At 46.4% G+C, this 545,551-nt stretch overlaps 2 protein-coding genes and 2 pseudogenes across 2 annotated transcripts; 1 reads left to right on the top strand and 3 right to left on the bottom strand.

Annotated features, from left to right (window-relative positions):
- Positions 1 to 66,531: 66,531 nt before the first annotated feature.
- Positions 66,532 to 135,903, bottom strand: LOC144121862 (uncharacterized; annotated as a pseudogene).
- Positions 135,904 to 142,104: 6,201 nt separating this feature from the next.
- Positions 142,105 to 169,841, bottom strand: LOC144100907 (uncharacterized). Its single transcript, XM_077633823.1, has 3 exons — positions 169,763 to 169,841; positions 142,382 to 142,659; positions 142,105 to 142,262 (listed from the first exon to the last, which is right to left on the bottom strand). The coding sequence occupies exons 2-3, from the start codon at positions 142,606 to 142,608 to the stop codon at positions 142,121 to 142,123; spliced, it is 369 nt and encodes a 122-aa protein (XP_077489949.1). The 5' UTR covers positions 142,609 to 142,659; positions 169,763 to 169,841; the 3' UTR covers positions 142,105 to 142,120.
- On the top strand, positions 160,161 to 233,219 carry LOC144100897 (uncharacterized). Its single transcript, XM_077633813.1, has 9 exons — positions 160,161 to 160,617; positions 167,535 to 167,615; positions 218,915 to 219,068; positions 220,323 to 220,447; positions 223,291 to 223,433; positions 226,218 to 226,463; positions 227,942 to 227,976; positions 231,838 to 231,965; positions 233,111 to 233,219. Exons 1-9 carry the CDS (start codon positions 160,462 to 160,464, stop codon positions 233,183 to 233,185), a joined length of 1,143 nt encoding a protein of 380 aa, XP_077489939.1. The 5' UTR covers positions 160,161 to 160,461; the 3' UTR covers positions 233,186 to 233,219.
- A 2,400-nt stretch (positions 233,220 to 235,619) lies between these two features.
- Positions 235,620 to 406,507, bottom strand: LOC144121853 (carnitine O-acetyltransferase-like; annotated as a pseudogene).
- Positions 406,508 to 545,551: the final 139,044 nt, after the last annotated feature.

Raw genomic sequence — 545,551 nt, 5'->3', positions numbered from 1 at the left:
GAAATACTGTTTGAAGAAAAACGTCTGTGAAATGCAATCTGCTAGCATAGACAGATATTATCGCTTTTTGAAGTCAAGCGTATAGTCAGTAAGCTTCGCTGCTACAAGAACTTCTCATTGTTATACGCAGGGCGCGAGATGCCTTTCGACTTGCCACCGCAGACACCTCTGCTTCGTCCTGACCTAGTGGATTGAGGGTTTACAGGGAATTTCCTATTTGTCCTTTCAGAAATTTTCAGTCATACGTTTTTGTAACATAACTTATTAAATGTAAAGAAAGCTCCGTCTTGTTTCGTCGTTTTGTTTGAACAGTACTAGGAACGATACGCAAAGAAGTAGCAGCATTTTGGTTTTCATTTTGACATAATTCCTGCCTTTACGTCATTGCCTCTTAGTTGCCTCGATATTTCTCGCGAAAGAAACTGAATATCGTTTTCGCATCTGTGAGATAAAGAAACCGTGCAATTTTGCCTGAATGTAAAAATCCCTTTTATACACTCTGCTGCGGTTCTATTTCGTGTGAATTCACTATGTTTACTGATTGTTTGCCAAACATACGCAAGCTTTGCGACGCTAACAATTATTCGAAGCATTTCCTTTTCTCTGCGAATTCTTTCTCTTAATTGTACGAGGCCTTAATTATAACCCAGGCTAAAGAGGTTCTGACGAAAGAACTCGAGGTTTGTTAAAGTAGGAAACATGAATGTTTAGAATTAGCTGGCGCAGGTGACGAGAGAAAATTTCAGAAGGCTGATATTTCGCAAAAAAAGAGAAAACTAAATCTCCTGGACGTTTCCGAAGGCGCGCGCCTGTAAGCGCACCCCAGCGCAAGGCCCAGGACCTCCTCCTCCCCGCGAGCTTGGCGAAGTTGGGCATGCGCGAAAGATTTTTAGAAAATTCCAGCGATCTGGAGAACACAGGGGGAGGGAGACGTAATATAACGTGTGCTACGACGCCTCCTCTCTCTCTGAGTGCCCTTGTCTCTTTCTGAAAATTTATAACTTGGTCAAGAGCTTGTTGCACCTTGTTACGCGGTTCTTTTTGAGTCTTCGCTCAGCGATAAAGACAGGCCCCGGCTTTCGGCAATCCGTGTAGAGCGAGCTTGGAGCTCGAGTGTACTTTGGTGACAGCTTTGGTAGCTCAGGCGTTCTAGGTCTGGCTTTGCGCAGCGATGCTGGCAGGCCCCGGCCTTAGGCAAAACGTGTAGAATGAGCTTGGAGTTCAAGGTCTTGGGGTTCTAGGTCACGCATCGCGCAGCAATGTAGGCGAGCTCCGGCTTTCGGCAAGCCGTTAAGAGCGATCTTGTAGGGCGAGAGTTACTGTTGTGACAGCTTTGGTAGCTGACTGCGTAGCCCTGTTTCTTCTCTTTGTGTATTTGTTTCTGTTAAGTTTTTTTAGGTGTTATGAAAGTCCAGTTCCTTTGTTCGTAAGTATGTCGTCGTCCGTCTATTGTTTGATTGTCTACTGCGACTGCAACTCCAAATGAACGAGAATCCCGACGCAAGCAAGGCGTCAAAAAGAAAGAAACTCATCATCTATACTACGATGTTTAATTTAGTGGATGCGGGGAGTGTTTATTTGAGAGCCACAGCCATCGAAAGTGGTTCCGGCACACCTCCTCCCATGAATAATGAGGTGCTCAAAGCAGCTGGGCTATCTTGTGATTGGTTCTCCATAGGTTTAAATTTTTCCGAGCGCTTGCATGTTCTTTATGTTCGCTGCTGCAGAATTCCTGTTTCTGCAGATGATGTCAGTGGTGTTTTTATTGGCCTCGGCAAGAGTAATATCGATTTTGACAATGCTGCTTGAATTTGCTGCATCTTTGAACCCGATTCGGCTCACCTAATCGTCAGTTGCTTCGAATTTGACCGCGTCAAAAAAAAAAAAAATGAGAGGCGATTTGCAGAGTTAATCAAAGGCGAAGTATGTGCGCTAGCGCTGCTTACGTATGCCATACCTTGCTATGCATTGTTACACTTCGTTATGCAAGAGCAAACAGACGCTCTAGAATTTTGGCATCACTTCATTTGGAGCGGGGTGAAGATTTCGAAAGGAGGCAATACGAGAGCAAGCAAGTGAGAAGGAAGCATTTTGCGTACAGATCTGTTGTCCGTGAAGACTGTGGGGCGGCTGACCCGAGGGGTAGTTACCAGATCGCTGCGGCCGCAGGTAGCCAAATTAGCCTTCGTAGTAGCCTAAATATATACGCGAAATATTTAAGTAGCCCTAAAATAGCCAAAACACCGTTTCATTTTTTAATGAACTTCTTAGGCCCATCAAATGAGTTATGAGCAAAGATATCGATATATTATTTTATCGGCGCATCACCTCTTACAAGTGTTCGCGGGGTGTTTTTTTTCCGCGCACAACATCATGGAGGCTATACGCCTAGGACAGCAGATGCCGCACAGGTTGAAGGAGTGCAGCAACGTAAGCATGCAAGCGAATGCTTGATAATACAAATGCGGTCTGCAACGCAAAATTTGTGTTGCTGAAAGCAAAAAAAATCTCAAATGACCTGCGCACAAACAGCACTGAGCAAAAAACTCGCTGAACAATGGTATGCATTCAGCAATTCAGTGCAGTTCAACAGCTCAGGACAGTTTCACTCAACACAAGAAAACAGAACAAACGAATGAAAAAAAAGAATTAACCACAATAGATGGTGGTTTGTACAAAATCTAGGACAAGAGGTAGAAAACTATATCAAGAACTCAACTAATCATGAGCCGATTGGGAAACCGAACTGCTTGCCGGGCAACAAATTTTAGAAAATGTTAGACCTGAAACCTGCCAAAAATTGTAGGTATTTAAAATCCTTCCGGCCACCTCTATTACTGGCCTGGCCAAACATCACGAGGGGGAGCACTTCCAACAGCTCGTTTCACTCACTATTTCGCACGTCGATTTTAGTGAGCGAGTCCTGCTTGAATTAACAATCGTTCGACGATGGCAGTTGATACTGGCAGTGGAAACAGAGAAAGTAGCACTTCATACATCTTTTGCAACGTCGCCTTGTCAACACTCCTTTCTAACGCTTACAGAAAATTCATTTATGTGGAGGGTATCCTCTGGAAGATTGTTGCTTTTGGTTTGCAGGAGGCGAATGGAAAATATAGTGGAGAAGCTGAACTGGCTATAAAAACACAGAATGAGCGATGGACCAAATCCAAGGAGTACTTCGCTACGTTTTTGGTTCCAGAAGCTGCAGGTCGCTCAGAAACTTGATTCATATGAACGCGCTTCAACACATTTTAATGCAAGCTGTAATAAAGTTGCCGCACCTTTGCCGCCGAAAAAAAATTGCCAGAGGTTTAAGTTTTGTAAACCTAGTTATCACGAGCCAAGGAGGGTATAGTTGGTCAAACGTTTGCTGTGGGTGCCGTTACTTGCATCCACGGCTTTGGCTCCTTATCCTTGCTGTCGTTCGTGTAGCTGAGCGACGCGGTGGTAGCAGTACCCATAATCTTTGCACAGCTCCGCGCTTAGTAAGCTTCTCTATAACGTCCTAGTCTGAGCTCCCTCTGCTCCTGTGTTTCATGAGCCAACTTGGCTTTTGCTTGTGATTTAGGAGCCTGCCGTCGACCTGTGTGTAGTGGCTGAATGGATTAAGCCTGTCGCTTGCGCCGAAGCGCACGCATGGACGGCCCAGGCGATGCGCAATCCATATCGGGACTGAGCGACCAAGCTCCGCCGAAGCAGCCGTTAAACGCTGTCCTAGCCGCGTGTTCCGGGAGCGGCGACGCACCGAGAGAGCTCAGCTATGACGCCTCTACGCAGCGGATCAGGTGGCGTGGCGTCACACCTGCCACATTTGCGGTCCGATGACAAAAGGTCGTTGGTAAGCGGTGATTGGCCTTCAGTGGAATTGCGTAGGAGAGCGTTCTCTCCAAAATTTTATTGGACTCGCTGAGGGAAGACTTCTTGAGGCTGTCGAGAAAAACCTCCCGTACCGCATGCCCTGACATGTGCGCTGTGTGTTCCTGACATTCCACGCTGTCAGGTTCCGCGTAGCCAGGCGTCACAACTCTTGCCACTAGCGCATTCAACAATAAAATTAATCCCTCATTTTGCCTGACAGGGCCTGTGGAGTAGCACTTAAGGATTGTGTTAATTCATTCAAGTTCAATGATGAGTGGGCTTACAAACTCAACAGAAAGTCAATTTTGCTGGTCGGTGTAAATTTGTCTTATTACTCTTCTTCCGCAGCAGTTATCTCTACATTTAATTGCTTCAAATCGGCTTCGCAGTGCAGTCCATTGATTCACGATACATCGCAAGGCGTGTAGAAAACTGTGCGATATTGTCACACAGAAGCTTGTAGGTGTATGTGCTGCAAGATGACGATCACCATCACATCATAACCAGCACTGCTAGCACAGCGGCCATAATCTCGGTTGATGTCTATAATAATTCTTCGGAATATAGCCTGGGGTAGTGGCGGCCTACGTTTCCCTGTACATTTGCTGCCGTTATGGTAAATGCGCGAACCAACTGAAAGTTGCGGGTACAAGAATTCTGTTAGGCTATACACAAAGGCGTCAATGTTGGCTGCATGCACATCGATAGCCCCATTACATGCTAGATCCAGGGAACGGCAGCCACAAATTACAAGCACGAATTTTAGTCCTCCATTTCTGTGTGAGGTGCGTTGCTTTCCCACGTATGACACTTGCTCAGGCTGTTCAGTGGCCCACAAAGATTTCACGTCAAATTTTATACCAGGTAAAAGCGCTTTCAATAGATAAAATAATCAATCCGCACATGCATCAGCCGCTGGCACAAAGTCGAGAAAGCCTCTAACAAAATGACTAACATATTCGCGAGAGAGCAGAATATAGTGTTTACTTTTATATTTTTTACACATCCGCCGATAAAAATGTAGCGGCAAAATAGCCACATACAAAAATGAGAAATTTCGACGCCTGCTCGGACAAAATGCACTCTAATTTGGCTATTGATAGCCCCATCTGACATGCCTGGGGAGGGGAGATGTGCCGAAGGTCGTTGGTGAGCGATGTTTAGCCTTCACTGGAATTGCGTAGGAGAGCTTTCTCTCCAAAATATTGTCGGACTCGCTGAGGGAAGACTTCTTGAGGCTGTCGAGAAAAAACCTTCCCTACCGCATGCCTTGACATGTGTGCTATGTCTTCCTGCCACACCAGGTTGTCATGTTCCGCGTAGCCAGGCGTCACAACTCTTGCCACTAGCGCTTTAAATAAGAAAATAAATCTCTCATTTTGCCTGATGGCCCTGTGGATTAGCACTTAAGGATTGTGTTTATTCATTCAAATTCATTGATGAGTGGGTTTAGAAATTCAACAGAAAGTCAATTTTACTGGTCTTTGTACATTTGTCTTATTACTTCTTCCGCAGCAGTTATCTCTACATTTTATTGCTTCAAAGCGGCTTTGCAGTGCAGTCCACTGATTCACGAATGATCACAAGGCCTGTGGAAAACTGTGCCATATTGTCACACACAAGATGGTAGGTGTGTGTGCTGCAAGATGACCATCACCATCACATCATAACCAGCACTGCTAGCACTGCAGCCATAATCTCGGGTGATGTATAAAATAATTCTTCGGAACATCGCCTGGGATATTGGCGTCCTACGTTTCCCTGTATACTTGCTGCTTTTATTTTAAATGCTGGAACAAACTGAAAGCTTCGGGTACAAGAATTTGGTTAGGCTATACACAAAGGAGTCATTGTTTGTTGTATGCCCATCGATAGCCCCATTACAGGCTAGATCCAGGGAACGGCAGCCACAAATTACAAGCGCGAATTTTAGCCTTTCATTTTTGTGAAGTCCGTTGGTTTTCCCACACATGACACTTGCCCAGGCTGTCCAGGGGCCCACACAGATTTCACGTCAAATTTAATACCAGGTAAAAGCGCTTTCATAAAGATAAAATGATCAACTCGCACATGCATCAACCCCTGGCACAAAGCCGAGAAAGACTAAAAAATCACCAAAATATTCCCAAGAGAGCAGAATATAGTTTTTACTTTTCCCTTTTTTACACATCTGCCGATAAAAACTGCAGCGGCAAATAGCCACATAGAAAAAATAAAAATTTTCACGCCTGCTCGGACAAAATGCACGTTTATTTGGCTATTGATAGCCCAATCTGACAAGCCTGGGGAGGCGAGATGTGAGGAAGTTTAGGGAGCGCGACCGATACACGTCCGATTCGTCCGGAGTCACCAGCGTGAATCCGACACAGAGTCTGCAGCTGTGCGACCGCGCCGCCTTCTCAATGGCTAAACTCCGTGACGCGAACATTTCCAGCAGCATATATTGCGCCTCTAGATCACGATGGGACTTCCCTACATTGCGCCATATTCGTGCGCTCAGGAATTGCTCGCAACCCTTCCTTTTTAAGTCTTCGGTATAGCAAAAACTTCTTTCGCCACAGCGCCGATGGTAATTGCATCTTCGTAAATCTATAAACTGATATGGACTTACAGTGGGCTACTTGTATCTCAATAAATAAGAAAACTAACCTTAACTGAGTTAAGTGCTCAGTATTAGTTAACCAGCTACTAGTTATCAAGTGTTATATGTTTTTTTATTTGCTGCACAGCTGGCGATGCTTTTCCAAAAAAAAGTGCTCTTAATACCCAAAAATCCTATATTTAAAAATTGTACAACATCTTACGTGAAACACCAGCTATCTGGAAACTGTCATTTCCCGAAATTGTTTAATACTATATTATGGGCGCTTTCATAACAATCATACATCCAGTGCGCACGTATTTTGACAAAATTATGCTCGCGTACAATGTGCAATATAAGCTTCTATGGAGTCATCGAACAAAGCCGTCAAAAACACCAAATATTTAGGGCGGAGGTATTCACGGTGCATCTTGGGTGAAAAATTTATTGGAAAGTTTTGGAGCTCGGGTATTTACTTTTTCATGCTGCACTGACAGGACAGGGTATATTTCTATGCATTCACTACGAGGCTAGGGTTTGTCACCAGCGTCCCCTGGGAGGAGCGCACGCCAATACGACCGAATGAAGTATGTAAAAAGTACACCGTGGGTGCTGCGAAAGCACAGAACTACGGCCTTGGGTTGTCCAGCGGTGCAAGTATATGTTGTTAAACCGTGGTCTGACCGCTGAGCTTAGTGTCCATAGCGTTAGTTGTTTGAGACAGCAATCTGTCAGTCTAGCTGCACGTTGTACATCACTTTAGATTTTCTTATATTTTGCGGTGTAAAAAGGCCTCTGAACTTGACGCAGCTGCATTCATACTGAGAATGGGCATAGGCGATAGGAGGCTGCGCCTGTTCTCGATATAAAAAATTCAGAAAGTCCGGTAATTAATAAACTACTTAATTAAAAATAAGAAAACCGTGTTATACTTCTAGAAGGCACTAATCTCGGGCTTGGAACCGTGAGTGGTTTCAAAAGTGCACGAGACGCCGCATTCAAAACACCAATTTATTCGACGCTTCTAGCCTCGCCAAAAAGCGTGGATACTATCAGCGACGTGAAAGGCGGAACCCTTGTCGATCGGCTTCACCGAGCCTGGTATGCCCCCGAGTATAATGGCGCCACGATAGGTCAAAGGATGGTTTCTCTCCGTTTCTCGACGCTGCAAACATGGAGGTCCTTCCAAGGTACAGAATATTCCCGCAATATTTTTGCGACGCCAGTTCTCAATTAGCCTCAGCCACATAGTCTATTCAAGACATTAACGCATCTAAAGCGGGGAATTACTGTCGTTCTAAACGCAGTTCACACACATATGCACCAACGTGCAGAATACCAATATTCTAAAAACACATTATGCCCAGTTAATATGCCATTTCAAAAAGAAGAGCGCGTACTTTTGATCGGTACGAAAACGGAGACATGATAGGGCAGCGCCCGTCCTCGCGTGTCTCTGTTTTTGTCGCTGTCACAAGTACTCGCTGTTCTTTTTGAAAAGACATTATGCAAGCGCACATTTCTCCCAAGCACTTCTGCAAGACGCACGACACACTCTAGGACGAATTTCTGTACGACGTAGATCCCAAAGAGAAGCAGAGCAAGCTCACCACGCACCATTTTCCTGCGCGCAGAAGACGCTAAGTGCAGACACGCGTATCAGAGCTTCTAAAATGTACCGCACATGTCTCGTACCTCTCCGCGCATTGCCGTGAGTGATAAGAAAAATTGTTGATACTATTCCTGGCCCCTGCGTCAATGCATGTTGTGAAGAAAATAAATAAATTTTAGCTGGTAGCAATAAGTGGACCTGAATGAACAAAGCGGCGAGTGCCTGTCCCATAGTCGAAGAAATCAGTTGCAAGTTCCGCCAGCTGTTAAAGGAAGAAGAAAACGGATGTCAAACGTTCGAAACATTTTTTTAGGTGCGCTCGCAATACAGGCCGCAATCACGCATTTCCCCTGAATCTGTTCGAGGCCCCGTCGTGACCTTGAGGCGCGAGAGATAATCAGGCGGCGACACGTGTGTCAGGCGGCATAGGGAGTGAGGAGACAGCGTGGTCGCGCAGCTGCAGCCAATGTGCGGGATTCCCGTTGGGGTCTCCGGACGGAGCAGATGTGTGTCGCTTGCGCTCCCTCAACTTCAGCACATTTCCCTCGGTGCCCCCGCTTCAGTCTCCTCGCAGCCTTCTCCGGCAGCATACGTGTACGCCCTGCACTTCCTTCGCAGTTCCTTGCAATTGCATTATCACCCTTCGTACTGGAGACATCTCGCTGTTCCACACGTGATGTCCAAACACAAAAGCATCAGATTTTCTCATGCATAACTAAATGTATCAATGCCTGGCAAAAAGTAGCAGGTGCAAGCAATGCTAGCCAAGCTGCTTGGCCTTTGATTGCTTGCGAAAATAACTGTCTTTTTTTTTATTTAGAAGCGTTCGAATTCGAAGCCACCGACGCTTAAATATCTAGAATCTGGTTCATCGGGGTACTATACCGCATGCAGCATTGTGTATATAATTATATAATTGGTTTTTGGGAAAAGAAATGGCGCAGTATCTGTCTCATATATTGTTGGACACCTGAAGGGCGCCGTAAGGGAAGGGATAAGGAGGGAGTGAAAGAAGAGAGGAAGAGGTGTAATAGTGGAGGGCTCCGCAATAATTTCGACCACCTGGGGATCTTTAACGCGCACTGACATCGCACAGCACACGGGCGCCTTAGCGTTTTTACTCCATAAAAACGCAGCCGCAGCGGTCGGGTTCGAACCCGGGAATTCCGGATCAGTAACCGAGCGCGCTAACTACTGAGCCACCACAAGCAGCATTGTCAAAATTCCTTATACACCTTACGAGGACGATAAAACCAACCCAAGCAGCCCCTCCATCCTCATGCATTCCGCCGCAAGGAACGAAAAAGAAAGGAACAGGGAACGCAATATTCCCCTGCGGAAACTGAAACACAAGTAAAGCCAATCACTCGGTAGCCCAGCAATAGTAGCCACCTCAGCAAAGATTGGAGGCAGGGCGCCGGAACCAGTGTCGACGGCTGTCTACTAAACTCCACGAAACTAAAAACTGTTTTTTTCTCCCGCTGTTCTCCTGTGCCAGCTAACGCTGAACATTTGTGTACCTGACTTGAAACATTCATGCGAGTTCATTCTTCAGCAACTTTTCAGTAGTCGTTAGCATAAAGGCCTCTGAAAAAAAGCAATACCAGGAAAAAAAAGTAGCAAACATTTATTTTTACCCCCGAAAGCTTTCGTATATTCGACAAACAATATCAAAAAACAAATTCACACGATTTACTACATCAGGAGATTGTAGGAAGGAATTCTTGCTTTCAGGAGGAACACCACGGCCTGTTCAGCTGACAGATGTCAAAACAATTGCCAGATTCTATCGCGAAAAACATCGAGGAGGCGATGACGTTAACGTAGGAAATATAAGAAAAGGAATTCCGACGCACCGGTACTTCTTTACGTAAGGTACATGCGGTTCTAACGAAATATACGATCAAGACGGAGCCCACTTAACTTTTGTCAAGTACTGTTTCATTAGGTTGTTAATGAAAATTTCTCAAAGTAAAAGTAAAAAGAATTCCTCGCAAACGACCACTCCTTCATGTCCGCACTCGTCACTGATGTCTAGGCTCGCAAGTAGACATGCGTCCGTCGCCCTGCGGAGAAGAATGAGGAATTCTTGAGGCTACGAATGTTACTCACAATATACTTCTAAGCAAACGAGCAAAGAATACTCGAAAAATAATGTTAGTGAATGATAGCAGATTGCGTTCGGAGGCGTTTTAGTTCGTAAAATGTTTAAAAACGGCACCGTGAGTCCGGATTCCAATCCGAAAAAGCCAATGACCTATTCCTTCACTGCGTTGGGCGCTACCTATAGCACAACTTTTATTTTCACGTTGCGCTCTCTCAGCAGTGCCTCTGCAATAGCTTACACTCTTAATACCTTCAGATCTCTACACTTGCTTCCTTCCGCAGCAAAGTACCATGTGAGCTCGACTGAAAAATCTTCAACAAGTTGGCTAATATTGAAAGCTCTATAAATTTGTCTTGCTTCATAATCCTGAAAAATATTCTTAATACAGAAGCAGACGATTGGGGGTGGATATTTGCAGATGCGAGTTATCCTATCTATACCCCGCATTGCCAGATTTTCGGTCTGCAGATCATCTGCGGGCAGTGGTGAATCATCGGACATGCTTCCAAAGTCCATACATGATACCGAAAAAAATGATTCCTGTGGCACCTCAAGGCTTCGAAATCACCATCATCGCAACCCTACAGACTTTCCGCTGCGACATTGATTTCCAGTGTCTGCTACGCACCTGAAGGGCGATATAATGCCCACTGAAACGCTATGAAGTTATTTTCGTGCAAGCGAGTAGCTGCGTCGCTCGAGTCGGGAGCAGAACACACGAACCAGTTGATAAGCTCTGCATTGGCCCTGAGTCTTGATCACAGGAAGCGCCCACGATTTCTTGGACTGCTGTAGAGACGTCACAAAAGTGGGGTAAAACTCTTCCGTGCGAAGATCGCTTGAGGGACGGCACTAGCCTCTCACAATACTGCGGGAAAGCAGAGCACGCATACAACTGAGCGCACTGCTTTCCGCAGCACTGAACCATATATAGTTGTTCAGGCTCCAACCTATATCGCTGTCCCTATGTCGGCTGAAAGAAAGAGTGCGGATGAATAGGGGATGAGCAGGCCGCAAATGTGTAGAAACGGCTTCGTTGGGTTCATGCTAAAACTCCAAAAGCTCTGCGCCTTTGCACATGCCGCTGATGACTCGCAATTATTATGACGCAAGGAGACCACAGCCAAGAAAAGACCAGGTCTCATCTAGAAAGTTTTTTTTCTTTTAGCCGGGGATGAATTTCACAAAACTTTTCTTGTTGGCTCACGTTTGAAACAAAGGCCTGCCGCGTTGGCAAAGGGGATTGCCCACGGGAATGGAGCCATGAAAGAACGAATTAATCTGTGCGCGTCAAATGCTGGTGAATAGATAGGGTGCTCTAACGCCAAGGGGCCTGGGTTCTGTTCGCTGCAATCTCCAACATTTTTTCCACCTCAATGGGGAGTTGGCTATAAACACATATAAGACGTAACTCACGCTGCCGCACACCAGAAGTCGCAGCAGCTCTTAAAGCGGCCCCGTCCGACGTTTAGAACGCCACGGCCGGACGCCCTAGGCGATGCAGTGGTCCCTGTCTCGTCACGCTGACGGGAGCCACCGCTTCCAAGGTTGCGAATGAGAGTGTCCCCACTCCAGAAGGTGGAGATGCGTGGAGCGCAACATCCCAAGCTCCGGTCGCTGTCTGCACCTGAGACTATGAAACAACAGGTTCGCCGAGACCAGAAAAAAATGGAGGGCACACAAACTTACGCCTGAAGGGTATGGCCGGATAGCGTGATTGGTTAATTTCTATATATGCAGATTTTTCTGTAGTTTACAGTCAAAGATCCACGGGGGCTCTAATACCCTTCTCGGCACAGTGGTGCAGCGCTGCCGCGATGGCAGTTGCTCCGAGCAGCGGACCTTGTTCGACTCCAGCAGGTTGCTCTTACCGAGCGACTAAAAATTGATGATGGCCTACTCTGTTAGGCTAGTATATACGTAGCGTAAGTGCGGCGATATCTGGTTCGGAAGAGTTAATATATGGAAGCCGAGCAATTACTACATGCGCCTTCATTCACGGTTAAGCCGTGATCCGTAGAAGCGGTGTGGCAGCGTCTCCGCCTCAAACGCAAGGGCCCTGGTTCGATCCCGAGCCTCCACGCAGGGTTTTTTCATTCAGTGAGTGTGCTTGGGGTTGATCAGGTGGTTGGTCGCGTGGTTTGGAGCAGCTAGCCGCGGCGCCGTGGGTGGCCACGTGTCTCGTTAAGCGGTTGGTCACGTGACCACTACGTGGTGGTGTTTTTAGACGATGCGCAAACCGGCGAGGTGCGCGCGGCGGAGGCGGTACAGTGAGCTAGAAAACTGGTAGCGTGCACACTGCGCCGCGTCTGCATAGACCGAGGTGAAGCAGCCCGTGTCAACATTTTTTAGTTTCCCCCTTGTCCGCTAGGTGCCGCCGCCGTTCTGAACAATGTAGTCGCCGCGGCACAAGTAGGCGCGGTGCCGCATTTGAGAGTTGTTTTTGGTCGTTGCTGTGTGTCGTGTTCACTTTGTGCTTGCTTTGTAAGATTCAGTGGAGTGCTTAGATCATTACTTCGTCTCCCACGAACATGCAATGCAAGGATGTAGCATCGTGGATATGTAGAGAGAGAGAGAGTGTTCCGTAAAGGAAAAAAAAATTGGCTGTGGTTTAGCTCTGGTTCCCCCTAGTTCAATTGCGAAAGCTTCGTTTCCTCAGCACGTCGTCAACGCAGCATCTCATTTCGACGCCCTCGAGAACTCAAACCGGTCTTTTCCTCAGTTGAAAAGTCTTTCCAAGACGTGGCACGACTTCTTTTAGCTGCATCTTCGTAACGACGCTTCTCGAGTCGTGTGGCGCATTTTTCTGCCGTTTCTTCAGCGCGTTGTGTCTTCCTTGCTTCGTTCTGTTTTTGTTGCGTCTCATTCGTGATCTCCGTAATGACTACAATACTCTGAGGCGAAGCGCATATGTATACACACACCGCGAGGCGACGTCCGCCCTCCCACTCCCCCAGCGGTACAGATGTGGTGGAGCGAGCGGCGACGGCACAGGCGTTGACGGTGGCGCCACCTGTTGAAGCGCGGCTGCGGCGTTGCTAGGCAACGACGGCTCAAGGTCGGCCACGGCATACGGCCTACGACGTATGGCATATGGCGCGACGAGCCGGAAAGGCTGTCTGGCTGGCGTAATAAAGCTTTCGCTTTAAAATGCCGGGTCGCCTGCAGAACCATTGCTTCGCGCCTGGTTTCGATACCGACTATGAGTACAGGAAAGATGGCCCGAAGGTAGCTCTCTTCTGCGTGCTGAATTTTTAATTATAAATTTATTAATCATAATTGCAGTTTTTAATCATAGTAAACTGTCTGTAATTTTTGGCTTGGTGGAATGCATTTCTCAGGGAAACTGTGATTATTCTACATATATTGACCTCCTTGCTTGATACGGAAGATAAGGACGCTGCTGAGATATCTGGACTTCGCATGCCAGCAGAAACGATAGTGAAGTTTCCGGTTGATCAGGCTGGAACGTGTCGTGATCATAGTCACATGTTGCCAAGAGTGATTTACGACTTTTCATTCACAGCGTAGGCTATGTAGCTCGATAATTTGTCGTTAAGGCAAAGTGTGAAATAGGCATTGGCCTCCTAGATATATCAGCCACTGATGACAGCTTTCTATCAAGGCACACAAAATACTGCGACAATTTAGGATTCACCTACCCTTCCTCACAGCTCTATCATTCTTTCTTAAGCTTCAGAACCTTTTTACAGAATGCTGCAACCAAAGCCTACTCCATTCAGAGAGCATCTTTAATGCGCTGGATGTGGTCAGGGCAAAGCTGTATAAAGAGGTCGGTTGCCGTCTTCACGCAGTTCTTTCAAAGTTAATTTTAAAGTTTTGCATCGTATAATCACTGAGAGGCCCGATATACCGGAACGGGCCAAACACTTGAAACTGAGCCGTAGCTGATCCTCTGCGACACTTGCTTTCTCTGCACTATTATCTCAAAGAAAATAAATTTGTCATAACCCATTTGAGGATGAAGGTCTTCGTGTAGAGCCTAGTTCCAAATTTTCAAAAAAGGAAGGTTCGATTCAGGCCGTGACGGTCGAATTTCGATGGGGGCGGAATTCTAGAGGCCCGTGTAAGTGCGATGTCAGTTCACCTTAATGATGCCCAGGTGGTCAAAATTTGCGGAACCTTTCACTAAGGGGTCCTCATAGCCTGAGTTGCTTTAGGACGTTAAATCTTCTTAAACAATAATTTCAAATCTGCTGAGCACGTTTATGCTGATGCTATGGCAGAGGAGTTAGAGCATGCAAGTTCAAAGTGATGGGTGGGTACCGCCAATTCAAAACAAGCGAGCGAGTCGCGAAATGAACTGCATGGTAGCGCAAAGCCAGAGTTGAATCGGCAAGCATGTGTGAAGTTTCAGGGCCGCCAATAGCATTAATCTGAAGCGATATTCCATACTTTAAAACTGGGAATAAAGCGACTCGCCGTAGCCCAAGTGGTGTGCCTAAAGCATATGGTCGCATTGGTAGGATGATGCGGAGCGTCGAGTCCGCAATTTCAGCTGATGTGTTGTTGGAATCGCAAAGAAGCGACCGCTGTGCAAATGCGCTCCATGCGCTTGACTGTCATGCCTTCGCGCGATTGAGAATATTATTAAACCTTCATCTGCTAATGTTCAATGACAGACATGATGCAAACAAGTTTAGTTCCCGCAGGCACGATCTTTTGGCAGTAAACGGCATTTGATCCCTTATACGCCTGGACCGCTTTCTCTATCTTCCTACAGCATACACGACAGCAGCGCCGCCACGGCGCAGCCGCCGTTCTACGACAGCGGTGGCTTCACTCGAGCCCGGCCAGTGAGCACACTACCCTTAGTCAAGTTCACTGTAGCGGCGGCTCTGGCGCGCCAGCTGAGCGCCGTGTGACGTCGCTGCTCCTCGCGCGTGCGTAGCACGGCTCTCCAAGAGCCACGCGAAGCTGCTCAACCTCGGCGAGTGTAGCTTACGCTACAGTAATTAATTTAATGCCACAAGGTCACGTGATCTAGGTGGCCATCCTGCCGCCTAGGTTACTCTCTGGGGTCCACCTGCCAGATCCTTGTGCTTGATGTTTCCCTCAACACGCAAAAACCGCATTTTCTGTAGAGCGGTGCATTTAACGGTGTCGTGTCCCCCAACGGTGTCGTGCCAGCCAAGGTCACTCATCAAAAACTCGAATCACTCTAGTAACCGATGCTCAAAATTGCATATGCAGGCGTCATTCTCTCAACGCAGATTGGTTGCTTTATGGTTTAGGGGAGTATAACGTCCCAAAGCAACTCAGGCAATGAGGGGCGCCGTAGTGAAAGGCTCCGAAAATTTTGACCACCTGGGGTTCATTAACGTGCACTCACATCGCACAGTACACGGGCCCCTCTAATATCGCCTCCATCGAAATCCGACCGCCGCGGCCGGGATCGAACTCGCATCTTCCGGGTCAGCAGCCGAGCGCCATAACCACTGAGCCGCCGCGGTGACCTTCTCAACGCAGATTACGGTGCTTTTCAGTCCTCTTTTAGGGTTGTAGTTTTGACTGTTCATGTCTATAAACTTGCCGCTATGCTATATTTTTCCCATGGTGGTAAAATGATGGCAAATTGTATGTCGTGCTCATGTCGATATAAAAAAAAAGCTGTCGGGCTTAGTGCCTGAAAAATACTCAAAAGAGCTCGAACACAAACAGACAAAATGTATCCAGAAAACTGTCAGATGTAAAAGCTCAAATGAAGGCTACATCCTCCAGCTCCAGCATTAGGCGTGCCTTCTCAGGCAACCAAGTATGAACTGTGCTTCTCCCTTCATTATATTTTGCTTTTTTCTAGGATAAGAAGCAGGGCGAGCTCCTACTTGAGCTTGAAATTTTCCTTGTGTAAATAATGAAACTTTATATTTTAAAAATAATTCCCCTGTGCTTATAAGATAGCTCTTCCGAAACGTGCCCATAAATCCCCACCCTACGTTATTAACGAGCCTTGCATGCCACGACAAAAAAAAAACAGGCTGTAGGATAGTGCACTGTGCGATCACACACATTAGCCACTGTCCAGGAGAGTCCCCATTTCTTGAGAATGATGTATTAACCACAGTCCCAAGCGTGAATAGGTAAGAAAATATATTACCGTAGTGAGCGGTGGGGACACTGCTGACAGATCTTCGAGGCCTTGAGCTCTACCAATTGCAAGGAAGGAAGGAAGGAAGGAAGGAAAGAAGGAAGGAAGGCCTCAGACGTTGCTGGCACATACCCACTACGGGGGAGTGTCCAAGACACAGGCGGTTATTTACTGGATACAGGAAAGTTTTGAAGGGAAAAGGAGTGGCAATAGTATGTAGTCTGATAGATTGGAAGACGGAAGGACAGGGGTCCTGTTAACTTGGAGATCGAAGACGGGACAATGGCTTAATGTGTATAGTAGTATACAATGCCTGTAATGTTTCAATGTCCTATTAATTGAGAGTGGTGCTGATTGCAGTTCCAAGTGCAGAGTTCCCAATGATCCTGGCCGAAGTGTTGCACCGAGGCGTCGTCGACGATCCGCTGCCGACAATAGCAACAGGTAGCGTGGGCCAAGGTGTGCGCGCTCTTTTCACCTTTTCACCACAGGTGTCCACTGGTGGTTCGATGGCATACCGACTCAAGGAACGGCGGCCGCATTCGAGGTGCCTAGATGACCAGCCAGGGTCGAGCTGACACACCTCAGAGGATCAAAGAGGAACAAATATTGCAGAAAGATTGCCTCGTCAAGATCCCTCTGCGAATGTTTCGATGGATTGGGGTGCAAACTGGAATGGAACGAAAACCTCGCGCTGTTCCTCTTTCTCTTCGGCCTCGCATTCTTCATGACTCGAGCGGGAAGTGTGCTGAAAGGAATATCCAAGGCGCTGTAGTGTCATGGGAATGGTAACGTAGCGCTCGCCACCAGTTTCGTGACTGTGCTGCCAGCTCTCTTGGCGGTAGCGAATACTGCAAGCCATGTGTCGGTGAGATTTACAAAATGCGTTTGATACACAATTTGCATGGCATTGCAAAGAACAATTGACGCCTCTTTTGGGCCTAGTTGGTGCGCACTAGAATTATTGAAAAAATAGCACCAAACCATGCAACCACACTAAAGAACGAAAACGCTACACAGGCGCTGTGTCTCGCTTTCGTTCCTTGTACTTTGCATCGTTTAACGCTATTTTTTCTCCCATTTATATACAGAACAATGTTGGGACTATGACCCGAGAGCTACTAGTAAAAATGACTGTTCTCGCACAGCAACGTCTCGCGAGATTTCATCGTGTCACATCATCTGACTCCACTCGTGAGCAGCACTCGGCGGACGGTGTGCCGGTCTTCTCCTTCTAGCGGCAGTGCTGGTGCATATCAAGCCCGAGAAGCCGTTGGCACTCAAACAGTCCAAACCGAAGGCAGCAGTTGTCAGCGGCCTGAGAGGTTCATCCAGCGGTAGCGCTGGCCTCCCAATTGAAATCAGCCGCGCGCGGTGGGTTTAGCAGGCATGGGAACTGGCGCCTCATTGATTCGCAGCTCTCTGCACGTCTGGATGCGTCACTTGCCGATACTTTTCCACAGGACGCTGCTTCCTCGTGGTGCGGCACTGGGGCTTGTCAGGGGCATTCGCTGAAAAAAATTTGGCGACCGGCAGAATTGGAATCCAGGAGGGTTGTCTGGGCATAACACCGTCCCTGATATAAGATAAGGCGTTGGGAAGACGGCCTGCTTCTACATGGCTTGGATGCAAGGCGCGCACGTTCGCCAGGCTCTTCCGAGTTCACGTTCAGTGCGCAGCCGTCAGGTAGCTTCATGTGCCGAGGACCCACTCACCGGGTCAGGATCTCTGCGCACAGCGTTGTCGCCAACGTACCACGACCTGCTTCACTCGGGCCATTCCGATGCCCTTGCTTCTAGCCCCTGGACTTGGTTGGTTGTTCTGCAGGTTTCAAAACTGTCCGGAAAAAAGGCAGCACCCAAGACGAGCATGTGCCCTCTGTCTGCCGTCAAACACCAGACGAAGCCATGATCCAAATCAACCTTGCCAATTGCTGTCCCCTTATTGCTACCGCTGCAAAAAGTAACAAGCTTGATTTGTGGTAAACAAGGCTCAAAAAAATTTACAAATGAACGACACGCAAAAAAGAACGATCAATTATTAATCAGCAATAATAATGAAGAATAAAATGGCCCACTTTATTATCACTTGGCCTGTTAACCAAAACTTGAGGAAGGAAATTAGGTCATTCATTTTTGCGCCGTTTTTCCTGCGAACATAGGCGTTGGTCGCGAAGCGAGAAAAGGTCGAAAGTAACGAGAAGGTCACAGAAGGAGGCGAGGGCTCGAATGCATGACGTAGTGATTCTGCGTTTGCGTTCAACCTCCCTTCTTATAACTGAAAACGTGTTTGAGCTGCTAGACGGCCTTGCTACACCTCAGCAAACGGCAGCTTTTAGACGACATGTTACTTAACCATGTTATAGGGCAATGGTCCTTTTCCACAACAAACTTAGTACTGCAGGCATAACAGGCCAGCTTCTGAACGGCCCACACAGGGCAGGCGCACTCTTTTTTCAGAGGTAATGTATGCCTCTAATGTACAATCCTGATTGCCTTTCAAAATACAAACTTGGCCGTTCGGGACCACTAGCATGTTCTTGGTATAGCACCATTCCCATGCCACCATCACTCTCGTCCCACTGAATGATAAAACGTTTCGAAAACTCTGGTGCTGTTAGAACCGACCTATTATACAGGTATATACAGGTACAGGTATTATATAGGTAGCACGTGATAATAAGGAGCCTAGCATTGCAAATGCATTAATGGAGCAGAAATTGGTCCTGACAACGTAACCACTGATACTGGGCTACTCTGGGGTTAGTTTTCTGCACTTCTAAGTGGGTGCACTTCTAAGTGGGTGCACTAGGTATGAACGATTGAAAGGAATTTTAATAGAAAGAGTGGTTCCAGAGCATAGTTTTGAAAGTGCAGTGCCTAAGGGCAGAAGAAATGAGCCAGAAACCCGGGCAGGCTCTGCCTTCTCAGTCTGGTACAGCACAACACAGGGACGCCTTGGAGCCCTGCTGTGATTGGCTTGGCGTACTAGGAAGCCTACTGTTCGTGTAGCGCTACTTTCATTTTGTGGACTTCATAGACTAATTGTTCACAACCAAAGTGCAGAGTTCATTATGTCTGCGCGATGCACTCCAGTATAGAGCTTTGATTTGAAGCACACCAATTGCCGTGCCTGCAGTTTCCTTCCTTGCTGACTTCTTACTTAGCAAGAGAGTCTTTTCAGCAGCTTTTTACAAGTTTCCAGAAATAAACCACATTGTTGCTAGAATATCAGCATTAGGTGCTCATTGTGAACCTTAGAATCATGTATTACAAGGCTAGAAATGCAGAGAAAATTTTTGAGTGAGGAGTGGTGTTAGAAATCAGGTAAAAACATAATGTCACCTAATGCGTTGAGGTATCAATAAAAACAGCCTTGAATTAAAATAGAAGGAAAAAAATACAAAACTTGTTTGTGGTCAACTGAAGCAGAAGTAAAGAACTTTAAACGGAGGAAGAAAGGAAGGCTGTGGGCTGGCGCAGGAGATTGAAGACGAAAATTATGAAAGGATCATTCCATGATAATTCAGGATGCTAAGCCGCACTGTTTCAAATGGCAATGCGGGCTACAGGACGATAACGAATTAAAGAAATTAAGGGTAATTTAAAAAAAACAAATGGTCTATCTTCCTAAGATGTGGCAGATGTCATCCTCAATTGATAGATGTTCAGGCTTCAGAAGTAATGAAAGTAATGTAAAATACTCGTCATCAACATTATCCACAGACAGTTGCCAGACTGTCAGCTTAAAAGCAGTGCAGTAACATAGTGATACATGATCAGGATTCAGATTTGGGATAGTTTAAACAATAGCGAGATTTCTACTTGAAATAAAACTTACAACGATTGATTGGCTTAGATTTTAAAAAAAGTAATAAGCATTGTGGAAGCCACCACCACCCTGTTTCTTTGAATGCTTTCGGACACCATTGATATATCCACTGTTTCCTTGAACATATCAAATCTCGTGATACACGTGTTTTGGAACAAGCACTTGGCAAACAGCGTGTATGACTTTCCGGCATAAGTTTGTCATGGCCAATATGTATAAATGCCTATTTGTATACTATGAAGCCTGCCATTAGTTTCCGTGCACAATTATGTTCATTTTGTTTTGAATTTAGCACTTACGCATGGCCATACAGCACCACTTCTCACAGCGCCAGAAAAACCTGCACCTACCAAGTTTAAAGCGCAGATTCAGTGCACAGCTCTAGTGGCATGGAAATCTACGCAGGTGGCATTCATGCCTAAAACGAGAGGTGTTGGCGTGCAAACAGGGCATGCAACACAGAGAGCTGGTATGCGTGCAAAAGAGTACTTATCTACTTTTTCAAAAATAAGAAAGAAACATTGTAATGCATGCATTGTGATTTTGTGAGTAGTTGGTGCTGTTAATTTCTCTAACAGCAGCACTAGTTATACATTATTGTCCTTTTACATGTAATTTTCTAACATAAATTATTTGTGTTCTTGAAAGAGTACTAATGATATAGTCATTGTACCCTATGATAGAGTCATTAGCTCGGCTGCTGACCCGAAATACACAGGTTCGAACCGGGCCTAAGCAGTCGCATTTGGACGTAGGCAAAATGCTAGAGACCCATGTACTGTGCGATGTCGGTGCACATTAAACAAACCCATGTGGTCGAAATTTTCTCAAGCCCACCAATACGGCGTTCCTTATATGCTGAGTCACTTTCGAACGTTAAACCCCATCAACCAACCCAACAAGCACGCTAGCGTGAGGTTTTTTTTCGAATTCTCTAACAATTTTGTGAATTGTACGTTGAGCAGCAATCGTCTCTGATAGAAGCATCAAGGTGGTTTACTATTTGCAATCCATACATCAGTTTCTTTTAAAGTAGCTTTAAGAGAGCCGGTTATTCAGGTGATCAATACCAGAGAGCAGCCCCAAGAATAAAAGTGGAGTGTTTTGCCCAGCAGTTGGAAACAATTGTACTATGTCTTAAGAAAGAAAAACCATATGCTTCTGTGGCGTAAACCTAAACATTCTAGCCCTCCCATCACGAAACCGTCTCAGACGGCGCAGCCCTGGTTAAAGAACACGGACCAAGCAAGAAGAAACTGCTAATATGAAAAGCCGTCTTCCTGATTTATACCACGTGGTCACAATAATCCATTATAGATCGCAAGTACGACCTGGGTACACGAACCAGGAGGGCCTAAAAACAACCCTTACACGCCCGTTGGAAATGAATACGAAAGGGAAGGACCACTGTCGAAGGAACTCGTCCTTTTCAAGGAAAAACAGCTCTCCACTAAGACACCCCATGACCAGAAAATGAGCACCGCAACGGCGTTCTTACACAACAGCCTCACATCAATTGCGCCGGAAAACAAAAGCACCCGCAACTATAACGAGACGCGCAAAGTAGCCGCGAGGAAAGCGACTGGCAGTTTAAAATCGTCGCACTCGCAGACTTGAAAGTTCGGCTTGATCCGCTCTCCAAAAAACGCGGGCCACAACACATTCCTGCAGCACATGGAGGCTGCACTCTCGGAAAGGGCAATTAGGACACTGCTCTGTCGGAGCAATAGACCTCCCAAGCTGAAGTTTGAAGGTGCAACAGCAGCACGCTACAGCAGCAGCAGGTCGGCGTGTGAGGTCGTCGACCTTCGGGATGTCGCATCAAATCGTCGGATGAAGGCTGTTCACTGTCTTCCTACGGCACCCTACCAGCAGAGGACGCCGTCTTCAGTTTACCCAGCTGGGAGACGTGCCTCTGCATTTGCCAGAGGATGATGCGCGAAAGGCCGAAGGAACCCGCCTTGGTGACGGCGACCTAGACTGACGTCGTGGAGGCGTTGAGGGCAGCACATGATCGGCCAGGTGCTGTTCAATGTCCCGCGGTCTCTTACCATAACGCGGTCGAGGTGCGCTCGGTGGAAATCCTCTTAAGCCCATCCGCCGGTATGGGCAGTTGCGGCCGCAGTGATAGCAGAGTGGCCTGTTGTTGGGTGTGCACCACACGTCCGCTTTGCGTAGAACAGAGCGCGGGTACCACAGCTCGACGGGGGGAAGGTACCCGTGCATTGGTTCAGCAGAACGACGGTATGCATGCGGCACCGACGCAGATTTCCTTAGGGCATCGCTGCAGCTCATGATGTACGGCTCCGGCTCTGGTGTCCGTAGGGCTTCGCAATAGATCATGGTGTGCGGCTCCGGCTGTGGTGCCGGTGGTGGCTGCACCGCTCGCCGAGTTTCGTCCTGGACGGCATCGGCTACAGCCACAACACTTGTAGGCGGAGCATCTAAACGGAGGTTGCGCAATTATCAAATCACACTCCGTACAAGCTCCCCAAGCGCGTCGTCCCCCGCGACTGGCAGCGATGCAGTGTAGTTGACGGCTGGAACACTTCCCTTACGACCGCCCTGCGCAAGGATCGTTAAATACCCGTGGGTTATTTGGCGAAGTCAGCAACGGTTCTTGGAGGGGCGCGTATGAGGCCAGCGAAGAGCTTCTCCCTCACAACACTCATCAGGTGACGTACCTTCGTTGCCTCGGGCATGGCAGGGTTAGCATGATTTAAGAGGCGTCTCATGTCTTCTATAAACATGCCGACGCTTTTGCTCGATTACTGTGACCTGGTGCGAAGAGAGATTTCGGTGGATTTTTTTCGTTCGTTTGTGCTGAAGGTAGTGAACAACTCTCGCGGAACGCTTCTTATTTGGTAAGGGAAGCCTCATGGTTTTCGAATTATGTCTTTGCCGAGTCTTGAAACGAGAAATTCAGGTTTGGTAGCTTCCGCTCGTCGTCCGATTGGATGCAATTGGCCACATGGTCAAAGCTGGGCAACCAGTCCTCGACATCCTCGAATCTATCGCCGTGGAAAGATGGCGGTGAGCAAGGTGTAAGGAGTGCAACCGGCGGGACAGAGCCAGAAGTCTGACTGCCAGTAGTGGACGTCATGGTACGCACTGGCTTCGTAAATGGTTGAAACTCTGATTACAGAATTGACATGTGGCGGCTCGCCTTGTGTACGGGTGTTGTTTCCAAGCTTCGGGGATCAGCGCCAAAATTGTCTTCAGCGTGAGCGTGCATGGGGCGATGGCCAGCACCTGCACCAAAATGTAGGCGATAAACGTAGGACGACACAAAAGGGGCTATTAATCGAAATGGCCAACAAGACCAGTAGCGCGCATCCGAGCGTAAACGTCGTCCTCCCCGCTCTCTCACGAGCCAAGTCATGCCTTTCGGTCGCATAGCGGCGCCGGCGGTATGTGAGCAGTGTGGCAATATGTCATGGGATTCTCATATCAACTACTTTTCATCAAAAGTAAGCAGGACTGTAGGAATAATAAACCAGTTCCGCCATTTTCTTCCAATTGAAATAAAACGCGTGCTTTGTTATGCTCTTTTCCATTCCCACCTGTGTTATTGTTTAAATATGGGGCAACACACTGCAGCAAATATGCAGAAAATTTCTCTTCTCTGGAAACGAACCCTCCGCGTGGTTGCAAATGTGTCATTGCCGGAACACACAGCGCCATTTTTTAATACACATAAGATCATTAAGGTACAAAATATGTACGTGCATAAATTTCCCTGCACGCCACTTTACTTTGACGCCACTAAAAAAATTTTGGGTAACTACTGCTTTCGCCATTGCCTTGGCTAGTTCCATCATCACAAACATATTACGGTAAAATGATGACTAAACATACGTTACCAAAAAAATTAAATAAGTATTAGGGCGCACCACCAAGTGGCAATAAACAACTATTCCTTAAACGTATTACCGAGCAGTTCATATAAATTTTGTATACTGCCACCACTACACACTGCGCTGATGTAATTTGCAATGTTGTTTTCATTTCCTGTTTTTTATGTTTTTTTTCTCTTTCCGTTGTGTATTTTTTCATGTAAGAGCATCGCTCTTCGCTGCTGATGGGAGATGGGTGACTAGAGCTTAGTCAAGCCGCAATAAAGTGGCCTTCCTTCAGTCACCTTTCTTTTCGCGAAAAATAAATGGATTGCTCGATTGGCTAAATGAATGATTTCTTTCTTTCTTTATTTATTCATTTATTGATATGTAATGTGGTGGCCTCACAATGCTCAAAAAAACAATTTTCTTTTCATCCCTGAACGAAAAGAAGGCGTGCGCAAGACCCTACGGAGGCCAACAAGCACTGCATGCGAAGCCGGCGCTTCAAGTATACTACTGCAGAAGTCACCATGCCTGACCACCGAAGGTGTGCGGAAACACGTGAAAGCTGGGCTAAGTTTTTTGTTTCAGAACGAGTGAACCATTATCAGGGCACTAACCATCAATAGACCTCAAGTTATAGCGCATGGTCTTTTATTAAACATTAAACTGGTTATAATACCTGTTATGGTTAGTGTTTTGCGGGTGCTATTTACTACTGGTATATCGCAGCTCGTATGCGTAACGCCACTTATCTGGCAACGAGGAGAAGGAGGTTTTTAGTAAAGAAATTTCGTGGTTCCAGCTTCTCCAAGAGGAGCATAAACAAATGATATGTAGAGGAAATTTAAGGCAAAGGAGTGAAAACTTCATTGTCTTGTAGCAAAGTAATCCCCCTCTCGAAGGTATGAAAATAATGATTAATCATATTTATTTTTTGGAGAAAGGAAAGGGCGCAGTATCTGTCTCATACATGACCGGCCACCTGAACCGTGCTGTAAGGGAAGAGATAAAGGAGGGAGTGAAAGAAGAAAGGACAAAAGAGCTGCCGTAGTGGAGGGCTCAGGACTAATTTCAAACAACTGGACATCTTTAACGTGCACTGGCATCGCACAGCACACGGGCGAATTGAAAATTGCTTTTTGGGGAAAGGAAATAGCGCAGTGTCTGTCTCACATATCGGCGACACCTGCACCGCGCCTTAAGGGAAGGCATAAAGGAGGGAGTGAAAGAAGAAAGGAAGAAAGAGGTGCCGTAGTGGAGGGTTCTGGAATAATTTCGACCGCATGGGAATCGTTAACGTGCACTGACATCGCCCATCACAAGGGCGCCTTCGCGTTTCGTTTCCATCGAAACGCAGTCGTCGCGGTCCTAAGTTATTTACACGCCCTAGACTTGGCGGCCGCGTTTGGATAGAGGCGAAACGAAAAACGTGCCACCGTGCTGTGCGATGTTAGCGCAGGTTCCTAGACGGTCGAAATTATTCCGGAGACCTTCATCCACTACGGCACATCTTTTTTTATTAATTCCCATCTTCATCCCTTCGCAGCGAGCTCTTTCTTATAATAGTGCTTTTGAGGAAAGAAAATGGGCATAAACCGCCTCATTCTTCGGTGGACACCTCAACCAAGCTGTAAGAGAAGGCAGGAATGTGAGAATGAAAGAAGAAAGAGAGAAACGGGTGCCCTATTGGAAGACTCCGGAATAATTTCGACCTCCTCATACCCCATTCACCTCACGGCTGAGGTGCCCACCGGCAGTCCGCACGAGCATCTGGTAACAGCACATCGGGACAAGGCTGTGCCATTCGCCGATGTAACTATGGAAGCTCCTCTGAGAGCTCTCCTACCCCGTCTTCAGACACGAAATGCGCTGTCTGCTTGAGACATGCTCGTAGCACGTGCACACTTGCCGATGCACTAGCCTAGGCTTCCGCGCATAATAATAATAATTGTTTTGGGGGAAAGGAAATGGCGCAGTATCTGTCTCAAATATCGTTGGGCACCTGAACCGCGCCGAAAGGGAAGGAATAAAGGAGGGAGTGAAAGAATAAAGGAAGAAAGGGGTGCCGTAGTGGAGGGCTCCGGAATAATTTCGACCACCTGGGGATCTTCAACGTGTACTGGCATTGCACAGCACACGGGCGCCTTAGCGTTTTGCCTCCGTAAAAACGCAGCCGCCACGGTCGGGTTCGAACGCGGGAACTCCGGATCAGTAGCCGAGCGCCCTAACCACTGAGCCACCGCGGCCGGGCTTCCCGCGCATCGTTCCTGTTTTAAATGCGCCATATTCAGCATATAAGATAGCAAAGCGCTTTTCCGACACAAGGGGCAGCCGTCCTTAATAAAAGAAGTAATTTCTGAAGCTATTAATTAGTTCTGGTGCCAAATTACGGTTCTAAAGTAATTCACTACATTGCTAAGTTGCCACACCGTGAAAGTATTGCATTAAAGTCCCAATCACCAGAGAACCGCGCAGCATGTCTTTCGAACGTTCTCTGCCGCATTGAGCCGCTTGCACGCGCACCTTTGCGTAGGTAGCACTAATATGGCTTTTTTTCTGTGAGATATGCATGCCATTAACGCAGCGATGGCGTAGAGGTAGAACATCCGCCTCGCGTGCAAGAGTACCGGGGTTCAAATCCTGGTGCCGCGCAATTCTCCACCGGGTTAAAAAAAATAACGCGTGTCGATGGAATTGCATAACCAGGCCTGGAGTGCGGCCTGATCTCGGTAACCAGAACCGATAACGCACTCTCTCACCAGAGCAGGATTTGACCACCCTGGTGTAGTACTTAGCCACAACCTTCTATGATCAAACCAATTAACCCTCGGCCCTCAGTCCCCAGCGGCTGCAGAGCAACTGACCACGGCGGTGGTCAGACCTGTGACGCAGCGGAGGGTGCTAAGAATCTCTGGCTCCGGACAGGCCGCCATTGGAATCTGAACCTGGCAACGTTTAACGCTAGACCTTTAGCTAGTCAGGCTAGCCTAGCAGTGCTGTTTGAGGAACTAGCGGGAATTAAATGGGATGTGATAGGGCTTAGCGAAGTTAGGAGGACAGGTGAGGCGTATACAGTACTAAAAAGGACGGACACATATGCGCTATCGCGGGTTAGAGGATAGACGAGAACTAGGTGTGGGATTCCTCATTAATAAGGATATAGCTGGCAACATAGAGGAGCTCTACAGTATTAACGAGAGGGTAGCAGCCATAGTAATTAGGCTGAATAGGAGGTACAAGCTGAGAGTGGTGCAGGCCTACGCACCCACATGCAGCCATGATGACCAGACCGTTGAAAGTTTCCATGAGGACGTAGAATCGGCATTGAATAAAGTAAAATCGCAGTACACTGTACTGATGGGCGACTTCAATGCGAAGGTGCGCAAGAAGCAGGCTGACGACCACGCGGTAGGTGACTATAGGATAGGCTCTAGAAATAGCAGGGGAGAGTTATTAGTCGAATTCACGGATATAAATAATTTACGGATCATGAATACCTTCTCCCGCAAACGAGAAAACAGGAAGTAGACCTGGAAGAGCTCCAATGGTGAGATTAAAAATGAAATCGACTTCATACTATGCGCTAAACCTGGCATCATTCAGGATTTGGCCGTCCTCGGAAAGGTGCGTTGTAGCGACCACAGAATGGTAAGGTCTAGAATTAGCTTAGACTTGAAGAGGGAACGGAAGAAGCTAGTGAAGAAGAAGACCATTAACGAGTTAGCCGTAAGAGGGAAAGCACAGGAGTTTAGGATAGCGCTGCAAAACTGATATTCGGCTTTAACTGAGGAAGATGATCTTGATTTTCATTCAATGCACGATAATCTGACATCAATAAATACGGAGTGCGCAGTAGAAGTAGGCGGTAGGACAGTTCAAAAGAATACCGGGAAGCTATCTCAGGTAACGAAAGATCTGATTAAGAAGCGCCAAAACTTGAGGGCATCTAACCCTACCGATAGAATAGAACTAACGGAGCTACCAAAGTTAATAAATAAGCGCAAGGTAGCCGAAATAAGGAAGCTTAATATGGAGAGAATCGAGCATGCTATAAAGAATGGAGGTAGCCTAAAAACATAGAAGAGGAAACTAGGCATAGGTAAAAACCAGATGTATGCATTAAGAGACAAGCAGGGCAATGTCATTAGCAATATGGATAAGATATTTAACGTAGCCGAAGAGTTCTACACAGACCTGTACAGTAGCCAATGTTATCAGAGCGTTAATGAGAAAGCCAGCAGTGCACAGCAATGCGTCATCCCGCCAGTAACGAAAGATGAAGTAAGGAAAGCCTTAGAAGCAATGAAAGGGAGAAAAGCAGCTGGGGAGGATCAGGTAACAGCAGATCTGTTGAAGGATGGAGGGGACATCGTGCTAGAAGAACTAGCCACCCTGTATACGCAATGCTTTATGACCTCGACTGTACCAGAAGCTTGGAAGAATACAAACATTATCTTAATTCACAAGAAGGGAGACGCCAAGGACTTGAAAAATTACAGGCCGATCAGCTTACTATTCGTTGCCTACAAAGTATTTACTAAGGTAGTCGCTAATAGAGTCAGGGCAACGTTAGACTTTAATCAACCAAGTGATCAGGCAGGCTTTCGTAAAGGATATTCCACAATAGATTATATTCACACTATCAATCAGGTGATAGAGAAATGCGCAGAATATAAGGCAGGCAAGATAACCGCTGGTCCTTAAGGGTAACGGAGTGGATTCCAAAAGAAAGTAAGCGGAGCACGGGGCGGCAGAAGGTTAGGTGGGCGGATGAGATTAAGAAGTTTGCAGGCAAAGGGTGGATGCAGCTGGCAAAGGATAAGGTTAATTGGAGAGACATGGGAGAGGCCTTTGCCCTGCAGTGGGTGCAATAAGGCTGAGGATGATGATGATGATGATGTATGCCTAGCATTTATGCAAATATGCTGTTTCACTGCATGCAGGAACCTTATCGAAGAGAAGCGTGTGTTTCGAAAGCTGCTGGCGGAGAGGTGCAGCGGTGAAGCTACACGCCACTACCCTGCAGTGGCAGGTGCTGCCATCGGTGGACCTTGTGAGACCCATGTTGTTCCTGAGGAAACTGTCGCGACTAATAATTAATTGAACAGCCACGGTGGGCAGTTTGCTCACAATCCGTTGGGCAGCTTGTGAAGGCGTCACAACGTCAAGTGACCAAGGTGGTCCACGTGCTAGAGACAGGCTTCGGACGGACAGACAACCGCTCTTCGGCGGAGTGGAAGCGCTAGGGCACTACAATGGCAACCACACGAATCCTTCACTCGAGACTAGAGGATTTAGTCATTACCATTAATCAGCTCAAATGATTGATTTTATCAACCAGTTTCATTTTCAAGCGACCTTAATAGTGTTTTATTTTAAGCGATATCATAACAGCCTCACTGGTGCGGAAAGCCGGTATCGCACTGGGGGAAGACACTAAAGAAATAAACTTATAGCTAGGGGAAAGGAAGCCGAACCCGCGGCGTCGCTAAAAAATAAATTACGCTGCCCGCTGCTTCGGACTGCTATGCCATCGCCACAGTTTTTCTTAAAGCATGACATCTATTACATTGAAAATATATTGTATTTACATTAACTAAATATTTACAAAGCTTTTAGTAAACGACACGAAACAATTTGCAAAAATACAGAGCACTAGACGCGAGATAAGGTTGAGCACATCACCAAGAGGGAGTGCCACTCCAGCTCAAAGTCTATCAGTACTTACGCTTTCCTCAGATTAACAATCAGTTGGGAGATATCTTAACATCCGGCCTGTACAAACTGCAAGCTCTCGAGCTGTGGTTGCAGTGTCGTCGTCTCCGTCACGTACCCGCATTGAAGCGTGTTCAACTGCGAGTGTGTCACGCTGTAGTTGGAAAGCTTGGGCTTCATCATCTTCCATCTTTGCGCGTGGCAGCTTCATCAGACGAGAATGCAGCAAACCGCACGAAATGGCGGGGTATTAGAAGCAGTGAAATTAAGCACCCAGTGGTATCGCAATATCATCGAGTAATGGCAATTAAGCGACCTACAAACGTTGCCTGTTCTGAGTCTATTCTGTGCTTAGCACTTATTGTAATAGTTGTGGTAAATGATAGTGCATTGTTTTCTAAATATTCTTGGCGTACATTAGAATATGTACCCAGACACAACGCACTGACACTTTTTACAAGTGCAGATGGATAACAATGAAATGTTATACGTGCAGGGCATTGTATCCATACAGTACACGCGTGCCAGAAGTAAAGGCAGAGATATTTTGGAACCCGTAACTGCCTCGGTTTTGTCGAACGTATTATCTCAAACAACGCGCACACACACACGGGCACACGGGCACACGGGCACACACACGCACACACACACACAAACACACACGCACGCACGCACGCACTATAATCTCTAGCCGCTTGTCCAATAGTGCTTTGAGGGCTTGTCTTACATGTTGATTACTCAGTAATATCGCCGGAAGGTGCCGACTACAAAAACAACTCGAATCTTAAAGAGACTATGTGAAGGCCAGCAAATTTCTAGAAGAGAGGCTGATGGACGGCAGGATAAATTTTTTAAATGAGGAGAGGATGAGGAAGGGAAATGGATTGAAAAGTGAGGGAGGAAAAGCAAAAATGAGGGCATTTGCCCACCTCTGCTGATTGCCTTATTCCACTCTCATACCTCCTTCCCCTCTCCTGCCTGACCATACATGCCCTGAACAATTCGCCTCTCTCCTCCCCACGCGCCCTCTCTGCCCAGCAGACCCTTTTCAGCGGGGCCTGGAGTACCTCAAGACCTGGGAGGACGGAAGACCGTTCTGCACTCGGAGGACGCGGCTATGCTTACCGTCGCCATCGGCAGGGCCGCCAGTGGGCGTCTTCGATTATCCGCCTCTGGCTGCCGGCGGGCTGCCAGAGCGCGGAGCCCGGCGCTCGATTTTCCCGGGCTGCTCCGCGCACTTACGCTAGCTGCCCCGAACGCGTTTGTTTTTCTCTTTCTTGGCGGTTTCGGGCTGCCAGCGGGCAGCCAGACTCGCTAGGACGATTTTCTGCTGCCAGAGCTCCGACAGACGACGGAGAGTTGGTATGGTAGCGGGAAGCGCGAGCTTCCATTTTTATATGGACTAGAAGGACCGCAATTCTTCAAGCGATGTTTTGAGCGGTGCGTGCGCTTGTTTCGACTAGACCACGGTGAATATCGCCTGTGCCGCCTGCAATGGCGCCCTTCGCGGTAGTTCTCAATTTTATCTATTTGTTTAACGTACGTGTGTGACCGCAGTTCGATGGCCTCACCACCTCGCAAGCAAAATTGCTCGCTCATATTACGATCGCATAGTTCTGATCACAAAATATTTCGGCTGTTAATTTCGTGCGCCCAGCTGATTGTGCGACGGTGTTTGGCGACGTGTTAGTTGACCGCGATAAAAGAGCGTATATGGTCTTCTTTGCCTTCTGTGCAATGGAAAGGCGGATATGGTTTCAGAAACGCTTGATTGATTGATTGAAACATGTCCTTTTTTAAAAGCTCTTACGACCACACACGCCGAGGCATCTGTGCGGGCATATATGTGGCCACCCAGTCCACGTACACCAGCCGATTGAGGCGAGTGCTGATTCTGTCGTCGCCAACTGTCGTACGGCTTGATGCTCGGGCCATCGCCCACAAATACTTGAAATATCTGAGGAGAACCGTACGCATGCATCTACTGGCGATTGGCGCATTAAAAAGATGAAAAGGATTTCCCAGCACGGATCATCATGCATGCACACGCACGTGAGGCGCCGAGACGCAAGGCCGGACTGTAGCGCGCATTTCATTCGAGTGCAGTCCTCTGCGGTAAAGCTGGAGCATTAAATATACGATATGCAGCTAAATTTGCTCAGTACACCCGCTTGTTTTAGATGAAGGTTCAATGAGCTGATCGCTTTTGTCTAAATTATGCGTGCATTCCTTGCCGACAGCAAAATCCGGTGGCCGAGAGACTACAATTGAACGGAACAAATCCCACTTATTTTCTGATTGATTGGAAAAATTTTGTTTACATATGTACACTTGCTAAGGTTATCGCATACATTGACATTCACAAGTAGCCACGGCGATAAGAATGTAAGGCGAGCCAATTAAAAAGTTACCATAAGTATTTTGAGCCCTGATTTTCGGATTACAGCCCTAAAGAGTTCTCCTAAAAAGCCAACATATCGCTTAGCACGATTTCATTGCCAGCGGTCATTGTACTGGAACGCCAGAGATGCTCAAGTCACTTAGGCAAAGCAGTTCAAATTACGTTCTAGTTTTTTCCCTCCGTAAAACGGGTTTCTCCCCATCTGTCTATACTCCCTTCTTTCTTACATATTATTGAAAGTAAAAAAAAGGCCGCCAGTACAGCGGCGGCCGCATTTCGATGGAGGCGAAACGCAAAGGCGCCCGTGTGCTCTGCGATGTCAGCGTGCGTTAAAGATCCCCAGGCGGCCGAAATTTTTCCGGAGCCCTCCACTACCACACCTCTTCCTTCCCTTCTTTTTTTACTCCCTGCCTTACTGCGCGGTTTAAGTGTCCGCCGATATCTGAGACATATACTGCGCCATTTCCTTTCCCCAAAAACCAGTGTTCATTTTTTCCGCCAGTACGGACGAGGATAGCGGCCGCTGTGGCTCAGTGGTTAGGGCGCTCGGCTACTCATCCGGTGTACCAGGGTTCGAACCCGACAGCAGCGGCTGCCTTCCGATGGACCTGAAACGCAAAGGTGCCTGTGTGCTGTGCGATATGAGTGTGTTGTGGTTAGTGGCTATTTATTGATAAAATAACAATGGAATGAAAAGATGTTCCTAGCCGCAGCATCTGCCATCAAAGCCACAAGAGCCTGAGCTGCGACTAGCAGGAATAAAAGGACAGGGAGAGGACAGGGAGATAGAAAGAAATGGTGTAGCGATACAACCTTTCTGATTTATTTTATTCTCTATAAGAAATGATTTTTTAAAACAAATGTTGGGGCGTATGTGCAGCGCCATCTTTTCGGGCTAACCGGTTACTGTTCGTCAATGTCCACATTGCTATTGCCAGGCTCGATCCCAACATTCACATTCACCGTTAGGAACGATAGCAAAAATTTTCAATTTTCTAGGTTCCAAGAAGGGCCACCGGCGGCGGGGGCTCAGTGTTTAGGGCGCTCGGCTACTGATCTGGAGTTCCTGGGTTCGAACACGACCGTGGCGTTTTTATGGAGGCAAAACGCAAAGAAGCCCGTGTGCTGCACGATATCAGTGCTCGTTAAAGGTCCCCAGGTGGTCGAAATTATTCCGAAGCCCTCGACTACGGCACCTCTTTCTTCCTTTTTTCTTTCACTCCCTTCTTTATCCCTTCCCTTACGGCGCGCTTCAGATGTCGGACTATATGTGAGACGGATACTGCGCTTTTTCCTTTTCCTAAAAAGGAATTTTTATTTACGCAGCCCCCGAATATAGGTTGGCAGTTCGAATACTTGCCGGTCTATACGCTTCAACGTAACAAGTAAGTTTAACTGCAGGGAACACTGAATTATTTGGCACCGTCCGGAGTATTCTGCGGGAAAATGTTGCCAATATATGATTTTATTACGACTTTATACGGCATTATATTGGAATGCGCCGACGAATTTTCGACCCAGCCAGCTGTATACGCTGTCGTATAATATATTCCTGGCACTTTAGCATGACTAAGCAAGCAATATCGAGTGATAAACGGGGTCTGCAGGTGCAGACCACAGCCACGGACCTCAAAGCGCGATTCAGGTGTCCACTCACCCAAAGATGCAGTCATCCGCCTATCCTTTCCTCAAAATCAACGGCATCTAAACCTTCCCCTGATTTAGAAAAAGGAAAGCCGCATAACTGCCTTAATTTGCAGGAGGACGTCATCGCCTAACCACAGAGCAATCGAGGTGCTTACTGTCCCGCGAGCCAGTTCTCCTTGTTATTCAAAGGCTTCAAATACGCAGACACAGCTGAAACCCTGTGTGGTGGTGGCGGTGGAACTCTTTTATTGATGTAAAGGACAAAAATAAAGAAAAATACGCACAAGCTTTGTGGGCGGCCTTAAGGCTGCCGGATGTGGCGTCCTCACCGTACCTTGTCGCGACGTCCTCTGCCCAGGTCTCCTGCCGAAGTTGGAAATCCTGCTCAGTTCTGGACATAGCAGCCTGCCACTGCTCCGGACTGGATAGGTGTCAAGAGGCAGGGGCAAGTGTGCTGGGTAGAACAGGATATGAGCATAGCCGCCTCTTGGGCGGTAACACAAACGGCAGGCCGATGAGTATGTTGCGGCGCGGAGGACATCACGACGTCCGGGAGTAAGATAGGCGTGGGCCTGAAGGTGGCGCGACAATCGTTCGTTGTGCTTGGAAAGGGATTTGTGCGGAAGGGGGAAAGTACGTAAAGAGCGTGTCGCGCGTACCCATTCCCGGCGGGGGCAGGCTTGCCCGGTCACTCGAATCGCGAGCGATGGAATTTGCCGGAAGGATTAGAAGGTGCGGAGGGAAGGTACTTAAAAATTTTAGAAGGTGATGAGTCATGAATACCTTCTAGAGGAAATAGAAACGGTTCCATCCAGGTTTCTGGTGGTAAAGTGGCAAGAGGTGTATTAGACACTCATTGTAAACGCCATAGCAGGCAACCCTAAATGCTACCGCACTTTATTCTTTATGAATGAGGTTAGGTAGGCTCCCAAGTTTTCTTACTATTACAACTTACGTCTCTTTGCAAACAGAAGTTTCCAGCTGGCCATCAGTAACATGCATATAAGATATTATAATTTAGAAAGTGGAATTGCTTTCTGGGGCGCTTCGGGCTGAACAAATTTTGGTAATGGTTCGGCGAGTGGCGCGCACACCGACGCTCAGCAGTGAACGTCACTTCACACTGCAGGTGCCGCGTGGCCTTCTCTGCCCTGTCTGTGCTGGAGTAGAGAGCCTGCATGCAGCGAGCAACACTGTGCACCGAGACGCTAATTTTCGAGAGAGGGAAGGTCATGCGACACATGTAACACCAAGTAACTCGTTTTCATGGGCGTCGATGTGCGCGCATAATAGGCACGCGGTTTTCGAATTCTGCGAGGAATGGCTAAAACTTTTTGAGCCGCAGGAAACTGAGAAATTGAATTTTCCAATCACTGAAAACCCACCGCGGTGGCGCAGTGGTTAGGGCGCTCGACTACTCATCCGGAGTTCCCGGGTTGTAACCCCACCGCGGCGGCTGCGTTTTTATGGAGGAAAAACGCTAAGGCGCCCGTGTGATGTGCGATGTCAGTGCACGTTAAAGATCCCCAGGTGGTCGAAATTAACCCGGAGCCCTCCACTATGGCACCTCTTTCTTTCTTCTTTCACCCCCTCCTTTGCCCCGTCCCTTACGGCGCGGTTCAGGTGTCCAACGATACATGAGACAGATACTGCACCATTTCGTTTGCCCAAAAACCAATTATTATTATTATTATTATTATTAACTCTGAAACTTGATATGGCTATAAATATTGGCTTGTCAGTATCTCTAACTGCAGTTATGCGCCTACAGTAATACTTACAATGCTTATTATTAGAATTGAGTTCTGCAGGTTAGTACACATAAGACACCATTTTCGTACGTCCGCCATCGTTGGTAGAGTTGAACCTGCTTTTAATTCGACGTGAAAGGGACCTCATTATTCCTTCCTTATAGTCGTTTCCTTGTTATATCCGTTGGTGACCCTTACCTCAACAGCTGCATGACAACCGGCTAGCCTATCACCGTTCACAGTGGAACAACACTACTGTGGATTAGTCTGCCCCGAAGTGTACTTGTGTGTCGAAAACAATATCTCGCAACGATTCGCGCATCCTGTGTTGTCCAATATGGGTGCGCCGACTGAATATGTGAGCGCAGTCAACGTGCCCTCTTTTGTCCTGCTGCCCGCTTAGGGTTAGCGCCTTGAAAATTGAATGACGTGAACTGCTGCACAGCGGGTTCAACGCTGAACGACTAAAGGAACCGGCGCTAGGAGGACACACGTAAGGGACCTGCCGGGGATAACCTAAATTTGATGATGGGTCGATAGGCTAAGTGGGACCCCGGGGTTTTACTTTCGAGTGAGAATAATTCCATGCGCCTTCCGATCTGACAACGGCATGACGCGAAGCGTACTCACGTTCCGGATATGGGCGTGCCGGCGTCAGTAATTCGCACCGAAGGTGACTGTTATTAGACAGGCTTCGCTTGAGCCGGAAAGAATTTTGCACATGCTTTTGTGCTGCGCACGACACAACTGGATATGACCTGTAATTTCATTTTTCCGTATCTTCGAATCGAAACGGAATGTTTTTACCGTTGCGAGTCGATTACTCTACGCGAAATGACCGGTGAAGTTTATCTTAGATTCGTTATATCGCCTCACACGAAATTTTTATTTCGTAAAAACGAGTTTTCGGATATATTCAGTTATCTATGAGAACTTGATAAGTGAATATATATTTTTTAATATCAATTACATCGTCATAATTCTTTTCCTAACAGCCAGTTTTCACTCTAGGACTTTGCCGAAAAAACTTATTTTTAGTTAAAAAAATGCATATTCAAACATCATTGGCTGGCTTCGTTGAAGCATTCCGCATTTGGGGATAGTCTCGCATGGATAACTTCAGGGGCGTGTTCAGTCTCGAGGGCGCCTGAGCACGTAAACGGGCCTCAACTCCGTTTCCCCCCACTAAGAGGTGACCACGCAGTAGACAGAATAAACTGCCTTTTCATTCGTTCCTGGATCCTTCTCCTACTGCGAACAGAAAGAATGAGTATGAAAATTGGTTTTAGGGGAAAGGAAATGGCACGGTATCTGTCTCTCATATAAGCGGACTCCTTAACCGCGCCGTAAAGGAAGGGATAAAATAGGGATTGAAAGAAGAAAGGAAGAAAGAGGTGCCGTAGTGGAGGACTCCGGAATAATTTCGACCACCTGGGGATCTTTAACGTGCACTGACATCGGACGCAATGTATATTACCTTCTAAACTTGTCCTGTCTTACTACAGCCTTTGTCCGTAATGTTTCGATACTGAGTATAATAAAAAAATGCGCTTATCATTGAAATCTTTTGTGGGACAAACGACCACGGTTCGCCAATCCTCCGGTAGCTCCCCGCGTTCCCACACCAGGTTGATCTGCTGCAGGAGGATCTGTCGTTGCTGCGCATCCAGGTTTCGCAGCATTTGGTATGTCACCCCGTCCGGTCCGGGCGCCGAGCGGCGGCGGCAGCGCTGCGGCGCATTGTTCAATTCCGCCGCGGTGAACGGCGCATCATATGGACCTTCCGAGGCGACGGGCGAGGGACTGGCGTCGCTTCTGGGGCTCTCAGGAGCAGCTATGTTAGCGGCGTTTGCGGGGCTGGGCGGCGCGAACCGATCGGCAAACCGCTCTGCCAATTCTACAAAGCTGAGCCCGCTGGAGATTGCGAGGGCGGCCAGCGGTTGACGGTTTGCCTGTGGTTCGGTGATGCGCCGCAGAGTATCAAACAGCCTCCGCGAGCTGAAATCTTCCTCCATCCTTTGGCATAGTGAAGCCCACTGCCGGCGGTATAGCTTGTTGGCGTGGCGGCGCGCTGCTGCGTCCAAGCGGTTGTAGACAGTCCAGTCGGCGGCTCTGTCAGTCCGTCGCGCCCGTCGCTCTGCGCGATCTCTCTTCTCGCGCAGATTGAGCAGCATGAAGCTGCTCGACGTTCTCCCCAAAACGTTCTCCCCATCGACGTTCTCCCCAAAACGAACCTCTTGGGCCACTCGAAAAGTCGCGCCCGCGATAACGTCTTGTTGCCGTGAGCGTCACGAAGGAGCTCATACGTCTGTGTAGATGTCTTGGCAAGCTTCCACACAGAATTTTATTTCTACACGCTGTTCGAGGTGGAGGTCCATCTCTCCACATTCACTCACAGTAGAATGCACGGACGACTAGTAACAGCGTATTTTTCTACATGTAGTGCCATCTAGCGGCTGCCACAGCATTTAACATAAATAGCTCAGTTTAAGAGACAGATACTGCGCATTTCCTTTCTCCAAAAAATAAATATTATTAATCATTATTTTCTACCTTCGGGAGGTGGGATTCCTTTGCTACAAGAAATGAAGTTTTGACTCCTGCGCCTTAAATTTCCTCAACAGAACCCTTTTTTATGCTCCTCTTGGAGTAGCTGGTAGCGCGCATTTTCTTTACTAAAAACCTCCTTCTCCACGTTGCCAGGTAAGTGCTGTAACGCATATGAACTGTGATATAGCAGGAGTAAATCGCTCCCGCAAAACAGTAACCAAAACAGGTATTTTAACCAGTTAATAAAAGATAATGCGCTATCATTCGATGTCTATTGTTGGTTAGTCCCCTGATAATGGTTTACTCGTTCTAACACAAAAAAACTTAGCCCAGCTTTCACGTGTTCTCACGCACCTTCGGTGGTCAGGCATGATGACTTCTGCAGTAGTAAAATTGAAGCGCCGGCTTCGAATGCAGTGCTTGTTGGCCTCCGTAGGGTCTTGCGTACGCCTTCTTTTAGTCCGGGGATGAAAAGGAAATGGTGTTTTCAGCTTTTGTGAGGCCACCACATTACATATCAATAAATGAATAAATAAATAAAGAAATAAGTCATTCATTTATTCAATCAAGCAATGCATTTATTTTTCGCTAAAAAAAAGGTGACTGAAGAAAGGCCACTTTGTTGCGGCTTCACTAAGCTCCAGTCACCCATCTCCCATCAGCAGCGAAGAGCGATGCTCTTACATAAAAAAATGCGCAACAAAAAGAGAAGAAAAACCTTAAAAACCTGGAAATAAAAACAACATTGCAAATTACATCAGCGCAGTGTGTAGTGGTGGCAGTATACAAAATTTATATGAACTGCTCGGTAATACGTTTAAGGAATAGCTGTTTATTGTCAATTTGTGGTGCATCCTAATATTGATTTAATTTTGTTGGTAACATATGTTTAGTCATCAATTTACCGTAATAAGTTTGTGATGATGGAACTAGCCAAGGCCATGGCGAAAGCAGTAGTTACCCAAATTTTTGTTGTGACGTCAAATCTAAAAATATATCTAGGGAAATTTAATGGTCTTTTTATATGTGCAGAGTAATTTATGCACGTACATAGTTTGTGCCTTAATGACCTTACGTGTATTTAAAATGGCGCTGTGTGTTCTGGCAATGACACATTTCAAAACTGCGCGGAGGGTACGTTTCCAGAGAAATTTTCTGCATATTCGGTGCAGAGTGTTGCCCCATATTTAAACAATAACACAAGTGGGAATGGAAAATAGCATTATAAATCACGTGTTTTATTTAAAGTAGGAAGGAAATGGAGGAACTGGTTTTTTATTTCTATAGTGCTGCTTACTTTTGATGAAAAGTAGTTGATATGAAAGCTCCATGACATATTGCCACTCTGCTCACATTCTGCCGGCGCCGCTATGCGACCGAAAGGCATGACTTGGCTCGTGAGAGAGCGGGGAGGACGACGTTTACGCTCGGATGCGCACTGCTGGTCTTCTTGGCCATTTCGATTAATAGCCCCTTTTGAGTCGTCCTACGTTTATCGCCTACATTTTGGTGCAGGTGCTGGCCATCGCCTTATGCACGCTCACGCTGAAGACAATTTTGGCGCTGATCCCTGAAGCTTGGAAACAACATCCGTACACAAGTTGAGCCGCCACATGTCAGGCCTGTAATCAGAGTTTCAACCATTGACGAAGCCAGTGCGTACCATGACGTCCTCTACTGGCAGTCAGACAGGTCAGACTTCGGGCTCTGTCCCGCCGGTTGCACTCCTTACACCTTTCTCACCGCCATCCTTCCACGGCGATAGATTCGAGGATGTCGAGGACTGGTTGCCCAGCTTTGAAATTGTGGCCAATTTCAACCTACCGGACGACGAGCGAAAGCTATCAAACGTGAATTTCGCGTTTCAAGACTCAGAAAAGACATAATTCGAAAACCATGATGCTTCCTTTACAAAATGGGAAGCGTTCCGCGTGAGTTGCTCACTACCTTCAGCCAAACGAACGAAAAGGAACCACCGAAATCTCTCTTTGCTCCAGGTCACAGCAGTCGAACGATAGCGTCGGCATGGTTATAGAAGACATGACACGCCCCTTAAATCATGCTAACCCTGCCATGCCCGAGGCAACGAAGGTACGCCACCTGATGAATGGTCTGGGATAGAAGCTCTTCGCTGGCCTCATACACGCCGACACCTCTCGTTTTAGGCATTATTGCCTAAAACCCAAAACCCGTGTATCAGGAGATTTGATATGTACAAGGAAGCAGTGGATAAATCAATGGTTTCCGAGGGTACTCAATGAAACAGGGTGGTGGTGGATTCCACAATGCTTTGTATTTTTTTAATCTATGCCAATCAATCGTTAGAACTTTTATTTCAAGTAGAAATCTCGCTATTGTTTAAGCTATCCCAAATCTGAATCCTGATCCTGTATCGCTATGTCACTGCACTAGTTTTAAGCTCACAATCTGGCAACTGTCTGTGGAGAATGTCGATGATGAGTATTTCACATTACTTTCATTACTTCTTAAGCCTGTACATGTATCGATTCACGATGACTACTGCCACATCGTAGGAAGATAGACCATATGTTTTCTGAAATTACCCTCAATTTCATTAATTAATTATCTTCCTGTAGCCAGGACTGCCATTTGAAACAGTGTGGCTTAGCGACCTGAATTATCACGGAATGATTCTTCCCTAATTTTCCTTTTCCATTCCTTGCGCAAGCCCACAGCCTTCCTTTCTGCGTCAGTTTAAAGTTCTTTACTTCTGCTTCAGTTGACCACAAACAAGGTTTGTATTCTTTTCCTTCCATTTTAAGTCAAGGCTGTTTTTATTGATACCTGAACGCCTTAAGTGACATTATGTTTTCACCTGATTTCTAAAACCACTCCTCACTCAACATTTTTCTCTGCTTTTCTAGCCTTGAAATACATGATTCTAAGTTTCACAATGAGCACCTAATGCTGATATTCTAGCAACAATGTGGTTTATTTCGGGAAATTTGTAAAAAGCTGCTGAAAAGACTCTCTTGCTAAGTTAGAAGTCAGCAGGGAAGGAAACTGCAGGCACGGCAATTGGTGTGATTCAAATACAATCAGCACAAACCTAGTAGCTCTATACTGGAGTGCATCGTGCAGACATAATGAACTCTGCACTTTGGTAGTGAACAATTAGTCTATGATGTGTACAAAATTAAAGTAGCGCTACACGAACAACTGGCTTCCTAGTGCGCCAAACCACTCCCAGCAGGGCTTCAAGGCGTCCCTGTGTTGTGCTGTACCAGACTGAAAAGGGTTTCCTGCCCGGGTTTCTGGCTCATTTATTCTGCCCTTAGGCACTGCACGTTAAAAACTATGCTCTGGCGCCACTCTTTCTATCAAAATTCCTCTCAGTCGTTCATACCTATGGCACCCACTTAGAAGTGGAGCAGACTAACCACAGAGTAGCTCAGTATCAATGGTTACGATGTCAGGACCAAATTCTGCTCTATTTATGCACTGCAGTGCTAAGCTGCTTATTATCACATGCTGCCTATATAATACCTGTACCTGTATATACCTGTATAATAAGCCTGTTCTAACGGCACCAGACTTTTCGAAACGTTTTATCATTCAGTGGGACGAGATTGATGGCGGCATGGTATCGGTGCTATGCCAAGAGCATGCTAGTGGTCCCGAACGGCCAATTTTTCATTTGAAAGGCAAACAAAATTGTACATTAGAGGCATACTTTACCTCTGAAAAAAGAGTGCGCCTGCCCTGTGTGGGTCGTTCAGAAGCTGGCCTGCTATGCCTGCAGTACTAAGTTTGTTGTGGAAAAGGACCATTGCCCTCTAACTTGGTTAAGTAACATATCCTCTAAAAGCTGTTCTTTGCTGAGGTGGAGCATGGCCGTCCAGCAGCACAATCACGTTTTTCGTTATAAGAAGGGAGGTTGAACGCAAACGCAGATGCAATAAGTCATGCATTCGAGCTCTCGCTTCCTTCAGTGACCTCCTCGTTACTTACGACCTTTCCTCGCTTCGCGACAGACGCCTATCTTCGCAAGAAAAACGGCGCAAAAATGAATGACCTCATTTCCTTTCCCAGTTTTTGGTTTACAGTCCTAATGATAATCAAGAGGACCATTTTATTTTTCATTATTATTGCTGAATAATAATTGTTCCTTCTTTTTTGTGTGTCGTTCATTTGTAAATTTTTTGAGCTTTGTTTACTACAAATTAAGGTTGTTACTTTTTGCAGCGGGAGCAAAAAGGGGACAGCAATTTGCAAGGTTGATTTGGATTATGGCTTTGTCTGGTGTTTGACGGCACACAGATGGCATTTACTCGTCTTGGGTGCTGCCTTTTTCCGGACAGTTTTGAAACCTGCAGAACAACCAACCAAGTCCAGGGGCTAGAAGCAAGGGCACTGGAACGGCCCGAGTGAAGCAAGTCGTGGTTCGTTGGCGACAACGCTGTGTGCAGAGATCCTGACCCGCTGAGTGGGTCCTCGGCACATGAAGCTACCTGACGGCTGCACACTGAACGTGAACTCGGAAGAGCCTGGCGAACGTGCGCGCCGTGCATCCAAACCATGTGGATGCAGGCCGTCTTCCCAACGCCTTTTCTTATATCAGGGACGGTGTTATGCCCAGACAACCCTCCTGGATTCCAATTCTGCCGGTCGCCAAATTTTTTTCAGCGAATGCCCCTCACAAGCCCCAGTGCCGCACCACGAGGAAGCAGCGTCCTGTGGAAAAGTATCGGCAAGTGACGCATCCAGACGTGCAGAGAGCTGCGAATCAATGAGGCGCCAGTTCCCATGCCTGCTAAACCCACCGCGCGCGGCTGATTTCAATTGGGAGGCCAGCGCTACCGCTGGATGAACCTCTCAGGCCGCTGACAACTGCTGCCTTCGGTTTGGACTGTTTGAGTGCCAACGGCTTCTCGGGCTTGATATGCACCAGCACTGCCGCTAGTAGGAGAAGACCGGCACACCGTCCGCCGAGCGCTGCTCACGAGTGGAGTTAGGTGCTGTGACACGATGAAATCTCGCGAGACGTTGCTGTGCGAGAAGAGTCACGTTTACTAGTAGTTTTCGGCCATAGTTCCAACCTTGTTTTGTACATAAATTGGAGAAAAAATAGCGCCAAACGATGCAAACTACAAGGAACGAAAGCGAGACACAGCGCCTGTGTATCATTTTCGTTCTTTATTGTGGTTGCATGGTTTGGCGCTATTTTTTCAATAATTATAGTACGCACCAATGAGCCCAAAAGAGGTGTCAATTGTTCTCTGCAATGCCATGCAAATTGTGTATCAAACGCATTTTGTTAATCTCACCGACACATGGCTTGCAGTATTCGCTACCGCCAAGAGAGCTGGCAGCACAGTCACGAAACTGGTGGCGAGCGCTACGTGAGCATTCCCACGACACTACAGCGCCCTGAATATACTTTTCAGGATACCTCCCGCTCGAGACACGAACAATACGATTCCGAAGATAAAGAGGAACAGCGCGAGCTTTTCGTTCCATTCCAGTTTGCCCCCCAATCCATCGAAAGATTCGCAGAGGGATCATGACGAGGCAATCTTTCTGCAATATTTGTGGCTACCCCATCTTTGATCCTCTGAGGTGTATCAGCTGGACCCTGGCTGGTCATCTAGGCACCTCGGATGCGGCCGCCGTCCCTTGCGTCGGTCCGCCATCGAACCACCAGTTGACACCTGTGGTGAAAAGGTGAAAAGAGCGCGCACACCTTGGCCCGTGCTACCTGTTGCTATTGTCGGTAGCGGATCGTCGACGACGCCTCGGTGCGACACTCCGGCCAGGATTATTGGGAACTCTGCACTTGGAACTGCCATAACCACCGCTCTTCGTGCCCAGGACAGCCGATGCTTTGTCGAGTTCCCAATTGGTAGAGCTGCAGGCCTGGAAGATCTGTCAGCAGTGTTCCCAGCGCTCACTACGGTAATAAATTTTCTTACCTATTCAAGCTTGGGACTGTGGGTAATACATCATTCTCAATAAATGGGGACTCTCCTGTACAGTGGCTAATGTCTGTGATCGCACAGTGCACTATCCTACAGCCTGTGGTTTTTTTTTCTGTGGCATGCAAGGCTTGTTACTAACGCAGGGTGGGGATTTATGGGCAAGTTTTGAAAGAGCTATCTTATAAGCATAGAGGAATTATTTTTAAAATATAACGCTTTTCATGATTTACACAAGTAAAATTTCATGCTCAAGTAGGCGCCCGCCCTGCTTCCTTTCCTAGAAAAAAAGCAATATATAATGAAGGGAGTAGCACAGTTCATACTAGGTTGCCTGAGAAGGCACTCGTAATGCTTAAAACGAAAGCTGGAGGGTGTAGCCTGTATTTGAGCTTTTCCATCTGACAGTTTTGTTTATACATTTTGTTTGTTTGTGCTCGAGCTCTTATGATTATTTTTCAGGCACTAAGCCCGACAGCTTTTTTTTATATCGTCATGAGCACGACATACAATTTGCCATCATTTTACCGCCATGGGAAGAACATCACATGGCGTCAAGTTTACAGACATGAACCGTCAAAACTAAAACCCCAAAAGAGGAATGAAAGGCACCGTAATCTGCGTTGAGAAGGTCGCCGCGGTGGCTCAGTGGTTATGGCGCTCGGCTGCTGTCTGGAAAGACGCGGGTTCGATCCCGGCCGCGGTGGTCGGATTTCGATGGAGGCGAAATTATACAGGCCCGTGTACTGTGGGATGTCAGTGCACGTTAAAGAAACCCAGAAACTCCGCATCATCCGACCAATGCCACCATATGCTTTAGGCACACCACTTCGGCTACGGCGTGTTGCTTTATTTCCAGTTTTAAAGTAGATAAATATCGCTTCAGATCAATGCTATTGGGGGCCGTGAAACTTCACATATGCTTGCCGATTAAACTCTGGCTTTGCACTACCATGCAGTTCATTTCGCGACTCGCTCGCGTTTTTCGAATTGACGGTACCCACCCATCACTTTGAAGTTGCATGCTCTAACTCCTCTGCGATAACATCAGCCAAAACGGGTTCAGCAGATTTGAAATTATCGTTCAAGAGGGCTTAACGACCTAAAGCAACTCAGGCTATGAAGGCACCTTTGTGAAGGGTTCCGGAATTTTAGACCACCTGGGCTTTTTTAAGGTAAACTGACAACGCACAGCACACAGGCCTATAGCATTTCGCCTACATCGAAATTCGACCGTCGCGGCCTGAATCGAATCTGCGTTGTTTGAAAATTTAAAATTAGGCAGTACACGAAGCCCTTCATCCTCAAATAGGGCAAAGACAAATTTATTTTTTTATGTTTGAGACAAGCGCACAGAGAAAGCAAGTGTCGCAGTGTTTCAGCTACGGCTCAGTTTCAAGTTTTTGGCCCGTTCACGTATATCGAGCCTCTCACTGTTCACTCCTTTCACAAAAAAGTGAAGCCTGGTTATACGATGCAAAACTTTAAAATTAACTTTGAAATAACTTCTTCATGAAGACAGCAACCGACCTGTTTGCACAGCCTTGCCCTGACCACATCCAGCACATCAAAGATGCTCTCTGAATGGAGTTGGCTTTGGCTGCAGCATTCTGTAAAAAGGTTCTGAAGCTTAAGCACAGAATTATAGAGCTGTGCGGAAGGGTAGGTGAATCCTAAATTGTCGCAGTATTCTGTGTGCCTTGATAGAAAGCTGTCAATCAGTGGCTGATATATTTAGGAGGCCAATGCCTATTTCACACTTTGCCTTAACGACAAATTATCGAGCTACATAGCCTACGCTGTGAATGAAAAGTCGTAAATCACTCTTGGCAACATGGGACTATGATAACGACACGCTCCAGCCTGATCAACTGAAAACTTCACTATCGTTCCTGCTGGCATGCGAAGTCCAGATATCTCAGCAGCGTCCTTATCTTCCGTATCAAGCAAGGAGGTCAATATATGTAGAATAATCACAGTTTTCCTGAGAAATGCATTCCACCAAGCCAAAAATGACAGACAGTTTACTATGATTAAAAACTGCAATTAAGATTATTAAAACTGTAATTAAAAACTCAGCACGCAGAAGAGAGCACCTTCGGGCAGTCATTCCTGTACACATAGTCGGTATAGGAATCCGGCGCGAAGCAATGGTTCTGCAGGCGACCCGGCATTTTAAAGCGAAAGCTTTATTACGCCAGCCAGACAGCCTTTCCGGCTCGTCGCGACGTATGCCGTATGCCGTGGCCGACCTTGAGCCGTCGTTGCCTAGCAACAACGCAGCCGCGCTCCAACAGATGGCGCCTCCGTCGACGCCTGTGCCATCGTCGCTCCCACCACCACATCAGCACCGCTGGGGGAGTGGGAGAGCGGATGTCGCCTCTCGGTGTGTGTATATATATGCGCTTTGCCTCAGCGTATTGTCTTTATGGAGAGCGCGAAAGAGACGCAACAAAAACAGAACGAAGCGAGGAAGACACAACGCGCTGAAGAGACGGCAGAAGAACGCGCCGCACGACTCGAGAAGCGTCGTTACGAAGATGCAGCTAGAAGAAGTCGTGCCATGTACTGGAGTGACTTTTCAACTGCGGAAAAGATCGGTTTCAGTTCTCAAGAGCGTCGAAATGAGACAGCGGAGACGACGTGCCGAGGAAACGAAGCTTTCGCAAGTCAACTAGGGTGAACCAGAGCTAAACCACAGCCAATTTTTTTTCCTTTACGGAACACTCTCTCTCTCTCTCTCACACACACACATATCCACGATGCTACATCCTTGCATTGCATGGTCGTGGGAGATGAAATAATGATTCAAGCACTCCACTGTATCCTCCAAAGCAAGCACAAGGTGAACACAACACACAAGAACCAAAAAACAACTCCCAAATGCGGCACCGCGCCTACTTGTGCCGCGGCGACTACATTGTTTAGAACGGCGGCGGCACCTAGCGGACAAGGGGGAAACTAAAAAAAGTTGACACCGGCTGCTTCACCTCGGTCTATGCAGACGCGGCGCAGTGTGCACGCTACCAATTTTCTAGTTCACTGTACCACCACGGCCTCGCGCAATTCGCCGGTTCGCGCATCCTCTGGAAACCGCACGACGTAAATGGTCACGTGACCATCCGCTTGACGACCTAGATGACCATCCACGGCGCCACGAGTAGCTGCTCCAAACCACGTGACCAACCACGTGGCGAACCATGTGGCGAACCACGTGGTCAATCCCCAGCACACTCAATGAATGAAAAAACCCTGCGCGGAGACTGGAGATCGAGCCAGGGCCCTTGCGTTTGAGGTGGAGACGCTGGCACTCCGCCACGACTGATCACGGCTTAACCGTGAATGAAGGCGCATAAAGAAATTGCGCGGCTTCCATATATTAACTCTTCAGAACCTGATATCGCCGCACTTACGCTACGTATATACTAGCCTAACAGAGTAGGCCATCATCAATTTTTAGTCGCTCGGTAAGAGCAACCTGCTGGAGTCGAACAAGGTCCGCTGCTCGGAGCAACTGCCATCGCTGCAGCGCTGCACCACTGTGCCGAGAAGGGTATTAGAGCCCCCGTGGATCTTTGACTGCAAAATACAGAAAAATCTGCATATATAGAAATTAACCAATCACGCTATCCGGCCATACCCTTGAGGCGGAACTTTAGTGTGCCCTCCATTTTTTTCTGGTCTCGGCGAACCTGTTGTTTCATAGTCTCAGGTGCAGACAGCGACCGGAGCTTGGGATGTTGCGCTCCACGCATCTCCACCTTCTGGAGTGGGGACACTCTCATTCGCGACCTTGGAAGCGGTGGCTCCCGTCAGCGTGACGAGGCAGGGACCACTGCATCGCCTAGGGCTTCCGGCCGTGGCGTTCTAAACGTCTGACGGGGCCGCTTTAGGAGCTGCTGCGACTTCTGTTGTGCGGCAGCGTGAGTTACGTCTTATATGTGTTTATAGCCAACTCCCCATTGAAATGGAAAAAATGTTGGAGATTGCAGCGAACAGAACCCAGGCCCCTTGGCGTCAGAGCACCCGATCTATTCACCAGCATTTGACGCGCACAGATTAATTTGTTCTGTCATGGCTACATTCCCGTGGGCAATCCCCTTTGCCAACGCGGCAGGACTTTGTTTCAAATGTGAACCGACCAGAAAAGTTGTGTGATATTCATCCCCGGCTAAAAGAAAAAAAAATTCTAGATGAGACCTGGTCTTTTCTTGGCTGTGGTCTCCTTTCGCCATAATAATTGCGAGTCGTCAGCAGCTTGTGCAAAGGCGCAGAACTTTTGGACTTCTAGCAAAAATCCAACGAAGCCGTTTCTACACATCCGCGGCCTGCTCATCCCTCATTCTACCGCACTCTTTCTTCCTGCCGACATAGGGACAGCGAGATAGATTGGAGCCTGAACAACTATATATGGTTCAGTGCTGCGGAAAGCAGTGCACTCATTTGTACGCGTGCTCTGCTTTCCCGCAGTATTGTGAGAGGTTAGTGGCATCGCTCAAACGATCTCCGCACGGAAGAGTTTTACCCCACTTTTGTGACGTTTGGTGTGTCTCTACAGCAGTCCAAAAAATCAAGGGCGCATCCTGTAATCAAGACTGAGGGCCAATGTCAAACTTATGAACTGCTTCGTGTGTTCCGCGCCCGACTCGAGTGACGCAGCTTGTCGCTTGCACGAAAATAACTTCGCCGCGTGTCAGTGGGTATTATATAGCCCTTCAGGTGCGTAGCAGACACGGAAAGCAATGTCGCAGCGGAATGTCCGTAGGGTTGCGACTATGGTGATTTCAAAGCCTTGAGCTGCCACAGGAACCATTTTTTTTTCGGTATGATGTATGGACTTTGGAAGCATGTCCGATGATTCACCATTGCCTGCAGATGATCTGCAGACCGAAAATCTGGCAATGCGGGATATGGATAGGACGAGTCGCATGTGCAAATACACTTCCCCATTCGTTTGCTTCTGTATAAAGAAAAATTTTCAGGATTATGAAGCAAGACAAATTTATAGAGCTTTCAATTTTAGTCAACTTGTTGAGGCTTTTGCAGTCGAGCTCACATGGTAATTTGCTGCGGAAGGAAGCAAGTGTAGAGATCTTCTGAAGGTATCAAGAGTTTAAGCTATTGCAGAGGTTCTGCTGAGAGAGCGCAAAGTGAAAATAAAAGCTGTGCTATAGATAGGGACCAACGCAGAGGAGGAATAGGTCATTGGCGTGATCGGATTTGAATCCGGCCTCACGCTGCTGTTTTTAAATATTTTACGAACTAAAATGCCTCCGAACGCAATCTGCTATCGTTCACTAACATTATTGTTTGAGTATTGTTTAATCATTTGCTTAGAAGTATATTGTGAGTAACATTCGTAGCCTCAAGAATTCCTCATTGTTCTCCGCAGGGTGACGGACGCATGTCTACTTGCGAGCCTAGACACCAGTGACGAATCCGGACCCGAAGGAGTGGTCGTTTGCGAGAAATTTTTTTACTTTTCCTTTGAGAAATTTTCAGTCACAACCTAATGAAACAGTACTTATTAAAAGTAAAGTGGGCTCCGTCTTGAGTGTATATTTCGTTAAAACAGCAAGTACCTTACGTAAAGAAGTACCGGTGTGGGAATTCATTTTCTTATATTTCCTACGTTAACGTTATCGCCTCCTCGATGTTTTTCGCGATAGAATCTGGAAATCGTTTTTACATCTGTCAGCTGAACAGGCCGTGGAGTTTCTCCTGAAATCAAAAATTCTTTCCTACACTCTTCTGAGGTAGTAAATCGAGTGAATTTGTTTTTTAATATTGTTTGTCGAATATACGAACGGTTTTGGAGGGTAAGGTTTGTTCGCCATTTCTTTTTTTTCCTGGTATTGCTTTTGTACAGAGGCCTTTATGCTAACCCCTACTGAAAAGTTGCTGAAGAATGAACTCGCATGAATGTTTCAAGTCGGGTACGCAAATGTTCAGCGTTAGCTGCCACTGGAGAACAGCGGGAGAAAAAAGTTTTTAGTTTCACGGAGTTTAGTAGACAGCCGTCGACAGTGGTTCCGGCACGCTGCCTGCCATCTTTGTTTAGGTGGCTAATATTGCTAGTAGGGTACCGAGTGATTGGCATTACTTGTGTTTCAGTTTCCACAGGGAAATATTGCGTTCTTTGTTCCTTTTCTTTTTCGTTCCTTGCGGCGGAATGCATGAGGATGGAGGGGCTGCTTGGGTTGGTTTTATCGGCCTCGTAAGGTGTATAAGGAATTTTGACAATGCTTCTTGCCGTGGCCCAGTTATTAGGGCGCTCGGCTACTGATCCGGAATTCCCTGGTTCTAACCCGACCGCGGCGGCTGCGTTTTTATGGAGGAAAAACGCTAAGGCGCCCGTAGTGCTGTACGATGTCAGTGCACGTTAATGATCCCCAGGTGGTCGAAAATATTCCGGAGCCCTTCACTACGACACCTCTTCCTTTCTTCTTTCACTCCTTCTCTATCACTTCCCTTACGGCGCCGTTCAGGTGTCCAACGATATATGAGACAGATACTGCGCCATTTCTTTTCCCAAAAACCAATTATATAATTATATAGACTATGCTGCTTGCGGTTTAGTACCCCGATGAATCAGATTCTGGATATTTAAGCGTCGGTGGCTTCGAGTTCGAACGCTATTTTCACAAGCAATCAAAGGCCAAGCAGCTTGGCTAGCACTGCTTGCACCTGCTACTTTTTGCCAGGCATTGATACATTTAGTTATGCATGAGAAAATCTGATGCTTTTGTGTTTGGACATCACGTGTGGAACAGCGAGGAGATGTCTCCAGTACTAAGGGATGGTAATGCAATTGCAAGGAACTGCGAAGGAAGTGCAGGGCGTACACGTATGCTGTCTGAGAAGGCTGCGAGGAGACTGAAGCGGGGGCACCGAGAGAAATGTGCTGAAGTTGAGGGAGCGCAAGCGACACACATCTGCTCCGTCCGGAGACCCCAACGGGAATCCCGCACATTGGCTGCAGCTGCGCGACCACGCTGCCTCCTCACTCCCTATGCCGCCTGGCACACGCGTCGCCGCCTGATTATCTCTCGCGCCTCAAGGTCACGACGGGGCCTCGAACAGATTCAGGGGAAATGCGTGATTGCGGCCTGTATTGCGAGCGCACCTAAAAAATGTTTGGAACGTTTGACATCCGTTTTCTTCTTCCTTTAACAGCTGGCGGAACTTGCAACTGATTTCTTCAACGACTATGGAACAGGCACTCGCCGCTTTGTTCATTCAGGTCCACTTATTGCTACCAGCTAAAATTTATTTATTTTCTTCACAATATGCATTGACGCAGGGGCCAGGAATAGTATCAAGAACTTTTCTTATCACTCACGGCAATGCGCGGAGAGGTTGGAAACATGTGCGGTACATTTTAGAAGCTCTGATACGCGTGTCTGCACTTGGCTTCTTCTGCGCGCAGGAAAATGGTGCGTGGTGAGCTTGCTCTGCTTCTCTTTGGGATCTACGTCGTACAGAAATTCGTCCTAGAGTGTGTCGTGCGTCTTGCAGAAGTGCTTGGGAGTCATGTTCACTTGCATAGTATCTTTTCAAAAAGAACAGCGAGTACTTGTGACAGCGACAAAAACAGAGACACGCGAGGACGGGCGCTGCCCTGGCATGTCTCCGTTTTCGTACTTATCAAAATACGCGCTCTTCGTTTTGAAATGGCATATCAACACGGACATTCACCAATACTAGCAGTTCTAACTTGCATAATGTCTTTTTAGAATATTGGTATTCTGCACGTTGGTGCATATGTGTGAACTGCGTTTAGAACGACAAAGATTCCCCGCTTTAGATGCCGTAATGTCTTGAATAGACTATGTGGCAGAGGCTAATTGAGAACTGGCGTCGCAAAAATATTGCGGGAATACTCTGTGCATGGGAAAGACCTCCATGTTTGCAGCGTCGAGAAATGGAGAGAAACCATCCTTTGACCTATCGTGGCGCCGATATACTCAGGTGCATACCGCGCTCGGTGAAGCCGATCGACAAGGGTTCAGCATTTCACGTCGCTGATAGTATCCACGCTTTTTGGCGATGCCAGAAGCGTCGAATCAATTAGTGTTTTGTATGCTCCGTCTCGTGCGCTTTCGAAACCACACACGGTTCCAAGCCCAGGATTAGTGCCTTCTAGAAGTATAACACGGTTTTCTGCTTTTTATGTAGGTAGTTTATCAATTACTGGACTTTCTGAATTTTTGATATTGAGAAAAGGCGCAGCCTCCTATCGCCTATACCCAATCTCATTATGAGTGCAGCTGTGTCAAGTTCAGAGGCCTTTCTACTCCGCATACTATAAGAAAATCTAAAGTGGTGTACAACGTGCGGCTAGATTGACAGATTGCTGTCCCAAACAACGCTATGGACACTTAGCTCAGCGGTCAGACCACGGTGTAACAACATATACTTGCACCGCTGGACAACCCAAGGCCGTAGTTCTGTGCTTTAGGAGCATACACAGTGTAATTTTTACGTACTTCATTCGGTCGTATTGGCGTTCGCTCCTCCAAGCTGACGCTGGTGACAAACCCCAGCCTCGTAAAGAATGCATAGAAATATACCCTGCCCTGTCAGCGCAGCATGAAAAAGTAAATGCCCAAGCTCCAAACCTTTCCAATAAATTTTTCACCCAAGATGCACAATGAATACCTCAGGCCTAAATATTTGCTATTTGACGGCTTTTTTCGATGACTCCATAGATGCTTATATTGCACATTGTACACAAACTTAATTTTGTCAAACTACGTGCGCACTGGATGCATGATTGTAATGAAAGCGCCTACAATATCGTAATAAAGAAATTAAGCAAATGACAATTTCTAGGTAGCTGGTGTTTCACCTGAGATGTTCTGCAATTCTTAAATATACGGTTTTTGGGTTAGAAGAGTACTTTTTTGGCATACATCGTCAGCCGTGCAGCACATCAAAAATATATAATACTTGCTAATTTGTAGCTGGTTAACTAATACTGAGCACTTAACTCATTTCAGGTTAGAATTATTTATTGACAGACAAGTACCCCACTAAGTCCATATCACTTTTTAGATTTACAAAGACGCAGTTACCTTCGGCGCTGTGGGCAAAGAAGTTTTGGATATATCGAAGACTTAAAGAGGAAGGTTTGCGAGCAATTCCTAAGCGCACGAATATGGCGCAATGTAGGGAAGTCCCGTCGTGATCTAGAGGCGCGATATATGCTGGTGGATATGTTCGCGTCACGGATCTTAGCCAATGAGAAGGCGGTGCGGTCGCACAGCTGCAAGCAATGTGTTGAATTCACGCTGGTGACTCCGGACGAATCGGACGTGTATCGGTCGCGCTCCCTAAACTTCCTCACATCTCCCCTCCCCAGGCTTGTCAGATTGGGCTATCAATAGCCAAATTAAAGTGCATTTTGTCCGAGCAGACGTGAAAATGTTTCATTTTTCTATGTGGCTATTTGCCGCTACAGTTTTTATCGGCAGATGTGTAAAAAAGGGAAAAGTAAAAACAATATTCTTCTCTCTTGCGAATATTTTGGTGATTTTTTAGTCTTTCTCGGCTTTGTGCCAGGGGTTGATGCATGTGCGGATTGATGATTTTATCTATTGAAAGCGCTTTTACCTGGTATTAAATTTGACGTGAAATCTGTGTGGGCCATTGGACAGCCTGGGCAAGTGTCATGTGTGGGAAAACCAACGGACTCCACAAAAATGACAGGCTAAAATTCGCGCTTGTAATTTGTGGCTGCCGTTCCCTGGATCTAGCCTGTAATGGGGCTATCGATGGGCATACAACCAACAATGACTCCTTTGTGTATAGCCTAACCAAATTCTTGTACCCGAAACTTTCAATTTGTTCGCGCATTTAAAATAAAAGCAGCAAGTGTACATGAAAACGTAGGCCGCCACTACCCCAGGCGATGTTCCGAAGAATTATTTTAGACATCACCCGAGATTATGGCCGCAGTGCTAGCAGTGCTGGTTATGATGTGATGGTGATGGTCATCTTGCAGCACACACACCTACTAGCTTGTGTGTGACAATATGGCACAGTTTTCCACAGGCCTTGTGATCAATCGTGAATCAGTGGACTGCACTGCAAAGCCGCTTTGAAGCAATGAAATGTAGAGATAACTGCTGCGGAAGAAGTAATAAGACAAATGTACAACGACCAGTAAAATTGACTTTCTGTTGAATTTCTAAGCCCACTCATCAATGAATTTGAATGAATAAACACAATCCTTAAGTGCTAATTCACAGGGCCATCAGGCAAAATGAGAGATTTATTTTCTTGTTTAAAACGCTAGTGGCAAGAGTTGTGACGCCTGGCTACGCCGAACATGACAACGTGGAGTGGCAGGAAGACATAGCGCACATGTCAAGGCATGCGGTAGGGAAGGTTTTTCTCGACAGCCTCAAGATGTCTTCCCTCAGCGAGTCCGATAAAATTTTGGAGAGAAAGCTCTCCTACGCAATTTCAGTGAAGGCCAAACATCGCTTACCAACGACCTTGTGTCACCGGACCGCAAATGTGGCAGGTGTGACGCCACGCCACCTGATCCGCTGCGGAGAGGCGTCATAGCTGGGCTCGCTCGAGCGTCGCCGCTCCCGCAACACGCGGCTAGGACAGCGTTTAACGGCTGCTTCGGCGGAGCTTGGTCGCTCAGTCTCGATATGGATTGCGCATCGCCTGAGCCGTCCCTGCGTGCGCTTCGGCGCAAGCGACAGGCTTAATCCATTCATCCACTAGACACAGCTAGACGGCAGGCTGCGAAATCACAAGCAAAAGCCAAGTTGGCTGATGAAACACCGGAGCAGAGGGAGGACAGACTAGGACGTTATAGAGAAGCTTACTAAGCGGGGAGCTGTGCAAAGATTATGGGTACTGTTATCACCGCGTCGCTCAGCAACACGAACGACAGCAAGGATAAGGAGACAAAGCCGTGGATGCAAGTAACGGCACCCAAAACGAACGTTTGACCAACTATACCCTCCTTTGCTCGTGATAACTAGGTTTACAAAACTTAAACCTCTGGCAATTTTTTTCCGGCGGCAGAGGTGCGGCAACTTTATTACAGCTTGCATTAAAATGTGTTGAAGCGCCTTCATACGAATGAAGTTTCTGAGCACCCTGAGCTTCTGTAACCAAAAAACGTAGCGAAGTACTTGGTCCATCGCTCATTCTGTCTTTTTATAGGCAGTTCAACTTCTCCACTATATTTTCCATTCGCCTCCTGCAAACCAAAAGCGACAATCTTGCAGAGGATACCCACCACATAAATGAATTTTCTGTAAGCGTTAGAAAGGAGTGTTGACAAGGCGACGTTGCAATGGATGTATGAAGTGCTACTTTCCTTGTTTTTACTGCCAGTATCAACTGCCATCGTCGAACGATTGTTAATTCAACCAGGACTCGCTCACTAAAATCGACGTGCGAAATAGTGTCTGAAACGAGGTATTGAAAACGCTCGCCCTCGTGATGTTTGGCCAGGCCACTAATAGAGGCGGCTGGAAGGATTTTAAATTGTACCTACAATTTTTGGCAGATATCAGCTCTAACATTTTCTAAAATGTGTTGTACAGCAAGCAGTTCGGCTTCCCAATCGGCTCATGACTACTTGAGTTCTCACTCCAGCCTTCTACCTATTGTGCTATATTTTGTACATGCCACCGTCTATTATGTTAAATTCTTACCTTGCGTTCGTTTGTGTGTTTTTTTGTGTCCAGTAAAAATATTCTGACCTGTTGAACTTCACTGCATTGCTGAATGCATACCATTGTTCAGCGAGTTTTTTGTTCAGTGTTATTTGTGCGCAGGTCTTTTGAGATTTTTTTGCTTTCAGCAAGAAAAATTTTGCGTTGCAGACCGCATTTGTATTATCAAGAATTCGCTTGCATGCTTACGTTGCTGCACTCCTTAAACCGGTGCGGCATCTGCTGTCCTAGGCGTATAGCCTCCATGATGTTGTGCGCGGGAAAAAAAAAACACGGCGCGAACACTTGTGAGAGGTGATGCGCCGAGAAAATAATATATCGATATCTTTGCGCAAAGCTCGTTAGATGGGCCTAAGACGTTCATTAAGAAATGAAACAGTGTTTTGGCTATTTTAGGGCTACTTAAATATTTCGCGTATTAATTTAGGCTACTACTAAGGCTAATTTGGCTACCTGCGGCCGCAGCGATCTGGTAACTACTCCTCGGGTCAGCCGCCCCGCAGCCTTCATGGACAACAGATCTGTACGCAGGATGCTTCCTTCCCAATTGCTTTCTCTCGGATTACCTTATTTCGAAATCTTCATCCTGCTCCAAATGAAGTGATGCTGAAATTCTAGAGCGTCTGCTCTGCTCTTGCATAACATAGTGTAACAATGCCTAGCAAGGTATGTCAGGCGTAAGCAGTGCTGCCCACATACTTCGCCTTCGATTAACTCTGCAAATAGCCTCTCAATATATTTTTTATTTTGATGCAGTCAAATTCGAAGCAACTGACGATTAGGTGCGCCGAATCGGGTTCAAAGATGCAGCAAATTCAAGCAGCATTGTCAAAATCGATATTACTCTTGCCGAGGCCAATAAAAACACCACTGACATCATCTGCAGAAACAGGAATTCTGCAGCAGCGAACATAAAGAACATGCAAGCGCTCGGAAAAATTTATACCTATGGAGAACCAATCACAAGATAGCCCAGCTGCTTTGAGCACCTCATTATTCATGGCAGGAGGTGTGCCGGAACCACTTTCGATGGCTGTGGCTCTCAAATAAACACTCCCCGCATCCACTAAATAAACATCGTAGTATAGATGATGAGTTTCTTTCTTCTTGACACCTTGCTTGCGTCGGGATGCTAGTTTATTTGGAGTTGCACTCGCAGTAGACAGCCAAACGATAGTCGGGCGACGATATACATAAGAACAAAGGAACTGGACATTCATAATACTTAAAAAAAACTGTACAGACACGAATACACACAGAGAAGAAATAGGGCTACGCAGTCAGCTACCTACCAAAGCTGTCACAACAGTAAAACTCGCGCTCCAAGCTCGCTCTTAACGGCTTACCGAAAGCCGGAGCTCGCCTACATTGCTGCGCGAAGCGTGACCTAGAGCCCCTCAATTACCAAAGCTGACACAAATCTATCCTCGAACTCCAAGCTCATTCTACACGTTTTGCCTAAAGCCGGGGCCTGCCAGCATCGCTTCGCAAAGCCTGTCCTAGAACGCCTCAGCTACCAAAACTGACACCAAAGTACACTCGAGCTCCAAGCTCGCTCTACACGGCTTGCCGAAAACAGGGGCCTGTCTTCATCGCTGAGCGAAGACTCACAAAGAACCGCATAACAAGATGTAACAACCTCTTGTCCAAGTTATAAATTTTCAGAAACATACAAGGGCACTCAGAGAGAGAGGAAGCGTCGTAGCACACGTTATGCTGTGTCTCCCTCCCCCTGTCTTATCCAGGGCGCTGGAGTTTTCTCACAAATCTGCCGCGCACGCCCCGCTTCGCCAAGGTCGCGGGGGGGGAGCAGGTCCTGCGCCCTGCGCTGGGGTGCTCTTACAGGGGCGCACCTTCGGGAACGCCAAGGAGATTTCCCTTTCTCTTTTTTTTGTGAAATATCAATCTTCTGAAATTTCCTCTCGTCTCCTGTGCCAGCTAATTCTGAACATTCATGTTTCCTATTTTAACAAACCTCGAGTTCTTTCGTCAGAATCTCTTCAGCCTGGGTTAGAATAAAGGCCTTGTACAATTAAGAGACAGAATACGCAGAGAAAGGAAAATATGGTGAATAATTGTTAACGTCGAAAACCTTGCATATGTTTGACAAACAATAGTTAAACAAAGTGAATTCAGACGAATTAGAAACTCAGCAGAGCGTAGAATACGGATTTTTGCTTTAAGGCAAAATTCCACGGCCTCTTTATCTCACAGGTGCGAGAACAATATTCAGTTTCTTTCGCGAGAAATATTGAGGCATCTAAGAAGCGATGACGTTAAGGCTGGAATTATGTCAAAATGACAACCAAAACGCTGCTACTTCTTTACGCATCGTTCCTACTGTTCATACGAAACGATGAAACAAGACGGAGGTTTCTTTACTTTTAATAAGTTATGTTACAAAAAATTATGACTGGAAATTTCTCAAAGGACAAATAGGAAATTGCCCGTAAACGCCCACTCCACAAGGTCAGGACGAAGCAGAGGTGTCTACGGTGGCAAGTTGAAATGCATATCCCGCCCTGCTTACAAGAATGAGAACTCCTTGTAGCAGCGAAGCTTACTCACTATACGCTTGACTTCAAAGAGCGATAATATCTGTCTATGCTAGAAGATTGCGTTTCACAGACGTTTTACTTCACACAGTATTTTAAAACGGCAGCAAGCGGCCGGATTCAGATCAGATCATGGCGATGCGTCGCTCCTCTAGTGCGGTTAGCTTTACTCAGAGAACAGCTTACATTTTCAAATTAGTTATCTCTCCAGTGCCACTGCCTGAAATTGTCGTTTCTTGTACTTTCAACATTCAAGCATGAAGATAGCCCATGGGTAGAAATATAAACAATTTGTCTATAACATAAAACACCATAAAATTGTTTCACTTTATATTTCTCAAAATAGTCCTTATGTGGAAGCAAACGGATTGAGCTGGGTGCTTGCCGATGTGAGCTATCCTGTTCATAGTCCGCTTGAACAGCTTTTCGATCTGCATGTCATCTTCTGGAAGAGGTGAATGGGACATGCTTAACAAAAAGGACACTAGTGGCGCATGGCTAGGTACTCACACAAGCTACCCAAAAGTTACCCATACACCTGATGAAAGCGAGAATGGTCCGTAGAATGGAAGCAGAAAGGGTGCTGTTTGCTGCGACATGCTGACTTTTAACCGAGAAAAAAACAATGTGTGTTCGCAAAAAAGTCCACCGGGTCTATTTTGTCGGCGAAAACACATTTATCAACAGGTACTCTTAGCATAAAGGGTGTTTCCAATGCCCACACTGAGAAAAAAAAGTTTTTTGCCGCCAAAGGATTAAAATCATCATCCACACAACCCTACATGGTTATAGCTGCGACGCTGCTTCGCAGAGTTTGTTCCGTATATCATAGCTCATATCAAACGCAATAAAGCTAGGAAGTTCTTTGCATGGAGGCGAGAAGCATGGAGGCGAGGCGAGTATGGAATACAGGTGCACATAGCCATGATTGCACGCACACACACACACACACACACACACACACACACACACACACACACACACACACACACACACACACACACACACACACACACACACACACACACACACACACACACACACACACACACACACACACACACACACACACACACACACACACACACACACACACACACACACACACACACGCACGCACACGCACACACGCACACACACACACACACACACACACGCACGCACGCACGCACGCACACACACACACACACACACACAACACACACACACACGCACGCACACACACAGAGCGCACACACACACACACGCACGCACGCACGCACGCGGACACACACAAGGAACGTCTTACAAGGCTCTGCATCGCGAAAAACTAGCGGTACAGTCCAGGTACAGACCAGAGGCAGTGGTCAGTCCAGAGCGCGCACCAGGGTCGTAGCGTTCGGCGCTTGTCGTTGTCTTCTTCTTTAAGCACCAGCCTCTGAAGATTCCGGAGCCGGAGGCCAGTCTTCATTATCCCATGAGCGAAAAGACGCCATCCTGGCGGCCTATGGCGATGTGACGATGGCGAGGTCGAAATATGGTTGTATGGTCAGAGGCGGGCCATGTGGTCAATTTCACGACCTCGGCGACGATGATGAGGAAATGGCGTAAGGAGTTCAATCAGGTAATTGACGGGGGATGTCTGCTAAGAATACGGCCGGGTCGCTGGTACTTGCTAATAAGTTTGGAGGAAAGGCCGGGACCTGAGGAAGGTACCCACAGCCAGACCAGAGTCCGTAAGATAAGCGGGAGGAAGCGCAGAGTGATCCCAGTGCTTTCTGCTTCTTCTGGGCATGAGAATAGAAGGACAGGGCAAGCTGTCGGCATTCTTGGGCATAAGTTGAAGCTTGAGAAAGAGTTGTAAATTCGGAAGCATCAGGGCGGTACGGTAAAATAGTGTCCATTGTGCAAGAAGGCTCACGGATCTACAGTATAAAATACGATGAGAATCCAGTGGTGGATTGAGCAGCTGAGTTATAAGCGTAGGTGACAAAAGGGAGAACGCGGTCCCAGTTACAGCGATCGGAAGAAACATAAATGGCCAGCATGTCGCCGAGGGTGCGGTTTAAATGCTCAACCTTTACATTTGTGTGCGGATGGTCGGTGGGGTTGGAGCGGTGAACGATGTTGCATTCATGAAGGAGAGCTTCTACAACTTCAGAGAGGAAGGTCGGACCTCTATCACTGAGCAACTATTTGGGAGCATCATGGCGAAGAATAATGCGATGGAGGATGAAGAATGCAATGTTGTGGGTTGCAGCAGATGTTAAAGGCAACGCTTCCGCTTAGCGTGTAAGATAATCAATGGCAACGATGATCAAGCGGTTTCCGGTTTATGTGCTGGGAAGAGGACCGTGTAGGTCAATGCCAACACGTTAGAAGGGCTGCGCTGCGCTGGGCACGGCAGCGGCTGCATAGTAGCGGCGGATCGGTGAGGTGGGTTTTTTCGGAGCTGGCATGCGGTGCAGGGCAGAAGGAAATGGCGAACGTATCAGTACATCCCACGCAAGTAGCACCGATGTCGTAGACAAGTGAAGGTCTTCTAGAAGCCGGCATGGGCACACTGGCATCATCGTGATAGGAAGAGCAAATGAGGGAGCGCATATGGGTCGGAATGACAAGCAGCCACTTGCGACCACCCGGAAGGTTGCTCCGGTGGTAAAGAAGCTCGTCTCTGATGACGAAATGGTGCGACTGACGACGGAGGCACGGAATGGAGGCCGAAATGATTGGCCGGATAAGAAATCTAAAAGGCAAGCGATCCATGGGTCTCGGCGCTGCTCGGAAGCTATATCAGCGGACTCAAAGTCAAAAAATGCAGGGCGGACATAAAAGGCACTGCCTCAGATGGCACAGGCGAACGTGAGAAGGCATCATCACTGGCCTGTTTACGGCCTGAATGATAGAGAACGCGAATGTAGTACTTTTGGAGTCGCAGAGCCCAGCGCATCAGCCGACCAGAGGGATCTTTCAAAGAGGACAACCAGCAGAGGGCGTGGGGATTGGTGGCCACGTCAAAAGGGCGCTCAATTATGTAGGGGCGAAATTTGACGATGACCCAAAGTATGGAAAAACACTCCTTCTCGGTGACAAAATATTTGACTTCAGCTTTTGTGAGTGTCCGGTTGGCGCAAGCAACAATGTATTCGTCAGAGCCATGCTTGCGCTGAGCGAGTGCTGAACCGAGGCCAACGCCGCTGGCATCGGTCTGGAGTTCCGGCGGAGAACGAGGGTTGAAATGATGCAGAATTGGCGGATTGGTCAGGAGGCGATGGGGTGTCGCAAAGGCACCATCACAGGCTGGCGATCAGGCGGAAAGGTCGTGGCCGCTGGAGCTTGGTCAGGGGGTCGATGATTGCAGCGAAATCACGGACAAACCGGCGGAAGTAGGAGCAGAGGCCGACGAATCTGCAGATGACTTTAGAGAAGTGCGTTTAGTAAATTATGCCACAGCTCGCCACTTTGCCGGATCCTGGAGGACGCCATCCTTTGACACAATATTTCCGAGAATGGTGATCTGTCGATCTTCGAAGCGGCATTTTTTCTTAAATTGAGTTGGAGGCCAGCGTCTGCCAGGCAGCGAAGAACAGTCTGAAGGCGCTGGAGTTGAGACGAAAAACATGGGAAAAAGATTACCATGTCGTATAGGTAACAAAGGTGTGTGTCATTTAAGCGCGCACAGTAGGTTGTCCATCAATCGCTCAAATGTGGCGGGTTGCATTGTAGAGGTGGAAGGGCATGACATTAAATTCATAGAGGCCGTCGGATGTGACGAATGCAGTTTTTGAGCGACCGGCCTCTGCAATCGGCACCCGCCAGTAACAAGGGCTCAAGTCCAATGAAAAAAAGAATTCAACACTCTGCATGCAATCGAGGGCGTCTTCGATACGAGGGAGGGGTTAAATGTCCTTGCGTCTAATCTTGTTCCGATGATGGTATTCGACGCAGAACCTGATGGAACCGTTATTTTTCTTGGCCAGGACCACCGGCATGCCAACGGGCTTTGCGACGGTTTTAACACGTGGCGCTTGAGCATGCCGGTGACCTGTTCGTCAATGATGAGGCGCTCAGCGGCTGATGCGCGGTACGGACGTTGGCGCAGACGGCATGGGAGCCAGTGTCAACACAGTGGGTAACGGTGGTTGTATTGTCCAAGGAAGTTTGCTGGCAGTCAAACGAAGGTTCAAAACGGTGCAGGTCGGCGACAAGTTGGGCTCGTTGGGTAGACGTCAGGGCGGCTTCGATGGAACAGAGAAAAATTCTAGAGAAGACGGGTTGGTGATGGGAGTAGGCGTAATGGCGCTGCATCGGGAAGTTACATCGGCGAAACCAAGAATTTCAAAGAAAGAATTCGGCAACATAAAAACGACGTCCGCAAATTTGCAAGAGAGCGCAATCCAGTAGCCGAACATTCCGAGGACTCTGACCATAGAATCAACTTCGAACAAACCCGCATCCTCAGAACCAAACCAAATTAACACAAAAGGCTCCTTCTGGAATCCTGGAACATCCAAACCACCACAAACAACAACCACCGCACAAAAGAAAACCTGCCCCCAGAATATGCCCAGGGACTTCGCTCTTCAATTCAACGAAAAAAGTCGCCATTGACCGCCTCTTCGCATTGCGACAACGTGACTAACAGCCTTAACCTCCCTCCCCCTCCTCCACGCCTTTCGCATCACAGCTGTCGTTCCTTTCACCCCCTCCTCACCTCCATACTTTAAAGACGCTAGCTACTGCCCTCAGTCACCCCCGAAGAAGGAGCCGAGTCGGCCTCGAAACGTTGGTTTAAAATTAAATTTTTGGTTGGAGGTGTGCAGTTTATTATAAAAAAAATGTATTACGTGTGAGCGAACTGTTCCGCGACGGCGCTGACGATAGCGAACCTTCAATTCTGCCACGACGGGCGTTGCGGGACAGAATAAACCCGCTAGAGCATTTCAGCAATGGGGAGTTCCTATCCCGGTACCGGTTTTCGAAGGACACCGTGCGAGAGCTCCTGAAGTGCCTGCCTATGGAAGAAAGCGTCAGCAATCGCGGTCACCCGCTACCAACGATGCTTCAGCTGGCCATTGCGCTTCGATTTTATGCAAGTGGAAAGTTGCAAGTCGTCACCGGTGACTTGGTAAATGTATCACAACCTACGGTGTGCCGTGCAGTGGAACGAGTATCCACGCTGATCACGGCACATCTGCTCCCTCGAACTGTGATGTTCCCCGCCACTGCGGCCGAGTTTCAAGCTGACACGACGGACTTCTACCGCCTTGGCCATTTCCCTGGGGTGAATGGGTGCACAGACTGCACACACATCAGAATCAAGTCACCTGGCGGGCAGCTCGGAGAGGTATACCGCAAGCGCAAAGGCTACTTTCCATCAATGTGCAAGTCAGCCCATTTTTTTTGCAAAACTTTAATGCGATGTAGGTGATATTATATCGTACTAACGCGCGCTGATATTTAGAACAAACATGGGGGCCACTTTCATTTACAATTCTAATCACAGCTGTCGTCTTATTCAAATAATGTTCATGTAAATGTTGAGCAAAAAAAGATAATCGATCTCTTGCAGTGCTGAACCGGCATCACTTTTCAAGATTGGATGGTCTGGTTTAATTATTGTATGTACGTATACGCACTCATTATATGTCAAAATCGACTTCGCTATAAATTCATCAGTGATGCCGGTTTTTTTGGGGGGCAATATTTTAGCAATGCCTCAATAATTTGGCTCGCGTTGTATAAACACAAGCACATCTATAACCACTTATAAATATTTCTCTATTCCTTAGCTAACATTTTATATAGAGGAGCAATCATTTATTTTTCGCACTGCCTGTTTTACATTTTATTCTTCTTGCACCCTTCTGAAATGCCTGTATGACCACGAGGGTAAAACTAAATAAATGCCATGAATGTTACCTAGCGTTCCTGTTACACGATGCACAAAATTTTCACTCGCATTGCAAGTAAACAACTTGCACCATTTCAATGAAAGCGCTAATTTTTCTGACTCTTGTTGGCTGTAAAACATAGAACCTAAGCTATATAAATATATATTAATTGCTGAAGAGTAGAGTGATCTGACATGTAGACCCAAAAATTTATTTTCATTTCCTGAGAATATCTTCACTACAGAGACATATTATCTTGTATTCAGTCAATCACGAAGCCAAGACTAGAATTTTATGACGTGGTCGTCGGCTGACCTGAATCAGTTCATGACAGCAGAATTTTCGACAACAGCCGTGCACGGGTCCTCTACGAGACAGCGAGTTCCCGGGTTGGTGCTGGGAGACGCAGGTTATCCCTGCATGTCATTTTTAATGACACGTCTGGCAGATGCAACCCACCAAATACCCCAGAGGGCAGGTAAGTACAAGAGGGAACGTAGCACCATTGTTTCTTGGATTGAAGGCAGCACAAATGTACAAATGTCATCTCCTTTTGTTCCTTTACTGTTCCGTAAACGCTTTACATCAGAGTAGATTCTTCATATTTATTTGTTACTGAAACACAATTTTTTTTATGCTTTTTCCATTTTTCCACTCAAATTCAACAAGAGTTCAACATTCAGATTTAGTACACATTTGCCACTAGTTGACGGACAACGCCCCTGGAGCTGTCTTGCTAATTCCCGAGGTGTGCAAATGTAATTGAAGCGTCATTATAGCTGCAGAGGGGCCATTGAGAAAGTAATGCGCAGACTGCTGTGCTCTTCAATTTATAACATCGATACAAAATTTTACTTCCAAGTGCTCATCTTTCAAGCAGGTATCAGGCGGCCCACATTAAAACGAGAAATAGTGTGGAGAGAGTTTTAGGAGTTTGGAAATGCCGCTTCGCACGCCTAGATATGGGCCTCCAAAACCGCCCTGAGCGCTCAGCAGTTATAAAAAACTGTTTGCGGCGCCCTCCACAATCTCGCTGTTCTACAGAAGTGCCCGGAACCACCTGCTGTGGCCCTCCCTGTTATCCAGCAGTCACGACCCAGCATACAACCACAGAAGCTTCATGTCCCACCGCAGCTTTCTGCCGACAAAGTGAATTGCTCTCGTGTTCGGGTGGGGCTTATAGCCAGATCGTTCCGTTAGGTGTCCTAATTACCTTCTCGATAAATGTACACAATACTTTTATAGTGTTAGAATGTCGCTATTTTTATGGTAATTTCTGTGTTTTTGTCTATTTCTTTGATATGTGTTCTCTTATAGCATGTAATGTCATCATCAGCTGAACTTCGTCCACGAGAGGATGAAGGCCTCTCCCGTATCTTTCCAATTAACCCTGTACTGTGCCAGCTGCGGCCACCTTGTTCTTGCAGAATTCCTAATCTCATCAGCCCACCGTACTTACTGCCGCCTTCTGCTATGCTTGCATTCTTTTGGAATTCATTCTGTTGTCAATGGCCCATCATTTATCTTGAATTCACAACACATGCCCTGCCCATGCCTATTTCTTCTTGATTCCAGCTTGAATATTACCAACTCGAATTTATTCTCTCATTCATTCTGCACTTTAACGGCTTCTTTTATCATTTTCCTTTTCGTAGTTCGCTGCAATATAACGGCGCCATAGGTTATAGGCTTTGCCTCACAAGATATGGCTGTTGAGGAATACTAGTAAACTTACATTTATGGATGGAGAGTGCCTGCAATATGCGCTGCACCATCATGCTTATCCTACTAGTTAGTTTACACATGTTGTGCAGATCTGTGGTCATTATGTTCTAAATAGGTGCATTTACCTTACAACTTTCAATGCTTTACTGTCTTTCGTAGGCTGTTTTGTTGCGAGTGTTAACATTACTGAAGATCTCATTATTCATTTTTACACACATCGTTCTCCTTCCTTTGCTTGTCTTCGACCATGCTTTGAAGTTTGTTCTCAGCTACTTAGCAGTGAAATATTTTTAGAAAATCTGAGATTATTAAGGCATTCGTCATTCAATTTCACCCACAGTTGTTTCTTCTCCAGTTCTCTGAAAATATCCTGGAAGCACGTGGCGAATAGTACTGGAGAGAACGTGTATCCCTGCGTGACACCCTTCACAACTGGTATTTTGTCACTTTCTGTGTGAACTATTATGACACCTTCCGATTTGTGCCGACGACGGATTTTCTTTTAGCCGCATTTAGGCTACCTCCCTTTTTTACTGCTTGATCCTTGCCATATTGTATTTCCTTGTGCTGTTTGTACATGTGCACTGTGTTAAATAAAGAACATTGTTTTCAAAAAACTGAAGGAACGAGCAAATACTGTACGACTACATCAAAATGACGACAGTGTGGCAATTGTACACAGAACTGTTCTGAAACAAATATGTGCAAGTTAATTTTATTTCTCCATTTAGCGCTTCATTGCTTCCAACTGCAGTTTCCTGATCTCAATATCAAGAGAGAGCAGCTTGCGCTGCATTTTGTTTTTGAGGGCCTCCTCGACCAGCTGGCTCCTGCGGAGTTTTAGGTCCAGTTGGTGCAACTCTTCCTTGCGCCGGTCCTCAGCTTCATTAGCCTTGATTCTGGCGGCTGCTTCAGGAGCCAGTGTCCGCTCCACCGCAGCAACACGGGGGCTACCTGCCCTCGTGCGAGCAGTTTAGGTTAGTGCGATGTCTTCAGACAAGCTCTTACTTGGCACGACCACTGTTGGTCTGCCTGCAGTGAGGCACTATTCCTGATCAGGAAGTGCATCGACATTTATTGGTCGGCTGTTCAACCATGGTGACGGTGCTGCCTGCATTGTGACGTGTGCAGGAACCTAACCTGTAAAAACATGCACACACACACACACAATGCCTTCATGAGAACTCTGCAATTCTGTGACAAAATTGGTGAGCTCTTATGCTTACATACATACTACTGTGATATTACATGAAAAGAACAAATAAGACCAAAAAGAGAGGCTATTCAGACCATAACAGGGAGCCAAAAATAAATCCTTTAATCCTTTACATGGTCATGACTAGTGTAGACATCTAAAACCAAACTTCTCAGCATATATGTGACATGATGAAAAATGGACCCAGTTCGAGCCCGCCAAGAAGTACAAAAAATATGTGGCCCCGCCTCCTTGAGCACATGCACATACAACGAGCAGAAATTAAATAACGTCTGCTGCTGTGCCGCTCGATAGCCGAGCGCCAGTTGCGAATTTAATCTGGGATGCTGCACCCACATATCGATAGGTGCGAGGAGTTGTGTAAACGCCCGTGTACAGCGGCATGTAAGCGGGCGTTAAAGAATCCCTTGCAGTTGAAATGAATCCATAGCCCTCTCCGACAATCTCTTTCCCAGCCCTGGTGCAGGTTTTCGATTTCATGCACGAGGAAAACTAACCATGACAGTTGTAACTAGTATTTAAAGAGGGCAGCCTTACTGACTGCAAAAGTAGCTTTGGCGTGGTTAGTTTTCGTTCACCATGGCCTCCAATAGTGCAGCAGGTGGCAGGGACAGCACTGCCTCGCTGACATGGGCCCCGTCCCTGTCCAATGGATTTGGCAGTCTTATCGCCATGTGGTCAGTGACTGCACCAACCAGTTCTGTTGCCGGACTCATTGTCCGGCATTCAAGAGTACCACCACCTGCACCAAAATTCTTAATTGTGCATCTCCTACAGCACCATCCGTGCAGTGAAATGCACTGAGGTGAAGTGCATTCTGCGTGCAGCACGCAATGCTTGAAAAGAAAAACAAACAAAATCGCTAACCAGTACAGCACACAGCAGTAATGTTTTGCTTATATGTAGTACAGAGACTATTCACAACAATAAAAATTAGAAGATTGCACTTACGTCTGCTTAAGGACGGAAATGCGAAAGCCTTCCCCTTTTCTCTCTTTATCCCTCCGTTCTTTTATAATTTTGTTTGTTATTTGAAACTTTGTTTTTATTTTATTTATTTATTTTGTTATTGCTTGTTTTTCATTTTTTAAACTTCACTTTTTTATAGCTGTAAGCCTTCTCGTGCATTTACAGCGTTTTTCATCGAATTGGTCACACAAAACCTGCTTTAAGCACAGCATTGTTTTATTTCACTATTTCAATTTAATTAACTATTTACAATTCAGCAACCAAACTTTTCCATTTCGAAGTCTACTCGCGCACTGCCTAGCTCAAACTTTTGCATATTTATCTCCACAGAACGACATAATCGTACGGACATAATTTGCGGCCACGTTTTGCTGACGCTACCTTCGTAACCATACAATTTTTTTCGCATTAATAAGAAATAATGACAAACTGTAAGGATTAAAATGATTTCAGAAGATGAAACGTGCGAACATGCAGGAAAATGTGTAGGACAGTTTTTTAATGTAAAACTGTTCAGCTCACCTATCCGAAAGATTTCGCACTTTTTTTCAGACTTCTTTTTCCGCCGGGACTTCATATTGTCCCACTATTTTCGTAAACGTTCTACATACACAGTGCGTGTGCCGGCCAAGCTATTGTATTCTTCGCAAAACTGTGACCAGGCTTCTTCCTTTGCTTTCTCGAGGTATTGTCCGTTCGTTTTTTCTCTATCACGTCACGATACTTCACCATAATGTTTCTAAACACGTGGCGTTCATCTTCGGTGAAGATGAACCGCGGACCTGCAGGTCGTTTCTTGGAGCGCTGGGAATCGTCCGAAGCGGATGCCGATGGTGTCGTGCTGAAGTCCGAAATGTCGAGATCGGACATTGTGCAACCAAAAAGAAAAAGAAGGGCAGACACAACACGTACACACATCCACACAAACAGTCGAACACGCGCAAGCAGAGACACTGCAACAAACCTGCACGAAGTGAGTCAGGAGCAGGGCAAACGGACGAGAAACGCGTGGTGAGCAAGCGGAAAGAGGAAAGAGTAACCGTAACAGCAAATGCCGCGCCGGCCAGCTGCGACTGCTGCGGTTGCCAGACAAAAAAAAACTGGTTATTTCTTATAAAAGTACACGTTTCTTTACACAATATGCGCTCCACGATTCGAGGAAAAGTAAACGTAGAAAAAAAAGAAAGGCAGGCAAAGACACAGCAGGAGACCCCTCCCCTCTGCCTTTTTCTTCCTCCCCCTTACCACCCTGCAACCGGCTGCCCGTGTAGCTCTTGAAAATCTTCTTAAAAATTGAGAATCTTCTTAAAAAGTTCGCTAGACAGATGACAATCGTTGAAGCTGTTATATGTAAACGCTGACAATTTTTCTTCAGTAATACATGAGCGTGGTGGAGCGCAAAGCGCCGATAAAACAGTTGTACAGCGCCCTATAACGAAGGGAAGTAAAAAATTTGGAAGAACACGTGCGTATAGCACAGCATGCACGCCGTTTACGACTAATTTTCTCGTTCCGCTTGGTGAGTTGGCGCTGTGTGCGAGCTCAGTGCTCCTCTGATACTGTTCAGAAATTAGCCGGCTGTGCATGTCAGAGTACAAACACGGTGCAGCACCTCGTGACATGCTACTACTTGCTTTTAAAACCACCCAAGGTGGCTAAAATGTTGATCGTTAACTTTAAAAAATACAGATCATTAAGACGCATTAACTGCGCGTTCATTAAGTTAAGTTCTCTTCGGTTAACGTTATTTTAACAGAGCCTAACAAGCATGGCGCCAGCTTTGTCGGTGCCAATGAAGTACAAAGGGATACCGGTGCTGCCAACTCGTACACCTAGTAGCTTAAGAATGAACGCAGCAAGCCGGCATTAGGGTAGTCGGAGCTATTTTCTCTGAACTTCATTTTTTTTTAAACCGTGTATCTCTGAAGGTCTTGCATCATTATATGAAGCGGAAGCAGTTGCGATTCAGTGTGTCTGGTTCAGAACGTTAGATTCTCTTTAGTGGCATTGCTGCACAGTATTGCGGTGCTCAGATAAATATCGCTAATAATCATTTCAGACAGCTGAAAGTGGGAGAGCTACTGTAGAGACGGCTGGGCAGGAGGACAGTGCGATGGGTTTCAATTTTCGCCCAAGCATAGCAATATTGAGTAAAGAGTATAGAAACACCCTTTTATTCACACTTCATCGGCTTAGTGAAGGACGCCAGCCATCGAATTTTCGCTCACACATCCCGGTATAGTCCACGGGTTTGTGCAGAATGCTGAGTTGATTCGAGAGAGAGAGATAAAAGGAAGGGGGCAAAGGCAGGGATGTTAGCCAGAAAGGTTTCCGGTTGGCTACCCTTCACTGGGGAGGGAATGAGAGATTAAAAAAGGGAAGAGAGAAGAAACGGGAGACACTGTTACAATCTGTCAATTAAGGCAGTCGTTGGTAAAATATAAATCACTGCCTTGTAAGCCTTGACGGCAGTCGACTGATGTGGCCACGGGACGGGGATCTTGAGGATCTTGTGCTCTGTGAAAGGGTGAGGATCAAGGCGGTCCATAGCCCAACGCAGCTTCGTCTTTCGTTCACAAAGACAGGGCACTCACACAGGCGCTGACTGTCTATTCGCAGACGCAGTTTATTCAAGAAGGGCTGTCGGCCATCGCGATTTGGGAAGCATATTGATTTGTAAAGGCAACGCCGAGCCATAGACGGCACAGTTATGTTGCTTCGCGACGCGCTATGTCACACGGAAGACGGAGGAGCCCAACAGGAACTAATGCCCTGAGGCGACGGTTGCAGAACTCTCCAATGCTCCACGCTGAACGTGGCAGCTCCAGCCTCAACGAAGGAAGCCCACACGCTGCGTCAGACCTCGTTACAGGAATATTGAGAGGGTTCCTGTCGTTTTGGGCAGCTTTGTCTGCCTGAAGATTTCCATTAATACTGCAGTTTACTGGCTGCCACTGGAAAATTTTCATGTCGTTTCAATGTGTCGTAGCGGTACAGCTTCCGGATTTCTGAAACGTGTTCTTCACTTGACCCGTGGCGCAGTGCAGCTTGCAGGCTTTGAAGGACTGCTTAGAGATGGCGAAAATTTTCCAGTCATGTGGAGACTCCTGACTGATGAACTGAACTGCAGCCCGTAGAGCAGGTAGTTTCGCACAAGTTTAAGAGGTGTGATAGTTACTCCTCACCTTCATTAAGATAGACCTGGCCGGTATCACCACAGACCCAGCAGAACTTGAAGTCACTGAGCCATCTGTGCAGACATGTGTGTGATTATTGTGATTAAAATGCAGATGATCCAATGTCATTTGTTTGAGAGCAGCCAAGGATAATCCAGATTTCTTAGTAATTCTCGAAATAGAGCTGTGTACCGAAGGTTCATGCAGACACTGTATGGGTGAGCACTGTCTTGAAGCAGGAGTGAACTGCGAAGGAAGATAGTCACGATGAGCTTCAATTACTTTTGCAAATGCAGTATGCGGTCTGAGTGCTTGAAGAGCGCTAAGATGACGACTCGGAACTCGCGTGTTCTCATGGTTCCAACTGCAATGTATGTAGTAACTGGATGTTCCCCAGTGAAAAGAAGAGTGGCTGCTGTTGAGGCACATTTAGGCAGTCCAAGGCAGATTCGTAGAGTTTGCGCTTGAACACTTTGAGTTGTCCGGATGTTTGTCTTTCTAATATTGCTTAAAATGGAAACGTTTCACCTCATGTAGCTCAGGAACAGCGAACGGTACTGCTGAAGCATCGAGTGCACAGATGCGCCCCAGGACTTTCCCCGAGGAAGGAGAGAATATGAACAATCGCTCTCAGTCGCTATCTCATGTAGTAGAGATGGGGACTCCATGAGAGATTCTTATCGATAAAAATGCAAAAGAAGCGGTGGCTTCTCTCTCAGCGAATGGCGTTGCCATTAGTATATATAGAGTAAGTTGTCACTTTTTTGCGTGTGGACGCCACGAGAGAACAATTCTCAATTGAAATATTTAGGTCCTGCTGAATGAGGTATAACGTCAGTATCAATGCCGCCAGCATTTTTCAGTCTCGCAAGAACCTTGGGTCATGTTCGATGCCCAAATACAGGTATAAAAGACACATATTCGATATGAACAGATTGTGGCAAACAGTCAACCAAGCCGATGAGAGAAAGGTTGGAGACAATTGGGCTCAGCACTCCACCGTGTGGGGCTCCGCTCGAATTTAGATTTAAAGAGGTTGGTCCCTCCTCATTCTGGACAAAACACGACCTTTCTGCCGTATTGCTGCGTATCCAGGTGATCATGCGGCCTCCAATCTCAACAGCTTCTAATACGCCCAAATCGGCCTGATGTGTTAAGTTGTCGTAGGAGCCCTTGCTGTCCAAGAACAGTGCCACGGTCAATCTTCTCAAATTTTTTGGGTGCTGGACGGATGTTACAAGGTCATCTACATTGTCGACAGAAGAACTGCCACATTGAAATCCATACATAAATCCTGTGTAGGTTTGACATCCCTCCAGGTACCATTCCACGCATGTTAACCCCATTCCTTCCATTACTTTCCGGACACAGCTGGAGGGTGCAATTGGGAGGTACGCTGAAATGTCGAGTGCTGATTTTCAAGGTTTAAGAAGTTGAACCAGACAACTGGCCTTCGATTTATTTGGAAGTATGCCGTAACACCATGACTTGTTGTATGTATCCAAAACAACCCCTCGAGCCTCCTGGCCAATGTTGGCAAGTGCGCAGCACGTCACATCATCGGGACCCTGCAATGATGACCTTCTACAACGACCACAGCAGCGTCAAGTTCCTCCATGGAGAACAGGCGATCCATTCGTGAATCTTGCTAGGGCAGAACATCACTGCAGTGCAGCGTTGTGGGTGGGTTCGGTCGGCTTTTTATCCTTGCGCAAACTTCTTTGGCTACCGCCATCCCGTTGCGTTTTTGACAGAGTGCAAAGAATTTAACGGGTGGCGCTGTTGAGGAGACGTGCAGAGGATACAGATCCCATTCTTAACGCGTGACAAAGGCTTCCGTCGGTCAAGTTGCTCGCAAAATGATCTTCAATGTTGTGTCTGCCGCGCTTGAATTGTTCGCCGAATTTTCTTCTGTGGGCGTCTTGCATCTCTGAGGTCTAAGCGCGAATTTGTTCGTCGGCATCTGCTCTATGCCCAGCGCCGTAGTCCCCGCAGTCGTTGTAATTCGATATCAAAGTCGGTGTACTTTGCGACAAGGTTATAGCAAGGTTGCGTTCTCTTTGGCCTCCTTAATTTTTTTTTCATGACCGGTCGAGAATCCTTCCATACAAGCATCCTCCATACATACTAACAAAGCTGTCTAATGAATGCGCAGCATGCGTGTGGCTGAACTGGACATGGAAAGGCCGGTAACAATCAGGTAGTTTGGGGTATAATCGCTGTCATGGGTTTCTACATTCGAAACCATCGGACCTTGTTGGTAAGGCTTCTCAAAACGAATGTCAAATAGAGGCAGCCGCTATAGGCCACCCTCGAATATACGACGGGGTCCCGTCATTAAGGCACTAGAGGTCATGGTCAGAGGCGAAAGACACGAGTTTCCTTCCATAAAGGTTTATCCTAACGCCTTCCCACGTGGTGTGGTTAGTAGTGAAGTCACCAGTAATCACCCATGGACCGAAGGTGGCTCGCATCAAATCACTCAATTTTTGTCGTCAAAGCTGCTTGAAGGAGGCATGTACACAGCCACACGGGTAAACGTGAGGTCATGGCTCTTCACTTTGAGGCAAACATAATTGTTGCTGTTGTGTGTGGGAACCGAAAGGAGCACATATGTAATTTCACGACGAATGCAGACGATGACTTTGCTGGTTCTGTTGCGCGTGGAGGAAGTAAATGTTTTATAACCGGATAATCCTAAATTGTTGGGTAGGTTCGGTTCACATATAACAAGAATGGGGCAGTGGTTTACATAAACGTAGTGTCGAATATCTGAAATCCGGGACTGGAGTCCGCCAGCATTCCACTGAAAAATAAAATCTTGCTTGACTTTCTTCGGGAAAGATAATTCCGGGGGAGCTATGGTGTCTTATAATGTAATGCAGAGCTGCAAGAACTAGATGTAGCACGTCCAGTACTTGCAATGCGTTGTGTGCTGCTGGCGTGCGCAAGCTGGAAAGCTATGCACGCGTGACATTCATCAGTGACGTGATCATTGCAGTCACTTGTATATGTTGTCCAGGGTCCGAATTGTGCCTTTTACCCAGGTGAGTCGTAGGTGTTGCAGGCATGGTGCGGCAACGTACCTGACGCATTGTGCGCTCTAGGCTTTGGTAGTGGTAGCCAGGTTGTATCTGAGGCAACAGGTCGTGTGTCACCTGGCGCCGGGCTTCCCTGATTTAGTGCGGTTGGTGGAGGCGGACAAACTGCAGTGCCGCTTAGGGGTCTTCGTTTAAAAGCTATTTGCTTCGTTCAACGACCTTCGGCAGCGCGAACGATGTCGGTGCACCTTTGCAGCGGCCTCTTTGCGGGTGGAAAGGTCTCGCGCCATTTGGTTCAGTACCGCCCTCTAAGTCTTTAGGCGAAGGCAGTCCTTTGAGGAACAGTCGTGAGGGCCACAACAGTTGGCGCACGCGGCAACTGTCGCCGCCGCTTGACTCGGAGCCTCTTAGGCACACGAGGGAGTTGTGACAGATGCCGCTCACGTGATCAGTCCTCATGCATTTCCTGCACTGTAGCGGCTTGGTACGAATGGACGAGCTGGGTGACGAAAGTGCCCCAATTTCACGTATGATGGAAAGTAGTCACCCTTGAACGTCAGCTTGATGCATGTAGACGTTCCAAGGCGCTGAACTGGTATTATGGAAATGCTCTTGGTTGCCGGCTTGATTAGGAAGGGAAAGTCGGCAGCAGAGATGGCGATGTCGACGTTATAAATTACAACAGCCGTGGTTCCACTGTCTCGTAGAATAAGAGGGTGTACACTGATATTGCCGAGTTTGGTGTGGCGACTAAACTCTCTAGTGCGCTTCGCTTCATGGCATCTATAGCAATGATGCTCTTGTGGGGGTTTGCTCTAACGTAATTAATCCCTTCTGGTACGAGGCTTTCATGAAACACAGAGATCACTTGCTTTTCAGGCAGTTCAAGTTTTCTGTTAGTTCCAATGACGCTAACAAGGCTGTATGTGCCTCGGCACTTCGCACCGTGATGATCGTGTCCGTGCTTGGGGACGTCGTTGACGTCGACACAGCTGGTCTGCGCAGTCTCGCCTGGCCTTTTTACTAACGGCGATTATGAACCGATCGTCGGTCGAGGAATCATCAATTCGAGGAGTCTAGGAGTCATCACAGTACACAACAGTGTCCAGGCTGCTTGAGTCACTCGGGGAGTACAGGCGCTTCCTCTGGGCGGCCGCTGTCGACGCATCGGGTTCCACAGAAGGCGCAGAAGCCTCCACTTCCATCGCCGTGACACAAAGGGAGCGGCGCCTCTATAATTATGCAGAAAATATAAAAAAAACTGCAGAGACGTGAAGTCGGTGTTCTGATTGAGAACAACTTTCTTTTCCCGCTTTGATTTGAAATTTCAAGCTACTGATTAGGTTAGCTTTCCGAATATTCTGCAGGTAATGGTTCCACAGTACCACCACTTAAATAACAGTTTAATGCAAAAGCTCAGGTAATATCTCTGACGTAGCAGAGCTACGCCGCCACCACACAAACGCTAACAGTAGTCATCAACTGCGGCTGTCGGCATGCCGAATCTTGGCATTATCTTGAAGAACTCTGGGTCGACAGAAGGCCTGTCTCAAGTAAAACTGGTTTCCAGTGGGTCAACACCGATTCGAAATGAACCATGAGTCGATACTGCCTTTTTAAGAGGAACGAGTAGTACACACTTCTTGGCATTCTAATGTGAGCAGCACATAAGGTGATGTTCTATATCCCAGTGCACATGACACGATGTACGCAGCGGTGGACATGCCAGGCAAGCCTTAAGCATCTTCGCTGGGAGGCTAGCAGAACTCATGCGACTGCTTTGAAGCAGAGTGGGTGGAGGTCTCTTTATTTTCTTGGTCACACTTGGTTGGAGGGATGGGCAGAGCAGAGGTATGAAAAAGCCGAGCACTGTTTCTTTGAGGAATTCTCTGCATCTCGAGGGAAATTTCTAGACGGATCCGCAAACATCGCTTCATGGGCGGGACCGCACAATACAGGCATGCTGCAATAAATTTTGATAATAACCATTTCGCCCAGCTCAAAACGTGGAAGCCACTGCTGAGCCACTGCACTACTAGTTTTAGTCCGGTTTTGTTTGTAACCTTTACATTATGCTAGAATTTTCGGCCCCATGGAAGAGCAGTGCCATGCAGTACGCATGGGATACATATTCGTGCCATAGTGAGAAGCACGCCGTTGCGGAGGTCTCAAGATTAACTTCGAGCCAACGGAATTCTCTTATCGCACTGCACACGGTTGTTTTACGCTTTGATCTAATCATAAGGGCAGCCGCAGTGGCTCAATTTTGGATGGTATTCGGCTGCTGACAGAAAGACGCGGTTTCGATCCAAGAGGCGGCGGTTGAATTTCGATGGAGGCGAAATTCTAAAGGCCTGTGTACTGTGCGATGCAACTGCACGTTAAAGAACCCTAGGTGGTCGAAAATTCGGGAGCCCTTCACTACCCCGCCCCTCATAGCTTGAATCACATTTAAATGTTAAACAACCGTAAAACAAATCAAACATTTACCTCATCAAAATGGGCAAGCCGAGGTCCGGAACTGATCCGGCCAACGTTTTATCAGATGCAGAAATGCTGCGAAGTCGCATCCCATAAGTTTGAGTACAGCCAATAGCGTGCTAATTTTATTTTATTCACGAGCGGCAGCATACGAAGCGCTCAGTTTCTTTCTGATAATAAAAACTACTCGAACAATGACGCCCGAGCACCACCTTCACCAACACGAGCGATACTGTCGAGAGAACGTCCAAAACCACGAGAAGTTGGACCTCATGCGTTCGGCGCGGGAAAAAGAAAAAATGGACTAGTTCACGAGTTTGAACACACTACTTGGTTTTAAACGGGCTAAAGGCTTTTTAATGTTTCTTCCTTGGAAAGTGCATTTCGGAATTTCCGACCTACACCTTCTCATGCGGCACGATTCTGGCCATTAGAATTACCACATTGATATTTGTAACACAGATTTTTGTGGCCAACTGCAAGGTCGACACTAGTAGAAGTTTTTGCGATCACCGGTTAAGGTCTATCATCACCAGCTAGACACTGTGGGGCGGCAGTCACTATCCGGATTTAAACTGCGTTCAGATGAGGACGAAAATAATACCCGTGCATTTTGCCTCGCGCAAATATTATTGTTACTTGGCGACCAGCCGAAGAATGAGGCGGGATGAACGATGGGTGCGAGATTATTTTTACCGACCGCTGGCCTAGCGCGAGCATTCTGTCTCACGCCCCTGCCAGACTCGTCGTCGTCGTGACACTACCCGGGGCTGCCGAGCGATCGTCCCTATCGTGGATAGAAGAAGACACCGACGAAGAGACGCGCTCAGTGGCGATCGGTTCAGAGGACGGCACAACAGAAATGGCATGAGGGGAAGTGCTGGCCGCCACGATGAAAGATATGGGCGAATGAATCCTCCTCCACGAAGCGTCCGGGCGCAGGTCGCCAGGAAGCGACGGCCGAAGCCTTTGGACGCTCCGAACGGCAAGGGCAGGTGGCTGTGTCCTCACGTCTGTGCAGCGTCTCGGGTCGGTCGGGTCATGGGGTCGTGTCCTGTGGTCATGTTGGGGGATGGGGCTGGGGTGGGCGGGGAGGTCGGTTCAGGTCCGGCTGGCTGGGGCATGGCCGGAAGGGTAGGACCAGGTGCACGCGGCCGGAAACCGCGCCAGGCGGAGGATGCCAAAGCTCAAGGACCAGGATGGAGAAGGCACTCCGCATCTCACACCAAATGTTACGTGGCCGCCAGCCGAAGAATGAGGCGCGATGAACGATGGGAGTGAGATGATTTTAATAGCCGCTGGCCTAGAGCGAGTGGTACGTCCCGCGCCGCTACCAGCTTCGTCGTCTTCGTGACAATATCTTAAAGTAGGCAGAATCGCGAACTCGCCCCGTAAACATTGCTTAGAGCTTGAAGTAGCTTCGGGGTGAACGATAAGCCCCATAATAATCTCACAATGTAATCAGAGACGCCAGCGTTTCATATTCCGTAGGAGCAGGTTTGCTTTATTTTTTTCTTTCTACTCGAGCAAACACATTGTTTACTAGGCATATGCGTTCAATTTTAAGAGCAATATAGGCTTTACGGATAACAAGTCTGGTGACAGAGAACAGACATTCGGGGAAAACGTATTTCTGGTGTTCTTCGTTTATTTATTGCGCAAATGAGGTTTGTTAAATCTGCCATTCGTTTAACCCTTTAATACAGAATTTATGAAGGAAACAAGGAAAAAAAGCGTTAACAATCTCTACGGTAAGTTAGCTATTATAGCTGCAATGCAAACCCAGTATACAAAGATTTTCTTTGCGGATCTAAATATAGAGAAATCGGTATATCCCTACATGGAAAAAAAGCGTGTTCAGACGTTTTTGTGCCGCTAATACGAGTGCTCTGATAGACCACCTCGGAGGCCTCGAACAAATTCAAAGGTCGGAGGATACTGCTCAGTTGAACAAATGTCTTCCCATTTTTTTCTACAAAACTTGTGCCAAAATGCAAGACAAGTCGTTTAATGCTTTCAGGGAGTCGCTCATTCTCTTCACCTTTTTCCCCACCCAGCTACTTCACATTACCGCCAAGCTTTCTGATCAAAAAGCGTTTGCTGCCGAGAACGCGTTGGCATCACACTTTGCATGGAAGCTGGATATATTTATGAGAACATTGCGAGTGCAAAGCATGTCACAAATTGGAGAAACTGGGCATTAAAGAGTTAATCTCTGTGCAACCTCAGCTTGTCCAGCCGTCTACTTCAATTCTTGACATTACTCGTTGTTCGAATAGTCACTTGTTCCGTTTAACTAAGGCATTCAGTTCACACGTATGTGTAGCAATTCTGAGCATGCCTTTATTATGCAAGGTTAGCACATTTGGAAGCATTCCAGTAGTCGTCTAAAAATTCGGTATCAACTACTCTCGGTGCTCTGGCCCCACAAATATCAGATATTTTGACAAACGACGTGAATTGGAGGGGCTTCTTTGCCTGTAAGTTTTTCAAATGCGCATATGTTTTGTGCTATGTAGGCAAAATTTGTTGGGCACAGCACAATGTTTGATATTCTAAAAACTGATATAGCATTACTTACGTTGTGCTACACACTCTCAATAAATAAAAAGATGGATTAAGGGTTAAAAATTTGTTTATTCAGAATTAGTTAACGAGCCAACTAATTAGCACCTCTCAGCTGCATTTTGATGCGCTGCACTGCTAGCAAAAGAAAGAGTGTTTTTAAAAATTGCAGAAGATATTAGGAAACACCAGGGATACTTCGCGCTGTGGCCCACGTTACTCCAGTGTAGTGCACGTGCGCTTGTTGCATGCATGCAATTTTTTCCACAACTCAATACTATCGATGTTGCGTCCAACAAGGCCAGGATGTCGTCAGGCGACTTACCATCTCCTTTTTTCGTGTCATATATAAAGAGTTCTACATTTGACACAGCATAGAATGTACTGACGGGAGCGAAAGTGGTTTATGCAACACGCCCCCATCGTGCTCGTTACTTCTCTGGAACCTCTCAGCGCTTTCGCCAAACTGGATGACCATGGATCGAAACGGCAAAGCTGGCATTCCTCTAGACAAAAGGCGTGATGGAATTCATAGCGCATATAAATGTAGCCACCAAGATGAGAACAAAGAACACAATGCGCTGAACTTTATTTTTGAGCTACTCGAACTACAATTTTTATTTTGGCAGAAAGGTGGTGAAGCACTCGCGTGTTTATGCAAAAGAAAACAGGAGAAAAAATTCCAATTATGCGACAGCTAGCACAGAAGGCTAAGCTTAGCAACAAAAATGGATAGATGGAAAGACGCTACAAAAGCAGCAAGAAAAAAATGTGACCAAGGCCGAGACAACTGCCAATACCGAACCCGGCGATGACGACAACAAAGTGCTCTCGGCTTTCTCCACGTTTTATCATGCTTTCTTTTTTTGCAGTGTTTTTCTTTTTGCTTCATTGCGGACTTAGCCTTTCCGGCTATTCATTTCCTGACTGCCGCTCATAGAATTGGCCTCCAGTTTTCTTTATCCGTAGGTACGACTGCGCATAACCCTGTTTCTGCCAAATGAATGGTGCGGATTAATTAGATCTAAAATAATTTTGATTGTTCAGCGCAGTGTGCGTGTCGTTCTCGTCTTTGTGGCTTTGGCTGCAAGCGCTGCACACTCTATGATGACTGAATGAAATCAGTTAGCCCAGCCACATAGCCTGCTTCATATAAAATCCCTTTCTCCTGCTTCGACTTCAACAGCAGAAGTTTTCGAAAAATAGCGAGGCAATGAAGCATACCAGGAGCTCGAGTTGTATACGCCACTTTTTGCACCGGACATTATCTTATGAAGTCCTCGGAATGATTGTGCAGAGAGCACGAATCTGTTCCCTACATCGCTCAGTTCTCACACACATTATATATATATATATATATATATATATATATATATATATATATATATATATATATATATATATATATATATATATATATATATATATATATATATAATCACCAGAAAATAAAAACCATAACAGAATTTAACTCACGACGTTTTGGTTGAAGAAGCAGCCTTTTTCGAGCGTACTACAGCATTTGAAACACGAAACTTTTATAATGCGTGCGCGAGGTACAAAAGTAGCGTAAAGCACGAGTGCAAACAACTACGGAGGAGGGGGGTGGGGGAAACCCGGAAGAAGAAAGTAAAAAAGAAGAGTGAATCGATGACAAGTTAAAAAAATGAAAAAAAGCGATCCCCTACTTCGATCAGGTGGTTCTAAGGGGGCGAACGATAAAAAATAAGAGATAAGATAGGTATTTCCTTTAGTATGATAAATGACAATGCATGCAGTTATAGGTAATTTTTTCCACTCTATGATGTTTCGTAATTTCAGTTCCAAAAAATAAAATCCATACAGTCAAATTGTTCTCACATCCTTTCGAGTTCGTAAGGTTAGGTGCTCTCCCTATTCTGACATCTTGCTGAACAGGGATAACAGAAGAAAGCGAGCTGCGGGAATACGGTCTGTAAAGGCAACCCTCATCCGGGCAACCAAAAATGCAGCCTCGTTGGCGCCACTGCGTGCTCTTGATGGCCGCTTGGAGAAATAGCTCATTGATACCCTTTCCCAGCGAAAGCAATGTGCGGTATGTTGTCTTTCTCTGTTCTGGAGATTAACGTTTCATTTTATATGAGCATTCGTACTCTGTTTGAAGATCCCACTGAAGGTATTGCTTTGAGAGCGCATTACGACAATTACCAGTTTTACGGATACAGGCACCACAAGTGTTAGTCTGCTTTTTATGGATGTACCATAGCTGGTGCTCTAAAAAAATAATTTGATTTTAAAGAAATTACCTTTCTTTCAGTGAACATTGTAGTTCTTTAGTTATTGCCTTCCAGAGGCAGTTTTAAGAGGTTACAAAGAAGGCCGCAAACTGCACGAAGTATTATGATGCGCTTATAACTGTCGTAACCACGCATTTCCTTTTGCAGCGCTATCTCTACTAGGCTTGTTTAACTGGTAATGCTTCGTTCGTGTCTTCCTGCTGCACACCCCAATCCAGGCTCGCCAATCCATGGTTGATGCAGCGTCGCTGTCCGCTGACCCGTGGCATGCCTGTGGCGGCCCTCACCGCAATTCCCTTCTCCACGTCTGCTGATGCAGCGTTGGAGCGGCACAACGAGGCCGTGGTAGCCCTTTGCTAAAAAAGCTGTGCTAAAAATGCACTTCGAACACATTCATTTTGTATTTATTTCGCATTTTTTGTCCCTATGCTTAAACTGCAGTATGAATGTTTCCTAAGTATGCTAAGAGTATTATTCTGAACATTCTTAGAAATTCCTCAAAAATACATTTTCTGTCCGCTTAGTATATTTATTATACAAAAATGTACTAAAATACACATAAAATACATAAAAATATATTAAACATATACAAACATTACATTAAGAATATGCTAAAAATATACATTAAAAGTATACTAAAAATATACATTAAATACATTACACCACATTAAAAATACATTAACGATATACAATTACGTTAAAAATACATTCACATCGGCTCAGCTTACAAAAGGTTGGCTAGTCGGATTCACCGCATAATACTGATCAATTTTGTTAACAGCAGAAGTAATGACTGAACTGGTTATCAGCATCAAGAGACAGACAATCCCAGATAAAACGCGTTGTTATCAAGAAGTCTATGCCAATGCAAGGTCACGTGACGGGACCTGAACGTGAAAGAGGTCGCCACGCAAGAATTGCCGACGGGAAGTGACGTCAGCAAACACGAACTCCTCCGACAAGCCTAATACTTGGCTTGGCTTATATATACCCCTCGTGAGGGGTACACATTATCTTGCCCGGTGAAGTGCTTTTCGCTCAAAGACTGTGGGTCCCCAAATTGGGCCCCCACAAGCGTCGGAGTAGTCGCGTTCGAATCTATGGTCTATCTAGTACCGAATTGTTAGTCCTAACTTGCGTCAGGCATCGGTCAGGAGTCGAACTGTCAACCAACAAATATATGGGCGTCTATGGGAGCCTGTCGGCCTTGCCAGTCTGAGTCCTTTTCGCTGGCATGACTGGGCCCCGAGGCGCGCATGGCGCTATTGTCGGTATGATGCTATCACGCTGTCCACACGTAATTTAAATAAGTGGTGATTGCATTCCTGTTAGAAGTTAACACAAACGAATGGACGACAGAAAAGGGAGAGTTTTAACTGTTTCCGGAAGCCTGATTTTGAGCACTAGGTTGTTCCACGGCAGCTTGAAGTATGCTGCAAATATGCTGACGCGCACTACCCATTTGTTACATTTGAAGTATACTACGCGCGAATTAATTTCGTATTTACGAAAGTACACTTCAAATGCATTGCCGACATGTCATTTCCCGAAACGCGATTTCGAGCTCTAACTGTTCAACGGCAGCTTGACGTGTGTGGCAAATACGTTTATGCGGACAGCTCATTCGTTAGAATTGAAGTGTGCTGTGGAGCAATTAATGCTGTATTTGCGAAATTACACTTTCACTACATTGCCAGCATGCAAAGGTCATTTCCAGCAACGCGATTAGGAGCACAGGATTGTTCTATGGCAGCTAAAAGTGTGCTTCAAATATGTTTAAAAGGACTGCCCGTTTGTTAAAATTGAATTGTACTTGAAACGAATTAATTTCATATTTTCGAAAGTACACTTTTAATACTTTGACAAGCTGTTAAAACCGCATACATATTTTTTCACGCGTTAGAAACGTGCTCGAAACACGCTTTAAGAGACGTATTCTTCTAATGCATTAATTTCATATTTACGAAAGTACACTTTTAATATAATGACAAGATGCTAAAACCGCATTCATATTTTTTCACGTATTCTAAACGTGCTCGAAACATGCTTTAAGTGACGTGTACTTCGAATGCATTCTTTTAATATTTAAGGAAATACACTTTTAATATACTGACAAGATACTAAAACCGCATTCATATTTTTTCACGTATTTGAAACGTGCTCGAAGCACGCTTTAAGTGACGTGTAATTTGAATGTATTAATTTCATATTCACGCAAATACACTTTTAATATATTGACAAGATGCTAAACCGCATTCATATTTGTTTTTTACGTAATTAGAACGTGCTCAAACCATGCTTTAGGTGAGGTATACCTCGAATGCGTTAAGTTCATATTTGCGAAAGTACACTTTTAATACATTGACGAGAAGCTTAAACCGCATTCATATTTTTCACATATTTTAAATTTGCTCGAAGCATGCTTTTTTGGCCAATTTTTAAGAATACATTTCGAATACTAAGCATAAAATTGCAGGAACCTACTTCCGGCATATTTTTAGCGCATTCATGAATACAAAATATGTTTAAAATACATTACAAATATCCCGAAGTATATTACAAACGTGTTAGTTATCGCTAAGGGAGATCTCGTTGACCGTTGGTGGCCCAGACGACTGCTTCGCACCTTTTGCCCTGTGTACAAAGTTACCGCCGCAGCAGCTAATTCCTTCCACGACGGCGCCGCACTAACGCGTAGGAATCCGTAAGTGCGGGTAAGCGACCAGCGTGGCGACCAAAGGCCAGGTGAACCACCCCTGACACACACAGGATAAATAGCCTCTGGTCTTGAAAGAAGGAGTCCTCGGCGCAGAATCTATGATAGAATCATCGAATATCGCAGGAGTAGGTAGGTGAGTAGGTAGGCCTCAAACAATGCTGGCACTTACCCACTGCGGGGGAATGGCTAACACACAGGCGGTTAATTGCTGGATATAGGAACGTTTTGACAAGAAAAGGAGTAGTAATAGTGTGTAGGCTGATACATCGGAAGACGCAAGGACAGGGGTCCTGTTAACTTGGAGGTCGAAGGCGGGACAATGGCTTAATGTGCATGATAGTTTACGATGCCTGCAATGTTTCAATGTCGTACTGACTGAGAGCGGGAAAAAGAAATTAGAATCGGACTCGCTGCGTTCCTTGCAGAAAATTTTGCACAGCATAGCGCACACTCCTGTCTCTTCATCTAAGCAAAGAAGCGCCAATGGAAAGAAAAACCGCAGAGGACACAGGCAAACCCAGTTGATGAAATGGAATTTGCAAAAGACGCTTCTTCAAATGAGAGAAGCGGCGGCAAAACAGCAGGAAGTGATCTATTGTCTCAGGTAGAGGCTTAAAGAGGGAGAGGCTCTTAGGTGGTCCTGCAACAAACCCTGAAGGAGAGGAAAAGGCTGCAGCATTGCAATCGATGGAAAAATGTCATCGAATTCAATCTGGACAGAAGATGAATTGTTATACATTTGGCGGAGATCTCTGAAATGAATGTTTATGGGATCAAGGAGGAACTGCACGAACATATCTTTGGAGTATGAAAACGAGACCAGGCAGCATTCAGAAAGGCGGAAGGTTCACTAAGAAATATTATACTGGAGGCGCGCAGAGGTGAGTCGCACAAGTTTAAAAATCTTTGAACTGTTAAAAGGCGAAACCTAGCTGAAAACGATGCGATTTGAGCCTCAACGTGCACAACACATTGGCGACATGTTTTGGAAGCGCCAGACAGAGGCTCAACGGCTCACGCTCCAATTGCACAAGAGGGCGAAGTTTATAGGCAGGAGCTCCTGAGAATAAAACACAGCCTAACTCCAAAATTGGGCGGAAGTATATTATATAAATCATCCGAAGTGTATGCCTTCTCACGCCTGACCTAGCACGCCAAACCATGCGCAGGATGCCAATGGCCCGAACTCCTTTTGCATAAACTTGCTCAATGTGTGGCCGGCAGGATAGAGTAGAGTCGTATATTACTCCGGGATACTTCAGGAATAATGTTATTTCTATAAACCAGGCAGTTGTTTACAGGAACAGAAACCGGAAATACTAGCAATGCGCATTAATTCACATTGAGGGACAGATGAATTCTTCTTAACCAGTTGTTAAGATCATTGAGGTAATTTTGCAGGGTTTGATAAAGAGTGTTAATGTCACCTGCTGATGCAAAAAAAATGCAATATCGTCGGCGTACACATACGTATTCACTTTTTGAGTGCATGGAATTTAGCAGAGAAAAATGTTAAACAGGTGAGAGAATTGATCCTTGCGGTACACCTCTTGTCTTTTCAAATCTCCTTGAGAAAAACCACTTTGGCAGCAATAAAATTCTATATTTTCTGAAAAAGCAGAAATCCAGGCTACAAAATAGCTTGGGATGTTGAATTCCTGTAATCTGAGCAACAGAGTCGAGTGCTCAACACTATCGTACGCTTTACTGACATCCAAAGTGACAAGCGCAACAAACTGTTTTCTGTTGCGAGCTAATTTAATACGACTCTCTAGGTCAGTATGAGCACGCACCAAATTGCACAACCCGGCTTGAAACCAATTTTACACGGATTCAAGAGAGCATTATGCGAAATGAATGACATGAAACGGCTGAGAAGGACCCTTTCCACCAATTTCACTAGTTTCAATGTTAATGAAATAGGGCGCATGTTGTCTAAAGTAAAGCCCTCCTCTTGCTTTTTAAGCATTCGAACTTTTTCAGCAAGAAGCCACTCATGAGGTATCCAAGGACATTTAAAGGAATGGTTAACTAGAGCCAACAGGTGTTTAGGAGATTCATTGAACAAATTTTGATCAAAGATGAAGTTACCTTATCGGGGCCAGGAGCTGCTGGGGATAAGCGCAGAGCAATCTGCGACAGCTCAGGCATAGCGACCTCAATGAAATCACTTGCATGCGAATATAGGTGGAAAAGGTAGAGCAGATGTAAAGAGAAGCTCTAGGCTACACACAATGTCCTCTAATGCCTTTGCGATGTCAACAGGAGATTGAACGAGGGATTCAATATTGACTGCCGGTGGAATCACCTTTTTCCGCCCCATGAAATTAAACAAAGCTCGTATATTTCTGATTGTGAAAGGAAATCATAATTATTTGTATTATACTTCTCCTTTGCACGGCGGACACAGCGCTTAAATGTTGCTCCAACATACTTATACTCCAACCAATATTTTGGGAATTGATTGATGAGAAGTTTCTTCCAAACTGCTTTCCGTCGTCTATGTGCACACTTGCGCTCAGCATTACACCAATTGTTCGCGATTGCAGCCTTGCTTTCCTTAACCAAAATTTAAGACTTTTGCCTTGCATAGTCCAATACTGTACATAGATGTGCAGCCTTGCTTTCAGCACTTGTCTCAGCTCAAGGGTGTGAGGTGATTTTGAGAGCTGGTATTAGCGTGTCTTTAAAGCAACTGTAATTTATTAACGTGCTCTGATGTCGATCAGAATGGGTTAGTTTACACGCAAACTTGAAACTAATCGGTAGATGATCACTGTTTGTTGCACAGTCAACAGGCGCCCAAGACATAACAGATACTCCTGGAGAGCAACAAGTTAAATCCAAGGCAGAGCAGCATTGACTCCGAACAAACGTAGTTAATCAGGAATCGTGGCACATCGAGTTGTTTTCAGAAACCAAACCACATAGTCTAGAACCAAAGCCCTGTCAGTTTTAAACTCCCACGTCACATGGTGCGAATTGAAGTCATAAAATAATTTGAAGTAATAAAAACTTAGAACGGCTACCAGACATGAGTGAGTCAAGGTGCCAAGTGTCATGCACACCAGACGGAAAATATGCATTAGCTACCGTAAAGGGCTGTTGACCTGGGACACTGAGGTCAACCGCAAGGATTTCGCATTCATTGTCCGCATATTGGAAAGAAATGCATGCCCTGTGACAAAACTTTCTAGAGATGAGCACTGACAACCCTCCCCCTCGTGATGACCGGTCAAGCCGGAACGGACGGTAATTCTTGAGATGATTGTTGAACTTTGTAGTTAGCCGTGTTTCCTGTGATGCAATTAAATCTTGTAGAAGCTGACTGCATAGGCAATTTAAATCTGTTGAAGCTGAGAATATAGATCGGCAATTCAACTGCAGTAAACTTAAGAACACTGTCTTGGCGGGAGTGCCGCAGCCGCCACTGCCTTTTCTAGAATCCTGGTCTTAGGATTTTGACTAGCGTTACTTTTCTTTGTCTTCGACTGGGGGCAAGATGGACCTGCAGTATTCAAAGGAGACCTACTCCGTTTCTGGGCGCAGAGTTTAGACTCCATATCTACACAGTCCACAGAGAATGCGTTCGTAACGCTGTTCGGAGCAGAGGCCTGAGAGGTCTGTTGTTGCTCATATTGTTTTTGGCCCTGTTGAGTGGAATTGATTACCACAGTAGGAGTAGCAACTTCCTAAGCCAAATAAGGCGAGAGCGGAGTGGTGGGCACCTGCAGGATATTGGTATTCTGGGTTGCTATTACCTACGAAATGCACATGGATACGGTTTCCATAATGCGATCCATTGCTTTTTGCCACAGCTTTCTCAACTGCCGCTGCAATAGCCTGGGACCAACTGGCATCCATTATGGGTGGGCATTTGGCGGCCACACTAGAGTAGCTTGAGGCTCTCTCCTTGACTGCGGCAAAAGCTTCTCTCCGCGTGCATCTGCGCGTCTATAAGCTCTAGCACCTGAACTTCTTGTGCTCGTGTAGGACAGTCAGGCGAATCAGCAGGGTGTTCATTTTCGCTCTCAGCGCAACACGAATTGGACACAAGACGAAGGACTAGCACAAACAGGCGCTGACTATCAAGTGGTTTTTGTACAAGCGTCGGGGGTTTGCATAGGCTCCAGGGTGGCACCTGTGTTAGCAGACATATTTTTAAGCAGGGTTGATAGGGAAATTGAAAAGGCATTGGATGGGGTAGTTGTCAGAATTTTTTGGTATGTCGACGATTACTTGGTGCTCACCCGAACAGGCAGTTTGCCTAGATGTCTGGTACGGAAAGCTGAGCAAGTTGGTTACTGTTATCCATGGTAAAACAGCGCGGAAAAAAAACAAGGACGGAACAAACACGACGACACGAGCGCTGACTTTCAACTGGTGATTTATTACGCACGTGTGTACATACTGCTGCCATCTCCAAGAATTTTCGACAAGTGCAAGAGAATGACACAAAAGTTAAGAGACGTGCCGTCGCCCTTCTTAAGAAGGCCAATCTCGACCGTTTGCGCGAGTCCGTAATGAAATCGGAACGCAGCACGCTTGAAATATTTTTTTACGGTTAAAACCCACAAAATAGGCTATCCGTTTCGGTCCATAATTTCGGAGAACGGAACTTGGCAGCTTGTTGTTTCCAGCTACTTACAGAAGGCGCTTGCTTCCCTTGCTTTTGAAGACCCTTTCCGAACGCGAAACTCCGACGTCGTCTTGGAGTACCTTCAGAACAATAATCCTGGTGTCTGTCATGTGTTCAGCGTGGACGTCGAGGATTTATACTATTCAATCCCTCATGAGTGTTTGCTGCGCTTTGTAAGGGAATGTATAAGTGAGGACAATGACTAAGTGCGCTTCCGAAATGTTTGCGGTGTATCTGTTGATGCTTTCCTTGAAGTGCTGTGTATGTACCTCCGGTCCACCATTGTTTCATGGGATGACAGTGTGTTTATACACTGTTCCGGGATATGCATTGGGTCTCGCGTGGCTCCGCTGCTAAGTGACTTGTTCCTTAGCAGAATTGACAAAGCAATTTCAGGAGAGTTACCGGGCGGTGTACTGAAAATTCACAGATACGTGGACGATTACCTCGTTTTTGTTGAAAACGAAGGGTGCACGCAAGATGTCGTGAACACATTTGTCAGAAATGGTCAAGGGCTTGCTTTCACCACGGAGACTGTTAACCAAGGTAGGATACAATTCTTGGATGTGGAGCTGAGACTTGAGCCCGGACATGTTTGCTGGCTGTATTCACCTCGTTCCGTCAAGCCCCTACTCAGCTTTCAGTCTGGGCACTCTAAGCTGGTAAAGGATGGCATCGCCCTGTCTTGTGTTCGCGCCGCCCTCAACAAGTCGTGTGTCCATATGATTGAGGAAGGTGTGCAAGGCCAGATTTTTAGGCTTAAGGACGCTGGTTTTCCTGAGGCAACTATCGGAATGTTAAACGAAAGGCTGATGGCCAAAATCAAATCGGAGCATAAGCGTGCTCCTCAGGAAGATGAGGTCACGAATCGCCGGAAGATTGCTGTCATCCCTTATGTCCATGCATTATCACACCGTCTGAAGAAAGTGTGGCGAAAATTTCTAGTTGATGTATTTTCGTCTCGCAGAAAATTAAGCAACATTTGCCGAGCTGTGCAGCGGAAGCGAGAGTCCCTACTAGGAAGGACGATTGGTGGTGGTTGTACCACAGCACACGCAGAGAGGAGGGTTGAGTGCGTCGAAGGTGTAGTATACACGATCCCTCTTTCATGCGGTGGGTGGTATGTTGGCCAGTCTGGGCGATGTCTTAACGAACGGCTGAGGGAGCATCACAATTTTTTGGACAGGGCAGCCAGTTCGAATTTGGCGCTGCACTGCAGGCAACCTAAGCACACGTGCGCCCCATTGCTTCATCAGACATCCGTCATCTTCAAACATAAAGATCAGATAGTAAGGGTACTAGTACAGGCATATCATATTGACAAGAGGGGTGCAGCATGCATTAGCAAGCCCTCATTATCATTGGCTAACCACGAAATCACCTGTTTGGAGCATGCATTTGTAGCAAGGTAGATTTATTGTGTCCAGTGATGATGCAGTGTTTCTTGAATATTTTTTTGTTCTGTGTAGTGTTTGGCGGGAATAGTATATGTACACACATGCGTAATAAATCACCAGTTGAAAGTCAGCGCTCGTGTCGTCGTGTTTGTTCCGTCCTTGTGTTTTTTCCGCGCTGTTTTACCATGGATAACTGTTAAGGAATGCGGACGTGGGCTGGAGTTCACAACTTAGGTTCCCAGCAACAAAGAACTGCAGTTTTTGGATTTGGCACCGTGTGTGGGGGTGGGGGGGGGGAACACTTGTGTTGGTGGTATCGCCCGAGGACTGCCAAACCATTGCTAAACTTCCGGTCTGGCCATTCTAAGCTCATAAAGGAGGGCATTGCAGTATCTTGTCTGCAATCAGCTCTCAGGAAATCTTGCGATGAAAGGACGCGAGAGAGCATTTTGGCGCAAATAGGCAGGTTACGTGTGAACGGGTACCCAGATCAACTCATTTCCGGGGCAGCAGAGAAACTTCTTAGGGAGCTCAAGAATGGGGCTCAGCCGAAAGAAGCCAAAAAGAAGAAAAGGCCGGCTGTGGTCCCGTATGCACACTGCTTGTCACATGGGTTGAAAAAAGCTGCGGACAGATACGACGATCGTCTTTTCTGCAACTAAAAAACTTAGCGCAATGTGCAAACAGGTCAATCAGAGGCACTACGGCAAGAGGAAGAGGGATGCTTGTCAGGTGCGTCATGTGTCGCCATCTATACCTTGCGAGGTAAGGGTGGTATACCAGGTCCCCTTCTCCTGCGGTGCCATTGGCCAGACTCGCAGGTGCGTTAACAAACGCTTGATGGAGCATGAAAACACCAGGAAAAATGACTCACACAGGCTCCCACAGCAGGCAATGCCAATGCAGGCATGAAAAGGATCATGAACAAAGGAGAGCTAAAGGGGACCCCCTTGCCCAGGCGTCTTTCCAGTGCAAAAAGTGCCAATGTGTTCCCGATTATAAGAACACGCGCATCCTGTTCCGACATAACAATAAATTAACACGCGAGGTAATGGAAGCTTTTTATATTTACCACAAAGGCACAAAATGTATCAGCAGCCCTTTCATAACGTTATCCGAGAGGGAATTGAGCTATCTGACCTCCCACGTGCCTTCCAGATAACTTTTGTTGCTTGATAAGTAGTTCACTGTTTGTATTTATACGCTTTTCGTTCTTCAATAAAAAAACCAGTTGAGAGTCAGCGCCTGTTTGTGCTAGTCCTTCGTCTTGTGTCCCGTACGTGTGGCGCTGAGAGCGAAAATGAACACTTGCCAACTCGGCCAAATTTCCTCCTTGCTGGATCAGCAGGTGAGAACCACTGCGCAAACAACATTTCTCTTGCTGTTCAGGACATTCCTCTCTGCCATGACCTTCCCCACAAGCACAGCAGCGTAAGGCCGATTTTCAGGCTTTGCTGCTGTGGCCAAATCGCCAGCTGTTTTGACACTGAAGGGCTCGAGAGTTAAAGGCATTTACTCGAAAAACCAATGGCCACACCTCAATCTCTGACGGGCAGAATATCCCTACAAATGTGGCAATGACAGACTCCGTATGAATTTTTACTCCGTCGACCATCCTAATGCATCGATGAAGAGCAATGACACCCGCAGGCGAGAGGTTCTCAAGCGTTTCCATAGGGCTCCATCGAGTCGACCCTTCGGACTAAGCCCTAGGAACACGCCAGATGAGGCGGAATGAATGTGCTCACCGGGTGGTTGGCGAAGGACGTACACTTCAGCAGGTCTTCTATACAGTCCTTATCCGGTGACCTGCACAAAATACCCCCCCCCCCCCCCCCCGTGCCGAACTGCCGGATATCAGTAATGCGCACGAAGTGTTTCGATGTGGATTGAAGAGCCGCCTGTACTGCCTCTGGGTTGTTCAGTCTTCACCGGAAGGGACCGGAAGGCACTAAAACGACCGGAATGCTCGAATATCCACTGCGGAAAAAGACATCAATTGGGAGCTGGCATTGAGGAAGAGATGCCAGCCGAGAGGAAAACCCCTGACTCGGAGAAGAATTAGACATTAAGCTTTCGTCCCGCGCCCAATCACCATAGAACAGGAGTAAGCAGGCACAGAAAAAGAAAGAGAAATTTAGCAAGCTAGCGCCACACTGCTAGGTACTTAGCCGCTACCCCGCTGCTCGGCTCTCTCACGGCTGGCTCTCTGACGGCGGTTACAAATCGTATTTACCTCCCCTTCTTCGTAGCACTTGTGCAAGGAACGGTACTGGCCGAGCTTCGCAGTCTGTGTCATCATCATCGTCGTCATTATAATTATCCTGACTACAAGCACTGCAGGGCAAAGCCTCTCCCATGTCTCTCCAATTAACCCCGTGATCGTACCAAGGAATTTCAAAAAGATACGCCTAATTCAGAGAACACGGCGTGGAACAGGAAAGATTTCAAAGCAATTACATAACCTTATACAACCTAATTCCCCGCCATTGCTCCTGCACATTATAATTTGAGCATTAAATTCCCCTCCTTCTCTGAGCTAATAGCTTAGAAATTCCATGCTTTATTTCTATATAAACGCATAATGACATGGTTGTTTTTGTGTCCTCGAAAAGAGGTGCATAACCATAGAAGCATTCTCAACGTAGGAAAAAATTTAACGTCCAACATTAAGAAGCAGATTACAGGAGCAAAAATGAAAAAAAAATCACTTTGAAATACGCTAAACTTTATTCTGAGCACATACTACTCAGCGACAATCAAAACTGAATCGTAATGACAATGAGAAAATAAGCCGATACTGAAGTGGTAGGGTGCTTAACAAGACGTATGTTTGTTTGACTATGCTGCACTGAAAAAAGTGGGACATGGATTGAAAAAGCCTCAGTGAAAGCGCATATACACGTTGATGCATATCAAGCTTATGCACGGTCTTTTTTCCTAGCTTACTTAAAGTGCTTTAGATTGTTGGCATTCATCACCAATCGACTGTCTTTGTGTCCCATCGAACGATAACAGGACGCTTTAACTATCTCAGCTCACAAGGAAGCTCGCTCGTTTATATTACCGTTCACAGGACCTGGAGTGGTGTTCCTACGTAAGTATAAATGTAGATGTTATTGTTGAGCACCTTCTCACATGCTTACCTATGCAGACATAGCCTACTCTATGGACTAAACAAGTAAACCGCCAATGAATCAAACGAGAAATATTTCCTCTTGGCCAAAGCCTGATGCTCGACATTGAGAAACCGTGCAGTCGGCAATGGCTATACTAGCGAGCAAAACACTCTTGAGAAGGCTGCTTGCGCAGTAGTGCCATCAAAGGGCTATTTGCTCCCGGTCAGTTTTGGTGCGCTGAAGGGCCTTTCTTCTGACACGGGCGTTCTCTCTAGAATGTCCGGAGGAGAGCGCCGCCCCTTTGGGTGTGGAAGGAACCTCCTTTCATTTGCTTCTCTGTGCAAAACAATTAAGCTACTCAAAAAGGAATCGCCGGAGAGTGTATGGTGTGGCCTTTGTCTTTCCGACAAGCTACGATCACGACACGCTTTAGGGGTCATAGCTTTGAAATGTGCACGCGAGAAGAGCTTTCCACTGCTGTCCGAGCTCAAGTGCAAGACCTTGAACGCCTAAAGCCATGAAAAGAGGAGTCCTTCTACGGGTCTATAGCAACTTGCATGTAAATCCGGCGTCGTGGATTCTTGAAGAAGGATGTGTGCATGGATGGCCATTGTGAGGGATTTTAACTTCGGTTTTGTTTTTCATTTAAGCAGCAAACAATGATTCGAATCTCTGAAATTACGGCAACGAACCTGAACGTATTCAAGGTTGTACACGAATAAAGACATAGGACGTGTCTCAACTGCTTAAACAATTCTGCGCGCATCCTTCTTGCCGGCACTACTTTCATGCTTTATTGACTCGGCCGACTACTCGGTACGTGGTGCTTGTATTAGGTCTGTTGGCGTTCAGCTATGACAATGGCGTCACGTGCGCTGGGGAGGTTGATTTGCCTGCAAGCTTCTTGAAAGCGCATGTATTTATGCGCGCTATAGCCCAAAATTGTTAGTAAATAGCTATGGCCTGTTCTACGCTATGCCTTGCATTTGATTTCTTGGACCTCCTCAAGCTGCGTTCACAGCTTTTATCCAGGAAATCATGCAGAATATATCGGGTGAACAAATGAATTAAATTTAAATTTTTGGGCTACAGCGCCGAGGTAACCGCATTTTCAAAATTCATAAATTTTACATGGATATTCCTTACCCTGGTCTACACACCTTTCAATAATTCAACGGACACTCAGGAGAAACTGAAGTTGGCTTGTATCGTTAGAATACCAGCTCCTGATCAGAAAATCCCCACTCTTACTGAAAACACAGCTCTTGTAAGGTAGAAAATAGTAAGAACCAAAACACAGGTCTCGCCGCCACATGCCACTCTCGCAAGAGCACGCGTGATGACGTCATAGGACAAGAGACGCCACCTGAGAGGAATTTTTCTTACTCCATGGACGCCACGAATCTCACAGGCTGAGAAAGGAAGGCTGCGCAAATAAATAATAAAGTAAGTTTTATTTTGAGACCTATAATGCACTTTTATCACTCAAGGAAGACAGACAAAAGACAACCTGAATGTTGGAAGCAAAGAAACCCGATGCTTGGTGGCGCCACAGGCGGCCACGAGAGTTTCGGCTTGTTATGGCGCTTCGCGTCTAGGAGCTTTGTGTGCCCCATGGTTTTGTTCTTGACGCGCCTGGATTTACAAGCGCCGAACAGCAGAACTCAAAGTGCCGCTTCTAGTGGTAGTTAACCTTTGAAAGAACCTGTGAAGGCTGGTCAGATGATCGCCACGGTCGGTTAAAAACTATGATGGTATGATGGTCGGTGATCGTACAAGGCAGTTAGCTGTATACAGAGCACTTGTGTCTTCGTACGCTCGCCCGGCGAAACGTTCCCATCTGTGCCAGTCAACTTCGAAATATTTAACGTAAATCGTAAATTAGGGACGGGAGACAAGATACAAGGCAGTTAATAAAAAGTGATTTGGAACTTGCAGAGGCCGTGACTCCGCTCTCACTCGTTTGTTTGCGGCTCCATTCAATAGCTTCGGCAGTGGGGCGGAGCTGTCCTCTTCGAGCTCTAGGCTAATATAATCGATTCACAGTACACACCTGAAGGTACATGTAAGTGGGCTAAAGAGCCCAATCCAGCGGACCCCGTACCTCCGGAAATGCGCGTAACCCGTTGAAGCATCGTGCGTCTGTTTTACTTTCAAGGCACCAACTTTAAACGCGAGCGCCCTAAAGCATGTCGGTTTTTTGCGGTTAAAAAAAATAGCATGGCCCTTGCAACTGTGAGAAACCTCCTCGAGCCGCCTGCTGCCTCGTGCAACAGCGCCTTTCAAGGAATCACAATCCATTGGCCCCAAAGCCTCGGCCAGCCTCCGATGGGCGCGACGCGCCGACCTTGTCCTCGCCTCTCGTGACTCCACGCACTGGGGTTAAGATATTTAATTTCCGACGGCTGCTCACTGAGGAAGAAGGAAACGGCCCGCATGTCACCTAATCTAACCGTGCTCCCTCAAAAGCATCGCACGCTCTGTGGGGCTGAGGTCGCTGAAATGCAGGCAGGAGTTTTTGCGAGAACTTCGTTGTCGGGCTCGGAAACGGTACCCATCGTAACGCAGGCAAGACGCACGTGCAAACGTAAACGAAGCGACGGTAACGAACCCCGACAGATGTCTTCATCTTGAGGCGGCGGTAGCTTTCCTTTTGGCTGCTGCTAGGCCGCACCGGTAGGCACCAGAAATCACGGAGTCTGCGTTTACGTCACGTTTTACGTCACTGCGTCCTGTGACGTCATAAGAGGATGCAATGATGTCATAAGAATGCGCATAGTTTGAATCGGAGGGCGGAAACAACTTTTTCAACTTCGAATCCAAATTTCTTTGATATTAATGCATTTTTCGCCCCCGGACAAGCGGCAAGAAAGCCAAGAAATGCCAAAATTTCATATTTTGCAAACAAAAATTGATAGACTTCTCCTAACTGCCGCTTTAAGGATGCATAAATGTAACAGTTAAAAGGTTAACTATTCAATATTAGTTAACCGGATTGCTAGTTAGGACGTCTTAGCTGTATTCTGATGTACTACAACGTTGACAATGCTATGGCAAAAAAAACGCTCTTCTAACTCACAAAGCCTATTTCTAGAAATTGTGTAAAGTCTGAGGTGAAAAACTGTACAAATATCAGTATGAGTAGGAGATGTAGACACCAAGACGTGTGGATTTCCGTACCACTCGCTTAGAATGTCGAGTGACGCCGCTACAATATCTTCAATTTCCACTCTATGGATGTGGATTGACTTCTTCCGTCTTGCGGACTTCTGTTTGGATGCGGTTCAGGAGAACATTGGGATAATTAAATTGGAGCAGGTGCCTCGTGCGTTAAATGCTTTCGCTTGTACGACTCGAGTGTGACCCCTTTATCTAAAAAAGCTTTCTTGGCACGCGAAAAACCAAAATACTTAGGTGACGTAATTGCGATAGAAAGCCATCATAAAAAAACGCCTGACGAATTCGCCCCGCAGCAAGGCCCCTTTAGTTACTCTAGACAGTGTGAAAAGATAAGTGATCAATACAAAAGACGCGAAAGACAACAGGACGCATTTTCAAAAGTCATTATTTACAAGCCTACCCTGAACCTCTTATGTAAAGCGATAACGCCATTTCGCATTGTCCAAGCGAGGAAAGCCCGTTATACTTAGTGGTACGGGCAGAAACAATAATTTTTGTCCAAGCGAGGAGGCTACCCCGGCGGCGGTAGGCGCGGGCAAAAGAGCAGGGTCAGCTAGATGCATAAACCTTGGTTTTTAACCACGTGAGAATTACAGAGGCATTGAAAGCTAGTAATATAGCACTGATTTCTCATCAGCATCCACCAAAACGACGCGTCTAGGGTACATAAGAAAGCTATGCAGATTTCACTGAAACCTTTCACCTAACCAGGAAGACTAGCAGGTGGCAGGTCGCAGAGGAGTTGATCAACCAAATGCAGAAAAGGTGACACTTACAAATTTAACCCATTTCACACCCGATTTATGCAGTTTCCGCTTCAAGTTGCACAAATAAGCCTTGGACTGTCACCTGTTTGCCATCGTAGTTAGTTGAGTTCATAGAACGACTGCTCCGCACAAGCAGAGGTCCCGGATTCTAACTACGGCCAAGGGCGAATTCTTGATCTGCGAAGTTCCCGTGAAAGCTGAATAGCTTTCTTTTATAGCCGTACGGCTACATCTGGGTGAATGCTGATGAAAAATCACTCCTTTATCATAAATTTACTCAACATTGCACGATTCGCCTAAAAACATTATAGGTGAACCTAGCCAGAACATTTATAAACCCTGTTACATGGGGAATGCCAATGCCCATTGGGTCAATACCCGTCAAAATTTTCGAGGACCTTCCGTATGCATCGGTACCACACGACAAATTTGAATGATAATTTTGTGGAGAGTATGCGATGCGACGAACAGCGCTAGGTGTTGCAACATTGAAAAAAAAACGACGTGTTTCTGAGTAAAAGGAGTGAAATGTCGGAGTAAGTGCTGTTATAAATGAAACATTTTTTTGTAAGTAACTATTCAAACACTTCAGAGTTTGGCACACGCTATAGAGACAGCGATGGCGGGGCGACGAGAAGCAGCGTTGCACACTTCGTTTCAGGAGCAATCATGTTTCGCGAGCGAACTTGCCACATATCAGTGATCGTCTTTCTCGTGTTGATAGCCACTATATTTGCAGCACTTGCGGGCAGTTCTAGGCCTCGGTTGTCGCAATGTGCAATAAAAAACGAAAAAAAAGAGAAGCGAAGCGGAACGCAGCAATGCCGGACAAAAACCGCTATGATTTGTTTACATCTGACCGCCGGACGTTCTGTGGAGCTGTTATTTTGACTATCGAATAAAAATTAGTTTATGAACTGGCTAATCTGGTGTACAATTTTCCCATCAAAACAAATATTTTTTTGTTGCTGAGATTTGTATGTTTTTTTCGACGTAAGGTGAGTGCGAGTTTCTTCATAACACTTAAGATTCCAATGGACATTCGCCGACCTACATTGAGTCGAGCTCTTTAGGGTTCAGAAGTGTCTTGAATTTACTTGTAAAACTTAATGCTACAATAAAGGAAATGCAATAATGCGGTGATAGAACCTTTGCACTCAAGCAAGTTTCGATTTTCTGTGAAATGAATACACCAGCGATGAGCCGCCGCGGTGGCTGAGTGGTTATGGCGCTCGGCTGCCGGCCCGGAAGACGCGGGTTCGATCCCGGCCGCGGCGGTCGAATTTCGATGGAGGCGAAATTCTAGAGGCCCGTGTGCTGTGCGATGTCAGTGCACGTAAAAGAACCCAGGTGGTCGAAATTTCCGGAGCCCTTCACTACGGCGTTCCTCATAGCATTAGTCGCTTTGGGACGTAAAATCCCCCATAAACCATAAACCAGCGATGATTTTGTTTAGCAGGAAGGCAACATGAAAATCAGTAATATCGCTGAGTTAATTTCGCTAAATTCACTGATAAGCATTCAGCGCTGTTTTCAGCAGCTATTACAGCATTAATACTCAGAAACCCCAGAAGCAGAACGGATGAATGCATTGCAATTAGTGCCCGTTCTCTAATTCTCCATAAAATGCTGCTGATTCAATAAAAAGTTTGAACACATCTCATAGATTTATAAATCATCTTTAAACGCGCAAGCTGTCATTGCAAACGCGCAAATTCTCATTGGTAACTTGAATTTCTGGAACGACCCGCTCTAAAGCACCACCTTCACCCACAAGGCCAGTACAAGGAGTGTCATAAGTGGGTGGAGGTTGTCCGCAGGAACCTGCGTAAAAAAAGCGCGTGAGGCCAAATGCAGGAATCCAGTTACATGGGTAACAGCCATTCTAAACCTCTTTCCTGGAAGCCGCATTTCGCAACATCCAACGTCTGATAGTCGTAGTCTCTTGGGAAACATGGCTGTGGCCAACGCCTTCGTTATCATCAATGCCTTTCGTATCAGCCGAAAAGGATAGTGGCATACCGGTAAAAGAGGTGACAGCGCTGCTACCATTAGAAAGCCGACAATCAGACTAGCTGCCTGTGGACTGCGCTGTGTCGCAGAGACCGTAGAAAACGCTGTGCCTTGATGGCCACTGACGGAGGCGTGGGTAGTCGTCGAGGCGCCCTACGGGTTCCCTGTGACTTAACATAATGGATGGATTGATGGATGGAAGGTAGGAGCGTTACCCTTTGAAATTAGGTGGCGGCAGTTGCCACCATCCTCGGCTATTTTTCTTTATTTTTTTAACTTTGTTTTAAATTCTTACTAAGATTCACCATTTTCGTTAAACACGTTTTTAACCCTTCTAACTTTATGTCACCTCTCTGCTTTTGAGCCACCAATCTTCCTATAGCTTTTCGCTAACTTCCACCGCATATTTATTTACATGACCATTTTTATCTCTGAATTTTATGGGACCTCAGGAAGAGTGACTGTGCTTCTATCGACTTCCGGATGGATACCATCACATATGAGTATGTGGCGTTCAATTATTTCTACAGATTCACCACACAGCACATGTGCCATCTTCTTCGTTAAATTTCTTCTTGTAGCTACGCGTTCAAAGACACCCTGACCTAGCTTCAAAAGTAAGCCACTGCCTCTTGAGTTATCATAGAACGCTTCCTTCTTGATCTGCTATTTCCAGTATCGATATAGTTTTACACTATGCTTCTTTCCCACTGCATTAGTCGAATTTTTACCTTCCACGATATTAACCTGCCCTTAAACGTCTTTCTTTCTCCGTACTCGCGTCCGGTATACATAATAGTTAGTTTCGTAGACCCTTTCCATCATTCTGAGTAAACGCTCTTTCTGTATAAGTATTTAATTACCTTAGCTGCATTCCTGGTATCATCCAAATTTGTCAGGCGTGCTTCATGTAGCGTTTTACTCTGAGCTTTTCGTTATTCGAACGATGCTCGGCGGAGGAAATAACAAGAATACAGGAGGGTTAACTGCATACGTACTAAAAGTAGAGGGAAAACAAGAATGAAAGAGCAAAGCATATAATATTAAACTGGAACAGTTTTATAAGTCGTGGGCATGGTGAAGTGGGCAATAAGCAAAAATAATATGTACACGTACAACGAGTGTTGAAACAGACTGGAATGCTGCGCCTGGTTCAATAAATATTACTAACGAGGAACGGAAAGATGATGATTCGTTTATAGCCGCTATGCTCTCAGGTAAAGCATTCAATTCCATTATAGCCAGGATTGATGAAGAATTCTTATATTTCTTTGCTCGGGAAAAAAATTGTTTGCATTTTATGGGCATGGTCGGTACGAGATGATATGTGATGCGCTGCTGTGATGTGCCTGCGTGCGAAAGATGAATGGTTGTAGTAGAGGGAGGGGAAGAATGACAAGGGAAAGAATCTCCGTCGTATATAATGAGGTTCAGAATATTTAGAGAGTATTTGATTGCAGAAACGCTATGGTTTACGGAGTACGACTGCAGAATGAAACGTGCTGCCTTATTTTGTACTAATTATTTAGACCTGGATAGGTTATCTTGGTTTTAATGATGCCCGAACTAGAGATGTGTAGGCCTGTAGTTTGGCATCAGTGTTAGCTAGAGATAGACAGGCCTAATTGTTTCAAAGACTTGCTAGTGTTATACTCTATGTGGCTATGCCAATTTAGATCCGGGGAAAGAACAACACCTAAAGATTTGAAAGCTGATGAGCGCTCAATTATTTTATTAGTTATAATGTGGTTGTTTACTGTAGTTTTACAGACTGTAGCGAAGGTGATATGTTTGGTTCTATCGGTACATAACTTATTTAGATCTGTTTGCAAGGCAACAGCGTCGTTAGGATTAGCTATTTCTCGATGAACGATACAATCGTCAGCAAGAGGACGTATGGAAGAGCTAATATCTGACGATGTCGTTAATATAAATTAAAAACAAAAGTGGGACTAAGACGGATCCTTCGGTATACCTCATTTAACATGTTTAGTTTCAGATATGATGTTTTTAGCAAAACGGGTTGTTGCCTGTTAGCTAAAAGTTCTTCAATCAACTTTGTAGTATCACGATCAGGTTGCAAGGTATGCACCTTTTTCACGAGGCGCTCGTGGGCTACCCGATCAAATGCTTTAGAGAAGTCTATAAAAATTACATCAGGGCACAAGGCGCTATGAACTGTGCATTGAAGGTCCGTTAATAATTCAAATATTTTGGTTTAACATCAATGCCGGTACCGCAAACCATGCTGATTTTCAAGTATCAGGTCATTCGCATTAAGGTGTTTCATGGTGTGGGTAAATAATATGTGTCCGAGTAGCCTGCAGGACACTGACGTAGGAGAAATTGGTCGATAGTTGCGATTTGCAATATCCCCAGGCTTAATATTGGTATAATTAGTGAAGTTCGGCAATCGCCTGGAACACAGCTACTGTTCAGAGACTGCTGGAATAAAATTGATAAAAATAGTGCGCACGCATGAGAAGTTAGCTCCAGAAGCTTAGTACCTATGTTATCAGGACCGGGGCTAGAATTTAATGGAAGCCTATCAATCGCCCGAAGAACCTCAGCTGTTGTGATAGTGATAGAATTAGAATGATAAGAAATAAATGAAACGGGAAGAGGTGGCTCGTCTGTAAATACTTTGCTGAAATGGCTGTTTAGATGTTCAGCACTTGCTTCTACTGGGACGAAAATTCCATTTGCGTTCTTTGGTGTTTTTAACGCGCTTGAATCTTTAGGATTGACAACACGCCAACATTTTTTGGGGTGAACGTTTAACAGGTTCGGAAGCGTATGAATAAGTAATCCTCTGCTTCTTTTAGACTTTTTTCTGCAACAGATGATAGTACCTTATACATTTGCCAATCATTGGTTGCATTAGCCTGATCAGCCTTTCTGCATGCTTTTTTTGTCTGTTAAGATGCTTTTTGATTTCCTTCGTGAACCAAGGAGCATCAACTCTAGCCTTGATTTCAAGTTTTAGTACACAGATTTCTTCAATCGCCTTCATCCTGTCGGGAAACATTATCCAGTTTTCATTTGTGCTGCTAATCTTCCGAACAGCTCTCGAATTTACTTCTAATCTCTACTGAACTTGTGCCCTTAAGCTTAGAACCGCATTCCCGAAAGCAAGTCTCAGCACCATTATTGCTTTCCAAATGCCTCCCACTACTTCATATTTGTTGCACCCCCATGCTGCCCTGTGTTTCAGTGTCCCGGCATGTCTTTGCAATTTCCCATAATAGGCTGTTCATGCTTTTCCGTGTATATCTGCCCTTAGTTTCCCATACATCGACTTATCTGTATTCGTCCACCCGGGGTAGTTGTATTTCATGGCCTTGTATTGTAAGTACCTGTTCAGTTGTATCGCTGAAAATCATCAAACCTTACTTAGTTGCGCTAAAACTGAAACATAGAGCTTCTCGTACGTCTCCACAAAAATTAGCCAGAGTTTGAAACTCTTCCTTTCTATCTGCTAATAGTACAATATCGTTCGCATACAACAAATCTGGTAACCTTTGCTGAACGACCTTTCCGCCTGATCAGTACGACAGATTATAGCGTATATTTTTTCCTTGTACCCTTCTTTCTACATTTATCATATAAAGCATGAACAGCAGCGGCGATTGAGGACAACTTTGCCTTGCATAATCCTGGCGAAGCGCTCCACATCGCGGATGATCGATGGACGAGGCGCCCGCGTTCCCCAGTTGTAAAGCTTATTATCTGGCAAGAACGCGCTGGTCATATAGTAGGCGCTGCGCACTCTGTAGTAATTAATGCAATGCTTTGTAGCAGAACATTAAACTCCACAGTCAACCGCACCACCGGTACTCTAGCAACTTTCTCTAAACTGCTGCTGAGGCAGCTGCCTAGAAGCTATTTAAGTGACATCCGCTGTGATCGATAAACATTGCTGGAGAGCAGGCGACCGCAGATAACATTCCTGGCCGTGGTTGCCGCAGTGGGTGTGTTTTGATGCGGAAGGAATGGCAACCTGCAGCGTAGATATCGGCTCACACAAAAATTAATACAGGGGGTAATATTCTACAACCAACCCCAAAGCAGCCCTGGCATTTCCGATGTAGCTCTGGGGGGGGATCCCTTTTGTTATGATGTAATACGCTATGATAAGGCGCCGTTGCTAACAAAGTTATAATTAAAACTTCCTAGCTCTACTATTGCATGTTATCAACTATCAAATACCTTTCTTTTTCAGGCAAGCACAAGATAGTGGTGGTTCAACAGCGCAACAGCACACACAGACCAAGTAGGAGACGAGACACACAAACCAGCGCTGATCTTACTACTGATTTTTTTTATTGGGAAGAAGCACGTCATATATACAGTCACAAAAAAACAGCGCACATGCGCAATATCAACAAGACACATAGAGATAGTACATGGTAAACACCGCTTTAAAAGCACGTGTGCATCCACCGGACCGCTACTCACTATGTAGCATATTGATTTCTCGAGGCGATAATGAAACAGATGGCGTACTCACGCATCGTTCACTTTTTCTGATAATATAAAATGCCTCTGCTATTTCTCGAGTGCGCTGGTCAGGATGAGTGAGCAGGACATAAGTGTCACTGAAAAACGGCGTGCATTTGATTTGAAACAATGTTTAGCTAGGTTAGTTTCTTCGTTAACGAATTAGCGTGCGCCATGAGCCGCACCTTAACGCAACGGCCAGTCTGTCCTATGTATGTAAGACCACAGGACAGGCGAATTTGATACACTACGCCCGTCTTGCAGGGAACATATCTATTTTCATGGTTTATGCTGCAAGCATTTCTTCTGCGCCCTTCATGCCTTCTTTCAAACCCCCGCCCCCAATCTTTCTAGTTTGTTAGGTGCAGAGAACAGAACCTTTACCCCATGCTTGCTCCCCACCCTTTTAATTCGGTGCGACAGCATGTGGACATATGGCATAACCACTACCCTTCTCCCTTCTTCTGAACCCTTTTCCAGCCCCGAGGTACTTGCAGACGATTTCAGGGAACGGCGGACTTTGTCTGCACTCGAAACGAGAACTGAGTCCGGGAAACCAGCTTCCCTACATCTGTCTGCCTGGGCTAAAAGACTGGGCATCATTTCATGATAACAAGATTTCTTTACTGCCATGCCTAAGCATCCCGTAAGGATACTGCTTTTTATAAGCTTTGAATGAAAGGACCTGTAATTCAAAAAAGGCTTTTCACTCCTGGGTGAATACTGCGAACAGACATGGTTGGGTTCGAAAGACAACTTTAAATCAAGGAATTGCAACTCTGTTTCCTGAGGGACTTCATGTGTGAACCTCAGCCCCGACCCATTCCGTGAAAAAACATCAAGAACATTTGACACAAATTCTGGATTCACGGACCCAGCCAGCACCAAGTCTCGTGACCTACTTGGTCTCCTACTTGGTCTGTGTGTGCTCTTGCGCTGTTTAACCGCCACTATGCATCACCAACTAGCCCAATCTGCAGTTCTTCTAGAGCACAAGATGCTCGAAGACGCAGCTAGTACCTAGAGAGAAGTGAAAGAAATGAGCTGACGCTCAGGGGGCGATCCAATATCGAGAGTTAAAACACCAATCATAAATGTGGTGCTCGGGCATCACACTGCCAACCATTACTATTTTATTGCATTATGTAACCACCTCGGTTGCCATGACAACCACTGGGTTACAATTTCCGTTATAACGCATAGCGCCGAGACACGAAACGCAAGAATTATAGCTTAGCGCTCTAACACAATTTCGTTGCTATGGAGGGCGCCATCTTGGATTCTATCCGTGGAATCAGCATAACTCGGAGGCTCGAAACGCAACCGGTAAAGCTAATGGTCTAAAAAACCCGTTAAAGTAAACAAAACTAGGTTCTTAAGATATTTGCGTGCCTTTAATTCGTTCAATCACCCGCCGTGGGGGCTTAGTAGATTTGGCGTGCGGCTGCTGATCCCAAAGTCACTATTTCGATCTGGGCTGTGCCGGCCGTCTTTTAAATGAGGCGAAGCGAAAAAGCGCCCTCAGGGCAGAAAGCTGCGCTGGCTGGTTGTTCACTATATTATGCGCACTTGTACTGTGTGGTATCAGAGCGATTAAAACAGATAACGGATGGCCTCTGATATAATCCCGAGCCCTTTACTATGGCGTTCTTCACGCCCATGCCTCACTTCGTGAAGTTAAAGTCAAGTATTTACAATTTATTTGATTACTTCATTCTCTCCCCCGAGTCACGTGTGGTTTTATTTATTTTTATTTATTTGTTTATTTATTTGAACATACTGCTGGCCTCACATTTGAGGCCGTCGCAGGAGTGGGACATCACATACACAAAATAACACAGGTCAAGTAAGTACCAACACAAAGGCGATCGTAGTCCAACAAGGCAATATGCATTATACAAAAGGTAAAACAAAATAGCAAAACAGGAGCAAGTAGCATATTTGAGGACTTCGGCACGATAAAAAAAAAAAAGTAACAAAAATGCAGACAAGTTTTTAAGGAGCAAGAAATGAAACAATAGCTGCTGAAGAATGATACTGTCATGAGAAACGAGCAACATGGTTAAAAAATATAATAAGCGAGAGTCAGATAAGAAAGTCGGGATGTCATCGTCAGCAAGGAAAAAAGAGTGCAAGAGTTAGCGCACCAGCATCGTAGTTGTTATTGCAAAATAAAGCGTGATATGTTGGCGATGAAATCTTTGAGTGATGCGCAGTTGACAGCATCGCAAGGCAGACTATTCCACTCACGGATTGCTTGTGGGAAGAAAGAGTACCTGAATATATCGTTGTGAAATCTGTACTCGGTTAAGTGCTGTTGGTGTTTTGTTCTGGTAGTGCGCGTGTTTGACTTTATTAAGTACTTACTCGTATCGATTTTCATACCGCCATTAAGCAGAAGGAAAAGAAACTTGAGGCGCAGTAGTCTGGCTCGGTTATGTATAGTGGGAAGGTCGGCTTGTCTTAAGAGCTGTGTAGGGGAGTCATGACGGCGATATTTGTTAAAAATAAATCTGACCGCTTTTCGTTGTACGCCCTCTAATCTTTCTATGTATTGTTTGCGGAAGGGGAGCCAACATATTATTCCATAGTCCATTATGGAGCGAACAAGTGAAGTGTATGCTAAGAGCTTAGTGTCGACTGATGCGGATTTAAGCGATCGTTTAATCGAGTAGAGAGCTGCCAGTGCTTTATTAGTAATATAGGCTACCTGCTTGTTCCATTTAAGATCCGAGGAAATTATTACTCCTAAATATTTATATTCTTCTACTTTCCTTAACATCTGTCCTTGTAGATAATAAGGGAGATTTATTGCCGCTCTCTTATTTGTTACTGTCATGCAAACCGTTTTTTCTACATTAATCGTCATCTGCCATGTTTCACACCATTGTGCTATGCTTTCAAGGGCACTATTTAGAATTGCTTGGTCTGCATGGCAGGTTATTTCTTTGTAAATGATGCAGTCGTCTGCAAACATTCTTACTGTTATGTTAGTACTATTATGCAGGTCGTTGATAAAAAGAAGAAAGAGGACAGGGGCCAGAACGGAGCCTTGTGGCACGCCAGACATCACATCGCCGCAATCTGAAGAATGCCCTTTAAAGTGTACATATTGGCGCCGGCCTGTAAGGTAGCCTTTCAGCCATTTGGTAATATTATTGTCACCGAGATAATGGAAAAGTTTTTGGAGGAGCTTAGGGTGGGAGACCCGATCGAACGCTTTCGAAAAGTCTAAGAATATCATGTCTGTTTGGCCACATTTGTCTATTGTAAACGCTAGGTCGTGAATTGTCTCTATTAATTGAGTAGTCGTAGACAAACCTTTTCTAAAGCCATGCTGGTTAGGCACAATTATGTTATTTTTTTCTAGAAATGATAGGATATGTTTAAGAATTAAATGTTCGAGGATTTTGCATGTTGTACAAGTAAGCGAGATTGGTCGATAATTGGATGCGTTGGTAATGTTGCCCGATTTATGTATAGGAATGACCTTGGCAATTTTCCATTTCTCCGGGATTTCGCCTGTTTGCAGTGATTTTTCAAAAATAATCAGCAAGAACTTTGACATCCATTCCGCGTAACGCTTAAGAAATGCATTTGGTATGTTGTCGGGACCACCGGATTTTTTAGGGTCTATTTCAAGTAAGAGGGAAAGAATGCCCGATTCATTTATGATCAAATCATCTATTTTTGCTGTGTTACTCGGAGGATATTCTAGGTCAGGTTTTTTTCCATTGTCGTGCGTAAATACTGATATAAAGTAATCATTGAAGTCTGTAGCCTTCGCGATAGCCTCGGCGGGTGGTGGATTACTGTCCTGACGTGAATTCGAATTGAGGTACCGCCAAAACTTGGAAGGAGATACTTTGATAAAATTACTTAGGGTGACGTTCATGTACTCATCTTTAGCCTTTTTTATAGCTGCCTTTAGTGCATGAGACTTTTCGCGTAATTTATCAGTGTAGACGGGTAGCGGCAGTTTATTCCTCAGTTTCCTATGTCTTGCAGTCTGGCGCTTTAATTGTATAATTTTTCTTGTTATCCAAGGGTTTTTCTTATGCACCGGCTTGACCCTTGTGGGAATATATGCTGATAAGCAGTGCTGAATAATTCTTTCAAACGCTGACCATAATGTGTCTACTGAAGCTGAACTATTCATGGCGAGAGAACTAAAGGTGGAATACGATTCATCTAGATAATCCAGTACACTAACGTCGTCGGCGTTTGTCCAGTCGAAAATTCGTGCACTCATCTTTACCGTAGGTGATGGCACGCCCAGCAGCAAGAAGCATTTAGCTGCTCTATGGTCTGATACGCCATCCACAACTTCCCATGAAACTCTGTCATTTGCAATGCTATCACTCACAAAAATCAAGTCGAGTACATTTCTGCTTACTGCGGTAACACGTGTAGGTTCCTGGATAAGCTGTCTAAGGCCGAAGTTAAAGCTTACGTCAAGCAGTGCATCTGTATGAGCTGTATCGGCATTTTTTTTTTATCAAGCGTGTCCCAGGTTATGCCAGCCAGGTTAAAATCTCCCGTAAGGATTATCTTAGTATTGTGGGTGAAATGACTTTCCATATAATTTGCTAGCACGTGTAAGATATCTAGGGTAGCATTAGGGGGCCGATACATAGTGCCTAAAAAAAAGAAGGATGTGTCTACCATGATTTTGCACCAAAGTGCTTCAGCGCCTATGATTTCTGGCATGGGTGTGACGTAAATGTATTCCCTGATCAAGATTGCCACACCACCGCCGCGAGAGCACCTATCTTTGCGCATGACAGTGTAACCAGGAGGGAAGACATCACTACTTGAAATATCAGGAGAAAGCCACGTTTCTGTGATTGCGACAATATCAGGAGAGTGTTCGAGAATGAATGCTTCAAGTTCTGTAGTTTTGTTGACGACACTTCTGGCGTTTATGTTCACTATGATTAAGGTGGGTGGTATTACGTGCTTGATCGGTTTTTTCCCCCTTTGAATGGCTGGTTTTTTGCCACGGGTACTCTGGCTTCTTTATCGTCGTCCCAGACATAAACCTGCTCATTGATTTTAATCTTGTCGTACATAAGTGACACTTTTTCACCCCTATCTCGGTTGTCTTTGCTGCTATCCCAAAGTTTTTTTCGAATGCCACGTACACGTAAAGAAAAATCTTCGCCAACCGAAACACCGGAATTCTTTAGTTTGTAACAATTCTTCATTATGTTTGCCTTGTCTCTGAAGCTTTGCAACTTCAGAATAACTGGTCGGGTTTTGTTTTCAGCTTTGGTGCCTAGGCGGTGCATTCTCTCGATTCCCGAGATTGTGACACCAAGGGTACCGTTAATTTTTTCTGTGATTTTTGAATTCAGGTCATCTGTTTTCTCGTCCTCTTCTTCCGTAATTCCGTAAAAAATTAAGTTTGATCTTCTACTTCTGTTCTCAAGGTCATCAACCTGAAGAGCTAGCCTACTAATGATGTTTTCAAATGTCTCCATTTTCTCCTCAACACCTGCGATTCTGCCTTCGAGATGAGCCAACGTGTCAAGTTTCGCATGAATGCCTTCCAGAGATTCGTTTATAGCCTTGTTGTCTTTTTTTATTACAGCTATCTCACCAGCCAATTTGCGGATTTCAGTCAGGACTTCCTGCATGTTAGGTCCGGGGTTACTTTCCACATCCCCAGCAAGCAGCAGCAAGTACCTCAAAGAGACTATGCTATCACAAATAATTGTATACACTTCGCCTGGGCAAGGCAGCACCACAAGAAAAATGTCGCTACTTCTGTAACATTTGCCAAACCGTTTTCTCACCTGGAGCAAGAAGATGAATGGATTACTCGACATGTTCACTGCGGTGCCACCATGCCCAATGCCGCCGTCGGTCGCATCGCGCCCTTTATAGGCACGTGAAGACGACGGCGCTGTGGAAGCCGCTGTGCCTCCTGATGGAATTCACGTCTCAACGTCGAGATGCTTACTTAACTATTTAATACCACTCCAATGCTCATGAATCAGGAGGAAGAAATGGTTTAGGAGGCCATGCAAAGCGAAGGAAAGATATCCTCTGCCCGTTAAGGGTAACGGAGGGGATTACAAGAGAAGGCAAGCGTATTAGGGAGTGGGAGAAAACTAGGTCGGCGGATGAGAATAAGATGTTTGCGGTCATACGGTGGTAGCAGCAGCCAAAGGAAAGATCAATTGCAGAGACATGCGAGAAGCATTTGCCCTACAGTGGCCGTAGTCAGGCTGATGATCATGACCAACGCCTAACGCATCGCACAAATCAACCAAAATCGCCAAAGTAATCGTGACTGGAAGCTTGGCTGAAGCCTTCGACACGCATATTTTGGCGCACAGGAATGTCGCTATTGAGCCATTACTGGCCCAACACGAGATACCGTATTTCCAAGGATTGACGTTAAAGAGGGCATGATACACGTTGGAAGTAAAATTACGAAAAATGAGAAGAATTTCAAATGTGACCAAATAAGCTGCAAAAACATTAGAAGTAGACTGCTTCTCAGCTAGCAGTACAAGCATTAGCGGCATCATCGACCTTGCTGCCACAAGCATCTCCTGCTTCTTGTGAGTAATGTTCTACTTTGCACTACATCGCTAACATTTCCGCGAAATTTTTAAATGTGCTCTACGATGAACATTAAATTAATATATGCTTTAGCGTAATAAAAGTGATACGAAAACCTGTGAAATATTATATTGGGAGGTCTTGCCATAGTTCCATGTTGTCTTCGGGCGTATGTGCTTCTATGATGCATGCTCCATACTCTAGTAGAAAACTGCATACCATTCTACATCCATTTGTGTCAGCGCAACGATAAGCATAGCAGTGCAGAATTACCTTCCTGTGATTTTAGGCCTTCTTTCTGCTGAATGAATTTACACACTTTCTCCGCAAAAGTTCCGAGGCTGAGTTCACTAAAAATTCGTTTAACATTGAAATCATTTGTGGAGCACTCCTTCAAAATAGTCTTCCTTGCACTCTTTACACAACGTCCAACGCATCTTGAGTTCTTGGAAACAGTTGGAAAACAATTCTTCTGGCAGGTCTGTCGGCTCCTTTGTCGTGGCGTCTTTATGGCTTCCACGCTCCCCATCCAACGCCCTTTTAGAGTTCTCTTCACAAGGGGAAGCAGTAAAATATCTCAAGGGAAGAGGTCAGGCGAGTATGGCAGATGGGGAACTACAGTAATGCTGTCTTTGGCGAGAAATTTTGTCACACTGAGAGCAGTGTGCGGCCTTGCGTTATCGAGGAGAAGGCTCCATTGTCCAGATGCCGATAAATCAGGGCGACGACGTAGCAGTGTTTCACGCACGTGTTGGAGCACGCGGATATAGTATTCCTGATTCGCCGTGTGCCCTTGTGGAATTAACTCGTGGTGTATGACACCTCTGGCATCGAAAGAAACTATCAGAGTTGTCTTTGTTTTGGTCTTCTGTCGCCGCATCTTGTGGACCGCCATTCAGCGCTCTGTCTCTGTTCGAGGATGGTATTGAAAACACCATGTTTCGTCTTCAGCAATGATGCTGTCGACGAATGCAGCATACTTCTCTTCCTCAGACAGCATATCAGCACTCACTGATGCCCCCATGTCTTTCTGATTCTGTGTGAGGGAGTGCTGCGCATGTCTGGCGTTCAGCTTTCTTTTCCCTACGTTCCCACGCGAAATCTGTTGGCATGTTGTCTTACTAATGTCGAGAGCATCTGATAGCATGCGGACTGTAATGGTGCGACCTTGCTGTATGATTTCCCTGATCCGAGACACTTTTCATTCCGTGAGGTTGAAGGGCGCCCCTGCCTTGAGTCGTCTTCCATAGACGTTCTCTCCGAAACGAACCTCTTGTGCCACTCGAAGCCTAGCGCCGGCAATAATGTCTGTTTGCCTTTAGCGTCACGAAGGAGCTCGTACGTCTGTGTGGCTGTCTTGCCAAGATTCATACAGAATTTTATGTTTACGCACTGTTCGAGGTGGCCGTCCTCCTCTGCACATTCACTCGCAGTAGAATGCGCAAACGACTAGTGACATCGCATTTTCCTACACGTAGGGCCATCTAGCAGCTGTCACCGCAATTAATATAAAAATCTGAAGTTAGCCCTAAACGATGGCGCTACATTTACACACCAACATGTCTTTTGGGGAATCATTTCTAGAGAAGAAAATAAATCAGCCTCGAAATTTTAAGGACAAAGGTTGTATATGGCACAAAAAAGGTTACGTACTGACTACGCAGCTTGTAGATTATTAGCATGCCTATGCCTCGTCGAATGCAACTCCCTTGTGCTTGTTTTCTACGGCTTTTTCATGCACTTCAGTTCTAAATGAGACATTTCTTCAAGACAAATGGTACTGAACATTCTCACAGAGAGCACAACTCCACTCCTGTGTTACGAAATCGGAACAGAGACAAAAAATAATAATAGCAGATAGAAAAAGAAGAGCGCTGTCAATTTTTATAGGCCATAGACTATTATTTTTAATTCTGTTAATTGGCAGATATATCTTATAATCCCCATAATTCGATGAGGAACATATCGGCTTCATAAGTACTCTCAACGCAACATCCTGAATGACATTCGTTGCGACGGTTTTACTTCGCTATAAAACGTGAACGCCATAAAGGGCATGGCACATCGAGACGGGGCGTTTCTAATTAACTCTGCACCTGAGTTCAAAGATATCCTGAGCAGCTCAATAATATTTGCTATGGAGGCGAAAAATAAAATATGCTGATCTCTCCTCTTATTTAGCCTGCCAACATGAAAGCGGTTATCAGGTTTAGGAGGCTCGGACGTTGTCTTGACGATATAATGTCTGCCTTAACTGCCTCCTGCATAACCTTTTCAAGTGCCCAAGTGCAGCGCTGCTAGCCTTCTACCCGCTGTTCGTATAGCTGAAACGCACAGAAGCGCACACCAAACTCTCACAGAGCATTCAGGGGATACAGGTGATTCTGGGGAGAACACAGTCGCGTTTTTGTACGACCAACATCGCATAGCCCTCTGCTGCACGCACTCGAAAACATCAGTGGAAACGCCCGTCACGGTTGTTGTGTACACGCTTAATGTTTTTCCACGCAAAATAGCAGGCATGCAAAATCGAAGCAATTGCTTCGTACTCGGCATTGGTTCTAGAGAAGACAAAAAAAAATCCAAGCTAGAAGTACTGTGTCGGCCTCGGTGGAATAAAGAGATAAGGGCTGGTTAGATAGCTACCACCAAGATGAACTGAAGGTTCCAGTATCGAATGGATGAAAACAAGTACGAAATTAACGCGCTACTAAAACCAGGTAAAGTGCAAGTCTTATTCTTCTCAAGCGGTGAATTTCTAAAACACACTAATTCTAAAATGACCTATGGTTGACATGTGCGGTAAAATATATTTTAAGGGTCACAACGATAGCCAACTGGTGGAGTGGATTTTTCATAATGGCTGGCCTACAGCTAAACACAAAAGATAACGGGTATGCCATGCGCAGCTCTCTACCTCGTGCTTGTTGAAGACTTTCGTTTTACGCCATTCATTTTACTTCGTCAGGTGCACTGTAGCTCTTTTGTTGTAGACACAAACAACTCGTTCAGCCTCATCATATTCGAGTATCTAGTCGATGGCAATACGAAGCGGAACTCTCATCTTGCTTACCACTAAGTTCATCGTCGTTGTGAGGTGCACAATGCTCGCACATATGAGCTGCCACTCACGCCGCTGGAGGAGGAGGAGGAGGAGTAGCAGCAGCAGCAGCAGCAGTTGTAGTTTTAGTAGTAGTAGTAGTAGCAGTAGTAGTAGTAGTAGTAGTAGTAGTAGTAGTAGTAGTAGTAGTAGTAGTAGTGGTAGTAGTAGCAGCAACAGTAGTAGTTTTAGTAGTAGTAGTAGTTGTAGTAGTAGTAGTAGCAGCAGCAGCAGCAGCAGCCGCACCAGCAGCAGCACCAGCAACAGCAGCACACGTGAGCCGTGCCTCGATTCTCATGCGCTTTCTTCTTTCACTCCCTCCTTTATCCCTTCCCTTACGGCGCGGTTCAGGTGTCCAACGATATATGAGACAGATACTGCGCCATTTCCTTTCCCCTCCCAAAAAACCAATTATTATTATTATTCGTCCTACGAGCAATCATTCTCTTTTGAGCCCCGCCAGCACGCTGGCAGCGGTGGCGGTGGAGGAAGTGACTGGCGCTGCCGATGACGCTTTTCGCGGTACAACCACGGCGCATGTGGACCTCCATGGAACAGCAGACGCAGACTGCGCTCCAAGCACGTAGGTGGCCCGGGCCGGAGTAGTTGGCTGTGCTATACACGTTTCGAAATAGTGTAAACTGATACTGTCGCGAATAGACAACGGCTAGCTATGTACGCAAATTTAACATTCAGGTTCATAATATCGGATCAATATTAATTAGGCGTTCAAAAAAGGTTGCATGCAGTGTGCGAAACGTACCAAGAGATGGTTGTGTTGGCCTGAGTGTCCCAAACAATTTTTAAGTGCGCGCCACAACAGTTTTGAGACCTCTTTGTCTGGATCTTTGATGGCTTGCGCAGGGCTATAGCTGTGTTGCACAGCTCGGAACACGTCGAAAACTTGCTGACTTTTCTCTGTTCTATACGTGACGTCCTACAAGCATGCCACAGATAGATAGATATATAGATAGATAGTTAGATAGATAGATGGATGGATGGATGGATGGATAGATAGATAGATAGATAGATAGATAGATAGATAGATAGATAGATAGATAGATAGATAGATAGATAGATAGATAGATAGATAGATAGATAGATAGATAGATAGATAGATAGATAGATAGATAGATAGATAGATAGATAGATAGATAGATAGATAGATAGATAGATAGATAGATAGATAGATAGATAGATAGATAGATAGATAGATAGATGGATGGATGGATGGATGGATGGATGGATGGATGGATGGATGGATGGATGGATGGATGGATGGATGGATGGATGGATGGATGGATGGATGGATGGATGGATGGATGGATAGATAGATAGATAGATAGATAGATAGATAGATAGATAGATAGATAGATAGATAGATAGATAGATAGATAGATAGATAGATAGATAGATAGATAGATAGATAGATAGATAGATGGATGGATGGATGGATGGATGGATGGATGGATGGATGGATGGATGGATGGATGGATAGATAGATAGATAGATAGATAGATAGATAGATAGATAGATAGATAGATAGATAGATAGATAGATAGATAGATAGATAGATAGATAGATAGATAGATAGATAGATAGATAGATAGATAGATAGATAGATAGATAGATAGATAGATAGATAGATAGATAGATAGATAGATAGATAGATAGATAGATAGATAGATAGATAGATAGATAGATAGATAGATAGATAGATAGATAGATAGATAGATAGATAGATAGATAGATAGATAGATAGATAGATAGATAGATAGATAGATAGATAGATAGATAGATAGATAGATAGATAGATAGATAGATAGATAGATAGATAGATAGATAGATAGATAGATAGATAGATAGATAGATAGATAGATAGATAGATAGATAGATAGATAGATAGATAGATAGATAGATAGATAGATAGATAGATAGATAGATAGATAGATAGATAGATAGATAGATAGATAGATAGATAGATAGATAGATAGATAGATAGATAGATAGATAGATAGATAGATAGATAGATAGATAGATAGATAGATAGATAGATAGATAGATAGATAGATAGATAGATAAAGAGGAGGAGGGAAAGGCAGGGATGTTAACCAGAAAGGGGTTCCGGTTAGTTAACCTGCACTGGGGAAGAGGGATTAGGGGACTAAAAGGAGGAAGAGAGAAGGGAAAAAGGCATAACACACACACGCACAACGCTGTTACAATTTGTCACTCAATCCAGTCGCTCTCAAGGAGGCAAAGAGTGCCTTGTATGCCTTGAGGGCAGTCGACTGCTGTGGCCACGGACCGAGGATCTTTTGTTCTGTTAATGGGCGAGGATCGAGGCGGTCCAGGGCACAACACAGTGTATGTCTTGCACTAGAAAATGCAGGGCACTCACAGAGAAGATGAGCGATGGTCTCCTCACAACCACAGCTCTCACAGGCAGGGCTGTCGGCCATCCCCATCCGCAAAGCATAGTAATTGGTAAATGCAACACCGATCGATAAACAGCATAACAGTGTTGCGTCGCGACGTTCTAAGTTACGTGGAAGACGAAGGCGCAGTTCAGGGTCCAGTGCCTTGAGGCGGAGGTTGCAAAACTCTCCCGTGTTCCACGCTGAAAGTGTGAGCTCCAGCGCCAAAGGGCGAAGCCCACACGCAGCGTCAGGTCTCGATATTGGGATTCTCACTGGAAGTCCATCGTTGTGAGCAGAACGCGCAGCCGCATCGGCCTGGTGATTACCGTTAATACCACAGTGTCCTGGCAGCTATTGAAAAATGATGTCATGACCTTTGGAAACGGTGCCGTGGTACAGTAGACGGATCTCAACAACAAGTTGGTCCTGCGACCCGCGGCGTAGCGCAGTTTGCAGGGCTTGAAGGGCTGCTTTAGAGTCGGTGAAAACCGTCCAGTCATGTGGAGGTTCTTGACTGATGAACTACCGCAGCCCGTAAGGCTACGAGTTCCGCACCAGTTGAAGATGTTGGATGGGTCGTCTTCACTTTCATGAAGACGGATCTGGCCGGTATCACCACCAGATCCTCATAAACATAATATGCCTGACTGCTCAGCTGGTTACTGACATTGAATCATTTGCATTCTTACCACAGTCACCGCATACATATTTACACAGATGGATCAGTTTGCAAGATGCATCCAGATTTATCTTGATTGATTGCATCCAGGCGGAGCTGATTATACGCTCTTCCAGAATGCTGTCGTAACTTTGCACGCCGTATCTCGAATGTTCTCTATCAGCTTTAAGTCGAGCACGGTCGAGAGCGGCGGACGTTCTGTTCGACGACCGCAGAGCACGCTTGTTGCTACGCCGACGCCGAGGGATTCAGTTCATTGTGGGAGCAAGTCAGCCCAAAGAAAGAATTTTGTTTAGCCGCCATTTTTCGCGGTCTTTCTGCTCTCTGGATTGCAGTCACCACTACGTGACATTATACTATACTTTTGTATACTGTTCTATACAATACTATACCATACTATAATATGTTAATGCTATATCGGCTGGTTCGCCATCATAAGATTGTAAAATAAGCAAAGTTGTACCCGTGGTGAAGACTGGTAACCGATCAGACCCTTACAATTATCTCCCCATTTCCCGGACATGCATTTTCCTGGAACACATAATATATTTGGTTGTCGCAACGAGCCTCGATCATAACACTTCATTTTTTTACTTAGCAGCATGGCTTCCGTTCCGGTTTAATTCTGCGAAACTCCAAATTTTGAACTTACTGCGGATTTATTTTAAATCTGGACTCTTCATTCCAATTGACAACTTTTTTTATGCTACTCTCAAAAATTGACATCATTTCCTCGTAATTCTTATTTCCGCCGAATTCCCTCATTGGCAATTCCCCAAGCCCTGGCCTCAATTCGGATTTCGAACTCTGCCACTAGAAAATAAGAGCTTACAATCAGAGCTTAGAGTGGCGGATAAGGAACGTGGCCTGGAAAGTATTATACAAAGTCTTGGGCCGCAACCGCTCAGACTTTCAGCCGGATAAGATTACTGTGGACGGCCACGAACTCACAGGCAAGACACTTGCTGATCATTTCAACAGACACTTTGTCACCATAGCTACCACAATACAGACTGTACGCAAGAGCAACAATCAGAACAAGATACAGTCTGCAGCCCCCCAAATAGCTTTTTTATGGAACCAACAGACCAAATAGAAGTGCACAGAACATTTAGTAATATAAATAATAGTGCTGCATTGGACTGCGATAATCTGCAAATTAAGCCAATAAAGCATGCCTTAGATTTAATTCTTCCCGTGGTAGTGCACCTTTATAACATGATTTTTGAAACTGGCGTATTTCGAGATGAAATGAAACGTTCCAAAGTTTGTCATCTACAAAGGGGGTGATAAAAGTACTGTCACTAATTACAGACCAATAAGCATAATTCCAACATTTTCGAAAGGACTTGAAGAAATTATGTTTTCTCGTCTCATGAAATATTTTTCAGTAAGAAATGTTTTCAGCGACGACTTTCATGGTTTCAGAACCGGCAGGTCAACCAAAACTGCTCTCCTAACAATGAAAGAATTTATACTAGATAATATTGATCAGAACTACTTTACATTGGGCCTTTTTGTAGATTTCACGCAAGCTTTCGATTGTCTAAGTCATAATATTATCATAACTAAACTGTCCCTTTATGGAGTTCGTGGCATACCCCTAGAAATGAATAAATCGTATTTAAGCAAGAGAACATAAATGGTATGCTTGGGAAACCACCAGTCAAGCTTTCTGCCCATTAATAACTGAGCTCCACATGGAAGCATATTAGGCCCTCTTCTGTTTAATGTTTTTATCAATGATATTGTCCTCATGCACAAATCAGTAAAGTTTATCATATACGCCGATGATTGCTCAATACTGATGCCGGGGCCAGATGCAGGTATGTTATTAAAACAATGTGAAAACTTTCTTTTAAAATTATGCTTATGGACACAATCCAACGGATTGAAACTTAGTCCATCTAAAACCAAATTTATTGTTTTCAGAGAAAAAAAGAAAACATTTCAGGTTCATCACCCAATACCTTATGAAGCCCAGAATATTGAAATCGTAGAATCACATAAAATTCTTGGAGTCATGTTTAATAGTAACTTGAACTGGGACTTACATGTTAGAGAACATATGCAAAAAATTTTCCACAACAGCTGGGGCGATCTCACGCTGCCGAACGTTCCTACCGACGCAAATAAAAATCCAGCTCTATCACGCCTTATTTGCGTCCCACATCAATTATTGCAGTCTTGTCTGGGCCACCACTACAGCTACAAACAAGCATAAAATTCTTAGAATTCAGAAAAGAATCATCCGCTACATCGGAAATCACCCATACCTCTCACACACTGGCCACTTGTTTACAGCCTGCAAAATAATTCTCGTGACATCTTTGTACGACTTCAGGATTTTACGTACGTATTATTCTTCAAATAGCCCATTTTATGAATTTCTCATTTCAACCGCATCACTACAGCGTCACGAACATATCGTTTCTACCAGAAGCACTAATGACTGGTACATTCCGCGCTTTCGTACTAATTATAAACACCAGTCACTAAAACATAATCTCCCTTCAGTTCTAAACACATACATATTTCATACCAAGCCAACGATAAATCAGTTGAGGCAGTAATTCTTTAATATATTATGAGATCAACACTTAAACACTGCCTTGCATGTTATTACTTAAGATATTGATTTTGTTGTGTTTGATGTTACTGTTCCTTTTTAATCGTGTATAAACTATTTTTTCTTGTTTGTCGTTTCCGTGTATGCAATATGTTTTCCTATATTGATTTTTCGACATGATATTGAAATTCTGCGCCCCATACTAAAATTTCAAGTAGTGTCTCTCCTGTATTTGCAATGTACATTGAGTGAACTTGTGTACATGAGTCTCTTGGGCCCAGTTAAGCTGCCTCGAGCAGCTTTTTGCCCAAGAGCTCCTTCCATGTATATGGTAAAATAAAGGAATTGAATTGAAAAATTGAATGGAATCTCCCCTCAATGATGAGCCTAGTTTTGGTTGCCTCGCAACCTCCTCAGTAGCGCCTCTTTGGGCACTCTCTGCAGAATCTGAAGAATGTCATTATAGCCGCGACAACCCGTTAGTAAACTGTGACGTTGGCTTAGATCTGCAGCTGACCTTTTTGGCTAGTTACGTTCACCGGAAACCTTTTTTTGCCTGCATGCTTTTCGAAAGCACATGAATTTTGGCACGATGAAGCCAAATGTTTTTCAACCACAGTGCGAGGATAATCACGCTTTCGAAATTTAAAAACCTGATAAGGCTATTACAATAGTCCTTGAATATGCTCTTTCTAACGATCGGCTATAATCTCTAATTACAACTAGGCGCCTAACTTTGCTAGTTAAAAAGTTAATTATTAAAAGTTAGTTATGCAGCTTACAACTCGAGACTGTTCACCGGTTTTCTGGTGTGCACCAACACTGATAATACTACGCCGCAAAGCTTTATTTTTTCCCCAAACAAACTTCTTTGATTATTTTTTTGTTTTCCATTAAGAACGTTGTATTATTAGCTGCGTACCAATGGAGAAAACGGCTCTCATTAAGTGGTATTCTCCAGTAAACGGTTTTTTCAGAATAAACTGCCATTTGCCACCTCTGACACCGAAAATATAGTTTTACATGGTTATTATTCAGCACCATTTGGTCCTCAGCTGAACTTTTTTCGTACAGGATACAGTCGTCAGCCTATAGCTTGTTACGTACAAACAGGCCTTTAACAAAATCATTATGAATATTAAAAACAATAGCGGACCAAGGACACGTGAATAAAATGTATCGCAAAAAAGACGAGCATAGGAGGGAGACACGGTAAACACGAAGAGATTGTGTTTGTTGTTTGTCGTGTCTCCCTCCCGTGCTCGTCTCTTTTGCTTTACATTTATTGAAGTTTGTGTCACCAACTAGCCCCGCAACAAGTTTAATTGGACCATAAACAGATCTCTAGGGAATACCAGAAACGTCAGGAACGTGATCAGAGCAAGTTTCTAACATCACTTGCGCTTATTCGTTACAGCCAAACACACTGACGCAAGTACCAACCTATAGCGGTACCTCGGTGTCAACATCTCGTCTCCACAACCTCCACCGCACCTCTGCTGCTATATCCGTATACGTCTCTGTGTACATCTCTGCTATTGGATCAGTCTATTGTTTTAGATCAAGCAAAAGCATTTTCAGTTGTTTGGCAATTCCCAATTGACTTGTTTAATGTTACGCTGTTTTACTTTCTAGCTAAGTACACCAAAAGACCTGGGACGTCATTCGTCCTTGCATGGTCTTCGCTTGTAACGCCACAGCGCAGAGCAACAAGAAGGCATCGTTTAGACTCGTCCGCGGGAGGGAGTCACGACCACGCTCGACGCCAAACTGCCTAACGTAACCGACAACGACAACCTCGACGTCGCCGCCTGCCTTCAGTGCGCAGAAGAATTCCGACGGCTTGCCCGCATACTGATCAAAGACTAGAAGCGCACAAACGCCCGACAATACAACCGACGACGACTCTACGCACAGTACAAGCCAGGTGACGTGGTCTGTGTGTGGACACCAATCCGTCGTCGAAGACTTAGTGAAAAACTGTCACGACGTTATTTCTGATCTTACTCAAGATACTTCATCGAATAGGTTGGACGCTGATAGTTCTGTATTCTACTGTGGAATCTAGAGCATGAGCCTTAAGGTACTTAATTAATTAGTGAATGAAATTAATTCACTTGAATACCTTAATTTAACGACCTCAGGCGCAAAGTGGAGAGAGAGAAATCCTCCTTTCACATTTAGGCAAGAGGAGGGAGAGGCAAGAGATGGAGGGTGGGAGGCAACCGGTGGCCTTGTGGCTTGAGAGGTTATGGTGAGGGGGCAGGAATGCGCAAACGGCAGGTGGCTGCCACAGCAAGAATCGAGAAGGCGGCTACCATGGAAGGGGGAGGTTATGATTAGGGCGGCGGAATGTGCAACCTGCGGGGGGTGGGGGGTAATGCGAGGCTATAAGACTAAACCAAAACTACAACAGATTTCGCTGATTCCTGTGCGAAGCCGCTAAACCTAGCTCTACAATTGTTTTTCTTATGATGTTCACATTACGAAACATTCTCCTCTGCCATTTGAGGCGTCATGTTATACAACCTATCAGATCGCTTTTGGTGCGTTCTTTTTTTCTTTTTTGTTTGCCGTCCTATTGCCCTGTGCGCTTGTCGTTGAAAACATAATTCTGATTATTAGCATTGTTATTAACGACCTTTTTTTCCCGTACAAAAACTTTACAAAGCGCGAAAGGGGCTTTCAAGCACTCAAAGCACAGTGGGAAGGTCAACTTCAAGCTATACTGAATCTTCGAGCCAATGGTTACGCCATCGCATGGCGATGTTTTTCAACCTGTCGAAGGACAAGATGTCAAGCATTAATACAAGCTATCTGCTTTGCATGCCATGATAAGTAGGCTGTCTGCAATTCTCGCCGACTCCTTCTATTACTCGAAGTCATTAAGCTGCCTCAATAACTTCTCTTGCGTCGCTTTGCCGAGAACCCAAAATTTTGCGCGGTCGGCCTGACATCAGCATATGACTGCATGCTGAATCAAGACTGTTTTCATGCAAATGTACTCATTTCATACACTAAGTGTTTGCAGGTGTGAGCACCCATGACTGTTGTGGACGTCATATTCGTTAATCGTGAGTGAGTGCGCGTTATAGCGCGATCGGTTTGAGAGGGAACATAATGCAGTGAGCGTACTAGATGCATGTCCCTGAGTGTGAGCCATCGCTAGTGCTGACGCGAGTTATTTCATTTTTGTGCAAGTGACCGGCCTTGCGCGTAAAAGCGGATGCGGCTCTGTGACAGTGAGTGCGAGTGAACATTTATTTCAGGGTCAGTGTGTCAGGCTGCGTGAGTGTCCCCTATTTTTGCTTCTAAAGAGGTCATTGTGCAAGAACGCCGGCGCCGTCGTTAGAGGGCAAAGCCTCGCCATAAGAGAGTGAGGAGGAAACGGGACGAAAGGAGAGCCGAAGAGCTCCATGAAGAAGCACTCTCAACGGAGTGGAGAACTACTAACAGCCGGTGCGCAGGTCCACTCATGGAAGTACACTGACGTCGCATGAGCGAGAAGCGTACCGAGTGTAGAAAGAACCAGGAGAGAGAAGGCCTTAGACAAGGGGTGCGCGCGTATCATCTTACCCTCGACAAGACCATTGTTACTGTATTGGCGATTTTCATAAAATTGACGCTATGTAGCGGCGGCGCCTCGAGTCAGTCAAAGAAAGATCTGCGCGCACGGATCGACGTTGTTTGCTTGACTGCGTAAGCCGTTGGCTGGCACATTCTGACATTGCTGCTAGAGTCCGAAGGGACGCTTAATTACATTACGTGTTGAGATTTAGAATGCGACAGCATCCAAGCCGGAAAACCGCTCGGCCTGCTTCTTCTCCATTAATGCTGCCCGCAGCATGCGCCGAGTTTGTGCGGCCGCCAGTATTCCATCTTTTAAGAAGTACTATTGTGGTCACCCTCTCCACTTCCGGTAATTTTTCACGCAAGGGTTCCTGGGGTTCATTTAAAGGTTAATTCAAGAGTTCTTTCAAGGTTTTTAGCTCCCAAATATCTAGCTCCGAAATTCAGAAGCTTTCAAGGACTTCCTAATATTTTTTTCAAGAATGAACGAACACAGCGGCTTATCATACCAACATTTTCTACACATCACGAATGTAACTTTTATTACACAAGGCAGTTTCACCGACAAAACTATGCAGGCTAAGTCGCACTTCAGTTGCAGCTTAAGCTAAAGCTCAGCTTGCTCGTTTTTTTCAGCTCAATACTGACGCTGATAATGGCTTATGCTTTGTTTTGCTGGTCAAACCTTTCGTCTTTTATCGCTCATGTCAGCTCACTAGTAGCGTTTGTTTTGTTACAGAAGCGGCTAAGACATCCAACCGAAAAAAAGTATACTTCCAACATTTTTTTAAAGCGCAAGCTTTTACTACTCCCCACCGTAACTTCTTCGCCGCCGAAACCGAGCACTCGTCTCTGCCTCATCATGTGACAACCATGACGTCACACAACCGCAGCTAGGCGAGAGCCGCGCGCTCACGCTTTCTGCATAGCCTTCGCTGCCTCTCAGCCGGTGCCAGTGGATTGTAACAGCTCTCGACAGCTTAACGGCAGCAGTCGTCATGGGGATCCAGGCGAGACGCCCCGTAAACAGCCTGCGTCTCAGAGATAGCCTAGACGACAGGCCGAATCCGATCATCCAGTGGACGTAGGTCGACGAGAGGCTGCCGCGTAGAGACGAAGAGAGTAACCAAAGTTAAAAATTTGAAGTTAAGATTGGTAGACCTTGGCTAAACGTCAGTCATTACCACCAAGCAACAACCAGTTCTAGCCAAGCTTTACCAGGCTTAACTTTCAAGCTTTCGCTCTGGTTGTACTTAGGTTTAGCTGGATTAAACCTTTGCCTAATTTTTTCGGTCATCGAATCAAACGGTAAAGAGGTCACTATCGAGAAATTGAGGCCAAGATCGTTCACGTCGTGCACCGGCAAGTTGTTGGAAAAAGGTATACAAAAAAAATTTACAGACATTTAGATAAAAGTGGCCTCTTGTCAAACGCGATCTTCGTGTTCAGAACAAACCTTTCGACTAGATGTACCTTTACCGCGAAAAGAATAAATTATCGACAAGCCTAGAGGCTATCAGGCAAGGGCAACTCTAGTATTAGAATAGACCTCAAAGGTGCCTTTGATCATGTCCAACATGATATTGTACTAAAAATTAAAAATTATGGTATAAGGACGTTTAACTATATCAAATTTCCCTCGAACAGAAGAATTAGGAGAGAAGAAAGTCTGAGTTCACGCAACTGGGATGTAGGCGCACGCCACAGGGGGCAGTGCTGTCCCCTTTGATCGTCAACGTTTCCATATTAGGACTACCGAGTAGGCTGGACATCATACAGGGTGTCAAGCACGTGCTGTGTGCTGACGACATTACGGTTTGGACCTCTGGAGGGTCAATTGGGAGCACGCAACACAGGCTACAAAGTGCGGCGGATACCATTCAACAGTACCCTAATAGTTGTGGACTCCAATGCGCACCCAACAAATTGGAGTTCTAATATTTAGGAAGAAAAGAGATTCTGGCCCTGTTTTAGTAGTTGTGAAGGAGGCGCAAATTCAATAGGCGCCACTTGCGAAAATCTTAGGTCTGTTAATTGACGCCAGAGGCAACAACGCGGAAGTGATTAGGTGATTGCAAGCAACATATGAGCAAGGGGGTGTGATAAGTAGGGTATCAAACCACAACTCTGAACTTAAAGAAAATGAAACCATAAATTAATACCGGCTTTTATTGGAGGCAGGATCGCTTATATAGCACCATATTTGAAATGAAAAAAAAATTGGGAAGAACAAGTTGGATGTCCTAATACGCAAAGTATATAAAAGAGCACTTTGTATCCCGGTAAACGCAGGAACAGAGATTACTATACATCAGCTTTCACAACACTGTATATTAAATTATTACAGGAACATAAATATTACTACACATGAGCGTTCACAATACTGTAGATTAAATTATTGAATGGCATTCGATATTGTACAGGATAGTGCTATCAGGAAGCAAGACAGGAAGGGACGTACTCAATAGACTATAGAGCTCTCATGCATTTGGTCTACGAAGGACAGAGAGGACTTGGGAGACTAGCTTAGAAGCAAGATCGAGGTCCAGCCCATTTCGAGAAAGATGCGCTCTGAATTTCTTACACGAAAAGAATAAAGGCTAGGGCGTACGCCATCAGGGGAACATGGGCACGATGGAAGAGAATTTATGTGGACGCGGAAGGAAGGGTCGGTGTGATATCAACGATAGCATGCATGAATGCGCAAGGGAAATTAGTTAATGGGGCATAATTTCGATACCAGGGAAACGCCCAGGTTGAGGCAGTGGCGACTGCTTTGGCGATAGTTTCCAGGAAGGTCTCGTGCACAATTACGGATTCCCAGACTGCATGTCGTGGCTATACCAGAGGAAGGATTGCTAAACACACAAAGAGAATAAGCCGAAGTGAAGAAGATACAGATTTTAAATCCACAGTCATATAGACTCCAGTACATTCTGCTGATGTTGGAAACAAAGTCGCTCACGCCACTGCCCGCGCGCTGTTACCCCGGGTGCCCCAACATTCGCAAGACCATATTATTCTGACCTGCTATTAAGCTATAAAGATTTGCTCTAACATTTGAGATTAACAAGGAAAGTATACGCCGAACAGCTCAAAAATCTAAACAGGGAGCAAGGAGTCATTTCAAGGAAATTGCGAACGAATACTTATAGAAATCTTGTCAAGTTCAGCTTTATGTTTCAAAATTCGCACGATCCACAATGCGCCTTCTGCGGTGAAGTGGCCGACTTATACCATATGGTATGAGCATGCCGAAAAAATCCAGCTATGCAGAGAATCAATAACCCAACAAATGAGGACTGGGATGAGGGGCTGTCAGCTCACATTCGGGAGACCAACTTTCTCTGGTGAACTGGGCAAGAGCGGCGGCAATAGCCAATGGGCTCCTGGAATGAGGGCCCAGCAAACCATTCTATGCATTAAACGGTTTTGTCTCTATATATCGAATCAACTTCTTCACTTAGACAACGCTTTTTATACATACGCCTTCGAACTTCAAGCCTTCTGCTTCTGTCAAGCTTTCAAAACAGCTCATTAAAGATGTCTTGCAGAAACTGCATTTACTTCGCGATCTGCAGAAAGGATACCATCTGCTTTATCCAGAGCATCACAATATGTTCTGATCTGCAAAAAATTCCTGTCAAATTTTCCATGGTAAATTACTTATTCATGCTGAATCTCTACAGCATGTTCCCATGCCCTTGGCTCAGAACAGTCGACAGTTTAACTCTGCACAGTTCTCAGGACGAAGAAATTATCTTCAGGACTTCATAACCACGAGTTGAGCAGAGGCGGAATTTTCCAGAAACCGGATACACTGAGAATGTGATGCCACCACTGCGGAAGTGGGCTAGACGAGTTTGCTGACTTCAGTGCAGTTTGAAAGATCGCTGGATTAACCGACTTTTTTACATTATTTCTTACAGGGTGCCAGCTGATCGAGTAGCTGTAATCACTTATCAATATGGGTAGCGGCTGAAGCAGCTCAGAGCACAGCAGCAGCAAACGATTGTGGCCCGAAGGAAAACTCTCAAAGATAGGCGTATTTAATAAAACGAAGGCAGAAAAGTCGGCCAGGCAGATTGATATCTGGCCTGCTACTCTGCACTGGGGAAGGGTAGGAGAAGAAAGAGGGTCGTGATGGGTGACGATGTCGTCAAATGCACGACAAAGGCTTTATGTGCTATCTCACCATTAACCCAGCCCTGTGCCAGCTGAGGCCACCTTATCGCCGCAAACTTCTTAATCTCATCCTCCTGCCTGACTCTCTGCCGCCCCCGGCCAAGTTTGCCTTTTCCTAAAATCCATTCCGTTGCCCTGAGGGACCATTATTTATGTTCTCTTCGCATTGTATGCACTGTCCGTAAGAACTTTTCTCGAATTCAGCTCAGGTATTAAACTCCATCCAATATGCTTCCTGACCGACTCCTGCTCTCTGCCCGGTCACTAAACGTAACACTTACCACTGAAAAAAATACCACTTAATAGAGTAGAAGGTTTATGAAGAATTTTTTCATATTCGAGGTTTTTCAAGGACCTGCATGGGCTCCGTAGAAAACATTCAGAAATTTAGAAAAGGTTGAACCGGCTTCCCGAAATATTTAGTGCGCTCTGCAGGCTTTTCACAAGGTGTAGAGAAAAAGTTCTGGAGAAAAGGTTAAAATACAAAGCAAGGTCTGCGACTGAGCAATGCAAGCCTGGAATATACCCCTAGAGGGCAACAGAATGAGTTTCAAACCCAATATGGAAAGCAAGAGCTCAGCAAGTTCCACAGTATTATATTTCTCCAAGAGGAACGACCAATAGAGTACAACAACGATGAGAAAACGAGAGAATTCTGTAGGCTAGCCAGGGACAGTGCAGCTTTGCTGTATTCACAGACTATAGACAGAAGAAATTTCTTGCAAATGATATGTATACGTTCAATTTTATTACATCAGGCCATTTGGCCAGGTCTTCAAGGCATCCATTGCACAAACTTCAGCAAACTGGAGCCCAAAAATGTAGCACACAATAAAAAAGAGATACGCCCGGTTTTAAAGCAAATAAAAAAGAAATTAAAAAAAAAACACAAAGAACAAAACAGGCACGCCATCAATCTTAGTTTCGTTTGATTTTGTGGCGTTTGACGCCCCAAGGAGACTCAGGCTACAGGGGACGCCGTAGAGAGTGCTCCGAATAATTTTGACCTTCTGGGGTTCTTTAACATGCACCGACATCGTACAGTACACGGGAATCGAACATTAAGACTCCATCGAAATGCGACTCCCGCGGCCGGGATCGAACCGCGTCTTTCGGGTAAGCAGCCGAGCACCATAACCACCGAGCCACCACGGCACCTAGCAATCGTAGTGTCCAATTAATTTCAGACTACATCACGAACACCTTTAGCATTCGTTTATAGAAGCACAGTTGAGAGTAAAAAAGATTAGAACATTGGACATCACCGCAGCGGAGAAAATCGCACCGTGCCGCTGACGGGGAGCCGCAATTTCCGAAAGCACCTGGCACTTTTGTTATCGGCATGTTCGTAACCGCGACGCCGAATGTTGCTATATGCCGCTTCTGTGGCACATCACTAGTGCTAATCATTTTTACGCGCAACTGTACATTCTATGTTCCGTCACACGTAAGTGAAACGCTTTTGCGATGTACAATCATCTATTAAGACAAACTTGCCACACACAAGCTACACATGCAAGCAGAGGCCATAATTAAATATAGTAAACGCAATTTAAAAGCATTTAAGTTTCAAAATACGTAAAAATTGGCCCAAAGCAAACATGTGTGGACAACTTGCACGCCTACAATCGTAAAAATCGAGGAAAACTTTGTCCAAAAAGCCACTGCTCCGATACTCTTTGCTAAAAATCCATCAGTTTTCTCACACATTACGACAATGGAAACGGCATGCTAGGTAGGGTGCAGCATGGTTTATGCGGTACCATGCACCGTCCGTGGCAAAACAGACTGAAGCCAGCTCCTAAGCGCAAGGAGTGCTCCGAACTGATTGCAAAACTGACACTGCGTGCTTATCACTGCTGACCAGAAGAGCTCATGAAGCAAGTTTCTTGGACCAAGAGACGGCCATCGTTTCTCTGCAAGTCATGACGCATACATCAGCCACGTACACAACTACAAGTAGTCCACAGAACACGAGCATAATGTCACTTCTTCATCGGGGTCAGTAAGCTGAGCACAAACACTTCGAAATGAAGGCAGCACAATTCAGTCTCCGTGCACAAGGGCTATCGTCATGGGTGTCTTCTTACTGCACAATATCCTCAGATGTTATCGAGCCTGGAGCTCTAGCAACTCACGTCACCAGCAGCCTTCGCATAGCACAGTACTGGGTCTTGACTGTCCACTGCCCACAACAGTGTCCATTACGAGAGCACACAGTGCATTGCAAGCGCGATGACTGCAACGCTTGTCTTAGGTAAAATGACGTTTTAGGCATACAGGTTACACAAAATTCTACTATGTATTATTTATCAAATCATGGCGACAGTGATGTCGTTTCGTTTTGCTGCGCCATCAAACATTCTTGCGCGCCATTCCGCGTTATGGCACCGGTTGGCCTGCAAAAACAAAAACGGGGCAGTCAGGAAGACTCACTCTGCAAGAAAAATCAGAACTGCGAAGTGTGCAAGCAACACTTCAAATTCACATTTAGCATCCCACTAGGCAACCATGTGCAACCACCTCAGTGAGGTTCAGCACTGAGAAGGGTTATCAGCAACCTCCTAGGTTATGATTGCTGGATTCAGACTTGCTGGGCCGTAGGAAGGTGTCCTGAAGGATAGCCCAATTTCTCCCCTCACTTGGGCTGCATGGGAGGTTCAGCATTCCTGTACTTCATGGGTGCCGGTCCGGCCACCTTTCCCAACACTAAAGCTTTCTCATACATGTGATACTCTCCATATTGTATCTAACCATTTTGGTCACGCAGTACAAAGCTCCGCTGATACATTTTTCACCTCGACCACAAAAGAAAACTTACTTGCCGGGAAACTCAGAACCCAGGACGAGCACGTGAAAAAGACGCACACCATTGTCTGCAGTTTTCAGAGCAAAAACACTACTACTCGGGGTACAATTCGAGTTTCGCCTGGCTTTGTGCGTTTAACCTTCAAGCTCGACGAAGGTCAAGCCAAGCATTCACCCCAAGACAAAAAATGTATTGTGGTTGCTTTTGTTTTCGTGTTGAGTTTAGTGGCACATAGGCAACTAAGGCTATCATGTGCCAAGCTCAAGGCATGAGAAATTGTTTTCTGTAGATTTTTACAAAGGTATAAAAATTATGGCGGTGTAAAAAGCCTAAAGATTTTACCCTTCTGCCCAGTAATGAGAGAAAAACAAGATTCACAAATTGCCAATAATAAAGGTTTCAAAGGAGGCTGGGTAACCTCATCAGCCGTCCTTGGCTGGGCAAGGCTGGGCCCCAACCAATCAAAATAAAAATCTCACCAATTTTCTCAGGAATGAGAAAGTGGCTAAGGTGCGTCAGGCAAAGAACTGGGTCATATTTTACATATTTTTAAGAACACCAGCTTCTGGTAAAAATTTAAGAACGCAGTAGATGTCCACAATTTCATTTTCACCTAAGAGCAGTGATGGAATAAAAGAGATGCATTGGTTATAGAATGAGAGAAGCAGTTTTTCCGTAGCTTTTCCAGTTTTGAACATGAAATTAAAAATGACTCACTGTAAGTTCATCTCCACATGCCCAAACTGGTTTGTCTTCTTTTGTTAGCAGAATGTTGTGTGTAATGTGTGTGGCCTATACGGAGATGGCAGATAATGACTTCCTTGAAACGTTTCTGGTGCACACATGAATTTCATTCACCTCGAACTGGATTCGTTAAGTGCAGCTTGTTATTTAATTCGCTGCTCCATGTGGACTGCGAAATTTTCCTTGCCGAATATTGTATTAATTTCATGCAATCTTTATAGGGCACATTTACATGTTTTATTTGCTGGCCACAAGCTTCAGAAGCGGACAAATCTGCCCTTTCGTTGTCTTTTATGACAGCATGACTTGGTACCCAGCACAGTCTTATGTTTTGTCTTTGAGCTATGACACTTTGTGATGTTGTGTATGAGGTCGCCGAGCAGCGGAGTTATTGTATTTCTGGAATGAAGGGCTGTGAGCACACTTAGCGAGTCTATGTAAATAATACTGTTGCCGAAATTCTCATTTACTATTTCTTTTTCATGACTACACAAATAGCGTAACATTCCGCAGTATAGATGGAAGCACACTGTGTAAGTCTTACTATTTTATTTCAATTCTCCTGTACCACTGCACTTCCAACGTAAGCGTCTCTTTTGGAACCGTCTGTATAAAAGACTGCGTAATTACTGTACTTTTTTTCAAGCGTGAGGAGTTTTTGTATTATATATTTTGCGGAATTTTTTTTACGGAAGTCTTTAAGAGTGAGACCACAGATTTCTGGAAATTTTTACCATGGCGGAACTGGACGTCGCCTTCGAGCAGTGCTTGGCAATATGTCTAGTACGCAGAGGTTCTGTCACATGTATTCAAATCGTAAGAGCATTGGACGGGTGGCCTGCGGTTTATTGTTAAAGAGTACTTTAGATGCGCACTCTGTAGCGATGGGGTAACAAATATGTTTGTGCAGTGAACGGATTTTTAGAATGTACGAGCATGTGAGCATGACTCTTCTGCCTGTAAGTGACGGATCGTTGGTTTCAACATAAAGACTCTTTATAGGTGACGTCCTGTAAGCACCACTTGAAAGGTGTAACCCTAAATTGTGCACTGGGTGGGGTCGTTTCAAATACGATGGCCTTGATGAACCATATACTATACTGCCATAGTCTAAGCAGGATCGTATCACAGAGCGGTAAATTTTTACAAGACTTGCCCTGTCAGAAAACCAGTGTTTGTATGAAAGGACTTTGAGTATGTTCAGTGATCGGGAAATTTTCTTTTTAAGCGCTTTAATATGAGGCAGGAAAGTGAGCTTTTTGTCAAATGTTATACCTAAAAATTTGTGTTCGTTTTTTTTACGGGGAACTCGGTTTCCTTCAGATGTAGGGTTCGATGTGCCTGTAATCCTCGTTTGAGTGAGAAAATAATGGCTACTGTTTTCTGTGCAGAAAACCGGAAGCCATTTCGGCCCATGATTCTTGTTTTTAATTCTTAATTGTGTTTGTCTTTTACATGTTGATAAGTTAGAGGATGTGCAAGCTATCTGGAGATCGTCTACATCAAGTGAATACATAGCAAACCTCGATATAATTTTGCTACAAGAATTTATTTTTACAATCAAGATAGTAGTGTTTAAAATACAGCCTTGAACTGCTCCATTTTCTTGAACGAAATTCCTCGAAAGCGTTGAGCCCAGGCGGACAATAAATGAACGGTTAGACAAAAAGTCTCTAAGGGAGTTCAGCATTCTGCCGCGGATGCCGACCCAGCTAAGTCCTGAAGAATCCCGAACCTCCAGGATGTATCATATGCTTTTTCTAAATCGAAAAAGACTCCAGGACAGTGTTGTTTGTGGATAAAAGCTTCTCTGACAGTATTTTCGAGCCGGACTGTGTGTCCTGTTGTGGAGCATCCCTTTCTAAAACCGCATGGATGGATATGTAAAAGTTCGCAGGAATAAAGGACAAAATTTAATCTTATATTCAGGACACTTTGGAAAGATTGGGCGAGGCAACTGGTAAGGGCTATGAGTCTGTAACTGTTAGCAGAGGTTGGGGGTTTATTAGGTTTAAGAAATGGTACAATAATAGCTTTTTTTCAGGCTACAGGTATTTTACTTGATATCCAAACTGTGTTAAAAAATCTTAAAATGCTGCTACGCCAAGCTCAGAAAGATGGGCAAGCATTTCATAGTGCATTTGGTAGGGTCCTAGAGCAGTTTTTTTTCCGGCAGATAGTACTCTGTTTACTTCTTGGAGAGTAATTAAATTGTATTATTGTGCTTTTCTACCCCCACTTATTGGAACTCTTTGTTTTTCGGTTATATTTGTGTATTATAAATGACTGCCTATATTGTGGTGAACGGGACACTACAGCAAAGTGTTCACCCAAAATGTCTGCCTGCTCCCTTATGCTTGTTTCTGTGACAGGTGTTGTCAGAAGAGGAATTGCGAACAGTGAGAAGTTGCCGTTTAATTTTCGAACCTGCTCCCAAATTTTTTTAGATGTGATTTGACTGTTTACAAATTAAACATAACTCTGCCATGAAGCTTTCTCGGCTGTGCGACGGATGTACCGAGCTTTAGCTTTTGCCTTTGTAAAAATTCCCAGATTTTCATGTGTCGGATACCTGCGGAAATTACCACAAGCTCTATTTTGTTGTTTTTTTGCTTCCTTGCAGTATTTTGTCCACCACATGTTGTGGTATGGTCGCACTACTCCAGAAGACTGCGGAATAGCTAATTCTGCAGCACTTAAGATACAGTTGATGAACTTTTCGTTTATCTGATCAATGCTCATGTTTTATAAATCTCTAATTTGTAAAGTGGGTTTTGGTCTAAAAAGTTCCCAGTCTGCTAGGTGCAGCTTCTGGCGTCACGGTTTTGTGGGGACTATTTCCGGTGGAGAAGTTAAACTTATTAGTATAGGGAGGTGATCGCTACCATATGGGTTGTCATTGACATCCCATTTTAAATCGTTAAAAACAGAAGGTGAAGTAAACGACAAATATAAACAGGTCATTTTGCCCGAGGTAGGAGAGCAGTATGTGTCTTTTCCGTGTTTAAGAGACATACATTATCTGTGAGGATAAAATCGTCAATTATTTGGCCCCTAGAGTTACAGCGCTCGCTTCTTCAAAAACGGGAGTGAGCGTTAAAATCCCCAACTACTAGACATGGCTCCGGAAGCTCATGAATGAGTTCTTGTAGGTCATGAACTGTTACTGTAAGATGCGGAGGAACATATACAGAACAGACAGTAATTGTTTTATAGGTGACGATGCTGACCACAACGGCTTCAAGTTTTGTTCTGATTTTTATTTCTCGAGCAGGGATGCCGCTTTGAACGACAAACGTGACGCCTAACGATAGTCGACTTGCCTGCTCGCGATCGCGTCTAAAAGTTTTATGATGTTTCAGGATATTCATATGTTGTGGACAAAGACTGGTTTCCTGAAGGCACAAGGCTACGGGCAACATTGACCCTAAAATATCTGTTATCTCACTGTAATTTCTCAACAGACCTCTACAGCTCGACTGAAATAAGAAAGCTATATTTATGTTTTGGTGTGTGAACGTTATGGGGTTTACTTTTGCTCTGGACCCGTTATGAGGGGTGTTTTTTTCCGCTCGGGGGAGCTGTTCCGCCGCTGTAAAGCAGGCGGAGTGGGAGCTGTATCCATCACCTCACCAGAGATGCTGGAGGACCGCGGAGAGGCCGCGGTTGTGTTAGTTTCAGGCCTCCCCTGAGGGGGGGAATTCCTGCGGGATGCCGACCCATGGACCGGCGCTCTCTGCTTTGAGGCTTACATTCACAGCGCAAAGACGAACACGGACACGAGGGGACACACCACAAAGCGCCGACTTTTATTGCTGCGCGCAACGAATACATAATGAGTACAGCGGGCGTGCGCAGCAGCGAAAAGGAAAGTCATGTAAGACTGGTAGCAGCGCCAAACCGCAAGGGAAACATCATCATAGGAGCAAGAAAGAAAACAAAGCTAAAACCTAAATGTCAGAACGCAAACAAGAACAAAAAATATGATACCCTAGTTAGAAATTTCGAAGACTCCGTGTCTTAGGAATTTCGTGCTTTCAGCGCCGTGCTCCTTATCACTTAACGAAAACAACAACGATGGGGTGCTGACAGAGTAATCTCCTTTTTCTGCAATCTCACCAGCCTCAGCTATCTCCCTGGCTGTTTTGCTGATATACTTAGAAGGATTGCTGTTCTTTTCAAAAATGGACCACGTTTCTTACACTGTTGGCAATCACAGCAGTGTATGCGTAGATGATGGGATACCCTAACGACACTATTGCTGTGTTCCATGAGCCTCTCGTTGAGACATCTGCCAGTTTCGCCAATGTAGGCTCGGCCACAGGGCAAAGGTATAGAGTAGACTACGTCTTTTCCGCACTCTACAAAAGGTTGCCTGTGCCTAACAGTGCAGGGATTGCTCCCAGTAACGGTGGAATTTACCTTCTTGCACAGTTTTTACAGCTCCTCTGGTGTGGAAAACATAACATGCACACCTGCTGTTTTCCCCATTTTCTCGTGCTACTGGGCGATGGTGTGCATGTAAGGTAGTACCGCCAAATTTTTTCTCCCATCTGTGTCAGCCCCGCCTTTGTCTGGTACGACTTCCCTGCTTTCTTTGGGCATGTTCTCGGCAACCGATAACAAGAGTGTACATGGGTAGCCAGAGCCACTCAACCGGGTCACCTGGCTAGAGAACTTAGAATCCAGTTGCGAGTCTTTCTTTTCCCACGTTGCCGTTGCTTCCATGCGCTGTTTTTTTTTTTGGGGGGGGGGGGGGGCTGCTCGTTGCTAGCGGTATTGTCCTTCGTTGCGTGTCGCTTTCCTGGCGTGGTGTGTTCGCGATGCCAGTAAACGTCGGAAGGACGGGTGGTTGACCCCTCCGGCAGCATTTCTCGGGTGCCATTCTGAGAAGTTTCCAAGGCGTTGGCGATTTCGCAGACTCGCTCCCAAGTGACTTCGTCGTCCGACAGGGCAAGAAGACGGCATCGAATCGAATCATTTCCGATTACAGCAATCAGTCGATCCCGGGGCGCTTCTTCCAAAAACTTCCGAACGAATACGTTGCAGCCAGTTTTTTCAGCTCGACGATGAACTGTTGCAGGCTATCGTTCGGCTCTCGCTTTCGCTGGTAGAAGTGATAACGCTCAGTAACCACAGACAGCTTTAGAGCATAGTGCTTTAGGAGAGCTTCTGTAGCTTCTTCGTACTTGACTTCCGTGGGTTTCTTCGGCAGCAGCAGGCTACGCAGAGTCACGTAAGCCTTTTCACCCAGGATTGTTAAGAAGACTTGCAGCTTCTTACTAGCGTCTATTCTATTGGCGGTTGCATACAGGTCTAACTTTTTTACGTAGATGTCGATATTGCCAGAGTCAGGGCAGAACTCGGCCAGAGATCCCAGGGTGGTGGTCATCATTGATGTCCTCGCTTGACGTGCGTCGTCTTCGTTTCTGCACGCTCGGTCATTGCCTCAGCCAGAACGATCCCATCCTCGTCGCCATTTTGACCAGACACGCCGTGAAGTCAAGTATTTATTCGAACAGCAACAAGAACATAACAGCCAAATGATTCAGGGCATCGCCTTATAAAGAAAGCCTGGGTGAAACCGAGGCATGTCATTGGTTAGCGATACAATAGCACACGTGCACACTAACCGCGTACTTACGCGGCGCACTGTAACAATGCGATAACACGCGTGATAATCTTTGGCAAGATGCAACAATCTCTAAGCATATTTTCCTTCACTCTGTTTTTGCTGTATAATGCTCGATTGTTCAACAGCGGTCATTATCATTGCCTGCTGAAATCTTTCCCATTTCACTCCAAGAAGTTCATTGTCCTCTATTTGCAGTTCGCGTATCGCTGACGCTGCACGTTCCATAAAGATATCCTCTTTCAGCAGCTTTTCAATAAGTTTCCAGTTTTTCGAACTGAATTTGTTTTTCGTTCTTCTGCTTTTCCCAGCATGGAAGACAACCAGACAATGGTCACTAAACGGCTCTGGTTGTACGAGGTATTCGCCGCAGAATAGTATCAGTTCGGCAGATACGTACGCCTATTTAAACGTGCGTGACTCGTTCCATGCAAACGGGTAAAATGGACGCCAGAACCACACTCGAGACAATCGCCAAAATCTTCCGGATGACAGCGATCAGTTACGTCACTCAAACAGGCAGTACTCGCATCTCTACAGGGAGCCGAGCTGGTCTTGTCGCATGCCATGCTTACGCAGTTGAAATCGCCAAGACAGACGATCAGACGGGCTGTATCACAACAGTTTCAAACTTTCTCAAAAAGTGTTCGCCTCTCTTCCACGTTAGTGGGCGCGTAAATACCGATGACACGCCATGCCACACCAGCAAATGTCATGTCACAGAGAAGCCAACGACCTAAAATGCAAGTCTGAACTCATTCCATAATCGCTCCCAGAGACTGGCGGATCAAAAGCATGCACCCTGCCGAAGTACCTACAGCATGAGACACGCAAACATCGTTTCGACTGCTGAACAGACGCACCATACTGTAGGTCTGGTCTTGACTCTCGATTTTGGTTTCTTGTACCGCTAGATTATCCAATTCCTACTCAGTTGCGAGTCGTAACGGCTGATCCTCCTGGATGAAAGAGCTCTGACATTGAGCGTGGCTACGACGAGGTGTCTACCAAAAGCCGCCATCACTTAGCAGTACCAGGCCCCCAGTACGGCGCTTACCTTTTTACGCCCCATGTCGCGCTGTGTAGTGTCGTCCCGCCATTATTATGACTGAGTTGTCGTTGCGAGGAAGCGACGACGATCGGTGCCCGCTGGTGACACGCTGCTTTTTCACCTCGGCGGCGTCCCGCTGACTTTGTAGCAGACGTTGCCTTTGCTCCGGGCTCATTCCATCGACATCGTGGCGGCGCCATTTAGCAGCAGCAGGGTCGACCTCCATGGATTCCCCGTTGCCTTTTTCAGCGAGGCATGGGATTTCCTGCGGTCACTCGGTAACCTTGTTCATGACTGCCGACTCGGTGGCCTGAGCGTTGATTCAGCAGTCGGTGGCGTGTCGTTTTCCTTGTCGTCGCGCTTCAATGCAGCCGTTAGAGTCTCGACCGCTGGGTTGGAGGCGGCCTGCTCAGCCTCATCCTCGTCCATATGCAGCTCACTGTTTTCGTCGAGTGTTCCTCGCACAGCCGCGCGGTCGTACGACTTCATGTATTCAGCCTCTTCGTGCCCGTACGCATGGTACTGGCTACACTTGGGTATCATGCAGTCGCGCCTAATGTGGCATGTGTTACGGCAGCGGAGACATATCGGTGCACGCCCAGGCACGACGACTAACACTGTTCCCTTCCCGATACGTATCTGATGGGGCAGGCGCTCGAGTCTTGCACCTTCTTGTAGAACCAGCCGCACAACTCCAGTAGTCGAGTCAGCGTTTTCAAACCCGCCTGTCTTCCATCTATCTCTCGAGACTTCTTTCACTTCGCCGTAGTCAGCGAACGCCCGCCTCAGAGTATCGTTGCTCACGTTGAAGGCGCACCAATGCACCTTCAGCCACACTTTGTGCCTTTCAGGGTAAAAAACTACGCAATTCTTCCCTTTAACAGTAATATGCCCGGCGTCGAGCAGCTTTTTCTTGGCCTCCTCACTGCGGAAGTTTACTAACAAAACGTGCGACATCTGGCATGCTCCGATACTGCACACCTGTTCGATGACGCCGGCTTCTTTCATCGGCTGATGGAAATCTTCAATCCTTTAAGGCCTTCCCGCGTTGTCGAAGTTTAGAACAACAATTGTTTCCAGTCCTTCTCCTGTAAGCAGGGGAGGCGGTACAATCCTGTAGTCTTTCAAACCATCCAAAAACGATGTTGAACGGCCAGCATCGGCGGTTATCACAGCTCGCGAAGAACCAGCCATTCTGCGTCCTTTCACGACCGTAGCTGGAAGCAGACTGACTACGCTTCCCTATCGCCACAGCCAATCACGCTTCGTGTTAAACTGTAACACACTCTCCCGCTGTGCGTCGCACATCGTCTACTAATACTGCTATCAAAATAATATTCGCGCTTGGAGCTATGTTGCGGTAGTCACAGTTCAGTGCAGTATGCGCTGGCGCTGACAAGAATGCGGCAGAAACGTGCAACTGGAGCATATGCCGCCGGAATATACTAGGTGAATTGGCATTGACGATGAAAAAGTTGAAGACGTTCATAACTGGCACCCTGGGTCAGTAGACGCCTCAGTAGTGCTTTCAGGACTCGATGAGAGGAGGAGAGGAGTCGGCCAACTGGAGAGCGCACGACCAACAGATTGTTCGGAGGAGCGCGCATATATAGACGAGTGCGCTTGGCGGTCGTTTCTCGAATGGTAGGAAAATGGGTAAAGTCGCTCGCTCTCCGGAAAAAGAAGCCGCCCGTGAGTGCCAGGGCGAGTTGGCGGGCGAATGGGCACGGCGTCGTCAGGCTAATTCAGAAGCCCGCGCCAAGGATACCGATGCCCTGCGCAAGCGGAGGGCGGAAGATCCCGAGCGAGAGAAGCCCAACGCCAGGCAGCTTCACTGTTAACATCAGCGTTCGCGATATTAAGTGAAGCTGCGCTGATTTTTCCAACTGTTCTCCGCTTAATTGTCTTCACAGATCTCCGTCAAAGAGTAAAGCGGTCCCCTGCATGGAGCACAACATGACCGCACGGTTCTCAACACCAGGGTTGATGGTTATGAGATAGTTAGGAGGGTTAAAGAAACCTGGCTGGAACGAGTGGCGAGATGTTGCAGCTGGAGTACCCTTCCACAATGCTGCTTGACCCATGAAAATTCGTGCCGCATTTTCGATGTATATGTGCACCCACCCGGTTGGAGAGTGCCTGGATGACGTTGCCAAGGTTTGCCAGGGAGCGGTTGATGTTCGGGCCTCTCTCAGGCGCGCCCCCACCGACTGGGACTCCGACAGCCGCTCGCTGCCCGCCAGGTCCACCCAGTTGAGCCGCCCTGTGCACAGCCACACTGCATGGCACACACTTCACTCTGCAGACGCGATCACCAGGTCCGTAACAGCCTAACTTCCTACTACTGTAGTGGACGGCCAAGTATGAATAATGGAAATTTGCACGACTTAGAGGTCTCCAGAAGCATAGGTAAAATATCGCTTGTTTTTAATGGCTCGCCTTTGTTCCGATGCTCACCATCTGATGTGAGAGATTTTTTCGATGGTGTTAAATAATCAACGGAAAATGAGAAAAAATGGTTAGTTTATACTACAGTAATTCGAGCTCCACTGAGATGCGACGCAGTTCGAACTAACCAAAGTGAACAGATTATGCCTTCTTAACTGCATCCCGATTGCAGTGTACCGCAACGGCCTAAACCTGTTCTAAAGCCCCAACTTATCGGAATGAGTCTTAGACTTCAAAAATGAATAAGAGTCGGAATGCGCCAGCACGTGCGAACTAGCGCAGCGGAGGGCCGCACCGGAGTCGCAAAAGACCTGCGACCCCCTGTGAATATGGTGGAGGCGCTGGAAAACTGAGCACCGCGCTGCCCTCCCGCGACTACTGCACGTACACATACATTGCCCGAGCTTCCAGGCTTCCGATTCCAGCCCCATTCGGTAGGCTGCAACAAGAAATCCAGTTGGAACACGCCAAAGCAAATAGTACACCGGTCTATTAGAACTGTGTTGGGAGTGCGTCCGCTGACCTCGACAGCGGAGCTCTGTGTGCGCGTTGTGGCTAGTGATGTCTAGGCGGAAGACTGATTGGGACCGGGATGACCGTTCGTTGCACTTGGTGGCAGCCACGGCCCGGTTCTTCCGCGCACACCGCAGCAACTGGCCGATCTGGGGAAAGGAGCAAGAAGTGGTAGGGAACGATGAAGCTTCGTAGATTCGACCGTGCGGCCGAAGTACCGTCAAGTGGCAGTGTAAGCCTATGGCATCGGAAGCTCGTTTATTCGGGATGCCTAAAGCAATTGCGTCAGTTAATTTGGACATGCTTCCAAAGTGGCGCCGTGTAGTGGTAAGACCTTTTACACGTGCGATAGTCCGAATATTAGTCCTACAATGCCTTAGCTGCATGTTATATGTGTGCAGTGGCAAGAATGACGAGAATTGGCAGGCGTGCGTCGGTAGGCTGAGAGTTTTCGGTCATGTAGTTAACCGGCAGCCCTCGGTAACAGCTGCTATCAGCCGCGCATATCAGCCAGCCGTGTGCTGCACGCCAATTTCCTTGCCACCGATTTTTTTAATTTTGTTTACCGAAAGGGTCTAAACCCTCCAGCGCCAATGCGCGCCTACCTCACTCCGTACCCGTGGCATATTTCCGTTCCAAACTCCACTGCACGAACGGAGAACAGCACGTGACGAGCGCGAAGCCTTCTCACATGCGATGCCACGTGCCTTGAAGATGTTCCAATGCTACTGCGTCGCACACTGAAAGAAGCCGCGGAAACCCTGAACAAATTATGGAGTTCGGCTGTAACGACACTTCCGACAGCGTGCACGAATCGAATAATTTGGCAGTACTGAGAAAAGTATCTGTTGTCGCAGTTTTAGCCTTGAAAGGTAATGACCATTGTCCAGGTTTTTACCAAACAAGTTTTACTTTCACGCGAACTGTTTTTAGCAGTTTTGGGGATCCATCTGATAATTTAACATTCTCATATATCAGACGTCCTTTTAACTTCCTTTAAGTACGAATTAATGAGGTTTTATTGTATCAACACGGCGTTAAATTTAGACGACTCAAACTCTGCAGAAGCATCTCATGTCAGCAACCCGACAAGTATAAGAAACCAAGCACAACTTCAGTCTGAAGAAGGCCATGTTGCTGCCGCTCCAACGAATGACAAATTTCACAGGGTGCCTCGCACAACATTCTTTACGGGCTACAGACGCAAGCCTGAATAATAAAAATTCGATACAAATGAAACAGCTTTCAAACATCGTACCTTGAAGGTTCAATTAACACATCTTTTCATTGCCGCATTTTGCGTAAGAACGAGGTTAGGTGCACTAGAAACGCTTGACTTCTGGGGTTTTACCAACTTTTGTGGATTCATTATATGACCAGAGAGGTTACCGAATGTCGTCGAAAAAACTAAGCTGCTCAGAAAGTTGAAGCAAAGCTGGTGTGTAAAAGTGAGAAAAGTAAATAAAATGAAACGTCACAGCTGGTGAAAAGCAACAGCTTAGACAACAACGCGCGGGATGGTCCATCTCTGTCATGGTTCATTCCATTTGCGAGCACTAGGTGTAAAATACTGCCCCGAGTGCAGTGTTCCTGAGGCGATGCAGCCCCCTTAGACCTTGTGCACCTTTGACCGTGCTGCAAGCCACACTGATGGGCCCACTGGAGCTGTTGCCAACTGAACGCATGAAAATGGCGGTTGGGGAAAAGAACTCGCAGGGAAAAGGGAGTAAGAGCCTCACATTCAGGGTACAGGCCACTGCACGCGCAAAGCACACAATGGGGATAAGCAGTGTGAAAAATCACTGCCACTAAAGCAGTCACGGAAGTTTGTTTTCCCTACACTCTATAAAGACACCTGTCAACGTACTCGTAAACATATTAGCTGCGTCACACTATGGTGCATTGAGAATGAAGACCAGAAAGGGCGGCTGCCTGCCTGTTGGACTGACTTGACTAGCACCTCAGTCAGGCTGGCCACTGTGACAGGCCCACCCTTGCTGGCCATCGTGAGCTGCAGCGGTGGGGCCTTGTCTGCTTGAGACGGAGGCACAAGGAGGTTGCGCTCGGTCCCGTTGTACACCTCCGCAAAGATGACCACCATGGTGTACTGCAAGGGAAGCAAGCATCGGCCACACAAATAATCACTCTGGACTCAAATAGGTGGTCGTCATCAGCAGGTTCAAAGAGCCGTCGCACAACTAATGTGCGCCCACGATCTCTCCTCACTTCCTGTGCGTACTATCCGTCCACTGGGGCTGCTTCTGGGGCGCCTCGAAGACCTGGCGGAGGGCGCGCGGTATGATGCCCCTCAGATCGTCGTCCTCGTCCCCCACCATGGTGCGGGTCTTGCCGGCGCCCGCCTGGCCGTACGCAAAGAAGCACACGTGGTAGCCATCCAGTGCACTCTGCACCAGCTGGGAGACTTCGGCATACACCGCTGCCTGGCTGGCCATGCCCGGGAATACCCGGTCAAAGCTGAAAGTCGTGATCCTCTCCCGCTGGGCCTGCATGGGCATACAGGGCAGAAACACTGAAGACTTGTCACCACTGCACGGGATTCCCAGGCATGAGCGACACACTATACCATCACGCGAAACAAAACTGGGCGTTTAGCATTGCTAAGCACGAAATATTGTGCGAAAGCGCGGCGGGCCATTCAAATCTTGAGGGTGGGTCAATTTCATATTTAGACTAGGTCAAGCCTGTCTTCCTTCCGAGCACACCCAGACTCACCGGCAGTCAAAATTGGCCTAGGTCATTTCACGGGCAAATTTCAGGTGCCCTGACCATATAATCGGCATGCCTCATGTGTCATGCCACGCATTTCTATCCTTACTCTCCAGAGCCACCTCCAAATTGAGATTTTACTTGGTCCATTGCCGTGCAAACCGATCTCCTCACTGAGTGGCTGAGGTTCATTTTGTTCGCGTGAGACATCTTCGAAATCGCTGGGGCTAGGCTAGAAGTGTTTGGCGCTAAAAAACCTGCAGGGGCCAACACGCATTGCACATAATGCAAAATTTCGCGAAGCCAACAAAGTATTTTGCTCTGCAGTAAAGATGTTGCACTTGGCAGTCAAATAGAGCGAAGCTGCACAGTTATAAACATCTACAGGTAAAATCATTAGAAAAGGAACACTTATTCAGCATGCATCCAACAAATATGGCCGTGCCAGAATTGTGTGCAATGTGCCACAACGCACAAAAGTGCCCTCCCATCTTCGCAAGATACCTCTCCCATATCCTTGCACAGAAAGAGTTGAGAATCTGTCTTACGGGAGAGTGATTCTCTTGCAATTAAGCGTTCCAGAATTTTCTTGTTAGCTTACAGTGCTAGCTTTTTCTTAGCTTACTGCTTTATTACTTACGCAGACCTTTCGCGAGTACCATTGTGAGAAGTCGCCGTGGTTTGAGGTCACTGCGAAAGTTAGTGTTCATTTTTATTTTCTACACTGGTTATTGGAAACTAAATTTATTGCGGTGGCACTTTTGATTAGTTGGTTTTATGCAGCCAATAGGTAGAGCAAAATGTAGAGTTAAAGCTGTATTTAGCGAAATCTAAAACAAGCAGTTTACTTCGGAATGCTGAAATTTCGCTACATTGAAATTTATGTCCTAGTATGCTAAGAATCCGCCAAAAACGTGCTGGGAATAACTCATAGGAAAAAAGTTGTGATTAGGTTGGTCCTTTCCTCCTGCCCTTTCTTCGCCAGCAGCACTGGCGTTAAGCGCGTCTTGGTTATCGCGTCTATTGCGCAAACCACCTCGTGGGTGACACGGACGACTCATCCGTATTGAGTTGGTTTTGCTGTCATCCACTTGTAAGTTCCCCGAGCACGCCACCGACACAACGATGCGGCGACCTCGTGGCCGGCGGAGGCGGCATCGAAGCGGGCCGCGCCGTCTGCCGGACGTCGTGCCCTATGCAGCAGGAGATGCTGCATCCCGCCTCTCCCGCGCTACCAAATATCCTCGCATTGTTCATTACACAACAGCATTCATTTGAAATGACAAATTAATTTTATAGACAGTGACCTGGATTCTAGTTGAAGTACGTTTCTTTGTTCTGACGTTCAGAGCTTACCTTCATGAAAGCCTGCGAGCTCAGCAAAAAGTTTTTCCATTCAGTGGTTTTGCTGACCTTCGAGTCAAAACACACCAATAATCCCCTTTCAAATTACCAAGCGTAATACAGCGCACAAGCCTATCAGATGCTGCACGCACAAATCCAACATAGCGAACTCAGATTTTCACAATTGTGCAATACGCCGATAGAACACACACCCAACTATGGGCAAGAAGCAGTCTAGGGTTTTCAACTATTTGCCACTCACTTGCACCGCACGCCATGCCGTTCTCAATTGACCTGCCCACTCACAGGTAGCCCCAATAATATCTAAATTCATAGTACAGGAAGAGTGCCACAATCACACCACTGGCACGGTTCGGAAAGTCCTCTGGCCACTGGGGCCCCGCTCACCTCCGGGTCCGTGCGGAGCACCTCGACAGTCCGCGTCAGGAAAGGTTCCTGTGGACCTTTCTCAGAGGGCAGGAGGGGCCGCAGGTGGCAGAACACGCGGATGTTACCCTTCAACATCGTGCGTGCCGGTCGAATATAAACCGGTCCATGCTCAGTGTCACGTGCAGCAAGTAAGGCAACAGCATAGCAGCTTCACCGCAATGCCTTTGATCTGCAGAACAGGTTTACCGGCCCTACCAGAAACACTTGACACGCAGAACGATAGGCACGATGCCACATTTCCTTTTTCCTCAAACTGTTGAAATCACAATATTGACCCCTACTTGCTTAACCAGCCCCCTCGTCCAGATATAGTAGCCAGCCGATTTTTCGGACTCAATACTTCGGACTTTCCAGATATTTCTGACCTCACTGATGAACCGTCACGCACCTCATCGAATCGTATACATTTTCAAGACCGATATTTCGGACTCCAAAATTTGTGTTTTCAGGACCAAAATAGGCGCCAGCAATATTGTGGAAATTGTTTTTCAACCGAAAATTTGTTTTTTTTTCGCCTTGATAAAGACGTAAGCGGGCATCGTTGTCACAACCAACCGGTTCTTAGTCCCCGTGAAAGCCGCCATGTTGGATTTAAACTGAGTCAATCAGAGGGGCTGGCTTGGATAGGCTTGGCAATTTGTTCTGCATGGCTGCCACTTGAAATAATGGCTCGGTCTTCGTTGCCATCGAGATGGCCTACAAAGCGCGGAAAATAGAGCCGCAGCAACACTGAGGTGGGAGGGAGAGGCGTCTATTCGTGGGCGCTCGCCGTTACCTTCGTCTCCGCGAGCATCGTTCACTATTTAAACTGGCTCTTTAGCTTCGCTCGGCGTGCAAATTTCTTCGCGGCATGACCTGCGGCCGCGTCGCGCTGCCTGATGTCGTCACAGTAACTATCGTGACGCAAGGTTGTGCGGACATGAGGGAAGCATGACTGTGGCTCAGAAGTCCTATCACCGCTTGCAAGCGGAAAGTGGGCAGCGACGAAGTGTGTGACTTTTAACCTGGTTTTCCGCAGAAAGAATTTTTTTGAAGTTTATGGATTTTTAGGAGTGTTCGATTCCTCGCATTATTTTCCAGTTTCCGCCGAATCCGAAAAATCCGTCCGTGACCCGGAACTACCCTTGAACTTCACGTGTCAGGACCAGTTGCCAAAGCAAATCGCGCAGGTGTACGGCACTGAGTCTGTGAACTGACCTTGGCTATGAACACAAGCACAGCAGCCTACTTTATAGGGGCCTCAAAATATTCATATGCGAAGCATGAACACTGGAATCAGTCGGACACATTACAAGTGGTGACCTGAAAGATTTTTTGCCTACGTGGGTAACAAGAGTGGACAAGGGGGGTTACAGCAGAGAAAGCCTAACATTTTCACATACTAAAATTCTCGAAAGATTACCACATCGAGGCATGTCCTGAATTCCAAAGCCACTTTTTTTCACTGTTGCATGCTATGACCGGCTGGCGCCTTGACGGGAGCCACAGAAAAGCGCACAGAAGCATGTAATATTTGAACAGCGCACGAAACTATTGTACAGTTTGGGAAATCATATGTTTTTGTTTTTATATGGAGGAATGTAACCCAATAGTGACGTATCACTTAAAAGTCAGTTGCAGTTGAGGTGAAACAAAGTTTGCAGGGTTACTGAGTTGGCAAGCTATTCCATCTAGGGGGCTTTCGCCAACAATTTTTTTTCGTGCATAAACAGTACAGAGAGTTCACAAATATAATTTTTCTCAATCAAAAGAGCAATTATGCAGCATACAAAAGTACAAGGCCAGAAGCTGGGCTCTTATGCCCATGTCAGCGGAGAGACGTGCATACAGCGTCAACTCCCAAGAGAGAAGTAAACTGCACCTGGCATCCAGCGACGGATAGGACACTGCGTGCAAAGAAATTAACCCATTAAGATGACATATGTGCAGTGCGTGGCAAATCCGTGGAAACACAGAACACGTTTTACTAGAATGCGGCAGTATACATCGAGATGTTGATACAGGCATAGTCACTCTCCCTCAGGTCCTAGGGCTTTAAGAGAAAGGTAATGCGAATAAATTTGTGGTAGACGTTAGCAGAAAGCGATTTGAATATTGGAACTCAGAAGCAGGGCGGTGATGTAAGGATACGAGTACTCGATTGAAAAACTTAACGAATAATATATTTTTCTTTACATTTCTCTAACCAGTCTAATTTTAGCTACCGCTACAAATACCGCTAAAAGTAATGACTGGCCCGAGAAATGTAAAGAAAAAAAATGGTGGAAAGAAATGGTGGCACTTGCCACCACTCCATCTCAAAGAGGTCCGTCTGTTAACCGTAGCCAATTTCTTTGCTGTCAAATGTTGGCTCCACACCAAGCTCACCTTAAGTCCCTGCAGGCTGTTGTGCATAGCCCGGCGTTCTTGCTATGCACGTAAAACATAAATACCCATGAAAGCAGCAGATCGGACAGCCGGCGCCGTAGCTCAGTTGGTAAGAGCACCGGACGCGATATTGGGAGGTCGTGGGTTCGGATCCCACCGGCGGCATGGTTGTTTTTTCTTCTGCTTTGGTTTCCTTATATATATATATATATATATATATATATATATATATATATATATATATATATATATATATATATATATATATATATATATATATATATATATATATATATATATATAGAGAGAGAGAGAGAGAGACAGAGAGAGAGAGAGAGAGAAAGATAAATTAACGTATTTGGTTCCTAGAGATAAAATGCAAAACTGAGAAATGCTTTATTTAGACAGATTTATTTTGTATCGACATTTCGGACAGAGCCTGTCTTTTCTCAAGACTGAAGTTACAGCGATCTCCTTCCTCTTAGGTGTTTGACATTTCCACACATGAACAAAACAACAAACGGATGCTGGAAAGATGTGCTGAAGAGAAAAAAATACTATAAAAGTGAGAAAGAAAAAAAAAGAAAACGAAAAACGTGTTGTCGCCCGCCCCCAACGAGCAGCCGCGGGGAGACGCCGGGAAAAAAACGAGAAAGGAAGAAAAAAACGGAAAACAAGGAGCGGGAGGGGAGAATAAGCGCCCCTCAAGGCAACAACAGAGCGGCGGCGAGTAAGGTGCACAGAAAGAGACGGTGGCGGAATCGTCGAACAGATCAGGTGCATGCACTGGCGTGCCGCCGGCCTAAGACAGTAAACAAATAAACAGAATAAAGGGCTGACAGGGCAGGAGGCCTCCGTCATTTGGAGCCTCTTTGGCACGAAAAGTCCAGGCGGAATCAGCGGCGCAGTGAGCTTAACTAGACACGTGTGCACTGTGCATGCAAACACACACACAAAAAAGTCGGCTACACATCGTAGTTTGGGATAGTGTCTTGTGAAAGTAAATGAGAATGGCGGGAGAATTGAAACGAGTGTTCTTCAATCGCACCACGCTCGTCAAAGCGGTCGAACAGGGAAGATAGGGGTGGGGTGGGGGATGAATACCTTTGTGGAAGCGGATGGGCGAAGCTTGAAAAAGATGCCGCTGGTGAGGAACGATCCACGCATGTCAAGCCGGCAATCGTAGGGTCAGCACTGGCTCTGCAAGGGGCGTATGGAGGACAATGCACCCGGGCATTCATTAATGCCGTGAGAAATTGTTAGAATTCGCAGAGGGTTAACGGTCTGCCCAATGTACTGCATACTGCATACACTGCATTCTACGAGGTATAATATGTTGCAGGAATCACAATCAAAGTTGCCATTTTTTCCATTTCAAGCATGAAGCTCTGCTTATTGCACAGCTTGATGTTTGTATGTGTTTGCAGACCTCGCATCTGCTTTTTCCACAGCGTCGGCAACCCAACCCCGGTTGATTACTTGTTTTTGAGTGTACTAGAATGTTTCGAATGTGTTTGGTCGTCTGTAGGCTGCGTGAGGGGGAAGGGTTAAAATTATAACGAGGCGCTCGCCTTATTCGAGAGTGTTGAAATTTTTTTTTGAGGAATTTGTTTACGTCAGGCGGGTTACTGGTGAAGGTAAGTACGAGATTTGTCCAGTGATCTGTTTTTTAGCTGTATCGGCGTCCATCCAGTATTTTTTAAAGCGAAATTTATTTCCCCAGGGCATCAATGATGGGTGAAGGTGTGATGAATGATGTAGTAGAGATTAAATGAATGGAGAAAGGTTAGCTGATTTGATGAAGTCCAGTAGAGAGCGATGGTACGGTCCCTGCGTCCAGGCAATGTATGAAGCAGAGTTGCTTGGTGAAAGACCTGCTACCATCAGGTGCCGGATACTTGTAGGCTTGAGAGCTGGGCAGTCCCACAGTAAGTGATGAATGTCTGCCTCAATGTCCTCGTGTTTACATATCAGACACCCTGGCCGAGGAAACAACTTTCGGTACTGAGGCCACTTCCGAGTGATGGCTGGTGTGAGGGCAACCCGGCCCGGATCCTCCTAAGCGCAACCTTCTCTGCACGGGTAAGACCGTGGGGGAGAGTTACCGCACACGGAGGGATAAGAGCACGTGTTCGGCGCCGTAGGAGTTCCTTTCTTTATGAAAGAAGGGTAAAATTGTCCAAATGTAGGAGCCGAGGCGGTGATGAGTTTGTATTCGCAAGTATTTGCTCTCGGTTGAGTTTATGCGTTTTAAATGGCATATTCGACAATGGTGTGGGGGTATCGTTGCTTAATGAGCACTTCTGGCACGCGTTTGGAATTTTTTACGAAGTCTTCATCTTGGGAACATATTTTAAATCGATGTGCCTGAGAGTATGGGATGCTTGTTTTAGAGTGACGAGGATGGAAGCTTTGGAAGTGTTGGTTTTGTTGACGGGCCGTCGGTATTACTATATACACCGGTGGTAAGTGAGGTTTCCTTTACCGAAATGTCAACATCTAGGAAGTTTATTTGAACTTTTAGTGAAGCATTGCACGTGCTTTTGTGTTGCTTAATATTGCGTCATGTATTTTTAAGCTGTCTCCCATGATTATCCATTCTATAATGTTATATCAGTTGTATGAACCTTCTTTGTGATTTTTTTTTGTTTTGTGACGTACCTAAAAAGAAAACTAACCAGTTCCCATTCCTGCAACAGCCTTGAAAGAGGCTAGCAGTATGTTTCAAAAAAAAAGTTAATTGTGGTGTGGGAGTACGTTTAAATGAAAGTTATGTTGGGGTGGAAGAGGTTGAAGTGTTCAATAAAATGCATGAGTTCTTTCTCTGTGTCAGTCCAAAATAAAAAGATGTCGTCCATGTAGGGTTTATATAGGGTGGGCTTAATGGGGCAATCTTGCAAGAATTTAGATTCAATACTATGCATGAAGATTTTGGCGTAGGTGGGGGCCATATATGTACCCATGGCTGGGCCGTTAATTTGTATATAATGCTGATTGTTGAATTCCATCTTGTTATATTCGAGTAAGATTTTCGCTGGTATTTCTATAACACGTGGTGCAGGGGATTGCTCCCTTTTGTTTTGATCAGACGCTTTGATCAGAGATTTGATGCCATCGGAATGAGGAATGTTTGTGTAGAGAGAGACTACATCTAATGTTGCTAGGAAGGCTCCTTCCGGAAATATGAGACCTGCTATTTCGTGAAGGAAATGGTTTGTGTTAGGTATGTAGGATGGGTGTGTTGTTGGAATATGTCTAATTAGTGTGTCAATGTAACTGGAAATTGGTTCCGTAATCGTGCCTATGCCGGATACTACAGGGCGGCCAGGAATATTCTTTTTGTGGATTTTCGGTAGCATGTCGAATCGGCCTGGCGAATGGTGTGTTGCGGTGAGGGCTTTAGATAACCGTAGGGACATGTCCCCATTCTTCGCAAGTTGATCGAAAGTTTCTGCTACAAACTGTTGATATTGCAGAGTTGGGTCTGCTTCTGGACGTTGATAGAAACAAATGTTAGACAGTTGTCTCAAGCCTTCTTCAATGTATTTTTTGCTGTCCATGAAAACTATATCACCTCCGTTATCCGATGGCTTTATGATTATATCTGTCCTCCTACTGAGAGCCTTCAATGCATCCCGTTGGGTTTTAGACAAGTTCTTCCTCCCTGTAGTGTGGTTTTTGTAGGCGTAATTTATGTTTTTCTGGACGGCGTTAATATACATGTCCAAGTATTTCTCCCTTCTTATATTAGGAGTCAAGTGCTGGTAAGTAACGCAGAATTCTCCGCTTTCCGCGGTAACCTGTGACCGATCAGAAAAGTATTGCCTGAGTTGCAACATTCGTGCAAAGTTGTCCAAATCTTTTACACCTAGAACTCGTTGTGTTTACCAGTGGTAGGGCAAAATGGAAGGCCTCGAGAGAGGACGCATATTTCCTCTGTATTTAGAGCCCTGGTTGATAGACTAATAATGTTATGCCGGAAACCAAAGTCGGTGCTTGTAACCGCAGGATTATTATAAGTAGCTGCTTCTGTTCGAAATCGTTCTACGCGTGTTTTTGGAACTGTTGATGTTTGTGCACTTCTATTTAATTTGTTAGAACTTACTGTAACGGTTGGGTTATTATTAGTAGCTACCTTCGTTGTTGATTATATTTCGCTTATTATTGAATTTGACCACGCGAGGTGTGGAACCCCGTCTCGAATGAATTTTTTACGTTTGGTTTCAGGTACCTCAGTCGCTCAACTTTTCATCAAAGAGCATAAGCTCGGTGGCTTCAGGCGCAGTAAAGAGAATTTGTAGCCGCGTATGACTCTCTTCCATTCTCAGGCCCACCAACGCCTTCTCAGAGTGGTCAATGGTAACTTCAAGCAAATTTAAAGAGGCAGATTGTAGTATGCGATTACAATTATCCTTCTACTCTTCACACAAGTCACCCATTGATGGTGTTAACGACACTTGTAAACCTTTTGGTACAATTTTTGATTGAAGATAGGCCTTTAGGCTATGAATATGGACTTCGTGCTTAATTCTTTTATCCACAATTCTTAAATTTAAAAAAAATCAAGTTATTTGAAGAATGCTGTCGGTAGGATGAGCGAGAGAGAGTGGGCGTTCTCACGCGGCCTTAATGTCATTGTTGACGAACCCGTTGTGTCGAACAGCAGCGCTAGTGGAGATCGCAGCGTGACAGACGGGTGCTGAGAAGTGCTTCTTTCCGGCTGGGTATAGTATCAACATGGCCCTCCACAGTGGAAGGCAGCTAACGCTGCGCTGCACTAGAAGGGTCTGATGCTCCACTGTGGCTTGCTAGAGTGCTGGCGCTGCTTGCTAAGGATTTCGGTGTTGTGCTGGGAGTGGTTGGGGTATACACATGGTTGGCCTTAGATGGAGGTTGCTGCCGATGGGTTCCAACGGATAAGCTTGTTGTTGAAGTGGATCTCTCGGGGGTGCTGTCTCGTGTAGCGTTCCTGGACGACTTCGGGGTTGCGGGGACAAATATACTGTCCAATTTGCGTAGAGGTGGTGGCCGCGGTGGTATCTGCAGTAGAGCTGTGCGTTGAGTCACGGCTGATCTTGAACTGGCCATCTCGGACAAGATCCCAGGATATTCTTGCGGTTTTTTTTTGGGACAGCACCCTTGTAGGACCAATGTTCTACTCTCCTCAACCTGTTGTTGCGTCTCCGCGATGGTCGGGAACTCTGGATCTCCGGCTTGTCTGTCTTTTTCCTGGCGGTTCTTGAGCACCTAAGAGTAGGTGCGAGCTACTCGAGTGTGATACTGCATAGGGGACCTGGTGTAATATCCTGTTGTCGGCAGGTGGTCTTGCCATTCTGTCAGGAAATGACACTGGTAGTCGAGGAGGAGGTTATAAATGCGCCATGAAAAGATGCAAACTCCACAAAAACTTAGATTAACTCCATCTGCTGCGAGGACACTGGATGGTGGAAAGATCTCCAGCGAATGGTTATCGAGAAGCACATTGGGTTCTCCTCGACAAAGTTCAACAAGCTGGAAACTGAACCTCCCAGCCCGGCGATTGAATTTATCAACGAATCGCCAGTTACAAGACCGTCGCCGGTAGTTTGGGGCGCGGGGTAGTACCAGCGTTGCATAAGATACTTGAATTTTGGGTCGCTCTGTGCGGATGATGTTGAAAGCGTCTGCGTACCTTTAAATCGTGGTCCGGATGTCGTCACTGCTGAGATCATTTGGTTCCATATGCAGTATCACACCGAACACACTTGGAGGCACAAAGTTAAGTAGATTTTTTATGTCGTTGATCTTGGCACCAGGTTGGGTAATGAAGGCCGGGGAGCACCAATTCGAAGCGTCGAAGTAGTTGAAGAGGTATTTAGTCTGGAAATCTCCAATTACTGCCCATTATGGCGGATGAAGAGGAAATTCAGAAAATCTTTTTAGAAGCGTTGCTAGCAGCCATCAAAAAATGAAGTTTAGAAAGATAAACGTACTTGGCTGCTAGAGGTAAAATGCAAAGTTCAGAAACGCTTCATTTAGACAGAGATTAATTTTGAGTAGACGTTTCGGACAGACCCTATCCTTTCTCAAGAGTGAAGTTACAGCGATCTTCCTCCTCCTCTTAAGGAGTTGGCATTGGCACACATGTCCGACACATGAACAAAACAACAAGCAATACGGATGCTGGAAGAAAGGTGGGCTGAAAAGAAAAAAAAGGTGCACGTACGCGCAGCTCTGCTGCCGCCTCTGGAAGGTAACTTTGCTAGGAGCCAAGAAGTGGCGACACAGACGCTCCCACGTGATGAGCCCGGCTCCCCTGATTGGTCTCTCCGCTCCGCGCCATGCGGCAATCCGCCGAAAATGGCTCTTCGACCCATCGTCTGCGCGGCAGATCAATCCGCACAGCGGCAGGTTTCGCGGCAAGTGGCTCGCAGCAGGCGGCGTGCCGCGCGCGTTTTGCCGCTAGTGTGTCCATGCCTTAATTCTCATTTGTTCGGCGATTCCGCCACCGTCTGTTTCTGTGCACCTTACTCGCCGCCGCTCTGTTGTTGCCTTGAGGGGCGCCTATTCTCCGCTCCCGCTCCTCATTTTACTTTTTTCCTTTATCCTTTTTTTACTGCCGGTTCTCCGCGGCTGCTCGGTGGGTGGCGGGCGACAGAGTGTTTTTCTTTCTCTTTTTTTGTTTCTTTCTCCCTCCCTTTTAAGTATTTTCTTCTTTTCAACCAATCTTCTTTCCAGCATCCGTTTGCTTGTTGTTTTGTTCATGTGTCCGACATGTGTGCCAATGCCAACTCCTTAAGAAGAGGAAGAAGGTCGCTGTAACTTCAGTCTTGAGAAAGGACAGGCTCTGTCCGAAACGTCGACTCAAAATATATCTCTTTCTAAAGGAAGCGTTTCTCAAGTTTGCATATATATATATATATATATATATATATATATATATATATATATATATATATGCAAACTTGAGAAACGCTTCCTTTAGAAAGAGATTTATATATATATATATATATATATATATATATATATATATATATATATATATATATATATATATATATATATATATATATATGCACGTCCCCTCTTTAAGCGATAGATTAATTTAAGTTTTATAATCCCACTGATAAGCACAACACATACGTCCATACGTCCGCCGCTATGGTCGAGGGTGGCTCTGGTGAACACTCTCAAGGTTAGCGTACACCAAATAAACATAAATACCCACGAGAGCAGCAGATTGGACAGCCGTCGCCATAGCTCAGTTGGTAAGAGCACCGGATGCGATATTCGGAGGTCGTGGGTTCGGATCCCACCGGCGGCATGGTTGTATTTTCTGCTGCTTTATAAGTAATTTTCTTTAAGCGATTTATTAATCTATGTACTATTATCCCACTGAGCAGCAAACCACATAAAAAAAATTAAAAAAATAACGTTCCCCTATGCACCTTGGTTTCGGTGACTGTTAGCTCCCTTCATTAAAATATATATATATATATATATATATATATATATATATATATATATATATATATATATATATATATATATATATATATATATATATATATATAAAGAAAAGGAGGGGCTCGTGTGACAAACTTATGAAGGGAGCGAAGAGTCACCGAAACCAAGGTTTATAGAGGAGTGCTTAATTTTTTTGCGTTGCGCTTATCAGTGGGATAATAAAACTTAGATTATTCTATCGCTTAAAGAAAATTATTATAAAACAGCAGAAAAAAACAACCATGCCACCGGTGGGATCCGAACCCACGACCTCCGAATATCGCGTCCGGTGCTCTACCAACTGAGCTAAGGCGACGACTGTTCAATCTGCTGCTCTCGTGGGTATTTATGTTTATTGGTTGTAAGCGAACCTTGAGAGTGTTCACCAGCGCCACCCTGGTCCATAGCGGTGGACGTAGCACGTCCTGTGATGCCGCACGTGTGATGTAGAACGTCATCTAACGGCGAGGGCGGAAACTGTGCAAGAGCCCTCTTATGCTACCCGTGGCATCAAGACTGCCAGAACCGAGACCTCCGTTAAGCAATTAGCAGGCAAGGCAAATGAAATCAGGGGCTTGTTTGACAAACATATTAAGGAAGCAACAATCACCGAAACCAAGGTGCATAAGGGAATGTTTCTTTTTTTTTAATTTGTAGTGCCAATCAATTGTTCTTTTAAAGAAAATTACTCATAAAGCAGCAGAAAAAACGACCATGCCGCTTGTGGGATCCGAACCCACGACCTCCGAATATCGAGTCCGGTGCTCTACCAACTGACCTATGGCGACGGCTGTCCAATCTGCTGCTCTCGTGGGTATTTATGTTTATTGCGTGTAAGCGAACCTTGAGAGCGTTCACCAGAGCCACCCTCGTCCAGAGCGGCGGACCTAGAACGTCCTGTGATACCGCGAGTGTGATGTGGAACGTCATCTAACGGTGACGGCGGAAACTGTGCGAGAGCTCTCTTATGCTACCTATGGCATCAAGACTGCCAGGACCGACCCTCGTTAAGCTATTATCAGACAAGGTAAGGGAAATGAGGGGCTAGTTTGACAAACATATGAAAAGAGCGAACAGTCAGTGAAACCAAGGTGCGTAGGGGAATGTTTAATTTTTTTATGTGTTGTGCTTATCAGTGGCATAATAGTGCTTAATCTATCGCGTAAAGAAAATTACTTACAAAGTAGAAGAAAAAACAATCATGCCGTTGGTGGGATCCGGACCTGCGACCTCAGAATATCGCGTCTGGTGCTCTACCAACTGAGGTACGGCAACGGCTTTCCAATCTGCTGCTCTCGTGGGTATTTATGTTTATTGGGTGTAAGAGATCCTTGAGAGTGTTCACCAGCGCCACTCTCGGCCATAGCGATGGACGTATCACGTCCTGTAATATCGCGAGTGTGATGTGGAACGTACCTAACGGCGAGGGCGGAAACTGTGCGAGAGCCCTCTTATGCTACCTATGGCATCAAGACTGCCAGAACCGAGACCCTCGTTAATCTATTAGCAGACAAGGCAAAGGAAATGAGGAGCTCGTTTGACAAACTTATATAGGGAACGAACAGTTCTTTTCAGCCCACCGTTACTGTTCACTCTCTTCATATATATATATATATATATATATATATATATATATATATATATATATATATATATATATATATATATATATATGAAGCCAACCGTCACCGAAACCAAGGTGCATAGGGGAATGTTTTTTTCATTTTTTTAATTTTTAGTTGCAATATATTGTAGACTAATGCTTGGATTAATCTGTATCTGTCGCTTAAAGAACATTACTGATAACGCAGCAGAAAAAACAACCATGCGGCTAGTGAGATCCGAAACCACGACCTCCGAATATCGATTTGGTTGTTTTTTTCTGCTGCTTTAAAAGGAATTTTCTTTAGGCGACAGATTAGTCTAAGTATTATTCAAGCATTGATTGGCACTACAAATTTAAAAAAATTGAAACATTCCCCTATGCACTTTGGTTTCGGTGACTGTTGGTTACTTTCATATGTTGGTGAAACGAGCCCCTCATTCCATTTGCCCTGTCTGCTAATGGCTTAAGGAGGGTCTCTGGTCTGGCAGTCTTGGTGCCATAGGTAGCATAAGAGGGTTCTCGCACATTTTACGTCCTCGCCGTTACATGAAGTTCCACCTCACAGTCGCAGTATTACAGGACGTGCTACGTCCACCGCTATGGACGAGAGTGGCGCTGGTGAACACTCTCATGGTTCGCTTACGTCGTCGCCCTCGTCACAGGCCTTCTAAAGGTGTAGTGAGCATTGGCAGGGATTGTCCAAGATTTTCCGAAACTTGCCCTCGCCCTCTGCGTACCACTGTAAGGAACGGGAGCCATATGACTGTCGAGGCAGAGACAGTCGTCGTAGACGGGCCTTGACCATCTCTACTTGAGCTACACACACCCGCAGTGACCAAGCAGTTATTGCGTTCCCAGAGTCCTGACCTTATTGCTAATCAAGCACAAGGCCCAACTCAGGTCCAAGACCGGGACCGGCAAGTGACTTGGCCATCGCTCCCGAAGCACTGCACATCCTCAATGATAGAACAATCACCATGCACCCATTGCGTTGAGCCTATTGCTGGCCGGGTAGTAGATCAGAAACCGGCCCAAGTCGCATGCAGACGAGCAAGTAATTGCAATACTGAAACCAATAGTGATTGCCATGCGTGTGCTGCTTTCCAGATTGCACATGCCAGCTGCAAAGAATGAACTGCAGATGTTGGATTTGTTCAAACCAGTGCCTGCAGCTCTTCAATGGCTGGCACAACGCATTGTGCAGTCTCATCCTTCCGAGAAGAAGTGCGATGCTTACGTTGTCATCAACATTATCAGCCGCAACGGCAAGCAACCTTTCTACACACTGGATCGTCTGAGCTGCCTGTCTGCCTCGTATTAGTGATGGAGGACTGAAGATGTGTTCTACTCAGGTAGAAGCGTTCGGCAGCCCTCAAAATGTGCAGGCTAGAGCTGCGGCGACCTGTGACTTTCAGTGCGTTTGTCATTGTTCGTCATGCTTTATACAGACATTGCTCTACATCTAATTCTTTTAAGCCCCCTCATCCCTCTCCCCAAGTGCACGATGGCCAATCGGAAAATTCCACTGAATAACCTCCCTGCCTGTCCTCTACCACTTTCTTACTCACTAACCACCCTGGCAGGTCTCAGGTAAATTCACGAGGAACTTGGGCCGCACAAGACCCACCGGTAGCAACACCTGCCATCGCAGTGCAGTGGCGCTTCCCTTAACCGCTGCACCTAAGCGCAAGATGAGGACATGAGAATCCAAAGTGTAAAATGAACAATTCCGCATATATGGGCATTAACTCATTGCCGCTATCGCACCATTCCCCTAAGGAGGAACTTTCACCTGGTACAAATATAAGGGCACCGATTTCATTCCTACGATAGCAATTTTCCTCACCTTGTAAACTGTGCTGATCAGAAAGGCTCTTGCATGTGGCAAATGCCATGAAGAACAAGCTCTTCAAGATCATTGAAACATACTTGTCTACAATACTGCAGGCTGCATCAAAGCAAAGTCTAATGCAGGTAACTCAACCTTTTACGAATAGCTGCCGGTGGTAGCGATAGTGCGTCTCATATTCTTGTCTAATAATTGGTTAATTGGGAGTTTATTAGCTCAAGAGCTAGAAAGGCCAATTAAGGGTAATTTTTGCTTAAATCCGCCCAGGTGAAATGGGAATGAAATCTAAAATGCTGTGTATTAGTAAAGACTAAACGGAACTAAAAATTAATTGTAAATATGTGGAATAAAACTATGGCATTTAAATATAACATCGCTATAAACGCAGTGCAACAAGTCTGGTAAAAATCTAAACATTTAAATGGGAGTGAATTGCTGGGCCGTGCCACGAGCAAGTCGACGACGAGTTCCCCTCGCACCATGCTTGACTACGGCGCCCTCTTCTCTGTGCCAGGGTACACTAATGAACAAGCTGCCACGATAAAAAATAAATTATAATCATTAAGATTCGAATGATATTTAAATAATGCACAACGTCGTCAAATGGTACAATAGGGTTCTTCCCTAATAAAAGAGAAGAATGGGATGCTGAAAGATATTTGTACACTGTTGCAAAACGATTGAGACGATTAGTTAATTAAGCGGACAGATTAGAAGGATATAGATCACTGAGAGTGGACCGCCACGGTGCTCACATTTTCGTGGTTGCGCTCGGAAATGCAAGTAGTTTTGTGTTAGGTTTGTCCGAGTGAATTTGCAATCTCAAATGTATGACCCAATAGAATTGGTTCTTATGGCAATCCTTCCACTCTTTCATAGTTGATTTATTTATAGGCAATTTGTTCGCTTACATTCGACCTGCCATTTGGAGAGCACCACATGCTGAATTGAATGGCGCTAGAATAAACGCCCATTCTACCGCCACTTGTGTCAGCGTCTGCGGCGCCACGCTCGTGCCGCTGTGGGATTGTAAAAAAGAACCAGTTTACTGTAGATGGTAAGGTAATGGAAGCAATAAGCCAAACATCAGCAGATAAGCCATATACTCGCGGCAGTTGCAGGCCATCAGAAAGGTGATGATAAGCCCTTACGCGCCGAAGCAAATATTCGGCCTTGTGCAGGGCTCAGGATCTACCTGGTCAGCGTCAGAAAGGCCAACTTTGCTGAAGAACTGAAACTAAAGGAAATAGAACTAGGCTGCACTCCCAGTATACGAAAGAAAAAAATCCGAGCAGCACTGACTTGTTCTCACCCACACTAAAAGGCAGATCTTTACGCCCAAGGCTTTCAATCCTTTCTCTCAATGGCGTGATGAAGCGCGAACAGCAGGTGCTCGCAACGACGAAAAAAGCACATGCACCGGTCCTCGCCTGTAAGCGCTTCGGGGGTTTGTTTGACGCCGAGTGAGACTCGATACAAGTGCTTATCGGGTATTTCATGACCTTCCTATAGCACTACAGCGTGAGAGCCTGATACATTGGCTCCCACATAGTCCTTGATATGTGGGCTTAAGAAAGCCTGCACCAAGAGCCCAAGAGCCAAAGGATGAAGAAGTCGCGATTTTATCGCAGGTTTTTTTTATGCCTCACCTGACCTACGCATACTAAAATCTGACGTTACAGCGACTATGGGTTCTTGAGACAGGCTTAAATTTTATAAAACAAGGGCGGCGTTTTAATGCCTGAAAGTTCATTAACTATTCTTCATCTCTAGACGCTGCAAAGATTTTTTGCAGTTGAGCGCACTTGTTTTTCCGGTAGCCCCTGATGATAAGCTGCACGCATTCAGCGATACCATTTACTGCCGCTCAGCCTCCCCCAGTCCTCTCGCCGCCACTTCTAAAGGTTATGAGGGCACCGTTCGATGCTGGTGCGGCTTCCGGTGCAACGTCGCCACGTACTACTTATCCCTCCTCCGCACTTTGCGTCCGGCGCGTTACCGCCGGCGTTCTTATCAGTTTCACTACCACTGATCGCCTTGTCGGTGGCACTCAAAACTGCTGACGAACGTTTGTTGTCACTGACGGCACGCAAGTTAAACGACGTGGCTTCTGTTCGGCGATCACAGTCGCGCTTCGACGTCCAGAGAAAAAGAAATGATGACGCCGACTGCTCCGACGCTTTGCTTTTCCTTTCGTGGCCAGACTCTGTTGTGACTCACGTGAACGGCGATGCGCGCGAAGCAGCTCGCTGTTGACAGTCGCACAGCGCCTTGTGTCGTCGGGCGTTTCGAAGACCGTGGCTTCAGCTGTGCGCATGGGCGAAGAGGGGGGCGGCGGTGTGACTCGTGCGACCCGTGACACGCCATGTAGTGGACGCAGGGCTCGGTGGGCGTGCGCAGTGGTGATTTCAAAGGAAGCCGCCGCTTGTGTTGCGTCCATAGGATACAGTGTCGGACGGCTGGACGTGCAGTGCGCCCATGAAGGGTTCTTGCAATGTGGTGGAGTGCTTCAGGAGCGCGTCCGCTTTGGCGCAGGGCCTGGCGGGCGTGGTGCAGTGCATGTCAGCTGTGCTGCTTAGAATGACCCAAGTGGATGGCTTCGAGTTCGGCATCAGCATCCTGCTAGGCATTACGGTGAGTAGTGTCTAACCTCCTCTCCGAAAAAACGTCTTGAACTTCGCTATAAATTCGCGACGACTACCGCACATTTTACGCGGTTCTGGACCGACTCCCCTGAACAAATGCGCTGCTGCATGCACCGCTGGATGCTTAGTGAGTAAGTGTTCAGGTATCGCGAAAATGGGGTTAATGCGTGTCCCACGGAACGTAAACTTCAGAAGGTGCGCAAGCTCATTGGCGGAAAGGAGCCCCGCCTCTTTTAGGGGTAGCTGAAATAAGGGAAAGTTTATACAGGTGCGCATGAGAGGTCGGTTTCTCGATATACGTTCGGCTGCCGCAGCGCCTTGCTTTCCTCACCCATTTCACTTCCTCCAGACTCCCGACGCCAAGAGCGTACAGATGCCCCAAAAGTAAAACGAAGCGCGTTAGCGGGGAACAAATTACTTCCCAACGCGCTCCAGCAGCGGAAGCGTATGCAGACAGCGACAGTTCTGTGGAGCAATCCTGTAGTTTTGATGCTCGCCTAATCGTCGGCACGGGCGAAGCAGCGCCATTTCAATCTTCGTGAGGGACTCTTAATGCTTCATGCGAGGATTTCTCTGGCGCGCATCGTACTGAACGAGTCGGGTCTTTGGCGACCCACACTTTCTGCTTCAAGGAATGAGCCTACTTTCAGAATGCCTGCTTGGGTGCCCGCCGTGGTTCGCACTTCGGTTGGCAGTGAGGCAACCACCGAATAAAAGCGTCATACCTACATCGTAACCTCGTTAAACAAGTCAAAAGGTGAGCACATGCGGTGAGATAATGAACACGGTTTTGATGTTTGTAAACAAACATGAGTGCTGATGGTGATACTAGCCCCAAAGCGCTTCCGGTATCAATGGCACGACGTTTGAAAAGGTTTGCGCCGGTGCAGACGACGCGTGCCGCGCTGGTTTTGACAACCCAGTGAAGCATTACGCACAGTGTCAGATAAGGCGCTGGTGCAGATGACTCGCCAGCTTTCACTCAATCAGAAAGTGGCCTGGGGCTAAATCGCAGTGTTGCCAGAACAAGAAAATGTTCGACAGAACCATGGATAGCACACACTTACATGCATCAATTTCAACACATTGACTAAGCCCTCTGCAGGACAAAGGCATGTCCCATACATCTCCAGTGAACCCTATCCTCTGCCATCTGCGGCCACCTTATCCCCGCCAACTGCACCTAGCTTTCTGCCGCCCCCTGCTAAGCTTGCCTTCTCTTTGTATCCAGTTCGTAACCCTTAGCGGCAATCGGTTATCTTGGCTGCGCGTTACTTGCCCACAAAGCCCATTTCTTCCTCTTGATTTCGACTAGGAAGTCGTTAACCCGAGTTCGTTCCCTGACCCACTCTGCCAGATTCTTGGCTCTTTCCGCTACACCGATCATTTTCCTTTCCATAGCTCGGTGCGTTGTCCTTAACTTAAGCTGAACCCTTTTCTTTAGCCGGCACGTTTCTGCCCTGGCTGATGACCGGTAAGATGCAGCTGTTATCTACTTTTCTTCTGATATACCAGCCGTCGCGGTGGCTGAGTGGTTACGGTGCTCGGCTGCTGGCCCGAAAAACGCGGGCTCGATCCCGGCCGCGGCGGTCGAATTTTGATGGAGGCGAAATTCTAGAGGCCCGTGTACTGTGCGATGTCAGTGCACGTTAAAGAACCGCAGGTGGTCGAAACTTCCGGAGACCTTCACTACGGCGTCCCTCATAGCCTGAGTAAGTTTGGGACGTGAAACCTCCGTAAAACCATGAAACCAATCTATTGATAAACCGAAAAGTTTTAGAAAAAAACATTTTTCAGCGGAAAAGAGTTTATGAGCGCATTTTTTTTCATATATTGTATTATTCCACAATAACAGTCAATACATCCGCAGATCTCCCGTCGGCAGGTTTGCATTTTTTGCTATTAATGTTATGGCTATGGTAAAAACGTTCATTGGATTTCTGTGGCAGTCTTAACTGCTCGATGCGAGCGAAGGAAATACTTGAAAAGAAAACTGAAGAGAACACTTAAGCTCCGCCTTAAGGGTATGACTCGATATCATAGTGGGTTAGGATTTCTATTCTGAGCAGTTTGGCACCTTTGAACGATTCTTTCATTTTTTTTTCCGTTGCTTAATTGATTCATTACACTCTAAATTTTCTTAATTAGCATCATCAAGCATTTGATTTTCATTCTAAGCATTTAGACACCTTTGAACCATTCTTTCCAATATTTTTCAGTTTTTAATTTCTTTAAGTATTCATGTAATTACAAGGATTTCATTAACTCAGCATCTCCTATTGTACACCAATCATTAGAATCACAAATTACCATGATATAAATTTTTTTACGCAGCCCCCGATTATTTCCGGCACGCGGTGCCGACCACGCCAACGGCTTTTCGACCGAGCGAGCTGTATACGCTTCGCATAAAATATTTTGCCACGCATCGGAAGAATGGACCAGTACCTTCAATATTTTCACAGCAGTACCTTGCAATATTCTAATGTTAAAAATTCTTATCCAAGAATGCTGGACGCGGGGGTATTGGCAGCTGTAACTCATGATGAGAACCTGCCAAATGCGCTTCACCTTGGTAGTGTTTTCACTCTCGTGACCCGGATCTGTATCAGCGGGAGTCGTCAATATACCAAATAGCCACTGTTTCAGCACGATGTGCGCCAGCGATAAATCCTTGCTTGAAGTATTGCAAGCGCCCCTGACGAAATCTGTTGGCAGCTGTGCGGCTTCACCTGTGCCGGCGGTAAGGAAGCATCGAAACTACAGGAAGTACCCGCCAGACTGTGGTTGTCTGCACGCGCAATTCCGCTGTTTGGGCGCGCTGAGAAGCACTTCATGCACCGCTCACGAGCTCTGCGTTACTTTTGGGGCGTCTGTTCGCTGAGCCACCTGTGCCGCATGAGCATGCGTGCCATGCTCTCCAAGCAAACAAGTTTTTCCCCAGGAAACGCGTTCTTCATTGATGCCTCTAACCGAACAAAATACCGAAGATAAAACCATTCTCTAATCTCGTTATAGTGTGTGGCGTCCATAAATGCTGACCTTTTGTTAAGAGCTTAACGACGCAAGTGAAGCGGCAAGAGACCCGAGTCGTTACGGGCGCGGTAGAAGCTGGAATCCGCTGAGCGGCTTCGACACTCGGCTTCTGCAGCTCAAGATCGTAGAACCGAATCCCAGCGACGTTGGCTGCATTCAAAATCAGACGAAATGCCTGTTTTTGTTCGATGTCAGTGTACGCTACACTGTAAACGCGAACAAGCCTGTATCGGAGTAAAAAGGCAGTAAGCTGTCCTCTGGCGCCCTCCCCCCCCCCCCCTTTTTTAGGGGCAGGGTATGTCGCCCAAGTTCCAGAGCAGATAGCGATCACTAAATATACGAAATGCATACTCTTGGCAACGGAGGTACTACATTCCCCCTTCAACGCCGCCGCAGTGGCTGAAAGGTTATGGCGCTCGGCTGCTGACCCGAAAGACGCGGTTTCGATCCCGGCCGCGGCGGTCGAGTTTCGATGGAGGCGAAATTCTAGAGACCTGTGTACTGTATGAAGTCAGTGCACGTTAAAGAACGCCAGGTGGTGGAAATTTCCAGAGACCTTCACTACGGCGTCCCTCATAGTCTGAGTCGCTTTGGGACGTTAAACTCGCATAAACTACAAACCATAAACCATTTTCCCACTTCAAAGCATGTTAACTTAATGCAGTTAGCAATGGGAAGAGTCTTTTATACGCCTCACCGGAGGTCCTGAGGTTAGCAAATTCGAGATTGAAATTTCGGTTAATATATTTTGTTAGAGCTTCGCATGTTTTGAACAGATAATTTGTTTCCATTGCCAACCTTAAGTGTTCTGTATTTGTAGAAATCGTAATCTAGCGCATCGGCTTGGACAGCATACCTTGCACGTTAATCGGACTGCACTACAGGAGAGCTTACTATATAGACATATAGTCGGGTACCACGACATAGACACGTTGTGCGTTGCGTGCGGAGAGGAGGAGGAAACGGCGGAACACTAGGCCTCCCTCAGAGACCACGCGCATCTTTATGGGGGCGCTATAGGTCAGGACGGGAGTTTTTCCAACTAGGAAATAGTCAGTTACAACGAGATAGACACGTTGTGCGTTGCGTGCGGAGAGGAGGAAACGGCTGAACACTTAATACTTTTCTGTAAAGGGCTTCACCCTGCAATGGAAAGCAGCGGGGCTGATTTATTCAAAGCATCGGGGTTTAAGGACAGCGAAGGAAATGTAGATTTTAAGCGCGCAGAAGTAACCAATCGAAGGTTATCTGAATGGTGGCTAAAATCAAGAGTAAAATTTCGCATGTCATGGCTAGGTAGCTTGAACCACCACCCGATTTAAACTGTTGAACCTTATGCATCCATCCATCCATAAATAAGCGTATGATGGGTGAAAAAAAAAATTACGAGACACTTTGGCAACTAAAGTGTTGAGAGGCGAAAGCCGCTTCCAGAAAGTTTCACTGGTGACACAGCGCGGCGAGGGCTCATCTTCACACACCGTCTGCCCAAGGGCGACTGCTGACGTTTTTTGCATAGCATGACGCGTGGCCATAGACGGTCTTTGTCTTTTTTTTCTTCAACGCTCAAACACACCGCAGCACCTGTCAATCAATACCCGCTATATGCTACCAACTGCGATTCGCTTAGTAGCGGCTGGCTCCACTAAGCGCATTTATGTTCTGTACCACCTAGATCCGTTTGTAGCAAGTATCTGAGTTCTCCTTTGACGACTGTCGCGTGACTATCTGAAACGTGCTAATATCAGTTTTGGCTTACTCACAGAAGGCGTACACGTAGTGTAAAACTCGCCTACAAGCTTACCGCTGCAACGTTTTATTCGATTTCAATGTTGTCCGAGGCCGTGGACAAGCCTGCGCGTTTCTCGGGGGCGGAGGGGGGGGGGGGGGGGGGGTTGACTTCTGTCCTTTTAACTAGTGCGAACATTTAACACGTGTCGAATGTTTCAGAGCAAAAGCTGAAATTGCTTAACTCGAGTCGAACACAAGTTAGGGGCTACCACGACATCCGTGTAACGCTGTCTCGTCGGTGGCGGCGGAAAAGAGCTAATTTGCGCCTTTCCTTTCCCCAAACCGCGGAGTGTTTAGGCCGCGAATAAGGTAACAGTCTATAGTCTTGAGTCGGCTCATTCGCAGTCTATACCCTCCGCTGGTTTGAGTAAAAGAGAGGCTCATGACTGGCTCACTTTGTCTGTGTACGCCTCAACCAAGCTGTGAGAGAAATATTAAGCTGGAACACTCAAGACTGCGGGAAAGCGAAAGCATTACAAATGCTGTAGTGCATCTTCAGCATTTGCGTGGACGTTGAAGTTTCAATTCGGTTGGTGCCGACGTTGAAGCTGTAGACGTTGATGGTACGAGCACGCACACAACCAGCCGAAATAACACAATGACGGTGTATGACACCATGCGGAACGCTGAACGACGAGCCATTGCAGCACAAGTTTCATATTTAAGTCTGGAAAGGCATGCACTTGAAAACGCATAGGTGGCCGGTTCGCATCCCGGTCGCAAGCTAGCCTTCAACTTGACTACAGGACATGTAAGCTATGCGCAACGAGAAATCGTGTGACACTACAAAGAACGCCGTACGACAAACAGTTGCGTCAGTTTTGGTAGTAATGTTGTCGGGAAAACTGGCGCCACACTGAGGTCGGCCAGTGGAGAGTGTGTATAGACGAACGACATCAGTCAAATGTTTCAGAGGAATTCCCCAAGGTGGAGTATATTTGTAATAAGAGAGTAATTATACTCACTGGCATCCACCCAAGCGCAGCCATACGGCTACAAAGAAAAGTTATACAGCTTTCTCAGTAACTGCGTTGTTAAAATAAAATTTGTTCTGGGCCTGGGTTCAAACCTGGGACCACCGCTTCACCGGAGCAGTCGCTCTACGTAAGCTGAGCTAACCGGGATGCAAGCTTATGGTAGGGCGAAAATTCCGGCAAGCTTATGACTGGTGGACTGCTTCGGCGAAGCGGCGGTCCAGGGTTCGAAGCCCGGACCAGGACTAAAATTTCTTTAACTACGAAGTTGCTGAGAAAGCTGTATAGCTTTTCATTGTAGCCGCACGGCTGCGCTTGGATGGATGCCAGTGAGTAATAACTCCCTAAGACGAACGACATGAATGCGATTGTCCGAAATGGCGGTGCACGGCTTGCTGTGTGCGTCATACGGCCTCTTGGCGACGTCACCCTATTTTTCTTGCCATCGTTGGGATTTCCTATACCAACTGATAGTACACACACGCACATGCCACCGGCTTTTCTCGTAATGAGACTAGTAATGCCTTCCCATTAATACACTAACGCTAGAGGGAAAACACATTTATTCTGCGTGTTTTTCTCATGGCGCGGATGAGATGCCCCCCCAGGAAAAGTGTCAATTAGCCTTTCCTTTCCTCAAATCCAGAGTAGGGTCTAGACCACTTCTAGCACCGTGGTCTAACCTGTTAATAAGGCTAGACTGGGAACTAGACTGCCTAATACTCTGGCTGCGAACGGGACAAGGACGGCGCCAGGAATGAAGGATTGAAAGGGGCAGTTGCCGAAGCGCAACAACACTGTGGCTTAGGGGAGCGTCTCTCGTCGTGCACAGCGCTTTCTAGTCTCGCCCTACACTCCATCCGCACGCAGCGCTTGGTCAGTCGCGGCTGCGGCAGCTGGGTTTAGAGCGAAATGTGATCAAACTAACCTGCTCCAGTTAGTATTTCATGCCATGCTTTCGGTCTAGGTTTTAAGCATACCACAACTTTTCAGTCTTTTCTTTTTTTTGCTCAGCATAATGAAACGGATGCAGCTGTATTTGTCGTTATGCCTCTGTGACGTGAGCACTGAGGCGTTTCTACAAGTTCCTTGTGTCTTTTTCCAGAATATCCCCCTGGCATGCATTGCGGCAACGGTGCTAAAGCGGCGGTCGGAATGCCATGATCCACACCAGTACGTCAGACTGGTAAGGAATTAATCTCACCGTACTCTTTCTGTAGATGTTGGTGAAGGATCTGCTTCATTTACGTACGAAAATATAAAAATGCCTGAGTGGGCGCTATAGGCCAGGACGGGAGTTTTTCCAACTAGGACATAGTCAGTTACAACGAGATAGACACGTTGTGCATTGCGTGCGGAGAGGAGGAGGAAACGGCTGAACACTTAATACTTTTCTGTAAGGGGCTTCACCCTGCAGTTGAAAGCAGCGGGGCTGATTTATTCATAGCGTCGGGGTTTAAGGACAGCAAAGGAAATGTAGATTTTAAGCGCGCAGAAGTAACCAATCAAAGGTTATCTGATTGGTGGCTAAAATCAAGAGTAAAATTTCGCAAGTCATGGCTAGGTAGCTTGAACCACCGCCCGATTTAAACTGTTGAACCTTATGCATCTATCCATCCATAAATAAACGTATGATGGGTGAAAAAAAAATTACGAGACACTTTGGCAACTAAAGTGTTGAGAGGCGAAAGCCTCTTCCAGAAAGTTTCACTGGTGACACAGCGCGGCGAGGGCTCATCTTCACACACCGTCTGCCCAAGGGCGACTGCTGACGTTTTTTGCATAGCACGACGCGTGGCCATAGACGGTCTTTGTCTTTTTTTCTTCAACGCTCAAACACACCGCAGCACCTGTCAATCAATACCAGATTTCCAGCTGCTTGTCAGACCATTCCAGTGGCTATATCGATACCCAATTTATACATCTTTAGGGGATCTTAAGTGTTAATTAGGTTTAATTGCACATTTTTCTTTCCAATTTGACACAAATCTGATGTTTTTCTGACCATTCTGTGACAATTTGCGCTATGCCGTGACGACTTTCGGTGGATGTGACGTCACACCGTTCCGTGGCTATATCGCCGTCCACGCTATTTCTGCGCAATTTCGACATTTTGTTTATAACTAATTATTCTACAGTCGTCAAACTTGGCTTCTAGGTTCATCTGAAGCAATCTCTATCTGAAGCAATCATTATTTTTCTGCTATCTTTTTAGTTCCGGAGTTAAACGTGTGACACCTTCTGCGAGCGGACGGAATACATTATGAGCCATTAAAGGCTTTCGCCTTAAAACGATGCGATGTTAGGAGTGCGAGGCATTCATTGAAAGCTCCAAACACCCTCCCAGTCTGGCAGAAAAATGGCATAAATAAACGACAAACGCTGTTTCAACTTCGACAAGATGAGAAAAAACTATTAAGAAATTCAGCAGACAATGTAATGGAAAGAGGTGCTCGTTATACATAACGGAAACCATGCCACCGAAACCAAAGACCATAGGGGATGTTTTTCTGTAATTTGTAGTTTTTCGTCAATGGGATATTGGAGGATAGACAGAAGAGCCACATGATGCTGGTGGGATCCGAAACTACAACCTCCCTATTTCGCACCGAAACGCAAAATTTATTCTGCAAGCAAGAGATTTGCAAACCTTGCTGCTGTGACCAAAGCGCCAGCAATTTCTGCATTGGTAAGGTCGAGGATGTGGCGTGTCGACGTGGTACACTATGGCGCAAACCTTAAGCTAAGACGGGCTCGAGATAGCACACGAGAGCCATCAGTATCTCTGGTACAGCGGAATACTGATATCTCGCCAACACTGGCGTCCTGTAATTCGTCAAGCTTTTCCTGAGGAGAGGCCGATGGGCCCACGCCACGGATGATGCCTTTGGTACAAGCGAGTTTTTGAGGTATGAAAAGCTTAACTGGAAAAGACGCGGAAGATGTGCAAATGCAGCAAGTATGACACAAACTGCACATCCGAGGACCTACACAGAATGTCGCTCCTGCCAAAAGGACGCACCTCAAAAATTTCTAAGTGGCGGCTGGAAGCAGCATTTAGCTGGTCCTGGATCATTTTAGAGTTTTTTAGTTTTGGGATTCCGTCTCCAATAGGTGCAAGTGCCACTGGAATCTCACTGACGCCATTCTATCCAAATGACTCCAGGGGCAAACTTTGGGCCAGAAGACGGGCGTACCCCCCCCCCCCCCCCCCCGCTCCGGGGAAGCTGAAGACATAGCTCGAAACCTATAGGGGGACATTAAACCTAACTGCCACTTAAATAAAGGAAAAAAAACGCCTGGTCAAAACCCCAACAGGTGGAATGGTCTCACCGTAGAAGAGTGAAGAGGGAGTCCGGAAGCGGCAACAGGAAGAGCAGCAGGAACAGCCGACCAGCGTCCGCAATGGCGCCTTCTTCGTACAAGTCGTAGTCTTCTTCCAGCCTCTCGCGCTATGGTTTGTATCTCGTCGTCTTCATCAACATCCATCCGTGCGCAGTTGATCTAGATCACATCGCAATCTCATTGCCCTTTTAAACCGAGCAGCGAGCCGAAACCAAAGTGCAAACCTAAGTGCGAGTGCACGTAATTCGCAGTTGGCCGAACTTATTAAGTCTTCCGTCGTTTTTTTTTATTCCGAAAGCATTATATGGCTCATGATGCGGAAAATCCGCCATTGTCCACGCCTGACGGGCCGAAAACCCACGTGACCTCTTCAGGAAAAAATTTATATTGAAGTGGGTTTCCGACCCAGGCTGGAGCAAAAAGATCAGGTTCAATGGCCACTTCATTAGAGCACTGCGCCACCACTGCAGCACAACGCCCCGCACACTAAACTGCTGCAGTCGTTGCTGTTTTTGCTTTAAAAGCGATGGCACATACCCACCATGGGGGATTGGCTAAGGTTTGGTGCAGATCCAAACAGGAGAAAATTCACCCAGGTTTATCTTATGCGGCTCATAAATATAATTAGAGGAATCTGTGGAAAAAAAGTACGGAATTTTTAGAGATCTTGAGGAAATCGGAATGAAAATCGAGGAAACAAAGCGGTGAGGGTTCAGAATAAATAAGTGTTAAAAAATCATCAGAAATAATTTAATTTTGAGAGAAAAGAAAAGGCAACGAAAAATTAACACAAAAATCTCCCGATTTCGATCACATACCTGTGAAGAAGCTCACACACCTGCCAAACGGCATGCCATTTGACGATTACACCTAAGGAGAGGAGGACGGGCAGAGTAAGCGGGAGACCTAATTAAGAGAGAGAAATTTTCAAAAACTTACTTCTCTGCCTTGAAAACCGCTGGCATGAGAGGATGAAATGATCTAACGTTTCAACGTCCCCGCATGACGCACATTGTTTCGACGCCGTGAACCGAGAACGGCGTAAAGAAAGATTGAGGCGAGAAATCCTGCAGCGCAACAGTGTCATGGAGACTTCACATTGTCTTGAACCACATGAGCGTGTGTTCCACAAGAATTTTAAGTATTGAAAGTCCACTGTAGCAAGGACGGGCTCATGGCTCAGGTACTGGTGTAGTTGGAACAGTTCATAACGGGTCGCGGTCAGAAGGGCAAGGTTTTGAACAACATCGGCAACAGCCTCATTGATGACTGATTTCGCATAGAAATCAGCCATCGAATTGGACGTAATGCCCCAGTACCCCGAAAACGACAAAAAAGCAATTCTTGCACATGAAGGGGCACAAAGTACATTAGGGATCACTACAAGAGCCTAGTCCTCGAGCTTTCAAGCGCTGCCAAGACTGGGGGACAGTGCGAGAGAATTATTACATGAGAAATATTCCGGGGAACTTTTTGAAGGGTCAAACCAATAGTAAGAAATTCCGCAGCAAAAAAAAATGGTGCATAATCAGAGACCCGGATATAATAACGACAATTTAGTGCGTGGGAATAAACACTTACTGTTGCTTTCTCGGCATGTTGAGATGCATCTGAAAATAACTACGTGGATCAGACACTGGAGCAGATATTCTTTCAGGAGACCATTTAACACATTGGCAGACAGGTTCTTTGCATTTTGCGGCAGCGTATGGTCGAAGCAAGCAACTGGTGCAGCCTGCACTTTGCTAACGCATTACAGGTACCTAAGCGAGACTGCAGTTCTAGACAACAGGTACTCTGTGACAACAAATTGCGGCAGTTTGTAGAGCGGACAGTGTTTTTCTGGGAACAAAGCTGGGTTCATCAAAAAAGGGGTGGAGCCACTTCAAGCATAAGTTCAAGACCCCGCAAGAAGGTGCGCACTGTGAGGAGCTGGAAGCAGAGTTCAAATCACGTACGCCGGCTTCCGGAAAGAGGACACAATTTGCCGCTGATTTTGACAAACCCAGGCAATGCCGTACAGCGCGCCCCTCTAAAAGCACCAGAGGTTCAATTTTGTGTCTAGGACAACAGGAGAGCAGAACACAACCGGACTCCAAAATTTCTCACTTACGTCTCGTACATAAGTAAATTTCTGCGCATACTAAAGATCTTATTACTGTTTCGCGTCTGGCGACCGAGAGCTCGCTCACCTTTGAGGACTACACTTTCAATATGAGCTCGCCAGTCTAGATGAGGACTCAACCCAAGGGATTTGGGCGCCACGATACAGCAGACAGATATAGAGTGGACGCTGGAGGAAAAACGAGAACGGAAGCTATACTGAATGAATGTCTCTAGCAGGGGCGAAAAAGGCTGTCATCCGCATACACATACTTTCATTCATTCATTCATTTATTGATATTGTCAGCGTGTCTCAGGCTATTACAGGAGTGGAAAATATAATGTACATATTCAAAACACTGTACATTCCACAACTATGACATCGACACAAAAGATATTAAGGAAAAATGAAACAGTAAAGAAAACGCATGTGCTGAGGCAGAACTATTACATTGGTGTACTACGTTCCAGGTAAGATTTCAGACATTCTAGAAAGGCATCGAGGGAGTTAATTTTTTCAACGGGATCAGGCAGCATGTTCCATTCTTTAATAACACGAGGAAAAAAGCTGTACTTAAAACAATCATTAAAAGAACGCGGCACAGGAATGCACAAGGAATGGCGATGTCTTGATGTTTCATTAGGATGTATTGTAAAATATGGTGATGTGTTGATATTAAACTGGCGATGAATTAAAAGGTAAAGAAACTTCAGCATATCTACCTTAGTGCAGTATTATAAACTTTTAATGTTTGCTAATTTACATAATTGGGTTGATGAATCAGTTCAGCGATATTTGTTGAATATAAAACGGGAAGCAAGTTTCTGAACTTTCTCAATTTTTATTTTGTTAGACGCGGTGTAAGGATCCCAAACAATTTTGCCAAATTCAATTACAGGTTTTATAAGGTTGTTAAAAGTGAGTGTTTTTACATCGGGAGTGGCACTACGTGTTTTGCGTTTTAGAGCCCAATTTGCTTTGCGTGCGTTGGAGCATACATTGTTTAAGTGTGTATTCCAGTATAGGTCAGAAGTGAAGGTTAAGCCGAGATATTTATGCTGGTGTACTCTATTAACTAGTTTACCTGCAATGGAGTAAGGGTATATCATTATATTTTTCTTTCTAGTAACATACATAATTACGGATTTGTCAGTTAAGCGCCATTTGCCACTTAGCGCACCAGTTTTCTATTGCATGAAGATTAGCGTCCAGTTCTTCTTGATCACATGGTGTCTTAATTATTTTGTGCACTGCACAATCATCAGCGAAAAGTCTGATTGGGACTGTGATAGCTTTTGGGAGGTCATTTATGAAAACCAGAAATAAAAGGGGCCCAAGACACTTCCCTGTGGAACACCTGAAACCACAGGGGAAGACGATTGATAACCTTCGAGGCGTACAGACTGTTCACGGGAGGAGAGGTAGGAAGAAAACCAGTTTGTTATTTTGAAGTCCCTGAATATAGCATTAAGCTTTCGCAACAACTTCGGATGGGATACCTTATCGAATGCTTTTGAAAAGTCGAAGAATAACATGTCAGTTTGACCACGGCTGTTTATCCCCTCGGAAAGATCGTGAACGGTTTCTATGAGCTTGGTAATTGTAGAAAGGCCTTTTCGGAACCCATGTTGAGAAGGATGGAGTATGTTATTATTGTGAAGAAGACGGGCATCATCCTGTATTTACTGAGGAAAAGAAGTAGAAGAGGTAGCCACACTGCCATCGCTCAGACGGACCACCTGCTGACCTGAACAAACGAGACTCGGTCGCCGCCGTGGTTTCGCCGCCGCCTCAGCATTAACCTTCGCCCCCGTTACATTTGGTGGAGGTTCGGCTTAGCATCCCCGTACCACCCTGGACCTGCGCAACCGCACGCTACCGGCCCCCGCTATGCCCGCTATGCCTGAAGCCGCCCACCACCAAGCCGTGCAGGTTGGCTCTCCAGTCCTGTTCCGGCTCCCTCCGGCAGCGGGACCCGGCACTCTTCAGCTGTGCGGACGATCATGACGCTGAAGACTGGCTCACATCATACGAGCGGGTGAGCACATATAACAAGTGGGACGATACCACCAAGTTGAACAATGTCATCTTTTATTTGACCGGCGTTGCCAACCTGTGGTTTCGATACCACGAAGCAGACTTATCCACGTGGACTGCTTTTAAGGCGAACCTCACCGAAGTGTTCGGACGTCCTGCTGTGCGCAAGCTACGCGCTGAACACCGCTTGCGCGAGCGCTCTCAGCAATCGGGTGAGACGTTCACCAGCTACATTGAAGACGTGGTCAACCTATACTCGCGCGTCAACGCCTAGATGTCCGAGGCAGACAAGATCAAGCATATTCTGAAAGGCATCGAGGATGACGCCTTTCAGATGCTGCTGTCGCGAGATCTCCGTGCCGTTGCCGAAGTTTTCACTCTCTGCCAGAGCTACGACGAGCTGCGCAAGCAAAGGCTCATCACTCGCCAGCACGCAGCAGCGCCTGTCGAGTAGCTTGCCGGCCTGTCGGCTGCACCCGACCACTCACAGCTGTTGGCGCACATCAAAGATTTTGTGCGTGAAGAAGTTGCACGTCAGCTGTCGCTTCTGGCATCCCCCTCCGTGCATTCTCCATTCCTGGCGCCCGACCTTCGCACTGCCATCAGCGAACAAGTTGCTGAGGCACTTCCACCGGTCCCTCCGCCCGCACCAGCAGAGCCGCCCACACCTGTCGCTGCACCCCTAACCTACGCTGCCGCCGTCGCACGGCCGCGGCCGCCTAACTACCGCCCAACCTACGCTCCACCTCAAACGTCTGTGCCTCAAGTATCTCACGCTCCGACGCCTTTTTTGCGACCGCTTCGCAATTCGGCAATCCCTGGCGTACTAGTGACAACCGGCCTATTTGTTACTTTTGCGGACTGCCTGGTCATGTGGCCCGTCTTTGCCTTCATCGTGCGCCGATCTCCCCAGTTGCCGGTTACTCGCCCCCTCCAAGCGACTACTCACCGCCAGGCGAGCCGCCACAGAATCGCCCGCTTTCCCCTGATCGCACCACCTTCTGCACCCGGCGCTCACCTTCTACTCGTCGCCGCTCCCTTTCTCTCATGCGTCGGCACCCGAATCTTTCGCAAGAGGAAAACTAGACGCCGCAGTTCCTGAGGCGAGAACTGCGCCACCAGCGAAATGTCTAAAGCCTCAGTTATGTCCCGCCAATCTGATCGCCGTTTTTGTAGAGGGTGTTTCTGTTCTGGCGCTTGTCGACACCAGTGCTGCTGTTTCTGCCATGGCCGCCTCCTTTTTCCGCTCCTTGCGGAAAGTGACAACCCCACTTTCTGGATTTTCGCTGCGCACCGCAAGCGTGCAGGCTATTGCGCCGTTAGCGGCGTGTACGGCTCACGTCGTTATTCAGGAAATCCTCTGCGTGATTGAATTCGTCATTTTACCAACCTGTTCTCATGAGATCATCTTGGATTGGGACTTCCTGTCGCGCCATTACGCAGTCATCGATTGTGCTCGTGCTGAACTTGAGTTCTTTGCGCTCAGTGGTTCCTCGCCGCCCGATGCCCCTTCTGCTGCTCCTGCCAAAGCCGTCGTTGCCGAAGACACTGAACTGCCTGCCTGTTCTTCTGTTCTCTTTCCCCTCACTTTTGACCTTGTTCGAGCTGGCAACATACTTTTCACACCATCGCCCCTCTTTCTGTGCCGCAAGTACCTCTCCATACCTTACGCCATCCTCACTCTGTCAGCTGGTCTTAGCGCATTATTCGTGACCAATCCGTTTACATATCCTTCCGCTGTGCGTCGCGGTGAGTGCCTTGGTACCGTGCAAATCATTGACTTCATTCTCTACCACGATGAAAATGACGATTCCCCGTCCCTTGACGTCGATGCCCTCAGCCCGCCGCTTCCTGCACCCGACACTTCGTCTCCAGACGTTTTCCTTCCCTCCATCGACGCCTCTCTTCCTGCACCTCAACGAACTCAACTTCTCGCTCTGCTTCATCAATTTCGTTCCTCCTTCGATTTACACCAACCCTAAGATATGCCATAGATATGCCATAAGATATGCCATAAGGTGTTTAAATACAATATGTTCAAGCAAATAGAACATGTACAAATGAGAGAAATTGGTCGGAAATTACGGACAACCGATGTAGAACCACTCTTATGGATCGGAATACCTTCGGCATATTTCCAAGCGGACGGGAAAGAACTCGTGGTTATGGATATTTGAACAAATTTTGTGAGGTACTTAGCAACCCATTCTGCTTATCTAAACAGGAATTCATTGGGGATTTCATCAGGGCCTGAGCTTTTCTTTACAGTGAAGTGAAACAGCAAGTTAAGCACTCCTCGCTCTGTGACTTCTAAGTCTTAAACTGGAGGGCAGCCAGGCGCGTTTGCTACTTTTGGTGTCAAGGCCATCGTCAGAAGTGAACACGGATGAAAAAAAAACGAGTTAAGGTTTTCAGCTCTTTCTGCGTTATTTTGTCTCCATTATTTCGAGGCTTCGCAGGAATAACATCGCGCCAAAATTTGTTAGGTGCCTTAATTAAAAATTTTTTAGTGTTACATTCTAGAACTTCTCCGTAGCTACCTTGACAAGATACTTGAGTTACTTACTCATTTGACTAATGGCACTGTTCTCGCCAGGAACAGACTTAACCCCGTTTGCCCAACGTTTTCATTTAATTTCCGTTTCATGTGTATAATTTCTCTTGCTATCCAGGGATTCTTCTTCCTTGTACATTTTGAACGCTTGGGAATAAAGTGCTTAATAGTGTTCCACCGTGTTTGAAAATTAGACCTATAGATTGTCTACGGTAGAACCACTATCGGCAAGATGCATAAAATCATCGAATGAACCCTCGAGGCATTCCAACACACCAACGACGTCAGCGGCTGCGAAGTTTAGAAACGCCTTACGTTTACTATGCGAATGATCTGGCAGCATATCTAAAACCAATATTACCATTTTGTGATCAGATATACCTTCCCAGGGTTTGCAAACACAAAGATGTGGTCGCAGTTCTGAGGATACAAAGGCTAGGTCAAGAAGGCTAGGTCAAATAATGGAACTTGAGGAGTTTGACAGCCACGGCAAACAATTACTGTCAGTAGCTGGAAGCTCAGGTAGCCTCAACGCCTAGTTCCACAGTCGCTATTTGCGTTTAGTAACGTCCTACGTAGCACGATTATTTTTTTATATTTACGAAATTATTTTTCGATCATTTTTTTTTCTGTGAGCTAATTTCTACGCATCAGAAATGATTTCAGAAGCTGCAGGGGCATTGTCACATCGGCTAACCAGAAACACGTGTCATGAGTTTAAATCCCAGTTATAGCACGAACCTCATAAGACACAGAGAAAAGACTGCCTATGTACTATAGCACTACTGATGTTGCTATGTGCTACTGACCCTTTTCAAAACTCTGAAAGTCAGCTTTCTGCATAGCGCAAACTCCTTCTCTGTTGCGGCCAAACCGGTTTGGGGGCAGAATTGTAGACATCTACTGTCAGGTTAAGCCGGAACCCTTTCCTGCATACACCAACCCTTTGTTGCTGTCGGGAAAAGGGGATTGTGCTTAAGTCACTGCCTTGCAAGTACAATTCACCCTCCCCACTGCTGTCAAATAGGAAGGGCGAAAGGCAAATTGTGCCAAGGCCCTGCTCATCACTCAGTGAGTCCAGAGCATAAGTCGGGGAATAGAATTTTTTAGCGCTGCACCCAACTTCTCCCCGTGGGACGGTCCGCGCCTCCATGGTAAAGGTTTTTTGCTTTGCAGAAAACCTGATTACTGGACGACTGAACAGAACTAGCGGCCGTATAAGCATGAGTAAGAACCTTGTGTTGTGGATTTGTTTACACTTCATTGATTTTATTTTTTCCGAAAGAGGCTACAGTGTAATGGGTCCATATAGTATTGGCTGATGTACGGTGACCGGATACTTACAGCAGGATATGCGGCTTATTTGATGCAATTCATATCTGCGAATAACGTGACTCACGTGAATAACGTGACGTAACGGGGAAAAAATTACGTACAGCAATTAAGTCTACTGACGAGCTGTGAAGGCGAAAGCTTGCAGGCGTAGTGTTCGGCTGCGGCGGTGGCGTGCTGCACTAATGCAATGGCCAGCAAAGCTGACCTGTTCACGCCACCCGAATGGAAGTTGATGAAGATGATACCTAAACCCAGCTCGAGCCCCTGTGCTTTCTTGCTATCGCTCCCCTCTATACTTCTCCTCACTATCCTTTCTCTTTCACCTCCACCAGCTGCATCTCGGGTGCTAAAGATATTAGATAGCAATTGCCACGGCCGGCAACATTCTTTTCCTTCACTTTTGAAGCAAAAGCTTCATTATGCTACCTCGTAACGATTTTGCTGTGCTTTCGGTTTCGACCTTCAAGTGAGACAGTGGTCAAACCTCTTACGGCGCGGTTCGGGTGTCCGCCGATATATGCGAGACAATTACTGCGCCATTTCCTTTCTTCAAAACCAATTTTAAAAACTAATCTTGAAAATGAAAGTTGAAAATTGTTGGAGAAAGGAAATGGCGCAGTATCTGTCTTTCATATCGGCTGACACCTGAACCGCGTCGTAAGAGAAAGGAAAAAGGAGGGAGTGAAAAAAAATGTGACATTCCGTGTATGCTACGAGGATCCACGTTCGACGGCGCGGCGTAGACGGAGACCCGTGACAGCGGCATCATCAATTACCCAGCCATGCTCTTTGAGTGACGACCAGAAAAACCGGACCCGCCGCCGCCCCGGGGAAACAGGCTTTATCCTCCCCAATTTCCGGGCCACTGGGACAACATTCTTTCCCTCCCCCCCCCCTTTGTCGTGGGCTATCGCCGGGAAGGCACCCACAGCTTCCCAGAAGGGCCGTGACAGACACCTGTCATGGCGGACAGGCAGTACTCGCCAAGAATGTGGAAAGACAGGCGCTAGTGAATTAGCTCCGAAGAGAGAGCCTGTGTATACTCTCACTTGAGAGAGAGTGGTGGCGTTTTTGTTGTTTATTTAGTTTGTATTGTTAACAGACTCTGGGTTCGAGGCTAAGCCCAACCCAAGGGGGTTGTCCCCATCTCGCATGTTATTTTGGATTGGAGAATTGATGCTTTGGGCGGGCCACTGGAAATGACCGCCCTTAGTCCTTTGTTAATCAAGTGCTTAAAAGCACATGTAAACGGATGCAGTCCAGTCTGAGCTGGGGCTCCATGCTTAGCATGTAATGTGATGCTACTTAGGCACTAACCTGCCCGGTCGATGAGTAAAAAAGTGCAAAGTTTGTTCTGTTGTAAAATTATGCTCTGCTGTCATCATCTACAAGCTCGCCTCCTGTTCATCTTCCAAGCCGAACGACACTAGAGGAAGGGTTTGTGAACCATCCTCGAAGAAACGGACGACTATTGAAAATTCTACTGCAAGCACGCTCAGGACGACATCGTTCGCCAAGAGGGCCTTCAGCGCCGAAGCCCGTCGGCGTGCAGCTTCTGCCAGCAACCGCTCGAGCCCAACTCCGGAGCCACTCCATCGCCCCCATGAAGTCGTCGGCACGTAAGCTCGGACGCCCCAGCCTCTGATGTATAATCTTACTCATGTGTAATTATTGAATATACCTGTTTGTTTAAACTGAGCCATACGGTGTCTCTTTGCCTCTCCGTCCCGTGTGGACCTGCGCATTATGGGGGTCATCACAAAAAGAAGAGGTGCCGTAGTGGAGGGCTCTGTAATAATTTCGACCACCTGGGGATATTTACTGTGCACTGACAACTCCATACCTGCTACCTGATACCTGCTTTATTATCTGCTGCGGGTCCTCGGGCCCAAGATATTAAACTTATTTTTGGAATATGGCAGAGTGCTTGACGCACTCTGGCACAGGTCGGCCTGGTATTGCACTACCTCCGGGATCGGACCGGGGCCTACGGGCCTATTTGCGCGCGCGCCTTTTCTTGCTATCTTTGCTCTCCTCTCTATCCTATAACTCTCCTCCTTTCCGCACGCGGCAGCGAGCGTGGCTCGGCTTGAGCCAATAGGCAGACCTGTGCATTTTTCTTTCTTCCTATCAGCAACAGCAGCCGCAGTGCACTGACATTGCGCCCTAACCACTGAGCCAATGCGGCGGGTTACGTGCCTGGGTTCGTAACCCACTTCAGGAGGATTTTATTTGCGAAACTTAATTTTTCTTTTTTCTGACTTAAACTTATTTTTTTTTCGTGTCTGCAAACTGTAGTTAACCGGTAGTTCCGGTAGTTACCCAGTAGTTAACCGGTAGTAAACCAGTAGGAAGCTGGTTTACTATTTATGATATTAACTTTTTAACTATTAGTTAGGCATATAGATGCAATTAGAGATAGGTAGCTGGTGGTTACTAATATGAGTATCAGTTTTCAGAATATCGAAAACGGGATTATCCTCCCTCACCGCAGTGGCTCGACAAAATTTGGCTACATCGTGCGAAGGCTCAGTGGTTAAGGTGCTCGTCTACTGAGCCGGAGTACCCGGGTTGGCACTCAATCGGAGAGGCTGCGCTTCTATGGAGGCGAAACATAAAAGGCACCCATGTGCTGTGCAATATCAGTGCACTTTGAAGGTCCCTAGTTGGTCGAAATTATTCTGGAGCCCTCCACAACGGCACCTCTTTGCTCCTTTCTTCTTTCTCTCACTCCTTCATCTCTTCCCTTACGGTGCGGTTCGGGTGTTCGCCGAGATAGGCGGGACAGTTACTGCGTCATTTCCTTTCCTCAAAAACCAATTTTCAAGAACCAGTTAGCGCCAAAATACGTGCGCTTTCGAAAGCATGTAGGCAAGAAAACCTTTCCAGTGCACGTAACTAGTCAATAATACTTGGTTTTTTGGAGAAAGAAAATGGCGCAGTGTCCAATATCGTTGGACACCTGAACCGCGCCGTAATAGAAGGGATATAGGAGAGAGTGAAAGAATAAAGGACAAAAGAGGTGATGTAGCGGAGGGCTCCGGAATAATTTCGACCACCTGGGTATCTTTAACGTGCACTGACATCGCACAGCACACGGGCGCCTTAGCGTTTTTCCTCATTAAAAACGCAGCCAAAAAAGCCAAATTTTGTCGAGCCAGAGCGCCAAAGGTAACCTTGTTTTCGATATTCTAAAAACTTATGTCTATTACTAACTACCGGCTACAAATCTGTAATTGCAACTAAGCGCTAAATTGCACTCGTTAAAAGTTAATAATTAAAATATAGTTAATCAGCCAAATACTTAAAACAATTAACCGGTTTTCTGGTGCCCAACACTGGTATTACTGTGCCGAAAAAACCATATTTTAAAGCCAAAAAACATAATTTTGAAAACCTCTTTCCAGTAACACCTGGTATACAGAGTCGCTCAGCTAATTCTAGGAAAGCTTTAGGAAACAAGTGCGCTCTGCAAATATTCGGCACTTGCAAGGTTTAGGTTGTCATCTGTTCCATCCAAACATATTGTTGTGCGCTTATTTTTATCCGTTGAGATGAAAAAGCGAACGAGCCGCAGGTTTTTTTTTTGTGTGAAATGATTGCCGCTTCACTCTTCTGTCAATATGTATGCTATGCCGTTTTACATCGCCCACGAGCGATTCCTGTTAGTTACTAAAATAAAGGAACCTCTTTAATTCGCTCGCCTTACATGCTTAGCATCATGTCTACTCGTGAATGACAATATATCCGGTAACATTGGCATGTGTACAGATGTAAACAGTCCTCACTTGGTCTACATTTATGTTGAAAATGTTGACCTAAAATTGTGAATAACAAGAGAGATAGCGCTACTTGTTAATTACGCACTTCAGAAATATGCCCAGCAGAAGGCCCCGCGCTATATTTCTGCATTAGTCGGACCTTTGCATGTTATCTCTTAAAGCTTCGATAAGTTATCTGCAGTGCTTTGCATAACCTTCGGGAATTAATAATACATTTGCTCCGACGTCTCCATCTTCTGCATTTTTCTCGCCCAATGTTGTAATTTTACCTAATAAATTATGAGAGCGCTACGCAAACCGCAATTAGCACCCTGTAATCAAGGGCAGTAAGCTGTTTGTATGCTATAAACATGAACGACTGGTCGTTGCGTGCATTTTATTTTTATGGTCGTTGTTGTTCTATGGGGATTTAACGTCCCAAAGCGACTCAGGCTATGAGAGACGCCGTAGTGAAGGGCTTCGGAAATTTCGAAAACCTGGGGTTCTTTGCCGCGCACAGTACACGGGTCTCTAGCATTTCGCCTCCATCGAAATTCTACCGCCGCGGCCGTGATCGAACCCGCGGCGTGTCACGTTTCGCATGTGCAAAGTTGAACGGTAACTGTGATGGGCAGCAATTCTATGTAGTGGTTTTCTCCAAATAATGAAAAGGAAGGGAAAGATTTTCCTCCTGCGAGCGCCTGAGCTGGGTCAGCGGAAATAGAGATATCGGGCAGATTGAAGAAATAAAATAAATATAGAAAAGAGGAAGACAGGACAGGAACTATGTACAAGTATTATCTTTACAAATTCGCAATCATATGTCAGAAAAACGGAAAGTTTTGAGGGCACTGAACATTGGTTGCGAAATCATGAAATGGGAAAGAATTAATGTTTAATCGTGGCCCTCGTGGATAGCTCCAAACGAAGACGCGTCCTTCACTTCTTGTTCCCAGGTCATGCAAGCGTGCTTGTGGCCTTGTCGAGCACGTTTGGTTTGGAACCTAGCGGTTGTAGTCTCGGATTCCGACTAAACCTCTTAATTCTTCTTTAAGCGAAATGACGACCGCACACTGAATTTCCGTGACAATCCTTCCCCGCAAACTATACACAAGTTTTCGTATTAGAAACCAAATCCACCATGATTTCACACGCATGTAAGCTTTACGCTTTTCATGCTGCAGGAATTAAAACAAAAATTACCAACAAGCTCTGGAGACCACCCTGAATTGTGTTCTCAGGCCCCGCAAACATATACAAAAAAGATCATGAACCCACGTGCTTACAGAAATGGCTTGGAAAGCTTGTTACTTACCGTTTTGGTAATGACTCTCTCGACCAGGTGATACATTAAAACTTCAGCAGAAGAAAGTCAATGGACGCAGGGAGCTGGCCAACCAGATGCAGCTGATGACAGACAGTAGCGAGACAGCCAGGTCCTGCCGTATTTAAAGAGTGCTGGAGACGAGGGCAAGGCGTATGGGGAGTGATGGCGGATATGCACGGCAACACACTTCCTAGTTTTGTTGGCCAGGAAGCCGCTCCGTTACACACCTGCACGTGGGAATGGGTCCACCTGTGTAAACACACGGTACCCGCCAATACTTTTCTTCATTTCTGCGAAAACATCTCCTTTTCTAGCAGAAATCCTCATCTAACAAGATATCAAGTCTGTATCCTAATTCGCACAATGCTCAGCGTTGTTCCGAGCGCACATGTGCTTTCTGGGAAACCAGTGCACGCGCAGTGGCTCCCCCTCACGCACACAATGCCACTGGGCATGTGCAGGAGAGGTCCGGTAGACCGGTATACGTCTCCGGTAGTACTTCTACGGTATGCTAAAAGTGTGCAAAACTGCTTTCCCCACGGAGCCAGTTCGGAAACACTCCTCCACCACCTCTGTTCTCCCGTTCAAAGGCGCCTCGTTAAGCGTTGCAGTCTTTCTTCTTGCACTGTGCGGAATTCACAGAGCAAGAATTCCAGCCCTCTCGAGGGTACAATGTTCACACCTCACAAACAGCGTCATTATGGTTAGAGCTAGGACGAGGGGAGGGGAGGTGGAGGTGCCAACCATCCACGGGAATGAGGGAGCTTTTTTTCATCCAGCACAAACGCTTCCAGAACAAAGCGATGGAGTGTCACCTGTCGGCCACAATAGCGCGGCTGTAAACTTCAACACTTTAGTATAATTTAGTAGAAAGATCACTGACGCCAACCAGGTGAAATTTTGAAAAACGCCATGTTTCTGGACCGGCTCGGTCCCTTCTCCATGGTGTGACTACGGCTGAGGCACAGTTTTGCTTTTTAAGCCCTCGTGTTGAAGACTTCCGGGTCAGTGGCCGCAAACCATGCATGTAAGAAGAGGGAAGTGTCTCCAGTTAGCGATTAACATTCTTTCGTGTCTGTTGGATGTGCCACGACTCAAGTAGAAGCCTCCTGCGCGGGTTAGCTTCGGTTTCCAGTACAATAGTACCGTCAGTCAATTCGATGGTCGCATGCCTCGCAGTTCTCGGCCACAGCGCTGCGCCGACGGTTCATTTGTCGGACGTCCGCTTTATTCTTCGTTTCCCCTACATACGAGGCCGGGCAGATCGAGCAGGAGATTTTGTATACAACCCCTTGGGCCCTTTCGTTTGGGTGACGGCCTTTCGGGCCGGCCCGCAAGGGCACCTTGTGTAACGAGGTGTTGGTGCTTGGCGCCACCACGGACCCTTAGCCCCCATACCGAAGCTGTCATCCGTACCATGGCGATAGGCTGAAAGGTGGAGGGAAGAAACCTTGAACGGTGGCGGTCGAGGAAGTGGTCAATCCTCGGCCGATGGGCTCCTCGTCTGTCTACCAGGGGGGGAGTCCCGGGACCTTCCTCTGTGTATAAGGGTGAATCAGAGGCGACAAAGTATTTGGAACCCTTAGCCAGTACATGCCGTATGGAAAAATTTTCAAAAAAATCTGATCGGCTCCCAAAAAGGAGTCGCACCGATGCGAAACAATTGATGCCACAGAAACCAGAAACGTTTCCGAAGTTTTTCATGGTTCACTCAAACACTGATGAACCGGTAGCCAACCTGTCTGCATTTGTCATCGCCAACACCCTAAAAAGCTGTGTAGGCAAAAACTACAAAGCAAAAAAGCAGCGAACCGGAGATCTCCTTGTAGAAATAAACACAAAAGAACAGAGCGCGAAACTGATGTCTTTACAGAATCTTGGAGAAATGAGCGTACAGGTAACCCCGCACCGCACCCTGAACCACTCAAAGGGCGTCATATCTGAATATGAACTCCTACAGAGTACGGATGCGGAAATGGAAGAAGAACTAGCTGAACAAGGAGTAATAGCAGCCCGACGAATAACCATCCGGAGAAATAATGCTGAAATCAAGACAAAACACATCGTCCTAACTTTCAATAGTACAACTCTCCCTGATTCCATCCACGCCGCATACCTCCATTGTAAAGTCCGCCCATACATACCAAATCCGAGACGATGTTTCAAGTGCCAGCGCTTTGGACACAGCATGTTGGCTTGCCGGGGCAAACCCACGTGTGTCACATGCGCAGAAGACGCACATACAGAAGAAAGATGCGAACGCACTCCAAAATGCATCAACTGCAATGGCGCACATGGCGCGTACTCCAGGTTGTGCCCAGTTTGGAAAACAGAAAAACAAATCATACCTTTGAAGACCACAGAAAACCTGTCCTACTTTGAAGCAAAAAAACGCGTCTCTTTCCAACAGAAAGGGACATACTCCGAAGCGGTGACGCGGGGACCGCCGCCGCCTTCGGTTTCTGTCGGCACACAGGTCGATCCGAAGGACCTGGGGTCGACAACCAAGTCCCCACCACAGAAGTCAATGACACAGTCCACAGGGCTGAAAATTTCGCGGGAAGACCACGCGATCCTCGCCGGAGGCCCTCAGGCCCTACTTTCAGCAGTGGCATCCTCGGCGATAGACACCCAGAACAGCTATGCTGAACTGGACCTGTCGCCCCACCCCTATAAGAAGGCAACTACTGGCCCAAAAGACTCTGCCGCTGGAGCAGGGCCTGGTTCAGCGGTGCCAGCAAAAAAGACGAATGCGAAGGCCACGGGCCATCGCAACCAAGAAGCATCCTCCAGGTCCACCGTGGAGGAGATGGATGTCAGCGAAAGTCCGCGGACATCTAAAATACATGCATCCGCGGAATCTCCGCAGAAATCCGGCGCCACGAAAGTGGCGATGGATACAACTCCTAGTTCGCCACCGCTGCAGCGGCGGCGAGACTCCCTAGAGAAAAAAGGAAAACCACGAATCACTGCTCCTGAAAATAAGTGACTTTCCCCAATCCCCAACTTATCACAATGGCATATCTAATACAATGGAACTGTAGAGGTCTACACAGAAACTACACAGACATAACCGATATGCTCAAAACAATGGCACCTACAGCTGTGTGCCTGCAAGAAACGAACCTTGGGCCACAGCACACAAACATCTTACAAAAATATAATATTTTCCGGAAAGATCGAGAACAAGCTAACCGACTCTCAGGAGGCGTCGCTATCATTACGCAAAGCGATGTCCCTGCAAGAGAGGTATCATTAAAGACGAACTTAGAAGCGGTCGCAGTAAACATCATTAGCCATAAAACAATAACAATATGTTCTGTGTACATACCACCACACAACACAATTACTATGCATGACCTAGAAGAACTTCTGGGACAGTTGCCTGAGCCATATGTCATAATTTGGGATTTTAACGCACACTCCTCATTCTGGGGAAGTGAGCATACTGATTCCAGGGGTCAGCTCATCGAGGATTTTATTCTTTCAAATAGCATATGTTTAATGAACACTGGAAAAGCAACGTACTGCTGCCCCAGCTCTGGAAAAATGACCTGCCTAGATTTAGCGTTTGCATCACCATCGGTTTTTAATGATTTTATTTTTGATGTTTTAGACGACCCTCGGGGAAGTGATCAGTTACCTACAGTTTTAAAGATAACATCAGCTACATCCATCATCCCTACGAAGCCACGGCGATGGAAAATTCACCTCGCCGATTGGGCACTTTTCAGAACGAAGGCCACACTAGAAAAAGAATATGCCGAAACCCTTACTATAGAAGAACTAAATGAAAAATTTGTCACATGCTTAATATCTGCAGCAATAGAAGCCATCCCACAAACGTCTGAAATTGCACGAAAAACACATAAAGTTTGGTGGTCAAACGAATGCTCATTGGCTAAAAAGCAGCAAAACAAGGCTTGGGGCAACCTTCGCAGATATCCCACTGCAGGAAACTTGCTCATCTTCAAAAGGGCTAGAGCCAAAGCACGATACATCAGACGCAACACAGAAAGGGCATCATGGCAACAGTACATATCCTCCATAAACAGCTCAATAACATCCAAGAAAATGTGGGAGCAGGTGCGGAAATTCACTGGAAATTTTACTCCATTCACATTTCCAATGCTAACAACACCCGGTACTCAAACAACATTAGAAGAACAGGCCAACATATTGGGTGAGCATTTTTCCACAGTTTCAAGCTCATCCAACTATACACAAACATTTCAAAAGCACAAAACAATAGTAGAAAAACAAAAACTTCCCTTTGGAACATGCATACACGAAGACTACAATCAGGTTATTACAATGCAGGAACTAAACACAGTACTAACATCCGGTAAAATGACAGCACCAGGCCCAGACAATATACATTATGCCATGCTTGCTCACCTCTCTGAGACTGCCATAGAGGCTCTCCTAAAATTTTTCAATAAAATATGGATGAGTGGAGAAATCCCCCAAGCATGGAAAGAAGCAATCATAGTACCCTTCCTAAAACCTGGCAAGCCACCAACTACTCCCACCAGTTACAGGCCAATAGCACTCACTAGCTGTATAGCAAAATCATTCGAAAGCATTCTAAACATCAGACTAACCTTCATACTTCAGTCCCGGCAACTTTTAGATATACACCAGTGCGGTTTTAAAAAGACATGTTCCACAACCGATCACATCGTTCGCTTTGAGAACACAGTTCGGGAAGCGTTCATCCACAACCAGCACTGTATCGGGGTCTTCTTCGACATGGAGAAGGCTTACGATACCACGTGGAGGTTCGGTATCCTCCGTGACCTAGCGGACCTAGGTATCCGCGGCAGGATGCTGAGCTGTTTGAATGACTTCCTAACCAACCGCACGTTCCGAGTCCGCCTAGGTGCAACCTTCTCCAACACTTTTACACAAGAAACTGGCGTACCCCAGGGGTGCATCCTCAGCACGACCTTATTCATCATCACAATGAACTCAATAGGAAAAGTAATCCCAAAATCCATAACGTACTGTGTTTACGTAGACGACCTCCAAATAGCATGCACGTCATCCAGCATACCCACCTGTGAGCGACAGATACAAATAACAATAAATAAACTGGCTACCTGGGCAGATAGAAACGGATTTAGATTTTCCCCTCAGAAAACAGTAGCGGTTCTGTTCTCTTTGAGACGAGGCCTACAGGCCAACCCCACAATATATCTAAACCAAACCCAATTACCTGTCAAACAAGAGCATAAATTTCTAGGGATAACTTTCGATAAAAAGCTCACTTTCTTGCCACATATAAACACCTTAAAGAAAAAAGCTTCCCAAGCCCTCAATGTGCTAAAACTACTGTCAAGAAAACGCTGGGGATCTGATAGGGCATGCCTATTACATATATATCGTTCTCTGGTTCGCTCTAAGTTAGACTATGGGTGCATAGTATATGGCTCAGCAAGACCGTCCTACATAAAACGACTAGATCCTATCCACAATCTTGGTTTAAGGTTGTCTTCTGGTGCTTACAGAACTTCACCAATAGCAAGTCTGTATGTGGAAACGAATGAACCTTCCTTAGAAGATCGAAGAACTGCACTAACTTGTACATACATCCTCAAAATCCTTTCTCACCCCAAACATCTCTGTTACTCAATCGTCACGAAATGCCCATCCAGAATACTCTTCAACAACAAGCCTCACGCAATTAAGCCGTTGCTCTTGCGCTTCGAAGAAAAATGCCAAGCACTAAACATACTAAATGAAATTAAAAATATTGCCCCAAGATGCGAAGCGCTACCACCGTGGTACACTCTTCCCACAGTGTGTGACGTCACACTAACACGCCTCAGGAAAACTTGTACACCACACGACCAGATAATACAAGAATATCTAGCACTACAAGAAAAATACAGAAATTACACTCCATTTTATACTGACGGGTCAAAAACTCATGCTCATGTAGGAAGCGCAGTAATACAAGGAAAAAATGAAAATGCAGTACGACTTCCCTCATGTGCTACAGTTTTCACCGCGGAGTGTTATGCTATTAGTGTTGCGGTGCAGAAAATAACAAATGAAAACATCAAAAACAGCATCATCTATACAGATTCACTGAGCGCCCTTACAGCATTAAACTCTAAAAATGCCACGGAGCCACTGATTGGAAGCATCATACATAATATAGTAAAGGTCACAACACAAAAACATGTTATAAAATTGTGCTGGGTTCCCAGTCACGTTGGCATTCAGGACAATGAGAGAGCCGACATGTGTGCTGCACAAACCAGAACCATGGAAATAAAACATGTGAATTTGCCTCCTAGGGATTACATGAAGTTAGTGCATAGCAGACTAAGAGACAAGTGGCAAGCTTCTTGGGAAAATGAAGGACACAACAAGCTGCATACCATAAAGCCCATTATAAAAGAATGGAAATCATGCCACCATAAAGAGCGTTTTATCGAAGTAATTTTATGTCGTTTACGCATAGGTCACACACACATCACCCATAACTTCTTATTAACAAAAAAAGACAAACCTGTGTGTGAAATGTGTGGTGAAGAGCTCACAGTAAATCACATTTTAATTTCTTGTTCGCATCTCGAAGAACTTAGACAAAAAGTTTTTACGGTATTTTACAATGAACACATTCCATTTCATCCCGCATTGCTTTTAGGCGAGCAAACACTCGTCGAATTTTCACTTGTTTGTAAGTTTCTAAAGAAAGCCAGTGTTTTAAATCTATTATAATGTAACCTCTGTACACTTGACATAGCATCATCTAACCTTGTGTTTGGCGCATGATAGCCATAGTTGCTTATGCGCCATAAAACCCCATACAACAACAACAACAACTTTCGGGCCGGGGAGAAGACGTCCGATGATGGTAGTCGGTTTGTGCGTTGTTAGCACCCCTTCTTTACCGACAATGCGAGCCAGCGTCTCGCTCACACCTTTCACGTATGGAAGACAAATACGTTTCCACTTCCGGCGTGTGCTTGGGGAAAGAATATAGCTCTTCTTCCATGCACATGTACAAGTGTGCGCCCCGGCCAACCATTCTTATTTTCTAAGAATTGAAAATTGCCTTCCTTTCACCAATGCAGACACCTTTGCTGCGCCTTCGACGCTGATTTCCCGGACTTGGCCGAATCACCTTTGACTAGGGAACAGTAGAACATTAAGTACGTGCCCTTGAGTGTCACTTTGTACAGCGCCCATAAATAAGCCCAAGCCTGTCCTAGCACAGAAATTCATCAGCGGTTTTGAAAGCCGCAGTCGTATAACATTTGCCGGAAATTAGAGGTTTTTTTTTCCACTTTTATACGTGTTTCATTGTGCCGCAGTCAAATTTACGTTTTTTGTCTTTTGCTAACCGATAGTACGTCTGTGTACTTTCAAACAACTATAGTGACAGGATCATAGCATGCAGCGTGTCCTTGCCATCCGTACTTTCGTACGCGCTGTTGTTGTGAACATGTTCAGGATTACCGAGTAATTTCCTTTGTGAGTTCAGTAAAACAAACTCAGAGAACCAAGTAAGGCTTAGGTTCAAGTGTTAAATCTGTGGTTTGAATCCGAACAGAACTTTTCCCAAATTACCACCGGTCCTCGAAGAGTTCTGGAACACATGCGATTTTTATCTTCCAGTCCTATAACACTCAGAGAACCAAGTAAGGCTTAGGTTCAAGAGTTAAATCTGTGGTTTGAATCCAGAAAGAACTCTTCCTGAATTACCCCCGGTCCTCGAAGAGTTCTGGAACACATGCTAGATTTTTATCTTTCAGTCCGATTGCGTCGCCATCGTGGAGAGATATGCTTCAGCGAAGACTAGACCACACACATGCAGCACCAACTTCCTTTATAACAAGCGTGCCGTATAGACCTTAGGCTTTTGCATAAAAAGTATGGGAGTCAGGGACGAATAACAGAAAATCAACAGCTCAGCAGATACAAATCAACACAAACACAAACTCTCGGTAAAATTTATGCACACATGAGCCGTAACCATCAGAGCCAAGTACACTTAACAGGTGAATATAAATTTAAGACAAAGAAATTGTTACGAACGATAAACGACGCAAACGAGGCATGCGCCTAGCAAACGCCCGGGAAAATGCCCGGCGCGTCAAGAAAAGCGCGGTGATAAAGTAGAATCCTAAGGGCAGAGCCGTGCCATAAAACTAGGAGAAACTCGCAATAACTCTGACAGAAGAGAAAACAAGTGCCACGCCCAAATAATGTATAAAATTGGAGCTAAGCGGAAAATTTGAGAGTAAAAGGTTACTGGTTACATGTCTTTCTTGTCGGTGGCTACGGTTTAGTATACACTTACATTCCTACTAAATCTGAAAGAAGCGAAAACTGATTTCTTTTATTGATTTCCTTCCTAGTACCAGCCAGTGATAAAAACGGTTGCTATGAACTATTTCAATAAATTTAAATGGCTTGCTTGCTGGTGCTAACTGGAGATAGAGTTCTTCACCAAGGGCCTACCACCTGCTCGAAGTCTTCACTCTTAAAGATGGAATCATTTCAACAGCAACAGTTAATTTTAGTCAGCTCTTGATCATATGGAATTTATGTCGTGGTAACAGTTTTCCTTGACTCTGAGTCAAAACAATCCTGCAAGAAACTGCAATTTGCTGAAAGCTGTAATAATTTCTTCCTTCTTTATTTCCGCTGAACACATTCAGGTTGTCATGGCTCAGATGCAACCGCGTCCTTATGAACTACGCTCAATAGTAGCTAAATTATTGAACTTTAAAATAAAATGTTACCGCTACGTCAGCAGTTCATTTCGATAACATCATAAGTGACAACTCATCCGCGAATCGCTCAACTTGAAAAGAAACTAACTTCGCTTGCTTCGTTTTCAGCATCGTTAAAACTAGATTTACAACAAGCCTCGTTACAACCAGAAATACAGCATATATCTCTATCGCCCATAAGGATCAAGGAATTAAGGTACGTTGTTAGGAGAGCGTCAAGGGTGATGGCCGCTCAAACCACCCGCTTCTTATCTTCCTTTTCAGCACCGCTAGTAGCGTACTCTACAAATGTAGCTCCTAATCATTCATGCTATAGACACGTTTTCACCTCAAGTCGTGGCCATTCCCGGTACGCGGATTTCTACAAATGCTTACTTTGAGCTGTCCTTTGGGCTGTCTAAAATTAAAATTATTCCATCGGCATATTTAAGTGCGAAAGCACTAATCCGGAGGTTCAGAGCCTAGAAAAATCATCTCTTGCCGATGTATGTCCATTCCGTCCCGAGCATATTTAGAAAAAAGGGGCAGAAAAGGCAATCACAAATATCCACGAATGGGAATCGAACCTGCGGGGACGCGAACAAAGGCCGCTGCGCGAGGTTACTTGAATATCAATCGCCGCATTTTATTTCCAACATGGTGCTTACTGCACCAGGTTATGTGTGTATAGAAAGGGGCTCTATACAGATTTACTAAGCACTAAGATGGTGGCTTCCCAGCACTAGCTTGACAAACGGCAACACAACTAAAAGGGCGGCAAAGATAGACACCACCTCAACAGAGGAAACCAGTCCGGTAGAAAGTCTCTTCTGTCATGAACATCCTAAGTTGTAGCCTGTGATGCTACAACTGAGGCTATCGCTGCCGCCAACACGCCTCGTAATAAACTGCACCGCACTCTTGCTCTGTACGTTGCAGAGCGTCGTCTTCATCAACTTATAATCGCTCCGTCCCGCGTCACTGCCCGCTCATCGTCGTCTTCTACATAGCACAAATCCGTGCTTTCGCAATGATTAGGATGTAAACAATCTCTGAAGATTTCTGTTTTCAGCGTAGCGTGGACATCGCCAGGCGTTTCGAATTATCGCTTTGCATAAAATAGTTTCCAAACGTTTGCTATCTTCAGCCGACTTTTGAAACGATCTTCATGTCAACAATAATGAAATCGTTTGGCGGCTTTCTTCGCTTCCCGAGTACTTTTTCGATTAATTTCATTAACGCGACGTTATGTAAAATACTGAACCAGCTTTATTTTATCGTTTTCTCTATCGAGCGCAAGTGTTTCTAGTCATGTGTTCTACATTCACATTCTTACAGCTAACCAACCTACAATAATTCACGCCGGCCTCAGACTGAAACAGTAATTTACCTTAACCTAGACCTAAGCTAATTACATAGCACTTCTTGCTTGCAAGGCATACGTGACCGCTTTTTACTTAACCTGGCAGAATGGCGCTTCCTTTAGACCCTTTATTGGAATCGCTTTAGGATCGGTGAAGTGGTTGGCAATATGCACAACACCGTTAATGTGGTGGTCTGTTTCGAAAATCCCACTTGGACTTGACGCTGTACAAAAGTTCTCGTTTCGATCGACCTCACATGTCATGCTATGTGTAAGGTCGCATGTGACGTGCCACCACACTGGTGATGTGCCATGCCTGCACGCAGTCGCGCCTGACTGGATTGGGTGACACTCCTTCAATGCTAGAATTCCCATAAATAGCTCTAGTATGCAACGAGTACCTTTTCAAATAAGTTTTGCCTTTAAATCTGACACTTTGGAAACATGTAGTTTTATCGCTCTGTGGCTATAACAACAGAGGCAGTGAATGCCGGAGGTCATAAACAGTTGGGAGGTGAGGGAGAAAGAAATAGGGCATAGTGGTTGCGCGGTTTGTTTTTTCACTTTTGTCACAGGCGCATGGGTGGTCGATTATAATTAGGGGCCGTGAGGGAGCCTCGAAGGAATGGTCTGCACGCACTGTAACAGCAATTATGTTGTTTGTTCTCAGAGGCATGTTTTTGGGTTTTGTCGTGCTGTTCAGGTAGAAGCATTTGACGTGACTCCGCCAGTAAGAAAATATTTCACCATCTTTCAATGCTTTCTTCAGATTCAGTACATAATAGAAGCTCAACATTCCGTGAGCTTTGTCATGTAGACATTATTTGAATGTGACAGGTTAAATTTATACTGAACAGAGTAATTTTATCCAACGAGTTGTTTTCATAGCATTTCCATACAAACTAAAGTTTATTGCTGCCATTACACAATCACGCTGGGGCCGCCGCGGTGGCTCAGTGGTTATGGTGTTCGGCAGCTGACCCGAAAAACGCGGCTTCGATCCAGGCCGCGGTGGCCGCATTTCGATAGACGCGAAATTCTAGAAGCCCTTGTACTCTGCAATGTCAGTGCAAGTGAAAGAATGCCAGATGCTTGAAAATATCCGGAGCTCTCCACTACGACGTCCCTCATAGCCTGAGTTGCTTTGGGACGTTAAACCCCGTAAAACCAAACGAATGAATCCCCGCACCACAATAACGAGTGAAATAAAGTTATGGTCTGATACATATTTCTTTTCGTGGTTCTTTTGTCCGAAAAACTTTTTTTTAAGACAGTCGATATTTTATTCAATGAAGAGGGCTAAGTCGGGCTGTTTGGTGAATGTTGTGCAAACAACTGGACAGCGCCAACGGTACGGAAGAGAACACAGGCACCAGCGTAGGTGTATGTGTTCTTCTTTTCTGTCCCGTCTTTTAGCGCATTTCAGTTCTTACCAGCAACATGTATTTTTTGCTTGCCTATATTCAAAATAGTTCGAGAATATTCAGTTCGGAAGCAAAAATTTGATACTCGCACGTCCTAAGGTGCGCGCGCTGAAAGAACAAAATTGGTTTTGGTTTTGGGGGAAAGGAAATGGCGCACTATCTGTCTCATATATCGTTGGGCACCTGAACCGCGCCGTAAGGGAAGAGATAGAGGAGGGAGTGAAAGAAGAAAGGAAGAAGAGGTGCCGTAGCGGAGGGCTCCGGAATAATTTCGACCACCTGGGGATCTTTAACGTGAACTGACATCGCACAGAACACGGGCGCCTTAGCGTTTTTCCTCCATAAAAACGCAGCCGCCGCGGTCGGGTTCGAACCCGGGAACTTCGGATCAGTAGTCGAGCGCCCTAACCACTGAGCCACCGCGGCGGGGCAAAAGAACAAAAGTAACTCGCCTTTTTTCGCAAGCCTCCTCACTTAGTTTGCCCAACAGCCATTTCTCAGGCGCCAATACACGCCGTGAAGGCCGACCATGACCATGTGGATGGATTACTGAGCAGAACAGAACGGCGTCAGAGGCATGTTTGGCAGTCCATGTTCTTGGTGATGGCTGGCTACTCTTTCGAGCCCACAGAGGAAAACACTGTATTATACTCTGGTGCTTCTTTGTGCGGACGGAAAGAATTTCGAGCCGTGAAGAAAAGAGGCTGGGGGGAGGGGTGGAGATGGGCGCTGAAAGGACAACTTATACCGCGAAGAAAAGTTCTGGGAACCTGGAAGAGCTTCAAGCCACGAAGAAAAGTCACCGAGAGCGCCGCTGTACTCCGATTGCCGTAAACCGGACCCCGCTTCCAACACGTGCTCGAGCGCCCATAGCTGGCGCCGATGTATAGCAGGGACAGATATCGGCGCCTCGTAGAGGTTCGGCGGCGTCTCCTACAGTGGGCATGCGTCAACAGGTTCTGTCGTATGTTAAAGGGGTTATGACATGGTGCTTCTTCATATTGCAGTTTTGTGTTTCAATAACCAAGAAAAGTGCTTATGATTCAATTTTCGAAATTTGGCTGCCCTGGACACGCTGTATATTCCAAAAAATGCGATCGAAAATGAGACCGGGAGACTCCTCCCACTGGCAGCGACCGCCATATTGAATGCTGTCGTGACGTCACTAGGGAATGCACGGAGCAACGTCGTCTGCTCTCGTTGCTGCAATATACGCAGCGAGGTCTCAATCCCATCTGTGGTTTCGCTGGCGATCGAAGTAGCAGTCGTCCCCCATGTATGAATGACTGGTACCGCAAAAGCGATAATAACAGTAACGCAGCTTTTCTTCTGTATAGGTAGGGTCAGGTCACACTATAGGCCGATGTGACTGCGATCGACGGTCGGTGGGTTATGTGCGCAAATATCGTCGCTGACGCACTGGTCTATCACGCTAGACCGACGATGACGCCAGCACGATCAACGACCGCGTATATTTGTAATGTGGGAGCATAGTGGGTACCAGGAGAGTTTGGTAGGGGACTAGTTGCTATGACATTCTATAAACTTACGGATCTTAAAACTTATTAGACCTCATGCTAGCCACGGCGACATACGCGATATGCGTACACCAGCGAAGATGTGCTTTCAATCGATGCCTGCGCATAGAACCGATCGGCGAGGCAACCGACACGGGCTGAAAGGCCGCACGACGGTGACGCTCGTCGTCCGCCGCCGTCGCCTGGGCTTGTGCGGCCGAGCGAAAGCTTCACGCCCTGTGAGGCGACGGCCGGGAAAACTGCGCTCGTGTACCTTACCGGCATCGAAAAAAGCGAAACGATCGGCTTCATATATCATGTCTTCACACTTTCTTGCTAATCAGTGAGGAACTTTTGCCATATTCTTGAATCTCGGTCGACGGTGGACCGCCGGCCCCTTTCGTGACGAGGCCTATCGAGTACGCAGGATTCGTGTGTGCAATTTCGGCAATTGTGGAGAGCGAATTCGGAAGTTGTAGCGCCTGAAAATAGCCGTAGAGCGTAGTTTTGGCTACAGTGCCCGCAAAGCGACTACTGCCTGCATCGCAGGACGCGGGTACAATAAGGGGGAAGTGCCGATATGTCACAAGGTCTGCACAGCATGTGCAGAAGGCAGTTGGCAGCAGCCGTCGATCGACGTCAACTGTGGACAACAAATCTGGTTGTTTTCATTAATTCAAGTAATTTCCGAACGTATTTTTAGCTACAGTGATCTAAAATTAAATTTTGGCGACATAAGAGAAAGCAGATGTAATTAGCGGGAAGCACCGGTATCCTACGTGAAGCGTTTCCCAAGCAGGCGATATAACAGGCGATATAACATCGGCGCTAGCTTATTGCAGAGTTATCATGATGTGTAAATGAGTCAAAGTGCAACTTGTGAGCAAGAGTACGTAATATTTAAGATAAGGAGAACCCACCTTGCGTTTTAGGCTGCGCAAACGACCAGTACTGTTTGCGCACAGCCATATGTAAACAACCCCAGCGCGGGGTTGCAGTTGTCGTAATCGTCACACTCCTGGGGCTCAATGTGCGCTCACAGCAAAATGCTAAATGCTGTACTATAATTTGGAAGCACTAATTTAGACGGCGGTGACTATTCATCGGTGCGGGCAGTGTTGGGGACGAGGGGTCCTTGAGTGAGCTGACTCTTTCAGCGCCGCAGGTCCCTTCTTCGAATGAGGTTTTCGGACATGGTTATGAAGGAAACTGTACAGGGGGTTTATTTTACATTATTTACAAGATTTTGGAACCCTTTGGAGGGTGATGGGGAAGGTCGGAGGGTCTGAGAAGATCTGAGGATGATCGAGGATTCCTCTTCTCACGGCACTCGTCGTCCGGTTTAAAAAGGGTCCGGTCCCTAGGATTCCCCACGTTCGAGGAAGTCTTCGCCAGGTTGGGCGTGGCCTAACTTGCGTTGTCGTACACACACACACACACACCACTTCATATAGGGACACGCCCCCGTCACATGCCTCGCCGGAGAAAGAGGGTGCCGCTGGACAATCGCCCCCACCAGAGAGAGCGTTGTCTTCGCGTCCGAACGACAGTTCTTACGCTCAAGCCGGACACGTCTTCCGGGAAGTCCGAAATGGCGAGGCGCCGGCGAGCAGGCATAGTTGAAGGGGTGAGTCACCCCTGCTCGGTTCTGGCTTTCGCTAACTGCCTCCGTGCCACACGGTAGATCTTCCGGGAACAATGTTTACAAACGGCAGTGGAATCCTCCGTCTCGAATCCAATAAACCACGTGAGGACCGGCCGTGGGAAACAAGATGCCTATCGCCGGGCAGGGACCCCGGCTGCAGGTGTCCTGGCCGAATACGCAGCTGAATCAGACCACCGGCTGTCGCCAGAAACCTTACAGCAGTCAAAGCATTCGAGTCGCGTAGGGTTTTGCAAGCGTTTAATTGGTTCCTGCAAAAGGGTTCTACGAGTGGAAGGAAATGTATGTTCTACTTACAAACGCGAACATGAAGGGGAGAAGTTGTCGCACTCGGCACTTTTCTCTGCTCCTTTCGTGCCTCAAGGCTACTCTAGTATCACCTTTTGATAGTTTGAGTTTAATTATAGAGCCGATGAATAGCGGACAGGAACTTGCTAGCTAGCTTCAAAACGCCGCGGCTTTCACGGCGTACATCGGCGAAGGCACGCACGGCACGTGCCGCTTTTCACATACGGGGGCATTTGACTGCTCAAGAGACCACACTCATAACGTACGAATAACAGGCTTCTAAGTGCAAATATTAAAGCAGGGGTCCATCGATTTCTGTTTCCTCAACAATCGGAAAACGGGCGCTACGAGAAAGTCCGCTTTCCCAAGGACCACTGAGCTCGCGTATTAAGTTGAAGACTTTCTAAAAGAGAACACGAAAAAGTCATTTTATTTCGCTAAGCTAAAAGAAAAACTTTTTGAGCGACCGCTGTCTACGGTGTACATGCAAGCACGCAGTAGTTAAGCACCTCAACAGCTCGCAGCAGACGACGCGGGGCGTGTATTCTCTCGTCACGTCAGCGATCAGAGGTTGTCAGACCAGCAAGCAGTTCGCAGAAAAAACGAAAAAAAATCGTTTCAAAAATATTTACCGCACAGAATGAACTGAAAAATCGTGGAATTGTAATTTAACCTGTTGGGAAATAAAGATAAGGAGGGTATGCGTGAAAATAGGCTGTCATGGCTCCTTTAAAGGGGCCATGACAGCATATTTTCACGCATACCCTGCTTATCGAATTCAATTTTCAACACGTTAAATTAAAATTCCCCCAAGTTTCAGTTGATTCTGTGCGGTAAATAGTTTTCAAACGAGTTTTTTTTCCATTTCTTCTGCGAACTGCTTGCTGCTCTGGCAACCTCTGATCGTGACGTCACAGGGACATACCCGCCCTGCGTCGTCTGCTGCGCGCTGTAGAGGTGCTTGCATGCACACCGTAGACGGCGGTCACTCGAAATGTTTCTTTTTTTTCGCTTATCGAAATAAAGTGCATTTTCCGTGTTTACTTTTCGCAAACCTTCAGCTTAGTACGCGAGCTGAGTGATCCCTGGGAAAGCGGACTTGCTCCTGGCGCCCGTTTTGTGGTTGTTGAGGAAACAGAAATCGATGGACCCCCGCTTTATTATTTACGCTGAGAAACATGTTATTTTTAGTTATGAGTGTGGTCTCTTTTGAGCAGTCAAGTGCTCCCGTATGTGAAAAGCGGTGCGTGCCGTGCATGCCTTCGCCGATGTGCGCCGTGAAAGCCGCGGCTTTTTATAGCTGGCTACCAATTTCTGGTCTGCTATTCAGTGGCTCGATAATTAAACTCAAAGTATCACAAGGTGGCACTAGAGTAACATTGAAGCACAAGAGGAAAAGGGAAAAGTTCCGAATGAGACGACTTCCCTGCTGCATGTGTGCATTTGTAAGTCGAACATACATACATTTCATTCGGCTCATATAGAACACTTTCGCAGGAACCAAGCCGCTTGCAAAAGCCTACGCGACTCAAAAGCTTTCACTGCCCGCACCGATGAATAGTCGCTGCCGTCTAAATGAGTGCTTGAAAATAATAGTACATCATTTAGCGTTTACTGTGCGTGCGCATTGTGGCCCAGGAATGCGACGATTACAACTGCAGTTCGCGCTGGCGTTGTTTACGTAGCTGTGAGCAAACAGTACTACTCGTTTCTTTGGCATAAAACGCAAGATTGGCTCTCCTCATCTTAAATATTACGTAGTATTGCTCAAAAATTGTAGTTTTACTCATTTACACACTATGATAACACTGCAATATGCGCCGCTGATGCTATGTCGCCTGCTTGGGAAACGCTTCGCGTAGGACCGGCGCTTCCCGCTAATTGTATATGCTTTCTCTTATGTCATCAATATTTGATTTTAAATCGCTTTAGCTAAAATACGTTCGGACATTACTTGAAATAATGAAAACAACCAGATTTGTTGTCTGCAGTCGACGCCGACGGCTGCGGCCGGCTGCCTTCAGCACACGCATGCTGTGATAACCGGGTCACATCGACACTTCCCCCTTTTGTACTCGCGCCTTGCGATGGAGGCAGTCGTCGCTTTGAGGGCACTGTAGCAAAAACTACGCTCGACAGCTATTTTCAGGCGCTAAAACGTGCGAATTCGCTCTCCGCAATCGCCGAAATCGCACACACGAATCCTGCGTACTCGCTAGGCCTCGTCACGAAAGGGGCCGGCGATCCACTGTTGACCGAAATTCAAGAATCTGGCAAGAGTTCCCCGTTGATTAGTAAGAAAGTGTGAAGATATGAAATGCAGCCGCTCGTTTCGCTTTTTTTCGATAAGGATAACGTTGACAAGCGCATTTTTTCGGGCCGTCTATTCACGGGTGTGAAGCTTTCGGTCGGCCGCACAAGCCCAGGCGACGGCGGCGAGCGGCCCCGTCGTGCGGCGTTTTCTGCCCGTGTTGCTTGTCTCGCCGATAGATTCTATGCGCAGGCACCGAATGAAAGCACATCTTCGCTGGTGCCCGCACATCGCGTATGTCGCCGCGGCTAGCATCAGGTCCAATAAGTTTTAATAATCTTAAGTTTATAGAATGTCATGCGAACTAGTCCCCCACCACACTGTGCCAGTTCCCACTAAGTTCACTCTTTACACTCCTGCGATACGGGATCGTTGGTCGTGCTGGCGTCGTCTTCGGTCTAGCGTGACAGACCGATGCGTCAGCGACGGCATTTGCATATCGACCAGCCAGCCGACCGTTGATCGGCGTCGCATCGGCCTAGTGATACCGGACTCTGCCTATACCGAAGAATAACTGCGTTACAGTTAACGCTTTCGCGGCACCAGGCACTCGTATATGCGGGACGACTGCTACTTCGATCGCCAGCGAAAGTACGGGGGGGGGGGGGGACCTCACTGCAAAATAGCAGCAACGAGAGCAGACGACGTTGTGCCGTGTATGCCCTGGTGACGTCACGATAGCATTCAATATGAGGTCCGTTCGATTTGCCTGCACTTCGTGAACTGGTTCTCGCGGTGCTGCACTTCGCCATTCGTTTCAGCGGTGCAAGATGGCGCTGTCTGAACGACGCCATTCGTTTCAAAAAAGTGCAGACGTGGTGCAGGTCTAGTTCAGGAAAGTGCAGGAAAACTGTGCACCTCCTCAATGGTCGGTGCCGAAATGGTGCAGCTGTAGCCGCCATGGAAGCAGACGACGGCTTGCGCGACGATGGCTTGCGCTTTGCGATAAACGGCGGACATACTCAAATTATTCCACTCGTCGATGACAACAGTTCCTCGCACGGGCCCGCCGACTCTCATTGAACGTGAGTGGCCGCCCGAGAAGGCGACGACGGAGGTGGGGACGGCGGCCTTTGCTGGCACCTTGCATCTCTCGACCATCGCGCTCTCGACAGACCCGTTACCGGCGTCTATCGATCCTTTCTACTAATAAAGTTATATTAGTACTCGAAGCCGGTTATGTTGACTAAAAATTAAACACGTGCATGCAGCGCATGATGCACGTTGTTGCAACAACCGCTTAGCATGCAAGTCGGCGCGCACGCACCTCAGTCGTGTTCAGTAAAAGAACACACGTGCGTTTCGCTTAGCTGCCGCAAGGTTGCATCGAGGCTGATTCGTGGCAACACTTCGCTGCGATGTGCTGTTTGAAAATTGTTCACGCGGTTCGGGATGTTGGCGGCCGTTGATTTGGGCGCCACGCTGCTGGCTGTAATTTGGGGGTGGCGCCAAGGCTAGCAGACGACCAGGCCTGCACTCGACCATTCGTTTAGGAAGTAGGCAGCACTTGAACTGCTGGAACTGGCGCTGCACGCTCGCGGCACCGCCACGACACCGCTGCGCAACTTTACAGAACTGGTGCAGGGAGTGTAGGCGAATCGAACAGACCTATGGTTGCCGCTGCCGGTGGGAGGAGTTGCCCGTTCTCAATTTCGATCGCATTTTTTTATAATGTACAGCGCGTCCAGGGCAGCCAAATTTCGGAAATTGAATCATAAGCTCTTGTATTAGTTACTGAAGCACAAAACTGCAATATGAAGAACGACTATGTCATGGCCCCTTTAAGAGCGCCGACTTTTGGCGCGTGCGCCCAAAAAGTGCCCTTGAAGCACACTTGCAGAATATCGAGCGTCCTCTATAGTTTGCGAACCGAAAACCCTCGTTTACAGACGGCAATCTTGCATTCTTGTTCGAAAAATGAGGGGGAGGTGTCCCTTTATCTGTATGAGAGAGAAGTTGTTGAAAAGATGTGAAGAGCGGGTCGAGACAGGTACTCACTCGTCAAGGGAATACATCATTGTAACCTTTCCACTACTTCTTTTTACAGCTGGTGGCGACCGTCGGGGGTTCATGTTTGCGCAGGATAGGGGGCTGCCCCCCTCACCTTTTCGAAAAAGAATACAGTGGAGGACGACTGACTCATCTCTCCTCATGCTAACCCCTTCAGTCAATAGAGCATGAACTTAAAATGCGTTTTGCTAGCGTGGGTTGTTGGAAGAAACCTTCCTGTAAGTCAGCAATTCTGCAAGTAGTCCATTCTGTTCTGCGAAAATGAATGCTGCACGTGAGGAGTACCCTGTCGATAGTTATTTGTTTGGTTGCCTTATACCGCATTAACACGGGCGACCTTAACCACAGTTAAGGTAACTACGCTTCCCCGCAACTATAGTTAGCCGCGCTCACACGGCAGACGAAACTGCAGTTACCCCACCTAACCACAGTTACCCAAACCAAGCTTGCTGACCACTGTTTGCTACCTTAACCGATAAGATGGCGGCGCCCGTGGCAGCAGCAACATCGAACGGCTCGTCCACCCAGAGTTGTGTCATCTGGCTTGATTCAACAACCGCGGCCGTGGTACGGCCCTGATACGCATCTGACACGGTAACACGCGCAACGCTCGGATATATGCTGTGATTGTAGCGGAACTGAACGCCGGGCTGCAGCCGGGACGAGGCCCATACATCAGCAAACAAGTGAAGCTGAAAATGGAAAACCTCAACAAGAAATGCGGTAAGTGCGACCTTTACCGAACGATGGTCGTGCCATCGGGTTCTTGGCGCTGTTTTCATAATGCAGCTGAACTGCTTAAGTCAGCCTAGCATGTGCGACAGTAGCATGGGTTGTCGCTGGAGCAACGCGTCGATTCTCTTCGCCGTCGTCGCACAGTTCTCGAATGTCGAAAACGATATTGAGAAGGCATTGTTGAGGTAGTAAGGACTCGAGAGTAATGTCCTCAGGCAGGAGCAGCATACGCAGCCCTTAGAATCTCCGCTCGTGCACGCGCGCACGGCGCTGCATGCAAACTTCGTCTTCCTCGTTACGCACGTGTTGTTGGTCGTTTTTATTTGCAAATTGCGAGCTGCAGCGCTCACAGCATTGCTGTACGCGTCGCTATTTCTGGCCACCTGCTAGAGGAACAATGTAGTTAATTGAATTTCTGGATTTATTTCATATTTCTTTACCAGGCTTCACTGTGTACTAGCAGCATTTGTGAAGTAGTATACACAGTGCAGCCTGGGAAAGATATATGAAAGAAATAAATATAGAAATTAACCAAGTAAGATATTGCTAGAATGACAATAGAACCATAATGCACAGTCGTGGCTTCAATCGCAAAGCAGAAACTATCAGGATGTAGTTTTGCCACATTGCAAATGTAAATTGCATGCATTAATTTCACCAGTACCTGTGCATATGCATTAGACACTTATCTATGAAATTTTATTCTTGCAATGAGAATGTGTACAGTGAAGCTTAATCCACTGAGAGAAATGCTGTGATCACAACCTTCAAATGTTTTTTAGCAACACATTTAATAGGTCATATTATTTTTATGTGTCGAGGCAGCTTAGGTGGACAGGCACTTCAACTGGGTCGCCTGGTGCCTCATGGATTTTCTACTGGCAGCTCCAGTTTCCTCGGCTGCCTTCCCATCAACGATAATGGGCGAGTCGAGGAAAGTTTAGAGGTAATTTGTGATTTATACCATTGCGTGTAATCTGTCGTTCAGATCACTTCATAATTCTATTGCTGCTCATTTCTCAGTGCGGAACTTATACTCATAAAATGCTGCCCAACAATAGATAATAAAGAACAGACTCGATCAATTGTGTAAACCACTCCCACAAACATGGGCACTGGTCTCCACGTCTACATTTTTGCCTTGGGCTGTTGTTCTTTGTCATGAAACGTGAACCAACTAGCCAAGAAACTCCCACTACTCTTCCATAAATCCTCGTTTTTTTCTAGCAATTCTGCATATCGGTAGTTAGCTGGTTGTCTCCCCATATACTTAATGCTATCATGCTAGAGAAAAGACCTCTTTGTTGTACAGGAAGTTCAATGTCCATTGCTGGTTTAGGTTACGTCCTTTTCATTTCGGGTGGAAATCATGTCAAAAGGCACCCACTGCGGATGGATACGACTTAAGTCTCTAGTAAGATGAAGTTATGGTACGCACCAGAATTTCGGTGCCTTTATTTGCGTGATATATTAATATTGCCAGTGCTGTATGACAATTCATCTTTCACACCTGTGCACATGTAACCTCACCTTCATCCTTCTCTCTTGTTGATACTCATCTTCGTCCATTGATTCTATTAGCAACTGGTCTTGAATACAGTGGAGTAATACAGCAACCTGTGGATCATAAGCTGTGTTTGCGAACTGTTGTTTCTCTACAGGGACACTGAAGGGAAGTAGCAAAGAGATAATAAATTTCTACGTGATATCTGTAATGTCCAAGTAATTCAATAAAACAAAGTGGCGGGCTAGTTGGTGATTCACACTTGGAATGAGCGACAGCGTAAAAAAGGACAACCACAGAAGAGAAGCGTTCTTTGTGTCGTGTCCTCTTCTGTGGTTGTCCTTTTTTGCACTGTCTTCGTTCGAAGTATAGAAGTAATACCTGTATTGCATTGCGTTTTTGTCTATGAGCTCTTTGTGCATGCTTTTTGTATTTATTGCCATTTCACATAAAATACACTCAATTGCAGGTTCAGTGCTGTCTGTTCCTTCTTTCTGCATCATCCATTTTTCGTGCTGTTTTTAAGCCTTGAATGATGAACCAACTGACCCAGCAATCCTTCCTTTGGAACCATTGGACAGATTTGGGGGGGGGGGATGTAGAGTAAGCTACTCCCACAACCATGGGCATTAATGGCAATGGGGAGCGTAAATGGCACTTGCGTCTTCAAATCACAGCACCTAGATGTGCCAGAGTTCGCACCTCACTTTCCATGTACTTCTGTTCAACTCAACCTCATCAGCTTGGTTTATCCTTGGTCATGCCCCACATGCTTGCAAATGTTTAACATATTGCTTGTTATTGACATTGATCAGTTTGGTATACTGCCTTGTTCAGCTGTTCATTCATTTATTTATTTGTACATACTGCGAGCCATAACTTGTGCCCAAGCAGGAGTGGCACACAATTATAAAACCCATAAAACCATTAGCCGCAACATCCACAAGTCACTTAAAGGACAAAATCCAACATTCATCACAACACCAACACTAGGAGCCGTACAAAAATTCTCCAACTCTTTCACAAAATATTTCGCGTCACGTAAACCTAAAGGAAGGCGATTGCACTCCGCAACAGTATTCAGGAAAAAAAACTGAACTGAACCCATTAGTTCATGCCAAAATTGGGGCTAGGGTATGCTGATGTACATGTCTGGATCTTCATATCTGTTTAGTTACGTTCAGGAAAACAAATTTGAACCGCTGCCTTCTTTCCAGTTTGGCCATCACAAGTTTGTGTTTTTTAATATATTGTGGAAGCGGATGATTGCTCTTTTCTGAGATGATAACATGTTGTCTTGTATGTTTCATCATGTGCAGCTGCCAGTTTACAATGAGGAACCAGACGGCTCGGAAGTGCTCCTGTCATGGGAGGACAGCCTGCCTGAAGGAAGCAGAAGAGACGACCCCTCACAACTTGCGGCAAGCTCCACCATTTGCAGTGCCAGTGCTGCAGTACCTGTACTGCAAAGCACAGGCAACAGCAGTGGCGACACAAGCAGAGCCAGTGCTGGCGTAAGCAGCAGTGCCACAGCAGGAAAAGAAGGGAACCCCAAAAGAGCCGCCACTAGCGACAAGGATCTGCTATAGAGCAGCTAGTTGCCGGCCATAAAGGAGAAAGTGAGGCAGCAGCAAAGGCCGAGCGCAAGGCACACAAAATGCGCAAGATAATGGTGCGCCTCCAGAAGGAAGCGAATGCCATAAAAGCAAGCATGGTGCAACTGCTTGCAAAACTTCTAGACAACAAAGAAAATAATGTCTTGCTCAATAAAGAGTGATAAAAACAGCATGAAGTTATTTGATATTACAGCATGTGATCAGATGAAAGGTCTTTTACTGCTGAAAGTTGTGTTTTAAACAGTGAATTGTATTGTGCGGGCTGGCTACCGTAGTAGCTTGCAGTATTAGTTATTAACAGAGACCATGCATACACTGCAGGGGTACACAAGTGCAATAATCAAACAAGTCTGTTGCAAGTACATTGCTGCTGCTCTCGCAGTACCACTCCACTTGCTTCTCCACTCAGAACCAATGGCTGTTGCATGTTCACCAGGAACTGTTTGCTACAAGGCTGATATTTTTCTTGCAACATAACTGGTTTTCTTATAGAGTAATAGAACAGTGGGTAATATTGCCGACAACAAAATAGTAATGACATGAAATTGTTCACAGAAAGCGTACTTTGGTTTAACTAGTTGGGATGGGAATGCAATAAAATTTATTACACTAAGTCTTTCAAAGCTCTTACCATTGGGTCACATTTACGTTTCATTTTTGTTTGCTTTGTGTGCGGATGATGTGTGCAAAAATATGAAGCTTCCACCTGTGACCGACATGATTTCGTTACCTTCATGAGCAAAAGGAAAAAAATTCTCGCAACTATTGCTTAACCTTAAACTAGATATAAAATGTTCACTGTAATATGATTGTAAGTACCAACAGCTTTTTTGGTCAGGTATCAGCTTCCATTAGGCTAGCATCAGGTGCATGCAACAGCCTAGCGAAAAAATATGGTGATAGCCAGGGGGCCCTTATTGTAAAGGTCTATATAGTAAATGCATTTCATTCACTATACTGCTTTCAGAATAAAGTTAAATGGCACAACAGAACAAACAGGAAGACAGACAGAAAAAGCGCCATTGCTGCGTCTTCCTGAGTTTGTTCCTTTGTGCCAATCATCATTGTGATGACCCAACTAGCCCAACAGCAAGTGCTTCTGCTTTCAGAAGTAGGAGTGGAAGACTAAAAGCTTATACTGCTTGACAAGGAACCAACAAGTTGCTGATTGGCAATGTGGCAAGACGATGGCCAGTTATACACGAAAATTATAAGCAAACAGCAAGTGATAGCACCGCTGCAAATACGCAGACCATGTGACACAAACGCAACAATGAAAAAGGTAGTACAATGGCAATGAAACAGCAACATAAACAGCAGTGCTCAACAACAATGAATCATTAAAAAATTGAAAGCTCATGCTGGCATTTTACTATCGTCTGTGAGAAAAACTGTTTGAAGAAAGAGATTTGTTTACAGGAAGTAATGAAATCTTCGTTATTGGTTTATTAGAAATGGTTGCATGTAGGTGAAGGTTTGTCATAAGGAGTACTAGTAGTTGGTACGAACCACTTCGTTTTGTAGTTTAACAAGAACAAATAATTAACATTAGCTATATAATGCAAGACTATTTTCTGGAAGCCCGGCCACTACGGCGGCTTTTCAATGGAGGTGTAAAGCAAGACACTCGTGTACTGTGCAATGTGAGTGCATATTAATGAACCCCATGTGGTCGAAAATTCTGCAGCCCTTCACTACGGCATCACTCATAGCCCAAGCCGCTTTGGAACGTTACACTCCATAAACCAAACCTATTTTATGAAAAACATGTAGGTTACGAAAATTACTCTAGTTGTAACCCTCATAACCTTCACCCCAGTAGGGAGTATGCATCATGTGCGTGCAATGGTAGCCATTTAAGGTGAGCCGAACCCAGAGTCTCCTCCTTCAATAATGTGTGCGCAGCTCTGTTCAAGGCTGTTCCCTCTCGGTAGAGTTGTCCTTCTTAGCTGCTATTGAGTTCCCCACGGACTGGGTTCTAGCTCAAGGCAAGGTGCTTGGCCAGGGCGCCCCGACAGCCACACCTGACGTCCCTTCCCGGTTGCTTGTGCACACCGGCTGAGGCCGCCTTTCATCAGCGCTCTGCACCACACCAAACTAGCTTGAATCACAGCGGTCACTGAGCTGCTCACAAATGTTGTACAGCACACAAGCAGCACGGATCACATAACTGACATTGTGGATGTCATACTCAAGGCCCTTCAGCACCATTCTAAAGCGTGCCTTGACACGTCCAAAAGCATTTTCGACACGTCTGGCACTCGGCAGCCAGTAGTTAAAAGTCTGTGAGGTGAACCCAGAGGCACCTGGAAGAGGTACAGCTTCATCAGGTGTGTCTGCAAGTGGAAAGCTTGATCACCAGGAATTGTGCCAACTCCCACACCTTCAATGAGCTATGTTTCTTGTCGGAACAGCTCATTAGCCAGAGTAGCTGGCCGTCGAGACTTCTGAAACAGTGCCGGGGCATTGTTCCTACCAGGGCTTCCAACATTCATGCATAGGAACCTGTGTGTGTGGTCGACGACAGCAAGTAGAGCGACACTGTACCACCCCTTATGATTGTATTATTCAGCAGCTTCTTGCTTTGGGGGAAGGGGCACAGCTCGATATGACAGCCATCCACTGCACCGACACCTTGAGGGAATCCAGACTGCTTTGAATTTAGACATGTGCTCGTAAAGCTCAGCTGGTGTTGGAAATGCACAAATCATGCTTCCAACTACTCCACTACCACGCCGCAAAATTCGTGAAATAATAAATTAACGCAGTGACTGCTGTGTATTTACACATGTGCTCGTGAAGCTGAGCTGGTGTTGGGAAATGCACAAATCGTGCTTCCAACTGCTCCACAACCACGCTGCAAAATTCGTGAAATATTAAATTAACTGACGCAGTGCTCACGCCAAACAAGTTGGCAGCAGTCCGCTCTTCTGCTGATGTTGCGAGGCGGTACAAGCCGATCGCCACGCTTTTCTCCAGCGGAATCGCTTTTGAGCATGTTGGTATCTTACCGGCTCATGCTTCCACAAACAGCCACCGTGTACCGGAATGTGCCGCGGTTGATCCGAAAGTTTTCTTGGAGCCTGCTGTCCGGAAGGTGCGGAAGCGTTGTCTCCTACCACTAGTCTGGGCGCGGGTACGCCGACAGATCACGGACGGACAGGTGCGCCGCCGCCAATAAAAAGAGCTTCGGACGCCCCCGGTGTCACTTCTTCGTCTCTTCAAGCATGACAATTTCAGCGCTCAGCGCCAGCATCTGTACGCGTAGGCGTTGTAGCGCTGCCTGATGCGCCACGAACGCAGCCCAAAATTGAGCGTCGCCCTCGTTCACGACAGGCCTGCTAAGGGCCAACATAGGCTTGACACACAAGACGTCCGAAGGATCTTAACTACACAAGCACAACACTCACTGTGAAAGAAAAGCCACGGAAATAAACGATAGCAGTGAGCAGTGATTCGTCGCAGCGAGCAGTCACGGGGAAAAGAGGCTGAAGTAGGCAAATTAGAACGCTCAGTCGGCTACGAAGTCGACTGTGATCATTGTTGAGAACTTGTTTTTAGATTTCGGCTAACGACAGCCACAAGCACAAAGAAAAAAGTTTTTAATCCGGCCTTAGTACAAGAAACAGCGCTTTTCCTCTTATGTGTTCTTTTCAACGTAGCCCTGTTTAATAATACGCCTGAGTGGACGACGTTTTAACTTCAATGAGGCGAGTATCACATGAGTATTAAATAAATAAATCTGTTTCGTCGCACTAACCGAGATGGCTTAACTGTGTGTAAGCGCGGCGAACTGCAGTTAACTCTAACCGCGGTTAAACGCCTCAACTGTAGTTAAGCTTAACCACGGTTAAGGCTGCCCATGTAAAGAGGGTATTAGGGTGCAGTGATGGGAGGCAGTTAAGATCAAGATCATGCGAACCAGATGTCTTTGAAAAAGTGTTGTCCACATTCTCAGTCCACGCGCTCATGTTTCCCCGCTGAGAGGTATAAGAGCACAGTGACATCACGAGTAAAAGAATAGTGACGCCATGCGTACTCAGAGCAATAAGAAAATAAATGGCAATAAAGAATAAGATATCTGGCGTTCTGCAGTGGTAACCGTGCCTCGTGGTTTTTGGGTTCTACTTTGCGTTGTTTTTTCTTGTTTTTGATATAGTGGCGTTGGAGACTCGATGTACCGTGCTCGACGCTTTTCGTCGCCACATTATTTCTGGAGAAATGAACAGTTTGCCCCATTGGACTCGTTTCTTGCCACACAAAACACGTGGTTTTTGAAGCTTTCACCAATTACGTGGCCTCGACCGTTCGCAATGGTCGGTTTTGGCCGCCGGGGTGGCTGAGTGGTTACGGCGCTCGGCTGCTGGCCCGGAAGACGCGGGTTCGATCCCGGCCGCGGCGGTCGAATTTCAATGGAGGCGAAATTCTAGAGGTCCGTGTACTGTGCAATGTCAGTGCACGTTAAATAACCCCAGGTAGTCGGAATTTCCAGAGCCCTTCACTACGGCGTCCCTCATAGCCCGAGTCGCTATGGGACGTTAAACCCCGATAATCCAAACCAAAACAAAAACAATGGTCGGTTTTATTTTGTACTGTACACAGGCCATAACGACACAGTGCACTCACGTTGCATGACAAGGAACGAAGTAAAGGCTCTAAAGAAAAGCCTGCCAGCGTGCTGTCTTTTTTCAGTAAGTGAGCAGATGAGAAGCACTGCCACTCGATGATGCAGTTCCATCGAGCGGCCGCATTGGTACCAACCACTGCCTCCACAAGCTGGTAGAACAGCGGGCTAACGGGGTCGCATTTTTTATTGTGGCACCAAGGCTTCAATTTCGGATTTCGACGTAGTCTGTCTGTACGTCTGAAATTTACTTGACCTGAAATAAAATTATCGGAAATGTTTTACGGCTGCGAGTGAGTTTCGAACCCGGGGCGGTGAGAACACATACGTTTTGCTGGTTACTGCATTGGACAACTGCAACACCGCCGCAGCCGAACATTCTGCGTCATGAAATACCAGTCTCTTGAGCTGTCTTTTGGATATCGTCGTCTTCATCAAATGCATCTGTGCGCAACAATACCGAACACCGAAACAGCACTGAAAACCGAAGTGCTTGCGCTCCTAGTTGCATTTGGCGTAACCCGCTAATTTCCCCGAAACTTGTTTTGGTGGCACTGTTTACCTGTGCCATGCGCTGTGCTTTTAACAAAGCTGGTGGAATTCCTTGGGTTGGTGGAAGGCATTAAAGAATGTAACTTATCTTCTGCAGAAACTCTGATGTCTCTTTTGGGAGATTTTTGTCCGCGTGTGGAGAGACTCTTTGCCAGGACTGACAACTTAGTGGTTTTAAGTTTTTTTTTTTTTTTTATGACAGCCTGAAGGCAAGAGTGCCTCCATGACCTTTCCGGACCGTTTTCGCAGAGGCGCCGATTTCGTCGTGCTTCGCACCGTAGGGAGCAGAAATATAGCGCATTCAAAAAGCAACCATGGACTGCGCTCCAGGATTTGAGGAAAAGTGAAAGTAGAAAAAAAAGGCAGGCAAAGACACAGCAGGAGACCCGTCCCCACTGTACTTTTCTTCCTTCCCCTTACCACCCTGCAACCAACTGCCCGTGTAGCTCTTTAAAAAGAATTTCTCCCTATCTATGCACCTGCTCACATCATACTTGGTCCTTCACGTTACCGCCTCTCCCCCTTCTTCATCCGTTTGATGCTGCGAGCAGAGCGTCTTGTTCTCGTAGCCTTTATGGGAGGAACACTGCCAAGAATTGTGCCCGAAGGGTACGGTTAAATTCAAGCAAGTTTTGGTAAAGACGATTCCCAATTCTTGCTTATTTGTTTTAAAATCAGCGACAACAGCAATGGGATACACTTTAAGCATGCGGCTCGAGGACGGTGTGTGATTCGTTCCCCATTGCCGCCGTGTACCGACATGGTTTCCAATGGGCACAAGTTTTCTCGAAGCATAGCGCTTGGTTTCCTTGAGTTGAAGTAGTAGTAGGTGTTTAATAAAAATAACAAAAACGAAGGTAAAAGATCCTATTGCGCTTGGTGCGAGTTTGCCATTGCACTATTAAATCTCCTAATCAGCAGAATAAAACATTTCTCAGCAATGGATACCCGAGATTCTTCACTCGATGCATCATCCAAATATGAAAAGGATGCAACGAAAACAACTGTATATGCTTATGCTAAGGACACGCCGGTGGCAAAAATGCATATGCTGTTCGTACGTAAAAGGTGTCAGCGAAACTTTGGCCAGTATTCACAGAACGGAAGGAATGCAAACTACACACAAGCCGGCCACCATTATCGGACGCCTCCTGTACTCCTTCAAAACCGGTCTGCAGGAGACGCCAGCGAGCCTCGGTGAGGCGCCGATATCTGTCCGTGCTAGATATCGGCGTCAGCGCACGGGCGCTCGTGTATGCGTCAGAAGAGGGGTCTGGTTTATAACAATGGAAGGATCGCCGGGCTCTCGGTGACTCTTTTCTTCATGGCTTGTAGCTCTTTCAGGTTCCCCGAACTTTTCTTCGCGGTTTAAGTTGTCCTTTCATTGCCCCCCAACCCATTCTCTCCACAGCTTCAAATTCTCTCCGTCGGCTCGAGAGGGGAAGCGAGCCAGTTACAGGAACATGGAGATGCCTGCCGCTTTTCGACGCCAGTTCCGGCGTATGCCAAGAGCGCCGACGTTGGGCGCATACGCCCAGCAAGGGCCCTTAGAGTTGGCACTTAAGGCGTGGTATGCAGTATGCTTCGAGTGTTTGGTGTCGTAGGCTGTGGAAACCAATAATGGCACATTTAAAAGTCGTCAGAGAGCGTTAATCGTTCCCTGGAAACGGCTCCCTCTCCTTACTGCCGCGGTTTGTGTGCTTAAGAAGCCCCTGCATCTCCCTCGAAGCCACACCTCGAAGAAGTAGTAGTTTGCCAATCGCTTCAGAGGCAACAACAATAAGTGACGAAAATACAAAAAGGAAGCTAAAAATGTTGCCGGCCCGGCGATCGCTATCTAATCTCTCAAGCACCGGAATTGCAACCGGCGAAATTAAAGGCAAAGAGAGAGGATAGCGAGAAGGTACATAGGAGAGCGACAGAAAAAAAAAAACGGGGGTAGGTTTGCACACCATGTGCAAAAAAAAAATGTTCGTGCCACTCGTGCGACAGTGCTTACAGGTACTGTTGCACGTATTCGCAACACAGTAAATTCACTGCATATTCAGGGCCGCGCGCACATAGCGTCCTGTCGCTAATGAATCGCGCGAGCGGCACATATTGCACAAGCGGGCTGGGTGGAGCGCCCAGCCGCCGCGCTGGAGAAAGCCAGTAGGCTTTTAAACGTCGTGTTATCCGACAATAACTTCTGTTCATTTCTCAGCAAATTTAAATTATAATCAAGAACATTTAACTAGGGTATGACTCTTCATTGCTGCTCTGGGTAGCGGCGTAGTTACTGGCTTGCCGAACAGATGGCACACTCTTCGGAATAGTTCACAGCATGCCATTCTCTGAAGTCTTCGTTAGCGCTTCATAGTTTACGTACACCGTTGACATAATTGCCGGAACTAGCATCGATTACAGCAATGGTAAACCCCTTATCACCAGCGAAGGATCGAATCATGAGAGGCACTTTACTAACCTAGAAAAAAATGTTGTGAACTACCACACTACTAATTGTAACATTGGACAAATCACCTACTGCGATAAAACGCAGCATCAGGTTAGCCTCCTATTATGTGCAGCACTTACAACATTCACTGCAACGCATCCGCGCTGCACTTGCACCACATCGACAAAATTTCGAAGAGCTGTCTGCTATTGAGGCTAATATATACATGATTGTTGAGATGTAGTCATTAATACACGATTTTAATATTTTCTATGCACAGTGCAAGAACCATATATAAGTATCGGTGAGTGAGCTCTAAGTATGAGCGTCCGGGAATTACGAATTTCCCTGCTTGAACGAAAGCACCTTGAACCTTCATTGCTTTGCATTGTTAATCCGCACGCAATTCCACTATCACCTATGCCCGTGTGGTCTTCGTACGCGCTTAATAAAAAAATGAGCCTGTCAAGCAAGTCTCCTTATAATTTCCTCTATATACCTCATAGAAGGCACGCGCTTTCTTGTAGCATTTTATGTAGCAGCCTATGGTCATAGCCTCACTCGATGGGGGCACTTTTGATAAAACTGCACATTCGTACGGAACGGCTCAACCTCCCAAAGCAACCTAGCAAAGCAGGGACACTCTAGCAGGGACGTGCGCCTTGCCAACACACCGAGAGAGGGCGCCACACGTTTCTTGCCGATGCTGTGGATGCATGATTAATAGAAAAACAGCGCATGAAAACTTTTGCTCCATTCAAATGTAAAATACTTTAAATTTCGTTAAAGTTAAGACATTACCCTACCCGATGCTCGGCGAACTTGTCGATATATTTTAAATTAGGGCTGTGGTGAGCGATACAGTGAAGTTAAGTGGGGTATTTTTCAGGACGTTGCCATAGACTCCATGCTGTCATAGATCATTGCGCATGGTAAACGCAATATGAAAGCTACATCGATGAAACTACACTAAAAGAAACTTTAAGAAACATTTAACATCTAGGCGAGAGAGCTAATCTCTAACGTATATGCGCGACGAGGTATAAATTTTTATTTCTCGTCGCCATTGAGTTACGCGCCGCCGCGCCGCCGGCTGTCGCGAGATGGAGCGACCGGTTTTTTGAGGCACATGGGCCAGAATCGTGGGCATGCTAGGTAGGTCATTATTAACCTCACCAACACTCTGAGCTTCAGGGCCTATGTCTGCTTGGTCTCTACGCTTTCCATAGGACGCAGTGCCATGCTGCCCGCCGCCCGCATAAATCAGCTAGGGCATTTTTAGCTGTTCCTGCTCCTTCCTTTCTATCTGTCTCATCCGCTCCTGAAATCTCAACTCAAGGCAACGAATAGTCGTTTGTCCGGCCTCTGAGAGAACACCTCGAAGCGTTTTAAATTCTAGGCCTAATTTAGAACTGAAGGAGTTCTTAAGACTGAAATTTTTTTCCATGCTGGTCATGTGCTTTACACCTGTACTCTAAGCATTCAGAGTAGCAGCCGTGCCAACCTCGACAAAACGAAAGACATCCCACATACCAGGCACAGATCTTCTGATGTCTGCCGCCCAGAGCCCGGATGATGCGTTCGCTCTACTAGCTTCGGTAACAGCCCAGGTGGAGTCGTCGCTTGACATCATCTCGCTGCTCCGTGTCGGATGGCCTGTGGTTGTCACCGTGATGCCTGCCCTTGGTGATGAGATGTGCCGAAGCCTGTCGTGCTGCGCCAGTAGAATTCCAAGGTCGTTCGTTTCTTTGCGGAAGGTTTTCGAACCCTTCCTCTAGTGTCGTGCGGCTTGCAAGATGGACAGGAGGCGTGCTTTTAGATGATGAGAGCAGAGCATATGTTTACAGCATACATATACAGAGAGTTAAACTGGAAGAAGCAGAACTGAATATACCAAAGAACAAACTTTGTGCTACTTTACTCATCGACACGACGGGTTAGAGCCGAAGTAGCACCACGTTACATGCTAAGCATGGAGCCCCAGCTCACACTTGACTGGACTGCATCCGTTCACTTGCGCTTTTAAGCACTTAATTAACAAAGGACTAAGGGCGGTCATTTTCAGTGGCCCGCCCTAAGCATCAATTCTCCAATCAAAAGTAATATGCGAGATGGGGACTGCCCCTTGGGTTGAGTTTAGCCTCGAACCCAGGGTCTCGCTAACAGCGCAAACCAAATCAAAAACAAATACGCCATCACTCTCTCTCAAATAAGAGTATACACACGCTCTCCCTTCGGAGTTATTCCGACTTTTCTCATGCACACCGCCACCCCCCGCTTTCCGCTCACGTTGCTCGTCAAGTTTTTGGCACTGATGGGCTCCCACCCATCATCAGTCCGCGTCGCCCGTCAGCAACAGAAGAGGGAGCGAAAGAGTCACGAAACCGCCGTGCTACCGACGGCGGGACGCGGCTAATAAGCATGAATGTGTTTGTCTGCCGCTCCGGCAAACCAGATAAGGAACGGCCCTGTTTTCCCACGATTTGGGTGAATACGGCATGTTTGCTTTGACAGGTGATCGTCATTGACCTCCTGGAAATACGCTTATGTTCACGAGGCTCTGCGGGACGCTGCGGGTGCATCTCCGACGATAGCCTACGTCGTTAGGGGGGTCGCTGCGTCAAGTGACGCTATTCATTCCCTGTATGCAGTCGGGGGCTCTCGCTTGTACTGGGCAGCCGCTTCCGCGTGTGCCGGCGTCCTGCAAAGGTAAGCAGCTGGAAAAGAGCGGCGGCCTTAAGGCGCGCTCACACTAGCGGGAAACTTCCCGCGCCGGCACAGCGTCAACGTCGACGCTGCCTCGCAGCTCCTCAGAATGACGCTCACACTGCGCGCGTTTTCTCGCTGCGGTTGTCTTGGAATGTGGAGAGAGGAGGGGCTGAGGGAGGACCCGAACGAGCAGAAAGAGAAGGGGATAGTCACCTGACACTAGAGAAGACTGGAAAGCGCACCCTGCTAGCTCCCCTCCCGTCGCCCTGGCAAAGCAGCCGCCGAGTGCCCGGCCGGCCGGCCGGCCGGGGCCGGACGCGCGCAGCCTCCGCCGACGGGGTCACTGAACTGGGACCGACGTCACGGTTCACGGTCGGCGCCCATTGGCTGTTCTGGTCACCGGCACGGGAAAAATAGGTACCGAACCCATCGCTCCGCGGGACGGGAGAGCAGGCTGTCCGCGGGAGAAAAACCGGCTTGGGCGGGAAGCGGCACGCGGGAAACGCCCGGCGTTGCGCGTTTTCCCGCTAATGTGAGCGCGCCATTACAGATGCTTCCCACGTATGCCATAAAGTTCCAGTTTTTTTGTCGTATTATGTTTCACCAAGTCGAAGGCATTGGAAATTTTCAGAAACAAGCCAAGCACAATTAATTTATTATCGAACTGCTGCAAAATATTTTCGTTTTGATGGAACCGATATTCCGTAAGCAAAAATATGTTTCATAATAAACTTGAATATTCTAGAATGAAGTATTGTTTCAAAGAGAAAAGACAAGCATTATGAAAATAGGTCTATAATGTCCTAGTTAATTTGAATCTCCTTTTTTATATAGAGCAGTTACTCTAACTATTTGCATCTCCATTGGAAAGCAGCCATCTCTAAAGAGCCATTGTACTATAGGACGATTCAGGCAGTATGTTCTGTAGCAAGATAGTTTACGCACATCACCTTCACATGTGCTACATGTCTCCGTGAGCATAACCGCAGAAAACAAAAATGAAATTCCGAAAATATGTCTTTCAGAAGAAATGTTTTTTAACGAAATACGCATTCAGGCGAATGCATTTCAGTGAAGCAGTTGAAAACGCCATGCAGTATCATTCTGCTCGGTTGGTAGAAAGTACTTCTTATCAATCTTTTTTTGGCACAAGACGCACACACAGGCCGACAAAATGGGTAAGCTCCTCGCAGCCTATCAAGATAATCGGCGCTCTTGATATGATTGGCTCGTGCTTTTTCTTCTTTGACTGAAAGGATCTTGCCGTTCACATCCCTTGCATATAGATTCCCCTTTTCTTCCGCTGCATATTTTGCAGCCCGTAGCAGTTCCCTGTCACTGCGTGTCATGTTTCTTGAATGAAAACACGAGGTTTACTAGCTGTCTATCAGTTTGCCTTTCAGCCAAGCATCTGTTGTCGCCTGCCTTGTAAAGCGAACTATTGTTCGTGGCACTCGGTATGGTTTTGAAAACATTCGGTGTGCAGCCATATCTGTCTGTTAGAGGAGGGGCGTGAACCTGGTCAGGTACAGTGTTCAATGAGGAAATCAGGTACTCTTGCACCAATAGAATCGCGTGCACTTCCGGATTTATGCGTCTACTCCTGAAATGAATGTCGCGTAGTTGCTCCTGAAATTGAGCCACGACCACCCCGCTCGCATCATCCTGTTTTAGCGATATAACCTTCTTAAACCTTCTTAGCGATATAACCGATCTTAAACAAATTTTAGAAATTGATAACGTTGAAATCGCGTACGGCAAGCTTATTGATGAAGTCTCTCGAATATATAAGAACCATTTTCCAGAAAAAAAGCTCAGGCTCGGTAAAAAATTACGGAAGCCATGGATAACCCCCGAATTGCTAAAACGAATTAATTATGGAGTAAATACGCAAAAGCGCCCGTGTGCTGTGCGATGTCAGTGCACGGTAAAGATCCCTAGGTGGTCGAAATTATTCCGGAGCCCTCCACTACGGCACCTATTTCTTCCTTTCTTCTTTCACTCCCTCTTTTATCCCTTCCCTTAAGGCGCGGTTCAGGTGTCCAACGATATATGAGACAGATACTGCGCTATTTCCTTTCCCCAAGACCAATTATTAATATTACTCTCGGAGATTCATAAATGTAACGTCGTGAACGGCCAGTTCCGCACATATGGGCTTGTAGGCAGAACCGATGCTACAGTAAATGAATATTTGGGTGGGAGGTATCGGTAATGCTATCGTATTCTACACTTACAAGTAGGCTAAATGTTATGTAAGGGCGAAAAAAAAGAACAGTGTCTATGTCGTCGAAGTGATAAGCAAAGAGGACCACTGGCCACTGAAGGGGCCCATTAACGTTATCGCGTCATACAATTACTGCTGAACTTAAGTGCCCTTTAAATTTTTCTCTGCATCTGCCTTGCATCGGGGAGCATTTGCGCACCCATGTTTTATAACTACAAAACTATAAACGCAAGCAAATCAAGAAAGTTTCATCAGTCTTTTCTTCTTACGGTTGTGCTGATGATAGCGTGCGACCTCTTTTCGCTGGCGACAGAATCGGCTCAGCGTGGCCCTCTTCTGGCACTCGGCGCTGTTCAACGCCATCTGCGCCCTGGTGCTCGTCCTGATGCCTTCGATGCCGTCTGCCCAAGTGGCGCTGGCGGTGCCCACGCGCTTCCACCGCTACTGGCTCTTCTTCCTCGACTACGGTGAGCCTGGCGGGAGAGATTCTTGCTAATCACATTTCTGCTCGCGCGTAAGATACAATTGCTGTCGCACATCTGTACCTCAGGGCTGACGGCGTGACTGACTCTGATATGTGCCCAAAGCATCCGTCCCTGTGCAGAAGGAAGGGCTGTCAGTTTAGACTGTTCGGCAGTTTCTCATGTCCAATGAAAAATGTGACATCGCTCAGTGGGTGTATCACGTTTCGCATAAAGTATAATTCTCACCGCATTTCACGCGCAGCGCTGTGTGCGTCTTCCTTTTTTTCTGTCTGTGTCTCTGTGCGCTGTTAATAACGGTAAGGGGCCGAAACTAACTGGGCCTGCAAAGAAACGATTCCGGACAATTTCCCCACTTGCCTTTCGCATGCCCCCTTCAATGGTTTTCAGATTCCTGGCCAGGCCCTCTAAAAGTAGTCGTTTTTTAAGCCTCGCCTTGGTCTCATTACTTTGTGCAGACCAAACACATTATTCATAGCACTCCTTTGGCAAGCTGGCCTTGCGGCATTATGATCAAATCTTCGCCATCGGGACTCGGTAGGCACAACAAAGACGCCTTCTACCTAACGGCATCGAGAACGCGAAGCGTCCAAACACGAAGACGCCGCTCCTGCGCAGCCTTCATTTCAAAGAGTGAGTTTACTGACATGCTGTCAGCGCTGATTTTCTCGTTTTGCTTGAGACTGTCGCGCGACGCTGGTACGGAGGCAGGAAGCCTCAGCTGGAGCGTCTGATTGTTGGGGTCGAATTAACTGCATCCGAACATGCGATAGGTTCCCGATCGACCGACGACTTGTTCCAGACGTCCAAAGCACGAGTAAGGATGGTCTGTGGTTCTGGCATCGGGGCAACAGTGCTGGCGAGAAATTATAGCATCAGATGAGAACTTAAGGAATTCGGCGGCACATACTTTTGTTGTTGGTGAAACATTCTTTTGCGCAGTGTGGGAGGAAAACGGGAAGAAAAAGACTGAAAGATGTAGAAAAACGAACGCCTCCGCCGTTAGCGAGCGAAGACACCGCATCCACGGATTGTTTGTGCGGGGCGGAAGATGACCCCGAACTTCAGCACAGATGAGGAAGGCACTCACTCTGAACAAACCAGTTGGTAGCGAGCGCTTGCCCCGTCATCTTTCTGCGGTTTCATTTCCAGATGTATGAATTCCGGCGCCGGGTGACTATTTCTACGGCGGTAGTATGATTAAGGCTCTTGCTGACAGCAGCGCCCCTATTTGTGCAGTGTCCCTGGCATCCGTGGTGGTTCCGGCGGCCCTGGTTGTCCTGTTCTTCTGTTGCCTGCTCACTCTGACCGGAAGCCCGTTGAGGAGTGTGGTGCCTTCGCGCGAGTCCCTCGCCTACCCCAAGGTGGGCTCTCTTTGACGCGCTTTCACAGTTTGTGCGAGCTTTTTGTCGGAGCAGCGTCGGAGATGACGGAATGAATACGGGCTGCATTGCGGTGAAAAGAAGTGCAGATACACACCTGAAAAGCAGGGTTCAACTGCCGGAGCAGTGCGTTCTTCCCTCCCTGCAGAGACATCTGTAACATGCGGATGTTGCAGATGTTACACATGTAAATTGCGCCAGCATGGGTACCCGAGCACATGTAGACTTGGCCCACCTACGTCTAGCCGCGCAGGGCGTTTGGCTGTGTCTGGGGAAAAAGGAGATTTTGGTGGCAGAGCCGACGCCGAGTGTTTGAACCTTTAAGGCCCTGCTTCCAGTAGTCTGCGCCTCTGGGTTCACCCAACTCACTTTCCTGTCCTCTTTCTCATCACTTTCCTGTCTCCTCCTCCCTTCTTGTTTTTTTCTTTTGGTGGCGGCTAGTGTTAACCTTGTGCAGCTAATTACTCATGTGTTATGACATAATTTATTATAATGGTGGTGTACCACTGGCGTGGGCAAGACATTCAAGTTACTGTCCCGTCCCCTCGTCGAGCTCCATGGTGGACAGCTGGCACCACGGCCAAACTTCGTCACAAAAAGATCGCACTCACAACACAGGGCGCAGTACGTCCTATATTACCACGGCAGTATTAATGCCATAGGTAGCGCAAGAAGGTTCTTGCACTGCTTCCGCCCTCACCGTTCGACCGCGATCCTACGTGGCACAGGACGTACTACGTCCGCCGCTGTTGACGAGGATGGCGCTGGTGAACTCTCAGGGTTCGGTTGCAGTACACGTAAATACCCCGGAAGCAAGAGATTGAACAGCCGTTGCCGCAGCTCTGTTAGTAGAGCACGGGTTGAGAAATTCGGTGGTCATGGGTTCGGATCCCACCAGCGGCATTTGGTTGTTTTTTCTACGGCTTTTATTATTCTGCCATTGGTAAAAACTACAAAGTAAAGAAAAATAAGATATGCCCTACGCCCCTGGTTCGGTGACTGCTGACTCCATTCCATTGTGTGCTGAATGCCTCATAAAGGCTGCATGAAGTTAGTACACTGTAAACAGATAAGTGGCAGTCTACATAAATTAATCAAGTACAAATACAAATACCTTCATTTCAACATCTAGAATGTTAGGGGTGCGCCCCCACACTCTGGACAGGCGGCAGCCACAGAACGCGGGCAGTTGAACAATAACAACAGGACCATCGTGCATTACTAAATATTCCCTTGAAAGAAATAAATGAGTGATAAGGGTATTTAATATAAAAAATGCACAATCACTGAAAACGAGAATAAATAACAATTATAAATATTAATTATTAAACTTGAGAGAGAGTTCGCAGCTGGATAAACTGCATAATCATGTCCCCAGGGCGTACAGCGCAAATTTAGAAGGTTAGTAATTATGAACTTTAGCGTTTAACGACTTTAATTCATGACAAAAGATGGGACATACGAGACGTCGTTGATAGGAGTTGAGTAATAACTTTTGTGCTGTAAACGATCTAGATCATCAAAGAAAAGGTCGTTATTTTCCGTTTTCTTTCATAACCTTTATTTGACATTAAATTATAAAGGCCATTAGCTAGTGTTATTTTCAATGATGTAGAAATGGGATGAGTAAGGAGGCATTTGCGCGATACTAAGATCATTTTTGTATTATCTGTAATCTATCTGTGCTTTACCGTGTTGTCATGTCCCCCACCAGGGGATAATATGAATGGTTTGGTAGCAATAATGCATTATAAACTGAAACTTTGACACTGAGTGGTAATAAAAACGAACTTTGCATAACATTTCTTGGCATCTGGCGAGTTTTTTAGCGAAATCATCAATACGCAAGTCCCATGACAGATTACACTGCATTATCACACCTACGTACTTTACTGAGGAAGCTATTTCAATGCACTGGGAACGAATTGTAAGTTTATTCAAAGGTTCTAGTAGCTTTTTTTGGTATAGAATGTACTGCTTTAGTTTTTGTTGCATTAATTTTCAATGAGGGCTCTGTACTCCCTGTGAGATATTTGAGTTTTATTAGCTTTTAATGTCCATTCGGTTACTGTTCTAGGCGTAAAAAATATGCTCAGGTCATCCTCATGCATGACATTTAGTGCTAGTGTCAATGTTCGCAATGTCGTTATCGTAGATGTTAAACAGTGTAGGTCCCAGAATACTATCTTGTGGGACCCCATATTAAATCATCAATCTGTTCCATCAAGTAAATAAGCTACACCTTGTAAAACCCATCTTAGGGAAGTGCAAGTCATGCATACACCAGGAACGCTTGACTTAGTGATGCTTCGTATTGGGTACACACACCTTACAACTTTATCCTGAAAAAAACAAGACTACGTGTGAGCTGTGCGGATGTGGTCACAACAAACATTTTATTTGTGCACTAAACTTGACAGACTAAAGAAAAAGCATTTCCCATAATTTTAAGAACACATCCCGTTTCACATTAGATTACTCCTTAGAGAGAAAGGTCTCATTGACATGTCTTGTGTTTTTACATTTTTAGCGGAAGCAAATCTTCTGAAAAAATTATTGGATCACAAATATTTCTCGCAATGCAGGCACATTAGCCTTAGTTCCCTATATGCCATAAAACCAACCACAAATTAAACTCCTTCCTCAATTTCCCGTAAAATCTTCCTGTATTCCTCTATTAGTTCTTCGTCGAAGTTAACTTAGATAGCATGGATAACCTGTTATTTTACCTATACGGTAGGCGCTTGCGAAGACGTCAGTGGTCTTTACTGTTATATTACCCCTCGCCCCTCGTTTCACCCTTTTTTTCGGGGCTGCATCTGCAGGAAGCAAAAGCGGAATACATCACCCTGCGTCCGTACAGGTGGGTCTACCACGATTCCAACCGAACCGCGCCTGGAGAGACTCGCGTCGGCAGGAAGCCACACTCTCTGATCTCCCACGACGATGTTCTTTATCCGCCGCCCAGGTAAGCGTGCTGCCGAACAAAGGAAGGCTATGTTACGGTAGTATATTTACGGTACAAGAATTCCTGGGTTTGGTGCTCGTATTTTCTGGAGTGAAATGCTTGGGAAAAGGGTCTTGGACAAATAGTTTTGATAATTTACCTTGTGCAACGTAACAGCTTGTCCAAGATAGTTTTTTCAAGAATTTCACCCAAGGAAATACGAGACGGGGGAATCATGTACCCATTAGAAAATTGGCGGATACAGGACGGCACTGGGGATCGAATCTAGCACCTCTCGAACGTGAGGCGTATGGTCTACCACAAGGCTCTACCAAAACAATTTTACCTCTAAACGCTAGGTCGTTGCTCTTTAGCATACGACACTTCTATAAAAGTTGTGTGGTTTTAATGTCGTTAAACCGAGTAGACGTGCGAAAGCATGCGTTCAGACTGGTTGGCTCCTGGTTTTGCTTTGCTGGGTCGTCGGCACGCCTGGCGACCACATTAGGCTCAGGTTAAGCCCTGATCGAGGTTAAGCTGATCTGATCTGTTCGCACCGCAGATTGGAACTTGAAGACGAAGATGTGCAATGCACAGTGCGAGAGTGTTGTAGTTAATACGAGGCGTGATCGGCTCCAGCGATAGCGCTGTGCTCTCTTGCAGTAGCTAACGAAGCTGATCTGTTCGCGCCGCCACGGGTCCGAAAGCAAGTCACGGTAAGATTGATATTTCTGCGCCCTTAAGGTCAAGGGCATCACTAGATTCTTGATTGGGTGCGACCCTAAGAACTAGTGCTTCCACACTGAACACGTTCCTTAGCAGTCCTGCCTTGTAATATGAAAACGCATAAAACGTGAAAAAGCGCCCTCGTTTTGCGACCACTTTACCATCTGGAGTAAAGTATGTCATAAAAAGGTGAAGGCCGCTGCCTTCAGTCAGGGGAGGCTCGTGAGCTCCGATCCGTGCGACTAACAACTTGCAACTACGGGAACAATAACCACTTTAATGCAAGCAACCAAAAAAGATATCGCGAAAAAGAGAAATCGCGAAATGGGTGAACATAAATGCTAGGCTATTCAAACAGGCAACGAAAAGACAAGCCAAACGCCACCACGTTGAGCCACCAACGCGTACTCACCGAGAAAATGAGAAAAGGACACACTTCCGCATTCGTTCCTTTGAAAAGGGACGCACACTGGAGGAACGCTTTGTGTCCCCGTCCAACGCTCACGCCCGACCCAAAAGAAGCCCCAGGAGCTGCTTGACCGTGGCTTATCAAGGCGCTCGTCGGGCCATATGTATGCTCTACGCGCTACCATCCCAGGGCTTGCCCGACATGCGCAGTAGGGTAGCCACCGGTCCAGTGGATCCGGGCGCGCCCGTCCGTAACCGAACGTCGCCAATCGCGTGTGTTCATAGCGCGCATCCTTGCATGCCGAGGACAGAGAGGTCGAGGGCCCCACAAAGGAAACATTAAATTATAGCTCCAAATAAGCATACAATTATGATTTCCTTTCCACATAAGAGCGCGCTGAAAATCGCTGCATTTGGTAGCTTTCGAATAAATGTTTATAATAGTTAAGTGGTAGTTAGTTGATTGAATAGTCTTCGATATACTTCAAAACGAAAAAATTATCTAATCTGCATTATTTGCGACACCTCTTCATGTAGTAATGGAATTTCAAGTAATGTAAAGTGTTCAATTTCATCGGCGCTGTAGTGTTAGCGCTTCGAAACTTCAAAATATCCTCCATTTTGCGATAACTTTGAACGAAACCTAAATAAACTCCACTTCTATCATCAGGCAGGATTTTACTTTCATACAGATGAGTTCATTCACATCGATGAGGCTGTTGTATTTTGCAAGCTTTTCTTTCCGCGAAGAGCTGCGTCAGTCACGAATTAACAGTTTTAGCCTCGCGTATACCGTCTACGGCCGCTGCTTACCACTACCACCGCCAGCAGTCGCCGCACATGCGCAGATGAACATGAGGAGCTCCAGGTAGAACACCGCAGGCGGCCTGCACGTGGCCCGTCGGCGCCGTTTGCGCGTGAGCAACAGCGGCCGGCGATGGCTAAATTCTGAACGCTGCGAGTACAAGGCTACGCGTTCTGCAGAGCGTGCTTTTCCGCATAGTCTTTTCGAGGAGAAGCATCTTTAGTTCCCGCGCGGTATTTTTAAAGCTCAAACTTAACGGACAACATCGCCCGCTGTGTTCGTGCTCAAAGGAACGTTGTACCCCGAAGAACACCAGTTAACTTAAATATAACGCCGTGGTGGATCAGCGGTTAAGGTACTCGGCTGCTGACCCGAAAGACGCGGGTTCTAGCCGGGCCGTTGCGGTCGCATTTCGATAAAGGCTAAATGCTAGAGACCCGTGTGCAGTCCGATATCTTTGCATTTTAAAGAACCGCAGATGGTGGCATTTATCCAGAGCCCTCCACTGCGGCGTCACTCAAAGCCACAGTTTCTGTGAGACGTTAAGCAGCATTAAATCAAAGCCAAACCACCTAGCTCAAGCCTATTTCATGCACCTGCCTAGTGCTTGATATGGAACGTGGTGTACCCATAGATTGCCCATCCGCATCATTCACGAATCATAGCGAACGCTGCTCGTTATGCCGATATAACACGGTGAAATATGTACGTTCGCGAGGTTCAGAACTGACCGTGTCACAGGCGCGGGATATGAACGGGGCAGGTACCGATGCGGTCGGGTAATCAGATATGGCGCCAGAGACGGAAAATTCACTTAGACGTGTCTGTAGTCCCCCCCCCCCCCCCCCCCTTGCTGTCCCTTACAGGTACACGTTCAGCCGTAGCTCGGGGTCCGGTGGCACAAGCATAACCCGAGCGCAGCCCTCTCAGAGCCGCGATGGAGTTCTACCTGGATGCTCGGGTATGGGCCGGCTAACGCGTGGCACGTCCAGCGATGACTTTGGCGAGGACGACGCCCTGGATAGTTTCGTCAGCGTCTCCTTTGACGACAGTGCCGAGTGTTCCGCCACAGGTCATAACTGTCACAAGGAGGCTCTCTTCACGAAACCCAGGTGGGACGTTGGAGCTTTGTGCTCCATCTTCACGACACGTTGTTGGGCTGTGGCGCCTTTCATCCAAATAAAAAAATCTGTTCTTCATATTCGAGACGCGAGTACAAAGTACGGACTATGTAGACAACTTAGTATGCTTGAGACAGCTTGTTATGAGTGCGGGACCTGTAAGGCCCGCCGAGGAAAATGCTTTCGGGAACTCGTCATTGTCATCTTCCAGTGTGTTAATTCGGGAATTGTAGTGGACGAAGTGATCTCACTAGTAGCGCTGGTACACGCAACAGAATTCGAACGAAGACGAATGCGCCTGTTCACGGCGATGTCACCAGGCTGTGTCAGCCTGACGACCACGGAGTTCCATTTGAGTCTCTCGATATTGCGATGCGTATTGATCAAGTGTGTAGTGAGTTACGAAGCATATCCCGCGATAAATAACGCAAGCGTAGTTTCACTTACACATGCGCGTCTCAACGGCTGCATTATTTTTAGGGTTCAAACGGGTGTCGGAAAAGCTTAGGGTTTTGACGCGGCTTTCCGTATCTGCAGAAAAGCTGTCGGTTTTAGGCCGGTTCAGTGCACACCTGAGCAACTGCGTACGCTTGTTGTAGTTTTCCACATTAGAGTACTTAGCAAAGCGTAATGTGCTGCTGTGAGACGACTGGCGAGTTTCAACATTATGCTTCAAGACAATCTTTGGGACAACAGCATAGAGGTTGCGCTCATACAGTCACGTTCAAGTTTATCTATCACATGTACTTCTATTTCCCTTGTCAGCCAGTCGCAGGTTCTGCCCATCACAGCGCATTCTTCATACTTTGCACCGCAATGGTTTGAGCCATCTTTGCAGTCCTTGTAGTGTTTCGCTCTTGGCTTTTGCTGGTATGATGGGTGACACGGTGGGCAGGTTTAGACTCTGCGTATTACCGTTGTTACTAGACGTTTTTTTTTCTGCGATAGCTTTAAAACCCCATGGGGAAAAAATTCGTCGTCGCTCATAGAATTCATCCATTGGCTGGAGGAAGGTGACATCACCAGATCGAAGCATTGCCACTGGCAGGCGGGAAGTGACGCTAGCAGATCGGAGCATTCGCTTTTACTGTAGGCAAGTAACGTCACCAGACGAGACCACTCCCATTGACTGGTGAGACAGGACGTCACCAGGCCAAAGTGACGTCACTTCTGATACAGGCATCAACGGCTGCTAATGCTTTCGCATTGCCAACACATGGAATTAGGTGTCCCTGTGAATTTTCTTCCCTTGCGCCTGTCAACAAAGGAAGTTGTTGCTTTCATGTGCTAGTGGGTCAGCCGGATAAGTGGTCGCTGTAATAAAGTATACCGATACTGCGTCTAAGGCTGTCTTTTGTGAAGTTTGTTTCGTGCGGCTTTGTCCCGTGATGCAATATTAGAAGCTTTAGTACGGCTAATAGTTGCAACAAGAAAACACGCAACCTTTCTTATATTTTTTTGTATTTCAGTGGCATCAAAGCCCAGAGAGGGCTCAGCACCAGAGGTAAGCAACGACCTGCTCTTTTGTAAACCCTTCCAAAGCCATTCTTCGGATCTAGGTGGCTAAAGACTGCAATAACATTCCGCTGCTTTTGTATTGCAACTCAAGCAGTTGTAGAAACTTTATGATGATCTCGATGGCGTCACGATTGTAGGACATCCTCACTCCCCATCTGTGGCCATGTGTCTGAGCGGCATTTGCCTATTGCTTTAAAGAAGTCAAAACGCGTAAGTGTGGCTAAGTTCAGCACCTTCATTTTTATTTGTATATGTGAGGGTGAATGCGGGCATCGTGAAACTCGTTTTGGAGCCGCTGATGTTTATGCATTAAAACGCTACGTTTAGCCTTTTGACACGCTATGTATGTACACGACTGTGTGTAAAGCGAACTCGAGACTTTTTCTGACAGTGAGCTGCACCTAGCAGTGATTTCTTTGATTCAGGCGAATTTAGCATCCTTCATATCGTAAGTAATCTGATTTATGTCGTACTAAACATTTATGACGCACTAAATATTCCGCGAAAAAGTGGGTTGGGTAGCACGTCGTCCGCCATTTTTGTGCAGACATATTTTGCTAGTCGTAGAAACATATTTTTTCGCAATTTCAAGCGTAATATGCTTACTTCATAAGTCGCGGCATTTCTATGATGCAATGTTTGTGAATTATAATTCTTGGGACGAAATATTGCATATCCCTGCAAAAAATCAACCGGTAGTATATTGCGCTGGAAAACTAACAAAATGCCTTTAAGGCCTTTAAGGTGATGTCTTTAAGGCGATGGAAACAAATTGGCGTGCCAAAGGGTTAGAGGGAAATAACTAGACTGACTCCTAAAAAATGGCCAGTATCTCGTTGTCGAGAGCCGACGTGAAATGCATTGCAGAAATAGCTTAGCGCATTATAGGGCGGCTCAGATTGAGGTTACCGCGCTCGGGGTTCGGGGCCTCCGTCATCGGGCACTCCTCTTACCTTTTCATAGTGAGCGATAGCGTACACGGCTACAGTTAAACTTCGATAGTCGCTGACTGACTCTCACCTGCCGTGATCGACATAGAGAGGGCGACGGTCTGTTCAGATGCTCGACTTCGGTGAAGTTCTTTGCCCTCAACCGCCGTGCTCGTAGGAGGGAATGGCGGTCTGTTGGGACGTGCCTGCTGGCACCTTGGAGAAAAGCCTGGACTTCGGGATCAAAGGTTCGACTTAGTTTATTGCATGAGACTCCCCTTACTCCCCGAGAAACTGGATTAAATAAGCTTACAAAACAATGTGCGCCCGTCCAGTCTACGCCCTGGGGCGGAAAACGTCCGCCTCCAGTGTTTTTCTCGCCCCTATAGAGCGGGCCACCAGTCGCTCTATCTCACGCACTCTCGACGGTCACCACGACTACAAGAAGTTACTGAGTCACGGGGTCGGCTGCACGCGCTCCGGCGTGCTGCGCGCGACTCCAGGTAGGAATTCGGAGTAATCGCCACCCAACACCTTCTAGCACCGCCGCCGCTGGTCCGACGCGTTGACGTCAACGTGTGGCGTGTCAGTGGCGCTTGTAACTGCCGGGCTGCAGACTGGTCTGTCTATAGAAAACCATTGTGAAACGGCACCCCCCATTGAATTTTGTAATGAGGGGGCATTCAGGGTCGCTCAGGAGCTAGGCGCAGACATTGCACTTCAAGACAGGCGGTGCCTTGACGAGCGCGGCAGCTTCCTTTGCCGCTTTTGGTGGATGGACATCCACGTGATCGGCGTCGGCCCAAAAATAGGTGGCGCAGCACGCGCTACGAATTGTGGTCGTGGTCGACTACATAGCCGCAAGCACATTTCTTGTAGTTGCTTCGACGTCCGGCCGAGGCGATGGTCCCAGCTTTCTGTGCTAGCACCACCGCCTCCTCTTTGGCATGCGGCACTGATCATGCGGGTCGCTGCAGTTGTTGCCGCTGCTTTCAGGCAGTTCTCTTCCGATACTTGGAAGCGTAGTTTTTTTTTTTTTTTCACAAGCGTGCACTCAGGAGCCGAACGTCCGCCATAAACATTCAGTCGCCGTGTTATGAATGACGTCACTGGACATCAGCAAATCGAGAAAAGTACTGAAAACGCATGCTACTGTATGTAGGGACATGCGGTGTTGCGAGGGCAAACCAAGTTGACATATCCGCTTATCAATACGCATTAATTGCGGTCATATGCTTTGGTGTCGGCCATGCAGCATTCTGGTGACAGAAATTTCCCAGGTTCACAGGTGGGGTGGGTGGATTTTGTTTTCATACCAATGCACCCTTCATTATTTCTAGGTGATAACCGCATGTTTTCATTCGATAGGGTTTTTAAATTTTTCACTGACGTAGGTTTCTTACCAGAGATTTTATATTCAAATTAACCTCAGCACCTCCTCTACGCTTAGGAGAGTGCTGAGCTTACCCATATAGCTGCCAGACGCCTCGCCCTTCTTGATCATGCAACGACTATGGCTGAGGCTACCTGGCTTCGTCTTTCATATATAACATCTCTTGAAACAAGTTGTAGGCGATATAGGTCACTTTAAGCAATTCCACCAGATATTTAGGCACCCTCTTCACACTCTATAGTCATGCACATACCCACTACTCTTAGGCCCTATACACCTAGTGTTGATTTTATCATATGTACATATTTTAGCCTGAGTCGACCAAAAATCTCGTGTTAGGCGCTCTTTGGCCTTAGGTGCCCTTGCGGTATAAAACGTAGCATCATCATCATTTATTTTCATCACGCACACGCTTTTACTTAGGTGTCAGCAGATCGACGCCAGGGTCGTCCAGGATACTTCATAATGACTCAACATATTTTTCTTACCATATGCAGGTAAAAGCGCGATGGAAAAAATGGCAGTGGCTTAGCTCGGCTATGCCAGGCTATATGCAGCGAAAGCAAGTGTGAAACTCCCCGCTTGCCCTTGTTCACATATTACACAACGTATAAAGAACAGGCATAAACGTCCAGTATGACCTGAAGGTCCATGTTTGATTTCAGCACCGAGGCTATCCAAGGATTGAAGGGGTCACGTCACTCTTACGCCTTTTCTCTAGGTTAACAGCACGTGGTTCTTTGGTTTCTTGGGCCCGCCGCTGAAGTCTCTTGGTCGCATTCCATCACTCATCACTGGCCGTCTTCAGTGAAGCAGGACTCGTCTCTCTTCCGGCTGCTGTCGCTGCTTCTAGCGGTAGAGACACCGGACGTTAAACATGCCTGTCTCGCGGCGGCATATTCACGGCGGCGTTTAGCCAATCGTTCGGCGCGCTGTTCGTCTGTTTCCTGGGCAATTCGTTTCCTCTTCATCTCGTTCCGCTGTCGATTCCAGGCATCCTTCAGCTTATCAGAATTGTCGCCGTCCATACTGTCACCACAGCTGTGGATGCGGCGCACTCTAGCTCGCCTTTTCAATCCTGTGACATCACGCATGCGACGCAGCTGTCGAAGCGAGCGGAGGCGAGCGCAACGACAAGGAACGCGGTTTCACGTCCTACCAAACGGCGGCGGCGGCGGCGAGCGGCGCGGTGTGACGTCATGCCAGATGGCGCGGCGAGCGCGCGGAACACCGTAACCTTTCGCGGCGAGGCGCGCGTTGTGACGTCACGTGCCTCGATGAAGTACCGGCACGGCGAAATTGCGAGTTTGCGGCCAATAAAGCTTTCGCTTTAAAATTCGAACAGCGAAATGCGTAGGCGCCCCGTTGTTTGCGTTTATTTAAATCGCGATAATACATCCGCGTATATTAAACTCAGATGACATTTGGATTCATTAGTCATTATCGACTACACGCTGAATAAAACGAAGCTCTGCTCACTTCTAGCATGCGCTCCAGTTCGACATAATTTGTCTCGTGCACGCAGGGAACGAAGGCGAGCGGCCCCCGCAGCTGCGCCGCGTGGCGGCGGTGAACCGGGGCGAGGACTCCCTGGCTAATCTGACCAACCTCGAGCTGATCGCCAGGCAGTGGAGGACGTCCGCCACGCTGCGGGTGTGGATGCTGTTTAATTTCTCTTTTCCACTGCGAGAGCTCCTTGCGATTGATCACTCTCCACTCGCTGGCAGGCGTGGCTCGCGCCGGGTGCATATGCTTATTACGCACGCACGCGAAAGGTTAGAGACCATGAAACGGTACTCAGAATAAGAAAAGCGCACGAACGATCGATATTCCATCACTCGTCACTGCAACAAATTTTAGTTAGCTTAATTATGACCGTCAAAATTTCAGGGCCCCTAGACTTCAAATTGAAGGTAATCGCCTGCGAGTTAGAAGTATGGAACTGCAGCCCACGGAAGCGGTGAAGCTGTCGCGTAACGAACGCGAATGTGTCAAGAGACCGTCAAGCACAACGGGTAGATAAGCGCGCGTACTTCAACATTTCAGGGGAGCATGTGAGAGGTGTTCGTAAGATGGAATTCGGCGCACAAGCCGTACAATAGAACGAACCTTGAGGGTGGATGGCTAAGCCCAGTGCAGTATTCTGGGCCTGCGTGGGGGAACGCAGGCGCCAAGGCACTTCGCGTTCTCCTCAATGCTCTTTTTCGTGGTACGGTCGTCTTGACTGCAATCGCACGCTACGTGAACATCAACGCGACGAGGCGAGGCGGCTTCAGCTAGGTTCGCGATGCTTTGCAAGGAATGTCAGGCGCACGCACCAGGCGGCAAGTCTGGGACGCAAGCCCCCCCGCATATCGATAATTGCGAGTCAGAACTTCCAGAAATAGTTGTAATTGGAAACGCTTATCCGAATTGGCCTTCAAATGGTTCTAATTGTTTTTGCAAGCTCCAACTGACCATTTCTGAAGTTGTATTTCAGGCGTGTGCGAGAGGTCTGTATATGTCAATTTGCCTGGGCTTTCAGTGGAGTCACGGCGTACCGCCATTATACAGGTAGAGACCTTTTCACGACACTCGGGAAAACCAGTTTTCTGGGCTTTAGGGCTAACGTGCGGGAGCTGAACCCCCGACTTTAGCGACTGCACTAGTTATTCATCGTGCTTTCTCTGCAGCAAAATATGTTGCTCGCTCAGTATCTACACACGACAGCAAAGTCTCGCAACTGCTCGTCAGAAGTCGCGTCGGCTTCATTGATGTGGTCGATTCATGCTTTCCTTTTCTGCTGTTTGCTCCTGCAGAGAATCTGGAGGAGCTCCGAGAGGTCCGCATCCCGAAGGCATGCTAACCATGATCACTCCGTGCCACGAGACTAAGAGCTATGTTGCGAATAAACTTTTTTTTTGGGCAGCGCGTTTTTTTTTCTGCAACAATTATGGCTGGCAATTTGCGTTGCTTGCAGGTGTACATGAAAAAGACTGGTGGTGCATTTGCGTAATGAGACGCCAATTTCAGCACCTCTATTTAAGGCAATCGTGTTGTGCAAGGTTATTAACGGGTCGCATGACATCAAAGGCAATAGGCACGATCATGTGGCCTTGCTATATATGTTACTTCATGCGAATGAAGAGAGAATACAGGCGGGGAAAATGAAATCTGCCTGAGCTACAATAGTTGATGCTGTAAAAAGCACACAATTGTCCAGGAGAGGCAAGGCAATGTCCGGTGAAAAAAAAACTTTTCTAAAAGAGTCTGGTCAGGTTTGGGAGTGAAATGAGGGGGAGAGGAAGAGTGAGAGGGCTAAGAATTTGAACTCAATACTCCGAGAACTAAACACTGCCTGCCACATAATTACATCACTCTGCCTTTACAACGTAGTGATGGCAGTGTTCCTGAGGCTCACTGGAAACCTGGCGGCCGCAGTGAATGAGCAAAAGCTTACGATTCAGTTAACTGACAACCTGCCACCATATTTCATAGAATGCACTGCTTCTTATGGTAGCCAACACAACAGCTTCTTTGGCCGCTACCCCGCTGATATTCTTTGCATACATCACAAGCGCAAAGTATACAGTAGAATTTCGATGATGCGACCCCAGCTGATGTGATTAAGGGATGATATGAATAGGTAGAATTGCCTGGCCAGAGTTCATTCTGTACTATGTAAAGAATCTTGGTAATGGTGAACACTCTTCGTGCCCATGCGGATGATCCAAATGCACGAACCGCGTCCTCGATCACCAAGCGCTGCCTGTACACTACCAGCTGCTTATTACACACCACAGACATTGAACCGTGGCATGTGGCCAGTGAATTGCTGACAACGTGATCGCAGTGAGCAGTGGTGCGTGGCTGCGAACAAATCCCATGAATGCATTTCCCGTGCTTTTACATTCGTTTTTGGTGATCTTTCACAATCTTTCACAAGATAATGCATATTCTCTATTTTGTAAGACCATTTCCCAATGGATTTCTGGAAAAAGTTTCCAAGCTCTAGTGGCAAAACCTTCTCGCTTTCACTTTTGAATGCAATAAAAAATTATGCAAAGAGTCGGGGTGGAAAGTTGGGCTGGCCGGCTTTCTAGCAGCATAAAAAAGAGCTGCAGAAGAGGACAAAAGAACAGGACGTGCGCTAAAGCACGTCCCGTCACTTTGTCATCGTCTGTAGCGGTTGGAAAATAACCATAAGAGCATAGTCTCCCACAAACCCCGTTGCTTCAGCTGCAGTGTGTGCAATGGTTAAATTTCATTGCGCGCAGCCACCAGCCAGCATGGAAAAATGGTTTCATGCACTTACCTCTGCTGAGGCATGTTAAGCGACCCATTGCTGCAATGAACATTCCTCCACACAGAGACAGGAGGTGCACCAATTGGGGACAATGTCTCACTAAATTTCTTATAGGCATGTAGAGTCATGGACAAAAGTTTGCGGGATGGGGATTTTCGGAAGAAAAATTATTTCTGTGCTGTCGTACTAGGCAGGCAGATCGTATTTTTGCAGCAGATGGAATTTGTACATCTCTTCATGTTCATATGCATTTCAGTTATCTGCTGCGCCTGAAATCGAAGGAATAAATTTTTTTCGCGAATTGGCATCCCGCAAACGTTTGTCTATGACTGTACATCTGAGCAAAATCTTCTCTGTAAATTGCTATGAAATGTGGCAATATGCAAGCTGTAAAAATATTACCGAGGTTCCTTTGTTCATTGCGGATGATTTGAGGAAAATGTTTTTCCTGCAAGGCAAATATTTTTGCATGGAAAGGAGAGCACCACGGCACCCTCTTAGCACAGAAATAACATAGCACTACAGCTACCCCTATGATGGCATATGCCATCTTCTGAAGTAGGAAGAGCTAGTCATAAAGAACAGGTGGCAAAACGTTTGAATTTTTTATTCAGCAAGTTTAAAAACAATATGGCCACATTTATTTAGTTGTAATTCCTCAATGCAACTTGCACGACAGGCAGTGAATAATGTAAGCTTCTATTCCCTGCTCATGAGACAAAATAAAGCATGCAGGAATTTTCCACTCGGGAGATTACATAAGTGAACTATCAGCTCAGGAACTTCAACATGAGCAACATTATGGTTTAAACTTCCATAACTAACAAACTGCAAAACCAAAATAACGGTAACATTGTTCCTTAACAAGTTGTCGGAAGCACATGACCCAAATTTCATTTTGCAGGATCGGAGACGACTTGCTCTTTCACAAGCTATTGATAACAAACATTAAATCTTTGTTTAAATATATAGTAAGAAGGCAATCAAAACCCTAAACACCATTCCCATTACAGCGTTGCTGCTTATAACTTTAATATCTTTGAAAGCGTGAGACAATCGTGCATTTGTTTCAAGTTCTTCTCTAAAGCATCTCTGAATTTTGCGGTCGACGTAGCAGCACTGCTGTTGAACGAATACGAGTCAAAAGTGACTCTGAGCTAGAGGGTTGTAGCAGCAACCATAGCCATCCTTCACAAGTGGGCCATAAAGCATAACTGCATCACATTGTGTTGCCACCTGCATAACCAAGACAGTTCAGATTAGGTGATTCTAACATCAAAGTGCCTAAAGAAAAACAGTCGTTGCATTCAAATATTTTAAGCATACTGTAGGCAGTGTCATGGTCCCAGCAGGAGGGGCTTCGACCACAATAAAAATAAATACAGCAACTGCACCACCAGAAAAAAACTGACCATGAATTGAAAAGCAAGAGATTCAATCCACTGGCGAAATTCAGGCAAGACAGTTCCACAATGCTCTAGTTCTCCCAAAAACTATACATATGGACATTTGTTCTAGCAAATACTGGAGGCGGTGAAAAATAGGTTTCTCTATGTGAAAATAGGCTGGATGTGAAAAACGTATTTTGGTCTTCCTTGAAAGGTGGTTGCCAAGAAAAGTGAGGCTTTTGTGTACTTTCAGTATTTTAATGGGCTTTCTGCTGCATACTTTCACTTCCATTCGGGACATGAGGAAATTGCCATACATTAGTATGCATGCAAGGGAAAATAATGCAGCAGAAAGGAGAGAACTGAGTATCCCACACTTTCTATAAATGCATCCAACTGTCTTATGCTAAGCGTGATGAAGTTGGCCAAAATATTTTTTTGGTGCAAGGGTCCCATACTACTGCAGCACGTTCAAATTTGTATTGCACAGGAGTTACAGATAAGGGAGCTGGAGTTTTGAGTTTAATGAAACTGAAAAAAAAAAGAGAAATCCAACATTCATTTTTTTTAAATTTAGTTTATGCCAAGAAAAGTACCTTTCAGATGTACATTACAGCTTGCTGGCTACCGAGTGTGTGTTCACGACAGTCACAAGATAATCGATCTGGGAGACAGGAGTGTGCCGACACAACAGCATTGTTAGAGTAAGTAGCGCAGTTGTATGTTTTGAGGCATTGCTCCACTACTTCAGACACACGCAGGGTACAGACCGAGAGGCTCAACCATCTTGTCATGTTTTCGCCTAAACTAGCATAGTGCCTTCGGCTCGCGGGCTGTCATTGCGTCATTAAATGTTACTGTTCACAGAGGCCTTTTCAGGACATGAAAGGGAAAAGGCTGGAACGCTAACAAGCCATAGATTAGCTGAAATAATGCATAAGCATCTCCAAAAAGGGTATTGCTCTGGCCTTAGTGCTGGTTCAGCGGCGCTTTCATTGCTGCCATGATAGTGTGGACTAATATGGACTACTATCGCATGCCCTGTGGCCCCTGGATTTCTGTTAGTCACTTTTCCTTACTACCCAATCGTACTTTCTTGAGAAGTGCTTGCTCTATTCAGAGTTCATTCCGTGTTGGAGGGAGGAATGTGTGGCAAGAAAGAAATACACTTCCGTTTATCACAGTCAGGTATTCATTCAGAATAAGGGAGACAAGGGAAGACAGGCCTGGTTCCATAAGCCTAAGCAAGGCAGTTCTGTGTGTGCGTGTATGCTTTTCTCTGTGTTAATTTCATTACTTTTGCTCATTTTTATTTTTATTTTTTCACAATCTGGTGTTTAAAAATTTACTTTCACATTTTTGTCCAATGAATCGATCATTCAACTTCAGCACTGTTGTTTTTTCTTATGGCGAGAGCACTCTATATTGCAATCATTGTTTGGAATATGGAATCATTGTATGCAATATTGCAATTATTGCAAGATAATTTTGGTCTGCACAACGGTGCCACACATGTCAGTGAAAAAATTCCTCCACACCAAAAGAGTTGACTCTGTTTTTTTTAAAAATAAACAGTGAAAACTCCAACCCATAGATATAAGCTTGAAGCCTGGTGGTTTGAAATTTCCATTGGGTGAGGGGTTGTCAAAACTCAACTCTGGGCATGCTAGAGTCCGGTTATAATGAACCCGGGTAGAACGAATTATGGTTTACATCACTCGAAGCTGTGTCATCAGTATTCATGGGATATATACTTTCTACAGTGAATTTCACTTTGGATATATCAAACTCTGAGTGCGCGCCGTTGATGCACACCCAAGCGTGCCTTCGCCCCAAATTGCATTGCAGCCCTCCTATTCAGCACCTGCCCCCAAAATGATCAACTATGTGTAAGCAGATTCGGGCCCATTGCGCTTTAGGAAAGAGCACGAACCGGGCAGAGCCAACACCCTCGAGAGAGTTTTACAAGGCCTTAGTTCTCCCCCTGTGATGTCGCTACTCAGATCACCTAGCAACAGTATGCTTCCACTGACTTCTCCACACTTCTTGTTTAGTTAGAACGATAGAATTCAGAGCGGGTACATGACGCGGCATTTATTTTGAGGCACTAGCCACAAAGGAGCAGTTTTGCAAAATTTGCGTAGGGATCGACGTTATCAGCTCTATGGCTTCCGCTTTGCCTTTCTTGTAAACATTTTTCTTTACACATAACTTTAATAAACTGCTGAATGTTTTGAAATCTTTCCTTCCTTATATTTTCTACTCATAACTTTTATGGAGAGCAGCATTAATAAAACATGAAACACGTGATTAGCTTCAGCTGCATATGAACAATCTTATTGAGGGCATGTATATTTATTCTAATCTATATTATGTTTAAAATGATTAATTCCCCTTTCGAGACAATGATACTAGCGCTGCTGCAGGCAACATAGTTACAACACAGCAAGTTTGGAATTAGAGATATACAACACTGAAGGAACTATTTACAAAAAAACAACTGCCTTGTTATGCAGAGCTTGAGCTTCTTGGCGTAGAAAGATAAAATGGGCCTTCAGGAAACACAAGTTGTGGCACGCTGGCCCCTACAATGTCCATGGCAAGTGTCCTACCTTTTTTAAATTAAAGCATGCTCACACTGTGGTCTCAACCGCCACGCAGACATTCCCTATTTACTGCGTAAATGTATTGCACTTGAAACTGGGAGAGTGGTCGTACAGTCCCTCCAGCACACAAATTACCGTACCATGCTGCTCGTGGATACAGACAAACCGCTCCTATTTGCTGCATATGGGAGTCTGGCCAAAGTGGCCTGCTCTTTGATGAGATTGCGCCTGGGCGAAGGGGCAGATGCGAAAGCGATGCAGTGACGGTGTTCCCTGTAGGCTCGTCGAGGTGGGAGGCCTCTCGCACAACGTCAACCTCAATAGAGCAAGGTTCACTAACCTAGAAGGAAGTTAAATTTTCTTTAAATAGCATTTGTAACTCTGCAAGGGACCTACCTCTTAAAAAGATACATGCCGATGCAGTTTTCAAATCTGCTAACCTTCTAGGGTTCTGAAGTACACTCGTTGATCATGTCTGTGATATTACATTTTGATTTTGGCTAAGACACTGGAATAATCACCAAAGGAAAGCACGGTGTCCAAATCTCCTGCACGAGCGCAGGTGAGGAGAACAACGGAGAGGAAAACCTCGGCCATTTCAGCCAATGTGACGTCCTGTTGAGGAGTCAGGGATACTTCGGTCCACCCGAGCAAGCTTTTAGTGGGTGTTTCTAAAGCTGCATGCGCTGTTCGTGTTACATGTGTTGCAGATATACAAAATGTGTCAGCTGATTTTGATCAGCAGCTTCAACACAAGGTAAGTACTGCTCTGCGTTATGGTGCACATATAACTACTGCCGTGACTATGTCGTGTTCCACTGTTTCTCAAAAGATCCACAGCTTGTACAATCGAGGGTCGAAGCTCTAATGAGGCAGAATTTCAAGCCGACCAAGGCAAGCATACTTAGCTCGAAGCACTTTTGTCAGAGCAGCTTCACGCAGAGCTTGTCTTTAAAGTGATCTCTTGTGCTTTCAGTCAAAAAGGCACGGCTAAACCACGACACGGTTTCTTCAATTTTTTTCGCGTATCAAATGTGTGTAACCAGTGCCGAAGCACTCCTGCTAACAGAATAAACACGAGGTAATAGCTTTAATTCCAGATTCTAATTCTATTCCTTTGCGACAGTTCGCCCTTTTGCGTGTGGAGCATTGCGTGAAGTGTTTACAGCAATCGGTCCACGGACAGTGACCCCCGATGGTACATACAAACAGCTTCTGCACGTCGCTGCATCTGTGCCTGCTTTTTTCACGAAAGGAGACACTACAGGCAACTGTGTTAATCGTCACGCAACCAATCATCAGCATGATTATTCGCGGGCGGACAGGCTATTGAGGAGAGCCCACTGTTGTGTCGGAGATCGTGGTGGCTCTGCGAGACGCTTTCCCGTACGTCACGCGCCTGACATGCTCACACCGCTGCAGAAGCTTTATAGAGGCTCAGGCATCTGTCGCTCTCCTCAAGATACGCGGCCAGACCTCCTGGGGCATGCTGAGTAAAGTTTGGTTCGATGCGCCCAAACAAGCAAGCAAGCATAGATGCTTTCATATGCGGCATCTTGTTTTTCCACCCATTGCTGCCTTCACACTAATCGTGGTTACGAGATTAAAAGCAAAATATTTGACAGACAGATGTCTGTCTGGTTTTGTATGCAACATTTTGAAATGGACGCCAACCAAGTTCTAAGAAAATACGACGTTTAGAAATCTTGCTCAGTTTCTTTATCAAGGTGTGGCTGCGGACTAGTTGCAGGTTGGCTTCTAAACTGTGGATCTAGGAAGAAGGAAGGGATCCGAAGTAGTCATTATTTCCCGGCATCTGCTGAACATGCCATGACTAAAGCAGCAGCATTGTGCACGGACTTGTCTTGGCCTACAGCACAGTAGTTCCATCAAAGTCTACCCTATGGTCACACTCCTCGTAGTGCTCGGCCACTGAGCTTGGCTCACTTTGACATCAACTTTGTGCTGCCCCACTCATTCAGTGAAATATTTTTTATTCCCAACATAAAACATCAGGCACTCAGAGTAGCCAAGGAATTTTGTACACGATGTCTTGGGCCTTTTTTTTGGGATGACTATCCTTCGGGCGAGGCAGGAGAGATCTGATGGTGGTAATCGGCCTGAGTATTTTTCGCACCGCTTCCATTCCGAGAATACGAACTCAGGTTTCACTGACACATTTTACGCATGTAATGCATACGAGTCTTTTCCGCTGGCGTATGCTGAGGCTAGGCATAGAATTGGTTTGGTTTACTCTTCCTTGGTTTCAGGTTATACCTGAAATAAACAAATTGAGGTACGATTTTCTTTGAAGGTCGGTGGAAAAATAGTCGCCAAATCGCTTTACAACACCGCAGAAAGCTGCGATCTGGACTCAACGCAGTGCCGGATCTATAGCAGCAGCTTCTCGGGTCCTCAATGTGCTATCTCAACCTCTTGACCAATCACAGGTAGCGGCACGACTCGCTGTATGCCCCGCGGTACCGGCTTCATATTTCTGCTAAAAACCGAATCGGCCTAATTTTAGTTCAATATTCGAGTACGAAGCATGAAAAACTTTAGAACGCCACAGCAAGCCCGAATTTCACAATAACGTGCTTCAGTGCCCTTTAAGAGACTGTATTTGCTTCTTACTATTCTAACAAACTTCCTGGTTTAACGACTTTTCTATAATTCAATGCTTCAGCTCCTTGTATTTTTCAAAAGTAGCCATTATTTGAAAACATTTCGAACATCTTGCCATAGATTGCAGTGGTAAAGCGAAGGTTGCTTGAAGTATCACTTTAATCCAGGCGTTCTGGGCTTCCTCCCGTGGAAGCTTGAATATACAAGTGAATTTTGGTTTCCCGAAGCGCTTGTTAGGTGTTATTCACATTCTGCCCCAATGAAGGCACTAGCACATTTCACCCCACCCACAACCGCAGGCGCAGGACAAGCGGAAGCTCTGCATGCACTGTCAGTGTCCAGAAAAAAAAAAACCGCGATGAGAAGCATTTCGCAGAATGCGACGACTTTCCTTTCCCCAAGGCTAGGCCATCAAGGGAGTGCCTGGTACTTGTGCAACCCATCGCAATGGCGTCGCCGTCGTCCCCATTCGGGCTTCTCCCAGAAGCTGGGGTTAACAATTGTATATCTTCCTCGCCTCTGTATCAATGAGTGTTTGCTACTCGTAGCTTCGCAACGCGCTGCACAGAACTTCAATGTGGGCCTCTTCTGTGAGACGTAGCTTAGGAGGGGAAGGAAGAGCCAGAAGGCTTTAAGTTCTCCAGGGGTTATTGGGAGAGTCAGAACTGCCATTGGATCCTGTCGGGCAACAGGGGAGAAGGAAAAAATTGCTTACAAAAGCAACTCGACGTCTCCGGCACCACACGCTCCTGCTTTAAAGCGCTCCTCTTTGGCCCATTCCTTTAAACAGCGGTGTGCACGTCTGTAATCTTGACAGAGCCAAGTAGCTGCCGCGGCAGTTCCGCCAAGCGTGCTGGCTGAAATGGCTCGACCAGGAACTTACAAGCGCGCAAGGACGCTGCGGGGCCAGTAGCTGCACAGCGTGTCACTGAAAAATTCTTAGCTTTCACACCAGTTTGATTTATTTTTTTATCTTCCATGCTTTCTTACATAGCAAGCTCTAGCTCTAGCATTAAAGGGGCTCCCCTGACTCTAGCCGTTCATACGCTGTTGCCGATTTTGTGTCTCCTGTTTCCCGCACTCGCCCAGCGAGTGTCATGTGGTCAAGATGATGAGGAAGCGGCAAGCCCTGCCGCTTCCTGACAGAGTGAAAGTTATTCAGCACGTCGAGCGTGGAGCGAAGAAATCAGATGTTGCATTGTGCTTTAAATTGCCAGGAGGACGCTCAGTAGTTACAAAAAAAAAGTCTGCCATTTAGAGAAAGCACGAGTGCGACCGAACGCTGTTACATCCGCCAGACGGCATTTTCGCTCGGCTGTTCACAATCTCATGTATGGTGAACTTCGTAATGAAATTCGTTATAAGTGGGTTTGGGTATTATGAACTATTACATACATCAAACAAATTCCGGCGAATCGTGCTGTTCGTTATAACCTGACTCAACTGTAGTGCCAGGCCCACGCAACAGCTCTTTGACCAATATAGTGATGACCAGGTAGCCCTTAATGGAAAGGTCTAAGTGCTAAGTATTCAATATTGTCAGACTAGAACAGCTTACTATGTTAAGGGTGGAGCCAAGATATCTGCACTATTTTTGAACTTCAGAAATGCTCTTTGTGACATACATGAAGTATCACTGTTTCATTTGCTTTGTCATGCGTATAAGAAGTTTTTCCTATTCAGCACCATGCATCTATTGCCACAATGACTTGCTGGAACCAAGAGTGATCACTTTAGCAAGGTAATGATTTAAAAATTCGTCATGCAAACTAATAGACGCACCATCTGCAATCAGATCAAATACATAATTTTTATCAATTAAAAATAACAGGTCACAAACTGCTTCCTAATAGTCCTCCTGTAGTGACACTAAGAACACCTGAACCGTGGGCCACTTCAAAAGACTGTTGCCTATCCTAGCGACAAGGATCAATGCACTGAGTGATAAGCACTGGAAGGCCTATTGACTAACTTAAGCAACAACTTTGTATCAGGAACTTGATCGAAAGCTTTATAGAAATGCACATACAAGACCTTGTTCAACATATCAAACACTGCTGACAACTGCTGTATAGAAGTAGAGATACTTTACTTGGTTTGGTGTTATCGGGTTTAACATCCCAAAGCGATTAAGGCTATGAGTGATGCCACAGTGGAGGGCTCTGGTTAATTTCGACCACCTGGTATTCTTTATCATGCACTGATATCGCACAGTACACGGGCCTCTAGCATTCCGCCGCCATCGAAATGAGACCGCCGCAGCAGAGATTGAACCAGCGTCTTTTGGGTATGCAGCCGAGCACCATAATCATTAAGCTGCCACGGCAGCTAGAGATACTTTGTATAAAAAATGGCACAGTATCTGTCTCGCAAATCGGTGGACACCTGAACCAGGTAAGGGAAGAGATAAAGGAGGCACTAAGAGAAGAAAGGAGGAAAGAGGTGCCATAGTGGAGGGCTCCGGAATAATTTTGACCACCAGGGGACCTTTAACGTGCACAGACACCGCACAGCACATGGGCGCCTTAGCGTTTCACCTCCATCGAAACGCGGCCGCCGCGGTCAGGTTCGAACCCGCGGGTACTCTGGATTAGTAGCCGAGCACCTAACCACTGAGCCACCATGGTAGGTTATTGTCTAAAAACATGTTGATTAATTGACAGCACATTATGTTCCAGCAAAAACTTCTTCATTAGCTTGCAATGACATGCCACTGCTTGATAATTGTACTGTTAATAGCAACAGGCTTGTAATTACGAAGTGATAAAGGGCCAGCTTACTGATAAATAGATCAATGCATGCATTGCACCAGTGACCTAGTATTCAACTTGTAGACACAAATAGCTTGAACATGTAAGTCACAAATTTGAATGCCTGTTTGGCACACCTCGCTATAAGCGCAATTAGGAATGCTGTCCGGCCCCACTTAATTTTTCCGATATTTTTTAAGAACATAGCTGCAGCTATGCACATTATTCCTTGTGCATGTTGAAAAATGACACGGTAAACACGGGCATTAAATATATAGCAGGAGTCTGACGCGTGTGCATTATGTACAGCCGCACTATCGGATTTTACTGAACTCATGGACAACTCATGGACAACAAAAGAACTCATGGACAACAGTTGGACGTCTATGCATATGTTCCTTGGCCGTGTAATATATTCACTCCGATGTCAAACCCTGCATACACAGCTTTGCTTTGACAGTCCTTACATACATCAAGTACACCTATATGAAAAGAATCTCATAAATGTGTTTAGCTTAATAGAACTGCTTGCAGCATCAAAAGCGCTGTTCAAATAAGCTAGCCCTAAGAAGGAAAGATGACAATCGTTCTCAAGCTTCAAAGCAACTAAAACTAAAAGTGCCAGTTTCACACAAGTTAAACCAATATGTTTCACTCTAAAATCTTAAGATTAGTGCTGCTACTTTGCAAACAAGTACAGAAAGACAAAAGCTGCCTAAGGTTTCTTATCATACTTTGGTCGTTATGTGATGCCAGCAAACCAGCCACACGTCACTGATTTTTCCTTAGCATCAGTACGTCTGCTTTCATCATCAGCAGCTCCTTGCGAAGCTACCCTGAGCATTTTTAATGCATACCATTCATGGCAAGAACTCTTAGCCCTACCCCACGTATTTGTTCACAACTCACTTTCAGTGATGCTGTGGATAAAGTGCATTTTGGAGCAATTTTTGCAGCATTAAAATTTTCAATTTGGTGCCGAGGAACGTCGATTTATAACAGTCAGAAGAACTAAAATTTCAAATCCGAAGCACTTTGTAGCATTAAAAGATTGGTTTAAAAGCACTTGGAGTATGTAGCTTTTAGTTTCAAGACCTTTTAGTTTGGCAAACAGCACTAGAAAAGTTTGGGTGGAATGTAAAGATGCGCTACACCATTAAAATTGTAATTATTGACACATTGTCGCACCTGAGAGGTCTTCAATTCTAAGTTTTACGCTGTATAATTAAGAGACTCCTTTGCGAAATATGTCATCCAATGTTAATTTTAACAACCCATAAATACACTGCCCATACTTTTGAGCACAGTACATTAAATGTGTTCATGTGTGGCTCCTCATTTTTTTTTACAAAGCTTAGAAAACTTTATTATAGCTATTCCACATCAAAACCTCTCTGCTTTTCATCTATGTCAGCCAGTTCAGTCCCGCTTTCTTGCAGACTTGTGCTAGAATCGCTCAACATCACTTGATTAGATTCAGTCACCTCCTTATTCTTGTGAGCCAGGACAGCTTTGATCAGCCCCTGTGCTGGTTGAAGCATCGTCGACAGTTCTGCCTATGGAGCGCAGAAAGTCTGCACTAACCCTGCACAATGTGTAGAGCTTCATTTTTTAAACAATTGGCAGAGCGCAAGGGTCACCGTGTAGCACAACTAAAGCAAACGGGAAAGAACAAACGCAGCAACGCCATGCAGCTGTGCCCATTTACAACTAACACAGGACTCGCAAGAATAAGATCGACACGGCAGTTACAATGCGCATTGTGGCTATGGCACTTTGTCGGATAGATTTGAAGTCCCCGGGCATGATGCTAGGTTGCAATGAAGACTACATGCTAGAAGCCCATGTGCGGGAACGAGCTGCACGGCCGTAATCCTCATAGCCAACAATAGTGTCAAAAATATTCAGCGCACAATGTGAGAACAATGTCACATGTATGCGACAGAAAGGAGGAAAAATCCACACGAGCCCAGCATTGCCCTGTGTCGAAGAAACTTCGAGATCCTTGCTAGGCTAGCCGAGTTATGTGCCAATTTCACGGGACAGACACGGAGTGGATAGACAGTCAAAGCTCATCAATTCGAACTTCAAGGAACCAGAAAAAGAGTTCCAATTATCCCAAGTTCGAATCATCGAATGATCCCGACAAAACTGACAAGAACCACTTTCATCGTGGTAAATGTTTTAAGGTTAAACTGCACAATGGCTGTCTGTTGTTGAGATGAGCAGAGCGTGACAGCAACTAGTCCACATTTCTGTGAATGCTTTATTGCGTGCCCACTGCCGGAAGCGTCAAAGAACAGCAGCTCAAAATGATTGAGGCCCTATGGCATATTTCATGTTGTGATGGAGCCCTCTCAAAAGTGAGCACGCTACGAGTGTGAAGGCACGCAGTTTTGGGATAGCGTTCTAGAACTGGAAAGTGTGCCATCCGCGCCGCGGAGCAATGGGGCGAGGTGGTCGCTGGAGCGATGAAAAGCGTAGAGGGCTGCACTGGCTGCCCGAGGACTAATGTCGCATCGCTCACGGCACGGAGAAAACATGCGCGGCGTCTGCTTCTGTACTTCGTTTCTTGCGTTGTTTTCTCCCCAGTAACGTTTATTTGCAATTCTGCCATGGTGCAATGAGAACTGAAGAGAAAGGCGAAGAGACGACGCGACAAGACAGACTGAGCGGTTGGTTGTGCACGACAGCAGGATCTGCTCGCGGAAAGAAGAATGATCCTTCTTTGGCGCTCTTTTGGTAGCCCATTCATGTGACTTAAGCTTATTCGCGGTACATAAAAAAAAACTAGGGCAATTGCGCTCGGTCTTGTGAGACTGTTTACTGGAAGAAAGATCACCCTACATGGCACCATTTCATAGCAATGCTTACGTTAAAATATAGCATATTCTCTATTCTTCATTCAGATATACCCCGCTTTGCCCAGGGTGCGTTAGCAGGAGGATTGACAGCTTTGAAAAAACGAATCATTGCTACAGCACACTTGGTACCACTCTGTTATGATTCGCACAGAAACTGAATCAGCATAAAGGGCCGACGCGTTGGCTCCGTGCCTATGGCGCTCGGCTGCTGACCCGAAAAATGCGGGTTCGATACCAATCATGGCGGTCGAATTTTGATGGAGGCGAATTTATAGAAGCCCGTGTGCTGTACTATGTCAGTGCACGTTAAAGAACCCCAGGTGATCGAAATTTCCGGAACCCTTCACTACAGTGTTCCCGTAACCTGACTCGCATTGGGACGTTAAACCTCCATAAATCAATAATTAGCATAAAGGTTCGTCCTAGTCTGGTAGTAATTTCGAAGTCAGGATATGTAATGCAGTGGTTTTAAGTAAATATCTTAATTCATCATTTTGTGGTATTCTGGGAACAACAATTTCAGTTTTTTTTCGACGAGAGAACAGCGCTTCCCATTCCAATTCACTTTTGTCCTCGCTGACACCATCATCATCACCATCAGCCTTACTTCGCCCACTGCGGGGCAAAGGCCACTCCCATGTCTCTCCAATTAACCCTGTCCGTTGCCAGCTGCATCCACCCTTTGCCTGCAAAGTTCTTAATTTCATCCGCCCAACTAACCTTCTGCCGCCCCCTGCGGACACCACCGCATCGCAAACTATATTTCAACTTTTAAATTAGCATTATGTGATTTCTGTGTTTTAATGTGTTGCTGATCAAATAACTATAAAACAGGATTGAAAATATATCGCAAGCATTACACTTCTCAGATTTTTTCCCCCTGTTCGCCCAGCGATAGTTTTTCAACAAGACCTTATTTGCACAATTTTGCTAGTTAGCCATAATCATTATCACATATGAGACACCCTTTTAGTGCTGACGTGGTGGTATTTATTGTAGTGGGTGTCGTCCTCATCAGCGTAATTCCATGTCTTTTTTATCATCTTCCTTCCACGCTATACACTGCGCTGGCTCCTGGAGGACTGCTGTGACTACACCTAACCACTTGCGGCATCCGTGCCGAAGAAAGCGACCGGAGAGATCTTCCTTGAATGCACTAAAAAAAACACGGCCATGCCCCGCTACACGGACTCCACCTTCTCCCAGAGGCCTTGGAAGTTTCCAGCGCTAACTAGAAAAGCTTGGGAAAGATGCAGAGCTTTATGCTGGCTTAAATGAGGCTCCCTCTTTCTTAAAGGCGTAAGCGATGTGAAATAAAGTGTGCTGACATCCTTGGTTTTCTTCCTTTCTCCAAATGATTTTTGCACAACTCTGTCATCATGCAAAGTGTACAATTTAAATCACACAACTCTGCGCAGGCTACCCTACTGTCCCTACCTGCAAAGCATGTCTAAATTCATAACCTAACTAGGCGACCATAATAGCGGCGTTTACATGAACGTGCCCGATATCAAATTCCCACAGTATGTTCAGAAAATTACATGCTTTTTTATGACAGCTTAATCGCTTTTGATCATTAGAGGATCACTACGATCAACTACAATCATTTGGCGCGAGCCGCTTTGGTCTGATATAGAGTAGAACCCCTCTATAGTAAAGTGACTCGGACCAGCTAAAATCTTTACTATATCAGGCCCTGAGGATGTTCTGATAATTAATTCACTACTTACTAAACACAGTGTGGTTTATAAAAGAAAAAATCTCAAATACCTTCCACCCTGCCCTGCGGTCCCTTTATGTGACAATTATTTATTCTGTTTAGACCTTGAGGAAGTACCACATTTGCACAAATACAATGCGGCTACGTATATAACGCGAGTTTGATTTCATGTGGAAACCAGTTTTGCGTGAACACGGCGTCATTTTCCGCAGCCTCAGTATCGTTTAAGAGGCAACAGTTTAACACGCGACGCAGTCGAGGCAAGGTAGTACCGCTCACTCAGTGCCATTGTCCCTCTGCTTCTTGCCGCTTCTTTTCTGTGCTTCGCACTGTCGTGCTGCGAATGTTCGCCCTTTTCTTCCCTTCCCTGCTCTTCACTGCATTTCCTTTCTCAGTGATCCTCACCGCTTCCTTTCTTTCTGTGTTCATAGTGAGCTTTACTTTTTTTTTCCTGTGCCAGCCGTGCGCTTTGCCTCACGACATCAAGGACTTTAAGAAGTTGGCTTCTGCAAGACTTGCAAGACTTGTCTTTGGTATGCATTTGCCTCCAAAGGTCAGCCTCGCGTGTGTCGCGTTGTCATCATTCTGTGTGAGGTACATGGCCAAGACCAGACGCGCTTTATTAAAGCCGTTTTTTTATCTTTACCATAACTGAAAGAAATTATAAAGTCTATTGTAGGCGAAATGGGACAACAGTTTCTCTTTACTTAATCCGACTTTACCATAGAAGAATTTCAGAGTATTAGGTGAAGTTTGTGGAACCGAAGCAGCAAAATTTTTAAATTAGCACCTTCGTAACCACGCCAACGATTGCACCGTGATGACAAATTCCACACATATAGCGGTTACAGAGGCAGCTTACCAGGCTGTCTGCTCGGTGTTCATAGCACTCCTCGTACACAGATTGTCCTCTCGTGCCACCCTGAGGTTTCATCGCTGAACCAACCTATTCTGCGCCCCCTGACAGCACACTTCCCAGTTAAAGAAGACTATAGTTTTGGCGCCCTCACTGGAATGGAAGAATGATGTGGAAAGAAGCAAGGGGAACGCGCAGTGGCTCTAATCAGCGCCCGAAACGGCGCACAGCTGTGCACTGTTTGCTTGCTAATGTGCGACCGATAGCCGCTGCTGTCGCGAAGCTAAGCAAACCGAAACCGAAACTATGACACATTTTGAAATCGAGTGTTCAGACTACCTCTGGAAACGGAGGTCGAATTAACGAGCTTTCTAGAATGTGAACCCTTCCTGTCCTTCCTGCTCACCCCTACCCAGCTGTAAATTCTTGCAGCTAAACCTGAGCAACTGCATGACTCTTCAGTGGACAAGCTGATTGGGCCTCGTAGTCATTTGTGCCATCAGCCGCGCGGCCAGTGATATTCTCACAAATGATCTTTACAAGAATAATTTCCATTTACTAGGCACAAAAATGTGACTGCACAGTATTCAATGCTGTAAGCACGTCGCCAGCATAATGCACGTACCGGCAGCGCGGGCTCCATTCACAAGCTACCACTTGTCAGTAATAGTGTTGCTGTACATCAGGGGCATATAGAGGAACACTATAATCAGCAAGGACAATATTCTGGTAGATCTGGTGTGTCATATACAAGGAAATACCGGCTCGTGTGAATAATGCCAGCAAATTATACCTGCATCACAACAGCAACTTTCGATTGTTTGACTCAAGCTAGGACTAGCTGGCTGGCAAAATGGGATCGCGCCTATGAAATGTACATTCTAAAGACACGCGAGCCTGAGGACATCGATCTGCCTCCATCTCGACGCGTGTGCTGCTCATGTTTTGTAAGCGAGAGAGAAATGCACAGCAGCCCCAAAATGCATGCCAAAACTTCACCGGTCCTAAGCCTGCTCACACATGCATATGGGATAAAAAGTTAACCACGGAAGTCCGCATTGCGACATTAGGTTTTGTCCATTTACCGCAAACTTCTGGACATAGCTAAGAATGCCACGTGACAATCATGTTCATTATAAGTGGGTTTTTTAAGGACCCTAACTTTTTGAAACGGCGGCGACATCAAATGTTATATTTGCCTAGATAGCCGGCGCACGGTGCCGTCCAATTCGAAAGCAGGAAGTCTGGAGCAATTTGGCGTAACTTTGCGCAATTTCGTGACTTTTATGAGGATGGCGCAGCTTATCTGGTTTGGCGCAGCGTGGCACATTTAGCTCAACGGTGGGGTCACTGCACTTTATAACCTCGATAGAGAGAAGCGTGGGAGAGAGCAATTAAGCGCATGCGGACACTGCAGACTTCAGGGATTGGGATACAGTGTGCAAGAAACAAGGTGAAAGAATGTGTGTGCACTGTTATTCTGTAGTTGTTGTATTTCAAGTCACATACAGTGAATCGGCGCTGCATAGGTGTAAAATACTTGTCCTGCTTCCCTCACACACATACTATGATTTGCCTAAATTTAGAATTACTTTCTGCAGTCCAAGTTTTGGCTATTGCTTTCTCTCAATTACTGGGTACCAAGGATGCGTTGGGAGTGCTCTGGTTGGTCTTGCAACATCAGCTGCTTAATTATTACCTCGACTAAGCAGAGTTGCTGGGGCCACTAGCTAGTTGCACCAAATGTTGACCTTAACCGGAAGGCGCAAGGACAGAAATACGCCTCAAGCAATTTTTTTACGCTGAGGGCATACGAAATCAGAGAAAAATGCTACAATACTGGCTGACCGATACGACTAAAGTTAATCTCAAGGGGACCCATTAGTGTCAGTAAAATAACCTTTAAAACCCAGCACCAAGTCTCTTATAAAAGTGATGTACTTAACACAGCAACTCACCTGGCTGGATGATATTTTGAACTCTGTGCTGATCTTGTATGTAGCACCTTTATAGATCTCAGGCATATGAATCTCATACTCGATGTCAATCATTTTCAAACCAAACAACAGCCGGTCAACACCTCATCTTATAATGGCCTTGAATATAGCATACAAAACGAAATGTGAAAGATATTATTCCAAGAGTCAAATAAAACCTTCATAAAATGCACTGATAAGGCGCAGGAACTCTGTCAAGCATTGCTTCTCCTACAGTATTGACATACTGCATGTTTTTTTGAGCCAGTATTCGTCTGCTGCTGTCATCATTAATTCAAACTTCCAAGCGCACGAAGAGCTTGACCCGCTTAGAGCGAACTGGCGAGCGGAGGCATCACAGCCGCGACTGCGACCCTTTTCGCATGCAGAGTCAAAATAATACCGCCGACGAATTAGCCTCAGGCAGGCACAGAACAGGCCACAAAAATACCAAACTTATGACCGATGACCTGCCTAGTAACGAGTGAGTGCCGAGTGCACCTATCTGTTTACAGCGGACGCGAACGGAAGCGCGCCCGAACCGGTCGCAATCGCGTCGCTGGTGTCCCCCGAGATAGAATCCAAACGATAATAAAACTTTCGTGAAGCTTTGCAATGCCAGAAAACCGCGGTTCCTAGGATGCCGAAAAGTGGCCAAAAGACCCTGGGCCGACTTGCGAAGTAGCATTCCATGAGGTGCGCTCGGTGAACAAAATTTTACTGCTCTGAGGAACATTTCTGGCGCTGAAACGTGCCAAAAAGCACAAAGAAGAGTCCCTCCGATTATGAGCCGATTCACGCTTGCGAGTAGCGAGCGAGTTGAGCTTTCGGCAACGATCTTAGCTGCTCCCTGGCTGTCGTAGTAGTCGCTAAGCCTAACCGTTTCACATCGGCCAAAGCAGACAAAACTCTCGAAAGTGCGTGAAAACGTCACTCCATAGAGTTTTCGCTTCAAACGAGAAGGATACCCGCAGGTCGCGCTTGCAAGTGTGAACTGTGTTGTCGAGCTGCTGCCTGGTCGCAAGCGACTGCTGGTCGCACGCCCTTTGCCGTTGTTGCGTTCGGAGAAGCCAATATGTCACGAATATTCAAGCCACTGGGAGTCATCGATCGACAGAGGCTTCAAAGGGCCGTCGACGTGGTTGCGGCGCCACGAATGCAGGTGGCGGCGTCTACAAGCAACCTCTCCCCCCATTTTGCTGTTTACGGGGTGAAACGGCCGTCCGCTACCTGAGAACGGCTTTGGGAAACCTGTCGTCATTCTCAACGCCGGGCCCTCCCGGGACATAGCGACGTCTTTCTACCGGAGAGGACGGCGGGGGAGCTGGCGAGCGGCGCCGGGCTGCAAATGAGCCGTGGCAAATACGGCCGTGTTTGACTAAGCCAACGACGCCGAATTCGTGCTTCGAAAACAACCTCGTCTTAGACGAAGTGCTTTTCCCTATACGTGGAACCTACTGCAAACTGCAGTGGCAACCTTTAGTTCCCACGCTACCGCTGTGGAGTGCAGGTGACTGACCTTCGACGCTGCCATGGGAACCCCTTCGGGCTATTCACCACTGCTGCCTGGACAGCGCGCACCATAATCTGCCAGAAGTGGCAAAAGTGTGTTGTTGAGGGAGTCCTGGAAGGCGGACCCTAAAGACTGGACACGTGATCTACATCACAGTGATTCGACGCATTTTTAATGAACTAAATTCCCCAACTAGGAACCTGGGTACAGCGGACCCTATTTAAGCAGCGATCTGGCGTGTGATCAGCCAGCTCCCGATTCACTCTTTCGAACTATGTAAAAATGTAAATAAACCCTTTCAGTCTCTTCTTCACCTCGAAGACCCTCTCATCTCTTCGTCACCCCACAAAAGCAGTCTCCCGATCCGGAACCCGGGGACACCGACCTTGGCGAGAGACGGCACAGGCGAACAAGGGGCCCGCATCTAACAAGAGGTGGCAGCGGTGGGATAGAAGCGCGATCCCCCAACACCGGTTTCCTGATACGGGATAGAAGCCCCACACCTAACAACTGGTTGGCAGCGGTTGGATTGACCATGCGGCGTGGTGTTGCTTCAGTGCGTGAGTGCTTGAACTTTGCTTGAAATTCGCCAGGCTTCAAATGTTTGGGTTAATAACTTTGAACTGCTGGGTATCGAGGGAAGTTGTTCAGTGAGACAAGTGTGTGTAGCCCACGTCAACAGCTGTTCAGCAAAGTCAAGGCTCAGAGCAGTAAACATGGACCTAATGAAGTTGCTAAGGACAGATTTGATGTCATTGTGCGAAGAGTTGGGTGTAGACATAGGGGTTAAGATCAAAAACTGGGACATTTGCAAATTGCTCTTGGAAACTGCCGAGGAAGGAATAATTATCGATGCGTGGGAACTCCTAAATGCAGAGCGAAAGAGAAAGGAAGATGAGGGAAAGCAAGAGGATAATGACCGAAAGAAAGAGGAAAATGAGCGCCAACGGCTAGCGGCCGAGCGAGAGGAACGGGAGCTCAGAAGGTTACAGCTCGCGTATGAGATAAAGAAACTGGAAGATGAGATCTCCAGAGCCAAGACTCCAGAGAGAGCGAGTCAGGCCGGATCGTTCCAGTTGGACAGACGTGACGACGTAAAACAGTACTGTGAAACAGCGCATAACCTGCATGAAGATTGCGGAGCTGTAATGATGAAACGCTGTATCGAAAGCCACGGGGAGACAGAGGAGAAAAGCTCCATTGCAGGCGAGCAGGCGTTTCAGGGGTATGCGCTCAGGCCGATAAGCGGTCGGTGGAGGACTGCCTTCAGGAAAGCGAACTGCCCAACTGGGGGGCAGCGGAAGGTCCGTTTGTCAGCAGTGTGGAGCTGACACTGACCTGCGAAGGCAAAGCGGCCAGTTTGCAATTGGATAATGGTCTCCGAGCAAAAAAACTAGATGAATCTAGTTGTGGTCAAGAGGCGCAAACAGAAGTGTGTAGGCGTAAAAAATAAAAAAGGTATAGGGCAAGGGCCAAGAAAAAGCGGTTGAAATGTCAAGCCCTAAACTTAGCTGCGCAGACAGGTGCTATTGTTAGCATACATGAAAATGCGGCAGAAGGAAAAGAAAAACCTTCCCGCATTGGACCTTGTAATCTTGCAGCTACAGTTACTGGCGAGAGGTCACGCGCAGGTGCTTCTAAAGGCGACCGCAGTAATGGAAATGGAAGAGCGCGTCTACCAAGCAGAACAGCGGCGAGGCTTTTCAAAGGGCATCGGCCAGCGGGAAGACACAGACCGCCCCGACCTAATAGTAAGGTGATAAGGAAGAAAGGAAATCTACCCGAAAGATCAGAAGGCGCTAGATCGCGGGACACCCGGCGCATGCGAGCGCAGTGGTCGAGCAACAGAGACCGCGCACGCAGGCGTGTTCAGCGCGCGCTCTGGAGAAGGATGCGTCATGCACTTTCCACACTGTATTCGAGGAAGCGCGCAGGGCGAAAGGGTAGGCGGGCTTGCTTGGGGCGAGAACAGAGAGCAGCTTCTTGCTCCGGTCGCTGTCCGTCGCCCGGAATCAGTTATCGGCACTGCATGGGCTACCAGGGCCTTTTGAGCGCGTCGAGGGGCCATGGAGATGACAGAGGGGATCAGGAATGTCTTTTTTCAGTTACCCTTTGTCACGAGTTGACAGCAGTACAATCAGTCGGAGCGCCAGAGAGAGAGAGAAACAACTTCATTGATTCGAGCTCGACGTCTGCTTAGACGCCGTCGATGGGAGTGGTTCCCTCTTCACGGGACCCATATGCTTCCCTAGCCGCCTGGTCCCTGGAGATCAGGACTAGCTGGTCTTCCACGGCGGGGCTGGTTAGCAAGGTCTCCCATAACTCGGTAAGGGAGGGTGAGGGATGGGGTGGGGTAGTGGGGCAGGTAAGAGGTGGGGGATTTCCTTGTTGAAGTTGCATACTCCAATGACATGTTGGAGCGCGCCTAACTGCGCCTTGCAGAAATCACATTCCTTCTCGTACCTTTCCGGGTGCATCTTGTTTTGAAGGTAAGGGTGCGGGAAGGATCCCGCCTGTATCTGCCTGTAGATCGCTTGCTGTTCTCTGGTAAGCGATTTGTGAGGATCGGGGTAACGTCGCCTCTCCGTCTTGTAATAGTTCGTAATTTCCTTATAACTAATAATGGACTGTGGCTCACCTTCCTCTGCCCGGTATTCCATCTCTCGGGCGAACTGGTGGGAAAGTTCGTTTCCCTCCAGCCCAGAGTGAGCCGGTGTCCATATCAACTCAACTTTCCTTTCAGGAACGTCGCGTTTACTTTTGAGAATTCCTAGTGCCGCATGGGACACCCACCCCTTTCTGTAACTGGTATACGCCTTTCGTGAGTCAGTGACAATTCTTCCCACTTTGGGCTGCGCGAGTGCTAGCGCTATCGCGGCCTCTTCTGTCACCTCTGGAAAAGACGACTCAATAGAGGCGCAGGTTACGAGCATATCCCGCGTCGTAACTGCCAGCGTGGCTTTCGATGAAAACTTGGGTAATGAAGCGTCTGTGAAGAGAGTGACGCCCTGTTCTTCTTCTTCTATTTTATCTAATGTCTCCGTCAAAGCCGCTATACGAGCCGCTCTGCGGCCGTCGCTACGACCCGGCCTCATGTTTCGAGGCAGCGGTTTACTGTAGATTTTATGCGCCCACAACCTGGGTGACGGTTGTGCAGCCACCCCGGCGGGCGCTGCTGAAAGACTAATCCTTTCGACGCGGGGGTGGTGAACCATGTTTCACCCCGCGTAGCCATTCGAAGTAGCTTTTTTTTAAAATTATTATTCCTCTTTCGGTTGTGTGCGTGTAAATCGGGGAAGGAAATGCTACTTTGCTTTAGGTTAAAAATTTGGATTTGATCAAGTGTTACTGTTTTCTTAACACTTTAATAAAGGTAATTGTGCGATTGGGTTAGAAAGGACGTGTGTCAATTTCAGATGCTACCAAGTGATAAAGGCACTCACAGGAGTGCAGCGAACACAGTTCCTGAACAGACTATGAGGTCTTTGCGTAGGTAGAACCGCTGAGAGCTAGCAAGTTTTTTTTGCCTTTGAAAATTTCGCACAGGTTTGCTTTGATATATTTCGTACATTCAGACATGTTAAACTTGGTTGAGATACCAAGTGCTTTTCGCTGCATAACGGAAGTTACTAATGTCACGCGAAGGCAAAGAAAGCACGGAAATTTGTGCCCATTTGAGTACTTGTGTTTAGCAGCGCTAGGTTAGCTAGCCGATTTTGGTATTCAAAGAGTAAGCGAACGAAGTGAGGCTACATAATTCTGCGGAGAACAGCTGTAGCAGCTTTCTGTACAAGTGATGGTGACGAGGCGCATGACTGACTCATTGAGTTTAAGAGAAGTCTCTCGCCAGAACGGGAAGGAGTAAGGATTGCGATGCGCAGTCGCGTCTTTACGAGTTGAACTCGAACAGTTGATTATTGAGCTTCAAGCTTCTTTGAAAAGAGCCAGCCGATTACTTTGAGCGTGAGCCAAATTTTAAGCAATCTATTGGTATTCTAGTGGTATAAGGGGATCAGAGCTTTGATTGATAAGGAATAGAGTTCCTAATCAAACATTTGTAGGCTTTGACACACCACCGCGTATTGTACAACTTGGCAGTCTGCCTTTGGCGACATGAGATGAGACGCGGACGCTCTCTTGACCCTAAATTCGGGCACAATTGAGGTGCCAATTTGTTTGTTTATTCTAGTTTTGCTTCCAAATTTGCCACCTCTCTTCAAGTCGTGTTCGGCGAATCGGGCTTTGGCAGCGAATTTGGCAGACATGGAAGCTGTTCTTAGTAGCCGAGATTATTGCTGTCAGCTACAAAATTTTGTGCTTACGTTTACATTGACAATGCAGTAGTATTGCATAACAGCCTGGCGGCTCTCGGGTGAATTTCGTGCACTGCTAGGGAGTGGCGCCATGTTGAGTGGCTGGTTTCGACTAATGCCTCCGTTGTCCGAGGTTTAGGACTCTGCTCTGTGCTTGCAGAAAATATGAAGAAGGGCCTCCCACGCTACAACTCCCATCTCTCGTCGACCAGTGATTGTGACCACTGGCCGGTCGAGATTGTCCTGGCCGCGGAGGAGCTGTTACGTTTGGAGAAGCCAACATGCCACGAATATTCAAGCCACTGGGAGTCATCGATCGACAGAGGCTTCAAAGGGCCGTCGACGTGATTGCGGCGCCACGAATGCAGGTGGCGGCGTCTACAAGCAACCTTTCTCCCCCCCCCCCCCCCCCCCCCCCTTTGCTGTTTACGGGGTGAAACGGCCGTCCGCTACCTGAGAACGGCTTTGGGAAACCTGTTATTCTCAACGCCGGACCCACCCGGGACATAGCGACGTCTTTCTCCCGGAGGGGACGGCGGGGGAGCTGGCGAGCGGCGCCGGGCTGCAATTGAGCCGCGGCAAATGCGGCCGTGTTTGACTAAGCCAACGACGCCGGAATCCTTGTGCTTCGAAAACAACCTCGTCTTAGACTAAGTGCTTTTCCCTATACGTGGAACCTTCTGCAAACTGCAGTGGCAACCTTTAGTTCCCACCCTACCGCTGTGGAGTGCAGGTGACTGACCTTCGACGCTGCCATGGGAACCGCTTCGGGCTATTCATCACTGCTGCCTGGACAGCGCGCACCATAATCTGCCAGAAGTGGCAAGAGTGTGTTGTTGGGGGCGTCCTGGAAGGCGGACCCTAAAGACTGGACACGTGATCTACATGACAGTGATTCGATGCATTTTTAATGAACTAAATTCCCCAACTAGGGTCCTGGGGACAGCGGACCCTATTTAAGCAGCGATCTGGCGTGTGATCAGCCAGCTCCCGATTCACTCTTTCGAACTATGTAAAAATGTAAATAAACCCTTTCAGTCTCTTGTTCACCTCGAAGACCCTCTCATCTCTTCGTCACCCCACAACAGCAGTATCCCCATCCGGAACCCGGGGACACCGACCTTGGCGAGAGACGGCACAGGCGAACCTGCGGCCCTCATCAAACACCGTGTTCGAAGCGAGGAGCTACGATAAAAGCGCATTTATAGTCCGACGTGTTCAGCGCGCAGGCGCGCGTCGCTTCGGCGGTCAGTCGCGCTACGCCAGTTTTTCTGCGCCGGCCGAAGCACCACCCCTTCTATACTTCGATGCGCCCAGACGCCGCGTGCCGCTTCGGAGCATGCGCAGAACGACCGCCGCCTCGCGCGCCGATCGTCGACACGCGGGCAGTTTGAATTCTGTTTGCGCATTTTTCTGCGTCGCCTCATCCGTTTCGCTCCATCCATGGCATTGCGGCTACAATATGAAACATGGCAAGGGTGTTATCCGTGCGACAGAAACTTGCTCTCGTGTTACTAGTCCACCGCTTGCGGCGAAAGCGCAGGCGCTCGATGTATGTGCGCAAGATCGCTCTCTCCACGGGAACAACTCACCCGTGGAGAGACCGGTGCTTCGCCTTTTGTTGCCAAGCGTTCTCTTTGCCCTTGTGGTCTCTGAAATCCAGCCGTTTGGTGTCATATACAGAAGGGTCTTGTTTGATGGCTTCGATAAACCGTCCTGCAACGTTATCCGGTACAATTTCAATATTTGGGCAGCTTGCGCCACTCACGCCGCTCGCACTGGCATCCGCCATTTTTGTCCGCGCGATGCATTGTGGGTCGACGCAGTCGCCGGCGCGAAAATGGAGCAGGAGCCAAATCTGCACCGGGCCCGACGGGGCACGCTGGCAGCCGCCGGTTACGTTGTCTACTGCAGTGCGTCGCACTATAGACGGAGCTGTTTCACCAACGCAACACAGCATGCGCGCGAGCTCGCTCGCTCGCTCGCTCGCTCATGTTACGTCGGACTGTATTCGCGCCTTAGAAAACGGGAAGACTACTTTGGCGAAGCCGGTCTAGAAATCTGCTTGCCGCTCGTCATAATCGGCCTGTATCGCAATAAAACACCGCCCCTAGCTTCGTTGCACTTTTGACGGTGCAAATAGATCGATAACTTGCCGAAAACACGAAAAATCTGAGCGTCGCCAGCGGCTAGTCAGGCTGTCAACATGGCGAGTCGATACAACAACGGTGTTTCCCCGGCGATTTTCTCGAGCCGGTCATGCTTGATTCGCGCCATCCAGATGCACAAACGGTCTAAATGCGTGGTAGGGTCATTGAATTTTGTTCCTAGACATCTCTCAACGGCGGAGGTGCAACTCTGCGCGAACAGTGACACTCGAACCGTAGAATTAGCACAGTGTCGTCGACAACGGTGCGCCGAAAAACTAAATTGCAAACTTCACAACTGTACACATGGGGAAAAAAACTGCCCAGTAATCATGTGAAGCCCCTATTGCAAAACCGTTCAGTTTTCACCATCGCGCTGCGTACCTACAATGAGCGGCTAATCGTTTTTTGAGCACAACACAACCTCAGACTTGAGCCGCGGCATTTACATGACCCCCTCCCCCCCACATGAAAGCGTCCACTGCTTTCGAAATAACCCGAAATACCCCTATAAAAGCGGTCACTAAACCCGCCACGGTGGCTCAAAGGTTACGGCGCTCAGCTGCTGACCCGAAAGACGCGGGTCCGATCCCGGCCGCGGCCGTCGAATTTCGGTGGAGGCGAAATTCTAGAGGCCCGTGTACTGTGCGATGTCAGTGCCCGTTAAAGAGCCCCAGATGGTCGAAATTTCCGGAGCCCTCCACTACAACCTCCGTCATAGCCTGAGTTGCTTTGGGACGTAAAAACCCCATAAACCAAACCAAAAGCGGCCACTGCCTTCGCGATTCGGAATACCACGAAGGTTGAATGCATGTGCGCAGCAACCGCGGCCTCCTGCATTGCTTGGTCAGATTAGAGCAGGGGTTGCACGCGCCCGGTAACAACTTGAAACAGCCAAAGCTCACTGCCTTTTTTGCACCTGAATAAAGTTTTGCTTCACCTAATGCATTGTATTTTTTACTTCCTCGCCGTTGCGGCGCAATTAAATCTCAGCTGCTTTAGATTTTCTAGGCTGGTCATTTATATTTATTTACCGCTTATAACGAATTTTTTCGCTTTCCGCTGACTTCGTTATAACGAGCGATTACTGTACTAAGGAAAAAATGCGAAAAAAGAAAAATAATTGCCATAACAGAAGCACAGGAATATGTCATTCCACATTGTTCTCATCATAAAATACAAAACAGTTCGTATTAATAAACTGTGCACAGAAAGTATTTCATTGCATTTCTCTGCACTACAAGAGGGTACCTCAGTTCACTATACTCCATAAAACGTACATCACGTAAAGGTCAATCTTCCAGAAAAGAGAACTGTCACAAACGCTGCTTCCTCAGGTTGGAAGATGCCCAGATTCGTCCCCAAACAGTGAACTAAGTACTTAGTTGAAACTTATTCTGCACTTTTGAGGCTGATTTTACCAGTACTCTATATACTACAAAGACAGCTGTGCCTGAACGGTAGCATGCACATCCTTACCAAATTTGTGTAGTCCTTGTGATTTTAACAGCTCTCCGCAAGCGTTCAACCTTTTCTGGCAGCTTTGTCTCACCACTTTCAAAAGCCTTGCAAAGTTCCAAGCTTTCACTGGAGATAGAGCGGATAGTTTCCGTGCGCCCATGAATAAACTTTCGCGTAGAAGCGCTCTCATAGGTTGCACCAGCTGCTCTGTGAATCCTGTTCAGAGGTACGCATGTTGAGTCGCCAAAATAAAGAGAGGAAGGAAAAAAATGCTCAAGATGGTCCAACCATCAAAACCGCCAGAAAATGCAAATTTGCTATTCCTGCCCTTTTAAGCAAAACTACTAAAACACTTTTCCTATCTTGGCAGTGATATTTCTATAGCCAAACCAGGCACTTAGTCAGAAACTTGTTTCGGAAAGCCCAAGACAATTTTTTGTACCCGTGAATGGGTTGAGCTCGATTTCGGGGGTTGGGAGGTGGGGCTTGAGCCCCTCCCCCCCTTCTTGAATACACGCCTGTGCCAAACACAACAGCCATGTGCCATGATTTTGGTGCACAACAGGAAGCCCCCCCATGATTGACATTATTTTGGAGCTCTCCCCAAGACAAACCTCAAAGTCTGGATTTCTGTTTCAAGAGCGCTTAAGTAACAAGAAATGAACCAAAAAATCCTGCTTTCATCTTCGCCATCAGTGGATTGGATGTGTTATGAAGTTTCTTCCACGCTAAGAAATACGCAAACGCAGTCTGCATTCTCTGAGCATTAGAAAAGGAGCTTCTCGGACCTTGAACCAAGAAATGCAAATCAATATTTTTACGACAAGAAAGTGTTGGTTTAAAAGTTTACCTTTTTCAGCAGTTACATTTTTTTTCAAAATTCGGAGGTTTATTTCAGTTTTTTTCTTTACAGGATCTTTTCTAAAAATGTATCAACAAGGTTTACTGTATTTGCACGAATATAAAAAGCACTGAGTTACATTTGGTGCCAAACTACGAACGGCACAATCTTTTTTTCCACCGTTCTCTAAATGGACTATGCAGTAAATAATTGAGGTTACATAAAGCAGATGAGAGATAGGCATTCCATCACTCGTCACCCCAGCCCAAGAAAGTTTGAGCTAGCATCAATAACAACGGATATATAGATGATTAAAAGTTACGCTCCTCTTCTCCCCCCTTAACTTATACACGCGGGGCACCAGAAAAAAATTAAGGAAAACAGTTCTGGGACTGGGCCCCGCCCATGAACACATCATCTGCTGATGTTTAATTTGCGACTTCCGGTTGTCACACGCAGCGCCCCAGCAGCAGCGTTGGCAGTGCCTCTCCGGTCCCTCTTCACCTTCCTAGATGGTGGACGAAAAAGACACTGCGAGTGGCTCCGGAACTCCCGACAGAAAGAGGCGGCAGAGGCAAATTGAAAAAAAATGTGTGAAGGCAATGAGGTTGCCTGCGCTTGCCCGAGGGGCTCGTGCGGCGGCACGAGCAGACGACTTTCACAGCTACCGGAAGTGTGCCTGTGGCATCATGGCTGCCGTGGCTCGAGCGAATGACAGCGTGTGGTGGCCTGCCGACGTCACTGAACTAGTGACGTCTATTTTCGCGATTTTAGTTCCAATATTAGTCACTACGAGCACACCAATCGGCCCGCGAATTATAAAAAAACCCGGTTTTTAAAATATCATAATAAATTGCCAGCTCAGTTCCGACTCATACTTAGTGTGAATGCTTCTTAGCATCCTATCTAAGCATTTAAAACATTTACAAGTGGCTTATAATTCATTGCATAGTCCCTTTAGGATAGAGTACTTGTCCAAGCGTAACGCGACCACTATTATAATGTGGGGGTCAACTTTACAGGTGCTAAACAGGAAAAAAAAGTACACGAATAAAACTCAGGGAACGAGGCCACAATATGCGGAAAGTTGGGTAGATTTTTTTAAACAAAAACAACTTAAAACATGGCCTTCGTGTGGCTTGCCTTCGAGCCTTATGGCAGTCGCTACCAGCTTTATTGTGAGAAGGTTTTATGCACCCCTTCCTTTTCAAGAGAGCCCGGAAAAGACAATCAGATCAAGTCAAGTCAAGTCAAGTCAGTTTTATTTACATCATTATGATGTGGGCAGGCTCAGGCAAAAAGCGAACGATTTTCGCTTGAGGGAGCCCGAGCCCCCCTACATGGCGTACAGCAAGGGCAAAAATTTTTTTTTTTAAAAGTACAAAATCCACACACGCTACCTAACAGAATATAATACAGGAATTTCAGAACAATCGATATAAACTCTTGGTACATGTTCATTAATACGCAATACATTGTTGTTAACATAGATGCAAAAGTCATTCGTGTCACACTTTTCACACAAAGGGAATACAGTGGCTTACAAAAAATGATTTCTTAGAGTTTGTGTACTAGATGTTTCAAGAGAAAAACGTTCAAAGATGAATTTGTTTAGTAACCTTGGAACTGCATGACGCATCATCTGTCGACCATGTTCTGTACGGCAAAAGGGAATGGTCCAACGTTCGTGTTTTCGAAACGAGTATGGCATTGAGTTTGTTTCGAGGGATGACAATGCTGTCAAGAAATTGTCACCGTGAGAAATGGATTTTTTATATCTTATGGCTAAGAAAAATTCGTATAGCTTATGAGCGGGTATGATTTTGAATCTCTTAGACAGTTCTTCGGTATGTGCGAGGTAGTCAACATTTGCTATATAACGTACTGCTTTCTTTTGCAGCATGTATATCTTGTGCAGGTTAGTTTGAGTAGTAGAGCCCCAGACAAGGAAACAGTAGTTAACATACGACATGAATAATGTGTTGTATATTATTAATTTAATCGATACGGGTAGATAGGAGCGAAATTTCGCGAGAATTCCGACGCACTTTGATAAATTGGTTAAAGAGAAGCTAATGTGAGGGTCCCAGCTCATGTTCTTGTTAAAGAAAATTCCTAGTGTTTTTACTGTGTCAACCACCTCTATAATAGAGTTGTCTATTTTTAGCCTAAGATCTGATGTAACGGCACTCTGCCGGTAATGAAAAAGTACCGCTTTTGTTTTTTTACTATTTATTATCAAGGAATTTGCTGCGCTCCACGATTTCAACTTTTCTAACACACTGTTTGTGTTTGAAATGAGCAATGGAATATTATTGCCACTAAATAAGAGACTGGTATCGTCTGCATACAGAACATATTTTGGAAGGTTACTGATATTTGTTATGTCGTTTATGTATACAATAAACAGTAGCGGTCCTAAAATGCTTCCTTGTGGAACTCCAGTGGTTATAGGTTGAAGAGTTGAAACATGCTGATCTATTGTTACACATTGATATCGATGCTGTAGGTAGGACTTTAGTAGACAAGCTGCAGTGCCACGGATTCCATATTTTTCTAGCTTGTTGAGTAGTATTTGATGGTTTAGACGATCAAAAGCCTTCGAGAAATCCACAAAAACACCTATGCACATCTCCCTATTTTCAAGTGCCTCCAGGATTATCTCTTTTTGCATTAGTAAGGCTGTTTCAGTAGACCTGTTTGGGCGGAAACCATGCTGTGACGGATTAATGAGGTTAAGTTTATTGCAAATGTTCATGAGTCTTTTATGAATTACTCTTTCTAGGCCCTTAGAAAAAATCGGCAGAATAGAAATCGGTCGATAGTTGGACATATCGTTTTTATCGCCACTCTTGAAAAGTACAATCACTCTGGAGATCTGCATTAATTTGGGAAAGCAACCTGTTGATAACGCCAGATTATATATATAAGTCATTAGGGGGGCAATTACGTTCAGCACATATTTAACTGGAATAATTTGTATGCCATCAATATCACGTGATTTGCTATTTTGCAACGAGTTGTATATATTACATACCTCGCATTCATCTGTCGGATCAAAATAAATGCTGCGGCTATTCCTAGGAATTGTGCTGCTCAGAGATTGAGGGTTTTGAGAACTGCTGACAACATCTTTAAAAAATTTGTTAAATTCTTCGGCAAGTTCTCTACCATGTATGCGGCGGCCCTGAAAAACGAGATCTTTGATAACTGGCGACGATGGTGTTCTGTTTAGCAACTTGTTTAGTTTTTTCCATACGTCTGCACTATCTTTACAGAATTCCTGTTGGAACTGATGCTGCAAGAAACGCCTCTTCATTTCTCAGGAAGGAATTCAGCTTATTTCTATATTGCTTAAATATTTTTAAGTCTAAAAGTGACCTCGTTTTGACAAACTTTTTATATAATCTAGCCTTCTTTTTTATTCGTCTTAAACATTCACGGCTGATCCAGGGCTTTCGGTTGTTATGATGTGGCTTTAAAATAATTTCTCTAAAATGTTCACAGTAAATTCGCTTAAAAATGCATATGAATGTTTCATACGCCTCATCTGCAGTGTCACAGTGGAATACAACATCCCAGTTTTCATTCACAAGACTCGAGTAGAAAGATTCCAAGGTTACAGGGGTGATGTTCTGGACAATTACTGTCGTCGAAGTTTGCGCATGCGTTCTTTTATCTTCACATTCAACAAAAAGGTATATGGGAAAGTGGTCGCTCATGTCGTTACATACAACTCCTGATATTACTTTTTTTGCATCAATGTTAGTGATAAAAAGGTCTATCAAAGTTTCTGTGTACATTGTAACACGTGTTGCAGTTTTAGTAAAGATAGCATGACCATTTGCTTCTACTGTCAAAAGAAAGGTCTCCTGCGCAGGGCAAGATTTTAGCACATCAACGTTGAAATCACCCGCAAGTAATAATTCCAAATCATTTACATTTACGTAGTTGAATAGCAATTCAATGTGGGAAATGAAATTATTGAAATGACCGTTTGGTGGTCGGTAGATCACGCAGTAAATGTAGTTTCTCGATTTCAAGCATAGGCATTCAAAATCTTCAGTCAACAGAGACAGTTCAGGAATTATTGCACATTCTAGATTATTTTTGCTAAGGATTTCAATCCCCCCACCTTGTTTATTAGGTCTGTTTAGGAAGAAACTATTATATCCATCACGCCTGTAAACCTCTGTATCCGTTGAATACCACGTTTCTGTCAACATTATTACGTCGAAGTCAAAAACAAATTCATTTAGAAGGATAGTAAGCTCATCTTCTTTATGCCTTGCTGATCTAATGTTCAGATGAAAGGAACTCAAGCCAATTTTTCTCGATGTATTAAACGTGGTGTTTATGTCGAATGGAGACTCTGCCATTTTACAGGCGAGATGCCAAATGTAAACAAGTGAAGACGCTTAAACCATTTTTTCCACGTCCTGAGCATTGCGAAGGTACAGAATCGATGACGACTCTTCCTTCCTAGCAAGAACCCTACCATTGCTTGTCCAGACAAATTTCCACCCGTTTGCTTTCTTTTGTTCAATAGCCATGCCAAGTACTCGCTTTAGCGCTGGACAAAGATGCTCGTTGATGAAAAGGGGCGAGCTCGGTGAAAAACCCAGGTCCTTAGTTGACAAGCGCATTTTACGTACTTTTTGGAGCACAGCGTCTCGCTTGGGACGGCTTTTGAACTGCACAACGATATTCGGTACAGTGTGGGGGTTTTTTGTAGGAACGCGATGACAAATTTCAATGTCGCCTTTCGCAATAGGCTCCTTTAAAACCTCCCCTATTTTATCAAGAGGATCAGGAAGGTTTTCATCTTTAGAGAAAGGTATCCCTTTAATCTCAAGGTTCCGATTCCTTGAATACTGCTCCGAGAAAGTCACTCGATCCTCGAGCTGTAAAACTTGCGTTTTGAGCGCTTCGCAGTCTTTTAATAGGTTTTCATTAGCCGCTTGGAGCTCTTTGTTTACTTTTGTGAGCTCATCACGTTCTTTCTTGCTGTCCTCGAATTCTTTGTTGAAAAATTCGAGACTTGCTTTTACTTCTCTTAGCTCTTTTCTTAGATCCCGTTCAAGTTTTGCTTGAAATTCGCGCATTTCCTTCCTAAGCTCAGTACATTCACCCATCTCAAATGCAACAAAACAGTGCACACAAGCAACGGCGTTGGCAGCAGTTTGGGCAGAAAGGACAGAAATGGAATTTCACTGTATGCAAAACGTTCTAACCTGCAATGATAGCGGACAAGATTTAGATGGTCTTGTCGGGCTGCCCTTGCTGCTGCCAAGTGATTCCTCAGGTGGAAACGCGACCCTTTTTGTAGCAGGCGCTTCCCTGGTGGACGTGACGTCACCGGCGTATTGTTGTCGTCACGCTGGCTGCCTTCCTTGCCGACGCTTGCTTCCAACACCGATGAAATACTGGCCACGCTCTTGATGCTGCAATGATAGCGGACAAGATTTAGATGGTCTTGTCGGGCTGCCCTTGCTGCTGCCAAGTGATTCCTCGGTGGAAACGCGACCCTTTTTGTAGCAGGCGCTTCCCTGGTGGACGTGACGTCACCGGCGTATTGTTGTCGTCACGCTGGCTGCCTTCCTTGCCGACGCTTGCTTCCAACACCGATGAAATACTGGCCACGCTCTTGATGCTGCAATGATAGCGGACAAGATTTAGATGGTCTTGTCGGGCTGCCCTTGCTGCTGCCAAGTGATTCCTCGGTGGAAACGCGACCCTTTCTGTAGCAGGCGCTTCCCTGGTGGACGTGACGTCACCGGCGTATTGTTGTCGTCACGCTGGCTGCCTTCCTTGCCGACGCTTGCTTCCAACACCGATGAAATACTGGCCACGCTCTTGATGCTGCAATGATAGCGGACAAGATTTAGATGGTCTTGTCGGGCTGCCCTTGCTGCTGCCAAGTGATTCCTGACAGAGTCCTGACATGCTGTCAGCAGGCTGACCATGAACTTTAGAGGCCTCGTTGTGAAAACGCAACTTCACCCAGTCACTCAACCACGTGGCAAGTCATGCCTCCCGAACATCAGTGACCGTTCTCGGCAGCATTTAAACAAGTCTACACCTCATGCGCGGAGCAGCCGGAAAGTTGTGCAGCAGCAAACGAGTTCAATGTCACAGGAAAGTCCAGCTGTTCTAGTTTAAAATATTTGCATCACAGAGCTTCTGCTGTTCGACCATTCCAACGTTTATGGGGGGGGGGGGTTCCTTATCAATTTCCCCTGTAGTTGCGGGCCACGCTGCCTGCTGCCATCAATCGATATGTGAGTAAATATGGGGTAGTGTGCCTTTGTTGTCACATGATGTTCAATTATAATGCGCCGCTGCGGTGGCTGAGTTGTTATGGCGCTCGGCTGCTGGCCCGAAAGAAGCGGGTTCGATCCCGGCCGCGGCGGTCGAATTTCGATGGAGGCGAAATTCCAGAGGCCCATGTGCAGTGTGATGTCAGTGCACGTTAAAGAACCACAGGTGGTCGAATTTTCCGGAGCCCTCCACTACGGCGTCTCTCATAGCCTGAGTCGCTTTGGGACGTTAAACCCCCATAAACCATAAACCAATTATAATGCGAGGGATGACTTTTTATTTCTGTTCTGGCTAAAAAAGACTTTCACTACATCTAGTAAACACGGTTACCGCAGCGAGCTCACTCACAGGGCTCACCAGCTGTGATTAAAAGAGAACTTTTCAATGACCTTGGGCCACCCAAGGCAAAACGCGCGGAATGCATTGGTGAGAAAGAGTCACTAAAAACATGGAAAGAAGGCCGCGTGGACCACTGAGAGAGAAGGCAGTGAAAGAGCCACTAGTAGAAGGAAGGGAAGAAACACAAAACTATGCAGCATGAAACAAAAAAGAGTGTGAAGCGGCGGGAAGGAATCCGCTGTGGCATGAAATGCCACATGCGTTAATTCGCAGAAGGCTTTGCTGTACTTGCTTCTGTCATGTGCACGCAATTCTGAAATGTTGCCTCACAAATGATGTGGACACCTGACACATATGTACAAAACCAATATTCAATGAAACCAAGAAAAACACAGGAGAATGTTTTCTTTATTTTTATTTGTGGTGTTGATGAATAGGTGATTAGTAGAGTAATTGTTCTTCACCGGAAAGATTATTAGTGAGTTTGAGTCCAAGCAGCGGTATGTAGTTAATTTTCTCTATACTTTATAACCAATCATCTTTTAGGTGAAACATGATTATGCTACTAATTTTCTCTTCATCAACACTACAAATAAAAAACAAAGCTGAACACTCTCCAATGCTTTCTTTGCTTCAATGACTGTTGGTCCTTCATACGAACGTCTTAATGAGGCTCTCATTTCGCTTGCCTTGTCCACCCAACAGACAGCTCTAGGAAGACAATACAGTGTTTGTGCCTGGCCCTCAGCTATGGTTGGTCTGAGCATATTGAAGTCAAGCTATAATTGAACATTTTTTCCTCTTTTCCTGAAGGTTGCAACACCCTGAGTTCCATTAGTGGAAACGTGGTAATAGTAGAGGAAAAAAAAACGTGGCAAATTTTTTTTATAATTAGCATTCATACTGGGGCTCCCTTGTGTTTGGTACCACATTTACATGATTGTAAGTCGACTACAATGTAAGTCGACGCCCGATATCGGATGTCAGGAAAAAAAAGAAAGAAGGGCGTGTCAGTGGACACATCCCACAATGAAAATGTATAAGTCACAGGACTACGGGACAGAAATCTGGGAAAGCTGGTTCGAATCCGTAGCATAACAACGCGAAAGACGACGACAAAAGAAAAACCAGACAGCATGTCCGCTTACTATGAATCGCAACTAACTTGCCCAGCTTTCTGTCCTTCTAAGCATCATTTCTAGTTCCTTGGGCTATGTTTATTCTTAGTGTCTCTCTCGTAATGATCCTGCCGTCTTAGTTTCTAAGAAAATAATAATGAACAGCACTCGTGTTTGGTTTTCCGTTTTCTTCATCTTCCGAGCTGTTGTACTATGGATCGCAGGACTAGTCGGCCACAATTGTGTCATTATCCTCACTTGTACTCCCATCGCTATCACTGCTGCGATCCCACAGCACGTAGTCATCCAGTGAAACCCCGCACTTCAAAAACAACCACACCATTAAGTGGAAAAGCTGGAAATTTTGCCGTGCTGCAGCCGCCACAGCTGAATCATTCCTTCCGAAATGTCGAACTTGCGGCCCGGCACCGTAGAGATTGATAGCCCTCCAATGCAGCCAAGAACAAGAGCTGAACACTTGCCGGACTCGATGCACTCATCAGACCTGACGAAGCACGACAGTAAAAACTGGTAAAATGTGGCCAGCTTCAAGTGAGATGCAGCAAACAAAGCCAAAGAAAACTATGCGTGAGCCATGTTGGCCCTTCTATCAGCTACCGACACCACCTGGAAGTGCTGCCATTCACACTGGCGGTGCCACCACGATTGGAACAGCGGTCCTTCCATCAACTACTGACACTTCCACGAGCAGCAATGCACAGGAAATGTTAAAAAAAGAAAAAAAAAATAAAATCCTGCGGACAAGCGTGCAAAACAGCTGACTGCTACTGGGTAGAGCTGTACAGCAAACATAAGATTGCAACCATGACACAGCATCCCAGATACCTCGTTTGTCTCGCCATTATTGATGGTGCCATGCGTCAACGCCACCAGATTCGGATTTTGAAATTTAAAAACATACCGTATTTACCCGAATCTAAGCCGGCCGCGATCGCAAGTTGATCCCCCAAAAATCGGGAACACGAAAAAAACCTCGAATGCAAGCCGACAGAAAAAAGAAAAAGGCCGCCCTTAACAAGAAAGACATTTATTAAAATGAAAGCTGGATGTGCTCTTAATGAGATCGACTGATCACTCGTCATCTTCCTCGCTGGAGATTTGCTTGTCACTACCTTCATCCTAGAGCGCACTGTCCTCGGTACCATCCAGTGTGTTTGATATGCAGCACTTACGGAATGACCACACGATCATCTCCACCGCAATATCTTCCCATGCTGCTGCAACCCACTTGGCCACTTGACTGAGCGATGTGTGACTAATGCGTACTTTCACTTCTTTAGACCCCTTCTCAGCCACTGTGTATGCCATGGACATATCAAAATAAACTAGGGTCTGATCGATATTCCTAATTTGCCCAAGTTCATACCCCTTTTCAATCCTCTTCTTTATCACATACCTTTGGAAAGATACCAATTTCGCTTCAAAATCTCCGGGAAGCTTCTGGCACACTCAAGTTCGTCGCCGCATGCAGAAGCCAAACCGCTTCATAAATTTTTGAAGCCAGCCTCTGCTTGCCTTGAAACAGTGCAGGCGATGCCTCGTGCTTTCGCGACCTGCCTGGTTTTCGCCTGAATAATTTCTGTTGTAACAGGAAGTGCTCCGGCCCTCTGCTTCCTAACAAACTGAGCAACTTCCTCTTCCACAGCATGGTTACGATCTCTGCGGGGCCCGGAAAAGGCCATTCGTATTGCAGTGCAGTTGAACAACTGGTCTCGTTGTTTTCGACAGCGGCGGATATTTGTTTCGTGAATGCCATACATACTCTTACTGTGCTTCAGGTGTGTTCCAGCTTTCCGCCTAAGCACAACTTTTCACCTGAAAGCAGCGGTGTAATGACACCACTTATTTGTTGGCGCCATCGTGTCGTGAGACGAGATCACGGAGTCACACTAGCAACGCTAGCCACAGGCCTAACGAGTCGATCCGCTGATCTGACAAAGCATGCAGGATGGAGGCGCTAGAGACGTTGCATGCGCAGTACCGCCGATGGCGATTGCGCTGCCACATCCTCGCATCTAAACCAATACCCCGGTTTCGTTTTAGGAATTTCAATACAAAATCATCGGCTCAGATTCGAATACATACGGTAGGTCGACTTACAATCGTGTATATGGTATGTTGCCATGCAGGAACAAATGAGCTGCAGACAAGTGCTAAGCTTTTGTAAGCTGCATCCCGCTCGCAAGCATGCTCCCTGCAGTTGATACGGGATTGTGCGCCAAGCAGTGCACTGCCTGACGCTAAACCACAACAGCCACCTTCGGTTTTAATCAAGGCTCATTTGGAGTTTGCAAAGCATGTTTTAAGAATAGAAGTATATTTACTATATAAGTGTTATATTTCCCATGAAATACTGCAGAGTTAACATTTTCAATTGACAGAATTTAAAATTTTCCATCCCAGAAAATTGGGTGCCTTAAGGGGGCCATGACAGCCTGTTTTCACGCATACCCTGCTTATCGCCTTTAATTCCTAACAGGTTAAATTACAATTACCTCCATTTTTAGTTGTTTCTGAGCGGTAAATATTTTTATAACGAATTTTTTTCGTTTCTTTTGTGAACTGCTTGCTGGTCTGGCAACCTCTGGCCGCTTACGTCACGAGCGCATACACCCCACTCGTGGTCTGCTAAGAGCTGTTGAGGTGCTTGCATGCACACCGTAGACAGCGGTCGCTCGAAAAGTTTTTTCTTTTAGCCTAGTGAAATGAAATGCATTTTTCGCGTTCTCTTTTGGGAAGCCTTCAACTTAGTACGCGAGCTGAGTGATCCTTGGGAAAGCGGGCTTGCTCGTGGCGCCCACTTTCCGATTGTTGAGGAAACAGATATCGATGGACCCCTGCTTTATTTACGCTTAGAAGCATGATGTTCGTATGTTATCAGTGTGGTCTGTTTTGAGCAGTCAAGTGCTCGCGTATGTGAAAAGCGGCACATGCCGTGCATGCCTTCGGCGATGTGCGCCGTGAAAGCCGCGGCATTTTGTGGCCAGCTACCAAGTTCTTGTCCGCTAATCATCACTCGACAGTTAAACTGAAATTATCAAAAAGTGCACTACAGTAACCTTGAGGCACGGAAGGAGCAGAGAAGAGTGCCGAGTGCGACGACTTCCGCGTTGCATGTACGCGTTTGTTAATCGAAGATATATTTCCTTCGACTCACAGAACCTTTTTGCAGGAACCAAGACGCTTGCAAAACACTACATGGCTCGAATGATTTCACTGTCCGCACCAACGAATAGTCGCCGCCGTCTAAATGAGTGTATCGAAATAATAGTACAGCATTTTGCTGTGCGTGCGCATTGTGCCCCAGGAGTGCGACGATTATAACTGCAGCCCCGCGCTGAGGTTGTTTACACGGCAGTGCGCAAACAGTACTGCTCGTTTGCGTTGCATAAAACGCCAGGTGGGTTATCCTTATCTTAAATTCTACGTACTCTTGCTCATAAGTTGCACTTTTAATCTTTTGCACAACATGATAACACTGCAATAAGCGCCGACGATGCTATATCGCCTGCTTGGGAAACGCTTCGCGAAGGATACCTGCGCGTTCCGCTAATTGTATCTGCTTTCTCTTATGTAAAAAAAAATTCATTTTAGAACGGTTTAGCTAAAAATACGTTTGGACATTACTTGAAATAATGAATACAACCATATTTGTTCTCCACAGTCGATGCCGACGGCTGCTGTCGGCTGCCTTCTGCACATGCTATGCAGACCGGGTGACATATATAGGCGCTTCCCTCTTACTGTACTCGCGTCCTGCGATGTAGGAAGTCGTCGCTTTGAGGGCATTGTAGCCAAAACTACGCTCGACAGCTAATTGCAGGCGCTAAAACTTGCAAAATCGCTATCCGCAATTGCCGAAATCGCACAGATGAACCGTGCGTACTCGTTAGGCATCGTCACGAAAGGGGCCGGCGGTTCACCGTCAACCGAAATTCAAGAATATGGCAAAAGTTCCTCACTGATTACTAACAAAGTTTGAAGATATGATATGTAGCCGCTTGTTTCGCTTTTTTTTCGATAGAGATAAGGTACATAAGCGCAGTTTTTCCGGCCGTCGCCTCAACGAGCGTTAAGCTTTCGCTCGGCCGCACAAGCCCAGGCGAAGGCGGCGAGCGGCACCGTCGTGCGGCGTTTTCTGCCGTGTCGCTTGCCTGACCGATCTGTTCTATGCGCAGGCACCGAATGAAAGCACATCTTCGGTAGTGCACGCACATTCGCGTCTATCGCCGTGGCTAGCATGTGGTCCAAAAATTTTTAAAATTTTTAAGCTTATAGAATGTCATGGCAACTAGTCCCCTACCACTCTCTTCCGGTTCCCACTAAGCTGACTCTAACATTACTACGATACGCGATCGTTGATCGTGCTGGCGTCGTCGTCGATCTAGCGTGATAGACCAGTGCGTCAGCGACGACATTTGCGTACATATCAGCCCACCGACCGTCGATCGCCGTCACATCGGCCTATAGTGTGACCGGACCCTACCTATACCGAATAAAAGCTGCGTTACTGTTATTATCGCTTTTGCGGTACCAGTCATTCATATATGGGGGACGACTGCTACTTCGATCGCCCGCGAAAGTACAGGGGGGAATGAGACCTCACTGCACATATTGCAGCAACGAGAGCAGACGACGTTGCTCCGTGCATGTGCTAGTGACGTCACGAGAGCTTTCAATATGGCGGTCGCATCCGGTGGAGGAGTCTCCCGGTCTCAATTTCGATCTTATTTTTTGGAACATACAGCGCGTCCAGGGCAGCGAAATTTCGAAAATTGAATCCTAAGTTCTTGCATTAGTTACTGAAGCAGAAAACTGCAATATGAAGAACGACCACGTCGTGGCCCCTTTATTCTAAGACTGCACCTTGGTGGCAAAACCAGATATATGGCCCTTATACCCCTGTCAGACGGGCGCTTTCAAAGGCTATTCAGAGCCTTTGAGATTCTCAATCACTATTGAACTGAAAGCAGGTGTGCTACTGGTACATGAAAAACAATCGTCTTCAAGAGATTCAATCATTTCGCACTACGGTGCTGTGGCACTACTGTTGCCACGAATACTTTTGCAGGCATGCAAGCAATCAACCCACAATTTTAGGCCATGAAGGTTTAAAAAAATTTATTCGATAAAGCAATATAATTCACTCTTGAAATTAATATCACTGTTTAGCACAAACTGTATCGCATTCAGGCACTTGTTGGGAAGCTGGTGTATACTGTCTTTTTATCACTAGAAAAATGGTAACATGCCTGCAGCAGTGTTTTTTTCTGCAAAATTCGCAAGTAAGGCGAGGAGCACTCAATTTTTTTATTGTCCGTAAATCAGTACTGATCCAGAGAGTGAAGAACGTGGATTTTCAGTGTCTTTGTCGATGTCTGGAGACAAGTGAAATTCAAGCTTTCTTGTCATGTCGTCAGCAGCTTTACTGAATTGTGACAGCCTTGCTTCTTGTCACTGAAATGTGGCAAGAAAAGCAATTTCAACTTTTTTTCTGAAAATGTTAAAAGCTAGAGGCCATCCCACAGACCTTCAGCCACACCAAAAGATAAGCATATCCACACACTAATGCACCTCTAGCAGCAAACTCTATTCAGCAGCCTCTCAAATGCAATGCAACATGCATGTTAACAGTGCGTAGAAAAATTTTACCGTTATGAAAACAAAAGTAAACATTTTTCATAAATATAAGTCTCGTCAGACCAGAACTGCAAAAATTACTGAAATTGAAAATACTCCGGTGTCATAACTACGTATAAAATAAGAAGACGTCATTTGACCTTGCAAAAATATCTCGGCAACAGGCGATTATGTCATCAAGCAAATTCATAAACCAGTTGCCCCTCTAGATTTTGCTGCAGTTGGCGGAATTATTTACTGCCTAGACGTAATATTCCAGTTTGAATACCAAGCTCACTACAGCAATTTTTTTTTCAGGGAGTGCTTATGTGTAAGTGTACCTTCTCAGTTCACTGTTATACACAAAATACATTTTGCAGTATCAGAATGTGAATGCTGACAGCTGTAGCAGGGTAAAGCAGTGTTTGAGCCAGCCATGTAAGCAACCACGACAAGCTTCAGGTGTTCACAAAGCCCATGATAGAAAGATGCTAACAAAATCACGAGTGTCTTAGCTCAGCAATACATGAAGATTTACAGTGTTACTCAGACTGCAGTGACCTCAAGAAGCTTCACAAAATGTGCCTGGTAGCCAGCTCCATGATAAGGAACTAGGTAATAACACTGCACTACATAGACACTTACTGCACATTATTTGGCTGCCTTGCAGAGATACAAGCAAATCAAGCATGCTGAAGTTACTGCGATAATGAAAAGTACCTAATACACTGTTTAGAAAGGCTGTGGTTGTGCTGAAGTGCTTTATACTACAGCAGAATCTCGATGACACAAACCTTATGAGGCTGTAAAAGATATTCGTATAATCTAAAACTTTTACAATCCGATATGAACAAAATCTGTATGCAGAAGTATGAGAAACACATGCACGCAAAACTGTTTACAACTGGCGGGATTTAATTGTGGCTGCGCGCTTGCATATTTGTATCATCCGTAGTGGCACGAGAGAGTGAAACATCACAGATTAAACACAATGTACGCATGCAGGCCGACCAGAATAGTTTTTTTACTCATTCATATTGTACCGAAATTCGTATCAAAAGTGATCGTACCATCCCGATTTGTTACTGTCATTGCACTAGGCACTACGAGACTGGAGAGCAGCAGCTAATGGAAGTGGCGGCAATGTATCATGATGGTGGGCTCGGTGGTTGTGCCATGATGCGGTCACGTAACCTGACACTCTTCACCATGCAGGTGGTTGCTCCCCTCGTCATTGAGATGCTCTTTTTCGCCCTGTTGCCTCGCTCTTCAGACGCCATGGATCCCAGACGGCCATTAGGTTCAGAATACTACGGTGGCCGCTCCTGCCATCTATCCACTGCTTTGAAGTCTCTGCTAGCGCCACCACCGGAGCAGCTGACAGTCGATCTTCCGTGGCCCACCCCATCAGCACTGACGGCGACTGAAGCGCCTAGTATAAAGCTGCGTTACCCATGCACGGCACACTGTGCGCCCAGTGGCTGTCCCATTTTGCGGTCACGTAACCCAATGCTCTTCGCCATGCCGGTACCATACTGTCTTTTTATAAAAAAACTAGCAACTGTTGTCTCCTGCAGCTGCTGAGCCCACAGTGTTGCTATTCTGTTACCGTAGAGTGTGCTATTGTAATTCGTTTCCTGTTACTGTTGGCTGGCAACATTGAATCGAATCCAGGCACAAATCATGTACTCGCATAACTAAAAAATCTGTCTGCCGGACAGTCGCAGCTAATCAGTGAGTCACAGGGTCTCAGAAATCAGCCGAAGTCTACCGAACAAACTATTTCCGACCTCACTGAGAGACTGGCTGACCTTGAAACACACCATCAAGACCTGGTAGCCATACGTACCGACCTAGACGCAGTAAGCACTAAGCACACTCAAATAACCAGCCGGATCTCTGAAATTAAAGACCGCATAGACAATGCCGAGAAACGCTCATGATGCAACAACTTAATTCTCTATAAACTTGCAGACTACAATTCATCAGAGACATTTGCCAAATTCGAAGAAATAGTCCTCCGCAACTGCTGTTAAACCCTTAAATTATCGATGGACCCCGAAGAAGTAGAACGTGCTTATTGTCTTTGACACCATTCAACTGGGCAACTTTGCCCATGAATAGGTAAATTTGCATTCTTCATAATCAGGGAGTTAATTCTTTCTAGCGGCCCTATTTTAATATACAGATTACAGCATCGGGGAGGATTTTTCATGCCATGTTCATGCTGAGCGGAAGCAGCTCGTTGCATTCACTGAAATAAAATAAACAGCATTTTCCTTGCGTTATAAAACATTATGGTTCGAAGCGGTATGCATTCGGTAAATCACTGCTGACAGCACAGGAAATTTCATAGCAGTCAACTCCTCATCATGCCACTAACCCTTGCAATATTCCTTGTGATAAGCTTCCAGAGCTTTTATTTTTCATAATGTTTACAAATATATGGAGCTTTCTCCCCACGTGCGAGCATGTTTCCAATCTTATTTCCTCATCTGCAAGGAGCATACTCGTACTAACTGAAACATGGCTAGCAAATGACATCACCGATTCTGAAGTTTTGGCAGACTTACCAAACTTTAACCAACTTAAAAAATTTTTATGTCTTTCGGAAGGATCTCAATGGCTGCAGAAGGCGTTCTTATTCCCACTAAACAACAGTTGCCCTGTCCTGTCGTTAACATAAATTATGACCGTGAAATACTGTGGGTAATCTGCCATTCCGTGCATCAGCTAATCATTCTAGGTGTCTGCTATCGACCTCCTCCCAACAACAACCCAACATTCTTGCCTAGCCTTAGTGATTGCTTAGATGAATTTCATACTAAATACCCAAATGTGCACAATCTCCTCTTTCGCGATTTCAATTACCCCACTATTAAGTGGCAGAGCATAACATCAACAAGCAACATAGAAGGAACGGACTTTATTGAAGTGTGTCAAAATTTCTACCTCACCCAATTAGTATCAGAACCGACACGCATCAGTGGTCAATCTGATGATGATGCTGGTTTTTTAGCGCAAGGGCATCTAAGGCCAAAGAGCGCCAAACACAAGGTTTTTGGTCGGCTCAGACTAAAATATGTCAGATGTTAAAATTATTCCCGGGTGTACAGAGCCCAAGAGAAGTGGTACGTGAATGGTTATAGTGTGCCGAGAAAGTGTATCAGGCAGATGAAGTGGCCTAAAATGGTGCATAGCGCATAAAAATGTGGTAAGAGTAGTTACTTGTAAAAGACGAGGCCAAGCAGCCTCAACCACAGCCTTTGCTTGAGCAAGAGGGGGCGAGGCACCTGGCACGGCAGCTAAGCTCAGCCTTCTCCTCAGCAATGAGGAGGAGCTGGGGTTACTTAGAAAAACATACCTTTTGTAAAAAGCCAACTTGAGTTAAAAATTTAAAAACCCTATCCGATGAAAACATGCGGTCATCACCTAAAAAAACGAAGGGTGCATCGGTACTTTAAATGTGTTTAGCTCTGGGAAGCACTGCCGTCTCTCTGTTTCCAATATCGGGCACATGATTAATGTGTAGACAACTGAGGTGTGGGCTCCACATCTCTCGCATTGTGGTGCCAGTATATCGCTAAAAAGATGCGAGTGCATGGAGTATGTATGTCTATCCTGAGTCTGCAGAGAGCAACTTCTTTGAATCTATTTTGTTTTTCTGTGGCATATTTCATATCTTCCAAACCTTGGTTTTATTATGTGGAGCTTGTTCTTTGTTCGTTTCTCCCAATCAATCCTGCTGCCACTCTTTGCGCAGTACAGTCCTAATATGTGGCTTTAGGTCCTGGTATAGAAGTTGGTTTACATCGATATGGCTCAGTTCAGCAGCTGACGCAGCAAGCCTATCAGCTTCCTCAATTCCATCTATGCCACTGTGACCTGGCAGCAAGTATATTGTAATTTTGAGGTTCAGCGTTCACGAAGACATATGACATTTGAGGAGGAAATTCGTTACATGGTTTTTGTAGGGCTTCCAAGAGGACAGGGCCATAACCTTAAGGAATCTGAGTAACAGAGTAACCGAAGTTCGGATTTTCCTTTGCAGGATGAATCTTACAGCCAACAGGATACCATGACATTCTGCAGTAAATATGCTTGTGTGTCTACTCATTCTTTTTATTTCAAAAAATTGACGGCTGCGAACTGCACATCAAAATAAAGACGTATTGGGGGCATCAGTGTACAACTCTGTGCACTGATACCTTGCTTGTAGGGACATGAAGTACTGTTTTATGCCAGCTGGTGACGCATGCATGCCAACGTCACGAAAAGAAGTGTCACATTCAACTGAATGTACTTCCCAGGGAGCAATTTAGAAGTCTTGGAAAAGTGTGGAGACTCTAATGAGTAAATGTACGGTTTCAGACTGTCGGTTTAAAAACAGCAGTGTATGGTTGACTTTCGCAATAACGAGTTACATGGGTGGCCAGCATGAGATAATACCTTCGCAGCGTATGCTATACTTGTCTGCCTCCGCCTTCATTCAAGTGACCATCGGTCCGCCTCAACATAAAAAGTGGCAATTGGGCTCTTGCGGAAAGCACCAGTAGCCAACGGCAGGCCCATGTGATACACTGCGTTGAGCATTTTTAAGGCGCGTTTTGTGCTGACTCGTACACCACTAAGCTGCAGTCTATACTCGGTAGAACTACGCCATTTAAAAGACTCAGCAGGCAGTCTTGATCTGTACCCCAAGACTGGTGTAACAGGGTCTTTAAAACGTTCAGTGCTTTCATACATTTAAATTTTGACTGCCTAATGTGTGTGATGAATGTAAACTTTTTGCCGAATATGACGCCAAAAAATCTGTTTTTTTTGGACAGCAATACTCTGCCCTAAATGTGATATCAGGTTTAGGTCTAACACCACGTTGTTTTGTGAAGAGTACACTTACTGCCTTTTCTGAGTTTAGTTTTAATCCATTTTCGTCTGCCCACTTTGATACATTGTGTACTGCTAGCTGAACTTTCCACTCACAGATGGACAAATTTCATGACTTTAGCTTATCTGTACATTGTAAACATAAACAGAGTAGGATATAGATCTAGGCAGGACGCTCTTCAATGAATTCATTTTGACTATGAAAAGAGTGCAGCTAAGAACGCTGCCTTGAGGGACACCATTCTCTTGTAAAAACTGCTTGGATAACGAATTCCTACGTAGACCTTGAATGTTCATTCAGACAGATAACTCTGAATGATGGCCAGCATATTCCCAGAGATTCCAAAGACAAAGAGGTCACGGATGATACCATAGCGCCATGTGGTATTGTATGCTTTTTCCAGATCAAAGAAAGCAGATAAACAGCGCTGTTTATGCACAAAAGCGTCCCTTACATAAGATTCTAAGGCAACAAGCTGGTCACTCGTTGATGGGTTAGCCCTAAATACAGCTTGTTGCTGGTCAAGAAGACCGCTGAATGCAGAGAAGTGCCTCAGATGCCACAGATGGCCTTTTACAATTAATTTTGGCTCCTCAGCTAGCTTGTATCGCAAGAACGAATCTGTATAATGCGCCAAGCTAAATGTGTATTCAAAGTGTTTGCCTAGTGCATCTGCCTGGTGCTACGACGTATCACCAGCCGTGCTAACAAGAAGAATTGGATGTGTACTAAGCCCTCTGAGTGCTTTTAGTCCACTGTACACTTTATGCGTATCTGTGCAAGAATTTACAGAGGAGAGAAACGATTGCCAACTTTCGTTTTTGGATATACATCGAGTACACCTCCCGTTTGCTTTAGCATTTTACAGTCGCCAACAGATTTTTTGAACTCGAAGGGACCAGAAAAAAGGTCAGAATAATCGAACAGTCCGAAATATTCGTGAAGTACAAAATAATCTTTTTAATGAGATGAAATTGGCTTTAAAAAGTCACTGATTTTACTTTTCGGCAAATTTCTCTTGCTGACAACGATTTGCGCCTGTATTTTCGCCAAAGTTGGGCTTTCACTGTACAGCACGGTCACGGCGTTCAGTTGAATACTTCCCACGCTTCTCTGACGGACTCGGCGGCACCGGCAACGCCATGTGTATGCACAACCCGAGGGTGCGCCACACCGCTCGTCAAACACACGCAAGGACACGACACTTTTCGTTCAAAGCGGTGGAACAGCCGGACGCGATCACAAAACGGCGAACAGAAGTAACTTCGTGAAGATGGAGCGCAACACTCGGTCGACGTGCTCGGAGACACCCAAGTGACGAATGTATCCGGGTTCGAACCTGACCGCGGCGCCCACGTTTCTATGCAGGCAAAACGCAAAGGAGCCCATGTCCTGCGCAATTTCAGTGCAGGTTAAAGATCCCCAGGTGGTCGAAATTATTCAGGAGCTCTCCACTTTTTTCCTTTCTTCTTTCACTCCCTCCTTTATCGCTTCCCTTACGGTGCGCGCGTTTCGGGTGTAAGCCGCAGTGTGAGACCGATACTCTGCCATTTCCTTTCCGAGAAAAAAACTAATTTTCATTTTCAAACGGCGAATGGTGAACGTATGAGACAAGGGATAACAGCCCGCAACAACAAAAGCAAGTTGACGGCGATGACAATCCGACTGCCACATCGAAGTGGATGAGCTCGCAGGGACCTCTACTGGCAAAGTTGAGGTACCGAATGGTATGTCAAGCCAATCTAACTGCAGAGTAAATCCACCTAAATCAAAACGATGGTGCCTTTTGCACCTTCGAAAAGCCGATAAGATCGCCGATTTTGGCCCGCAGGCGACTGAAAGAAATCCCAAAAATCGAACTTTCGGACTTTTAAATTTCGAAATATTCGTTGCGGATATGTATGCGCTTGTATGGGGTGACTGATGGTGCCTCATCGAAGTCCGAAATATCCTACAACTCCGAATTTTCCGTCGGCTACTGTATTAAGTTGTCACCCGAAGGATAACGGCGGAATTTTGACCATGCATTATTTATGCTAGCGAGCTTTCTTGCGCTGCGTATTCCAACATGGTCTTCGTTTGTTTTCTACTTTACCTGAAGTCTGCGAAATGAATTTCAGTGCTGCGTCTATTATATGCAGTGTTATCAAGGATTGAGATTAATCTATACCTAGGTATGTAATTGATGATCAGGACAATTCTGATAGTTTCCGGAACATCTTCCAATCAGCGATCTGTTCTTTAAACTTCCTAGGAATATTTACCCCCAGATTGATATTTTATGCAAATTTTAAAGAAATCGGAAAGTGGTCGCTTCCATAGAGATTTTCAATATCAGCCCACTCAGTAGCTGGCAAGAGCAATGGAGAGCCATAAGAAGGTATATCGCTGTGTATGAGTTGTGTGTTGCATTAACGTATGTTGATTCTTTGCTATTTAATATGCATGAGCCAGACGACAACAGGAATTTTTCGATTAGCGCACCTCAAGAATCTGTTCTGGTACCTCCCCATAATGGGTGGCGTGTGTTAAGATAGCCAACCAGCAGGAACGGCTCCGGGAGCTGGTGAATGAGTTTTTCGAGTTCATCAATAGACAGGCGATGATCTGGGTGGGTATATATAAAGAACATACGGTTATTACTCTGAAAAAGTTAGGACTCGTATGGCCACTACCTCTAAATCAGTAGCCAGTGAAATACATTGAGAGGGATTGAAATCTGAGCCACAATAGCAACTCCATCTGATGAGTGCGCACTGCCTTGCCTGTCCTCACGGTATACTACATATTTTTCTTAGAAAGTTTGTATGTGTCGGGTTTAAGTGCGTTTCTTGTAGGCAGAGTATGTTTAGCTGATATTGGGGAGTATTTCATATTTGTCATCCAGGTTCTTAATAGACCTCGGCAGTTCCATTGTATAATGCTCTTGACAGCCATTGTTCTTAGCGAGGATGCGAAGATTAGTGGGAGTTGTTAGACTGGCATGTCTTTTCGGCTCCAGGCGGTCTAGGAAACTCCGCCTCTCCTTAGGGTACTCCCACAGCATCTCCGACGCTGAGAATCCTGGTGTCCTCTCCATTGCTTCCAGTGGAGACGCGGAAGCAGATGTGGATTTCTCAAAAAGGAGAGACTTCCTCTCAGTTGTCTGTGTTTTCCCAGAGATCTGCGAAAAGTTGATCTCTGGGACATGAAATTTTGGTGCACCCGGATGCTGCCTGGTGAGGGTTGAGAAAACCTAACATTCTCTGAAGCCCGTAGGAAGCTCTCGCTTCTCTCCGGGCTTCAGAGAATGTTAGGGTTTCCGTTACTTTGATGTGAATTACTTTCTTTTCATTCTGAAATCCCCGACATGTTCATGAGTACGCGGCATGGCCCGTGGCAATTCGGACATTCATTCTGCTATATAACACCTTGTACTGAGTTTAGGCTGCGGGGGGGGGAGACGGTTACTAGGAGGTGAGCGAACTGTTTTTGCTTCAGTAGGGTGTCTGAGTGGTTTTTCTGTGACAATGCGACAAGTAGGTCACCGGATGTGAGTTTTTTTTCCATTATAGTGTTTGCCTATCATTTATCAAGAGTTCTAGCAATGAGAAAAACAGTCGTAGCAGCAATTGGCTCATTGTCTACAAGCGAGAGGACGATCGGAAAACGAGGAATATTATGAGAGTCAGGTCAGGTTCTGGCAATCCTTTCATCGGTGCGGTTCCTTTTCAGGGACTGATCAGGTTTCTGAAAGGAGAATTATTGATGTGATATGGATATGCTGACGGTTCCTAAAATGCCGCCTGTGGTTCACCGTGTTATTCACAGGAAAGTTATGAATCCCCCCCCCCCCAATTGAAAAACAGATGGGGAGCCCATCAGCCGAAACTTGACCATGGCCTCGACCACCACCATTCACGGTTTCTAGCCTTCACCTTAAAACCTATCGCCACGGTACAGATGACAGCTTCGGTATGGGGGCTGACGGTCCGCGGTAGCGCCGGGCGCCATCACGTTGAGCCTCAAGTTGCCCTTGCGCGGCACGTCAATCTTCTAACATTCTAGACTTGATACTAATTACCGTGAAAGTCTTTCATCTCTTACTTATCTCTGCAAAATTAGCGATCAAGAAGTTTTGCATGATACTTTCACCTGTGCCCCGGTGTCACGCCAAACAATCTATAAAACAATTCATTTGTATGGCAGAGGTAATCTCAAAGCTATTAATAACCACCTCTAGACATTTTTTTGAAATTTTCGAAATGGGCTTTCACAGCTGATCTGTTCAAGGTAAGTGGCTAACTTTCGAAAACAAAATGGCCGCACTAATCACCTAACTCATTCCCACCATAACATTTTATGCCAATTGCCATGGTTCTCTAAGCATTTAAAAATGCTCGAGAACAAGAAAAAAGGCTATTCCGGGCAGAAAGACAACCCAAATGCATGCGCGTGAAACAAGTATTAGGCAGCTAGGGAGACATATCTGGAATCCATTCAGGATGCTGAACACACTTTTTATAGAACAGACGCGACGAAAATCTTAACAATACAAGAAAATTCTGGAAAGTACTAAACTCTAAACCGAAGCGCACTATCACTCTTACTACTGCACTTGGACAAGAGGCCAGTGATGTTGAATGTGCGAACATATTTAACAGCGCATTCTTATCGGTTTTCATGAAAGAAACTGACACAAAACTATCTGTCACGCCTATTGATGCGATATCTCAGATCTTTTGACCACATTTTCTGCACATGGAATTGCCTGTATTATCTAAAATATGGAGGTAAGATCTTCAGCAGGTACCGAAGATATCACCACCAGGTTCTTAAAATTACTCGGCGCGTCTCCTCAGGATACTTTTCATTACTGCTTGCACAATCACTTTCCACAGGCAGCATACCCAGCGAATGGAAGGTAGGGATGGCCGCTCCAGTCTTCAGATCAGGTAACAAAGAATCAGCTCTTAAATACCAACTCATTTGCCTCCCAAATGCTTACTATTAAAACTTTCTCAGCTAAATTTACACTCGAAAATACTAGATTGGATATAAGAATTTTTAGCAGACTGCTCCCAGTTCGTCTATGTTAATAACAAAGCCTCCCAGTAACATCACGCATACCTTAAGGGTCAGTGCTTGGTCCCCTTCTATTTCTGACATATATCAACGACTTACCCACGCATGTTTCCTCTAACATCCGTGTGCTTGCTGATTACTGCGTTGTCTACCACACAGTTACTAACCCATTCGATCAGATAGGTCTTCAAAATGAACTAACCTGTGTGCACGACTTGGTGTAGGCAATGGCTCATGGAATCAACCCCACTAAATGCAAAAAACTGTCATTTCACCACAAATGCAAGCCTCTTTTATTCCCATGCGTAATCTTGGACATCTCAGTAGAATTAAATAATTGTTATAAATATATAACCTGGAATGCGTATGTCACTAACATACTATCATCAGCTAACAGATCCCTAGGTTTTTAAAACATTTGCGCCACACACCGCCAGACGTGAAACTTCTCGCATACAAGTTCCTGGTTCGAACTAAACTAGAATATGCATCCCCCATTTGGAGCCCTCACCAAATCTACCTGATAACTTCACTAGAGTCAGTGCAGAATCAAGCTGCTAGATTAATTCATTCCTGTTATTCATACCATGTCAGCATATCATCCTTAAAAGGTAAATCCGGTCTAACAAATCTTGCTTGTCGCCGTTGAATCTCCACTATATGCATGTTTCATAAGTTTTTTTTTTTTACAATTCAAATCGTGTACTGCCCTATGTCAGCCCTCTGGTACGCATTTCACTGCACATTGTTGCCCTTGCAAGTTACCCATCCACGTTACTCATACTACAGCGCTTGCTGCATCATTCTTTTCTCGCTCAGCCACAGCCTTTCAGAAGACTTCACTGCCCACCCATATTTTCGAACTGTTTGCCTGACATATTTAGCAGGTAATTTTATGCATAAGTTAGTTTATAATTAAACCCACCCTTTATGTTGAACGCCTACACTGGGGGCTTGAAGGTAATAAAGTGATGTGATGTTATGGGCCCGTGTGCCACCAAGTTGATGTAACCTCAATCATGACATAATGACGCAAATATTCTTCCACTTAGGAACCAAAAGTGAAGTTGGTAACATAAAATGTTATGAATTACTGTACATATTTGCGTAACGAACCCACTTTTTTCCTGCAAAATTGACTCTAATTTTGAGGGGGGTTCAATACGCAGGGAAAAAATTCTTCTAAAGATTTTTTGGGAGAGGAAATTTTATATCATACACCCGACTGCCCAATCGTCCATCCATCCATCATGAACAAAAGCAAGCAGTTAGACGCGTTTGTGTCACCCGTGTTTAGCATCATTCACTTCGAAAGGTGTTGGCTATATCTTGGCATGACCTGATGATTTTGTGATGGCCAATGGCGCTGGCCAATCACAGCGAGATAGAACAAACATTCTTAACACCGACCCTAAAGGTCAGGTGCTCGTTTTTTACGCAAAGCTAAAACTTTCTGGACGGTCACAAGTGTGTGATGTGAATGTTTAAACTTTAGCTGTAGTGAGCGGTTAGGTACTTGCGTTCGCAATTTTGAGCTCGGCAAACCACTTGCGGCTCTGAAGATAGTGCTTCCTTCATAGCATTTCAGTGTAACGGATGTGTTATAGCGTCCTGACTTAAACTGCTATGCTCCTCTCCAGTGCTCAGGCGCTTGTCGGCTTTCTACGCATACAGTAGCACAGCCGGGCGGCACTTCTGTCAAGGATGCACAATGTCTTGGCACTCTGCCAAGTTCGCCAACCCCCCCCCCCCCTCTCACAGGATTTTGGTGCGTCACTAATGTCCCCGCGCTGTGGACGGCACAAAATTGAGGAACCGGCACCATGAAAAGCTAACGCTTACGGTTAAAAAAAGTTAATTCTCTACGAAAAAAGTGGGGGTGGGTTCATTATGCAAGTGGGGTTCATTCCGCGTAACGAGCTCAGGTATAGCTCGTCCTTCTGTCCAATAAATGCTGAACATCAAAATTCCATGTCAGTTATTATTCAATTTTCCAGATGCCATTTAACAAGTACCACAGCGTTCAATACGACCTGAAACATACAATATATTAAAAGACACTGCAGACAACTCCATATAAGCTTTTTCTTAGTAAAAAGTGATCATATGGCTTTTTCTAGGTATGGTGATGCTTGTCCGGCACCTAAAACATTTATAAGCCCCCAATTATCTCGATTCCACGAAAAATCATGAATTTCTGCCTTTTTTTTATGAAACTGCGAGTTAACAGCCCCATATCCCCATTTTCTGATAACTACTGATGATACAGACATCAGTATAGGAACCATAAAACAATGGGAAAATGACTAATTTAGCTTACTCGCATGAATATAACATGAGGATGGAGTTATGCGAGGCCAGAAGTTATGCGAGGCCAGTAGAAAAATATTACGTTTAGAATGCAATCTGAAACCGTTCTGGTTAACCATAGCCGACCCTCCTACACCAAAGGAAATGCAGATGGCCCTTTAAAATACAGAATCAATAGATGTGTTGATATTATTTAAAAGGCAAAGCTATGCACCACATTCAAGAAAAATGAAGCCTCCAATATGTTAGTGTACGCAGTCTCGCCTGCAGCAGGAGCAGCAGCCAGCACTGCCGCGCCGCCGCTACTTGGTGCTTCGAGCTCCCCAGTACTGAGCCCATTTGCCCTAAATAGTAATTTGTTTTCCCTAATACAGTTAACTCCTTCAGATCCATGCCTGTCTCAACAACCCCTACCACCTTCTTTCGACATCCGCAGCCATTATCTTTGCACGTGCCTGCCATGCGCTTTGCCCCAAGATCACTGATAAGCTGGCTTCTTTGGTAGAGAGCCGAGGGTGGTGGCGAAGGTCGCTTAAGCTACCTTGAACAGCTCGGGAAAAAACTGCACTACATGTATACCATGATTTCGAATATAATGCGAGGTGCATTCCGAAGTATTCTTTGATGTCTGCCATGGAACATTGAAAATTGCTTGTTCTCAGTTTGCATAACTTAAAATATTCCGCTGTAGGGACCATATTTATTGCTGAGAAAATTGGATTTAAAAATGCTGCCACTTCCTACAACTTGATTCAAAATCGTGACGTAAACATTGAAAACAACTCTATGATCAACGTTTTGAAGTGACTGGTAACGTTGCCTAGCCTCAGGGATCCTTTAGAAAGAAACTCACAGGTCCAGTTTGCTTGCGAAGACTGCTGTGGGGGTGGCAACCTCTGTATTTCATTTTTTTAAAAGTTTCTACCTGATAAAAGTTTCAGTGAGAGTAGCATCTTTGTCATTAGAAAGCAGTTTTCTATTGATGCAGGAAAAGGTAAATTTGTCTACAGTGCTCCTGTAATGCAGCTCCCTTCACAATGCAGTTCAACCGCACAAGTGCTTAAATGGTTTTTTGTTTATTTTTCAAATTTTCATTCATAATGTATTGCAGAGCCAAAGTCCAAGCAACACGCCACAGTCGAGCCCGCTTATAACGAACATGAGCGTCACGTGGCGTCCGTTCGTTACATCCCGAAGTTCGTAGTTAGTGGACCACAGCTTTAAAGACAGTTGCTTGTCAAAACAATATATTGTTTCTTTGCGGAAACGTTCGTGAGGTACGTCTGTTTTTGCACTGCAGATCTGATAATGGAGGCTTCCAGTTTATTTAAAACAGAAATGTGCTCTTCGCTGAGGCCCTTGGCAAGACAAGTCTCTCTATATGTACATCATTGCTACAAGCACGCTTATGGACGCTCGCTCCGAAGTTTCATCCTCATCCGATTCCTCCGCGTCACTGACGTCCCGCACTTCAGAAGCGATGCCCTCGTCGGTGCACGGTTCAGCGGTGTCGGCGTCGTCATCGACAGAAATAAAATCATTCCAACCAATGTCATGACTCCCCCTGTTGGAGTCCATGACGCGCTGCCACAAATCACCGCTGGGCTGGTCATCTTTCGAAGCATCAAATTCGGTATCAGGCACTCGACGAAGCTGGCCTTGCAGAAGTAGTTCCGCTCGCCAGTGGCCGTCACCTCCGCCCAGGCCACTTTCATCATCTCTACCGCTGAATACAATGGAAATGGGCTTGGTGCTTCCGTCCTCCACCCCGAATTACAACCAGGGCCCGAGATTTGAACAAAGCCAGGGAAAGGTCTGCAACGCAACAAGTGATAAAAACGCGCGATGAGGAGAGTCCAATGACGGGCGTCCGTGAGCGTCAGTGCAGCCACCTATTGGCTCGAATAGAAGGCCTACTTCACAGAGCGTGGCCTCTGCGATCGGCAAACCCGTTGCGCGGTTGATCGCAGAGGCCACGCGCGGATTTGCAAGCGAGTGAGGAAGGGAAGCGGGTTGAGGAGGGGTGGGAGGGCGATGTTTGAAAGCGCGTCGGCGGGGAAAGGGTAGCTCGCTTGAGAGCGGTACGAAACGGGGCGGGCAGTTCGCCTGCGATGAGGCTCGGGCGGTAGACGTAACATGGGCTGTGCGCTGGGCGCACGGGTTGGAGGCAGGTTATCTCGCATCGCGGCGCCGGGTTTACGCCATCCGTTTGCTATGACCGAACAGCAGGCCTTAATGGAGTTCGTTACACATGTGATTTTGTGCCATTGAAACAATGTATATTTTGACGGTCGCATAGGTCTCCTTCGTTACAAGCGAAAATTCGTCTTAAGTGGGGCCGTTATATATGGGCTCGACTGTAATCAACCACAAAGAGCCGAAATTGTAAAAAGGCACAAAAAGTAGTAGTTGGCTAGACATCACAGGCCAATGGTATAGTTATCAAATTCCAATCTGTCATTGTGCACGGAATAAATGAAACAGATAAAGTGCTTATTTCAGCAAATATGCTGGTTAGAAAACTAGAGTGGTGGCGCTGAGTTTGTCTTGTAGATATAATGGCCATAAATGTAATGGGGCGGTACAGGCCCAGTACACTAACTAAAAACAAAGAACCAAATTCTAGCCTAAACTTGTGGAAACCTGCTTCCCCCCTCCATTTCGATGCGGCCCATCTTCATCGTCGGCCGTCGGCACAGCACAGCAGGTTGGGCGAGGAGGGAAGTCTCTCTCATGGGGGAAAGGGAACGGTGACGGGAGCGCCACCTCGTAGGTTACGCGGAATTCTGCGGGACCGGACAGTCTCTCTTCGGGATCCGGCCAGAAACGTGACCGGTTGCAGCGGCACGCTCTCGTCACCTTCCGCGGCAGGCGCACGGGGATCCGTCGTGCCTTGCCGCTGGACTTCTGGCTCCAGGCAGCCAAGAGAGCGCAGCAAACGCGCGCTCTGATCGCCTTCCCCAGCAAATGGTAGGGAATGGGTTTGCCCCAAGTATGCGGCGCGCACGGGAAAACCCCCCGCCATTATCGGCGCTTTTGGAATTCAGGTAGCAGCATCCCATCGCTGCCTCCAGTTGTTGGTGCTCAGTTAGCGTGACTGGGCAGGAGAAGAGACGAGGACGATCGGAGGAATAAAACTTCGAAAACTTTATACAAGTACTTTTTACATAATGTGCAAGTACGGGCAAATCAGAGTGCTTCTCATTAAAGAGAGCTTCTCAGCAGTCTGGAGTCTCTGGTATCTCTCAAGAGGGGGGCTCTATTCTGGTACCAAACCAGCAGCTCCTGAAATGCTCTTGGTATTCCCCAGGTCCCTAGCTGGCGAATACAGTTCGAGGAATGATGTCCAATCACACGATGGCACTGACGATACCACCCACGGCAGGGTGGTCCTCATGTTTCCTCGCAGCTCGGTCGAGGGAAAGGGAACAGGACCCGGTCACGTTGTCGTCCACGCGGCCTCCAGGTGGGCGCGCACGTGTGTCCGGACTGCGCCCATGTTGGCCCGGAAGGCGCCTGCATGACACAGGAATGCAGGTTGTTTCCCAGGAGGGGTTGAAAGATCTTGTACTGGTGACCGGAAAGCGGAAGCTCTTTCGAAGGTGCGGCACTAGGGCAATTGTTCAACCCCAGCGTGACCGAAGGGGACCACACTGATACCGCACTTCGTCGTCTGAGGACCGGAACGAATACGCTTATGGGCGTCGCTGCTTCCAGCATTCCTGTTCGAACACGTGGGGACGCTATTGTCGTCCCTGCTTCCGGCATTACCGCAGCCACGTCTCCCCCAGAGGGCTCACCTGCCCTCGCGGTGGTCCTCAGGGAATCCTCCCCATGCCCAACTTCGCCGAGCTCCACAGCAAGAAGGAAGCGCGAGCACAACAGCGCATACAAACGATCGCCGCCGATACCTCTGAAGTCGCGCCCCTGCCCCAGCCGGTAACTCCGAAGTCCTTCTTACGTAGCCTTCTCTTTCCGAGGAATGCCTCGTTGATGTTTTGTAGCTAGCTGGCCCGCTTTGTGTATTAACCGCAAGTGCAATAAATAGCATATGAGCGTTAACGGTTGGTCGTCCCTGCCCTTTGTCCCTCGAGCACGAACCCCTCCGCGGTTAGCGGGCGGGAACGCTGCATCCGCGGAGTGGGAGTGCGGGGTGGCGGGCGGAAGGTTTTGTCTCCCCCTATCTCCACAATGGCGCCCAACGTGGGGCTTGCTCTTGGGACGACGGACGAAAGTCATATCGGTTCGTGGAATGCCCGCCCGGATTTTGAAGTGTTAGGCCTGTCCCGAATTCGGAGTTGCAAGCAATGCTAAGATGCTTTCTTGACAGCGAGATGAGCGTAAAAGCAGCATGGGAGAATTGACGTGCATGTTACGCTTTTGATGAGCACTTCATCGGTACAGCTTTGGAAGGTGAACCTACGAGGTCCGCACATGGAGGGCGAGACCGAGATGTCCACGAAGAACAGCATGCCAGAAGTGAGTGAATGCGGAAGCCTGAAGAGTGGCCTGATTTTTCTTGTACATAGTTGTAAATATTCGCTGTTCTGTTTCTTTGGCTCTGGGAGCCGGGTGAAGTAATCAGCTGATTTTAGATTGCAGTCGTGATTACAGGAAAAGCACCGGGGCGCTGCGACACCGCGAGAAGCGGAAGGCGCCGTTCGTATTAGGGTCACCTTGGCAGAATGGTATCTCCTCGTGGTGGTCGTGTTCTAGCTGTTGACCTTGGCCCTTCGCTGGCACCGGAAAGTGTCAGAGCGAGTAGGCCTAAGGCTCTTAGGGAGCTGCCTATCACTTTAGGAAGGACACAATCGTACCGTGGCACAAGCACGCATAAACGGGTTTGCATATTTTATATTTAAGCTCACTACAGCCGAGAGGTCTCGCTCAACTACAAAACCTGACTTTGTTCGAACGAACCTAATATTTTTTGGGCTGCGGAGCGAATTCATAATTTCGCGGAACCAGAGACGCTAACGCAGTTCAAATGAGCTTAACACAACCATGCCGGAAAGCGAACCGCGAATGTGCTTCGACCGAAGAGAGCCAGCTACGTTCAAATGAAGCGAGCGTTTGGGCGTTACCGGATAGGATTGTTTGGCACATGCGTTGCTCCGCATTTTACCAAATGGTGAGTTTGCGCGGTCTCCATTGCTTTTGATTCAAACTTTTGGAGATCCTGAGAGCGATATGCAGAGATCAAGAGAAGCTGCCCCGGCCTGCTGTCCATTGTATGGGTCCCTGCTTTCTGCCTTGCGGCCGTGAGTCATCGAGCTACGAAATCTCCGGCGAGCAGTTTGCAGCGGCTACGAGAGCGGGGGGCCTGCCCTTCCTACCTTCCAACAAAGGCGCCTCGGCGCGAACAACACCTTCCCGACACGCTAATTTTGGATGCCTACCGCGGGACAAGGACGGGTGCCCGGTGACCTTGCTGCTCATCGTATGACCCCGGCACCCCGCCTGTACGACCTGTCTTGCAGTCATCACCAAAACGCTCGTGGCCCCTTCGTCGTAGGCCTCCATGGATGAGTTCAACCGTAGGCCAATATTTAAGGTGGGAGGGATGTGGAAACCCGTTTTTTGGAAACCCGTTTCCCCCTCCATTTCGATGCGGCCCATCTTCATCGTCGGCCGTCGGGACAGGACGGATTGGGCGAGGAGGGAAGTCTCTCTCATGGGGGAAAGTGAACGGCGACGGGAGCGCCACCTCGTAGGTTACGCGGAATTCTGCGGGACCGGACACAGTCTCTTCGGGATTCGGCCAGCGTCGTGAACGGGTGCAGCCACACGCTCTCGTCATCATCCGTGGTAGGAGCACGGAGATCCGCCGTGTTTTTCCGCTGGACTTCTGGTTCCAGGCAGCGAAGCGAGCACAGCAAACGCGCGCTCTCGTCACCTTCCCTAGCAAACGCTCGGGGATGGCTTTGCCCCAAGAATGCGGCGCGCACGGGAAAACCCGGCCGCCATTATCGGAGCATACAAGCGTTCGCCGCCGATACCTCCGAAGTCGCGCCCTTGCCCCAGCCGTTAAGTCGGAAGTCCATATTACGTAGCCTTCTATTTCCGAGGAAGGCCTCGTTGATGTTGTGCAGCTAGCTGGCCCGCTCTGTGTATTAACTGCAAGTGTAATAATAGCATATGAGCGCTAACGCTTTGTCGTCCCTGCCCTTTGTCCCTCGAACACGAACCCCTCCGCGGTTAGCGAACGGGAACGCTGCATCCGCGGAGTGGGAGTGGGGTTGGCGGGCGGAAGGCTTTGTCTCCCCTATCTCCACAAACTGCAATTAGGTGTCAATCAAGAGTGGGGTTTCGTGCAATGTTTTCGCATGTTAGGTGCTTTGTACCATAACACACTAAAATTCTATAAGGCACAAACAGCACTGTGGCCACTTCCATTATGTAACAGACCGTAATGAAAGTAACTGTGCCCAACAAAAGGGGTGCTCGTGCCAGCAACTGTCAAAATACGTTCACTTTCAAATGGTAGTTGCTCATTTTCCGCATGTCCAAGAACTGACCCATCTTCAGTACGCACCTCTCACAGACTTGCTTAAATCAAGAAAATGCTCTTAATTTGGTATCCATAATAAATGTGTTCAAAGAGCAGCACAGCTTTTCAGCAAGGAAAATGTACCTGTGCCCGTAAATGTATATGTAGTAATGATCCACCAACACCGCCACCTAAGGATCTTTTGAAGGGCTGTGGTCATAAAGGAAGCCTGTGTTGTTATCTTCGCCAAAGATTGTCTAAAAAAAAATTCAAATTAACCACTTTGCCAGCATGTTAAAAGGGGGCCAGAGGTAAAATGCAGAAAATTTCAACAAAAGCAGGCAATATTCAAAAATTGCCTTCTTGTTCAAGCTTTGTCAAGCCACAGCCATTATTTCCTTGACAAAGATCTGCCAAGATTCTGGCCTCATCAACAATGATGAAATCTCAATACATTTAAAGGCCAACTGCAACAAAATTACCTGGGCCAAGATTGCCTCAACTCTGCTGCGCGTCATAATACTTGTAATTATGAAAAAGTTCTAGCCTTGTCAACAGACTATCATTGTAGTTACAAGAGTTTAAATAGCTCTGCAGCAGATAATGTGTTATTTATTTATTTTATTTACATATACTGCAGCCCCGATGGGGCTATTGCAGGAGTGGGAGGAAGAGGAGAGAGAAAAAAGGAAGAGAGGGACAACATATTCAGAAGTGAACACCATTAAAATACAGAACAGAAATGCAACAGACTAATCACAGATTTGAAACAACATTGAAAAACAGGTTTGGTTCCAGGGAGCGTATATCACCGGGTAAAGAATTCCATCGTTCGATAACACGAGGAAAAAAACTAAATTTGAACACATCAGTGCGCACGTGAATGGGTGTTACATTCAATGGGTGGTAGCTCCTTGTAGATGAAGATGCTGAAAAATGCAAATACTCAGACAGTGAAGCAAAGCGGGATGAATTAACAATACCATGAAAATATTTTAAACACTCATTGTCGCGGCGGGTACAAAGGAGGGAAAGGCCTATGGCAGGAAGAGTGGATGAAGGTGAAAAATTTCTGTCATACCGTCAGCAAATAAACCATACTGCTTTCCTTTGGACGGATTCCAGCTTACTAATATCGGACTGTTTATGAGGATTCCAGATTATTGACCCATACTCCAAAAGTGGACGAATTAAAGCTTTGTATGTTACCAGTTTAGTTTCTTGGGGGGCAACACTAAGTGTACGTTTTAGATAACCGAGCCTCCGCATTGCATTATTTTATATTGTGTTAATATGCTTTGACCAGGACAAGTTCGAAGAAAAAAGAAGACCTAAATATTTGTACTCGGACACTTGATTCAGAGAGTTATCTTTGAATGAGTTGGTGTAAGAAGATGGTATGGTGCGATTACAGAATGACATGTATACAGATTTACGAAAGTTTATTTGCATTTGCCATGTTTCACACCATGAGCAGAATGACACGAATGACTGATTTAGTTGCGCGTGATCCTCAGGGGTGTGAATGGAGCTGTATATCACACAATCGTCCGCATACAACCGAATTTTAGAAATAATATTTTCTGGCAAATCATTAATGTATAATAATGCCGCGAAGCTTGCTTTTTGTCTGGAACCTGCTGCTCTCGCTCGCGGGGCGAACTTTTGGCTCAGTCACCCACCGGCGCTGCTTCGCTTGGGGGATCTTCTTATCGCGGCAGGCACGCCGCATTATCAATTTTCTGGGACGCGAGACGCGACCAGAGTTATCTCAATTTTTTCTAGCCTCGCGCAAGTGTGCCTACTATGTTCTGGAACTTTCCTTGCCGCCTTTAAAATCGAGCACGGCTAAGAGCGGCGGGCATTCTGTTAGTCGAGGACCGCCGAGCACGTTCGCTGCTATCGCCGCCGCTGAGTTTTCAGAGCTGTTCTTAGTGGGCGTAAGCCAGCCTATTAAAGTATTCTCTTACGAGCTGCTCTGTGCCTTCCTCAAGACCGGACCCCAGTCGGTGCTACGTGACCCCGGCGGAGCTCCCGTCACCACCTCGTGACATCTGGTGGAGGTGCGGGGTACATGCACCCAACCCAACCTGGAAGATCCACCGTAGAGAACGAGAGCCAAGAAGATCCCGAGGTACGACACAGCCGCCGTCTTCAAGGCCTGCAAGCTCAGCACGGATTACTACCGGATCCTACTCGACAACGACAACAAGCTCCAGCGCCCACCATGACCGAGCCAGCGACGTCCACCCCTGTCATGCTCCACCAGCCACGGGTGCCTCCAACCTTCCACGGCTACCCTGGCGACGACCCGGAAGATTGGATAGACAACTTTGAGCGCGTGGCTACATTTAACAGGTGGGAAGATGACATGAAGCTCCGCTATGTTTTCTTTTCCCTGGACGGTCCTGCAAGAACGTGGACGAAAACCACGAGACTACCTTGAAGACCTGGAAATTATTCAAGTCTGAAGTCGTGAAGGCGTTTACCAACATTCTCCGGAAGGAAAAGGCGCAGATGCTGCTGGACTCACGGATGCAGCACCCAAATGAAACTGTCAGCATGTACGTCGAAGAAATGCAGCGTCTTTTCCGCCGAGCTGATCCGAATATGACGGAGGAGAAGAGAACCGGATATCTAATGCGGGGCGTAAAGGAGTCTCTTTTCGCTGGCCTCGTACGAAATCCGCCCAAGACTGTCGCCGAATTCGCCGAAGAAGCGTCAACGATTGAGAAGACCCTGGACGCCCGCACAAGGCAGTACAACCGACCACCGCAGGTCTGCTCCAGCTTTTTGGACACGACGACTACAACCAGCGACTTGCGGGAGATCATCCGTGAAATCGCCCGCGAAGAACTACGCCGGCTGCTGCCATCATCTTCACAACCTCAAGTAGCGAGCCTGACGGAAGTCGTCCGTGAAGAAGTGCGGCATGCGCTTGGCTCCCCTTCTGCGACGACTGAACCTCAAGCTCCAGCCATGAGTTACGTCGCTGCAGTACGCAAGCCCGCGCCTCGACGTGCCACCCCAAGCCCTATTCGACGTGAGCCAGCAGTGCTGGACCGCCGCCCTCCGGGCCCCGCCCACCCGACCTACGAACAACGTTCGGGCCCAAGGAAATGCGACACCTGGAGAACCCGTGACAACCGTCCGCTGTGCTTCCACTGCGGTGAAGCCGGTCACGTCCTGCGTCACTGCCCGTTCCGACGCATCGGTCTTCGCGGATTCGCCGTTGACGCACCACGACCACGTTCGGCCAACATCCACAAGAAATCGACGACTACCTGCGCCGCGACGAATACGTGTCGAGCCGATTTTCCCGCTCACCCTCGCCGCGAGCCTCGCGCTTCACGTCGCCCCGCCACAGCTACGCAGCGGCTGTGCGAGGAAGGTTCCCCAGCCCCCGTAGGGGAAACTGAAAACAGCAACCTTAGGAGGTGAGGTTGCTTCCCGGCAAAAAAACGAAGACCGTCCAACGACGAGAACTCACGGCGACGCCGCACCGACGACGACACGACGCAACTTAGAGACCCCCAGGCCACCGACATCGACAAGCCCCTGCAGCCGCAGTCGCAATCACCGACCAAGCCGTGACCCGACGCTGAAAGTTACGTGCAACGCAAGAGCAAGGACTTCCGATCTAGAGGTGATTGTCGACGGCCGAAACGTTACTGCTCTAATCGACACGGGAGCTGACTATTCCGTGCTGAGTGGTTCCTTCGCCGACCGGATCAAGAAAGTGACGACGACTTGGGATGGCCCGCAGATACGCACAGCAGGCGGACACCTCATCACGCCATCAGGAAGGTGCACTGCGAGACTGACTGTCAACGGACACACATATCCGACAGTATTCGTCGTACTTCAGAAATGTTCCCGTGACGTCATTCTGGGGATGGACTTCTTGACACAGCACCGCGCAGTCATCGACCTCAAGTCCAAGTCCATCACGCTTTCGACGGACGAAGTTTTACCTCCGAAAACGACCCCAGAGCAGTCAAAGGCCCTCAGTGTTCTCGATGAAGAACTAACCATCCCACCCCGGTCCAGCGTCATCGTCCCCGTCTGTGCAAGAAATTTCGAAGACGCAGGAGGCATCATCGAGGGAAACACGCAGTTGCTCTTAGACAGACGACTTGGCGTCACAAGAGGCATCGCTCATTTGCGGCATGGAAAATCCGAAGTACTGGTCACGAACTTCAGCGAAGAATACCGACACCTCAACAGAGGCACTACAATTGCGTTCTTGGACGAAGCAACTGATTTACTGGACGCCTTCATCATCTCCGACGAACCTGCAAATGACAGCCTAAAGCAAGACCATGCTCCCACGTTCGCCATCAACCCAGCATTACCCCGGGACCGACAAGAGAAAATCACCCTTCTTCTTCAAAGTTACAGCGAATGTTTCGCCTCGTCATCAAAGGTGCGACAAACGACGATAGCCAAACATCGAATTATAACCGACGAACACACCAGACCTCTCCGCCAAAGCCCTTACCGTGTGTCGCCGCGAGAACGACAGGCCATCCGGGACCAAGTAGAGGAAATGCTTCGCGACGACGTCATCCAACCTTCGAAGAGCCCATGGGCGGCACCGGTCGTTCTAGTGAGAAAGAAAGACGGTGCTCTTCGATTCTGCGTCGATTATCGGCGACTGAACAAGATTACGAAAAAAGACGTCTACCCCCTCCCGAGGATCGACGACACTCTGGACAGGCTCTGCCACGCCAAGTATTTCTCGTCGATGGATCTCAAGAGTGGATATTGGCAGATTGAAGTCGACGAAAGAGACCGGGAAAAGACTGCCTTCATCACACCGGACGGACTGTACGAGTTCAAAGTCATGCCATTTGGGCTTTGCTCCGCACCCGCAACTTTCCAAAGGGTAATGGACACAGTGTTGGCAGGCCTCAAATGGCAAACCTGTCTCGTCTATCTAGACGACGTTGTAGTCTTCGCAGCGAGCTTCGAGGAACACCTCCGGAGGCTGAAGGCAGTACTCGACGCAATCAAGCTATCCGGACTTACCCTGAAGCCTGAAAAGTGCCGGTTTGCCTACAACGAACTATTGTTTCTCGGCCACATCATCAGCAAGGACGGCGTGCGCCCCGACCCGCAGAAGACAGCCGCCATTGCCAATTTCCCGCAGCCTCATGACAAGAAGGCGGTCCGCAGATTTCTGGGATTGTGTGCTTATCACAGACGCTTTGTGAGGAATTTTTCGCGCGTCGCGGAACCTCTGACCAAGCTCTCCAAGGCAGACGTACCATTCACATGGAATTCGGCACAAGCGGAAGCCTTCAACGAACTTCAGCGTCTCCTGCAGTCTCCACCGGTGCTAGGGCACTTTGACGAAAACACCGAGACAGAAATCCATACCGACGCAAGCAGCTTTGGTCTAGGCGCCGTGCTCGTCCAGAAAAACGAAGGATTCGAAAAAGTAATAGCATATGCAAGTCGTTCATTGTCGAAAGCAGAAGCGAACTATTCGACCACTGAAAAGGAGTGCCTTGCGATCGTCTGGGCTACATCGAAGTTCCATCCCTACTTGTATGGACGCCCGTTCAAGGTTGTGAGCGACCACCATGCATTGTGCTGGCTGGCTAACTTGAAGGACCCCTCTGGCCGTCTCGTTCGATGGAGCTTGCGCCTCCAAGAATTCGACGTCACGGTGGTCTACAAGTCTGGGCGAAAGCACTCCGACGCTGACTGCCTGTCACGAGCCCCTGTCGACACGCCGCCAAAAGACGATGACGACGACGCTTTCCTTGGACTGCTAAGTTCCAGCGACTTCGCACGACAGCAGCAATCTGATCCTGACCTACAGCGCCTGTACGAGTATCTTGAGGGGAAGTCTCCTTCACCTCCTGCCCTCTTCAGGCGTGGACTATCGTCCTACTGTCTGCAACAGGGAATCGTCGTGAAGAAGAATTTCTCACCGAACAAGGCCGCCTACCTTCTCGTCGTCCCGAAGAGCCTTCGGGAGGAAATTCTGCAGGCTTCGCATGACGAACCAATGGCTGGCCACCTCGGGTTTACTCGCACCCTCCGCCGAATCCAAGAGAGATATTACTGGCCTCGTCTATCCTCCGACGTCGCGCACTACGTTAAGAGTTGTCGTGAATGCCAACGCCGGAAAACGCCACCGAAAAGACCAGCAGGGTTCCTGCAGCCGATTCGACCGCCATCAAGACCTTTCCAGGAGGTCGGTATGTACCTACTTGGCCCCTTCCCAACATCAACGACGGGCAACAAGTGGATTATTGTGGCGACCGATTATCTCACCAGGTACGCCGAAGCAAAGGCCCTCCCGAACGGCACAGCAGCAGAAGTCGCCAAATTCTTCGTCGAATCCATTCTTTTACGACACGGCGCCCCCGAAATACTGATAACAGACAGGGGGACAGCGTTCACGGCGGAGCTAACCCAGGCCATTCTGCAGCACAGCCATACAAGTCACCGGAGAACAACTGCGTACCATCCGCAGACAAACGGGCTTACAGAACGCCTCAACAAGACCATCGCCGATATGCTTTCTATGTACGTAGACGCCGAACACAAGACATGGGACGTAATTCTTCCCTATGTGGTGTTCGCCTACAACACCGCTGTGCAAGAGACCACCCAAATGACACCATTTAGTCTCGTCCACGGGAGGGAGGCCACGACCACACTCGACGCCATGCTGCCCGACGTTACCGACGAAAGTAACCTCGACGTCGCCGCCTACCTGCAGCGCGCAGAACAAGCTCGACGACTTGCCCGTGAGAGAATACAAGACCAGCAGCGCACCGACGCCCGACGCTACAATCTTCGAAGACGCGCAGTGCAATACAAGCCAGGCGATAGAGTTTGGGTTTGGACGCCGATTCGCCGCCGCGGACTGAGTGAAAAACTTCTGCGCCGCTATTTCGGCCCGTACAGGATTCTTCGCAGACTGGGTAATCTGGACTATGAACTCGTCCCTGACGGAGTTACAGCATCCCAGAGACGCCGCACATGCTCAGAAGTTGTCCACGTCGCCCGTCTGAAGCCTTACTATTCGCGCTAATGACTCTTTGTGCTTACATTATGAGTATTTATTTTGTATGATCTGTATCATTATGTCCGTTATCCCGGTTTTTAAGCATCGGGTCGATGCTTCTTTAAGGGGGGAGTAATGCCGCGAAGCTTGCTTTTTGTCTGGAACCTGCTGCTCTCGCTCGCGGGGCGAACTTTTGGCTCAGTCACCCACCGGCGCTGCTTTGCTTGGGGGATCTTCTTATCGCGGCAGGCACGCCGCATTATCAATTTTCTGGGACGCGAGACGCGACCAGAGTTATCTCAATTTTTCCTAGCCTGGCACAAGTGTGCCTACTATGTTCTGGAACTTTCCTTGCCGCCTTTAAAATCGAGCACGGCTAAGAGCGGCGGGCATTCTGTTAGTCGACGACCGCCGAGCACGTTCGCTGCTATCGCCGCCGCTGAGTTTTCAGAGCTGTTCTTAGTGGGCGTAAGCCAGCCTATTAAAGTATTCTCTTACGAGCTGCTCTGTGCCTTCCTCAAGACCGGACCCCAGTCGGTGCTACGTGACCCCGGCGGAGTTCCCGTCACCACCTCGTGACAATAAGAACAACAGTGGTCCGAGCACGGATCCTTGTGGTACACCGGATGATACATTAACAGTTTCAGATGAACAGGAGTTGAAAGAAACATACTGTGTACGATTAGAAAGAAAGCTTGATATCCAGTCTACCAGTAACGGGTTTTTGAGTATTGCATTAAGTTTACAAAGAAGTTTGCTGTGGAGAACGGTGTCGAAAGCTTTAGGAAGGTCGATAAATAAAGCGTCGATTTGTGAGCCCGTGTCGAGGGAACTAGCAATGTCGTGCGTGAATTCTACAAGTTGTGAAATGGTACTGAGCCCGCGCCGAAACCCATGCTGAAATTTGCACAAGATATTGTTAGCTTCAAGAAATTCTGTAATATGCTTATGAATGATATGTTCTAGTAATTTGCATGAGTGTGAAGTTAACGAAATGGGGCGATAGTTGGACAAGATTTGGATGCTGCCAGCTTTAAACAGGGGAATAACTTTTGCAAGCTTCCAGACTAAGGGGACGGTTGCAGATGATAGCGATTTCTGGAAGATGGTAGTCAAATAGTGGCTGGTCCAAAGAGAGTAACGATGCAGAAATACATTAGGGATATCATCAGGACCACTACTTTTTTTTCACATTTATGTTCAGAATGAGGTTCAGAACACCTTCGACGCTTATTGAAATATCATCGACAGAACATCGAGAGTTGCTAGGAAAAGTAATCATTTCAAGGTTATCTGTTGTAAATACCGACTGAAAATATGTGTTGAAACTAGTAGCTATAGCTAATGAGTCACAGACCGGCTTATCATCAATAATGAAGGTATTGGGACTAGTGCTCTGTGGCAATATGGATGCCCAAAATTTACGGGGATTGTGTTTCATTAATTGCGGCAAGGAATTTCTGTAGTAAAAATCTTTTCCCGAGTGAACTTTGGCACGGAGTTCTTCTTTAGCGTCGCTGAACTGTTGCAAAAGTTCAGGGTTACCATTGCGCTTTGAAACGCGTAGTCTGGCAACACGGCGAGAAAGATGCAGTATGTCTCTTGTTATCCAGGGCATACTGTGGTTTTGCTTTTTAGTTTTTAATGGAACAAAACGCTGAACACAGACCTTCACAATGTTCTCGAAAAATGTTACTAAAGAATTCACGTCACATGATATGCTGAGGTGCTGAAACTGTTCAAATGCGTCACTTAATAAATCCAGGATAGGCATGTCGTCTGCTCTACTGAAATTCGGAAATGGTGAATAAGTTAGTTTTGAGGAAGGAATCGAACATGGCATCGAAACAAGAACAGCGTTATGATCGGATATCCCCTCGACAACTTCGCATGTAAAATTCGTCGCGAAAAGAGAAGAGCCTAAAAACACCAGATCCAGTATTGCCGAAGAAGTATTGCCGAAGTTGCACCTGGCAACTTGCTGCGCAGTCAGGAAACTTGCCAGATATGACGTATCAAGAAGAATTGGGCCCAGTAGATGAGTACCCATTATGAGGAAAGTGACAAAAAATTAAAAGCCGAAGTGTAGCGTGGCAGTCCTCGATTTGGTAATGTGGCATATATTTCTGAAATTTTACGTCCCGGTGCCATGCTGAAACAATGTGTAGCCGTCTGCACACAACATACAGTAGATCTATACAGTCGCCGACTAATAAACTGGACGCCGATAATTCAGACATACTCGGTTATTCGGACAATTTCGCGGCACCGCCAGTGGCCTCATAAACGTGATGTATAAGGACGACCGATATTTCGGACAGCCTCCAGGCTCCACATTTGATAATACGGACTCTGTCTAGCGCTTGCTGGAGCAGCTGTTTGCAACGCGCAGGCTGAGTGGCTGTGGTGTGTGTGAAATTGAAATTCGAGCTCAACCACTCGCCCGCGCGGTACCTTCCGCAATAAAGTCATGTGGCTCACTAAGTCACTGCGACGGAACAGTGGCGGCGGGAGAGCAGCAGGATGCGCTCCACTTGTGCTTGCTTTGTCTTGCTTGCCCTATCAAAGCCGTTTATGGCCTCCCTGCTGCCGGTCTGTGCTCGTTAGTGTGCGTCCCAGTGCATGTTTACAGCGTTGTGCTAGGTTCGTTCAAGTGGTCATACGACAACTTCCCATGTGAGTTTGACGACAACAGGCCATGGCAAATGGCGCTAACAGTGCCTTCGCAGTTCGTGCCGACGACAGCGAAGCACGGGAAATACAAGACACTGACACAGCGAAGAAAGCAGCCATAATGCAGCAAGCGCTGAGTGGCCGTTCACAAGTCGAAGTTTTCCCGCGAGTTCTGAGTCTCCAAGCAAACAATATCGGATTGTATGAAAAACAAAGCCAAGATTCTTGAAGGAATAGAGAAAACACCTGCAGATGAATAGAAAAGGCTATGACAAAGACTTTACCTGAAGTTGGAAGAAGCATTGAGCATATGGCTCAACGCTACTGTCGCTCAGCGTGTTCCTGTTTTTGGCCACGTTATGAAGCAGAAGGCTGAGACCCTCGCGCTGCGGCTGAGCCTAGAAGGATTTACCGTATAAACCGGAATATAGGTTGAACTTTTTTAAAAAAACCTTGGCGAAAAGCAGACCCCCGTCCTATATACCGGTCATTGGCGGAAAACTGCGCAAGTCTTGCAACAATGGGCGGCTGAAGTTAACAGCCTCCATCACCATCGCCATCAGCAGCAGCGCAGCGTGGCGACGTTGTGGCCCCTCTATTTTGCGTTTCCGCTGTTTAAAAGCTATTTTGGTTAAAGGCTGCTTTTTCACATTTCGCTTCACAATGAGTGAAACCCGACGGCAATTCACCGTCGCCTTCATGAAAAACGCGACTGGGTACGCGGAATCTCACGGCAACCTGGCGGAAGAGCGCAAATTTTGAGTATTGGAAAAGAGCATTGCTGGCGGAGGCAGAAGCTGCGTGTTACAACTTGCAGCAACCAGAAGGAAACATCATTCTGTGGTTGGACTGCATCGTATTCGGAATTGGAAGGAAAGGTTGCGGAGTTCGTTCGCGAGCTGTGTGCAAGATCGCTGCCTGTGAATGCCGAATGCATCCGGGTGAAAGCAGTAGAGATCACGGCGTGGAGCGGCGAAAGAAGCAAAAGAAAGCGCATGTGTACACATGCGCGTACCTCGTTTGTTTTTGCCGCCCCACGCCGTAATGATACGGTGCTTAGAAACACGCGGGTCGATGGGCACGCGATACTGTTAATAAAATTAGCCGGGTGTACATATGAGCAGCATTTAAATGAGAACAAATACTGTCAACATTGTGCAACCTGTTGAGCCGCATTTACTTCAAGGTAAGGGTGACTTTCAGTACCCTTTCCATTAAAAAGATTTTTTTCACTTTTAGAATTGGTTAGTTGGGGATCGGCCTATATTTTGGTTCGACGTATAGTCCGGTTTTTGCGGTAAATTCACCGATGGCTGGCTTAGAAATTTCAGAAAGGGGTTCGACCTCACCTTAAAAAACATGCTGTGAAACTAATGCAGTGTGTAGTACGCTGGTCGCAAACTACCGCAGTGAAGAGCTCGAAGCGCTGCTTAGCCAGAATCGCCGGAAACTTCCAACTTCGATGAGACTGGTCTTCCCCATAAGCTGCTTCCAGACAAAGTGCTTGCCCTGTCCAGAAAACATTGTCACGGTGGCAAGCATAGTAAGGAACAACTCAGAGTTGTTGTTGTTAAAAGTAGCGCTTCGGGGACGGAAAAATTGCCGCTGCTAATAATCGGCAAGTCAAAGAACCCTCGATGCTTTAAGGAAACGAAGTCTCTGCCTGTCTCGTACGAAACTAACAGTAAGGCATGGATCACGAATGGTACAGACGCAAGACGGACCAAATATTTGAGTCGCACAAGCGCGAAGTGCCACTGTTTGTAGACAACTGCAGTGCCCATGGCCGATCATCAATATGAAAGCGATTGAGATTGAATTCTGCTGCCCAACACTACCAGGTTCTCCAGCCAATGAACCACGGTGTTGTAAAGAATTTAAATGTGCTGTGCTTGTGGAGTCAGAAGTACAATCTGGACTTGTTGTCAGCCATAAGCATCCTTGCCGATGCGTGGAAGGCAATGTCAGCGGACACAATCAGTAACTGCTTCCGTCATGCAGGATTTGCCTTCGGTTCTGAGCCCGACGCCGCAATCCCAGAATCCCCCCCTGTTCTGCCGCCTGCCACAATGAGCTCAAATGTAGACATCACTGATGACCTTCAAGGCTGCGGTGTGCCCATTCCTGCCGCCGTTTCATTTAAGACTTCACAGACTTCGACAGCACGGCATCATTGCGTGCCGAACTGAGCAACGACGCAATAATGATCAAGTGCTCCCACCGTTGAACAGCGACTCTGACTCGGATGACAACGTTCCGTGTGCTGTGGAGCCTAACGTTTTTAGATAAGGACAGTTGGAAAACTTGCTCCCGGGATGCGGCCCCACTTCCGTTGCCGCTTTCATCTCAAAGAGACGCGTGCGCCATGTCTAGGGTTTTGACAGTATTATGTTGGATTTTTTGCTTTTCTCTTCGCTGCCGCTACGGCTATTGGCTGCGCTTGGTCACGTAGACAGTTTTCTGAAAAACTAGTCTACGCAGGCTCGCACCTCGCATCGTCTGCGCCGGGCCCGGCTGCCTCAAGCCGCGTTCGTCTACGTATTGGAAAGTTCACGTGCATTCTATGCCTGTGGTACGAGAGGCCAGGATGCTCGGGGTTGAGCTTTTGTCTGTAGATCTCGGCCGAAGCCTAAAGCCCTTCTTTCCGTGGTTCCACGTGGCAAAATCAGAGAAACACGGCGTGCTGCTTACCACCTCGTAAATAGGGTTCCTTGCGTGTGTAATACAGTCGAGCCTCTGACCCCCCTTGCACATTGTGGCACAGTGTTTAATTTGAATTTTTTTGGCTGATTGTTGGCGAAGATGGCTACAGAGGCCTCCTTTATGAGCACAGCCCTTCACAAGGTACTCCCGTGGCGGTGTTGGTGGATCATTGCTCCAAATACATGTACGTGCATAGATACCTTTTCCAAGTAGCCAAAAACACTTGCATAAAAGCTGTACTGCTCTTTGAACGCATTTATTATGGAAACCCAATTAAGAACATTATCTTGATTTAAGCCAGTTTGTGACAGGTGCGCACTGAAGATAGGGTCAGTTTTTGGACATGCGTAAAATGAGCAACTACCATTTAAAGTAAATGTATTTTGACAGTTGCTGGCACGAGCACCTCTTTTGATGGGCGCAGTTACTTTTATTACGGTCTGTTACATATTGGAGGTGGCCACAGTGCTGTTCGTGCATTATAAGATTTTAGTGTGTTGTGGTACAAAGCACCTAACATGCGAAAACATTGCACGCAACGCCACTCTTCATTGACACCTAATTGCAGTTTACGCTAGAATTTCTTTCTTTTTAGATAGTGTACTTGGCCTGTACCGCCCATTATATTTAAGGCCATTATCTACAAGGCAAACTCAGCATCGCCACTCTAGTTTGTCTAACCAGCATATTTGCTGAAACAAGCACTTTATCAGTTTCATATATTCCTTGCACAATGAGAGATTGGAATTGGATAACTATACCATTGGCCCGTGATGTCTAGCCAACTACTACTTTTTGTGCCTTTTTACAATGTCGGTTCTTTGTGGCTTGATTATAGATGAGCCCACATATAACGGCCCCACTGAAGACGAACTTTCGCTTACAACGAATGAGACCTGCGGGACTGTCAAAATATACATTGTTTCAATGGCACCAAATCATACGTATTACGAACATTATTAAGCCCTGCTGATCGGTTACAGTGAACGGACGGCGTAAACCCGGCGCAGCGGTACAAGATAACCTGCTTCGACCCCTTTGTGCACCCGGCGCACGGCATGTTTCCCCAAACCTCATCGCAGGCGAACTGCCCGCCCCTTTTCATGCCACTCTCGAGCGGCTACCCTTTCCCCGCCGACGCGCCTACCAAGATCACCCTCCCACCGCTCCTCGGAACTCCGCTCGCCTCTCCTCAATCTCGTGCAAATCCGCGCGTGGCCTACGTGATCAACCGCGCCGCCGACTGTGCCGATTGCAAAGGTCACTCTCCGTAAAGCTGGCCTTCCGTTTGAGCAAAGAGGTGGCTGCACTGACGCTCACGGACGCCCCTCATTGGTCTCTCCGCTGGTGCTGTGCGTCTCTATCTTTAGCTTGATTGCCCTGATTGCCGAGGGTGCATGTCGCAAGTCTACCCCATCACGCGTTTTTGTCACTCTTGTTGCGGTGCGGACGTTTCGTTGGCTTCGTTCAAATCTCGGGCCCTGGGTGTAATTCGGGTTGGCGGATGGGAACACCATGCTCATTTACATTGTATTCAGCGGTACAGAAGATGAAAGCGGCCTGGGAGGAGGTGACGGCCACTGGCATGCAGAACTGCTTCCGCTAGGCAGGCTTCGTCGACACAGTGTCTGATGCCAAGCCTGATGATTCGGAAGATGACCAGCCCAGCGGCGATTTGTGGCAGCGCGTCGTTGCTTCAGACATTGGGCGTCATGACATTGGTTGGAATGATTTATTTCCGTCGATGACGGCGCCGACACCGCGGAACCGTGCATGGACAAGGACATCGTTTCAGAAGGGCGGGACGAGAGTTACGCGGAGGAACCGGATGAGGATCACACTTCGAAGCCAGCACCCATAAGCGCGTCTGTAGAAATAAGCTACACAGAGAGCCTCAGACCACTTGTCTATGCCAAGGGCCTCGGCGATAGCATGCTTCTGCTTTAAATAAACTGGAAACCTCTCTCTTCGAATCCGCGCTGCAAAAACAGACGTCCATCACGGACGTTTTCGCAAAGAAAAGTTTTGTTTTGACAAGCAACTGTCTTTAAAGCTGTGGTCCACTTACTACGAACTTCGGGATATAACGAACGAATGCCGCGTGACGCTCATGTTCGTAATAAGCGGGCTGGACTGTATGCGGTTGTGCTAAATGGACTGTAAACTTTCGTCTATTGATTATATCACTAGAAGTTGAGTGTAAATAATACCTGGCAAAAGCTTACAAAGACACTAAATGCTTCTTCTTTCTTTTTCTTGCGGCATACGCATATTTAATTTTTACTTCAGCCACTTTCTGTTCTAGTGCGTCGAGATGAGAACATAAATCGTCCTGGTGGTTGAGGCATTTTCTATAAGTAAATTGATCGATGCTGGAAGCACGGTAGCTTTACTTCTTGAATGCGCATCTAATGCGCATGTGACAAGCTGGCTGTTTGCGAACGCGTCTTCAACGTGGCCGCCTAAGGTTCTGGTTGTAAATGCTACTAAGCCGTCTTGTTTCATTAATACAAAAGAGACGAAGGCGCAGCTTACATTTGTATTCATTATCACCACGTTTCTGTGCACACGCGAGTCGCCGTCTGCTGACGCACCTCAATCTGCAAGTAGCAGACGACGCGCCCATCCCAAAGCGACCGCAGCGCCACCACCTAGGCGGCAACCGTTTTGGGTCCGCTCTGCGCCCGGCTGCCGTTATCTAAGAACGTTGGAAAAAACAAAGAAAACTTACGTGGCACTGTCAAAACCCTAGCGATGCAGCTCGCGTCTCTTTGAGATGAAAGCGGCAACGGAAGTGGGGCCGATACCTGAGGGCAATTGATAGGCAAGTTTTCCGACTGTCCTTATCTAAAAACATTGGTGGAGACCAGACCTCCCACGCGGATGTGACTCGAGCCTTTGCAGTCCTCACATCAGCGTACAGCGACATCTTGCCACTTGGAGACAAACAGACTGATTTTGGTTGCACGTAACTAAACTGCATACAGCTACGCATTTACAAGTTCTTCACAACACAGGTGCCCTAAAATATCAACAAATTGTTTTTTTTCTGCATTCGTTTTTTTTTTCAGTCATTGGATATTTCGGACTTAGTATTTACATTCCCCACGAAGTTCGAATTATCGGTCGTTGACTGTAGTAACCTATAATAAAATTTTTGAAGTGCAGCACGCAGTGAGGGATGAGTGGCAATTGATCAAGTTTTCTTTAATACTGCATTTGAGAACGGTTCTTGCTTCACTTTGTCAGAATGAAATAGAAGTACAAACAGTCTGCAGCAACACCTGAAAAAACAAAAGTATTTGCAACAACGGAAGTGCTGCTAAGTGAGTATGCCTTAATGAGGTTGTACTGTATTAAGTTTTTCTATCACCTGTAATTTATGAAAATCTATTACAGTGTAAATAAAACATCAGTATACTAGACGACAAATCACAATACACAGCTGCGAATGCATTAGCTACTACAAATGCGTGGTCACTAGTGACTGACCTCTCAAGCCAATCTGCAGATAAGAAAATGAATACACACCTGAACAGTTTTGTCACACCACTGATTAGCAGCATTTTCCCCGTGTCTGCCTTCGAGAAGCATTTGATAAGCACAGGCCACTTCATATGGGTCCTTGACCTTCAATTTTTGATCAAGACAGACAACAACGATGGCTTTCATGATGAATTCTACAGGTTCAGCGTTCCGAGGATCTGCATCAAAGGTAAAGCAATCAGTTCTTAATAATAACAGCTTACTGAATAGGTGTGGCATGTCGATCGATAACTTAGCGGAAATTTTGCCTTTCCAACTACAGGCCACATTTGTAGCTTTTATTCGAGACAGGTGCGCACTCTTAATGAATCACCATTAGTAGATTACCAAGATCGTGATTTCTGGAAAATTCGCACTCTGGACTTGGTGGCCAAACATCTGCAGCAGTAAGAGAGCATTAATAGGATCAGCTGCACTGCAAGAGGCAATGGGTACAGCCAAGAGTGAGCAACATGCTCGGATCCCTGTACGTAGGTGGATGGCCAGAGTCCCTAAAAGGTGTAACAGATGGAACAAAGAACTTATAACACTGGCCGCAAACGCTTTGTGCAACAAGATCCGGAAGTCCATGCTTACATATTTATCTGACCATAAAGCTCTCACTGTAGCCCTGCCATAACATAAACACAAATGTTTAGTACAATTAGGCGTGGCATTGCCGTAGCATTACACCTCTGCAAACCAGTTAGCGCTGATGATACCGCTGTTGCAAATGACTGGAATTTTTATGGCCAACACAATCACCTACCATGGAATCAAAAGTTGTGAAAACCACGCCAGTTTTTCAAATTGTCTCTACCTACAACGTATTCTTAACAAGGTGCTAAAGCGAGCAGGAACAAACAAGGCACATGAAACACACGGAGCAGAAATCCTGTTCCTTTTGTGCAGCCTTATGAATACATTACAAATTTGAACCAACTAGCACAAACCGAAGTGTTACTCTCGCTACAAGCCTATTCACCAGAGGAGTAGCACTTCACCAATTTCCTTTTGCTTATCCACATGAGAAATAACTTTTCAGTTCATATGTTTTTTTTCTAATTTCTCCTATTACATATTATAACCATAAGGAAACTCGGACTGCATGCTCTAAATAGCCATATATTCATTTCAAGCCCAAACACCACGCGTGAATATTTACACCAGTTTCATCTACTGTCCATGCTATGCCCATTAGATAGATCACTTAGTGATCGATGCTATTATATCATCAAGATTCGACAGATTTAAAATTAAACTTACCCTTTCATTTTACACGATCGTTACCCCTATACCACATTATGATAAATTAAACAGATAGCTTCTCAGGAAAATTAACTCCTTGTTTCGGTTTTTAAAACTTGAGCCAGCTTTAGGCCGCCTGGACAACATCTATTTCATGAACTTTTGCACTACAGTTGAATCCCGGCACAACGAATGCCGCTTCAATGAAGTATTTTTCATTCACTGCGAAATCCCCGTAGGAGTTAATGTATTAAAATTTCTTTGAAAACGAATTACTTTGTGAGCAGGCATTCACTTCTACGAATTTTTCGCGAGCCTTCACCGGTCAGTGGCCCGCCTTTCTTCAAAAGTTGGGTGCTGTACGAGATTATTGCCTGCTAAAGCAGTGGCTTGGAGAAGCTAAATAATGCACGGAATGTATGTTTATTAGATTTTGATGTATTCTTCATTACAAAATTTGGTTGAGAGTCGTTTATTCGTCATTGGGAAGCAGCGAGGGAACTTTGTAGGCGCCGTGCGAAGGCCGCCGGCCGTACGAGGGTCAAAGACGAATCCAAATCCAGTCGCCAGCCTCCCCTCTCCGCATTCTCCGCAGCCCTTGCCGCCATTTTATGGTGTGTCGGTGTGCGCTGATTGTCGATCTCTCGCTGCAGTGTGATCTCGTCGATCGCCTCTGCCATGTCGCCGCCAACGAAGAAGCGAAAGTTTATTTCGCTAGAAGAAAAGGATAAAATTATCGCCAAAGCGGAAAGCAAGAAAAAGAAGGCAATTATTGCCGCAGATTTTGGCATCGCGCTGAGTTTGCTATCAAAGATTTTGAAGAATAAGGACAGCATTAGGAAGGCACTCTCATAGGGCACTTCAGCGCAGCACAAGAAAGTGACGCAACCAACGTATGAAGAGCTCGACAAGGCTGTCTATGATTGGTTCGTCGATACGCAAACATGCCCCTGGGCGGCAAAATTGTACAGCAGAAGGCCCTAAGTTATGCTTGTTTGCTAGGGCTGAACAACTTTAAGGAGAGTTTAGGGTGGCTGAATCGCTTTAATGAAAGGCATAACACCGTCGGCAAGGTGTTGTGCGGTGAATCGGCATCTGCGGACGTTGACGGCGCATCAGCATGGGCGGCGCACAACATGACTTACACGCCCCGCTACGCTCCGTCTGATATTTATAACGCACACGACACGGGCCTCTTCTGTCAGATGCTGCCAGCGAAGACGCTTGATTTTAAACCGCAGCGTTGCCACGGAGGCAAACATAGCAAGAAGCGAGTGACTGTGCTGCTGTGCACAAATTTGGATGGGTCTGACAAACTCCCCTCATTAGTTATTGGCAAAAGAGCAAAACCGCGCCGCTTCAAGGGGAACAGGAGCTTACCTGTCAAGTACGTGGCAAACAGCCGGTCGTGGATGACCCGTGCCATTTTTGCTGACTGGGGGGTCGCACTTGACCGCGACATGAGCAGACAAAATCGAATGATATGTTTGCTCTTAAACAATTGTTCAGCGCACCGCATTGACGACGTCAAGCTGTCAAGTGTGGAGCTGAAGTTCTTCTAGCCGAACTGTACCTCATTCATTCAACCCCTGGACTAAGGCATCATCCGGAGCATGAAGTCTTCCTACCAGGAGAGGTTGATCCAGCGGATTCTCCTGAAAACCGACACTGGTAGGGAGACGAAAGTCGATCTTTTCATGGCTTTAGAAATAATGGCTGCGGCATGGAGAGCAACACGGTGCAGCGTGATCCGCAACTGCTTCAAGCACGCCGGGTTTGTCGAGAGTAAGGCGACCAGCACGACTGCAGCCGCGGAAAGTGTACCATCGCCATTAACTCCGGGGATTGACTTTACTTGGAAATCGCTCCAGGAAGCTAAAAACGTTCCAGCTGACATAGCGCTGGACGATTTCCTCGACGCTGACGCGGACTTGACTGTCCACGAGGAACGAAGCGATGAAGACATCATCAAAAGTGTTCGCGTGCCGGAAGAGCTGTCCGATCATGAAGACGACTCCGCTCAAGATTTACCTGCCCCGGCAGCCTCATCGCATGTACTGGATGCCTTCGACGTTATTAGAAAATTCCTTGGCACACACGATGACGACGTTGCGATGTCGCGGTTAACAGAGTGCAAGAGTAGCGTGACGCCGCTGCTGGCAGTGAATCGCAACCAGGCTAAGTTCACAGATTTCTTGAAATAAAATTATGTTTTGCTGGATTTATTGGCTTGCATTTTTTGTGAATTTCTCGATAGCGAACTTTCGCGACAACAAAATTTCTCGCGCGTCCCGTCGATTTCGTTGTAGCGGGATTCAATTGTACAAAGAACACATAATCCAATGAAATAAATAGCAAGAAAAAATCAAAATCGCAGTAAACCTTCATTCTTCAATCTATGTGTTCTTCACAGGCACCCCTGCACTCCGAGTCTGTGAGCAGTCCGCCCCGGTGGTGCCAAAAGAACACTGCAGACAATGCAGACCTCAAGAAGGTGTCTGCTAGTGTCCTGAACAGCAATAGCTTGAGCCCTGTTGGATACCTCAACCTGCTCCTCAGAACCTTCCAGTCTGTTACCTTCTTGTTGAGGAATATTTGCCGCGTATATTTCTGCAACCTGCTAGAGCAATTTAAGTTGCCACTGCACTGCCAAACACCATCAGTTTCAGAAAGGCCACTAAACCCTTTGAACGAAGCCTTGAAGACATGCGCACTAGGTGAATATTCTTTGCTGTAACCATTTCTTCAACAAAGATATTTTCACTAAAGACAACGGGGAATGTACTGTTGAGTATGAAAATTCAACTGCAATTTGAGAATTTGAATTTCACCTTACTTCATACGTTTAGCTTGTTTTTTTTGTCTACGCAAGCAGTAACTAACTTTACATGCTACAAAAAAATAAAGCTTACCGTGGCAGAGCTCATGAAACCCCTTCGCCAAAAAATATGTTTGCTCAGTTGTCAGAATGCCAATTCCAGCGCGAGCACTTGTCGACATATTTACCACCTGATGAAGTTGCTGAAGAATTTGCTGCTCATTATATGGATTCCCCTGGCCATCATAGACGTCCAGTGGAAAGAACTGGCAGAAGAACACAGCATTAGGGCCACCATGGATGAATAAAGCTATGCATTAGTACCGAAAAAAAAGGAAACAGCAGTTACATTTAGGTTGTTACGACATCAATTGCAAACTAGATTGTAGCAGTTTTTACCACATTTAGGTAAATGGGCTGCCTAAATCAGACAGACAAAGATGACGAAGTGCACTTTCTTGATCGTCTCTTCAAAAAATAGACATATGGCGTACAAGATGAATGCGTTACCGGACTGGCAAGTTTTCCGCTCAGTTAGCTACACATTTGAGTAAGTTGCACTGCTTAACGAAGAGACATCCTAAAAAAGTATGCACCTTTTTTGCAGCAAAGGATAGTTTGCACATGTCTGCAAAGTCTCTGCAACAAAGCATCACCAATGAGTCCGTCTCTGTGCTCTTGTCCTTTCAATTAGCTGTCATTAGAGCGCACCCCTCATTCATAGTAATTCTTCCTGCCAAACTTGTTTAGCTTATTGTGCCCAAGAATGAAAAATATAAACTTTTCTGTAAACAATGACGCTGCTTCCAATACAATGTACAAGCAAAGTTTCCGAAGATATACGCTGCTTTCATTGAAATAGACTTCTAAAATTCGAGTTTTCCAAAAATAAAAACTGGGTCATTTGGGCACCCGTGCCACCTGCATACCTCCCATTCACTCCTAGGGGTCCATTCTGTCAGCACTGCTTTAGGGCACAAGCACTAACAGAAAAGTTTCTCAAAAACCACTGCTACTGCTGCCATAGCTCGTATCTTAAAGGCAGCTGCTGAAACGTAAAACAGAAATTACAGACAGCTTACAGCACTTTGAAAACAAAATTGTAATAGATGATATACTAGAGAAAAATCTGATCTGGTACGCAGTTTTAGAGAAAACCTGCAATATCGAATGCTTATGAAATAATGAGCAAAGAAGACATCACTTAATGCCTCACATAAAAAATGTGCTCATAGTGAATTTATTTCATTATTTCAAAATATATCAGGCATAAGATGACCCAAAAAAACACTCACTGAATTTTTGCTGCAAAAACCTTACATACATTGCGCCTGAATTTCAGCTAAAAAATATTGCCCAATTTTTCTCCCAAAATTCCGGAAAAAATACCCCAAAAATGAAGGGCCCTCGGTGTAATGTAGCAAGTCTTGAAGGTGACCTAGAAGCCAGTATGTGTGGCTGTAAATTCAAAAGTGTGTCACAACATGATACCAGCACTGGCGAAAAACACAGTACCACGACATTGCACAGCTGTATGATCCCAAGGACAGGTCCTTGTGTAGAGCGGTTCAAATCAGGCTCATAAATCAGTATCCAATGTAGAGTTTCACATCCAAGGCTTAAGACATACTTTGTCTTTTGGATGAAAACATAACAGTCGGTTCTCTAGATGTAAAACATATGTAATAAACTTTGAAGCAGCCGCCATGGTGGTACAGTGGTTATGGTGCTCGCCTGTATACCCGAAAGACGCGGGCTCGATCCCAGCCACAGAGGTCCCATTTTGATAGAGGTGATATGCTAGAGGCTCGTGTGCTCTGTGATGTCAGTGCATGTAAAGAACTCCAGGTGCTCGAAATTATCCCGAACCCTCCACTGCAGCGTCCCTAATAGCCCAAGTCTCTTTGGGACGTTAAACCAACCAAACCAAACATTTTGAAGCTCGAAACTGAGAACACTTCCAACACAGCTAGGTCAGTGTTTGACACACAACATGAATGTTAAAAGGGTTCAGCTTTTTTTCAGCGTTATTTATATTTTGTCAATCTAGAACGCCTCAGAAAGATTTGCTGCCATACCTTATTGCTGTGAATTACAAGCACATGCTTTGGCGGATTGTCACTTAGGAAGTAGGTTGCCAAGCTTTTTTGCTTCTAACCAGAAACACGGCATGTGCTGAAATATTTCTGGTCCTGGGACCTGTATAGATGATCCTTGCCCATCATTTCTGGCTCAAACTGTAGCTTGGCGAGACAATGAGAAAGAATTTTTTTTTGTATTTACATGCTTATCTGCAACAGTACAAGCTTTTAAGAGAGAAACATTCATGTGCGATTTTTTAAAACTCAGGTGGTCATAATTGATGCATAGCTCTCTACTATAATGTGCCCTTAGCCCAGGTGTTGTTATAATGCATGAAAATTTATTATTTTAATTTTCTGCTATTTCCTGTCATGTCTTTAGTTTACTGATGGGTATACTTGCCGCAATGGCTCAGTGCATTTGGGGTTCAGCTGCTGATCCCAAGTTCATGGGTCTGACTACAGCTGTGTGGTGGCCATATTTTGATAGAGGAAATACAAAAACATCCCTGAGCTGTGCGATGTCGGCACACGTTAAAGAACCTCAGGTCATCTTGATTATCTGGAACCCTCCCCTATGACACCCCTCATAGCTCATGTGTAAGACCCCTAGTTTCCCACGATTACGCGAAAAATAATATAATAATAATAATTGGTTTCTGGGGAAAGGAAATGGCACAGCATCTGTCTCATATATCGTTGGACACCTGAACCGCGCCGTAGGAGAAAGAAGAAAGGAGGGAGTGAAAGAAGAAAGGAATAGGTGCCGTAGTGGAGGGCTCCGGAATAATTTCGACCACCTGGGGATCTTTGTCGTGCACTGACATCGCACAGCACACGGGCGGCTTAGCGTTTTTCCTCCATAAAAACGCAGCCACCGCGGTCGGGTTTGATCCCGGGAACTCCGGATCAGTAGTCGAGCGCCCTAACCACTGAGCCACTGCGGCGGGTAAAATCGTACATTTATGCATTTTCTGCGGAATTTTGCATTGGCAGCCAGATTCGCATTTTTTATGCAACTCTTGTTATGGACATCAGTAGGAGCGACAGAATGATAGGAAAATGAATAATTTACCATATTTTTCATCAATAGACTGAATGATAGGAAAATGATTAATTTACCATATTTTTTATGAATATAACATGAGTGGGAGTTAGCGTCATCAGGAAAATTATAAAGAAATACTATTACGATTATAACGAAATTCCAAACCCTTCAGACCAATCATACCCAGAGGAAGATCTGCTACAGGTCAGGCTTATACCATAAAAAAGATGGGAGGTTGCAAGCATGCCTGGATTAAGTCAAGAACTGCCGTCTAGCCTAGTTGCCGAGTGGCAACCTGAAAACTGCTTTAAGAACTGAAATCCAGTGACAGAGACCTCGCACCATTTCTTTCTAATCAAGGCAAACAAGGTGCGTATTTCGATTTCCCATCTTTCTTGGCTGAAACAGAAAAAGTGATCTCAACAATCTCTTCCATTTTTGTCATTATTTCATTGTTCAATTTATTTATTTCTCTTGTACACATGGTGAGGGTCGAGGGGAAAAAGCCATAAATCGCGTCTTCACACACCTCTTGGCCCCTACATTGCAGGGCAGCAGGCAACATGCAAGTAAAATATCCAAGCAACATCACGAAATGCGTAAAAATTATGGTTGCCAAAAATGACTGGCGCTTCATTTGAAAAAAATCAGAAGTCAAGAACATCAAGAAAAACGGAAACAAAAAAAACTTCGCATGGAAAAAACAGGTCTGTGGTTGTTCAAATCAAGTCAGCATTTCATGAAAACGAAGGAAATCAAAGAGGCAATGAATGCATGGTGAAATCTAAAAAGTAGCACATACATCCTGTATATCTTTGCGGCATGCTCGTGATATGCCAACATGTGCAGCATGAAACTTATTTAGAAGATGGGGCAACGTGTTTGCTAGGCTATGTGTGCGGTACATTGTGCGTCATATTGAAATGTGCCACATTTAGCTGTGTCTGTTGAGGTAAATTTGTACATTTAGCGAAACATGTGCCGTGTCACCCATGCAATTCATATTTTGTTTTATTTCCTTATATATTTGAGCCTAACAATATACAATTCAGATACTTGTACAGCATTGTATTGGCGCAATAAATCTCAAGTGCTTAGATCAAAACGGACATTTGGTATTGCAAGTAGAGCCTTCTTCTGTAATAGGTATGTCTTATTTTTATTGGTAACTGTAGTTGCTCCCCAGACTAAGTGTGCATAGTTTACGTGAGACATAAAAAGCGAACTGTACAGGAGAAGTTTAACTTTGCATGGAAGTGGCGATGCCGGTTAATGATACCCATGACACGAGAAAGCTTTCTGATGACAGCGTTAACACGATGGTCCCAGCTTAACTGTTTATCAAACTGTGTATTAGCTTAACTGAGTGATCTTACATCAAACAAGCGCCATTCTTTGATTGAACATAATACGAAACATTACTTGATACTGAGTTACAATAGCCACTTTCAATTTTAGAAGATAGATCTCTGTAGCATGCAAGACATTTGCTAAAAAATATTTCTTGCATGTTTTTTTCGTGCATCTTATGCTTCCAGTAAAATTTTGCAGAATTTTGCAAATTTTTGAGCATTTCTTATTCTGTGTCAGCAGAATTTGAAATTTTTCACCACAGAAAGTTAGGGGCCTTACCCATTTGTCACTTTCGGACGTCAACGCCTCCAAGTTACAATATGCATGAATGCTGAATACAACGCATGAATACAATAGGCATGAATGCAAGCGTCTTGCGCTAAGAAAAACCTAGCGAACCATATGTGAATACTTATGGTGATGTTTGTAGCACAAAAACAAGGGTGGTAATAAACTTACGACATTAAGTTCTAGCATCGGCCTTGGCTTTTTTGCACTATAAACGTGACTTTAAACAAACAATATTTGGTTAACCAGTCTAAGAAAACGCTATTCAATTACATGTGTGAATAAACCACTATGTAAATAAAGATAAGATGGTGGTTGTGACTCATTGAGCAATCACTATACACTGTAGTCAGAAATAAATATAGCATGCTCTTCCCGCACTGACACAACGGACATTACAGACGTTCGACCTCTTCACAGATCTGCTTTTCGAAAAAAGCTGCTTCTTATGTCTGAAATTTTTTTTAAATGAGCCCATTCCTAGCCTATACCCTCCGAGAACACTTCAAAATAGGAAAACAAATGGGCATGAAACAAGAAGCACGTCATGATTCGGCTATAAGGTCAACATTTGCTGAATAAGTTTTCTTTACAGATTAAAATATGAGACTGAAAACTCACATTTCTACCAATGCTTTGAAGTCTAGAGTACCAGCTATGAGCAGAGCTGCGTGCCTGTGAATTAAGAGCAAATTGAACTCTGTGAGGAATCTGACATTTTCCACATCAAAACAGCATTAGAAAAAAATCTCAAAAAGTTAGGTACTTGAGTTGGTCTTCCTTCTGCATGAACGTCTGCTTTGGCAGGGCCATAGCATGGTTTGAGTACACAACCAATGGCATCCTATATGAAAGATAGGCTCTTGCAACCACCAATCTGCAATCTAAGCATACAAAGCACTGCATGTTTACAGCAAACACAATGCACTTGAAATTTAAACAAGCACTAACAAAGCACGAAAGGCTATTTCAACACAGAATGCCTATGTTTACTAGTCTAGAATATCATATTGAGTGTTTCTTGGCACTATTAAGCAGAAAAGACAAGTTACAGAAATATGTTAGGCTACACAACAAGGCAAGGAATAGTTTATTACATATAAAGACCTTATGTCTCCTCACCACCGAGCTGAAGCAGCCCATGAACTGGCAGCAATCCAGGAATAATGAAAAATCTGTGTTCTGCAGAATTTAAGGTGACGTCATCCTAGCTCCCAATGTAATGATCACCTTTCACTATTGTTTCATAAAGTTTTAAATGATAATGCTTTCACGACCAAAAGCATGCCACCGAAAAAAGCAAAGCACGCACTGACCCAGTTTTCTCCTGATGCTGCTTTAGATTCCAGTACCTTACACAACTTCTCTCCTATTCCATTAGCCTTTCAAAATTCCTGAACAACCTAGAAAATGCCGAACGGCCTGTAAGAAAACGATGACATGATGAAGCAGGGTAACTTCTGCCACTTCTACACATGTGAACAGGACAGCAAAAACGACAGGAACAGCCAAGCAAGCTTTCTTTAGCGTCAAGTGCCTCATAATTGAATTGTACAGAAGTTGGGCATTTAAAATACTAAAATTTATTTAAATTATTATTCATAATAATATTTGAAAGCATGTTTTAAGACAGGGAAAAGTTGGCACTAAAACTCCACCCAAAACGGCTCTAATAGCAGAAAGGTAATGTGTGCTTGCAGGTACATGACAAAGAATCTGGAGAGGTACTCAAATGTTCATCCCAGCCGCTGCGGTCGAATTTTGATGGAGGCGAAATTCTACAGGCCCGTGTACTGTGCGATGTCAGTGCACGTTAAAGAACCCCAGGTGGTCGAAATTTCCGGAGCCCTTCACTACAGTGTTCCTCATAGCCTGAGTCACTTTGGGACGTTAAATCCCCGTAAACAAAACGAATCTTTTTTTGTAATGAGGTGTAAGACATTATTATACACGGATAACCACGTGGTATGCTCCTACGGCTGCTAAATAATTTAAAACTGAAATTCTTCCTTGAGCTCTTTCAGTTTCAACAGCTGAACGATGACTGTGACCTCAAAGAGAGGTTGTAGGTCCTATGAGGCGTGAAAAACTGCAATATAATTTGTGCTTCTACATTTGTTGTCATTCCTGCTCTTCAAGAAGGCTGGCTTCTGCACAGCAGTAAATAAAACGATCAAGCAGCATTTAAATCGTAGTTTTTCTATGCCTATAATGACCTAAAACCTCTCTTTGACGTCACAGCTCTTATGCGGCTGTTGTAACCGAAACAGCACGAGAGAAAAATTCAATTATAAATTATTTAGCGGTCGTAGGCGAATGCCAACTGGGGATTCATGAATTGTAGTGTCTTCCTCAACAGTATAAAAAAGAAAATATGCCATCAAAATTAGGTCTCTATGCTCCCTTAACGTGCACTGACTTCGCACAGTACATGGGCCCCTAGAATTTTTCCTCCATCAAAATTCTAGAGGCTCGTGTACCGTGATGTCAGTGCATGGTAAATAACTATAGGTGGTCGAAATATCCAGAGCCCTTCACTATGGCGTCCCTCATAGCCTGAGTCACTTTGGGACGTTAAACGCCCATTAATCATAAACCTTTCAACAAATAACTGTCATCATTTCATTAAATAACTAGTGTCATACCTTCTACGCTTCTTCGAACTATACATAGGCACCGCCATATTGCTGCACCGCAGCTGCGCTTCCATTTCGGCAAGTGCAAACAATCATAGAACTCGTGCTGCACTTTTTGAACTAGTGCAGAAAGTGCAGCCAAATGGAAGAGACCTTACGATTATGTGGCTATTTCCTTTGCATTGGGTGGACGAGTTTTTGTCCTAGCCATTAGATAGCAAGAAGACACAAAAATGAAAAGTGGAAACATTCACTATTAGGACAACAGCTTTCACCTGCAGACCCCAAATTAACAAATCATGCCTGTATTGTGAACAAAACAACTAGGCTCTCACGGATCTTGCAAATTAAAATTTTGAAAGTGGGCCTCCTGCTGTGAAACTGGCAACGTTTGTGCCCCTAGAGGCAAGCAGTGGCGAGAAGTGAGAAGCCACAGACGAATGTAGGTAGGACAGGTAACTGAACGAGGATTGGATTGGAAAACATCTAATTCGTCAGAAAAGGCAGAAAACAGACTATCCGTGCTAGGTGGCTATCAGTCCAAGGCTAACAGCGACCTGGGTAGCCCATTCAATGACCCGGGTTTGAACTACCAAGTCGGAGCTGACCAACACGGCCTCTCACTGCTCGAGAGTAGGAACCTGTATTAGAGATTTCGGGGGCGGCTCCTCTTTACAATTCCACAATAGGTGATCATAAGTGGCTAAATCACCACATAATGCACATGCAGCGTCGTATTCACCGGGGTAGAATTTTGACAACAGGTAAGGCGTCATGAAGGATCGCGTCTGGAGTCGCCTCCAAGTGGTCTCCTGCTCCTTATTAAAGGCTTTGTCTGGAGGAGGGAACGAGGAAGTATTTCCCATATTTGAAGAAGGCATGGGAAGACCAGGACGAGACATATTTATGTTCGTCCTTCTAAGTTTGTCGTTTTGTTTTTACAATTTAGGAGCAGATGTTTGTTGTTTCACTTCTTGAGGAAAATGGTGTGAGGGTTGTTCTTCATCTTGGGACATGCAGCCCAAAAGACAGCACAGGTGTGACTCACACAACAATAGTGTTTGCGTTTTGTTCCTACTGTTCTGTGTGCTTGCACCCCTTTCCCCCAAATGAGGCATTGACATTATCTTACTTGGTGCTATGCTGGTAAAGGATATGTGGTGCATGCATATGGGTGTGTGGCCTTCAGATTCAAGCATCAACAAACGGCTTCTAGTGCAGTAGAAATTATGGGAGCAAAAAACCTCAAGGATGTAGATGAATAGTTCAGCTCTTCAGTTTCCCTTTTCTGAAAAATTCTGTGGCTGGAGGTTTTAATACATGTCAGCCCACCCCTCATGTAATACTTCCTTGTCGGCCATTAAAGCACAAATAAATAAAAAAAGTAGTGCTCTTTCAAAGAGTATAATTTGCAACTTTGGTGCAAGATTTTCTGTGGCCCCTTCACGAAGTGTTTGCGCAGAGCTTGTAGTGATTGCTAATTGGCGCTTGGTCCCAAGAACCAGACACTTAACCAATTGCCCTTGTGCCTCTTGATGAGAAAATCTGAGACGTCAAAATGACAATTTACCATAGCTGTGTAGAGTAATGAGCTGGATGTATTGCCGAAGTGAACCGAGGTTATCTACTTGACAGTGGTAAGAATTTGGGTTGCTTAGGGCCTAGATGGCTTATCATCATCTTCCATATCTTAATTGTGACATTGTTGGCATGTGTATATAAAAATTTGTTTCGATGTGTGCGGCTGGTGAGCTGTCATCTCGGGCATGACAAAGTTGCACGCTCAACCAGAAGTACTTGTGCTGTTCGAGCTCAGGGCAAGAGCTTTGAGCGAGGCCACTGCACTACGTCCTTGTTGTACATTTGGCTTTCCTGGTGCTTCAACTACCTCTTTCCCCTACCTCTCTTAGGATTGTCGCTATGGGGCCAAGGGAAAGTGGTGTGGGGTAATTAGAGCACTGGTATGGCCATTAGGTCCATCCGAACAGCACTGCGTAAGACTTGTTTGCTGGATTGGCCCCGCAATCAGAACTGAGGTAAGTTATGATTGGGCCACTGTGGAAAAAGACAGTAAAGCAGCGGGGAAAACATGCCACGAATGGTGGTGAGCTGTAGTTTGGAGGCAACCTTTGATGCCTGTGTTGCCATTGTGGTCAAAATTATCTATGAGACCATCAAGGGCAGCACCTGTTCTGAACGCATCGCATGGCAATAGATCAGAACTTCAATTTTATAGTTGGCTCATGGGCCTTACTGCAGAAGGTGTATGAATCGGTTCAGGTTTTACATTACGACGCATCAAATTCAGCAACCTTAGTACTCACAGGTACAGTAAAACCTCGTTAAGGCGGACCTCGCGGCACTGCGGAAAAGCTACATGCAAAGCGACAATATTGTCACGAAGACGACGAAGCTGGCAGTGGTGCGGGAACGGAAAGGTCGCATTATAGGCGAGCGGACATTGAATTCATCTCACTGCCATCATTCATCGCCGCCTATTATTGGGCTGGTCGCCACGTAACATTAGGTGTGAGATGCGGGGTATCATCCCCATCCTGGTCCAGGAGCTTCGGAGTCCTTCGCCTGCCGTGATCGTCGGCCGTGTGCACCTGGTTCGCCGCGCCCGGCTGTGCCCCAGCCCGCCGGATCTGAACCGACCTCGCCACTCACCCCAGCCCCGTCAACCGCCCTGACCACAAGACATGTTGAAGTCTAGAGTCTGACGGAAACCCGTCTGGTCGGGATGGTACATGACGAAAGAAGAAGGCGCCGACCAAAAGAAAAGATGGGATGACGTTTCGGCTCCCCCACGGGAGCCTTGTTCACAATGAGTCATAACGTAGCTTCGTCCTTTATTTATACACTGCGCATGAGCGACCCCAGACACCTGGCGTAGATTGGGGGCAAGTTCCCGTCATTTCGATTGAGCGTGTGCGCTGTCGTCTGAACAATCAGTGATTCCAGATAGAGCCGTGACCTGCTGTCAGTTTCTTTTGCAATCACACATGCCTCGGCCCAGTCTATGTTGTGTGCGGCGGAAACCGAGAGCTCGGCAAGCGCATTTTGACCTGCGCGCCGGTTTCTGACGTCACTCTGGTGATCCCGTATTCTTCGTTCGAAGTCACCCGACTCGCCGATATACATAGATGGGCAGTCCGCACAAGATATCGAATACACGACACCTGGGAACTTTTCTTTCTTTAGCTTGTCTTTGACGTGCACAAGCTGACTCCTCTGTTTTCGAGCTGGCACATGCACGGTCTTAACTTCGTAGGACCGTAATATGCGCGCCAAAGGTTCGCTGATGCCAGGAACAGGGAATCGCGGCTCGTTTCTCGGTAGCGGGACTAGCTTGCAGCCTAGGACGTTCCATTTGGCGCTGTACGGAGTCCATGACGTGTAAAGGATAGCCACATGTGGACAAGTCACACCGTACACGCACATCTTCAGCAATCTGGTCTTCTCTGGAACACATTTCTTTTCGTCGGAGGAGCGATGTCACCACAGCACTCGGTTTCCGCCGCACACAACATAGACTGGGCCGAGGCACGTGTGATTGCAAAAGAAAGGAACAGCAAGTCACGGCTCTATCTGGAATCACTGATTATTCAGACGACAGCGCGCACGCTCAATCGAAATGACGGGAACTTGCCCCCAATCTACGCCAGGTGTCTGGGGTCGCTCATGCGCCGTGTATAAAAAAAGGACGAAGCTATGTTATGCCTCATTGTGAACAAGGCTCCCGTGGGGGAGCCGAAACGTCATCCCATCTTTTCTTCTGGTCGGCGCCTTCTTCTTTCGTCAAGACATAGTGACATGACTACGCTGCGGCGGCCCGAGACGCTGCCCACACATGAGGACACCGCCCCCCTGACCATGCCATTCGGTGCGTCCAAGGGCTTTGACCGTCGGTTCCTGGCGACTTGTGACCAAGAAGCTTCGTGGACATGGATTCATTTACACATATTTTTCATCTTGGCGGTCAGCACTTCCCCCCATGCCATTTCTGTTGTACCGACCTCTGAACCCATCTCCACTGAGAGCGTCTCTCCGTCGGTGTCTTCTTCTATGCACTATCGGGACGATCGCTCTGCAGCTCCGGGTAGTGTAACTAGAACGACGAAGCTGGCAATGGCGCGGGAACAGCAAGGTCGCGCTATAGGCGAGCGGACATTAAAATCATCTCATTGCCATCGTTCATCGCCGCTTATTATTCGGCTGGCCGTCACTTAACAATATGCCCAAACTGAAAGCAGCTTGAGCATATCCATTGACCTTGTAAAAGATGATACCTGAGGCATTTCAAAGAACGCGCTGGTGAAACCTTTTATTCGCATGGCTACTAACGCTGCCTCGAAGGCTTATAAGCCAGGTCCCGGTTCCCAGTTGCTCTATTAATAATGCGCGGCGAAACCTTTTAATCAAATAGCTAAGAGTGCAGCCTGACAGGCATGTAAGTCAGGTCCCGTGTCCCAGCTGCTCTGTTAGGCCGTATTTGAGTGAACAAGCAAGTGTCTAGCACGCCCGCAGTTTTTTACAACAGTAGGGGTTTAGGTGTCTTCAGCTTTCATGTAGATGGCGTTTTGCGAATGATGGAAGCAACAGTGTCAATACCGAACTGTGCTGGAGATGTCTTGGACTGCAGTGTCTAATACATCACCAATCATGCAAAAAAATGCGTCCCCACATGCCTCCTCTGCAACAAAATACCTCCTGTAATTCTGTAATCAGGAGGTATTTAGGATTACGTGCTCTATTCCGAGGCCTGGAGCGGGAACAGTTGGGAATAAGAGTTAATAGAGAACACCTTAGTAATCTGTGATTCGCAGGTGATATCGCTAAGTCGCTCAGGAGATGAACTGCAAAGCAAGGTCAGTGAGCAGAATGGTGGGTCTAAAAAATTAAAGGAGTATAGACACCTGACTTTCAGGTGCTGGTTTATTTGTTTGTAATGATGCGTAAGGCATTGTTATACATAGATTACCACCTGGTATTCTCCTATAACCATTAAATAGTTTATAATCGCATTTCTTTCTCGTGCTGTTTCGGTCCCAGTTTCAACAGCCGAATGAGGACTGTGAGGCTGTGTGCTTACAGGTCACGTGAGGCATGAAAAAACTGCCATATATAATCGCTGCTTCCACATTAGTAGTCATTCCTTCTCTTGAGGAAGGCTGGCTGAAGCAGTGCAGTAAATCATAACGATAAAGCAGCGATTATATGGGCGTTTTTTCATGCCTCACGTGACAAAAAAAGTACACTTTGACGTCACACTAATTGTTCAGCTGTTGAAACTGAAACAGCGTGACAGAAAAAAATTGAATTAAAAAATATTTATTGGCCGTGGGCAAATATCACATGGTGATCCATGCGTAGTGGTATTTTCTGCATCTTTGTAGAGAAGAAAACATGCCACCAAAATTACTTGTCTATACTCCTTTGGCACGCAGAAAACCAAATGAAAAATGCTCTTGGCCATTCCCTGCAATGCAAATGCTGTTTGGTGTATAATTTTGTTACGTGGTGGCCGCCCAAAAAGTGAGGCGCGATAAACGACGGCAGAGATAAGATTTAATGGCTGCTAGCCTAGCGCGAGTGTTCCGTATTGTGCCACTGCCAGTTTCGTCGTCTTCGTCACAATATTTCATTGTCACATGTAGGAGACTGGGTGGTGTATCATCGTTTGCGTAAGAACTTTAGGACACTGAGAAGTTTCCTAGGCAGCCGCTTACCACACACTATACATGGCAAAATTACTTTTTAGAAGTAAATAAATTCCATTACTAATTACTTACCTAGAAAACACATATGTAACTAAATTAGATTACAAATTACTGGCTCAAAAAGTAATGAAAATTACACCTTGGTTTCGATGCTAAAATGTTGTGCATTGGTCATAGTTTGTGCAAAATTTCTAGTTTTTTTGTTTGCACCGCCACTGGGCTTGAAAATGGGCGTCGGAAATTTTGCCTCCCTTTAGTCAGTTTGAGCAGCCGCTTTGCTGATGTAGATGAGATCTTTCTCATATCACTCTTTAATCAGAAATACATCGCTCAATGTGTAATAAGGTCCCACCATCCTGATTATGAAGAATTTGTCATCCCCATAAACAGCGGGAGTGCATTGACTGCTTATCCGCGCATCATCCCAGAAGTGCACAGGGGCGCTGGAAGCTGCCAATTCTGCTGTTCAATTGATTTGTTCTGAAGGCAAGATTAGTGGAAATACATTGCAGGTCGCTGGGACGCTATTGCCTGCGTTGCCCTCGAGTTAGAAATAGGGCCTCAAATGATGCCACAGAAACCCGAAAACACACGACCAACTTTCTTAGACGTGTCAGTTGAGACTTCTCTTCAGTGCGGCGACGTCAAAGTACTTGCTCAAGCACTCGCAGTACGTCTGCGTGAAGGTGTCATATGGCATACCTCGGTGATGGAGGTCTCCTGGTGGCCATGCAGCGCGTTTCTATGTGAGACCGTATGCAGTGTAGGATGATGCGCAGCAGTTCTGTGACTGATATGCAGACTGTTCACCAAAGCAGTACAGACGCCTGCGCGCACATCACCTCTCGTCCGTGTGCGCATTTTCCCTGGGTTGCAGGCTATTAGTGGTTGCGCGCTTTTAAGGCACAAGCCTTAAATGGCACATTAATATCGATACCCGGCGTCGTTGTCGATGTCCAGGAAAAGTGGTCCACAACCCCCAAATAATCACATTATCAGCAAAGGAAAAAAATTTCTTCCAAGAGTGCAGAGAAATGAACCAAGGGCGTTCAGATTTCGAGGCGATCACGCAACCCATGGGCCACAATACCGCGTTGTTTCGTGGCGAGTAATGATTCATTTAATATATGTGTTGCTCTATTACTGTATGCTAATGAGTAGGTGTGTCACTAGAAAGGAAGCAAACAATATAAATTAAAAAGTGAATGTTCTTCGCCTTCAAAGCATGGAAGTAGTCTCTAGTGCCCTCCGTGACTTATTCTTGATTTGGGAGTCGCCGCGGCGGCTCATTGGCTATATTGTGCTCGACTGCTGATCCGAAAGACTTTGGTTTGATCCCGGCCGCAGCAGTCTCATTTCGGTGGAGGTGAAATGCTATAGGCCCGTGTACTGTGCGATGTCAGTGCACGTTAAAGAACCCCAGGTGGTAAAAATTCCCGCAGCCCTTCACTATGGCATTCCTCATAGCCAGTGTGAATTGGTTTCGGACGTTAAACCCTCATAAACTGCATCTTTGCTTTGTATGAGCTCATCTCCAGAAACGCGAGGCCAAAGCATGGCAGATACGAGGAGAAATATGGACTCGAATGCAGCAAAAGTAATATCGCTAGGAATTAATTACTTTCCAGTGAAATCACTGCTAGAAAGTAATGAAATACATTAGAAATTACCGAGAAATGTAATTTAAGTACTGTAATTTCATTGCAATAATTTAATTGCTGGCTTGTCTGCCCCGCACTGATTTCAAGGTGATTGCACACTGCTTTTCAATGAATGCGAAATCCTCACATGATAGCGCCTGCAAATGGTACGAGACAAGGCTTTTTGCATTTTTAAGGCAAATGTTTGTGCCATCTTCTCTTTAGTTTTTTTGTCTCGCCGCCCCCCCCCCCCCCCATTTTTGATGTTATGAATGGAGTGTTTTAGCAACAAGCTAGAATTAGCACCTTCGAAAATTTTTTTGCTGGTTTGCACGCGATTGTCCCTATGTCCAGGCTTTGCGTCATTTCCTAGTCCCTGGCATTTATTGGCACTTTCACCTCATTAAAACTTTGTGAATGTGCTGGCACAAATTTTTTTAAGTTCCTTTTCTAGCTATTGCAAGTTGTTACCACATTTTCGTTTTTCATGGGGCTGAAATTTCATGGCACGCCCAGTCCGTCAATTATTTTTAGCGTTTTCGGATACTTTGTCCCGTTGCAATTTTGCATTGTGGAAGAGCCGCAGCTGCTCTTAAGAAGCTTTGTATCCTTGCCTTTGTGCAGAGCAGCAGCAGCTTCTTCGCAGTGCTCGGTTGCTGTTGGGCAAAGCATCTAAAAATGATGAGTAGCTTTGCTGGCATTTTCTCTTGGTCCCTGAGCGCATCGTATGATCAGAGTAAAGGTATGCCGGTAGTGTTGGTCCGGTGGTTTCCAGAAACTGGATGCACCGCTTGAAGGCTTCTCGACGATATGACTTGCAGGCGAAGCGATTTAGTGAGAAACGAACTTTTATACAGGCTATTTACAGATGGGTACAAACAAAAGTCAGTATACAGCCACAACTATCCGCGGCCAGCCTAGCCGACCGCCTGCACAGAGGCGAGGGACACCGCGTCCCAACAGTCAAACTGGCGCGCCTTGCACCACCTCTCAACGATCACTCCCCTCGCACTCGGCCAGACCGAGCGCCTCTCCGCTAGGAGTAGCTTGAGACAAAAGGCCACGGACGCGGCTTCCTTCGCGGGTACAGGCCGAAGATGCCCGCGCCCCTTTCCACACGTAAAAATAAACTGCTAACTGCGGCTCATCAATTTTGACGAATAGGAAAGCTCAGAACTGATGTCAGCGTTTTCCCTTACCCCCGAGTTCCTCCCTAGGTGGTCTCGCAATCCTTCGCCAAGGGGACAGGGGTCCAAGGTCGAGGCCATCAGGTAGCCCCGCCGTCCGGAGCGGCGAAGGAAACCGCAAGGACGAATGGGGAGGCTAACCAAAAAGGTACGAGTCCCCTTTTAACGGCGTGCACCAAAGCGAAACAAAATATAACAAAACCGGATGCGCAGCCTAGGTCACTGCCCTCTCGCGGAATATTCGCAACACATGTACAAAAAGATGCGACAGCGCGCCGAACCCTACACCTTCCCCCCAAGACTCTGCTAATCTATTCAGAGATAAGCCGAGGCAACAAACAACAAAAGGGTTCGGCAAGTTGCGGTTGAGTACCTCTGCACGAGCAAGAAACCGGAGCCTGCGAGCCCGCATGCTGCAACCCTTCGTCACGCACTCACACCCACCCCAAGGACAATGCTAATGACAGTGCCAATGACAAACACTCTTAATCTTGTAACTAAGACAGCACATCATTCTCGGGGCACTCAAACATCTGTAATATGCAAACAAAGACTGTTCCGAGCAGTTTATATCACACTGTCCGTAATCACTGAAGCACACAAGCTAAAATCAGCATAACTGCCGCACAAGAACATTCGGTCATGTCCATGTCTGTAGGCCCTGAACACTGAGTGCTGCCAACTCTGGATCCCCCACACCCACCTACTGCATCCGCGCTTACTCGAGCCTTCTGTTTCATGTCGAGACGTGCTACCAAGGCTAGCCGTGTTGCATACCTGCGCACGGGTCCTTGTTGGGACATGGCGAGGCCTGTTAAAGGTGGAGTGGGCATGGCCAACGCAGCCTACGATTCAGCGGCGTCCTCCCGGATCGAACACTCGCACCCGCCGTCTACGACCGAATATCGGTGCGGCACAGGCGGTCAGCGCAGTGACATTCCGTTTGCGCTGCGGTCTATCCAACTTACGACCCTCGTTGGTGGTCAGCGCACTCAGACCACGCGCCATCACTATGGACAGAGCCATGTTTTCTGAGGCCTTCATGCTTTGCGTGCTCAACTGCTGTAGCACCTTTACGCTGGACGCCAGTCCCTCGGGCTGCATAGGCAAAGGCACGCCAAGATCGTCCCGTGATTTGGCGTGCGTCACAAACCTTTGACATGTTGCCGTGCTCTGTTCACGGTAAAGGACGCAGACACTGTCCACACCAGCTGATCTGCCGTATGGCAATCTCTCCACTGTAGCATTGCTTGTAACCGTGTCCGCTGTCTCAGAATCAGCTCTAGTCAGCTGAGACACCTGCGCCTCAAGCGACGCCGCTACCGCTGAGCTCGATGTTTCATCCGCGTCATTTGTGAAACACCCCCGACGCACCGCTTCCATGTCGATGCGCAAAGAAAGTTCACAGTGGACGCCTGTGCCTGGCGAGCCGCCCTTTTCCTCATGCTCATGAGGTTCAGCGCAAAATTCCGTCATGCCCACACGTGCGTCGCCCACCGGATGGGTTTTATCGGCCTTCCCCTCCACGGGGCTCATCTACAAGCCAGTAGGCAGGGACCGCTGTTCTCTTTCAACGTGGATTGTTGACTGAGCAGCATTTCGGCAACTCAGCGCCAGCAATCTCTGCCTTGTTTGCCGGGACTTGCTATTCGATCGAAGCGCTTTCGATCCCTACTGACTTCAAGCTGCAGCAAATAACCACCTCTTTTGTTCAATGCTCAGCGATTCGTTGCCATCTCCTCTACCCGGAGGGGGTGATCGGCTCTGAGCTCGCTCTAGCGGTACCACCTCCTGCTGCGCACTTCGCTCTTTCTGTAGAGATTCTTTCATCTCCTTGTACTCTTGTTTGGCTATCGCTAGTTTGCGCTCGATAGATTCCAGGGTGACATCGTCCAGCCTGGACCATAAGGCGTGCCTGGTGTATTGCCCACTCGAACACCTGAATGCGACCATCACACCCGTTGCTCCCTAACTCTGCGGCTCGAGCGCTACGGAGGCAAGCAAATGGGAAGGGGGACTCACTCTGCCGTCGCGTCGCTGTCCATGGCTCTTGCGACCTCTCCGAACCTCTCAGTCAGATGCCGCCTCGTCATTTCCCACGGCTGCAGCATTCTCTTCCTCGGAGGCCTCTTGTTGCCTCCTCGTTGCTCCGCAGATTTGCACCAGTCTTCGTCCAAGACACTCCTCAGCCACCGTCCCCTCTTCGACTCCAACAGCTCCAGAGGCTTCGCACCAGGATGTCGCCTTTCTTCGCTCCCAACAGCCTCCGAAGCCCGTCACCAGGAGCTCGCTCACTTCCTCCGCAACGGCGCTCACTCGTCGCGATGATCAGACGCCGCGGCGGGGCCTCTCACCAAGGTGTCGCCCTCCGCTGGTGTCCCATAGCGCCTGTGTCCACTCCGCAGAAAGCCATGTCCGCTTTAATCTTCCAACTGCCGCCGTTGCTCAGGGGTACCACTCTGTGTCTGTTGAAGGCCTTGTCTTCGGCGTTTCACGCCCGATGCGGTTCGCGCCTTCGTGCCCCTGTAGCCTGTCGTCCTTTCGGTATCTCGCCTTGGATGCCGAACTTCGTCGTTCTCTCCGTGGATGTCTTCGTCCGTTCCTCGGGGACGCTGCAGAGCACCAATCCTGTCGACTGCGCCAGTAAAGGTTTGCCGGTGGTGTTGGTACGGTGATTTCCAGAAATTGGATGCAAAGCATCCAAAAATGATGAGTAGCTTTGCTGGCATCTTCTCTTGGTCCCTGAGCGCATCGTATGATCAGAGTAAAGGTATGCCGGTAGTGTTGGTCCGGTGGTTTCCAGAAACTGGATGCACCGCTTGAAGTCTTCTCGATGATATGACTTGCAGGCGAAGCGATTTAGTGAGAAACGATTTTTTATACAGGTTATATACAGATGGGTACAAACAAAAGTCAGTATACGGCCACAACTATCCGCGGCCAGCCTAGCCGACCGCCAGCACAGAGGCGAGGGACACCGCGTCCCAACAGTCAAACTGGCGCGCCTTGCACCAGCTCTCAACAATCACTCCCCCCGCACTCGGCCAGACCGAGCGCCTCTCTGCTAGGAGTAGCTAGAGACATAAGCCCACGGGCGCAGCTCCCTTCGCGGGTGCACGCCGAAGATGCCCGCGCCCCTTTCAGCACGTAAAAATAAACTGCTAACTGCGGCTCATCAGTTTTGACAAATAGGAAAGCTCAGAACTGATGTCAGCGTTTTCCCTTACCCCCGAGTTCCTCCCTAGGTGGTCTCGCAATCCTTCGCCAAGGGGACAGGGGTCCAAGGTCGAGGCCGGTAGATAGCCCCGCCATCCGGAGCGGCGAAGGAAACCGCAAGGACGAATGGGGAGACTAACCAAAAATGCACGAGTCGCCTTCTAACGGCGTGCACCAAAGCAAAACAAAATAAAACAAAACCGGACGCGCAGCCTAGGTCACTGCCCTCTCGCGGAATATTCGCAACATATGTACAAAAAGGTGCGACAGCGCGCCGAACCCAACAATCAGAATTTGGCAAAATTCAGGGAATCGTTTCAAAAAGTTATCCAGGATTTGTATTGTGAATAAAAATAGCACAGCACGTATAATTTTTGGTTTTTTGAAACTGCAGATTACATGAGCCAAGAACACAACAGCAAGGGTTTACTGTTCTTTGAAGGGCTGTGAAGGTTTAAATGGTTGTCTAGCAACCTAATATTGTCAGATAAATTTAGTTTTCCTGAAAAAATCGGAGAATTGTGAGGGATACCATCAAGAAAGTGGCCAAGTCTGGGAAAAGGACGGACTGAAATTAACGCAGGTGTCTGGCGCGAGTTTTAATGGTACTGCGAGTGTCCAGCACACGGTCCGTTCTGATTGGGATGACATATTTTTGCTTCTAACGTGTATTAGGCATGGCAGCCTGTCTGTTTTAGCTGTCTTTTTCTTGTCTTTCATTAAGTGAGCATTGCATATAATGGTTGCCACACTCCTCATTAAATTTGGGCTGGTGCATATGAATTGACACAGCTACATTCAAAAGTAATTTATGTGGAATTTTCGTAGTCTTAGTAATGTGCTGAATTCATGCACTTTCAGTATACTGATGCAAGGTGCCATTCCACCCGAGTGTGGCATCAGAATCCTTCTGTAAATCTTGCTCTGAGGCCTCGTAAATCTTGTAGGCTATCGCATAAACAAACAAATAGGGGCTAGTTTCTCTGCGGCTCGAGCTGTGATGACGAGTTCATCAAAAGCTGTTACTTTTTGTGGAAATCGCTTGGTGCTTGTCCCGTGGCACTGCTGCTATCGAAAGGGATGCCAGAGTGTGCCTTCATTGGAAAGGCAGTAAAAGGCAATGCTTCTCATTGGCAAGCAAACCAAGCTTTGTCAGCCCTTTTGTTCAAGGGTTCCTTCTTGAAAGCCTGAAATATTTTTTGCAGTATAATGAGCAGTGTATGAAGCCCCTGAAAGCATGCAGAATGTTCTGTTTAGAAATTTTCCAGAATTTTCTCAAGGTAGAGTTGTTTGTTTCTTCTGTGAAAGCACATGTGATGTCCGCACATACGGCCACCACTCTTATGAACCATTAAAAAAAGCAAAAACTTGTGAGCATAAGTTTAACAAGCTTTCGAATCTAAGAGTCCGGATCAGTCAGGCACTTTTCGTCCAGTAAGAAGGGAAACAGCTGCTGAAATTCCTGCACAGATTCCTAGTTGCAATTTTCCAGCATCTGTTGGTCCGTTACGGCCAGGGATTTCAGTGTGGTGAAACACATACACAAAAGTTAAGCGGGCCATGTCTTGTGAAGAATGCTGCATCTGGGGCAGAATTCCATGGCTAGAGGTGTCACAGTGCAGTGTGGAAGAAGTCGTTTTGTTAATGCTATCCCTCTTGTTGTACCTTAAGCTGCTGTTCATCGATTTTTGTGCCATTTTATGTTTCTCAACAATGCCACATCACGTCATACGCCTTTGCAGTGTCTGAACTGTGAAACGAACATCTCCACCGCCGCAGTGGCCTTGTGCTTGAGTGCCCACCTCGGCTATGGGAGGTCGTGGGTCCGATTGCTGTGGCCTCCGGTCCACCAGCTGGTTAATACAATGGGAACAGACGCGATTCCTGGGCTTGGTGCTCGGTTCTCCAGGGGTGCACCGCATGGGAAGGATAACCTGCGCTTCAAAATTCCCGTCAAATGCTGGCACAAAAACGACTCCCCGTGGTTAAAACCCACAGTTCAAAACTCTCCCCTTGTGCCAGTTACTAAACTAACAATATTCATGAAGTGTTCACTTCTCTAGCCTCAAGAGAGATGTGTCATATCACTCTCCGCTCACAAACCCCCTTCGAGCAAAGTGAAGTGGTATTTGCTCGCTACTTTTGTGGCTGGCTTAGACCCATTGGCAGGTGTGCATGACAGGTTAAAAAAAATTGGCTTCTACCGCACGAGCCGGATTTAGTGTTTCTTGACGGCGAGACTTATCTCTGATCAGTCAAGGCAACTGTTTGGTCGAAGACCCTTTTCCCAAGCATCTCACCTTAAATTAACCGAGCACCGTGCCGGCGGAAATCTTGTACCCATTAAAAAACTGGTGGGTACCCGGCGGCACTGGGAATCGAACGCAGCACGTCCCGAATGCGAGGCGGATGCTCTACCACAAGGCCGCGCTTCGGTGCTATGATCTTCGCCGAAAGGCCGAGAAGTGAAAAGCCAAAAGATTGTCTTTCGGCAGCTTACAAAGTCAAGCTGTCATCTTTTTTCCTGAACAAAGATATGACTGAGACAAATTGTACCATTTTACATGATTTTCTCTCATTCATTGAGATGCTCAATGAGCTTTAGGATGTGATAAATTATTAGGAGGAATAAAATATTTTTGTGAAAAGTTTCTTTTCATCACTGCATTTTGTGGAAACATGTTTGTATTGTAATTTCTAATATCTGTTTTATAATTTGAACTAATCGAAAATAAATCATATCGCAGTACTGGCCGGCATTTCGAAAGGCCCTGGTATGCACAGCATGTGTACTAAGCAGACAATGGAGCGGTCTCTGTGTCACTACTATTGGAGCCCACATGACCAGGTTTGCTGCTCTTCCTCGGGAGTGATGTCAAAACGCATCCCGATACTCAGAAACCGAAATCGCTCAGTATAAATAATGCGATAATATTTAATGCGCATATTTGAACGGCGGAGCACATATCATGTGCCTGGTGCGAGTATGGAATGGTTGAAACTAAGAAAACTCCAATAACCAAAATTTGAGGTCTCCGCCCCTTTAAGGTTTTGAGTTTAGCACATGGAGCTTGTGACCTCTGTGTGCCAGCGTCAGATGCATTTGAGAAACTCTTTCGTTGTTTGTCTTGACTATTTTCATTCAATCTTGGTCTCTGCCTTGTACACACTTCTTTTTGTGTGTGGTTTCTCAGGCACATCTTCTGACGCCTTCTGATGCCTTTAGTTGCGGCGATGAATGCACTTCCCGAGTTAAAGCAAATAGTGACTGATGTACAAGTGTCTGTCCAACACATGTCGGATAAGTATGATGAAGTGCTACAGCGCCTAACCAAGCAGGACCGTGAACTAACCGACATTAAGGAGCGTATTACAGCAGTGGAAGACTCCGTCAGTGCGAAGGAGATTTCTGATTTAAAGGATCAAGTTAACGAACTTGAACAGTATGGTAGACGGCAGAATCTCGAGATTCATGGGGTCAAATGGGAAGAAAATGAAAACCTTTTACCTAAAATCAATGAGTTGGCTGCTTCCCTTGGCCTTCGTTCGCTTGCTGAAGGCGACATTGATGGCATTCACCGTCTTTCCACAAGAAAAGGTCGAAAGGCTCCCATTCTAGTGCGGTTCGTTTCTCGAAAAACAAAAGAGAACTGGAAGAGCAAGAATAAGCAACTGGTTGACAGTGAATCAGAAGTCCACTTCTACGATAACCTTACCAGTCGAAACAAGCATCTTTTGTGGCTGGCACGCACAAGGGCACAGCAGATGGGTCACTGCTTCACGTGGCAAAAGAATGGAAAGGTGACGGTCCGCAAGGGCCCAGGTGAACCAATTCTGCGGATTTCGTGTGAGGCAGATCTGTGTAATATCAAGGAAACTAAGCAGGCTGAAAGTGATGATTCGGAGGCGTGAGCGTCCATCAACTTAGTTTTTTTTAATCTTTTCTAGCAGTATGGATTACGAAGCATCTTCACAAAACCGCAGTTACTACGCGATACATGAATTTAACGATACAGTAATGGGATTACCTTCTCATTCAAATAAGCCTCTTTCTATGTTTTGTTTAAACTCACAAAGTCTTCGAAACAAAGGAGATGCCGTTGGCGCTTATCAGAACTTACTTCACCATAAATTTGATGTTCTAGCATTTACAGAAACCTGGTTCACTGATTCCTCTGACGTTGCTCAATTTGAAGACTATTCTCATGTATCTTTGTTCAGAGACAACAAAAAAGGGGGCGATGTCTCTCTGTATTTTCGTGATGGCGCATCACACGCCTCCCTAGAGTCGTTTTCCGTTGTTGATTGTGATTTTGAGGTACTTGTTGCCGAATCTTGTGGTGTTATTATAATTCTTGTTTATAGACCCCCGTCTGTTAAAGTTGAACGCTTTTTTTCCTACCTCGACAGTGTACTTCACTCGTTTACAGGACATAGCCAATCTGTTGTCGTGCTGGGTGATTTTAACATAGATATATTGACTGAGAATACAGTTTCTAAGAGTTTTATTGGTATGATGTCTTCCTACAGCTGTGCAAATGTTATAAACCTGCCAACAAGAATTACCACAAGTACCAGAACTGCTCTCGATTTATGTTTCACTGATTTCTTACCAAATGATGTACAGTCGGGTGTGATGGCCTGCGATGTTAGCGACCATCTTCCATTTTTTGTCTTTTTGCCCCATTCGAGGAAAACTTTTTCTAATAGCACAGCTAACACTTTCTATCGGAAAGTTAATGACGAAACTATATATTGCTTTCGACGCATGATTTCAGAGGTGGACTGGTCACTCGTTTTTAATGAAGAAGATCCTAGTCGCTGTTACGATGTCTTTGAAAAAAAATTTCAAGATGCCTATTATGAAGCCTTTCCTCTAGTCCGCCGCTCTAGGTACAAAAAGTCTAAGAAACCGTGGGTTACGAAAGAGCTGTACAAAAGAATAAGGCAAAAACACAATCTCTTTGCTGATTTTTTGAAGCACAAGGACATCAATATACTAAACTTGCATAAAGCTGTAAGGAATAAGCTCAACACTGATCTAAAAACCGCAAAACAGGAATATTACGCAAAAGCGTTCGCTAATAAACTTGCCCCTAATCAGATATGGAGGTCATACAACAATTTAGTATCAAAACGAACCGAGCCAACTCCAGTAGAGATTGTGGTAGATGGCGTTCCACTCAGAGGTCGTACCTTATCAGACATGTTTAACGAACACTTCCTGACGGTTGGTGACAATCAGTCTGCGCAAACAACATGCACTGATCCAATGTCATATCTTAAAGGCATACCAAAGCCTTCGATATTTCTTTCCCCAACAACTACAGCCGAAATCTCTTCGTATATAATACGTCTAAAAAATAACTGCTCCGTTGGAGCTGATAACATCAAGGGTGAGGTAGTAAAAGCCGTATCTGATATTATCGCACCTTTGTTGTCCCATATATGCAACCAAATGCTCAAAGAAGGCAGGTTTCCAGTTAAATTAAAGATAGCAAGAGTTTGTGTGGTACATAAGACAGGAAGCTATAATGATCCTAACAATTATCGCCCAATATCCGTTTTACCGGTCTTCTCAAAAATTGCTGAACAAGTCATCAATACCCGCCTTACTTCGTACTTCATTAAGATCGGAGCTATTGCGAAAGAACAATATGGCTTTCAGAAAGGGAAATCTACAGAAAAAGCTTTACTTCACATAAAGGATAAAATAATTAACAATATAGAAAACAGAATTTTTACACTTGGACTATTCTTAGACTTTAGAAAAGCCTTCGACTCGGTCTGTCACAAAATTTTACTGCGCAAATTACAATTCTATGGGATACGAGGTTCCGCACTTAATCTTATTCAGAGCTACTTATCATCCAGAGTACAATTCACAATGATTAACGACATACCTTCAAGCCACGGCCTTATACGCACTGGTGTGCCACAGGGCTCAATACTGGGTCCTATTCTATTCCTAGTTCACATAAATGACATTGTTAATATTCTTCCTTCCTCCGAAACAGTTTTATACGCTGACGACACAAATATTTTCTTTCATGACGCGAGTTTACAAGCAATAGAATGTAGAGCTAATCTCTGGCTAGAAAACCTTACATTATGGTTTGAGGGCCAACAGGTTAGAACTAAACATCACGAAGACGAAGTATGTAATATTCAGAGCTAAAAATAAAGTCATAGATAATGAGCCAATCATATTATACAATTCGAATATTTTACAACGAGTACAGTCAATAAAATTCCTTGGAGTTATATTTAATGAACACCTGTTGTGGACTGACCATATTAATCAAGTAAGAAAAAAAATTTCGCGATCAGTGGGCCTTCTAAATAAATTTAGACTTCTATTGCCAGTATGGCTCAAAAAGCAACTTTATTTCAGTTTAATTCATTCACATCTTCACTATTGTTTACTGATATGGGGAGACTCAACACAGACTAATTTAAATGCTTTGTTTTTACTACAGAAAAAGGCCATACGAGCAATTGCTAATCTAGGCTACTTGGATAGCACTAACTCGTGGTGGAACAGCTTGGGGTTACTGACAATTTTTCAATTAAAAACTCTTCGGCTAGCACTTGAAACATATAACAGATTTCATCTTGAAACTAATTTTTGTGCAACACCAGAACTACCGCAAAACCCATATCCCCTTCGACACATGACAATAAGAGCACCAAAATCAAGAACAAATTACGGATTCCAAACGATTAGATATCAGATGACTACCTTTTTGAATGAAAACAGAAATTTTCATGACCTCCTCCATCAATGCAGAACTCAAAAAATATACAAGAGAAAAGTGATTGCACTGTTGACTTCATGACTAACCGGTACATCCTGTGACATATTATAAATTGATAACAGTCAACATGATTGTATATATATTTTTTTTCCTTTTTATAATTCCCTGTAACCCAACAGCACGCATCTTAACAACTTCGAAGATACCTTAACATTGTTGTACAGTTTTTCCTTTGTTTTTCTTTTAACATGCCAGCAAGTGTAATGGCGACCGCTACATTTATTGTATTTGTTTATTTTGTGTGTGTATGTGCCGAGTGCAGTTTGCTTACCCCCAGGGAGGAAGGCCCTCGTCAGGCACCACGCCTTTTGGCCTCCTTCCTGAAGTGTATGAAACACACTTCAAATAAATACTTTTCAAACTTCAATGTTCCTTTTATCCTTTTTTGCGGATCTTTCTAATGTACATACGCGAAGCCACTACAGGAGTGCGTGGGCTGCTGCTGTAGTCAGTTGGGAGGTGTCCTTATCTTTTTTCTCTAATATTCATTTCATTTATATGTATTTTTCTGTGGGTTTCTCTTAGTGGTTTTTTGGTTGCATTTTATTGTTCTGAGTTTGCATATTTTTTCTCTTTTCATGGCATCCAACCCTATGTATGGCTGACTAGTGGAGGGACTGCAGCAGCCGACCTTGCATGGGGCGGCATTCTCTGGTCTCAGGCACCTATCCCCGTTTCGGGCTACTGGCTCAGGATTGTGCCCACAAGTCTGCAGCTTGGCCTACAGGCAGAGTCGCATTAGGCCCACGTCGGCAAGGAATTCCGTGCCAAATTAAGTATTCCTACCGACACGCCTTGTCACTAATAATGAAGCTGATGAATAAATGAGTAACAACTTCGTTGGCCGTATAAAAAAATCGCGTTACACAGCAGCTTTTTAAAGACCATACCCATTCACCACATTGTTTCCTCTGAGTAACCTACTCATCTTTGAGTTAAGTGCTTGCCATGTGTCGTATCACAGTCTGAAGCGTTGCTGTAGAACCGCTTATTGCCTTCCTGCTCTTGTCATTGCAGCAGAAAATGCTCCACAAGGCTAATGAAAAAAAAATTTCACCAACATACTGCTTTAAGACAACTGCTAAAAGGGTGCTGAAGCCTACTGAAAATGTAAATCAGGTAATGAACATGATTTTTGTGGGCACTGCACGTGTCCACACATGAGAGGGGCCAGTTTCAACTTTTTTACAGGCGGTAGGGATTTTTCTGATTGCACCACCACTGAGTGTGGTATGCTTGTACTCATACCACCACTTCACTCAGCACTTGAGCATTGACAGTGCTAGGAGAGGTCTTGCTGAACATTGCAATCGAGGCCTTTTGAATTGAGTGTCCCTTGTAGGTATTTTACATTTGCAAGGTAACTGTCCTTGCAGTGCTACTGGTATTGCAACTCTGAAACGAGGCGTATTCTGTAGCACTGGGCCCTTGCAGGCACTTTGTGTAGTTGGTATTACCCGAAACTGCACTGTAAAAGAGCATAAAGAAAATTATGTCTTCCCCAGTAATTCATGCCATGCAACATGACAAGGAAATCATGACATGGTCAGTATCCATTGCCTTCAGGTTCAAGACACCTGCTAGTTTCTGTAGGGTAGCTTCAGACTGTTGCACTGCAAAAACTACATTTCTCTTGAAGGCACTTCTTGAGCAGAATTGGGTTTAACCTGGTTTTCATGATTTATGCTTTGGGTGCACAAACTGGGTAATATCGGGCTTTAACTGATAACAAAACACCCTAAAGGTTTGCTAAATTTGATTTATAATCTTCTGTTGCTGTTGTGACCTATGTCTAATCAAGCAGAAAAGTGGCCTGAGTGAATTCGCACCACCTGGTAGTATCAGACTAATTTTTTTCTCGTTCTTTCTCAGCTGCCGAAGGCCATTATTGCCAGAGGTGTGTGTAAGGTGCGTACTGTACACAGGCAGGGAAATCGCTTAATTTAAACCTTCGGTATTTACAAACTGGCACTTCGCTCCCGTCAAAATCGCGTATTTCAGTGCGACAAAACTGCCGGTAATATAAGCGTACGCAACGCCATTAAAGCTTACCTGTCCTGAATGATGAAGCATGGCAATGCAACGTGCTGCATGCGGTCATCGTGGAGAACCACTCGTCTAATACCCCAGTCACACGGTGCTTCCGAAGTGTAGTTTCTCTCCCCAGCTGCACTCCTGTTCTTGTCAAGACGTGAGACCAGTTGATTTTAGCACATGCGTGGCCGATAGAGTGCAATCTATGAGGCGCCGCTATTAATGCTGTCAGTGCTGATGAGTGGTCGCATAAGAATGAATAGGCCCGTACCCACCCGTCTGGTCGCACTCTCTTTATTCCGAACTCAACGGAAAGAACCATTTTTCGGTCCTCTTAGCCTTCGTTTCTAATGAGCATAGTTTGAACAATTTTTCGGTCGCTTAATAGTTCGAAGTATCGAGACGTCGAATGCCTGCGTGGCCATATATATATTTCCCATCCATGGCGCGCGCACAATTCGTCCCTAAACATAATGGCCCTTGGATATATTGTCTTCATCTTCGAAAGACTTGTCGCTAATGTCAAAAGTTTATTATAGGGACAAATTTATATATAAGACTGCTCAAAGGGAGCACGGCTACAAAACCACCGCCGCACACACGCGTCCACTATCTTGGCGCTCTTAATTCAGTTCCAATACACTGACCGAAAGTTTTAGCTATAAAAACGAGCACGAAACAACGAGAGTTCACTGTGTGAGCGTTTGTTTGAAAAAGGATCGCGCATAAAAGGTTTTACCACAAAACGCAGTGATCATGGTGCTGGCATGCAGCACAGTGAAACGGCGATATCGATACGAGATGAAATTCCGCAGCTGGGGCGCTTGTAGCCCTCACAATGAAAAGAGGCAGGATTGATTTATCCCTTTGCAAAACAAACATCCAGTAGAACCCCGCTGTTACGTTCGCGGTTGCTGCGTTTTTCGCGGTGCTACATGTTTTTTTCATATGAGCCAGGTAGTCCAGCTGCCAAAGAAACCCCTGCAATTGAAATTCGATTGCCTCTTTCTGTTACATAATGCAATTGTTGCATAATTCCGTTGCCGTACGTCGAGAAAGTCATATCACGATGGTAGTTTACACCGCCCCGGAATTCGTTCAATGCGCGCGTAATGGTGACCCTGGCCTGAAAAAGCGAGACTATACACGTACGTATACTCCATATAGGCGCTTATTCGCCGCTGCGTTCGGAGACTTCTGGAAGGAAGCACCTAGGCGAACGCCAAAACACAGACTATGTGATTTTTGTGCGTCTGTTGGCACAGTTACATCGCAGCTGCGGCGCTAGCGCGAACGACCCAAAGCACAAAAACGCAACTATGCCGCGGCAGATGGCACAAGCAGCGCTGCACGAAATGCGGTTGCGTGGCTTTGCTCCGACAATTTTGTTTCTGTCATCCGCTTTATTCTTGTCGACTGCACCTTAAAATACGCAATTTTTAGTTTCCAAAAGGTGATTCTACGGGATTAATGCGGTCACCGCGATAACAGCGAAGAAGCGCACGCTTACCGCATCTTCGTACGCTCTAGGCATGTTCACTCTTCACTGCTAAATGCCTTCCACAGACAGCTGCTCATGCTAACCGAGACTTATCGCAGTGCGTTTCTGAAGCTTTACGCATGCAGAACGATCATGAGAACCACACAGCCTTGCGAATTCTAGAAAAGCTTATGGTGCATATGTCACAATAATAAAAACTGCAGGCAACGCTACACATTTTTTTCACGCTAAACATTCGGCTACTACGTTTCCCGGCTGTTATGTTTTTTTCGCGGTTCCATGACAAGCGCGACGGCAATGTTTTGTTGCATTCAATGCTTTGGTGGATTTAACAATTATATATGAACACGAGTGCACACTCAGCTCTCACCTTAGGTTGTGCATGCAGCCCAAAAATTGAACTTCATATTCTCTGGAACTTTAAATAAAATAAGTAATTTTTGCTGTTTATCTAACGAGGTCAAATAACATTTGGAATACCAAATTTCATCTATATGATTCAGCACATTAGCATACCAAAAATATATTTAGATATCAGGTGTACATGGCCATTATGGCCATCCTCTCCCAGTTGCACACAAATCACGGACATCCCCACCTGCACGATATGACCACAGATGTCACACATGCCCAAGAATGCTGATTCCATGGCTGCAGCTAAGATGTTCTGCCAGAAGAATGGGTAACAGGACGAGCTGATGCAAGTTGATTACTCGCTGCTTTGTTATAATCAGTAGAGAAATGCCCAGTATGTACACTCACAATTGCAGCTGAACTAGTTTTTATTGCTGTGAAAATATATAGTAATTACGGAAGAAGAAAATAAGTAAGGTATGTAAAGCAAAAAACAAAAAAAAATAAATGCCATTCAGCAGGTGCTTGTGAGAGTTTTCAGTTGCAAGGTATATATATATATATATATATATATGCCGAGCCAAATTTACCTTCTAGAAGGCACCCGACATGCTATAATCACTCAATAATTGATTGCCTAGAGTGTGTTTTTCCGAAGACGTGATAATTTTTAAATCAATTTTTTGTGGTACTAGAGTGCGTCAAAATAAACTAACATTTGTTATTTAACCAACTGGCTCGTAATCTAATATATGATTTAATTTTTTGCCAATTACAGTCATGTGCCTTATTTGTTGAGAGGTTAATTATAGCTGACCCTAATACCGCAACAATTTTTATATTTTGAAAATATGATTCTTGTTGTGGCTGCAGCCCAATGAGTTTACGGTGCCCAAATGGGCGAAGCCACACGGGCCAGAAGGGCTTGCAGCCATGCCTTCAAGTGCGCACCCAACTATCTCCTCTAGCAGTTCCCGCCACGGGCACTAAAGTATACATACTTTATTCCCTGTTGCTGTTTTTCCAAGTTCCGTCAGTGTCAAAGGAGACTTCTTTAAGAGCTATTTCTGATAAAAGAAGAACTAATCAATACTAGGACACATCTCGCATAGAAAGATTACAGCAGAAGCCTTAACACTGCTGCAATGCATGCCTGCAGGATTTTGACTGGTATCAACTCAAGGGGGGAGGGGGGGGGGCGTCTGCGACTTGCAGGCGTTGGTGAGTGGCGAAACCACGGGTTCCCGAGCATCCGCAGGGACATCTCCTCTGGGGGATGATGGCGAACGGTGCATCACTACGGACCCGAGCACCCGCGCATCGCCGTGCCCAGGAAAAAGGGGATCCTGCTGGTTGAGCCGATGCCGAGCGTTTGGACCTTTAAGGCCCCTCGGTGGATGCAACACACCGCTTTCGCCCAGCTTCCTGCAGACGGCACCTCCGGCCTGACCCGACAGGGGAATATCGGCAGTCGAATTTTCCTGTCCTCCCCACTTCTTTCACTTTCCTCTCGTCTTTCTCACAACTCTCCTATCCCCTTCTGACTTCTTGGTTTCTCCTTCTTCCTGGCGGCGAGGGTTAACCTTGGGAGACGAACTAATCTGAGTTGCGTCATATTCGGTTATAGTTGCGGTGTACAGCTGACGCGGGCAGGCCTTGCTTGCAACCTCCTGTCCCGTCCCCATTTCGGGCTCCGTGGCGAGTGGCTGCCACCGCAGCCGAAAAACAACTTTCTTTATGGACCCCTTTCCTTCATCAAATGATCGCCCTCATAAACGAGAGCAAACTGATGCCACTACGCAGTTCCAGCAAAAAAACAAAAGAAGTTTTCTCTGGGTACCATGTCGTACACAGTGAAAATCCAGATCAACCGGCTAGGAAAATGTCCCCATTCATAGTTTCAAATTCTCTGACTGATGCCCTGGGCATTGGCTACAAGGTGACGAAGCTAGCCAGTGGCGACCTACTCCTCCAAATCCGAGACAAAGTGCAATTTTCCAAACTCCCAACCATAGTGTCCTTTGGAAACATTCCTGTATCTATTACTACACACAGATCACTAAACGCAGTGAAAGGAATAATATCTGAGCACGATTTCCTGAACCTTTCTGAAGAAGAGATGTTGGAGGGTCTGAAATACTAGAACGTCAACGAAGTCCATCGTATCGAAATCCGAAAAGACGACAAGGAAAAAGCAACAAAACACATAGTCCTCACCTTTGCCTCAAGCCAACTTCCCGAAACCCTAGCAGTAGAATATCTTAAAATAAATATAAGACCATACATCCGAAATTCAAGCCGCTGCTTCAAATGTCAAAGATTTGGTCATGGCTCCCAGAGTGGTCGTGGCCGTCAAACATGTGCCAAATGTTCGTCAATCATGAATCCGTGGACTGAAATGCTTCACCACTGTGCGCGAACTGCGAAGGGGATCACCCCGCGTACTCGAGGTCAGGTCCTACCTAGAAGAAAGAGAAGGAAGCAATAACAATAAGGACAAAGGAAAACATAACTTATCAAGAAGCACGAAGAAGACTCCCATCAGCCTTCCAGTTCACGGCAAAAATCAATTTAAGCGATGTGGTGCGCAGGGGCGGCACACCAAACCAGGCTTCGGCCACTGCCCAGGCAAAGCCTGCGGCAGGGCCACCCCCGCCCCGGCAGACGCAGCGAAGGCTTCCCTGCCACCTGGGGCCCACCGGCCCCTCAGCGAGCTGCACGCAAGGCTTCTCCCAGTCGGTAGAAGCCCACAAACGATACACCAGCGCGTTCACCGCGGAAGTCCAGAGCCTCTAGTGAGGCGATGGACATAGCACACAAATCGCCTTTGCTGAAGCAGAGGCACAGCTCCCTGGAGCGAAAAAGAAAAGAGACCCCAGTATTGGCACCCAAAAACCGGTACCCTAAGTTTTAACTGCACTCGTGAAACATGGCGTTCCTTATGCAGTGGAACTGCCGAGGACTAATGAATAACTACTCTTACATAAAACAACTTTTAAACACAGTGTCCCCGGTGGCTTTGTGCTTACAGGAGACCAATTTAGGCCCAAAACAAAAAATATTTATAAAGTATAACAAAGTATAATGTCTTTCGTGTGACCGAGAGCAAGCAAGCAAACTGCCTGGAGGTGTTGCTTTTTGTCACATATACTAAGGAGCCTAAATTAAATTTTAATGGAAAAAGGTGTGAAGAAGACGGGAATTAACCGAAGAAGAAAGAAGAGGAAGAAGCATTCGTTGAGGTGGAGAGAGATGATTGGTGGAGAAGCATTCAGTGAGGTGGAGAGAGATGATTGGTGGAGAAGAGAAGACGACGTCATGGCTTAAGTGGACTAACACCGAGGCTATAAAAGGGCCAGTGAGAGCGAGGAACAGGGGAGGGGGAACAGTAGAGAAGCGAAGGTTCCGGCGGGTCAGGGACACTTTAGCTGGGAGAGGCCGACGCCGGCTACTGCTTCCGTGAGCTCGCGTTCTACGACATCGCATCGTGGACTTCCTGCCGTGCCTGAGCCTGTTCCGGGGAGTCAACAGAGGACGCTACCACCTCCTACGGAAAGGGGTATCTCCAGCGCTGTTGCCACCCATCCGGATGGTGCCTCCCACGCCATCAACACCGGCATCACCTTCACGGGCGCTTCGATCGGGAGCTTCTACGACGCAGCCAGCGACGCCAGCCGAAGCACGTCAGACGCCGCCAGCAACGCCAGCCCAAGCACGCCGAACGCCGCCTCGACGCCGCCTACTGGATCCATACAATGCCGCAGCCACACCGAACCAACCGTGAGCACGAACGCCGACCGCTAATAGTAGAAAACTAGTAGTAGACGCTAGTAGCAGTACGCCCGGGTCGTGTGTATTTATAGTCTTTATGTTTTGTGTTAGTTTTGTTAGTTTTGTGTTCTACAGTGTGTGCCACGTAGGGTGTATTAAATGTGCGTTTGTATGGGTACACCTGTCGCCTAGTCTATTCTTTCGGTACGAGTGTTCTCCGGGGAGATCCGTGACAAAGATAAGTGGTGAGCCTGTGCCAGGATACATTTCCTTTTTCTTTGTTGCTTTGTCTCGAATTTTTTCGATCTCTCGACGGCAGAAAGTATGGATTTGGCAAAAACGTTAGAACTGGCGCTCAAGCTGGGGTTAAGCAAAGAAGAGGCGATGTGTCTATGAGGAGGAGGCAAAGAGGAAGAAAGAGGAGGGAGATAGGCAGAGAGAGGAAAGGGCGCAAGAACGCGCAGACGCTCGCGAGGCAGAAGAGCGAGAAACTAGAAGAGCTCGCGAGGCAGGAGAGGGGAAAAGAAGGATAGAACGGGAGAAGGAGTTTATTTTGTGGAAACAGGCGCATGTCGCGGGAGGATATCAGGAGATCATGGACAATGATCAGCGTTCCTTAGCGGGTACACAATCTTCTAGACCGGTCAGTGTTTGTTCAAGAAAGCTTAAGGCTCATTTTGATGACAAGAGAGATGATTTGGATGCATATCTGCAACGATTCGAGCGGATAGCTTTGGGGCAAGGCTGGGAGCGCAGTGAATGGGCCACGGCATTAAGCATGTGTTTAGTTGGAGAGGCGCTGAATGTGTTTGGAAGGATGCCTGCTGCTGATTCCGTGGACTACGAGAATGTCAAAAAGGCACTCCTCCAAAGATTCAGGCTTACGGCAGAGGGTTTTCGCGAGAGATTTCGCACCGCGGAACCTGAGGATTCGGAAACCGCTAAGCAGTTTTCCTGCAGGCTATCCAACTATATTGATAGGTTGCTTGACATGTCAAACACAGAAAAGAGTTTTGAAGGTATGCGTGACAAGCTGGTCACAGAGCAATTTTTAGCGTGTTGCAGCTCAAAGCTGGCGCTATTCCTGAAAGAAAGTTGTGTTCGTTGGAAGAGTCGCCGACACTGCCGACCAATTCCTCGAGGCTCAAGTGCTAAGAAATTGGAGTAAGGCAAAGGAGGAAACCCAAAATGTTCTAGAGACAGATGCGGCAAAACCAAGATCTTATGGCGGTGCGTAAGGTGCAAGTAAGGTGTTTTTTCTGCGGCAAGGTGGGGCACCGTGCAGCTGACTGTATGACTAGTAGCGCTGTCCAGAAAACACAGGTTGTGTGTCAAGGCTGTAAGAGGAGGGGTCATACTCTGGATGAGTGCCGATACAGAACGCAGGATCGAGCTGCATGCGTTGTCGAATCTAGGGTAGAACTGATCACGCCACCCGAAGTTCCACAGCTGAAAGGAGAGCAAACGCCGCTGGAAAATGAGGCAGTGAGTGGAACACCCAAGTCGAAAGCAGCAATGCCAGTGCTGGTTGGGCAAGTAGGGGACCTTCCTATATTGGTGCTTAGAGACAGCGGAGCTAACACAGTCTTGGTTCGTAGAAGCCTGTTGAAGGACGCGGATCTTACAGGGCAAGCGTCGGCCGTCACTCTGGTAGACAGCACAGTGAGGTACCCTCCTGAAGCAAGGATTCTAGTGTCCACGCCATATTATACTGGGCAGGTAGTGGCAAAATGCGTAGACCAGCCCATCTACGATCTCATCCTGGGAAACATTACTGGTGCAAGAAGCGTTGAAGACCCCGATCCCGAGTGGAGGATGCTCGACGTTGAAGAAAATCCAAAGGAGGAAAGGCCCGCGACAGCTCAGACGGGTGCAGTCAGTTTTTCGTCGGCAGTGTAGACAAGAGCTCAAGCGACAGCCCGAGCAACGCAGCGTCCGCTTTCTACTCCTGTTGCGATTTGCTTGAGCGTAACACCGGGCGAAATTGCAATTAGGCAAAAAGAAGACCCGAGCTTGAAGGATTGCTTTGAAAGAGTCGGGGAAAGAGTGAAAAGATAGAAGAGTCGGACGTCATTCGAGTATCAATTGATAAATTGTCTTCTGCACAGAGAATGCATATTTAGTTCAGGAAGGCGGGTCCAACAGCTGGTGTTACCGAGAGATATGCGAAAGACCGTGCTACGCTTAGGACATGACGTCATTATGGCCGGACACCAGGGTGCTCATATAACGGTCTCTAGGATCAACGAGGAGTGCTTTTGGCGGGTGTTCAGAGTGAAGTTAAGCGCTCTGTTGGCTCATGTAACGTGTTCCAGCGCACAGACCCGAAGGGAAGAGTTGGTCCCGTAGCTCTGGGCAAGACGCCAACCATCGGCCTACCACTTCAAAGAGTGGCTATTGGCATTGGATAAAGAATTTGTTCCTCGCAGTGAGGTACCAGACATAGTATTAGGAACCGTACTTTTGCAAGAAGAAAATCAAACAGCTCTAGCTATCTCTGGAATGTATCTTTTTGGCGTTGTTGTTGAATTGTTGTTGGTACGGTGTTAATGTATCTCTGGGATTTATCTTGTTGTTGCTGTTGCTGTTGTTGGTATCATATGATTATGTAAGGGATGTGTTGTGGACATCGACATATATTTAAGGATCTGTACCGACAACGGCTGTGGTGTGGTAGTGTTCTGAACACGCAGTATGGTGTGCTATGTTAGTGGCGTGCTTATGGTGTGTGCTGGACATCTACGGTGTGGTGTGTGCTGGGTGCAGAATCGCCACAGAAGATAGTCTGTTGGCTGGAGGGCTTGGAGATGAGGGTGACGTGAGTAGTTTTTCATAGAAAAACTCTTGAGAGAGGGGGCCCTTGTCACATATATCAAAGAGCCTAAATTAAATTTTGAAGTAAAAATGTGTGAAGAAGACGCGAATTAACCGAAGAATAAGGAAGAAGAAGCATTCTTTGAGGTTGAGAGAGATGATTGGTGGAGAAGCATTCGGTGAGCTGGAGAGTGGTGATTGGTGGAGAAGAGAAGACGACAAGGCTTACGTGGACTAACACCGAGGCTATAAAAGGGCGAGTGAGAGCGAGGGACTCGGGGGAACAGCAGAGAAGCGGAGGCTCCGGCGGGTCAGGGACAGTTTGGCTGGAAGAGAGCGACGCCGGCTACTGCTCCGGTGAGCTCGCGTTCTACGATATCGCATCGTGGACTTCCTGCCGTGCCTGAGCCCATTCCGGGGAGTCAACAGAGGACGCTACCACCTGCTACGGAAAGGGGTATCTCCAACGCTGTTGTCACCCATCCGGATGGTGCCTCCCGCGCCAACAACACCGGCATCACCTCCACGGGCGCTTGGATCGGGAGCTTGTACGACGCAGCCAGCGACGCCAGCCCAAGCACGTCGGACGCCGCCAGCAACGCCAGCCTAAGCACGCCGAACGCCGCCTCGACGCCGCCTACTGGATTCACACAACGCCGCAGCCACACCGAACCAACCGTGAGCACGAACGCCGACCGCTAATAGTAGACCACTAGTAGTAGACGCTAGTAGCAGTGCGCCTGGGTTGTGTGTATTTATAGTCTTTGTGTTTTGTTTTAGTTTTGTTAGTTTTGCGCTCCAGTGTGTGTGCCATGTAGGGTGTATTAAATGTGCGTTTGTGTGGGTACACCCGTCGCCTTGTCCATTCTTTCGGTCCGAGTGTTCCCTGGGGAGATCCGTGAAATTATTGTCATCCAGAATGATGTAGCAACCCGCGAGATCAAACTTAAAACCAAACATGAAGCTCTCGCGGTCACATCCTTCATTTTAAAACACTCACACTATGTACCGTATATATTGAAACACACCTAACAGTAACACTTCATGATTTAGAATCCCTTTTAGAACAGCTACCGGAGCCTTATCTGCTACTTGGTGATTTTAATGCCCACTCCGATTTTTGGGGAAGTGCACACACTGATGCAAGAGGTCGTATTTTAGAAGTTTTTTTTCTAAGTAATAATGTTTGCCTGCTAAATACCGGCAAAAATACATACTGCTCTCCGAGCACGGGAAAAATGAGTTCCATAAAATGGTCTTTTGTTCATCCTCTCGCTTTTGTGATTTTAAATGGGATGTCATTGATAATACACACGGCAGCGATCACCTCCCTGTATTAATAAGCCTAACATCCCCACCGCAAGTCACCCCAAGGAAACCACGACGGCGGAAGTTACATTTGGCCAACTGGGCACTTTTTAGAGAAAAGGCCACTTAGATAAAATAGTTTCAGATGATCTCAGCATACACGAACTGAATGAAGCTATCACAAACTGTATTTTATCCGCTGCACGCCTAGCATTTCCTCGGTCACGTGGAGTATTAAAGCAGAATCACAAAATTTGGTATACACAATAATGGCGAGATGCAAAAAAGAAACAATCAAAGCTTGGGTAATTTTTCGTAGGTAGCCAACGCAGGAGAATTCAATAAGCTTTAAAAAGGCAAGAGCGAAAGCTCGATATATTCGCCGTAATGCAGAATAAGCTTCATGGCAAGGTTACGTGTCCTCTATAAAGAGCTCAATTACATCTAAACAAATGTGGGAGAGCGTAAAAAAAGATAAATGGCAGCTACTCCCCATTCACAGTTTTGTTTCTATCAACCACTGGCATACAGACAAATTTAGAAGAACAGGCAGATATTTTGGGTGAATATTTTTCTGCAATTTCCAGTTCATCTCACTACAGAGAATCATTTCTCAAATACAAAAACGCAGCTGGAAAACAGACTGGCGACAAGTGGCACTTCAAATGAAGCCTATAATAACCTACTTACAACCCAAGAAATTAATAAAGTATTGTCCGCTGGTAAACAAACTGCACCTGGCCCATATAAAATACATAATAAAATTCTGGCTCATCTCTCTGAACCGGCTATGGAGGTACTCTTAAATTTTTTAAAGTAAGTTTGGGTATAGGGGAAACTTACCGAAGCCTGGAAGATGGCCGTTATTGTTCCTATATTAAAACCCGGAAAACCCTCTGCACTTCCTAGCACCTATAGGCCCATAGCTCTGACTAGCTGTCTAGCGAAATCTTTTGAAAGTGTATTGAATATCAGACTATCCTTAATGTTAGAAGACCGGGAGCTTCTGGATGTCCATCAATGCGGATTTAAAAAGGCTTGTTCCACCACCGACCACCTGGTTTGTCTTGAAAACACTGTTCGTGAGGCTTTTATACATAGACAGCATTGTCTCGCTGTCCTCTTCGATTTAGAGAAGGCGTATGACACAACATGGAGGTTTCGGATCATTCAGGGCCTGGCTGAACTGAGCATCCGCGGCCGGATGTTGAACTGCCTTAGACTTTTTGTGTAACCGTACATTTTACGTCCGCCTAGGCTCAACCCTTTCAATAAAGTTTATCCAAGAAAACGGAGTACCTAAAGGATGTATTTTGAGCACAACACTCTATTGTGAAAATGAATTCTATCAGGAAAATAATCCCAAGGTCCGTTATGTATTCTGTCTATGTAGATGATCTCCGGATAGCTTACACAACCTCGAATACATCAACATGCGAACGACAGATACAGCTAACAATAAATAAACTGGAAATATGAGCAGACCAAAATGGCTTCTGTTTTTCTCCACAGAAATCGGTGGCCATTTTTTTCACTCAAAAGAGGCATGCAGATAGATCCCGCCCCACACCTGAGCGAAATAGACTTACCCGTAAAAAAAGAACATAAATTTCTTGGTATCAGATTCGACAGAAAGCTCACCTTCCTGCTTCACATAAACGCATTAAAAAAAAGACTTCTCGATCCCTGAACATACTCAAAGTGCAGTAGAGAAAACACTGAGGAACCGATAGGACATGTCTCTTACAAATATACTGCTCAGTAGTACGCTCTACCCTGGATTACGGACGCATATTGTATGGGTCAGCGAGACCATCGTTCCTCAGACCGCTAGATCCAGTACATAGTTTAGGTTTGCGTCTCTCCACTGGTTCATATAGGACATCACACAGTCTCTATGTAGAAACCAATGAACCAGCGCTTACAGATAGAAGAGCCATACTCACATGCTCATACATTCTAAAAATCAGTTCACTGCATAAATATCTATGTTACCCTATCGCCACAAAGTGCCTTTCTTGAACACACTTCAATAGAAAGCCGCAAGCTTCTCGGCCTCTCCTGTTGCGATTTGAAGAGAGGTGCCGGAACCTTAGCATATTAGCCGTATTCCCAAACATTGCACAAAGGCGAGGTTCACTACCGCCATAACAATTTCCCTGAAATCTGTGATTTCACTCTTACACAGTTCCGTAAGAAACAAATTCCGCAACAACCTATAATACAAGAATTCCTCTCACTCGAGGTAAAGTACACTGCTTTCACAGCATTTTATACCGGTGGTTCAAAAACAGATGCATACGTTGGAAGCGCAGTTGTACAGGAAAATTGGAATAAAAAATAATAAGACTTCCACAGTGCGCCTTCATCTTCACTGCGGAATGTAACGCCATCTGTGTAGCCATTGAAAAAATAGTAAATGAGAACCTCCCCAACAGTATTATTTACACAGACTCGATAAATGTGCTTACAGCCCTTCATTTTACAAATGCAATAACCCCGCTGCTTGGCGACCTGATACACAACATTACAGCAGCCATAGCTCAAGGACAAAACATAAGAATCTGCTGGATACCAAGTCATGTCGACAAAAAGGGTAATGAAAGAGCAGATTTCTGCGCTACTCAAGCTTGTAACAAGCAAATTAAAAGCATAAATATGCCCTATAGATATTCATGAACTTACTACATGGTAATGCAAGAAAAAAATGGCAGTCCAATTGGAACAACGAAATAAATAACAAACTACGGTTAATAAAACCAGTACTAGGTGAATGGAAGTCATGTGTGCCCCAGAAACGTTTCGAGGAGGTCATTACCTGGCATCTCCGGATAGGTCTCACACACTTTACACACAACTTTCTGCTAAAAAAGAAGACATACCGGTTTGTACATGCGGAGATGAATTTACAGTCAATAACATTTTAATTTCATGCTCTAAACTGGAAAGGCTGCGGAAAAAGTGTTTTTCGCCGTTTTATAACCAATGTATTCCTTTTCATTCAGCACTGCTCTTGAGTGATAATGCAATTGTGGACATGCCTTGTGTTTTTAGATTTTTTACAGAAGCTGGTTTTCTCAAAAATATGTAAATCGTGACCCCGTACTTCGCCTGATACACCTCAGCCATTTCTCATTCCTGAGAAAAAAAGGTGAGGTCTGTATATGATTGGTTACAAGCCTCAAGATCCTTGCTCTGGTAAGAATGGCCGCTGAGGTGACCCGACCCCCTTTAAAACTTTTTAATAGTACCTATTTCTAGCATCATTTTCCTTCATCATCACGATGTAATTTGAACTATTTAAGCACTCTGCACCACCGACGATTTTCACATTTCTATAAAATCATCCAGAGATTTCTCCTATACCTCGAGCTTGGCGCATGATGGCCTTAGTTGCCTATGCGCCATAAAACCCAACACAACACAACACTTATTTCACCAGAAACTGCACTCACCTGCCAGATTCCCTTACGAGAGCCTCAGAAGATATGTTAAACAGGTACAGATTTTTTTAGTGTGCAGATGTTATTGAGCTAATTCCATTCAAGCTGCAAGCTTGAAACATTAACTGAAATTATCAACTTTTTATTCAGGAGCATGCAGCAAAACATCGGCGCAAGGTTAGACTATCTGTTCTGTGAAGGAGCTAATGTGTGGCATCTTTGCAGGGTTTTTTCAATTAATAGAACAGTAACAATAATATTATTGCCTTATATGCAATAAAACAATGTTATGTCTAAGAAAGGGTTCTAAAATACTTCAGATGCAAATGCAGCACAAGCACCCAGATTCACATAGAGCCTTCACAAAATAATCGTCTCGTGCCAACAAGGGAGGAACTCTTTTGTAGCCTTCCTGTTCTAGATAAACCTCTCACTGCCCCCAACTTCGTATTCTTCACTGCATTCTTTTTAAGATACACCTCTCACCCCTGGTCCTTGTTTCGTCTACCATCTCAGAGCCTTCGCTGCATTCTTTATTAGCACCAATCCCTATGCTAACCTGGAACGTTTCTTTTCCTCCTGCCCGATTGCCTTTCAACTACAGCATTACACACAGCCTCGGACAAGCTGATATTGAACAGTTGTGTTTGGTGGCCCTGGCACAGGATGTTCATGGAGCTTCGTGTTGTGTCATAGTAAAGCTGTTTCTCTTTCTCTCTCACACACACGCGCGGCTGCTGCAGCATCCGTCCATGCTTGTCTTCCTTAATTGGAATGTGGGTGTTTGTGCTGCAGTTATGTCCAAAGTATCAAAACAACTTGCCTGAAACATCGTTTTCCTCCTAATATTTTTGTTTACTGGTGATTATATTGGAGTGCTTGTCTTTTTATTGGCTTGGTGGGTGCCATTTTTCAAACTTTCTTTCTTCTGTATAAATTAAATGGATGATTTGTTGCTTTGTCTAATGTCTTTAAATAATGCTCCTCATTCACCTACGTCTTTTTTCTACCGTATTTAGGACAGTTAACCACTTGTTTTTGTTCTGCGGTTCATTATGCAAGCAATGAGTGTGTGTGCAGTTTATGTCCAAGCTGAATGAGCCCAAGCTTGTCTGTAGTTTGGCTTTATGAGGTTTATCACCCCAAAGCGACTCATGGTGTGAGGGACGCTGTAGTAGTGGGCTCCGAGTGATTTCGATCACCTGGGGTTGTTTATGACTTATTGCACAAGAAACGCCTGTAGCATTCCATTTTCATTGAAGTGAGGTTAACAGCGACAGGATCAAACCTACGTCTTTCAGGTGAGCAGCTGAGCACCATAACCACTAAGCCACCTCGGCTGCTTGCCCATGTTTTTAATTGAATGTTTTGGTGTATACATTGCATTCGTCACCACCTTTTGGATCACCTCATCAAGCCACTAAGAGCAATAGCTTTTTGTGGCTGCTCCCTCCTTGCATGAGAAGAAAATTCAATTTGAAATTGAAAAAAAACATGTAATAAACTTTTTTGTTTCATCGCCTTAGTTATTAACTATCAAGGCTCAAGGGCATTATTAAGAGAAATGGCATAACAGAGCAAATTATTAACACAACAAATCAGTTACAGTTTTTTTAAGGAGATGTTATTGACGATCACAGCGATGAAGACAAAAAAGGTGCTTGCAATCGTTACTTGGCGTGTTGAAAAAACGAATTAGAATATATATTAGTATGACCAGAGAACACAGTTTTTAAACATGTGATCATTACGTGATAAAATGTAGGGCTCATTTTAGTGCTCATGAAAAGCTGAACATCAGTGCACAAGCGGAACAGAGTAAATGTTGTAAAACAGAAAACAAGACTGACTGCAGTGTTCAAAACTGTTTGAAAAAAAGAAAACAGGCAAAAATTTACAGTAAATCAAAAGAAATATCAATATTCCGTCACGATAAATTTGGCTTCAAAGGACATTTGTAATGTTTAAAACATCTTGGCATCCTATTATCTCTTCCCAATTTTAGCATGAATTGGGGAAAATTTTAGAATGTGCAATAAAATAACTATTTTTATTCTAGTTTAATATTAGTCTTTGCTGCTTTTCCAGCGCCAAAGAATAACAAAATTTTTCTCAAAACTTGTAATATCTATAAGTAAACTTTGAAACACTTTACGTATAACAAGACTGTACTTCTGAATTGTCAAGTTGAGGTTTTAGGGCATCGTCAAAGGTGTCTATCACTCATAATAATAAGAGAGCAAGAGCTGCATTACAACTATCCAACATTAAAATAATGATCAAACTGCAAAATCAAATGACCCCAGTTGAAGGATGCATTGTGCTTCTGTAAGTTCCAGTGGTTCCCGTTAAGCTGGTCCCAAGACGTGATCCCAGCTCTTTTAAAAACACTTCAACAAACCTTAACAAAAGCACAAAGTTAGCGCCATGAAATTGTGGCTGGCCATGCGTATGTCGAGCACCTCATTCCAATAACAAGTACCATATATATACACCGATACAGAAGTAAGATTTTTAAAATGAACAAAAGCTTTTCCTTCATGCCAAACAATATGAATTTGCCAATTTTGAGTCTCTTTTTGACACTTATGGCAAAGTGCAACGTGCCTTCACAATTATTTCTGCTTATATGCCTTTCTTACAATGTGACATTATTGAGAAAGTCGGCTTAGATCTAAAGTAAGCATATCAGTCTGAGCAGTTAAGACACAAACAAGGAATGAAAACATGATAAATAAGCTGCAACAAACCAATTTATTTCATACTGAGACGGAGCGCTTGTGTCTCATGGTGTTCCTATGTAGTCCCCAGTCTCAGTATGCACGACCAACTAGCCCCCTACAAAGCTTTACTGACAATTTATTTCCTGCTCATATTATTACGCTATTATCCCCAGTATGCTAATCTCTTAAAATACGTTCAGTCTCACAGGCAAGTGATTGTGCTTTTAGGGGGGGGGGGGGGGGTATACTCCGCTGAAATGTCATCTAACATGACCTACTTACAGAAGTATCTCCACAGAACACCATTTCAGTACACCAATTGTCAGGGGTAATTTTTCTGCCACCCGTGCTTTCTGCCAACACAAAAAGTGCGTGAAATCAGCCAGGACAGCTTAAAAAAAGTGGTTCAAAACGGATTTCGAACCTGCTTTTTGACGTCAGTTGTGGAATATATTGTGGGAGCAGGGCACAACTGCCGTTAGCTCAAGTGCATAGGGCACACTTTGTCGCGGAGTTCCCATTTTGCGTTAAAGGTAGAATGAAACTAGTGTCACTGACAATGTCAAACACATTGATTTACATTTCGGAACCCTTTGAGGTTTCTTGTGCACAATGAAGGACCGATCATGAGAAAACAAGCTTCCGTAGCCTTAATCAATAATAATAATAATTGGTTTTGGGGGAAAGGAAATGGCGCAGTATCTGTCTCATATATCCTTGGACACCTGAACCGCGCCGTAAGGGAAATGATAAAAGAGGGAGTGAAAGAAGAAAGGAAGAAGAGGCGCCGTAGTGGAGGGCTCCGGAATAATTTCGACCACCTGGGGATCTTTAACGTGCACTGACATCGCACAGCACACGGGCGCCTTAGCGTTTTTCCTCCATAAAAACGCAGCCGCCGCGGTCGGGTTCGAACCCGGGAACTCCGGATCAGTAGTCGAGCGCCCTAACCACCCTTAACTAATCGGCGCAATGATTTTGCATAAGCCTGGTGAAGGCTTCCCTTTGTTCTGTTGTGTGTATTCAGCAAGGTCTGTATTATTAAGGATTCCAGGTCCAGCCACGCTTACGAATTTCTTTCAGTGGCAAAGATTCCAATATTATCGCAAGAAATTTCACGCCCTGTTTGCGCATGTTCTGCCACAGCACTTGAGGATGTTTGATTTATGCCGAAATCATTTGAGTGCTCTTAGCCGCCTTTGTAGATTTCCTGTCTCCTCGATGTAGACTGAGTTACAATTGTCGCGGGGTATCTTGTAAACGATTCCAAGAACTTCGAATGAGCCAGAGCATCTTTAACATTTACAAGATTCCCGCGCTGTTTAATAGTTAGCACTTGGTCAATATTTCCCTAGTGCCCTTCGAAGACTCATGCCGTTCGCTTATCTCTAGAACGTACAGGATCGTCTACCCTCAGTATGAATACAATGGATGGATGGATGGATGGATGGATGGATGGATAAGGCTGAACTCTTAAAATCCTGCGGTGGTTCAAGCCCCTTAGCCATGATTTGTGAAATTTTACTCTTGTGTTGATTTTAGCCATCAGCCAGATAATCTTCGCTTGGTTACTTCTACCCGCTTAAAATCTACTTTTTCTTCACTGTCCTTAAACTCCAATGCTTTGAATAAATCAGCCCCGCTGCTTTCCACTGCAGGGTGAAGCCTTTTACAGAGAAGTATCAAGTGTTTAGACGTTTCCTTCTCTCCGCACACAATGCACAAGATTTCTATCTCGTGATACCTGACTCTATATGTCTTAGTCCGCAAAACGTCCGTCCTGGCCTCAAACAACAAAAAGCTACCCCTACAATTGGAATAAATATTTTCTTTGGAAATTTCCTGCTTAAAAATTTTGTATGTTCCCAGTGCCGATTTCGTCAGCATCCCTGTTTTACAGAGCTCTCTTTATTTCTTTAACCTTTTTCTTAACCGATAATTGCTTATTTGCCCCCGACTGCTGTCTAGATTGTGCTTGTCAATTTTCTTGTTCGCTTTCTCCATTTCGTGTCAACATTCCTTATGTACAGGAATCTGAAAACTTTCCTATCCCACCGCTTTTCTCCCATTTTTCTCAATCGCTCCTCAAATGCCATCTTACTGCTAGCTTCTCTGCTCTTGAACGACGCCCATCCCATATCACCCTGTATTCCCTGATTTGGTGTATTGCCATGTGTCTCAAAGCCATCCTCCCTACGCTGTGTTGTTTGATTTCGAACCTTGCTTGAACATCTGGTCTCATCCACTGGACCGCATTGCCGAAAGTCAGGCCAGGAACCATCGCCTCTTTCCAGATCCCTCTTAAAACTTCATACCTATTGTAATTCCACAGAGCCCTATTTTTCATGGCAGCTGTATTCCTAATAGCTTTATTCATTACACATTTTTCATGCTCTACCAGATACTCAGCACCATTATTTATCCACACCCCAAGGTACGTGTACTCATCCAGCGCTTCTATTGTGAACTCCTGTATTCTATGCTCGCCGCCCTCAATAAATATCATGACTGCAGATTTTTACTTACTAAACCTGAAACCTAATCTATCTCCGTCTTCACCAAAAATATCTATTTACTTCTGGAAATCATCCTAGTTTTCAGCCATTAGCACTACATCAACCGTATATATTAGTCCCGGCAATGACTGTTTAATCCATTCTCCTTGCTTGAAAAAAGAAGAGTTTAAGTCTAGTCCGCTCCTCTCTAGTTTGGTCTCTAACCCTTGCAGGTACCACATGAACAACAAAGGAGACAGAGGACATCCTTGCCTATGCCCCCGCTGTATCTATATAGGCCCCGATACATTTTTTTCGAGATTTTATAAGCACTCTGTTATCTTTATATATACCTCTTAAAAGATTAATTACTCTATCTTCCACATCCAATATGCCCCGCATGTCCCACAAATCCTCTTCAATAACGTTGCCGTAGGCTCCCCTGATATCGATAAATGCTAGCCATAGGGGCCTGTGTTCCTTTTCAGCAATCTCTATACACTGCGTCAATGAAAACAGATTGTTCTCCAGTCTCCTCTGTTTACGGAACACATTTTATAGCTCCCTTAGTACCCCCTCGTTCTCCACCCAAGCCTGCAGTCTATCCTTTATAATCTGCATCACCAACATATAAACCACAGATGTCACTGTTATGGGACGGTAGTTGTAAATGTCAGCTTTGTCCTCCTTTCCCTTATATATCATGTTCATTCTACTTGATCGCCATTCACTTGGGGCTTTGCCACCAACTACCATTTTGTTCACTACCTCTATTAATGTTTTCTTAGATTTTGGTCCAAGCTTCTTTATAATATAATCGGAATACCATCTGGTCCTGTCGACTTGCCACTAAGAACCTTCTCTTGTCGTAACGCTAGCGCATGGTTGCGCTCTCTGGAGGGCCACTGCGTTCGACACGGCCGCGCATCGAAGCGAGGTGGCAGATGACACGAAGCGCCACGTCCAGGTCTAACTGCTCCTGCGCCACTCGGCTGCGATGAGTGGCCGTGTCTTACGCAGTGGCCCTGCATTGAGTGCAGTCAAGCACTCGCGTGTTCAGGGCGGACGACCCTGTACGCATGGAACCGCTGCTCGCTTCGACTGACGAATGCCTCGGGGACTGCAGAACCACCGTGCCTGATTGTGTTTCTGACCATTGCAACACGTTGTAATGAATTCACATTACTAACTTTTCTATACTCTGCGCAAATCTGGAGTAAAGTTCGAAACGGATGAGCACACATATGCCCACTCGACAAACCTATAATATACGCGAAATGAAAGCGTATTTTCATAAGGTCAATTAATTACGAAAAGGCACAGGCACTACACAAGTGCGAGCACACAAACCGCGCAAGCACACAAGCGTCCTTTTGCAACGAATGTGCCACGCCACACCTCCAGAGCACCCAGAGGCCGATCAGACAAGCAAGTGATGCAAAACTCACGCACGACCGCGATACACAAATAAAAAATGACGCCAAGCCAATCCATAATCCATGGGTGAAAATGACTCTTTTGTTGTTACGACCTGGTCGGAATAACATTTGGCTTGGCTTTCCGTTATTTCGTCCTGGACGAATTAACGCCGGCCCGTCTTTCCGTGAGAGCTTTGTTCGGATTGCACTAGAAAACGGGAGCATAAGAAAGACATACTACGTGCAGCACGAACGAGCGTAGTGCGCTCGCTGTGTCGTACTTTTCGTCGTTTTTTTTGTTTAATTTGAACTCGATCGGCATTGAAAATTAAGTAACCAATTGTTTTGAGGGGTCTTGTTGAATTCTGTGGAAAGCAACCCACTCGCAAAGAACACACCGTTAACGTTGAAGATGGTGTCTCTGACCACAAGATGATTATTGTTTCCTTACCGCTTAGAATCAGCGAGTGTTCAAAGCCTTATATCCCTGTGCGCGTTAAGGATTATGAGCGTGCGGACGACACCTCCATTCTTGACTATCTGGAATCTGCCTTTGATGATTTTGAAATTGATTATGATTCCAAAACAGCAGAAGAGTTGTGGCAGCAATTTAAGAAAATTGTAGAACACTGCGTTGACAGGTATATGCCAACTCGTGTTAAAAAGACGAAGCACCGAAGCCCCTGGATCACCAGGGACATAATTCATATGAAACGTAAAATAAAAAGACTACGTAAAAAGAAAAATAAACGTATTCATGTTTTGGGACTTCGTGCTGAGCTGAAGCAGGCGCTGAAAGAAGCTAAAAAAAAGTTTTTCGATGAAACGCTTAGCCGCTTCCTCAAAACGTCACCGCAAAAGTTCTGCCGATATTTAGTGATAGGAAGGAGAGAATACAGGAGATTAAGCACGAAAATCTGGTACTGATAAAAAAGGAGCATATAGTAGATCATTTTAATCACTTTTTCCAGTCCGTATTCACCGCAATCAAAGATGACATAGACCTTAGTTCAGAACGCTTGTTGCGTAGCCGAATAAATGACGTCATAATTTCGCAGGAGGGCGTATTTTGAGCAGCTCCTCAATTTGGATGTTAAAAAGGCCAATGGACCAGACAACATACCAACGCAGTTTCTCCGAAGATATGCAGAGTGGGCCTCACGATACCTTAAACATATTTTTCAAAAATCCTTGCACACCCATTGTGTACCACAAGATTGGCGCAATGCACTAGTAATTCCGGTGTTTAAAGGAGGCAACCGAACTCTTGTAAATAACTACCGCCCAATATCTCTTACATCGATTTCTTGTAAACTTGTGGAACATATTATAGCGAAGCATATCTTTCATTACCTAGAAACAAGCTGTTTACTTTACCCTCACAAACACGGATTCCGAGCAGGCCTTTCCACCACTACACAACTTGTAGAGACAATTCACGATTTGGCAATGACGATTGATGCGAAGCAGCAAATTGACATAATCGCTGTAGATTTTGCCAAAGCTTTTGATAAGGTGACACACAATAAATTATTTTTAAACTGGAAAGAGCTGGAATTAATATGAATATTGTAAAATGAATTAAAGCGTACTTAAGAAATCGTAACCAGGTGGTCAAAATGGATGGTCATGTGTCCGCCTCACTAGCAGTTCTTTCAGGAGTTCCACAGGTTTCTGTTCTGGGACCGTAGTTTTTTTTGGTGTATATTAACAATATCTCTGCTGTCATGGAACCAAATGTACGACTGAAGCTATTTGCAGATGACTGTTTAATTTATTCCACAGTTAGAAACTCGGAATACAAGCTTAGAATTAACAACTCTTTGCAGGCATTAAGCGAATGGTGCAAAAAATGAACCATGGAAATAAATTATTCGAAATCAACGTACATGCACATTACATCGAAGAAATCTGTTCTTTCGTTCGCATATTTCATTGGTGACAAGTGTTTGATAAACGTAACTCAGTTTAAGTATCTAGGAATGACAATAACACAAAATTTAAATTGGGGCACACATATAGAAGAGGTGTGCTCTAAAGCACACCAGAGGTTATGTTTTTTGCGAAAAAAATTAGAGAATGCTACACGAGATGTAAGACTAATTGCATATAAAGCTTTTGTGAGGCCAATCCTTGAGTATGCGTCAGTAGTATGGAGTCCTAAACAGAATTATTTAAAGAAACAATAAGAAAGAGTTCAGAGGTACGCAGTACGCTTTATTTCCTGCCGATATCGAAGGACAGACTCAGTTACAGATATGCTTTCTTCCTGTAACCTGGATTCATTAGAAATACGTAGAGAAAAAAATCGCCTAAAGCTACTATTCCAGATGCTCCAATGACAGGTAAACATTCAAAAGGAAACATACATACAAGCGCCAGGCAAACGGATTTCTAGAACAAATCATAGTCGGATAATTCAGCCGTACTACGCTCATAGTGAAGCTTTCAGAAATTCCTTCTTCCCCCATGTAATTGAAATGTGGAATGACTTGCCAATGAGTGTTGTAGAACAGAATGATCTGCATGAATTTGAGCGATCTCTGGATTACCATCTGCTTGAAAGTGCTATTTGATGCTTGAACGAATGTACTGTCTTCTGCTGATGTATTTAGTGATTGTGAATAATTCTATTTTCTACGAAGTTTTCATACCCTCCCTGTAAGGACCCTCGCTTGAGGGTTAACAGTATTGTTAAATAAATAAATAAATAAAATTCCAGGGCACGGACACGTGCGGACCTCTTAGAAATTACCGTATTAATGCGAATTTTACCTTACCTTTAATGGTTCAGCAACAACTCCAAGTCTTCACACAACTCCAGCAGGCACTGCTCTAGCTGTCGAAAAATTTCCACCATCCTTTCGAGAAAAGGAAAAAGCTGAAACCGAAAGCTGTCGGCTTCATTGTCTGAAAAGGGAAAGTTAATATTCCTTTATTTTCCAAATGTAAACATATGCTTACTCACGCACAGTTTGTGCGCCGTCTGCTGAGTTGCAGTGAACGGTATACGGTCTTCTCTCATTATAAGCTGTGCTGCACTAAATTGAAGTTAGCAGTCTCTTTTTTGCGTGATTTTTTAAACCTGTTGACATCTTCAAATTTCGCGATTTCTTAAGCAATTTCAAGTGACCAACCCCAGTGGTGTACCACAGCGAGAATCGGTCTTAAGTCTAATCAAAACAAATTAGGCTTACCATGCTAACCACTAGCGACGAGCAGGAGACAGCGTAGGAGAGCTCGATGTAAAAGATGGGAGGTAGAAAGAAGCGAACCAGCCGCTAACTCTCTGTATTCTCTCTACGCACGCGTACGCGCAATTTCTTTCCCCGGCGTGCTCGCTGCAAAGGCCGCTGACCGGCCGATCGACCGACGCTCACATGTCAAGAAAGACAAAAAAACTGGGGGGGGGGGGGGGGATAAATGCCTTTCGGCATTGATCCATTTTCGAGGCAATCCACCTTATTGCTCGCTACAAAGAATGCAATACGTCGCTTTCATGCCAGACGCGCGAAATTGGCTGAACAGTTGATCGCGTTTTTTTAATGCACTATATCTGTGTGTGCGACCATGCACCTAGTGCTCCACGCACTCATGCGCACTCAAGCGATCAAGTTGCGTGCACCAGCTCGGGCGTTAGCGAGATTTTTGTCTGCCCCCTGGGAACGAAATAACTTCTCGAAGTCGGCATAAAATGTTACCACGATGTGTAATAAGTGCATGATCGTTGCATGCTGTTTCAAGCTCTGTGTAACACGCAGACAATGGCGGCGTATTGCACAGTGCGTCGTACAATGCAGCTGTGCGTGCGTTACTGTACGAAGGCAAGCATCTTCGCAACAGGAAACAAGTCAGCACGGAATAAATCCACTAAAACGTGTACTTAGTTGCGGGTAGCATTCTGTTAGCTTCTGTTGGTATTCTATCACATATAATATAAGGAGTATAAAATAAAGTTATGAAGGAAAGCGGTGTGAAGAAGACGACGTGGATTAACCGAAGAATAAAGAAGATGAAGAAGCATTCGGTGAGGTGGAGAGAGTTGATTAGTGGAGAAGCATTCAGTGAGGTGGAGAGAGATGATTGGTGGAGAAAAGAAGAAGACGACGACAAGGCTTTAGTGGACTAACGCCAAGGCTATAAAAGGGGAGGAAGAACGAGGCACTGGGGGAGGGGGGGGAGAAGAGAGAAACGGAGGCGCCGGCAGGTCAGGGACGCTTCGGAGGGAAGAGAGCGACATCGGCTACTGCTCCCGTGAGATCGCGTTGTACGACTTCGCATCGTGGACTTCCTGCCATTCCTGAGCCCGTTCCAGGGAGTTAACTGAGGACGCCATCACCTGCTACAGCCAGCGGTGTCTCCAGCGCTGTTGCCACCCATCCGGGTGGTGCCTCCAGCGCAAACAACACCGGCATCATCTCCACGGGCGCTTAGACCGGGAGCTTATACGACGCAGCCAGCGACGCCGCCAACGACGCCAGCCCAAGCACGTCGAACGCCGCCTCAACGCCGGCTACTGTACTTATACAACGTCGCAGCCGCACCCAACCAACCGTGAGCACGCACGCCGGCCACAAACAGTAGAACGCTAGTAGTAGACGCGGGTAGCAGTGTTCCCAGGTCGTGTGTATTTATAGTTTTTGTGTTTGGTGTTAATTTTGTGTTCTAGCGTGTGTGTCAAGTAGAATGTATTGAATGTGCGTCTGTGTGTGTACACCTGTCGCCTAGCCCATTCTTTTGGTCCGGGTGTTCTCCGGGGAGATCCGTGACATACTCCTACGGCAATGCGCACCACCTATCGGCAAGCGAAGGAAACAACAGGAAGCGTTCTCACCCTAGCTAGGGTCCCTAGAAATACTACCGAACCCAGCGTCGTCTCCGCGGGGAAGCGCGCGCGAGAGAGCGGATCGAGCGTTCGTGCCGCATGGACGCGCTCATTGAGGCCGCCATGTAATCCAGTTAATCCTTCATTAAATGTGGTTTGAAGGGTTGGTCGTGTCTATTATATGCACCAAGGCTGACACTTCCCTTGTCTAGCCTAACGGCTTATCGTATGCTTACCACTCGAGGAAAATCAACGAGAAAACGCGAAATGGCAGAGACAGCGTCGAAGTCACTTCAAACGGTGTCAAAATTACCGGACGCAGTCGGAATATTAAATTGCAACTGTCACTCAGAGATTCTGTCATATCATTTGCTGAAAGGTGTCACGTGGGCTTGAAATGGTCTCACTGTGGGGAGAGGAGAGAGACCTCCTTGGAGCGTGGTCCCTCCGAAGCATCCAAATGGAACGACCCGCCGCGGTGGCTTAGTGGTTAGGGCGCTCGGCTACTGATCCGGAGTTCCCGAGTTTGAACCCAACGGCGGCGGCTGCGTTTGGATGGAGGCGAAACGCTAAGGCGCCCGCGTGCTGTGCGATGTCAGCGCACGTTAAAGCACCCCAGGTGGTAGAAATTATTCCGGAGCCCTCCACTACGGCACCTATTTCTTCCTTTCTTCTTTCACTCCCTCCTTTATCTCTTCCCTTACGGCGCAGTTCAGGGGTCCGCCAATATGTGAGACATACTGCGCCATTTCCTTTCCCCAAAAACCAATTTTCATTTCCGCGCTTCGATGGAGACGGAAAACAAAGGACGCCCGTGTGCTGTCCTATCTTCTTTTAGTCCTCTGTAATTGCTCACAGTTTCCGGGTTACGTAAGCCGTGAAAAAGAAAATTTGACATGAAAGCGAAACGAAACGTTACAGAGCTGACTCCCTGCACAGTTTTCATGCCGATCGCAGCCCTATAACGCGCAGAGCAATCACGTTCGACATCGCTGCCAGAGCGTGTCTCGAAATACGAGTGGTACGAGCAGACAAACTTTATTAAGGCGACCGCCTTTAGTGGCTCATACTCGCGGCGATGACACCTGTCCGTCGATGTCCCGCTCTTCCACCTCCGTTGGCTAAATAGTTATTGGTCAAAGTCATAGTAATTAGTGATAACCAAAGTAATTAGTCATAGTCAATAGCCATAACCAAAGTCATTACTCTTAGTCATTAGCCATAACCAGTTATAGTTATACATTAGTCATAACCGAAGTCATTAGTCCTTAGTCATAACCAAATTATTATAGTCATAGTCATTAGTCATAGTCATTAGTTATATAGTTATTACTCATGGTCATTATTCAAACAAATTGTCATTACTTTTTTCTTCCCTTACGGCGCGGTTCTGCTGTCCACCGAGATATGTGAGACAGGCGTCATTTCCGGGGCTTCCCTTAGATTGTCGAACGTGCAAGGCGTCGCGCCGAACGGGCGGTGGCGTTCTGTGATCCCCTTGGTAACGCTGCAACACGCTTTCGCGTCCCAATCCGGACACCTTAATAATAGGTTTTTGGGGCAAAGAAATGGCACAGTATCTGTCTCATATTGCCACACTGCTCACATTCTGCGAGCGCCGCCATGCGGCCGAACGGCATGGCTGGGCTCGTGTGGAAGCGAAGAAAACGACGTTCCCGCTCGGACACGCGCTGCTGGTCTTCTTTGCCTTCGGATTGAAAGCCCCCTTTTGTGTCGCCATACGTTTGTCGGCGACATTTTGGTGGAGCCGCTGGGTATCGTCCCATGAACGCTGACCCCGAGGACAATTCTGACGATCATCAGCGCCGCTTGGACACAACACCCGTCCACAAAGCGAGCCGCCGCCTGCGAGGCCTGCAAACTGAGTGTCAGCCACTGACGAGGTCGGTGCGTACCATGACGTCTACTACTGGTAGTCAGACAGGCCAGCCTTCCGGCACTGTCCCGCCAGTTGAAGTCCTCACACCTCACTCGCCGCAAACCTTACACGGCGATCGGTGCAAGGATGTCGAGGACTGGTTTTCCGGCTTTGACCGTGTGGCCACTTTTAACCAGTGGGACGACGACCGAAAATTAGGAAACGTCTATTTCGCGTTCTAAGACTTGGCGAAGACATGGTTCGAGATCTATGAGGCATCCTTTACCAACTGGGAAGCGTTCCGTCGTGATTTGCTCGTTACCTTAAGCACTAATACACGCAAGGAAAACGCCGAAATCGCCTTTCGCTCTAGGTCACAGCTGTCGAACGAAAGCGTGACCATGTTTATCGAAGATATGGCGCGTCTCTTAAGTCGGGCTGATCCTGTCATTCCCGAGGCTAGGAAGGTGCGCCACCTCATGCGTGGTGTGAAGGAGCAGCTCTTCGCTGGCCTCATACGCGACCCTCCAAGAACCGTCGCTGACTTCGCCAAAGAAGCCAGGGCCATGGAACATTCCTTGCAGGAGCGCAGTGTGCAGTACGGTCGTTTGGGCAGTGTTGCGGCCACCAACTATTGTGCGTCACTGCCAGTCGCCGGAGACGAGGTGCTTTGAGAGCTTTTGCGGAGTGTGGTTCGAGAAGAACTGCGCAACCTCCGCTTAGATACTCCACCTGCCAGTGTTGAATCTGTAGCCGATGCAGTCCGTGACGGAATTCGGCGAGTGGTTCAGCCACCACCGGCCCCACAGTCGGAGCCGTACATCATGAGCTACAGCGAAGCCCTACGGACACCGCAGCCGGAGCCGTTCATCATGAACTACCGTGAAGCCCTGCGGAGACCTGCGCCAGTGCCACAGGCATTCCGCCCTGCTGCCGAACCAACGCAGAGATATCTTCGCCCACACCCTGTTAGAAAAGCGGATGTTTGGTGCACACCCAACAACCGGCCACTATGCTACCACTGCGGGGAGCCGGGTCATGCCCTCCGCAACTGTCCATGCCGGTGGATAGGATTAAGAGGATTTCCGCCGAGCGCACCTTGACCACTCTATGGTGAGAGACCGCTAGACATTAAGCAGTACCTGGCCGATCATGTGCTGCCTTCACCGCCTCCACAACGTCAGTCTAGGCCGCCGTCTCCAAGACGGGTTCCCAGTCACGCATCATCCGCTGGCCAATTCAGACACAAGTCCCCTCGCCGGGAAAACTGAAGACGGCGGCCTCGGGGGTAGGATCGCCGCTGCCGCAGAGAGTGAACAGCCTCCATCCGACGGTTGTATGCGACGACCCGAACGCCGACGACCCCAGCCGCCGACCTCAAAGACGATCTCACCGCGGACCGCAACGACGATGCCATCGCCGACCCCACCGACGACCGCGTCGACGACCACACCGATGACCTCACCGACGATCCCATCGACGACGGCACCAAACACCTCACCGAGGAGTTGTCAAAGAATTGTTTCCGCCGCCGAAATTCTTGTTGCCGCCGATGGCTATGACGTGTCAGCACTCGTAGATGCTGAAGCCGACTTTTCGGTCATGAGAAGCCGCCTAGCCACGACCCTCCGAAAGGCTCTAACACCTTGGCTTGAGCCGCAGATACGCACAGCTGGTTGCCATGTGGTGACGCCGGTTGGCGTCTGCACCTGCCGTATAAAGATCTGAGGTGCAACTTTCATTTGCTCCCTCGCCGTGCTACGAGAGTGTTGCAAAGAACTGATCCTCGGCATCGAGTTCCTTAACGAGTATGGCGCGGTCGTAAACCTGCATGAGCAGTTGGTATCGTTTTCGACACAGCGAGCCGTTGCTACAGACCGCGAGCCACACAGAGCAGCACTACGCAGCTCTGACGACCACACAACAATACCGCAGAGAGCAAGCAAGTTTGTCACAGTCAAGTGAGTTACCAGCTTCGGTACTCGGGGCACTGCCGAAACGAACATGTCGCTGCTACTGTCTCAGCAAGTTATGTTGCTCGCGCCCTTGTCGACCTTGTTCACGCGCGTACCGAGCTCTTAGTGACCAACTTTAGTAGCGAAACCCAACTTTGACGAAAAACACAGTGATTGCCCATTTTGAAGAAATTGTCGACCATACCATCCAATGTGCCTTATCCACAACGGACCCCGGAACAGCGGAACAGGACACGGCACCCGCCATTATGATCGACGTGAACCCTGACCTTCTGACCAATCAGAAACGCCGCGTGGAAAGCTTTATTGACTCTTTCCGCGACTGCTTTGCATCAACCTCTGAGGTTCATCAGACGCCAATAACTAGGCACCGAATTATCGCCGATAGTGACCAAAGACCACTCTGTCAGCGTCCTTACCGTGTTTCGTCGAAGGAACGTGATGCCATCTGCCGACAAGTTGCCGAAATGCTCCGCGACGACTTCATACAACCATCGACGAGTCCCTGGGCATCACCTGTTCTCGTCGCGAAGAAAGATGGCAGCCTACGGTTCTGCTTGGATTATCGACGTCTGAACAACGTTACCAAAATGATGTATACCCACGGCTACGCACTGATGACTCATTAGATCGCCTCGACCATGTTACCTACTTTTCGTGTCTCGACCTGTGTAGCGGTTATTGGCAAATCGAGGTCGACGAACGTGACCGAGAAAAGATCGCCTTCGTTACTCCTGACGGATTGTACGAATTTAAGGTGCTTCCTTTCGGCTTGTGTTCAGCCCCTGCAACGCTCCAACGTATCATGGACACCGTACTAGTTGGCCTGAAGTGGCAGTCCTGCCTTGTGTATCTCTACGACGTCGTTATTTTCTCCTGACACATTTCGAGGAGCACCTGAAACGTTTCCGTGCTGTTTTTGAGGCCATTCGTTCCGCAGGTCTGTCTCTGAAGCCTGAAAAGTGCCACTTCGCATTCAGGGAGCTCAAGTTTCTTGGCCATTATGTGAGCGCTCAGGGCGTTAGCCCTGACCGAGAAAAGACTGCCGCCGTGGCTGCATTTCCCCAGCCAACAGATAAACGAAGCTTGCGGCGTTTTCTGGGGCTTTGCGTCTATAATTGGAGCTTCGTTGATAGCTTCTCCAAGCTCGCAGCGCCGCTGACTCGCCTGACAAAAGACTCCGAACCCTTCTGGGGCCAGGATCAGGAAACAGCTTTCACAGTACTTAAGGCCCGCCTCCAATCTCCGCCTATCCTTGGCCTGTTTCTTTGACGAATAATTGCTGTAAGTTGTTAGAGCATGCTATTTTTTGTTATATTGTAAAATTTTTAGAGGACCGTAATATTTTAACAGCTTACCAACATGGTTTTAGGAGAGGTATGTCTACTGTTACCCAACTTTTATCTGTAGTGCATGAATTTTCAAGAGTGCTGGATGCTTCCGGACAAACAGACGTCTTATTTTTTGACTTTAGTAAAGCATTTGACAAGGTGCCTCACGGAAAATTATTGTTTAAACTTGAATCGATTGGACTTCCCTCTTTTATAATTCAGTGGGTGCATGCCTATCTTACAGATAGGCAGCAATTTGTAGCAATCCAGGACTCTTGTTCTAACATGCTGCATGTGACTTCAGGGGTTCCTCAAGGCAGTGTCTTGGGACCCCTGTTATTTTTAATCTATGTAAATGACCTAGTGGATATTGTTGAAAAGGATGTAGAGGTGAGGCTGTTTGCCGATGATTGTATAGTTTTTAAAGAGGTAGTAGGTGATTCTGACCACTTGTCACTTCAAAAAACTGTATTAGCAATTGCGGACTGGTGTGAGCGCTGGGGCATGGATATTAACCCAAACAAAACCGTACTATTAAGAATCACAAGGAAAAAAGTGCCCAGATTTCACAGTTATATACTTCACAATCATCCCATTTTAGAAGTTGAAAGCTATAAGTACCTCGGAGTAACCCTCACGAACAAACTTACTTGGTCCACTCATATCGCTGACATCTGCTCATCAGCAGTAAAGAAATTATGGTTTATTAAAAGAAAACTCAGAAACTCTCCCGTGAGCACCAGAATCACTGCATACAAGGCTTGTGTTAGGTCCCGACTTGAATATGCGGCAGCAGTGTGGGACCCGCATAACAAGAAAGACGTTGCTCAACTGGAACGTGTTCAGCGAAAAGCAGTTCGTTTTATTTATGGGAAATATAGAAGGATAGACTCTCCAACTGCATTAATTCGAAAGAGTAATTTACAGTTCTTGGCAATAAGAAGAAAAGTTACCCGTCTAGTACTGCTTCATAATTACATGTCTGGAAATCTGAAGGCAGATCTTCCTGATTGTGTGAAGCTGGCGAGCACTAGGAGAACACGTCATGTACATGAGCAGTCATTAGCACCAATTTTCGCGCGAACTAGTGGGTTTAAGAACAGTTTTTTTCCGAACACTGTCGCGGAGTGGAATGGCCTTCCTTCGGGTCTATGTAAGTCTAGGAATTTTGAGAAGGAGCTCAAGAACTTATTGTATGGCTCCCAGTATCTTGTTTGATGACTCTGGTTTTGTGTCCTGTTTACTGACTCGCGGTTTTGTAGCTGGTGCTCTTTTAGAAATTTTTTTAGTTGTATGCCCCTCCTGCTTGGGCCAGCTCTGGCTTGCAGTATACTGAAATAAATAAATAAACTTGGACGAGAAAGCCGCCACGGAACTGCACACACATGCCAGCAATGTTGGCCTCGGTGCGGTGCTTGTGCCGTGGAAAGACGGTGTAGAACGCTTGCTCGCATACGCAAGTCGCACTTTGTCCTGTGCCGAAATTAATAATTCCACCACGGAAAAGGAGTGTCTCGCTGTTGTGTGGGCAATCACCAAATTTCGTCCCTACCTGTACGGCCGCCCGTTTTGAGTCGACAGCGATCATCACTCCTTGTGTTGGCTTGCAAACCTCAAAGATCCATCGGGGCGCATTGCACGGTGGAGCCTTCGGTTGCAAGAGTTCGACGTCACTATCGTGTATAAGTCGGGTCAACAACATAGCGATGCAGACTGTCTCTCCCGAGCTCCTCTACCGTGCCCACCAGATGAGCCCGACGACGATTCTGCTTTCCTCGGCGCTGTCACCACATCCAACCTTGTCCGCCACCAGAGAACCGACTGCGAACTGCTGCCTCTAATTGAGTTCCTCGAAGGAACCGCTCCGTCTCCGCCCAGACTCTTCTCTCGCGAACTTTCGTCGTTTTGTTTATTAGATGGAGTCCTCTACAAGAAAAACTACTGCCCGACCGAAATTGCGTATCTCCTCTTTGTCCCAACCGCGCTCCGTTAGGAAGTTCTCGCTGCATGCCACAACGACCTTTCTTCGTGCCATTCTGGTTTTTTCAGAACATTGGGACGCCTCCGCCACAGGTACTACTGGCCTCGGCTTGCTGCAGTTGTCCAAAGCTACGTTAGAATCTGTCGTGAATGTCAACTACGGAGGATACCGCCGACGAAACCGGCCGGCCTTCTGAAGCCGATTGATCCACCGCAAATCTCATTTAAACAAGTCGGCATGGACTTACTGGGCCCATTCCCAATGTCCTCCATGGGTAACCGGTATATTGTTGTTGCCACGGATTACCTCAGCCGCTACTATGAAACCAATGCTCTTCCCCGTGGCACCGTGGCTGAAATTCCACAGTTCTTTGTTCGCCATATTGTGCTTCTCCACGGCGCCCCCGCGGATGTATTAACTGACCGGGGAACCGCGTTTACCTCGGCTCTTACACATGAGGTCGTGCGTCTCAGTGGCACCAGCCATAGAAAAACGACTGCTTACCATTCTCAAACGAATGGTTTGACTGAGAGGCTCAACAAGACCATTGCAGATATGATGTCTATATATGTCGACGCTGACCATCGCAACTGGGACGAAATACTTCCTTACGTCACGTTTGCGTACAACGCCGCCCTCCAAAAAACGACGCGCTTCACTCCCTTCCGTTTGGTGTATGGCCGGGACGCCATGCTGCTCCCAGATTGTGCCCCATCGTCTGTCACCGGCGCTGACCAATTCATTCGGGATGCAGACGCCGCTCGCCACCTTGCTAGACAACGGATTCGACACCAGCAGAAAACTTACGCCCTGCGTTACAACCTCCGCCACAGGGAGGTGATTTACGAACCCGGCGAGCACATCTGTGTATGGAGCCCTATACATTTGCGCGGGCGCTCTTGAAGCTTCTGCGCCGCGACTTCGGCCCCTACGAAGTGCTACGTCAACTCAGCGAGATGAACTATGAAGTGTTCCCACAAGGAGTCGCCCGCTCTTCTCGACCGCCCAAGTCTGAAGTCGTCCACGTGTCCCGCAAGAAACCGTATTACGCCCCTTAGCCATTATCGGGGTTCAGATTCAGTGCCGCCGCCACACGCACCTTCGTACTTTTGGTGCCTCAATTCTGTTTTCCCCAATGCTGGAGGCATCGAGTAGATGCCTATTGAAAGGAGGGGGCCAATGCCACACTGCTCACATTCTGCGAGCGCCGTCATGCAGCCGAACGGCATGGCTGGGCACGTGTGGAAGCGAAGAAGACGACGGTCCCACTCGGACGCACGCTGCTGGTCTTTTTGGCCTTCGGATTAAAAGCCCCCTTTTCTGTCGCCCTACAGTTGTCGGCGACAATATATCTTTGGACACCTGAGCCGCGCCGTAAGGGAAGGGATAAAGAAGGGAGTGAAAGAAAAAAGGAAGAGGGGCCGTTGTGGAGCACTCCGGAATATTCTCGACCACCCGGGGATTTAAACGTCCACTGACATCTCACAGAACACGGGCGCATCAGGGTTTTGACTCCATGAAAACGCAGCCGCGGCGGCTGCGTTTTTATGGAGCCAAAACACTAATGCGCCCGTGTTCTATGAGATGTCAGTGCACGTTAAAATCCCCGGGTGGTCAAAATTATTCTTGAGCTCTTCACCACGGCACCCCCGACGACTCCTGAACACCAATCTTGAAGGATGCCGCCTAAACACTCTTCGTAGTCAGTCTTTAATCAACATCTTCACCCACATCAGCAACACAAGCAGCAACAACGCGCTAAAGGCTTTCACCTCACCGCGACTGTGCAATGTCAGTGCAATATTGTATACTGTCGTTGCATAGTACACGGGTTCCAGGTAGTTGAAATTATTCGGAGCCCTCCACTACAGCGTCTCTCAGCCTGAGTAACTTTGGGACGTTAAACCTGATAAGTCAAACCGTAGATGGACTGTTTGCAGGAAGAAAAATGCCTAATCAAGAGGCCAGCTGCATACTTGGAACAGCAACTTTCTTTCAGTGTACTAAAATGTATCGCCAGCAGATTTGCTAGCATAGTCCTTGTGTGGCTAAAATGTTTCAGCAGCTTATTGGTCATTTTGCAGCAATGTGCTGACATATGTGCATTTTTCTCTTCAGTGCATCTGTGATGCATTTGTTGCATTTTGCCATTTGTGCATGACAAGTGTTGTAGTGAAGACTTTATGGGCTTAATGCTCCTGCTCACTGCATAAATCAAGTGGCGGGTATATCTGGGCCAACAGATAATAAATGCTGCATGGCCTTCATGCCATCTTTACCACTTTGACCAGGTGGGCCTTGTGTGAATTCAGTGCCCAGCTGCAGTGGTATGCTACAATAATTGCTCTCAGCTCACAGGCCCTCTGTGCTGTGCGACCCTTTAATATGGTGACACATCATCAGTGGAGCTCATGGTAGCTGCTGTAGTTGCTTAGCTTGCTTCCATTTTACACGTGCAAGCATTCCCTTCTGCTAGCATCTGACACACCTCGAATCACTTATGCGAGAAACTGCTCAGCAGCTTTTGCATGTGGGTCCTGGCTTTCTGATGAGCATCGTCAGGAACCTGTAACAATAGGCAAAAGCTGAAGATGCGGTTAAGCCTATCATTATGGCCGCCATCGCCACCGATAACATGGTGCTAGCGCTGTAAGAACGTTAAAGCTTTATGTTACCTGAAACTTAATAATCGCATTAAATTTAACATTGTGTGAACGTCACCTCCTTATCGTAAAAACGTTGAGATTGTTAGCTTTGCGTTGGGAAACGTTTCTAAAAACGCTATTCCACAAGAAAAAAGAGGTACTACCCTACCGAAAATTTCCGTAAGAAGCCTATGGAAAACTTATGGATTCCACATATTTCCACAAAAAATTGTATGGATGCTGTATGGACTTATAGAGTCCACGTATTTTTCCACAAAACTGTTTGTGGAAAGTTATGGATTTTGCGGAGTGTGAGGGGTGGTTGCGGACACATGTGGACAAGACTTTACGGGTGATGGAGGTTTATGGATGGGTGTTATGGAGAGACTTTACGGACCACAGGAATCCATAAAATCTACTCGACGCGGAGTCCGTCAATTATGTATGGAAACTCACGGACAGTGTGGAAGTGGGTTGAGAACACAATTGAAGCTTGCAATTCCTGCAAAAGGCATACGACCAGGTATGCACAGTGACCACAGCCTGCAATGGCAGTATATTAGTACCAGATATAATCAATTTAATTTTATAGCCGCCGCGGTGGTACAGTGGTTAAGGCGCTTGGCTGCTGACCCTAAAGACGCGGGTTTGATCCCAGCTGCGGCGGTCGCATTTCAATGGAGGCAAAATGCTAGAGGCTCGTGCACTGTGCTATATGTCAGTGCATGTTAAAGAATCCCAGGTGGTCGAAATTTCCTGAGGCCTTCACTATGGCATCCCTCATATATGGCCCATTAAACACCCCATAAACCATAATTTAAGTAACAAAAATGAAGCATATACTTGCAATGTATACTCAAACACATATTGATCGGTTCATTGAATACAACTGATATATGCACTTCAAAACCAATATTTCTCATGTTTACAATGCGGTTTAGGAGCTGCAAATAAAACTGCTGAAAATCATAAGTAGCCGAGCCGACCATGCAGTGCTCAAGGAAATGCGCGGCAAAGAAACTAAATACATATATTTACAATAGATACATATCATCATCATCACATATATGTTATGGTACAAACATATTACATGCATCTATATATACATATATTTACAAAACCGACATTCATCTCTGATCCGGCAGAACGCATAGGTCGTTTCTTGTTACTCAGTGAAATTGGCGTAACATTTTAGATACTTGATAATAAGAATAAGGGAATAAAAGTTAATCACATGTATTTTTTAAATACATGTATATCACACTTCTGCAACAAATTATTTACTGGGTAACACAAAAGTAAGGAAAATTTGATTCAATGCAGCTGCTATGAAAAGTAACCACGAAATGAAAACAGAATTACAATACACGACTGCAGCACAGATGTAGGCCATTTCAAGTCTTCGGTAAATTGTGCATCACCTTCTGCAACACGTGTGATAGAAATGGCTTGGAAGGGATCACTATTTCGCGAGTCATTCTCTGAGCAACAAGCCTTATAGAACATTTCTGCCACTGCCTACAGCCTTTCTTGATGCAGTAGGATACAAACTAGTCGTCTCGAAAGTTGCTGCATCTAAATTTAGCACAGCTGAAAGCTCAAGGAATTCTGATCATCAATGACTGCACAGCGCACTTGCTGGTATGAGTTCAGTTCTTCAAAGCGTATGTATGGGCTTGCCCCTTAGCTCACAGACAATTTTTTTCTTTGACCGCCCACTGTCACCACCAAACAAGAACTTTGCAATGTACTGACCATTAAATGAAGCATGAAACAAATACTGGCATTTTACCTAAAAACATGTACCCAAGGAAAGGTAAAATTCAGGTCACAATATCAATGCAGTAAAACTGCTCTCGAAAAATGCAAAACAGTTCACAAGGTTCGTACAGACTCAAAATGGGCAAATTCAAGGTTCTTGAAGGAATTTCAAGGCCTAGTTGGAGTATTTTGAAGGACTCAACACAATGCTATATGCGGCAGGTTGCAATACCAGGTACAAATTTTACCGAACAAAGTCGAGAAAAAAAACATTTCAAGGAACAGCATGTGTTGCACTAAACCTACATAATATATGTTCCGTCCTTGAAAAACACCCTGCCGTGCATTGCACCAATACGTCGAACGGCAATCCATTCTGCAAAACTGCAAATAGTAACTTCAGGGGAGCAATTGCCGCTTTTCCTGAATCTTCTGGCTGAGGCTACACAGTTTCTCAGTCTTGCTTAGTGCAGCCTTCCTCAGACTGTTTGATCTGACCACGTACTTCAGATAATTAGCTGCTTAAATCCGCCTTTTAAGCATACGTATCCACTGAAGCCTGGATGTCAGCTATTGTTGCCTGGAGTGTCTTTTTTTTAATGCATCGATCTCTTCGTCGATGAAGCGCCTCTTTGATTCCCTGACATCATCACATTGCTTCTTTTTTACTGCTTCCAGATATGCAGCATACTGCTGCCGGGCAGATGATACAGCAGTCCTCAGTTCTTTTGTAATAGGGACGTTAAGAATGCCCCCTGCCTTGTCCGCAGCGTCGCATACAATACGTTGCGTAATGTACCACAGGTCCTTCAGGTTTTCTACAGCAATGAACTCTCAAATTTAGGCACACTTGCAAGGCTTCCAGAGCTCTTGTAGTGGAAATGTGGACCTGTGTAACATTTCAAATAAGTCATTTGAAAACTTAACATTACACATTTCAACACCAACTCTAATATGTGTGCATAGTGCACCCCCCTGCAATTTCTCACACTTTGTACTCTCTCCTGGGATGAAGTGAGAAAGATAGCCGTGCTAAACTTTCTCCTCACTCAAACTGGCACAGATTGAGATCAAAATGAAACCAAGAGTGTCCCCTCCCCAGCTGTGCACTAGGGTACATTTTGCATTACACGTTGCACAGCCTCGGTGGGAGTGATATTCTGCTACTCAGCATGAGGCTTAAAGTTCAGGCCCAGCGGCAGGAAAATGAACAACTTTGCATATATTTCAGGACACCAGAGCTGCGAAATTAATGCCGTACCTTCATAATAGCACACCCACATAAGCAGATTACTTGCTGCGCAGTTCACTTAGAAAATTCCCTACTGATAGAAGCATCTCGAAAATGTTTAGTCATTCCTAAATAACAAAATCTTTATCTTTTGGCGAGTCTTCTCCATTGTCATAGTCAATCTACCACAGTGGTTCAGTGTGGCATTCAGCTACTGATCCCCTGGTCATCTGATAGCAGCTGCCATATTCCAATGAAGGTGGAGTGCAAAAAGCGGTGTGCTGTGCGTTGTCAGCACGTGTTAAAGAAAACTATGCTGTCTGAACAATTCTGGTGCCCTTTACTTCAATGCAATTCACTTATAACGACATTTAGAAAATCAGAAAATTTGATGGTTATAACCGATTAACGTTATATCTGGACTGGCAAAAAACACACATCCATGTATTCCCCCATGCATGTAGGCATTACCCCATAAATGTAAGGGCGCACAGCGTCTTGGCACTCTGACAAGTTAGCCGAGCGAGCCACCCCACCCCCTCCGGAGCTCCCGTCAAAAGATAAACAGGCAGCAAAGTTATCGGCATAATCGGCATAGAGCATCTTGGTGCACTGCCAAGGACTGTGATGCAGACAGCGCAAAACAGGGAACGTGCAAGAAAAGGGAGCACATAAAAAAAGTAAATTCTCAACCACATTGGGCGGAAACTAATTTTTTAGTCAATCTTGCGCGGCAGCGGCCAAGCAAGCTCCTCCCTCTAGCTATTGTGTCAACGATAGTGCTTGGTTATCAAGGCCGTAGGCAACGCTCCCCCACGGATGTCGCCATGCCGGTCCGTTCGGAGAGTTTTTACCTCGTTCACTTCAAAGGATTTTGTTTTTTATCAAGCTTTCAGACAATGTTTGACTGTAAATACTATCTGGGTGGCTAGAATCCTATCATTGTATCTGTTATGTCACCAATAATTCTATCGTTATATACGGTCTATTTTCATATATTGGCAATGGGAGAATTGAGAAATCTAAAGAATGTGATCGTTATAAGATATATCGTTATATCTGGTATCATTATAAGTGGATTACACTGTACAGCACCTCTCATAGCCCAGGTATTGCTTTGGAACGTGCGACCATGCTGTACAGTTTACTTTAAATTTTCACCGTGTGCTGTTAAAGGTGCCCTAAAGAGGAATCTGAACTTCTATTTTTACTGTGGGAACTCAATCTATACAATCCGGGCATTCTTGGAAACTTCGAATTATTGTCCTGTGTGGCTGATTGCCCTAATTGTACCGGATTAAACATCCCGGCTCCCGCCTTTTGCTTGAACTCAACGCAGTAGGTAAGCGGAGTCAACCAACGTGGGGAGTGCCGTTAGCCAGTCCAGTGGCGGCTTCACTTTCGCTTATTTTAAAGTTTCTGTGAATAAACAGTTTCACTCACAGACAATACAGGCACTGATTATGCCCATAGAAATAAAAATGCATGTGGACTCTGATTTACGTGTCACTCCGCCAATGGCAGAGCGGCAAGCCGCCATGGGACTGCCCGACTCTTTGGTTGACTCCTCCTACCTGCCGTGTTGAGTTAAGAAAAAAAGAAGGTGGGAGCCAGGACGTTTAATCCGATTTAATTAGGGCAATCGGCCGCACAGGACAATAATTCGAAGTTTTTAACAATGCCCGGAATGTGTATATAGAGTTCCCGTGGTAAAAAGACGAGTTCAGATTCCTCTTTACTATGCCTTTAATCACGCTCAATGAAGTTTGGCAGCTTGCAAATGTACAGTCCATCTTCTTCCGCAAATTCAATCAACACACATGGTGCATGGATATCTTTCACTTTCAATACAGCAATATCACCTGAAAGAGATCGAAAGCATTCCATGATGTGTGGAGGTAGCTTGTGTTGGCTTTCCATGCAAACAACCCTAGTGCACAGCAAATGCATTTTCTGTTTTCATTTTCAGTAACCTGAAAAATGCGGTTTATAACAAAAAAATCATTCTCTGTTGTGCAAATAGCTGTGCTGTTGCTCTTCTTTGGCCTCTCGTACCTTGTGCTATGCAGCACAGTGGAGCGGAAACTCATCGGAAAATTCACCTCAAGAGAAGGAACGTATTCGAAGTTCAACATAAGGCTGTTTCTTCTGTTGAAGCACGGGAAATGGGTCACAAGCTCCAAACATATAAGAGTTACCCACACGGGTGGCATTCAGAGTGAGTGGGTGCCCCAGCATTGCGCATATGAAATTTCTGGCTTGCTCCTGAACAGTGCAAAGTGCCATAGCCAAATCCACTTGCTGCAGCATAATCATTCTTTCAATGACCTGGTCAGGTGCCCCATTTGCTGATGTTATTGCTCTAAGCACCCTACCATTCCCGGTTTCAAAAACAAATGCCGAATGTGCCCACAGTGGCCCGAAGTTCTTAGCAGCCTTCGGCAGGTGGGGAAGCTGGTGGACGTTGAATGTCATCAGCCGCGCTCCATACAGTGCTGGCATCCGTGATGCGAAGTCCTCTAGTAGGCGGCCTGCACCAAGATAGTACCAACATCTCGCTGTAAAAATATCTACACTGATACCAAAAATGTAACGCACAATTTAGGTGTATTCCATAAGTAATATCAGATAAAAAAAAATTACGTGAACCACAAGAGGAAAATTGATAAGTACTTTCCATAATAAGCTGATAACCAGAGAAGAGATCCTGAACTCTGTGGGAACATACTACAGCAAATGCAAGCTCATACCCCGAGTCAGGCTTGAATCAGAAACACTGTATTTAATAATAAAGACAAACATGAGCTAACTTTGGGAAAAAAATGGATTGAGCACATTGCTATGTGACGCTCATGAAACCATGAGCTTCTAAGCGTCATTCTAAGCATAGCATTACTTGGCTCAAGCTTGGCGTGAGCAGAATGGGTGTACAGGACGTGTCGGCAGAATGTGAACGAATGATGGATGGCCATAGAACAATGAACAGAGAGAAAGAGAAGACAGAGAGAGGGGGGAACCTCTCATGGTGAACAACACGCTGTCTGAATGGCATTCTTTAGCGAATATGCAACTTCAGCTCGAAACTACTAATCTTGATTGTCAGAAAAGTAATTGAAATGTAGAGTATTGGGGTCAGTAGACTACACTGGAATATGCAGCGCCCGTGGTGAGAATGTAACGACTGTTCACAAGGCGCCAAGGTTCTCGCCATATTAGCTGCAAAAATAATATGCTTAGGCGTAACTAATTCCGTTTCAGTACTTAAACAGTCTCTGCTACCGCCCTGCTTTGGCAGAACACCAAGTTTGTGGAATTCCACACGGAAGCGCCAGTTTTCTCTTCGAAACAGCCTGCCGCTGCATTGCGCTCAATGCAACTAGAGAGTGGGACCAAATATGCCACTGTTGAGAGTGCTGTCCTCACCCTGAAAGCAGCGCTAGTCATTGAGGCACCCTAAGATAGACAATCCTGAAATCTGGTAAAAAAACTGAGCAGCTGCAGAGTGCTGTCACATTAACTCTTAGAGAAGGACCACCACTAAGCTCAGCACACACAAAACTAGAGGCTGCGGCTCACAATGGCCAACAAAAAGGCACTTTTTTCACCAAAGAGACTATTTAATTAATCTTTCAGTACGATTCAAGTGGGCAACAACATGCAAACACTTAACTTTTAAATGGACACTGAGAGACAAATGAAGTAGGCCTGTATAGAATAAAGCATCCTAATAAAAATGCAATGGGAAATCTTACGAACTAGAAAACATCACAAAATTAAATATAGATATCAAAGCCCCCAGTCGTTATCAGACGACAACTGCAATGTTATGTAGGCAGTTTTTCTCTCGCATATCCCTAGGTGACATTGCCATGTGCATCATGCAGTGACCGCAGAGTCCTTTCCAGTCAAGTCGTCATGAATTTGAATCAAGTCATTGGAAAAAAAATCTTATCTGCAGATTCGTCCTCGAGCTATATCAGATTACAGTAGTACTTCCTGCAATGGCACCACTTTGGTGAAATTTCCAAGAATGATACATTCTATAGAGCAAATAATAGATTCGTCCTCGAGCTATATCAGATTACAGTAGTACTTCCTGCAATGGCACCACTTTGGTGAAATTTCCAAGAATGATACATTCTATAGTGCAAAGAATAAAAGAATCAGAAGCAGCACAAATACTACAAACCACAATAAACTGTTCATGACAAACACCTGCAGACCATAAGCACAAGGCCCTCCTCGCTTTCTGAGCTGCCACATTTTCTCCCTGAACAAGCAATAAGTATTTTTGGCGCCTAGCTTCTAATACTGCAATATAAAACTGGGTCTCACCTGCATGATTTGTTTGCTGCAATGTCAGCTCTTCCAGCAGTAGGGTGAATATGGCTTCAACCAACAATGCGAAGTGGTTCAGGTAGCGCTGAGGTAGTATGTTCAAGCAGCAGGGCGGGGCATAAAAAAGCAACCAATGCCGCCATTCGCTGGGTTTCCAGTGGCACTTGTCCTTGAGCGAACGTGGCAGACGAGTGAATGAATGAGGTGGCTTTATTGCCGGCAGCCTTCGCTCCACTTTGGCCATTGTTACGGGGCGCCCTGCACGAATAAAAATGTGGTGCACTTGGCGTTAGTGTGCACGTAACAAGGGCAATGGCTTATCACTGTTTACTGTTCTATTCTAAAAAGAAGCATTAACAAAGTGGTTCAGGTAGCACTGAGGTAGTATGCCCAAGCAGCAGGGCACAAGCATGCTGCATGCATAAATTTTATGGGCCCTTTTAAGCGTTAAATCTCAACATAGCAGCAGGACATCATGTAAAAAAAAAGAGCACTGAAATAGTGTCAGGCGCTTAGGATGCATGGAAAACATCGAGAAGGGTAACAGAAAAAAAACTCTGCCTTTGTCTTCACATGCAGCAGACAAATTCACACAAACTGGCTGAGAAGATGGCACTGGTTGCTGTGAGGCGGAACATAAGTGAACCAACGTGAAAGGCGTTAGATTAGGTTACATTCCAGCATGGCACAACATACCAAGATGTTATGTCGCACAGCTCACAATTCAAAGGTCAGAAATACGACACCAATTTGTTTTGACTCATAATTCATGCTCTATAATTTTTTCTGGATCCACTGCCATATGTTTATGGAGACCCGCCGCGGTGTCTCAGTGGTTACAGTGTTCGGCTACTGAGCCGGAGTTCCCAGGTTCGAATCCGACAATGGCGGTCACGTGGCCACGTTTCATTTCGATGGAGGTGAAATGCAAAAACGCGCCCCTGTGTTGTGCGACATCAGATCCCCAGGTGGTCGAAATTAGTCCTCAGCCCTCCACTAGGAGCCCTCTTTCTTCATAGTTAGTGCACCATTTCCTTTCCTCAAAAGCCAATTTTGATGTTTTTGCAATGCAGTATCAGACAGAGAAATTAATTGCACTGCTGTTCTTGCATGCAGCCTTAAATGTTTAAATTACAAGGTGCAGCACTAAACTTCAAGTGATATGAACAAGATGCTAAGAAATTCAAATTTCTTGCCAAAGTTGTGTTCTGGAAGCTGTTGGTGATTGCTTAAAACCAATGTGAATAATATGCACCCCTCCAGGTGTTCAGTGGCACTTCGTGGCTGTCATACCAATCATACCACGGCTCCTTCTTTTGAGCTGTACAAATGCAGTTTACCCAACTTTTTGGGCACTCAAGCATGCCAGACTGTTCTTTGTTATGCTTGTGAAGATATGAACCTCCTCATGCCCTCAGTCCCGTAGTATTTTTTCGTAAGTTAGGTATTTTTCATGTCTCATTTTGAAAGCAGGACATAGGGCCACACTTTGTTTGGAGAAGCCAGCTGAATGAGCATTGCAATTTGAACATCAGAGCTAAACTCCATCATGTCAGTAGCTGACCTAAACGTCAACAGTTAACTCTTAATGGTCAGGTATAGCTTCCTCACTGACTACTGCAATGGTCAGCTTTCTTTTGGGCTTTCCAACTCCTCGCAAAGAAAGGGAGTGCCACATCATGATTTGGTTATAAACATTTATTTAAAGCCATGTGTCGAGCCATGCCGGACTACTAACCACACAAACACTTTTCCACTGTCGGGTAATGCCCGAGGTATGAGCGGAAAGGGTGAAGGAGTACCAGCCAGCAACAACCTTTGTTATCTCTTTTTTCCTATGCTTATTTTAGTTAAATGTAGCCTTCAGCAATGTAGTACAGAGTATTACAAAATTTTTTAAGGTTACTTAGTGCTATCATGTGTAGAAGTGTATCCCTTTTACTTTCTCCACTACTTACCAATGTAGAAGGGTTGCTGAGAGTTCGATGAATCAAACCACTGGTTAGTAAGGCATTTCGTGACCTCAATGAGCACACAATGCATATACTCCACTGTGTGGCCAAAAAAATGTTAAAGTGTTTCAGGTGATTCAGTGGTGGCTGCCCTTTAAGCCCATTCACAGCATCTTTGATCTCCGCGAACTCCATGTCTCTCGACATCTCCCCTGGGGTCCGCTCCTCACCGACTGTAACACTCATGTACCTTTGGGCCCCTGTTGAAAGGAGAGAAATAGTATGTGTGATCGATTACTTGCCTGCAGAAAGCAGAATCTACAGGAATTAAGAAATGCCTGCATATGTTTTAAGCATTGAACTATCACGACAAAAGTAATAGATCCAACTGTCCTTGTTGCGAGCCATATGCCACACTGCATGCGGCCGCTGCTTGACGAAATACTCGTACTGCTGAAAACGTCGCAGTGTGCCAGTCTTGTCACTAGGAGCGCTTCGTCAGGTAGCACCCACATTTAGTGCGGCTTGGTTTGGAATGCACAGGGAAATTCCCTTACTTTTGCTTATGACAGTACTCTTGCTGGGTATAGACGTCTCTCATGTGACATTCGCATGATGTGTCTAGATGGGGAATTTTAGGCCCTGTTGCGTTGCAAGACACTGCTGGCCTGTGGGCCCGCAAATTCCGGAAACTGCTGGTGCCGCGGACGCTGCGGCCTACCCTCAGCGCCGCAGGGTTCCGGCCTCGTCGCAGACGCGGGGTTCAAGTTCGGCCAAAGACGCAGCCCTCTCGGACTTGAAATGTTAATGAGGGTGGAGAAGCGCGCCTGTTCCCCACTCCTCTCGCGTCGGAGCTCGGGTTGGTCTGGATTCGGCCACCAAGGACGCTTCCTTCCTAGAACCCGCAGCTAGGTAACGCGACCATGCCGTTCGAAAACGCGACCGTCAACGGACAACGAGAGTCTTCCTCCGGCAGCGGAAGAGAGCAGCTGCTCGGGGAGCCAGTCTGCAACTTCAAGGGCCTGGGGCCCTCTTTTCTTCTTTTGGGTCAAAATCTCAAATAAAGACCCAGTTCCTAACTTTCACCGAGTCCGCAGCCCGTACCTCGCAACAGCCCGCCTTCAATTCTTTGCACCTCACATATGCTGTCACGGATAAGTGTGGCACATCTATATCACATGTTTCTAATGGTAAATTTCGGTTCAGCCAGAGCTTTCACAAAGTGCACTGACAACTTTGATACAAAATGACCACTGCAAATGCAACGTTTTTCCTTAGCAGTATTTGAACACCACTTCAACTTATCCATTTTTTCGTCGTAGCTAACTTAGACAGAACACCCTAAATGCATTTCAGGCCATATTATAAGCTTTTCAAAATTTCGATATCAAATTATTAAGCATATCCACTAAGTTAACATAAATGCACAAGAGTTCAGCCAGATGCAATGACAAAGTTGATTAACCATACCTTCGTGAAACTCGGCACAATTGTAGCACCAAGGGCAGCCGAAAAGACCATTAAACTGGACCATGTTGATCACAGATGCTCGGGCTGGCGCATCTACACAGCAGCACAGTACGTAAAGCCCTGATGACAGCACTGTATGACCTGCCTTCCAAGTGATCTTGCCAAACTGATTGATCTCTTCAACAAATTTGGTTAAGAAGGTTCTCATGTACGGGTGCTTGCCGAACCACAGCCCACCTATCAAGCAGTTCTTTAGCCTCTCGCAAGGTGGCAACTCATTAATCAAAAACTGCATTGGCCACACAGATGATGACGATGACTTGAATACGGGGCTTCCATCTGTGTTGAGGGTGATGGTAAGGTCCATCCAGCCAATTCTGCCGCTCTTCCTCAACTCCTCGGCCGTAGATCCACTTGTGATGTCCTGCAACAGCGCTGCTCCTCCTTGCTGAATGACTGCCTTCAAGTTCACAAGTCTTTCAAACAATGCAGCCTTTGATTTTGCAAGCAAACATTTCATCTGTTCTCTCATATCTAAAATGATGAAAAAATGTCCCCTAGCTTTTAGAACAGAAAGTTCCGTTTTGACCTCGCAGTCCAGGCCCCTCAGTGATGACATTCCGGGCACCGACACAAGCGCACTGCCACAGGTGTCACAATAAAAAAACCGCTTCACCAGCTTTTCCTTGCGCGACGACCAAAGCTTTCGGAACACAAACTTTGACCGTGGAAGTACACCTTTAAAGCCAAACAGGCCATCTGAGGCGCAGCAGATCATTCAGGGCCTCCCAAGTATGGCCATGAGTGACGACAAACGTCATAATCATTACGATCGCGGCTGCCTTTGTCGTTGTGGAGCCCGGAAGTGTTGCTGCCTCAAGCTCGACAAAGTCCGATGGCAGAAACTCGCATTCGCCGTCGTCGTTTTCGGTTTCTCCCGGCATAGAACTGCTGACTTCGGGTGTTTCGTCAAGCCGGTCAAAGTCGTCTGTTCGGAATAAATCTTCGTCATCGGCATACGAGCTGCCGCCTGCCTGCTCATCATGGGCACTCAAAGTAAGCGAGGCTGGCTGCGCCGCTTGCTCTGCTGCTGGTTGCTCGCCACTTGGAAGGTTTAGAAAATCGCCCAAATCTCCTCCGTCGTTGGCTGCTGAGGAAGCTGACGTCGATGAGGCACAATGCTAGAGTGGCTAGAATGAGAAGGTGTTTAGACTGCGCCGCTTTCTCACGGCCGCGCGTGGCCCCTCTGCGCACCGATGCCGCTAGGGGGAATGTGGCGCTGCTACTAGCGGCGTGGTAAGCTCAGCCAGCCGCGTCGGCCTTGCACATGCCGTAGCAGTTCAGTTCGTTTCGTCGCCTGTATTGCAGTGTCTGTAGCAGCGTTTTCTCATGCGAGGGCGAGATGCCTTCAACAGAAAAGTGGCTGTAGAAAGCGTTGAAGTGGCTGTAGACCATCATAGCTATGCTGTGCGACACTGTGACGCGCAGCTGATATATTACATTGCAGGCTATTTGGCTAGAAAGCGTGTTCTGACAACTCATTGTGAAGCTTGCAGACGACCATGTCTCTGTGATAAAGGCAACATTCCCAAAGAACTTCCAGCTGAGGCAACTAAGGAGAGGGACCTTGGGGGTCTTTCATATCCGTCAGTATCATTTTACAATCTTGTCAACGTCCTTGAAAACAAACTTACACATGCGTTCAGCCAAACGCTCTTGCATGCCGAAGCTGCAGCAGAGATTCTACAGTCCATTGGTGATGTGCCAAAAATTGGTTGTTCTGAACATTCTGTAGCGCTGACAGCATCAGTTTACGTTTTTATTGCCTCAAAAAGATTCGCTTTTTCCTTAAGGGTATAAATCAGGAGGATATAGTGCATAAGGAAAAAAAAAAACAACCTTTTTGTGTTGTAGATCGAATTCTGCAAACGTTTTCCCTCTAACTTGTAAATAAACGATTTTATGGCCAGATATATGTGTTGCTTCACTGTCTATAATCGTCGGAGATTGCTTATACATGCACGGGCCCCGGAACTTTTTTCTAGGGGCAAGACTTCGAGCTTATTTTGTTATTTATTTAATTCTCATTTACACAATAAATTTTATATTTTTATTATTTCTTACTTTTTAAAGTTCAAAGGTTGATGCAAACTGTCACTTGGGGTGACGGCGCTCCATCAGTCAGGAAGACAACGAAACCTGTAGCATGCGAACCTTTAGCACGTATGCCATATTGACGCTCATGTAAGTGTTTCCCCCCCCCCCCCCACACCATTTTACCAGAGGAGGCAGCGCCCCCCGTCTCCAATTGTTGACACTTAATTGGAGCAGATTGCTGACAATTGAAACATTTCAGTTCTACGACTCTTTTAATGCAAACCACAGTGGGGCTGAGCTACTTGGCTTCGTAGCCAGTTGTAAAGCATTTCTTATGAGCAACCTAAACCAGTCATGTCCCAACAGAAGTCGATTGTCTGACCCATGTACATGATATAATTAGCAGAATTTAAACAAATTGTGCACAAACTTTTTTATTGCAATTGATCACTCCTCATGCGTAAAGCTTAGGTCCCCATTTCAATTCGTTTTATATTGCCGTGAACCTTTGCACCGTTTGTTCGTTCGAACTCAAAATCGCTGGCACGCGGTTTTATCATTTTGTTTTGTAATGCGAGATGCGACCAGAATTATTTACATTGATCGTGGCCACGTGCAAATGCTTCCACATTTTTTCAGATTGTTGTTGCTTTTGGTTCCTTATCTCGAACGTTCTTTGTCAGCTTAAAATTGAGCGCGGCCAAGTACTGCAGGCATTCAGTCGGATGACCACCGAGCACGCTTGTGGCCATTGCCACAGCCGAGTCATTCAGTTTTTGCTGTCGCGAGTCAGCCCCTTAAACAGTTTCTTTTGAAGTTTTTTCGTTGTCTTCCTTACTGATGGAGCGCCGTCACCCCACGTGACAGTTTGCATCAACCTTTGAACTTTAATGGTTTATGGTTTATGGGGGATTTAACGTCCCAAAGCGACTCAGGCTATGAGGGACGCCGTAATGAAGGGCTCCGGAAATTTCGACCACCTGGGGTTCTTTTACGTGCACTGACATCGCACAGCTTACGGGCCTCTAGAATTTCGCCTCCATCGAAATTCGACCGCCGTGGCCGGGATCGAACCCGCGTCTTTCGGGCCGGCAGCTGAGCGCCATAACCACTCAGCCACCGCGGCGGCTCTTTGAACTTTAAAAAGTAAGAAATAATAAAAATATAAAATTCATTGTATAAATATGAGCATTTAATAAATAACAAAATAAGCTAGAAGTCTTGCCCCCTAGAAAAAACTTCCGGGGCCCGTGCATGTATAAGCAATCTCCGACGATAATAGACAGTGAACCAACACATATATCTGGCCATAAAATCGTTTATTTACAAGTTAGAGGGAAAACTTTTGCAGAATTCGATCTGCAACACAAAAAGGTTGTTTTTTCTTTTCTTCTTATGCACTATATCCTCCTGATTATTACCATTAAGAAAAAAGGGAATCTTTGTAAGGCAATAAAAACGTAAAACTGATGCTGTCAGCGCTACAGAATGTTCAGAACAACCAATTTTCGGCACATCACCAATACACTGTAGAATCTCTGCTGCAGCTTCGGCATGCAAGAGCTTTCGGCTGAACGCATGTGTAAGTTTGTTTTCAACGACGTTGGCAAGATTGTAAAATGATACTGACGGATATAAAAGGCCCCCAAGGTCTCTCTCATTAGTTGCCTCAGCTGGAAATTCTTTGGGAATGTTGCCTTTATCACAGAGGCATGCTCGTCTGCAAGCTTCACAATGAGTTGTCAAAACACGCTTCCTAGCCACATAGCCTGCAATGTAATGTAATATATGAGCTGCGCGTCACAGTGTCGCACAGCATAGCTATGATGGTCTACAGTCACTTCAACGCTTTCCACAGCCACTTTTCTGTTGAAGGCATCTCGCCCTCGCATGAGAAAACGCTGCTACAGACACGGCAATACAGGCGACGAAACGAACTGAACTGCTACGGCATGTGCAAGGCCGACGCGGCTGGCTGAGCTCACCGCGCCGCTAGTAGCAGCGCCACATTCCCCCTAGCGGCATCAGTGCGCTGAGGGGTCACGCGCGGCCGAGAGAAAGCGGCGCAGTCTCCACACCTTCTCATTCTAGCCACTTTACTATCGGTCTTGACTGGTCTTGACTCTTGAAGTCTTGATTGTGTTGACTTTCACCCTCCGGATAGGACCGTGAAATGCGCTGTGCAAAACACTGAAGCAATTCAAAGTCCATTGGGTACCTGCAGCCGGCTTTGTAACACAAATAAACTGTCAATTTTATGCTTATTCATTAAGATATGCTCCGCGTGCGCGCTAAAAAAATTGCATATTCAACGCATGGCTTTAAGAAGCCAAAAGCATCCAAAGCTTCTAGCCATCGTAGTTAGCCTGTTAGTTGCAACTATTTTTACCTCCTAGCTACTCTGAAAATATTTTGTTATTATGGAGCCGTTGCTCGCCTATGTGTCATATAAAGACGGCGAAAAGGTCGTCGTGCCAGTCAGCCTCATCAAAGATTATTGTCCCAAATCCACAAAAGACTTGGTCAAAAACAAGTTAGTATACTGGCAAAACAAACGCTCCGGATGGCGGAGAAGAAGATTTCTATCCTGGCGACATAGAAGAACTGGCTGGTAAGTGACAACAATATTTTTGTCCACGCTGAGAAATCAGGGAAGCAGTCGCGTTGCTGCGCCTGTAGGAGGTGTGCGAATTTTTAAACTATCGCAGCGCGCATGACGCTCGTGCATGCGGTACAGCTGCCTTTGTGAGTTCCCCTCGCGAGTGCAGGCGTGACAAGTGGAGAGACCAGGAAACGCTAGGCTGTTTGCCCTCGCAATTTCGTCGAGCAGGGCTTTTTCAGGAGAAAACCCGCAAGAGACTTCCGTTAGCATCCATGATGACAGCGGTTTTGTCACTTCATCACAAGTCGCTATCGCGGCACAGCTTTGCTTGCAGGTCTTGCGCGGCTTCAACTTTCCAGTAGTCATTCCCACCCGACCGCGCACGTTGCTGAGTCAGCCTGTTGTACTCGTCTACCCTAGAGACATAAACAGAAACACGTGATCAACAAAAGTGCAATGTTGAGCCATGATGACGACTTGCGATATGCATAGATATAACATGCGTGAGGGGACAGGCAATATCAGGGAGGGCGCGCTGCACGTATTGTGACAACAGGCGCGCGCTGTCAGATACCACTAACAAACATATATTCTATGTTCCTGTCCTCCCTTCACTTATAGCAGGGGTCTCAAACCCATTGCTATGCAGACCGCATTGGGGAAATTTCGTCTCCCGCGGGCTAGGAGAAAAGGATCAACGTCATTGTCGCATCATGCCCCTGGCTTCCTGCTTACTTAATTTCAGCTTTGGCTGAGTGTAAGTCTCATTCAACAGCCAGCTACCTGTGCCTTGCATGCCAAGAATACTGACGTTTTTCAATTGAAACCGGATTTCGAAAGCTGAAATCGGCATACTGAAATGTCGAACCCCTACTTGTAAGTGACGTGCTACAAGTAGCCTAACTGTTTGCAAAGAGAATGGCTTCGGATCCTGGAGATTATGCAGTGAATGTCGAACCCCTACTTGTAAGTGACGTGCTACAAGTAGCCTAACTGTTTGCAAAGAGAATGGCTTTGGTTCCTGGAGATTATGCAGTGACTCTGTCGAAATATGATTGGCAGCGTAATGAGGAGAAAACAGAAACAGACCCTTTCGCACTGCGGGCAAGCAACTGCATCCAGGACATTGGCTTGTGGCCATGCGTGGATGCTTCGGGCATCCACTAATTCTTGATGTTAAGGAAAAGCTTCATTACTCATAAGCAACTGAAGTCGTGGAAGGCGCTGAGGCCTACAACTTGTAATGAGCGATTGGGTGCACGAGCCATCAGTGAAGGAAGCGTCGACTGACACCATAGTCATGTTAACAAAGGTGACGCGGCTTTTCCACCTTAACATGTGCTGATAGTGCATTTTATTCACAGGTAGACTGTGTGTAAAGCCAGAACCAGGCTTTGCTAACTGCGTGGGTGGTGGCCAAGAGCAAAGGCAACGCAATCGCTGCACACTGCACCTGCATGGCAGAGAATGGCAAAGCCTGTTCCCATGTTGCTGCAATCCTTTTCTTCATTGAGTATGGCGTGCATCGAATATGACTTCCACTTTTCATACGTGGGCTGGAAGCCAGGTGCTCGTGCTGCCAGTGCAAGAACACTCTAGATGCGCACACATGCCATGCTCAATGAAGATAAAAATGGGAGAAACATGGTAAGAGGCTTCGCCATTCCCTTCTATGCAGGTGCAGTGTGCAGCAATTCGTCGCCTTTGCTCTTGGCCACCACCCACACAGTTAGCAGAGCCTGGTTCTGGCTTTGCACACATGTTATGGTACAAAATAAGCCGCCTAACGTTTGTTATCACGACTACGGGGTTAGCCGACACTTCCTTCACTGACAGCTCGCGCACTCAGTCGTTCATTACAAGTTGTAGGCCTCAGCACCTTACACAACTTCAGTTGCTTATTAGTAATGAAGCTTTTTCCTAACATGAAGAACTATTGGATGTCTGAAGCATACATGCATGGCACAAGCTATGTCCTGGACGCAGACGCTTGCCTGCAGTGTGAAAAGTTCCATCCCAACCGTTTTTTTTTCTCTTCGTAACGTCGTCTTATCGCATTCAGATAGTGTCACTGTGTAATATGTAGAAACTGAAGCTATTCTCTTTGCTGACAGTTAGGCTACTTTTAGTACATCCCTTACAAGCAGTTATCAAGCTCATGCTTGCTTCAGCACAGCATGGTGCTTTAGCGGCTGCTGCGAGTGTAGTGGACATCGGCTAATGAATACAAGATGGCTGCTCACCACATAGACTCACGCTGCCGTCTTTCGTGCGTTCTCCTTAGATTGCATGCCGGAAGTTACTTTTTGTGTTGACGGTGTGCGTAAATTATTGAAGGATTTGAATCAGGCTAAGGCTTGTGGCCCTGATGACATTCCTGCCGCAATTTTAAGGAATTGTGCGGATACATTATGTCTGTATTTCACCCGGCTGTTCCAGAAGTCTCTTAATGAAACCGACTTGCCTGCTGATTGGAAGGTAGCGCGTGTCGTGCCCATACATAAGAGTGGTATGCGAAACTCCGTTCAGAACTACAGACCCGTTTCCTTAACCAGCATAACCTGTAAAATTATGGAGCATGTAATATATAGTTGCGTTATGGCCCATCTCACCAAACACAATCTCTTATGCACTAGTCAACATGGTTTCAGGCGTGGATTTTCCTGCAATACGCAGCTGGTGGAGTTCGTTCATGATTTGGCATCGGCAATCGATAAGCAACAAATTGTGGACTGCGTTTTCTTGGATTTCCGCAAGGCATTTGATGTTGTCGCGCACAGTCTTCTTCTCTCCAAATTGAAAGCGTATAACCTGGATTGTAAAATAATTGCGTGGATTGCAGAATATCTGTCGTTACGAAGGCAGGCTGTTGTTCTGAACGGTATTTCTTCACAGTATGCACCAGTTACGTCGGGAGTTCCCCAAGGCTCAGTATTGGGACCACTTTTGTTTTTGCTGTATATTAATGATATTTCTGTTGGCATACAGTCTTCATTCAGGATGTTTGCCGATGATTGTGTTGTTTACAGAGTAGTAAATTCCACTTCTGATTCACAAATCCTGCAAACTGATTTAGATACTGTGGCAGACTGGTGTGTACGTTGGGACATGTCCTTAAATATAAACAAAACTGTTCACGTCACCTTCACAAGAAAACGTGCTAATCATCCGTATAGGTATAGAATTAATGATCTTACTCTCAACATAAGCAAGTCATTTAAATATCTAGGCGTCTTTTTTACATCGGACTTACGATGGAATAAGCACATTAATTATATTGCGAATAAGGCAGCGTCACGTTTGGGTTTTCTACGGCGGAATTTTAGCCATTTACCAAGTAACTTAAAAACACAGCTGTATTTCAGTTACGTACGCTCCATACTTGAATATGGATGTGTTTGCTGGGACCCACACACATCTGAGTGTGTAGGAAAATTAGAGAAAATTCAGAATAGGGCAGTTAGATTTGTTCTTGGTAATTATAATTGGCAAGTTAGTATGACGGAAAGCAAACGAAAACTTAACTGGCAAGAGTTGAAGGACCGTAGAAGGTACATCAGATTGAAATTTTTCCATGAGATTTATTATTCAAAAACTGGCATAAACCGCGAACAATATATCCAGGCACCTCATTATATATCAAGGCGACTAGACCACTGTTTGAAGGTCAGAGAATTTTCTTGCAAGGGTGACGTCTTGCGTTATTCTTTTTTTGTTAGAACTGTTCGAGACTGGAACAGTTTGCCATCGAGCATTGTATGTATTACATCTAACGAAGCATTTTTCCATGCACTGCAATAATTGCTTTATACCTATAAATGAAGTCTGTACCCCCCTGCTGTAATGCCCTGCGGGGCGATGCAGGTAACTAATAAATAAAAACTAATAAATAAATAAATAAAAAGGAGGTATTCGCTGAAGCAGTGCTACTAGGCGGTCGAGCGTCGCTGCGGCTAGCGTGCATTGTTTGGGGCCGTTTTGCGCTGGTTCGCCCAGTGTCAAGTACGCCGCGAGGCACTTCTTAGTGATCCGCAACATTTTGCATGTTTTGAAATGCATCAGCGTCCACTTTCTCTATGTAATACTCTATGTGCATGAACTTTGCAGCAGAATTCGTGGTTGCCGTGGTATAGCTGCACTGCCTCCCAGTCTTGAAAAACACTGTTGCGCAGCAGCAGATGAAAACACAAAGAACAGAGACAAACACCACGGGTGCTATTTCATCTTCTGCTGCGCTAGTGTTTTTCAAGACTGTGAACCAACAAGCCCATCAAGCCACAGTACTGCCTTTCAGTGTTGCTTTTAGGCAGCCGCCCTAGCTTGTGCTGCAACTAGAAAGCCAAATTAGCTAGCTGCATTACACGTAAGAATGTACACAACTTGAAGCTTTTTTGTATCGGTTGGCACTGTCTGCTACTCACATGGGACACGTCATCGATAAGGAGCGCATGATTACAAGCTCCAGTTACAAAACTTAGCAGCACAGAAAATCATATTTCCAACAGCTGTATTCCAAAATCCGTTGAAGCTTAACATATGCTGTTCCAGCAGAAATTCAAAGCGTAATACCTGCCTTATTTACGTGACAGAACAGTGAAGCAAAAATTGTAATGTGCTCACTGCATGAACAGCAGACCTAGCGAGAATGTTTTGCAGTTTTTAGTTTTGATTGTAGCAACATAATACTGCTTCAAATGCAGTCTTTGCATGCAGTCAGGAACATAAGGTTGTTATCTGAGATCAGCACAACTTCCAGAAGCATGAAAACTGTCTGCTGTGCAGTCTTATTGTGACCTGTATGCAGAATGCACTACATTATTAATAATCACAACTTTGTCATGTTAATTACCACTTCAAGCATGTACAATACCCAGAGTTGGACAGCTCTTAATGGGCACAAATTATTTCTTCAAGGTAGAGATTAACCTGGCATCACTCATGCATTGAATGGCATGCTGCTCCAGCATGTATTACATGAATCCACGGCTGGGAATATTATTTGGAATTGTTGTGATAATTGTACACTGCTTTGTCCATATGTTGTATTGTTTCATGAGTATTATGTTTAATTGAGATGTCTATAATGCAGCAACGGCAGAAGAGCTGGCGAAAAAGCTGAACAAGAGGAGAATCATGTGGCCCAAACATAATTTTTAAGATCAAGCTACTCATGAAACTGCTCAGCAAAGTGCTCAGGTATCCGTCTCTCAATTTGCAATACTATGGTGGCAAAGTTATTGGAGCATCTGCCTCACATGCGGGAAGTGTGGCATTCAATTCTTAATGACGCCGAGTACCCGCCATTGATACAGTGGGTAAAAGCGTTCCTCTGGCCGGGGGCTTCCCGCTTTGAGTAAAAACCCCACTTTCATTAAACGAAACAACTTTGTAGCATGGCACTGTTTGGCCAAAGCTGACCTTGCATCAGGAAAAGTGTCGTGAGCAGCAGCTCTTTCCTCTGTTCTTTGCTTTTAGAATGTTTCGTAGTGCATCTTATGTATTTGCTTGCCTATTTTAGCTGTGTGCTTCATGGTGGATTGAAAGACTGAGGTACAAGCGAGCGGGGAGATGCGCATAGGAAAGGAAGCAGTCTGTATGTGGTCAGTGTTCGTAATTTATTCTAATGGGCTCCAGTCAAACCCCGATGGGGGCTTATCAGGCCTTCCTGACAATAGTGCCCTTTGTAGCCTAAGAATAAATCGGGCACCTGAAGCCTGGCCCACGGACTAATGCTAGCTTTGGCAGTTTTATCATTCCTTGACCATTAAAGACCTTTATGTGCCAGTGATCTGTGAGTTCAACACTTGCTGCAGAATACATTTGGAAGTCCTGCACAGATTTGAGAATTCAGGGAAAATAATAGTGTTACTCAGTGTGCACAAGCTGTCTGTAAGGGACACTGAATGGGAATACTAAGTTAAGCTAGACTGGTTAGTTAGTGTCTCGGGAACATTACCAAAGTTTGTTCTGCGGAGAAGTCTGCTGTGTTGCCAAGAAAACCACAAATAAAATATTCCTGCATTCAAATGGTCTGCGAAATGACATAACGGATGTCACTACTATGCCCAGAAATGGGAATTAAGCATTATGGTGTTTGGCTAGTCGGAGGCGCCACTTCAGATGGCCAGAAGCACGACCAGATGCAATGTTGTGGAGGTTCAAAAAACTAAGCTGGTTAACTATTCTGAGGGATTGTAGAGCTAGTAATCCAGTGACGGCAGTGAGGAAAGAAAACCTTCATTGACTGAGCTCTGCCATCAGCTCTGCCAGCTATGTATGGCTGGAACATAGAGCGCATGATTACAAATGACTCTTGCGGCTACCAGCTGCCTCTTGCCTACCTGCCAGCCCTATCCCGGCATTTCATATGGCCTTTTGCAGATGAGACTGTGGCATTTCAGCTTTGCCAAAACACGCTGACCTTTCTCTGAATGCCCAGTTCAGGTATTTAACTACAAATGAGGCAATGAGTACAGCATCCTTTTTCTTTTCATTTAATGTTACCTCTCCACATTTCATGAGTGTGAGCATAATGATTTAACCAAGCATGTTCAGGAAACTACCTAATTGAAGTACTCGAGGGACTCTGGCGCTGGTTCATCACAGACTCGCGAGTTTGGTTGTTTATGCATACGTACCACTTTTTCAATGGTGAATATTTTATCCTTCATAGCATGCCCGTACAGTAGAAAATGATACAGTTTATAATTTCAGCATGCCACAAGCGCGCGGAAAGAAGCTAGTTGAAAGGCTTAACCGAGAACTGAACCGCTTGACTCACTGCTGAGGAAAGGAAACAGTGTAAATCTGTTGCAAAGGTGCCATTCTAAACATGCTCGTAGAATGGCTGCACGCAGGGTGCATGCACAGAATGCAAGGCGAAAGTCTCTGTACGGACATTCGTGTCCCATATTTCTGTCCATCATCTGGTTTGTGCTGTTTTTCTTATGTAATTCACATTCTTGACTGCTCTTGCCACACTGTTTTCTTCATATTTTAATGGGGGATGTGCACTGATGGCAAAATAGTCTTAAGGCCGTGTGTCAAACCACTCGGCCAATTGCTGCCGGAGAAGTGGACACGCCCCGAGCTCCAGTTTCTGGAATCTGCATGGGGTGTCACCACGGGTACTTCACTTGGAGGCAATTTTCTGACTCACTAAAGCCTTGCTGTCGTCATCCTGAGATGGTAATCTATCAGTCTACTGCAACTTAGTGTTCCCGTTTGGTTTCCCTCTAACAATGACATTAAAAGGCAGTTATGGGTTTAAATATAGTGGCATCACCTGTTGATTTGCTTTGTAACAGTAAAATCATCCACAAATAAAAATTCTTCACTGGTTGATAATGAGTTTATGGCGTTAAAATGTTATGATCTGTTTAGTCGAGACGCAACCATGTGGAGTCAATATGGTTGCAGTATGCACAACTTTTTTTTCACCTCATTCGCATAAAAGCCTTGCGTAGGATGATGCACAGAGTTGGTTGCGCAACACTTCTTTTTTTTGTAGTCAGAGTATTGCAGACTACTTGCAACTCGGTTATGCTGTTTGGAAAACACTTCTAGTAGGCCCATGGTATGTGTGTTAAAAGCAAGGAATAGCACCATAATTATGGTCATTCTTGCATTTTATCTTATTCTTAGAAGTTAGTTTTTTATAGGGCTGGAAATTTGCCCATGAATGTGCTATAGAATGATAGTAATAATATATATATGTTCCTTTTCATTTCCGCAGGTTACAAGCCAGAAAGAAAAAAGGCTCAAAAAAAGAAAGCTTACTACAAAAAGTGCACTTTGCAGCTGAAGAGAGCTGCTCTTCAGATGAAGAGCTCATTGAGAAGGGGGCACTGGATGCCAAACAAAAAGAAATAGAAAAACTGCAATGTGAAATCAGGTCCCTACAAAAAAGCTGGCAGAGGAACGGAAGCGAAACCATGACCTTCAAGAAGTGGTTGTGACAGGAATTGGTGAGGCACATAACTGTTTGCATCCCAAGAACAAAATTGGTGCATGAGGGATGCAGTGCCAACAGTGTTTGCTGGTGTTTCTTTGTCAGCGTGGCTGCTGTTTGTTAGTTCCACGTTTATAGCAACTGTTCTTAGCAAGCATGCAGGGGCCTGTTAGAGAACATTAGGCAGGGCAATGCAGGCTTTGACTAAGATGCCCTTTCATAAATGAGCTGCAGAGGTGAGCCTTGTGAAATTTAGTTGTTTGCCTCAGGGTCTTGATAATATTTTCATTGCTTACTTTCTGGTGGGTAAAATTCAGAATGTTGTGGTGGTATTTGCTGGTGAGAAGTTCCGTTTTATCTTTTTGAGTAGTATATGAGTACAGGTGTAGTGGAATGAATGGTAGTGTGTAGTGCATAGAAGAATGAGTGGCGGCTTCCAGCCAGTAATGAAGCAATCAAGGTAACATGAAACATCTATTTTTGGCTCATTTCCGAACGGGCATCATGTTTGGTGCCTGCATTGTCTTTGCCTGAGGTCTGATTCGTTGCATTGCTTGACGATCACCGTTTTTAAGACTGCTTGTTGTTGAATTCGAGCTTTACGAATAGCACTCTGTCGTAATTCGTCATTCACCCCACTGATCAAAGAGACATGCTAAGGTGCTTAGAAGGGAGAAGGTGAAAAGCGCGGTACATTCACCATTCAGAGCAGTAGCCCGCTTGAACGTGAATGTCGCTAGGGCAAAATCAAGAGCTGCAATCTAGGGCGCTGGCACCACGCTAGCGGGGAGGCAGCCATTACTTGGAAGTATCAACACCATGTATGCACGCTTGGTTAAGTTGACGATGTGGTTATCTCATGTAGGCTTGCGATGTGCCACAAAAAATGCTGTCAGCCTCAAAGATCATGGCATATATTTGTGCAAAGCCGCAGCTTTTATAGTCGAGCTGCATTGTTTTTTGCAGTTTCTGACATGCAAGCTGCAGTTGTTGCAAATGCCACGAAAGAGTTTTAGTCATCAAAATGAACAGATGTATTAAGCATTTGCTAATGTTAACGTTTTTACCAGGTATATGGTGATTCATGAGTATAAGAGCATGACGTGATTTTGCTCGATAAAATGCAAGACACTCAGCACCTTGAAGAGCCGAGTGGCGCCTCTCGCCATTGAAGGATTTGACAATTTCGCTTTGAAAAAGGTTGCGATTTCGGAATTTACATTTAAAGAAGTTTTTCTCTTCATCGCACCTGTCTAGAAAGATGGGGTTGCTATGTTTACGCACAACAAGTACCCTAAAGGAGATGAGTCTCAGCAAGAGAACTCTCCCATTTATGGAAGATGCTTAGAAGCAAAATATGCGCTTTTAACATGTTTATATTTATTGTAAATAAAGCGAATGATCCTGAAATGAATTGGAATTTCCTATGCTGTGTGACAATTCTTGCAATATTTAAGATAAATTCAATTGGTAACTGCATGCAGTCTTGATGTGGGTATTTCTTTTCTGTAGGCAGGTGACTTAAGTACAGAAGTAAAAAAAAAGCACAGTACAGAGATGAAAAGAAATGTTGGCGCAGTGCTAAGCGCTCTGGGATTAGTGTCGCATCCTTTACGACTGCAACTTGAGTTCAGACATCTTGAGAGTTAATTCCGTATAATGCAGCTGATCATGCACACTACCAACGCAGTCAGCGGACATATTTTTCGGCTCTACAGGAATTTCCCTCCAATATGAGGTTAACCTCGAACTGAGCTCAAAGAAAATTAAAGCCCTTTGATCTGTGAAGTGTGCAGTTGCAATTGCTAATTTGTAAACAGGTTTGAAGACCTTAAGCTGCTCTGTTTACTTGTCACGTCATTCATGCGTTCAAGGGCCAGTTTTGCCTGGCCGGTTTTCACACCTCCCCTGCTATACACCCCAGTTATGCAGTCTTGCTGAGTGCATTGTTATGCGATGCAATGTATATTGAAGTATGAAGTTGGATAAAAATAAGCAGAAAACTTACTGGCTTGAACAAATGTTATTTTCATGGCTTTCTTGGATTGTTTTTTTTTGCTTAGAAAAAGGCTTGTTTTTTATGTTGCACACAAGCGGAATGTGCAGTATCTGCTTATGGGTGCAAATAAAGATTACAAAGGCCATCTGTAATGGCAGAAATTGAGAAGTATTCATTATGTGGGCCGCCGTGGTGGCTGAGTGGTTATGCCGCTCGGCTGCTGGCCCGAAAGACACGGGTTCGATCCCGGCCGCGGCGGTCGAATTTTGATGGAGGCGAAATTCTAGAGGCTCGTGTACTGTGCGATGTCAGTGCATGTTAAAGAACCCTAGGTGGTCGAAATTTCCGGAGCCCTTCACTACAGTGTCTCTCATAGCCTGAGTGGCTTTGGCACGTTAAACCCTCATGAACCGAACCGTATTCATTATGTGAACACTCAGTTTAACATATCGTGAAAATCGCATTCTTTGTCTCCAGATTTTGCGCTTTTATTTTTATCATTATTGGGTTTTCACTGGTGACGGGGTGTCCAGGCCATCTGTTTGGCATGACTACAAGTGTTTTTATTGTGCAGGAGAGGTGCAAGAACACCTAAAGAAAAGAAAAATGTGCCAGTGCAGCGAACAGCAGCAGGTACGATAAATGTAGTGAGGTTCAATACCGTCATACGCAAGGGCGTTTTTAATTTGTCGTGTAGGTGTGCAACTTGGACGCAATGGCAGCAGCAGAATTGTCTGAACAGCGAGACGCGCCAGATAAACGGCTGCAGAGCTGGCTGCAGCTGGAGCAACTGCAGTTGAGCAACTGCCTCCTGTAGTCTGAGCGCAGCACAGCAGCGGCTACCAGTGCAAGTGAGTGGCACACATGATATATATACAGTTAAATACCATTATTACTGTGTAGTGCCGAAAGAGACCTAATGGTATTAGGTGCACCGAATGTTGTTTAGTTTGTATGACGTTAAGTCTTCCAGTGTGACAGAGGTAGAAGATCAGCCCATTTGCCCTGATTAATATTTTCGTGGTTTTATTATAACTGAGTGTTCATTATAACTATTTGGCTGTTATAATGTAGGCCTGACTGTATTTGGAAACAAGCTCTTATTTAAATCACGATTCTTCACGAAAGAAAACTAGCAGCCCTAACTATAGTTCGTGGAAACATACATTGGCAGTGTGTTTTTAGAATATTGAAGTCATGAGTTAGACGGAAACCCATCTGGTCAGGATGATGCATGACAAAAAATAAATGATGCCGACCAAAAGAACGAAGACAGCGACATTTCGGCTTCCATAAGGGAGCCTTGTTCACAATGAGGACAAAACGTAGAATCGACGTCTTAAAGGGGTTATGACGTGGTCTACCAAAAAATCGTGGTTTTACATTGCAGGTACGAGCCACAAAGTTGTTATGCATACCTAAAAAGGATGTAGAGCTCTACTTGCGCATTTGGGCTGGCAATTTCAATTAAAGTTACCGGCTCTAAGCCCCTCCCCCTGACAGCAACAGCCATATTGAAGCAGCCTAGCTGAGCTGTCATAAACATACAGCCGTTGTCTGCTGCAAGATGCGCGAATACCATTTTAATTACTCTACACAGAATGATGGGACGGATAGCTGGCATCTCCTCAAAAATACATTTGTTACAGCGGTGGTTATTACTATTAATTCAAAAGTTATTCTAATGGGAATGCTCGAGTTTTGTTGGGGACATTTTTGTAGATTGTTGACTGGCCTTCGATGTTCGTTGGCTGGGAAGTACTTAAAGCTGTAACTGAGTGCTTCACCTTTTGAAAGTTATTTCAATGGTCCGCGCTTCACCGTGCCACGTTAGCCATTTTGTGTTTACATTTATCAAAATTAAGTGTGGTTGACTTTGTCCTCGGCTTGGCTTTTGATGGCTAAATTTAAGTGCTACAGAATTGCCAGAAATAATATTTGAAGCCATAATATTTCCCAGAAATGTTCTTAACAGCTTTTGAAACAGTACGCAACAATTTAAAGCACATTTTATGGGCGCTGATGTCTTTTATATTGACTTTTTCTTTCTCCAATTGTCATTAACATCATTTGCAAATGACATTTTTTTTTACCGTGTAGGACCGAAAGAGACTGAATGACATTAATTTAGTGACATTTAAGACAAGAACCCTACATCTGCGCACCACCACCACGCAGATCCCATGAGTTGAGTTGAGGTGTTGAATGATACAGGTGGGATTAGCCTTGCTTATTCTGCCGGCAATCACTCCACCGTAGCCTCGCTTTTATGTTAACAATGTCCTAAAACCTGTCGTATCTACCCCGCTATGCGCACAGTCACTTCGATGCGATACACACAGTCATCGCATCGGTCACCCTCTTCAAGTTCTGCACCTGCGTGCCCGAAATTTTTTGTTCGGATTTTGTTTTAGGGGGGTTAACTGGAGATGGCTCACAAGAGGGATGTGCTTGTATAGAACTTTTGCATCAGTGTATCACCCGTAAAAGAAGCTCAAAAGCAGTCACTTTTGGTACCTGTTGTGATGAGAAACTAAACAAGAGTGAGAAAGGAAAGTTGTTTGGGCTGCGCTGGTGGCCTGCATTTCTTCAGGCTTCGGAACTGTTGTGGTCTACAATTCATATCTTCCTCTTATTCCTTATCGTAGCCCTGCTGCCGCATGCACTATGGTTCACATTAGCACTGTATGAAGCATAAAACCGTTTTTGTTGATTATCAGTAACCAATATTTTACTTGATGATGCGCTTTTTCTTAGTGTGTCTGACCTTACTTGTTCAAAAATTTTTTTAGGTGCACTTAGCCTGTGCGGTGGCCCTCCGTAGAGGGAAATGGAATTACCTTCTGACACAGCCCAAGCACTCTTTGTGCGGGAAACGGCAAAGGCTTTATGGGGTATGAAGGAGCTCTATAATAGGAGCATAACCAGTAGGCCCTGCCACCGTTTCCTGCACAAAGAGGGAGCTTCTGAGCTACCAGGAAGGCGGGCTCTTACGCCCGAAAAAGTCAAAGCTCTCCGAAGTAAGGTTATTCATTGTAAAGCATTTTCTCTGCATGGTGCTGTTTTCTCATTCACATATTTGAAGACTATAATACATTAACGCTTGGTCCTTGGAGTTGCATTTAATACTTTTCATGAAGTTTACATGGTGATTCTATAATTCTAGTTGCAAACCTGTAACTAACCATAGAGAAATAACTTTCTCTGCGATGGTGACGACGCTTGTAACCCTTTAAAAGCATAAGGTGCAAGAAACAGTGTGTAGCATGTTATTTCTGAATCAATATAGTGCAAAGTAATTATAAGCCGCATCGTCGAATCAGTAATTATAATTATAAAGTAACTATAATTATAAATTAAATATAATTATCAGTAATTACATTTATCAGTAATTATAATTATAAAGTAATTATAAGCCGCATCGTCGAATCGTCGAATCGGCGCTGGAAGACGTGCGTGTGGCCATCGACGACCATCTCCGAAAGCAGCACCCCGACCCACGCATCGCGGGAGGTGAGCGCATCGACAGTGTCACCGGCTGTCGCGCACTTACACGGTCACAACGTGCAATGATCCTCCGCGCGCGCATTGGCTGCGTGTGGCCCGGGGAACGACGGGTGCGTCACGGAATCGCGACGAGTGATGTGTGTGACGGATTCGGTGCAGTGGAAACACCAGAACACCTGCTCCTTCGCTGTTCCGCGTTCGCTGATGCTCGTCGCGATATGCTCGCGGCCTATAGGGCGCAGGGCATACTACCAGACTCCATCAGGACGCTATTGTGGCCGCCGGGCAGTGCACGCACTCGTGAGCGAACTTTGGTGAGCCTCTGTGCATTCCTCGAACACACAGGCTTGACGTCCCGTCTGTTCTCCGTCAGGTAGTTACACGCAGTGACCGAACACTCCGCGAGTTCTACCTTGAACGATTAATAACTGGACGCCCCACTCCAGTTGTAACCAACACAGTGCTGTGCGCGTGTGTGATTTAATTCCTCTAAAATGAACTAATCGCGCGCACAACCTGGACACATTTCTTATTGTGTAAATAGTTTGTACATACTACTTCTCCCCCTATCCTCTATTCCTGTCCCCTCACCTCTTTCATTTCATTTCTCTATTCTGCCTGCTGTCCTTTATTTCCGCTGCCCCAGGTCAGGTGCTTCAGTATTGATGGCAGATGCCGGGGCTAGCAAAAATAGTTTCCTTCCTTTTTACTATTATTTTTTAATAAAACCACTACCACCACCACCAACCTCCGCTTAGATGCTCCCCCTGCAAGTGTTGCAGTTGTAGCCGGTGCCATCCGGGATGAAATTCGGCGAGCGGTGGAGCCACCACCGGCACCACAGCCGGAGCCGCACACCATGAGCTACAGCGAAGCCCTACGGACACCACAGCCGGAGCCGTACATCATGAGCTACAGCGAAGCACTAAGAAAATCTGCGTCGGTGCCGTATGCATACCGCCCTGGTGTTGAAACAATGCAGAGGGTACCGTCCCCTCGTCGAGCTGCGGTACGCACGCCCTGTTTTACAAAAAGCTGACGTGTGGCGCACACCCAACAACTGGTCTCTCTGCTACCAATGTGGGGAGCCAGATCATGTCCTACGCAACTGCCCATAAAGGCGGATAGGCTTTAGAGGATTTCCACCAAGCGCACCTCGACCGCGTTATGGTAAGAGACCGCAGGACATTGAGCAGTACCTGGCCGATCATGTGCTGCCCGCAACGCCTCCTCGACGTCAGTCTCGGTCGCCATCTCCAAGGTGGGTTCCATCGAATAGTCGCGCATCATCCTCGGGCCAATTCAGATGCACGTCCCGCCACCGGGAAACCAGAAGTCCGCGTCCTCTGGGGGTAGGACGCTGTTGGTAGACATTGGACAGCCGTCATTCGACGATTTGATGCCACGATCCGAACGCCGACGACCTCACACTGCGACCTGCTGCTGCTGTCGCGCCGTCAAACTTCAGCTGGAGAGCCCTATTGCTCGGACAGCGCAGGGTCCTAACTTCCCTCTCCGAGAGTGCAGTGCCGATTCCACGTGCTGCAGGAATGTGTTGTGATCCGCGTTTTATTGGAGCGTGGTTCATGCCGGACTTTTAGGTCTGGGTGTGCGACATTTTTTAACAAGCAGTCGTTTTCCTCGCGGCCACTTTTCGCGTCTCCTTTTAGTTGCCGGTGCTTTTGTTTTCTGGCGCAATCATTGTGAGGCTGTTGTGTCAGAACGCCGCCACCGTGCTCATTTTCCGGTCATGGGGTGCCTTCGTAGCGGGCTCTTTTTCCTTGGGAGGAAGAGTTCCTTCAACAGTGGTCCTGCCCTTTCGTGTTCATTTCGGACGCGCGTGTAAGAGTCGTTTTTCTGTACGCCTTGTTCGTGTAGCCAGGTCGTAATTACCACCTATTATCGCATATTGTGATCACATCAAGACGGCCTTTCACAATAGTAGAGTTTCTTCTTGCTTGGTCTGTTTGCTTGAAACCAGGGGTGCGCCGTCCAAGACGGGTTTGTTAGTGGAAGGCTAGTATTTTAGGCTTACACCACAGAAGGATATGATTTCGCTTTATTGAGGCATAGTACAATGCTTACTAACTGCTGGGCAAACATAGGACTTTTATTGCTGAGGCTGCTCCCTGGTACTGATCACCTGAATAATTAGCTCTCTTACAGCTACTATAAAAGAAACTTATGTCTGGCTTGCAAGCAGCAAACAACCTTGATGCTTCTCTAAGTGAAGAGTACTGCTCAACAAACAATTCACACAAACATTAAAGAGAGAAAAAGAGAGAAAGACTAACAGAAAGGCAGCGAGGTTAACCAGGGGACGCCCGGTGTGCTACCCTACACGTGTGGAGGGGAGCAGAGGGAGATAGAGAAGGAGGAGAGAGCAGAGGGAGATTACTTTTTCACATGGCCGTTGGCCAGCACTTGTTGGGTACACAGAGCACACACTGATAGATCACAACCTTGGACTCAGTCCTGAGTCCCTTAAGAACTTAAAAAGTTCCTTCAAAGCTGTCCTCTGCGAATGAAGGCTTGCCCGAAGGACCCAGAATCTTGGCTTGAATAAGAGGCCGAGGATCTAAACGGCGGAGTGTTGCAGCCAGGAGGGCACGCTCTTGCTGAAACCGAGAACAGTTACAAAGATGTTCTATTGTCTTGTCGCACCCACAGATCTCGCACGCAGGAGAGTCTGTCATTGCGAGTAAGTGACAGTAGGCATTTGTAAATGCCACTCCCAGTCACAGGCGGCACAACAACCTAGCATCGCAGCGGGAGAGGCGGGACGAAGGGCTGAGTTGAAGTAAAGGGTGCAGACGGCATGCGGAGTTTCCACGAGAAGACCATGAAGCTAAAAGCTCATTCCGGCTAAGAATTCGAGACGTCTTGCTGCGTCAGCTCTTGTCAACGGTATCTGGATAATGTTGGCACTGCCGTGAGCTGATCAGGCTGCAGCGTCAGCTGTGTCGTTTCCGGCAATGCCACAGTGTCCCGGTATTCACTGGATGATCATGTTATGACCCTCTTGCTGCGCCTGGTGTTAAGATTACTTAATTCAGCTATGAGTTGGTCGTGATCGCCATGGCGTAAAGCAGAATAAGACATTCTAGGGCTGGTTTTGAGTCGCAGAACACAGCCAATTTGTGGGGAATTTTTGCACCGATGTACTGCACAGTAGCATGAAGTGCGGTCAATTCTGACTAGGTACAGATCGTCTGATAAGAAGTTTGCTGCTTAATACTGGTCTGTCTCGCAGGAAGAACCGCGGCGTAGGTTGAACTTGTACTTTAGACCGAACCATCTGTATAAATTTAAGTGCGGTCACTATATGCGAAGTGGAGTAGGCAGTGTCAACTGTTTAATGACCGGTGTCGATAAGTTCGATTCTTTCGTTGTGCCCGGGATTTTAAGGCGCACCCATCGCTCCCGCCGACACCAATGCGCAGAGGAAGGCCGTGCTGCCGGGCTGAACTGTGATAGAATGGACGACTGGTGGGCTGCAATAACCTTTGAAAACGCTGCGTGTGGTCTTGAACCGCCACTGACACAAGATGGTGCTGGGGAATCCTAGTTAGACGACGTATGTGGATCCCCAGGGTGTCAAGGGTTATATACGTCGAGAGTGGTTAGTCCTGGGCGCTAGCAATGGTAGCAACTATTGATGCGCTGTGAGGGAGACCCAGGCATGTGCGAAGCGCCTTACCTTGTATAGTCAAAAGGACATGCAAATTCGTCTTGCATGTGCTTGAAAGCACTGGTGTTATATAGCGCAAAAATCCCAAAAAGAGTGCTCTGTACAGCTGCAGCATTGACAAAATCGACGAGCCCCATGATTTTCCGCTAAGAAATCTGAGCAGGTGCGAGATAGAGATTAGCTTGTTCTGTACAAAGCGGCAATGCGGGCTCCATGATAAATTTCGGTCTATGATAATTCCTAAAAAACGATGGAAAGCGGGATAGGCAATGGCATGTTCGTCAATAGGTGGCGGATAACGAGTCATACTTTTTCGTGTAAATGCCACTATAGAGCACTTCTCGGCTGAGACGCTCAGACCTTTCTTTTCCTCGGACATAGGAAGAAGTTATGGTTGCTGCCCTCTGAAGTCCTGCTCCCACCTGGAGACGCGTAACAGAGGAGGCCCAGATGCAGATGTCGTCGGCATACAAAGGGATATGGACGTTATTAGGTAGGTACTCTGGGAGTAAAGTAGGACTGAGGACTCCGCCTTGGGGCGCGCCCCGGTAGGCGTAATGCACGGTAGTTGAGCCATCTTCACACATAGGAATGTCCTTTTGGTCAGATAGCTTTGGATCCACCTACACCATAGAGTTTGTTACTATTAACTAGAGGGAAAGCTTGCGCCCCGCCTATGGGAGTTTGCATGAAGCTTCCTCGAGACCACCTGAAGCACCATGGGCGCTCTAAGCATCATGGGGCGAAGAGCTACCGACTGCAGAACCACAACTTTTGGCCAAAAAATAATGAAAAAACAAACAGTGTTCGATCATCAAGAATGTCCTAGCATTCAATATCATGTCTATAAATTGCAAATAACTAGCAGAAAAGCATGTAAATGCAAAGCTTGCTCAAAATAAGCGATAGCTTGCTCTCCTATTGGCCAAGCATTGCAAACTACAAAAGGCAATATTTCGTGCTTAACATGCGCACATTTAAAAAGAAACATGTTTTAAGAATACTGCCGCATCAACATTTTTCGAGATTACTTCATGGCATTTCGGAAAACAAACCCTTTTTTGGCGTCGCGTTCTGTTGCGTTTTCGCTACCATGTCTTTTGCACGCTATACGTTCGCGCGGTGCGCTCCAAAGACCAAAGCCGTGTGCGCGCGCTGCGCGCCATTCGACGGCTTTCACTATGTCTTGGCGCTGCGCGTACGGACTTTGCAAAGAGAATCATAATGTACGAAGCGGAAAAATGTCCTGCAACCAGGAAGTGCTGGACGTGTGTGTGTCTTCGGCGTGTCGTCCAGTGTCTTCGGCGTCGGCGTCTTTGGCTGTGAGCGAAAAATGACGCATCTCGGTGGACGCCTGAACCGCGCCGTAAGGGAAGAGATTTTAACACGACAGCGTTAAAAATTGATTGATGAATAAATTGATCGATTGTTCAATCGATCGATTGATTGATCGATTGATTGATCGATTTTTTCTTGCCTTACGGCGTGATCCGGGTGTCCAGCGAGAAATGTGAAACAGTGTCATTTCCTTTCCTTAAGAGCAATTGTTCATTTCATTTTCCTTCTCTTACGGCCCGGTTCGGGTGTCCGACGATATATGTGAGACGCGTCCTTTCCTTAAATTCTCCTAAACTGCGCCGTAAGGGAATTGATAAAGGAAGGAGTGAAAGAATAAAGCAAGAAAGAGGTCGTAGTGGAGGGCTCCGGAATAATTTCGACCACCTAGGCATCTTTATCGCGTACCGACATCGCACAGCGCACGGGCGCCTTTGGCGACGACAGAATCAGCACTCGCCTCGATCGGCTGCCGTAAGCGAACTTTGTGGCCACATATATGCACGCAGAGATGCCTGGAGCAGTGTGCTGCTCGTGAGTGCTTTTAATAAAGGTCATGTTTCAATCATTGAAGCGTTTCAGAAACCATATCCGCCTTTCCATTGCGCGGAACGCAATAACGACCGTACACGCTGTTGTATCGCGCTCAACTAACATCTCGCCAAACACGTTCAGCACATGCATATATGCGTGCGTCTGGGCCCGTACTCTGAGCTTAAATCTGCGGCCGCTCTCATGAAAGGCCTCGAACACCGTGGCAATATCAGCTGGGTACAGGAAATTAACAGCCGACATATGTTGTGATCAGAACTATGCGATCGTAATATGAGCGAGAATTTTTGCTTGCGTGGTGAAGAGGCGATCGAACTGCGGTAACACACACGTACATTAAACAAACAGATAAACAGCAAGAACTACCGCAAAAGGTGCCATTGCAGGCGACACAGGCCGAATGCAGCGTGTTCTAGTCGAAGCAAGCGCAGGCACCGCGCAAAACATCGCATGAAGAATCGTAGTCCTTCTAGTCCATATAAAGTTAACAATAATATTATTAATTGGTTTTTGGGGAAACGAAATGGCGCAGTATCTCCTTTATATTCGTTGGACACCTAAACCGCGCCGTAAGGGAAGGATTAAGAGAGTGAGTAAAGGAAGAATGGAAGAAAGAAGTGCCGTATTGAAGGGCTCCGGAATAATTTCGACCACCTGGCGATCTTTAACGCGCACTGACATCGCACAGCACACGGGCGCCTTAACGCTTTGCCTCCATAAAAACGCAGCTGCCGCGGTCGGCTTCGACCGCGGTGGCTGCGTTTTAATGGAAAAGTAGAGCGCGCGTTTCGCATTACCATGCCACCTCTCCGTCGTCTGCTATAGTTGCCCGAGCGCTGGCAGCAGAAAATCGTCCTAGCGAGTCTGGCTGCCCGCTGGCAGCCCGAAACCGCCCAGCAAGAGAAAAACAAACGCGTTCGGGGCAGCTAGCGTTAAGTGCGCGGAGCAGCCCGGGAAAATCGTGCGCCGGGCTCCGCGCTCTTGCAGCTCGCGGGCAGCCAGAGGCGGATAATCGGAGGCACACTGGCGGCTCTGCCGATAACGATCGTCAGCATAGCCGCGTCCTCCGATCGCAGAACGGTCTTCCGTCCTCCGAGTTCCTGAGGTACTCCAGGCCCCGCTGGAGAGGGTCTACCGGGCAGAGAGGGCGCATGGGGAGGAGAGAGGCGAATTGTTCAGGTCATGTAGGGCCAGGAAGGAGTGCGGAAGGAGGTATCAGCAGAGGTGGGCAAATGCCCTCATTTTTACTTTTCCTCCATAACTTTTGAATCCATTGCCCTCCCTCCCCCTCGCCCTCATTTCAAATGTTATCCGGCCCTCCCTCAGCCTCTCTTCGAGAAATTTGCTGGCCTTCACATCGTCGGCCCTACTTCGCCCTCACCCTCAATAACAGTCGTTTTAAAAGTCGACTTATTTTTGTAGTCGTGAACTTCCGGAGATATTACTGAGTAATCAAACTAAGACAAGTACTCAAAGCACTGCTGGACGAGCGGCTAGAGCTCATATTGCGTGCGTGCGTACGCGTGCGCGCGCACGTGTGTGTGTGCATGTGCGTGCGCATGCATGCGTGTATGCGTGTGTGTGTGTACGTACGCGTGTTCTGTGTGTGCGTGTGTGCGTGCGTGTGTGCGTGTTTGTGTGTCTGCGCGTGTGTTTGAGCGTGTGTGTGTGCGTGTGTGCGTTGTTTGAGCTAATACAATCGACAAAACCGAGACAGCTACGATTTGAGCCCCAAAATATCACTCTGCCTTTACTTCTGGCACGCGTGTACATAGCACATGTGCCCTGCACTTATAACATTTCATTGTTATCTACCTGCACTGCTAAAAAGTTGCACCACGTTGTGTCTGAGTACAGAACATAATGTACGCGAAGAATATTTAGAAAAGAATGCAGTAGCATTTACCACGAAAAATACATTATGTCCTAAGCACAGAATGGACTAAGAACAGGGAAAGTTTGTAGGTCGCTTAATTACCATTACCCGATGATATTACGATCCCACTGGGTGCATAATTTAACTAGTTCTAATACACCGCCATTTCTTGTGGTTTGCTGCATTCTCGTCAGATGAAGCGGCCAGGCGCAAAGATGGCAGATGGTAAGACCAAGCTTTCAAACTACAGAGTGACAGACTCGCAGTTTAACACGCTTCAACGCAGGTACGTGACGGAGACGACGACATTGCAAGCACGGCTTGAGAGCTTGCAGTTTGTACAGGCAGGATGTTGAGATATCTCTCAACTGATTGTTAATCTGAGAAAAGCGTAAGAACTGGTCGATTTTAAACCGAAGTGGCCCTCCCTCTAGGTGATGTGCTCAGCCTTATCTAAAGTCTAGTGCTCTGTATTTTTGCGTTGTGTTTCGTGGCGTTTACTAAAAGATTTGGAAATAAATTAGTAAATGTAAATAGAACATATTTTCAGTGCAATAGATCTCTTGCTTTAAGAAAAACCTGTGGTAATGTCATAGTGGTCTGAAGCAGCGGCCAGCGGAATTGATTTCTTAGCGACGCCGCTGATTCGGCTTCCGCTCCCCTAGCTATAAGTTTATTTCTTTAGTGTCCTCCCCCAGTGCGATACCAGCTGTCCGCTGGAGTGAGGCTCTTATGCTGTCGCTTAAAAGATAACATTAACAAGGTCACTTTAAAATGAAACGAGAAAGTAAAACGAAGCATTTGAGCTGAATAATGGTAATCACTAAAACTGTGAGTCTCGAGTGAACGATCCCTGTGGTTTCCATTGTACTACCCTAGCACTTCCGCTCCTCCGATAAGCGGTTGTCTGTGCGTCCGAAGACTGTCTCTAGCACGTGGGCCACCTTGGTCACGTGACGTTGAGAGCCATCACAAGCTGCCCACCGGATTGTGAACAAACTGCCCACTGTGGCAGTTCAATTAATGGATCTCACAACATGGGTCTCACAAGCCCCATCGATGGCAGCACCTGTCACTGCAGGGTAGTGGCGCGTAGCTTAAACGCTGCACCTGGGTGCCAGGAGCTTTCGAAACACAAAATTCTCTTCGATAAGGTTTCTGCAAGCAGTGAAACAGCATATTCGCATACATGCATGGCATGCATATCTCACAAAAACAGCCGTTTTAGGGCTACCTACGCAAAAGTGCGCGTGCATGCGGCTTAATGCGGCAGAGAACGTTTGAAAGACATGCAGTGTGCTGGTGTGGAGCACATAGCAGTGGCAAAATTACGCCAGTTGCAGTAATTTTACTACTTTCTCTGGTGATAGTGATTTTAATTCATTACCTTCATGGTCGAGCAACTTAGCAATAATATGAATTATTTATAAAAGTAATTTCGCATAATAACAAATTATTAGAGCTTCAGAAATTACTTCTTTTGATAAGGACTGCTGCCCTTTGTGTCGGCAAAGGTTTGCTCTCTTATATGCTGAATACGGTGCATCGAAAGCAGAAATGATGCGCGGGAAGCCTAGGCCAGTGCATTGGCAGGAGTATACGTGCTACGAGCATGTCTCAAGCAGACAGCGCATTTAGTGACTGAAGACGGGGTGGGAGAGCTCGCAGAGGAGCTTCCATGGTTACATCGGCGAATGGCACAGGCTTGTCTCGATATGCTGTTACCAGATGCGCGGGGGGGATTGCCGGTGGTCACATCAGCCGTGCGGTGAATGGGGTATGAAAAGGTCGAAATTATTCCGGAGTCTTCCAACAGGACACCCGTTTCTCGATTTCCTCTTTCACTATCACCTTCCTGCCTTCTCTTACAGCTTCGTTGATGTGTCCGCCGACTAATGATGCGGTTTATGCGCAATTTTCTTTCCTCAAAACCACTAATATGAGAAAGAGCCCGCCGCGAAGGGATGAAGATAGGAATTAATAACAGAAAAACTTGTGCCGTAGTGGATGAAGGTCTCCAGAATAATTTCTACTATCTAGGGATATTAAATTGCGCTGACATCGCACAGCACGCGGGCGCGATTCGCGTTGCGCCTCCATCGAAAGGCGGCCGCGAAGTCTAGGGGATGTAATTGACTGAGGATCGCGGTGGCTGCGTTTCCATGGAGGCGAAACGCGAATGCGCCCGTGTGCTATGCTATCTATGTCAGTGCACGTTAAATATTCCGAGGTGGTCAATATTATTCGAGAGCCCTTAACTACGGCACATCTTTCTTCCTTTCTTCTTTCACTTTCACCTTTATCCCTTTCCTTATGGCGCAGTTCAGGTGCCGGTATGTGAGGCAGATACTGCGCCAATTCCTTTCCCCAAAAACCAATTTTCAATGAGCCCCTGTGCTGCGCGGTGTCAGTGCACTTTAAAGATGCCCAGGTGGTCGAAATTATTCCGGAGCGCTCCACAACGGAAGCTCTTCCGTCCTTTCTTCTTTCACTCCCTCCTTTACCCCTTTCCTCACGGCGCGGTTCAGGTGCCTATGATATGTGAGAAATATACTGCGCCATTTCCTTTCCCCCCAAAAAACAATTTCCAATTTCCAAATGCCCCGCCGCAGTAGCTCAATGGTTAGGGCGCTCGACTACTGATCCAGTGTTCCCGACTTCGAACACGACCACGGCGGCTACGTTTTCGTGGAGGAAAAACGCTAATGCGCCCGTGTGCTGTGCGTTGTACGGGCACGTTAAAGATCCCCAGGTGGTAGAAATTATTCCAGAGCCCTACACTACGGCACCTCTTTCTTCCTTTCTTCTTTCACTCTCTCCTTTATTCCTTCCCTTACGGCGCTGTTCAGGTGTCCAACGATATGCAAGACATAGATACTGCGCCATTTCATTTTTCCCAAAGCAAATTCTTATTATTATAATTTCCTACCTTTGGGAGGGGGGATCCCTTTGCGACAAGACAATAATTATTTCACTGCCTTCTCCTTTAATTTACTAAACCGAACACTTTTTTATGTTGCTCTTGGAGTAGCTGATAACATGCATTTTCTTTACTAAAAACCTCATTGTCCTCGGGGCCAGATAAGCGCTGTTTTCGAATGCGAACTGTGATAAGTAGGAGGAAATACCGCCCATAAAACAGTAACCACAACAGGTATTTTAACCAGTATATTAAAAGATCATGCGCTAGATCTGGAGATATATTCATGGCTTGAGTGCTGATTGTGGCTTACTAGTTCTGAAACAAAGAACTTAGAGCAGCTTTCACGTGTCTCAGCACACCTTCGATGGTCAGGAATGATGACTTCTGCAGTAGTACAAATGAAGCGCCGGCTTCGAGAGCAGTACGAGTCCTCGAAATTTACTCAATAAGTTGTTTATTCGGTTGGCGTTCATTCTTCTCGCCGCCACAGAAGGGTCCCGTGATCTCACTGTCGTTATTTACGACTGCGGAGATGGGGACTCGCGCACACACTCTTTTAGTCCAGGGGAGTCAAAAGGAAAATGTTCTTTGAGCTTTTACGAGGCCATCATATAGCATATAAATAAAAATATGTATAAATAAATCATTCATTTAGTCAATCAATCAAGCAATCTATCTGTTTATTTTTCGCGAAAAAAATGTAAATGAAGAATGACCACTTTTTAGCGGCTAAAAAGCTCGTCACCCATCGCCGGTCAGCAGTGACGAACAATGCTCTTTCATGAAAAAATACGCGGCGGAAAAAAAAAGAGAGAAACATACAACATTAGAAAAAAACTGGAAATAAAAAAATAACATGGCAAGTTACGTCAGTGCAGTGTGTAGGGGAGCAGAATATAAACTTTACGTGAACAGCTCGGTAATACGTTTAAGGGATAGTTGTAAAAGTAATTCTTGGTTTTTGGGGAAAGAAAATGACGCAGTATCTGCATCATATATCGTTGGACACCAGAACTGCGCCGTAAGAAAATGAATAAAGGAGTTAGTGTAAGAAGAAAAGAAGAATGAGGTGCCGTAGTGGAGGGCTAGGGATAATAATAATAATTGGTTTTTTGGGGAAAGGAAATGGCGCAGTATCTGTCTCATATATCATTGGACACCTGAACCGCGCCGTAAGGGAAGGGATAAAGGAGGGAGTGAAAGAAGAAAGGAAGAATAGGTGCCGTAGTGGAGGGCTCCGGAATAGTTTCGACCACCTGGGGATCTTTAACGTGCACTGACATCGCACAGCACACGGGCGCCTTAGCGTTTTTCCTCCATAAAAACGCAGCCGCCGCGGTCGGGTTCGAACCCGGGAACTCCGGATCAGTAGTCGAGCGCCCTAACCACTGAGCCACCGCGGCGGGGCAGGGCTAGGGAATAATCTTTGTTCAATGTGAATTTGTGACGCGTCCCAATATTGATTTTATATTGTTGGTAAGTGACCCGCCGCGGTGGCTCAGTGGTTAGGGCGCTCGACTACTGATCCGGAGTTCCCGGGTTCGAACCCAACCGCGGCGGCTGCGTTTTTATGGAGGAAAAACGCTAAGGCGCCCGTGTGCTGTGCGATGTCAGTGCACGTTAAAGATCCCCAGGTGGTCGAAATTATTCCGGAGCCCTCCAATACGGCACCTTCTTCTTCCTTTCTTCTTTAACTCCCTCCCTTATTCCTTCCCATCGGCGCGGTTCAGGTGTCCAACGATTTATGAGACAGATACTGCGCCATTTCCTTTCCCCAAAAACCAATTATATTGTTGGTAACGTATGTTCAGTCATTATTTTACCGTAATTAGTTCGTAATGATGGAACTAGCCAAGGTGATGACGAGAGCAGTAGTTACCCGCAGATTTTTCTGTGGCGCCAATTCTAAAATTATAAGTAGGGAATCGTTAATGGCCCTTTTGAATGTGTGGAGTAATTTATGAGCGTAAAAGTTTTGTGCCTTAATGATCTTACGCGCATTAAAAAATGGCGCAGTGTGTTCCGGAGATGATGCAATTTCAACTGCGCAGAGGTTTCGTTTCTAGAGAAGAGAAATTTTCGGCAATATCATTGCAGTGCGTTGCCCCATATTTAAACAATAACACAGGTGTTACTGGAAAAGAGCTTAACAAATGACGCGTTTTATTTCTGTTAGAAGGAAATGGCGCAACCAGTTCATTATTCCTACAGTCCTGCTCAATTTTGAGGAAAGGCAGGGGACATGATCATTCCAGGACATATTGCCACTCTGCTCCCATTCTGCCGGCGCCGCCATGCGGTCGAGTGGCGTGAATTGGCTCGTGAGAGAGCGAGGACCACGTTTCCGCTCGAAAGCGCGCTGCTGGTATTCTTGTTCATTTGATTAAAAGCCCCTTTTCAGTCGCCCTACGTTTGTCGTCGACATTTTGGTGGAGGTGCTGGGTGTCGTCCTGTGCACGCTCACCGCGAAGACAATTTTGACGCAGATCCCCGACGCTTGGAAACAACACCGTACACAAGGCAAGCCGCCGCGCGCGAGGTCTGGAACCTGAGTTTCGACCACTGACGAAGCGAGTGCGTACCATGACGTCCACTACAGGCAGTCAGACAGGTCAGCCTTCTGGCTCTGTCCCTCCGGTTGTACTATTTACACATAACTCGGCGCCATCCTTCCACGGCGATAGATTCGAGGATGTTGTTCCTAGTCAATCTGGCACTGTGCTTGCATAAATGTAGGAGATTTAATGTATGTTTAAATACCACTCACTAATAATCTAGTCCTGTCTTTGATACCACAGGAAACAATGTCTTCATCCCTGTACCCTCTTCTTCTAGTGCACAGCCATTCCCTTGGTACCATAGCTCCAGTATTGCCGCTTGATGTTGCCTCGCCACTTGCCGCACCGCCTGTTGCCCCTCCGCCGGCTGACGTCGCCCCTCCGCGGGCTGATGGTGCCCCTCCACGGGCTGATGTCGCCCCTCCGCGGGCTGATGGCGCCCCTCCGCGGGCTGATGTCGCCCCTCCTCGGGCTGATGTCAACCCTGCTGTGCCACCAGCTCGGCCAATGTCAAAAGGTATTTATTTTGGCTGCTCTAGTGTACAGCGGGCTTGCGTGTTTGGTGACTCTTCAGTGTTCTCCCAACAAAAACAGCGATTCCACGTCCCTTCAGCAGAGGCAGGATTTGAGAGGACGCAGTGTATTTGCTTTCCACGAGGCCGACTTCTTTTTTTTTGTTTTTGTGCAGCTCCTCTCAAGGCAGCCCAAGACCTTGACCTGACTGTTGGCACCACAAATGAGACTGGGGAGGTGAGCAGTACCGTGGCGCTTGAATATTACTGATGGACATATGCTACTGATGATAGCATATCTTCTGCACTGATTAAGAAGCTGCATTCTGTACATGACCGGTAATGTGATGTAACTAATGACATAGGAGTTTTTGCTCTTTTTTCTTTGCTTTGTAACTTGGCTTTTGTTTCTTAAAATTTTGTGCTGGACCGATTGAATATTGATAGCACATAATCATCAAAAAGTGCAGCTGCATACACCAGGGCGAATTGTGGTTCTCTGTTTTGAAAAAAAGATATTTTAGAATAACGGGCATGCCTTTTGTGCCACAGACAACTGTATGTCAGCTTCCCTGACTAAACCAGGCACCAAGCACTTTGAACCAAGGCTGGCATTTGCAATAGCATCTGCCATCTAGAGTGTGCGAATGTTGGCACAAGAACATGGAGTTAAGAGGGTTCACCAGTGACAGTGTCTACAGGAAATACATGGGAACTTTCAGAAGCTGTAGCGCATGTAAAAATGGCTCGATTTTCATGGGGTCTGTGGCAGCGTTTTCTTCTTTAGTGAATAGAGGAAATGTGGACAGATATTACTTTTTAAGTTCCTTTTTTTACAAATGAGAGGTAAATAATTAGAAAAATTGCAATTCTGGTTATGTCGGTTTTCATGTCATCTCGTGAAAAAACAGCCAATATCAGAATTTCATCCGCAATATTTCCTCCCTTTTTCTTTATTTATTGTCAAGCTGAAATTTTAATCCATATCGAGCTTAGCGTTTGCGCTTTACAGGCTCTGTATGTTGTGTGTGCATTTTCTGCGGGGATTTGAAATTCGTGCCAAACTTAACTAGCGGGACGTGGCTCCATCTGGCGTCAGAATAGTTTGCCGCTATTACATTCTACCACCAACTTCTTGGTTATCTGTGTTCGTGCGCGCAGGTTTTTACTCAGAACTTCGACGGACTTGAGCTCTCTTTCCTTTTTCTTGCTTGGGCTGTATTCGGAAGGGATTTCTGCTTTTCTTTTTTGGTAGAGCTTGTGGTGCAAGGTGCCAAAACAAAAGAAGGTGGCTCTCTATTCAGGACATGTGGAAGAACAGCTTTGTTCCTTGCCCAGCGCAGGGCGCAGTAACCCAGGGGGCAATACAAGTCAAGAATGCAGCTGCAAATATTCCTCATAGGTGGCCCTTGAGCCGATAGCGGCACTTACGTGAACCCTACAGGGCCTGGTTGTCGAGTTGTCGGGCCGAAAACCGATATTGGGTTCATGTAAACGCGTGCTGTGAAATATGAGCCTTATAAAATTGTTATCATGAGTTCGTGCTGTGAAGACGCACTGATAATTTGTTGCGATGGAGTAATGGCAACGTAACGTGCCATACTTTTTTTGGTAACGGTAACGCGTTACCTTTTGTAGCTAATGTAGGGCGGTAATGAGCTCTTTTGTTTTTAGCGTAACAAGTGACATATTTGGTTACTTTGTTTCGGTAACGCCTACAACGCCTTCATAACGCCTTTGGTTGCCTGTAAAGCATCTTTGCTCTCACTTGAATCGGCCACTTTGTGCAGGCTGCGGTTGTTCTGTAATTGCAGCGTGCTTGTCTCTTATTAAATAATGCAGCGATGGCGTAGAGGTAGAACATCTGCCTCGCGTGCAAGAGGACCGGGGTTCGAATCCTGGTGCCGCGCAATTCTCCATCGGGTTTAAAAAAAAAACCGCGTGTCGATGGAACTGCATAACAAGGCCTGGAGTGCGGCCTGATCTCGGTGACCAGAACCGACAACGCACTCTCTCACCAGAGCAGGATTTGGCCACCCTGGTGTAGTACTTGGCCACAACCGTCTATGATCAAACCAATTAACCCTCGGCCCTCAGTCCCGAGCGGCTGCAGAGCAACTGACCACGGCGGCGGTCAGACCTCTGACGCAGCGGAGGGTGCTAAGAATCTCTGGCTCCGGACAGGCCGCCATTGGAATCTGAACCTGGCAACGTTTAACGCTTGAACTTTAGCTAGTGAGGCTAGCCTAGGAGTGCTGTTTGAGGAACTAGCGGGAATTAATTGGGATGTGATAGCGCTTAGCGAAGTTAGGAGGACAGGTGAGGCGTGAGGCGTATACAGTACTAAAGGACGGACACATACTGTGCTATCGCGGGTTAGAGGATAGACGAGAACTAGGTGTTGGATTCCTCACTATTAAGGATATAGCTGGCAACGTAGAGGAGTTATACAGTATTAACGAGAGGTTAGCAGCTATAGTAATTAGGCTGAATAGGAGGTACAAGCTGAAAGTGGTGCAGGCCTACGCACCCACATCCAGCCATGATGACCAGACCGTTGAAAGTTTCTATGAGGACGTAGAATCGGCAATGAATAACGTAAAATCGCAGTACACTGTACTGATGGGCGACTTCAATGCGAAGGTGGGCAAGAAGCAGGCTGACGACAACTACATAGGTGACTATGGGATAGGCTCTAGAAATTGCAGGGGAGAGTTATAAGTCGAATTCGCGGAGAGAAATAATTTACGGATCATGAATACCTTCTTCCACAAACGAGAAAACAGGAAGTGGACCTGGAAGAGCCACAATGGTGTGATTAAAAATGTAATCGACTTCTTACTATGCGCTAAACCTGGCATCATGCAGGATGTGGTCGTCCTCGGAAAGGTGTGTTGTAGCGACCACAGAATGGTAAGGTCTAGAATTAGCTTAGACTTGAAGAGGGAACAGAAGAAGCTAGTGAAGAAGAAGACCATTAACGAGTTAGCCTTAAGAGGGAAAGCACAGGAGTTAAGGATAGCGCTGCAAAACAGATATTCGGCTTTAACCGAGGAAGATGATCTTGATGTTCATTCAATGCACGATAAACTGACATCAATAATTACGGAGTGCGCAGTAGAACTAGGCGGTAAAACAGTTCGAAAAAAAGATACCGGGAAGCTATCTCAGGTGACGAAAGATCTGATTAAGAAGCGCCAAAACATGAGGGCAGCTGACCCTACCGATAGAATAGAACTAACGGAGCTATCAAAGTTAATAAATAAGTGCAAGGTAGCCGACATAAGGAAGTTTAATATGGAGAGAATCGAGCATGCTATAAAGAACGGAGGTAGCCTAAAAACAGTGAAGAGGAAACTAGGCATAGGTAAAAACCAGATGTATGCAATAAGAGACAAGCAGGGCAATGTCACTAGCAATATGAATAAGATAGTTAACGTAGCCGAAGAGTTCTACACAGGCCTGTACAGTAGCCAATGTAATCAGAGCGTTAATGAGAAAGACAGCAGTGCACAGCAATGCGTTATCCCGCCAGTAACAAAAGATGAAGTAAAGAAAGCCTTAGAAGCAATGAAAAGGGGGAAAGCAGCTGGGGAGGATCAGGTAAAAGCAGATCTGTTGAAGGATGGAGGGGACATCATGCTAGAAAAACTAGCCACCCTGTATACGCAATGCCTTATGACCTCGACTGTGCCAGAAGCTTGGAAGAATGCAAACATTATCTTTATTCATAAGAAGGGAGACGCCAAGGACTTGAAAAATTACAGGCCGATCAGCTTACTATCCGTTGCCTACAAAGTATTTACTAAGGTAATCGCTGATAGAGTCAGGACAACGTTAGACTTTAATCAACCAAATGATCAGGCAGGCTTTCGTAAAGGATATTCTACAATAGATCATATTCACACTATCAATCAGGTGATAGAGAAATGCGCAGATTATAACCAACCTCTATATATAGCTTTCATTGATTACGAGAAAGCATTCGACTCAGTGGAAACCTCAGCAGTCATACAGGCATTGCGTAATCAGGGGGTAGAAGAGCCTTATGTCAAAATACTGGAAGATATATATAGCAACTGCACAGCTACTATAGTCCTCCATAAAGTCAGCAATAAAATTCCAATAAGGAAGGGCGTCAGGCAAGGAGACATGATCTCGCCAATGCTGCTCACCGCATGTTTACAGGAGGTATTTCGAGGCCTGAATTGGGAACAGTTGGGAATAAGAATAAATGAAGAATACCTAAATAATCTGCGATTTGCTGATGACATTGCCTTGCTGAGTCACTCAGGAGGTGAACTGCAAATCATGATCAATGAGTTAGACAGGCAGAGCAGATCGATGTGTCTAAAATTAACACGCAGAAAACCAAGGTAATGTTCAACAGCCTAGCAAGGGAACAACAGTTCACAATTGGCAGCGAGAGCCTAGAAATTGTGACGGAATACGTCTACTTAGGGCAGGTAGTGACAGCTGATCCGGATCATGAGAATAAGATAACTAGAAGGATAAGAATGGGGTGGAGCGCATATGGCAAATTCTCGCAGATCATGAGTGGCAGTTTACCAATTTCCCTCAAGAGGAAAGTGTACAACAGCATAATCTTACCGGTACTCACCTACGGGGCAGAAACGTGGAGGCTAACGAAAAGAGTTCAGCTTAAGTTAAGGGCAACGCAGCGAGCCATGAAAAGAAAAATGGTGGGTGTAACGTTAATAGATCGGAAGCGGGCAGAGTGGGTGAGGGAACAAACGCGGGTTAATGACATCCTAGTCGAGATCAAGAGAAAGAAATGGGTTTGGGCAGGACATGTAATCCGAAGGCAAGATAACCGCTGGTCCTTGAGGGTAACGGAGTAGATTCCAAAGTAAGAGAAAGTAAGCGCAGCAGGGGGCGGCAGAAGGTTAGGTGGGCGGATGAGATTAAGAAGTTTGCAGGCAAAGGGTGGATGCAGCTGGCAAAGGATAGGGTTAATTGGAGAGACATGGGAGAGGCCTTTGCCCTGCAGTGGGTGTAGTAAGGCTGATGATGATGATGCTGATGATGATGTCTCTTTTATTTAGTACATGCTCATGCAGCCACATGCCTATGAGCTTGCATAATCAGCATGCAAAGCGTGATGCAAGAGCATGGTCTCTCATTTTTTTATGCTCAGTAACAAGCAGATATGGTTTGAGGTACGCTGAAAATTAGCTGAGTAGCTCCACATGCAATCACCATCACATCTCATTTGGCTCATTCAAGAAAGCAATTAAGCCCCCTTTCTGCTCAGGAAAAAATTTTAATAGTGTTCCCAAGGGTTAGTCTGTCTCGCCCGGTTTGAAATTTTGCCTCAGTGCCCCTTATTCATCGCAAACTTAGGTGCAAAGAAAATGCAAGATTTCACTGAAATTAGAATTGCTACACACATATTCTGTGAAGAAATAGGGACACAAATTTTTTAACTCCATATATGTTTTTTTAGATGGTGTGTAGGACGTCAGTAAAAATGGTGACCATGTGGAGCTTGCCCACATGCAGTAAATCATTATTTGTTGAATTTGTCTCTCACTCCTCCCTTTAGGGGAGTTTCTTGCTTTATTCTTGAGCTCATTTCAATTATAGTGCCGTGCTGAAGTGATTTCAGAGAAGCTTGGAAAGCTTCCTCTTATATAGAAATCCCTATGAACGATTTTGGTTCCTATACCACCATCACACGGACAATTACAATCTTGATGAGTTGATCGGGATCAAATTGAGTGCTGATCCGGTGCTGCTACATGGCCTATTCAATTGCGCCCGACCATGCTCAATCCCAAGCTGCTTCTCGAACCGCAATTTTAACCATTTTTAGCGCGCTTACCTTTCCGCACAGGAAACAATTGAGTTTTAACCTAAACAGGAGTGCACAGAAATATGTGGTTCGAAAGCTCTAAAATCTAAAAATATTGCAACGAATTCTGTGAATGAAGACAGACTGAATGAATTGTCTAGGCAGCATGTGTATTCTGGGCATTTCTGCTTCGTGTCCTCTGCAGGCTTTGTGCTGTTGGCCTCTGCTCCGTGCCTAAGGTGCACTAATAAATCATCTTTTTCTTTTTTTTCAGGTACACGTTGGTCATGGCCAATACATTGACCCAGGGACTTGGGAGCGGCTGTTAATAGCAAACAATGACTCAGCTTTTTGTAAGCAACTAGCAGTCCGCTTGTGGGGCAATACAGTATTGTCGGAGAGGAGCGGGTCGGGGACACTTTCGAACAATGCAATTTCTAAAGGTGCGACGAAAGTATTCCCTCCGCTCTCCCCAGCAAAGGTAGCTTCAATGGCAGGTGAGTGGAAAACACTTGGTTATTGCTTGGTTAATAACATTTTCTAAAAGCTGCAATGTTTCGTGATCATGCATTTTTTCTCCAACATATTTGTATCGTACAGAAAAGCCTCGTTAATGTTATGTAACTGGGACTGCAGAAAAGATTCGAAATAACGAAGTTTGAATTATTCACATTGTTCTGTATATCAGTTAACATGGAATTGCTACCCGTGACTAGGAGTTGTACTTTTAAGTTTTTATTTTGTGAGACTGCCGGGCTTTGCAGAAACCTAGGAATTCATTGCAGAGACTGCCCCTCAAAAACTTGTGCACCTGTTTGGCAGACGTAAATCACTGACTAATCATGAAAGAGCAGTTAGTCCGCGACATAATCAAGACAGCGAGGCTGCACGATCATTGTGTCAGCACGCCGTCTTTTGAGTTAACAAATAAATTTGACACGTTAAAATGTGACTACAAACCTATATGATTACAAATCTTAGGCTGTCATTTTAAAAGGCTTGAATGATATGGTTCTGGCACGTGTTTTGAAGCTGTGAAGAAGTTATCAGAAGCGGTGTTTCTTTGAAGTAAAAATGAGTTGTAAGTTGGTGCTTGTCTCTTGTCCCGTTGTTCTGCGCTGTTCCGTCACTTATCAGTAACCAGCACGCCCAAGCTGCTTGTCCTGGCTTTTCTCTGATCTGCCGCATATTCGTTTTGTGCCATGTCTCTGCAGACTCTTTCTGGCATTTTCTGAAGCTTAAAGGCTGCCTTGGTGACGAGATGCTAAAACGCCACAAGCGCCTACCTCGTTACTTGGCTCAAAAGTGCTCGGACTTACTCCGCTAATTGGTTAAGTGAGCTGATAATTTTCTTTCATCATCATCATTAGTCTTATTACATCCACTGCAGGGCAAAGAGCTCTCCCATATCTCCGTTAACCTTGTCGTGTGCCCACCTCACTTTCTGCCGCACCGTGCTACACTTGCCTTCTCTTGGAATCCATTCCAATAATCTTAAGAACCATCGGTTATCTTGCTTTCGCCCATTTCGTCCTCATGATTTTAACTAGGACGTCATTAAACGGAAGCTGAAACGGTTTTCGAATCGCACGAAACGCTGTGGTTGGGAAGAAAAGAACTTGAAAATCATGTGTGTAGATTTTTTCCCGATTCTATCCGCAAACGGAGCTGCAATCGCTTCTCAATACCCGCCGCCGGCACGCCCTCGTCGCTTCCGGAAGCGCGAGGGGGGGGGGGGGGGGGTAAGGCAGATAGGGAGAACTGGCGGAAGTGACGCTATTCACGGAGAGTCGGCCGGCTGTCCGGCTGCGCTTGCTTCACTGCGGCCCGCGGTTTGGCGAACCACACACCACCGTAATCTTCTGCCAGTGCCGTTTACTTTCTCTCGTTCGGGCTTTCCGAGTAATGCTTGACGGCTGTGTATTAACCAGTTTTGACATGGTACTTATTTCGAACAGCGCTCAGCACACAGCGTGGTAGAAACCGTCGGTTCTCCCCCAGCCTCCTCCACGTTAGCCAGACAATCTGAGGGTACGCAGCATGCCGAAACTGCCTGCACAAAATATGTGCATCAATATTTCTCTTTTCGTTATATTACTTTCTTACCTGTATGTAAACTCTTTGCCTTTTTCAGCTGGTTCACATCCATGTTGAGCTAAGGCCACTTACAGCATTGTCTTTCAGGCACACAGTCTTGAACTCTTTTGAGCTCATTACGCACTGTGTGCCTTTTGGCTTTTTCCTGATTGCTTGCACTTGATGTCAGTACAAGCAATTCTCTTAACCCTTGAACAGTGCACAGCACATGCAGCTGCACCTAACTGAACAAAAAAAACCGATTACTTAAGCCTAGCATACTTGGGCAAAGCAAACATTTGAATTCATGAGCGCTTGGCCATGGCTGACGATTGACAATGGCACCAGAATTCATGCAAATTTGTCCTTGAGCCAGAACGGCAAAGTTGTCGAGCCGCGGTACGCATATATCTGTGACAAGAAATCGTGCCGATTATCTTGATACGCAACAGCAGCAACTATATCTCGCAGCACACCAGTTTTGATGAGCAGCACTGCGAGCTCCGAAACGCAGCCATAATTATTGTTCAAAAGCGAATTCAGCATGCAAAAAAACAATGTACGGGGGTAAGTGCAGAAGTTTTATGGTTGAACCGTAGCCCAGAAATGCGACAGAAGGAAAGCGCACTTGGGAGCTTGCTCCTGGTCGCCTCGTCTCTTCGCGCTGCGATACAGCCGTACACTCACTCCAACTCGTCTAGTTTGGTATTTATTTGTAGTTCTAAAAGGCCTTCGGGAGCAATTAGGCAAGTAACTATAAATAAATGAACAAACAAATGTTTTACCTCGCACGACTCGTGTAAGCTTGTCGGTGATCTGAATTAGATCATGTTTACAGGCGTTAAAAGAAATTGGTGGCCAGGCTTTTATGCAGCAGTGGTACACCGAAACGTTTCGACGCAATTTGCTTTTTTTATTGCCACTTCACCTCCATAAAAGATATGCACGCGCATGCACCTACGCAAAGATTACGTATCAGTCAAGATTTGGTTTTCGTGTTACCCTGGTAGGACGTGAAAGGCCCATACTGGGTTAACGAAATTTCCGGCTTGCAGGCGCTGTTATGCGGTCGCTTCTCTACTTCTTAGCTTTTTATCAGGCGGTGGCACCAGTTTTCTGTTTAGTCTGTAGTTCTCAACGATTTCGGAATAGGTTTGGGCATGCTCGTCCAGGTTACAGTCCGGCGATTCCACAGTTACCCGGAAGCAGATAATATGGGAGTGCGCCGACTACCCCAGAGTCGGCGAAGATATTGATAGCAGAGAAAGCAGGGAAGCCCTGCTGCGCAGCGAAGAACCCGCTCGGCAGAATCAAGCCAATCCGCCTGGCGGCTGATGCCGCGAAGAGATAAAATCTTTGTTAGCCTTTAGTCACGGAGGTTCCAGCCCGCGCCCTCCAGGCCTGCATGCCGGGGCGGTGAGTAGTAAGGGGTCTCTATTCCTCGTGGAAATAAAAGCTGTCATCCACCCATCCATCCAGTCGAGATTTCCAACACGTGAAAACGTCGCGACTTGACTTTCGCTGCCGGCGCACTCCGCGGCGTCGTTGGTTCCGCCGTTTTCTGAAGCTTCTGACGACTTGAACATGTATGACGAAAGTACAAACTGTTCAACACTCCTTCAATTAGCCATAATTTCCACAACGTAGCTCTTAACAGCTAGGTGAAGCAAGGCGCTGCGCAGCAACGCCGTCAGTGCCGGCCGGAGATCCCCGTGGGTGACGTCACGACGGTCCAGGCCAATCGCGGGCAAGAGCAGCGTTCGCTCGGCGCCCTGAGGCGGTGGTTCGCGTTTTCGTCTAAAAAACACCTTTTCGCATTTATTTCCGCTCTTTTGCAATGAGAAATTCTTTTGCAGCGGACTAAAAGCTATAAAATGACGTAGAAAAGTCATTTTTTCGAGAAGTGCTTCAGCTTCCCTTTAACCCGCTTTGGTTCTCTGACCCACTCTGCCCTCTTCCTGTTTCAACGCTACACCTATCATGTTCCTTTTTCATAGCTCGCTGCGTGGTCATTAATTTTATTAGGTTGAACTCTGTTATCCTCAGCATTTCTGCCCCATAGGTGAGTACTGGTAAGACACAGCTGAACCCATTTATAATGCCCGTAGATATAACAAATTATCGCTTCTTACGAACGGATGCGTTGCTACCGTCAAATTTGGCATAAAGTCCATAGCAATTCTTCGCGGATACAACGAACAATTCTGGCCACACCACTCTATTATAGTAAATGAGAAGGCATCGACACCTCTTGAAGTTGAAGAGGTCCTGCTTCCAGCAAGCACAGAGATCAAGGAGCGTTTTCACCCTTCTCGACACTGACCTGGAAAGAACACATCGACCCAAGAATCCAAAAGGCGGCATTGAAACAGTAACCTCCTACCAAGCCTGCACCGATGGCTTATGAGGGCAGTCATTGCCTGTGTGTTCGCTAGCTGGGCAAAGCATCCTAAATGGAAGAAGCGCTGTGCATGTGAGACAGGGGCATCGTCGAAAGCAGATATAATGACCTTGGCCGTAGATCAACTAGCAGCAGCAATTTGAGAATTTTGAAAGCCAGGCTGGCCACGTAGTATGCATCGCCTGCGCAGTCGGCTCCTTCTTTTTGTGCTGCTACCACATGCAGGCAGCGTAATACAGCGGGCAGTGCAGCTGATGCACTCTGCCATGAGCGCTGTGCTACTATTTTCCTGGGCATGAGCCGAGGAACAACAGATGATGTTCGAAACACTACATTTTGTAATGAAAAGCTGCCAGATGTTTCCTCGGATGACGATGTTCCTACGCACCACGAAATGGCAGAGGCGCATGCTCTGACTAAGGCATTGAACACCAAGTGCGAGCACTCGCCTACTGCCAGGCATCTATGTGGCTGACCTGCCACCAGCTGCCATAGACACTTCAACTTTCAGTTAAATCCCAACTGTAATTTTGAAAGTTGGCAGCAATGGCCTTGTCAAGGATTTAGTGACACCTTAGAAACCTGGAAGGAGCCATGACACAAGTAGGCACGCATAAAGCAGAATTATGAGAAATATATGACACTTTGCTTTCCTTAGTATTTTTGGCTGTTATACGGAGAGTCCACTTACTACGAGCGTCGGATTTAACGAACGGAATTTGTGTAATGTCAGGTTCGTTATAAGAGGCTCTGCTACAACTGCTTTATACTTTTCTCTTAAGGAATATTGGTAAACTGCCATTCCATTCATGATCTGCGAGAACCTTCCAAATGCGCTCCACTCCATTCTTAATATAGTTATTTCGCTCTTGTGAATCAGATCTGCTGTCACTACCTGCCCTAAGTATTCCTTTACCACTTCCAGCACCTCGCTGCTAATTGTAAAGTGTTTTTCCGTTCCGAGACTGTTGAGCATTACTTAGTCTAGTTTTCTGCATATTAATTTTTAGACCCACTGTTCGAATCTGATTGTCTAACTCATTGATCATGCTTTGCAGTTCGTCTCCTGAGTGACTGATCTGAGGGTTCAGCTCTCTTTTGTAAATGGTAAACCTCAAATGCAATCTTTCACTGCAGGAAGCCAGACTTACAGGGTAACACAGTGGGCCAGTGTGATGCATATCATTTTGCTTCGAAAAGTGAAGTTTTCTTCTGCATCTGGTTTTGTGGTGGTCCATTTATTGTCCCTTTTGCATCCAATTTTAGAATGTGTGTGAAAAATATGGTGTTGGGCATGAATACAATCTTTCTTGCTAATTTTTTCTCAGGACTGCCTGGAGGGAGGCGATTGTCAGGTGAACCACATCGTGCACCTTAGGACAGCATCGAGAAAGGCATTTTTCGGCCAATAAATATGATTGTGCTCAAGTAAGGTGTTTTCGTATCTGTTCTGGAGCGCACATCTGTACAGAGCCGACCAGTCAGCTGCTCAATAACTGGGCAATGACTGCAGTACAGTAAAAGCTCGTTAATTCGAAGTCGTTGGGACCACGCATATTATTCGAATTAACTGACCACAGCAAAAATATTGAGACGGGCGAAAAATTCTGTTGCTGGAATGCGCTACCGCAATACTGGGCGAACTTTGCGTTTACCACTGCTGCATTTTGTTTTGTAGCTCCCCGCGGGATGGCATGGCACGCACGTGCAACTCAAAGCAACAAATGTGTAACGATGCCATCACAAAGACAGCAACCTGAAGCCAATTGAAATAAAAAGTGAAAAAATGAATGTGGATTAACTCAATTAATACAAGGTATACAAAGTGAAATCTGACAGCTTTGACTGTGTTCATTGCCCTTGGCATTGACAGTGTTCCAGATGCTGATGACTTTGAGAAAAGGAAGGGCACATAACTGGCTCCCTGGGTCAGTGGACACCTCAGTCGTGCTTTGAGGTTCATGCTGGTGGTGATAGATGTGGGCTGCATGCATTAGCGCTGACAACCTTGTGGCAGACACGCAGCACTGCAGCAATAGGCAGCAGCGTTCATTGGGTGACCAACCGCTCACGATCAACTATAAAATGCTACCTGCAGGGTGGGCGCGTTGCCTATCCAGTGTATGGAACGCACTCGTTACAGATTCCAAGCTGTCTGCTTGGCTAGATCACGTGGTCAGGCAGCAGCCGCTCCGCAGCTGTGGAGCCCCGGCACAGCGACGGAAGACTGCTTGGCTGCGCGGCGAAGTCACGTGATGCGTTGCTGTGGTAGCGGCACAGCAAGGACGTTCAAGGTCAAACTGCAGAGTATGGCTAATTCGGCGGCGTGAGGCCAGTAAAGCTTTCGCTTTAAAGCGGCATTCCACCCTGCCTAAACACACACGTGCTGCCCTAACAGCAAACTGAACTGTAAACGCTCGAAGTATCGGCTTCTGGTGCGACGTACGCCTTGGCCACCTAGATAGTATAGGAATCAAGTTTTCCCTTGCACTGCCTCCCGCTTGTCCGACGAAGTGACCGCCAGCACGAAAGAGCTGGATAAACTGAGCACTTCGAATTTTCTTCAGCGGAAGCGATTAGTGTGCGAATGGACAAAGTTTGACTCATTTGGAGCAAGCCCATGTTTCCTGCCTGGAAAAATACCGGCATGGGGTGCATATACTACCTGGCGCTTGTCCAAAGCTACCTAAGGCGCAAAGAGGTCGGCGCTACTGTTTGGTCAACCTATCGCTCTACGGAACACTACTCACAAAAGCGGCGCTGCCAGCATTGTGCGCAGTTAACCATCGCTAGACGTGCACTGACACTGCTAGGGCCGGATGCTTCAATGCCAGCGCCTCCTTTAGATGCAGCCTTGATCGCGGCCAGGTTGGAGAGGAGCATATGCACCGCTGCTATCAGTCGGGCCATGCCTTGATGAATTAATAGCCGATAAGATGTAACTTTGAAACTACTATCCATGCCTGTTTTAGAGTGGAGCACGTCTTCTCTGCAGGCGTGCGCTCCGGCGGTCTACAAGCTGTATGAGATCGGTTTTTGTGCTGAGATGTACTGGGACTTTGGTGCCTTGCATATCCAGCATCGACATTGCTAATAGGCATCGCCCTACATTGCCGCGTCATGGCTCCAAGGGGCCATCGCTTCTTTGGTTTGCAGCGAAATCGGGATCAGACCTCCTCGCATGGCATTTCAGGTCTTCGAATTAACTGAGCTGCTGCACGCTGCAGCTTTGAATTTTCTGGTAAAATTTATATTTGAATTTACGGGACTGCAGAAATCCTAATTATCCAGGATTTCGAATTACCAGAGTTCGAATTATCAGGGTTTTACTGTATATTCACTAATTAAGCCACGACAAGAATGCGACACAAAAGAAGACAGGACAACACAATTACGACAGGGTACAGACAACATGAATACGACACAACACAAGACAGGACAACACAATTACAACACAAGACAGACAACAGGAATATGACACAACAGAAGAGAGGCCAACACAAATAAGACAAGACAGACAACACAATTACGACACAAGACAGACAATAGACATACGACATGCCAAAATACGACAAGTTTCTTGTGTTTTTGTTGTATTTTTCGACTGGGCGTATAAAAGCCTGCCTGATTATTTGGTAAATTAAAGTCTAAGGCTGCCCTGACTCTATTAGCGATTAGCTTAGTAAATGCCTTTTAGGCGACAGACAGTAAGCTCATCGGATGGTAATTTTTAAAGTCCTTGGCGTCTCCTTCCTAATAAATTAAGATAATGTTAGCGTTCTTGCTCGGTTCTATTACAGTCGAGCTTATGCATTGTTTATGCAAGGTGGCTAGTTTCTCATGCACAAGCTCCTTTCCGTCCTTCAACAGATCTGCTGCTACCTGATCCTCACCAGCTGCTTTTCGCTTTTGCATTGCTCCTAAGGCTTTCTTTACTTCCTCTTTCTTTTCCGGCGGGATGACGCATTGCTGTGCACTACAGTCTCCGTCATTGACGTTTTGATTACATTGGCTACTGTATAAATTTCTGTAGCACTCTTCAGCTACTTCAACTACCTTATCATTATTAATAATGGCATTGCCCTCCTTGTCTCTGAAAGCATACATCTGGTTTTTATCTATGCCTAGTTTCCTCTTCACCGCTTTTAGGCTACCTTCGTTCTTTAGAGCATTCTTGATTCTCTGCGTAATAAACTTTCTTATGTCAGCTAAATTGCTTTTATTTATTAATTTTGATAGCTCTGCTAGTTCTTTTTTTCTCTAGGGCAAGCGGTTCTTGCTTTGGTGTTTTTTAATGAGATCTTTCGTCTCCTGACATAGCTTGTCATTACGCTGTCGAACCGTCCTACCACGTACTTCTTGGGCGCATTCCTAATGATAGCAGTGAGATTATCATTCGTTGTTTGAACATTAACATCGTCTTTCGCAGTTAACGCCGAATATCTGTTCTGCAGCCCAATCCTGAATTCCTCTACTTTCCCTCTTACCGGTATCTCACACCACACACCACAAACTCACACCACAAGCAAAAGCGGGCTTACATTATGATCTTCTGATCTGTCCAGGCAGCAGCACTCTATGGTTGATCACTGTAACCCACTCGAAGTACACGTGTGCGAAAGTCGCTTCAAATGGCACACAGCTGCAAAAAAGTGTGCCTAGAAAAAAATTAGCGCAGTAGCAGACAGTTGTCGTTGTCTGGCAACTCTTCGAGGAGTGTGCTGCGCAAGACAATGTGGCACATGTGAAGCGCAGCTAGTGTTCTTCAATTTTTTGCTTATTATTGGCTCCCAAGTTGGTGTAGCAGACCTCGGCCATGTGTTCTCAACGTCAATCACGAATTTGTCCTACATGCACAGAGATACAGACAGAACAGAAAAGAACGGCACAGAAATCAACCAATCTCACGTACACTTTGCTACCCTACACACGAATGCTGAGAATAAAAGGACAGAAAGGAATAAACAAAAGAATTAATATTTATGTAATAAAGAAAGGAGCGCCGACCAAATGTAGCTGTTAATACAAATACATTTCTGCCTTGATCACTGAAGGCTTCCGCATGGAAGCCGAAACGTCTCCATTTTAACAACAACCTTTGGTCGGCGCTCTTTTTCTTAATACATGAATCTTCTACCCGACCAGACGAGTTTTTGTTAAATGGTAGATTTCAAAGAAAGGATATGGGGCATTCACAACAGGCCCATGAACACGTAAATAAATTAAAAGAACATTGCATTGCTCACTTACTACTGTGATGACCCCCATAATGCGCAGGTCCACACGGGACGGAGAGGCAAAGAGACACCGTATGGCTCAGTTTAAACAAACAGGTATATTCAATAATTACACATGATTAAGATTATACATCAGAGGCTGGGGCGTCCGAGCTTACGTGCCGACGACTTCATGGGGGCGATGGAGTGGCTCCGGAGTTGGGCTCGAGCGGTTGCTGGCAGAAGCTGCACGCCGTCGGGCTTCGGCGCTGAAGGCCCTCTTGGCGAACGATGTCGTCCTGAGCGTGCGTCTTCCGTACTGCTTCTCGATTTTTATATCCTCTTCTCCACACTCCCTAGGGTGAGGACGCCCACGCCGGAGGGGAAGGAGGGGGGGCTAGGGCTTTCACTTGGGCGCACAAACATACCACCGCACTTATTGTCTCGCCCCCCTCACGTGTTGAGTCCGAGGGAAAGAATGTTGTCTTCGCGGTAGCGCATAGCGTCGGCTGTGGTACGGCGCGCTCTAGCCCGCTGACAGTTCCCTTGTCCTGGAATGTGCCCGGGAGGGCCGCACCTGGAACGGCCACGCAAATTGGGGAGGATAAAGCCTGTTTCCCCGCGGCGGCGGCGGCGGGTCCGGTTGGGTCCGGTTGGGCTTAAACCTCTTCGTTCTGGTTGTCACTCTCAACGAGCATGGCTGGGTAATTGATGATGCCTGTCATCTGGGTCTCCATCTACGCCGCGCCGTCGAACGTGGATCCTCGTAGCACACATAAAGAATGTACCTCGTAGCACACACAAGGAATGTACCTCGTAGCACACACAAGGAATGTACCTCGCAGCACACAAGGAATGTCACACTCGCTCAGCCTCCAGAAGAATGTTCTCCGAACATTTGAGTCCACGCAGCTTCCCTTGTCTTTCTGAATCGCCTCGCACAGTGCGTCCGACAAAACACTTTTCGCTGCACTCAACACCACTGCACAACACCATATGCCTCCGCTGTCATAACTGGCGTCTCCAGGGGCAGCACTGATCTTCTTTTACAGATAAACATGAAACTCAGCACCCAAGCCTCTCTTTTCTAGTCCAAACTGGACGAAATAAATTTACCACAATTACAAAGGAGCTCCCACTTCTAGCACGATCACGGCACAGACAAAAATATAGATAACGAAAGGAAGTAGGGCAGGTTCTGCATGTGCTCCGCATGCTCTCCTGTGAAGGTGTTACTTAATGACAGAAAGGTTTAAGTACCAACTCCGATAACTTAACACATAAGCACATAGCAATGTTATGAGCTGCGGCATTACACAATTCTAACCAGTTCACAACTCCGCTCTGTTTACGCCATTAGTCCGACTTAGCTTTCCGATTTCGCAGCGGATATCGGCCTTCATGAGTCATACTAAGTAAGTCTGTGCCCCTTTGTCTGCTTTGGGACTCGCGAGGGCTCGTGGCAGGAGCCTCTCCTGGCGTTATCTGCGCGGCAACCTCGCGCGCTTCTTCTTCTAGCAATGCATGAAGTAAATCCGGTGGCATTCCGGCCGTCACCTCGGGCGCCTGCCGAACAAATGCAGGAGAGGGCGTTTCTTGCGAACTATCTGCGCGCTCCGCTTCACTTCTGTCCCCATCAAAATCCGCGCTTTCCCTTTCCTCATTTCGTGAATACTGAACCGGTGCCGACTTGAGGCGATTTGCGTGTATTCTTATCAAACGCCGGTTCACGTCTCGGACTCTGAAGTTTACCGGAGAAAGCTTCTCGACAACCTCGCACGGTCCTCTCCACTTCGTCTGGAACTTACGAGCTAGCCCAATCTGCCTTTGGCAGTTTTCAATGTACACGCTGTCCCCCACATCAAACGGCGCGTCTCTAGCACTGCGATCGTGCACCTCCTTCCTGCGCTTCGCCGCTTTCTTTAAGGACTCCTTTGCGATGTCCCTCGCCACTTGCAAGCGCGATTCTAGCTCAACCTTATAGTCGTCCAGTGAAGCGTATGGGACACGACGGGGGCCCTCTGGCACTTCACTAGGCTGGTCCGGGTCTCGGCCGTAGAGAAGAAAGAATGGCGATTCGCCCGTGCTCTCGTGTGCTGCGGAATTGTAGGCAAACATTGCATACGGGAGCCACAAGTCCCAGTCCCGCTGGTCGCGCGAAACAAAATGCGACAGGAACCCGGCCACGGTTTGGTTCAGTCGCTCCACCGCGCCGTTGCAAGCCGGATGGTACGGTGTTGTCTGCTTCTTAGCGATCTTAAGCAGCTCGCAAACTCTCCTCATTAGCTGCGACACGAAGTTCGTTCCCCGATCTGTCAAGAGTTGCCTCGGGGGTCCATGTCGGAGCACGATCTGTTCGACAAATGCTCTTGCAACCGTGTCTGCCTTCTGATCTGGGAGTGCTACCGCTTCCGCGTATTTTGAAAGGTGATCGACAAATACTAAAATGTACTTGTTTCCGGAAGTGGTCGTGAGCAAGGGGCCCATTATGTCCATACCTGTCCGCTCGAAGGGAGCCGAAACCTCAGGGAACGGCTGAATTGGAGCTGGTCTTCGTCCCTTGGGTGTTTTTCTTTCGAGACAGGAATGACACTTCGCACAGTAGTCTCTAACATCCTGTCGCATGCCACTCCAAAAGTACAAACGCTCCACATGCCTGCGTGTCTTCGCTACGCCAAAATGACCGGCGCATGGCGCATCGTGAAACGCGCGAAGAACCCTTTCTGTCCACGACCGAGGTATGACGACTCTCTCCCAAGCGGTTTTCTCTGGTCTCCCTTTCCTGGTTGGCCTCGTGCGCCGACACAGGGTGCCGTCTTTGCCAATGAAATAACCTAGCTGTTCGGGGTGAGACGGTGCGCCCTCTAAGCTTTCGATTATTCGCTTCAGGTCAGGACCTTTGCACTGCTCTGTGCGTAATTCGGCGGGGTCGACTACGGGGACAAACTCATCTATAGCTGCCACGGCAGCTGTGCGGCTGAGTGCATCAGCATTCAGATGTGTCTTTCCTGACTTGTGCTCAACTTCAAAGCAGTATTCCTGCAGGTGTAGAATCCATCTAGCGAGTCGCGAGCTAGGGTCCCTGACACTCATCACCCATTTCAGAGGATGGCAGTCTGTGACTAGCTTGAATTTGCGGCCGTAAAGGTAGCATCTGAAGTGCTTTACTGCCCAGACAACGGCGAGGCACTCCCTTTCCGTAGCTCCGTACTTTTGCTCTGTGGGGCTCAGCTGTCGGCTAGCAAAAGCAACGGGATGTTCTTTGCCCTCGATAACCTGAGATAGCACGGCACCAACTGCGAACTTTGACGCATCTGTGGCCATAACGAAGGGCAAATTAAAATCCGGGTGGCGCAACAGCGGTGCACTCATTAGCTTCTTTTTCAGGGCCCCAAAAGCATTCTCCGCGTTTTCGTCCCAGCGAAAGGCGACATTTTTGGCTGTTAAGGCGGTGAGCGGCTTAGCGAGCTTGGCGAACTCCTCTATGTGCCTTCGGTAGTAACCGATCAGGCCGAGAAACTGCCGGACCTAGCGGACGCTAGTCGGGGATGGAAAATCCGAGACACACCTTAGTTTCTCAGGGTCCGGTCGCACGCCGTCAGCTGAAACAACGTGCCCGAGGTATTTCACCTCGTTTTTGAGGAATTGGCACTTAGAGGGCTTCAGCTTGAGACCCGCTCCTCTTAGTCGCACCAAAACCTGCTCAATATCGCGCAAATGGTTCTCAAATCTGTCACTGTATATGATAATGTCATCCATATACACGAAGCACAGCCTCCCCAGAAGACCTGCCAGGATAACATCAGCGGTTCTCTGCCAGACAGCAGGGCTGTTGGCCAGACCCATCGGCATTCTTTTCCATTCATAGTGCCCTGAGGGCGTGTTGAATGCCGTTTTCTCGGCATCTGCCGGATCCATTGCTATCTGCCAGAATCCCGCCGCCATGTCCACTACCGTGAAGTACCTGGCAGAGCCCAGCTGAGAAAGCGTCTCCTGTATATTGGGGATGGGGTATGGATCGATGCGAGTTATGGCATTTAGTTTGCGGTAGTCCACTACCAATCGATACGAGCCATCTGGCTTTTCCACCAATAGTGCTGGTGCTCCCCAGGGTGACTTTGAGTGTTCGACAATGCCGCGATCAATCAGGTCCTGCACCTGCCGCTCCATCTCCTCACGTTGGGAGTAAGGAATCCTGTACGCACGCTGGTAAACGGCCGATGAAGTGCTGGTTTCTATCCTGTGCTTTATAACGCCACAGCAGCCCAAATCCAGGTTGGACGCGGCGAATACCTCCGAGTAGTCGTTCAGAAAACCAGCCAGAGCCTCCCTCTCCCTGGATTTTACGTGAGAAAGATCGAACGACACCTTTGGAGCAGCCGAAGGACTAGCATGCTCTACAGTTGCGAGTACCGTATCGGTGGGCTCACGTTGCTCTATCGCAGAGGTGAAGAAAGCCAATGTTTTGTTCTTGGGAAGGCTCAGTGGCTGCTGGCTACAGTTAACCACCCGTAGGGGCACTCTGTGGGCGTCATTAACTGTCACGAGGCACGCGGCTGCCTTCAGGCCATTGCTGAGAGAGTCGACCGGCTCAAGCACTCCCACGGCGCCGCTCTCTACATCTGAAGGCACAAACGCGTACAAAATGTGCTCCGACCAAGGAAGGACGACCGCCTCCTCGACCAGCCGGAGGCAACCCGCGAATATACCTTCTCCAATGATCCCACTGTTTGACGGGTGTCAATATCGGTAATGCGAATCTCAGCCCCTCTCCTGTTCGAAAACGGAACTTTTGAGCCGCCCGCATTAACCTCTTCCTCAGAGAATGAGACTACTACCTTCCCTTTTCTCAAAAAATCCTGCCCTAATATACCTGACACTCCGTTTGGCAGAGACACCGTGTCCGGGCATACGTAGCAGGGGTGCTCCAATGCAATTCCGCTGAGAGAGAAGTGTAACCGGTAGAGTCCACTTATGCCAAGAGGATCCCCCGTTATGCCTACAAATTTGGTTGCCATACCACCAGACGCTTCCAACACCTCGCGGTCCCCCTTCCTTCGAAGCGTGTTAAAACTGCTCTCCTTAAGCAATGTCACCTTTGACCCCGTATCTATCAACAATTCCATGCAACAACCATTTAACTTGCAACGCACAACAGGGCATGCCTCGTCGGCCACACAAACTACCACCACCTCATCATCCACTGCTCCCTCCCCACGCTCCTCAGGCTGGGGAGGACTAACTAGTTTTTTGTCTCGGTATCTGGAGCCCCGCTGTAGGCTTGCTTAGGGCGTGTCTCGCCTGCTTCTCTTTGTGGCTCCCCACGGCGCACGTTTTGGCAGAACCTGGCGATGTGTCCGCGACCCTGGCAAGCGAAGCATACGATTTCTTCAAAATCTCGCATACGGCGCCTGTAGCTTTGTGGCGGTCTCCGGTTTCCAGCGAATGGGCGCTGTTGAGCGCGCGCTTCAACCTGGCATTCTACCTGCTGAGATAGCAGCGGTTCTAAGCGATCTAACCGCTCTGTCAAGAGAGCAACCTCAGGGTTGAGCACCGCTCTCTCTATGACGCGTACTCTCTCTGCGGCTGTCGTTAACGCCTCATTTTGTTCCTCATCCAATGCGGCCTCCACGGCTTGGTCGAAATTGCTCGGCTTGCGCGAGAGCACGAACCGGCGCATGGGGTCTTGCAGACCAGCCACGAACAAAGCGGTCATTTCGTCTTTAAGTAGATCCTCCGCGTATTTCTTCCTTAGCTGGTCTCCTTCCTCCTCCCTGCTTAACGTATCGCGTGCTAGGCGCTGAAGCCGCGACGCAAATGTTCGCACGTCCTCCCCTACCATCTGTCCGGCGTCACGGAACCTCTGTACCCGCACGTGACGTGGTTCAGTGTCGAAATGCTCAAACGCAAGCTTCTTAAATTCCGCAAATGATTTTGTGGATTTTACTTTTTCGTCTCGCCATGCAAAATCATGAGGAGCTCCTGCCATCTTACACCTCGCCATTCCCAGCATTTGAGCATCGGACCATCCCCCCATTTTCCCAATCTCTTCTAGCATGGAAAAGAAATCGCAGATTGGAACCCCTGTCTTATCTCCCGTAAACGTCGGAATGACGCTTCCTAATGCCAGCATGCTTGCTCCTAGCGACGGCTGTGGAGTGGGAGCTCCCTCAGATACAGACATTTTTTTTTTCAAGCCCTCCAGTGCCTCAAGCCTCTCAAATGGGGGTAAAAGTCCCACAATCAGTCCAGTGATTCCCTTTTGATAACAATTTTGAAGTCATGAATGTCACAGCATTCAGAGGACATTTGCTTTTGAGACCCCACTTCTGACACCAGTGTGATGACCCCCATAATGCGCAGGTCCACACGGGACGGAGAGGCAAAGAGACACCGTATGGCTCAGTTTAAACAAACAGGTATATTCAATAATTACACATGATTAAGATTATACATCAGAGGCTGGGGCGTCCGAGCTTACGTGCCGACGACTTCATGGGGGCGATGGAGTGGCTCCGGAGTTGGGCTCGAGCGGTTGCTGGCAGAAGCTGCACGCCGTCGGGCTTCGGCGCTGAAGGCCCTCTTGGCGAACGATGTCGTCCTGAGCGTGCGTCTTCCGTACTGCTTCTCGATTTTTATATCCTCTTCTCCACACTCCCTAAGGTGAGGACGCCCACGCCGGAGGGGAAGGAGGGGGGGCTAGGGCTTTCACTTGGGCGCACAAACATACCACCGCACTTATTGTCTCGCCCCCCTCACGTGTTGAGTCCGAGGGAAAGAATGTTGTCTTCGCGGTAGCGCATAGCGTCGGCTGTGGTACGGCGCGCTCTGGCCCGCTGACAGTTCCCTTGTCCTGGAATGTGCCCGGGAGGGCCGCACCTGGAACGGCCACGCAAATTGGGAAGGATAAAGCCTGTTTCCCCGCGGCGGCGGCGGCGGGTCCGGTTGGGTCCGGTTGGGCTTAAACCCCTTCGTTCTGGTTGTCACTCTCAACGAGCATGGCTGGGTAATTGATGATGCCTGTCATCTGGGTCTCCGTCTTCCCTTGTCCTGGAATGTGCCCGGGAGGGCCGCACCTGGAACGGCCACGCAAATTGGGGAGGATAAAGCCTGTTTCCCCGCGGCGGCGGCGGCGGGTCCGGTTGGGTCCGGTTGGGCTTAAACCCCTTCGTTCTGGTTGTCACTCTCAACGAGCATGGCTGGGTAATTGATGATGCCTGTCATCTGGGTCTCCGTCTACGCCGCGCCGTCGAACGTGGATCCTCGTAGCACACATAAAGAATGTACCTCGTAGCACACACAAGGAATGTACCTCGTAGCACACACAAGGAATGTACCTCGTAGCACACAAGGAATGTCACACTACCCACCACGCTGGTTGCACGTACAATTGCACGAGGAGGCTCACTTACAACCCCCTGGAAATATACTTCTGCTTCATCAGGCAGCACGGCGGCTGGAGCAACAATCCATCACCTGCCTAGTTCCGGCATGCCTACCGAAGCACAACTGTTCATGTAGCTGTGGTGGCCTCTCATAACTGCAATGTCTCCACAGAGCTGGAAGTCATTTGCTTCTCCAAGAGCCAAGGACAACCAATCAGGCCCTGCGTGGAAAATAGCACCTATGAATTTCAACTGACAAAAGCTTCACTGCCACAGTCACTCCTTCAACATGACTATCTTGTTTTAAGTGAATTTAAAAGCAAAGACTTTGAATATATAGGCGACTACATTGTCAGGGTCATCAGCAGCACACTCAACTGCACTGGGTGCACTGGACTGCTCGTATCTGACAGCATAAGCAGTCTCTTGACCTTGGTTAAAAAGCAGGGCGGCCTAATTCAGCCATCTCGCTTTGTGCACTGCGCAATGCATGATGCTGAAAGAATGCTGCAACAAACACCAAATTAAAAAAAAAAACAGTGTGAATGAACTCACACTGAAAGCTTTCATAGAATTTGTTCAGCATCACAAGCCTATAGTGCACGAATGTGCCCAATTTGCTGAGGATATCCACTATGTAATCACTCTGACAAGTGTGCTGCAGAAGAAGTACATTGAATAACGACTCAGAGAAAACTCGCCTTGTCACCGAGACAAACAATGGCACTACCTCCGGCATCTGTGCACAAAACGCGTTTTTTGCACACCAGTGAAGACAGCACATGCCCTTTCTGCATTACCAACTTTTGTTTGTAGCTACAATGATTTAGGTTCAACAGGTTACTACAGAGTGTGCAGCATTCATAATTCATTCCTTCTTAAAGGCCCCTAAGCTAAGGTATCACATTTGGGCACATTTTGCTTGCTTGTTTATATATACGACAAAAATGACAACTGGAATTACTGCCGAGCCTCTTGTATGGATGTAAAAACTGACAACTGGCGCTTATGCCAAGCCACTTGTATTGGTATAACATCTGACAACAGTCATTTATGCCCTGCCACTTGTATGGACTCAGAGTGCATGCTATGAAGTGGTCCCCGCTTATGCGATTGTTTATGCATTGTTCACAGGCGACACTTCAAAGTTACAAGAGTGAGTACGTGAGTGAAGTGAGTGTGCGAAGTGTTCCTGCTACGTGTCCGTGTGCCGTGTTTTAACGTTTTTTCTCTTGACACTTACCTGGACTCACAAAGTGGCCACTCTGGTCAGAGCCAAACATTTGGGGGCCGAAGGGCAGGAGAATTCGAGCCCTGTGGTCATCGTCGTACCCCGCCGCTCTCGCTTCTCGTGGTTCCCTCCGGGAAACGCTGGGGTGCTGGAAAAAGCTTTACTGGCACCAGCCTTTGCCTCAGTAGGCTAAAGAGAGCGCAAATAAGTGCTTGACCAAGCATGCTGACTGAGGACGTATAGCTCACAAGCTGCCTGATTTCAAGGATGAAGCAATCAACTATAGATTAAACCACACAGGAATAAACGTAGCAGTGCGCTCAACATGCAACATATTACCAAACAAATATGTTAAAGGCTTAAAAATGCCCCCCGAACTGCACGCTTACTGTACCATCGTTTTAGGGGCAACAACAACTACAGTGATTAATAACTTCAGGAAAAGCATTGTCAATAGGAAATTGTACACGCGATGGTCACAGACCCCACCGGCTGCTACGGGACAACACTTTCAAGAACCTCCTGAATTCGAGCTATTATAAGCCCATGTGGTCAATAAAGATTCATGAACTGTAACAGAGATTTATGATCAAAAATATGCATGTTTCTTCATGCGCCACCACCGTAGATAATGTCTACTGACGCATGCAAATTTTTCTGACCTGGGCTGAAATAGAGCATGCGAACAACAGTTCAGAAATCAACCGCGAACTTGAGCTTACCATCCGCCGTTCGCTCTTAACCAGAATTCAGGTACTTCAAACATGATCTTGAAGATCAGCTTATACATCTGATCTCTGAAGCAGCACGCGTGCGCGCCGCACACGCGAACACCAGCCGCAGCAGTTTTTTTCAGAACAGGACATATAAGTAACATTATTCTGTGTTCCTGAAAAAAACCTACTGTCCCGCACCATGTAGCTCATCGCCCCATGATGCTTTGCACGCCCATGAACGTTCAGGTGGAGCGCCGCTACCTTTCCACCTAGTTAATTGTAAGGCACTCTATGACCTATACATCCGTCCACCGATTCCAACAGTCTTCAGCGCATCAAGGATGGCCTAATGTGTCACGTTATCCTATGCACCTTTGACATCAAGAAAGAGTGCCGCGCAAATGCGCTCCTGCCGTTTCTGATGCTGAACTGTTGACACGAGATCAATGACGTTGTTTATAGAGGAGTGACCCCGCCGGAAACACGTCATGGCATTAGGGCACACGTTATTGTGCTCAAGGTACCACTCAACTCTCGCCAGCAGCATTCTTTCCATGACTTTTTCCACACAACTGGTCAAAGCTATTAGCCTGTATGATAACAGTTCGAACGGGGATAACCCTGGTTTTAGTAATGGTATCATGCGACTAGATTTCCACTGCAGAGGGACAACTCCCTCTTGCCACAAGAGGTTGTAAAGGCTGAGCAGCTCTGTACGCGCCGTGGCCAAGGTGGCACAGCGCAGCACATGTAATGCCGTCTGGCCCTCGTGCTGACGAACTCTTACTTTCTGCAAGGGCAGCATCAAGCTCCTCACGAGTAAAGATAACTTCCATCGCTCAATACCGCGATGCAGGGGTGACACGCTGGGAACCTGAAGTAGTCACTGCACCCGCGATTGTCCTACAGAAGTCAGCTTCAACTTCAACCTGGTCATGGGTTTGATGTGACTCCAACGCATAGAAAGGCTGTTTTGCTGGGGAAGCGTTCGAAGCCCGCGCACTGTCTGTTCACCATATAAGGGGCATGTACTTCGGAGGTTCCAGAGATTCAGAAAATGATTTCCAGCGCTGTTCCGCCAGCGAGTCTTTTCGTTGCTTGATTTTTCTCTCCAAATGACGAGCATCTTTGAGGTTTCTTAAGCATATGGGCTGTCTGCAACGTCGTTCTGCACACGGATGAAAAGCAGGTAGGTGGTCTGATTCGATATCACTTTCGGTGCGCATTCTAAATGATGTGAGGTAGCCTCCAGCAGCCTACATTGCTGTTGCTATAATGTCCTTGAACCTGTAAGTTAGGACATCTTTGCACGCCTCTTCCATTGGAATTTTAAATGCCGTTCAATCGATATGCGCGTGTTTAGCTGGGCAGAACGCCCCAAAACCTGGAATCAAGGTAGGTGGGTATGTGGTCACTCCCGTGTGTCTGCACATCAGAAAACCACTGGACACGCCGGCACAGAGACCGCAATACTAGCGTGAGGTCAAGGCAACTGCTGAATGAACTGCCTCGCAGGTATATCGGGCTCCCGTCACTCATCACGTAAAGTTCATTTTCTGAAGCAAATAAGGCCAGATTCCTCCCTCTGGCGTTGATTATAGGACTTCCCCACAGTTCGTGGTGGGCGTTAAAATCTCTGCTAATAATCCAAGGAGCCCGGGTTGCCTCCATAATTGCCTTCAGTCTCTCGCAGTGCAATAGAGAGGAGGGGGAGACATACGCCGCAATCAGTGTGAACTCTAAGGATCCGTTTTGACTATTAAACACACATACTGATTGCGATTGTGCTATTTAACTGGGCAGTAAACGTACGTTATGTCGGTGCGGATGTAGACCAAAACTCTGCTGCGCTCCCTCGCATGTTGGAGCAGAGAAGCGCTCCTACCCGGAAAGCCTGATTGCTTGGGATACATTGGGTTCAGAGGTGACAATATCGGGAAGTGGTTGTTAAAAACATATTGCCGAAAACTTGAGATTCGTGACTTCAGGCCTTTTGCGTTCCACTGGAAGACCGCAGCGCCCCTGACTTCCTCACGAAACGTGGGAAGCTGGCCAGCCATTCTGTTTCAAAGATCTTGTAGTGCTGGAAGCATTGAGGCCAGCACCAATAAGACGCTTCGAGCGGTTGAAGATTGTAGTGCCTGTATCAAAGGGCGAACGGCGTTGACCACTGTGATAAAGATCTCAAAGGCTTGGCGATCTTGCTCTGGGAGCTCTTCTCTAACGACAGATGAGCTCAGAGATCGGACCTTGCGCTGAGGAGGCTCAGCAGGACGTAACGGCGGAAGCGATGACCAATCATCCGCCATTATCTTGGCGAATCGCTGGCCAATATCCGTGGCACTATTTCGCCGACTGGACACACTTGGACGTAGTGCCACAGTAGAAGGTCACCTAAAACCTGAAAGCGCTCTGTTCAATTCCTGGCATCTTCGGAAGTAATTTTATATTTATTTACCATGGTGACGCCATCTGCCATTTTGAGCGCCACTGCTGCTGGTCAACGCCGACGACGAGCTTCGGTGCCGATGAGCAACACAAAGTTTTCCCATTAACAGATGTATGAGAATTGAGAAAGAAGTGGACTCACGGTTACAGGTGCACTTAAATTCAAACTGAATTTCCATGGCGTAACAAATTCAATGCATTGCAAATCAGACATTAAAAAATAAAGGCTATTTCAGCAAGGCGAAAGCAGAATATTTAGAAACGGGCTTTTCCAGCTCTGATGATGCTATCTGCGGCACTGTAGTACGTATGCTGACCGTAGACACGTAGCCAAGATATATTTTGGGGAGTATTGGGGAGTAGCATGAGGAGTAGGGGCGTAGCCTATCGGGTTTGCAGGCCTAACAAGATGACTGCCACGAAAACTCAGGGTGGGAAGGATGGTCGCACGCTTTTGCTTGCTTTCAGAGGGCTTGGATACGTTCCATATGTGAAAAGGTGAGTCATGTTAATAAGCAAGGCCGTCCATTATCATCATCATCAGCCAGACATGCGCCCAACCAGGCCAAAGGCCTCTCCCATGTCTTTCCAGTTACCCTGTTCTTTGACAGCTTTGCCCAACATATACGTGTAAACTTCTTAATCTCATCCACCGTCCTGACTTTCTGCCGTCCTCTGCTACGCTTGTCTTCTGTTGGAATCCAGTCCGTTACCCTTGAGTACCAACGGTTACCGTGCCTTCGCATTACATGCCCACGTCAAGCGAATTTCTTCCTCTTGATTTCGGCTAGGATGTCATTAACCAGCGTTTGTTCTGTCACCCATTCTGCCCGCTTCCGGTCTCTTAACGTTGCACCTGTCATGTTTCGTTCCATAGCTCTCTGCATTGTCCTAAACTTAGGCGCAGCCCCTTTCTTTAGCCTCCAAGTTTCTGTCGGGTATGTGAGTACCGGTAAGATACACCTGTTTTATACTTTGCCCTTGAGGCATATTAGTAAACTTGCATTCATGATCTGAGAAAACCTGGTTAACTTGCTCTATTACTCTTAGGCGATGGTTCTAGCGGGCCATAAGTATGGACCATATCACATTTGTGTTTTGAAACCAGGTCACCTTCGCCGCTATGGCTTATGAAATTTTCGCCGTGGTGCGGCTTTTTCAAAAAAAAGCACGAGTGTTTGATGCACGTTAAGCGAACCTGCAAGTGACTCTCTTGTCATGTGACCTGTCATGTGCCGTCCTAGCATCGCAATGCAGGCCAACGTCACCTGGCATAAGCTGGACGGAGGCAGCCGTGCAGCATATTTTTTACGTTAGTGACGCGCTGTGGTCGGCACTGTCTCGCACGCGCTAGAAAACCCTGCTTTTCGAAGAGAGCACACGGCGGTATAAATTTATTCAGACACTGTGCCGAGCGCAATCACAATTTATAAAATCTAAAAACCGATATGCCTAATAATAAATGTCGCCTAAATATTCCTTGCTGGAACCAGCCCAGGTTCCTTGACTGAAAGTTTCTTAGAAACAAAATTGGGGGCTTTTTAAGTCGATAATTGTTTTTTAAACAAAATATTTTGAGATGTCGGACATATAAGTTAACTTTGTATTTATAGTGATGACAATTGTACACATATGATACAAAAACATGGGAATGGCCTTATCCTGCACTATAAATCATCTACAAAATATGTAATAAGGAACTATAAGTTTATCTCCATTATTTTTAGTGATATTTTTCGTAAGTTGATGCACCTGATTGCTCAATATGACAGCTATAAATTATTTTCTCTTTGAACTAGGAAGCTGATACTTTAAAAAATTGTCTAATGAAGAGAAGATACACCATTACTGAAACCTCTACCGCAATTGGTGCAGTAGTTCAAAAGTTGTCTCTTCAGCCCCGGACCCTTAAAGTGATTCGCAAAAGGTTGAGACCCTTCTCAACCACGTACTTAAGGAATAAAAAAGCGGTAGCCTTTAGGCGCCTTCTATGCTTTTTACAATGATTGTCTAATGTCCTTGCGATTTTCCTGCCAAATCTCTGATGGAACTGGCTGTCTTGACATGCCGCCGTGGTTCAGTGGTGAAGTCGCTCGTCTACTGAGCCGGAGTACCCGGATTCAAACCCGACCGCGGCGGACGCGTTTTGAATGAAGAGAAGCACAAAAAGCGCCGTGTGCTGTGCGATGCAAATGCACCTTTAAGATGCGCAGGTGGAAAATTGGTTTTTGGGAAAAGGAAATTACGCAGTATCTCTCTCACATCTCGGCGGACACCTGAACCACGCCGTAACAGAAAGATTAAAGGAGTAATTTAAAGAAGACAGGAAGAAAGAGGTGGCGTAGTGGAGGGCTCCGGAATAATTTTGTTCATGTGGGGATATCTAATGTGCACTGACACCGCACAGCACACGGGCGCCCTTGAATTCGCCTCCATCGAAGCGCGGCCGCCTTGTCGGGTTCGAACCCGGGTACTCCGGATCAGTAGCCGAGAGCCCGAACCGCTGACCCACCGCTGCGGGTGGGTCAGTCATATTCACAAAGAATAACACCTACTCGCTGTACCAATGAAACTTCCTTGGGTATCGGCTAAAAGGTCCGATCCTTCAGAAGCTCCTTGCTTCTCTGAAGGTTAACCCAGACGTTATTGCCCTCCAGGAAACTGGAGGCGCGTCAAAATTAGTTGGCTATCGAGCTTTTAACGCCGCTCGCGAGAAACCTAATGTTACCACGTTTGTTAGAAGGAACATTACGGCCATTGCGCATAACACGGGCATACACCACATAGAAGGCGTTCTTGTCAAACTTATTCTGGCCAAAAAGACGCAACGCCGTCTCTTCATTTTGAATAATTATAGCACTCCAAGTTAAAAGATAAATTCGACTCGCTATTGAGAAAAGTCACACACACCGGCAAGAACCAAACACTAATTATTCTAGGTGACTTCAATGCCCACCACCCTGCATGCGGCTACCTGCCACGGTGCGAAGGGCAGAGAGCTGTGGCTAGACATACAGCAAATGGGGTTCACCCTGCTCACGGATCCTCTCACCCCCCAACAATGAGCATTAGCGTGTTCGCTGACACGTCCCCAGACCTCACCCTTGGTAGAACTCCTTGCTGAACTTAGGCAGTGACCATTACATACCTGTTACAGAAACTGACATTGGCCCCGCCAAGCGCCAAACGCGCTCCCTGCATATTATCGAATGGGACTCTTTCCGGCATGCTCGAAAACTGGGCGAGAGAAAGGCAGAATTGCAAACATGAAACAATGGGCGGAGCAATTCCGCGACGATGCTAAGAATGCGAGTAAAACGCTCGACGACAATGCGGAACTCGAAGTACTAGACAGCCACCTTCTTCATGTGTGGGAGGCGAAAGCTAGTATGCAAAGCGATTAAAGAGACAAAAGTGGAATCGCAATCTAAAATGACGCCTAGCGCAGCAAAACAAAAAGATTGAAGAATATGCACTTAGACTGTGCGATCAAAACTGGGAAACAATGTGTGACCAGCTTGAGGGCAACATCGGCCTCGCCAAAACATGGAACCTCTTCGGCGCCTCCTCGATCCAGAAGGCAGTAAGTGAAAACAGCGACAAAAATTACAGAAATTAGGTTATAAATTTCAAGTTTCGGAGCTTTTCCATTCAATTCTTTGTCGATATACAGGCTCCACCACCAAAATTTCCTCACCGCGTTATGAGCGTAAATCTAATAGCAAACTAGACGCCCCTATCCACGAATTCGAAGCTCGAGGAGAATTAGTAAAGCTCAAAATGATATCAGCCCCCGGACTGGATGGTGTAACCATCAAAATGCATAGAAACTTAGAAGAAAATTCCATAACAGCGCTGACCAATTTCATGCAAGAATTCTGGGAGAAGGGGGCTTTTGCAAAGAGTGCAAAACCGCTAAGATGGTTTTAATTCCTAGGCCACGAAACCACTCACCGTAGAAAATCTAAGGCCTATATCCCTCAAATCTTACGTCAGAAAACTGATGAAACATGTGATATAAACGCGGCAAAAAATTTCAAAGAGAACAATTTATACCCCCATTCGATGATAGGTTTTAGATTGCATTCGTTCACGCAACATCTCATGGTATAACTCAAAAATGACATATTAGACACTAAGTCGTGTAATGCGAAAGTAATAGTGGGACTTAACCTCGCCAAAGCTTTCGATAATGTAAAACACGAGGCGATGCTAGAAAACTTGGTTCTTTTAAACGTTGGGGAACGCACATACAACTACATTGCTAAATTCCTATCGGGCAAGATAGCGCACATCCACTTTGGTGAAAGTAAGCCTCAAGACATACACTAGGGCAGCACAGGCATCCCGCAGGGTTCGAAACTTTCCCCTTTTCTCTGAAACGTGGCCTTGATACGGCTAGGGATGACGCTGGAGGGGATAAATGGCTTGAACTTCTGCATGTATGCGGACATCACTATGTGGATGACCCGTGAAAACTACTCGCACATCGAATGTACGCTGCAGAAGGCCATTATTGAGGTCGAAATTTAGGTCAGCCGTAGGGTCTTGCAATGCTCGCCGCCGAAGTTCGAAATTTTTTGTCGACCTATCCATCAAAAAAAAAATCACAGCCATCCCTAACATCAAATCACAAACGCAAGGTGCGGAGATCCCTCATGTTGAAAAAATCCGAATTCTATACATGATTATAAAAAGCAATGGCTATAGCGGTGCTGCAATAACTGATATGGAGAACTGCGTACCAAAAACGATGTGCCTCATACAGCGGACTGCCAACAGGAGGAACAGCACAAAAGAGCAGAATCTCCTGTGGCAGGTACAGGCCTTCGTAGTTAGCCGCATCTCGTATGCTGCCATTTCGTCGACGTTAAATTTTAGAAAAGAAAAAGATTGATGAAATTATTAGGTGGTGCATGAAGCAAGCTCTAGGATTGCCCATCCGTGCATCCACTCACCGCCTCCTAGAGCTACGCAGGCACAACACCCTGTCAGAAAATACGGAAGCAGTAAGAGCGTCCCAAATCGAACGTTTAGCCGGGACCACAACCGGCAGGGCCATTATAGACAAACTCCATCTGTGTCGAGATAACAGAACAACCGCCAAAGTTAACATGCTCGGAGAAATTCAGGACAATATAATTGTACCCCCCCTCAGAGATGGGCAACCTCTTGAGGTTTTTACCTCATGAGGTGGACCTCAACCTCGAAATGAGCTCAACCTCACATCGTGAGGTCAGGTTGAGGTGAGGTCGGCGATGGCTCGAAATTTTGTGAGTGAAGTCAGCAAATAAACCTCACCCTCACGCGAGAGTTTGAGGTTGACTGAGGTCGTTATTCAGTGAGGTCGAAATTTTGAGGTCGAGATTTTTTGCAGTTCTTGCGTCTTATTCCGACGAGTGCCGCTTCCGAAGCGGAATTAGAGCGCACCACCGCAATGATCATGCAATTACGCTCGGTGTTCGGTTTCCCGTGTATAGGCAACCGGATACCGCAGTCCACTCTTAGGTTTTGGTGCTGTGCCGTAATGTTCGTTGAGCCCGAGCCTATAGGAAGACGCAACCCTCTAGCCTTCCTGGAATCAGTGCTGCTGTCATGGCTCGCAACTCTCCCTCCTCGTTCGCTCGCCGGTGTAGCAGCCGTAGCTGCCTGCCGGTCGGCTCAAACTCCCGAGAGCGCGCAAAGAAAATAATTCACGTTGACTAAGGTAGCTTTGTTTCATGCCACAAACAAATAAGTTCAGTCCAACAAGCACGCAATAAATTCGTCGCGGCGTAGATTTCCGCAAGCAAGATTGTTTCGTGTTATGCTCGTTGCCGGCGCTGACGCCACGGATCTTGCCCGAGTGAAGGGGACCCTGCTGTACATTACAAGCTGACTTAACAAAAACTGGAGCAGTCGGCACAGGCGAGAGAATATGATTTAGGCGGATCCTAACAAGGACACATGCTGATTTCATTAAAAAAGCACGAAGCCAGAAAACCTGTAAAACACCGTCGAAGCTTCTGATTTTTGTCTCCCCCTTTCGAATCTCACACAACTTCTCTATATTACCGTTCTGTTATGCAAGCAGACGTAAATACAATTTCATATTTATATCCTTCCTAATAGCCTCTTTCTGGTCTCTGGTTCCTTGTTTCTTCTCGAAATTTCACTTATATCGAAACACCGCAGCATGGGGTGCACGTACCAGCATAGCGGTATTAGAGGAGTGAGAAATGCAAACCTATAATCAAAGTATGGTGATGGGGCCGCTTGAGAAGAATAAGACTGGTATTTTAAACAGTTTGATTTTATAGCATATGCTTTTATTACTTGCTTCCCTTCAATGTATCCTGGAATCCTCAGTTAAACTTGTTTGTTGCTATGTGACTAGCCCTCATCTCTCGACTTCATTTATTTTTTATTTTGTTTATATACTGCAGCCTTAATAAGGCTATAGCAGGAGTGGGCAAGGAGAGAACAAAAAGTCAGGTAGAAAAATGCAAACGTGAAAAATAAATAAAAAAGTCACTAACAAGTGATGGCCACCAAAAACATCTAGTAACAGAAGGTTTGCAAAAGTTCAAAGAATTGTTTGTTGAAGGAAGGCGCGGAGGATGATCCAGTGTGTGTAAAAGCTTCAAACATTCTAGGTGGCGGCGAGATGATAGTGGCGTGAGACCTTAGGCTGCACAATGGGATAAAGGAAAAAAATATCGACCGTATTTGTGAAAGATCAATCCTACTGATTTCTTCTGAACTGATTCTAATTTTTTTAATATCTCATTCTGATGAGGATTCCATATGGCACAGTCGTAATAAGAAATCATCGAGGCCGACTTATAGCAATTAGCTGGACGATTTCTTTCGTCTTGTCTAGGACCAATGCTGACGATAGCACGGAGCAGGGAAAGTACGAAAAAGATGCTTCATTATTGCATGCGCAAATTTATACGTGCAAGAGATTAAGCGTCTGATGGACATCTGAAGTGCCCTGACGGGCGTTTCTGGTAATGCACTCGTGCGCGTGCAGCAGAAGGCTTTGTGATGTTAGTTCCACTTTAATGTTTGCTTTGTAATACAAAAATGCGTTCGTCTTCTCCGTAGGCTCAATTTTATCCCCATATTGCTCTGTTAGAGTTTTGGAATGTGCAATTGTGCGTTTCAGCTATTCGAACAGCATGTAAAATGCCAGTTGCGCTACGCTTGGCAACTTGGAAAGGTTATCCAGGTTATACCTGAGAACCACCTTGATGCTAGCTGCCTAAGCATGAGAGGGGACCAGCATACAATATTTCTTCCTTCCGCATAAATTATTATTCTGATATTCTGGATGCCGTTTGTTTTAGCTGCAGATTTTAATTAGGAAAGCGACGTGACAACTATGAGATCGTGTGTCATGTCCTGCATTGTGTACTAGCTTTGTGGCGAAGGTAAAATTAGCGTAACGAATGTCTATAGTGACCTTGAATCCCGAGTTCTCTTGAACCCGAATATGATCCTCGCATAATAGTAAAGATAATGCGGACTCTGTCCGTATAATCAGAATTTTAAAAACATAGAGTCTACAGATGGCAACATTGCATGACCTATTTTTTTCGTACCTGTTGTCCTTGCTAATTTATTCTTCGTGTTGATTTCGTAATACTGGGAACGGAGTTTTGCCCTCCATGCCAATGTTCAGTCTCAGTTATCATGAAGCAATGTAGAATTTAGACCTAGAGGTCACGAAGAAATCCTGTAGAAAACTGGGCAGTTGTATTCGATGAAGCACAGTCATCCTAATTCCTACTGGCTGCGTAGCCAGTACGCTATCTGTACTGTGACGTACAAAATCCCTCGTTTTTGGGAAAAGCTAATCCGAATCGTTGGAGCAGGAGGAAGGCCGAAAATCAAGAAATTATTTCAAACTGCTACATATATCTCCCCGCTGAGACATGTCAATGGAAAATGGTATGCAGCTTTCTACCATAGAGCTTGGCGCACTCGTCAAAGATGCAAATATGCCCCCAATAAAACGCGGATGTGTGAGAAGGCCTCCCAATACGCTATTAATACCCCACGTTTTCCTATCACTATGATAATGCCTATGCAAATATTAGATTCAAAATTCATCCTAGAGCACACTGACAGAGTTGGTGAAATGTTTGAGACGAAGTGAAAAGTAGTAAATTAGCCAAAAGAAGGAGGAAATGCGTCTGGCAGAAAACTCAATGATGCCTACAAGGCTGCAACTTCTAGCTGAGCGACAGTCACGAATAATGAATTTGAAGCTCATTCAGCTGCATTTGAAATGTACCTCAATTTTTCTTCAAACAACTTCCCACAGTCGAATAGCCTCCTTACCGTCAATGCTTGGAAATACGGTGTCTGATGTAAGCCAGTTCAACGCTAAATGACGACATTTCTGTTCTCCAAAATATGTTGCTCAAAGGCTATAGCCAAGATATCAGTCGTAATTAATTTGGCGTTTTTGGTTGATTCGTGGGATGCTCCCGACAGCGATAAATGGTAATAGTGATGAAGAGATCCATGTTGTACAAAATCATGCGCACTGCAATGATGTTATATATTGAAGTAAGCATTTGGACAGGGAGATGGTAATACCACTAATACGGGGTACGCGTGAATCTGGTGAGATTATGAGTGAATCAAGTTGCTTGTAAATCGTTGCGCTTAACGTCACCTGGTGGCGCATGGTCTACGAGGACCACTGTAGTGAAGGCATCGGCATTGATATAGACAACATGGTGTCTACTGAACTTGTACTGATATCCCACTGCACAAGGGTGCATACTATGGTGAACAACCAACTAGCTCAACTTTCCGCCGTGCGGCGCTTTTAAGAGCGTTAGCTCTTATTCATCACGTGTCTCGATTTTTGAGGTCAGCTACCACCTCCCTTCGGCGCGAAGTTTTCAGTGCGAGAAATTCAAGATGGCGGCAGCCATAGTAAGTCAATACAGGAACCCAAATAGGCATTTATTGACGACGTTATTAGTATATTCAATTACTGACTGGTTGAAAAGCTCACTTTTGTGACGCAATAATTAACTATTGAATTGACTGTGTTTAATCGGTTAAAACTCAACAATAAATGAGGTCATCATAAAAATAATTAGATATTTCGAATTCTCTACATCAGGGCAACACGTGACACACCAATATTATCTTATGAAATTAATATCTAGGTATGGTTGGGCTTAAATTTAATTGCAGACAATTAATTAGCCACTGGTGTCAAGATCCAACTAATGGCATATTCCTAACGGGCTCGATGAGTAGAACATGATACAATAATATCACCTAAATAGGTTATTATTTAGTTATGATTCGGCTCAACAAAGCGGCCGTGACATCAGCACTCGGCAGCTCCATACCTCATGGCGACTGGGCGCCTACCGCTTTGAGGTAACGAAAAATGGCCTTCCAAAGAGTCGAAAAACTTTTTTTCTGCCCAAACTGGTCAAAAATATCCGATCTCAAGGCGATAGGCATCCACTCGCCGTGAGGTATAGAAAATTAGCCAAAACACGTGGTAATACACCGCACGAACAATAGATTGCGCTAAAAAACAGCAAACGCTCGTTATTTCAACGTCTTACATACGGTGGCGGCATATTTTTGGTTTTCCCCTCTATTGAAAGACGGCCGACGCAGCCGAGATCGAAACCGTTACGTCAGATCAGCAGCGAAACTCCAAAATTATTGAGCTGCCGCGGCGAGTGATTGAACGAATTAAAGGCGCACAAAATATTTGTATCGCGGTGTTGTTTTCTTTACACGGGCCTCTTCTTCACTTCTCCTTGGTTGTTAACGGCGCCTTCAAGCAATCACCGCGGCAGCCATTACCATGGATGCTACCTGCGCTCGCCTGCTCTCCAGCAACACTTATCGACCACTGCTGATGTCCCGTAGCTTTCAGGCTGCTGCCTCAACAGGAGGTTTGCGAAAGCTGCTTGAGTACCGGCAAAACGATTGACTGTAGACGTAAAAGCCCTGCCACCAAAGATCACATTACTTACGACGGTGGGCGAAATCTCTATTGTATTACGTTTGCATGCCTGCCAAATCATCCGCTTTCCCATCATCCACTGCACATCTGCAGATTCACTAGGAACCCGTAGAGTGCCTGGACGCCTACCTACGCCTCCGTGGCTGGCCTTCAGGTCGCAACGTTTTATAGAGCCTCCACGGCGCAGCGCAGTCCGGCGGCTGCTAGTTGTCGGCTTTCTGTATAATGGGAGAAACGCGGGAACCTTGTTTAAGGGTAATCCACTACCGCTTTTGGCTTATACGACAGGCATTGATAATACTGAAGTCATTGGCCACAGCCGTGTTTCCCAACAAACAACTCCCGCCAGACGTGGAAAATTGCGGAAAGTGGGTTCCAAGAAAAAAAGTGTTTTGAGTGGCTGAAACACGTGTAAACGGAATTGTGTATTTGTCCTTACGAACATTTTTTACGCAGGTACGCGCGGATCACCACCAACTGGTTCTGACCGCCCTTGTACTGCCCTTTCGCATGAAGGTGGTAATTTGGAGTTACTCAGACCAAAACTTTATGCTACCAATGTGTAATTGCTCGTTTCCAATGGCAGCCTGCGTGATTAAAGATGATTGATAATTCGATTGTTGTGTTCAGAATTTGAAACATCGACTCAGCAGCATTTTACAGAAAAGTAGAAAACGTGCACCAACTGCAAGGAATTCATGCGTTCAGCCTCTGGAATTTAATAGCAAATGAAAACTGTGTCGAGCGCTCCTGTGTAAAACTTGAAAAATTCTTTGAGCGGAATTTAAAAAATTGTCTTTGTTCTGTTGTTACGCAAACATACCGCCGGTGTATTCGTTCCAAAGAAAATCGTAGCTGCCTTGAATAGCATTACAATTTACATAAATATTTTTCATCATGCTAATAGCTACTTTTTGAACAGCCTTTGATAATAACTTCTAGTGCGTCGTTTAAAAAACAACGAAAACAGACTAGCACATGCGGCAAATGTACGTAATAGAGGACACTATTTTAAAGCGTACGAATGGAGGAAGGCAGCTCCACATAAAATACGCTGGATAGGTTCAGATAGGCCAATATATTTAGCGTATTCTCTTTATGAGTTAATTTATAAGAAAGGAATGCTCATTCAATAGCATCCACCCAAACGCAGCCGTGCGGCTGCAATGGAGAGCTATACAGCTTTCACAAAAACTTCGCAGTTGAAGCAAAATTTGTCCTTGTCCGTAGTTCGAAGCCTGGACCACTGCCTGTCCGGAGCAGTCGGTCTATGAACTGAGCTAACCGGGTAGGTTACCAGGTGACAGGGTGAGGCCCGATTGCTCACCTATAAGTTCAAGCGGTGTTAATCTTAGTAAATTTGGTAGATTAATAATGAAATTTGGAGCGTTTTTGCTTTCAGTTGATCAATTCGTCCGTGCCCTGCCGTCTGCTAGTATTCCTGGTTAGCTCAGTTCCTAAAACGTTTCCGTGAAATCTGCAGCTCTCCTTTGGAGCGGTGTGGCTGTGTTTCGGTGGTTGCTAAGAAGTAATCAGTCCTCTATTACTAGTTTCCGACGCTCTCACTTTGTCACGTAATTAAAACAGAAGGCGTAATATTTCGGCTGGTACTTTTCCTTTCACGGCCTCTATACCGCCGAAGAGCGTCGCCTCGTAGTTTGGCTTTGCGACATGGCGTTGTCGCTAAATATGGGAGGTTCAGCGAAGCCTTGCCAATGCTCACTTTTGAAAATGCGACGAGTTGTCTTTCGCGTCTTTTCCGTTCCTCTCATATCTTTGCACTGCTTCTTTGGTAATTAAAGTAGGCTCGCTTTTTGGCCAAGGCGGCACAGGATCTCTTTTTTACGCTGGCTTTTTATCTCAATTCGGTCACAAAAGTACGGCGGTCACGCCGGTGAAAAGAAAGATTTTGCAGTCACTGACTTACCACGAGGCGTACAACCAAACGAGGTGAACGCATGAGGCTCCTGTGCCGAATTCATTAATGTGTCTGTGAAGCGTGTCCACAGACAAGTCAGCAAGACTCAAGAAGACAATCAATGTCCACAGCGTGGATATTGAAGACATTGTAGCGGCACCACTCCCGTCATTTCCAGTAAGGTAAAAGAAAATTTGCACTGCCTGGCGTCCGCATCTGCTACGAACGTGATCCTGTGCCGTCTCCAGATCCACGATAGCTTCTCCTAGGGTGCGTAAAATTTATCGTCAGGAAGATGATTAAAGAAAGGTCCATACGGAATGCAATGTTCGTGATTGTTACAAACGAATTGATTTCTGTTTGCAAAAATTAGTTAAACCACTCGCATTTGAAGCGGCAAAGAGCACTATTAAAGGTTTTACAACGCATACTCAAAGAGTGCCCTTACGCAAAGTGCCACTAAGATCCATCAGCCTTGTCAGTCACGAAAAGGTTTAATTCCTCAATTCAGAGATATTCTACTACAACCCATGAGCGGATAAAAAGTTTCTGTAGCACATTTGCCCAAAACAAATTTGCTCTTCAGTTATTGGAGTCTTCAAAAAGAAATTTCACCGTTCTTGGATTGACTTCGCCCTCATCATCCTCCTTTAGCTGTAACCGAGAACCTGAATATGCTTAAAGGTTTCTGCACCCACTCCTCCAAAAACACTGAACGCCCATGAGCAACCGAGGCCACTTTGGTCTTTAATTGTTCCCTAATGACATAAATGGTTTTACCTACGCTTAATCTCCCCGACAGAGGAATTAATTGATTTTCCAAAACAAAAATGACGATTTTTGAAGATTATTTTCGTAGAGCTCATTTCATCTTCAGCGTGACTACACCCCCTGCCGGGTAAAGGCCTCTCCCACACCTCTTCAAGTAACCATATTTTTTGCCAGCTGCACCCACCGCATGCCTACGACCATTTTAATGTCATCCGCCCACCTAATTTTATTCCGACCCCTGCTCCACTTGCCTTCTCTTGGAATTCATTCCGTTACCCTTAAAGACCGGCGGTTATCTTGCTTTCGCATTACATGACCTGCCCAAGCCTATTCCTTTCTTTTGATTTCGACTAGGATGCCATTAACACCCGTTTGTTCCATCATCCTCTCTGCCCGCTTCCGGTATTTTAACGTTACAGCAATAATTTTTCTTTCCATTCCTCGCTCCATTGTCATAAACTTAAGCTGAACCCTTTTCGTTGGCATCCAGGTTTCGGCCCCACAGGTGACTACCGGTAAGATGCAGCTATTGTATAATTTTGTCTTGGGGGATACTGGTAAGCTGCCAATCTTGATCTGACAGAACCTCCTATATGAGCTCGACCCTGCTCTTATTCTTCTAGTTATTTCCTTCTTATGATCCGGATGAGCGTTCACTATACCTGCCCTAACTGGACGAATCCCTTTACCACTCCCAGCACCTCGCTACCATTTTTGTACAGCTGTTCACCTGGCAGACTATAGGACATTAGTTTGGTTTTTTGCAGGTTAATTTTTCGACCCACTCTTCTGCTCCCCCTAACTAAATGATTATGCATTGCAGTTCATCTCATGAGTGATTTAGGAATTCAATGTAATCAGCGAATTGCAAATTGCTTAGGTATTCTCTATTAACTCTTATCACCAACTGTTCCCAGTCCAGGCCTCGGAACACCTCTTGTAAACACACGGTCAGTAGCTTTGGCGAGATCGTGTCTCCCTTTCTGACACCCTCCCTTAATGGAATTTTATTGCTTAATATGGATAACTGTGATAGCTGTGCAGTTGTTATAGATATTTTACTGTATTTTCAAATAAAACTCTTGTGCACCCTTATTCCACAAAGCCCGAATGACTGCTGAGGTCTCCACTGAGTCAAATTCTTTCTAGAAATCAACGGAAGCTATATTTGTATGCGTTGGTTATATTCTGCGCATTCATCAATCACCTCATAGGTAGTGTGATTATGGTCCATTGCCGAGTATCATTCACGAAAGACTTCCTGATCATTTGCTTGATTCAAGTCTAAGGTTCTCCTTATTTTATTAGCGATTACCTTAGTAAATAATTTGCGTGATATACATGCTGTTTATCGCCAATACGACTAAATCATCAAAGCCTGAAAGTTAAACTCGGATTGCCATTCATACACGAAAAATGGAACATTACACTACTGTTCTCTTTTATTTGTTTTTGATGTGCGGCATCGGATAAGATTTATAATCGTATGTAATTACATTCCCTATGGTGCATGAGTTAGGGGCTAGGAGGGTTGTACAATTCTTCCATTTAAATCTAACTCGAAGAACAGTCGTCCCCGCAGTGCCCAAGTACAGTATAATAATTTCCTGCTTACGGTGGCCAATCTAAGCTAGCTTACCTGAACATAGTTTTATGGCTCAAATATGCGCACATACCTGATGTAACAGAGCAGGGAGAAAATCACTTTGGACAAGCGGTACAAAACAAATATTTAGTTCGATGAAAGGGCCTTCGACAAAACGGCGTTGTTTGAAACGTCGGAGAATATGTTTTTTTGTCGCGGGGTTAGAGCAGCATGAATCTCTTTCTTATAATATATCCTTCAGCGGATGACTTTTTCCTACAGCCTTCAGAGTCTTAGACGGACTGTCTTGTTTGCCTGCATTGACTGCGGCGTGCGATAGTACTTTTTCCTAGGGGTACCTCTTCAACAAGAGGAAAGCACCGTATAAACTTCTCTTTCAACTTACGTGACTGAGCGTGAGCGTTCTAATTTATTTATTTCGCACTATTTCCTTGTCCTGCTGCAATAGTCAAGGTACAAAAGTCAAATTAAAAACTGGAAAGGACATTTAAGCTCCGCCTTAACAGTATGACGTGATAACGTTTGGATTAATTCCCATACATGCAGACTGACATTCTCTACTTCACATCTATAAATCCCTTGGAGTCCTCATATGCTCCTCCTGGCGCAGTGATTGAGCGGTTAAACGAAGCGCCAGTATACCCTGTGATGGCAGGTGCTCCCAGCAGTGGGCCTTGAGCGCCCCAGGTTTGTCTTGACAAGCGAAGGACAATTAATTTAACTACCAAGGTAAGCAGTTTGCTCTCTATCTAGTGGGCAGGTTGTGACGACATTGCAAGGTCACGTGACCTAGGTGGTCCTCATCCCGCCTGGGTTGCTTTCTGGGCCACCGGCCAGAGTCATGTTCGCGATTTTTCCGTCACGACGTTGACGCTGGATTTTCATGGTAATGAGGCCCTTTTGGTTTTAACTTTTTGTTTTGCTTCAAAAAGAACCTCGTGACCGGTCATCAGCAGTGAAATAATTTTCCAATAACTTTTTCCCGGAAACCCAAGGATTGTGCATTTTTTTTTCACCGTTTCTCAAGAGGTGTACCGCAACACACCAGATCAAAACACATAAACGCTGCATATTTTGCAATCGCCAAATAACAGGCCCACTTTACTTTTTGATGCTTTATCTGGCGTTACAATGCCACTATTACACTTGACTCCACCCGTTAAAGAGATACAAGGCACCCGAAAGGCACCTCTACATGATGTGAACAGAGCTCTGTTCAATACCGTGGTTTCAAGCCTGAACCCAGTCGCGACTTAAAAACTGAAAGCCCGTGCCCAGCCTACACCTGGCGCAACACTGCATTTTGCGTGTTACTGAAACACGGATGCTCTCAAAAAGGGCAGAACTTAAATTGAGGAATTGCCAGCGAACTACGGAAATGAAAATGTAACGTTAACGTGTAACGTTCAGAGACATTAAGAGAGCAGATGGTTTAAAGATATTCAAGCCGAAATGAAGAACGAATGGGCATCGGCGGGCGCGAAATACTAAGGGAAGTTAAACAGTGGTGCCTTGAGGTAGCAGAGCGGATTCGAAGTGAGGACATGCGTATCGTCAGAGCCTCAGGTAGGGTTAATTAGGCTGATGATGATAAGTCCTTTAGATCTGGCAGGACCAAACCCTATGGAAAACACTGCATCCAGTCAGTTTTCAAGGGTGGCTACTGCCAAAAATGACTACCAAATTTCGGAGAACAATTCTCGATGCGGTACGACCAAGGCGACGGCACACACTCTCCTGCGATCCCTTTATGAACAGCCTGCATTGCACAATGAGGCAAATGTATGTAGTTTCATTTCATGCACAAAGCGGCGGCGCACTCCTTGGGCTGTTCAAGAGGAAAAGCTCCTCTCGAAGGAAGTTCCATTCAACGCAGTTAACAGTAACCGGAAAGAAAGAGCCTTTTGTTGACAGCAGTGGGCACGCTGCCTGCTTAAGAGTATTTTGTTTGCTAGTATAGCCATTGCCGACTGCACGCTTTCTCGATGCCGAGCAGTAGGTTTAGGCAAAGAGGAAATACCTATTTTTTGAACTGGGAGCTCCTAACTTGCTTTGCCCAAGGAGTAGGCAAAAACTGCTTGGTAAGCGCATAAGTATGTTCTCAAGATTAACATCTAGGTTTCTACTCGTTCAGAAAAACAACTCCTGGTGCTGCGGCTGCACTTAAAGAATTTGAACTCGTGAGCTAAAATGCTTGAAGTGTCGTCCGACCATCGATAGCAAACATAGCCATTAAGATGGTGATAGATATCAGCAATCAAAAATATTTAAGTCAGCTGAGCTGAAAGATCGCCTTTACACTTGTTCAGAATCGACGCGTGAATGAGATTTCTCTGTGGCCCTTTCAATCCTTATGACCTTTCTGCCCTTTTATCCGTTTTTGCAAGTGCAAAATAGCTCAACTGACTTACGTCTGGTTAAGCATGCTGACACTTCAGTATCGGTTATTTCTATCCACAAGGTTGCGATTCTTTGTGGATGGTCTCTGAATAATATGTGACAAGATTAATGTTTAGCATATTATTACTATTTTTTGTATTCTTTTGCTAATAAAGTCTTCCTAAAGTTGGCCGCTAAATTTCCCAACGTTGAGAATACTTCGAAAGGTATGCACCTATTTTTGAGGAAACAAACACATACTTATAAATATATTTTTAAAAAGATAAAAATAAACCATGAGATTTATAAGGAAAATAGCTCGCAGAGAGGGGACCTCTAATTGAAAAATTGAGGTGGAACAACGGAGAATTAGGTTTTTTTCAGTTTTTTCAATTTCTGTGAAATGTTTTCTTTTACACGCCGTTTTCTCTGCGCAAGCGTATCTTTCTGGAATTTCTTGGTCGTACTAGTGCCGTGAAGATCTTCCAGTGCTCCTACTTGCGCGAGTGCCACGAAGATGAGGAGGTAAAATACGAATTAGCACCTCGCGTGCAATCGCTTTTGAGTCAACAACCACAACATTCCAATCCCCCAGTGTGGGTATGTGCCATCTTTTGATAGGCTAACAACAACAACAACAACCGCTAGTGCACCACGTTCTTTCTTCCTCCAACAAAATTCCATAATTCGAACGTGGGCACTGCGCCAAGGATTCCTTTCCACGAGCAGAGGCCATGTATTTTGTGTCTGACAGGGGTGCTCCACCTGGCCTTTGGTCGCACGGTGGTTGCTTACCAGTAACTCTCAATTCCTACGTGTTGGTGTGGCGCCGTCGTTCAAGGAATGGGCTGCTGCGGCGGTAACTTTGTCCACATTGCAACCGATGCGAACCGGTCGTCTCGGCGGCCACCGGTCATCAAGCTTGGCCACGACCTCGTCGTACCGCTCTGACTTTGCGGCAGCACAAATGGACAAGAGGCAGGTGATGACGACCGCCGCCAGCGGGGTTCGAGTCAGCGGCCACCCAGGCGGCATCATCCATGGCTGCACCAAGCCTGGAGCCTGGCAGCGCCGTCAGCCGTTCGTCAATCTGCCACCTCGGTGCTTTGATGCCGAATTCTCCTCTGGTGAGTTTTTTTACTGACAGCAGTCTCTATAAATACCTTTCTTCTGATATTTTTGTCGCAGTGTTTTTCCAAGCTTGTACATCACTCTCACAGAAAAACAACTGTGAATTTGGGTTAGGAGAGACTAGTAATAGATGGAGTAAATTAGGAAAATGTATAGGTGTGAAAATGGTTCCCGTCTTGCTTAGACAATTTCGCTTGTACTCAGAAATTTACTTGATGCGTAGTTTAAAGACGTTGCATGTCTGCTTTCGCTTTTCCTATGTCCTCCTTTAATAGGTACGTTTTGCTAGTCCGTTTAAATTTAGTACAGCCTCTTCTTACAACGTTACCAGCCAACATACTTGCACCCTGGTTCTGTAAAGCAGAGTAGTTAACGACTAAAGAACGAGCAGATCAGCTTTTTAAGACCATTTCTTGCCACGCATTCGAGATCTATGAGGCAATCAACACTCTCTTTATAATCCTCTCTGAATGCTTTTGAGCTTACAGACTTCCATTTGTACTTGTTATGTGGGTCTCATTAAATTCATCATAAAAAGAATTGGAAGTAGCTTAGCTCCGCTATGCCAGGATATATACGTAGCGGTAGGTACGTTTCCCTGGCTGAGCTTTTTGTTGGCACTGTATGTTTGTTGTTGTCACTATGTGTCCGCTTGAAATGTCCGGGTCGCACCTGCACTTTCGAAAACTCAAACGGTGTGATCACTCGCGCGACGGGCCTTCACATCCTCTTCAGTTATTTGCCGTTGACTGACGCCTTCCATAGACTCCATCCCGGCGTCTATGCGGCGTCTATTCCGCTCAGCAGTCTGGCGTCTCCATTTCGCAAGGCCTTCCTCTCTCTGTTCGGGCGTCTCCGCTGCTCTCTTCGTCTTCTGACACTCATTCTTTCTTTGTTGAGTAGCCAACTGCCAGGCGACAACCTCAGGATCGCAAGAGTTAATGTTCTCTTGTCTATACCGCCGTTTAGCGGTGGCTGGACTCTTTCTGTGCATCCATTAAAGCGTTCTGATACAACCGCCGATTACATATCCGCTTTTTATACGCAATGCTGCGCATGCGACGACGTGTGGTTCGGGTGATGAACGCGATTTGAAGTCATACCGAACGGAGGCGGCGGCGAACCGCGCGGTGTGATGTCATGCCAGATGGCGCCGCGAGCGCGCAAAGCACAGTAAACATTTCATATTTCTCGGTGGACACCCAAACCGTGCCGTAAAGCAAAAAGATAAAAGGGGGAAGGAAACGACGAAGCACGCGGCGCACCCACTCCTGCTCCCCGGTTGCCATGGTAACGGAGCATGCGCACAACTGGCCTCCCGCATGTACCATGCTTACATATCTCGCTGGACACCCGAACCGCGCCGTAAAGGAAAAGATAAAGGAGGGAGGGATACGACTAAGCGCGCGGCGCACCCACTCCTCCTTCTCGACTGCCATGGTAGCGGCGCATGCGCATAACTTGCCTCCTGCATGTACGATTGTAGCGCATGCGCACAAATGGCGTCTCGCCTGTACCGCGAAATGCTCGACTGGTAGCCTAGTGTAGCTCAGGCTGCAAAAGTCAGTGGATTTATGTAGTTCGGCCAAATGTGGATATGTGCACTAGCATGACGTCTATTGTCGGTTGCAGATACTACCCACTAGGTAGTACCAGGCTACCACTTAATTACCACTCGAACTACTAGTTCCGGTTGGCTACTGGGCAAGTATCATTCGAATTCTGTTGTCCTAACCGCTGCTGCTCATTCCGCTATGCTCGGTGCGCCTAGGGAAGGTGCCACCTAATTTGTGCCCTAAGTTTTCGCCTCGTTACCGCCGGCTAGGACTTGGCAAGTAAGCCAACCGGTCGGCAGGTGAGAAATGGCGCAGTGGCACCAGGCAGGTTTTATGGCAGGTGCTGCCATCGGTGGGACTAGGGTTGCTTGGTTTGCGTTGCGACCCAGGTTGCTCTTCCCGAGCAGCCTCTTACGAATAAATGGGCTGCCGCTGACTCTGTGGGCAGGTTGCCGATCACTTTGTGAGTGGACATGTGAGCAGTCTGCCACGAAACCAGCTTCAGACAAACACACAGATTGGCAGACAAACACACAATGCCCAAATGCGGGGAATGGCCACTATCAGCGCTACCGCACATTCGTTACTGCCGCTCAGCCACAACGTACAACGCGTAATAAGCGCTAACTGGGGGATTTTCACCTTTGGACGAATAAGCGCCAATAATGACGCCACGCGCGACTGCAAGTTCACTCATTTTACACAGCCACAGAACAGCCGCCGAAGAGACACAAATATGCGCAGTAGCCTACCCATTAATGTGCAGATTCATAGTGGAAGGAATTTGTACTTAGCATCATATCTGGAATAGCGCATACGGTTTGAATTCGGTTTCCTCAGTTGGCCTTCGCAGGGCCTCTAGAGCGGCGCCGTAGAGCGGCCGAAACGTATAGCGGCAGCTTTGAGCTTATATGTAGTACTATCTCTTTGCTACGGATTACTGCATACATATAGACGACACCGACGAAGCAAAACCGTGACAAGTAGTATATCAAAGCTAGCGCGGTAAAACGAAACTCGTCTTGAAGTAACGAAATGTAGCAAAAACCTCCTCGACATGCATCGGAAAGTATCGGCCTACCGTGCTTCTGCGAATACGCCTACAACCCATTCATCTTTGCTCGTTACCGTATGAATTTTGTTTTCTGTGAAAACAATACAGTGAGCTTACTTTACTAACTTAATTTCAGAAAAGAAAAGCTATGTGGTTACGACATATTTCCGCGTATCATATGTAATACACCGCGAAGTTTGGGGTACTTTTTGCGAACACCGAGAACTGCCTTTATCGGCAATAAATAAACAATTACAAGGTGAAATGACAAAACGCAATATTTCTTCAAACAAGACTTTTTTAGAGCTCCCGCTGTTTTACTTCGCTAAAATGACTCTGGCACCTGTATACCACTGGCAATAGTTGCAGTGCACTTAAAAAGAACACGTTGAAACTGGTGGGGTGTCTTCAAACCGAGTACCACTGCTGATATAAAATGAACCAATAATCGCGCGAATACTGAAGGGCGCAATATTGAAAAGTTCTTTCGCTTGGCAAAAGGGTTAATGAGCTATTTGTCTACGCTGCCATCAAAAATCTCCATTAGCGCTATCGAGGCCATGTTGTTGGTTGCCCGGCTGAGGCATGCTATTTCAGAGCTTAATCGCGCCGTTCTCTTCCTTCTGTTATCCCCGTTCAGCATTGTGTGTATATAGGCTGCCGCTGGTGATTTGATGTCTTGCCGCACCTTGCTTTATTCACATTATCACTTTATTTGTCGTGCAACTACTACGCATATTCTGCAGTGTTTGTAGACAAACTCAGTTTCGTTTGGATCCCATTGAAGGCTTCTTTTTCCCGCACAATGTGGACTCTGATTTCTTTATTATATGAGAAACAGCCTCATCATCTGTGGCTATTTCCTGTATAATTCTTTAATATAATCATGTCTCTTCGCTCCCTTGTTATTTTTTCCTCCTACTTACAGGCGGTAATCGTATTCGTCGTCCTCACATACAACACTTGCACCGCTCCTATCACCGCCCGAGTATGGGTGTACGCCTCACTTATGGTGCCGCCATGGCCAAACTCCGGTTAACAAGTAGTTAAATTAAATTGTTACTAATTAAGAACAGCACACAATCTTATGATTACGAAAGAGTATGTTAAACTATTCGAGTGTATCTTTTGGCGCTAAAATTACGGAACATCATAGAGGGGCGAAATTACCTATAACTGCATGCAGTGTCATATATCACACTTAAGTAAACACCTCTCTCACAAAGCAGTCTGAAGAATGCACCGCAGATGATGCAGTAAAAGATTCTTTTACCCAATAGAAGAATTTTCTTACGTTGTCATTTTTTTCAATACGCCAATTCCTGTTAGAGTGGAGAACGTTTGTTTGCCTACCGAATTTATGCACGAAATACAAAAAACTGTCTCACCGCACAATTAAAAAAACAAGAACCAAATTCCGCCCAAAGCTTAAGTTGCTGCAGGCATGGCTATCGGAAAAATCACACTGTGATTCTAATTAATCATGACTTCCTTTCTTGCTGTTCACGACTATTTAGAACAAAAATACACCGTGCCATAAAAACAGGCCATGCGCTAAGGGTTAAACATGGAATTGCCATTGCAATCTCCCGTATTTTGCAGTGATCACACGTACCTTGTTAGTACACGTTTATCAAACCTCCCTCACCGAAGTCGTAAGCACTTTACCCTTTATTTCTCGAACCAAAATCACTTGTGAATGCAGTACGGCAAGTGCAACCACTTTTAGTTGCATTGTGAGTATTAAATCTTAGCCTGGGCCTCTCAAGGTCCTGCGGAATGAACCCAAAGATGCGCTGCGGTTACAACACAATTCTCTTCAGGTGTCAGTTCTCGCAGATATGCGTGATCTTCACTTCTAACGCTTTAGTGAGCGCAAAACAAGTCATTCACATCTGTTAACGACCACCAACATGCCCACTGGGGGCCCCCTTGCTGTTCATTAAGAGCATTAGCGGCATTCCTGCAACTGCATTTTTTCTGAGACCTGCCTAATGCAGCTCTGGATGTGGGTGACCTACATGCAGGTGAGTAACCGGCTGAGGAGTCGGGCATAATATGTTCAGGAGGATCTTTTGGCATGCATGTAGGATGTCACGTCTGGAACTGAGAATAGTCCGCATGTTTTTGATGCCTTCCGAGGTGTGCTTCACAGCAATAGCACTGTGCAAGCCATCAAAGATCCAGACAAAGAGGTTAAAAAAATGTGCTGCACACATAACAATCATTCCGGACTCTCAGGACAACACGTACGTTTCATCACTACATGCACCGGTTTTTTAAGCCGAATCAACATTGATCCGATAGGTTTGACGTGAATGTTAAGTATACGTATATAGCTATCTGGTTTCTATTCGCAATTGCTTCAGTTCACCCTATGACACAGCCAACTGCTCCGGCCCAGCCCATCTTCGTGCTAGGAGCGCAGTCTGCGTCTGCTGTTCCATGGATGTTCACATGCGCCGTGGTGGTACCTCGAAAAGCGTCATCGGCTGCGCCAGTCACCACCTCCACTGCCACCACTGTCAGCGTGGTGGCGGTGCTCAAAAGAGAATGATTGCTCGGAGGAGGAAGCGCAAGAGATTCGGTGCACGGGTGACGCTGCTGCTGCTGCTGCTGCTGCTGCTGCGCCGCCTCGTCAAGCCGCGTGAGTGAAAGCTCATATGCGCGAGCATTGTGCACCTCATAACGACGATGAACTTAGTGGTAACGAAGATGAGCGTTCCGCTTCCAATTGCCGTCGACTGGATACTCGAATATAATAAGGCTTAACGTGTCGACGCATCTGATAGAGTAAAATGACTGGCATAAACCGCAAGGCCAACAAGCACGAAGTACAGCTGTGGTCGGCCCGTTCTCTTTTCGTCCTTAGTGTGTTACGCTCTACGCCAGCCATTATGAAGAATCCACTCCACCAATTGCCTATCGTTGTGACCCATCCAATATATTTTAGCGCAGATGTCAACCACAGGTGATAGGTCTATTTTAGAACTAGTGCGTTCTAAAAATTGGCAGCTTGAGAAGAATAAGACTGGCATTTTACCTGGTTTAAGTAGCGCGTTACTTTCTTGCTTGTTTCCAACCAGTGGATCTTGGAACCTTGGGTTCATCTTGGTTGTAGCTCTCTGAGCAGCCGCCATCGCTATACTTCATCAAGGCCGAAGCAGTACTTCTAGCTGGGCTTTTTTGTCCTTCTCTAGAACCAATGCCGAGTACGAAGCAACTACTTCGATTTGGCATGCCTGCTGTTTTGCGTGCGAAAACATTAAGCGTGTACAACACATTTTAACTACCCTGATGGGCGTTCCTGTTGATGTTTCGAGTGCGTGCAGCACACGGCTATGTGATGTTGGTCATACAAAAGTGCGTCTGCGTTCTACCCAGAATCAGCTGTATCCTCATTAGATTCTGTTAGAGTTTTGTTATGCTCTAGTGTGTGTTTAAAGTATTCGAACAGTGGCGAGAAGGCCAGCTGTGCTACGCTTGGCAACTCGAAAAGATTATGGGGGACGCTATTCATGGAGACCTTGCACCGTCAAGGTAACATCAGAGCCTCCGCTACTTGAGAGCCTCGTTCATGTTGGCAGCCTATGAGAAGGGATCAGCATACATTATTCCTCGCTTCCACAGAAAATATTCTTCAGCTGTTCGGATGTCTTTGGAGCAAGCTGCAGACCTTAGTTAAAAATTCGTGTCACAAGTTTGAGATCTCAGTGTCCCCTTCACGATGCTGACGTTTTATGTCGAAGGAAAACCTTTGTGACGAACGCCTTTCTGTATGTTGCGTCCAGAGTTCCCGTAAAGCCGCCGAATAGGATTCTCACCAAATTTAGAGGATGATCCAGGCTCTCTGTGAATGATCAAAATTAATAAATAAGGTCTATGGCTAAGCAATATTGCGTGCGCTCTTCATTTCCCACCCGCTCTCCTTGTTCATTTAGTGTACTTCTCGATTTCGTAACACAGAGAACAGAGTTGTGCTCTCTATGTTAGTGTTCCTTCTCAGTCGTCATGAAGCAATGTCGCATTCAGAACTATAGTGCATGAAAAGAGCTGGTAGAAAGCAAAACTGGGGATTTGTATTCGACGAGCGCAGGCTTACTTATTACTGCTGGCTGTGTAGCCAGTACAGAACCTTAGTTGTGTGGTATAAACTCGCACGTTTTTGTGCACAGCTAATGCGAAATATTTTCATAGAAACAGCCGTAAATCAAAAGATCATGTTACACTTGTACACTCATCGCCACGATGGCATACGTTACTTTATATTGGTATGCTGCTTACAACTAGGGCATGGCGCAAGCGTCATAGATCCACATATTTCTGAAGATAACGTGGGAATGTAAAAACCCCGCCCAATATGCTAGTTCCCACTTTTTTATCTATGTATATTATGCTGAAGCTGACATTAATTTAACTATTCATGGGCGAGCACACTTGCAGAGCTGGGGAAAATATTATTGGCGTGTGCAAATTCGTACTTTAGCCAAAATGAGCGGAAAATTCTTCCGACAGAATGCTCGATGATACTGCCAAGGTTGCAACTTCTAGCTGAGCAGTAGGGACGCTTAACGTTTTTTCAGCTTTTTCAGTCTCATTTAAAGTTGCTCTCATTTTTCTTATATTTACTTCCAACCAATCGCATAGCCTCCTTACCGTAAATATTTGGGAATGCGGTATCTCGTGTTGGGCCAGTTTAGCGATAAATGGCGACATTTCTCTTCCCCAAAATATGCGGTTGAAGTGCTTCAGCCAAGATCCGCGTCATAATTATTTGGTGTCTCTGGCGTATTCGTGGCATGTTTTCGGCGATAGTAATATGAATTGTAATTCAGAGCCCCATATTTTTCACGTTCGAGTGCATTGGACTGGTGCCAAATAGTGAATTAAGTAGCTGAACACTGAGAGGGCAATGCCACTAATATGGGATACTAGTGGCTCTAGGCAGAGAATGAAGGAATAAAATAACTTGCAAATCATGTGGTTTGATGCCCTGAAGCCACACATGGGCCATAAGGGCCGCCGTAGTTAGGGGCTCGAGATAAATATAAAACACATGGTGTCCACTTGACTGCATTGACCTGATATCACACAGCACAACGGCACATTATAAAAAGAGCAACAGTCCAGCACAGCTTTCTGCCCTGAGGGCGCTTTTTGCGTTTCGCCTGCATTGAAAAGCGGCCGTCGCTGCCAGGATCGAAACAGTGACTCTCAGACCAGCAGCCTAACGCCAAAGCTACTAAGTCACCGCGGCACGTGATTAAATGAAATAAAGGCTCGCAAAATATTTTTGCACAGTGGTTTTGTTTTCTTTCACGGGTCTCTTTATCACTTCGGCCTGGCTATCAACGGCATCTTCAAGGAATCGTCTGCCTTGAAAGGATACATCCCCTCTCCACCCATAATGCTATACCAAAAATTCCTGGGCTTGCTTGGGGATGGTAGTAGAATATTAACGTCTCTAATATTTTTAGCGTCAGCAGAAATCTACGCAGGTTCTCATTCCCCCTCATCAAACCACAGCCGTTTGCTGTGGCTTGCTCAGCATGGTTTGCTCTGCACTCGGGTGAGTTAGCTAGCAAAGAGAACAACAACACGAACAGCAACCGCCAACAGCCTAGACAGGAGGATGCGGAGAAAATAGCGCTGAGACGCGAATTAGAGCTATCATGAGCTAGGAAGAAGAAGCTAGAAAGCCAAATAGCAGAGCTAACTAAGGCAAAGCGAGACCTTAGTTCTAAAAGCCCCCGCAGCCGAAAACCGTACAAACGCAAGCCCCGTCGCAAGGAGGCAACGAGGAATTCGCCAAGTTTAAAGCAGAGATTCAGCAAATGATGCAGCACATGATGCAGCAACAGCAGCAGTAAATGCAGCAAGTGCAGTTACAAGTCACAGAGCCCCGGAGCAGCATCCGCAAGCAGAAGTCTTCCGAGAACCTTAGAGAGAAAGCCTACCACCGAACGCGCTGGCAGCCCTCGCCAACATATCCGCAAATAGTACCGAAGCTTAAACATGGCCAGTACAACTTTAAGCAAGCAATAAACCTTAGATATATGGATATAGAACTGTAGAGGCTACCGTAAGAAGTAGGGTCTCCTCCAACAATACATTCACACACAACAAACACCGTCCGACATCATAGCGCTTCAAGAGACGGGCACCACACCAACACTCGCAGGATACATGTGTTACGAGACTCATGAGAAAGGAAGAACGGCAACCCTAGTCAGCAAGGCGATCATCGCCATAAGCCACGACAGGATAGCCGACACCGACGTAGAGCACATGATAATAGAAAATATACCAAAGAAAAGAAAGAGGGGCAGTATCTTTATTGTGAATGCTTACAGCCACCCGAAACAGAGGAAGGCAAAATTATACGAGCATTTGCATATACGAGCATTCGTCCCGAAGCCGCTTGATTGTCGGAAGTGCATGAAAATTGGGCATGTAAGTGGTGTTTGCCATAACACCATAGCGTGCCCGCGCTGCTCTGAAGCACATAGCGGTGACAGTTGCCGCACTACTGTCCTGAAGTGCGCCAACTGCTGTTGCCCTAATGACACTTCTTCGAAAGTCTGTCCCCGCCCGAAGAAAGAACGGGCGGTGTTGAAGCAAATGCTGCGAGACCATTCAACGCACAGAGAGGCCGCAGCTACGGTACGTCGGCGTCGTTCGCGTCGCTGACAATCTGTTAGACGAAATGCCAACAGCGGCAGGGAAGCACCCATCGCTCTTGTACTTGTCCTCCCCATCCACTGAGTAATGTAAGGCCGGTGATTGGTGAAGCCGGAACTAGTGCATCAGAGGTGCCATGGCCACCATTGCCGAAGCCACGCTCGACCTTGGTGTCTGAACAGGCTCCACGCCTCCACTGTCCCACGCCTACAGCTGAGCGAGCCCAAGGCAGAGATCCAGCCTTAGGTGAGGAAGTGCAGGTGTTCGCCATCTTGAGGTTCCTTATGAACGCCATGCGTGTGATGCTGCGTAGCTTTCACTCGCCAGCAGCACGGAATGCATTGCAGGTACTGGACGCGCTAAATTCAGTCCTTCCAGCTTTCCATTAGCAGACACAATGGCTCTCCCAGCGTTACCACTTGAAAGCCAAGTCGGAGAAGCGTCAATTTTCCAGAGGAATGCCCGTGGACTCAATTCCTGCATTTCGGGCATTCGCGAATACGTCTATAAACACAGATTTCCAGGCCTTGTGATTTGTGAGCTTAATTTACAAAATCCCATCTGAATTTCTGGCTACGAAGCGTTTGCATCCTCCACGCACAGGGTAAATAGCAAGGTCATCCTCTACATTCGAAGGAAGCTTACTTATGTGCACCATACGGTTCCCCCTCAACCATAACCAGTACATCTGTGCTACAATGAAAGGACGCACACTGACGTTTACGCTTGTTGGCGCGTACTTATCTCCAACAAGGTAGGACGCCGACAGAGGGTCTTGTTGGCTGCAACACCTTGGCCTTGAATCGTCACTGGCGACATTAATGCGCATCACGCCATGTGGGGAGGCATCCGGATGAACTCGAAGGGAAGAAGTCTTGTCTGTTTTGCATCTGACCACGACCTACAATGCCTTAACGACGGTTCTGGAACGTACATTCACGGGCTGTCTTACAGCAGTTGTCTGCACTTGGTGTTTGTGGCTCAGTGCCTTGCGAGACGCGTAGAGTGGTTTGTCGACGTAGAAACGCATAGAAGTGACCACATCCCCACATATATTATTGTTCCTGGTCTCGCTGGATGCAGATCTGCCAAACGTTTGCAATGAATAGGCTGGTCTATTTTTAAAATTTTTATGGAAGAAGCCTGCAGAGAAGACAGTACCACATGCATGGAAGAGCGCATCATGGAAGCTATGAAACACGTGAGATGCTTCTTCACTCCAATGCCAAAGTTCACACACTTCGATGTGGAGCTGCAGCGCCTCCGATCACTTCGACGAAGAGCAGCGAGAAGATACAGGCAGACAAAGTCGCTGCACGACTTAAGGAATGCAAAGTGCACACAGAAGAAAATTAAACGCAAAATTAAGGTCTTGCAGACTTACCGTTGGAAAGAATTCTGTGAATTCCTGGATCCTCGAAAGCCTCTATTACGCATCTGGAGTGTGGTGCGTGGTTTGCGAGCATCTCCTCAGCAGCTCCAACCATTCAAGTCTATCGCACTTCACCAAGGACGTAGCGAAGCGGAGATCGGTGAAGAGTTTTGTGCAAGAATAGCAAGTCCCAGGAACCAATCCGCAACTCTGAATTGCTGCGAAGTGCCTAGATCTAATGATTCACGAATGGACTTTTTTTTCTCCATGGAAAAACTAGACGCCGCCACGGCCGATTCCAGACGCTCTTAATCGCCGGGGCCTGATGGAGTAACATTCTGTGCACTTGCAAAGCTTGGTCAGGAGGCTCGACGTGTTCTTTTAGACCACTTCAACTCATCATGGTGTGCAGGTACAGTTCCGGACGTGTGAAAATCAAGTCGTCTGGTTCCAGTCCTTAAACCTGGAAAATTGCCGCTTGACCTAGCATCGTACCGCCCAAACGCATTGGCTAGTTGCGTGGGCACACTCATGGAAAAGATGGTACTTACGCGAATCGAGCGGTATCTGGAGCGCTATCAAACATACCAAGATGTAATGTCCGTGTTCCGGCGGGGACGTTCTTCTACTGATAGCGTGATTGACCTGGTTTCATTAGTTCAACATCAGAAGCATCTGAAACGCTTGACCGCGGCGTTGTTCCTGGAAGTTAAAGGGGCGTATGATAACATCGCTCATCAAGTTATTTTGGACTCTCTGGAAGCTGCAGAATTTGGTAGTCGCATGTTCTCCTCGATACTCAGTTATCTATCCAACCGATGACTATTTATGCACTCTAAGGACGAACCATCATCTTCACATTAAACCTCCCGTGGGGTCCCAGAAGGGGGAGTACTCAGTCCAACGCTTTTCAATCTTGCGCTTGTCGGCCTTGTCGATGTACTACCACAGTCGGCGAGAGTCTCAGTCTAAGCAGACGATATTTCTATCTGGGCATCAGGAGTTACGCGTCCACAAGTTCGAGCAAGGCTTCATAAGGCGGCAAGCATTCTTGAGGCCTACCTCCGCCTTCAAGGCCAAGATTTCTACTGCAAAATGTTCCGTTGTTGCTTTTACATGCAAGAGCATGTCCCATTACCCCGTACGCAGAAATAGGTCAACAATACCCTATGAAAGAAGCCATTGCTTCCTTGGAGAAATCATCGATCGTAATCTAATTTGGAGCCCACTTGTCTCGTACATGAAAAGGCGACTGACATCGATCGGTCACGTTCTCTCGTTTCTCGGAGGGAAGTCGTGGGGAGCATCAGTGTATTCGTTCCTCCAGCTGTACACCGCATTATTCATGTGATCCCTTCTGTACAGTATCCCTGCACTAGGAAACTTGAGGAAAACGAACATACGGTGCCTGCAAAGTGTTCAGGCTAAAGCTCTGCGGACGTGCCTAGGATTGCCAAAATGCGCGTCTGCAGCCGCAACAGTACTCATCGCTCATTAGAATCCAGTGACTGCCTATGTCACAATCCAACCCTCCAGAGTGCATATTCGTCACCTCTCTAGGATTTCCGCGTACCATCTTGCCAGTCTTCCTGCTAACCGGCCGATTACATCGTGTGCGATAACTATTAATGCCCATCGCGACTTGCTACCAATCCAATTTACACGAGCCTCTAGGCCGTCTTCTCAATTATGGAGTCTGCACCAACCTCTTGTGCTTCTTTCAATACTGGGCATCAAAAAGAAGGCTCATTTATCGACAGCAGCACTAAAGCAGAGATCTCCCGAATATTTGCATGAGAAACACGGACGCCGCTACACGTTTACACCGATGGCTTAGTTACCCCTTTCAGTTCCTCGGGCTCCGTAGTCATCACCGTATGAACCATAGTTAAAAAAAGTGAAAATATCACACCGGACTTCATCGACTGGTGCAGAACGAACTGCTATCCGTGTCGCCATTGAGCATATCAGTGAAGAAACACCGCAACAATGGTATGTTTTACTAATTCAAAGGCAGCCCTCCGAGCGTTACAATCTGCTTGTCTTCATGGGGCCCATGAACAACTTGTCGCCGAAATCCGAGAGCTCCGCTACACAGCCATCAACAAAGTGCATGATATTGTTTACCAATGGCTGCCAGGACACAGCGGCATCGCAGGCAAGCACCGCGCGGACGAGGCCGCGCGAACTGCTCAACAAGAGGGTTATTGTGTGTCTATCCCCATCTCGAGAGCCGACGCAGCGGGTAGGCTTAAACTACTGTCGCGGGAGACATTACGCTTGCCGCGTGGAATTCAAGCAAACTCTCGCATTCCCGTTTAAAATCCTTAGACCCAGATCTGAAGCTTCGGCTTCCATCCGGCCAACCACGACGTGAAGCAACTTTGTTGTGTCGCCTGTGGCTTGGTGTAGCTTTCACCAAGCACTACTCCTCCTTAATAGGTATACCTGACAGCCCTGCATGTGCCATCTGCGGGTGTGATGAGACAATAGCCCACATTTTTTGTAAATACCCTGCCTACAGCGCCGAAAGGCAGTCTCTCTGCCATGCACTGGAACATCTCGACCTGCGCCCCCTTGACGGAAAAAAGATGCTCGGCTACCGGCCGCGGCGGTCGTCGGCGGTGAAGGCCTCCAAGACACTGCTCTGCTTTTTGAAGACTTGTGGCCTGCACGATAGGCTGTGACTTTACTGAACGCTGTGACTGTACGTAGTGACTTTAATTACTTGCAACTGTATTTTCTCATTCATCTCTTTCTCCCCTCAAACCCTTTCCACCCGTGCAGGGTAGCAAACCGGCTATTCGTCTGGTTAACCTCCCTGCCTTTCCTCCTCCTCCTCCTCCCAAGGAACTTTAACGCCGTGGACAAAAGCTGGGGATACCAAACAGCAAATCCAAAAAGGCAAAACGCTAGCGGAGGCAGCAGAGAAAACAGAATGCAACCTCCTCACAGACCCAGACACTCCAACCAGAATCGGAAACAGTGTTAGTACTGACACCTGCCCCGACCTCACGGTCATACGAGGAGCGGAACAAGCAGTGTGGGAGAACCTGTTAGAGTCTGGGTAGTGACCACTACATACTCAAGACGCAAGAAACCTCGGACAGGCTAAAGCGTCAGCTGGTATTGGCAAAAATTACGGACTGGAGCGCTTTTCGAGAGGCATGCGATGGGAATCTCGCCGAGAACGAGATCCAACCGATAGAAGAGTGGAGAAACATGCTCAAGAAAAAACAGCGCAAGTACACGAAAACAAAATCGCGCGAATGACGCAGACACTCGAGGTAGACGCCAGGCTGGTCAAGCTGTGGGAAGCTAGACAAGGCCTCACCAAGACTTGGAAGGAACAAAACTACAACAGGAAGCTAAAGCATAAAATCGCAGAAGTGACAGCGAAAGCAGAGGGGTACGCGGCGCAATTGGCAAGGAAAAATTGGCAGCAATTCACCGACCTCCTCAACGGAACTATGAGCACAGCGAGGACGTGGAATATCCTCATGGCTCTCATAAATCCGACCAAGACCAAGCACAAAACAACAAAGCCATCTAGCGGTTCATCCACTAGTTCGAGGGACCAGGCTCGGAACTCCTGGAGAAGGCAGGCGTAAAGTGCTTCGGGGACATGAACCCAGCAGCTTACGCAGAGCGCAAACAGGGAAGAGAAAACGATAGCCTAGACATACCCATCACGCGAGAAGAGGTCCACGCAGCAATTCGAAACAACTAGAATCACGGCCGCGGGTGGAGACAAGTTCAATAACGCACTTATCCGCAACCTCAGTTGTGCGTTAGTCTTAGTACTAACCGACTTTCTCAACAAACACTGGGAAGCGGAGATCGTCCTCGAGGAGTTCAAGCATGCGGAGGTAGTTATGATTCCTAAACCGGGCAAGAAACTGCAAATTGAGAACCTCTGACCGATTTCGCTCACATTGTGCCTAAGGAAACTGTACGAATGAGTGGTGACGCTGAGACTACAACAGTACATGGAGGACAACAAACTGTATCCCCATAGGATGTGCGGCTTCAAAGCAAAATTATCGACCCAAAACGCACTGCTTCAAATCAAAGAAGTACTCGGGAACGTCCCCAGGAGCGGAGAGAATATAATAATGGCATTGGAAATCAAGGGGGCTTTCGACAATGTAAGCCACGAGGCTATCCTCACGGGCATGAACGACGTGAACAGCGGAAGGAGAGTCTACGGCTACGTCAAAGCTTTCCTTTCAAACAGAACGGCAACGATTAGCCTGGGAGCGATTTGATAAGAGAAGCTCTTTACTCCAAACAAAGGGGCACCTCAAGGGCCGGTCTTCTCCCCCACAATTTTCAATATAGCCACGATTGGCTTTTCAAAACAGTTCAAAGAAATCGACGGCATACGCCATCCCATGTATGCTGAAGACACCACCATCTGGGTCAACACAGGCTCGCTCAGAGAGAAAGAGAAGTTACAAGAGGCAGGCACCTGAGTAGAGGACCACGTCAGAGCAAGAGGGTTAGCGTGCTCCACTGAGAAGTCCGAGCCCCTGAGAGTTTGGAGAGGAAAGCAAAACCGCACAGTCCCCACCAGCGACGAGTTAAAGCTCAACGTCTACCTCGAGGGGAAGCCGATACTGGAAAAGACGCTCATCAGAATGTTGGGGATGAAGATACAGTAAATTCAAAGCTGCACCCACACCCTCGCCCTACTCAAAGCATCCACCCTACAAGTGGCCCGCATGATCATGCGCATCTCACACAGACGGCACGGTATGCGAGAGGACACATTCAAGCTGGTCAGAAGCCTGGTGGTCAGCCGAGTAGCATTCAGCCTCCCCTACTACAATCCCATTAGAGTGAGGTACAACAGCCGGACGCGATTCTACGCAATGCCAAAAACCACACTCCACCTTCCCCACAACACCTCAACCGAAAATCTCCTAGCCTTAAGACTACACAACACCTTCGAGGAATTGAGAGAGGCGCACCTAGTCTCGCAACTGCGCAGACTACAGCAAACCCCATCTGGCAGAGAGCTCCTGAAGAAACTAGGCTGCGCCGATCATCTTAAAGAGATACAGACGACAAAAACTATTCCGGAAGAGTATCGCAACACACTAAAGGTAGCGCCGATACCCAGGAACATGGATCCCAACCTACACAAAGCACGCAGTGAGGCGAGGGCTGATTACCTACAAAAGACACTAGCACCCCAAGAAACGACGGTATACGGGGACGCAGCCACGTACGCCAGAGCACCGGGGCAGAGCAAGAGCCACGCGGTAGCAACGATGATTGATTCGAACCTACGCGACATGGCCAACGCATTACTACAAGAGTGTACAATAGTCGAGGCTGAAGAAGCGGCCGTCGCTCTAGCGGCAGCGGAGGGCTATCGGTCTAAACGGTCTCTAACAACCCTTACACACTCACAAACGGCGTGCCGCAAATACCTACGCGGCAGAATAGGGCACGGAGCGCTCCGCATACTCCGCTCCGCAGACCACATAACAAAACGACAACCAAACGAAGAACCTATTAGGAATACGATAGTATGGATGCTGGGACACACGGGAGTGCAGGGAACCAAGATGCGGACAGGATAGCTCGAGGGTACACTTAGTACCGAGCATCCAACATAGGCGACCTCGACGGGACCAAACCTGTACCCCAAGACTATTCGGCGATAATAAATTGCTACAAGGGCTGCAGAAAGCGGTATCTACCACCGCAGAGCTCTCTTAGCAGAGAGGACTGTCGCGTGGAGGCAGCTACAAACGGGCTCTTACCGCAGCGAACACGTACTGAGCAAAATGTATTTCACACAATACAATGACAACTGCCTCTGGTGCTACGAAACACCCACGCTATATCAAATAACGTGGGGATGCCAGAAGATAGACGTGGTACCCCTTATACCAAACCCAAGTGCGGAGCAATGGGAGGCAGTGCTCTCCAGCGATCGCCGGGTCGACCAAGAAGGTCTCATTCGGCAAGCGCAACTGGCAGCAGCATCCAGAAGAGCCCTGGACTAAGGGCATCACGTTGAATTCATAGAGGCCGTCAGGAGTGGCAAAAGCTATTTTCGGGTGGTCAGATTCAGTCATGGGGATTTGCCAATAGCCGGAAACGGAGACCAAGGGAGGAGGAGAACTCGGCTCCTTGCAAACAGTCGAGGGCGTCATCAATACGAGGTAGTGGGTAAACGTCTTTGCGCGTAATTTTGTTTAGGCGACGATAATCAACACAGAACCGAATCAAACCATTCTTCTTTTTGACGAGCACGACGGGCGAAGACCACGGACTAGAAGAGGACTGGATAACGCCGCGGTGCAGCATGTCGTCAACCTGTTCAGCGATAATGCGGCGCTCTGGAGGCGACACACGGTAGGGACGCTCATAGAGAGGGGCATGAGGGCCTGTATCAATGCGGTGAACGACGGTGGCCGAACTTCCCAAAGAAGTCTTGTGATCGAAGGAAGAGCGCAACTTGTGAAGCAAGGCAAGGTGCTTCTCGCAGTGAGCTGGGTGGAGGTCGCTGGCCACTGAACGGTGAAACATTTCCGGGGAGAGCGGGTCGGAGACAGCACAAGGTGGTGTGAGGGCGGCGACGGAGGCACCACCGCAAAGGGTTTCATCGTCAGAGGACATGAGCTGGCCAATCTGCTCAATGTGTCCAAGACATTCTCCACTGAGCAAGGTGAACGGATAGGGCGAGGGATTTGAGACGACGAGTTCGGTTGCACCATGGCGTATGTCCAGGACGGCGAATGGAAGAGGTAGGTACCGGCGAGAAGCGAGGACGGGCGAAGGCGCGAAGAGTACAGTCTTGCTGAACCCAGACGTTGCGGACACGGGAATGAGCACGGAACTGGTGGGGGAGCATCGGTGTCCGCGGCAACAACAATTTGGTACCAGAGCAAGACGGAGGGTCGTCGGCGAGCGTATCAGGGAGCACAGAGAATGCCACATGAGCACGGTCACAGTCTATGACGGCATGATGGCGGGATTGAAAATCCCAGCCAAGGATGAGGTCATGGGAGCAAGAACTGAGGACGAAGAATTCGACGACACACAAAACGTCCGCAATGAGGACACGTGCTGTGCAAGCAGCGGAAGGGTTAACAGTCTCGACGCTAGCGGTGCAAAGAGATAGTCCCGAAGGTGTGGTGGTGACTTTACGCAGCGAACGACAGAAGTTCTCGGATATAACAAACGTCAGAACCTGTGTTCACAAGCGCAAGTGCTCGAACGCCGTCAATTAACACATTTAAAAAGTTCGGTGGGGAAAGGTGAGGACTTGAGCTGATCGAAGTGTGAGCAGTTCGTGCCCCAGGAACTACGACTCCTAGTTTTACGGTTCCGCGGGAACGCTGCGACGCCGCATAGGTGACAAGGAGCGACGGCGAGGGGAAGGTGAGTGGTGCGAAGCGAATGGCTGGCGGCCGGGAGCAGAGTCAGAAGGGGGCTCTGGGGGTGGTGGTCCTGAAGGTGGGCGAAAGGTGCGATAGGACTGTTTGTAGGCCGGCAGATGTGGCACAGGGGCAGGCAGAGAACGGCGACAGAGGCGCGCGACATGGCCCGGTAGACCACAAGCGTAGCAAATCGGCCGGTTATCAGCCGTGCGCCAAGGGTTGTGAGCAGCCGGCGGTAGGTGGAGTCGGGGAGCAACAGGCGGAGGCACTGGTGCGGGAACGTAGGCCAATGCCTGCGGCTGCGACGGACGTGCGACGACTTCGGCATATGTGAGAGGCCCAGGAATGGGGGCAGGAGGCATCGCAACGGTTGCACCATAGCCCAAAGATGCAGCAACGCGACCGGGCTACATCTGAAGAAGGTTGACTTGAGGAGCTACGGGAACCGGCTGCCGACGAGCTGGAAGTGCATCGGCTACCTCCAGGGCGATGGTGTGCCGCAACTCAGGAGTCAGGACGGGGGCGAAGAGTGTGTGCCCGAGAGGAGCGAAAGCTGCAGGGCCACCTCATTGCGTACGAAGTCTTTGAGTTGACCCAACAGGTCACTGTCGACATCCAGGCCGGATATGAACTCGCCAAGCACGACGGATGAGTGACGAGCGCCAAGGCGTATCTTGCACAACTCATCATAGCCCTGGCAGAGGTTCTGCACGGAAGCGACGGTAGTTGGACTTTACGCCACTAGCATGTGGAAAGCGTCGTCGTAAATTCCCTTCATAATATGTTGATCTTGTCGGCCTCAGCCATAGACGGGTCGACACGTTTGCAGATATCGACCATATCTTCGATGTAGGCGGCGAAGCTCTCACCCGCAGTCTGAGCCCGAACGCGCAAACATTGCTCAGCGCGAAGTTTCCGTACTGCGGGACGGCGAAGAGAGAGAGAAAAACGTTTATTGAAGCCTCAATGAGATTAGTGGTGGGGCGTCGTCTTCATCGTTGACGTCTGGCCTCTTCGCAAGGTCGGGCCCCAATTCCAGGGCTCCGCTGAGTCTTGCTGCTTCGCATGCGTGCTGCACAAGGGCCCTAAGCTTCTGCAAATGTCGTCTTGAAATTAGCCCAGGTAGGAATATCAGCCTCGTGGTTCCATAACGAGAGGTTGGCGACGTCACTCAGATAAAATATGACGTTGTTGAGTTTCATGCAGTCCTCCCAGTGGATATGGCAATTAACCCGTTCGTACGAGACCAGCCAGTCTTCAACATCTTGATCGCAGTGCCCGCTGAAACGACGGGGTCTCGCTGCCGGACGGCACCGGAGCAAATGTCGGGGGATCCCACCTGCACGGCTTGGTGGTGGACTTCGGGCTGAGCAGGCATAACGGGGCCCGGTAGCGTGCAGTTGCGGAGGTCCAGGGCGGTACGAGGACAGGGAACCAAACCTCCATCAAGTGAAAAGCGGTTTATTGTAGAGCCGAAAAGGCTGGCGGCGTAACCGTTGCACAAACTGACCCAGCAGCAGCGGCACCAGAACAGACTTCCAGAGCAAGCTCGAACTCTCCCACGCGCGCAGCAGCCGGTCGCCGAGGCCGGCCGAACCTCTTCGTCGTCGTCGATAGTAGCGCACTGTATATATATATATATATATATATATATATATATATATATATATATATATATATATATATATATATATATATATATATATATAGTCTCTGTGGAGTTCGCTGATCTTTCCGCGAACTCGTTGTTGTTCTGTTTGCAAGGATGGCCGCTCCAGTGGGGTCGGAAGTCGCCAACAAAGGGACCCGTCCCCGTCTTGGCCTCCCCTGCTTGCGGCGGACGTCCTTGTTTACTCCGCGCCGTCACGGGCATACCCTGTCTTAAGAAGCCTAACCATGTACAGCTGTCGACATGTGTTCGTTGTCAAGAGGTCGCCGAGGTTTCGGAAATGCATGAGACACGGCTGAGTATTAGTCGAATGACCGGAAACCCACTATTCCCGTAACAACTGTCTTCTCTTTCGGTGTGTTCAGTAAACAACTTTAGTGACCGTCTCGTCGGCATATGTTTGTCCCGTGTGCGAAAGAGATAGGAAAGTGGTAACAGCTGGGCCGTGGCTGCCGTGGAAGAGCGTGGTCGCGTTTGTGCTGTTTGTGTATTTATTGCAACCTCTCCTTTCCCAAATGTTTACTCACTCCTCTTTCCTCAATCTGTGATTAGTTGGCGGAAACCTTATTCTCCTTTCCCTAACCGCTGATTGGTGAGGTGTGTCGCTTGTAATCTTATTAATGGCTGTCCCCGCTAAGGGTGGAGACAGAGGGTTTAAAAACAAGTGCGCCGAGTTGAAGGGGCGGCTGACTTCGTCTGATCAACGGTTTAGTCATATAAATAGTTTTCTCCTTGCTTTGCTTCTTCTTGTTTTATTTATGCTGTAAATAAATAGTTAACTTTCTCCTTGCTTCTAGTAACGTGAATGTTTGCGAGTTAGAACCACCGGATCATCAAGAAACCCCGATTTCATCATCAACAAGGTGTTTGCTCTCATCGCCACCTGAAGAGAAAACGCAACTGTCTCTTTCCAATAACACACCTATTCATTAGCAAACCGTCATAAAGGAAAGTATATATTAGGTTCACCTTTATAGGCCGAGAAGCAGCGTAATTGGCTAGCCTATGGGTTGCGTGCTCACCTCGCAACCTGAAAGTCATAAGTTGAATTCCCCGTGCCTTCGGAACAAATTTACGTTCTCTTTGATACCAAGATGACGTCATCTGGGATTTTTGGGACCGCTGCTGCTGGTAAACGCCGATGCCTGGTTTCGTTGCCGGTTACCCATATGATGCTTTCACGTTAATAAACGCCTATTTCTTTGTTCAGCCGTCAATCCCGGAAATTTTCCTTTAGCGTACACTTTCTAGCCTGGAAGGATTATTTCATCATTCCTAATGTCGGAGTGGGGCCACGGTTCAATGAGTATTAAAATATGGGGCCTCATTGCTATCGTAATGCTATGTATATCTTCAGATTTACTTAGTATGCTGCGAGCATATACGACATCTGAAGGGACAAGCAGCTCTGCATCGGTTTTTTGCATGTGGCTGCTCGACTGTAGCTTTATAAAGACTGTTTTATTGGTGTTGTCATCCCATTCGAAGATGTGGCATCTTATTTAATTTTCTCGCAAATGAGGTGTGTGCTTTACCTCCTCCCTATCTAACTGGAGATGTTTTGTCTCAGCGCTTTAGTGTTTCTTTGGTTGTGCCAAAAAGAACCTTCTGACAGTGATATATCCGTGCTTTTTAATACGAGAGAGTTTTTATTAAGTTCGTGTTTTCGCGGACGTCGATGAGTTTCAGAATTACTAGCCGTGCTTTGCAAGGCCGCTTGTGACTAACTGTGTGTATTCTTTCAGTCGAGGAAACGGCAACGCGAAGCGTGTTCCTAAATTCACCTGCAACCACACTCTACACCTAGTAATAGTTCGTCTCGTTAGCTTTCTCTAGATAAGGCAAAAATAATGTTTTCAAGCAGTAGAGTGGAAACTTCGCCCGATGTCACATGTTTTTACCTTTAAAAAGCAGTTCTAAGTACCGCAAATACTATAAAGCTATAACTCTCGATCTAATCGTGCACCATCTCAAGCATGCGTCTGTTCTTCGCGCGTATTTTTCTTCGTATTTTTCCTTTTCTAACATAGCCCTCCAATAATTACCTTACACGCTCTATATGGCTTAGGATTGAGATGAATAAAGGCCGCCCTGAATTGTAATTGCTGTAACTATTGAAATTTAAAATATCGTTAACTAAGTATTCCACAAATTTCATTAGCGTAATGATGACTCTTGGCCATAACGACGACAAGATGCACTTTTATGACATGAGCACACTTCATAAGACACCTTTGTATGATATCGAGGTAATTTACAGTTAGTCGAAAAATAACGAGGGCACCAAAGGAAATGTTATGATGGGCAAATGAGAAAGCAAGTGTAACTGGCTCACTGGCACCTCAACTGAGTTTCGAGGTATGTGGAAAGGACACCGGCTTCAGGTGGGTTAACCACGTAATCTCCGTGCCACGTTTCGGCCATGGATTTCTCATGATATTGGGGTTTTCGCACAATTAGTCAAGTAATGCTCCGGTATATGATAAATTTCATCCAATATTTCTTTAAGGTTAACTAGGTATATGATAATAATTGATGGTCATGTATGCACACCTGAACAATTTCAAACAATATCAGGTGAGCGCCTATCACACGGATCTACTGCAATTTATGACAAAACGAAGCCGCAAAGTTGACAAGAATACGTCGGTACCCAGAATTTGCATGCCGGTCATAATCTATCTCGCCGGCCTGCTTTGTTGCTCGACGCAGTACGTGTTTTCTTTTTTTTGGTTGGTTGGTTTATGGGGATATAACGTCACAAAGCGACTCAGGTTATGAGAGACACCGTAGTGAAAGCCTCTGAAAACTTCGGCCACCTGAGGTTCTTTAACGTGCAACACATAGTACAGTACACGAGCATCTAGCATTTCACCTTCATGGCAATGTGACCGCCGGGGCGGATCGAACCCACGTCTTTTCGGCCGGCAGCCGAGCACCATAACCACTGAGCCGCCACGGCGGCTTGCGAGTTTTTTTCTTATGTTCGCGTAATACGTAAAAATAATAAAGTTTGTAAACAATAAAAAAATTGCCTGATTCGACTTATACCAATCAAATCAAAGTGAGAACTGCGCGAAATGCTACCTCGAGTTTTTTGAGGTGTCTGCCAATATTACAAACGCTGGTGATCAATAATTGACGCATTAATTATCCCATGTATTCATGTCCCCTTAACTGACAAAAATTCGCGGATGTTTAGCACTGGTTAAACCTGGAGTGACGGATAGCTACAGCTGGCGGAGTGGAACTTGCTCAGTTGAATTCCAAAGTCAGTCTTTCTGCTCTCCGCTAGCTGGGCGTTCATTCTTCAAGTCCGTCCCACTTGACGCGTCGCATGCGCACAGCTGTGGCAGCTCGGTTTCGCCAGTGCGCTGCGCCGGTGGATCAGCAGCGGCTCCGCACCACGTGGCTGGTCACGTGGCCAACCACGTGACGAACCACGTGATCAGCCATGGCGCCGCGCCACCGGCAGCTCCTCCGCACCACGTGACCAACCACGTGACAGCGTGACCACGGCGCCGCCACGCTGAAGGCCTGAAATGCTACTGCAATGTAACTATCGCTACAATATCTCAAAGGAAAATATGAAACAGGGCAGGTGATCTCTCGGCGCTTCTTCAGTGTGAAGGAGGTCAGCGCTTTCGTCTGGTACAACCTGCATAGATGAGATTGCAAGAGCTAAGGGTCAGGATGGAATGGGCGTAGCCCGCATCGCGGAAGTCGAAAGCAATTTTGAGACGACAAAATTCTTCTGAAACCATGCATATCTGAACTGCATCGTTACTGCATCGATTACGAACTGCATCGGTACGTCATAATTTAGGATTTGGGGGTGGTTGTGCTCTGCTGTGTCTCCAAATACGTTGCTTTCGCTCACACAATCAGCAGCGGTGCCGAATGTTTCTGGCGCTCGTCTAAACCAGCCCTTGATATGTTACAGGATTCACCCCGTCACTTGCACGTGCCATGTCTTTTCCGCAAGCCCGCTCCGGCTGAGCACCAGCAGACAACGCCTCTACACTGTTCATAGATACGTCAGCGCTACGTCACCTGAAGAGTGCTACAAAAGACGCCCACATCGACAGCAGTGTTGACGCACACTCAGCAGCAGCGGGGCCAAATGCTTCCGGTGCTCATTTAAGCCAGCCCTTCGTGTCTAACAGGTTGGTTCCTTTTAACTTGTAATTATCGGTGTGTGGCTACCGCTGCTGCTGAGCGATCCTGTTCTTTAGAACTATCTCTGACTGATTCGTCTGAGGCAGCTTGTTTAGCGACAGCGAAATATACTTATCTTGTTCTAAATGGCAATTCCGTTAACATATGGGCTCATGTTTGGCGGTAACGCTAAGTGCCCACCGAAAAATATCAAAGGCTGCCCTGAAATCTTGGAAATGTGTCACTTGCAAAACAGCGAGGCCCGAAGTGGTTAGAATACCACAGCCGATGACGACATAGCTCAACTTAGCCTTTCGGATGAAAACATTTGGGCTGAGGCTTAGCTAAAGTGTTAAGTCTGGATATATCGAAGCGAAAAGCTTCCTGGCGATGCTCGTGGTTTAGCTTAAGCTTTCATACATAGGGTTACAATTTGGGTATACTTTTCTAGTTTTTCCAAAACGTTTGAGCCAACTCCCACACTACCACTTCTTGGTCTTCTCCTCCTTCCATGGCGAAAGGCTAGACGGCGGAGGCAGCGCGCGGCGACGACAACGGCCGCGGCAGCAGCGGCCACCTGCGCTCCGCGTGACGTCACTCGGTTTCACGGTCAGACGACGGAGTCGGTGCGCGGTGGCTACGACGGCTGCGGCAGCAGCGACCACCTGCGCTCCGTGTGAGTCACTCGGTTTCGCGCATGCGCAGCTGTGGCAAATCTGTAGTGTGGCTCACGCGAAGCCCGGTGTTGACGAGCCTAGAGAAGCTTTTCGCTTCAATATGAGAGATTCATCTCAAACTTGCCATCTTTCTAGTAATGAAAGTTATGGTAGATTCTCTGGAAGAAATGAAAGAAACAGTGGCAAACGTTAAACAGTCCATGCAAAAATTGTCTTCAAAATTTAATGTCATCACTCAGATGGAGCAGCAGAGTGCAGATATTGCAGGTCTAAGCAAACGTGAGAAAAGGATGGAGGTCAAACGATCATGAAATTAAAGAGCTTAACGACCTTGACGACCTTCAAAGAGCTTAACACCTTGATTAAGTTAAGGACCTTGACCAGTGCGGCAAACGGCTCAATATACAACCCTTCCTCCTCCGGCCTCCTTTTATGCTTATGTGCATTCTCTCACCGCACTCGACACTTTCTCGCCAATGTCCCCAGCGGTCGCAAGCACGCGTGCTCGTTTGACTTCCCATTCTATATTTCTTAATCTGACACGAGTCGACGCACACAAGAGCAGAGAGACACCGCGACAAGCGACGACGCGCTTGACCCCGGCGCCGAGCGGCCTCGCCTCGTCTCGTATACCTAGCTCGGCGTTTTGCCGCCGGCCGTCCCCGTCTCTTCGCCGTCATCGTGCGCGGAACGTCGGCGCTATTCGAGTGTGTGCCATGCACGCTACTGCGTCGCCGGTAACGACCGCTTAGAGGCCTCTCCCTGCCCTCTCTTTCTCCTCTCTTCCTTGTCCGCCGACCCGTCCTGCGTCCGCAACGGAAAGAACGAAGGACGAGAAGAAAACAGAAAGGCCAGGGACGCATGGTCGGCCCCTACATGAAGATTAAAACACGCTAGAAAAACTTAACCGCCTTTCAAACGATCTGCGGCTTCTCTATCTCTCTGGATAAGACATTAGAAGCCGCCCACCGCCTTCCGTTGAAATCACGAGCTGAAACGAGAGGCGTCGAAACCGAGAAAGCTAGTAAAGATAAGAAGATAAAGTTTCGCTCGTCATCGTTCGTTTCACACCCCGTACAATAAGAGCTGCATAGCTCGAAATAAAGGCTGAACTGAAAGAATTCAAGAAAAACATTTATTCTAACGAAAATGTCACTGTGCAAATAAAAAAGCTTTTCTGGAACATGAATTCACGAACTGATGAAAAATGTTACCAGTTTGCGTGGCACAAGAATGGTAAACTGTTTTTACGCCGTGCTCCCACTCTCGGGTTATAAGAATTTGTACGATGGAAGACATTGTTAAAATTAGGTAAAAGCAATCAACAGTTTTAGTTTTTTGTTTACTCATACCTGAAAATCACAGCCCCTCTCAACAGATGCAAGTACTGGTTTAGGTTTGATTCATGGCGGTTTAACGTCCCAAAGCGACTCAGGTTATGAGGGACGGCGTAGTCAAGGGTAGTGGATTATTTCGACCACTGAGACACTTTACCGTACACCGACATCACACAGTACACGGGCCTCTAGAATTTTGCCTCCATCGAAACTCGATCGCCGCGGCCGGGAGCGAACCCGCGTCTTTCGGGTTAGCAGTCGGCTCAGTGGACAAATTAAAAAAGTGAGAAACATACTGAGCCGTTATATATAGTTAGCAAGCGAAAGGAATTTATGAGAATAAATTTACTAGAATTCCTGACCACTCTAAAAATTTCTGGAAAACATTAAATCATCTGCTTACTAACAATAATGAAAGCTACGTTTATGAGATAAGTGAGAACGGAACAATATAAAAACGAGATTCACTCGCGAATAAGTTTAATCAAGATTTTCCAAAAAGCGGATCATCGAACGATTTTGCCACTTGCAACCCGACTTATAGATCTATATATATCAAATATTATAAGCAGGACTTCATTTCTCGCACCTGGAGATGAAACGGAAATAGGTAGCCAGCCGCTCAAATTAAAGAACTATGCAGCTTGTCGAAGTTGACTGCATGAAAGCGGAGCTTAAAAAAAACAGTCGCGGTGTGCATTAGCAAACCACTCTCAGACGTCTGCAATCTTATAGTATCTACTAGAATTTTCCCTGATAAATAAATATTGCAAAGGTATCGGTAATATTTAACAAGGGTGAGAGAAATGACACTATCAACTGAATACAAATTTCAATCTTGTCAATTTTTTTAATTAATAGAACAACTGGTTAATGAACGTGTTCAGAATTTCTGCGCTGTAATCAACATTATAACAGAAAAATAATGCGAGTTTCGAGAAAAACAGTGTACGGAAACGGCTCTGCTACACATTAAAGAAACAAATAGAAAATTTGAGAATAAACTGTACACAGTAGGAAATTTCTCGCCTTTAAAAAGCCGTTTGATTCTCGATAGGGTTTTAATGTCCCAAAGCGACTCAGACTATGACGGAAGCCGTATTGAGGGCATCCAGAAACTCTGGCCTGCTGGGGTTCTTTAACGTGCACTGACATCGCACAGTGGACATGCCTCTACAATTTCGCCTCCATCGAATTTCGACCGCCGCCGCCGAGGTCGAACCAGTGTCTTTCGGGTCAGCAGCCGAAAAAAAAGGCGTTTGGCTCTATCAAGCGTGACATCATACTGCAAACGTTAAATGAGTATTGAATAAGGTTAACTGCTCTTAACCTAGTTAAAAGCTGTATAACTAATAGAAAACAGTGCACAGAAATACTTAGTTGGTGATCCGTACTAGGAGGAATCAAGCATGGTGTACCCCAAGGGTCCATTCTCGGTCCGCTTCTCTTAATTTTACACATCAGTGATATCGGTAACGTTCCTCTAACTGCAGACATAATCCTATAAGCCCGGTGGCTCAGTGGTTAAGGCGCTCGGCTGCTGACCTGAAAGACGTGGGTTAGATCCCGGCCGCTGCGGTCGAATTTCGATTGGGGCGAAATTCTATAGGCCCGTGTACTGTGCAATGTCAGTGCACGTTAAAGAACCCCAGGTGGTCGAAATTTCCCCATCCTTTCACTACGGCATCACTCATAGCCTCAGTCTCTTTGGGACTCTAAACTCCCATAAACCATTAACCAATCCTATATGCCGATAACAATAACGTTTTTTTTTGTCTGAAGAAAACTGATGCGCTGTTCAACGAGAATCTAATATCTGGCTAAGAAATGTATATTAGTGGTTTAGAAAAAACAAATCAGAATGAAACAGTAAAGTAAAAAATACAAAAAAAAACATTATTTTTCGGCCTCTTGGCAGGCATGTCGATGACACTATAGTACTAAAGTATAATAATGAAATCATCCAGCGCTCCGCATTTCATAGAGTTCTTGAAGTTGTGTTCGCAGAATGTTTGAACTGGTGAAATCATATCGACAACATAAAAACCAGTATTGCGAGATCCATTGCTATTATTAATAAACTAAGGAACCTATTGCGTCCACAAGTGAAATGGCAGCTATAATATAGTCTAGTGCATTCACACCTTCAATACCGTCTATCCGTTTGGGGAGCGATGACGAAAACTAAAATAGGTAAGTTATTATTTTACAGAAACGCATATTACGCATTATTGAGAACGCACCCTACAGGAGTCATTCCGCTGCGCTCTACAAGAATAAGATTGTATTAACAATCGGAGTCGTCATTAAGAGTAAAACAGCAATTATCATATTCCGCTAAATTAAGCTGAATGAAAGAGAATTTTTTCCCGAATACCCACTAAAAGAACAGGAATAGAACACAAGCTGCACAACTTGCAACAAATATAAAATACTAACAAATTACGGCATGCAATAACAATAATTTGTTATACCAGATTTTTTAAATCGCCATCATGACCTTAGTAAATCAATCATCTTCGTTTGCAGTCTTCAGAAAAGGTCGAATGCATACTTGTTACTTTAGGAGAACTTGACTTCTAATATCATGTCCGGTTGGTTTGAATGCCTGCATTTTATTTAATCCTTTAAACCCCCAATTCTGCTCTGTGTCAATGCCTGCATTATGTTTATCGCCTTTATTGGCTATTAAGTGCATTTAACCTCTTCATTTTTTCCCTCACATTATTCTGAGGTGTGTGTGTATGGGGTCATTCCACGCCAAACGCCGCAGACGTTGGGCGCGACCGTCTCCAATTTTTTCAAACAAATTCACGGAAAAATTTTTCTCAACGAAATAAACGCCTTAAATACTTTGGCAAAAAAGCTTATTATTGAAGTGAGCGCAGTTTTAATATTTAGAAAAGCTAGAAACGAGACCCTGCTTAATAAATAATAAAAGTTCAAGTTTTTGGGAAGCACATCTCAATTTTTTCATTCACGTTTGCATGGATCACGGCTTTCAGTATAATTCGGAGCATGGAGCTTTATACGGCATAAATATTTTTAGAAAATCGAAAGAAAATATGAAAAGGTATCTTTTTTTGTCATTTTTTCTTTTAAATATGAACTTCCTATTGGAAATCGTGAATAGCCATTTTGCTTCTCTAGGTGTCTCCTACCAATAAAAGGTTACAGGTGATGAAATTGCGTACATTAAAGAAAAAAGTAACAAAATTTTAAAATAATTGCGTTTTGAGCAAAAAACTCGTTAATGTCATCATGAGGTCTTTCAAGCAGGGGTACAATTAATAGCGGGTTACGCAGAACAGTTTACTGCCTTAATAATTGTTGAAGTTGATCTCCTGCGCTGCAAGTTGTATCGTGTCTTACAGTCTCTTTACCGCAGAGAAAGACACTGATTACACTGTGGCCAGACAAAATATGGAGTTGTTGCGCTTAAATGAGGTTTGTTCTGCAGGCAACCATGTGAACGTTGTGTAGTCGACCAGTTATTTGTGGGAAAATATTTTCTTGACCCTGCCGGGGCGGCAGATACGCCCCAGTGAGCTAGTTTGGTGCTGTCCCGTCGTAGTCAGTCATTCTTGTCAGCGCCATGAGAGATTTAAGCACCAGCATAAGAGCTTGTGACACGCCTATCTAGAATCATACGGTTTTAAAACAATCCGCGACATGGCAGCACCAGGAGATACCCGGCCCTTGTGGCCGTCATAGGCTCTTGCCTGGTTGTTTTCAATGTGGTATCTTGGTTGTATTAGATTTAATCGGTTCAATTTCTGCATTAATACTCAAGCGGCAACTGGAGAAGAGCCACTATACTGGCGAGCACCTTCATGCGAGCGACGCACCTACGCGTGAGCAGGCCGCGTTTACCGCCAGCCCGTTTCACGTTACTCGCCGAAGAGGTGTGCACTTCGCACTGTCACGTGCACTCCGAGGCGCGCACTACCCACGATCCTATTCCTATGTAAATAAAGCAATTGTGATACGCCTGCCATGCCGGCTGGTCGTTCCCTTCCCGTGGTCATGCGAGATAGCTCGCTGAATACCCTCGTTTTGTAGCTGAAGCTACATTACGGTAGAAGGACGTCCTGGCGGCCTATTTGGTTCGTAACGGAGCGAATAAGTACAAAATGCGCGAACAAGACGGGACGTAGGGCACACAAAAGCACATACAAAGCGTTACTCTGTCCTTTGTCTGTCCTTTTGTGAGCTTTACGTCCCGTCTTGTCCGCGTAGTTTGTACTCACTCGTTACATTACGGTAGAATTTCGAGCCTTCAGCGTGGCAGCGCAGTGGCGGTGGGGGTGCCGCCACCCTATGGCTACGCCACCACGCTGTCACGTGGTTGGTCGCGTGGTGAGGAGCAGCTGCCGGCGACCCGGCGCCGGCACTGATCACGTGGATTGTCACGTGGTTGGTCACATGGTGCGGAGCAGCTGCTGCTGGCGGCGGCGCGGCGCGCCGGCGTAACCGAGCTTCCACAACTGTGCGCATGCGGCGTGTCAACTGAAACGAAGATGAAGGAGGAGGAGGAGGAGGAGGAGGAGGAGGAGGAGGAGGAAGAAGATAAACTTTATTTGCGTCGACCAAGGTAGCAGTTGGTGAAGAAGGAACGCCCAGCGAAACGGACCGGCGAAAGACTGACTTTGCAATTCAACTGAAGAAGTTCCACCCAGCCAGCTGTAGCTATCGCGTCACTCCAGGTTTAGCCAGAGCTACACCACCACCATTTTTTTTCTTTTCGCTGCCGGGCACTAAAACTGGTCTCTTCGAACTCCGAAAGCGAAAAAAATCTCGTTTACTGCATGCCACCTGCCGGATATCACGCGATATCTTCTTTAGCTTCGGCCCTAAAAATGCGCGACAGCAAACGACGGCAAACTGAAGTGGTTATCTGGCCATAAGTGTCGTGCCATGCCAAGTGACTTGTTCTGCTGTGAAGTGGCGTTAACAGGCGACGCAATGTGTGGCGCGAGAGCTCAACTTCAATAATAATTTTCTAGCTGTCAACAAAAATTACTCCGAAGAAATTTTCGGAAACAAAGGGCAATAAACCGTTCTACGTAATAAGCAATCAGTTGCATTTTTAAGTTACAATTTCTTTTTAATTCAATGTACGCAGTTTCGTCACGTGCAACATTGGTCATCAGTACGAAGGCATCTAGAAAAGTAAAACGGCTATATCCGAATTTCCGAGAGAAAGATGATATTTAAAAAATAACGACAAAAATAGTACGTTTGAATTTTTTGAAATTTTTGTGCATTATAAAGCTGCATGCTCTAAATTTTATCCATGTCCAGAATTTGCGCAAAAGCCAAAGAAAAAATTGCGGAGGGTTGTCCAAAAATTTGAATTTTTTATTAATTATTGAGCAGTGCCTTGTCTCTAGCCTTTTTTTAAATGTACAGACTGCACTCCCATCGCGAAGAAATTTTTTCGGCAAAAATATTTAATACTGATTACGCACATTAGGATAAGTTTCCATTAATTTTTTCGAACAAATTGGATGTAGTCGACCGCAACGCCTGGGGCGTTTGGTGTGGATTGACACATTGAGACACTGACACTCGTCAGACATCCGCGCCTTTTTGTCAGCCTCTTAGACGTAGTTTTGTGCCTTCTCTGCCTGAAACAACAATTCAGTTTAATAATGACACTGCTGCACTTTATTAGGTGCTTAAATGAATAAATATTCTTTAAAATCATTGCGCACCGCTCAAAATGTGAACGCTACACCTCCTACGCCGCGGGAGGTCAACATCTAAAATATATGTGCTGCTAATGGGGGGGATACTATGGGCTTTAAATTTTACGCCGTGGCCTCAGAATTTTCATCAGAAATTTAAGGATCTAGAGATTGCCATGCTTATGGAAAGGTATAATATTCTATATTTTTTAGACTTAAAAATGAGAACTATCTGGGTGCATAGTTTGCGAAGGATCAAGGGGTTGCGAGAGGAATGGCTAGTTTTTACCTCTGAGACACTGATCATAATGTGCGTAGCACTGTAGATAGACCGCGAGTAAATTATAGAAAATAGACAGCTGATCACAAAGTCAAGAAATTATGCAATGATTATACAGGCATCACCAGATCTCAAGAGCATGTGGAAATACTTCAAATTTAAAACACAAAATTCACAATCTCTAGACATTTAAATAGAGAGCACAATGTTGGGGCCTGACACTGATGTATAATTAGCACGGTTATTTACGTTTTGACTTTTTCACTCTATAGAAAAAGTTTCATCAAAACAAATGGATTTTTTTGCTGTTTCTTTGGTTTTCATGAGCGTAAACATAAACTGCGCTTATTTAGTGCACGGACCAATGCTGCGACACTGTAGATATGTGCTTCGTTAGATATTCTTTTTTTTCGAGTACTAAATACAGTTTTTCTTGCCTGACGCAAAAACAACCTCATCAGGAGACGAACCATCAATGTTTGACTTGCTTTGCAGGCAGCACAATATGTTATCGAAACAAGGAATAAATTAATAGGTCACTAAGTCAACCTCCATATTTCGTACGGTGTACCGACAAATTTGCATTAATTTATTAAGTATCGAGAATTAACGTAGAGATGGCCGGAATCCGTTCTTTGCATCCCCGAACCCACGTTTAGAGTAAGTGAACATGGATTCTAGGTGATGAAAGGAAAAAGAAAGCATAGCAGTGTGTACCTTATGTAAGTAAATATGGTTTGGTGGAGAGACCAAGAAGCGGTACCTTTAAATTAAAGATGATGATGATGATTATGGATTTTTATGGTGCAAGGGCAGCTATGGCCAAAGAGCGCCATGTCACAAGGTATTTTTCTTTTTCTCAAGGTGGGGTCAAAGACCCATTTCCCAAGCATTTCACCCTAAAGAAGCCGAGCACCAGACCAGGGGAAAGCTTGTACCCATTGTATCACCGGTGGGTACCCGGCGGCACTGGGGATCGAACCCCGCACCTCCCGCATACGAGGCGGATGCTCAACCACTTGGCCACCGCTGCGGTTTTTTTAAATAAAGATAAAAATTTACTCTCACGCCAGTGCTGAGCTGGGATGGTGATAACGAATTTAAATGGCGCAAGGGTATTTGAGGCGAAAGAGCCCCACGAAACAACGTATTTTCGCGCACATCAGGTTGGGTCCAAAACTCACTTCCTAAGCATTTCTGCCCAGATAAGCCGAGCACAATGCTACAAGACAACTTGAACCCGTTGTGTAACGTGTGGGCAACCGGCGCCATTGGGGATCGAAAGCTTGCGCCGCACGCTTGCCAGGCGGAAGGTCTAAACACTAAGTCACCACTGCGTTGCCATGGGCAGGGATGGCAGGCAATCTGTTATACAGAGAGCAAAAACGCTGTTGAAAAAGAAAGATGACCCCACGCGGCCTATGGTTAAGCAAAATACACCGACATTCTGCAGGCAACTTTAGCTTCAGGTAGCGGTCACAGTTCTTAGCCATTTACGACTGACTTAATCTGTCTGAAGGGAAATCCAATTAAACCTCCTGCGAAGAGAGACGCTCACCGGGCTCGAAGGTTTGGAACCTCGTCGTCCGTTTCACGAGTGCCCGTTGGCAGCAGATGTGGTGTGGACGAAGGGGCCCCAGGAAGACAGCACGGAGGTCACAGCTGTGCAGCTGCTCGAGCTGCGCAGGTGCGGCCACGATTGCGGGGAGCCGTGCGGAAGGCGCGCAGAGACCGCATCTCCACACCCCTAGACAAAATTTCTACAGTCTAACCTAAAATAAAGGTGGCAGTTGTTCCGCTGCGTCAAGTATCGTGTATTGCTGCATATAGGTCGACTTTTTTGTACAAAAAACTGACTGACGATCATACGATGAGATGTAGCAATTTTACGTTAGCAGTATTAGGCGTGTATTCGAAAAAATTGCCTTCGTAAACAATTCCGAATTATAAAAATTATATTTCGACAGAATTTATGAGTATGACTTTTCTTTGTGTAGCCTACTGGGAGAACCACTCACATAAGCACACATCCTTGAATACTGCAGACTCCAGGGAAGGATAATTTCACCACCCCACCCATACCTATCAAGAGCGGACGCCACGGCATGAAACCTGCTCTAGTCGAGCTCCTTCCCGAACCTCCTCTACAAACACACCTTCTATCCGTCATAATACCCCTCTCATTGCCCTTCATGCAACAGCGCCCAACCCATTTGACACAACTCCTACGGGAGTGCCCTCTCCCGGAAAAAGCCTATACACACTGTACACTCCCACTCATACCTCCTCACTAGAAGCTCCTGTATTCAGCTCTAGCCTGGATGATCAGCAGCGGCTGATCGCGCAGGCCCGCAGGATAGCAGATGCTAACGGATTCCTAGACTGGTTCCCCACTCATGAGACCCAGTCTCTCAGTCACCCATTCCAAATAAAGTTTTTCACCCCCCCCCCACCCCCTAACCAAGACGCATACTGCGCAATACAGATTAGCAATAGTTGAAAATATGAGGTGAAAGGCATACCACGCACTTCTACATTAAAAAGTACTTCCAAGTTTTGTAAACGTCATAAAGCATCTACTCTATATTTAATCGTGCACCACCTCAAACATGCGTCTCTTTTTCGAGTTTTTTCTACGTATTTTGCCTCTTGCAACTATATGTTTTCTCAATATTGCCTAGAGAAGAGCTGGCGCCACCATCTACGCGAGCTTCTTAAAGAGAGAGAAATATGACTTCTATTTTTCATCTCAAGTGCGATTCTTCTCTTTCAGTACACTTCATCCGGTGTGAGAATGCCGGGAAGACGAGGTTTCTTGTTCGACTTGGCTAGTGTTGGGCCGAGACGTAGATTCTGCGTCTTAATCGGCAGCTGCACCACGGTGCGTTCCTCGGTACACCGATGAAATTATTTTATTAGCGTGTTTTTCAATTGTTCAATAAATTTAATACAAGTGTTTGGCTGGTATTGAAACTTTCAAAACATTTCTTTGAGGTTTGCCTCGAGAAGAATTGCATTGTTAAGGCTGAATTCCCGTTTGTCCCTCAACAATTGCCAAGCCCAATAATAAACGTCATATTCCCGCAATTCCTGCTCGTTTCCATGGTGGATGGAGTGCAGTGCAGCGCCGGCTGTAGTTACTCTTAAGTACCACCTTCACGCAAAAGGGCAGTACAAGGGCGGTGAGCAGCAGGTGGCGGTGTTCCGCGCGTACATGCGTAAAAAAATGTTCGTAAGGACAAATACACGACTCTATTTACACGGGTAATAACCACTCTGAAAACATTTTTCTGGAAGCCACTTTTCTTAGTTTCCACCGTCTGGCGGTCGTTGTTTCTTGCGAAACACGGCAGTGGCCAATTGCTTCAGTATTATCAATGCCTGTCGTATGAGCTAAAAACGGTAGTGGATTACCCTTAAACAAGGTGCCCGCGTTTCTCCCATTATACCGAAAGCCGACAACTAGCAGCCGCCGGGCTGCGCTGCACCGTGGAGTCTCAGTAAAACTTTACGACTTGAAGGCCAGCCACGGAGGCGTAGGTAGGCGTCCAGGAACTCTACGGCTTAATAGTGAATCTGCAGAAGATAGAAAGTGGATGATTGAAAAGCGGATCATTTCACAGGCATGCAATCGTAATACAACAGAGATTCCACCCACCATCGTTTGTAATGCGGTCTTTGGAGCCAGGGTTTTTACGTCTAAAATCAATCGTTTTGACGGTACTCAAGCAGCTTTCGCAAACCTCCCGCAGATGCAGCTGCCTGAAAGCTACGCGACATCCGCCGTGGTCGATAAGAGTTGCTGGAGAGCAGGCGACCGCAGGTAGCATTCGTGGCCGTGGCTGCTGTGATGATTGCTTGAAGATGCCGTTAACACCCAAGGAGATGTGAAGAACAGGCACGTGTAAAGAAAACAACACCACGATACAAAGATTTTGTGCGCCTTTAATTCATTCAATCACTCGCCGTGGCAACTAAATGACTTTGCAGTTTGGCTGCTGATCTGACGGTAACAGTTTCGATCTCGGCTGCGTCGGCCGTGTTTCAATAGAGAGGAAAACCAAAAATATGCCTCCACCGTCTGTAAGACGTTGAAATAAGGAGCGTTTGCTGTTTTGTAGCGCAATGTATAGTCCGTGCGATATATTACCACATGATTAAGCTACTTTTCCATACCTCACGTCGAGCGGGTGCCTACCGCCTTGAGGTCTCATATTTTTGACCAGTTTGGGCAGAACAAAGTATTTCAACTCTTTGGAGGGCCATTTTTCGTTACCTCAAAGCGATAGGCGCCCGGTCGACATAAGGTATGAAATTGAGCTGCCGAGTGCTGACGTCACGGCTGCCATGTTAAGCATAACCTTAATTAAATAATAACCTACTTAGGCGATATTGGTATTATCAAGTTCTACTCATCGAGCTCGTTATGAATTTGCCTTTAGTTCAATTTTGACGTCATTGGCTAACTAATGAAGTGCAATCAAATTAAGCCTGACCATAACAAGTTATTAATTTTATAAGATATGCTCATGCAGAGGATTCCACATATCTAATTCTTTTTATGATGTCCTCGTTAATTACTGTGTTTTAAGCGATTAAACATAGTCACGTGACTAGTTAGTTATGATATCACAAAATCAGTGAGCTTATCAATCAGTCACCAAGTCAATATAATATTAACATCGCAATGAATCACCAATTGGGTTCCTATATCGATTTACTAAGGGGCCGCCATATTGAATTCCTTGGACTGAAAACTTCGCGCCGAAGGGAGGTGGTAGCAGACCCCAAAACATCGAGAAACGTGATGAATAAGAGCTAACGCTCTTAAAAGCGCCGCACGGCGGAAAGGTTGGCTAGTTGGTTGTTGACCATAGTATGCACCCTTGTGGAGTGTGATATCAGTACTAGTAAAATAGACACCATATTGTCTATATCAATGCCGATGCCTTCACTACAGTGGTTCTCATAGACCATGAGCCGCCAGGTGACGTTAAACGCTACGATTTACAAGAGACTTGATTCGCTCATTCTCTCTCCGGAGTCACGCGTAGCCAATATTTGTGTCATTACCCTCTCTCTGTCGAGATGCTTACTTCAATATATAACGTCGTTGCAGTGCGCATAATTTTGTACATGGAACTCTCCATTACTATTACCAATTACCGCCGTCGAAAGCATCGCGCGAATCAACCTAAAACGCCAAATTATTTAGGACTGTGACCTTGGCTATAGCCTTTGAGCAACATACTTTGGAGAGCAGAAATGTCGCCATTAGGCGTTGAACTGGCCTAACATAAGAAACCGTATTCCCAAACATTCACGGTAAGGATGCTATTCGACTGGTTGGAGTTTTTTGATGAAAAATTGAGGGCCATTTCAAATGTGACTGAATGAGTTGGAATTTCATTAAGCGTGACTGCCTCTCAGCTGGAAGTTGCAGCCTTGTAGGCATCTTCAAGTTTTCTGCCAAAAGCATTTCCTTCTTCTTCTGGCTAATTTACTAATTTGCACTCCATCTCACATTTCACCAACTCTGTCAGTGTGCTCTTGGATGAATATTGAAACTAATATTCACTTAGTCATTATCACAGTGATAGGAGAACGTGGAGTATATATAGCGTATTTGTAGGAATTTCCACGCTTCCGCGTTTTTTTTTGGGGGGGGGGGGTGAGGGGGGCGTATGTGCATCTATGACGAGTGCGCCATGCTGTATGGTAGAAAGCTGTCTACCATTTTTCATTGACATGTCTCGGTTTGGAGATGTAAGAAGCAGTTTGAAATAATTTCTTGATTTTCGGCCTTAATCCTGCTGCAACGATTCGGTGTAGCTGTTCCCAAAAAGGAGTGATTTTATATAGCACAATAAAGATAACGTACCTGCTACGCAGCCAGTAGGAATTATCATGCCTGTGGCTCATCGAATACAACTGCCCAGTTTTTACCGAATTTTTTCGTACGCTCTAGGTCAAAATTCTACATTGCTTCATGACATCTGAGACTAAACATTGGCATAGAGGACAAAACTCCTTTCTGTGTAATAAAATTCAACACATAGACTAAACTAGCAAGGACTACGAGTAGGAAAACAACAGCCCATGCAATGTTGCTTTCTGTAGACTCGATCTTTTTAAAATTCTCATTATACGCTCAGAGTCCGCATAATCCCTACTATTATGTAAGGATCTTATTCGGCTTGAAGAGAACTCGCGATGCAAGGTCATGATAGAAATTCGTATAGATAATTTTATCTTCATGCCAAAGCTCTTACACAATGCTGGACATTAGACACGATCTCTTAGTTGTCACGTGGCTTTCCTAATTAAGATCTGCAGCCATATCAAACGGCATCCAGAATAGCACAATAATATTTTCTGTGGAAGCGAGAAATATTGTATGCTGGTTCTCTCTCATAATTAAGCTGCCAGCATCAAGAGGGCTCTCAGGTATCGGAGACTCTGACGCTTCGTTGACAACGTAAGGGTCTGCCCTGACTGCCCTCTGGATAACCCATTCCAAGTTGCCAAGCATAGCGCAGCTGGCATTCTACATGCTGTTCCAATAGCTGTAACACACAATAGAGCATACCAAAACAGAGGAATATGGGGACAAAATGGCTATATGGAGAAGACAAGCGCAATTTGGTATCACACAGCAAACATCAACGTGGGACTAACATCACAAAGCCTTCTGCTGCAGGCGCACGAGTGCATCACCAGAAACTCCCGTCAGGGCACTTCAGATGATCAGCACACGCTTAATATTTTGCACGTATAAATGTGCGCATGCAAGAGTGAAGCATCTGCTTCGTACTTTTCCACAGCAGCACTGATTCCAGGAAGGCTAGAGAGTTGCGTCTTCCTATAGGCACGGGATCAACGGACATTACGGCGCAGCACCAAAACCTAAGAGCGGACTGCGGCATCCGGTTGCTTAAACGCGGGAAACCAAACACCAAGCGTCATTGCAATAACATTGCGGTGGCGCGCCAACTCTGCTTCGGAAGCGGCCCTCGTCAGACTAAGACGCAACAACTGCAAAAACTCTCGTCCTCAATATTTCGACCTCACTGAATGACGACCTCAGTCAACCTCAAACTCCCGCGTGTCGTTGACGTCTGATTTGCTGACCTCACTCACAAAATTTCGTGCCGTCGCTGACCTCACTTCAACCTCACCTCAGGATGTGAGGTTGGGGTCAATTTGAGGTTGAGGTCGACCTCATGGGGTCGAAACCTCAAGAGGTTGCCCACCTCTGAGGGCGGGTACAGTTATAAGGTCCTGAATTTCTCCGAGCATGTTAAGTTTGGCGGTTCTTTTGTTATTTCGAATCAATGGAGTTAGTCTAGAATGGCCCTGCCGGTTGTGCTCGCGGCTAAACGTTCGATTTGGGACGTTCTTACCGCTTCAGTAATTTCTTCCATGGTGTTGTGCATGCCTAGCTCTAGAAGGCGGTGAGCGGATGTACGGATGGGCAAACCTAGAGCTTGCTTCGTGGAATGCCTGATAATTTCGTGTACCTTTTTCTTTTCTGAAACTTTAACATTGAGGAAATCGCAGCATACGAGATGCGGCTAACTACGAAGGCTTGTACCAGCCGCATGAGATTCTGCTCTTTCATGCCGTGTCTCCTGTTGGCAATCCGCTCTATAAGTGTCACGGATCTCACCGGAGAATACTCGGACTGAAAGAATGGACTAGGCGACGGGTGTACCCACACAAACGCACATTTAATACACACTACGTGACACACACACTAGAACACAAAACTAACAAAACTAACGCAACACACAAAAGCTATAAATACACACGACCCGGGCTCACTACTACCAGCGTTTACTACTAGCGTTCTACTATTCGTGGTCGGCGTTCGTGCTCACGGTTGGTTCGGTGCGGCTGCGGCGTTGTATGGATCCCGTAGCCGGCGTCGAGGCGGCGTTCGATGTGCTTGGGCTGGCGTCGCTGGCTACGTCGTACAAGCTCCCAGTCCAAGCGCCCGTGGAGGTGATGCCGGTGTTGTTGGCGTTGGTGGCGGCGTCACTGGCTGCGTCGTATAAGCTTCCGGTCCAAGCGCCCGTGGAGGTTATGCCGGTGTTGTTGGCGTTGGGGGCACCGCCGGGATGGGTGGCAACAGCGCTGGAGACACCCCTGGCCGTACCAGGTAATAGCGTCCTCTGTTGACTCCCAGGAACGGGCTCAGGCACGGTAGGAAGTCCACGATGCGATGTCGTAGAACGCGAGCTCACCGGAGCAGTAGCCGGCGTCGGTTGTAATTTAATGTTAGGGGGGCTGTGGTTTTTCTTTGATGGAGAGGTCGACAAAAAATTTCGGACTTCTGCGGCGAGCATTGCAAGACCCTACGGCTGACATAGTTTTCGACCTCATTAAATGCCTTCTGCAGCGTACATTCGATGTGCCAGTAGTTTCCACGGGTCATCCACAAAGTTATGTCGTCCGCATACATGCAGAAGTTCAAGCCATTTATCCCCTCCAGCGTCATCGGTAGCCGTATTAAGGCCATGTTTCAGAGAAGAGGGGAAAGTACCGAACCCCGCGGGATGCCTATGCTGCCCTAGTGTAGTCTTGAGGCTGACTTTCATCAAAGTGGATTCTGCTGTCTTGCCCGAAAAGAATTTAGCAAAATAGTTGTATGTGTGTTTCCCAACGTTTAAAAGAACCAAGTTTTTTAGCATCGCCTCGTGTTTTACATGGTAGAAAGCCTTGGTGAGGTCAAGACCCACTATTACTTCCGCATCGAACATCTTACCCCTGAACGCTAAAATGTAACTTGGCTCGTACTTGACTTGCGCAGTTCTCAAGACGGCTTCATCATGTGCCATAAATATTATTCTACTTGAAAGGCGACCTCCGCTCTTACTTGGCTTCACCGAAGGCGGCCAAATTTCAAGTCTGCGTCCGGGGTGGCTTGGAACCGACCTCGCCGACTTTCTGCGTTCTGTCCAACATGGCAGCATGCAGTAACGACGTCGCGCGAAGAATTTCTTCCTTCAAATTCGCGTGCTACGCAATAGATGTAGCTCTTTCGGAGGCACATTCGTTGCCGAAAGTTCCGCGAACGGCCTTGCGCGATCAAGGCCACCCCATGGAACTGTGCAGTGAGGACCAGTTCCTCGCCCGGTTCAGATTTTCAAAGATCGCCGTGCGGAAGTTGCTCTCCAAGCTGCCTGTGCGAGAGTGCGCCGACAACAGGGGACAGCCTGTGCCTCCCATCCGGAAGCTACTTGTGGCAGTCAGGTTTTATGCAGCTGAAACTTTCCAGACAGTGACTGGAGACCTGATGCGCATTCCACAGTCAACCGTGTGCCGCGCAGATGGCAAAATGACTATGCTAATAGACAAACACCTGCGCACGATGCTCGTCCACTTCCCCCAAGCGTCCGAGTTAGCCAGAGTGATGCGCGACTTGTAGGAGCTGGAAGCTTCCAGGAGTCACAGCGTGCATAGACTGCGCGCACGGTCGGATTAAAAGCACCGGTAGTGAAGACGCAAAAGTGTTCCGCAACTTCAAGGGATACTTCTCTATCAACGTGCAGGTAAGCAATGAAAATTTTCAACTTTTACTTGCAACGCGCTTGCTGTTCCTTTTTTTAGGGTCGCCACAAACGTGCAACCACGACCTTGCTTTTCTAGTGCGCTGGTGGATGAAATATTGCGAAATACGTCTCTGTGTACTATCGCTCTCAATATGAGCTACACCTACACCGCGCGAGCGACCGGTCAAGTGCTAGCGCACTGCAGTTCACAATGAGCGCGATAGTACAGTCCTGCGCTCGAGGTCTAGCTTTTTTTTTAAAGGCAGTTACTGCTTGAGAATCTAGCTTTGTTAACCATTCAGACCACCGGTCAAGCGCTGTAATGCGTTCGTTTTTTGCTTGTGGCCCTTGAAATTGGTTTTCAAAAGTGTTATGGGTTTTCACAATAAAGCAATACCGTGTCAACAGCGTCCGTACTGCAGGGGTAGTTTATCCCGAGCCCAGGAAATATTAGGCGCCCTACGTGGCCCTAGTTGTGCTGACTATTATATTGCTGGTTTAATGCAGGGTGTCACTGGACCACAACTTCATTTTTTTCATGTCGTCGCCAGCTGGTCAGGTTCAGTGCACGACAGTCAAATTTTTTATAAATCCCGCGTGAGGGGAATGTATGAGGAAAGTGTGCTGATGGGAGACGTTGAATATGGGTACCAGCCATCATTGATGACGCCGCTCTGGGTCCCTGGACCAGCAAACACACCAGAAGGAAGGTAAGTTGGCAGTGACATTGCGTGGCACAAGCTTCGACCACACGTTTGATGTGTGAACGACTCGAATTCTGTATATTTTTTGTGGATTTTTCTTGTTTTTAGTGTTTGTGTTGTGTTTGCTGTGTCATGGTATATAGTGGCAGTCAACAAACTTTACAATCCTCAACATTGCACGAATGGCTGTGAAAAAAAATTAACTCTATGCGCACATTGAAAAACCACAATAAGCAACAGTCAGCATAAGGAGTTGCGAGTTTTTGTTTGGAATGTGAACATGTAGTAGGAGATACTTCATCTCATGGACCACTAGGCGCGTACAACATGCTCATACCTGCACCGCAGAATTTTGAAGATAATGGTGATTAGCTTCCGAGATTGCCATATTTTTACTTCAGTGCCCGCCACTCTGCATAGGAGCAGTCCACATTCTTCAATATTTATTTTTATTTTGATTCAAGACTCATTATTTTAGACAACTTGCTTTATCAACACTTTTCCTTGCTAACCAAAGTGTCCATTTTAATCAGGTACAACCGTACAGGGCAGTGCGTAATATTCATATATTAACACAGGTACCAGAAAGACCACATCAAGACGAGGAAAAGTGTGGAAAGGGCACTTGGAGTGTGGAAGCGCTGCTTCCCTAGCCGGGACATGGGGCTGCAGCATAAGCCAGAGAAGGCGGCCTGCATAATATTAGCTTGTGCAGCACTTCATAACTTTGGCTGCTTGATGAAGGAACCGCAGCCCCCTCTCACCACAGCTGCACTGAACACTACCGCCACGGAAGCTGCAAGGAGACCACTGTACCTGCCACCTGTTGACGACCTCATCGACAGCGCATCGGGCATGCAGGCACGGCGGCTGCTGATCCACAAGGGCTTCACATAGGTAAAAAATACAAAATTCTCTACGTTGTTTCGTGCATCTGGAGTTAAACATCCTTGCAAAGTGCGCCTACGGTGTACTACGTACATCATAAATTTCATTCTGCAATGATTAAAAAAGCGGTGAGATTTCCTCTCAGCTTGTGATGATCTTGAGTTTCGAGCTTGTCCCACTATACAAAGCTATTTTTCCTTGCTTGTGTTCCTGCATTTCTTGACAGAGGGTCCATTTTTCTTTTGTCATCATTCAAGAGTGTTGCATTGACCTTGCGGTAGGCGAGTACAAGCATACTGCTTGCACAAAAGGCCAAATTCTCCAAAAAGCCGTCTGCACAATGGGAGTTCCATAACTAATGGCCACTGCTAGAGCGACAACAGGGCCATTTTTTTATCTTTGTGCACAGGTATTGCGGGCAGTGTCAGAGTGCACATTGCGGAAATATGTGCTGCTGTCATTATGTTTTGCTTTTGTAGTTGCCATTTTAAAGGCCTATTGACGACAAAGTTTCGCTGGCATGCTTTCTTCTTACACGTGATGCGTTCGTCGTTATTATACGTGAATCACCTCGTGATTTTCGTCTATGATTGCTAAAGAATTTGTAATTGAATTTCTTCCTAAGGCTGATTTGGTTTTATCAACTGAACGATGTCTGTGACGTGTAGCTGACCTTTAGGTCACGTGACACAAAAAAACATTCAGGGGGACACTTTGTTGACCTAAAGTGCGGTGCGGCGAAAGCCTTTAGCGCGGTGTTGCTACTTGTGTCTCTGATGTGTTGTTAGGATGTTAATTAGGTACACAATTGTTTGTGAATCTTAAATGCTGGGGACACTAGAGGGCATTTTGGAAGCATCCATCTTATTCGATGCCTTTCTGCAAACACTCTCCAGCGTCTTAGAGAAGGAAAAGTAGTAATGCGTTGCCATGAAGTACCATAGAAGTTACCATGCTCGGCTGTAGACCGGAAGGATTTTGGTTCGGATCCTATTGTGCACAAAGATTTTTTTTCTTATCGAGTTGGAGTGTAACGGACGGAAGGATAGACGTAAGCATGAGCCATTAAAGGCTTTCGCCTTAAAAATTGGTCATATAACAATGTAACCGTTAATACATAATTTATTGTCATTCCTGGTGTTGAAGCAGGGTGGTGTGAGCCATGTATTTTAACGTTTAATGCATCATTTGAAAGAAGCAAGCATTAAACTGCAGCATGCTGCAGCAGTGTTACACGCAGTATCAGTCTGCACAAAAGCACTGTTGTCCTCGGCTGCTTCTGAACCTGCCGCAATTGTGTGACCAACAGCCTCTGATAGCTGGTCCTCAATGCAGCTATACTCCTCACACTGGTCGTCTGTAATAAACACAGCAGATGCAAAAAAATAAAACGGAGCTCATAAAAATACCACCTGTCTAACTTGTTAGCTGCATATGTGATACAAGCGCTATGAAGAGGCACACAAACGAGAGTGAAAAATAAAATTACGAAGCCCATGCCACAGTCTGTAACGGGCGCGTATGTTGCTGTTTCTCGTGACCTAAGATCGCAGTCCTGAACCATAAAGTGACTAAATACTGCTGCAGTGTAATTTTGTTATGCCACCATAAGCAGTGTTATTTCTGTAGCCAGTATTGTAACTATCAAACATAGTGCATTGCACAAATAAAGTATTCATGTCTGGCAGTTTTGTTTTTTGATGATTATATGTCAGTGAAGTAAAGGACAATAACAAAATTTTGCTGCTTAAATGAATGGTACTGCACCATTTTCCTATGTGTGCAGAGGTTTCCTGTGCTCATGCTTCATACACAAGGTAAGCAGCAGCCTGATACAGAAGCAAGTACTGTCATCAGCAGTGTGAGCGGGAATACAGGAGCGCGTGCCCGATAGCCTCGAACCTTACACGTAGCGATGCGTTGTGGCCTCAGAAACCAAGTGTAAAGGGTGGTGCGTTTTTCCATTTCTCAGTAGCAGGCAACGCAGCAGAATCCTTTCCCCAGTGTTCCGAAAAGCGGCCGTCGTGAATCGAAACAAGGAGGGTTTGAGGCTATCTGCCACTCACTCCCGTGTTCCTGCTCATATTGCTCATGATAGTACATTCATAGGCAACAAAATTCAATGCTACCCAAAAAACTGATAGACGGAAACCAACACCACGTGCTTGAAACTAGCAGCCAGGTTATGAAAGGCTGAGCATTGCAAAAAAAGAGCTGCAAGGATTACCAACAACATAGTTGTTAACTTTCCTGTGTAGCCACATGTTGTACAAGCAGATAAAGATGTGACAATGTATGTGGAGAAGTGGAAACATAATGAAACTACATTTAGGTTGCCATTTGTGGACAGTGATGCAAGGATGCCAAAACAGAATGCAAAGATAAGAAATCGGTTGCGGAATATTGCAGTGGATGCAGTTCAGACTGCAGCACTGGGAAGAAGTGCCACCACACCATCCGAGAGCTCGCTCCCTCCTTTCCACAACAGAGAAGCAGCATACAACTTGCGAACATGGTGCTGACTTAAAACGCCCTCAAAATGCTACCAGATTCGGATGCAGCTTGAAGAAAGTCATCCTCTACCTGGAGAAACATTCAGCAACCGGGTGTACAGCAGCTTTATATAGCGTTGCTATATGTTATCGCATTTTTATTGTCCACTGCGGATGCAAGCTTATATTCCGTACAGTAGCCTAGAAGAAACTTGAAACACAGCGTGAGCTGTGACATTGCACGCTGCCACTGACATCGAAAAAAGGCGGTCAGAGGAGAGAAATCCTTTTCTTCATAAAATGGTATATTCCAAACATGCAAAACACTTTACATGTGTACTCGTAAGCACTGCCATCTGATCCATCTACCGTGGACTGCAGAAGGCGCACAACTGGTAAAGAGTCTACAGGTGGCAAGCCAACTGCCCCATCTGAATCTTAGTCGTTTCTTATGCGGGTGGCAATATGGCTTGCAGTGGCCACCACCCGCTCACTCTGGGGCGTTTGGGGGGGGGGGGCGCTGCTGGTCCTCCTCCAAAATAGAAAAAGATCTATATTAGCATAGAGTGAAGCCAGTTTTAATGAATAGAATCATTGCCATTACAAGATTTTTCACCGTCGCTTTTACTTCGTTATGAATTGTTCCAAAACTCGTCCCACAAAAAAACTATCAAGGGCACACCAATGTGTTTTCGCTACATTTTTGTGCCACTCGTAACTGCCTACCCAACAGCATCAGGAACAAGTAAAGGTCGCTTGCTCTATGTGCAGCCTCCTGGACTTTTGGGCGAGATTATCAGGCCACTGCAGATCGCGCCGCATAATGTCTCAAGAGCACGATGTCCGCGTCGTTTTAGCTTTGGTCCTGTACGAAATTTAAAATTGCTTGAGCACTGCTGGAACGATTAAAACATGTTGCATGTATCCGCAACACGACCTGCATTTTAAAGTAGGTCCTGGTTAGCAATCGTTAGTAAAGTAGCAAATTACACTTCGCAGAAAGCGTGATTCCAAATGCACCTACAGCTTGCAACCTTGTTTATGCAAAGCAAGCGGAATTTTCACGCAATTATCCATGGCATACAAAGCATGCAAGAGGAAATATTCGTGCACGACTTGCAAGCGGCGCGTACCTGTCTTGTGGCTGTCCCTATTTTGCCTTGCGAGCTCGTCTTTCGACTTCTCTTTCATGCTGTTCCAGCACTTTTTAAGCTGGCTGAGGTCGCGCCGGGTCACTCCATGGTGCGAATTATACAGCCTGGTTACTTCAATACAAGTCTCTGTCTTCTTCACCAGGGAGGCCACACCGGTTTTCTTGAACTCGAGTATGTGCTTAACTTTGTTCACCAAATCTGTGCTCAGTGTCTTGTCCTGTGGAGTAAAGCGAGGCGCTGTCCTCCACTGGGAGGGGACATCGACAACTAATTACATCGAGGAGCTCCGAAACTTCAATTTTTTAACCTAATTTGTGTAAATTTTGTCGCTGTGTTAACTTACTACCTTCTAGATTGAGGAGATGCCGAAGCAGGTTCCATGTTTTGGCGAGGCCAATGTGCCCTCAAGCTGCTCGCACATTGTTTCCCAGCTTTGTTCGCACAGTCTAAGTGCATATTCCTCAATGTCTTTGTTGTGGCGCGCTAGGCGTCTTCTGAGATTGCGATTGCACTTTAGTCTCTTTAATCGCTTTGCATACTAGCTTTCGCCTCCCACATATGAAGAAGGCGGCTGTCTAGTACTTCGAGTTCCGCATTGTCGTCGAGCGTTTTAGTCGCATTCTTAGCAAGTTCGCGGAGTTGCTCCGCCCATTGTTTCATGTTTGTGATTCTGCTTTTTCTCACCCTTATTGCGAGCGTGGTGGAAAGCGTCCCATTGGATAATATGCGGCGAGCGCGTTTGGCGCTTGGCAGTGCCAACGTCAGTTTCTGTGACAATTATGTAATGGCGACTGCCTAGGTTTAGCAATGAGTTGCACCAAGTAGCTGTACCCGCATTCTTGACCAGGGTGACGTCTGGGGACGTGTAAGCGAACACGCTCTTACCCATTCTTGTGGGAGTGAGAGGATCCGTGAGCAGGGTGAAGCCCATTTGCTGTATGTCTATCCACAGTTCCCCGCCCTTCGCACAGTGCCTCGGGTAGCTCCACGTAGGGCGGAGAGCATTGAAGTCACCTAGAATAACTAGTGCTTGCTTAATGCCGGTACGCGTGAATTTCTGAATAGCGATTCGCATTTAACTTTCTTTTGACTTGGAGTGCTATAAATACTCGGAATGAAGAGACTGTGTTAGGTCTTTTTGGCCGGATTAAGTTCGACGAGCACCTGCACTATGTGGCGGATGCCCGTGTTATGAGTAATGGTCGCAATGTTGCTTCTAACAAATGTGTTAAGATTAGGTTTGTCGCGTGCGGCGTTAAAAGCTTAATAGCCATCTAACTTTGACGCCCCTGCAGTTTCCTAGTGGGCGATAACGTCTGGGTGAACATTCAGAGACTCAAGCAGCTTCTGAAGGATCGGCCATTTTCGCCGATAGCCCCAGCAGTTTCATTGCCACAGCGAGTAGGGTTTATTGTTTGTGTATATGACCGTGTAGAAAATCTAAAATGGTAGACACTGACTGTACCGAAATTTTGAATTGCAGATTTACTGTCGTTTACAATATATTCGGCATTTGATCTGATGCAAGCCAGCGCGATCGCAACATCCTCTGCGGTTTCTATATTTGCCCCCCCCCCCCCTAGAGTGGCGCTGTAAAAGAAGAGAAAGAGGAGGGACTACAAGCAGAAAGAAAAAAAAAGAGTTGGCATAGGGGTAAGATCTCAGGAATAATAATTTTGCGCACACTTGGCGCTGTGGCTCAGTGGTTAGGGCGCTCGGCTACTCCTCCGGAGTACCCGGGTTCGAACCCGACCGCGGCGGTGGCGTTCCGATGGAGGCGATACACAAAGGCGCCCGTGAGATGTGTGGTGTCAGTGCACGTTAGATATCCCCAGGTGGTCGAAATTATCCCGGAGCCCTCCACTACGCCACCTCTTTCTTCTTGTCTTCTTTCACTTCCTCCTTTATCCCTTCCCTTAAGGCGCGGTTCAGGTGTCCGCCGAGATGTGAGACAGATACTGCACCATTTCCTTTCGCCAAAAACCAATTTTATACCGGCGCATTTTAACGAACATATGCATCGCACAGCGCACGGCGCTTTTTGCCTTTGTCTCCATCGAAACGCGGCCGCCGCGGTCGGGTTCTGATCCGGGTACTCCGGCTCAGTGGATGAGCGTCTTTACCACGGAGCCACGGTGGCGTGTCAAGACAGCCAGTTACATCAGAGATTTGGCTGGAAAATCGCAAGAAAATTAGACACTCATTGTAGAAAGAATAGCAGGGTCCTAAAGGCTATCGAATTTTTATTCGTAAAGATCGTGGTTAAAAAGGGTCCCAGCCTTTAAGAATCTCTTTAAGGGTGCGGTGCTGAAGAGACAACTTTTGAACTACTGTACCAATTGCGACAGTATTTTCAGGGATGGTGTTTCTTCTTTTCGTTATACTATTTTTAAACTATGTGTTTCCTAGCTCAAGCAGAAAAAATTTATAGCTGTCACATTGAGCAATCAGGTGAGTCAAGTTAGGAATTCTATCATTTGAAAAATAATTTAGATAAACTAATAGTTTGCAAGTACTTATCTTCTAGATCATAATTAGTGCAGAATAAGGCCATTCCCATGTTTTTTGTACCTTATCTGTGCAACTATCATCAATCTAAATACAAAGTTAAAATACATGTCAGACATCTCAAAATATTTAGTTTAAAAAAATATTTATCGACCTAAAAAGGCCCGTATCTTATTCCTGAGAAAAGTACAGTCAATGGACCTGGCTCCTTCCAGCAAGGTATTTATAGGCGACATTTATTAATAGGCATATCGCCTTTTAGATTTTATAAAACGTGACTTCGCACGGCACAGTGACTCTACAAATTTCGACCGCCGGGTGCTCTTCGAAAAGCAGGCTGTTCTAGCGCGTGCGAGACAGTGCCGACCACAGCGCGTCAATAAAGTAGAAAAAATGCTGCTCGGCTCTTTCCGTCCAGCCTATGCCAGGTAGCGTTGGCCTGCATTGCGGTGCTAGGAGGTCACATGACAGGTCACATAACTTGGGAGTCGCTTGCAGGTCCGCTTGACGCATGTCTACTGACGCATGCAACTTTTTCTGACCTGGGCTGAAATAAAGCATTCGAACAACAGGTCAGAAATCAACCGCGGACTTGAGCTTACCATCCGCCTTTCGCTCTTAACCAGAATTCATTTACTTCAGACATTATCCTGAAGATCAGCTTATACATCTGATCTCTGAAGCAGCACGCATGCGCGCCGCACACGCGAACACCAGCCGCAGCAGTTTTTTCAGAACAGGACATATAAGTAACGCCGTTCTGTGTTCCTGAGAAAAACCCACTGTCCCGCACCAAGTAGCTCATTGCCCCAAGATGCTTTGCGCTCCCATGGAGGTTCAGGTGCATCGCCGCCAGCTTTTCCCCTAGTTAATAGTATGACACTCTATAACCTATACATCTGTCCACCGATTCCAAAAGCCTCGAGCGCATCAAGGATGACCTCATGTGTCACGTTACCGTATGCGCCTTTGACATCAAGAAAAAGTTCCCCGCACATGCCCTTCTGGCGATTCTGATGTTGAGCTGTGGACACGAGATTAATGACGTTGTCTATAGATGAGCGACCCCGTCGGAAACACGCCATGGCATTAGGACGCACATTATTGTGCTCAAGGCACCACTCAAGACGCGCCAGAAGCATTCTTTACATTACATTTTCCACAAAACTGATCAAAGCTATTGGCCTGTATGGTGACAGGTCGAGCGAGGAATTCTCTGGTCTTAGTAATGATATATAGCGACTGGATTTCTACTGCACAGGCACAACTCCGTCTTGCCACATGTGGTTGTAAGGGCTGAGTAGCCCTCTACGCGCGCCGTGGCCAAGGTGGCACAGCGCAGCATATGTAATGCCGTCTGGCCCTCGTGCTGACGAACTCTTACTTTCTGCAAGGGCAGCATCAAGCTCCTCACGAGTAAAGATAACTTCCATCGCTGAAATACCGCGATGCAGGGGTGACACGCTGGGAACCTGAAGTAGTCACTGCACCCGCGATTGTCCTACAGAAGTCAGTTGGAACTTCATTCTGGTGACGGTTTTTGATGTAGAGCCAACGCATAGAAAGGCTGTCTTTGCTGGGGAAGCGTTCCAAGCCCCCGTACTGTCCGCCATATAAGAGGCATGGGCGTTCGAGATTCCAGAGATTGACAGAAGGAATTACAGCGCTGTTCCGCCAGCATGTTCATTCATCGCTTGATTCTTCTCTGCAAACGAAGAGCCAAACTGAGGTCCCTCAGTCATTTGGTCTGTCTGTAACGCCTTCCTGCACACCTAAGAATAGCACGTAGGGGGTCTAATTCGATATCAAATTCGGTGCACATTCTAAACGACGTGAGGTAGCCTCTAGCAACCTTCATTGCTGATGCTATAATATCCTCAAAGCTGGAAGTTAGGGCTTTTTTGCACGCCTCTTCCATTCGAGTTTGAAACGCCGTCCAATCGATGTGCGCGAGTTTAGCAGGGCAGGACGCCCCAAGGCCTGGAATGTTGAGGTAGGTGGGTATGTGGTCACTCCCGTAGGTCTCCACATCAGAAAAGCACTTGACACGCCGGCAGAGACCTCGATTTTAGCGTCAGGTCCAGGCAACTGCTGCGTGAACTGCCTGGCAGGTATGTCGGGCTCCCGTCATTCATTGCGTAAAGTTCATTTTCTGAAGCAAATAAGGCCAGATTCCTCTCTCTGGCGTTAATAATAGGACTTCCCCACAGTTGGTGGTGGGCTTTGACATCTCCGCTAATAATCCAAGGAGCCCGGGTTGCCTCCATAATTGTGTTCAGCATCTCCTAGTCTAATTGAGAGGAGGGGGAGAGATACGCCGCAATCATTGTGAACTCTATGGACACTTTTTTGGCTATGAAACACACGTGCTGATTGTCATTGTGGGGATTAACTGGGCAGCAAACGTACTTTATGTCGATGCCGATGTAGACCAGAAATATGCTGCACTCTCCCGCATGTTGGAGCAAAGAAGGGCTCTCAACGGGAAAGCCTGATTGCTTGGGATACATTGGGTTCACAGGTGACAATATGGGTAAATGGTTGTTAAAAACATATTGCCGAAAACTTGCGATTCGTGACTTTAGGCCTCTTGCGTTCCGCTAGAAGACCGCAGCACCCCTGACTTTCTCATTAAACGTGGGAATCTGGCCAGCCATTCTGTTTGAAAGACCTTGCAGTGCTGAAAGCATGGAGTCCAGCACCAGTAAGACGCTTCGAGCGGTTGACGATTGTAGGGCCTGCATCAGAGGGCGAATGGCGTTGACCGCCGTCCTAAGGATGACGAGGGCTTTGCGACCTTCCTCTGGGAGCCCTTCTCTAACGACAGTCGAGCTCGGCGATGGGAGCTTGCGCTGAGAAGGCACAGCAGGACGTAACGTCGGAAGAGCTGACCAATCAACAGCCAATATCCTGGCCATTATCCTGGCCTATCTCTGGTCAATATCCTTGGCGATATTTTGCTTACTGAACACACTTGGACGTGGTCTCTCAGCAGGAAGTTGAGAAACAGGTGCAGTGGGCGCGTCGTTGTGGTTGCTTTTTGCAATATACTTTCTTGAGTCTTCTTGCGGCGAGAACGCCTTTTCTGAACAGTCGGTGCAGCTTTATGGTGCGTAGAATTGTCCCAAATTATTTGCTTTAGAACAGCACGCTCGTCTTTTATGCGCGGACAATTCTTAGATGAGGCGTCGTGAGGCCCGTTGCATTTGGAACATTTAAGTACTTGTGCATTGCAGGTCTCAGCGCTGTGAGCTGCGGCACAACGAGGGTACACTTTAGTGTTGTCGCAGACCACGCTCACATGTCCCAGTTTCAAACATTTGTGGCATTGCAGGGGTTTTGGAATAAATGGCCACACAGACGGCAATGACCCACCTTCATAAGCGATGTAAGGCTGTCGCGTTGAAACAGAATCTTCACACAACGGGAATTGGCCAGACGTGATGCCCGTAGGATTACGGGGCCTTCGCATGCCGGCCTCAGGAGTATGGGCAAATCATCTTGAGTGATAGCCTTGTCAACATCATAGATTACGCCGCAAGAGGACTCATCCCCGCCGAGCGGGATAACAGTACCTAACAATAAACCGCCGAGCTGAGTTATCACCCGCAGCGGTTCCAACGTAGCCGCATGGTGAGCGTCAACGGCTACAATATTCTTCCGCGCATTCACTGGAACGTCTTTGATTTCCTTAAGCACGAGGGCTTCGAGTTCTACAGAGACGACTTGCCTGTTAAGCCGCTTCATGTTGCCGGTTGGCTGCACAGGAAGGACGAGGATGGTGTGTGCCGGTGTGTGGCCACTTGTTTTTACAGCGGACTCACTGGATGACGATCCGTCTGTTAGAAGTCTTGTCTTGGTCTTCCGCCTGAGGTATACCTCAAATCCGTCCTCACTGCTGGTCTCGCTGAAGTACTCGATGGTGTCTTCGTTGTCAGGGTCGCTCGGAGCGCAGCACCACTTCCTCTACGAGCTCGAGGAGGGAGCCGCCAGGCTATTGCGATGCCCAGGTTGGTCCAGACCCATCGCCGTATGACGAGGGACGGTGTACCTGCAGTATACACTCAAAATCACAGAAAAAAAGCTAAAGGCTGACTGAAAGCGTTCCACCACGATGCACTTCGTCGTCTTCCCCTAATTATTAAAGAATTCCAAAAAAACCTCACGCTAGCGCGCTTGCTGGTTTGACTTATGGGGTTTAATGTCCAAAAGCAACTCAGGCTGTAAGAGCCGCCGCAGTGGTGCGCTCCAGAAAATTTCGACCGCCTGGGTTTGTTTAATGTGCACAGACATCGCACAGTACATGGGCCTCTAGCATTTCGCCTACATCGAAATGCGACCGCTGAGGCCCGGATCGAACCTGTGTATTTCGAGTCAGCAGCCGAGCTAATGACTATACCATTACGGTACTAATAACTATAACATTAGCACTCTTTCCAAGAATACAAAGAATGTTACGCTAGAAAATCGCACGTAAGGACACAATAATGTTTAATTAGTGCGGCTGTTGCAGAAGCTAACAGCACCAATTACTTACATAGTCGCAATGCATGCATTACAATATGTTTCTTTCTTATTTTTGAAAAAAGATACGTGTACTCTTTTGCACATATACCAGCTTCCTGTGTTGCATGCCCTGTTTGCACACCAACACTTCTCGTTTTAGACAGGAATGCCACCTGCGTAGAGTTCCATGCCACTGGGCCTGTGCATTGAACCTGTGCTTTAGACTTGGTATGTGCAGGTTTTTTTGCCGCACTGTGAGAAGCTGTGCTGCTTGGCCGTACGCAAGTGCTAAAATAGAAAAAAAATGAACAAAATTGTGCATGGAAAAAAATATCAAGTCTTCAGAGTATACAATCGGGCATTTATACTGATAGGCCATGACAAATTTATGCTGAACACTTATACAGGCTGTTTGCTAAGCGCTTGTCCCAAAACCTATGTATCACAAGATTTGATAACCACAAGGAAACAGCGGATGGATCAATGCTTTCCGACGACCTTCTCTGAAACAGGGTGGTGGTGGATGCCACTATGCTTTGTATTTTTTTTAATTCTAAGCCAATAAATCGGTGGAACTTTTATTTCCAGTACAAATCTCACTATTGTTTAAGCTATCACAAATCTGAATCCCGATTTGGTATCACTATGTCAGTGCACTGCTTTTAAGCTTACACTCTGGCAACTGTCTCTGGATATTGCCGATGATGGGCGTTTCACATTACTTTCAATAATTATGAAGCCTTTATCTGTATCAATTCTGGATGACTACTGCCACATCCTAAGAAGATAGACCATTTGTTTTCTTAAATTACCCTCAATTTTTTTATTTTGTTATCTTTCTGTAGCCGCGATTGCCGCTTGAAACGGTGCGACTCAGCATCCTGGATTATCATGAAGTGATTATTTCCCAATTTTCCTTTTCTATTTTCCACGGAGGCCACAGCGTTCCTTTCTGCCTGTGTTCAAAGATATTTACTTCAGTTTCAGTTGAACCTTAACTGTTTTATATTCTTTTCTTTCTATTTTAAATCATGGCAGTTTTATTGATATCAGAACGTCTTAAGGGACATTATGTTTTCACATGATTTTTAACTCCATTCCTCACACAAAATTTTAATCTTCATTTCTCGTCTTGTACAACATCATTCTAAGTTTCACAGTGAGCCCGTAATACGGGTATTGCAACCACACTGTGGTTTATTTCTGGAAACTTGTACAAAGATGCTTAAATGCCTGTCTTGCTAAGTTAGAAGTCAACAAGGAAGGAAACTGCAGGCACGGCAATTGGTCTGCTTCAAATAGAATGAGCAGAAGCCTCGTAGCTTTATACTGGAGTGCATCGCACGGACATAATGACCAACTCTGCTATTTGGTAGAGAACAATTAGTCGATGAAGTGCCGAAAATGAAAGTAGCGCTCCACAAATCACCGGTTTCCTAGTACGCCAAGCCACTCCCAGCAGTTCTCTAAGGTGTCCTTGTGTTGTGCCCTACCAGACAGAGAATTCAGAGGCTGCCCGGGTTTCTCTCTCCTTTCTTTTGCTTTTAGGCATAGCACTTTCAAAACTAAGCTATGGCACCACTCTTTCTATCAAAATCCCTCTCAGTGGTTCATACCTACTGCACCCACTTAGAAGTGCAGCAGACTAACCATAGAGTAGCTCAGTATCAAAGGTTACAAGGTCCGGAGCAATTTTTGCTTCATGAATGCAATGCTGTGCTAAGCTCCTTATTATCACCTGCTACCTGTATTACCAAAGTACACTAGGGATTGAGAGAGAGAAGAAAAATTAAGATTTTGGGGTTGAGGACGGAATATTTTATTCAGCCGTAGGGCTTGCGGCGGCGTTTCGCGCACAGCTCATTAGCAGAACCCGGTGATTGGCAGAGATAGAAACATCGAGGCCATCTTCATACGAAGCTGTTGCCTCGGCGTTCACCCCAGGTTTCAGTACCATTTATTCGCCTCCTTTTTGTAATTTTTCGGGGCTACTGTGATCTTTCGATAAGCAACCCAACCAAAGCATCAATCTCCGGCACCATGAGAAAACTCAAGTAAAGCAGATCAACGAAAAATGCCAACCTGTGCTCGAAGACGAGAAGTCTGGAGTCTTCTCTATGCCCGCATACTCACTGGAGTCAGGAGGCCTACTGACACTATCGACAACGCAATGCGCAATAAATTTGCACAAGCTGACGCTGTAACTCGAACATACATGTCAACAGACATCATTGAGAAAGCATACGATACACACCTCACGCTTTGGCGATGTTGGTCGGCTCTGTCAGCTCTTCGCAGCGATAAGACGCTGCGCTGCTGCGGGGAACAAGTTTCGCATGGCGCCAGGCATCGGGAAACGTATTGCTCGAATGCCGAAGCCAACGAGGTACGGCGGGTGGTATTCGTAGCTGCTGCTGTCAAAGTGTAGCCACCATATAACACTGCATGCTTGCTCGGAGTCTAATAGTGGAACCCAGTTCCACGCACAAAATTGATGGAGGCAAGCCGCTGCGCGGCATTCTGAGAAAATTTATGCGACGCCGCATCGATGCCGGGCATGCTAAGGCAAAATTCAACGAAGCACGAAACCTGAAGCCTGGTGATTGGTGTGCACAGAAGCTCACTGTGCGCGTAAACTAAAACGCAAGCAGGACTGCGTGACTAGCGGACTCGCTACAACAGCATGAGTTGACTCCTTGGTCGTGAGCTGCAGTCGGGAGCATGTAGAAAGAGATTCGCGATCAAGGTTGCTGGGCCGCGAAACCGCACAACTTTGTCCGGTACGTCAGAAACTGTGCAATGACGTAACAAATACCTGATGTGTTTTCTTCTGTGTCCCTACGCCACGTTGATGCATTACCGATGGGTCGGATTTCCACGAGCGAGCATTTTCACAAAATTTAAAATTAAATTCACTATTTTCTAGACCTCCCTTGAGTTTAATACTTGGCTCCTATGGTGCTCACATGCAAAGGAAACGTATGACAGTGTTTGTACAAGCTTAGAATTTGGTGCCTCTCCCCATATAACGTAGGTTATAACATAGGTTGCACATTACAGTATGCCAATAGTTGAAATCCGTTTTCAAAGCATGGCCGTAAGTAGGCCCAGAGTTCCCAATGAGCATCTGATATTTTCTGACCCACTCTCTAGCCATACAATGATGGCCCTGGTTCTCCAACGCGTTTCCAGTACTGGCGATGCCATCATCAAAATATGTCTATCATGGGCCATTTTATCCACAATTCTCCCACTCTTTGCCATTGCTGGCTGTACCATTTTAGGATAATGGCTATTACAGGCCACGTTTGACAAGAATTTCCCCCTGCTTGCCAGAATATGCTATGCAATTCTAGATATCTGTCTACATTGGCCTAGTTTTTCATAACCTATCCAGTGTTAAACGTATACTGGCACACTCTGGTCAACCTTGTGCCATCTGCTAATGTACTACTTATGTACTGTGAATGCGAAAGTATTGGTTCTTTTCGAGATTTATTTTCTGACAATTAACCTTGTTCTCTTCTTTTTATAGCGATAGCTACATTACGGTAGCATTTCGAGCCTTCAACGTGGCGGCGCCACCGCGACCCTGTTGCTGCACAGCCACGCTGTGGCTGCGCCGCCACCCCGGGGATGTGCCGCCACGCTGTCAAGTGGATGGTCATGTGGTACGGAGCAGCTTCCGACGGCGCGGCGCTGTGGCTGATCACGTTGTTCGCAAACCTTGATGGTCACGTGACCAGCCACGTGGTGCGGAGCAGCTACTGCTGCCTGCGGCGCGGCCCTGGCGAAACCGAGCTATCACAGCTGTGTGCATGCGCCGTGCCAAGTGGGACGAAGATTAAGGCATGCCCAGCGAAAGAGCAACGAAAGACTGACATTAAAATTCAACTCAGCAAGTTCCACTCGGCCAGCTGTAGCTACCGCGTCACTCCAGGTTTAACCAGAGCCAAACCACCGCCAATTTTTAATGGCACACATGCTCATTAGTATGCAGTCATAGTACAACGTGTAGCTAGGTTCACGTTTGTATGTAACGAAGCAACATAGTTTGCTTGCCTATGGGTTTGCGTGCTCGCCTAAAAACCTGAAAGTGCATGGGTAAATTCCTGGCATCTTCGGAAGTAACTTTAGATTTCTTTGTGATGGTGACATCATCTGCAATATTGGGCGCCACTGCTGCTGGTCAACGCCGACGCCGAGCTTCGTTGCCGATGAGCAATACAAAGCTTTCGCAATAACAGATGTATGTGTATTGAGAAAGAAGTGGACTCACGGTTATAGGTAATCTTAAATTTGAACTGATTTTCAGCGGCATAACAAATTCCATGCATTGCATATAAGATATAAAAATAAAGGCTATTTCAGCAAAGTGGACCCAGAATCTTTAGAAACGGGCTTTTTGAGCTCTGGAGATGGTATCTGCGGCACTGTAGTACTGACGCGGCGGTAGGCACGTAGCCAAGATATTTTTGGGGAGTAGCATGAGGAGGAGGGGCGTAGGGTATCAGGTTTACAGGCCTAACAAGATGACTGGCACGAAAACGCATGGTTGGAAGGATGGTCAGATGCTTTTCCTTGTTTTCAGAGAGCTTGGATACGTTCCGTATGTGAAAAAGTGAGTCATATAATAGGTAAGGCGGTTCATTACCATCATCATCAGACATACTTGCCTTTCACTCCAAGGCAAACGCCTCTCCATTGTCTCTCCAGTTACCCTGTCCTTTGACAGCTGTGGCCACCATATTCCTGCAAAACTTCTTAATTTCACCCGCCCACCTGACATTCTGCGGCCCCCAGCTGCTACGCTTGCCTTCTCTTCGAATCCAGTTCGTTACCCTTGAGGACCAGTGGTTATCTTGCCTTCGCATTACATGACCTGCCCAAGCCTATTTTTTCCTCTTGATTTCGAATAGGATATCATTAACCCGCGTTTGTTCTGCCACCCATTCTGCTCAGTTCCGGTCTTTTAAAATTACACCTATCATTTTTTGTTCCATAGCTCTCTGAGGCGGAACCCCTTTCTTTGGCCTCCACGTTTCTGCCCAGTAGATGAGTACTGGTAAGATACACCTGTTGTACGCATTTTTCTTGAGGCATATTGGTAAACAGCCATTCATGATGTGAGAGAACCTGGTTAACTAGCTCTATTACTCTTAGGCGATGATTGTAGCGGGCCATAAGTAATAACCAGATCACTTTTGTTTTTTCGAGAACCATGTCACTTTCGTAGCAATGGCACGTGAATTTTTTGCCGTGGTGCGGCGTCTTCTAAAAGCACGAGCCTTTTAAAAAGAAACTCTGATCTGCAGTGATTCAGATAGCAGTGTTTTAACTCTTTTTAGACCATATAGCCAACGTTAAGTTTTCACGTACGAAGTCCCAACTAACGGAACATTGCAGTTTTTAGACATTAACTTGCAGTTTGGCTTGCATCATGTCGGTTGGAAATATGCTCCTCGAGCACAATAAGCGCTACATCCATATGATTTGGCACATGCTAAGATTGTGAAAAGAGCAATTGCAATCTCATGCCTAGAACCAGCTTTAACGAAGTCATGCCAGCAGGAAATGCATTCCAGATTTCATAATCAGATCACCAAGACACTTTCCGGAGGTTGTTTCGGCCCCAAAAAATCTCTCTGGGTTATGCCCAAGGATCACAGAGGAAGGAACCCCACAAAGCGCATGCACATAGAAACAAGCTGTTTAGTTTGTGAAGTGTGCTACGGGCGTGGTCTATCAAATCCCGCTCAAGTGTGGATGCGTGGATGTCGGCCAAACTGGAAACTGCAGCAATGAATGCGTAGGGTAGAATGCTCTGTCTATACAAAAAACAGAAGGGGCGAAATTGCCTGCTGTTTGCATTTCATGTCCTGGTTGTGATCTGCTGCTCAAAGACACTAATATTCTTGGAAATAGTAAAAACAAAATAGCCCGCGAACATTTAGAAGCATTCCACACAAATGAAAAACGCGATAATTGTGTTAGCGATACCCCGGTAACCTTATATGTTAGGGAAAAGTATTTTCTCCATTGCTCTTGCTGACCTTTGTTGACTTGACTTGTCATTCCATCATTTTTTATTCCACCTCCCCCTTCTTTTGCACGTGTGAATTCTGCATATATAAGCTTTCGTGAAGCAATAAATCCAGTTGATAGATTGCGCTCTATCCATCGTCTTCTACTTTTGCTGTGTATGTCTTTTCGTTTGCGTAACGCCATCCCAAGAAAGTCTTTATGATATATGTTTTATTAGCCTTGGCCTGACGTTTGAACTAAGACATATCACAGTCAAGGGCATTCACATGGAGGTCTTTTATCTTTCGGACATCCAAGGCTGATGTGACTGTTGTTCCTTATACTTAATCATTTACATAATTATTTTTCTCGTCACTGTACTTAATCTACCACGGGCTGGGCATTTTATTTTTTAATCTTTTTTCTTTCCCCACAATAATTTTTGTCCTTAATCTGCATCTTCTGTGAGTGCAGCTTTGTGAGTAGCTTTACCTTTTGTACCGACCTATGAAAAGGAGGCAATTTAATACATTTTGTAGAGGCATTGCATGGGCTTTTTAACACGACTACATTAAGGGTCCTTTCTGCAAATAAAATTCTAGCATCGTTGTTGCCGACATTGTGAGCGAAGAAACCCTGGCCATGCCCCTCGTAGTGGCCAGGAGACATGGGCAAGCACTGATCAGTCAACAAGTTTAGTGGCATCAGAAGACAACATGGCATGCCAGAGTTCTCAGTAGATCGGATTCGAACCCAGGTCTCTTGAAATCTCCAGTCAGACACTCTGCCCCTAAACCACGGGCACATTTGCGCAGCTTTGTCGAAGTGGTGGTTTATATCTATGTCGAGTGGGCATTAATATAATATGGTAATTTATGACTGTATGGTAATAAGTATGTGTGACATAATAGAGGCACATATGAAGAGATTAGTCATTGAGCGAGTAACAAAATGCACGTACGAATCCAAGGATCCATTATAGGAGCTGCAGGAGAGAGTCGTTAACGCTGTCGAGTCATACTATTAAAGGCAGAGTTTATGTGCCCTCCAAATTTCTTTTTGTGGACAACTGATTACACTTTTCAGTTTTCTCATCGTTAAAATGTAGTATTCGTTTACCCATAGCTGCTTCTGACCAGATCACCTTTTTCACCAAGCAGATTCCTGAGCAGCTTTATGCCGGGGCAGGCATCAAACAGCATGAAGATTTTTTACTGCTCAGTTTCTGGGAGAGGAAAAAAGGTCTTCAGGTCATTGCATGATTGCTGATGGACCTGGCAGTCGCTGAGACAGTCGCACACAACAGCCACTACTGTCAGCCCACACTGTTATGCAGTGTACGGAGTCCGGGAGAAAGTTCTTGATCACTTCACCAGAGCGACCCGCATTTATTAAATAGCCAAATGCAATCTTCCACGGTGCTGCTATGCCAACCATTATGAACACAAGCGCTTCTGTCGCTAACGGCGCATCATTGACATTTTCCGGAGAGTGTCCCAGGTCTACGCAACCCATGAGACGGCCGTTGGAAGCATCAAGCTCTCAAGCCTTTCTTATGTCTTATTAACAAGTACAATGGGCCACGGGCGCTTTCACGGCGATTCTTGCCCACGTTTGTCCTTTAAGTCTTCGAGAACTTCAGCAGTGAAGCCCGGCAAGCCGCAGACAACTTGCAACCACTGCCTGATAGCCTCTACACTGGGTATAGGAAACAGTGTACGCAAGTATGCATATGCCCGTGGTGAATAGTAGTACAATGTGGTAGAAAACTTCCTCTCATCAGTGTACCTTCTTCGACAGGAATGCTCTGTTACTGCATTTTCAACCTACCCCTTTAAAATCTCTTGCGGCAGATTCCGCAATTCTGCAAACTTTTTTCCACTTTCTTGTGAAAGCAAATTTTCTGCTTCATCTCCTTATGATATTCTGGATTTTTGCACATTTTTCTTCGTATCTGGTCGTTTTGCGGTGCAGCACTATCATTTTCTTCCGGGCAGGTGTAACAGTTTCCTTCAGCAGCTTCACCCTGTCCTCGGTTATTTCTCGGCTGTATGCGTGCTCTTGCTTTACAGCCGATGGCTGTTGTGCTGAGGGCCCAGAGATTGCAGCCTTCGGCTGGTCTGTTAGGCATGATGGTGGTGTGTTTTCTCCCTGTGAGACCGTGTCGGCGCATCCATTGGTTTGCAGTGCTTCCTGTTTTCGAAAGACATGAGTGTTCAACTTTCTCGTGTTGCATTCCCGCACATCTTTAAAGAACCATAGACACCTAATTTTATTGCGCGTTTTCTTCTGTCAAACGCTGTATTCGACAATCGAATGCATGGATTACCCAGTGATATTTGCCTACAGTCGCTAAATAATTTACATTTGAATGTCTTCTCTTATTTGTGGTTCGGTTTTATCGTCTGACCGACGACTGCGACATAAAGATGGTGTTTTAGTCACGTGATCCCAAACAAAGAGTGTAATATGCTCACTGATATGCATTCTTAATTCACTACATTTCATCCTGCCTCTTTGAAGACCTGCACTCAGAAAAAATAACCTGTCAGTGATTATAGTACAGTTTTCCTAATGCATCACATGACCAAAACATCAAATTGACGCCACAGTCGTCCTTTGGTCAATGAAATCGAAACCAAAACAGCATAAAGAAGGACTTCATTTACTAAATCTTTTAAATGGTCGTACACAATTACCACAGGATGATCCATGCATACGAATGTCTAATGCCTCACATTGCAGTGTCTTGTTATACCGAACAACTCTAGCGCTCTCTATAATACCTGCAAAGTATGTTCAATATTTTAAATGTCAGTGGTAATCTTTATTTTAGCATGCCCCCCCCCCCCCCCCAATGGAAACTAAAGTAAGGTACGTCACACTTCCCGATTAGCATTGTGCCTACTCTGCACCACCTGAGCAGTGATCCTACATTCCATATTTTACAGTTTGCCGAGCCAAGAACTTGTGTACCTAAATAAGGCCGCTGCTATTCTCTATGTTGTGTGGTCGCTAATGGATGAAGTGCAATAAAATATGCGAGTGTGCATACCAACCTGTTCGCCTCCAGTGTGGTGTGGAAACTGCGATGGCACTGCGCCTTCATGCAGCAAGCGTTGACACCCAGCTCTAAAATCGCTTGCCCTGAAGTCAGCGAGCACATTTTTTGGTGTCTGTTGTGCCTGAAGTCTGTTTGCTCCATTGGTTGGAGCCATTCAGAAAGCAAGTTTGGGTTGTCCCGTGGGAACCTGCGCATTGAACACAATCGCTAAGGGTGAGGAAACGAAAAAGTGTTTGTGAGCTTCAGACAACCTTCGAAGTGCAGTGAACACATCTCCTACAGGTAAGTAAATGGAAGAATGTTTTTTGTGAATTTTAAACTTATCGAGTTGTTACTGTCGCAAATGCACCTTTCTCGTACCGCCACTTGCTTTTTAAAAGCGCGAAGTACTTCGACAAGCGACATTTACGTTACCCGCAGTTGAAACTTTCCCACTGACTTCGAAGCCGGGCGGTAGCTTCCCATTGCTTGCGGACACGACTTAATAAATTCAAGGAAATATCAAGATAATGTGCAATTGTTAACATAAACGTCCGGCAGTTACTTGTGGTATTACAGGTTGCCGCTTCGTACATTATGATTCTCTTCGCAAAGTCCGTACGCGCACCGCCAAGACATAGTAACAGCCGATGAATGGCGCGCAGTGCGCGCAGACGACTTTGGACTTAGGCTCGCACCGCGCGAACCTATAGCATGCAAAAGCCATAGTAGAGAAAATGCAACAGCACATGACGCCAACAAGAGTTTTCTGTTTTCTCAAAAGTCATGAAAAACCTCTATTATTGTTGAAGCGGCAATATTTAAACACACACACACACACAAACATGTTATATATATATATATATATATATATATATATATATATTAAAGCGCGCCTGTTAAGCAAGAAATTATGCCTTTTGTAGTTTGCAATGCTGGGCCAGTGGGAGAGCAAGAAATCAATTATTTTGATCAACCTTTATATTTACATGCCATTCTGCTCGTTTGTTGCAATTTATAGAGAGGATATTGAATGCTAGGGCATTCTTGATTACCGAACACCGTTTGTTTTTTCATTATATTTGGCCAAACGTTGTGGTTCTGCCGTCGGTTGCTCTCTGCCCCATAATGCTTACAGCGCCCATCGCGGTACAAGTGGTCTCGACGAAGCTCCATGGCAACTTCTTAGGCGTCACGCCTGCTTTACCTCTAGTTAATAGTAAGAAACTCTATGGTATAAATAGATCCAAAGCTATCTGGCCAAAAAGATTTTTATTACGTGTGAAGATGTCTTACACTCGTGCATTACACTAACCGCGGCGTGCCCCAGGGCGGAGTCGTCAGTCCTACTTTGTTTAACCTAACACTTACAATAATCCCAGAGTACCTATCTAATCCAGCCCATATCTCTATGTATGCCGACGACATCTGCAGCCGGGCCTCCTCTGTGACGCGTCTCAAGGGGCGAGCAAGACTTCAGAGGGCAGCAACCATAACTTCTTCCTATCTCGGAAAGCAAGGTCTGAGCGTGTCAGCCCGAAGAGCGCTATAGTGGCATTTACGCGGAAATTTTGGCTCGTTATCCGCTAACTATTGACGGCCATGCCCTTGCCTACCGCGCTTCTCAGCGTTTTTCAGGAATTATCATAGACCTGAATTTATCATGGAGCCCGCATTGCGGCTTTGTAAAGAAAAAGCTAATCTCTATCACGCACCTCCTCAGATTTCTTGGCGGAAAATTATGGGGCTCGTCGATTCTGTCAATAGTACAGCTGTACAGAGCACTTTTTTGGGATTTTTTCGCTAATGTACACCAGTGCTTTCAGGCACATGCAAGACAAATTTTCGTGCCCTCCAGACTATACAAAGTCAGGCGCTTCGCACATGCCAGGGTCTCCCTCGCAGGGCATCAATATCTGCTACCATCGCTAGCGCCTGCGACTACCCAGTCTAGACGTATATAACCCTCGACAACCTGCTTATCCACATATGCCATCTAACTAGGATTCCCCAGCACCACCTTGTGTCAGTGGTGGTTCAAGACCAAAAGCAGCGTTTTCAAAGGTTATATCAGCCCACCGATCGTCCATTTCATCACAGTTCACCCCGGCCGCGTGGCCTTCCTCTGCGCATTGGTGTCTGCTGGAGCCAAGTGTGGGCCTTAAAATTCCGGTCACAATGAAAGAATCGAACTTATCGACAACGGCCATTAAACAGTTGACGCTGCCTACTCCACTTCGCATAGATTGACCGCACTTATGTGTATACAAATGGTTCGGTCTAAAGTACAAGTTCAACCTACGCCGCGATCCTTCCTGCGAGAAAGACCAGTATTAAGCAGAAAACTTAGCATCAGAGAACCTGTACCAAGTCAGAATTGGCCGCACTTAATGTGGCTGTGCAGTACATAGGTGCACAAACTCCCCACAAAATGGCTGTATTCTGCGACTCAAAAGCACCCTTACAATGCCTTAATTCTGCTTTACGCCATGGCGATCGCCACTAACTCGAAGCTGAATTAAGACTTCTTCAACACTAGGCGCAGGAAGAGGGTCATAACGTCGTCATCCAGGGGATACCGGGACACTGTGGCATTGTCAGAAATGACGCAGCTGATACTGCAGCTAGATCAGATCATGGCAGTGCCTACATTTCCAGATACCATTGACAAGAACCAACGCAGAAAGACATCTGCGAATGCTTAGCCGAAATTGGCTTTTAGCGTCATGTTCTTCTCCTGAAAACTCCGCATGCAGTCTGCACCGCCTAGACCCCTTACTTCAAATCAGTCAGCCGTCCGGCCTCTCCCGCTGCGATGTTAGGCTGTTGTGTCGCCTGTGGCTGGAAGTGGCGTTTACAAATGCATCTCTCACTTAATCGCAATGGTACGCTCTCCTGCGTGTGACATTTGTGGGTGCGAAGAGACAATTGGACACCTTTTTGTAATGGCCCTCGGTTTCAGCTTGAGATTGCCCTCCTGGCTGCAACACTCCGCCGTTTAGATCCTCAGCCCCTTAATGAAGCAAAGATTCTGGCTCCTTCGAGTAAGCCTTCGTCATAGAGGACAGCTTTGAAGGCACTTTTCAACTTCTTAAAGGACTCAGGACTGAGTGCCAGCTTGTGCTCTATTAGTGTGTGCCCTGTGTACCCAGCAAGAACTGGGCAACGGTTCCCCTTCCCAGGTGTAGGGTAGCATACCGGGCGTCGCCTAATTAACCGCCCAGCCTTTTCCTTAGTCTTTCTCTCTCTCTCTCTCTTTATTAATTATGTGAATTGTTTGTTGAGCAGCACTATTCTCTGAGGGAAGCATCAATGTGGTTTACTGTTAGCAAACCACACATAAGTTTCTTTTAAAGTATCTGTAAGAGGCCTAGTTACTCAGGTGATCAGTACCAGGGAGCAGCCTCAGCAATAAAAGTTCAGTGTTTATCCCAGCCCTTGGAAACCAATGCACTATTTCTCAAGAAAGAGAAATCATATCCTTATGTGGTGCAACCCCACAATTACTAGCCTTTCCTTCACAAAACCGTCTCGCACGGCGCACCCCTGGTTAAAGCAAACGGAAAAAAGCAAGAAGAAACTTTACTAATGTGAAAGGCCGTCTTGCTGATTTATACTGTGTGATCACAATACGGGATAATAGATGCAAATTACGACCCTGCTGCACGAACCAGGCGGGCCGAAAAACGACCCTTACACGCCCGTCCGAAACGGACACGAAAGGGCAGGACCACTGTCGAAAGAGCTCTTCCTCCCCAAGGAAAAATAGCTCTCTACGAAGGGACCCCAGCAGCGGAAAAAGAGCACGACGGCGGCATTCTGCCACAACAGCCTCACAGAGATTGAGGCAGAGAAATAAAGCACCGGCATCTAGCACGGGACGCGCAACATGGCCGGCAGGAAAACAACTGCTCGATAAAAATCGTCGCACTCCCAGACTTGAAAGTTCAGCATGAACAGGTCTTCAAAAAACGCGGACCTAGAGCACGTGGAATCTGTACTCTTGGAGAGGGTCGTTAGGACACTGCGCTGTCCGAGCAATAGGGCTCCCAAGCTGAAGTTTGACGGTACGACAGGAGCGCGCGACAGCAGCAGCAGGTCGCTGTGCGAGGTCGTCGGTGTTCGGGTCGTTGCATCAAAACGTCGGATGAAGGCTGTCAACTGTCTACCTACGGCGTCCTACCCCCAGAGAGCGCCGACTTCAGTTTTCCCGGTGGCGGGACGTGCCTCTGAATTGGCCAGAGGATGATGCGCGACTGGTCGAAGGAACCCACCTTGGAGATGGCAACTGAGACTGACGTCGAGGAGTCGTTGCGGGGAGCACATGATCGGCCAGGTACTGCTCAATGTCCCGCGGTCTCTTATCATAACGCGGTCGAGGTGCGCTAGGTGGAATTCCTCTCAAGCCCATCCATCGGTATGGGCAGTTGCAGAGAAGACCTGGCTCCGCGCATTGGTAGCAGAGATGCCGGTTGTTCGGTGTGCGCCGCATGTTCGCTTTTGGTAGAACAGGGGCGGGTACCGCAGCTCGACGGGGGGAAGTTAACCCTGCATTACTTCAGCAGCAGGACGGTATGCATGCGGCGCCGACGCAGTTTTCCTTGGGGCTTCGCTGTAGCTCAAGATGAACGGCTCCGTCTGTGGCGTCCGTTGGGCTTCGCTGCAGCTCATCAGCTACAGCTGCAACACTTCCAGGTGGAGCTTGTAGGCGGAGGTTGCGCAGTTTTTCGCAAATCACGCTACGCAGAAGCTCCCTAAGCGCCTCGTCTCCGGCGACTGGCAGTGATGCGGTGTAGTTGACGGTCGCAACACATCCCTGACGACCGTACTGTGCACTGAGTTCCTGCAAGGAACGTTGCATACCCGTGGCTTCTTTCGCAAAGTCAGCAACGTTTCTTGGAGGGTCGCGTATGAAGCCAGCGAAGAGCTGCTCTCACACCACGCATCAGGTGGTGAACCTTCGTTGCCTCGAGCATGGCAGGATCAACACGAGTTAAGTGGCACGTCATATCTTCCATAAACATGGCGACGTTTTTGTTTGAATGATGTGACGTGGAGGGAAGAGCAATTTCGGTGGTTTCTTTTCGTTTGTTTTTGCTGAAGGTAGTGAACGACTCACAGTGGAACGCTTCCCAGTTGGTAGAGGAAGCATCATGGTTCTCGAACGATGTCTTTGTCGCTCGCCTCTTGAACCAGGAAGTTCACGTTTCCTAGCTTTCGCTCGTCGCTCAACTGGTTGAAAGTAGCCACACGGTCAAAGGTGGCCAACCAGACCGCGACATCCTCGAGTCTATCGCCGTGGAAGGATGGCGGCGAGCGATGTGTAAGGAGTACAACCGGCGGGACAGTGCCGGAAGGCTGATGTGTCTGACTGCCAGTAGTGGACGTCATGGTACGCACTGGCTTCGTCAGTGGTTGAAACACAGATTCCAGACCTCGCAGGTGCGGCTCGCATTTTGTACGGGTGTTGTTTCCGAGCGTTGGGGATCTGCGTCAAAAATTGTCTTCGCGGTGAGGGTGTACAGGACAAAACCGAGCACCTCCACCAAAATTTCGCCGACAAACATAGCGCGACTCAAAAGGGGCTTTAATCGAATGGCCAAGAAGACCAGCAATGCGCATCCGAAGCAGAAACGTGGTCTTCCTCGCTCTCTCACGAGCCAAGTCATCCCGCTGGGCAGCAAATCGGCGCCGGCAGATTGTGAGCAGAATGAAAATATGTCCTGGAATGATCATGTCCACTGCTTTCTCTCAAAATTAGGCCGAGCGGTACTTCCAATAGCAAGTAAGCAGCTAACCAAAACGAAGAGGTTGCGTGGCGCAAGCTCCAAACAGGAGTATTCTCTAACCCTCAGCTTTATAGCAAGTGGCACCCTGAGATTTTCAGCCCCAGATGCAAACGTTGCGACGGCATAGCGGACATGATCCATATGGTATGGACATGTCCGAGCTTTGGACATCTTGACCGAACAGATGAGTCCTGGGAGGCGCTGCTTCACAACGAGGACGAAACTAAACAACGTGAAGTCATCCTTCTCGCCCTTGCCGCTGCTGAGATCTAAGAGATCCCGGTCGACGGCTGAGGGGGAGGACATGGCTGGGACCGAGCGGCGCCTCGGATACCCATCATCCTTTTGACAGGTGCTAATAAATGTTATTTCTCTCTCTCTCTCTATCTCTCAAAATTGAGCAGGAATGTAAGAATAATAAACTGGTTCCCGCATTTCTTTCCAAATGAAATAAAACGATTGATTTATTATCCTCTTTTTCATTACCACCTGTGTTCTTGTTTCAATATGAGGCAAAGCACTCCAACGAATAATCAGAACATTTCTCTTCTGTAGATACGAACCCTCCGGGCAGTTGAAAATGTGGAATTCCCAGAACAAACAGCGACAGTTTTTTCATACACATTATATCAGTAAGACACAAAACATGTACGTGAATAAATTACTCTGCACATACGAAAGGGCCAGTAACGGTTCCCTAGATATATTTTGATTTGGCGCCACTGAATAATCTTCGGGTAACTACTGCTTTCCTAATCACCTTGGCTAGTTTCATTATCACGAACTAATTACGGTAAAATGACGACATAACGTGCGTTGCCAACAATAATAAATCGAGATTGGGACGCATCACAATTTGACATTGAAAAATTATCCCTTAAACGTAATACCCAGCTTTTCATATAAATTTTGTATACTGCTACCCCAACCAACACCCTGCACTGATGTAATTTTCCATGTTTGTTTTTTATTTCCAGTTCTTTATCATGTACGTTTCTCCCTATTTTTCTTCTTTCCGTTTAATTTTTCATGTAACAGCACCGTTCGTCACTGCTGATTGGTGATGGGTGACGAGCTTTGTCAAGCGGCAACATAATGGCGTTTTCTTCAGTCACCTTTTTTCGCGACAAATAAACGAATTTATTCCTTGATTGAATTATTAAATGATCTATTAATTTTTTATTGATACGTTATGTGGTGGTCTCGTAAAACCTCCCCCACCACTGGATTAAAAAAAGGCGTGCGCAAGTCCTCTCCGCAGTCGTACATCACGACAGTGAGAACAGGGGAAAAACCTGTGCCGGCGAGCGGAATGAATGCCAACTGGAATGCGTTGTCACATGCGAACTGGAACCTTATTGACCTCAAGTTGGGAAACTTGCACTGCATTCTAAGCCGGCGCTTCATTTCTACTACTGGAGAAGTCGTCATGCCTGACCACCGAAAGTGTGCTGACACAAGTGAAAGCTGCGCTAAGTTTTTTGTTTCAGAACGAGTCAACCATTATCAGGAAACCAGCCATGAATAGATCTCGAAGTCTAGCACGTGATAGTTTATTAAACTGGTGAAAATACGCGTTTTGGTTTCAGCTTTAGGGAGCTATTTCCTCCTGCTTATCATAGTTCGCATTCATAACGGCGCTTATCTGGCCCCGAGGAGCAGGTTTTTAGTAAAGACATTGGAGGCTACCAGCTACTCCAAAAGCAACATAAAAAAGGGTTCTGTTCAGTAAATGGATTTGAAAAAACAAGAGACGCCGATCAGACGCCGACCTCTTATTTTTTTATATGTACGCTCCCAGCCAGACGGGATTCCGTCACACGCTCAACTTCATTAAATTCAAAGCGAAGGCAGTGCCCTCCCTCCTTCTCGAAGGTAGGAAATTGGAAATTGGACTTTTAGACCCACCCGCCGCGGTGGCTCAGTGGTTAGGGCGCTCGACTACTGATCCGGAGTTCCCGGGTTCGAACCCGACCACGGCGGCTGCGTTTTTATGGAGGAAAAACGCTAAGGCGCCCGTGTGCTGTGCGATGTCAGTGCACGTTAAAGATCCCCAGGTGGTCGAAATTATTCCGGAGCCCTCCACTACGGCACATCTTCCTTTCTTCCTTCACTCCCTCCTTTATCCCTTCCCTTAAGGCGCGGTTCAGGTGTCCAACGATATATGAGACAGATACTGCGCCATTTCTTTTCCCCCAAAACCAATTATTATTATTATTATTATTTTAGACCCGCCGCGGTGGCTCAGTGGTTAGGGCGCTCGACTACTGATCAGAAGTTCCCGGGTTCAATCCCGACCGCGGCGGCTGCGTTTTTATGGAGGAAAAACGGTAAGACGCCCGTGTGCTGCGCGATGTCAGTGCACGTTAAAGATCTCCAGGTGGTCGGAATTATTCCGGAGCCCTCCACTACTTCACCTCCTCTTCCCTTTCTTCATTCACTCAGTCCTTTATCCCTTCTCTTACGGCGCGGTTCGGGTGTCCAACGATATATGAGACAGATACTGCGCCATTTCCTTTCCCCAAAACCAATTATTAATAATATTATTAATTGGACTTTTGGGGAAAGGAAATGGCACAGAAACTGACTCATATATTGGCCGACACGTTAACCGCGCCATAAGCGAAGGGGTAAATGAGAGAGTGAAAGAAGAAAGGACGGAAGAGCTGCCGTAGTGGAGGGCTCGGCAATAATTTCGACCACCTGGGCATCTTCAACGTGCACTGACACCGCACAGTACACGGGCGCATTGAAAGGTGGTTTTTTAGGAAAGAAAATGGCACAGTATCTGTCTCACATATCGGGGACACCTGAACTGCGCCATAAGGGAACGGATAAAGAGGGGAATGAAAGAAGAAAGGAAGAAAGAGGTGCCGTAGTGGAGGACTCTGGAATAATTTCGACCGCCTGGTGATTGTTAACGTGCACTTACATCCCACAGCACACGGGCGCCTTCGCGTTTCGCTTCCATCCAAACCCAGCCGCCGCGATCCTCAGTCAATTGCATCCTCTAGTCTTGGCGGCCGCGTTTCGATGGAGGCGAAACACAAAATGTGCCCCCGTGCTGTGCGATGTTAGCGCAGGTTAATATCTCTAGATGGTCGAAATTATTCCGGAGACCTGCATTCACTAGGCACATCTTTTTTTGTTATTAATAATTCCTATGTTCATCCCTTCGCGGCGGGCTCTTTCTTATATTAGTGGTTTTGAGGAAAGTAAATGGCGCATAAACCTCATAATTAGTCAGGATACCTCATCCAAGCTGTAAGGGAAGGCAGGAAGGTGAGTGAAAGAAGAAAGAGAGAAACGAGTGTCCTATTAAAATGCTCCGGAATAATTTCGACCTTTTCATATCCCATTCACTGCACGGCAGAGGTGTCCACCGGCAGTCTCCCCCGCGCATCTGGTAACGGCATATTGAGACATGCCTGTGCCATTCGCCGATGTAACCATGGAAACTCCTCTGTGAGCTCTCACACCCCGTCTTCAGCCACTAAATGCGCTGTCTGCTTAAGACATGCTCGTAGCACGCCAGAGTGTTGCGTGTTTGTTATCTAGGGAGGGGTGGGGCGGGGGGTAGAGCTGGCGCGAGGCTCTGTAGGCCTGCGTCATCTCGCTGGACGAGTGCATTCGTTCCCTCGCGAATCCCCGACCCGAGGCCACCTGAATCCGGTTTAAAGAACCACGGGCTAAAATGTTGGCGGCCTCGTTTCCGGGATTCCCGGAGTGCGCAGGCACACATATAAGCTCTACATGGCGGGGTGGGGGTGCATCGGGCGAGCCCAGTATGCCAAAAGCAGGGACGTGGGCTCGGCCCCGCGAAAAATTTAGAATTGCAGTTTTAGAGTCTGTTAAAATGTACTGGGCCTCCGTGCGGGTGATGGCAATTGCGATGGCGGCTTCCTCTGCAGCCTCTCGGGTGGTGTCAGGGGGAGAGGTAGTGTGAGGAGGGCGGATGAAGAGCAGTCCACCACGGCTGCGGTTGCTTCGTCACCAGTGCAGGCGGCGTCCACCCATACGGCGTCCGGCTCGGAGCCGTACACTCGGTGAAGGACCTTCGCACGGGCTCTGCGGCGCTGCTCATGGTTGGAGGGGTGCATATTTTTTGGCAGTGGCTTGATGACTAGCTCTCGGTGAAGGGATCGAGGAATGGGAAGGAGGGTTGGGTCGTTGGCCGGTATTTTGATTCCGAGGGAGTCCAGGATATACCGGCTTGTGGAGGTTTGTGTAAGCCTTATGTATTGGGCCTGTCGATGGGTCTCCATGAGTTCCCCGATCGTGTTGTAGAGGCCCAGGCCTAGTAATCTGTCTGTGGTGGTGTTGAGGGCAAGATGAAGTGCGACTTTGAAGTTCTAGGTATGGGGTAGTGTAGAGCACACGGCTTAGGACAATGACAGGAATGAGGCGACAGAGGTCGCGCTCCTTCATGCCTCTATGATGGCCCGAAACTCTGCGGATGAGATGAGATATCGCGCCTGCAACTACTGACACACACACTCCCCTCACCCCTGACCCTAGCCCACTATCACCCCTCCTTCCCCACTCCTGCCTGCACCTTGTGCCGAGAACCATTCGCCTCTTTCCTCCACATCCTCTCCCTCTGCCCGGCGGACCCTCCCCCGCGCGGCCTAGAGGACCTGAAGACGTGGAGGATTGGGAGACCCTGCTGCGCTCGGAGGACCCGGCCGTGCAGACAATCGCCACCGGCCGGGCTGCCAGTGTTATGGACCTAAGGGACATAAACACTTGACTGCAGTGGGGTCGTGCGGAGACCCTCGGGCGTGCCCCGACTTCCTATCCAACAATAAAGTTTTTCTCTCTCTCTCGTAGCACGTGCAGTCCTGGCGATGCACTGGCCTAGGCATCCCGCTCATCGTTTCTGCTTTCGATGCGCCGTATTCAGCATATAAGAGAGCAAAGCTTTGCCGACACATAGGGCAGCCGTCCTTATTAAAAGAAGTAATTTCTGAAGCTATTATTTAGTTGTGCCAGATTACTGTTATGAAGTAATTCATTAAATTGCTAAGCTGCTCGACCATGAAAGTGATGCATTAGAATCGCTATCCCCAGAGAAAGTAGTAAAAAAACTGCAAATGCAGTAATGTTTTCACCGCTATGTGCTCCACAACAGCGCGCCGCATGGCTTTCGAACGTTCTTTGCCATATTAAGTCGCTTGTACGCGCGCCTTTGCGTAGGTAGCACTAAAACGGATTTTTTTCCGTGAGATATGTATTCCAAGCATTTATGCAAATATGCAGATTCACTGCATGCAAGAACCTCATAGAAGACAAACGTGTGTTTCGAGAGATCCTGGCGCAGAGCTGCAGCGGTTAAACTACGCGTCACTACCCTGCAGTGGCAGGTGCTGCCATTGGTGGGGCTTGTGTGACCCATGTTATTCCTGAGGAAACTGCCGAGATTAATAATTAATTGAACCGCCACTGTGGACAGTTCGCTCAAAATGCGGTGTGCAGCTTGTGATGGCGTCACAACGTCACGTGACCAAGGTGGCCTGCGTGCTAGAGGCAGGGTTCAGGCGGACAGAAAACCGCTTTTTACAATGTTGAACCCGCCGCAGTGGCTCAGTGGTTAGGGTGCTCGACTACTGATCCGGAGTTCCCGGGTTCGAACCCGACAGCGGCGGCTGCGTTTTTATGGAGGAAAAACGCTAAGGCGCCCTTGTGCTGCGCGATGTCAGTGCACTACGGCACCCCTTTATTCCATTCTTCTTTCACTCCCTCCCTTATAACTTCCCTAACGGCGCGGTTCAGGTGTCTAGCGATATATGAGACAGATACTGCGCCATTTCCTTTCCCCCCAAACCAATTATTATTATTACAAAGTTGAAGTTCTTGGGCACTACAATGGCAACCACACGAATCGTTCACTCGGGACTCGGGGATTTAGTGATTACCATTATTCAGGTCAAATGCTTCATTTCATCGACTAGTTTCTTTTTCAAGTGACCTTAATAATGTTCTGTTTTAAGCGACAGCATAAAAGCCTCACTGCAGCGGAAAGCCGGTATAATAAACTTATAGCTAGAGGAGCGGAAGCCGAACCAGTAGCGCCGCTAAAAAATCAATTCCGCTTCCTGTATGCTTCAGACCATTATGCCATCACCACAGGTTTTTCTTAAAGCATGACTTCTATTGCATTGAAGTATATTTACATCAAGTAAATTATTTCTGTAGCTTTCAAGAAACGCCACGACAGACATCACAAAAATACAGGTCACTAGACGCGAAATCAGCCTGAGCTCATCACCAAGCGGGAGTGCTACATCAGTTTAAAGTCGGTCAGCTCTCACGCTTATCTAAAAAAAATCATTTCGGAAAAACCTAACACCCTGCCGGCTGCACAAACTCTCGAGCTGTGCTTGCAATGTCGTCGTCTTCGTCACGTACCCGCGTTGAAGTGTGTTATGTTGTTGGTGTAACAACAACAACAACATAATCTGCGAGTCTGTCTTGGAGGAGTTTGAAAGCTTGGTCTTCATCATATTCCATCTTTGCGCCTGGCAGCTTCATCAGACGAGAATGCAGGAAACCGCACGAAATGGCAGGGTATTAGAAATGGTTAAATTAAGCACCCAGTGGTATTGCAATATTATCTAGTAATGGTAATTAAGCGGCCTACGAACATTCCCTGTTCTGAGTGTAATCTCTGCTTACCAATTATTTTATTCAATGTGGTAAATGCTACTGCATTGTTTCCTATATATTCTTGGCGTACATTAGGTTCTGTACGCAGACACAACGCGGTGACACTTTTTGCAGTGCAGATAGGTAACTTAACAAGGTGATGGTTCGGGCTAGGGGGTAGGCGTTAGGATCCATAGGGCAGCAACAAAACAGAGGACAAACACAAGTGCACACAGAATTTATACATGAAGAAAAGAATATATTATATTCTAATCTGACATATTCTATTATATCTAAAATATTCTATTATAATCTGACAAGTATCGTTCTTTTCTTCATGTATAAATTCTGTATGCACCAAATAAAGCCGTAGTGGAAGTTTAACGCTTGTGTTTGTCCCCTGTTTTGTAGCTGCGCTATGAATCATAACAGATAGATAACACTGAATTTTTGTAAGTGCTGGGCATTAGTATGCTACAGTACACACCTGTCAGAAGTAAAGGCAGAGTGATATTTTGGGGCTCAACTCGTAACTGTCTCGGTTTTCTCGATTATTCAAGCTCACACAACACACACGCACACACACACGCGCGCGCGCGCCCGCGTACGCAAGCACGCAATATAAGCTCTAGCTGCTGGTCCAATAGTGCTTTGAAGGTTTCTCTTAATGTTTGACAATCATACTGAGTAACATAGCCGGAAGTTACCGACTACAAAACTAACTCGAGTTTTAAACAGACTGTTATTGAGGGTGAGGGCGAAGGAGGTCCGATGGTGTGAAGGCCAGCAGATTTCTCGGAGAGGCTGATGGAGGGCTGAATAACATTTTAAATTTGGGCGAGGGGGAGGAAGGGCAATGGATTCAAAAGTGAGGGAGGAAAAGTAAAAATGAGGGCATTTGCCCACGTCTTTTGATTGCCCCATTCCACTGTCATACCTCCTTAACCACTCCTGCCTGACCCTACATGCCCTCAACAATTGGCCTCTCTCCTCCCCATGCGCCCTCTCTACCCGGCAGACCCTCTCCAGCGGGGGGACCTGGAGTACCTCAAGACCTGGGAGGACGGAAGACCGTTCTGCACACGGTGGACCCGGCTATGCTGACCATAGACATCGGCAGGGCCGCCAGTGGGTCGCTTTGATTTACGCCTCTGGCTGCCCGCGGGCTGCAGACCGCGGAGCCAGGCGCACGATTTCCTCGGACTGCTGCGCGCACTTACGCTACGTGCCCAGAAAGCGTTCGTTTTTCTCTTGCTGGGCGGTTTCGGGCTGCCAGCGGGCAGCTAGACTCGCTAGGACGACTTTCTGCTGCCAGCGCTCGGGCAACTATAGCAGACGACGGAGAGGTGGCATGGTATCGCGCGCTGGAAGCGCGCGCTGCCGCTTTTCCATAAAAACGCAGCCGCCACGTTCGAAGCCGACCGCGGCGGCTCCGTTTTGATGGAGGCAAAACGCTAAGGCGCCCGTGTGCAGTGTGATGTCAGTGCACATTAAAGGTTCCCAGGTGGTCGAAATTATTCCGGAGCCCTCCACTACGGCACTTCTTTCTTCTTTTGTTCTTTCACTCATTCCTTTATCGCTTTCCTTACGGCGCGGTTCAGGGGTCCAACGAAATATGAGACAGATACTGCGCCATTTCCTTTCCCCCAAAAACCAATTATTAATAATATTATTAACTTTATATGGACTAGAAGGACCATATAACAAGGGAGCCGTAGTGCTCCCGAAACGTTTTTTCATCTTTTGACTTTGGCCAGTGACCAACGATCTGCATCACCGCGATTCTTCGTGCGATGTTTAGCGCGGTGCCTGCGCTTGTTTCGACTAGACCACAATGCATATCGTCTTTGTCGCCTGCAATGACACCTTTTGCGGTAGTTCTCGCTGTTTATCTATTTGTTTAACGTACGAGTGTGTGACCGCGGTTCGATTGCCTCACCACCGCGCAAGCAAAAATGCTCGCTCATATCAATATCGCATATTTCTGATCACAAAATATTTCGGCTGTTAATTTTGTGCGCCCAGCAGATATTGCGACGGTGTTGGAGGCCTTTCATGAGAGCGGCCGCATTTGCAGGCTCCGAATACGCGCACAGACGCACGCATATATGCATGTGCTGAACGTGCTTGGCGAGGTGTTAGTTGAGCGCGATACTAGAGCGTATACGGTGTTTATTGCTTTCCACGCACTGGAAAGGCGGATATGGTTTCTGAAACGCTTGATTGATTGAAACGTGTTCTTTATTAAGGGGCTCTGAAACGCCTTCCGAGGAGAGCTTATTAACTCAGTTGATCACTGCACTGTGTTGCTGTGAAAACTATAGCCAAATAATACTCTTTTACACGCAGCACACGACCCATAATCACGCGTCAAAGTTAGCGAGCCCTTCGCGGTGATCGCACCTTCCTCCATCCCCCGCATGTGCGTAGACAAGTAGACAAGGCGGGAGGTAGCCGTTGTTTAGATTCTTTCACACGTCAGGCAGCTACCGTGGCCGCGGCCAATAAGCCATTTATCTCCGGCGTGTCAGGGAGCTCTGCTCCAAGAGGGGGTCGGCGAAGGAGCGCCCAGCTTCCAGAGCGCAAAAAGTGACGAGAGGAGATGGAAAGGCGCGAAGACGCAGAATAATAATAATAATAATATTTGGTTTTTGGGGAAAGGAAATGGCGTAGTATCTGTCTCATATATTGTTGGACACCTGAACCGCGCCATAAGAGAAGGAATAAGGGAGGGAGTGGAAGAAGAAAGTAAGAATGAGGTGCCGTAGTGGAGGGCTCCGGAATAATTTCGACCACCTGGGAATCTTTAACGTGCACTGACATCGCACAGCACACGGGCGCCTTAGCGTGTTTCCTCCATAAAAACGCTGCCGCCACGGTCGGGTTCGAACACGGGAACTCCGGATCAGTAGTCGAGCGCCCTAACCACTGAGCCACCGCGGCGGGTGAAGACGCAGAAGTTCAAATTTTAACTGCAGGTAACTCAGCTTCTACAAAGGGCATATAAAAATCCTTTCTGTACACTATTCGTGAAGTGGCGTGCTTCAATATCCCAGGCATGCCGCAACTTTATGAGGGCAAGGAAGGAAGACGAAGACGTTGTTCGATCGCCTGTCGCCACAGCTCTGTTTATTTAGCTAATGTTTCCTAATTTACTAGTTTTATTTGAATATTCGAGGACAGCAGCATCTTCAAAGCGGTACTGTCCCTACGGGAAGTGTACGGCTGCTCCGGTGCCGGCAAGCCTAAAGGGACCACGCCATTGAAAGGAGGCTGGCTCGGAAGAGGCGGCCATGGCTTCCCAGTCTGTGGAGCGACCAGAACATGAACTCACCACCCATCCAGTGAGACCTCATCGCTAAGTGGGGCTGAGTCAACGATCGTGGACGGTGACGAGTCAGTGGCCGATATGGCTGACGTGGACAACGAGGGCTTCAAGCTGGTGAGTCATCGCAAGCAACGAACGGTAGGGTTCCCGGTAGTGGTTAAGCCCACAGAAAAGGGGGTTGATTTAAGAGAGAAGAATCCCATCTTTTCGCGGCCATTCAATCACTGCTGGGATCAGCTCCGATTCGAAGTCGGTTCATTATGCACGGGGCTCTTCAGCTGGATGTCTCGACGAAAGAGCAGGTTAACAAGCTCCTGCAGAGGTCTCAGATTTTTGGCATCAAAGTTAACATGCGGTTGCCCCATTCCTACATGAACAACACCTGTGTTATTAAGGATGTCGCAAAGTGGTATTCAGAACGCGACCTACTTGATTATCTGAAACCACAAGGTGTGCTGCACGTGAAACGACTTGTGCGTCGTGTGGAGTCTCCAGGAAAAGAATAGGCTGCGAAACCTACCAACTCTATGGTGTGGACATTCGCTCCCAACTCAGAGCGCCCCGAAAAAATTGATCTGGGATTCACAAAACACGCAGTTGCAGATTTCACTGAAGCTCCTCCACGGTGTTTTAGATGCCAATGGTTTGGGCACGTGGCCAAAATTTGCACAAAGGATCGACGCTGTAAGCGGTGCGGAGGCGACCACGACTTTAAAACCTGCAGGGCAGATTTTGCTTGCGCCCATTGCGGTGGCGATCATCCAGCGAGTTTCGGAGGCTGCCCGTTCCGTTTGAGCGCTCTGCACAGTCGGATGTCCTTTTTTGCTGGTCGAAAAACCCCACCGACTGAGACACCTGTCCCAAGATTAGACGAGTTCCCATTATTGGAGTCTGATGTTGTCGCGTTTCCCAACAACTTCCCTAAGAGACCTGAGTCCAGCAAGACGCCAAGGCCCAGTGCGCGCGAGTCGACTGTTCGTCCTCCAGCAAAAAGTGTCCATGATCCTGAGCGGCCGGATCACAGCCAGTCTCCACAGCAAGGGGGACCCTCATATGCACAAGTGACAAAAAAACCAGCTACTGCGGCCAAGAGTGTGTCCCCGTCGGCATCTTTTGTCGATGTTGTAAGTGAGTGCGTTGGGCAAAATAAGGAGCTCAAAAATCAAGGTATGTCTGACCTGCTTCATGTTTTGTTTGGGGCCTTCGTACACATGTTCCAGCGATGGCGCCTGGTAACCTGAAGAACTTCCTACAGCTGGTGCTTTCTTTGAGTCCCTAATTTCCACCTTCGCAGCAAACTTCCTTGCGATCGAAAATGGGTGGGGCAAAATCTCGTGGATCTCATATGCACCGAAAAGTGCCGTTTATATTGCAGTGGAACTGCGCTGAGATTTTAAGTCGGTTAGCGGAACTCAAACTATCCTTGAAAGAGACTTGTGTTCCAGTGTTGGCCCTGTCAGAAGCTGGCCTGCCAATCGGGAGATGTTTAACTGTATATGTCGCCCATAAAAACTGCAGCATAAAGTCATTTCCTGCAGTAAGTGCTGTGCTTTACATAAGAAGAGAAATTCCACATGTTTCTCTAAGCGTTGCCGATCTTTGCACGGATGACATTGAGGTAGCGGATGTGAGAATGCAGGTCGGCTCTCGAACCCTTTCTATTGCATCCGTGTACGTGTCTCCGCGGAAGAAGGTAGCGTTAGATTTGTTTCTACAGCAGCTCTTCGACCGCTGCCCAGCACCTAGAATCATCTGCGGTGATTTCAGTGCCCATCATGCCGTTTGGGGAGACAGGAACACGGATTCCCGTGGACGCAAACTTGTAGAGGTTATTGACAGTTTAAACATGTGTGTTGCCAATGACGGAAGCCCCACTTTTTTCCGGCGTCCAGCCTCAGCGACAGCCATAGACCTGACACTGCATTCACCTGACGTCCGCGTGAGTTGGTCAACAGCGCCTGACCGCATGGGAAGTGATCACTATCCGACGTTTGTGTTTGCTGCCGACTTTCGTATGCATGGTCCTAAAATTAGCAACGTGGTCAACTGGGAGAAGTACAGAAAGAAGCTAGAACGTGTTTATGGTGATGTTGACAAAATGATTTCTAGTAAGCTAGCAACAACTACGCGATCAAGTTACATGATCATTTCATGGCCCCGGATTTAAAACTCAGGAACCTTTGCGCAGTGAGAAGAAGGGCGGAGCGCCAACTCGTGCGGAAGAAGGACGAGAGGCAACTGAAGACGACCTTCAATAGGCTGAATTCTGCTATTAGACGGCACACGAACAAGCTGTACAGGTCGCAATGGGCCTCATTCTGTGCTAGTTTGACTGTGTTCTCACCGATAACGAGAATATTGCGAGTTATTGGCAGCCTTGCTGGAGAACCTTGCATTTCGAAGCGTTTTGAAGATCTTGCAATACGCCAGGAAAAACCTATTGCGTGCTTGGCAGAGGAATTTGCAGACGCACTCTTACGCGCTGATTCTGGAATAGATATATATACACCACCTGCTTCCACCAGGTCTATCATGGACGTCCCGTTCATGCTTCGTGAGCTTCAGACTGCGCTCAGCGGCCTGCGGCGCCGGTGTTAACCAGGTCCCGACGGCATCACCAATAAAATGCTGAATAATCTGCCCTTGCAACTCAGAAAGGAGCTCATCAACTTAATCAATCGAGTTTGGGAGACTTGCGATGTTTCTCCGTCATGGAAGGTCGCACATGTAGTTCCAGTACTGAAACCTGGCAAAGACATGACAGACCTTGCCTCGTATCGCCCTGTGTCATTGACCTCCTGTGTAGCTAAGTTGATGGAGAAGCTGGTAAATGAGCGCTTATGATGGTGGCTTGAGGACAGCAAGGCACCGCCATCATGTATGACAGGATTCCGCCGAGGTCTTAGTGCCCAAGATAGCGTCTTAGACTTGATCAGTCACATTGAACACCAGAGAGCTTTCGGCCTTTCCACCTTAGTCATTTTTCTTGATGTTGCGAAAGCTTACGACAGCGTGCTTCAGAGCTCAATTCTAAACAGTTTGCAAGGAATGGGCATACAGGGCCACAGGTGAAGATTCATTTACAAGTTTATAAGTGATCGCGCGGTTCTTGTACGGTTAGGGAGTACGTTAAACACCGAAAGGGTTCTATCACGAGGTGTGCCTCAAAGAAGTGTTCTTTACCCCACGCTCTTTAACGCCGTAATGGCTGGCGTACCTGATTCGTTGAAAAAAAGTTGCAGGCAAGTGCGTATGTCACTTTATGCTGACGACATCTGTATTTGGATT

This window comes from Amblyomma americanum, chromosome 1, assembly GCF_052857255.1.
Source record: "Amblyomma americanum isolate KBUSLIRL-KWMA chromosome 1, ASM5285725v1, whole genome shotgun sequence".
Lineage (NCBI taxonomy): Eukaryota > Metazoa > Arthropoda > Arachnida > Ixodida > Ixodidae > Amblyomma > Amblyomma americanum.
The sequence above is the reverse complement of the archived record's forward strand: the minus strand, read 5'-3'. Positions and strand labels throughout refer to the sequence as shown.

Bases quoted from the DNA above. Each gene is read 5' to 3' on its own strand.
- LOC144100907 (XM_077633823.1), bottom strand. From the start codon at position 142,608: ATGGCCAGCCAGGCAGCGGTGTATGCCGAAGTCTCCCAGCTGGTGCAG. The intron at 142,263-142,381 runs GTGAGGAGAGAT...CTTCCCTTGCAG, and splicing joins ACGGATAGTACGCACAGGAA to TACACCATGGTGGTCATCTT.
- LOC144100897 (XM_077633813.1), top strand. From the start codon at position 160,462: ATGAAGGGTTCTTGCAATGTGGTGGAGTGCTTCAGGAGCGCGTCCGCT. The intron at 227,977-231,837 runs GTAAGCAACGAC...TCGTGCACGCAG, and splicing joins GAGAGGGCTCAGCACCAGAG to GGAACGAAGGCGAGCGGCCC. The intron at 231,966-233,110 runs GTGTGGATGCTG...TTGCTCCTGCAG, and splicing joins GGACGTCCGCCACGCTGCGG to AGAATCTGGAGGAGCTCCGA.